The sequence below is a fragment of the Solanum dulcamara genome, chromosome 5, assembly GCF_947179165.1.
Source record: "Solanum dulcamara chromosome 5, daSolDulc1.2, whole genome shotgun sequence".
Lineage (NCBI taxonomy): Eukaryota > Viridiplantae > Streptophyta > Magnoliopsida > Solanales > Solanaceae > Solanum > Solanum dulcamara.
In genome coordinates, this window is record NC_077241.1 from 74,896,038 (window position 1) to 75,472,753 (window position 576,716).

At 33.3% G+C, this 576,716-nt stretch overlaps 53 protein-coding genes, 2 long non-coding RNA genes, 1 other non-coding gene and 6 pseudogenes across 74 annotated transcripts in view; 34 read left to right on the top strand and 28 right to left on the bottom strand.

The window, feature by feature from the left end:
• Positions 1-7,139: 7,139 nt before the first annotated feature.
• LOC129889831 (uncharacterized) lies at positions 7,140-12,061 on the bottom strand. 2 transcript variants are annotated; one of them, XM_055965288.1, is made up of 13 exons: positions 11,855-12,061; positions 11,700-11,760; positions 11,504-11,593; positions 11,049-11,126; positions 10,191-10,265; positions 9,973-10,025; positions 9,401-9,563; positions 9,077-9,187; positions 8,480-8,606; positions 8,254-8,351; positions 7,782-7,920; positions 7,496-7,548; positions 7,140-7,411 (listed from the first exon to the last, which is right to left on the bottom strand). In XM_055965288.1, exons 1-13 carry the CDS (start codon positions 11,974-11,976, stop codon positions 7,310-7,312), a joined length of 1,272 nt encoding a protein of 423 aa, XP_055821263.1. In that variant the 5' UTR covers positions 11,977-12,061; the 3' UTR covers positions 7,140-7,309. The 2 variants fall into 2 exon arrangements, with proteins under 2 accessions (XP_055821263.1, XP_055821264.1); XM_055965289.1 differs by lacking the exon at positions 11,855-12,061 and having other exon boundaries at positions 11,504-11,589.
• A 936-nt stretch (positions 12,062-12,997) lies between these two features.
• Positions 12,998-16,067, top strand: LOC129889832 (O-fucosyltransferase 30). The gene is made up of 2 exons (XM_055965290.1): positions 12,998-13,545; positions 14,443-16,067. Exons 1-2 carry the CDS (start codon positions 13,112-13,114, stop codon positions 15,494-15,496), a joined length of 1,488 nt encoding a protein of 495 aa, XP_055821265.1. The 5' UTR covers positions 12,998-13,111; the 3' UTR covers positions 15,497-16,067.
• A 7,282-nt stretch (positions 16,068-23,349) lies between these two features.
• On the top strand, positions 23,350-31,315 carry LOC129889833 (peroxisomal acyl-coenzyme A oxidase 1-like). The gene is made up of 14 exons (XM_055965291.1): positions 23,350-23,657; positions 25,059-25,167; positions 25,278-25,339; positions 25,543-25,752; positions 26,023-26,110; positions 26,204-26,366; positions 26,831-27,029; positions 27,687-27,884; positions 28,466-28,597; positions 29,551-29,671; positions 29,901-30,011; positions 30,192-30,261; positions 30,587-30,770; positions 30,857-31,315. Exons 1-14 carry the CDS (start codon positions 23,520-23,522, stop codon positions 31,064-31,066), a joined length of 1,995 nt encoding a protein of 664 aa, XP_055821266.1. The 5' UTR covers positions 23,350-23,519; the 3' UTR covers positions 31,067-31,315.
• Positions 31,316-34,120: 2,805 nt separating this feature from the next.
• On the top strand, positions 34,121-38,117 carry LOC129888507 (peroxisomal acyl-coenzyme A oxidase 1-like; annotated as a pseudogene).
• A 9,604-nt stretch (positions 38,118-47,721) lies between these two features.
• Positions 47,722-49,286, top strand: LOC129888508 (ethylene-responsive transcription factor ERF038-like). Its single transcript, XM_055963470.1, has one exon. It carries the CDS (start codon positions 47,749-47,751, stop codon positions 48,472-48,474), a length of 726 nt encoding a protein of 241 aa, XP_055819445.1. The 5' UTR covers positions 47,722-47,748; the 3' UTR covers positions 48,475-49,286.
• Positions 49,287-63,433: 14,147 nt separating this feature from the next.
• On the top strand, positions 63,434-64,730 carry LOC129888509 (ethylene-responsive transcription factor ERF039-like). The gene has a single exon (XM_055963471.1). It carries the CDS (start codon positions 63,502-63,504, stop codon positions 64,234-64,236), a length of 735 nt encoding a protein of 244 aa, XP_055819446.1. The 5' UTR covers positions 63,434-63,501; the 3' UTR covers positions 64,237-64,730.
• A 16,637-nt stretch (positions 64,731-81,367) lies between these two features.
• On the bottom strand, positions 81,368-86,773 carry LOC129889835 (U4/U6 small nuclear ribonucleoprotein Prp31 homolog). The gene is made up of 8 exons (XM_055965292.1): positions 86,643-86,773; positions 86,484-86,549; positions 85,545-85,676; positions 84,199-85,091; positions 84,022-84,092; positions 83,493-83,595; positions 83,255-83,330; positions 81,368-81,743 (listed from the first exon to the last, which is right to left on the bottom strand). The coding sequence occupies exons 1-8, from the start codon at positions 86,643-86,645 to the stop codon at positions 81,636-81,638; spliced, it is 1,452 nt and encodes a 483-aa protein (XP_055821267.1). The 5' UTR covers positions 86,646-86,773; the 3' UTR covers positions 81,368-81,635.
• Positions 86,774-101,483: 14,710 nt separating this feature from the next.
• On the top strand, positions 101,484-106,436 carry LOC129889837 (uncharacterized). Its single transcript, XM_055965294.1, has 5 exons — positions 101,484-101,881; positions 102,522-103,729; positions 104,502-104,648; positions 105,384-105,500; positions 105,590-106,436. Exons 1-5 carry the CDS (start codon positions 101,587-101,589, stop codon positions 106,190-106,192), a joined length of 2,370 nt encoding a protein of 789 aa, XP_055821269.1. The 5' UTR covers positions 101,484-101,586; the 3' UTR covers positions 106,193-106,436.
• An 880-nt stretch (positions 106,437-107,316) lies between these two features.
• Positions 107,317-111,621, bottom strand: LOC129888510 (probable glycosyltransferase At5g03795). The gene is made up of 6 exons (XM_055963472.1): positions 111,313-111,621; positions 110,025-110,606; positions 109,807-109,937; positions 109,297-109,645; positions 107,926-108,699; positions 107,317-107,835 (listed from the first exon to the last, which is right to left on the bottom strand). The coding sequence occupies exons 2-5, from the start codon at positions 110,439-110,441 to the stop codon at positions 108,013-108,015; spliced, it is 1,584 nt and encodes a 527-aa protein (XP_055819447.1). The 5' UTR covers positions 110,442-110,606; positions 111,313-111,621; the 3' UTR covers positions 107,317-107,835; positions 107,926-108,012.
• An 11,487-nt stretch (positions 111,622-123,108) lies between these two features.
• On the top strand, positions 123,109-126,848 carry LOC129889838 (uncharacterized). Its single transcript, XM_055965296.1, has 7 exons — positions 123,109-123,382; positions 124,622-124,792; positions 125,153-125,317; positions 125,394-125,558; positions 125,928-126,062; positions 126,277-126,374; positions 126,460-126,848. The coding sequence occupies exons 1-7, from the start codon at positions 123,206-123,208 to the stop codon at positions 126,674-126,676; spliced, it is 1,128 nt and encodes a 375-aa protein (XP_055821271.1). The 5' UTR covers positions 123,109-123,205; the 3' UTR covers positions 126,677-126,848.
• Positions 126,849-127,382: 534 nt separating this feature from the next.
• LOC129889839 (FHA domain-containing protein At4g14490-like) lies at positions 127,383-131,549 on the bottom strand. 2 transcript variants are annotated; one of them, XM_055965298.1, is made up of 2 exons: positions 129,863-131,549; positions 127,383-127,765 (listed from the first exon to the last, which is right to left on the bottom strand). In XM_055965298.1, exon 1 carries the CDS (start codon positions 131,442-131,444, stop codon positions 129,891-129,893), a length of 1,554 nt encoding a protein of 517 aa, XP_055821273.1. In that variant the 5' UTR covers positions 131,445-131,549; the 3' UTR covers positions 127,383-127,765; positions 129,863-129,890. The 2 variants fall into 2 exon arrangements, with proteins under 2 accessions (XP_055821273.1, XP_055821272.1); XM_055965297.1 differs by having other exon boundaries at positions 127,383-128,105.
• A 1,045-nt stretch (positions 131,550-132,594) lies between these two features.
• On the top strand, positions 132,595-134,050 carry LOC129888511 (uncharacterized). Of its 2 annotated transcripts, none has more exons than XM_055963474.1 (3): positions 132,595-132,743; positions 132,881-133,030; positions 133,547-134,050. In XM_055963474.1, exon 2 carries the CDS (start codon positions 132,881-132,883, stop codon positions 133,028-133,030), a length of 150 nt encoding a protein of 49 aa, XP_055819449.1. In that variant the 5' UTR covers positions 132,595-132,743; the 3' UTR covers positions 133,547-134,050. The 2 variants fall into 2 exon arrangements, with proteins under 2 accessions (XP_055819449.1, XP_055819448.1); XM_055963473.1 differs by having other exon boundaries at positions 132,881-133,026.
• A 4,010-nt stretch (positions 134,051-138,060) lies between these two features.
• LOC129889840 (formyltetrahydrofolate deformylase 2, mitochondrial) lies at positions 138,061-142,388 on the top strand. The gene is made up of 8 exons (XM_055965299.1): positions 138,061-138,302; positions 138,410-138,522; positions 139,741-139,891; positions 139,995-140,068; positions 140,149-140,308; positions 140,656-140,754; positions 140,844-140,930; positions 141,911-142,388. The coding sequence occupies exons 1-8, from the start codon at positions 138,147-138,149 to the stop codon at positions 142,061-142,063; spliced, it is 993 nt and encodes a 330-aa protein (XP_055821274.1). The 5' UTR covers positions 138,061-138,146; the 3' UTR covers positions 142,064-142,388.
• A 530-nt stretch (positions 142,389-142,918) lies between these two features.
• Positions 142,919-147,230, bottom strand: LOC129889841 (VAN3-binding protein). The gene is made up of 7 exons (XM_055965300.1): positions 147,056-147,230; positions 146,149-146,473; positions 144,873-145,254; positions 144,150-144,329; positions 143,971-144,020; positions 143,826-143,883; positions 142,919-143,400 (listed from the first exon to the last, which is right to left on the bottom strand). The coding sequence occupies exons 2-7, from the start codon at positions 146,413-146,415 to the stop codon at positions 143,165-143,167; spliced, it is 1,173 nt and encodes a 390-aa protein (XP_055821275.1). The 5' UTR covers positions 146,416-146,473; positions 147,056-147,230; the 3' UTR covers positions 142,919-143,164.
• A 5,868-nt stretch (positions 147,231-153,098) lies between these two features.
• On the bottom strand, positions 153,099-155,215 carry LOC129888512 (probable aquaporin TIP-type RB7-18C). Its single transcript, XM_055963475.1, has 3 exons — positions 155,012-155,215; positions 154,457-154,707; positions 153,099-153,638 (listed from the first exon to the last, which is right to left on the bottom strand). The coding sequence occupies exons 1-3, from the start codon at positions 155,136-155,138 to the stop codon at positions 153,261-153,263; spliced, it is 756 nt and encodes a 251-aa protein (XP_055819450.1). The 5' UTR covers positions 155,139-155,215; the 3' UTR covers positions 153,099-153,260.
• Positions 155,216-156,065: 850 nt separating this feature from the next.
• On the bottom strand, positions 156,066-157,933 carry LOC129889842 (GEM-like protein 5). The gene is made up of 3 exons (XM_055965301.1): positions 157,403-157,933; positions 156,991-157,265; positions 156,066-156,470 (listed from the first exon to the last, which is right to left on the bottom strand). The coding sequence occupies exons 1-3, from the start codon at positions 157,746-157,748 to the stop codon at positions 156,243-156,245; spliced, it is 849 nt and encodes a 282-aa protein (XP_055821276.1). The 5' UTR covers positions 157,749-157,933; the 3' UTR covers positions 156,066-156,242.
• A 4,049-nt stretch (positions 157,934-161,982) lies between these two features.
• On the top strand, positions 161,983-169,756 carry LOC129889843 (uncharacterized). Of its 2 annotated transcripts, none has more exons than XM_055965302.1 (11): positions 161,983-162,318; positions 163,694-163,769; positions 164,099-164,206; positions 164,611-164,727; positions 165,233-165,589; positions 166,331-166,653; positions 167,634-167,733; positions 167,820-167,879; positions 168,010-168,096; positions 168,595-168,735; positions 169,220-169,756. In XM_055965302.1, the coding sequence occupies exons 1-11, from the start codon at positions 162,212-162,214 to the stop codon at positions 169,550-169,552; spliced, it is 1,809 nt and encodes a 602-aa protein (XP_055821277.1). In that variant the 5' UTR covers positions 161,983-162,211; the 3' UTR covers positions 169,553-169,756. The 2 variants fall into 2 exon arrangements, with proteins under 2 accessions (XP_055821277.1, XP_055821278.1); XM_055965303.1 differs by lacking the exon at positions 169,220-169,756 and adding an exon at positions 169,059-169,200.
• Positions 169,757-181,012: 11,256 nt separating this feature from the next.
• On the top strand, positions 181,013-197,456 carry LOC129889845 (uncharacterized). Of its 2 annotated transcripts, none has more exons than XM_055965304.1 (15): positions 181,013-181,311; positions 183,887-185,727; positions 185,842-186,294; positions 187,789-188,102; positions 188,196-188,656; positions 189,256-189,308; positions 189,402-189,509; positions 189,576-191,449; positions 191,750-191,858; positions 193,782-193,956; positions 194,681-194,748; positions 194,835-194,944; positions 195,049-195,873; positions 196,823-196,917; positions 197,083-197,456. In XM_055965304.1, the coding sequence occupies exons 2-15, from the start codon at positions 183,897-183,899 to the stop codon at positions 197,084-197,086; spliced, it is 6,480 nt and encodes a 2,159-aa protein (XP_055821279.1). In that variant the 5' UTR covers positions 181,013-181,311; positions 183,887-183,896; the 3' UTR covers positions 197,087-197,456. The 2 variants fall into 2 exon arrangements, with proteins under 2 accessions (XP_055821279.1, XP_055821280.1); XM_055965305.1 differs by having other exon boundaries at positions 181,013-181,284.
• A 763-nt stretch (positions 197,457-198,219) lies between these two features.
• Positions 198,220-206,779, bottom strand: LOC129889846 (O-fucosyltransferase 29-like). The gene is made up of 9 exons (XM_055965306.1): positions 206,229-206,779; positions 204,703-204,793; positions 203,397-203,473; positions 202,996-203,084; positions 202,686-202,875; positions 201,552-201,733; positions 200,872-200,974; positions 199,377-199,705; positions 198,220-198,962 (listed from the first exon to the last, which is right to left on the bottom strand). Exons 1-9 carry the CDS (start codon positions 206,511-206,513, stop codon positions 198,563-198,565), a joined length of 1,746 nt encoding a protein of 581 aa, XP_055821281.1. The 5' UTR covers positions 206,514-206,779; the 3' UTR covers positions 198,220-198,562.
• A 17,528-nt stretch (positions 206,780-224,307) lies between these two features.
• LOC129888513 (metalloendoproteinase 4-MMP-like) lies at positions 224,308-225,633 on the top strand. Its single transcript, XM_055963476.1, has one exon. The coding sequence runs from the start codon at positions 224,473-224,475 to the stop codon at positions 225,541-225,543; it is 1,071 nt and encodes a 356-aa protein (XP_055819451.1). The 5' UTR covers positions 224,308-224,472; the 3' UTR covers positions 225,544-225,633.
• A 1,970-nt stretch (positions 225,634-227,603) lies between these two features.
• On the top strand, positions 227,604-232,116 carry LOC129889847 (protein NONRESPONDING TO OXYLIPINS 2, mitochondrial). 10 transcript variants are annotated; one of them, XR_008766944.1, is made up of 4 exons: positions 227,605-227,922; positions 228,040-228,225; positions 229,831-229,897; positions 231,799-232,116. XR_008766944.1 is itself a non-coding variant. In XM_055965312.1 (4 exons), exons 1-3 carry the CDS (start codon positions 227,759-227,761, stop codon positions 231,473-231,475), a joined length of 303 nt encoding a protein of 100 aa, XP_055821287.1. In that variant the 5' UTR covers positions 227,605-227,758; the 3' UTR covers positions 231,476-231,498; positions 231,799-232,116. The 10 variants fall into 10 exon arrangements, 6 of the variants coding, with proteins under 6 accessions (XP_055821284.1, XP_055821285.1, XP_055821287.1 ...); XR_008766945.1 differs by lacking the exon at positions 231,799-232,116 and adding an exon at positions 231,456-231,504; XM_055965312.1 differs by lacking the exon at positions 229,831-229,897 and adding an exon at positions 231,456-231,498 and having other exon boundaries at positions 228,040-228,158.
• A 782-nt stretch (positions 232,117-232,898) lies between these two features.
• On the bottom strand, positions 232,899-235,171 carry LOC129888514 (putative pentatricopeptide repeat-containing protein At5g47460). The gene has a single exon (XM_055963478.1). The coding sequence runs from the start codon at positions 234,913-234,915 to the stop codon at positions 233,152-233,154; it is 1,764 nt and encodes a 587-aa protein (XP_055819453.1). The 5' UTR covers positions 234,916-235,171; the 3' UTR covers positions 232,899-233,151.
• A 5,094-nt stretch (positions 235,172-240,265) lies between these two features.
• LOC129888515 (uncharacterized) lies at positions 240,266-241,213 on the bottom strand. The gene is made up of 3 exons (XR_008766676.1): positions 240,989-241,213; positions 240,807-240,879; positions 240,266-240,343 (listed from the first exon to the last, which is right to left on the bottom strand). It is a non-coding gene; the product is annotated as an uncharacterized LOC129888515 (long non-coding RNA).
• A 7,254-nt stretch (positions 241,214-248,467) lies between these two features.
• LOC129888516 (WAT1-related protein At5g47470) lies at positions 248,468-251,312 on the top strand. Its single transcript, XM_055963479.1, has 8 exons — positions 248,468-248,782; positions 248,881-248,946; positions 249,435-249,551; positions 249,871-250,105; positions 250,212-250,373; positions 250,514-250,665; positions 250,764-250,867; positions 251,102-251,312. Exons 1-8 carry the CDS (start codon positions 248,574-248,576, stop codon positions 251,149-251,151), a joined length of 1,095 nt encoding a protein of 364 aa, XP_055819454.1. The 5' UTR covers positions 248,468-248,573; the 3' UTR covers positions 251,152-251,312.
• A 1,857-nt stretch (positions 251,313-253,169) lies between these two features.
• Positions 253,170-254,396, top strand: LOC129890769 (zinc finger protein ZAT9-like). The gene has a single exon (XM_055966253.1). The coding sequence runs from the start codon at positions 253,170-253,172 to the stop codon at positions 254,394-254,396; it is 1,227 nt and encodes a 408-aa protein (XP_055822228.1).
• Positions 254,397-256,721: 2,325 nt separating this feature from the next.
• LOC129888517 (uncharacterized) lies at positions 256,722-257,575 on the bottom strand (annotated as a pseudogene).
• A 3,323-nt stretch (positions 257,576-260,898) lies between these two features.
• Positions 260,899-262,324, bottom strand: LOC129888518 (zinc finger protein ZAT1-like). The gene has a single exon (XM_055963480.1). It carries the CDS (start codon positions 262,008-262,010, stop codon positions 261,099-261,101), a length of 912 nt encoding a protein of 303 aa, XP_055819455.1. The 5' UTR covers positions 262,011-262,324; the 3' UTR covers positions 260,899-261,098.
• Positions 262,325-266,503: 4,179 nt separating this feature from the next.
• On the bottom strand, positions 266,504-279,645 carry LOC129889849 (uncharacterized). Its single transcript, XM_055965314.1, has 13 exons — positions 279,170-279,645; positions 279,003-279,071; positions 278,719-278,826; positions 275,263-275,337; positions 274,357-274,518; positions 273,877-273,912; positions 273,526-273,632; positions 273,285-273,356; positions 270,698-270,746; positions 269,988-270,580; positions 268,808-269,020; positions 268,611-268,731; positions 266,504-266,859 (listed from the first exon to the last, which is right to left on the bottom strand). Exons 1-13 carry the CDS (start codon positions 279,509-279,511, stop codon positions 266,788-266,790), a joined length of 2,019 nt encoding a protein of 672 aa, XP_055821289.1. The 5' UTR covers positions 279,512-279,645; the 3' UTR covers positions 266,504-266,787.
• Positions 279,646-287,161: 7,516 nt separating this feature from the next.
• Positions 287,162-292,212, bottom strand: LOC129889851 (uncharacterized). 2 transcript variants are annotated; one of them, XM_055965316.1, is made up of 6 exons: positions 292,099-292,212; positions 290,299-290,617; positions 288,846-289,293; positions 288,109-288,413; positions 287,542-287,913; positions 287,162-287,456 (listed from the first exon to the last, which is right to left on the bottom strand). In XM_055965316.1, exons 2-5 carry the CDS (start codon positions 290,602-290,604, stop codon positions 287,566-287,568), a joined length of 1,407 nt encoding a protein of 468 aa, XP_055821291.1. In that variant the 5' UTR covers positions 290,605-290,617; positions 292,099-292,212; the 3' UTR covers positions 287,162-287,456; positions 287,542-287,565. The 2 variants fall into 2 exon arrangements, with proteins under 2 accessions (XP_055821291.1, XP_055821290.1); XM_055965315.1 differs by having other exon boundaries at positions 292,023-292,212.
• A 9,252-nt stretch (positions 292,213-301,464) lies between these two features.
• On the top strand, positions 301,465-302,451 carry LOC129888519 (uncharacterized). The gene has a single exon (XM_055963481.1). It carries the CDS (start codon positions 301,573-301,575, stop codon positions 302,248-302,250), a length of 678 nt encoding a protein of 225 aa, XP_055819456.1. The 5' UTR covers positions 301,465-301,572; the 3' UTR covers positions 302,251-302,451.
• Positions 302,452-303,442: 991 nt separating this feature from the next.
• LOC129889852 (pentatricopeptide repeat-containing protein At4g02820, mitochondrial) lies at positions 303,443-307,085 on the top strand. The gene is made up of 3 exons (XM_055965317.1): positions 303,443-303,566; positions 304,662-304,999; positions 305,661-307,085. The coding sequence occupies exons 2-3, from the start codon at positions 304,688-304,690 to the stop codon at positions 306,915-306,917; spliced, it is 1,569 nt and encodes a 522-aa protein (XP_055821292.1). The 5' UTR covers positions 303,443-303,566; positions 304,662-304,687; the 3' UTR covers positions 306,918-307,085.
• Positions 307,086-307,385: 300 nt separating this feature from the next.
• On the bottom strand, positions 307,386-314,041 carry LOC129889853 (uncharacterized). 2 transcript variants are annotated; one of them, XM_055965319.1, is made up of 8 exons: positions 313,837-314,041; positions 312,403-312,437; positions 310,986-311,289; positions 310,819-310,869; positions 310,254-310,305; positions 308,498-308,556; positions 308,018-308,063; positions 307,386-307,844 (listed from the first exon to the last, which is right to left on the bottom strand). In XM_055965319.1, the coding sequence occupies exons 3-8, from the start codon at positions 311,097-311,099 to the stop codon at positions 307,714-307,716; spliced, it is 453 nt and encodes a 150-aa protein (XP_055821294.1). In that variant the 5' UTR covers positions 311,100-311,289; positions 312,403-312,437; positions 313,837-314,041; the 3' UTR covers positions 307,386-307,713. The 2 variants fall into 2 exon arrangements, with proteins under 2 accessions (XP_055821294.1, XP_055821293.1); XM_055965318.1 differs by lacking the exon at positions 312,403-312,437.
• A 2,518-nt stretch (positions 314,042-316,559) lies between these two features.
• On the top strand, positions 316,560-321,199 carry LOC129889855 (peroxisome biogenesis protein 19-1-like). Its single transcript, XM_055965321.1, has 5 exons — positions 316,560-316,808; positions 317,156-317,204; positions 317,324-317,615; positions 320,155-320,471; positions 321,010-321,199. The coding sequence occupies exons 1-5, from the start codon at positions 316,766-316,768 to the stop codon at positions 321,053-321,055; spliced, it is 747 nt and encodes a 248-aa protein (XP_055821296.1). The 5' UTR covers positions 316,560-316,765; the 3' UTR covers positions 321,056-321,199.
• A 614-nt stretch (positions 321,200-321,813) lies between these two features.
• Positions 321,814-327,851, bottom strand: LOC129889856 (probable pectinesterase 68). The gene is made up of 5 exons (XM_055965322.1): positions 327,496-327,851; positions 326,517-326,706; positions 325,009-325,215; positions 323,363-323,601; positions 321,814-322,120 (listed from the first exon to the last, which is right to left on the bottom strand). The coding sequence occupies exons 1-5, from the start codon at positions 327,777-327,779 to the stop codon at positions 321,964-321,966; spliced, it is 1,077 nt and encodes a 358-aa protein (XP_055821297.1). The 5' UTR covers positions 327,780-327,851; the 3' UTR covers positions 321,814-321,963.
• A 16,590-nt stretch (positions 327,852-344,441) lies between these two features.
• On the bottom strand, positions 344,442-352,282 carry LOC129888520 (putative glucuronosyltransferase PGSIP8). Its single transcript, XM_055963482.1, has 5 exons — positions 351,655-352,282; positions 346,223-346,481; positions 345,875-346,076; positions 345,613-345,760; positions 344,442-345,260 (listed from the first exon to the last, which is right to left on the bottom strand). The coding sequence occupies exons 1-5, from the start codon at positions 351,930-351,932 to the stop codon at positions 344,717-344,719; spliced, it is 1,431 nt and encodes a 476-aa protein (XP_055819457.1). The 5' UTR covers positions 351,933-352,282; the 3' UTR covers positions 344,442-344,716.
• A 12,344-nt stretch (positions 352,283-364,626) lies between these two features.
• Positions 364,627-378,201, top strand: LOC129889857 (chaperone protein dnaJ 13). 2 transcript variants are annotated; one of them, XR_008766948.1, is made up of 14 exons: positions 364,627-364,967; positions 367,409-367,695; positions 368,959-369,156; positions 369,235-369,349; positions 369,616-369,702; positions 371,193-371,281; positions 372,400-372,484; positions 372,656-372,709; positions 374,106-374,186; positions 375,075-375,152; positions 375,545-375,784; positions 376,940-377,047; positions 377,128-377,454; positions 377,926-378,201. XR_008766948.1 is itself a non-coding variant. In XM_055965323.1 (13 exons), the coding sequence occupies exons 1-13, from the start codon at positions 364,824-364,826 to the stop codon at positions 377,182-377,184; spliced, it is 1,623 nt and encodes a 540-aa protein (XP_055821298.1). In that variant the 5' UTR covers positions 364,627-364,823; the 3' UTR covers positions 377,185-377,795. The 2 variants fall into 2 exon arrangements, 1 of the variants encoding a protein (XP_055821298.1); XM_055965323.1 differs by lacking the exon at positions 377,926-378,201 and having other exon boundaries at positions 377,128-377,795.
• Positions 378,202-392,455: 14,254 nt separating this feature from the next.
• LOC129889858 (probable aspartyl protease At4g16563) lies at positions 392,456-394,405 on the top strand. Its single transcript, XM_055965324.1, has one exon. The coding sequence runs from the start codon at positions 392,663-392,665 to the stop codon at positions 394,133-394,135; it is 1,473 nt and encodes a 490-aa protein (XP_055821299.1). The 5' UTR covers positions 392,456-392,662; the 3' UTR covers positions 394,136-394,405.
• Positions 394,406-400,803: 6,398 nt separating this feature from the next.
• On the top strand, positions 400,804-407,965 carry LOC129888521 (phosphatidylinositol/phosphatidylcholine transfer protein SFH11). The gene is made up of 12 exons (XM_055963483.1): positions 400,804-400,893; positions 402,555-402,928; positions 403,069-403,168; positions 403,822-404,088; positions 404,867-404,944; positions 405,421-405,522; positions 405,603-405,652; positions 406,574-406,682; positions 406,767-406,850; positions 407,233-407,352; positions 407,447-407,488; positions 407,562-407,965. The coding sequence occupies exons 2-12, from the start codon at positions 402,570-402,572 to the stop codon at positions 407,631-407,633; spliced, it is 1,383 nt and encodes a 460-aa protein (XP_055819458.1). The 5' UTR covers positions 400,804-400,893; positions 402,555-402,569; the 3' UTR covers positions 407,634-407,965.
• Positions 407,966-408,488: 523 nt separating this feature from the next.
• Positions 408,489-413,992, top strand: LOC129889860 (vesicle-associated protein 1-1-like). The gene is made up of 7 exons (XM_055965325.1): positions 408,489-408,733; positions 408,834-408,904; positions 408,986-409,067; positions 409,583-409,698; positions 409,892-410,047; positions 413,128-413,205; positions 413,455-413,992. Exons 1-7 carry the CDS (start codon positions 408,682-408,684, stop codon positions 413,566-413,568), a joined length of 669 nt encoding a protein of 222 aa, XP_055821300.1. The 5' UTR covers positions 408,489-408,681; the 3' UTR covers positions 413,569-413,992.
• A 722-nt stretch (positions 413,993-414,714) lies between these two features.
• On the top strand, positions 414,715-416,034 carry LOC129889861 (small heat shock protein, chloroplastic-like). Its single transcript, XM_055965326.1, has 2 exons — positions 414,715-415,098; positions 415,352-416,034. Exons 1-2 carry the CDS (start codon positions 414,885-414,887, stop codon positions 415,774-415,776), a joined length of 639 nt encoding a protein of 212 aa, XP_055821301.1. The 5' UTR covers positions 414,715-414,884; the 3' UTR covers positions 415,777-416,034.
• A 1,009-nt stretch (positions 416,035-417,043) lies between these two features.
• On the top strand, positions 417,044-421,634 carry LOC129888522 (heat shock 22 kDa protein, mitochondrial-like). The gene is made up of 2 exons (XM_055963484.1): positions 417,044-417,401; positions 420,974-421,634. Exons 1-2 carry the CDS (start codon positions 417,173-417,175, stop codon positions 421,327-421,329), a joined length of 585 nt encoding a protein of 194 aa, XP_055819459.1. The 5' UTR covers positions 417,044-417,172; the 3' UTR covers positions 421,330-421,634.
• A 2,962-nt stretch (positions 421,635-424,596) lies between these two features.
• LOC129888523 (14.7 kDa heat shock protein-like) lies at positions 424,597-426,689 on the top strand. The gene is made up of 2 exons (XM_055963485.1): positions 424,597-424,925; positions 426,193-426,689. The coding sequence occupies exons 1-2, from the start codon at positions 424,751-424,753 to the stop codon at positions 426,528-426,530; spliced, it is 513 nt and encodes a 170-aa protein (XP_055819460.1). The 5' UTR covers positions 424,597-424,750; the 3' UTR covers positions 426,531-426,689.
• Positions 425,853-425,971, bottom strand: LOC129890855 (5S ribosomal RNA). Its single transcript, XR_008767052.1, has one exon. It is a non-coding gene; the product is annotated as a 5S ribosomal RNA (ribosomal RNA).
• A 284-nt stretch (positions 426,690-426,973) lies between the features above and the next one.
• LOC129888525 (uncharacterized) lies at positions 426,974-428,855 on the bottom strand. Its single transcript, XM_055963486.1, has 3 exons — positions 428,745-428,855; positions 428,420-428,501; positions 426,974-427,695 (listed from the first exon to the last, which is right to left on the bottom strand). The coding sequence occupies exons 1-3, from the start codon at positions 428,805-428,807 to the stop codon at positions 427,505-427,507; spliced, it is 336 nt and encodes a 111-aa protein (XP_055819461.1). The 5' UTR covers positions 428,808-428,855; the 3' UTR covers positions 426,974-427,504.
• Positions 428,856-432,322: 3,467 nt separating this feature from the next.
• Positions 432,323-436,335, bottom strand: LOC129890770 (putative late blight resistance protein homolog R1A-10; annotated as a pseudogene).
• On the bottom strand, positions 436,147-439,108 carry LOC129889862 (uncharacterized). Its single transcript, XM_055965327.1, has 2 exons — positions 438,312-439,108; positions 436,147-436,737 (listed from the first exon to the last, which is right to left on the bottom strand). Exon 1 carries the CDS (start codon positions 438,979-438,981, stop codon positions 438,313-438,315), a length of 669 nt encoding a protein of 222 aa, XP_055821302.1. The 5' UTR covers positions 438,982-439,108; the 3' UTR covers positions 436,147-436,737; position 438,312.
• Positions 439,109-439,905: 797 nt separating this feature from the next.
• Positions 439,906-452,674, bottom strand: LOC129889863 (uncharacterized). Of its 2 annotated transcripts, XM_055965328.1 has the most exons (15): positions 452,479-452,674; positions 452,232-452,403; positions 452,034-452,085; positions 451,898-451,937; positions 451,312-451,386; positions 449,935-450,047; positions 449,772-449,837; positions 445,025-445,170; positions 444,670-444,772; positions 444,522-444,580; positions 443,033-443,137; positions 442,452-442,527; positions 441,569-441,681; positions 441,014-441,073; positions 439,906-440,934 (listed from the first exon to the last, which is right to left on the bottom strand). In XM_055965328.1, exons 1-15 carry the CDS (start codon positions 452,564-452,566, stop codon positions 440,832-440,834), a joined length of 1,371 nt encoding a protein of 456 aa, XP_055821303.1. In that variant the 5' UTR covers positions 452,567-452,674; the 3' UTR covers positions 439,906-440,831. The 2 variants fall into 2 exon arrangements, with proteins under 2 accessions (XP_055821303.1, XP_055821304.1); XM_055965329.1 differs by lacking the exons at positions 439,906-440,934; positions 441,014-441,073 and having other exon boundaries at positions 441,591-441,686.
• Positions 452,675-453,907: 1,233 nt separating this feature from the next.
• On the top strand, positions 453,908-456,370 carry LOC129889866 (uncharacterized). The gene has a single exon (XM_055965331.1). The coding sequence runs from the start codon at positions 453,998-454,000 to the stop codon at positions 456,197-456,199; it is 2,202 nt and encodes a 733-aa protein (XP_055821306.1). The 5' UTR covers positions 453,908-453,997; the 3' UTR covers positions 456,200-456,370.
• Positions 456,371-457,680: 1,310 nt separating this feature from the next.
• Positions 457,681-460,397, top strand: LOC129889864 (uncharacterized; annotated as a pseudogene).
• A 2,316-nt stretch (positions 460,398-462,713) lies between these two features.
• On the top strand, positions 462,714-465,297 carry LOC129889865 (uncharacterized). The gene has a single exon (XM_055965330.1). The coding sequence runs from the start codon at positions 462,926-462,928 to the stop codon at positions 465,176-465,178; it is 2,253 nt and encodes a 750-aa protein (XP_055821305.1). The 5' UTR covers positions 462,714-462,925; the 3' UTR covers positions 465,179-465,297.
• LOC129889867 (uncharacterized) lies at positions 465,103-473,509 on the bottom strand. The gene is made up of 3 exons (XM_055965332.1): positions 473,131-473,509; positions 466,467-466,578; positions 465,103-465,189 (listed from the first exon to the last, which is right to left on the bottom strand). Exon 1 carries the CDS (start codon positions 473,338-473,340, stop codon positions 473,167-473,169), a length of 174 nt encoding a protein of 57 aa, XP_055821307.1. The 5' UTR covers positions 473,341-473,509; the 3' UTR covers positions 465,103-465,189; positions 466,467-466,578; positions 473,131-473,166.
• A 7,117-nt stretch (positions 473,510-480,626) lies between these two features.
• Positions 480,627-481,756, bottom strand: LOC129889870 (uncharacterized; annotated as a pseudogene).
• Positions 481,757-486,498: 4,742 nt separating this feature from the next.
• On the top strand, positions 486,499-488,026 carry LOC129889868 (uncharacterized; annotated as a pseudogene).
• Positions 488,027-491,077: 3,051 nt separating this feature from the next.
• Positions 491,078-492,647, bottom strand: LOC129889871 (uncharacterized). The gene is made up of 2 exons (XM_055965333.1): positions 492,238-492,647; positions 491,078-491,382 (listed from the first exon to the last, which is right to left on the bottom strand). The coding sequence occupies exon 1, from the start codon at positions 492,445-492,447 to the stop codon at positions 492,274-492,276; it is 174 nt and encodes a 57-aa protein (XP_055821308.1). The 5' UTR covers positions 492,448-492,647; the 3' UTR covers positions 491,078-491,382; positions 492,238-492,273.
• Positions 492,648-500,970: 8,323 nt separating this feature from the next.
• Positions 500,971-504,014, bottom strand: LOC129889872 (scarecrow-like protein 22). Its single transcript, XM_055965334.1, has 2 exons — positions 503,548-504,014; positions 500,971-503,298 (listed from the first exon to the last, which is right to left on the bottom strand). The coding sequence occupies exon 2, from the start codon at positions 503,296-503,298 to the stop codon at positions 501,193-501,195; it is 2,106 nt and encodes a 701-aa protein (XP_055821309.1). The 5' UTR covers positions 503,548-504,014; the 3' UTR covers positions 500,971-501,192.
• A 14,895-nt stretch (positions 504,015-518,909) lies between these two features.
• LOC129889873 (autophagy-related protein 8f) lies at positions 518,910-522,835 on the top strand. The gene is made up of 6 exons (XM_055965336.1): positions 518,910-519,060; positions 519,406-519,446; positions 519,577-519,632; positions 521,703-521,755; positions 522,227-522,345; positions 522,442-522,835. Exons 2-6 carry the CDS (start codon positions 519,410-519,412, stop codon positions 522,543-522,545), a joined length of 369 nt encoding a protein of 122 aa, XP_055821311.1. The 5' UTR covers positions 518,910-519,060; positions 519,406-519,409; the 3' UTR covers positions 522,546-522,835.
• A 7,845-nt stretch (positions 522,836-530,680) lies between these two features.
• Positions 530,681-532,852, top strand: LOC129888526 (uncharacterized). The gene is made up of 4 exons (XM_055963487.1): positions 530,681-531,051; positions 531,276-531,405; positions 532,010-532,059; positions 532,584-532,852. The coding sequence occupies exons 1-4, from the start codon at positions 530,938-530,940 to the stop codon at positions 532,743-532,745; spliced, it is 456 nt and encodes a 151-aa protein (XP_055819462.1). The 5' UTR covers positions 530,681-530,937; the 3' UTR covers positions 532,746-532,852.
• Positions 532,853-537,175: 4,323 nt separating this feature from the next.
• LOC129889874 (uncharacterized) lies at positions 537,176-538,634 on the bottom strand. The gene is made up of 2 exons (XR_008766949.1): positions 538,289-538,634; positions 537,176-538,179 (listed from the first exon to the last, which is right to left on the bottom strand). It is a non-coding gene; the product is annotated as an uncharacterized LOC129889874 (long non-coding RNA).
• Positions 538,635-551,421: 12,787 nt separating this feature from the next.
• Positions 551,422-553,808, top strand: LOC129888527 (L-lactate dehydrogenase B-like). The gene is made up of 2 exons (XM_055963488.1): positions 551,422-552,185; positions 553,146-553,808. The coding sequence occupies exons 1-2, from the start codon at positions 551,577-551,579 to the stop codon at positions 553,587-553,589; spliced, it is 1,053 nt and encodes a 350-aa protein (XP_055819463.1). The 5' UTR covers positions 551,422-551,576; the 3' UTR covers positions 553,590-553,808.
• Positions 553,809-555,360: 1,552 nt separating this feature from the next.
• LOC129889875 (NADH dehydrogenase [ubiquinone] 1 beta subcomplex subunit 8, mitochondrial) lies at positions 555,361-560,324 on the top strand. Its single transcript, XM_055965337.1, has 4 exons — positions 555,361-555,631; positions 555,751-555,837; positions 556,196-556,291; positions 559,953-560,324. Exons 1-4 carry the CDS (start codon positions 555,494-555,496, stop codon positions 560,007-560,009), a joined length of 378 nt encoding a protein of 125 aa, XP_055821312.1. The 5' UTR covers positions 555,361-555,493; the 3' UTR covers positions 560,010-560,324.
• A 9,523-nt stretch (positions 560,325-569,847) lies between these two features.
• LOC129890772 (uncharacterized) lies at positions 569,848-572,579 on the bottom strand. The gene is made up of 7 exons (XM_055966254.1): positions 572,304-572,579; positions 571,498-571,848; positions 571,075-571,323; positions 570,869-570,979; positions 570,653-570,721; positions 570,442-570,552; positions 569,848-570,366 (listed from the first exon to the last, which is right to left on the bottom strand). Exons 1-7 carry the CDS (start codon positions 572,577-572,579, stop codon positions 569,848-569,850), a joined length of 1,686 nt encoding a protein of 561 aa, XP_055822229.1.
• A 4,067-nt stretch (positions 572,580-576,646) lies between these two features.
• LOC129888528 (14 kDa proline-rich protein DC2.15-like) overlaps positions 576,647-576,716 on the top strand; it is a 755-nt gene continuing 685 nt past the window's right edge. Inside the window, exon 1 of the mRNA XM_055963489.1 lies at positions 576,647-576,716. This exon is cut by the window's right edge and continues 685 nt beyond it. The gene's annotated coding sequence lies outside the window, so the exon portion shown is untranslated.

Sequence of the window (576,716 nt, forward strand, 5' to 3'; positions counted from 1 at the left end):
GCTCCAAGTATTGGATGTTGTGTTGCTGGTCTGGATTCTTGTTATTGTTGTTGTAGGGTTCATGGAATCTGCATAAGCTGGATGAAGGTGTTTTTGTTGGTGTTGCAGCTTGTTGGTGTTACCCTGCAGCTTCTTGTACCTAGCTGCAGCTTCAGTTTGGTTAACTTGTTGGTAAAAACAGCTCCTCTTGTTGTTGTTCTTGGCATCTGCACAGAGAAACAACCAGAGGCCATTCCACATGTTGGCCCAAGGGATGCAGAGATGTAGACTGCATTTCTGAAGTTGTTGTTGTTGGATATGTTGTATCTTTGCTTCTGCTTTGTGAATGTGCTGTGAATCAGCTGCTGTGATTGTTGCTCCTCCTCTTGTTTTGGTATTGGAATTTGCATGTTGAAGCATTTGTGTTGTTGTCCAGGAACCTGCAGCTTTGGATGTGCTGCATTTTCCTGCAATTCCAAATACATGTAAGCTGCAATCTATAAGTTGAAGTACATACAGCCTGCTGTGGCTCTGTATTTTCCCAAGTTGCTGTGGTTGTTGATCTGTCTTTGAACAACTTGCTGCAATTGTGGTGTTGCTGCTCCTCCAATTCCTCATCATCATCAACCTCCACAGTAACCATGTGGACAACAGTAGCATTTTCATTATGATCATGTGGATTCTCTTTCAAAGACTCAAATAACTCAACCATTCTATCTACTGTAAATGGCCCTGAAGTAGTGCTGCCCCCTTATCTCCTCAATGGAGCAACTCTTAAATATGGGATGTTTAACTTATCGCTGTTTATTATTCCCCTTCCTTTTATCTCTAGGCTGCTGAAATCTCCATATTTGCAATTTCCCTTTTCTAAAGCAATGTTAGCTAGGTAGTCTGCCAGCTGATTTCCCTCCCTCATGATATGCTGAAACTGACAATGTCTTCCTTGTAAGCATGCTTTGATTTCTTCTACAATGTCATTTATTATCCAAGGACTTTTCCATTTCCCTTGTAGTATCCTGTGCATTAGCATTGAGTCTGTTTGGATAATTACTTGCTCAAATTGTGATTGTTTGCAATGAATACTTGCTGCTAGTATTGCTTTGGCTTCTGATACAGTGCTAGTAGTATCTTCAATATTATTACCCTCTGCATAGATAATGTCCCCCTTATTATCTCTTACGCAAAAAGCATACGAGCTTCCCCCTGGATTTCCCTTAGAAGCACCATCTGTGTTGTATTTTATCCATCCCTCTGGTGGAGGTTCCCATTTCACCTTAATCACCTTTATTTGCATGGTCTCTTTCTGTAGTTCTTGTAATATCCCTGCCCAACTTCTTGGTATCTGCATTGTTGGTCTTCTGATATTAATAAACATGTACATACTGTTGGTAATATTGTGAATAACCTTTGCTAGAGAGGTATTTTTCCCTTCATGTTTTCTTTTATTTCTCCTTTTCCATAATTCCCAAATTACAAAGCCTGGAGTTGCTCTATAATAAGGTTTCATGCTTGATCTGATTTTTGCTCCCCACCATATCATTATAACTTCCCTTAGAGGTAGTCCTTCAATATTAAAGCCTGCAAAAGAACAAACATAAGACCATGTCCTGTTAGCAAAGTCAGATTTTCGGAATACATGTGCCATTGTTTCCTGATCTGGTTGTTCACAACACCAACATCTAGATGGCCCTTCTAAACCCCATCTCCTCAACCTATCATCCACAGGAATTTTAAATTTCCACATCCTCCAACTCAAGAATGCCATTTTGAAAGGTATTCCCTTAGTCCACATCCATTTATAAATTCTGTTCTGATCCTCCTTGTGTCTTATGTAGTTCCATGCTGACTTAACTGTAAAATTCCCTTTTGTTTCCAGCATCCATATTGATTGATCTTTCTCTACATTCCCTCTTGGTGGTTTTATATGATTTACTATGTGTTCAACCAACTCTAGAGGGAAAATATTTCCCATTACTGCAGTATCCCATTCTCCTTGTATAGTAATGTCTTCAACATTTTCATATCTGTAATCCCATTCAACTTCACCCCCTGTTATGGTGTAGATATCTCCCAGCCCAGTCCAATTATCATGCCATAGGGAAACTGATCCCTTTTTTGGAATCCATAGAATCTGGTGTTCAATTAAGTCTCTAGCTTGTAGCATCTTTTTCCATACTTGTGATCCCCCACTCCCAATTTTCCACATGATCAAATTAGGACTATTATTTCTACAATATTTGTTATGCATGTATTCACTCCATAAAGTCTTTTTAGTTCTAAAGTTCCACCATAGTTTACAAAATAGGGCCATAGATACATCATGCATTAATCTGAAGCCTAATCCTCCTTCCTTCTCTGGCAGACATAAGTTAATCCATTTACTCCAGTGTTTTCCTCTTCCCCCTATACAGCTACTCCAGAAAAATTGGGCCATCATACTTTGTACTTGATTTAACTCATTCCTTGGAGGGTTCATTACAGATAAACAATGTATAGGGGTGCTTTGTAGCACATGTTTGATCAAAATTGCCCTACCTCCATACGAAAGTAACTTTCCTTTCCATCCTTGTAGTTTTGCAGCAATCCTCTGAATTACTTGATGATAATAAGCTTTCTGCTTTCTTTTATAGAAAATAGGACAACCCAAATAAGTAAAGGGGAATTCCTTTCTAAGAATACCTGTAGCCACTTCTGCAACTATTGCTTCTCCCCCCAACACACTATGGTGCATATAGATAGCACTTTTGTCCTTGTTTACCTTTTGCCCCGATATATCTTCATACTTTCCAAGAGTTTCTGTAATCATTTGCATTGTACCAACTTCAGCCTTACATAATATAATCATGTCATCTGCAAAAGCCAAGTGATTTAGTTTCAAGCTTCCCCTTGGCATGCCAAATCTTTTAAATTCCTTCCTTCTCATGAGAGCATTTAATGATCTGGACATAACTTCAGCAGCTATAATGAATAAAGTAGGAGATAGTGGATCTCCCTGCTTTACACCTCTTGTAGATTTAAAGAAACCTTTAGGTTGTCCATTCAACAGGATTGAGTACCAATTGTAGCTAATCAGTCTATACACTATGTCAATGATAACTTCTCCAAACCCTAGTTTCCTTAGTACCTTGGTTAGGAATAGCCATTCCAATCTATCATATGCTTTCATCATATCTAGCTTTATTACAATATTAGAAGGCTTTCCTCTTTTCCTTATTTCAGAGATTATTTCCTGCACGAAAAGAATATTTTCAGCTATACTTCTCCCTTGTACAAAGCCAGCCTGCTCCGGTGAGATGATTTGTGGAAGGACCTTCTTAATTCTTTCATGTATGACTCTTGAGAAAATCTTATTGACAAAGTTACTCAAAGATATTGGTCGAAAATCTGAAAATGTATTAACAGACACTTTCTTAGGAATTAGGACTAAATTCGTATGAGTGACATATCTGGGTAGCTCTGCTCCACCCACAAAGGCCTTGACCATATTATATATATCCTCTCCAACTATTTCCCATGTGCTTTGGAAAAAAGCCCCTGTCATTCCATCTGGACCCCCTGCACTATTTCCATTTAATCCCATTACTGCCTTTTTCACTTCTTCAATAGTTGGTATTGCTTCTAGTTCCTCATTCATGTCTCTAGTGATTACCTCCGGAAGTTCGTTAAGCAGCTCAAAATCACCACTTATTGCTTGCATGGTAAACTGTTTCTCATAGTATTTCACTGCTGCGTTAGCAATGTCTTCTTGCTGCTCCAACCAGTCCCCATCCTCATCCTGAATTCTATTAATTCTGAGTCTACTTCTTCTCCCTCTCACAATTGTATGAAAAAACTTTGTATTTCTTTCTCCTTCTTTAAACCATTCCATGCCCGCTTTTTGTTTCCAAAATTCTTCTTCCCTTTGGAGATATTTTTTTAATTTTGCTTGAGTTTGGTGAAGAGTTTCCCTATTGCTTCCACTGGGGTTAGCTTCAAACTGAGCCTCTTGCACTTTAATGATCTCCTCTATAGTAGCTATTTTTTGAAAAATATTTCCAAATGTATCCTTGCTCCATTGAGATAAAGCTTTCTTAGTCTTCTTGAGTTTGTGGTGAAATAAGGCAAACGGATCCCCTTCAAACTCTGCTTTCCAGTGCTCCTTAATTGTCTCCATGAATGATTCTTCTTTTAGCCAAAAGTTGAGAAATCTAAAAGTCTTAATCACCTCCTTTCTGCTGAATTTGAGATTTATTTCCACCGGAGTGTGATCTAAGCCACTTCTGATCAGATGCTCCACTTCAATTATAGGAAATACCTCTTGTAGTTTATCATTTGTAAGAACTTTGTCTAGCCTTTTGAATATACACTCCTCCTCAGTTCTCCCATTCCACCATGTGTACTTACTTCCCTTAAAGTTGCAATCTTCCAGATTACACACATTTATGCAATTATTGAAGTCTCTAACTTCTGCCTCTGTAACTGGCCTTCCCCCCAATTTCTCTTCCTCATTACAAATCACATTAAAGTCCCCACCTATCATCCATGGAATACTTATGATATTTGCCAAGTCAGATATAGAGTCCCATAGTAAAAGTCTTTCACCCTGCGTGCATTTAGCATAAACTAGTGACACCATGACCTCAATATTTCCGTTTTGATTTGTTAACTTAATAGTTAACATTTGCTCCTCGTCTCTACTTATTTCAAGTTCCATCTCTTCATCAATAAATGCCCAAATCTTCCCATTGACATTAGTAAGAGCATGCTTCATTCCAAGTCTTCTTCTATAAACTTCTAATCTTTGTGTTTCCTCAAAAGGTTCCATTAATCCCACCAAATAATATTGATTTCTTTTATGGAGGTTAATCAGTCTAGTAAACGCCTTTTGAGTGTTTACTGATCTTATATTCCATATCAAAGCTTTCATTGATACCTGGGATTTTTGACAATCGTTCTCTTCGACTGTCTGGATGATGCTTGAGCTTGTTTTATATCCGCCTCACTTTGTTTTTTTTGTTTTGTGTACATCTCCTTCAATCGTCCCTTATGTTTTGGTGATAAATCTCCCTCAGCATTAATCCTTTCAATGTTCTGGGATATATCATCTTTATCTATATAGGTCCCTTTCTTGCTTTCTTCTGAGGTTGCATTCTCAATAGCTAGCGGACATGGTTCATTGTTCAATTCATACACCACAATAGTGCCCTTATTTTTCTCCTCCTCTTCTTTATTTTCCTCTACTGCTTTTGATTCCTCTATATTAACAATTTGCATTGATTCTTGTCGACTATTCCCTTCTTCACAGTTGTCCTTCTTTTGATGTGTTACAGTACCTTCTTTATTGTTTCCTTCTTGTTCCTTATCATTTACTGCCTCTTTGACCTCCTTCTTGTTGAAAGTTTTATTCACCCATTCTTTAGTGGAACCATTTTTATTTTCTTCTATTCTGTCTTCCTCTTTGCCCTGGTCTTCATGTTCTTCTTTGTCCCTTAGAGCATCAAAGGAATTCTTATCTTGATAGTCGATTTCCCCTTCAATATGCCCATATTTATCTTTCTTGTATTTATTCCTCCTTCTCACCATCCATTCTTGCTTATTATGTTTATTCCCCACTATTTTGCCACTTATTAAAATCTTCCTGGAATCTGCTTCTGTGCCTATGACATTTTGAGTTTCACCTTTCCTTTCTAAATTCCTATTCTCTTCAATCATTGTATCATATAGTTGTGGATGTAGAGTCCAGCAAGTTTTGTCATCATGTCCCTGTAAACAACATTCCTTACAGTATTTTGGCATGTTGTCATACTGTATTTTAATCCACTTATACTTTACTTCACCCGTATTATCATCCTCTTCATTGATTTTCACTCTTTGGGGCAGTTTAGCAGTTAAATCCACTTCTATTTTCACCTTTGCACAACTAGGCCTTGTTTGGTTCTTCGTTGCCATGTCCACTGTAAGAGGTTTTCCAATTGCTCTTGCTATTGAAAAAATTGCTTCTCTTGCAAAAAAATTTGGCGGTAGATCTGGGAATGATATCCAAGCAACACCAATTGTAGTTTCTACCTCAGATTCAAACCACGGATCCCACTTCAGAGTTCTCATCTGCCAATAATTCTCCTTGGCTTTCACATAAAAGGCTGGTGTTGATAATAAATTAACATAATCTTCCATCGTCGTTAGTCTGATAAGAATATGTCTTGCATCTAATACTCCTATTGTGCATTCACTTTTGATTCCGCACTGCCCTGGAATTGTTTTTCTCAATTCCTGCACATCTGGTTTTCCATAAGAAAATTTACCAATGATAGCATATTGAAGATTTTCCTTTACTATGAGCGATTTGATCTCTGATGACTTCCACGTAATACTTGGTTCTCCATGTAGAATAACTACAGGTTTAGGAGGAACATTGGGGACTGCAGGGTTAATGACTTTTGGTTTAAGGATAGTAGCATATTGGGTGAGATTTGGGTCAGTAGATGGTGGAGGTGTAGCAGGGTTGATTTGTGTAGGTAGAGGTGGGAAATTCTCCGGTGGTTCTCGCCCACCGGAGGCGGCTCTGGCCATGGCGGCCGCTGTTATGCTAGGTTTTCTTTTAGTGAAATGTAAAAAGTGAGTGCTAAGAGTTTAGTGAGAAGGAAGAGCTTCTCTCTCTTGTTTGTTGTCACTCACTTCAATTGACCTTTAACAGCATAGTTATTAAGTTCTTACCTAAACTAATATGAATGGTATACTGATAAACTTATATTGTATGGTAAAAGTTTAGTTAAAAGGCTTACTACTACTAATCTACTATTAATAACTAGTACTTTTTGAAAGGGACTTTTTAAAAAGATTTCATGGGAGAGTGGAAGGACGATGAGAGGATATAAAGGTTACAAGGGATCAATAAGTTCAGTTTGTACAGCAAATACTGTCAACTAATGTATATAATCACAAAGGTAGAGCCTTTTTTTTCATTTTGGACGTGGATAGAGAAAAAAACAAAAAACAAATTGTGAACAAAGAACTCTTTTTTAAAAAATTAAATAAACAAGATTGAATTTCTTGGTTGTGTAAGTTTCTTTCTTAAGCTTTGGGCCAAGTCAAAATCATATCAACAAATTGAAACGAACTTTTAAGATTTACTTCAAATTTTGGTTTGTCTTTTATATGGAGGATTTAACTTGAAGCAATAATATCTTAACTGATCTTTACACTAACATTGCATTCTACATTGAAGTTCTTGTGCTCAATGGCCAAATCTTTCACATAAAATGTTACAAATGTAGCAGAAAATATGTCCAAGAGAGAGAAAAAACTAAAAGAAAAAGCTCAAGTTGACAATAACTGTGACTTGTGTTTTCTTCTAAAGTAATGTAGCCTCGTTCATTAAAAAGGGTCTCAAGCGAGGGTCTGTTAGATGGGGAAGACCAGCTCTTGCTCCCAATGCTCTACACCCAATACCCGCCTGCAATAAACCCACAATGCGCAAGTTAGCTTCGCTTACATTTACTATCTGTATAAGACCAAAACAAAGCTGAAGTCTACTAACCACTTGAGAAGCAAATGTCAACATTCTTTCTGGTGGCATATTGGCACAGAGAGCTGCAGATTGCAAGTGAGGAAAGAAACCATTACAAATCGAACCTTCTAACGTGAAGGGAACAATAAAACTAGAGAAAAAAACACGAACATCTGGAAAGAAGGTATGAAAAAGGTTTGAGGTTGATAGCAACTTTGGATCCAATTGTCACAAGCAGAGGGGAAAGAGAGATGCAGGTATATATAACACATCTAAAGGAAGAACATTCAGGTATATAGAATATATTTTTGCTTACCATACAGAACTGCTCCAATAAATGCATCACCTGCACCAGTTGTATCGACTAATTCTGATGGCGGTATCTTTTCAGCTGTTCCAAGAAGCAGCTTCCCACTCACTGTCCCAATGCCTTTTGCATGCAATTTTGCAATATCCTAGAAGAAGACACGTACTTTAGTTTATTCAGCTTCATAAGAAGTACTGGGGAGAAAAAAAGTCATAAGCAGCGCCAAGAATTCAGTAATGGCATGACTGCAAGTGAACATGTGGAGGCAATTCATATTTGTAAAACTCACTCTCATGACGTACTAGAAAAAGGGTACCAGCAAGGAAGAATCATACACGATTCTCACTCCAGAGTAGATTCCCACTTTACAGTGGTTGACTAGACCAAAATGAATTGTGTGCATGGATTTCTATATGTGCGTGAGCACTGTGGCCATGCTCGGTCGTCTATTGAATGATAAATCTTCTAATTGGTGAATTACCGAGGATATGCATGTTGTACTGGTTGAGTCAGTATCAATACTCTGCTTCATTTTCTTGAACAAGTCATCAATATCAATTTCTTCAGACTGGAGATCCTCTGCAAATCAGCCCAATCGCGAATAGTAAATATATACATCTCTTCTTCATCTTTCAAAACAATTTGTTTTCCTACAAGCAGACACTTAACATACATCAGAAGAAGCAAAAAAACATGCTAGAGCATACCAGCTTCAGCCCTTTCTAACATCATGCAGCCATCTTCACCCAATGTCACAATTACAAATTTGATGTTTGGCAACTTTAGAAGTACAGAAACTAGAGCAGCTGGGACTGAAGGGGCCTCTGTCCATACCTGGGAGATGATACATCTTTTGTCAAGCTCAAAAGGGCGAAGATATTGTTGAGTCCCACATCGTTGGATGAGGAGAAATTGGTCTCTTTGTCTCTTTATGTGGTCATGGGCAATCCTAACCTCTTGAGATAGCTTTTGGGATTGAGTTAGGTCCAAGGTCCATAACAGATATCAAAAGTAAAGCTAGGAGGAGAAAAATGACACTATTTCATTTTATTTTTTTAAATAGTGTTGAATTCAATTTTAATCCTCAATTATGTGGTAAACAGTGGCAAGGGACAAAAGCTTGAAGTTTTAACACACTGACGGAGGAAGGGACTTTGTCGTCGAATTAAAATTGGGGAGACAAAAAATTTCACTCCTAGACTTTATTAGCAACTAAGAATTAGAAGCAGATCACCAGATATCCAAATTTAAAATGTGCAGCAAAGGAACCGTGTCATTGCAATTTGTCAGTGTAGCTAACTTGCCTGTGGAAATCTCGCTGAGCATACGACATACGTTGCCAGGTTTAGAAGGTCATCTACCCTTTCTCTTTTACTTTCTGCATCAATTACAATAGGTATATTCCTTCTATGTGCCTGCACTGGGAATCCAAAAGGCATGCAGTTTTTTCCATTTGATTGAAAATTACGTCTTTGATAATTTGAACAAAAAACAAGAATAATAGTTAAGCTCAATATGCCGCCTCTAGGATGAATACAACCAATATGAACAAAAGCAAACAGTAAGATAGAAGTTTTTGCTAACCATTACTTCCATTTGTCTGACAAAGAAGTCCAAGTTAAAATTACCTCTCGGGCTACAACTAAAGCTGATAACAATTCAGTTTCTTGCAATACTCCATCAAAATATACAAATCTCACATCATCCAGAGCTGATGACAAATTTGACTTGGATAAATCCTCAGGTATCATAGGTGGGTATCCCGGAGTGTAAATGCAAGTGCGAGTTTTCCTGGTAGATCAAACAATACTAATCACGAGAGCTAACAGCTTCAATAGAACCAAGTTCAGAAGGGTCAGAAAACCAATTGTATACACCAAAAGATAGTAAATACAGCAAACTTGCTAAAATGTTTAGACTTCTCTCACACAAATATGGTGGAGAAAAACTTCGTTGGTTCTTGCATAAGCAATTTTCGTCTTCAGAAAGGATAGTTAGACTGAAACCCACTTTACAGAAGTATAGGTAATGTACAATACACTGTTACTGATCTAGAAACCAAATATTAAGCAAATCACAGCAGAGCCATTTACAATTGATTCAACAAAACTAGAAAGTTCAACATCATGTTTCGAGTTAAAGGTCTGAAATATCCCAAACAATCACCAAAATGCAATTAACGAAAACTGAGAGCACTCACGCTTGACTATCAACAATGACATAAGAAAATGTTGAATGGCCCCCTTCGGAAACCTGAAACCAAGATTACGTGTTTAGGTGAATTAAATGCTTGAGTTATATCTGATGTTAACACATTCGAAACCACTCAAATTGGGATTGATTTAACAGATGTATGAAATTTCATCCATAATTATCCTCTATGCAAGAACCTTCAAGTTTGAACATTGCCAAACTCACCACCATAAACGATGTATCCACCCCATCAGCTTCCAGCTCTTCCTGTATTGCTTTCCCTTGAGAATCATCTGCAACCTACAGAAAAAATAGTAACAAAAATATGAGACTTCCAATGTGATTATTGCAACAGGGTTATGTGGGGAAAGATGAAGAAATTAGAAAATGGTTTTATAGAAATAACAGTTATAGGTGACTCCTTACGCAATAATCACGAATGACACAGAAAATAACACGACGAGTCAGGTTACATTTCATTAAATATGTATTTGTTCTACGCTACGCAAATCTCAAAGGAAGTAATATTTACAGTTGAATCTTGACCACTGATATTGAGGGACAAGTCTATTCTCCTAGACTTACCTACATTTGCTTTGGAATAAAGGCTGTCCTTTCTCCAATCAACTCCAGATTAAAGGAATACGGAGGTTAAACTGTGTTACAAACCTCTCTAGGAAATCACAGTGGCAGGAGGTAAATTGGTGTATGTTAACTCCAATAGCAGGAAGTAGGTTCAAGAAGCTCATGAGAACCATGCTGATATAGGACCTGTGCTCAGTAAAACAGTAACAGTGGTATGACATGATATTGGAGTTCATTCTCTCATAATACACAGTTCGACTCTTATCTGTTGGGACAAAACAATGTTTTTTAAGGGGCAACATAACGGAATTCTTCTTTGAAACTATCATAGAATAAAATTAAGTCTTACTTTTATACTTGAGCACAACAACACACCCAATATAATCTCACAAGTGAGGTATGGCTATACTTGAATAGTAGGAACAAAAATTCAAGAATTTGAGTCAGTCAATACTTATACAGCCAGTTGGTATTTACAAGCCTCAAAAAAACTCAAACCTTCGATATAATCCTCGGAGCTAGGCCTAAACGAGCTGCACAAGTCAAAGCATTTCCTGCATTGCCACCTCCTTGAACCTAATGACAAAAAAACTTTCTTTGAAATATCAACTAAAAAAGAAAGGCACAATACATAAATATGCCATTTAACTTGGGCTCAGTTGGCATTTATGCCCTTCAACTTTGGATGTGTACAAGTAGACACTTAAACTTGTATAAAGTTGAACAAGTATACACACGCATTCTATGATGACATAATACACGTAGGATGCTAGGTAGGATGCCGCGTAGGACACGAATTGCCACAAGTAGGACGCGTGTGTCTGCTTGTTCAACTCCATATAAGTTTACGTATCGTCTTGTAAAGACCGAAAGTTGGAGGGCATAGATGTCAAAAAGGGCACATTTATGTACGACAAAAGAAAGCTCTGTAACAATCACACAAAAATCATCACCTGAAAACTGGTGCTTCGAATCTTGTCATCAGGGTTAGGATAAGAATCAACAGCAACAAGGAAATCCACCGCCGCCATTCCACAACCTAGCTACTCCCAAAAAAAAAATAAGGAACAAATTCAACGGATATAGTAAATCCTATAACAGTTTCTAATTATTATTTTTTGATATGTCAAGAGAGTAAGGAAGACCCACAACGGTGCGATTTTCTGAGACAGCGGCAGTTCGTGAGGTTGACGAAATTGACATTTTCAACCTGAATTTAATCAAGTAAAACATTTATTATATGTTTTAGTTTACTTTACCCAGAGAAAGTTATGATTTTGATGAGATAAAGGTAACATATGTACCTTGTAAAGGAAGAGTTACAGGTAAGATTACAGCGTGTGGGAATATGAAGTAGCAGAGCTGACGGCGGTGATCGGACGGAAAGTGACGGAGAGCTGTATGACTGTAACCGAAATGTCGCCATTTCTGGGTGATTATCAAAGTAAAGCAGTGATTTTGAGATGACACAGAGGAAATGAAGTTTGATTAGTGAAGAAGGAGAAGTAGGCAAATTCCTTTTTTATTTATTTATTTTGTTTAGTGAGTTAATTATTTTAATTTTTTGAAATTATATCTCTTAATCATAAAAAGAATAAGTTATCTGTAAACTTGTTGTTTTACAAGGAGGGATATGGTTAAAATTGGATTTTCTTATTGAACAATTTAAGAATTAATGAATTATTTTTAACAAATATTTGAATAATTTTATCAATTTATAATTGTAAAAGGTAATTTTTTTGGCCAAACATGGAATCCACGGTGTTTTTGTAATTTTATGTGTTTATTTAGAATTTTTATTAATTAATTTAACTGATATATTATTTACCGGAAACTATATATTGATTAATATTAGTTATAAAATCATTTAATACTATATTTTTTTAAAATAAGAAGTATGTTGAATATCTTGATAATATACAAATTTTAAGAAATTTAATCATGTAATTATCGAAAATAATTTTTTTATCATGTAAAAAAAATAGGTGTAAATGTCTAGTACATGAAAATGACTTATGTATCAAATTGCGATATATCAGCATCATTTGTATGTATCAGAAGAGAAATTTTTGAAATTTTTATAAATGATAAGAAATAATTGAAAATATATAAATATAAGATGGTTAATTTGATATTTTTTCCTTTTTCTATTCTTCTCGATAGAGATAGCCCGTTGCCAACAAAAAAGTCATTCTTGACGATTTTGCATACATCATGTTGGCTCTCTAAATCTTCGACAATCTAAAGAAGTCGGAAAAATTAAAAATAGATTTAAAAAATAGAAACCTCAAAAAAAAACCTTTACATAATTTACGATAACTTAAAAATAGAAACTTCAAAAACCTTTGCATAGTTTACGATCAGTTGCGGACATAGTCTGACTTAACATTGATAGTATGTATAGTAATTCACAGATGCAAAGTAACTTACCCTTAACTCAATTACGACCCCAACTTTTAAAGAAAAAGACCAAATAGGGTAAAAATATTTAGAAGTTGATTTAGCACACAACATTTAGCGTCCCTGTCCTCCATCTCTGATCCAAAAATTCAATTGAATCCATGGAAACTGAAACCTTCATTAGACCCAACAACAAATCAAAGAAGAAACAAAGATCTCCACTTCTAACCTTCCTTTTTCTCTTCACTTTGATTCTCCTTTTCTTCTACTTCAAGAACTTCATTTCCCCTTCTCTTCTTCCCCTTTCCAAAAAATCAATACCCATTATACCCCGACCCCAACAATGCAACCCCAAAAATCGTCTTCAAGGAAAGTTCATGTGGTACGCGCCTCACAGTGGGTTCAGCAACCAGTTGGCTGAGTTCAAGAACGCAATTTTGATGGCTAGGATTCTCAATCGGACCCTAATTGTCCCACCCGTGTTGGATCACCATGCTGTTGCGCTTGGTAGTTGTCCGAAATTTAGGGTTTTGGATCCTAATGAATTGAGATACATGGTTTGGAATCACAGTATCCAGCTCTTGCGTGATTGCAGGTAATTTTGAAATTTGTACCATTTCTCAACAACCCCTTTAGCTCACTGAACAGCAATAGTCACTTATTGTGCATTCTTTGTGTTTGATAATTTGTCTGACTGAATTATGTAGAGATATTTGGAGTCAAATTGTTGTTACTGCTCTTTTGTCCATTATTTTCATCATGGCTTCTTCCGTAATGTATTCCCTTTTCATGCCTGCTTTGAAATGCTTTAGTTGAGTCGATGGTCTATTGGAAATAGTCTTTCCACCTTCACAAGTTAGAGGTAAGTTATGCGTACATACCACCCTGTCCAGATCCCACTTATTATTGTTATTGTATTTGGAGTCAAAATGTTGACTTTTTATGAGGAATTCTCATGTTTCATATGTGATGCTTAATGCTAGTATTCAAACTGTAGGTTAAATAGTTTGTTACACTTACATAATACATTAGCTCCTGTTTTTGACGTTTTTTTTTTAGTTAGAGACTTGTATTTCAGTATACAGATTAGGAAGAGATTTCGCAACTTCTACTTTTAGAGCAATTCCTATTTTGATTTAAAAAGATTGATATTTCAATTGGAATGAAAATGGTTACAGAGAGATTCATACAAAGACTCCATCTAGTTTGTGATTTTGATTGCTTGATTGAATGTGCTTAAAGTTAGCATCTAAACTTGTGCTTAAACACAATGACAAAGCTTTACTGTAAACTTTGTATGCACTGTGAAACCCTATCTTGCTTGTTTTTATCTTTCTGCTGCTGATTTATTAACTTGAACTTTATAAGTTGTAAATTTCTAACTATTGAATTTCATTGTGCCTTTTGATTCTTGACTGAATAAAGATGGAATTACTTTCTTGGACAGAGTATTAAGAAGTTTCTAATAATCTGCTTACTGTATGTGTTGCAGATATGTATCCATGGCTGATATAGTTGACCTTTCACCACTTGTTTCTTATTCAACAGTGAGATTTGTAGATTTTCGGGCTTTTGTGTCCTCCTGGTGTGGTGTAAACTTGGATGTTATTTGCTCTAAGGACCAAAATATACCATCTCCTTTAACTGAGAGCCTTCGACAATGTGGTTCTCTGTTGTCTGGTTATTATGGTAGTTTCAGTGGTTGTTTGTCTGCTTTAAAAGAAGATTGTAGAACGACAGTTTGGACATATAAAAAAGACGATGAGGATGGAGCTTTAGACTCGTTTCAACCTGATGACCAACTTAAGAAGAAAAAGAAGATTTCATTTATTAGGAGAAGGAAAGATGTATATAAAGCTCTTGGTCCTGGTTCTGCCGCAGAATCAGCCACTGTTTTGGGATTTGGAAGCCTTTTTACTGCTCCTTATAAGGATTCTGAATCCCATATTGACATTCATGAAGCTCCGAATGATCCCATCATACAGACCTTAATCAAAAAGATTGAGTTCCTTTCCTTTGTTCCCGAAATAATAAATGCCGGCAAGAAGTTTGCTCTTCAAACTATCAAGGGTCCCTTTCTTTGTGCACAGCTCAGGCTACTAGATGGACAATTCAAGAACCACCATAAAGCTACTTTTCTTGGTCTGAAGCAGAAAATAGAATCTTTGAAGCTAACAGGACAGAAACAGATCCATGTATTTGTGATGACTGATCTCCACATGGCTAATTGGACGGGGAGTTACTTGGGGAACTTAGCAAAAGATTCAGATGCCTTTAAACTGTTTGTTATTAGAGAAGAAGATGACTTGGTTCAAGAAACTGCTAAAGAAGTCATGGCTGCGGGGCATGGGCTAAAACTTGGTTCAGATTCACAGAGTTCGGCAGGGATTAACAAGCGTCACCATCCTCAATCATTAACTGATGTTCTCTTATACATCGAGGAAGTAGTCTGCAGCTGTGCTTCTCTTGGTTTCGTGGGCACTGCTGGGTCAACAATTGCCGAGAGCATAGAATTAATGAGAAAACATGACAGTTGTTCTGGCTAAATTGCTTTGGCATCTAGCTAACTAATGTTACTTACCCAACTTTGTGTTCTCCCATTTGTCGGCAGCTAGAATCCATGTATCATCTGAAATTCTCCCTTTTCACAAGCGTGAACTTACAAATTAACAATGTTCTATTTGAATTCAAAGATGGACTACGCATTTGAAGGATACGAGTGATCCATACTACTGGAAGAGGGACTATTGGATGAAGATTCTGCCGCATATATCAAGGGATTAGAAGCACTGATGGATAGATCTGTCTGGGCGTGAAGTTTTCTATTCTCCACATGCATACTGCTAACTAGATTCCACCCAGTTGAAGGAAGGCATATTTCTAAATTTAAGTCCAGAATTGGATACAAGATCAACAACCTTCAAGGTGGGAAGTCTTATTCATTGAATTTGTGGCATTTAATAAGCGTTAACTTAGCAAAGAAGAACCATGTAGAACACTCGAACTGTACAAAATGTTTATTTACTCTATTGGAAGTGTTGCTTCTCTTTCCCGATTACACTTTGTTCAAGGCTTAGTACACCAAAAAGAAATTGAAAGGTTCTGTTTTCTGCATTATGTTGATTCTTAGCCACTTGTCTCCTCATCACTATGGTTTCCTTATGAACATGGAAACACAAGCATATGATTTATCTGTTCAACATCAATATATATTTGAATCTGGCTGCAGTTGAGCTATCTTCTGATTAATTATTTGTGATTTTGTTAACATAGCTTCAGTATATAAAATTAAATATTTTAGAAGTCAAAGGTAGAAATAGGATTCGTGTAAATCTTATACTCCCCAGACTCCACTTGTGTGATTACACCAGTTATGTTGTTGTTGTAAGGATACATCCTAATAGGGATTAAATTTTGAGTCAAGCACTGCAGAGTAAAAACATATGAGATTTTATCTGAACTCATTGTTCCTTTCACAATAAACTTTCTGGGAGAGCAGTATAGATGGGCAACAAAATTTCAGAGTTTTTTGCTTCTGGAAAAAGGATTGGGTGAAGCTTTCATGGGCGTAGTTATCAAGTACTTGTGTTGATTGGAGATAACTGGTATCTTTCAAGAGGTTTGATTATTTAAAAATCTTTCAAGAAATTATATTATTATTAATGTATAAAAGTGACTCTTTCCCCTGCTGTTAGTTCAATTTCTCCTAGTACAGAAACCTAAATCTAAACTTCAATTATATGGAAATTAAAATATTTCCATTTTTCATAGTCGGTGTACATTGAAAAACATATCTTTTATTTTTCTTCCTTCTGGATGGGAACCCAGTATTATTTTGCAGAATTTGTACATTATATGTTGACTAAAAGAAGATTATATGCCTTTTTGTTGATGGGAAGGACGATGATTGATGCTGTCAATTATTTTGGTTCACATCTTAAATGGCTCCATCCAATGTCCCTGTTTGTGCATGTTTTGTTTTTTTTTTTCCTATTGGACGGCATGGAAGGACCTGTCTAATTTAGTTGGTTGTTCAATTTATGTGATATTATTTAATTTAATAATAAAAAAAGAAAATTCTTAAAATTTATAAACTTTAGACATTTATGTGGCTATAAATCATTTCATTAAGAGGAAGATGAAAACTTTTAAAATATTTATTATGTGTTTAATCAAAATAAATAATAATCACTATTTTCAAAAGTGTTTCTGGCCGAGCTTGGGGGGGGGGGGGGCGGGGATTAGAAAAAATAAGCAAATATTACTTGAATAAGCAAACATATACTCCCTCCATTTAAAAAAAAATGACATATTTTGATTTAGCACAGATTTTAAGGAAAAAAAATTATCTTGTGGTCCAAAATTAAAGTTATGTCAAATGTATCAAAATATCACTTAATTTGTGTCTTTAAATATTTCATGTGAAAAGTTAAAATTAAAGTTTTACCAAAAAAGGAATGGGTCATTCTTTTTGAAACATATTGAAAAAGAAATGAAGTCATTCTTTTTTAAATAGATGGAGTATTAATTAATTAGTTAACATAGCAATAGTTTAGCTAATTTACAATTCGTCATTAATATTTAGCATTTATAATTCAAAATTTGTATAACTTTTGTTTAATATAATTTTATATAATATAATTTGTATAACTGTTTAAAGTTCAGATGCTTGTGTTTGTATAAATTCTTTATTTCAAGTTTATACAAAAATAACTCAATTATACAAGTGTATCCACAAATTATACAAACCCGCAAATTATACAAACAAAACAACTTAAACTATAGTTACAACGGCTATAAATAGCAAACTATAGCTAAGGAGCCTAATTAAGTTTACTATAGTGATTATTTATGAAATTTCCCCCAAAAAATAACGGAAAAGGTTCAAATATGCCTCTGTACTATTGAAATTAGTTTAAATATACCCCTCGTTATACTTTCGGGCTATATATACCTCTCATGTTATACTTTCGGGGTCAAATATACCCCTTTCATTATACTTTGATACAAATTCGCCCTTAATTTTAACGGAAGAACACTTGAAAAACTCAAAATTAAATAACTCATTTTCAATTTAAAATATATGATTTTTTAGGAGGGTGTGGAGGGCCCATATAGGATAGAAGGCTAATACAAAGTCTCGTTACCCTGCCTTATTAGTAGTCGCTTTAGCGCAGTGTGAATCTTTTGTGCTATGATTTTTGTTATTAGTTATTACCCTTTGTACTTTCAGTATTTTATTTTATTTGTTTCACTTACGTTATTTGTTTTTCTCATATTGTTTTGTACTTCTTATCGTATCTGACTTTTTTTATGTTTTTATTGAGCCGAAGATCTCTCAAAAACAGTCGTCCTACCTTGGTAGGAGTCAGGTCTGTGTACATGTTACCCTCCACAGACCCCACGTTGTGGGATTTCACTGGGTTGTTGTTGTTGATGATTTTTTTAGGAATAAATAAAAATTTTAAGTACTAATTTGAGTTTTTTTTCTTAGAAATGACAATACAGAATGTGTTGCATAATTTTAAGTACTAATACATGAAATTTTTAAGTACTAATTTGAGTTTTTTTTCTTATAAAATGATAAGACAGAAAATGCTGCAAAAATTTTAAAAAATTATTCACATCTCTTATTAATGCAGCTATATTAATAAGATATAAAATATAGATGCATAATTCCTTTAGCCAAGAAATACACTATTAGCGTGTTAAAAGTTATCAAATGTTATTCAAAATATTGATTAAACAGCATACATAAATTATAATATAATTATCATAGTAATCAAAAAGTAATGATAATTAAAAATGTAAAATCTCGTTGAACTTAATTTTTTTTACTGAAGTGGCACATCTCACATTTTCCATTTTTAAAATATAAGTAACTTTTGAGGAAAAAAATAAATGAAGATTTAGAGTTATATCTAAGAGCGAATTTGTACCAAAATATAATGAGAGGGGTATATTTGAATCAAAATTATAACATAGGGGGTATATTTAGCCCGAAAGTATAACGAGAGGTATATTAAACTATTTACAATAGTATAGGAGTATATTTGACCCTTTTCCAAAAAATTAATGCACCAAATCAATTTATGGAAGCAAAGTTTTGTTAGGTGTAAGCTTCATCAAATTGGATGTATGCTTTAAGTAACTAGGCAATTTTTTATAAAAAATTACCCTTTTACACATATTCTAATACCATATTTACTCTTATTTCCTATTATACCAAAAAATATCCAAAATTCCTCTTTTTCCTTTAACTCTCTCTCTCTCACTGATATATCACTCTTCCTTCCTAAATCCTCGCCTAAATTCGCTCCTCTTCATCTGTTTTGGAGGTTTTGAATTTCTGAGTACATCTGTTACTCAATTTCAAAGTTCTAACTAAGGTATATTTAAGTTTTTCCTTATCTGGATTCTCACTTCATCCTCATTCAATCTGATTTTTCCTAAAATTTGTATCGTTTGATTTCTTCTGTAAATCTTTGAAAAATCTTCTAAAATTGGTATCCTTTGCTTTCTTCTGTAAATCTTTCTATTTTTTTAATTCATAACTTCAATGATACATATGGATTCTGTTCATGGTCTCACACATATGAATAAAAATCAAGGAATTCTTGTTTCACCTGGTTCTGATTCATCTTGGAAAGGTTACGACGAGGTTACATCCAAACATCGTACCGATCCAGTAGTGATAGATAAGTTACGTGAGAAATTGAAGTTGAAAGCTCCAGTTAAACATGCACCTAGAGAACTAGACAACAAGATTGAAGGGGTTACAACACGCCCTAATCTCGCAAAGGTATGGGTTAAATTAAGTTTTTTTATTAATGTCGTTTTTATGAAGATTTTTTGATTCTGATACATATTGTTTATGTATCATATTCTCACGTATCAAGCGTTAACGCTTCTGATACATAGTGTTTTTTTTTAAATGTCATTTTTTTGGAGATTTACTACTTCTGACACATCATGTTTAACTGTCAGTTTTTATTGTATCAAGTTTTAATGATTCTGATACATCTACATTTATGTATCAGATTATAATTTATGAAGCCTTACTGCTTCTAATACATCTTCTGTATGTATCAGATTCTCATGTATCAAATATTTTAATGCATTTGATATATCATATTTATGTATAAGGTTCAAGTTATATTTAATCATTTTTCATGTCAGTGCAGGGAATGAAGTAGTCATCAAGAAGATTATAACCATTTTTTTTTGTAATAGTAAACATTTTAGATGTATTTGCTGTTTTAATGTATTTGATACATTAACTGTAATGTATCAGAATCAGTAAGCAAGTGAAACGTAATAATCTTTCCATATATCAATTGGAAAGATTTGTATGTTTTTCTCATCTGTCAAACTTGAATATAAAATCAAAATTTATGTATCATATTCTAATGTATCAAATTTGGCTGTCTGGGGCATCTTGCTTATGTATCACAATAACATTTATTATTTTTTAATAAATCTGATACATATACTTTTGTATCACATATATGTAATAATTAAACTTCACATATATGTATTAGTACTTATGTGTTAACTACACAACTAATGTATCTATACTGATGTATCAGTATATAATAAGAACATGTTATACCTAACTGGTTAATCAACAACCTGCAGGAAATAAACTTCACATATATGTATCAGAACTTATGTATCAACTACAAAACTGATGTATCATAACTGATGTATTAGTATTTAATTAGCACATATTATACCTAACTGATGAATCAACAACCCGCAGGAAAAAAATTTCACATATATGTATCATAACGTATGTATCAACTACAAAACTGATGTATCAGTAGTTAATTAGCACATGTTATACCTAACTAATGTATCAAAAAACTGTATGAAATAAACTTCACACATATGTATCGCAACTGATGTATCAACTACAGATCTGATGTATCACAATTGATGTATTAGTCTCTAATTAGCACCGTTTATACATAACTGATGTATCAAAAACCTGCAGTACATAATTGATGTTCTGTTTTTTGGCTTGAAACTTCATGTATATAACGACGGCCTTTTTTAATCAATTAATCCCATTAATTAGATCAGTAATTGATTTAAAGAGCCAATCATACCTTATCTCAATCTATTATCCATAAATAGCTGATGTGCATTAACTATTCTACAACTACAGTTGATATATCAGATAGATAACTTATGTATCAGCAAAACTGGAAAAAAAGGCGAAATCGACTTTTGTTTGAATTGATGCTCTGTTTTTTCCATTGGAGACGATGCTCTATTTTTTTGCTTGAATCTTCATGTACATAAATTTTATTTTTTAAACCAATTAATCCATTAATTAAATCAGTAATTCATTTAAAGAACCAATCATAGCTTATCTCAATTTACTATTCATAAATAGCTGATGTGCATTAACTATTCTACAGCTAAAGTTGATATATCAGATAGATAACTTATGTATCAGCAAAACTGGAAAAAAAGTCAAAATTGACTTTTGTTTGAATTGATGCTCTGTTTTTTCCATTGGAGACGATGCTCTATTTTTTGGCTTGAATCTTCATGAACATAACCGTTGCTTTTTTTAACAAATTAATCCCATTAATTAGATCAGTAATTCATTTAAAGAACCAATCATACCTTATATTTAGATACTATCCATAAATAACTGATATGCATTAACTATTCTACAGCTAAAAATGATGTATCAGATACATAATTAATGTATCAGCAAAATTGAAAAAGAAATTAAAATAGACTTTGGTTTGAATTGATACTCTATTTTTTGGCTTGAATCTTCATGTACACAACTGTTGTTTTTTTTAATCAATTAATCCTATTAATTAGATCAGTAATTAATTTAAAGAATCAATCATACCTTATATTAAGATACTATCCATAAATAAATGATCTGCATTAACTATTGTACAGCTAAAGTTGATGTATCAGTTACATAATTAATGTATCAACAAAACTGAAAAAAAGGAAAAATAAGATAATTTTGGTACGATGAGTGATGTATAGTAATTAGACTTTTTCATTATGAAATTTAGGTAAAGTTTACAATTTTTATTTTAGGACATAAGCCCAAAAAATCTATCATAATTTGACTCAGATAAGAAGCAAGTCTAAGCAGAAAAGATAGACTTAAGATGAAAAATATTGATTATTATTTTTAGTCAATTATTAATTTTGATCAACATTTAAGATGAAGCAGTTCTGTGTATATTTACACTTATTTTATATTTTATAATTATTGATTCTGATCAACGTTTTAAGATGAATCAGTTCTGGGTACATGTACACTTATTTTTATATGTTCTTGAATTGTCTATTATTTATTATTTATTTTATTACATTAATATATAAAATTTTAAAAGTTAAAGATTCATTACGTCTTACTCCGCATTAGGTAAAATTAGGGTTGTTCATGGTTATGGTTAAAAACAAAATTGAACCGTAATCCGAACCAAATAGATTAAAAAAATTGATATTTGATTTGATTTGGTTTTAAATTTTGAAAACCGATATTATTTTGGTTTGGTTTTAGTTTTACTAAAATAAATCGTAAAAATAAAAAAATCAAACTGAGAAATTATATATATATATATATATAATAATAATAATAATAATAATAATAATTGTTTATGTACATTCATACATAAAATATAAATATTTTGTTAAATTTTAATTAATTTAAACCTTTAACTTTACCATTTACTCAAGCCAACACTTAAATTTTGGTATATAATTTTCTTGTAATCCCTCCCCTGGTTAGTTCCTCAATTGTTGAGCTTGGGTTATATTTTTGCTATAAAGATTTGATCTTTAGTGTACTTCGGTAATGCTTAAATGAATCCATAGTAGCTTTTCCGTGAATTGTTTATATACTAGGTGTTTGTGTCTATCAAGATATTTATGCCTCAACAAAGTTATTATTTTCAAAACGAAAAAATCGAAAAGAACCAAACTGATGGTTATTTTTTTGGTTTATTTTTAAAAATTTTAAAATTGATTAAATTAATTTGATTTTAATTTTAATCAATAATCGTTCCAAATCAAACCACGAAGGCCTCTGAGTTTAAAATAGTATTAATTATACTTTGAGTATTTAAATAAAATTTATTTACAAATTTGAATAACAATTGATATATTCAGCTTTAACCACTCATATTGAGGACTGAGTAGCATTGAAAAAAGAAAAAGATGGGCTAAATCTCCTCTAATCGTCTACTGTACCGACTGTTCACACTACGGAACCTACGAAGCACTAAATTAATTAATTAATTAAAGTATAAATAAGCAAATTAAAGCGGACAAACCTTTTTTTCCCCCTCACAAAAAGTCAAAAACTACTATAAACATAATTATAGTCAAAATGTGACAATAGCTGCTTACCTACTTATATAAATAGCACACACCTACAACGTTCTTGAAAAACTCAGCGTGTTCAATCCTTATCCTTTTTTCTTTTTTAAATTTCAAGAATCGAATTGGGTATTTGTAAAACAACCCAAGATTTGATTTTTTTCACTGTGTGTTAAGAATTTGTTTTTGATCTGAGAAAAAGAGATGGAGGGTGTAGATTACTTGGCTGATGAAAGGAAGAAAGCTGGATTTGATGTGGATGAGATGAAGATTGTTTGGGCTGGTTCTCGCCGTGATTTTGAACTTACAGATCGTATCTCTAAGCTTGTTGCTAATGATCCTGTAAATCCCTTTTCCTTTCTTTATTTTTTATCCTCAATTTTTGCGTTTTTGTTTTATCTCTTTTTGTTGGAGTCTTTTTGGGCATGGGTGTCGGTAGATATAAATTTTGTTGTGATTTTTTTTTTCTTTAGAACTGATGATTAATTCTTCTTTTTTGGGTGTTTGATGTTTTATGTTCTTGTTTTTTTATACATGTATATGGTGATGATAGAGAGAAAATCCTTCTTATGCTCATTAATTGTGTTTTAAAGGAAAAAAGATTTGATTTTGATAAGTTTTAGGGAGCCAGTAATGTGTGTGATTTAACTGTTTTTATTTTTTTGGTGGTTTATGCTTTGTTTTCTTATTTTTTGTAAATGGATATGGTGATGATGGAGAGAACGTCATTTTTATACTTATTAACTGTGTTTTAAGATAAACAAAAATATTTGATTTTGATTAGTTTTAGGGAGGCAGTAATGTATGTGATTGAACTGATATAAATTGATTTTGATTCTTTTTTGGCCTTTTATTTTTGGTGGGGTATTTGAAACTTTTTTTTTTTACATGGATATGGTGAGGATGGAGAGAGAGTCCTTCTTATGATCCTCTAACTGTGTTTTAAGAGGGACAAAAAGATTTGATTTTGATAAGTTTTAGGGAGCCAGTAATTAACTGATATAAACTGATCACATTCTGGAATTGAACTTTGATCAAACATTATTTAGTAGGCTAAAATTTTATGGCGTGGAATGATGAGTCATTGTTTGGTGTGAGAATTGCTCTGAAGTTCTGAGGGGGAAAAACGTGGCGCAGATGGATAAGAATCTTTTGGTAGGAGCTGGGACAAGTTTTTGATTAATGCTAACATGGGTTTGATTTTAAGATGATTTAGTCGGTAAAAGGTTTTTGCTTTAGTACTTGCTCTTACAGCTTTCTTTTTTTTTAAACATTTATGTACTGAAATCCATGCCACTCCATGGATTTGGAGAGCCTGGTTGGACGGTCTGTCTAATGCTTTCTATTATATGTTTCAACAACTATTCTGATGCTGAAAAGCTATGCTGCTGGTCAAAGCAATAGTTTTTTCAATTTTATCTGAAATAGAGTTTCGATTTGGATACATCTTAAGTTCTTAACAGACAATTGGTGTTTGTGAATTGTGATTCAGCTGGTGATCGTTTTGCAATTGCATGTTGATGAAAAATTTTTTACTAGCATAATTTTCTAATGACTTGGTTTCAGAAGTAAAATCGAACCGAGCAGGAGGGTGTTATGTTGTTTGACATGAATCATTTATTGAGGGTTGAGGGGGGAGTTTTTAGAAGAGGGTATTGTCTTGTTTTGACAATGTTTTTTTTGTTTTTGCGCCTTCTCTATTTTAAATGTCTAATATCTACCAAGTGTCATTGTGGGATATAGGGCTTCAGTAAGGAGGGCAGAACCATGCTTCCTAGGAAAGAGCTATTCAAGAACACTCTACGGAAGGCGGCATATGCATGGAAACGGATCATTGAACTTCGTCTATCTTGTATGACTTCATTTATGTTTTTCAATCCTTTTCATGTGTTATGCCATAAAAGAGGCATCTAATTGATGTTTTCCGTTGTTTGCTTATTGCCTTGAATTTTGTTTCTGTAGCTGAGGAAGCCACTATGTTAAGGCGTTACGTAGATGAGCCTGCTTTTACTGATCTTCATTGGGTAACCTCTTGTTTTGAGTTTTGCTTTTGCATATGTTAAATTTTTGCAATGCTGCTACCTTTGCATTTGTTATTTACATTCATAATGCGCTTGAAGACTAAAAGACACTAAATTTAGAGTTGGTGCAATAGTCTTTGCCCTTCCGTTTTCATTGTTTCAAACCCAAGGATTGTCGTTCACCTGTTAACATTTTTCTTCATTAGGGAATGTTTATACCTGCCATAAAAGGACAGGGCACAGATGAACAGCAGGAAAAGTGGCTTCCGTTGGCCTACAAGATGCAAATAATTGGCTGCTATGCTCAAACTGAACTTGGTCATGGGTCCAATGTGCAAGGCCTTGAGACCACTGCAACATTTGATCCTCAAACAGATGAATTTGTCATTCATAGTCCAACATTGACGTCAAGCAAGGTAAGAATGGTCCACTGCTTGTTTTCCTGTATTCCTTTTGCAAAACAATTCTAGATCTTTAGCATCTTGAGGAATGATGCTCAAAATATATGATACTCTATTCTGCAAGATGTGCCTCCTGTGATCTTTGATCTGCTGCTAGTTTTTTATCATCCAATATGCTATTTGAAATGAATGTATCATCTCTATTAATACAGTATTCATCAAGATTTAGTGAATTCCCCTGATCTCTGCCTTTTTTTTTTTTTTTTTTTTTACAATTTTGAATAGTGGTGGCCTGGTGGATTGGGTAAAGTGTCTACCCATGCTGTTGTGTACGCTCGTCTTATTACAGATGGTAAAGACTATGGGATTAATGGTAAGTCAATGATTTGTCATGTTACAAACTGGTGCAATGCATGCCAATTTTTCAGGGAAGATGCTTACGTTTTATTGACTATTCATATTGTAGGTTTTATTGTCCAACTACGGAGCTTGGAGAACCACAAACCCCTTCCAGGCGTTACTGTTGGAGACATTGGAATGAAATTTGGGAATGGAGCATACAATACCATGGATAATGGGGTGTTAAGCTTTGATCACGTGCGCATTCCAAGAGCTCAAATGTTGATGAGGTTTGTAGTTTTCCATTATCGAGTTACATAGTTCTTTCCCTCCTTTTTCCTTTTGAGTGTATATATGATGGCATCAAGATACGATCCTTGTTATACACTTTTTTGCCTTTTTTTAAAAAAATAATTCCAGCCCTTTGGTTTCAGCTTCTTGTGTTTTAAGTAGTCTCGGGAGTAGCTATTCTGGCAGGGTTTACCTGGAGAAATAAGCTTTTTATCTATTAGGAAAATTTGGAATTTCTGGCCTCTAAATAAAACCAAAATTACTGTTCAAATGCCGCTAGGCTGAATCCCATGGGCGAGCCAAGAATTACATCTCTCTCTCTCTCTCTCTCTCTCTCTCTCTCTCTCTCTCTCTCTCTCTCTCTCTCTCTCTCTTCTGTATCATTGATTTTGATATCAAGTGTTTGGCTTATTACCATAATATATTACTATGGTAGTTATTATATTTCGTTCCAATATTTCAGGGTTTCACAAGTTACAAAGGAAGGAAAATATGTTCAATCTGATATTCCCCGACAACTTCTTTATGGTACCATGGTATATGTACGGCAAACAATTGTAGCAGATGCTTCCCTTGCAATGTCTCGAGCTGTGTGTATTGCAACCAGATACAGTGCTGTTCGTAGACAATTTGGCTCTCAGAATGGTGGACAAGAAACTCAGGTAATCTTGGAAGCAGTCTGTCAGTAGTTAAATAAATTGTCATTTGCTTATGCCTTGCATTTAACTGGTGCAAATAAAAAAAGACACTTGTTGTAAGATTTTCTATTTAATATTGATCTTTTCCTTTTCAAAAAAAAAAAGAAAAAGAAAAAAGAAGAAGATTCTTTGTGGTTTATGGAATTCATTTGCTTATTCCAATGTGAAACCTATACTATACAACTTTTCATATCAGTGCTGCACTTCCGCTAATATTGGCCAGCACAAATCCAGCTTCTGTACCAAGGACAATCTCTTGTCTCATCATTATTTGAGTAGAGAGCGCGAGTTTTGATGTCTGCATGTTGGTTAATAAAGGGGGTGGGTGGATGAAAGGACTTGAGACTACTGCAATGCTTAGGAATCTTATGGCTTAAGTAACTCACATTCATTAGACCTATGTGACTCTGAGAAAAGAATTTCTCTGCTGACTGAGCTTGATGAAGTTTTTGGCACCTCAACAGTACAGAATCTGTTTGCTATGTGTTCCATAGTACTTAGCACAACATCATAGATTTATGTTTTTCCCAGTCAAGTTAATATTTTCAGGTGACTGCACATCGTCATGGTTTATCAGCCTTAGAGTTGTGATTAATGCTCCTAATGCATGCTTTTGTGCAGGTGATTGACTACAAAACTCAACAAAACAGACTCTTCCCCTTGTTGGCTTCTGCATATGCCTTCAGATTTGTTGGTGAGTGGCTGAAATGGTTGTACACGGATGTTACCCAAAGACTGCAAGCAAATGATTTCTCAACATTGCCTGAGGCGCATGCATGTACCGCAGGATTGAAGTCTTTGACCACCAGTGCCACTGCTGTAAGTACTGACAACAACTTTGATTATCCATTTCTTGCCCCTTTACAAGCGGTCATGGATGCTATCATCCTTGTCTGTTGCTTTTGGGTTATAATTCCTAGTTTTTTACGTGAGTCATCCATATACCTAACAAGGGAGATGTTAATTTCTGTAAAAAGAATACATTATTCATGTGTAAAAATAATCAGAAAAATATATGGCTAGCCACATTATTAAATTTTGCTTATCTTGGAGTTTTTGTTCTTACCTCTGGACATTGAACTCTGTACCATTTGGCAGGTTTGGATTCTGCTATGATTGATTTGTCTGCTATAATGTAGTCTCCTAAACAATCTTCATTTGTATTAGGATGAGAAATTAGCAATTAGGTTTTCCTCAATAGTGGTTTGGACTGCTTATAAACAGTCAAATTTCTCTTCTGATCAAAAGAGTTTAATTTGGACCTGCTCTTCTCTTTAGCTTCAAGAAAGAACTGTTACATGATAAAATGGAGGAAAAGCTATTTTCTAAGTGCTGATTTGAATCCAATATCATACCATTTAACATAACATGCTTCTTGTGTGATTGCAATTTCATTCCAGGATGGAATTGAAGAATGCCGAAAGTTATGTGGAGGTCATGGTTATCTTTGTAGCAGTGGGCTTCCAGAATTATTTGCCGTTTATGTCCCTGCCTGTACATATGAAGGAGATAATGTCGTGCTACAGCTACAGGTAAACTAAATTTTGTATGGAGTTTGACATACCAGTTTTCAGTTTTTCTTTGTCTGCCACTCATCCAAAGGGAAAGATCAAAAATCTTGCTAGGTTCCATTTTATGCCAAAATTTTGAAGTTCTTTTTAAGTGATGGTGTGGAGTTAGAGACTCCTTTAGCTCAGCTGGTTCCATAGCGGTCATTTAAGCTTGTCGATCATATTTACCTTTTTGGGCGCAGTACCATCAAAATAAGTAGTTAAATAAAAACATAAATTCTTTAAGCTTGAGTTTCTCATTGATTTTTAAAAATAAATATCCAGTAGTTATAGTCTTGTTTCTGGTTTTTACGGTTCAATTTAATCTTTTGAAATTAAAATAAGAGAACCATCAAAGAAGTATTGAGGAATTTCTGGAAAATGTAAAATTCTTATATATAGTATTTCCAATCTCCTGTACTTCTTCCCTCCTTATCATGATCTTTCAGAAGTTATAGATGTTTTATAATTTAGTCAATCAGTGTTTGAAACTAGAAAGTGTGCAGACTCTGAACCAAGGTACATTTGTCACTTTTAAGTACTGAGATAATTTTTGTTACAGAGGAGACTAAGGTAATCTTTTTGGAATGGAGGAAGTTGATAAAAAGAACTGATGATAGCAGGTTGTTTTTCTTAAAATCAATGGACGAATTTAAATGTTTATAGAATCGGTGATTGAGCAACCTTTCTTATACGGTAAATTTTGTGAGATTGCATGTGGCTTCACAATTGGTGATTCTGTTGCGGGTGTTTTTTTCTATTTCTCCCAAAAGAAAATCTCTTGAGGTTCACATGACTTGCTATATTATAAATGAGCAAGTGAAGTGCAATAAATGCTTATCTATTTCATGAAGTCTTAATGCATAGTGTTCTAATCCTAATATTAATACTTTAGATCCTGTTCTCCACTATGAACCATGCGGTCTTTCGTGTAGGTTGCAAGGTTTCTTATGAAGACCATTTCACAACTGGGCACTGTTAAAAAGCCAGTGGGTACTGTATCTTATATGGGAAGAATTGAACACTTGATGCAATGTCGTTCTGACGTGAAACAAGGTAAAGTCCTTGGCTCCTTGCAGCTGATCCTTCATTGTCATAGTTACAATTCATTCTGAAAGTACTTATTGTAGGATCCGCTTGTGATATTAGTCCGTGTAATTTCCTCGCTTTTACTTGCATAATGTCAACCATGTAAGAAGGCCTGTTGTTTCGCCCTTCAAATATCCTCCTATGTTTTTCTGGCCTACACAGAGTTGGTTGATTGTGGTTTTTCCATCTCCTGCAGCCGATGACTGGTTGAAACCTAGTGCAATATTGGAAGCATTTGAAGCAAGGGCTGCCAGGATGTCTGTTGCCTGTGCTAAGAATCTTAGCAAGTTTGATAATCAAGAAGAAGGTACTCACTTTTAAGTTTCTGCAGCTTTCTTTTTCACTTCTGTATTTTATTATTGCCGTCTAGGTTAATGTTTCTACATGAAGTTCAGCTGCAAATGTTTAATTTAACGATCACTCTGTGTATTTTTCTCGCAACCAAATTGCAATTTCTAATTTTCTTGTTTTGTCCTCCTTTCTTTAGGCTTTGCAGAACTAGCAGCTGATTTAGTTGAAGCAGCAGTTGCTCATTGTCAATTAATTGTTGTCTCCAAGTAAGCTTTTTTACTACATTCTCTTCTAGTAAAAAGCCAAACAATGTCATGACCCTGCTAACACAAATTCGTTCTTCATAAGTATTGACTATATTGACTATTCATTCTTCTGCTGTGTTTGGTTTGAATGATCATTCTGCTTTTCAGCAACGTATTCATTCTGTCTTGTTGAAAATGGTCAAATTATTGATAAGGAATTTTAATTATTGTAATGCATGAACCGTATCAGCTTTAAGCATCTCGGTATTAGAAATTTACCAGGATTTGATTGAAAATGTTGTGAATTTAGACCTTTGTTTACTAATACTTCTTTTATCTCATGAAGGTTTATCGAGAAGTTGCAACAAAACATTCCCGGTAAAGGGGTTAAGCAACAGCTGGAGGTGCTTTGTGGCATCTATTCGCTCTTCCTTCTTCACAAACATCAAGGAGATTTTCTCGGGACTGGCTACATCACCTCAAAGCAGGGGTCGCTTGCTAATGACCAGCTTAGAGACTTGTATTCCCAGGTTCATCTCGTTAAACTTATTCTGTCATTCCTGTATTCTTAGGGTGGAATTGCTTTTACTGATCTGGTTCCTGTTTAATATCTCAGCTTCGTCCAAATGCTATATCGCTGGTTGATGCATTCAACTATACCGATCACTACCTTGCTTCAATTCTTGGACGTTATGACGGAAATGTGTATCCAAAACTGTATGAGGCTGCATGGAAGGATCCTCTCAACGAATCAGACATACCCGATGGCTTCCATGAATATATCAGGCCACTACTCAAGCAGCAACTACGAACTTCTAGGCTGTGAAGTGCAAGAACTGCAGCAAATACACACACAGTAGAACTGTTGTATTGTGCTGTTCTAATAAACTAGATTTTGAAATAGCATTCATCCTTTATGACCATAAAGTGGTGATTAAGCAGCAATAATGTTTTGTTGAATATGACTATTGAACTCTTGAAAGGATACCGTAATGAATGCTTTAGCATTTTTTCCTCCCAGAATTATGAATAAGAATAGATTAATTGTTTGCCTAAAAAATGAGTTCGCTTTGTATTTGAAGCCTTTTATTTTTAACAAGCATTCTATTTTTTTTTCCAAGAAAAGCTGCCTTATATATATTACTTCATAATATGTTGTACGTAAGATTTTTGCGCATCCTGTACAATTCAACTTGGGAAATCAGAATCCCAAGATATCTTATGCAAAAGGAACAGAGAGAATTTAGCTATATTATGAGCTAGTGAATTTCATGCCTGAGAGATAGGTACAAAGTTGACTTGCTTCAAAAGAATCCATCAATTTCTATATATCCTCGCATATAGCCTCTATCTCCCACGACACTATCATCTGTTTTTGTAGCATTTGTACAACATTCTTTGCATCTCATAGTATATGAACCTTTGACCAGCCATTTTGTAACTCTTTTTCCAATTCTTAACAAGCATTCTATTTGATTTGTCTGGTTTATGATTTACTTTCACACACAGAGTCTATCATGCAATCTATGACAAAAAGGTTTTATGCTTACTTAGGACTTCTTGCCTATATCTTGATCACATTTAAATAGTCAATAATATTTGTGTCTTGTGAAAATTATTTCACCTGTTTAGTTCCTTTAATTGAAACTATAGGATATTCTCGAAAAAAAGATAGCAAGAGACTAAGAGGAACGTACAAATCAATATTTTCATAGATGCCATTGTGGTTGAATTATAATTTTCATAACTGTTTATTTCTTTTTATTTTTAATTATCTTTTGGATAAAGAATGAATAAGAGTAAACACGAAGTTTGATTCTTTTGTCAATAAAAGTAAAAGAAAGAAACTAAGGATGATATAAAAGAGACCAAAATTATGTAATATTAAGTTGCCTGTCTTTTTATGAGAAAATAGCCAAATGAGCCCCCAATCTATTGTCGGATTTTCGACTAAATATTTATATTTTACGGGGTTCTTATTACCTCCTGGACTACTTTTAAATAGAATAAATAATTTCTTAAGTGCTGAGTTGGCATAGAAAGTGTATTTCACTCTCTTTGAGAGAGTGAGTTGCCTATTTTATTTAATTTTTTCATTTTTTCTCTCTTTATCACTTGTTATTTATCTATACTACTATACCTTCTTCACCATTATCATTGTTGAAGCTTAATCAATGGATGTTTGGTATAAGAATTATCAACAATTAATGCATTTTATGGACAAATAATTTTTCAATAGACTTGTTTAGTACACATCTAACAAATGAAATTTATTTTAAAAAAACATATCTATTAATTGATTTATTTTTTTAAGTCATGCACTCAAGAGTAACAAAATCAAACAAGTGTAATTGTGTTTTTATTTTTGAACTTATTAGAATGAACTGAAATAAAATAATTTCTTTTACATTTTTTAAAGATGGATCCTTCATTTTCTCCTAAAATTACAAATTGGTCTCGAATTTTCATGACTCATTTGATGTGTATCTATAATTTTTTAATAAGGAAAATCGAACAAAATATAAAAGAATATGAAAATATTGTTGAATTTATTGAATGAAAGATTTGATTGGGAACATTGTTCTAATAAATTGTTGGAGACATAAATAATTTTTGAGGTAAAAATGGTGTTTTATTGTGATTAGGGTTGAAGAAATGATTGAGGAAGAAAGGAGGAGAATTTTTTTTTAAAAAAATTATTAATTAGTGAAATACACGTGTCAAGCGCGTGTATTTCACCACAAGTCACGTGGCTGGTAATGACATTTTATAGTGTAATTAATTTCACTTTAAAATAGTCCAGGTGGATAATAGGACTCATGTGAAGTATAAGTGTGTATTTGAAAATTCGGCAATAGATTAGGGGGTCATTTGACTATTTTCTCATCTTTTTATAGTTGGATCTCCAAGTTTGAAATTTTCATTACGGTAAAATGGAACGTATAAAGTTAATTATATTTAAAAGTAAAAATATTTTATTTTAAAAAACAAATTAGTAAGAAAATATTATCGAATTCGGAGGGTTAGAAGTTAGAACAGCACTTTTTACTAGTTATTGTTGTGAGGTTTTTAAAATTCTATACCCTCTCTCTTTGTTTTAATTTGTTTGCCGGTATTTTATTTGATACAAATTTTAAAAAAATAAAAAGACTTTTGAATCTTACGATCTTTTAATTATGTGTTCAAACGGAGATATCTTGTATCATTGGATGCACTTTATGCTCATGCTTCTCACATATGTGCAGAAGCTAATCAAGCTGTAGCTTTTACGACAATGAAAGGTTGTAATTGGTGCATGACTTCTGATCTACCAGCAGAGGCGGCGGAGCTAGAACGTCAGCTTTAGTCCAAATGTTATATTTGTATAAAGAAATCCATCAAATAAGAACAAAAATTAAATTCAGAACTCGATTATTTAACATAGATATCGCTATCTTATAATTTAGAACCCATAGAGTTCTACTTGTAGCTCGGCTTCTGTCTACAAGCTCATAGTAATAGGGCTTGTGCATGAGTCTCAGCTTATTGATGCATCTTAAAAAGTTGTTTCCTACTTGTTAGTGTTTGGTACCTCAGCTAGATTATTAGCTTAATAATGTTAATGTTTATTTGAAGAACTGAAAAAATGTATGTAAGAGTGCTTGTATAACCACATACTGCAACTACTCGATCTTGGTACTAGTCCATAATGATCAAAGTCGAAGTGTGAGCCTATTAGCGAAGCAAATTCAATGAGTACCATAGCTATATATAGCACACACTGAAAATGTGTAAACGTGTTCAATCCGTACCTCCTTTTCCTTCTCGTTATAAATCAAACTAGAAATTTGTTATTACAATCCAAAATTGGATTTTTGTATACTGTACAAAAAAATAATAATTGGGTTTTTCATCCTTGAGAGAGTGAGATGGAGGGTGTAGATTATTTGGTTGATGAGAGGAAGAAAGCTGAGTTCGATGTGGATGAGATGAAAATTGTTTGGGCTGGTTCTCGCCACGATTTTGAAGTTTCAGATTGTATCTCCAAGCTTGTTGCTAATGATCCTGTAATCCCTTTTCCCTCTTTCTCCCCATTTTTCAAACTTATGTTTTGACCCCTTTTTGTTGGATGATTTTTTTGGGTATGACTCTCAGTGATATTTCTGAATAACGATTCTCTTCATGAGCCGAGGGTATATTAGAAATAACCTCTCCACCTTTAGGGATAAAGTTTGCGTACACTCCACACTCCTCAGACTCCACTTGTGGGATTACACGGGGTATGTTGTTGTTGTTGTTGTTGCTGTCAGTGATATGAATCAGGGTTTGTTATTCTTTTGTTTGTTTCTTCCATTTTTCTATGCTGCATGTCTCTAATCTTTATCGAGTGTCATCATGGGATATAGGGCTTCAGTAAGGAGGAAAGGACCATGCTTCATAGGAAAGAACTATTTAAGAACACTCTAAGGAAACCAGCATATGCATGGAAACAGATCATTGATCTTCATCTTTCTGGTATATATGACTTCATTTTAATTTTTTCAAATGTATTCTGCCAAAAAAAAAAAAGAAACATCTAACTGAAGTTTGTCACTGTTTGCTAATTAACTTGAATTTTCATTTCTGTAGAAGAAGAAGCAGAGAAGTTGAGGTATTTCGTAGATGAGCCAGCTTTTATTGATTCTCATTTGGTAGTATACCTCTTGTTTGACTTCTATTTTTACATTAAGAAACCACTAAGTTTAAAGTTGTTGCTCTAGTCTTTTCCCCTTCGCCGTTTCATTTGCTTCAGGCCCTAGGATTATGGCTCAGCTGACACTGTTTTTCTTCGTTAGGGAGTCAGCTATAAAAGGACAGGGCACAGAGGAACAACTGAAAAAGTGGTTGCCTTTGGCCTACAAGATGCAAATTATTGGCTGCTATGCTCAAACTGAACTTGGACATGGGTCCAATGTGCAAGGCCTCGAGACCACTGCCACATTTGATCCCCAAACAGATGAATTTGTGATTCATAGTCCAACACTGACATCGAGAAGGTGAAAAAAGTATATGATACATAGTTATGCAAGATATGTGTCCTATATGACATCTTTGGCCTGCTGCTAGTTTGTTTATCTGTTCAATGTGCTATTTTGAAATGGCTTACAACATGCTTTTTTATTAAGAATAAGTGAATTTCCCTGATCTTTGTGACAATGTCAATAGTGGTGGCCTGGTGGATTGGGTAAAGTCTCTACTTATGCTATTGTGTATGCTCGTCTTATAACTGATGGTAAAGATCATGGGATTAATGGTAAATCAACGATTCTCAGGTCACAAAACAGTGATGCATGTCAAATTTTCAGAAAATATACACTTACATTTTATTAACTATTCATATTATAGGTTTTATTGTCCAACTACGGAGCTTGGAGGACCACAAACCTCTTCCAGGCATTACTGTTGGAGATATTGGAACGAAATTTGGAAATGGGGCATACAACACCATGGATAACGGGTTTTTAAGATTTGATCATGTGCGCATTTCAAGAGATCAAATGCCGATGAGGTTTGTGCTTTTCGTTTTTCTGGTATTCAAGTTTAAGCTTCTAAATGAGTGAACTGATTAGCAACTATTATCAATGATTTTGATATCAAAGTCTTTGGCTCATTGCATATTATATTAACATAATAGTAATTATATTTGATCCTAAAATTTCAGGGTTGCACAAGTTACAAAGGATGGAAAATATGTCCAATCTGATGTTCCTCGACAACTTCGCTATGTGTCCATGGTATATGTTCGACAAGCACTTGTAACATATGCTTCTGGTGCTTTTTCTCGAGCTGTGTGTATTGCAATGAGATATAGTGCTGTTCGTAGACAATTTGGTTCTCAGAATGGTGGACAAGAAATTCAGGTAATTTGGTTCTGATCTTTTGCTCCTGCATTCCATTTATTGCGTACTCATATTGGTGCCACTCTTGCATTTACCATCATGATTTATGTTTTTCCCAGTCAGGTGACTGCACTTAGGCATTGAGTTGTGATTATGCTCTTACTTCACGCGTTTATGCAGGTGATTGACTACAAAATTCACCAAAGCAGGCTCTTCCCCTTGGTAGCTTCTGCATATGCCTTCTGACTTGTCGGTGAGTGGCTGAAATGGTTTCACACTGATGTAACTCAAAGACTGCAAGCAAATGATTTCTCAACATTGCCTGAGGTGCACGCGAGTACAGCAGGATTAAAGTCTTTGACAACCTCTGCCACTGCTGTAAGTAGTGACAATTCTCTGACTATTGATTTGAATACAATATCGCGCGATCAAAACATAACTAATATCTTGCCTGAATGCAATTTTTATTCCAGGATGAAATTGAAGAATTCTGAAAGTTGTGTGGAGGTCATGGTTATCTTTGTAGCAGTGGACTTCCAGAATTATTCGCTGTTTATGTCCCTGCCTGTACATTTGAAGGAGATAACATCGTGCTACTACTTCAGGTAAAAACTAATTTTCGTATGAAGTTTGACATATATACCAGTTCTAAGTGCTTTCTTAGATCTAACACTCCACTATGAACCATGTTGTGTTTCATGTAGGTTGCAAGGTTTCTTATGAAGACTGTTTCACAGCAGGGCTCCGGAAAGAAGCCAGCGGGTACCATAGCTTATATGGGAAGAATTGAACACTTGATGCAATGCCGTTCTGATGTGGAACAAGGTAAAATCCTTGCAGCTGATCGTTCATTGTTATATTTACAGTTCCAGTCTGAAAGTAGTTAATTCAACATTGGTTGCTTTAGAAAAGGATCCGCTCCTGATATATGTATATCCTGTTTGGCCGAGCTTCTAAAATCAGTTCATTTTAAAAAGTGCTTTTCAAAAAAAATACTATTGATGAGAACCAGTTTGTGTTTGGACAATAAGTTTAAAAAAGTACTTTTGAACAAACAATTAGTAGTTGATCAAACTTTTTAAAAATGCTTCCAAATGTATTTTCTTACTAGTTGTGTTTGTTTTCCATATCCTGCAGTTAAGGACTGGCTGAAACCTAGTGCAATATTGGAAGCATATGAAGTAAGGGCTGCCAGGATGTCTGTTACCTGTGCTCAGAATCTTAGCAAGTTTGATAATCCAGAAGAAGGTACTCACTTTTAAGTCTTTTTCAATTGCTTTGTAAAAGTTTGATTATCTATCGAACTTGCAGCTGATTTAATTGAAGCAGCACTTGCTCATTGTCAGTTAATTGTCGTCTCCAAGTAAGCTAGCTTCTCAATATTGTGAAATTCGATCACCAGGATATATATACATGATGAGAACTTTGTTGCATGTCTTGAAGTTGCAACAAGACATTCCAGGGAAAGGTGTTAAGCAACAGCTGAAGGTGCTTTGTGGCATCTATGCACTCTTCCTTCTTCACAAACATCAAGGAGATTTTCTTGCCACTGGCTACATCACCTCAAAACAGGCGTCATTTGCTAATGATCAGCTCAGGGCCTTGTATTCTCAGGTTCATCTCGTTGAATTTGTTATCTGTCATTTCTGTTTAATTTGTTGGGGTGGATTTATTTTACTGATCTATTCCTCTTTCATACATAGCTTCGTCCAAATGTTGTATCGTTGGTTGATGTATTTAACTATACCGATCACTTTCTTGGTTCAATTCTTGGACGTTATGATGGAAATGTGTACCCGAAACTTTATGAGGCTGCGTCGAAGTCTCTCAACGAATCAGATGTACCCGATGGCTTCGATGAATATATCAGGCCACTACTCAAGCAGCAACTGCAGACTGCTAGATTGTGAATGAAGAACACTGCAGCAAATAGACACATAACTACAACTGTTGTATTGTGATGTGATAATAAACTAAAGTTTGAAATACAATCTCTTTTAGTAGATATTATTTGAAATAAGATTATGGAACTCCTGAAAGTGAGTTATAATATGTTGCATACTACTCCCTACATTCGCTTTTACTTGTCCACTTTGGAATTTTGCGCGACTCTTAATCATTAATATGAATATTTTACCACAATGTTCATATTAAGTGATGTATAGTCTTAGAACTTGAAAAATGATTTTGAGAATAAGAAATTATTATTGAGGATAAAACATGAAAGAAATTATGTTTTTTTCTTGCTATGCTAGCTAAAAGTGACAAATAAAAGTTATCGGTAAAAGTGAACAATAGGAGTAGGTAAGGATGTAAGGTGGAATATCCATAAATATATACCTTCAATCAAATAAATTATAAATTTTATCTCAAACTTAAACCTAAATATCTCATTCAATTTTGGAATCTTTTGGGAGGTGGGATAAAAATTATAAACCTTATAAAACTATATATAATCCCGATATAATTTAATCTACGAACCAAACGACTCTCGCCTTTCACTAGCTATTGTGGTAAGATTTCAGTAATATACAAGAAAATGAAATTTTCTTTCTGATCAAAAGAAAATTTAGGATACAATATATATGGGAACACATGACCTAGATTGATTTAGACATATGTCGAAAGAAAAGTAAATGAATAGCAGGAACAATAACATTGTATCTTAAGGCGGACATCCTGACGCACCATTGCTTTGGTATTTTTTTCGACTTAGAATAATGCATCCGATTTTTCTTTGATAATATGATGCAGAAACTCTCTAATATATACAGATTGATTGTTACTTCAAAGCGTTAAAAGAGTGGGTGAAAGGGAACAGATGAGATGAAAGTCTCTCACCCGTGATGGAAAATACTTACACATCACGTATTTATGTCAAATTATACAATTATTAGTGTTAAATGATTATATAAGGTGAAAATGCATGTTAGTTAATTAATGGTTAATGTTTGGATTTTATGTAAAAAAAAAAAAGACACCTAGTATGTACTACTCATTAACTTGATGTAAACATCATATAAGTAAATTTTTACGCAATAATTGTAGATTTGATAGTCGTTCTCCTTTATTCTTTTCGTTCTTATTTCCTAGCTCCTATAGACACTTATGGGAAAAAATATTATCTCTGTATAAAATGAATGTTTTAGTTTTTTTTTTTTTTTAGTATGTTTCAAAAAGAATAATTTTTTTCCTTTTTAAGCTATACTTTAATTTCAGTTTTTCACATGACATATTTAAGGGCATAAGATTAAATGATATTTTGATACATTTGGCATAACTTTAATTTAGAAACACAAGATTGAAAAAAGTTTTCTTTATTTTTTTTAAACTTTGTGTCAAGTCAAATTAAGTTATTCTTTTTAAAATGGAGCATAGTATTCCCTTTATTCCATATTAACTGAATTTTTAGAGTTTTTTTCATTTATCAAAATAGTTGAATTGTTCAAAGTTCAAGAAAAATATTGGAATCTTTTTCCATGTTTACCCTTTGCATTAATGAAGTTTTGTAATTTTCTACGAGTTAAACTACACTATTTACTAAGTTATATTCCAATAAGAGACTATTTGTATTTATGATTTCACATTTAATCATTTTTATAAGGCTGATTAAACAAAAGGGTAATAGAGAAAAATATGATTTAAATTTTGTCCTTAAATGCCTTTCTTAATATGTGTGCAATACCTTGAAAATTCAGTTAATATGGAATAGAGGGAATAGTTTACATGGTACACTCTCTGTTCCAGTTTATATGACACACTTTTCTTTTTAGTCAATCTAAAAAAGAATGACACATTTTTATACTTAGTAACAATTTGACTTTAAAATGTTCATTTTACCTTTAATGAAATGATTTACAATCACGCAAATATCTATCACTTATTAAAGACTACAAATTTCAAAAGAATTTTTTTTTTCTTTCTTAAACTCTATGTCAAATTAAATTAACGGAGAGAGTAATAAAAATAGTTTAAAAGTTTGAATGGTGATTGGTTTAATGATGACTTAACATAAGACCAATAATAATACAACACCATCCATGCAGAATCTAGAATTTTTAATCATTGTGCTTTGCTCCTGTTCCAAGCTTGCAGCCACAACCACAAAAAACAAAAACAAAAAGTGAAAAATGAAAGATATCATGTAATGAAACAAAAAGAAGTCAAAAAGGCACAAAAGCAAAAGACATGATTAGGATTTTGGACTAAACATTTCCGTAAAAGAATTAGGTCAACATGTCATAATGCCTCAGTAATTTTGATAATCTACGATAGATAAATGATAATCTCTCAACTCGTGCTTCACGTGGTAAGATTAATTTATCGTTTTATTCAAGATGCTTACTGTAACTTAATTATTTTAAAGAATTATTATAAAGAAATCAAATTAAAGAAAGTAAGTGTAATATCGTTAACAGAAATAAAACTTTAGTATTTTAATATAAATCTTGAAGAGATGTTTTCGAAATTTATCCCTAAAAACACAACAACAAAAAAAACTATATGAAATGTATAAAATGCTCTTAATGCACTACCAGAAAAATCCAAATTGCCAACAAAAGATATTCGTTGGTAAATTGATTAAATCGATTGGTAAATTGATGGATATGGTGTCACACATTAAATCTTCAAATAAACTTGAAATCAAGGTAATGGATGATTATGCAAACAAAATTCAAATTAATAGTTGAAAATGAAAAAAAAAGGTTACACATATAATGTAAAAATATTTTTAATAATGTGAGTTTTTTGAAGAATATTGTATGAATTCAACTCAACTCGAATAATATTATAATCAGAGGCGGATCCACATGATGGCTAGGGGTTCATTCGAACCCCCTTCGATGAAAAATTATACTAGTTATACATTGTAACGATCCAAACCGTCGTTAGTTACGATTTAAAAATTCGCAAGAAATTTACTCGATTGGACCCCACCATTCCGGCAAAGCGGGAATATGACTGCCAGAGCGGGAGGTCGTGGGACAGAACTTAAGTCGCGAATTTCTTATTTTTCTCCACTTCTCCTAACTGGAAGTTAGAGGCAAGGGTTTCTGCAAAACCCTCCAAAGAGGCTGCTCTTGACCTGTGGAGAAGAGAGGAGGGAATCTCAGCATTCGGAAGGCTTCAACCGATGGCATTCAATCCGGTCTTGCCCATAGAACATCAGGAATCAATGATTTGAACAGTATTATTTCTCTATGATTACTTGGCGCCTAGGTAGGCTAGGCTTCTCTTTTTTGAGTAGTAAATCTATACCTACTGTGTAGTATATAAAGGAATTTAATGACAAATCATATAACTAAGTTGTGGGTCACGGATAGAAATTCAGTTGTGTTAGTGTCTGATTCGAATGTGACCTGATAAAAATGTGCTATAATGATTTGGGAAAAATATTTTTGGTGGTGATATTATTGCATATAGATGGTTATTTTATAATGGGCTTAGTATTGCGTACAGTAATATAAAACTGGGCTTAGTATTGCGTACAGTAATATAAAACTAAGTAGTGATTGATGATAAACCTTAAGGGTTTGGTAGTGTGGGTGTTGGTTGGGTTCTCAAAATTGTCTTAAGGGTGTAATTGCGTTACTTTTGATATGCTTAAATGTGTACCAATAAGGAAAACAAGTTAGTTTTTATCTAAATGATTACTTGCTGGCTTGTTTGTAATGAACCTGTTCTGTTGATATAATGTGATCTATTGATGGTATTTTATGGTTGGTTTGTATAACTGGATCGGGTGTCACGTTCAGACACATATATGGATCGGGTGTCACGTTTCAACACATATTTGGATCGGATGTCATGTTCCAACACATTCTTAGATCGGATGTCACGTTCCGACACAATTATGACTGGATTGGGTCCCTTGAGAGGGCCAAGTATGTGTGTGTGGATGGTCCGATGAGAGGACTTGATGATATCTGTATTTCCATGTAATAATAAGATTAGTGGTAAATGAGCCACAGACTAAGGAAGAACTCTTGAGTTGAGGTGTGTTAGTTATAAGGAATTATGATCTTAAATAAACTTATTGGAGGATAAGAGAATGAGCCCTATTGCTATTAGGCCTGGATGTGATCTATATGGTATAATCGTATTCTATATTTATAGATTTAGAAGTTGAAGTTTTTAGTTGCCAGAGAGTTTTACCATTGTTATTTCCACAAATAGTGACTATCTAAAACTCGGGGTAAGTTAGAAAGTGTGGCTATGAGATGAATATGCCTTGTGTTGTAAGACAATTGGACTAGGACTAGTGATGGTTGAGTGAAATCATTGAGTGGTTAAGGTTGTTAACTGGGGACTGTTATAATGAATGAACAGTAGTATGGTGGGCTCACAACCCACAGGTCTTAAGTTGTAACTAAAATGGTAGTGGGACTTGAAGTTTAGAGTGGTGAACATCTTAAGGTGGGAGTAAGGAGTGTACTCATTTGGTTGGAATGGTTAAATTTATAAGGTTTAATTATTATGATATCTCTTATTTTTCTGTTCATATATTATGCGGTGGGTATCAGACTGAGCGATGATGCCTACTAGTACATGTTGTTTGTACTGATACTATTCTTGCTATGTCAATCGACATAGTCTGGTTGCAGGCTCAGTTATGTCTCTTAGGTGAAGACGAAGTCAATCCTCCAGCAACTTCTAATTTTTCTTCCTTGGTGGAAGTGGGTCATTGGTCTTTTATTTTATTACTACTCTTAGAAGCTCTTGTACCTGTTTAGACTAGTATCCGTGTTTTTTTTTGTAGAATTGAGATGTTCTAAGTTGAAATAATTTTCTTTAGAACCTTGGTTTAATTATTCAAATTTTGATTTAATTTCCGCAATATTTCTTAGAATGGTTAAGGGTTCTCCTACTTAGAGTGTATCGTGGGTGCCCGCACGGTTCGGTGGGTTGGGTCGTGACATAGATAGTTAAAATAATTTTTTATGTATAAATAGTAAAAATTGAACCCCTTCGACTAGTTCGTGTGTCTACGTTTTTATATTTTGAATCCCTTATTGAAAATTTTGATTCCGCTACTGATGACAACATATTACAAATATCTTTGGAATAGTTGAGCCGAATAAAATATGGATTAGGAGAATATTGCACCTATTGAGACATTAACGTCATTAGCCTTTAGTTTCCTATTGATTGTTTTGGAAATTTTGTATGTTGTATAAGTATAAATAATCATGGGATAAAAGATTAGTTCTACATTATTTTTGTTTGATCTTTGGTCTTGATATAAGTTAAACGATAATTTTATATTTATCAAATCGTGGAATACTGATTAATTATTCCTCGACAAACAATGAAAATTATAATAATACATCAGTCCATTAAAAGAGTAATTTGTAAACAAATAACTTTTTAGAAATTTTACAATGCATATTATTTTTAATATAACATATAAAAAAGTTAATAAAAAAAACACTAAAATACTAAGCTTAACATACCTAATGTCAATATAACTTGTATTAAACAAAACGACACCTTAAAAGTTGTTTTGAAGTGTGGTAAGTAAAATAGTTGTAGGTACCGTTTGGCCCCAAATAAATTTTGTAAAAAATTTAAAAAAATCTTGAGAACTAGTGTTTGTCATATAATTTGTCATTACTTGGCATATATATTTGGCAAACATCCCAAGTTCTAGAAAAAATTAGAACTTTGGCCAAGTTCTAATATTTGAAAAGTTTTAAAAATTTAAAAAATTACACCAAGTTTTTATATTTTATAAAAACACTCATCATTTATTAATTCCAACTAATATTTATCTATTAACTTACTCTATTAATGTGGCCAACCAACACCATGAAATAATATCTCTATCTATTAATAATAGAATAATTTGTTACTACCTCCTCTGAAAAGAATAGTTTGATTGACAAGATCGAAGAAAAAAGAACAATTTAATTTTAATATAATTAATGTATTACTCTTGCCCATACTATTATTTTTTTGTTGTTGATTGTTGTTAATTATGTTATAATTTTTTTTAATGAAACATGTTTATTATAAAATGATAATACAAATTTATGGATATTTTAAATAATTTTTTAAACTTATGAATAAAAAATAATATTATTTAAAACAATTAAATATTATTGAGAAAATTTGTAGAACTTCACCAAAATTTTAACCCAAAATAATTTGCCTAAAATATTTGAAAAATTGGGCCAAACTCTAGCGTAGTTAAAGCTTCAATCAATCACCATCACTTATAACTGGCATCCAAATGTAACGACTTATTTTCGTCGTTAGAGATAGGCCAATAGGGAAGAATTTCAGGCAAGAAAACTTCGGGTAGTAACTTCTGAAAATTTGAGTCTGGCTAGACTTGGATGAATTTTGAGTCAGGTGAAGTTTAGGGTGATCACGTGAATGATGGGAGGTCAAATCTATAGTTTGATTGGACAGTCTGATAGCCAAGACGATACGGAGCATTTAAGCTTTGCGAAATCACATCGGACGAGTAAAACACTCAAAATCGAATTTGGCATGAAGGATATAATTGTAATGCATTTTTGGAAGGGGTGTGTTGAAAAATAGGGGCTTGGAGCAAAAACTCTGAGTTCACTGTTTCTGCATATCCCACTAGAGAGGGATTATTCCCGCCAGAGCGGGATCTGGCAAGACAGTCGCGACTTAAGTCATGAAAAAGACTAGAAATAGTCTTTTCTTCAACAATCAGTTTCTAAAACCCCAAGAGGCGACCTATGGCGATTTTCATTGATTTTTCACGGGTTTCCATGCTTAAGGTAAGGTTTTTATTCTCTAGATTCATATTTTGATTCTTAGAAACTAGAAGTATAGGTGATAATCATTGTGGGAGGGTTTGAACTGAAAATCTATGGTGAGAAATAACTCTAGGGTAAGGTTAGGATCATGAGTTTGGCCTAGAAAGTGAAATTGTATTATATTTCCTGATAGTTAGGCCACTGTATTGATCCTTGATATGTATTTAATGTTTTCTAGACCAAGAACGAGAAGAACGAACCCAGAAAGGAAAGGCTCTTGCATTGTAAGGTTGTGAAAGCTTGAATTTGAGGTAGGTGATGGTCTAGTTTTCTGAATGCGTATCATATACTTGTTAAATTGCTTAATGATATGCATGTGTGTATATGAATATGGAAACATGCTAGATTATCTGTGAAATGATCACTTACTGGCATGTTATTGTGATGAACCCGTTCTTGATGGTATAAATGTTGTAAACATTGAATGTTCTTGTGATTGTGATATCTTAGGATTGGATGTCACGTTCTGACACATAATTTGGATAGGGTGTCACGTTCCGACATATATTTAGATCGGGTGTCACGTTTCGATACATACTTGGATCAGGTGTCACGTTCCGACACAAAGTTGATTCTTTGTAGGTCCCTTAAGAGGACCATTGTGTGAAATTATAGCATGTGGAAGACATTTAGTTGTGATATTGAGATGTTGTTGACTTATTCTGTATATGTATATGCCTATTGTGTTGAATTTACTTGTCTATGATTCGCTTACTGGCTAACCGCGTGATTCTACCAGTACACCGTTGTTTTTGTGTACTGATACTATTTTTGCTCTGCCTTTTTGTTGAGTACATGGCATATTCAGCTGATTGCGGAGAGACCTCGGTTGGAAGATTAAAAGTTTGTTCAAAGTCCAAAGGTGAGTTATTCTGTCAGGCTGCCGTGGACTTTTCCATTAATCTTAGTCCTTCTTTCGAAATTCAGATATTTAAACACTGTTTTAGTATTTTGACTTCTGTTTGGGGAGTGTTTCCCTTTTTTTACATTGACACTGGTTAAAATTTTGGTACGGATGATTTTCATTTTCTAGAATGTGTTGACTTCTACATTTTTGTGGTTATTAAAATTGTTGGTTGAGTTTATTGGAACTCAGTATTATTTTTTGATTATATTCTTGTTTCTGCAAGGTTTTTAATATTTATTTCTTAAGTTAATAAGCTGAATTGTAGAAATGATTCTCCCACTAAGATAAGTATTATGGGTGCAGTTAAAATGGATTGGGATCTTGACACCAAACATATTGAAGTGTCTAAAAAGTACCTAATAAAAAGCACCACCGTTTCTTTTTTCTTTTTAATACTCTGTTTTCTTTATTTATAATTTTCTTAATTTCCTTTTTCAAACTTTGTTTTTTTTATTGATTACTTTTTTTTTACCCCCATTTTGGAGGATTTATAGTGTTTCCACACTTCCCCTCCAATGTGACTCGAACCCAGGACCTACCGGTCGTGGGTGGAGGTGCTTAACCTTTATTGATTACTAAGATATTGTATCTATGGATTGGGATGAGTTTGGCCCATCTATTCCCAATAAAAAGCACCAATGTTCGCCATTTCGCGTAATATACTATGATATTGAATAGTTCTATCATTAGTCAACTACAATTTACAACTCAAAACCAATGAAGTCCTACATTTTTCAACGATAAAGTCAGTTGATTTTATCAGTCAGTTTTTTAATGCTTGTTAAGTTGCGTGACACAATGTTAAAGTTAGAAAAATTAACATTTGGTCATTTATAAACATTAGAGATTCTCAACGAGGGGTAGTTGTGAAAAACATGGGTGGCTAGGCAAGGATAAATGTTTTACTTGTGTTAGTAATAATATTATAAACCATTATAAAATGTGGTGCAACGGATGAAACTGTTCCTTTTTAAATAGAGATTTAGAATTCGAGCTTTGAATATAAAAAATTTTTTGATAGAGAGTGCTATCCCCCGAACATAACTGCAGTGATTAGCTTAGTAGCTGTTACTTCATTTTTATCTACTTGCATTTGACGCCGAGCAACTTCCGATGGAGTAGTCATGAGTGTGAGTTTATCAATAATCTCAAGCTTCGAGCCCTTCTTAGCCAAATCGTGAGCCACTTTGTTTGCTTGTCTGAATTTATGTCACATGTTGGTTTAGTTAAGATTTTACTTACAAGAGGTATAAGATTCTGATCTACTTATTCACCTAATACATCCCACCGCAGGGCTTGAGCTTGCATCCCTAAGGTAGTAAATCTGAGCTTTAACCATTGACACTACATGACTCATTATTTATAAGGATGTCAAGTTTAATATTTATATTTTCTTTATAGATATACTATACAAATATACATGTGTATACAAATTTTCAATCGAGATCAATGGGTGGCGTGACACCCCCTCCAAGCTACATATATATATCCGCTCCTCAGGATAATTAATTTTAGAATTAATTTATTTGATGTTTGATTGAGATAAAATCATGGAATAACTTATTTTAAATTTGTAATGTTAATTTTATTCCATAATGTAAATCATGAAATAATAATTCTAGAATGATTTGTTCCTCAACTAAACTAGTTTGTATGGTTTTTGGGATGCAAGAAGAAACAGTTGAACATATGTCCTTTCACCAATAACTTATTCTGTCACTTAGAATAAACGAAGAATCACAATTCATCTCTAGGATAAGATGAAATTTTTAAACGAATTAGTAAGACAAATAATTAAAATAGAGAATATTTACTTTTACTTTTTTTTCTTTTTCTTTGGAATTATTCCATCTAGTGTGAAAAAGATAAAAGTGTCAACAAGTCCAAGAACCAAAACAGTATAAGAAGCTCACTTCTCATGTTTTTCACTTAACTCTAGAAAACTCCCATGGAAGAAGAAGACCAGTCTCCCATTATTTTCAACAACAATCAAACAACTTCTTCTTCATCTCTAAAAAAAAGACCAATAACTTTAGCATCATCAAAACAAGAAACCAATCACTACAAGAAAATCAAATCCAGTACTGAAAAGACCAAGAAAATTGATGACTCAAAACATCCAATTTACCACGGTGTTCGAAAACGGAGCTGGGGAAAATGGGTGTCTGAAATTCGTGAGCCGAGAAAAAAATCAAGAATTTGGCTTGGTTCTTTTGCTACTGCTGAAATGGCTGCCAGAGCACATGATGTTGCAGCAATTGCCATTAAAGGTCACTTAGCTTTACTCAATTTTCCTGAATTAGCCCATCAATTTCCTAAACCAGCTTCCAAATGCGCTAAAGATATTCAATCTGCAGCTTTAAAGGCTGCAGCTTTGGATATTTCTCCAAGAAATTGCATGGAAAAACAGAGTAAAGATGAGTTAATGGAAATGGCCTGTTCTCCTGATGAAGAAACAGAGTCAACAGAATCATCTTTGAGGAGTAATAATGAGGACCCTTTTCTTGATTTGCCTGATCTTCTACTGGATCTTACTCAAAAATTTGATCAATTCTGTTACTATAATTCATCCTGGGATTTGGCTGGAGCTGAAAGCAGTGACTCTAATTACTGTGAATTTTGGCCTGAAGAAGATCTCCATATGTTGGATTACAGCCATGAAGTTACAATGTAATTTTTCGACGAAAGGAATTCAATTAGTGCATGAATACTAAAGATCTCTATTTGTCGGAGTATAACAATGAAACAACACAGAACAATGGAGCATCAAAAAATGGTTACAGACTTACAGTTCTCCAAACATAATGGGTAAGCTTATCAACAAGACCCTCTGAAGGCTATTATTGAAGACTGCAAATATTTATTGAAAGCTCAAAATTACACATAAATGGGACGAGACAAATCAATGTGTCGACTTTTTAGCAAATGAAAGACACAAGCATAAAGAAGATTTGCTAATTTGGGAAGATGCAATTAGGAATATGAGCTTTTTTCCTTTTTAACAGATTCATAATTAGTCTTTTCTAATGTAACAAAAATAAAATAATGGAGTAGGGAATTGACAGTCATCTTTGTGTTTTGGCTCATTATAAATAACTGATGAACAAATTATTTTATTGATTTTACTTTGTCAGGGAATATGATTTAGCTTGCTTCTTTTGGTAAAAATTAGGGGGAATCCTAATTTACCTGCAATGGAAGAAACTACAACTGGAATCGTGTGGAATTTATCATTTTATGCACGACGTTTGACAGATAATTATATAATTCTTTTAGTGGATAAAATATTTTAATTCTTCTGCAAATCAGAGCTTACATTCTCTGAAAAAAGAGAAAAAGAAGATGGGAATAAAAGTTCAGCCACTTCAGGTGTAAACAAGAAACGGCGGTGAGATAAGGGCCGGACTTTCCCTTTTTCTTTCACTTGTACTCTCCATTTTCTTTTCTTTGCCTTCTCTTTTAGTTTTTCTAAAAATAATTAACCAGTAATCGTGTGGAAGCAGCTATTAATGTTTATATTAAAGGAGTCTGAACTCTTCTCGATGGTTTATAGTTAATTTTTTTCATAATCCTCTTGATATCTAACCCAAAGAATTTGATAAAATAGTTAACAGATGCAAAAAGTGTTTAATAATTGTAAAACTTAAAGGATCAAAATTATTAATGTATACTTGAGGAATTATTTTAAACCTACTCTCAAATATAAGAGACCATTTTTATCATTTTCTCCCGCATATGTTTGTTTTTCCAATGAGGGATGGATATTTCTTCCATTTTTTATTTATTTTAGAGAAAAGACACAAAGACACAATTAAAGTTGTCCCTTTTTTTTCAAAAAGACACCTTAATTTTGCATGTATCATATTACCCCACAAAACTATTTAATATCTTTGTAAATAGATCATTTTAATCCAATTTGGCCTAGCGTTTATTAACACGCAGCTGACGCGCGTGTTTTTTTCTACCAAAACCAATCATTTCATTACTTTTTTATTTTTATTTCTCTTTCCTTTTTAATATTTATTTTTATTGAATTCTTTATTTTCCCGGTCTTCTTCAACGCGTTGATTGCGATTTCCGTTGTCGTGTTTATTTTTTTTAATAGGATTGATGAAAAGGTAATAAAAATGACAAGAAAAAATAAAGAGGGAGATTGTTACTATTGATCACCATTTTATCCAGTGAAAAAATATTTTCGACGACGAAGAGATGCTTTTTGCACTACATTGATAATAAATTCTGTCGTTTATGTTTAATTTTTTCGATAAAGATGATAAAAAGATAATAAAAGGTCAAAGAAAAAAATGAAGAGGGAGATGATCATTACTAATCACAATTTTATCCGGCGAAAAAATATTTTCCAGCGACAAATGCTTTAAATATTTCCTCCACTTTTATGATATACTTCACTATTTTTTTTATCTATAATATTAATTAATGTGACCTTCTTAATTAATGTGTCATTGAGTAAAAAGAAAGTTCATTAAAGAAGAAAAAAATAGAAAAAAAAATGAAGTAGGACTTGAATGTGGGGGGTGGGGAGGGGTTGAGGGTGGGAGGTGATGAAGAAGAAAGAAAGAAAATTGAGGGAGGGACTGGAATGTGGGATGGGTAGGGAGGAAAAGTCAAAAAAGTAAGAGAAAGAAAAAGAATAAAGAAAGACTTAAAATTAAAAAAAAAAAATTAAAACTAACACATGTAATATAATAATTGATGTGTGATATCACTTCTTTTTTAAAAGTGGGACTGATCGAAAAATGACGCAATAGTATTACTTTAAAATTGTTCGAAGGATAATAGAACACCCGCAAAATTAAAATATCTTTTTTAAAAATAAGATAACTTCAATTGTGTTTTTATGTTTTTTCTCTTTATTTTATATATGGCTCATGTATGAAATAAAACATTTCGAACAATAATCAAATTATGATAGATCACATGCTCAAATTATTGAATCAATCATTAATGTTTATCATAAATAAGCCTACCTATCTACTATTAGAAAAAATTGAATTACTTTATAATTTCTGGACTTGCATCAAATGTATAGCCCGTTTTAGTTATAAAATTTATAAATATATATTTATATATATTAAATGAATTTCTTCACACAAATATCAAATTTAAGCAAAAACTTTTATGTTCACCCAGACCCGTACATGATACATTACTATAGTTGATAGAAAAAGAAACATTTGAAGCATTTGATTATAAACATGAGATTGAAAAAGACTTTCACATGGTAATAATTAAAACTAAGATATATTAATACAATGATATTTTAGGATACATGTGGATATCCCAAAATTAAATACAATGATATTTTAGGATACATGTGGATATCCCAAAATTAGGGAACGTATTAATTGTTAATTCGTTTGAACGGTGACACATAAATCTTTGTCCCTTTCTCTTTCGATATATGTCAACTTCATTAATTTTCTTACTGCGGAATAACCTAGGAAACCCTCGTACTTAATTTTGTTTGTAAGTTGGACTTTTATACTTGCGACTTTGCCAACTGGGCTCTTAAACTCATTGAAACATAATATTTTAAACACTTTGACCATTGACCAAATACATGTGGCATTAATATTGCTGACTTGGAATAATGCGTGATTCCACGCGTTTTAAAGCAAGTGAAAATAATATTTTATATTAAAAAACATTAAAAATTTTATTTAAAAAAAAGTCATCTTCTTTGAAGCTTCAGCTCGATGCCTGCCACCCCACCCCCCACCCACCCACCCACGCAACCAAATTTCTTCTTCCATTCCACTCCTTTCATTCTACCCCATCATTCTCACCTCCTTCTTCTTAACTCCCCGCATCACTGCCTCGCCCCCAAATACTTTTTCAAAATTCTTTTCTTTTGCTACAAACCAACACCACCCCTAGCCCTTTACATTTTGTCATATTCCCATTTCAAAATCTCAATTTGGTGAGTATTTTTTGAATTTTGTATGAGTTAATGTGAAGGGTGATAGTGAGTATTGAAAAGTTGAAAAACTTCATTGATAAGCTTAATGGAGCTTCAAGAATAATAAATGGGTTTTGTGGATTTATGAAATCAATTTAAAATTATAATTAAGATTTGTTGGGTTTGTGTTTGTGAACTTATAGGTTGAAATACAAGTCAAATAGGTAAGAATTCCACCCATTTGACATGAATTTGGTTCTAAATTTGAGAGCAAATATGAAAAAAATAATGTTCAAAATTTTAGAATATGCAAAAGTAGCCTTTATTTTTTGTTTTATTTTTTTAACATTTAATTTCTTATGTGTCACTAAAAACGACGTGGAATTCCATGTGTAAATGAGTATACTACACGCACATACATAAGATGAGAAATAGGTTTTAAATATTGTGTTTCAGTGAATTTAAGGGCTTAGTTGACAAAGTTATAAATATAAAGATCCAACTTACAAACGGAGCCAAATACAAGGGTCTCCCAGGTCATTCCGCCTTTCCTTAATGTTCTATCAATACAATTTATTGGTTGTGTCAAGGATAAATAAAACATACTCACATCACTAAATTGGTCTACATTGATAACAAATAGTCAAATATAGATCAAAGATTGTGATGAGATAATTTAAATTTAAATTTAGTTGTGTTTTAATATAAATATCAAGCAATAGATGATAAATTCAATTTTTTCAAGTGTCAAATAGCCCTCTAAATTGATATACAGACATACAATAATTATTATCTTGCCTCAATTCTAAGTAAATTGAAGTCCGCTATATAAATTTTTCTATTCATATTTCTTCATTTAAGTACATCAGTCATCTCAATTTAATTGGTCAACTATGTCCAAATTTAAGAAAATAAGGTTTTAACAAAATGTTATTATGGACATAGGTGACATATTGCAAGCAATTAAATGTATACGTTTTTCCATAGGCTCAATACCTCAATAACCCCTTAAATTTATTAGTAAATTTTATTCAGACATTCGAATTAAGCATCTAATAAAATTATTCTATTATGCATTTTCAATTTAAAACTCGTATAAAATTTTGTGTGTGTTACTATGTACGTACTCATTGTGTAGATAAATTAAAATCATAACATAGATTAAAGGGGGAAAAGGCTAGTTGTATGACGTATTGTGCATTCAACAGGGTCCAAGGAAGAGTCAATCCTAAGGTGTTGTAATGTAGGCAGTCTACTTTGACGCAAGTATTAATATTGACTAATTTCATGGTTCAAATCGTGATCCTATTTGTTTACACGTAGATAAATTTATCGTTGCTCCAAGCTCTTTTCAAATCCTAATAGATGTAAAATGAAATACTCAATTAACAATTTTTTCTCGTCTACCTAAATTTTAATGAACAGAGTTGTATAATATCTATATAACTAGTCGTGCCTAGTGGAATAGTTGAGATGTGCGAATTGATTAAAACAAAATATGTGGTCCAAAGGCATGGTAATTTTGATAGGACTTGTTACCCTCTAAGATTTAGCCAACCACATATTTACAGTTCTCAAATTTAACTAAAGTTCTTCTCTGATAACAAATATTCTATTCATCTTAGTTAATTGTCAAGTGCTGTAACATCCCCCCAAAAAAGAACACACAACATCAATAGTTAGAAAATAATTAATTTCAACTTTCATGATTAGTTTTCTTAATTATTCTCTTCTTTTTTGTAATCTTCGTGTCATGTTAATTAGCAATATATAGAGCTTATCCTTATTAATCAAATTAAATGTGCTTTCCATGGTTGAAATAAAATATAGTATCTGCAGGTCTAATTTAAGCACAAATTAAAGACCCTCCAAATAGGGGGGAAAAGGCTGCTTCTTTTTGGGTCAAACACTAATAGAAAATAAGAAATTAACGATGGACAAAATTTAATGGCTAGTCCATGCTAATTTTATTTAGCTATCGATTAGTAATGAATTATAAGAAAATTCAATTAGCTAGGAGATTTTTAGTGACACGTTAGCTAAGGATTATCAATAAATCTAGTAGCTAACTCTCTTTTTGTAGTAAAATTCTAATTTTATTTTGCTTCTCCCAATCGTCAAGTCTGATCAACTAGACTCTTTTTGCTGCCCATGATCCGTCACTTCACTTCGTTCTTCTTCTCTATCGTCGTTTGAATGAAGGCACCTTATACCATCACATTTTAATAATTTAAATTAAAGGGATCACTTTGCCAAATTAGTAAAGAAACAAAAATTGTGATAGCTAGGAGGAATAAAGCTAAATTACAAAGATATATATTTAAAATATCTAAAGTGTCAAGACCAAATTCCAAGCATTTTTTATATAAATTATAAGAAATAAAAAGAAAAAGGTGAGATGATTACTTTGACTATTCTTTAATTTGGCACTAAACCTACAAAAGAACATGATAATAATTAATTAAAACAATCCAAAGTAGGGATAATTTACACATCCAGGAATACTTTGTTGTTTGTCTGTTTATAGTAGCCTTCGTTTAAAAATGAAAAGAATCATACTTTTGTAAATTTAAAAATCAATTAACTTAAAAATTTTATTTAGTCCTTAATGACAAGCTTTATGTCCACACAAACAGAGGCATAAGAGTACGCGATTTTTAGTTTATAAATTCTGAATTAATAATTCTTCTTGCTTGCTTGGATTAAATTATTATACATATTAAATAAAATGTTTAATATAAATATAATATGTAATGATCCTGAAGGTCATTTTTGAAATTTTTTGCAAAATGACCATTTTACCCCTCTTGATAGTTGCCCCGAGTCACAAATGATCTGTCCTAACAGTACACATCCGCTGAATCTCAGTTCTGTGGGAATGGATGAGTGTCATCACACTCGAATCTCGGATCGTGACATAATATTTGAGCCTACATTATTGAGTTATGTCTAATCCACAATTACAATGCTAGCTCTATTCCTACACATAATTATTATAATATGATTAAGATTACAAATTCAAAAGTCTTAAAATCACAGAATGTTATCACTTTTTGAGTTATTTAATTATATGTCGTATAAAAGGAAAATAAAAAAGGAAAAGAAAGCATGCAGATCTTTTGGTAGGTTATTGTTCAGTACAGCATGCAGAGAATGATTAAAGTCAATGGACCAAGACTTGGATGATAAGCTATAGAATCCCACATATTTACACTATACTTTATCCCTACCAAAAATGATACGAAATAATTGATTTGAATAAAAGAAAATAATGTTAATTTTAAAAAACACCTAATATTTTATATTGTTGACATGTAACTTAACATAGGGATCTCTTTTGAGATGGACCAGGCCATATAACTAAAATTTTATAGATTTAATGAAACTACCCCTAAAATCAAATATCGAATTTGCATCTCAATATAAGATTTTTATTTTATTTATTAATTAGAAGTTTTATGTTTGAGTTTTGAGAATAGAAAAAAAAATCTAATAATTTGTAAGCACTTTTCTCTTTAATTGGCCTAATGCCACGACTATTCGAATTAGTAACCTTTAAATGCTAAGTATATGATTTAGCATCTATATCATCTTAATTTAACACATTCAATCATCATAATTTCACTTGTGATCTAATGTATTGAAGATCTATGTAGGACAAAATCAACACATATAAAACGTATTTAATTTTGGTGTTTGATACGTACTATTTGCACCTTAGCTTCTGTCATTTTATTTTATTTTTACTCAATAACAAAGATAAATATATTTATTTAACAGAATTTGTTCATTATTATTACTTTTACGCACTTGTATAGTTGTATGTGATCTTATCGAGGGCCTAAAAACGTAATTCAAAAATTTTTAATAGTGAATCTATGATTTTATTTTTGGTTTTTTCAAAAATATCAAAGTTTGTAGAAAAAATTACAAAATCTTTATTAAAAAATAAGAAAAAAAAAGATCTCTTCTTTTTTAAAAGTAGAAATATTTTAGAATTTAAATTAAACTATCCAAATTTGTCATATTAGTAAATGAAATTTCTTAGAATATGATCCAATTTAATGTATCACAAACACATGACTAATACCTTATTAGATAAAATAAACCATACTAATTATATACTCCCTCCATCTCAATTTATATTAGTTAGTTTGAGTCGACATGAAATTTAAGAAAAAAAGAACGACTTTTAAAACTTGTGATCTAAAATAAGTCATAAATATTTATGTGGCTAGAAGCCTAGAAATCATTTCATTAAGGATAAAATTAATATTTTAAAGTAAATATTTACTATATATATAAATGTGTCATTTTTTTTGAGCTGGACTAAATAGAAAAGTAAGTCATATAAATTGAGATGAGAGTGAATAGTAATATTACCATCTTTGATGTGACGTTGATCTGGGATCAATCTTCTTAAGTATTTGTCAAACCCTAATTCAAGATTCAATTTTAATTTGAGAAAGCGAGACCCGTTCGAGGTTGCACGAAGCTATTTCTTTTATAATATTTTGTTTCCATTTTAGAGAGAGTTGTATTTGTGTTTCGACCGATTCTTCGTGATTTTTTCAAAAAATGGTCGGAATAAGTTTCCATATTTAAGTGTGACTCATAATTTTTGGATGAATAGTGATTTTCTGAAAAAGTTGGAATAGCTCGGACATGGACGCATCTTGCGGAACTAAAAAGATTTGCAAAACATGATTAAACCAAAAAAAAACACAATATAATTAAACCAATACTAACATAACACGTTTCATAATACTTTACATTTATTTTGTGGAACCTTACACATGAAGCTTTCTAGGAAGTCCAAAATAGGGACGTTGTAGGCGGTACTATATATGTTACATTGGACTGAAATCTCTTAATAAAAAGATCTTGCAAAGAAATAATTTATTTGACCTAAAAGGAACAGAAAATAACACATCCAATTCAATTGATGAGAGACAACTGTTTAAGGCGTTTGAGGGTCAACAATAGAATAGAAAAAAAAAATCGACAATTAAATAGTGGAAGAGTCTGAAAAGTTGAAAATTCAAAAAAAAATATGATACACGCAAATTCAACAAGAAATTCAGATTGAATATTACACCTAATTAATGTTTTTGCCTCTTTTGAAATTATTTTGTTGTCTTTGTTGGTCTCTCCATAATCACTTTCCAATTCATTTTCTTGCACTTTTTTTAAATTAATATTCTCTCCGTTTCATTTTAGTCGTCACGATTTTTTTTAAAGTTAAATGTTCTAAACTTTGACTAACATTATCATATATTGATATAAAAAAATTATAATTTATAGTATTTTTGATATAAGATTTTAAATATCTATATATTTATTTTAAAATATCAAATTAATATAATCTAATTTAATTTTAAAAATTAATTAAATAAACTCTCAAAAAATGCAACATAATACTTAAAATGGAATGGAGTGAGTACCATTTTTTGTCCACTACTTTTTGTACAAAAAAATGTCCCATGCTTCATCAGTCAAAACAAAACTTGATAATAGCAACTACTTCATATGTCATGTCATAATTGTTTGACTTCATGTCATTCTTATTCTTCTGGTCTATTAAATTATTAAACTTTGATATGATGTTTTCCTTAGCGAATTAACTTATCTTCCATTGCCCTAATATTTTTCTTCCAATACTAATACTATGAACAAGCAAATTAACATTTTTTCAAATATCATTTGGTCATGATGTAACTCTTGTTTTTTTTTAAAGAAAAAAGAAAATTAACTATTTACTCATAGGAATTGCCCTACTAGACAATAAATTATTTAAAAATCTATTAGGTATGGGCTCTATTCAGTACTAATACTTAACAATGGATTTCATATTTAATTCCTATTTTTTAGAGTGTTCGATTTCTCATGTTTAATGACTTGAGAGTATATTATGTAGGTAGGAGTTTGCCTCTGTTACATACAAGAACTACACATTAATCAGCCAATAAAAAACTCCTACATATCTTTCTTTTTATTTTTTATTGCTAAAAAAGATGTATAATTTTTTATGTTTCTGCATCATAATACAATTAGCTAGGCATTTATTTAAAAACTTTAAACTCCTTGGCTATTGTAATTTACACAATGTTAGTTGTTATTTCCAAAAGATTTTTGGTATGTGGCAAAATAGTAGAACATTTTTTATTCTTTATTGCAAGAGGTTCGTCTATCCGCGCTGTCTTAGTCCCAACTAGTAGATATATATCACCTATTTATGAATATTTTTGTCCTATCTTTAGCCAAAAATCTATATTGATTCTAAAAAATTGAAGATTTTTCTAAACGTCTTTTTATGTGATTTTAAGTCTTACCTCGTATCCTTTCAACACCATCAGTCATCATAGACTTGCACCTAAAAATTGGTGTATTTGTGAGTACTCGTGTATTTGTAGGTCGAGTCATCATAGTCTTTACTCTTTACACATAAAAATTGGTGTATTTGTAGGTCGACGTAAAACATAACCAAACTATATATATCATGCAACTTCTATTACTGTTTTCTTAATTTGTGTTAATTGTGCTAAAACTCCATTAATGGAGGTTATCAGTGCTCCATTAATGGAGGAAAACAGAAGAGAAGGAAGGAAACAAAGCTAGAGAGAGATGGTCTGAGTTTAGAGAGAAAAATAGAAAGAGAAAGAAAAATCTTCATGTATTTACTTTTACTGATACATGTACCTATATATGTATTTAGACTGATTTGTGTATTTTGTACATATACACTCTAACAGTATCTATAACTAACTAACAACTAATTAGTTACTAGTTAGTATCTAACAACTAATTAACTGCTCTTGTTAGCTTAACTACCATTAATTAGCCATGGTAGCTTGACTAACCAAGCCTTTAGTCAACAAATTGCACCTTCCGACAAATTATGTGGTCATTTTAAAACTCATCTAATCTTTTATAATCACATATTTATTTTACACTATTAGTATATATAATTTAAATCCAATTTAAAAATTAGGTAGTGAGTTGTTGTTCAACCCAGGACAACTAAAATCTGAGTTATGTACATAAAGATTCTTTTGCAAGCTGGAAAAGCTGTGGATAGATTCTCTTATAACAGTTCAAGAGTCTGTTTGCTAGCTTGTGTCATAATCAATTGGAGTAGTAATACTTTAACTTTCACTACTGACAAATCAATTGGAGTGGTAATACTTTAGCTATTCTGTATATAATGACATTAACTCAATTGACGTTAAATATTTTTGCGGCAATAAATATTGTCGAATAAAAAAAAAATTTATTGTCACTAAATGTCTCTTTAATTGTTGTGATAAAGATGTATTTTTTGTCTAAATACACTATAATAAAGTATTTCTAATAGTCACTTTCACATCAAATATTGAAAAAAAATTGAGCACATTCTCAATTATCCATTACATAGTCACATAAAATATATCACATCCTTCAATTAAACAACAACATGAATTGGAATGTGCATAAAGTGTTCAGTATATTAAAGCTAATAGTTTAACTAATATGCACGACAGTGAATAGATTCTTTACCACAGTTCAAGAGTCTGTTTGCTAGCTAGCTAGCTAAGTGCATGTGTCATAACCAATTGGAGTTGTAATTCTTTAACTTTCACCACTGACTAGTCAATTTGTCCTTAAGCTTATACATGATGAGGTTGATGTTATAACCTGGGTACTTTAATTTCCCCACTTAATGGACCATGCTACTGCCCAACTATATATGTTGAGACTAGGATTGGACACTTTTGACTTCTTGTCAATTGCAGGGTTTATAAGTTCAGATAAAAATCAAACCAAAGGTACAACTATGCTGTAGTAGGAAAAAACACAAAAGGACAACACAAGGTTGTTAAATTGGAAGTTGACTCTCTTTAGCATATCCTAGTACAGGATCTACTGCACTATGTGGTGCCATGTGCAATGATAAAGATTTTCTTTGCCTTAGTATACTGTAATGAAGTAGTTTTATTAGACACTTCATATCGAATCTTTGAAAAAAAATTGTGCACATTCTTAATCATCCATTACATAGTCACTTAAAATATATTACCTCCTTTAATAATTAAACACAACAACATTAATTGGAACATGCATGAAGTTTTTCGGTTTATGAAGCCACTCCATATAATTAAAGGAGGTGACATATTTTAAGTAGTTAACTTATATACGTAATGAACGTTTGAGTTAAAACACAAGCATAAACTTTTCCAAATTTAGTCGAAAGTGTTTAATAGATATATATTTTATTATGTGTTCAGATGTTCAATCGGAACAGGTCATAATTCGAGTGTCTAAATGAAACTTACTGAAAAGTTTAAGAAATTATCAATGTATTCAACCATTTTCTTTGATTTGTTGTTTAATAGCCACTTTGGACATAATTACTAACTCAAATTTAGTACCGCATAAAATTAATTAAAAGGGAGGCATTTTCTACCACTATAATTCGAGACATATAGCTAGAAATAAATACTATTCATCCCACCACAATTCCGGTGGCCAACTATAAGCATATAACTTGCAGAAATGTTACTGCACCGGGCTTGTGAAGTTAATTTTATGGTTATACTAGAAATACCTCTCCAATTTTTAAATTTTACCCCATCTATTGCAACTTGAATTTAACTCTTGCCGTTGAACTGATAGTGGAATAATTTTTCACTACTAATGCAATTTAACATGGTACAAAAAATTGACAAGGGAAAATTTTACAAACTTTTTTTTTATTAACAAGGGAATCGCATGTAATAGCCTGCAATTTTTATTTACAAGGAACCACATATAATAGCCTGTAAATTATACAAGAGATCGAGGTAAATTATATTAGACAAGTTTTGTGCGCCAAACTTAATTGAAACTTAAAAAAAACTTGAATAGTTTAAATAAGTTTTTGACCCTTAATTAATTGTAATAGAATCAAATGATGGTTGATCAGTACTAGGTAACCTACAAAGCAATAATATGAGACGATGTCACCATACTGACCACTCTCAGTATTCTATTTAAGTGTGCATGTGCCTGTCCTATATTCAAGGTCTCTACCAAATTTGGTACAAAATAAAAAAGTAAGACAAATAAATTAAAACGAAAAAAATTAATTAGGTGGTACAAAATGTCGAGCCATAACCAAGGCAAAACTTTGGCAACTCTGGTTCATCGGAGCCCACTAGGTCTGGTTCATATTCTCTTAATCTTAGGCTCGTTTGGTATGAAAGTTAAGGAATAATTAATTTTGGAATTTATTTTAGAATGAGGTCTTTTAATTGGAATAAAATCGTGGGATAAGTTATCAAAATATTAATGTAGTATTTTTTGTTTATCACATATTGAGGGTGAGACAGCAATCCTGAGATAATTAATCTCGAGATAACTAAGTAGAGTATGGAACAGTTGATGTGTATACAATCTTACTGCTATCTTGTAAAGGTAGCGAAATTGTTTCATATAGACGTTCGGCTCGAGCAATGAACATCATAAATCAAGTATGTAAAGAAAATAACAGTATTGAAGAATTCAAAAATTGAAAATAATGGAGAAGAGAACAGTAGCAACAACAAATAATATGATGTCGAAACAAAGAAAACAATAAGTCATAGTACTAAAATTGAAGAATACGCTAGTATTAGAGTAATAATATAATAATACTAATAATAAAACTAAACGACACTTGACTATACTAACTTTTGCCCTAATGCTCGACCTTCATATACTTTTATATAGGGTCATGTTCTTGATGAGCTGCAAATGTGTCATGTCCTATATATTTAATCACCTCTCTCAAATACATTTTTTTTGGATCTACCTCTACCTCATACCCACTGTATCCAATCCCTCACACCTCCATATAAATCATCTCTTATATATATGTCCAAATCATCTTAATCTGACTTCCGTCATTTTGCTATAGCAATATTCTTAAAATTTTAAAAATACACATGCAGACAAGCGTATCCTCATCCACCTACAAAGAGAGAAGGATCAGCAACAACTTCGCCGGAGTCCATCTAAGCTCATTTGAGGGTCTATATTACACAAAATGAGAAGTACTCGAAATTTTCTATTTTTTTATGTGTTTATCTTAATTCTCGATTTTTATTTTTATTTTTATTTAGTATTTTGTTTTTTATGTGCTCAATATGTGTCTTGTTTTGTCTAATTATTTTTTTTTAAAAAAAAATTGGTCTACTTCTATTCTCCTTACATATATGCACTGACAATTTTTGGCACCTCCTTAGTGAGGCATTTGTGCTTCTCCTCTCTACACATTTGAACCATTTCACTCTTGCTTCTTGCATCTTGTCCATCACAGAGATCGCTCTCACCTTGTCCCGAATATCTTCATTCCTAATCTTATTTTGTTCTAATATATTCACACTTCTATTTAAACATCTTCATTTTCATTACTCTCATCTTTTGAACGTTTGAATGCTTGACTAGCTAAAACCTTGTCTTATACAACATAATTGACCTAACAATCCCTCTAATAGAACTTACAAAGTCTCGATGACACTTCCTATTGAGATGGAATAAGTTATCTAAGTTGTAATCTTGATTTTAGTCCCAAAATTATAAGCTTAAGATCTCTGGATTGTAAACTAAACGAGACCTAATTGTGGCCCTGGAAGCTAGTAAGTTGGTATTTTCTATGGCGCTCTTTTTTTTTTGGTTCGGTTGTAAAAAAAATGTCACCTTAATATATTTGGAAATAATTTAACTTTAAAAAGTTTCTTTTATCCTTAATGAAATAATTTTTAGTCACACAAATATATAAGTATTTTTTTAGACCATAAGTTTTAAAAATCTTCTTTTTTTTTCTTAAATATTGTGTCAAATCAAAAAGTGTCATATCAAATGGGACGAATTAAGTACTTAGAGCCTGTTTGACGTTGTTGTTGAGAGGCTAAAATCACTTATTTTGAGGAAAAAAATATTTTTTTAAAAAAATCAACGTGTTTGGCTAATTAGTAAAACTATTTTTAAGTAGAAGCAGAAACAGTTTTTTTTTGTTGCGAGAAGCTAAAAAAATCAACTTCTTAAAAAAAAGCAGAAAATTATTTTTTTCAAGACTAAAATATCCCTGCCATATATACATATTTACCAATATTTATTTATTATTTTTGTGGTGAATTTTTCGTATGTAGTGATTTAATTTGTGGAATAATTTTTAAATTTATTTTGCTTGATATTTTAATTATATTTAAATCATCATGTTAATACAATATCAATATTTATTTATTTTTATTTATCTATATATAATATCGATTGAAAATTATAATATGTACATTTTAATTTAATAAAAATAATAATTCTATGATAAATATTTAAAATAGTTTCTCTCTATGAAATAATCTTAATATTAAAAGTGCATTGATACTTGTTCTTTTTCGTAATTTGACTCTCAAAAGCATTTTTTTAAAAATATTAGCTAAATATATTGTGCTTATCAAAAACACTTTTAAAGAAATTTGCCAAACATAAATTATTATTTTTTTATAAAAATAATTTTCTAAAACGCTATTTTAAAAAAATACTTCTAAAAATAAATATTTTTTAGCATTAATATCAAACAGCCTAAGTAGTAAAAATATAAAGTAGTAGTAGTAGTATTTGCAGTGGTAAAAATACAAAGTAGTAGTAGTATTTGCTTTCACTTTTTTTCTTTTTCATGGGGATTATACCATCTAAAGTAAAAAGGATAAAAAGTGCCAATAAGTCCAAGAAACAAAACACTATAAGAAGCAAACTCTGTAGCTCCCTCTCCTCAAGAAAACTCCCATGGAAGAAAAAGATCAATCTCCCATTATTTTCAACAACAGTCAAACAATTTCTTCTTCATCTCTAAAAAAAAGACCAATAACTTTAGCATCATCAAAACAAGATACCATTCACTACAAGAAAATCAAATCCTTTACTGAAAAAACCAAGAAAATTGATGACTCAAAACACCCAATTTACCACGGTGTTCGAAAACGGAGCTGGGGAAAATGGGTGTCTGAAATTCGTGAGCCGAGAAAAAAATCAAGAATTTGGCTTGGTACTTTTACTACAGCTGAAATGGCTGCCAGAGCACATGATGTTGCAGCAATTGCCATTAAAGGTCACTTAGCTTTACTCAATTTCCCTGAATTAGCCCATCAATTTCCTAAACCAGCTTCCAAATGCGCTAAAGATATTCAATCTGCAGCTTTAAAGGCTGCAGCTTTGGATATTTCTCCAAGAAATTGTATGGAAAAACAGAGTAAAGTTGAGTTAATGGAAATGCCCTCTTCTCCTGATGAAGAAACTGAGTCAACAGAATCATCTTTGAGGAGTAATAATGAGGACCCTTTTCTTGATTTGCCTGATCTTCTTTTGGATCTTACTCAAAAATTTGATAAATTCTGTTACTATAATTCACCATGGGATTTGGTTGGAGCTGAAAGCAATGATTCTAATTACTGTGAATTTTGGCCTGAAGAAGAAATCTATTTGTGGGATTACAGACACGGAACTGTGTCTGAAGTCCCATAAGTGTAACAGTATAATTTTTTAACGAAAGAGGCTTTAACTAAATTGATGCATGAATATTGAAGGTATCTAAATGTGGAATTACAGCAATGGAACTACATTCGAAGTCCCATAGGTGCATCAGTATAATTTTTCGTCGAAAGAGATTCAAGTTGCCAAAAAATAATTGAAGATTATGGATGAAGTCTCTGCAGTATGCTTAGCAACAAAAAGTGAAACTGAGTAATTTTTGGCTTTTCACCTCATTGAATTCATGAAAATAGTAACTAGTAAATGAAGTAATGAACCTCTTGTCGTTTGAGGGAACCTTACAGCAACAATAAGTTGTTTCCATATGATATTTGCAGTAATAATAAGTTGTTTTCGTATGATCTATTGATTGCAATCCTTCTTCAAATCCTATTAATTGAGCTCCTACTAATTGAGCACCGACCTATCGTGAATCTCTCATTGTAAATAACTAATGAATAAAATATTTTCTTGATTTTAATTTTAAATTTTCATTTGCTACATGCGCTTATTATTTTATTTTCTTGTTTAGCTTGCTTCTTTTGGTAAAAATTAGGGGAATCCTAATATACCACCAATGGAAGAAACAACAACTGGAAGCATGTGAAATTTATCATCTCATGCACGACGTTTGACAGTGTTTTTATAATTTTTTAAATACGTAAAATATTTTAATTCTTCTGCAAATCAGAACTTATATTCCCTGAAAAAGAGAAAAAAAAAAACATGTGAATAAAGGTTAACGGCGGTGAGATAAGAGGTTTTCCTTTTTCTTTTTTTGTCTTTTTTAAAAAATAATAATAATAATAATGCATGGGCAATTTATTATTTTCGGCAAGACTTATTTTTATTTTTTAATTATTTTTATCAAGAAAAATATTTTTTTTATTTGTAGAAACTTTTTTTTCTTAAAAAACTATTTATATTTTCCTCCGTACCAAACACACACGCTTACTTTTGTTACAAAACTTTTGTACGTCCTTTGAAAACGCCTCATTTAATTAATCACATCACTAATTAAAAGAAAACGAAAAAAAATATTTTAAAAAGAACTAGAGTAATAAATGACTTGTAAGTTTTCTAAACATCAAATATTTTGAACAAATTTAACTGGCCATAATAATTACTAATATTTGAGACCGGAAGGAATATCTGAAGTGTTTATGAACATGGGAACATGCCTTAAAATTAAAACAAGGTTGAAAAAGACTTTCACATGGTATTTATTAAAACAAAGATATATTAATACAATTATAATTTAGGATAGAAAAGGATACGTTTGGATATCCCAAAATTAGGGAATGAATTAATTGTTAATTCGTTTGAACAGTGACACATAACAACATCATTGACCCTTCTCTTTCGATATATGTCAACTTCATTAATTTCCTTAATTAATGTTCTATCAATACAATTTATTGGTTGTTCAAGGATAAATAAAACATACCCACACCATTAAATTGGTTTAAATTGATAATAGATACTCAGAAATACTCATTATCCCTCTTTACTTGTCTACTATATTAAATGCAATTTTAGTGTCAAAACGTTCATATTGACAAGGTGAACAATATTTTGATAGAGTGGAGGCAAGTGAAGTTGATTTTGGAGCAGAAAGCTACCGAAAAGTGAACTTGAAGCGCGCGTGTTTGGCTTCGAGGTAGGCTACGGTCTCCTTTCTTTTGATTGAGCGTTATGAGATATTGTATAGCATATATTGCATGTGATTCGGATTATATGTGACGGGTTAAGCTTGATTCCTAGATCCTTGGTTCTTTGTTCCTGTGTCAACCTTAGGCTAGGTTGCCTTTATGAGACTTACAATCTAGTTGGTAAGAATTGTTGATTATGCCTTAGTTTGGCCTTGGTTAGCCTATTTTAGGTGGCTTATTCGATATTTATGGTGATTGGTAGATTTGCGCCTTAAGACTGATTTTGGGATGAGACTTAGTTGATGTAGCCGTTGTTGGCCGGAGTTTATAAGACTTAGTGTTCTTCACTATTGTAGCACATATTTTGAAGCCTTGGTGTAGAGATGTCCATCCGGTTAGGCTTGTGAATTACTATTGGATTCCATTTCTGGATTTAGAGCTAGAATCTCATATGTCTTTTTTGTTGCCGTTTGGCGGGGCTAGTTGTGGTTGTAAATCTCGAGGTTGTATTTCCAGTTGGATATGGAGGTATTGATTTACTAGTTGAGCACTTGTTTCTCATATCCTCCTCCTTGTTACCTAGTTAGGTTTGAATTCCCTTTTGGGCTCTGTAATTGAGTTAAAGGAGTAGATTTGAGCCATAGGCCTTGGTTAGAGGTCGGTTACATGTGCTAGTCCTATTTCTATGCTCTAGAGGGTAAGGTGTTTGTGCAGTTATTATTGTATATGATTGTGCTTGTTGTTTGGATACTGGTGATGGCATGCATTATATTGGATCATTGTTTTCACACCGATGTAATCGACCCAGGTGCATGCATTGGTTTTTGGCATTTATTTGAGAAAGCTAGATTGTAACCCAAACTATTTTATATTGATTTTCGAATGGGGATCGTACTATCTTTATTACTACTATTTTTGGTGGACTGGAGGCATCGACGATGCGCTTAGTTAATGATATTGATTTGAAAAATCGAGGATGCGCTCATTTTGTGACGATGGCCCGGTCGTAGAGATTTTTGACCTTTTCTAAACCGATTTAACTATTTATCTCCGGTTATCACAATGGAGCAGATTTTCTAATCAGATACAAATTAATATAAGACCTAGATCGGGACCAGGCAGGTATATAAGAGAGTTTTCGAACCCCCCATGGCGATCCCATAAAGGCGCATGGGTCCTACTTTCTGGCCAGGACTGGAAGTAGGTGTATATATCTTGGTTTGAGGCACTTGACACAGATGATATTATTATTTTACTGCATGACTTTCATTCATATATGCATTGCCTATCACCAACATAGTTGTTTGTATATATCGGTAGTATGGGATGTCATGCGGGTTTAACTGTTTGTGAGTGAACTTCCTGGGCACAGGGGCACGGGTGGTATTGTCTTACTATTTGCGAACTTGTGGCGGTATAAAGGGTGTTCTTTTGTTTGAAGGTAATTACTGCCCTTGTTCTTCTTTATCTATATTTTTGTGTAGGGATTTAGTGATATGGTCCTCTGGGCCTTTAAGTGATATTTGTGTTTACTTTTGTTAGTAGGTTGTCACTTAGTTGTTCCCCCTTCGTAATGTGTCTTCGTGTTTAAGTCTTGGGCTGGCGCCACCAAGTACGTCCCTCCTTATTTTTTGTCTCTCTCTTTCTTATATCAGATGTTCCTCATGACAGACTTTTGTATTATTCTTGTTAGTTACTTGTGATATATATTCCTTGCTTACATGTTATTTATACTTGCTTTATCTTTGGAGCTTAGTCGGGCCGATGCCTACTGAGTGTCATTTATTGGTACTCATACTACACTTCTGCACCCTGCAGATCATAGTACAGGTTTTCACTACTGAACTAGATGTCGTGCGGAGCAGCTCTTGTATTTTGAAGACTTGGGTGAGCTCTTAACGTTCAGAGTTGCTTATCTCCTTCTATATTGGCTTGGACTAGTCTTTATTTCTTATTTAGAGACAATCTGTATTATTATTATTATTATTATTATTGTTATTATTATTATTATTATTGTATCTTTATAAGCCTTGTATTCCTTTACATTAGTTTAGTAGCTCGACTACCGACTGATATCAGGTCTTGGAGGTTATCTTGTTGTATTGTTATTATTCTTCTTTTCTTATCATTATTATCACTATTATTCACTTATTTCCTTTCACTTGTGATGGTCCGTTGCTTGTGGTTCCGAACTGTGTATTAGGCTTACCTACAAGTGAGTTGATAGTAGGTGACATCATGACTTAAGAAATTGGATCGTGACAGAGTGGTATCAGAGCTTAGATTTGCCAGTATCGTCGATATAAGAGCAAATGCCTAGTAGAGTCTTGCAGATCGGTGCGGAGACGTCAGTATCCTATGTTTAAGAGGCTATAAGGCATTTTAGGGAAACTCCATTCTTGATTCCTGATCATGTGAAATTTCTTTATCAAACTCTAAATACTTTTTTGGAATTCATTCTCCTTAGATGGATAATACGAGATTTTCGATGGACATGGCTAGAGCATCAACACATACTACCCAGGATTTAACTGTATCTATGACCACCTCGGCTTCTTTGGATTCAGCAATGGAGATTTAGCATCTCGATGAGCATACGCCATAGGCAGGAGTAGTTTTGGTGCATCGAGCGGTTCTCATCCTAAAGTTGGATCTGTTAGTCTTCAGTAAGGTTCTTCATCGGTTTCTAAATATATGATTGAGTTTCAAAAATGGGCTGGACAGAATCATCCCTTGTTTCCTATCGAGTGAGCGTTGATTTAGGGGTTTACTGATGGATTGATTTTGCCGCTAGCATCAATGCACTTGATAGCTGTTGTGTATACTTTTCCCCAAGTATGTAAGGTCTATGGAGAATGCATGTATGGAGACTTACAAAGGTTGAGATAGGAGATCTCGCCATCAACGCAGTATAGGTAACACCCTGTTCCGAGAAAGGCATCATCCTAGTGAGGGTCAAATTTACCTTAGACCTACCGGACCCATGGCGAGAGCACCTCAGGTTCCAGACAGTCTTGTGACATGTTATGGTAACCATGATGGATAGAGTTTATAACAGACTTCTCAGGGATTGCTATCTGCGTATTTAGGTTTTAGGGCTCATACAAATTCAACTGATTCATCTCTACAGGCTGCATTTAGTGAAAAGTGTTATACGTGAGGTGAGTTTGGGCATCCGGCTAGAGAGTGTCCTAAAGTCACACATCACAGGCGACAGGATCTAGTTCGTAGAGCTTAGGGATAGTTAGTTAGAGGTGGTACTCCGAGTGTTGCGGTTAGTGGTTCAGGTGTTTAGTTCAAAGCCAGGCGCATTCCATCCCATGCTCCTACAGGTCAGACAAGAGGATGAGATTCCAGTTATTGATCATATTTGTGTAAAATTATTTCTAGAACCTTCCCTACTTGTAGTACTTGCTTGTTGAGGTCTTCATGCCCACTGGTGATTACTTGGTTTGTTAGTTTTATCTTGTGATTCTGGTAATTATCTTACTTGGACTTATGTGAATGTGCTTACTTAGCTTGATTACTTGCCTAATGTTTGCTATGACAGTTTTACTTGAAACTATGTGTAGTGTTTATCTCCCATAGGTGATTTCTTTTAGTAGTGGATCATATTGGTTTTACTGTTATGTTGTAGTAGTGGTAGAGTTATAACTTGTAGATGTTGAGCTTAGTTGATTGCTCTAGGAATTCCTGTTTAGCCATTCTAGAGTTTTCTTGAGTTGGCCCTTTTTCCTTTTTCTAGTTTGCCCACTAGTGTGTTTAGCTGATGTGAGGTTGCTGCTGAGAGAAGGGTGTGTCTGTTGTTGTGACCTTTGTGGTCTATTGTAGATCTCGTTTGTCGATTCTTTCTTTATTCGACATTCTTATTCTTAGTTCCTAAGGTAGCGAAGTTAAGATTAGACCTTCAGATTTGGCTGGATCGCCTCTTCATGGTAAGTTTGATGGTTAAGTTATTGGGTCAGCTAGTTTTGTGATGCAGTGTCAGATGGCTTGGTGTGAGTTGGGAAGGCTGAAATTAGAATTGCCTTTGTTTATTCTAAGTATGGCGATGTTTTTGCTTGAAGTGTTACGTAAAAAGGATTCTATTGGGTTCATGGAAATGGTAGTCTTCTTGTGCTTATGACCGACCAATAGTTAGCGAGAAGGAATAATTGTGAAGCGAGAGCGTTCATATTGTTGAACCGTGGTTTATTCGAATTGCCTTGGTGTGCCTTTGCGACTTATGGACTGTAAGGTGGTTAGTCACTATGTCTTGAAAATTTCAGTCATAGGTTTGTTTTACTTTAAAACCAAGACTATCTTCAATCTCGGTTATTTCGTGTTGTGCCTTGATTCTGCCGGTAAACTACAGCAGGTATGTCGGTGGTTCAAAGAGTTAAATTATTGATTTGGATCTTCTTTTGTGGTGTGATTTGATTAATTCAGACTTTGGCTACCATGGACGAATGAAATTCCTCAAATGAATCTCATTCAGGATGGAGTCAAAGTAATTTGTGGAATCATCTCCTAATTTTTTTCAGGGTGCGAGGTTCACGAGTGTCATTGTGGTTAGTTGGCAATGTTCCTTATGGTGGTTCAGTTTTATTTATGGTCACACTTGAAAAAGGGTTAATATGCTAGTTCACTACCTTCGGGCTTAGCTTTTCTTAAGTTTGAGTGGTCAGCTTCGACTTGCATTGTTAGGTCAACTTCTGGTATTTGTTGTGATGGTTCGGTTCAATTGGGTCACTTTTGGCAAGTTTAATGTGCTAATAAATTGCTTTTGGGGTTAGATTCTCATATTGGTTGAGATTTCTAGAAGTTCTGTTGGCAGCAAAGCGACAATGGAGTTGGTCTCAATATGATATTTCTACCCGTGGGTTTGATTGCCCCTTGGAGTAGCCTTTTCAATTTTGAAAGATAGACTTTAGACTAAAGTTATTGATTTTGGGAGTCATTGGGTTAGAACTTTGGGCTTGTGCTCTAGGCTAAGTTGCTTATTTTAATTTCTTGCCTCTCTTCGATGTTCAGGTCGTGCTTGCATGTCCTTAGTGGTTAGTTGCACAGTGTTCAGACGGTCGGAGAATTGTTACTGTGGTTTAGAATGGGTAGGATACCCATGATGACTAAAGAGTCTTGACTTTGGAGTATAAAGAAAAGAGTTCAACTTGAGAGTTAGAGAGAGGCGATATTCTAGATACATGCGAATCTACTTGGATACAATGTATTAAGTACAAATTACATCTAATTTTGACTCTATGAATCCGGAGATACATATATCTGGACATATCTGAATATATTTGGACACACAAAAATATAGTAAGATATGTAATATTGGAAATTAGAGTATATCTAAGTAATTAGCTCATAAACTAGTAGGATTTATGAAAGTTTTCCTTAAAAAAACTGATGTTATGACTCAATTAAAACTAAGGGTCATCTATTGATTTTCTTAAATTTATAAATATCAATTTTAATTGAAAAATCAATATAAACATACCGAGGGACTCCGCCAGTTTATAACCGCCGCGAAGTCCCTTGATTTTCAGAAATATATATATAAAAAATCATGTAGCAACTTGGCAACAAACTCAAGTATTTAACATGAAATTGAAAAGTTCTACCACTAAATCATAATGCTCTTTGATGAAAATATTTTGCTGTTTTTATAAACTCTTAAGCCAAATATCGTCGGACATCCATCATTTTTCTAACTAAATAATTAATATTTATTCAAAAATAGCCTATTAAACGTCTGTCGATTTTCTTTTAAAAGAATCAATTTATTTTTTTATAATTTCTATGAGTGGACGTCCATCGATTTGCTTTAAATTTATTTTTTTCAAAATCGATGGGGATCAGATTTTTTTTGCATTTTTCTTTAACCCCAATAGTCGTAAAACTCAAGTATAATTAAAGGATGTGACCTATTTTAGGTTGTTAGCTTATGTAAGTAATGAGTGTTTGAGAACACACACAAAAATATTTTTAAAATTTGACCAAAAAATTTTCAATAGAAATAATCTATCATGTGTTCACATGCTCAATTGAACAAGTTATAATTGAAGTATCAAAATAGATTTCATAGCAATTTTTTTGAAAAAAGTATAAATAATTATGTGCTTGGATAAAAATGATGAAACGAATTAATAAACATGTGTTCTATTTTGTCCAAAGTGATGGTAACATTTTTTTTGTTAAAATGGATATTTTCTCAAATTAAGTGAGTTTACGATAAATATCATATTTTCCACTACAAAAATTATATGCTAATTGATAATAATAATAAAAATTGGAAAAATTATGTGGTATGTCAAACCTTACTACTATATTACGCGTTTAGGGTATAGTTTAAAATAATTACGGCTCGCAGCAAATATAGTTATCTATTTATGCGGTATGGCAAATCTCGCTTGCCAAATATATAAATATATATGTATATCAGTTACCATTATATAATTTTTCTGACAAATATACATATACAATTCGACAGATATACATATACAATTCGCCTCTCGCTCGCCTCTCTCCTCCCACTCTCGATCTCCCTCGCCTCTCTCCTCCTCTCTCTCAATCTTGCTTGCTAGATATACAAATATGTATACAATACCAGTTACATATATACAATTTTTTGAAAAATATACATATATAATTCGACATATATACATATATAATTCGTCTCTTGCTCCCCTCTCTTCTCCCTCTCTCGATCTTGCTCGCTTCTCTCCTCCTCTCTCTCAATCTCGCTTGGCAGATAAACAAATACATATATATATATATATATATCAGTGTTTGTATATTTTGGTATACAAATAATTCGTGGTATAGCGTTTGTATAATTTGCTACAACTTTTGTATAATTCGCTACAGTATTTGTATAATGACAAATTTATATTTTTCATTATAAGTAATTAGGGAAACTAAACTCATATGGAGTAATTATGCTTAAAAAATTTATCCTATCTGAAAATTCCCCCCAAAAAATTACCCAATAACCGAACAACATTGTTGGTTGGTTTAAATATATGGCAGAAATTTAATTAAATTGTGTTCATAATTTATGGTACAATAATAAATTTAAAGTATAAATAAATCCTAACCTTATATTTTCATGGTTGCTAAAAATAGTTTTACCACTGATAAAAGATAAAGTCCTATATTTCCTCAGTAATTGTTTTCTTAATTTTTTTCAAATTTGTGCGAAAAAAATAAGAGGCAAAGTTTTCCTCCTTAATTTTTTCTTTTCCTCAAATCCCTCTTTTATTAACTACTGCCACCTTTGTAGTCCCAGCACCTCTCGTAGTTCTCCCCCACTTATCTTCTTAGTTGAGATCAAAAACTAAGATTTGCATTATTACCACCTTGGTATATTATTTCTCTCTTTCATACTATAAATTATAAATTTTCTTTGGTGCATTTTCTCATAGGGAATCCCCTCTCCTTTTATCTGGGCATTGCAAATTTGAGATTTTCCTCATCCTATATGTTGTGTATGTATACTGTATTAGTCAGTTCTTATTTATTTTTATTTTATTATAAAGTTTGAAGAATACTTTTTTAATTAACATTCTCTCTTAATTCACGTGGTTATGCAATTAAAGAACAACTTAAAATATTTACTATGTAACTTCAAAGAGTCTTACTGTTACTTATTTCTCACTCTGCTATTTGCTTGACTAATTAATATATAAATTATGATTACCATTTGATAATGTATATTGTATGTACTAATTGTTTTTCTCTCTTTTGGCAGGTACATGAAGGTGAAAATTTATTCAAATCTGAAGTTATTAGACAACTGATTCCATTTGCATTTCAGGAAGCAACATATTTTTATCTTTTTCAATATATCAATGTATCTTGTATTTCGATTAAACTTTTATGTTGGATAGAATTTATTTCATTTGTGTGTTTTTAATTTTAAGGAGTTTGTAATGAAATTTTATGTCAATTTAGTATTAGTTCTTAACTATAAGATTGTGGATATATTTTTTCGTGTGCACCTTGCATGTTTTATTATGTTATTTTAATTTATAAAATGCTCCTTTTTTGTAGCAAAGATTATATTATACCTTTTAAGATAATTATATTTTTATTAATTTTTCATAATTAATTACAAATTATGAGAATTAATGTGACGATTTTATATTGTCGGTAAAGCAATATTTTTAGTGACGATATAATAGTTTTCAACTACAAAATTGTAAACCATTTTATAAAAGCAATATTGTCACTATATTATACATTAAGGACGAAATATTATTTTTTTATATAAAAGGCAAATTTTAGTGACAAAATTACATTTTTTTAACTAAGAAAAATATATAACTTTAGAGATAATTGAAGTCGTCACTAATTAAATTAAATAATTAGTGATAAGATAGTTTCGTCAGTATTAGTTTCCTTTTTAGTGACGAAAATATACTAACACCTACAAAATATTTATATCTTTTGTTATGAACACTTTCGTCATAAATATTGTTCAATTGGGGACGAAAAATAATTTTGTAGTTGATATAATTATATTTAGTGACGAAACACTAATTTATCTTTGTATACTTTCAGTGACCCATGTTAAGGGACGAACACTTGACGAAATGTTTTTTGTTACCAAAAATATTTTGTGACAAAATGAGGGTGTCGGCGACACTCCTTCGTCGAAAAATTATATTGTGTAGTTAGATAAAAATATTCTATATATATATATATATATATATATTATATTGACATTATTTCTACGTCACTTAGCTTCTTTATATTTTGACATTCCTGAATTAAAATTCCATTACTAATATTAATATAAATATAAATATAAAAATAAACTAAAAATCAAAAGGTGGGCCTGTGGCTTGCAACAGAAGAGAAGAGTGAGTGTGAGGCCATGAAGTGATATAAGTAGCAATAAGAGACCAATCTTTGTCTTTCTTTATGACTTTTGAGTTGGAAACCCTTAAATCATTAAAATCTTCTTTTGCTTTTCATGCATTTTTACCTCTTTTTCTTGTTTTTATTTTTTACCCCACCCAACATACACCAAACTCCCCAGTCCCCACCCTCGATACCGTAATAATTAACTTAAACCTTGAGCCATCAAATAATTCTAGTTAATTAACGAAGCGAGTGAAAATTATTTGTTATTTTTTCTAATGGTGGTGTTTTGATGATCGAGTATATATTATCTTTCCTCAAATAAATATTAAGTATTTTTATTATATAGAAAATTAGAGTTAATTAAAATCATAACAGAAATTAAAAAATCTAAGATAGTCTGACACAAAGTATTGTGCATTATTCACACAGTGCCATGGTAGGGTCACACCCCCAGGTGCATTGTAATATAGGTCATTTAATCTGACACAAGTATTATGACGACTGATTTCACGATTCGAATTATGAGCATAGCTCACATAAATATAAATTTATCATCGTTCCACGATTTTTTTTAAATCTCAACAAAAAGTTTTTTAAAAGAAGATTTATTTCTTCGGCCTGAATTTTGAGTAAAGTTGCTTAACGCTCTGTACTCCTATAGTAGTATAACTAGTTATGCCTAAGTGGAATAGTTGAGATGGCCGAATTAATTTTTTAAAAAAGGATAAGATCCAAAGACATGGTAATTTCTTGAAGTCAAAACATTATCCAACTTTATGTTATATTAAATCATTGTATACCAAAACATGAGCTGCTTAGCATGTAAAATAATCTCTTTGATAGGACTAGTTCCCCTCTAAGATTTAGCCAACCACATATTTACAGTTCTCAAATTTGACTAAATTTCTTCATAATTATGCTAACAAATACTCCATTCATCTTAATTAATTGTCAAGTGCTGTAACATCAAAAAATATATATATATATTGTCAGAAAATAAGTTCAACTTTCATGATTAGTTTCTTAATTATTCTCCTCTTTTTTTTTCTCCTTTTTGTGGTGTCATGTTAATTAGTAATCAGGAGCTTGTCCTTATTAATCAATTCAAATGTCCTTTTCATGGTTGAAATAAAATATAGTATATGCAGGTCTGATTACGATAATTTAAGTAATAAATTAAAGACCCTAGAAATAGGGGAAAAGTTTATGAATTTCTATAATTAATAACTAGAACAAGTCACATTTATACATCCTTGTGACGTGGTTAATGCATAATTGCATATTATTTTATGATAAGAAAATGTCCTACACAGTCACTATTCTTCGGATGAATACTGAGTAAATTCACTCTAGTGTAATAGTTCATAAATCATAGTATCATACAGAAACTACACAAGCCCGTGTGATGAGCTTAATCGAAAAGGCACACATACAAAATGTTTTGAACCTGAGATCCTTCATTTGAGAAATTTCTTGCTCAACCAACTTGATCACCGTTTAATGCATGATCGCTTATTATAGAGCTTTACTTATTAAATCACATATTTAATTAATAATTAAAATTAAAGGGCTCACTTTGCCAAATTAGTAAAGAAAAAAAATTGTGATAAAGACGGAATAAAGCTAAACTCTGCAAAGTGAAATATATATCCACGTGGAAAAATAAAGATATTCAAAAGATCAAAAGTGTTTAGACCAAATTCCAAGCATTTTTATGTAAATTATAAGAAATTAAAAGAAACAAGTGAGATTACTTTGACTATTCTTTGAGACTAAACCTACAAAATAAAAGATCATTAATTAATTAAAGCAATCCAAAGTAGGGGTAATATACACATCCAGGAATACTTTGTTGTTTTAATTTGTCTTTTTATTACTCCGCTTGTCTTTTTTTAAAATGATATCTTGGTAAATTTAAAAATCAATTAACTTAGATTTTTATTTTATTAAATTTCCAACACAAATACAGTGTTTGAGCCTAAATTATTGAACTTTGTCGAACACACAATTACAATGCTGGCTCCACTCCTGCATACCAATGTTAGATTATAAGTTCTAAAGTCTTATAATATACAAATATTATGACATATTAAAAATTATAAATAAAAAAACTTTCTAACTAATTAAACTATGCAATATAAATTGAAAAGAAGAGTATAAAAAATAGGGATAAATAAAAACATGCAGATCATTTGGTGGGTTATTTGTTCAGTGCTGCAAAAGAAATAGAGAATGATTAAGGTCAATGGACAAAGACGGGGGTAACAAGTTAGAACCTTATATATATAAATTAAAAATTATGATTTCACCTCTGATTATTCTTTAAAAAATGAAAATCATTTTTTTTAAGCAGAGTTTAAGATAGATACAATATTTGCTTAAGTTTACATTATTATGCTACCTTCACCTAATATAGTAGGTAATATACGTTATTAAAATGACAATTTCACATTTTAAGGAATATTACTTACCTATAAATATCTTTTTAACCGCTAAATTAATAGTGTCATAAAAAAAATAACTATAATATATCAAAATAAATTGATAGTATATCAAGAACATTATATCTTTACAATGTTATAATATAACAATAATTTATTTTCAATAGTAGATATCATTTGTATGTATGTTTCTTTCATTATGCACTATATTTAGTTAAGTTTGTATTGATTCCAAAAAATTATAAATTAGTGATCAATTTTGATGATTCGAAGAAATGTAATCACAATAAAAAGGGAACAAATAAGCAGAAGCGTATCCAGAATTTCGAGATGATGAATGTATTATTACAAAAAAATGGATGTAAGATATAAATTTGATCGATTTGACATTTATACATATATACCAAAAAAGCTATCAATAACCACTTAGAGAAATATTACATAATTTTAGAAAGAAAAATAAAATAAAATCTCAGGAGGGAAGCATGAGTTCACGTGAACCGGATGACCTCCCCTTACATACGCCCCTGCAAATAAGGGAGCATGAATCCAAGCAAGACGAAGGGAACGAAACTAAATTTGAACGATTTTACGATAACGAGCCGGAAAAAGAGAATTATAATATACATATATAATAAGACCTTATTATAACACACGTGAAATTTTCAAACAATATCACTTTAACAAGGTATTTGAGTGTACATAAAGATTTTGTTAGGAAAAGTTGTGCATAGATTCTTTATCAGTAGAGTCCAAAAGAGTGTGGTAGCTAGCTAATCAATTTTGGAGTAGCAGTAACACTTTAACTTTCACCACTGACAAATCAATTTGTCCTTTGGCTTATCTATATAAGTGGTGGTACAAAAAAAGTCATCATTGATGTTTTATACTTGGTACGTACTTTCCCCACTTTATGGACGTGCTACAGTACAACTATGTTGACACCACGATTGGACACTTTTGGCTTTCTTCAATTGCAGATGACACAAGTCTCCGTTTTATTTTATGTAGCACCATTTAATTTAACATAATATTAAAAAGAAATTGAAATTTATGGTCAAAAATAATTTATACCTACATTTTTTTTGCGAGAATACCAAAGAATTTATAAAATATTTACTGAATATGAACATGATAATATATTTACTAATGATATTGACCAACATAACTTTGTAATAATATATTATACTTTTATTAAAGAGTTTTAACCTACAGCTCATTTTCAATTTTAATTTTTTATTGAACTAAAGTTTGATTAATAAATGTTATATTTTTTAAAATAGTTTTATGATAGTGTATTATACTTTTGTTATGAATTTTTGCTTATTTGGTAGATTATATAAAGAATGAGGTGGTTTTGATAGTTTTCACAACTTATGAGGTTTTATGTTTATGAGAAAAAAATAGAACTTAAAAACTAAAATTGCATGAACAAACAAAACTTCAACTTCATGTCATATGCTTTTAATTTCAAATCATGATTTCATCTCACATGGCAAAACAAGCCCTTCGTGAATTTTCTTTAAATATTTAAATTATGTCATGTTTTGTTTAAGCACCTAAATATATGATATAGTTCATATTAGACATTTTCGCATAAATTTTGAACGAACTTGTGCTGTCCTCAAATGTCAATTACATAATTACATCAAATATGTCACATTCTTTAATTGAACACAACAACATAAGTTGGAACCTGCATATTATGATTTATTGAGGTTAATGCGTATATAATTTTAAAAGGTGACATATTTTCAAATGTTTTACTTATATATGTAATGGACACTTGAAATAAATGCATAAACTTTTCCAAAATTTAGTTGAAAGTGTATGATAAGAACATTTTATCAAGTGGTAGGTGCTCGATCAAAATCGGCCACAGTACAAGTGTCTAAAAAAACTTATTGGAAAGTTTAAGGGTTGTGGATGTATTCGATCATTTTCTCATTTTGGTATCTGATATTCAGTTTGGAGCCTAATTACTAACTCAAATTTAGCATCGTAAGATTCATTAAAAGTGAAGATGAATGTGGTGTTCAGTATAGATAGAAAGAATCACCTAGTATTTTTTTGTCTCCATTGAAAATTAAATCTGAGATCTCATACCTCTAAACCACTTCATTGACTATTAATCTGTTAATTTTACGACTATAGTTATTCACTCTTAGCATATAATTTCTCCCCCAAGGACCTTTTAGTTTCCCACAAGATGTACTGACCAACTTAAGAAAACTAGAGCCATGGTAATGAATAAATGCATCTAATTAATTGGACCACCCCTTATAGTACTAGACTACGAGGGGAGAAATATTATTCTTGGCGTGCCTTATAAGGAGTAAAATTAGCATGCTCTTTACCTTTACTTGCTTCACTCTCTCCCTTTCTACTAAATAATTACTATTTTTCAATTGAAAAATATTCCGTGGTTATTCCCACAGATAACTTGGATTGAAAAGAAAATAAATAGTAAATAATTCATATAGAAAAATTAGGAAAATTTCCATTATTTCAGTGAAAATTTGTTTTCCATCATACATTTTTCATTCAGATAGTTTGGTGAAAATGATGAAAAAAGCATGTTCTATAACTCCACTGATTCACGATGTGGTTAATTGGATTTTTATTCCACGTGTCGTAGAGTATAACAGAAGATAAAATTAAAATATTTCGGACGAAAGAGGATGATGGTTCAGTACTAGGTAATCCTACAATGCAATATAATGTCGCACGATGCCACCATACTGACCAACAAACCCCAAGTCTAAACAGGAACCACATAGACATGAAAAGAGTGACAATGAAACTGAATTATGTGCCCACATTCACATACACTCTATTATTATAAACTATATTCCACAATGACTACTTCGGGCTAGTACATAGTCTCGTTATTCTTTCTTATTAGTAGCCGTATTAGTGAACTATAATTTCTTGTGCTCTGATTTTTGTTCTTATATATTACTATATATTACTTTCTGTACTTTGATTATTCTATTTTATCTTTGTCGCTTTCGTTATTTTTTTTTCCCATACCACTTTGAATTTCTTAGCCTTATCTGACTTTTTTTTATGCTTTTATTGAGCCGAGAGTCTTTCGAAAACAGTCGTCCTACCTTGGTAGGAATAAGATCTGCGTACACTTTATCCTCTCCGGACCCCACGTTGTGCAATTTTACTGGATTGTTGTTGTTGTATATTCCACAATGACTACTCCATTCACGGCGGTTTTAATTAGTTGTACAAGATAATCATTGTTCCATTTTAAGCATGCAGTGTCCGTCCAATTCAAGGTCACCATTACACTCCCACCATGTCATGCTGGCAGAAATCAAAAAATTTCTGTCACCACTTATACTACAAGAGGAAACAATTTTCTTCGACTACAACTTTTCATGTATAATTTAGATGCATTATAATCATCTTTTATACTAAAAACAATTTAGGATGTCTTCGATAGAGGAAAATCTAATAGGAATATAAGTGATTTTTTATTTATTATTTTGTGTTCAATACGTATGGGCGGGGGGTGGGGATGGAGGTTAGAAGGTGGAAGTGAAAATGAGAATGGAAAAATATTTTTAATAGAAAATGTTTGAATTGATAACCCCTCCACTTTTCTTTTTTGAAACAGAGGATGTCATCATTATAATAATCCCACATCCAAACACTTCTTTTCTTGGGGACGACAAAATTCAATCATTGAAGGAAGAAAGAGCATAAAGCTATAGGTGTACGAGGTCCAATCAATAATTTGCGTGTGCATATGATTAGTTTTAACTTTTACCATTTCATCATGAGTCATGACTCATGACCACTGTTAAAGTGCTTTTGGTCACAACTCAATTTTCTTGTCGAATATCTTTGTTCTACATTGTTCTGGTGAGGATGCCCCTTGAAAACTTTTTCCTTAATCTTTTCCTTTTTTTCTTCACTTGGAACCAAAAAAAAAAAAAGTTGCGCAACACTTTCTGCAAAGATTTAGCACATGGCAAACTGATCCTATAACAACAGTCTTCATTAACAAGAAGAAGAAAAAAACAGTACAAAACGTCGAGCAAGTTGAGCCATGACCAACGCATACGAGCAGACTTCTGCTTAATGATTTTGTTTTTGCGACTCTATTAAATCATCAGTTCAGTGAAGCTGATGCGAAGAAATTACTGTACCGAATGCACTTGCTAGGATGAGGAACAAAGAGGTGCAATTTTTTCTATTACTAACCAAAGATGACAATCATTTGGGCAGGCCACAAATACAGTAGAGTATTAGATTCGCAGGTCTAGTAATTCTGATGTACATATATGCTACATCTGATGTATCAAACGATTTGCATAGTGTTTCTTCTATCAAAAACACGGTCCAGAAAAAACACAGCTTGCATTTCAGTACAGTGCCTTACTGCACTGAATCGGAAAGAACCTGGACATTGGTGCCCACTAGGTCAGGTTCATGTTCTCTTAATCTTAGAAAACGTTCCAGTATCCGAGAAATAGGTGCTCTGAGTTCCACTGCCAAGCTGATTTGCAAGCGCCTGAGGATTTGATAGCTCGATCCCCTGACATTAAGTTAGCATCAGGATAACCAACACAAAAGACAAAGTACTCAAAGAAAAGGGGGTAGGAGATAAAAGGATTGACTGAATTAGACCAACACATTCTTAAGAAAATAACCAAATCAGAGAAACTGGCATGACAAGTGTAAAGGGGCAACCTTAAAACTTAAAAAGTGCACATGTAGACAAGCTTATCCCCATCCACCTACATTAGATATTTTCTGGCAAAAACTCAGCTGAACCATAAATTACATTGTGATTCCTACTGTGCCTTCGCGAAGATTTGGACCATGTGAATACTTTACCTTTAACAATGAAAAAAGTGCTCATGTTCCCAAATCATTTTGATATTGCATAGCCAGCATATTCCCGAACAAATAAGAATTAGACAGTTGCCTAAACTGAGTACATAGTCCCATTCGCTGTGAGGTGCCTCAGACTTCTGTACAATTTGGTGTTTCTTTATATAATCTTGGCATTGGTTACAGAGAGAGTAGGAGATTTTAGAGAATGGGAGAAGGGTCAGCAGTGACTTCATTGGAGTCTACCAGCGAAGGCACTGGGTGGTGAAAAGATTCTTTCCTTGCTGGATTTCTCCGACGAGGAGATGCAGAGAATTGGGGAATCCAGTAGAAATTCAAAAAATTCATTCTGATCAGTTGGACTGGACTGTTTTCCGACCCATGGGATAACCTCATAATGAACCATTCTAACCCGGTCTTCTAACAGAGGTCAAAGCGGATATACCCTGTTTGACCCATTTGCTTATTAATTACTAACTCAGCCCGTTCAACCTTGGGTGGGTTGGAACAACAACAACATCATACCCAGTGAAATCCCACAAGTGGGGTCTGGGGAGGATAAAGTGTACGCAGACCTTACCAACACCTCGTGAAGATAGAGAGGTTGTATCTGAAAAAACCTCTGCTGAAGTGCAGCAAATCCAAGTACAAAGAAGAAGAATATAATTCTTAGAATAACCTCATCAGTATTATTTCTAGAGATTACATCCCCCTAAATCACCAAGTATTCAAACAAATAATAAAGTGGAGTTGGCACCTTTTGATAAATGTACTATTTTCTTTTTCTGATGAGTAAACAGTATTATTATTGACAAAACAGGGAGACGATCCTGCACACAAGACCTAAACAAAGGTACTCCCAAGGAAGTATAGAATAAAGACCAACAAATGTCAGTTTAATGGATTGTTCTTGCTTGATAAGAATGAAGATGACCCTCTTATTATCATGCAGGAAGAACAACTTGCCAATTTATTTATTTTTTGATAAAGCGGCAGGAATCATGGAAAGACTAGTAATCATGCTGGAAAGGGACAGCGTTAGAATTATTCATAGAGCAATTTCACAAAGCGTCTTAAAACAACATGAAACATTTTAGTTGCAGAACTCAGCCTTCTGACTCCACATGCAGTACCTTTGTGAATCTTGTGTATGATAGATGCTTGACAAGAATAAAACACCAATAAGTAATTAAACAATAAAAGAGAGCTTACTTGCACAGGAGTAAAGGCCAAACTTGAAGTCAAGCCTGATGTAGCACCGCTGCTTCCATAACTCTTCTCCTTGAATCTGGAAAATTGTCAAGCGATAAGAAACAAAGAGGGGCAAGACAGACAGACAGTGAGTTAAAAACACAATTGTTGAAAGCCCCATATACTGCAAAATTCACTGGTCATCAATGTTCAACAAGTAAGAGCTTTTCTGGGAAAATAGAAGAGAAGAGAGACATACTTCTTTGCTACTTTGGCAGCAAGCTTGTTCTGACCAACTGATACACGCAATTTGCCACTTCCAGCTTGACCAAGCATGCCATAGCCCTCTCCTAGTCCATCCCCTAGTTTCCAAGAAGATCAAATATGAAGTGAAGAACAACATCAGTCCTGATCTACACTATCAAAAGAATAGCTGAAAAGCAAAATCCTAAAAAAGTACCAAGAGCTAACCATCTCAGATTAGGTTTAAGTCCTCTCATCTCACAAAATCTGTGAATACTCGCAAGAAATTGTACTAACAGACATTATACACCTAATCATTTCGCATGCACCAGTTATGTACTCCAATATGCATCAGAGATTTCATACAATATGCAGTTAGCAAACAACATGGCCATCAATCACCACCAACAATACTTAGGAAATGAAAACATTTAATTCAAGAACAGTTTTAACCAAACTTTTTCCATTTTCACTTTTTGCTCTTCCTTCTGGTACTTCTATTTAATTTAGAAGGTGAGGGGTTGCATTGATCTGGTTGGTATTACCTAATGAGCTTTCTTCAGGTATTCCAAACTGCATCCTATTTGCTAGCTTCCGCATGTCCGTGATAGCATATCTGATGAAATACCACGAAAACGTTTATGTCAATCAAAAACGTGTGCTTCACCATATATATCTCTGGAAACTGTAGTTCACATGAGATGAAGTGGAAACATCCATACCTTTCTTTCATCTTTCTCAGCCGACGGCCACCTCTCTTTTTCTTAGGCTCAGAATCAGGAACTGGAAGAGGCTTTGGCTGCTTTGCAGGAGGTGGCTCTTGCCACTTCTCTATCTTTTTACGGATCTCTTCCCTAAGAGATCTTCCGGTTTTTCCAGCTGGGTCTCCATTGATCGAGTCAACACGAGCAGCTAAAGTAGATTTTGCTGCCAGCAATCTACAGGCTCGCATCCTTAAGGAAGGAGGTGTACTCTGAAATAGTTCTGTTTGCTCAATATAACCCACATGAAAGTGGGATGTTGCTGTGGAGAACCCTGCTAAATTCTTCCTTTTGGCACCAAGAAGCTGGACATTACAAGCAGGCATTTTTGCCAACGATGAGAGACCACCAGCAGTACCCATAAGTTTTGCAGCAACTGCACTCCCAACTACAGCAGAAAGATTGGGAGCAATATATCCCATTCGACTCTCAACAAAATCAAGAACCTTTTTCTTCGCTGAATCGAGAGCAAGGGCTCTATCACATGCTTCAACCGTCTTCTGTAAAACATCTTCTGGCAATGGCTTGCCACTGGTAGTTGATGCCGTAACAGACACAACCATGATGATAGCTGAGGGTAGCAGTCCTTCCAAGTCAACAAGAGTCAGATCCATTTCATTTCCAATTTTTTTAACAACCCGAGCATAATCAATCGGGTGATGAACAAGTGACTCTAACTCAGGAAATTTCAATCGATACTTGTCACGTATGAAGTTATGGATTATAACAATTTCATTCTCAATGTCAACTGATAAGGCATTACAGTCTACTATCAACTGATACTCTGGATCGTCTTCGAGAACCAAACCTTTATTCGTGACATCAGACTCCTTCTCAAGTGCATCTTCAACTTTCTGCAGCATTAATAGCTTATTACCATTTGAAATTACTCCTAGCACCGTAGGAAAAGCGGATAGTTGGAGGATAAGAATAAGAAGACAGCAGAAATAAAAATCTCTAAATTTCAAACTAACACATGAGATATTTAACCTCTAATTTCAACAATTCAACCCAGAAGGGAAAAAGGAAGCTACAGAGATTATTTCACTTGCCAGTCCATGTTGACATGATATAAATAGAAATGACATAGGACGAAAGAGAAAAGGTAACAGGAATTAAAAATACGCAACTCTAGACTTCAGAGATACCAAGCAAATAAGACCTTCGAATTCAAATCAGAAAGAGGCATCAATAGTTAGACAAGAAAATATAATGTGGGCAGTCCACATTGTTTTAATTGGGGAAATTGTTTATAAGTATAACCGGGGACATGATATGAGGATATTAAAGATAAGGCCTGTATAAACCTGCATTATGTCAATGTAGCGACGTGATTTTTGCAGCTTGGAAACATTATCTAGATCATCATAATTAAGTGCTTCAATGTCTGCTAAGTCTCCATCTTCCTCCATCTGTTCAGTATCAAGATTCTCCTCATCCTAGTTAAATAAAGAGGAAAAAATTCAGTCCAGGTGAAATGAAGATAAGAAAGGAATTTGATAATCAAATGGACATAATCTTCCACCCACAATGATCACCCAACCCTAACCACAGAAAAATTACAGAGGAAAATAGAAAATGAAGAAATGGATATTACTAACACCTTGTTTGGATGGTTGTTACCCGTTGTATTATTAGTTTAAATTTAATGTTTCTTTTGGTTGTTATTCAAATTTTATTATATCATATTGCTTAAATACATCATTAGTTAACGACCAAAAGTCCCATTTTGTGTAACGAGCGATTTGGTGTAATTGCATTGTTAGCTTAATATTTTCTTCTCATTTGTCTTTATTTATTATTTAATAATCCTATTTTATGAAGGGGAGCCTTGGAGTAACTGGTAAAGTTGCTGCCATGTGACCAGGAGGTCACGAGTTCAAGCCTTGGAAACAGCCTCTGGCAGAAATGCAAGGTAAGGCTGCGTACAATAGACCCTTGTGGTCGGGCCCTTCCCCGGACCCTGCGCATAACGGAAGCTTAAGTGTACCGGGCTGCCCTTTAATAATCCTATTTTATCCTATTCCTACTTTTCAATAGTAGCTCTTCCATGTACCCTAATTTTGTCGTGGGTTTATCATTCAAATTAGTGACATCATCCCAGGACCGAGAACGACACAATTTATCCAAACGTTGTACTGATTAGACCAATACAGTACAATGCAATACAACACGTTATGAAACAATATGTAACAACCATCCAAACAGTGTAGTGAGCGGAAAAAAAGTAAAAAAGATATACTCACAATAGCATCAGCTTCATTATCGGACAATTCATCCAGATCTGCCAGGAAAGAATCAGCAAGAGTTGCCTGAAACCAGGTAAAATCTATTACATAAGAAACCCTAAATCAATAATCAATACAAATATCCAAAACACGAAATTTAGGAAATTGGCTAATTACCATTCTTCCTTCGCGCAAAAACTCCAACACACCAGTTGATGATTTTTCTGCAAACACTAATCTGCGAAGAAACAAACAAGAAGGGAATAGAAAAAGGAATTTTTTGTAAAGTATAAGCAGAAGAAAAATAAACAAAAAATTAATTTTATTGACAGCAGAGAAATAGGAAATTCGGACTCTGCAAGAACCGACTCTAATTAATGGGCTGGGCCCGCTTCTTGAAGCCCGGATGGATATGCTGGACAAAGCCCATTAATTTACCCAAAAGATGATTGGAAAAATTACTTGATTGAGTGCTTTTTAAAAACTAATTACTGATTTTAGCGATATTTTTTATTTATTACCATTTATAGCAATATATAGCAATATTATGATAAATCTACACTTGTATTAAAAGTGAATTATGCATACAATATAAATATATTATAAGTGTTTTAAAATATATATTATGTTTGTGTAGTAAGAAACTAACATAATATATTATAAGTCTATTAAAATATGTGATAAATGTATTATCCATTTATAAAACTTGTATTATATATGTTTTATAAATAGTTCTCTGCAATATGTATTAAAACTGTATTATAAATGTATTATAAGTGTTCAGTGAAATTATTTTTTTATTGTTATAAATGGTAAATATTTTCTTAATATTGTATATTTATGTAAGTTTCCCAAGATGATTAATGACTAGGGAAAATTACAAGAATGAGCAAATATATACTAGTTAATTAGTTAACACAGTTATAGTTTACCTAATTTACAATTCTCTATTAATATTTAGCGATAATTAATGTCCGAGTTTATATAATTCACAGGTTTGTATAATTCAAAATTTGTATAATATAATTTGAATAAGGTAATTTTTAATAATATAATTTGTATAACTGTTTAAAGTTAAGATGTTTATGTATGCATAATTTCTTTATTTCGAGTTTATACAAAAACTACTCAATTATACAAACTCATCCGCGAATTATATAAACGACGCAGCTTAAACTATAGCTACAACCCGTAAATATTTAATTATAGCTAAAGAGCATAATTAAGATACTTATAGTAGCTATTTGTGAAATTTTCTCTAAACACTATAGAGATTTTTGAGATATAAAAAAAATAATTTCAACACAAAAGACATAAGTAAGTATTATGAAAATGGAAAAGGCCCAAAAATATTTTTGAAATAGCTCACATTTATCCTACTTTCATTTTTGGTATCAAAAATATCTTTTTCGTCTATTTTTTGGACCAGAAATGCCGTCCAAACTAACTGATGTCCATTTAAGTCATTTATCGCTGATATGACAGTTCAAAGTGGCAAAGAAAGGGACAAAATCCCCCCGAACTATCAGAAATAGCTTAAATTTATCATCTGTTTGCTTTTGGTGTCAAAAACAGCTCAAATTTATCTTTTCCTTTTATTTTTTGGACCGCATATGCCCTCAAAACTAACAGATATCCACATAAGTCATTTATCGTTGATGTGACAGTTTAATATGACAAAAAGGGAAAAAACTTGCCCTCGAACTATCAGAAATAACTCAAATTTACTCTTCGTTTGCTCTTGTCAAACGCTTTTGTTGTCAAAAATATCCTTGTCTTTTATTTTTTGGTCCATTTAATGGAATCACTTTCTTTTTTGGTGGGTTTAATATAATTTTTTTTTATGCCAATATTAAAATCTTATTTTAGAATTATAGGTTCAACTAATTTTTTTAAAGTTCAAATAAGTCTAAGTATTAGGAAAAGAAAGAAATATTTAAAATTAAGATACATTTTTAAATCGTCACAAATTAAGTTCGAGTTTTAAATTATTTCAAATTTTGTGAAACGAACTTTTAGCATGCAAATAAAGTAAGATTGTTTGCAATTTGCTAAACAATGGGCCCCTAAATTAAGTGGCATATGGTAGAATACGATACTTCAAGTCTTTGCTAAGTTAAAATATATCACATAAATTAAAATAGAGAGCGCATTAATAATGCGAACTGTCATGTTAGCGATAAATGGCTTATATGGTCATCAAAAGCAAACGAAGGATAAATTTGAGCTATTTTTGATAGTTCGAGAGCAATTTTGCCCCTTTTTGTCATATTAAAACGTTATGTCAGTGATAAATGACTTGTGTGGATATATGTTAGTTTTGAGGGCATTTGCAGTCCAAAAAATAGACGGAAAGCATATTTTTTAATAAAAAATAAATGAAAGATAGATATGAGCTATTTAATATAGTTTGGGGGTATTTTTGATCCATTTACCTTATGAAAATGTACTTCCATTCAAGGGTATCGATCTCTACGTGAAGATGTTTCATTAGCGTGTTTTTGGTAAGAAGGAAATTGTTTTTTTCTTCAAAAATAAGTTTAAAATATAATAATTTTATGATATTTGATAAGTAAGCTGAAAAAATATTTTTCAAAATATATATTTGAGCTTGTTTGAACTCTGCTGCTTCTAAGATCAAACACGAACAAGATAGAGAGAATGAAGAGAGAAGTTAGAGTATAGAAAAGAGGAGAGAATTTTCATTTGGGGCTCAGCTAATGCCCTAACTTGTAACAGTACATAGTTGATATATATATATATATATATATATATATATATATATAGCTAATTAGGTGGCTTAACTAACTAACTAATTGGTTAGCTAGTTCTAACTATATATGAGGTAAGATAACTACACTATCCTTACTTCTAACTAATTCTTCTATCTCCTTTAACCACTTTCTTTACATCTCAACACTCCCTTTCAAGCTAGGAGGTGCAAAAATGTTTAAGACTCATAACTTGGATAGAAGGTGCTCATGTTGAGCTCTAGGCAGTCCCTTTGTCAACAGCTCAGCTGGTTGTTCTTGGGTTGGTAGGTAGTCGACTTTGATCATGCCTTGTTGCAATCTTTCTCTAATGAAATGACAATCTATCTCTATATGTTTTGTTCGTTCGTGATAAACTGGATTGGCTGCAATTTGAATTGCAGTTTTGCTATCACTATACACCTGCACTAGTACCTTCATTTCAGCATCAACTTCTTTCAATATTCCCATTAGCTACACAAGTTCTGAAATAGTAGAAGACATGCTTCTATATTCAGCTTCAGTTGAACTTCTAGACACTGTGGTTTGTTTCTTTGCTTTCCATAATATTAGTAATTTTCCCATCTTGATCAAGTAGCCTATAACTGATTTTCTGGTGAGTGCACAAGCTGCCTAGTCTGCATCACAGAATGCTGTAATTTGGTTGTCTGATTGACTGGACAGTAGTATACCTTGTCCAAGTTGCCTTTTCAAATACTTGACTACTCTTAGTGCTGTATCCATGTGGGATTTCTTTGGCTGGTTCAGGAACTGACTTAATATTTGGATACTGAAGGCTATATCTGGCCTTGTCATGTTGAGATACAAAAGCTTATCTATAAGTTTTTGATAAGTTGCATGGTCTATTAGAGGATCATGTGGCTCTTCTTGCTTTTGGTTCACATGGTCATCATAGAACTTTGATGTAAGCTTGATGTTGACATCTATAGGTGTTCTTGCCGGCTTGGCTACAGTCATCCCTACTTCTGCTATCAGATCAAGAGTATACTTCCTCTGATGCATAAGTATTCCTATTGTGGATCTTGAAAATTCAATCCCTAGGAAGTATTTGAGCTCCCCTAAGTCCTTCATCTTGAATGCACTTTGTAGAGCTTTCTTTGTCTCTTTTATCAACTTTAGGCTGCTGCCAGTAACTAACATGTCATCTACATATACAGTATAATAATAATACTTTCTGCTGACTTGTTGATGAATAAGGAGTAATCATATTGACTTTGTTTGAACTTGAGAGAAGTAAGAGTCTCACTAAGTTTGTGGTTCCACTGCTTTGGAGCTTGTTTGAGTCCATAAAGGGACTTTGTTAGTCTACATACCTTCTCTCCTTGACTGACAAATCCCTAAGGCAACTGCATATATATTTCACCCTCTAGGTCTTCATGTAGAAAGGCATTGAAGACATCTATTTGATGGATGTGCCAATTCTTGGAAGATGTAGTGAAAATGATGGCCATGACAGTTACCATCTTCACAATAGGAGAAAAGGTTTCTTTGTAATCAATTCCTTCTTGTTGGCTATATCCTTTTGCTACTAGTCTTGCTTTGAACCTCTCTATTTTACCTGTGGATTTGTATTTAACCTTGTAGATCCATCTGCGACCAATAGACTTCTTCCCTACAAGTAAGGAAGTAATATCCCAGGTATTGTTATTTTCTAAGACTTGGATCTCTGTCTGCATAGCTTCAATCCATCTTGGATCTTTGACTGCTTCAGCATAGCTGATGAGTTCTATCACAGATGATGTAGCTGCAAAAAACACTAATGAGAAGGTAAGAGATGAGAATAACCTACATAGTTGGACAGGGGATAATGGACATCCTGTTTAACATTTAGAGAAACAAAATCCTTCAGCCATATGGAAGGTTGTTTAGATCTGGTAGATCTTCTAGTGATAGTTGGACCAGACACATCAGAGCCACTTGCATCAGTGTGTAGTTGTGTAGGCATACAGTCTTGCTCACCACCATCTGGATGTACACATGTAGCCTTTTTTAATAGTATAAATAGAGCAGTACCTGAGACTATGAAAGGATGTAGTTGATGAAGCTGTGGAGCTATCTCACCTAGGCCTTGCAGGTTGTCTACAAACAGCTGCTATGTTTCAGAACTATCATCCTTGGCAAATGGAAATATGTCTTCTCTAAAATGAACATCACTGATGATAAAGAACGTGTTATTGTGCAAGTCAAACAGGATATATCCTTTCTGCACTTCAGAGTATCCTATGTGCACAGCTGACTTTGATCTGGACATGAGTTTGTCATGTTCAGTGAGGTTCTTAGCTAGGGCTAGACAGCCAATAGTTCTCAAATAAGTTCTGCCATACAATCTTTCATAAGGAGTGTGGAACTCAAGCACACTACTGGAAGTTTGTTAATGAGGTACGCAGCAGCTATGTCACGACCTAGCCTCGTGACTAGTGTCCGAATTGGACACTCGTATACACACATATTATCTATTATCAATCAACAATTAAAGACGATATAGAATTTATATGGGTAGCACGTCGTCTCAAACGGTCACTTATATATATACCAAAATCAACTATTTCTTGGGGAGTCTTAATTGTCAAAAATAAGATAACAGAATATGTAAGCCGACAAGGCTTCCACTCCGAATGTAAACGTCCAAAAAACATAAGCCATACTAGTACACCGGACAATATCTATATACAACCCACTCATGTGTCTACAGACCTCTAAGAGGATTAACAATAGCATATGACGGGATAGGGCTCCGCCGTACCCCTAAATACACAAATATATACATTATAAGGATTAGTACCAAAAGTTTAGGCTCCGAGACAATGGAGCACTTCAACCCATTGAGTAGAATCCTAAGGTGGTGGCTCTCCAAAATGAGTATCTGTACCTCGGGCACGAAACGCAGCCCCCCGAAGAAGGGGGTCAGTACGAAATATGTACCGAGTATATAAAGCATAAAATATCGTAAAGGAGATCACATCTAAAATAAAGATTCAGGAGTCAAGTATCATAATCAATAAATTACTGTACCTGTGTCTTATAAAATAAAGACATGCATATCATCATCATATATCGTACCTGGCCTGTTATGGGACTCGGTGTCATAATTATATCAATATATCGTCATATGTATATATATACCATACCCAACCCTTTAGCAAGGGACTCGGTGTCATAATTATATCAATATATCGTCATATGTATATATATACCATACTCGACCCTCTAGCAAGGGACTCAGTGTCACAATTATATCAATATATCGTCATATGTATATATATACCATACCCGGCCCTCTAGCAAGGGACTCAGTGAATAGAGTAGTGTACACTGATACTGTACCCGGCCCATTATGGGACTCGGTGCCATAATCATATCGTCATATCATCATAATATCATATTATCATATCACGTACCCGGCCCTCTAGTAAGGGACTCGGTGAATAATATAGTAGAATCCATACATGATAACATATCCGGCCTATCGTAGGACTCGGTGAATAATACCATAACAATATGCACGAATAAGGTATCATTAGCAACCTTGTGAAATTTGATCATTATCGGAGACTTAATAGAATAAGCAAAACAGTCTATCATTTGAAAACCAAGACAATAGTTATTATGAATCACACCAATTATGGATTATACTAAAATATAAATTATACCACAACATGAGTTATACCAACTAGGATGGTTGGAATTATACACATGAGTCAAGACATAACAATATAAATTTTGAAAATCAAGAACGGTAGTCATCCGAGTATATCTACGAATAAGAGTTTCTTTGGAATTTAAGCATACGTCATTCGTTCGTTTCATATGGATCATGCCAAAAGAAGAAAATGTTAACTTTACATACCTTTATCGTTTATACGTATATGTTGTCCAATATTGTCTCAACATATATTGAAACGTTAAGCACTATGGTTAAGCTATGGATAAGAATAAAACGTAGTCTATCGTTAGTAGGTTATTTCTAAAAAAAATTGGACAACACCTTCCCTATACCGCTCACTTTTCCCACTTTCAAATCAGCCATATAATCATCAATCAACATCAACAATCCAAAATATTGACACAAAATAAGATTTATTATTGACAATAAGCCTAGAATATTTCCACCCGACTCATGTTACCAAAGCAGTAATTTCGGAAAGTCAAGTACCTCACGTTATATCTTAATTTTGAAAATGAAAATGGCAAACCTGGACTTTATGACCTTCATGAAACATTTAGATCTCTGTCTTAAGTTTCCAATGCAAAAGAAATCAACTCAAAAATCATCTTCTACAAAGAGATATCATCAACATACGAACAGCTATACATGAAGGATTTTTCAATCCAGAATCTGGACAGAATTTGTCTTATGATTCATCCTCAGTTTTCGATATAATAACAGCAGATATAGACTAAGACATAAACGTAAGAGTTGTAGGTACGTGTATTATATTTCCAAAACATATTTAATATCTAAAATCGAATGTCTACACAATGAGATATTCCAGAATTACTACCAGCTACTCAATTCCAAAAACGGGTTTGAACATTTACAATCTTCATACACCTTTTTCCTCCAAATTCAAGAACAACAACTCATCAACAACATCAAAAAAAATATCAACCATTATTATACATAATCACTAAGCTAATTCCATCCATCTAATCTACCTAAAACAACCCTTTAACCCATAAATCTCAACAAATCACCAAACTAGTTTATAACACTATTTTCTCCGTTCTAATCCGTTAAAACTCTAACTAAACTTGTTAACAATGAAAAGGAGACTTTAATATTACCTTAAATTTGCAGCACCACATAAAATCTTCTCCTTATTGGATGATATCTAGCTCAAATTGAAGCCAATGCGACGTACAATAATTTTCTCTTCAAGAGCTTTGAATTTCGGGACTCGAATTTTGGTCGGATTTGGTTTTTTTCTCAAGAACTTCCCCTCTCTCTCTCTCTGGAAATTTTTCTGGATATTTTCTTAGTCCAAAGTATGAAGGAAGACATAAAAATTAGATTAATTTTATGGGTATTGGGCCTGACTCGAATTAGAATTGGGTTGGGTCAAATTCACTATTTAGTTTGGCCTGTCAGATTTAAAACGTCTATATCTTATTACTCCGATATAACATTTCATCCCATGACCTATGGTTGGAAAGATATTTCAATTATCTATAACTTTCATTTTGAGAGTTTTCCAAAATTCTCAAATTATAAAGAGGTTATGGCCTCCCGAAGTCAACTTACCCGAAACGTGACTTTAAGAAAAACATATTTGATGGCTTCTATTTTGATTTGGCTTAAGGGTCCTTCTTGAGATGTATTTTACTACACATAAATTATTCATATAACTTGGCATCTATAACAAATCATGTCCTTTTAAAATTAAAAATTAAAAATCCTTGAATTTATAATCGTTAGCTTACGAATAATCCAAAATACAAAAATACGGAATGTAACAAGCTAGTACATAGTGACCCCAAAATCTGATAGGTATCTTAGCTTGAAATCTGAGGGCTCTAGTTACTTCTAGCAGGTGTCTATGTTTCCTCTTGGCCACACCATTTTATTGAGGAGTGTATGGACAAGACCTTTGATGTATAATACCCAGTGATTTGAACATACTATCACATACTGAGTTAACAAACTCAGTATCATTATCAGACCTTAGGACTTTGACCATCTTGCCAAACTGATTCTTAGTATACTGCATGAAAAGTTTAAGAGACACACACACATCTGATTTGTGCTTAAGTAAGAATAGCCAAGTCATTTTTGAAAAATCATCAACTATTATAAGAAAGTACTTGTTGCCATCAAAGGTAGCTATATTATAAGGTCTCCAAAGTTCAATATATATCAAATCAAAACAACTATTGCTTTTGATGATGCTAGAAGAAAATATAGGTCTAGTTTGTTTTGCAAATGGACACACTAAGCATTCTGACACCTTACACATACTAACTTTATTCATAGTGAACATCTTGGCCAGTACAACTAAAGATACATGTCCTAGCCTTTTGTGCCATAGCTCCATATCTGATTCCTTGTCTGGTGGATGAGCAACATCAACAGAGTAGGCAGAATCCTTAGTCTCACTTACATTACCTTGAGTTAGTTGGCTCCATAGCAGATACATGACTCCCTTTTCTCCATCAACTTCCTTCACCTTTCCAATGTAGAGCTCCTGGAAAACACATAAATCAGGGAAGAAGGAAACTGACCAGCCTAATTTCTTGGTTATTTTGCTAACAGACATTAAGTTATACTTGAAATCTAGGATATGGAACACATTAGTGATCATACTTCTAGATGGTAGACTATAAGAACCAGTATGAGTTACTTGAGTGGTACCACCATTTGGTAAACACACACCGTTAGAAGTGTCAAGCTTAAGTACAGACTGCTTTAGTAGCATCTCCAGCTTAGAAACCATATGGTTTGTTGCACCTGTATCCACAATCCATATATCACTATTTTTAGTTACAAATAAAGTCTTACCTGTATTGTTTGCCTTATTGCAATCAGGTGCAGTGGCTCTTGAACATGACTGTTGATTCATCATCATAAGAATTTGCTTATACTGATCTTTTATGGATGTACAACCTTGAAGTGGTTGCTTGACCTCTTTCTCAACTGCCTTATTAGAAGTAGTTGCTGGTAATTTGTCTGCAGTGTGCTGTACTGTGCTATTTCTGTCCCACAATGCTTCATCAGTCCCATTTGTGTTCAAACCATAAGAGAAGTTAGCCTGACCTGACTCTTGAGATTGATTAGTAAGGCTATTAGTGTCTGCATGGACTATGTTTGCACTCTGAACCTTCCTTTTGGACTTGAAATCTGAGGGGTACGCCACCACCTTGTAGCAAGACTCTTTTGTGTGGCCTCTACACTTACAGAAATCACAGATTAAGGATGTATTCTTCTTGAACTTATTACTAATACCTGAACTATTTCCAACTCTAGAGTACATAGCTACTGAATTAGAATTTGATGAATATAGTCTCAAATTGTTGATGCCTGTAACAACAACCTTTTGACTTTTATCTCCTACTATCATAGCATATGCTTGATTGATAGTAGGTAAATGGTCTATCATGAGAATTTGACTCCTAGCTTGATGATATGTGTCATTCAATCCCATTAGAAATTGATATAGCTTTTGTCTATTCATGTGAGCTACAAAACCTCTGGATTTCTCATAATTACAACAAAGTGAGGGCACTAACACTTCAAACTCATCCCACAATACTTTCAGCCTTGTATAATATGTTGATACAAAAGTTGTTCTTTATTGTAAAGTGGTTATTTCTTTGTGTAAGCTATAAGTTCTTGATCCATCAACCCTATCAAACCTCTCTTGCAGGTCACTCCACATACTCGAAGCATTTAATGCAAATGCAATTCCACTTAGCAAACTCTTCAAGACTGAATTCATAAGCCATGACAACACAATTGCATTTACCCTTTCCCATTGGCCTCATAGTTCTTCACCATATATTTCTTTCCTGCATGTTCCATCCACAAGCCCTAATTTATTTCTACCTAGCAAGGCTAATTTGATTGACCGATTCCACAAGGTATAGTTTTCAATACTTTGCAACTGAAATGATATGATGCTAATACCACTCACATCCGTGGGGCTAAGGAATAGGGAATGATTATAGTCAATATCTTGTCCATTGTTACCTGCCAAGCTTGCTGAACTTGGTATACCCACTCATTGAGTTGAATCTGTGGCTTCGCCTGCCATTTCTTCAATTGTTTGAGCTCTTTGTTGCGGAAGTCAGTGTTGATTGCAGTTTGAGTTTCGATGAAGCTTAGATCTGCAAATATAAGCTAGTAACTTGACTGGATCTTTGACTCTGATCTTTGAGTCTTTGAATCAGCTATGTGAACTCTTCACAGTGATCACTGCTCTATACCATGAGCTTGTTTGAGCTCTGCTGCTTCTAAGATCAAACACGAAGAAGATAGAGAGAAGAAAAAGAGAAGTTAGAGTTGAGAGAAGAGGAGAGAATTTTCATTTGGGGCTAAGCTAATGCCCTAACTTGTAACATTACATAGTTGATATATATATATATATATATATATATAGCTAATTAGGTGGCTTAACTAACTAATTTGTTAGCTAGTTCTAACTATATATGAGGTAAGATGACTACACTACCTTTACTTCTAACTAATTCTTCTAACTCCTTTAACCACTTTCTTTACATCTCAACAATATTTATAATTTAGATAAGTTCTATGATAATGGTGGAGGTGAGATATGTATGTGGGAAGATGGGAGGAGGGGTATACCATATAGATTTTTTATTTTGTTTTATCACGACAATCATTTTTCTTATTTCAGAAAAAATTATTTTATGAGATAGAATATTTTAGAATATTTTTAGAAAATCTTACACAATCAAACACCAGAAAATTTCATATTAAATCCAAGTGATATGTTTATGTAAAAAAAAAAAGAATGAAGAAGAAGAAGAATGGATAATTGCCGCGTGGGAGAATATTAGTAATTCAATCTGTTGCTTGAATTAAAAAATAACATACTTTGTTCACCTACAACTTTGACTACTAAATAAATAAGGAGGGAAAATTTTCATAATTGTATTCTCCAATACACGTCACACAAACAAAATGTTTTGAAGGCCCGCAACTAATTTTTAATGCAATTAATTGCTTGATACAATCTGTGTTACAAAAGGAGTCTTGACGTGACTAATAAAATTAATGTCATGTAATGATCAAGTTATAAATTTTGAATCGTAAAAATAGTTTTTTGTAAAAATATAGAAAAAGATTGTATATAATAAATTCTTGTCGTTCAATTCTTCTCTAAATACTCCACAAATTGCGTAGTTTACTCGATTGTTTTTTCTCTTTTTAAGAAGAAAATGTTGAAGTGTTAGAATTTGCCGAAATAATTTTTGAGTGACGTTGGATGCCATACAAGTTATAATTGAAGTGTTAAAATAAAAAGTACTGTAATAACGAAATAGGAGTATCAATTTACATAGGGAATGCAAAGAATAGGTACTGATCAAGTTACGATTAAGATTCTTTTATTTTTAATTAGATATTTTGAGTTTAAATTTTTGAAAAAAAATTAAAAAAATTGAAGATCGTTTTTAAAAACAACCCTTGTAATACACGAATTTCAATATAGATATCGAACACCGGACGAGAAATCCCAAAAAGAAAAGTATGGTTGCTAAGCAGTATTTTTTTTCTCTTAAAAAACAATTTTGTTCGATAAAGCTTTACAAAACACGTAATGGCCTGTCCTGCTTTGTTTGGCTATCAAAGCATTTTAATTATCAAACTACATTAATTAAAACACTCATGAAATATTTAAATATATTTTAAGTGAGATAATATTTTTTGCATCTAAAATTATTAAACTTTCACAAACCTTTTTTCAGTTAAATTTGATGTCCAAACAAAATTTAAAATTTAAATATTATTTTATAATTTAACTTCAGCAACATAACTTTTTACAACTCAACCAACACAAAGTTTAAATATTGCATCTATAATTATTAACTCCAGCAACATTATCCAAAGGCGTACGTACATTACAAAGTTCAAAGTTCAAATTTCTTATTCCAATTGAAAAAGATAAATAATATAATTCCAAACACACAATAGTCCTTTTTAGCATTCAAAGTCTTGTGTTTTCAAATCAACAGTGGGACCAACGGGAAAAACAAATGGGACCCGAAAAAGGAAAATCACAGTGAAGTAAGTACCAAATCGCCGCGCATAAAGTATCCTTTGATTATAAAAAATAATAATAAGTTTTCGCTTTATTTTAAGATTGAAAAATGGTTAAAAATATCTATAAATTATGTGAAATAAAAAAAAATGTCATTAGATAATAGTTTGATCCAAGAATATATTTATTATTACTTAATGGATTAAAAATATTTTTTAAATATATTTTTTTCTAATAATTAATTTTTTTAATTAAAAAATATTTATCCTACTTCAATTCGTAAAATAATATTAAGAAATAACTTTATTCTTATTTCTTTTCTTTTAAAATCTCTATAACTAATAAATAAGTAAGAAATAATCTTCTTAATCTCATTCGAACAATTAAAACAAAATAACTCCATGTATCTTTTTAACTATTAATATAAGTCATATATATAAAATCATAGTAAACTCCGTCATCAATTATCACTTAGATAACGATTAAATTTTTTTAATAAAATAATAATATTTTTATTTCTTAATCATTTTTGAATCGAAGTAGGATAAACATTTTATAATTGAAAAAAATCATCATTAGGAAAAAATAAATTAAATTTTGCAAAAGGGCATATTTGAACTATTAAAAAATAATAGCGATATTTTGCATCAAACTATCAACTGAGAATATTTTTATTTATTTCACATAGTTTAAGGGTATTTTAGACTTTTTTCATTTTAATATTAATGTTTGATCATGTTCAAATTCAACCTTAAATTTATTCGAAATTTAGATAACTTATAACATATTTTTCACTTTTAAATGTGTTTTTGATTTTTCTATGTTAGATTGGTCAATTTATTTTGAAAAAAAAATAACTTTCAAAAGTAGAAAAATAAATCCCACAAATAAAATTTTATATTAATTATGTCTTTCTATCCTCCAATACACCTCATTTTCACTTATACCCAAAGTATCCATCCCCGTCATCCAATACTCTTATCCATTCTTATCTTCTATCATATTTATCTAGCTTATATGATATTTTTTACTTATATACATCAAACGTGAAAAAAATAGGAAGGATTACACACATTTCATAATGTTAAGAGTTAATTACATTCTATTCATATTTTTTTTTCAAATTACAAAAAATGCTTAAATTTGATGGAATTCGAATACATTTCAAACGTCCTGATACATCACTTGATGAATCCGACCAATACATTACGTAAAGTGATATATCCGACTAGATACATCACTTAAAATGAATAAAAATTTTTGTAATTTTTTCAAATAATAGAAATTTTTAATAAATATAAAAAATAAATTATGTATTTAGATAATTTTTTTCCCAAACGCCTACTATAAGGAAACTCGAGAAAATTTAGTAGTAGGTGACAAAAAAGTCTTGAATTAAAAAAAGGTGACATTAACTTAGTCAAATGTCGTTAAATAGAATACGGACCTGATTAGAGTAATTGAAGATTTTGGGGTGTATATTAGAATTTAAAAATTTTAAAATGTTTTACCTCTTATTTCATTTTCAAATTTTAAAATTACCCTAATTTTTTATTATATACTAGTCTTAATCTCTTTTTCTTTCTTTCTCTCCACCTTTTTTCAGATTTTCTCTCTCACTCCATCAATCTTCTTCTTTCTCCTTTACTCCCTCTTCTTCTTCTTCTTTTTTTTCGTCTCCATTGTTGTCATCACCATCGCCGCTGCCGTCGTTCATTCTTGTTATCACATTTTATTCTATTTATCTTTTTTATTTTTATTTTTACGGACTGTTTTGTTTTGATTTTGATTTTTTTTTTAAAAAAAATAGTCGTTGATTTTTTTTTTTGCAAAACATCAAGCAACTATAATAGTTGTTGCAGCAACTATGATAATTGTTGTAGCAATTACGATAGTTGCTACAAATAATTGCTAGCAACTACAACAGTTGCTTGATTTTCTGCAGCAACTTTAACAATTGTTTGAATTGTTGTATCAATTGTTGAATTATTATAGCAACTTTTGCATAATTATTACAGCAGCTTCGGCAATTGTTTAATTTTTTTTTTTATAGAAAATAAGGTGTACATAGGAGAAGTAGCTGCTGAATAAGATAATGGTTGTGGCAGAGGAAAAGGTTGGTGGTGTTGGTGGAAGAAGAGGTGATGGTTATTATAGCTATGGTGAAAGAGGAGGAGGAATAAAAGGTGATGGTAGAGGGAGAGGTGATGGTGATGGAGGAGGAGGGAGAATAATGTGGTGGTGGTGATGGATGAGGAGGAGTTGATGATGGTGAGAGCCACGACGATAGCGATAAAAGGAATAGAAATGATGTTAACGGTAGAGAAGGAGGAGGGATGGGATAAAAAAGTCTTTGCGTAAATAATAAAACTTAAAAATTTTAAAATTAATGTCATTAACATTAATTTGTGTCACTCTTTTTTTGTTTTAATTTTTTTTTGTCACATTTAATAAAAATAGAGGAAACCATTGGCACTAATACCCCCCACAAATCCCCTTCTTCCCCTCTTCTCTTTTCTACTCCCATATAAAAGGCGCCATTTGTATCCCCACCCCCACGGTTTAAAAAAACCCCTAAACCCTCAAATCTTCACTCTTCGACACGCAGAAAGCTCCTTACATTGTCATGCGAAAATGATTTCTCGTGCATACACAACGGACACTCAGTCGAAATCCTCCGATATAGCCGCCACCGTCCTCGCCGCCTCGTCGCCGCTGCAGATCCTCGCCGCGTGCGACGCCGTTGAGTCGTTTCTACACAAGCATACAGCTGACCAGACCCGATGGTTCTTCTCCATCACTTTCCCAACCCTAATTTGTAAAATTTTCGGCTTCGATGAATGTTCTTCTGCTTCAGCTGCTGTCAAGTCTCTGTCTCCATCTGGATGGATAGATATCGCCGCTTTATCCAATGATTCTCAGCTCGCAGGTTTGCTTCTAAAACTCCGTGTGTTTCCATTTCTGAGCTGATTATTTTTTATTTACTTCCGTTTTGTTAGATTACTCATTACAATTAAGGTATAATTTCAAATAATATCCCGAGTTTTAGCTAATTAATTTGTTTTTATGCCATTACTCGATGACTATCTAAACTACGCATTTTTGAAAGCGAATATAAGTCGCCACATATTCTAGGATTTTCTTATAGTTTCCGTAGGTGTTGTGTGTTATTTTTGTTTTATGTTTTATCTGCAAGTTGCTATAGTTTGCAGGTAGAATTTCAGCTAATTAATTGATCTTTTCTGCCAATATTTGGTGATTATCGTGAATTATTCATCTAGAAAGCTAATTCCAAAACCTCCTCATCTTTGGGAATTTTCAATTTTTTGCGTTTTGCAAGTTTTAGTCGTTTTATTTTCTGTTATCCAAATGTTCTGGTTTACAGGTAGAATTTTCAGCTAATTAGTTGTGTTTCTTCTGCCACTTTTTGGTGGCTATAGTAAACCATCCATTTCGAAAGTGAATTTGTAATCCTTCTTTGTTTCCAGAAAGTTCTGTTTTTTTAATTTTTTATGTTTTGCAATGAGTTATCTTTTTGTTTTTTTGGTGACAATGTTGCTCATTTACAGGTAGAATTTTCCGCTTATTATCGCCCACTGGTGTGTTGCTATCTTCTATTGTGGCTGCGGATGGGCTGTCTCTGGTTAAATATGTATTTCCTGTAGAAAGGTTACCCGAATGGGTTCGTTATATGCTTCAAAATGAGAGAGATTCTTCGGTTTTGTCTGACTTATGCCCGTTGTTCAAAAATAGATTGAAGGAGGACTCAGTTAAGGGTTCTTCATTTCAGGTTCAGTTGAGTGTGTTTGAATATTACATGTTCTGGTTTGTCTATTACCCTGTTTGTCGAGGTAATAGTGAGGGCCCTCAAACTGTAAGAGTTAGGAGAAGCAGAAGGTTTAGATTGGAGAATTGGGCTTATTCAATTCCAGGTTGGTCAAGCACCAAGCATGGGATGGATCAGAACAATGAGGGCAATTTGTATGTGCGTCTCTTATATTCTTATCTCCGTGCATATGTACCTGTAGGTGATATAAAGGCACATCAACCATATAGGAGCTCACTGCTTCATTACTCTTTTGCCCATGAGACGCCAGTTGTTGAAAAAGCAGAGTTCTTGGTCAACACTCTGATACATTTTTGGTTAGTTGATAATGATTTCTCACCATTGCCTGTGAATTTGGGCAAATCATTTGGCGTGTCATTCCCTTTTCGGTCAGTACTGGGTGAGATTCCTCCTACTTCAGGATTAGGTGAAGTAGTTAATGTGTTTGTCAAGTATCTGAATCTAAGTTCAATTGCGTCAAGTGATGGAACTGACCAGGTTGACTACACTGAAAGTCCTAGGTGGAAAATTGGGGGGACATTTAACGCTTCTCAATCAAGAAATATTGTTCCTGTTGTGGATTCTGGTAACTGTTGGAACTCGTGGATTCAGAGGCCATTGTACAGATTTATATTGAGGACATTCCTGTATTGTCCAATGGAAAGTTCTATTAAGAATGCATCACAGGTGTTCACCTTGTGGGTTAGTTACCTGGAGCCCTGGTCTATTTCTATGGAAGAATTTGCAGAACTTGATGCAAATCTGGGGAATTCTAACAGAAATACAGTAAAGGAGGTTACCCCGCCAATGCCACATGGTTATACCTCTTCTTGGCAAGTTTTTGTATTAGCTAACTACTTATACTACAGCTCTTTGGTCATGCATTTTATTGGTTTTGCCCACAAGTTTCTTCACACAGATCCAGAAGTGATAGTCAAGATGGTTTCAAAGGTCTGTTCCATTTTCAATTTTTTCCTTTTGATGGATACTATTGTAGAGAAGCTTCTGGTGCATATTTCTTGGGTGTTTGTTGCAATAATGAGCGAGTGAATGCATGACATGTCTTCCAGTTATGTGCATGGTCTTAGTTTGGCATGTCTGGTCATCAATTACCTTGATATGACTAATTTAACTTTCAGCTAGCTAAATGAGAACTGCTCCAGATAACACAAGTCTTGTGGTTTCAGTTTTTAAACAAATACTGTGGATTTTCATTTTGGCAATTGTTGGAGATACTAATTGAACTTTTCTTTGTTCTTTGGAAGTGTTTTCGCGCACTTTTGAGAGTTTGATGTAATAACTCGCATGGTATTAGAGGACAGAAGGAAATGGTCTTAATTGCCTTGCCAAAACCATGAATCATGGTACACCTGAACATGGGATTGTAAGATCTAGTGGCACAGTAGCCTTGAGTTTGGCTGTCATCTCAATTTTGCAAATATTAGAAAGAAATTGTGAACAGACTGGAGCATCTCACCAGGAGCTGTTGATCAAATTTTTTGGACCAACTCCTGTAATTATGTGTCTCAGAGCATATGTTGTTAGTTTAGTGCACTGGGTTGCCCTGTCCTTTAGAGCATATGTTGTTACTCTCCAGTGTTCTGTTAAAATCTGCGTTGCATGTCTATATCCTGATTGACGTTTAGATTAGTTAGTATTCCACATGCTTTTATTTTACTATCATTTTCCTTGTTCCTTTTTTGAACTATGCTTTATTGTGCAGGTGATAACAATATTAACCTCATCTACAGAACTGATGGAACTCATAAAAAATGTGGATACTGTATTCCATTCGAAACCAGCTGGATCATCTAAATCAATCCTTAATACTTTGCATAGATATGTTCCTTCTATTCGTGAGCAACTACAGGTACTCTACTAGCTCTTCTTACCAGTGCTTTCTTAATGCATTGTTAGCCGTTAGCGCACTTCACTTTGATTTTTTCTCCTAGAGTTATTAAACAAAACGTACTCTCATTTGACTGATAGAAATATCTTGTCAGCAAGCATCAGAAGTGGAGAAATGAAACCCCTGTAACAGTAATAGTGGTTACAGTATGATACATATAGATGATGTGTACCTCCCTTAAAGTAATGAATGAAAATAGACAAAAGATATGAATGAATAACTTTATGTTATTTTATCTTATGTGCCCCGATCTTCACTTGCACATTTCAACCAACATCTCTGAGCCATTTTGGAGAGATGAGGTTGGCTCTGTTTTCTTTAGGGCCTGAAGTTTGATTTCTGCTTTCATAAGGAGATGAGTAATTTATGTGTATTGTGTTTAACATTATGAAACCTATTATCGTCTTCCTAAATTAGGTCATATAGGTGATGTAGCTTAGGAATGGACTTCCAAAATTATGAAACTGTCTCTGGATGCAAGTGTTCTAGGTTAATCTATTTAACATAAGTGTCCAAGTGTCTAATGAGCTTGTTCATGCACAGGGCTCATCAGATTTTCCAGAAAGTATTAGGAACATTTGGGTGACCTTTCTAGTAGAGCCTAGCTTCAATAGTCATGAACCTATGTTAGGGGTGTGAATACCTTCACTTGGTATGCTTCTTTCTGATTCTTATATACATTTGCCATTGTGTCAGGACTGGGAGGATGGGCTATCAGAGACTGATGCTGATGGTTCTTTTTTGCATGAGAACTGGAACAAAGATTTACGACTCTTCAGTGATGGTGAAGATGGTGGACAAAAGTTGCTCCAGGTAATCAATATTTAGAACTCTAGACATCCGTTTTGTATAGGTTGCACTTGTGTCTCTGTATTACTAACTCAGGCCAAACTATCTTTCAGTTGTTTGTATTGCGAGCAGAATCTGAACTGCAATCAATTGGTGGGGAAAGTCTCTCTCAAAACCTCCAGTGTTTGGACAGACTGAAATCCCAGCTTTGCCAGTTATTTGGTGCCCCTATTTTGAAGTCCAAGAATACTCCAGAGACTGTACAATGTGAGTACCTGCGGGATGAAATCTTCAAACCCAGGAGTTTTGCAAATAGAGCAATGGTCGATATTAAATACAAGGGTGATTGGATGAAGCGGCCCATCTCAGATGATGAAATTGGGTGGCTGGCAAAGGTGCTTGTAAAGCTATCAGGCTGGTTAAACGAGAGTCTTGGGTTGAGCCAAGTCGAGAGCAGCCAAGAGAGTCCTTCTTGGTCATATGTTGACTTGTCCAGTGATGCAAGGAGTGTGTGTGGACCCATGGAAATGATTAAAGTTGTGTTGTGCTCTTTCATTTCCTGTCTTCTTATGTTACGTGGAGCTGGTGTGAGGTTCATGAGAGAGCATGGCTTCAGGGTGAATCTCAGGGTCTTAGCATCAAAGAAGGTGGTAGTGGTGTTGCTTGTCATTGCTGCTTTCAGTCTACTCAGGAGAGCTTTTTTCGGAGTTGGGTAATGTTTACATGGGAGATCAAGCAACTTAACAGAATGAAGAACACAAAGATAGGTCTAGGACTGAACCAAAATGGAAAACAGAAATACTCGGAGTGTGTGTGTGAGAAGAAAGAGAGTAAAAAGAAAGGAAACAAAGAAAAAGCCTGCTGGCTTGCAAGCTTTCGTTTTGTTTTGTTTTGTTTGTAAATGTTCTTATCTTGTGCAGCATGGAGAATTTATATAGCAACTTGTTTGTTTGCAGCCTTCAGTCCTTCCACTTGTTTAAATATTGTTCTTGCTCCTAGCTGAAGCAATAAGCTTTCTTGTGCCTTATGAAGTCCATTGCACCCCAACTTTCACGAGCTGTGTCTCCTCTACTCACAACTAGGAATCACGAAACCTTTCTGTTTAGGTTGGGATTATTACTGCTCGCTTTGTTTTACTGTTAAAACTGCGGTAAAGGCAAAGAACTATTGCAGATTGTTTATTAGATTCTTAAAGAGCTTGGAAACTTGTCTGGAAAGTTTCTTTTGGAGCTTGGAGAAATCACATCTTTGCGTTCCTTGTTATCTGATGCTACTGGCCTCCTTGGTACTAAGTATTTTTCTTTAACTCACAAGTTACAGCTCACAGGGGTTAATTTAATGTATATTGGTATAGAATGTTACATTAATCTTCCCATTTGGGGCAAATTAGCAAAAATATTTCTTTTTGGTTTGTTTTTTCAAAACATGTTCATGAAACAGTTGCTTTTTGGTGTAAAAGATAGTTTGATTTTCCTCTTAAAAGAACCAGCTCTTCCTTGACAGATCCAATACGCTAGGGATAATAATGCATGAATTATGAAGTGGAGTTACGTAGTTCAAAAGTTGTCTAATTACATTAACATTTGGAATAGTTTAGACATTAATGCAGCGGTATATTTGCTTTACAACACCTCACATAACAAATGTAGAGGCAGAAATGTGGTAGTAATACACATTTGTTCTAGTTTATACTGATAGAATATACACAACACACATCAGAAAAGTAGATGAGAAATTCTCTCCCTAATATCAGTGATGCAGTCAGAAATTTCACAAAGGGGGTTTAAAATATAAATAAGTAAACCTATGAAGAAGCTAAGGAGATTCAACATCCAATATGTATACATGAAAAACAATTTTTAACCTTGAATATATAATGTAATTTTCCTTTGAAGAGGGTTCAAATGAACCTCCTTGCTTCCACTTGGCTCTGTCCCTGCCTGATATACATAAATATACGACGTCGTGTTTAATACAACTACCAACAAGATAAATATTCTACAGTGTTACTATGATAGACACATAAAATCAACTGCATATCTTGAACTGCCTCTTCACGTCTAAAAACATATTCAGCTATATACATTCCTTTTCTATGTACGCAACAACTCATTTCTGAGATCATCTTCTGGTTTATACTGCGCGAAAATTCAATTGAGAGTGGAAAAACTTGTGAAGATAGCGAAAAACGTGTGAAATGCTGAAGGCCTGAGACAAAGTTTTGACCTTCAAATATCTTTTCCCCTGCTGCTTTAGTGTGCATGAGCAGGATTTGGGACCTGTCAGCCTTGCCTTGCATCTCTATTGAGTAATGGCAAAAGAGACACGAACGGAGTGGAATAACCAACCGATGAAACCTCTGTTATCAGAAAAGAAATGGTGTTTATCAACAACACTACATTCGTTCGTATTCTTTTCTAGTGAAGTGGAAAAAAGCTATGATCAGTACCTCATATCATCTCAAGCAAATGGTTCATGTTGCTGTTCAATCAAGTAGGCGGGCAAGTTGAAAGCACGTAGAACTCGTGAGGGATTATTATATCTGTGATTCTTGAAACTGGTTGAGCCTTCTAGACCAAATGGAATGCAAAATCATATGGAAGAGATCATATCTAAATGGCATTGCGTTCCAATGAAAATGCTTCTGCAGCCTCTTGACATTATTTTGCATCACCTGATAACGTCTTAGAGGTATACTTAATAAAATCTCCTTCAGCTTAGGAATATCTTCCTCAGCAACACTTAATGAGAAAGCACTCCAATCGAGCACTTCGTCAAATGGGAGGGCAAGATTATCAGCAATGATCACTGGTACACACTCGTAGTATATTGCCTCGACTATCCTTGGACTGTTCACTTCGAAACCCATTGGACAAAGACAGAACTTGCTCGATTTCATGTGTTCAGGATAAGACATAATTCTTGAGACTCTGTAAGGTAGAGGCCCGTAAATTTTCATGTCTTCATCTCGGTCACTCCAGTACTTAAGGAGTTTGGGACGGACTGGCCCGTGCATATTTCCAGCAAAAAAGGCGAGGATGTGGCGTTGTGACACTCTTTTACCGCCAACATTTACTAGAGGCTTACCAATATTCCTTATGGCGGTCTCCGGGAGGGAAACATCCTTTCCAGCTTTAAATATTCCTTCTGATATATCTGCATTGCAGAGAGCTTTTATAGTGTTTCTAATTAGCTCCTCATGATCCTTTAAAATGTAAGGCCCCTGTAAGAAAATTATAGGATACTATCAAATCCATAGCAGTAAAAATTCATGTTGAGGATGTAAGATGGGGTCCAACAGCGGGTAAACCATCTGAACTGGGATGGGCCTAGCTCTGATACCATGTTGAAGTACGTCACCATCTCATCTAAAAGCTTAAACTTTAGCTTATTAAAAATCTCAGGGAGCATTCTTATAGATGCTCTGGCTCTACTTCCAGGAAATCATGTTAAATTTTGAGACTGGTTTTTATCTTTATATAACATGTTTTTGCACTATTATATACCAGGTTTCGTTGAGATAAGTCTGACTACCTAGTGAAATCCCACAAGTGGGATCTAGGAGGGTAGAGTGTATGTAGACCTTATCCCAACCTCGTGGAGGTAGAAAGGTTGTTTCTGAAGGTGGGCTCAAGTGCAGCAAATCAAAGTAGTTAGGAGAAGGAAAACAGTGAAGACAACATGACAACAAATAAGGAAAGCAGTACAAAGCATTCAAAAAAGGAACAATAACAACAATATAATTGAAACACAATAAACAACAGGTGATAACATATATTAAAAGCAAGAAACTACATGAATAAAAAACATGGGTGCATACCCAATCATGACAAGCAACTAGAAAGTGATCTGTTCCGCGTGTACGATTCCAAAAGGGATACTTTGCAGCTAACATGTTCACATAGTCCCGCAGGAATATTGACAACGGTCTAAGATTATGCGAGTTAGGCACATAAACTGCCATCTGCAACTGTCGTGAACTATATGGAAGATAGAATAGGTGAGCCTTCTCTGGATCCCTAGTGACAAAGTAGGGATTTTCCTCCATCAATTTCATGAACCATCCCTCAGATGAATAAATTCCCAGAAGATGAGGTTCATGAAAAATAGGCCCATCTCCTTCTTTATATATGTAAACTTTAAGTAGAAGTTCCATCAGCTCATAGCTCCTGGAATGTCAACCAAAATTTGTGTAAATGTAAACGTTAATCTTTCTTTCATGAACTAAAAGGTGTCATAGTTATACATACAATAACAAAAGCAAAACACAACGATTGAGTAACATTATATCAGACAAAAGAGCTATTTAAGAAAATATACTCCATCATACCTCTTAAAGTTGGAAATATTCCTAAAAAGAGGAGCATACAAGTCTGGATCATCGGTGACTAAAGGAGCTTTCTCAATCTCGCTTTTAGCATATGCAAGTGCTTCATTTGGTGTCAAAGATGCTATAAATCTCTGGAGATAAATATATTAGAGAAGAACAAGATATCCAGAAACAAATATGACTTTGGTAATTGATTATAAGCACAATATCAGGCTTACCTGCAAGTGATCAGGCACAACAGGTGGAGGTGGATAAACAATCTTTTCTACTATCCGTGCATGCTTCTTGTGTCTCCTACGCCTCAGAAGTCTTGCTCTTCTTTCCATAACACTTATTGATTGGTTTGTTCTAGCTGTAGAGTTGAGTAAAACAACTGGGGACAAATGCTTACTCATTTTCAACTGGTTATCAGATGTTGCTGATAGTTCCCTTGAATTGTTTCCGTGATTTATTAGGCGTTGGTAAGATGAAACATCCAAGGGTGGAGAGATAATCCATTCAGTTAAAGGATTAGGGAGGTTAGAAATTTGAAAGACAACTCTAAACACTGTTAAAATAGTGCCTATAACAAAGAGTTTCCTCCAGTTAACTCTAAGGAACAGAACAACAATTATTCGCCTCAAGAATTTCCTCATCTCCTTTGGCAAATATAGTATGTACTCCTCCCTATACTACAAAAATCCAACTTTGGTGATGAAATGATATGTACATTGACGATGCACATCGGATTTCAATTCATTTGGCAGCCTAAAACAGCCACCCCATACCTCAAACATGTTCTTCAGCTCAAAGTGGAAGATCTAACAAAAGAAGAGGATAAAGAAACCAATAAGTTTATTCTAACATGTAGGGTTATGATACTACATAAAAAAAAGAAGAGGCAATACTATGTATCCAACCATGGATGAAGGAAACAATTTACAAGACACAAATATAATTTGGTATTCAAATTAGCTAGTTCCCACCTCAACTATTACACATGGTATATTATTACCTCTCACCAACACAGATACCAGATAACTCACCAACAAAATTTCTCATGTGGAAAAGCCTCTCATACCAAAAACACCAAAAGCGAAGTTAGAATTTCAACTTTTTAAATTTTACAATGACGATTTTAAGTGATAATAGCTGGATTCTAAAATTAATATTTACACATATTTATTAACATAAATACATTTTTGAGCAAAATCAACTAGGTTTGTCTCAACCTACAAACAGGCTACTAGCTTCGTGCCCCTGAAAAACACCCCACCCCACCTCACAAAATTTGACAAGCATTTGCAATCTTAAAGATTCGCTTCTCTAATACATAAAAAAAAAAAACAATCTTTAGGTTTAAAATATTGTCAATGTAACAAATGATCACAAGCTAATTAACAATATGCATGATTATATTATCCCCAAAAAAGGAATAAAATGTGAGCAGATAACTAAGAAAAATAAACTTGTTGCACATTATAATGAAACCTATTTTCCATTACAAAAAGAGGTGTTACATGATACCTTTACTGTACAAAGATTAAACAGAGGGCAGCAATACGACGTCGGAGAAATTGAGAGAAGAAAATATAAATTTTTGAAGAAAAAATGGAGATTTGGAAAGGTGAGAAGGAAAAATAGCGAAATTGGCGGTAACTGTTTCCATATTCGTATATCTTCCACTATTTAAACTTAGAGCATTGGTTGGTCAATTCTAACACACTTCTTTTCCTTTCGAACAACTTGTTAATATTTGTGTGGTTATAAATTACGTGTTATAATTTTCATTTTAGATTTGCATTTTTTGCTCTATCAGAATGGATAGGACACTTGTTGCCCCTTATAAACTCTATCTTGAAATTGATGGATTTTTACTTCTTTTCTTTTACCTTCATGCTTTAATTAGTTTATTTCATCTTTTTCAATATATTTCGATACTGACGTGTGGGACTCAGATTCTATGCTTTAATTAGTTTATTTCATCTTTTTCAATATATTTCGATACTGACGTGTGGGACTCAGATTCTATACGTTATGATGGACAATAACAATTTCACCTCTTCTATAGTTTTGTTACTACATAAATCTTTTGGATTGCAACCCCAGGCCACCACATTTCCTTTTAATTTGAAGAAAACAAAGAAAGGAAATTGTTATATGATTCTTTCTTTTTTTGGCATCCAAATCTAACCTCTTTTTAAGGAAATAATAAAGTTTACCAAACGGTTTTGCCAGCTTAATATAAAAATAGAAAGAAGATCTTTTTTGCTTTTGGTTTAACAAGGAATAATTATTCTCTTAAACTCACTAATAATACGCTAACTTTCAGTAAATACTTATCTGCAAGTGTACCAAATGTTAACACTAAAGCAATTTAATTTACCATGGTGGATCATATTTAATGAAGTAATAAATATATACCTCTATTATATACCTCTATTATATAAATAACTCACATGTACTTCCATCATTATGAAAAAGTGTCTCACATATATCCTTTTCATCTTAAGAAAGTAAAAAAAATAATATTTTTTTGATTTTAATTTTTTTTAAAAAAAATCATGTAGCGGTATATTTTTTTTGAGAAAGTAAAAAAATAAAAATATATTCATACATGAATTTTTCTTTAGCAAAATTTAGGGGTATATTTAATCTTTTTCATACGAATTATTTTTTGACTTCTTTGATATCGTGATTTGAGTTTCTTATTCTGATTTCATTTTATTCTTACATTTTTTGCATGTAAAAATAAGAGAAATAAAAACAAAGAAGTGTGAAGGGACAAAGAGAAAAAAGTATGAAAAAAAATTCAAGACTATTTTTTCCGGCTATATTATAATTTAAAACTAATTATTTTGCTGCTATATTGTAATTTAGTTTTTGTATCTATAAAAAAATTGGAGCATGTATAATAAATTTTACAAGAAAAGTAGTGAGAAAAATAAATTTGACCATCAAAATAATAAATTCAAATAAGCCTTTGAATCAAAAAAGTCTAAATAAAAAATTATGTGCGAGAAAGATCAAATATACCCTTTTATGAATTATTTTTTTAATAAAAAACTTTAAAAAATAAATTTAAAATATATTTTTTTTACTTCCGTTAAAGTAAAAGGGTATATGTGAGTCATTAGTGTAATAATAGCGGTATATAAATCACTTTCATAACGAGGGTATATCAAGTCTAAATAACAAAGTTGATGTGTATATCATGTCCTTTTTCCTACATTTATTGAATGAGCATGAAAACACCCTGTTTCATATTATTTGGCCCATATTGATGTAGCACACTCCTTAAGAAAGCTTTAACTGGATAAATTTCACAAATAACCATTATAATAAATTTAATTAGGCTCCTTAGCTATAATTTGCATATTTACAGGTTGTAGCTATAATTTAAGCTGTCTCGTTTGTATAATTTGCAGGTTTGTATAATTCGTGGGTTCGTATAATTCACGGATAATTGGGTTATTTTTATATAACCTTGAAATAACAAATTTATACAAACACAAACATCTAAACTTTAAACAGTTATACAAATTATATTATACAAAATTAAATTATACAAAAGTTATACAAACTCGAACTGTAATTAATGCTAAATGTTAGTGGTGAATTACAAATTAGCTAAACTATAACTATATTAACTAATCAACTAGTATATGTTTGCTAATATGCGTAATTTTTCTTATATTTTTTTACTAAACTAACTTCATTAATGATGTTTAGAACTCTAAATCTGATTATTACTAATTTATGTAAATATTCAATAGTAAAGGCAGTATGAAGAAAAAAGTAATAAAACGTTCTTGATTTATTAAAATGGACAAATAGAATGAAAATATCTGTTTTTGATATAAAATGAAACGAAGAAAGTCACAAATAAAATAAAATATCTATTTTTCACAGAGGCCAAATAAAATGAATAGAGAGAGTACATTTTTACCCTAATTTTCTTGATTATTTTCTCTCTTTTACTTTCGTTTCTCCTTCCTAGTTTTCAAACAAAAGTACAAAAATTCAGTTTCCAGGAAATCCGTGAAGTAAGACTAATGAGTTAGGAAAAAATAGAAATCAATTTGCACTTTTTTTCTGCCTCTATTGTATTTGGTCCTTTTATTGTGTCAATGTTGAATCGAGACGTAAAAGAGGCTAAGTACTAAGACAAGTTGTACCTATACTAGTACATTTGAATAAAACCTTTATACAACAACAACAACCCAGAGAAATCCCACAACGTGGGATCTGAAAAGGATAAAATATACGCAGACTTTACTCTTATCAAGGTAGAACGACTGTTTTTGAGAGACCCTCGACTCAATAGAAGCATAATAAAAAGTCAGATAAGGATAAGAAATTCAGAATGATATGGAAAATCAAATAACGATAGCGACACAAATAAAATAGGGTAATCAAAGTACAAAAAGTAACAGATAATAACATGAATTCGAGCACAAGAAAATTATAGTGCGCTAATGCGCCTACTAATACGGAAGAATAACGAGACTATGTACTAGCCTTCTACCCTAATATGGGTCCTCCATACCCCTCCTATCTAAGGTCATATCCTCGGTAAGCTATAATTGCGCCATGTCCTGTCTAATCACATCTCTCCAATATTTCTTCGGTCTACCCCTACCTCTTCTGAAATCATCCATGGCCAGCCTCTCACACCTCCGCACTGGAGCATCTGTGTCTCTCCTCTTCACATACCCAAACCATCTCAGTTGTATTTCCCGCATCTTGTCTTCCACCGAGGCTACTCCTACCTTATCCCGAAAAGCCTCATTTCTAATCTTGTCGCTCCTGGTATGCCTACACATCCATCTCAGCATTTTCATCTCGACAACTTTCATCTTTTGAACGTGAGAAACCTTAACTGGCCAACACTCCGCCCCATATAACATAGCCGGTCTAATCACCACTTTGTAGAACTTGCCTTAAGTTGTGGTGGCACCATAAAACCTGTATATATTCCAAAAAAAGAAAGAAAAAAGTACAGAGATTCCATCAAGAAAAGGATATTCTAAAAAGTATTTAATAAGTAACATTTTTTGAACTTCCAAAAAAATTGCAACTTGCAAGAACAAGATAAACAATAAATTATGAAATCTTTTTTATATTTATAAAACTTTTATGATTAAGGCAATCTGATTCTGCTGAGATGTGGGAATGAAATATTGAGGAGGTATTTTTCTCTCTCTATATATATGATTTTGTTTAATTTTTTGCAAATTCATTAGCTAAATTTTCATTTAGTGTTTGATATTCGTTTTGTAGTTCATAAAATTTGAATTGTGCCGAAAACGGTTACTTTCCAAGTCAAAGTGCTCCTTATTAAAGAGGATCAAATTTTAATGCTCAAACTTAAAATATCTGCTTGTCATCTTATTAAGCCTTTGCTGATCAATTTAGTTTTTGGAAAGAAAAGAAAAGAAGAAAAAAATGGGAGAAGGGAGGCAAGTTGGATTCTAAATTTGAAATTTACAGATTTTTCCAACTTAACATGTAGTCTTTGTTTCCCCTTCAAAATGAATTGATATGTATTTAATATTTGTCCTTTAAATGAGCTGAATTTTAATTTTTGTCCTTAATAATCAAACTTATGCCTAGAAGGACATAAGATCTTTAACGGTACATGGCATAATTTACGAAATATTATAATGCAAAAAAATAAATTTATGCGTCAGTAAAAAAATATTAGCCTTTAAGAGACAAAAATTAAACATTAGGGCAGAAGTGAAAATGCCCGTTGAGTTCACATATTTATATATATACTGTTAGGTATTGAGCATTTGTTTAGTGGATGTCTTTTTCCCAAGTGGCCCCCACTCAAAGTGGGCAACTTGCCCACTTGGTATGTAAACTTTTATTATGCCTATAAATATGGGCAATGAAAGATAGATAAATCACACGGTAGAATACAGATACTATCATATTTCCTTTTTTTGTTTCTCTGTTTAAATCTCCCTTTCTCTCACTGTTCATTCTCCTAATCAATTGCAAAGTTAATTTTATAACACGTTATCAGCACGAGGCTCCGGCTAATTTTTCAAGGTAACAAAAAGTGGTAAGAGTTTTATTTAAATTTATTTTCATAAAATGGCAAATATTTCAAAAATTGAATTTGTTGCTTTGGATATCTCTGGAAAAGATTACTCCTCATGGGCACTAGATGCCGAAATTCATCTTGAATCGATGGGTCTGGCAGACACCATCAAAGATGATAACCAGGCATCTAGTCAAGACCGTGCAAAAGCTATGATTTTCTTCCGCCACCATCTTGACGAGGGTCTTAAATTACAATATCTTACATTAAAAGATCCCTTGAAATTGTGGAAAAATTTAAAAGAAAGGTATGACCACCTGAAGTTGGTCATGCTTCCACAAGCGCGTTATGACTGGTTAAATCTGAGATTGATGGACTTTAAAAATATAACTGAATATAATTCTGCTTTATTTAGAATTATAGCTCAGTTAACTTTATGCGGAGATGAAATCACGGAACAAGATAAACTTGAAAAAACATACTCCACATTTCCACCCGCGAATATGCTCCTGCAGCAGCAATATCGCGAAAAAGGCTTTACAAAATATTCTGAATTATTATCTCACTTACTTATTGCTGAACGCCATAATGAATTATTAATGAAAAATCATGATAGTCGGCCCGTTGGTTCTTTGCCATTCCCTGAAGTGAATCAGGCAAATTCTAACCAACGAGAAAGAGGCCATGGCCCCAGTCGTGGTCGTGGTCGTGGTCGTAGTCAAAGAAGAAATTTTAATCATGATGCTCGGCTGGCACCGAGAAATAACCAGCAATATAAAAGGCAGGGTAAAAAGCCAGAAGCTTTACCGAAGAATAATTCAGAAACAATATGTCATAGATGTGGAGGTGTGGGGCACTGGTCGCGGATTTGCCGGTCGTCAAAACGCTTGGTTCAGCTATATCAGGTATCGTTAAAGAGGGCAGAAAATAATCCAGAGACAAATTTTATCTCTGAGGACAATATTGAGCCCATGCATCTGGATGTAGCTGATTTCTTTAATTTTCCAGAAGTAAATATGAATGTTGATAAGCCCGATAATATTTAAATAATTCTCTTTGTTGTTGTATGTATTAAATATTATGTTTGTATTTTTCTAGCTCAATGTAATGAAATAAAACTTTGTATAATAAATCAGGTATTAATTATAATATTGACTTTCTTTCTTTGTGAAGAAAATATGGAAATGCCTCAAATCTTGTTTGGATCAATGATAAATCACGAGGATATTTGTGTAATTGATAGTGGAACAACCCATGCTATATTTAAAGACGAGAAATATTTTTCTAATTTACTTAGAAGAAAAGCTAATGTTACTACAATTTCTGGCAATTCCAAAATGATTGAAGGCTCCGGAAGAGCTACTATAATTCTGCCTAAAGGGACAAAAATTGTTATAGAAGATGCATTATTTTCTTCTAAATCTCCAAGAAACTTATTAAGTTTTAAAGATATCCGCAGAAATGGATATCATGTTGAGACATTAAATGAAATGAATATTGAATATCTTGGTATAACCAAGAGTGTCTCAGGCCAGAAATATATTTTGGAAAAATTACCAACTCTGTCATCTGGCCTATATTATGCAAAAATTAGTGCAATTGAAGCAAATATGATCGTAAACCAGAAGTTTACTGATCCAAATATATTTGTGCTATGGCATGATCGAATAGGTCATCCTGGATCAATAATGATGAGATGAATTCTTGAAAATTCAACTGGACATCCGTTAAAGAAACCAGAAGATTCTTACAAATGATGAATTTTCATGTGCTGCTTGTTATCAAGGCAAATTAATTGCCAGACCATCGACCCTGAAGGTTGGCATCGAATCTCCTGGATTTTTAGAGCGTATACATGGAGATATATGTGGACCTATTCATCCACCAAGTGGATTGTTTAGATATTTTATGGTCCTAATAGATGCATCATCTAGATGGTCTCATGTGTGCTTGTTATCATCTCGCAACCTGGCGTTTGCGAAGTTGTTAGCACAAATAATAAGATTGAGAGCGCAATTCTCAGATTATCCAATTAAGGTCATTCGCCTTGATAATGCTGGAGAATTTACATCCCAAGCATTTAATGATTATTGCTTATCAATTGGGATAAAAATTGAACATCCTGTTGCTCATGTTCATACTCAAAATGGCCTTGCAGAGTCATTTATAAAGCGCCTACAATTGATAGCAAGACCTCTATTAATGAAAACAAAATTGCCAATTACTGTTTGGGGTCATGCTATTTTACATGCAGCAGCACTTGTACGTCTCCGACCGACACATTATAATAAATATTCTCCGTCACAATTAGTATTTGGTCATGAACCAAATATAGCCCATTTAAGAATTTTTGGTTGTGCGGTATACATGCCTGTAGCACCACCACAACGTACAAAAATGGGCCCTCAACGAAGGTTGGGCATATATGTTGGGTTTGACTCACCCTCCATTATTCGATACCTTGAACCGTTGACTGGAGATTTATTCACTGCTCGATTTGTAGATTGTCGGTTTGATGAAACAATTTTCCCGCCATTAGGGGGAGAGAAAAAGGAACCCGAAAAAGAAAAAGAAATTGCGTGGAAAGTTTCATCACTATCACATTTTGATCCACGTACCCGCACATGTGAACAGGAGGTCCAGAAGATCATTCACTTGCAGAAAATAGCAAATCAAATGTCAGATGCATTTACTGATTTGAAACGGATAACTAATTCACATATCCCTGCAGTGAATGTACCTATCCGGATTGATGTCCCTAAAGGACCATCTACTAGTATCATAGCTTCTGAATCCCAAACACGCCTGAAGCGTGGTAGACCATTGGGTTCAAAGGATAAAAATCCTAGAAAAAGAAGCATAAGAAATAATAAAGATGATACTACACACGAACTTCCTGAAGAAGGTCAAGGTTTGAGTAATCCTGATATTCCTGAAGAAATCAGTGAACCCGAGACTCAAGTGAATGAAGAACTTTCAATAAGTTCTACCGGTGATGAGATAAATTTAGATCGATCAAAAATTACGGTGGATAATGTTTTTGCATATAATGTTGCAATTAACCTCATGCAAGATAGTGAAAGTCTTGAACCTAAATCCGTCGAAGATTGTCGACGTAGATGTGATTGGTCAGAATGGCAAAAGGCAATTCAATCAGAATTAGACTCACTTGCTAAACGTGAGGTTTTTGGACCTGTAGTCCAAACCCCTGAAGGTGTAAAACCAGTTGGCTATAAATGGGTTTTTGTGCGGAAACGAAATGAGAGAAATGAAATTGTAAGATACAAGGCACGCCTTGTTGCACAAGGATTCTCTCAAAGACCCGGAGTCAATTATGAAGAAACATATTCACCAGTTATGGATGGAATAACTTTTCGATATCTCATCAGTTTAGCTGTACATAAAAATCTTGAAATACATCTAATGGATGTAGTTACAGCTTATCTTTATGGTTCACTTGATAATGAAATTTACATGAAAATTCCAGATGGATTAAAATTGCCTGAAGCATGTAAAAAGTCTCGAGAAATGTACTCAATAAAACTACAAAGATCATTATATGGTTTAAAACAATCAGGGCGTATGTGGTATAATCGCCTCAGTGAGTACTTGATAAATGAAGGCTATATAAATGATGTCATTTGCCCATGTGTTTTTATTAAGAAAACGGAATCAGAGTTTGTGATACTCGCCGTTTATGTTGATGACATAAATCTCATTGGAACACCTGAAGAGGTCCAAAAGGCGATTGAATATCTAAAGAAAGAATTTGAAATGAAAGACCTTGGAAAGACAAAACTTTGTCTAGGTCTGCAAATTGAACATTTAGCAGACGGAGTTTTTATCCATCAATCTGCCTACACTGAGAAAATCTTAAAAAGATTTTACATGGACAAAGCACATCCATTAAGTACTCCAATGGTTGTTCGATCACTTGAAGTGGAAAAAGATCAATTTCGACCTCCAAGAGAGGATGAAGAAATTCTTGGTCCTGAAGTACCATATCTCAGTGCTATTGGTGCACTTATGTATCTTGCTAACGCAACTAGACCTGACATAACATTTTCTGTTAATTTGCTAGCAAGGTATAGTTCATCCCCAACGCGAAGGCATTGGAACGGTATCAAACATATTTTGCGATACCTGAAGGGTACTATTGATATGGGTTTGTTTTATAATAACAAAGGTTGCGCAGACCTTATTGGTTATGCAGATGCAGGTTATTTATCAGACCCACATAAAGCTCGATCTCAGACAGGTTATCTGTTTACACACGGAGGGACTGCTATATCATGGCGATCTACAAAACAATCCATTGTTGCTACTTCTTCAAATCATGCTGAAATAATAGCAATTCATGAAGCAAGTAGAGAATGTGTGTGGTTGAGATCGATGATACAGTTCATCAAAGAAAGATGTGGTCTAGAAAATAATGTTAAAATACCCACAATTATATTCGAAGACAATGCCGCGTGCATAGCTCAATTGAAAGGTGGCTTCATAAAAGGAGACAGAACGAAACACATTTCACCAAAATTATTCTTCACACATGATCTTCAAAAAAATGGTGAAATTGATGTACAACAAGTTCGTTCAAGTGATAATCTTGCAGATTTATTCACAAAGGCATTACCAACATCAACTTTTGAAAAATTAAGATATAAAGTTGGAATGCGCCGTCTCCAAAATATCAAATGAAGCTTTCATCAGGGGGAGTAAAATACGCGCTGCACTCTTTTTTCCTTAACCAAGGTTTTTTCCCATTGGGTTTTCCTGGTAAGGTTTTTAATGAGGCAGTACCTAAGACGTATTACCAGATATGTGTACTCTTTTTCGTTTATTAGATTTTTTTCCCACTGGTTTTTTTTTCTAGTAAGGTTTTAAAGAGGCACAAGACTAATAGATGCTCAGGATAACTATATTTATTTATTCTTTAACTAGAATATTTTTGACATCCAAGGGGGAGTGTTAGGTATTGAGCATTTGTTTAGTGGATGTCTTTTTCCCAAGTGGCCCCCACTCAAAGTGGGCAACTTGCCCACTTGGTATGTAAACTTTTATTATGCCTATAAATATGGGCAATGAAAGATAGATAAATCACACGGTAGAATACAGATACTATCATATTTCCTTTTTTTGTTTCTCTGTTTAAATCTCCCTTTCTCTCACTGTTCATTCTCCTAATCAATTGCAAAGTTAATTTTATAACATATACATATTTAATAGAAATAATGTTTTTAAGAGAAAGTACCGTATTTGTAAGTTAGGTACTTGTTGATTCTTGAAGCACGTCTTTATCGAGGGTGACACATATCCACGGCTGCATGTATTAATCCATGCACTTATATCCAAAAGGACCCACATCCAAGAATTATTATATACAAAGAAATAGGATAAGATTTATATTGGGATATTAATATATTTACTTCAATAATAGTAGGATCCCGTCACGAATAATTAAAAAGAATATCATATGTGAGTAATAATATTTTAATAAGAAATTAAAATTTACAATATGCAATCGAAGTTATAAATGGAGTTATCGGGCACAATAATGCATGCATCAAACATCAAAAATGAATTAAAATTTTCTTTTATATGTGTAGTGATTAGAATTGCCTAAAAAAAATTAATTCGCACTGAGTACTTATATATATATATATATATGAAATATGAAAATAATATATATTTTTTAAAATAATCTATTTCCGAATTTACATAAAAAAATTAAGTACTTTGATCTCACATTCTGATCATGCCAAACGAAGTGGAATAGAGGGGGATTATTCTAAGCTTCCATAGTTAGGATAGACATAAAAAATTGTATTTAAAGAAAGAATTACAATACCCAAGTATGGGATGTACATAATCATGACAAATATTCTAAAAAATGAAGTCATGTAATATTGACATTTTCAATAATTACAAGTATATTTCTTATTAGTCCACAATACCTCATACCTCTCAAGATAGATTGGCATCGAATGTTAAGTACATATTGAGACGAACCCAATAGTCCTTCCATTTCATTTTACTTGGTCCAAAATTAATTTTTCTTTTTATTAATCTATTTTAATTAATTAATTAATTTTTTCTTCTTATATTATCATTAGTATTCACTCTGTCTATCTTTACTTGTCCACTATTAACTTTACACTATTATTAAGAAATAATGAATAGTAGGGTAATTTTATCATATCACCCTTTGAATATAATAAATACAATGTCTTGAAAAATGTAATAGAGAAATGACTACTAATTAATGATAAGAGTAAATTAGGAACTAAGTATAAATTATTTTTTCATTTCATAAATTAGACAAGTATTATTGGACATCTATTTTTAGTATAGTGAACAAGTAACGATGAACAGAGAAAGTATTAAATAACTACATATAATAGTACTTCCTCTGTTTATTTTTATATGTCCATTTCGAACTTTGTATATTTCTTAAAAAATAATAATTTATATGAGTATGTTATCATAATATTTATATTAATTGATATATAGTCTTAGATTTTGAAAAATATTTTGAAGAATAAATAATTAATATTAAGAATATCTTTTCTTGAGATGTTAAAAGTAACAGTAAAAAAATAATTCGTTTTTTTAAATTACTGACCAAGTAAAAAAGTGAACGAAGGAAATAATGGTCAAATTTTATAGTCCAAATCATCATTAATATGATAAATTTAGTATATTCATTATTAAGGGTACGACAAGTACCATATAACACAGAAGGGGTATCTTTTTTCTAAATCCTTTATTTGTCACAGTTGCGTTAGAATTCATAAATTTTAAATTTTAAATTTTAAATTCGATGTCAAGAACTCTTACATATTTAGAGCCTATTTGAATTGATTTAAAAATTATTTAAATTTATTTTTAAATCAGTTTTTGACTTTTGAAAGTGTTTGACAAATATAAATAGCTTAAAATAAATTTTAAATAACTTAAAATAAGTTAAAAATCAAAAATAGGCCTTCATTTTTTATTTTTTTGACTTAAAAATTATTTAAATTTGATTTTTTATTTTTAATTTAAAAATTATTTTTTAAAACCAATCCAAACGAGCTCTTCGTGCACAGCCGCCGCGCAAATATTATTCTCTATATTTTTCTTGCTAGCTTCTAAAACCTTCTGTAGACTCATTATTTTATTTTATTATTTTCACCATTTATCAGAGAAAATATACTAATCCTATATTGCCAACTGGCCAACTTCTTATTTTAGGTACATTGAAATCAAATGTATAAATAGAGGTCTGGCCTGTGAGAGATTTGTGGAGACATTGCTGCTCTGTTTTCTCCTCTGTTTATTATTTTTCTCTTTCTCAAGAATTAGTAAAAAAAAAGTGAGTGATCAGTCATGGTAGCAATAGTGAAATATGGAATAATTGGTGTTGGGATGATGGGAAGAGAACATTTAATCAATCTTTATCATCTCAAATCTGAAGGAGTTTCTGTTGTTGCCATTGCTGATCCACATATCCCTTCACAAAAATATGCACAAAAGTTAGCTGATTCTTTTGACTGGTCTCTCCAGGTATGAATTAAATCACTTGTCACATTTGTGTTTTTTTCTTAGTTTTTCACATCTGTTTTTTGTGGTGTTCTACTCAACTTGCATTATATATGATTTAAATTATTATTTTCAATGAAACATTACGCTATTTATATATGATTTAAATTATTTTTTATTTATATATAATAGACATCGAGCTCCTTTCGACTAATTCGTATGTTTACTTCTCTATATTTTGAATCCCTTAATGAAAATCTTGGTTCGCCAATGTCTCCAAGGCAAGGCCGGAGCCAATAGATTCAAGTGTGTCAGTAGCTTTGGCTTAAACTTTGTATTTATGTTAAAGATATATATTTAATATGTATAAATAATCTATGCAGAGCTAATAAGAAAAACAGATAGTGATAATTGATAAACTAAATTTTTTGGATCTGTGTATGTTGATGCTGATGCTTAGGCAAATGGGAAGAAGTCTTTTTTTTTTTTGGTCTTTCGCTGGAATTTGAACTCTATTTCCCATGTTTTTGGCTAAGTTCATTATTGTTTTACTATCAGCATAACATGTCTAGATACAGTGAATGCTCTGGCTTTTGAATTTGTTACCAAGGGCTAGTTTGGTACGTAAGATAAGTTTGGGATTAAATTTATATTGTATTTGATTAAATCCGAGATAAAAGTAAGTATTTTTAATAGTAACAGAAGACGTTTTCGAGCTCTTTTTATTGAAGAATGAGTGGTTTTGTTTTTTCTGACACAAGATTACACATATTGAAAATTCATATTTATTAAATCAAAGATAATAGTAATTTCCTTTTTCGTAATTTGACAATAAAAAAAACTTTTTGAAAATATTAGCCAAAAACGAATTACTAATGGTGGAGTTTCAAAAGATAGTTAATTTGTTACTATTATTGTTAAAGAGAACGTATCATGTTAATGAATGCTACTATTTAACTTTGGCACATATCTTCCGAGCAATAAATAAAAAGAAAATCTTACTATATTATCCCTAAATTATCAAAAGTCGTATCACTCATTGAGAAATGAATTAGAAATAATGAAGGTAAGATAAGTACAAATGATAAATTATCTTTTTATTTTTCAATTTGGACAATAAAATACTGACATCTATTTTGATAAAGTGAACAAGTAAAAGTGTACGGAGAGAGTACAATACATTCTCCACTGTTATGGAATTTTAAAAGTCTGTTACTCATTTTATGTCAACTTTAATGAAAAATTCCTTGTTTTTGCATAAAGGTTTTTGCAGGGCACAAGCAGTTGTTAGAAAGTGGGCTATGTGATGTGGTTGTAGTTTCAACCCCAAACATGACTCACTATGAAATTCTCATGGATATCATCAATCACCCAAAACCCCATCATGTATTGGTGGAAAAGCCTTTGTGCACTAATGTCTCAGACTGCAAAAAGGTCAGTAGCATCTCTAATATCCTCTAGATTTAGAAGTCAATGTCTCAGCAGGAATTTTTACTTAGGGATTCAAATGAGGGTTTAACCACATTGTAATTTTCAGCTAAAGGGGATTCAGAATTCAGATGAACCTCTTGGCCCTACCTGGCTCCGCCTCTGCTCAAGGCGGGGTAGAAGCTCAAATATGCGTTCAGCCACTCTAACACTGTATTTGTGTTAAGAAATTCATTAAATATGTACATATGTTAAACTTAGAACTCAATTATTACTTCTTGAAGCCTATCTAAATTTCAAAACTCATGAAGTTGAAACTCTGGCTCCGCCTCCTTTTCCACTTTTTCATTAAAAATATGAAATCAGGTCATAACTGCTGCCAAATCGAGATCCAATGTGCTGGTACAAGTTGGGCTAGAGTACAGATACATGCCGCCTGTTGCTAAACTGATAGACATAGTTAAGGAAGGAGCTTTAGGACAAGTGAAGATGGTGTCAATTCGAGAACATCGATTTCCATTTCTTGTTAAGGTAGTTTTATAATTGAGTCAACAACTTTTGCTTCCATGCTAGTTACAAATACTAATGACTTAAGCTTCTTATATAGGTCGATAATTGGAATCGTTTCAACTGCAATACTGGAGGTACTCTGGTAGAGAAATGCTGTCATTTCTTCGATCTCATGAGGCTTTTCATTGGAGCTAATCCTGTTCGTGTTATGGCTTCTGGAGCGATGGATTTGAATCACAAAGATGAAGTATATGATGGACGGGTAATTTACTTATGTAGCTGCAAAAGCTGAATTGGATATAAATAATCTCTTGAAATAGCATTCAAAGGAGTACAAAGACAACATTTTTCTTGAGTTGCATCCATCTATCTATAACATAGAAAAGATAACTCGAGTAATTTTTCGTGAGTAATTATTTCAAAACTTCCTTTTATCGGTCCTACTTCATCTATAATACTGCAACTGTGGAGGTAGTTGATCACTATCAGGTAGTTTAGGGTTGCAGACTAGTTAAATCTATATAAGTTCTAGAATGACTAAGATAAAGCAGAGTATGTCTAGTTAAACATGGTTTCCGCGGATGTTAGTCTTGTGTAAAATGGTTTTAACTACTATATTTTCGATATTCAGGTGCCTGATATAATTGACAATGCTTATGTTATTGTGGAATTCAACAATGGTTGTCGCGGCATGCTTGACCTATGTATGTTTGCTGAAGGAGGTAAAAATGAGCAAGAAATATCTGTAGTAGGTGATACTGGAAAGGTAAATCTATTTCCTTCTTTTTTCCCTTGTTCTTCTTGACTTGTCTCAATTCTTGTAATCTCTATCTGTATTGACTTAATCGGACGCTGTATAAAATTCCCACTTATGAATATCTGTCAACTTGCTATTGTCCCTGAGTTACTGGTTCACGTGAACACAATAGTTTTTGCTCTAAACTATCCTCTCCTTTGATGTGCTTTATCACATTTAACAGGGTGAAGCGCTTGTGCCTGAGAGCATTGTGCGTTGGGGCACACGAGCTGAAGGAAGAAATGGTGTACAGACCTTACTAGCTGAAGATAAGCGAATAAAGTAATTCATTTGCCTTAGCTTGAGCTACTGAGTCTGTGATATCGCGATAATTTCTTAATGTCTTCGATCAATTTTTCTTTGACAGATACGATGGCCTACATCACGGTTCAAGCTACTTGGAGCACCTTCAATTTTTGTCAGCAGTAAGAGCAAGAGGAGAACAAGCTCCTGCTGTTGGTTTACATGATGGATTGGTTTCAGTAGCTATTGGAGTTGCTGCGCAGCTTTCAATTCAGAAAGGTCGATCTGTTACGATTGAGGAAGTCATGCATGATCAGCTTCTTCAATCCTCCAAGTCTTGATTTTCAGCCTTTACAATTAGAACATGTAGTAGCAGCAACACAAATAACAAGGGTCTCCAGAGCTTGATCTGCCCTTGACTTGTCTAGTATTCATCATACTATTATTGAAGAAATCATTTCACAAAGTAGAAAGACTTTTTTTTTGATGACCTAAGTAGAAAGACTTTAAATACACCCTTTGATCAATCTGTTAGCCAATGGATAAGTTAATGAAGCATATTTTTTGATAAACGTTTGCGTACCTTCACTAATTTTATGGGTACCTGCTAACTTCCACTAGCACAATGCTAGGTAACTCTATCCACCAAACACAATGAGAAGAAATCATCTGGTGCGTGTTTGCCTCCGCTGAGATTTGAGCTTTGGTATGCAAACCACTAGGTCTATGTTCGTTTTGCTTTCAAGTTCAAACTTGTTAATTTCATTACTTTAAAATTTGGAATACTTTATATATTAAGCTTCAACATTCTAGTGGCTTGCATACCAAAGGATTTCCCATGCTCTGTCATTCACATTATTGTTATTAACAAATGATGGTTTTTATACCCCACAAAATGCAGTCTTTACTGATTCAATAGGCATTTGTGATATGCTTTTGTCATGTTCAATTCACAAGTATGTATATGGTTTATTTTTTACAAGTGTGCGCAAAGTTGTGTCCAACTAAAGCAGTAGAAATTATTTAAGAAAGCTGATGAAACTCCAAACTGCATCATCAACACTGAAGACAAATCTTCTTAGAATGAGTGGTATGCCCAACTGAAGCACTCATGCATTAATAGTTATGTTACAAACTGTAGCTCAATGTCAAAGTTGATAATTATGCAACAAAGACTAAAATCAAGGTCAGCCTAACTAATTTTAGTATCAGAAACATTAGCCCAGGTATACTTCCATCTGCCAGAGCATGCACATATATAACATTCTGCTCCCTTCAGTTTGTAGGACAAACTTTTTTCTTTAGGTATAACGTGGTTACTCCTCCGAAATGTCAACGCCTCTTCTGATGTTGAATATCTTCTGTTAAATCAGCTTATTGAGTCTCAGGCTCCACCCAATGAAAACTTTTTGTCCCAAGGAAATCCTCTTCTGCATGACAACCACCGCCACATTGAGGAAAGTGATTTCATTTTATCATAATTATGTGGAACATCCTAATTTAGAGCTAATATTATCCTGTAGAATTAATAGTAGCAATTTTTCTTTCATCAACCACGGAACTGTACCAAGGCAGATGCTACTTCCACAAGGATCAACAGCCAGACAATTAGTAAGAAGAGGCTCGAACCCCAATTGAATATGTTAACAGAACTGTATTCTATGAATCTCAGATACTGTGTCTAAAAAGGGTATTTTATCTTCAGAGGATGCCACCAATCTCAGTTGTTTGTTCCAATGCGACCTCTTTTCTTGAAATAGCAAAGAAAGCCTACAGTTTCAGGTAACAAACTGATATAGTAAATGGTATGGGTACTAGAAAATAGAACTTCATGACATGTAATACTAATCTGGATGCATGTAAGAAGAGTAGAGAAAGAAGAAGAAGCAGATATATTAGCTAGTGGTAGCTAATAAGATAATCAATTTTTTTATAAGGTAATGATATTATTAACAATGGGAATGAAATCTCCCGAATACAAGAGGTAATCCAAAAAGTAGAGAATCTACATCAAAACATGATTCTCTACAAAAGACGGTCAATCTATACAAGAAGGAATTTTGAGGGTGCACCAAAAAATCAATCAAAGAAAAAATGTTATTTCTTAAATGTGCAAACTCATTTTCGATTCCCTCAAAAGTTTTTATTTCTCTCTTTCCATACAACTCACATAAGAGCTAATGGCGCAACCTTCCATGTAAAATAATCCATTATGGTTTCTTTCATGCATTCCAAGATGCCGCAAATAGCATTCCTGATGTATCTTTTCTTTTTTCCTTTTTTTTGGATAATGGTGGTGTCCGGTCCACCTTGCCAATCTTGATGTATCCTTCAGCCCATCACTAGAAATTCTCCGCCATAATTCTTGACCATATAATATTTTACTTAAGCCTACTGTATGGAAGTATAACCTATTCCGCAATCTAGTTCTGAATGTTAAAACTAATACGTATGCAGTTACTGCAGGCGCTAATGCAACAACCGACAACCACCGAAACACTGAGGCAAATGATTTAATTTTATCATATTTATGGGGAACGGCCTAACCTAGAGCAAATATCAATTTCAGATATTCCATTATCCTGAAGAATGATACTGGCATTTTTTCCCCACCAAACACGGAACAGTAGACAATGGTAGATGCTACTTCCACGAGGATCAACAGCCAGACAATTAGCAATAATAAATTCAAACCCCAACTCAATATGTCAGCAGAAGCTTAGTGCAGTCTATAAATCTCAGATCATTCTGTCTAAATAGGGAACTTTATTTTCACTTTTCAGAGGATAGCCCCTATATCAGTTGCTTGAGTCAACAACCCATTTTTTCTTGACATAGCAAAACAAACCTACAGTTCCAGGGAACAAACTATATATGATAAATGGTTGGTATATAAACCATATGACATGCATTCTTAGACGCAGCAAACAACAATCTCGATGTGCCCTTCTACAGCCGTTATCTAGAAATTTTGCTAAATTCTTGATCATATAATATACTTCAGCTTATTGTATGGTAGTAAAACAGGTTCCACACTTCCACTTCCATCATCTAGTCTGAATGTTACCTAATATGCAGTTACTAACTGCAAATGCTAATGCCTATCTTTTCAGTATTACATTAGAATTGGAAATAACAGGTCAGTATCCCACTTTTGGCTCCCCACAAGACATTGTTTTGGACTTTCGTGGTTTCCTAAACTGTATCAACATAACTCCAGTGATAAGTATCCTTGCTTTAGACTTGAGAAGTCATTGAGCATCGTACTAAACCTCTGGACATTGGGCCTATATATGAATCAGATTCATCACTGACATTACGGAATAAAAATTTAATGACAAAAGAATAAGTGTTCTGTTATCAACATCTTAGATTACTTCAACTAAGTGAGAATCTTTCAGTTGTTGTATGTAAACAAGGGTTCACTGTACACAGATACAATAGAGTAGCATTTATGCAAATAAGAAGCTCAAGTATGTCTAGAAAATGGATTCCCCTGATACAAACAGCAATGCAAAAAATTTTACCTAAGAATGTAAACCATACTGAGTAAGTCTAACCCTTCGGTATTCCATCACAATCCTTTGAATTCTTCTGCTGCAACATAAACTCCTGATATTTCTCTGTTTTCTGTTTCATACCTAAAATCATCTCCTCAGTGGCATCAATTATTTGTTTTGGCAAATAAACCTCCAAATAATCCAACCATTCTCCAAGTGTCATTTTCTCTAAATCCACCTCCTCCTCCATTTGGACTTCACTCATGTTTACGCCAACATTACTAAATGACCCCTCACAAACGTCCCTTCCAAGTTCCACTCCCACCACCTCGGGCATATTTCTTTCTACTCCCACATTGGCATTGTTCTCAACTGCTTCTTCACAATCTTTTTGGTCTCTTTCCAACTTCTCCATCACCTCATCTTCCTCCGAACGCACCATTCTTGTAGTGCTTACCTTCCCCTTCCCAAGTTGCTTCACTTCCATGTATTCACCTGCTTTTTGATGGAGATTTTCCACATCATCCTCCTTCCTTGAACCCCTAGTCCTCCTTGAACACACTTTCTTCTCTTTATCTACATCAATTGCTACAGAATTCTTAGCTTCCTCCACACTATCAGTCCATTTAACATTTTGTTCTCTCTTAGAACCCCTAGTCCTCCTCGGACTTGGTTTCCTCTCTCTATCTGCAACAACTACCGCAAGACTTTCAGTTTCTTCAGCATCATTCCCATCTTTAACACTCTCCACTTTCCTAGAACCCCTAGTCCTCCTAGGACTAGGTTTCCTCTGTCGCTCTGCTTCAACTACAGCAAGACTTTCAGTTTCCTCCACAGCATCATCCCCCTCTTTAACACTATCAGCTTTCTTAGAACCCCTAGTCCTCCTCGGACACTGTTTAGTCTCTCTTTCAACATCAACTAAATCAATATTCTCAGCTTCCTTCACACTATCAACCCATTTTTTAACACTCTCCACTTTCCTAGGACCCCGAGTCCTCTTCATATTCCCTTTCCCCTCTTTCTCTACTTCAATTGCAGTAAAGTTCTCAACTTCATCTACATTTCCAGCTTCATTTTTCACATTCTTAGAACTCCTAGTCGTTCTTTTGGAACCCACACCCAAATTTCCTGTTCCACCATTTCCAAGCCCTAATTCTCGATTTTCATCAATCACCCCCAACCCCTTAACACTTCTCTCACTTGCTGCCGCCTTATGCCTCGTGTTTCGTCGGGTATTTTTACCCTTAGCCTCGATTTCTTCCACCGGATCAACTTCCATAGCTTCAATTTTGACCTTAATCGAGGTTTCTTCGCCAATTTTTATAATGTCATCGTCGGTTAGTTTAGTGGGTCGAGATGGGTCAATTGAAATATTGTTCAGAAACGTACCGTTTGAAGATCCGAGATCATTGATGACCCAGAACCCGGATTCAAACTGGATACGGAGGTGTTTAGAAGAGATGCCTTCGTCTTTGATTGGAAGTGTGTTGCCACGAACACCCCGACCAATCTGGATCTTTGAACCGGGTTTATACTCCAGATTTTGACCCGAAAGAGGACCTTTCTCCATTATAAGGTGTAGCAGTGGTCCTTCTCGTTCTTCCATTTCTGTGCTACGGGCGAATTGGAGGTGGGAGGAAGGGAATAGGAGAGCTTGGTAGTTTGTTGCACAACTGAAGGATTTCAAATTCAACTTCAGAGGGAAATAAAATATTTTGGGTGAAAATGTAAAGAGGAATAGAAAATTTGTTTTACAGGGAATAAACGAGAAAATAATTAAAATTAGTCCTTAATGTCTTTGGGTTGGACTATTTTGGTCCTTGACGTATGAAAATAGTCTAGTCTTTAATAAATACAAAAATTGGACATTTTTTGTCCTAAACCCTGAAATTAAGTACTATTAGTATCTTTTTACCAGAAACTCATGCTCAAACATTACTCTCAAATATTCGAATATTTGTTCTCAGCGTCAACTATTAATACTCTTGGGGCCCGTTTGATAGTTGATAAGAGTTATGTGAATATTAGTAATGTAGAAATTATTTAAGTGAATATTTATATATTATTTTATACAGGTATTAGTTATATATAGTTATTTACGTATTAGTTATTCTAACTTCTATTTTACATAACTCACCTTCAAATCAACTACCAAACAACTTCTTATGGCTCGTTTGGTATGGGGATAAGAAATAGCTAATCTCGAGATTAATTATAGGATGAGTTTATTTTATGTTTGACTGGAATAAAATTGTCGAATAACTTATCTCGAGATCAGTTATCCCTGAATTGTAGAGTTATTTTTATCTCATATTGAGGATGGAATAACAATCTTGAAATAACTAATCCCGGAATAATTAATTCAAGAATAACCAAACAAGGCCTTAGTTTTAAATGTTTGACCAAATAATAACAATGTTTATTTGAGATACAATTTAATTGCTAGTGTTTTTAACTATTTGATATTCCAAAATATATATAATCCACTCAAGGGTGTGACCTAATCGTCAATGATGTGAGTTTAAAATCATGAAATTTCAGATTTAAATTTCAGCAAAAATAAAAATATTAACCTGGTACCTCCCAAACAGCACAATCATACAATTAAAATGATATTTGAAATATATTGATTCGAGTAATCTAGATTTATGTTATTGTCATCTAAAGTTAAGGGTGGATTTAACTTGTAAGTATTTAAAAGTTAGGAGACCAACTCGATACCTGAAAAACATATAGGTTAAAAGCTCTCATTATGACAAAATATTGGGGCAAGAAGTGTAATTAACGCAAAAAGAGATAAAAGGGCAAAATTTTCTCCAGATCAAATCTTCAATAGTAGTCTCGAACCTCGCCAGAATTTCGATCTGATCGTTTTTTGCTGCATAAACCCCAATCAATAGTGCCCGTAAGTCCATTCCTTCCGATTTTACTTTTGCAATTTGAGTATTTTGATCAGATTTCTATATGTATTAGGAACAATTTGAAACAATGATTTTGAATCGTGTTGATGATAGATTTTTTCTGTGTTTGCATTATTTGCAGATGACAGTTATAGAAGTGGCAGCGCCGAGCCCAATGAGGTACATGATGGGAGCAGCTGTAATGATGATCGGCGTTGTATTGCCCCTTGCCTATATGATGTTTAGGAACAAGCGTGTTCCTTCCTCTTCTTCTTACTCTAAACAGACGTAGGTCTCTGCCTTTCTCTTTTCCTTTTAAGTGCTTTATGAATTTCTAATAATCATCACGAGTTGAGCTTAATTGGAGAAGTGAGGATACATATAACCGACCTCCCACCTGTTTTAAATCTGAATTTCTAGTTTCTCATGGTTTGTAATGTTCTAATTGAGCACATAAACGAAACTTTTATCTGGATGAACAGTATGATATGGTGTGTGTACTCTTAAGTTCTATCTGTTATAGAGAATCCACACTTGAAAAACAAATTATTTAATCTGAAAGTGAGATGGGCCTGAATTCAGAGCATTTGTATGACGTACCTGATTAGTTTGCAATTGACGTAGAGTTAATTGATTGATTGAAATGACTATGAGAGTGCATTTTCCAAAATATACTCAGATCCAAAAAGATGTTTTTTTTTTGTTTAATCAATGTGAGGGAAATATTTGTTCTTTAATGATGTTCATTTGGATTATATGGTGTTTGAATTGGGTGATGCTTCGATAAAATTATGGCCTTTATTTTCAGGAATAAGGTTCTTATATAGATTGCATACTCAGAATGAGCTTTTGGAAAAGAGAACAAAGAGAAGAGCAGAGGTGGCAACTCAGCAATTGTTGTAAATGCATTAACTTTCTTATTTGGATTGAGATCTCTTGAACTATATTGTTAATTTTTACTGAACTTTAGGATTCTTGTTTCCCAGAGTTTAGACTGTGCTTTCCTCTCAGAGATATAGTTTAGCTTGGTATCACAAGTCGAATAGAGAGAAAACCCACTACTGCTGTATTATGGTGGATTTTTTTCTTGAATATCTTTGCCTAGAATGCAAGCTATGTTGTCAGCAATCTGTTGACTCTTGTTGTGCTTAAGCAGAAGTATATTTGTTGATGCAATAGTACGGTATAAGCTTGTGCTGATATACTTCATGAGAATTGTTGTTTTTCTTGATGGGGCTATATGATCAAGAAGATGCAAACATTCCCAAGTTTTGGGATGTAGATTAATTAGAATTGATGTGGTATTGACAAATTGCAGTTAATTTTTCATGTCTCGTCTCTTTTTCAATATTTAGCATATGTTGTTTCTGATTGTTCTTTTTTAGCAGAAGACTTCATTTGGCAGCGTGATCTGCATCTTGGCAATGTGTTTCTAACTAATGGGAACTTATGGCGTAGAGTTGATTTCTAGTTCACTTAGCTTTACTGACAAGTGGCTCGTGGCCTCTTGTGATTCTGACGATTTCTATGAATTGGATTTACAGCATAGGTTTCATTTCTAATTTACTGAGCTTTGCCAATATTTTCATCATTCATGATGTATTTTAGCTTAAGAAGGGTTATTAGTTGTGCTGATAGATTCCTATCCTTCCTCATCTCTCACGTGAGGATGATACTGTAATTGGGTTTACTTTCCAGAAAACTTTTGATTTTACCACGGACCTTGAGGAATTGCAATAGATTACTAAGTTTTGTGAGTACAGTTGACATTGTGCTTGGTGTTTCATTAGTCATGTTATTGTTAATGAAATGTTGTAGTTTCATAAATGATCTGGTAAAACTTCTATGAACTGTAGTTTCTTTAGAGGATAGAAGTTCATAATGTTGATAACTATTTCTTACTTCCGTTATAATAATAAAAAAACTAGTTCATTACGTTGATGCTCAAATTGCTATCTTCAATTCAAGAGATGGCTAGATGCAGCCCTTCTACAGTTGGTTCCCAAGTGATTATGTTCCAGAGGCAGGTCTCCTGCTGATTGGTTGTACTAGCAATAAATCAGGATTTTTTGTAGGTATTGAACATCTTTTCTAGAGAAACCACTATTTATTATGCCCCCACATGAGCCCGCCAACATCGTGACATAGTCAACCACCTCCGATGCTGTGATTACAACTAAGCACATGGTGGTGGGTAAGTCAGTTTCTCCACCCTATAGTATCAAAAGAACTGAAGATTGTGCTCTAAATGCGTGAGTGAACATGAAACCAAGTTATTTTCTCCAGGCTTAATCTGATGAGGCTAACTGCTATAGTGTAGATGTGCTTCTGTGCTGGTGTCATGCCATAACTTGATAGGTAATAATTTGTTCATTTTATCAGAAAGGTAAACATATTTGGCTTGAAAAAGCGAGTGGTGGATAGGACATGTCTATTGTTCATGTCTTGCGTATTATATATTTACATGATTGAAAAGTTTAGAGCCTCTTTTAGCCTATGCATGAATATGAATTCACTAATGGAGTAACTACTAACTAGATAAGCAAGAGTATCTTGATTAGAATCGATGATGTGGTACTGACAAATTGCAGTTAATATTTGTATCTGTTGTGCCTTTTTCATTGCTTAGCATCTGTAGTATCTTAATTCTTCTTTTTGAAACATAAAACTTCATTAGGCAGCGTGATCTGCGTCCTGGGAAGTGCATTACTAACTAATGGGATTTATGGCGTAGGCTTGATGGCCAATTCACTTAGCTTTACTGATAAGTGTCATGTGGCCTCTTGTGATTCTGTTGATTTCTAACAAATAGTATTTACAGCATTTGTCTCGTAGCTTATTTACTTCTTTGATAATTTTTTCGTCGTTCCTCATGTAATTTTATATACATTGATTTCAAGACGGATTGTTAGCTGTGCTCATGTGGCCTCATGTGATGTGTTGAATCTTCAATGAAGTGACTATGAAACCAAGTTAATTTCTCATGGCTTAATCTGTTGAAGTTAACTGCTGTGATGTAGATGTGCTTCAGTGCTGGTGTCATGCCTTTACTTGTTGATAGGCATTTGTTGCTCATTTTTACCAGAAAGTTGTTGGCTTGATAATGTAACCATCTATTGGTTATGTGATAATGTGGAGATCTTAGTGACGAAAAACCATCTTCTTTAATTTCCCTTTGAAAGTCGTTTCTTGAAAAATAAAACTAATTTATATTACTAAATGAGGAAATTACAGCTAAAAAAATAAATAAAAACTGCAGGGCTATACAAGCCATATCCCTGGAATCACTAAATTAACATAACATCAACTCACCATTGCCTGTGTTAACCACTTAAAGGGTATGATTTCATGCATTTTGTTTTAATAGGTTTGATCCAAGATAAAGTTTTTAAATAAAAAATCAAATCAAATTTAGGAAGACTTTTATTTATTTGGCAATTTCTAGACTCTCCAAACAAAACACACATTTGATTACACCAAAGTGTGAAGAAAGTGCTCTTCCCATTAACAAAAGCCTGTTTGGAAAGCCACCCTGATAATTGAATTTGGTGTAATTATGTGTAATTACACTGTCTGACCTGTTTGGTTGGTCAGGTAATTACTTGATCAGCATATAATTGGATGTAATTGACAGAGTGAATTACACTCTTCAATTCACAGGGGGTTGTGAATTGCAAGTAATTACATGGTGTAATTACAAACTGATTACTTTTGAATTTATTTTTTTGTTTCAACTTTTATTTTTTAGTTTTAATTTATTTTTTTTATTTCTATAATTGTAAATTCTTTTTATTTTTATTATTATTTTATTTTATAATATTTATTTTTCATTTCTTTCTTATTCTCAACCTTTACTTCATGATTCCATGCAATTTTTCATATTATCTTTTTTCTTTAATTATTCTATATTTATTTTTTTCATTAGCATAATTTTATTAGTATTCTAATTTTTAAATTAAAGTTGAATTCATTTTTTAATAAAGTTATAAACTTATGTTTTTCTTTTTAAATCATATTTATGTACGTTATGTTGAAATTTGACATAAGAGTATTATGTTAAAAAAAAAAAATTGAATTTAGAACTTATGTTATATTTTTAGTTTCATTTCTTTTAGTAATATTGACTTGATATTTCATATTACAAGTCATTTATTTTTTAATTAGATTTGATATATTATCTTTTTGTCAATTATTTTAATAACTTTACTATGATATTATATTTATAATATTTAATATTTTTTTCATACATACATTTCATGATGTTCGTATAAATCTTGTATTTTTAATTTTTATGATTAATTTAATTAAAATATATTAATTTGAAAAATATAAATTGATTTTTTATAATATTAGTTAAGAACATATGTTTACTAATTAATATATTTTCAAAAGAAAATATATATCTTAAATATTTAATTTAATATTATTTATAAATACTCTTATTTGTCTAATATAAATTTTTAATTTTAGATAATTAACTTTTAGTTTTAAAATTTAATACAATCTTGTAATTACATTTGTGCAATCAAACAACATACTTATAATTACATTGTGACAAACAAACAGGTCAGAGTAATTACTAGCCTGATAATTACTACTCTACTAATTACACCAATTTCCATTACCAGATGGCTTTCCAAACAGATCCTAAAAGTTATTTGGGCTTTGTGGTCGGAGGACTAGGCCTTTCACATCTGCAGAAAGGAGTTTTGCCGATGTATTGGGCGTTGTTTTGCTATGTGCTATGCATGGTGTTATCGTAAAAAATATTCACTTCAAATGAAGAAATTAAGAATATTGTTTCTGCTAACGAGAATGACTTTGAATTTGAGTGATTTTGAACTTTTTATTTATGCTTGCCTTAAGGATTAAATTTCAAGTTTTGCTCACGTTTGGCTATAAGTTTTGAGAGTAGATTTTCAAAATAAATTGAAAATATTGTTTGTTCATGAAATTTGATCAGATTTTGAGAATTTCTCTTCAATAAAAAATTCAAGTTAGGCTAATTTTTGGCTGAAATTTTATTTTCACTCACAATACTTTACTTTTTATATTTTTTTAAGTATAATATATGTCCAGACACAACTTTAAATTCCAAAATCTTATTTTTCTTTTTTAAATTTCAACTAAATCTATGATCAAACACCAACTTAATAAATTTTATTCAAGGCATAACTTTCTACCTCTGACCTTGCAAGTTTACTCACGTAGTAAGTGGGGGTTAAAAGTTAGTAAAAGATAAAAGTTATTTTTTAAGCTCGTAATTTCCACTAAAGAAATTGATAACTTCACCTTTATGCCAAAACAGAAATTGATAATTTGCGGAAATATATTACATAAAAAAAAATATTTTAGTTTTGAAGGCACAGAGATTTGGCAAAAGAGCCAAAGGAGGTGGGGAGAGGAAGATGAACTTCCTCCGTAGATTAATATCCCCAAGCTCTCGTTCCCAAGTTTTTGAATTTGCGAATAGGTCCTTCAAAACTACACAAAATCGTTATGGGTCCATTGCTCAATCCACCTCAAGCTCCTTGGTTCATGGCATTCATCAATTTCATTGCCCAGTAAGTCAATTTTTGTACATTTAAATGAATCATTGAGATCGAGTTATGAGTTTTTAATTTCGTTTATGTAATATGAGATGGGACTTTAATTTTAATTTTATGAATAGGATGTGGTAGGAATCCTTGCAAGATTATCGGATTGTATAGCATCAAAGGAAGGAAATATTCTCAGTGCTGATATTTTTGTTCCAGATGACAATCATGTCTTTTACTCTAGAAGGTTAATTTTTCAAAACTTTTTTTTAGTTATGTTAAATAGCTAATGCTCTTGCTTATTCCTTTAAAAGAATTGGTAAAAATTCCGGTGAATCATTAGATAAGTTGCTATTTTTTTTAATAATGCCTAGGCCAGTTTGCGTGTACCTCGATAGGATTTAGTTGAATAGAATGGAAGGATATAGGACACTAGACACCCAAGGTTGTAGCCTAGTGGTCAATGAAGTGGGTTGAGCATCTCATGTTCAAATCCCATTAGAGATAAGAAAACTAGATGATTTTTTCTCATATGTTCTATCCTTGTAACTCTACAGAGTTATCTGGTACATGTTGCTGGTGGGAGGAAGTAGATGAGGTGCATGCAAGCTGGCCCGGACACTACAATTATCAAGAAAAAAGGAATGGAAGGATATAGGAAATTTTTATAGCTGAGCTCTACTAGTTAGGGGTTGATGCATTATGAATTGACAGATATCTCATGAATTGTTGATAGAATCTGTTTTATTTACTATGACATTTCTTGCATAAGAGAGACTAAATTACCTTGAGAGCATAAAAAGATTAAAGTGTCAAAGAGTTGAAACCTATTGCCCCTGCATCCAGGGTGTGGTCTATTGGTTAATAAGGTGGGTGAAAATATTGGAGACCATGGTTCAATCTACGTAGAGACAAAAAATGTTAGGTGATTTGTTTTCATTTGCCTAAGCCATTGTGGGCAAAGTTTTCCGGTATCCGTGCTGGTAGGCAGTAGCAGGTACCTGATGGAATGGTTGATGTGCCTTTTTAAATAATTCCTTCTTTAGGTAAGTTGAAAAACAATATTGTGCCTTTAAGACAAGGAAGAGATAAACTAGTATTAAAAATTCCTCCTCCTCCAACCATTAAGGTTGGAACGAACCACCAAGGAAGCAAAATGGGAAAGGAACACATGTGAGTTCGTGGGTATGTGTGGGGCTGGAGTTTTGAAAGGCTAACTTGTACGCTTAGTGTTGGTGGTTGGATTATTTGCTGAAGTGCACCATATTTGCCAAAAGCATATAAATTGCATTGATAATTGTTTACTCCTTTGATTTATGAGGCAATTGCTCGTTTTCCAACAATATTATGAACATATATTTTCTGTTCTGATGTAATTAATTTGTTTTCTCCACCCTTGTTTTCCCTTTTTTGTCTGCCAGTAAGTACAACAATTACAGAAACTAATTCTTGATGCAAATTACAGCGAGTTTCTCTTTGACCCTGCTAAATGGCCACGAGAGCAAATGGATGCAGACTTCTCTAAGCTAGCTAAAAAGTTCAATGCAATGAAGTCTGTCGTTCGGGTGCCTGATAGTGATCCCAAATATAAGATTTCAATTCTAGCTTCAAAGCAGGTATTGATTCTTAAACTTCTCAGAGCTGTTTAAACTGTAATCAAGTTGAATTATTTAGACCTTTTTGATATTACTCACACAAATAGTCACAATTTTGGTGCAGGAACACTGTCTTGTGGACTTGTTGCATGGTTGGCAGGATGGGCGGCTTCCTATTCACATAACTTCTGTAATAAGGTAAAGTATGAAACTTCTTCATTATAGTGATTCAATGTCATTATAAGGATTGTTTATGCTGTCATATGCTTTTTCATCAGCAATCATGAACGAGGTCCAAACACTCATGTGATCCGGTTCCTTGAGAGGCATGGGATTCCATATTATTATTTGCCAACGACCAAGGAGAATAAAAGAGAAGGAGAAATCTTGGATATAGTTGGGGATACTGATTTTTTGGTACTTGCTAGATACATGCAGGTAATCAATACACAAGACATAACAGTTAATCTTGTTTCCCCTTATATAGAAATAATTGTTGATCTGGTCAATTGGGACAGTCTTTATCATGAGACATGTTGTAGACCTATTGTCCAAACAAATTGATTTAAAGTAGTCCTTAATCTGATTTGCCATGACATGCACCTCTCTTACATAGAAATAATTGTTTATCATGCAGCATGTTCTAGATTGCTTCTTCTTTTTTTTTATGGTCCAAACAATTTTTGTTATCTGATTTGTTATGACATGCACTATTAGACAGGTACCTTGTACTTGGATCCTTAAGTTGCTTCTGTATAATACAAATCTGCAGTGGTTTTATGCAGGTATTATCTGGAGACTTCTTAAAAAGCTATAAGAAAGATATCATTAATATTCACCATGGCTTGTTGCCATCGTTCAAGGGTAGTAATCCATCTAAGCAGGTTCCTTTCCTGTCTCCCTTTCTTCAAGTGGCCATTTTCCTGTTTCCCTTTATGGACTTATAGCTTTATAAGATGTTATCTGTTGCTAGGCTTTTGATGCTGGCGTTAAGTTGATTGGGGCGACAACTCACTTCGTTAGTGAAGAGCTAGATTCAGGTCCAATCATTGAGCAACTGGTAATAGTTTTCATGTTTGAATCATGGTATTTATGTCATTTTTAAAGCGTCTTGTCTTTGTTTTACAAATTGAACTGCTTGGTAATCCTTAAAAGTGGTGATGATTTTAATCTTTATTATCTCTTCAGTGCTTTTACTTGTGAAGCTAAAGGTATTCTGCCTCCTTCCAACATTCTCTGATTGAATTATTTTGCAAAATAATTGGCATATTCTTGTAGTTTGTGAGGTTGTATGTACAAATATTTAGTTTGACATAAGAATTGGTTTTCCAATAGGCTGGTTTTACTGGATCACTTTCCCTTGTTTTCACCTTTTTATACATTCCACCAAATATTATAAGCTATCATTTACCAAAGAATTGCTCCTTAGTTGACATTCCCCTGTAAACTTGGTCATTTATGAATTCTTTAATTTCCAATCCAATTGCACTGACAAGGTTTAGAAGCCCTATGTCAAAAGTTGTTGGTGTAACCTGCACCAAGACACAAGTATGCATTGTAAAATATATGGCATTCAATTTCCACAAATAAAATGATTTCCTATCTCGTGCAACGATATTATGCATAACTTGGTGGTTTACTAGGTCAAATTGTGATCTGAAGGAAACATGTTATTCCTGTCAACACCAACAAGAACTAGGCCTCAGTCCCAAACAACATGTCATTCCTGTCGATTGATTCTATTCTTATTATTTGGATCCCTCGTTTTTCCTCTCGTGTTTATGCATGGCTTTTTCCTCTGGTTTTTGTTTCTCCATGTTATTTTATATTTCCTTACATGTACTTGATCGTTTCCTTCATGCAAGTTTTCACCTTCTCACCTTGTTTTTGTAGTTTCAACCTTCTAATTTATTCTTCAAATGTACAATGACTAACCTTGAAATATCTTTGGTAGACTGGCTATCTTTTTCTAGTAGGTTCTGACTATCATCAAGAATTTGCACTCCCAGATTTTATTGTTGCAAGATTTTGATCTTTCAGGTTGAAAGAGTTTCTCATAGAGATAATTTGCGGACTTTTATACAAAAGTCTGAGGATGTTGAGAAAAGATGTCTTGCAAAAGCAATCAAATCATACTGTGAGCTGCGTATTTTTCCATATGAGGCGAACAAGACTGTTGTTTTTAGGTCCTAATTGGAAAGGAAGCTGTGATAGCTGCGTCAATCTCTTTCTATTCTGTCCATCATTCGGTGATCATGGATATCATCGTTATCACTCAGTTATCCAAGTAAAACTTTCACACAGGCCACTCCCAGAAGTAAAGACAGAAAAGATGACTGGTTCGTGACAAAACTACCAGGAAATTGCAATTGTGGAAAAAGGAAAGAGAAATAAAGAGATTTTATATGAATTCATGTTGTAAAATTCACAGATTTAAGACATTGTCTTGATCTTTTCCCCCTTTTCAGATGCAGCAAATATCTGTACAGCTGTACAAATTCCAAATTCTTTAAAACTATCATTTGAATTATTTATTTTTGGTATAACCATCTAGTATCTGATATCCTTTGGCTCGACTTATCCAAATTTGGGTGCTATTAGGAATTTTTTTATTTCTAGGGCTCGAATTATACAAGTGTCGAATTATACAAGTGTATGCCATTTAAATTATGTTAGTGTATGATCCTGACGTGATGAATTTCAAATTCTTTCTCTGGTCAATTTTTCACCTTGTTTTTAAGATGGATTTAGATTGCACCTCAGATAGTTGTCCTCATGCTTTAAGCCATTTCATCTCTCATTCTTTGTCTCTCTTTATTCGTTTTTATTTCATTATCTTAACAAATTGATAGAGTTTGCACCATTAATATGGTGTGAGGAAAAGCTAGATTCTTGAATGGCCCATTATGGTATATTATTTGAATAGCTAAAGGGGGGGGGGGGGGAGGGATGAAATATAAACAAGAAATAGTCCACGAGAATTTCTTTCTTGCAAAATTCCATTATTTTTAGCTAGTTGGGAATAATGAATTCTCTGTTTCTATCCTCTATTCAAATCCCATATCATCCCAAGAACACCTACTAGGTGAATTTACAAAATTCTTACAAATAAGACTTGTCTCACACTACCAATATTTTAGATACTAACTTCTTATTGAAGATTTTAATCTCTCCAATTAGTAAGTACAACTTACATCTGAAGTATCATAAAACAGACAAACCAAGAACTACTTCAAACATTTTTATACAAGAAAATAACACAAAAAAAATGAAAAACTAAATAACTAAGTTAGTCTAAAAGCTCTTGTTGATTTTCAACATTGTCATTGAGCCCTCAGTATCTTCATATAAACTGGTTTTATCAAGAAGCTTCTGAATTCCATCAACCCATTTTTGTTTATGGCTTTTGTTCTTGCACTTGAACTCTAGAAGACCCTGAGCTGTCTTTACTCTAAGGTACAAATCTAGGCTTTCAATCTCTTTGTTGAATAACCATGGTTCACTTTCATCACATACTTCATAAACAACACCTGTAGCACAATGAATGGCGTCAGAGGCGTATCCAACACAAGTTCAATGGGTTCAACTCACGAACCCCATATTTTCAATAGGGAGCATAAATATATATAGTCAGACTTCTCTATAACAATCATCTTGTTCATTTCACTATAATGGCCAAGTTTTCTTGGGAACCAACTTTCTTATTAAGTTATATTGTATATTCTCTACACGAGCATCTCGCTATTGCAGCCAAAAAATATCCAAGCAAATAAAGTTGTTATAGAGAGCTTTGAATGTATGTGAAAAGACACTAGAATTACAATAGTGCAATTGATTCAGTAGTTAAGTGTCTTAAATGTTGAACTCATCAGATTTAAATTCTGAATTCGCCTCTGAATGAAGTGCATCGGTTATTGAACATCTCTATCAGAGGAAATGAAAAAAGAGAGCTTACATTTGTTATTTTTAGAAAAAGCTCCACCAACATGTTTACTCTTCAACTTGATCACAACCTGTCAATTGATCCACAGAAGTTAGCACTTCTGTTTCTGTTTGTGAATTTTATGTTATCTCAAGATCTTGAAAGCGTATTCACAGACCTGATATTTTTTGTTTATATAAACAGAAACGCGTTTCCATCGTTGCAGACCTAAGAATCCAGAATAAACAACAGCTAGTAGAATCAGCAGCAGAAGAAAGCTGAATGATCTTTTGTTGAACATATTGTGTAATAGCAAAATTTACTTAAAATAGTTCTTGCATATAAATTAGTATTCACCTTTTCTTGTGAGATGCAGCAATTCACCCGCAAACGTAGAATCATGTTCATCCATTTCATTAGGGAAAGCAGCAGCAAAACTTTGAGATTCAACCATGCTTCTGTCACATGGACTTATTGATGCATTCCTCTTTGCCTCTTTAGGTAATCTTGACTTAAGAGCAGCTTCTCCTCTCAAAGCTTTTCATTCATAGAAAAATGGATACTGTTAATAAACAGGTATTATAAGTATCTCAAATACATTTGCAAGAATATAGTACCACAACAACAACAATGTCTCAGTTCTAAACAAGTTGGGGCTGACTATATGAATCCTTACTGATCATGTCACTCATTTAAGCCCATCTCATTTCACTATTACAAAAACTTATGGCCCGTTTGGACATGCATGATTTGAAGTTGAAGTTGAAATTTTGTGCAAATTTCATTAAAAAATGTTAACTTGAAATCAAGCTCCCAAATCCTATGCCAAACGCCTACTTAGTTTCTGTAGCACTAGAAGTTTTCTACAATTTCTACTGATATAAATCTTTAACGTAGTATAGTCAAATCTCTCTATAAATAACATTTCGCAATAACGTCTAAGTTTTCTTTGGAACCGATTTCATGTTATGTTATATAATACATGCTCTCTACAGTAGCATTTCACTATAACAGCCAAAAAATATTCATACAAACGACGTTGTTATATAGAGGTTTGACTATAAGTGACTAAATATGTACCTGTGGCAGCTGCAGCTGTTAGTGTGACAAGATCACTAGCACTATGTATGTCTACAGCTGATCTAACAACTGAGGCTACACGATCATGATCCGCCCCGGCTGATTCAGCCATTTCAAGGCAATGTGAGGCCAAGAGTTCAGTAGCTGATGCTAAAGCCATGCTCATCTTTGAACTCGAACCGTTTGAGTTCTCTGCTGCTGCTGCAGCAGCCAATGCTGCAGCTAGTCCTGCTACGGACAGGACAGTGTGCATATGGGCGTTTTCTAGGCGCGCCTTTTCTTTCTTCTTGACTGAGCTATTGTTAGAATCCTTATGATGGAACCACCTTCCAATTCCCCCGGTTTTTCGCACATTTTGTGTATTCAACATCTTGGTCTCTGGCTGCAAGAAAATCACAGAAAATGATGGAGAGGTTGAATTTCTTTAAACTCTTTTGAATTGGAATGTTGTGGATAGAAATTTAACCATATTTGGTTACAACAAATTAAGAGTAAAAAATGATCTAATTTAATTAAATTTCTTTCCCCTCATTTTCTCTCTGTAACTAGTCATCAATCTGGAAGTTCATATATATCTGACATTCTTGATGGTTTTTCCCCCTATTTCTCCTCCAGTTTTAGAGGTGTTAGGCTGTTAATATATTTTTAGCGTTTCGTCATAGATTTTGAGAGTAGTTTATAAAAAATTATCTTGAAATATTTATTTAATCGTGAAATTTAATCAAATTTTGAATATCTGAACTTCAAATATTTTCAAGTTCCCAAAAGCTTATCTGAGCAAGTTTTGGGGGTTTTGGGACTTCCACTCACAAAACTTCAAATTTCTTTCAAGTAAAATACATGTCCGAACACAACTTCAAAAACCTCAAATTTTTAAGCTTCAACTTCAAAATCCATGAATAAACGGAAGCTTCATATTGTTGAATTCAGAAGAAGAGAAGCTTTGGAGTAAAGCTAAAGTTGTCCCGTATGACCACTGACACTTGTATCAAGGTAGATTACCTACCTCACACCCCATTTTGGAATGTGGCCCTTCCCCCAAACCCTACATGAACGTGGAATGCTTCGTGCATCAATTTACCCCTTTGTTATTTTTGAGTTCAATACTTAAAAAGCCTCAAACATTTCTCATGTCATCACCAAGTTAAAGAAATGCAAAATTGTAAACTATGAAAACAAAACGATTTTATACCCAAGAAAGTTTTTTTTTCTCAACATAATAATACATGAATCTAGGAAGCATAAATAAACCAAAAGATAAATTTGGAAAACTTACCAGTTGTGGAGGTGGAGAAACTGATTCATTAATCACACTAAATTTCCTTTCAAAACTATAATGTTTCTGTTTCTGAACAAGTGCTTTTGATAATTCAGAAGCAGAGAGGCTCCATGATCTTGACAAAAAGTCCATTGGCTCCATTGGTGTTTGTGGTTGATGAACAGAAGGCAATTCTACATTCATTTCTTCATCTTCTTCAACACTCACAAGCCAATTATCTGAATCATTATTCTTCTTCCATCCCAAAAGATAGTTTTCCTCCATAACAAATCTTAATTTACTGTTTTTCAGCTGTTAAAATTCCACCCTTCTGTTACTTAGCCTGTATATTTTTTAATCCAAACCAATAAGAAAAACAGGGTGTCAGGCAACATTTTAACCGAAGTGTATTGAACACACTACTTTCAGCTCAAATCACTTGTAAAGATGAGGGGAAAACAATCACTTTGACTCTGTTGACTTTATGAGTGCGTTTAGTACGATAGAAGTCATTTTTCGGAAAAATATTCTCCAAAAAATTAACGATGCTATTATCAAAACCGGAGTGTTCTGATGTAATTTTTGAGTTTGAAGATTACTAAGAATGTATTAGTGTTAGCAAAACTAAATAGATATAAATAAGCGTATACTTTGACATCATCATAGAAAATTTGATTTTTATGGCTCCTTAAGATCAACGACGGAATAAAGAACGGAAAGTGAACAACATATACACTTGGCAACCAAAAGACGATAGGTCTAATTAGATTGTTAAACAGTCAATCATCATACGGTAAAAATTAGATAGGTTCGATCTATAATCACATTTTCTAGAAAAAATGACTTTCATCATATTAAAAATATTCTATATCTTAAATCAGCCTTTCGTTTTCACAAAGGGAAGAAAGGAAAGAAAATGACTTACCTTAACAAATCTGAGGACTGTATACAAAGACTATTAGCAAAAAAAAGAACATAAACACTTTGTTCCCAGCTTTAGTAGTAGATTGAGTTTATATATAGGAGGGACAATGAAGGAAACAACAGAGGTACATGATAGCTAACATAGGCACACTTGGTCTCATGAGGACATAAAAATAAAAAAAATAAAAAAATGTGTATTTACATATTCCAACACAATATTCGTTGAATAAAAAAACTATATAATAAAATAACATTAATTTGACTAAATCAAAGAAAACATTGTCCAGACTGAACGGACGTTTGTTTCCTAACGTTAAAACATTTATTACAAAAGGTTGGATTAATTTATACACAAGCACACGAGCTATACAGTACTGTGCATAAATAATATTGTATTCCAACCAGCATTTTATAATTTATATAGACGGACAAGGTAAAGAATTTCGATAATTTATTGTAGAGTAGACTATACTCAGAGTCATATTCACGATTTTGGATTTTATGGGTTTGGATATATCCTTGAGTTCGAAATTTATTATTTTTAATTCTTAAATGGGTTTTTTCATACATATACAACGCTAGAGCTAAAATAAGGATCAGAGATGAATTCATAATTTGAATTTTATGGATTTCTATCGCAAACTCAAATTAATATATAGTGCGATAATAAATAAATTCACAGTCAAATATGCAGCGATATAAAATTAGTGAATTTTTAAATAAATATTTGAAAAAAAGTTATGGACTTTACGTGAACTCATAACTTTCAAGCTAGGTCGACTCCCCTCACCCAACCTTGTCTCTCGCCTGTCGACTTGAGTCGAGCTAACTTTCGATCGAGGACTACCAATGAAAAGTGTTTGTAGCGTCAATTTCTTTCGATGTACATCTCACCCAAAACAAAATACCAGAAAACATAAGCTGTCAGCTCATATCTATCTCTGCCCCCTCGATCGAACAAAAGTCGTTTGATCCTATATAAAAACACATACTCATTGTGGTCGTCCCTCAGCCTCCCACACCCATATTCCTAAACATCCCTGGGAGGAGAATAAGGATAGCTAGTCACGGACGATTTTCTCATCTACATGGTATACGAATCCAAGACTTCCTAGCTAGAGGCCAGAAATAGCTAAATAGATAAATATCCCCATACTCTTTTTTTCTATTTTCTTTATTCTTTCATGTCAAGCTTTCGAAAGCCACTGGGGAGGGAGAATGAAGGATCGATTGCTAAAGATCTTGAATAAAGCATCGATAGCTTTGCAGAGGAGAAAAACTTTGATTTTTATTTCCCTTGAAGCCAGGTCTTTCTTCTCTTCTTTAAAGCCTGGAGTTGGACTTCTTTTTCTTGACTCGATTTACGGTTTAATCACACTAAGCCAGAGCCCAACCAGGGTGAGAGAGATAGGAGAGTAGGGACGGGGAACCAATATCACCATCTTAACTAGCAGTCTCGTATCTTTGAATAGACAGAGAGAGATGCTCTTCCTGCGGCCCAAGAGCGTATCGTTCAAAGAGCTGCTTATATACATTTACTAAAAGACTGACTTTCATTCACTATCATTAGTCCAGTGTGAAACTAAGAAAGAGAGAGTCAAGAGTCGGGAACGCAATAAAAAGAATTTCCCTCTCCCTATAGATCGAGTTGAATTACATCCACCCTTTCACTTCGAGCTCAGATGAACCCGTAAATTCTTTACTAGATCCGCCCTTGATACATTACGATATTTTTTAAATTACTAATTTCACTTCCTTAATTATGGGGGTGTCACCTGTAGTTATACGTTAGTTGATCAGATAATGTATAGTATTTTTTTTTCTTAATATATATAAAAGTTTAAATTCTATTTCTACCAACAAAGGATAGTGGGGATCAAATCTATTGTAACTTTCGGTGGTTGTCAACTTTGGGAGTATACTATATAATATATATTATATTACATAGTTTTGTAAAACCGTGTTTTAATAAATTGCATTTGTGAACCTTGGATTGGGGAAGATTGCTGTAGAGACAAATTAAACTTGGTGAATTTTTATTTGTTTTATGTGAATTCGAGTTTAATTTTCGACATATTAACATATTTTATTTTATTTTATTTTTTGAAACTCTCGTCTTTAATTTTGTCTCTGTTCTTTTGTTGAGACATAGACGAAGTTACTTTAGGCTATTATAAGTGTATATTTAATTTTGCACATTTTTAAAGAAAATTTACACGTCTTTCGTCGAATTTCTGACTCCGCCATTATAAGATGGACGTATAAACATGGAATAGAGGCAATAATCCATATAATTGTACTTTAAATCGTTAAAAAAGAAAAGAAAAAAAAAAGATTAATCATATAGTAAAGTGGTGATAACTGTAAAGATAGGCCTTGTGGTATAATGTACAGCAAAAAATCTTCAAGTGCAAGTGATCAGACTTGACATGTTATTATCTTACGTACTGATAAAATAACTTGAAAAGCTGACTTAGAAAGTGAAACTCAGATTAGTTTTTACAGCTGCATGCCTTAAAAATGTGGCATTTTATAATCTTGAAATAAAACAAAGTTACCCGCTACAATAGATCGAGCATTATCTAGTTAATTTAGTTTGTAACTACTACTCTTTAACTATTCTATTCTTCAATTTTAGTATTATCTGTTTTTTTTCAGTTATGTATTATTTATCATTATTATTGTTCTCTTCTTCATAGGGGCGGAGCTAAGTGGGTGTTCAAACGAACCCAATAGCTTTTTCATAGATCCTGCATTTGTAAAAATTAAATAAATATATATGTATATTAACTTGTGAAATCCTTAACAAAATTAATTGATGGCTCAGTGGTAAGGAATGGGTCATGAAAATGCTTTCACACACTAGAGTTATGGGTTTGAAGCCTACTCTCATCAAAAAGTTTTTCTTTTTTAAAAGAAAGCATGTTTTGCGATATTTTTTTCTTCTTTAGAACCCCCAAACTCCTAATTTGTCTCTGCTTCTTCATTAATTTCAGCATGTCTTTGTCACTAATGTATTGACTTTACACATTTTTTTTGATATGCTTTAATACCTAAGTTGACGGTCTACCAAAAACAGACTATTTATACCCTCACAAGGTAAAAGTAAGGAATCGTATATATCACCTTCCCTAAATTCCACTTGTAAAATTATATTAAATATGTTATTATTTATCGTATTTTTTTATACAACAGATAAATTAAACCTGATAGTTAATATAAAAGTTTGTTGCACCGATTGTATATATAACTTTAACCCCTACATAAATAGGAGTACTAATAGTGAGTATAGTGAATTTTTACTTGGAATCCCATGCGAGCACAATGATTTTGCTCCCATATTTAGGTACTTTTTTATCATTTCACGTGCCTATAGACAAGAGTTATTATTTTAATATTTGCCAATAGGAATAATCATTGTTTTGCAACTTTAGGAAAATTAATAACCACACTATGCTTCCATTTTATAACTTTCATTATTATTTCCATTGACATGTGCATCATGATATGTCAAAACACTTGATAATACTACCAATGGTTAATGGGGAAAGTAGAATCGAGCCACTAAACTACCTCACATGATGATCCATTTTTAAGTAGTATTAATTAGGCATATATACACACACACACTCAATACTCAATATAAAGCATATATATGAAATGACTGTATAATAATTTGTTATATTATTCGTGGAGATTAACATGTGATGGTAGGTCAGTTACTGTAATTACCTATAGAAGCGGATCTACCGTAAATCTTATTGAATTAATTGAACCCAATATATATTTATTAAGAAAATTCACTAAATATTTATTAATATTTTACTATAACAACATCACGTTCTTATTATATAATAATTTGAGGTTATCATAGAAATTCATAAACTTCAAATCCTACATATGATTCTCTTTACTAGATAATCAATTAATGCTGTCATACAAATTTCTCGGTAATTACTTTATAAGTGATTTGATCAAGAAATTAACGAAAGATCAAGAAGAAGCACGAAAAAAGATCAACAATTTGGTAAAGAAAGAAAAACAATGTCAAAAGAAGCATGAAAAAGATCAAGAAATTAACGAAACCATGATATTTCTTCTAATTAATTGTTTTATTGGTTAAATAATTCAACAGAGATTAATATTTGTCCCCTCATTGTCATTGACTTGTGAAAAAAGCAAAGTGTAAATTTTTCAAACAAAGGGCTTTATTGTTAGTGGGAATATAATATATATTTAGTCCAATCAACCATGAAGGGAATAATAATCTTTACATCCATATTTTGGAAAAGCTTATAGATTACAAAGTGGAAAGGTAAAAAATGCAAAGTTTTAAAAAAGCCAAATAAAAAGAGTTTTGGAATTTTGCTTTTTGCACACTCTATGGAAAAGATACCTTTTCATAATTTGATTTGCTTTCTACTCACGCGTCAATATTTTTTTTACCCTTCTTTATGGTTCAAGTGCTCAAAAGTGGAGATGACTTTTTTTTTTGGAGTTTATATTTTTTTTCATAAAATATAACACAATACAACATATTGTTTATAGGATCATTTTTTTCTATTCAGAGTATAATTGATCGTAAAAAAGTTAGTACTCATTAAATTTTGTTTGCCAAGACATGGTTATAAATCGAGATGGGCATAATTGACGCTATAGGCAGTCATTTAGATATGATTTGATTGAAATTTAAAACAGAAACAAGAAAAAAAAAGTCGGAATTATATGATAAAAAGATTCTATATTTTCATTTAAGTAACAGTCAAACACTATCTCTTAAGTTCTTTCACTTATAGTAAAGGATCTTACTTGAAAGAGACTCTTCGCCTTTATTATTTACAGTTTACGGAAACATATAAATTTAAAGCTTAGTTCCGGCCTAATTTCATAATTTAAGAATTTAAATAATTTCTAATATTGATTTTTTTTTTATACTCAAATTGACTTGTACCTCAAGAAGTCAGACGACTTATCTAAAATTAGGAAAGATCCTATATAGTTGTGATTCTTTCACTCCTCCAAGTCCGTGGAGCCATGGAAAAGAACATAATTCAATTAGGCCAAAATGAATGATACAAAATGTTTTGAAGATATACATGCGTAATCATAGTAATTGCCTAGTCACATAATTTGTGTATCAAAGTGGTTAATTATAACTTGTAAACTATGGAATTTCCAAAAGACTTACTACTAGGTTATGTAAAGGGGAGAAGCTTGAAAGTGTGAAATATTTTTCCTCCAATTGCCTTTTTTTTTGGGGGGGGGGAGGGGGGGAGGGTAAGGCAGAATTAGAAATTTATACGAGGAGATTAAATTTTTTTAAAAATTTCAGTTATAATTTGAACATATGATCTAAAACAATTGTGAACCCCATTTATTATTATACTTGATTTTCTCTCTATGCCAAAGAAATTCAACAATTCATATATAATTTTAAAAGATCATTTTGACAAATGAATTCGATTGTACCCCTTGACATTACACTTGGGGGTGGAGTTGGATGGAAGGGAGTAGATTAATTATTCCAAAGTATTGTAGATAAATATAGACTACTATAAATTAAGCTTGAATAAGAGGGTAAATTTTTATTTTAGTCTACATATCTAAAATCCTCAATTAATTGAAGCATACATTTTGATTCCTTTGTTTGTGAATATTCATAAGTTTAATCTTCAATTAATTGAAACATACACTTTGATTCCTTTGTTTGTGAATATTCACAAATTTACTGTTATTATCATTTCTTTCACTATTTAATCGTCTACGCGTGTTATGTTAAGTTTGTACAATTGCTTCATATTTGACGGTTATATAGTTTTAAAAATAGTCTAAATATAAGATAATTCCTATCTAAAGGAATAAAAAACGTACACATTTTAAACAATTGAAGGCTAAATATTCTTAGTCAGATATCACAAAAATCAAAATAATAATTTATTATTAATTGAAGGGCATTTTTTACCCAAAAGTAATAATAGGGGTATTTTTGGATCAAAGTATTGATACAAGGGGCATTTTTGAACTAAAGTATTGATTTCAGAATATTTTTGGACCAAACTATTCGTGGAGGATATTTTTATTTAATTTCGTATAGTTTAAAGGCATTTTAACCCTAGATGAAATGAAAGCAAATATCACATTACACACAGCAAAGGGAAATTTACATTTGATGATTTGAAAAGGGGGAGCAAGAAGGACCTCTAACTCTAAGCATAAGCCTCAGAGACTGGAAGTGGATCATGAGATGATCCAATAAACACATCACCATAAATAAGCCCAGCCAATCCACCACCAATTAGAGGCCCAACCCAATAGATCCAGTTCTGTGAGAAGTCTCCAGTAACTACAGCAGGCCCAAATGATCTAGCTGGATTCATTGACCCACCACTAAATGGGCCAGCAGCCAATATATTTGCTCCAACAATGAACCCAATTGCAATGGGTGCAATTGTTCCAAGTGACCCCTTTTTGGGGTCTGCTGCAGTGGCATAAACTGTGTACACAAGTGCAAAAGTGATGACTATTTCCATCACAACTCCTTCAAATCCACTGAGCCCAGCAGCAACTCCATGAGTAGGAACAGCCTGTAAAAGCCCAAAATTTGAGGCCCATTAAGTTAGAAATTTCACCCAACCATTTTTCGACCCTCTCTTTAAAAAATAGCCATGAGTTTCAATATCCGTTTGGTGAAACTTCATGACAATTTCACTCGTAGAATTTGAAGCTCTATGGCAGTGGTTATTTTTCAGTTATAAGGGTTGAAAAGTGATTATTTTGTAGTATTATCCCTCCAACAATACCAGACTATGGACTAAATTCTTTTGGATTTTAGATTTTTCGCAAATTAACTCCTTCAGAGTTTACACGGAATATAGAAAGTACAAACATGTAGCAAGTCGTTGGAAGTGTAACTCATATGGAGTTGATTTCTAAGATGGTCACTCAACTAAATAGTTATTATCTGAGAAAGACACTTTTTTGTTGAAGAAAAATGAAATTTTGAAATAAAACGATTATTGAGTGACCCATCCGAAAAATCAACCTACTTATATGTTGGTTGTTGATCTATCACCTCTCAGAGTTTCATATTAGGATATTCTTCGACAATGTAAGTTTTTAAAGGTATTCATTTGATTTGCTCGAATAGGCCCATTAAAAAGGTAAAAGGCTTCCTATTGAAAGATTTTTTATTTTTGTGACTCAAATTGAAATTTCTAGCTAAAACTACAAAAATTCGAGCCATCCCACCATATCTCTCAATGGTCTTGGGAGATGTAAATTTAGCCACAACTATACATGTTTGCATATATATTTTAATCAAATAGTATTTATGTCCAATTATAATTACAGAAAACAGTTTCAAATAACCCCCACCCCACCCAATTCTTGAAATAATATATACCATTCCATTAGTGACAAATTTGAGGAGAAGGCAAGCAACAGTGGAGCCAAGCAATTGGGCAATCCAATAGAAGAAACCAGTCAAGATAGTTATATGGCCACCAACAGCCAATCCAAAGGTGACAGCTGGATTCAAATGGCCACCAGAAATATTGGCCGCCATTGAAACTCCAACAAACAATGCAAATGCATGTGCCACTGCAACTGCTAACAAACCAGCTGGATCAAGTGCTGCATCTGATGTCACCTTATCTGCAAAATCACTCAAAAAATAATAATAAATGAAAAGCTGTAAAATTTTGTCCGTGTGATGTGACCTACAGCTTTAGTTGCGGAATCAATCAACAAATACTGCTGATTTCATCATGATTGATATATCCCTTAGGTACGGCCACTCTCCAGATATAAAAATAAAATCATAATCAAAGCACTTGTATAGTAATTAAATGTAAAAATTGATTAAAAACGTTAATTGATATCCTGATAAAAACAGTAACTAACCTGCTATGACAAATTAAACTAGACTGATACTCGGAAAAAAAGAATCTTTACTTACTGTTAGCTATTGCAGATCCAACACCAGCAAAAACAAATAGAAGAGTGGCAATGAACTCAGCAAGGTAGGCCTTGAGTAAAGATGAATTAACAGTATCATTATAGTAACCAAATGCAATCTTCACCATTTTTGGAATTTGTTAATTAATTAACCAATTCTTGAATTTGCTAAACCTTGGTTGGTTTTCAAGTTACAGAAATAATAGCTTTATATAAAGTTGAGACTTTTCTTTTCTCTCTCTTTTTGAGATTGTGATGAAAGAAAACAAAGTCTATTGGATTAGGTATCACCGACCATATGGGACCCTATATGAGTGGAGTCCGACAAATGATTGGCGCGGGCCACCGGCTTCCTTTGATATAATAAGAACATAAAGTCACAAAAAAGATAATTTCAAATTTTGAACCTTGCGACCTTTTGTTGGTGTACAAATTTAGCTGTTGAGTATATGATTTACGACGTAACTCGTGGGATAATATGATATGAAAATATAAGTGTATGTTTTACGAAAGAGTTATTTATTATTTCATCAGTTTTAATTTATTTATCTGATTTTAAAATAATTTATATATCTGATCTTATTAATAGGACCGAGTACAACTCCCTAAGAAAATATACAACTTCCCTCTGCATTGATTATTTCAACTTATATCATAGATCTCAGATTTTATAGACTTATAGGAGTTAATGTAAGCAATAAAATAGGTGTTCTAACACATTCAGTTAACTTATTAGTTGGAGATTCCTTTTCTTTTACCCTTGAAATCTCAAAGGTTTTGCATTCAAATGTTATCCCAGTCATTGTTCCGGGGGTCTTTCTGGAATCTAAATAGCCAATACCAATCTCAAAACTTTTAATCTATTTGAATCGACTAATTTTAAATATTTTTAAATCAAAATAACTTTTAAATATTTTCATAGTATATTAATAGAACAAAAATTACTCTTTTACTTTACTATCTTAAATTTCGTGAGGTGTTAAGTCATGACATAGGAGCTTTTTACGTTACGCTTCAATAGAATGAATTATGTAAGGGGACAGACAATTGGAATATTTCAGCTGAAGAACGTGCAATTTCCATCAATACAAACAAAGTCCCTCCCAACTATATGTATAAGTGGAACATACAAGTAATATTACAATAAATACATAGAAAAAAAACAGAGAAAAACGACTACAAACACAGTGCATCCCAATATAATAAGTAAATCTATGACAGGCCACTTTTTCCTAGTTACTAGCTGGTTGTGGCACATTTACTTCCCCAACAGGAGGAAGCTGGGCTCTAAAAATTGACGAGGTTTCAAGAAGATGATGTTTTGCTTTCTCAAAATTGACAAACCCCATGAACCAGAAATCGTGACCATCGATTGTAACAATCTGAATATACCTCTCTGGTGGATTCTCTCTCATCACTATTGGGTTTATAGTGCCAATGTTTCCCAACGGTATTGCTACCTATACACACAGTTCAAAACACCAAATGTTAGTTCATGTAGCAGCAGCAGCAACCAAAATATAATGGCATAATACATCATTAATACACACACAAACTTTAATATGTACATCTAAACACCTCAACTCGTCTTTCTTGAATTCAGTTGAAGACTCCAATTACAAAATAATTATCTAAACACCTCCAAAAATCTATGTGTCACTTCAACGCCGGATTTCCACAAGATACAATGAGAAATATTCAGTTGTTAGTTAAAACCAAATTGAAGTATTTATATATGCACTCTCAAAGTTGAAATGCTTACTTACGGATTGAAATGAAGTCAAATTTGAGTATTTGTTTAGGTATTATGCCACAAATATAATTATCCCTTATTGCAAGCACATTACTTGTAATTTGTTGGCTATTGTCTATCTATCTTTAGATTAAGAAAACGAAATTCAAAAGTTTCTTTAACTTGGTGTAGAGATCAAACAAACAAATTAAAACGAATGGAGGGAATATATGTTTGGATTGTGTTACCTTGTAGTAGCTCCAGGCCTCCTGACCAGATGGAGCTTTAAAGGATAATGGTCGATCGCTGCAAAAAGCAACTTTAGTAGATGAGAGATAGAGAGTTCCAGCAACAGGACCAGTTGCTGTGGAAAGATAACAAGCAAATGTCTTTTTCAACTGCTCATTAGGATCCGCAGGGAAAATCTGCTTGTAAAGTGGCTCGAATCCTCCCTCTGTCAACGCCTTGGCTGTCAAATTAAGTTTTCCCCATGCCGCTTCTGTGACTGATGGTCCAGCTTTCACTACAATTAACATGTCCCGTATATAATTTGAGTCAAAAATGGTAAATTCACTATAACACCCTGATTTACTTTGGAACCAATTTTATATTTTACTCTTCGTAAAACTACCCGCTATATGATAGTTTGGTGAAACTTACGATTATACCAGATGTTGCGGGCGATGGTCTCAGCTTTATTACCCCAAGAATTGAACATATTAACAACAGATTCAAATGGATTGTTGCTAGACCTCTGATCAATTGGAGAATAAACAACGTAAGGCTGTGGGTGAAACTCTTCTCGTTGGTCCTCAGCTCTCCATAAGGCAGCTTTCTGATTGTCTGGATGACAAGTTGGAATTGCAGGCGGACCCATAATATGGGTGCCCCATTTTTGCTGATCTATTTCTGCTGCTTGTGGATCTGAAGAAGAAGAAGTAACAGAGGGTTTCTGAGGCTCTGATTCTTCAACTTTGGGTTGATTTTCCTCTCCTGTGCCTGTCATGATTGGATAAATTGCTGATAAATTAAAAGTATTTTTGAACTTTAAGTAGATTTTGTCTTAGATGGAGAAATAGTTATGGAGTTGATTTATATTGGATGATGAAGATGTAAACGTCCACGCGTTTTCATTTTTTGCTTCGTCAGAAAGTTTTCGGCTATGTAAAGAAAAAAAAAACGTAGCTGAATTGTCTTTTTCTCTTTCTAGTTTATAGAAGAAACATCCAGGAAATTCCATCTTCTACCCAAATATTGGATATTGACGGAAGGGTTCGCATGTTTTTTTATATATAAAAAGTTAGATAAAATAATTATTCATGAAAAATATCTTTATTAATTTTATTTTATCGTACCAAACGATTTTGAACTAAAATGAGCTTTTAGTGAGAAATGGACACTGTAATTTGTACAATTGTACTATGTTAATTCATATTTATTTGTATTATCTATGTTTGATTTAACATAATAATATCTATATCGTATGAGTTTTGTTTTCAGAGATATTATTCTTTGGTAATTTTTTTTAGGTCAATTTACTAAATCCTATAAAAATAATATGTATCTTTAATATTAATTTTTACATGATGACCTATCAGTTTGATCTTAACATTTTGATTAATTTAAAGTCATTTAAATATTTAATGATACTTAATAATAAGAATGAAGTACATATATAACAATAAATTATTTTTGATATTTTAAATTGAATAACTGAAAATAAACATTTATTTCAAATATAACAAATAAAAAAATAAAAAATATAACGAATAAGTAAAACTGCTCCCCGCCGTCCCCCCTGCCCGCACCCTCCATAACGGACGGATAACTTATAGGTTGTTTGAATTTGCATATTTTAAGTAGCTTTTGGATAAGTTACTTTTTATTTTTGGAGATATTTGAAAAGACAAGTACTTTTAACCACCTACTTTTAAATCAAAAAAATATAAACATAAATTGGATATGACTAAATTTATAAGTAACTTTAAAAAGTTAATCCAAATACCCTTATAATATATCCATTTCTTTTTAATTTCTTTTTAAGCTGGCATTTTGTCTTGTGATTTCATTTCATGATATAATATCATGAGATAAAATCAGCATTTGGATATGCAACTTTACGTTAATTTCATCTCATGATTTCATATTATGAGATGAAATTCCAAATTCATCAAAAATCATGATTTGGGAATTTTAAATCATGATATGGAATTTTTCAAATACAAAAATTAACCACAAGTTTATATTTTATAAAAATAACTCATATTTATTTTATATATATCTACTAGCCATTTGTTTCATATGTAAATAAAATTTATAATTCATACCATTACTTTGAAAATCGTTTATGTCTCATATAACGATTATTCTCTCCAATACAAAATTTATTTTTACTTCAAATCAATTCTTAGTTTACCATTTATATTCATCAAATTCATTATTTTTTATCAAAATTATTACTACTTCATTCAAACCAAACGATTATTCTCTCCAATACAAAAATTATTTTTACTTCAAATCAATTCTTAGTTTACCATTTATATTCATCAAATTCATTATTTTTTATCAAATTTATTACTACTTCATTCATGCCTTATCGTAGTATTCTAAATCTACTTTTTCACACATCAAATGTTCTTTTAATTACTTTATGCAAAGAGACATGTCTATCGTTAAATAACTCTTTGTCATTCTTAGGCTCTTTTTCACTTCTCATGTAGTCTTACAAATGATATCACACTCATTTAATAGAAATATGATTGTCGACTCATTGAGAAAAGTTTCATTAAAGAGGGCCAGTGGACATTTTTATAGATAAGTTTTATTTAAGAGAGATTAATGGTATTGGTTGATTATATTAATAGTAAATTGGTAGATAAATATTTAGTTGAAATTAATAAATAATTGGTGTTTTTATAAAATATAAAAATTTGGAGTTATTTTTAAATTTTTAAAACTTCCCAAGTTCTAGTTTTTTTAGAATGCCAAGTAATGACAAGTTCTATGGATAAACACAAGTTCCCAAATATTTTTCAAGTTTTTTTTAAAAATTAGTTAGGGCCAAACGCTCACTTAATCGAAACTTCAGAGTAAATATCAGGGGCGGAGCTACAGCTTAGCAAGGGTCGTCAGGCGAACACCTTCGTCGGAAAATTAGAGGTAAAATATTTCTATTATGTGGATATATAAATAAATGAACACTCTTAAGCACAACAAAGATTGATAGCCTGGTGGTTATTGTGCTCATTCAAGTCCTTAAGGTCCGTGGTCTAACCCCCGTCAGCATTTTGCGTTTTTAACGCAGTTTTTTCAAAAATAAAAAAGGAAACAAGGGTTTTTAATACAATTTTTCAAAAATAAAGAAGGAAATAAATATAAATCGTTGCTTCCTAAAATTATCATAGTCCTAAGAAATTATATTTAAAAATAAAATTAAAGCTTACTTTCCACTATTATTTTTAAACTATTTTATTTTTAGAAAATGTAAAATATTTCAACAATTTTCTTCAATTTTAAAACATTCACTTATTTTAAATTATATAAAAAAAAAGTTTCAATAGTTCACTTAATATGAACTAGAGGAAGTGTATTCAACTAATAGCTAAAATTGTTTTTCTTGACTTTTCTATGTTAGTTTTGATTTATACCATTGATAGTTTTATAATTTAAGTTTTCGTATGATTTTTTTTTGAGACAAAGTTATCGTATGATTTAGTTAAATTATATGTAATTTAATTTTAAGTTTGGATGCACCCATTCATTAGTAAAAAAAATGTTTTGTGCACCACTTTGAGAAAAAAAATTATTTCCTCTTTTAAAGTTTAAACATACTTAATGAAATTTCTGGTTCGGCCATTAATAAATATCTAAAATCAAGTGTGAAACCGAAGCAAAGTCAACAAAGCAATTGACCAAAATGTGGTCCAAACTCCAAAATTTGAAACAGGTTGTTTAAAAAGGCCGGTGTCGATGCATAGCTTGATGGAGTAAGTACAATAATGTCATTATTGCACCATTCATTTAACCGGTCTAATTAATAGTAGAGTAAGAATTTTGATTAAAGAATCTCAAAATATCAAAAATTAAAATTGCATAGAAATTAATAAATATTTATATTCTCTCTCTATATATATTATTTATTTAATTATATAATATAATTTTTCATAAAAAAGTATTGATGGACACCTTTCTGGTATATGTAGCTCTGCCATTGTAATCAATAGTACCAAACATTCATATGCTTGGTGGTGAGATCCATTTATTTTTTCGATGCGTGCATGATACATATTGTTTTTGTTGTTTTTTTTTAAAAAAAAAATCTCAAAAATTTCATTAAGATAGTTTCATGAGTTAAATTATTCTCAAGAGTGTTATGGACAAAGAAGAAGCAAATATGAGAAGTATTTAGAATCAAAGCATAGAGCAGCATGACATTTTTTATCTAATAGGTGAAAAGAAGGCATTTTTGAGCCATTTATCATACATTAAAGATATTTTTAAAATTATTTTTCGATACTTGTTACATTGTCACTTCCACTTTATTTAGATGGTTGTTACGTATTATTTCTAATGTATCGTATTGTATTGTATTATATGTTTTTAATGAATACAGTATTTGAATAGACTGTATCGTTCTTCATCGTTACATAATGTCACACATTCATAATTTGAATGGTAAATCTACAAAAAAAAGTAAGGTACAAGGTAAAACTACTATAAAAATGTAGGATAAAAGATAAAACTGAATTATTAAATGATAAATAAAAATAAAATGAGAAGAAAATATTAAGATAACGATGTGATCACACCAAATTGGTCGTTAGCTAAAATTGATCTTTTCATCGTTACCTAACAATAGATTTAAACTATACAATACAATAAAATTTAAATAACAATCAAAACAAATATTGTATTTAAACTAACAATACAATATAATAGGAAATAACCATCCAAACAAGGTGTTAAGTTACCCCTCCCCCCTGTTTCTTTGGTTAAAATTCTGACCAATTATTTTTTTCAACAAAAAGTTGTGACCAAAATCAACAGCATAAATGCAAAAGAGTGACAGGTGAAATTAAATAGCATCTCATTCAATGTTCTCAACTACATTAAAGTTAAGCAATTCAATTCTTTGCAGCTAACTTTGGTCCCATCTCTTTCTGGTAATTTCTACTACTATATATCTTTTATATATGTTTAGTGTTTGTGTGTATGTTTTTCAATTTCTTCAAGATAGATAATTTAGTATGGTCCAATTTATTTATTTGAAAACCCCATTAAAGAAATCATTCATATATTCTTCTTGTAGCCCATTTATCATAATCTTTATCCAACCCCCATGCTAAAAGAATTTTTCTTTTTCTTTTTTCTTGATTTTGTTAAATATGTATGTTTTACATGTTATGTGTTTGTAGTGTATTCAAGAATATAATGTGAGATATCAGAGTCTTTTTTCTAGTGAAAGAAACAATGAATGGTTTAGTAAAAGATGATAATCAAAGAAGAGTTGGGAAGAAACAAAATGGAAGTTCTTGGAAATGTGCATATGGTTATTCTCAGCACAGGCGATGTAAAAGGTTCGATTTTTGGGATTTTTTAGATAGTATAGACGGCAGATGTATAATATATGTATCTATGTGTAGTTGTGTTTAAGTAGTGTATAATTTATGTATATCGGCTTTGGGGATGTATATATTTTTGGTTGAGCGGTCAAATGTGTTGAAAGCCCTTTTTTTTCTTCTCATATGTGTTTGTCTTGTTTTGCATGATCCTTAGCTTCTTAGATGATTACTCATGGGTGGAAACAGGTAGGGTTAAGGGGTTCGGGTCGCGGAAAATTACACCGTTTATATATGATTAAAGTTATTTTTATGTATATATTGTGGATGTTGAATCCTTTTGAATTCTTTGTGTGTTTACTTTTTCATATTTTGAACCTCTTTAGTGAAATAAGAGAAATTCTGGCTTCGCCTATGATAGAGCTAGAGGGGTGGAAGGGGTTCACTCTAACTCCCTTCGTTATAAGTTATAGTGTATATACAAGGTCAAATTTTGCCTTTATCTACGCATAGTAGATATTGAACCGTCCTTGGTGAAAATCATGTCTCCACCACTCGTTTAGATATAGCAATAGCTAATGAGATATGAAATTTTGTGGAGCCTTGGAGTAACTGGTAAAGTTGTTGTCATGTGACCAGAAGGTCACGTGTTCAAGCCTTGAAAACAGCCTATGGCAGAAATGCAAGGTAAGGCTGCGTAAAATAGACCCTTGTGGTCGGGCCCTTCCCCAGACCTTGCGCATAGCGGGAGCTTAAGTGCACCGGGCTGCCCTTATTGCTACTTCAAAAACAAGTTGTCTTTTCTTGTCTAAATGACTAAATCTTGTTTTGTTTCTTTGTAATTCCAACTTGTAAGAGACTAAGTCTTCAATGACATACTCAATATTGTATCTTTCTCTTACCATTTTTCTTTCGAGTACAAACACTTGAAATTCATAAGATCTTCTGAATTTTCTACAGTTCTTGGATTCCAAACGAGAGTAGAACTTTCCCCCTCCTCAACTTATTGAGTTTCTCCGTGATCAGTAAGGTTCGATTGAATAATAAACTTTAACTTGAGTGTGAACTCATTTGATATGTTGACTTGGCCTCATAGGGTTGTACATTCATGTTAACAAGAGGAACATGATATCTGGTTTATGAAAAAAAGGAAAGATTGTTAGATTAGTTTATCAGCAAATCTTCTGAAATAAACACAATTTTTTTTTATTGTTACCACTTCATTTTAGCTTAAACTATACAGTTGCTCGAATTAGGATAAATTGGATTTGACTATTGTAAGCATTCCTAGGGAATCTTGTGTAGTTCATTCTTTAATTGGTACCTTCAATGTGCATGAGCTACATTTGAGTTGTGTGGTTGGCCTTCTAAGTTGGTTATGCTTTTGTCTCAGTGCTTCCGACAAAATCACTGCTCTATCAAAAGGCGGAGACAGGCGATCCGTAAAAAAAGAATTGAATGAACCACCTGTAAGAGCTTTATATTTTCTTCCTTTGTATTGAAATTTGAGGGTTGATTTCTTATATTGCCACTCAACTAATAGTTACTATTATCTCAGAAAGTCACCTATCCTCTTGATTCCAATTTTTTTCAACAAGGAAAATGTGTTTCTAAAATAATAACTATTAGTTGAGTGATCATCTGAGAAATCAACTCTGGAATTTGATGATCATTTGTTTCGGATTTACATCTTCACAGGGCTGGCTGTTTCGAATGTTAACATTTGTATATTTTGAGAAATGACGAAGTTTGATTAGACAAGTACATGGCATGAGCAGATATATTCTTGAATATGCAGGTATTGCCACCTTCAACAAGGAGTTGTAAAGCAAGTCCATTACATGAATTCTCCAAAACTATCAGCAAAGAGGAAGTTCCAGAACACAGAGCCTCCTTGGAAAAAGATGTAAACGAATCACTCAACTTCTTTTACCCATTATATGCAGTCAATTCCCTTATCATTTTTTCCGGTATCCATATTTGAATGCTTTACTGAGTCATCAACGTAGGCAGGATCTTAATGAAATAGCTATCTTGAATTTAAGTCTAAAATGAACTTTGTTTTCCATATCAGAAAATTTATATCCACATATATAAATGGAAATGAGGCAAATATTCCATAGTATACAGATTGACGAGTACTTCTACATCATCGTGTTTCTCCTACTACACCTTATTTTGAGGGATAATTTGTATCTCATTACTTGGAATGCAGTACATCTAAGTTTCATTTGTAAGTCAAAAGTAACTGCTCAAAAACACTATTCATCCAGTTGACAAATTCTCTTTTACTTAAACCAATATGCTCAGATCGAACTGTTACAAATGCGTTTGCAACAAGAAAAATCAATGCGTATGGTGCTTGAGAGGGCAATGGGACGAGCTTCTAGCACGTTGTCTCCTGGACATAGGCATTTTGCTGCTCAGGTACTTGACGTTTGACAACTAACCATTTGACTCTCTCTCTTTAGACCTTTGAGTTGTTTGGTAAAATATAAGAAATGGAGCACAAATGTGATGATTTTTTACTCTTGAAATCTGCTGTCTACGGTTCTGAAGATCCAGGTGGCCTTGACTTTGAGTTTTCCCATAAAATTCTTGTATATATTTAGTATGTATACTTTGTCTAAAATCTCTCATTCTTGCTTTAACTTGAGAATTTACTATGGTCATTCCTTATCGTCTCTTTTTTCTGAAGTTTTTTTCCATGTCAAGTAAAAAAATCAATGGCGCCTGATAACACAACTGATTAGAGTACGTTACTGATTAAAAGAATATTTAGGTAATTGAAATTTTAAACTAACGTGGTTTCACTCTTTGGGTCTAAAATTGTCTACAAGGCTGACAACATAGAATATTGCTCATTTTCAACTCCAAACCTTGACTCTGCTGAACTTCGTTAAGTTTAATATTGGTCTTCTTCTCATTTCAGACAAAAGAGTTGATAGCTGAGATTGAATTACTTGAAGAAGAGGTTGCAAACCGCGAGCAGCAGGTCCTTTCTCTGTACAGGAGCGTTTTTGAAGAATGCGTTAGCCGGCCTTCTTCTGAGCAAAGTTCGGTCATGACTTCTCCAGCACATAATAAAGTTGAGTCAAGAAAACACCCAAGTATAATATCAAGTGCCTTTTGCTCGTCCAAAAAGTTCCCTTTGCGGACATTCCAAGCTCTTGCTTCCATAAATGACTTGGGAAATAGAAACTTGCTGCAGTCGAAATCAAGACATACTTCATTTTATAATAGTAAAGCTAATCCACACATTCAGAAAAGTTGTTCAGAGCATGCTAAGGTAAGTTTTCTAATTCTTGCTCTGCATATTGGATTTTTTTTTTTATAATCCCTTCTAAGAAGAGTATGTTTTATTCCAAATAATAGCATCTTCTTCTGACAGACTTCGAAATGGTGACATGATACGCTTAGAGATTTAAGAAATAAATGGTTTTTAAACCTTTTTATTATGTCCTCACATTTTGGAACCCTTGAATCCTAAGAGTATGAAAAGTTCCGCTCAAGTGGCCACCCCTTAAGACCGCGGTTGGTGTCTTAAGAAAGACACAACTACATAAGCTAATGGTAGCAGTGTATTTTCCGCTTATGATAGACACTACATAAGCGGGATGGCCACTTAAGACCCTAAAAGCTAGCTCAAGAGGGGAGGGTTGCTCAAGTCCATATAAGCAAACCACCAACGCATTCATGATCCATTTTAAGCTGATGTGGCATGTATTTTCAGATTTTCTCAATAAATTTTACGCCACATCAAATTTTTCGTAGGAATTTTGTGGGGTTTGAGCCAGAAATATTTTTAGGTGATAATGGTATACTTTAGTGACTTTTAGGTGACAAAAATAGATAAATGACTTGTGTGAAATTGAAACTTAGTTGGATGACCATCATTAAAGTTCAATCCCAATTATGTCAAAGAAAAACCCTTTTACTTGTAGAGCTTTCATTAATTTTTTTCCCTCTAGTTCATGCAGGATATTTTTTCCACGTATCAATTCGTGTTATTTTCTATCAATTGTGGCAGGAGCAAGGGCAGGTAACATTAATGGAAAAATCTCCTCTGGCACGAACTCTTAAAGATCATCTCTACCAATGTCCCAGTAAGTTGTCTGAGGAAATTGTAAGGTGCATGGCTGCAGTATACTGTTGGCTCCGTATTACAGAATCGACAAGTACTGAACAAAAGCGGTCACATTTTTCATCAAAGTCATCTACTAATGTCATAATTCCACAGCATGATATTAAAGAGGAGAGAGATTGGTTTTGCAAATCAACAATTGAAATATCTTGGATAGCGACAGACAAGAATAACGTCTCTCGTGCATCTTATGCAATCAGTAACTACAGGTGCATTTCTTTGATAGCATAAAAGCAGCTTAAGCTGCATAAGTTAAGTTAGTCTTAAGTTCTACTCCCACTTCTGTCTGTAGTCTTTCTTGAATTACATGATGGTTGTTTCTCCTATTTTAATGATTTGTTTGTCCCGGAGCCACTACCGTGTCAGAATTATGTTATGCTCCAAATTGTAGCCTGGAAAAGGGGACGTCGGGTTAAGTTTTGGCACACGTAGAGCTCTTTTTTTCATGTAGAAGTGTAAATAACTACAAATCAGTACTAGCAGCCATTACATTTGAAGACCAACCTATGTAGAAGACAGAATAAGCACTCTCGGGAAAGCTAATCAAAGTTATCCTTATAAAGTTATCCCCTCCTAAAAGAAGGAAACAAGAACAAATCAAAGGATCTTATCATAATTATGGACAGATTCTGTGTTTTGATGGAATTCTTAAATGCTGGCTAATATCATTTACCTGACAAGTCATCAGCGAATACCCGGAAAAGCTCGAAATATTGTGCATTTTCTCACTAACCAATAGCATTATGTTTAATCTGGATCATTTTGTCAACCACCATCTCTTTTAGACATTAAAGAGTTTTGACCCTACTGGATAAGCTTTTACGGTATTACAGTTGTGGATATGGCCAGATTTAAAAAGAAGTAACAAGTGGAATTGCTATATCCTGACCAGACGTTAGATCCTCTTGCAATGCTCAACAACTTTTCTAATATTTATAGGTACAATGTACCAAGTTAGAAAGACCTTGGTGCTTCAACTCGATACTCAATAGACAATAGAAACAATTTAGATGAAAGATTCATAGTCTGCTAACAGTCTCAACCTCTTGATATCATTTTATTTTCTTTTTTGGTGCAATGCGTGCTACATATGCAGGTTCATCTTTGTATAGCAAAGATGCCTACAAAGCACAAAGCAGATTGTGTGAGAATCTTTGGTCTGACATGTAGTTTGGTTTTGATCTTTCAGAGTTTTGGTGGAGCAATTGGAAAGAGTGAATCTCAATCAGATGGAAACCAATAACAAAATGGCATTTTGGATCAACTTGTACAATTCCTTAGTTATGCATGTAAAGATGGCTCTTACTTGCAGAGTGTCTTCTTTTCGATCAGTTTATTATGTTTTTTTACATCTCTTTCTTATCGTCTTATCCAGGCATACCTGGCATATGGAATACCACAGAACTCTCTTAGAAGGTTGGCGTTGTTTCACAAGGTAGTCTAAGTTACTTTGTGTCATTTCCTTCTATTCTTTTCGTTTATACTAGAATTAGAATTCATTGTTTCTTTTCATGCATGTATTTTTTGAGTATTTGAATCATCATTTGCTTCTCTGTATAGTGCAGGCTTCTTACAATGTTGGAGGCCAGGTCATAAGTGCAAATGCCATTGAACAGTCAATTTTTGGCTTGCGTACGCCTCGGATAGGACGGGTATTCACTATTCTGATCTAGAGTGATTAAAAATTTGCAGTTAAGGAAATAGCAGGGATAACATAATTAGAAATGACTTTGGACCCTTCCTCTTTTTGCTCATCATATATAATAATAATTGCACAAAATAATTCTCTGAACTACTTTTTTGCTCTGACCATCTCTTAAGTTGCTATTTTTTCCTTCTCACCCTTATGCTATAAGAACAATTGTTCCTCAATCTTACAGTAGTCTGGCATATAAATATCTTCTAATATGTGCTTCATCAAGAAACTGGCTGGTTGAAAAGCCTAAAGATAACAAGAAACTGGCTGAACTCCTATCAAATGTATGTACTAGCAACAAAACTGTAGTAAATTCATTGATAATTACTTCAACAACAGTTGGTGATTTCTCATTCTTATCAAGATTTTGATTTTTCATTGGTTAATATTTTCTAGTCATGTTTGTAAATGACACACTTTCAGTTGATAAAGTATATTTTTGCTCAAACTACAGTGGTTGGAGACCATTCTGTCAACTGCATTATGGAAAAGATCAGGAGAAGAAAGGCAACTCGTCAGTTCAAAATTTGCCCTTCAAGAGTTCCAGCCCCTTGTTTGCTTTGCTCTATGCAGTGGCGCTGTTTCCGATCCCATGGTGAGTAGTTGTGTTTCCTCATTGTATTGGTTTTTTGTTTTTCTTGTATAGAAGCACGGGAGCTTCTTCCAATCTCTTGGTAAGTACTTAAATTTTCTCCTTATATTGGTCATAAAGCAACAATATCAGTCTTCCTGAGGACTTTTTGGAAGATTTGAAGCAAAACGGACACATGGGAAACCTATCAACATACATTGTATCTAAAGCAAATAGTATTTCCTTGTATATTTCCTGGCATATATGAACGTCTCAATTATCGAGTGCTGTTCTTAGCTCAAGAATGCTGCTTTTCGTTTTCCTTTTCTCTAACACGTGCATATTAGGCTTTACATTAGCTCCTCCACCTTCTATTCTGCATGCCACAACATTCCAACGTATGTATTTACTTTGTAGCTTTCGTGTGTTTCTTTATTGGAGAAAGGGACTGCTGTTCCAAGTCAGAAAGCTAAACGTCTAACACTTTCTTCGGTTTCTTCTTGTCTAGCTGAAAGTGTATACAGCCTCAAATATTGTAGAGGAACTGGAAGCAGCAAAGAAAGAGTTCCTACAGGCTAATATCATTGTAAAGAAGTCGAAAAGAGTATTCTTGCCTAAGGTTCTTGAAAGATACGCGAAGGAAGCTAGTATTCCATCCGATGATCTTCTTAATTGGGTCATGGAAAATGTCGAAAAGAAGCTTTGTGATTCCATACAGAAATGTATCAATAGAAGAACCAATAAAAAGGTGTCTCAGATAATCGATTGGCTACCTTACTCTTCAAGATTCCAATATGTAATTTCTAAAGATTTTACGGAGAAGCCATGGTGGGCATATTAGTTGCTGAATGATGTAGAGAAAATCTTGAGTTGATCTTTACCAAAAAGGCAGATTAAAAGGTGAGCTAGAAAGGCCAAACTAATTTTCAAGGAAATGGTTGTTCATTCCTTCAATTTGTAGGATTCTGATTTGTTCTGATAATTAAGTGAATGTACATTGACTTCAATTACTTAGGTATCCAAACTTTTAATTTGTGAAGTGCAAGTTATGTGTGTATATATATTAGGTGAACTGATACATCTTATGCTACTGCTACTGCATTGTTTTTGTCTAGTTTCTGACCAACAGTTTATAGGGGAGTGAGAAAAAGAGACTTGAGAAAACCGTGAAGGATATGGTATAGCGGTGAAGTAGGATGAGAATCATGAGAGATTACAAACCAATTCATGAGGTTGAAAACCTTATTATTTGAATTTGTACTTAAGAATTGCTTCTTTAGAGGGTGTTTTCATTTATAAGTTGGTCAAACTAGTTTATACATACTTTTTGACTTGTTTGCGTGTGTTGGTATGCACCAAAAGATATTTTAAGCTAAAATAAGAAATTGGTCTCATTCAACTTATGATTTTTCAGCTTATAAACACAATTACGTTGATCGAATATTGCACATTTTTTAACCTTGATATATTTTGTAATCTCTAAAATACTTTTTCCCAAAACAAAATCTCTAATTTTGTCTTCTATTTCCACAATTTGTAATTCTTCGTGTAAAAATATTTTAAAATTTTGTATTTTTTTGTAAATGACGCTAATGACATTTCAATCATTTTAACATACAAAGTATTTATCAACAATTATATTAAATATTTCAATTGCTTACTATCAATTTTTAGTACTTGTGTTCAAACATTTAATGATTTAATCATAAAATTAATTTCAGCTCCTAAATCTTCTTATTTTTAATTCATTCTTGTCGTCTTTTCATGATATAAATATAAATCCAATTTTAATTTGATTTGTTTGTGGGATCCGCACGATCCACGGCATTCGCCATGTTATGACATTAATCTAGACTATCTAATCCAAGATAAATTGTGTTAATAATGTCTTTTTAAATAGTTTTTACAAATTTTTTTCATCAAAAATGTTTTTTAAAAATTTCTTTGATCCCAAAATTTGAAATATCATATTCTCACGCAATATATAGAGTTTAACAAACAATTGATATTTCTAGAGTCTAGAATTTGTGTGCTCTTTTGGTTTTTTTTTTCAGTTTTTCACTCGGTGTTTGGAGTTCGAAGAGTCCAGATTAAATTCGAATCGTGTATTGCAGATTTCATTCGGGATGACGCTTCCAATAAGATTTTCTACATGCTCAGGATTCAATCTCAAGACCTTTGATTAAGGGGTGAAGCAATTTCATCATTGCACCACAACTCATGTTTGTAAGTGTACTCTTATGTTAGTTATCAGGCATTAGTTTTAAGGTCCGAAATATTTTTAATTTTGGTAAGCATATTAATACCTTTTTTTTGCCAAAAAAGATACATAGAAAGTGATATTTATTTCTCATATGCCTTTTCTTTCTTCCATTTTGTTTTTTAAGAGCGAGGGTCAAAACACATTTAAAATATTTTGATTTTTTGAGTTTTATTTATGAACTACGATGTGTAAGTTTTTTACTTAAACTATCATCAATTATTTATCAAAAAATATTTCAACTATCAATTATTCATTTTTACTACCTGAAATATCACAATCGTTCAAGCAGAAAAAATGAACAATTGATAGTTGTGTTTTGATAAATAATTAGTACTTGGTGATAGTTTTAAATAAAAAAATCGCACATACTTGATAATTCAAATATGAAATTCAAAAAATTAAAACACTTTAGGTGTATTTTTGACAATTAATGCTTTTCCAAAGAACAAGAGTACAAATTGATTTTTAGTTCACCATTACTAGTCCATCACCTAAAAGAGAAAAAGTAAAAAAAACAAACAAAAAAAAACATATTCCTCATAGGCATGCCATGGTTTTTTTTGTATTCCCTCCATTTTAATTTTTTGTTTACTTTAGGTTTATTTTTTTTACTGATTTAGTAATCCTTTAATTTCAACATTCTAAGTATCATACTTAAAATTATACGATTGTATACACCCTCCTTTCACGTTTATTTATTCATGTTTGAGTTAACACACCACTTACGAAATAACAAATATAACGATATTTTTTTAAAAGAAAAATGAAACGATTTTTTTTCATTCAAGATTGACCATACATATCAATGCTCTAAATAAATTTTTTTGATAAAACAAATAACCTTTGACTTGTGAAATGCTTGACCAAACATACTATTAAAAGTTTTTTGGTTCATAACACTATCTTTTTCAATAAATAATTTTTTTATTATCAATGAAAAATATGTACATACACATCATCGATTCTCTTATGACTCTATTTGTGCTGATCACATTGGCTATATTGTTGTATGACTAGTGAACAATATGTATATATAAATAAAAAATACTACAATAAATGATCAAATACATAAAAAAAACATGTAAAGAATTGCAATCAACCACTGGATCAATAATTTGTTTGGTCATTCGAGAACCAGCTCCTGCACCCCTTTCATTCGCACTGGACAACAAATGTCCGCATTAATCCGTTCATATGGTTCAAAGTGTTGTGACAAGAGACAACTCAAACAAGTTGTTGGAATACAAGTATAAGCAATGGAAGCAAATAGTCTGTCACTTACATATAATATAGACAATACATAATCACAAATTTTAATCAAGCATAAAAATGATACTTATCTCTTGAAGCGTGACCGATTTTGTGAAAAAAAACCTTCAAAACGAGCAAAAATCGTTCATACAATTATTTTTCAATCTTACAATCTTTTATTATGTAACCTGAATAATATAGAAAGCACGAAATTCATGCAGACAATTTTTTATAAAAAACGAGTAGAAATATGTGTAGAATTTTGTCTCCTTGATAGAATATGACCCATTATATTGCCACAACTTTTAAAGTTCAAAACCTTTTCCAAATCTATTAGGTCTTTTTATTCCATCAAGAAATCAATTTCATTTAAATCCTAACTATCCGAGCACGGCAGGGACATAAAATTTAAATAATAAAGCATTTATGCAATTTATTTAAAATAATTTAATTAAATCTATCATAATAAATTATAAATTATTCCAAAAAAATGGCAATTGCACCCCTCAGTTCAATTTCGAAATTCCTCTATTAAACCTTGTTTAACTCCTCATCTTAGGATTCATGTGTTAATCAAACAAATAAAAATACTGACAATTTAATTTATTGATTGTTTTTCTAGATTTTTGCGTAATTTATTTATGTGTCAGATATAAAAAATCACATAAGAATTTACACATGAAAACTTATAAGTTTTGACAAAGGTGTATCGTCAATCTTTAGACCTAGACATGAATTTCATCAACTACTATTACTTCACCGATGTATATTGTTATCAGGGTCGTCTCGACCACAAGACCACTAAAACAGCCATATATATTGTTAAAAAATCTCACGTATTGATAAATTTGAAAAGAATTTTTTGATAGAAAATATAATAATTTTTACCTTATTTAATATGCGGATCATTGTAATAACTGAGAAATGAAATATTATTTAGTTAATTTTAACATCCGTTCTTATATGGATATCTATTTTGTTATCTCATTTATATTCTGACAATTATCATTAACCAACATTATTATTCTTATATTTACTTTTTTTATTCACCTTTCACAATTTTTACTCTCTCATTATTGAATATTTTAGGTCTCTCAAATGGTCAAACATTCTATATTATGCAAAATCTATTGTTGTGCGTTTACAAAAAGATCAAATTTATTTTTTTGGTCTTCTTAAAATTCTAAGCACTAAAACTAATCAACACTATTTTAATATCATTATATCAACTCATCAAATTCAACGCTACACTATTTCGATATCATTATATAAACTTTTCAATTTTTTTGAGTCGAATTTATTATTCAAACTTTATATTATATATTTTTATTGAAAATTTACATTGTTTACATTTTCACTTCATAATGTCCATATTTGTTTACATTTTCACTTCATAATGTCCATGTATATTCTACCTCTCCAAATCTTATTTATAGGATTACACTGAGTATGTTATAATTATTTAATTGTATATATGCCAATCAAAAATAATAATAAGACTTTCATGAAGTTTGACTTTAGGCCCCCCAAACGTGTTGAGACAACTATGATTGTTATCATCCAATTTATCAGGCATGTTGACCCACAAAAGAATTCCGTCTTTTAATAAATCAAAACAATAAACAACATATACAACTAATAATAATTATATTAGAATTAAGAATATAAGTACATTTAATAGACTAGAAAATTAATTTATAAAGTCAGTATAAAATAGTTGTCTCTACTTGGTTCGTTCAATACATAAAAATGTACTAATACAAAAAATTGGTACTATGCCTTTTTCATAATCAAAATAAGTTATATTTAATCTTGTGGTACAGTCATATTGATGACTTTGTCCGTTTTTCATTTAAGATTGTGAACATAAATTTTATACTTATAAGAATCGTTGATTTTGTCCTTTGTGTATAAGCTAAAATTTATACATTAAATGATCTATTATATAAGTAAATGACATCTAGACAAATACATGGTCTAATTTAAAAGTTTATTATAATTGAATAAATAATTATTCTAAAATAAATATTATATTTAAACACGTGATTAATACTCTTTTCGCTTCTTTTTAGTTGTCACTTTGTGCTTTTCGAGAGTCAATTTGATTAACTTTCAAACCTAAATTAGATTACATTGATTTGATACTTTAAAGTAAAAAATTAAATATTCAAAAACTATATGAATAGTAGTATAAATTACAATTTTTTTAATATCAATATAATGAAAAATATATCCTAATAATATTTGTCAAAGTTCATATTGTTTGACTTTCAAAAAGAAAATTATAACAAGTAAAGAAGAACGGAGAGAGTAGTATATAACTCATGATTAATAGTTCATGTATTCTAACAAAAAAACGATCGGATTTTGAGATATTCAAAAATTCATCCAGTCACACTCACATCTACTGAAACTGATCAAGTTATTGTTATTATCGATTATGTTCACCGTTCATCAATTGAAAAGTATAATAATTATCTCTCCCCTCCCTCCCCCCTCTCTGTTTCACTTTTTTCGATTACTTCAATTTGATTATTTATCTTGTTATTTATTTTCTTTACATTCACATATATATCAAGGACTAGTGCGACTCGTGTGTTGCATATATATATGTAAGTTAGGAAGTACATGATTTCTTAAAATAATATTAATATTATTACATCAAAGATTAGTTGAGTAAATTAATATACATGATATATACATTTTTTTCAATTGTCGTGTGGTGACTTGTTTGTTAATGTCAAGATTAATTAGATACACATGTTTTTTGTTCTTTTTTTATTTATATAAATACAGACATGTAATGAAGCGTATCACATGTAGTACTTTATAGACGATATCGTATATTGAGGGATGACACTAAGACGAAAATTTGAAACGAATGTTAAAACAAAACTTTGGGCATTGAGGAATCATGTTTATAAGAGGGGAAAAAACTCAAATATGCTATCGTAGTTTGAGAAAGACTCATTTATGCTATTCATCAATGCTGGGCTCATCAATGTCACTGTTATGACACAAAAGACCATTCATACCATTATTTATTAATGAAAAATATAGCCAATTTTGGCATACCATTTTTTACATGGCCAACAAAGAATGGGCCACATCATTGATTAAATCAACTAAATTAAAAAGTTCACACAAATTTAATTTATGGGCTAGTCATTTGGCACGTGCATTACATGTGTATATCATTTCATACTCTACATGTTTTTCTAAAATAATATTAGATAAGATTTTGAATAAATAATTATATCCAAAAGAATAAAGTACAAGTTTTTATGAGTGATCAACATTAAACATCGTATGTTGACTTATTATGATTTTTTGAAGTACAAATCGTAGTAAAATGCGTATCTCACCTAAAACTTTCTTATAGATAATGTTCATTGTGTATATTCATTTCATCTATTTCGATTGCTATGTCATAAAAAGACTCTTGTTATCGATATTGATATCAATTTTGAAAGTGTGACAAAACATTATTTGAGAGAACGTTTTGCAGTAGATACAATGTGTTACAAAAAAAATCCATTCTAAAAAAAATAATTAGATATTCAAAAACTATATAAAAATACTATAAATTATATTTTTTTCACGTCAATATGATGAAAAGATATATATTAAAATATTAGTCAAAATATCGTTTAATTCTCAAAAAGAAAATTATGACAAGTAAAAAAGAACAAAGAGAATAGTATATAATCCATGGTTAATAGTACATGTATTCCAACACAAAATGATCAGATTTTGAGATTTTTAAAAAATTATCTAGTCATATTTAATGTCCACAGTCTCAATTCCATACCGGCTGAAATGAGAATAACGAAAATAATTACTACTAGATATATAACTGTCACGATCCAACCCCATAGGCCGCGACTGGGATCCGACCTGGACCCTCGTATACGTATCTATCAGCTATAGTCAAGTTGAACTGTGTGTGATGTGATACTATACACAAAAAACCCCCAATGGGTCAAAACTTTTTCAGGTACGTGTAGCCCCTTTCATTCGTACCATATCATGAAAGGGCACGCAAGCCAACAAGGCTGTTGTAATATAAAAACATTTACAATGCGACATACAGGCATAGTTGAAACAAACTTATAAACAACCCGCATACACATGTCTATAGACCTCTAAGAGTTATGAACGATAATATATGGCAGGACAGGGCCTCCGTCGTACCCCTGAATAAACAAATGCCGACATCAAATGACCAGCACCAAGAGCTAAGCTCCAGAACAGTGGAGCCCTTCCAATATAGCTGAGCGAAAATCCTAAGTTGGAGGATCTCCGAAATGAACATTTATACCTGCGGGCATGAAACACAGCCACTCGGAGAACGGGGGGTCAGTACGATGTATGTACTGAGTATGTAAAGCATAACGCCTTATAACTGAGATAACAATTGAAATAGGGATGCAGAAAATAAATATAACATTTAACAACGCATTGTACCTGCATCTTAGGATATGTAGTCATATACATCTCATACACTGTCCCCGGCCCTCTAGTGAACTCGGTGTTATCATATCATCGTATACGGTATCATACCATCGTATATGACATCATCTCATATGTTACAAATACATCATTATATTTTCATATGCATGCCTATATACTATATCCGGCCCTTTAGTGAGGGACTCGGTAAATAATCATACTATCATAATAATCATACCATCATATATTGTACCCGACCCTTTTATAGGACTCGATCGTACCCGATTCTTTATGAGGCTTGGTCATACCCGGTCCTTTATGAGATTCGGTCGTACCCGACCCTTTATGGAACTCGGTGAATAATCATGTCATCATATATTGTATCCGGCCCTTTATGAGACTCGATCATATCCAGCCCTTTATGGGACTCAGTAAAAGATGTATTAACAGTATGCACGAGTAGAGTAGCGAGTAACCATATGCAATTAACTCATCATCTGAGACTCAGTATAACAATCTTCATGAACTATCATTTGAGGCTCAAAATGATCATCATCTGAAGTCTCCTCTAAAGGCCATTATGGGCCATATCAAATGGAGTCTCAGGAATCATAGACTTGCATCAAGATAATGCTACACAACTAATGCAATCAAAGACATTTATCATCACAGAGTCTTTAGAAATAGGAGCTTACGTACTCAGTCACTACTCAAAATATAGAAGGCTCGAGGATAGTAGTTCAACTACTTTAGGACTTCTAGCATTCAGGTTATGACTTATAGCATTCAGGAGTGAACACGAGCCATGAGTTATGTCTGAAACTTATGGATGAAACTCCCTCCAAACTCATATCATATATCAATTCACTTACATTTAAGACATTCCAAAAGAAATGAGAGATAAGCTTTACGTATACTGCTTTTCAACACGTAGAAGACTTAAAAGGCAACAACTCAACTATTGTAGGAGTTTTCATATCAAGCAGTGAATAAGAATTATGAATCATACTAGGGGTTCTATGAATGGAATTTCCCCCACATTTCACATATCCATCACATATGGCTAAGACATGCCAAGAGAAAAGAAGGATAGCTCTACATACCTTTTATCGAGTAATCGTAACCACTTTTGCTTCATCACCTTCTGAACCTATTTAACACGAAGGTAATACTAACATTAATAACCTTCAACTTTCTAGCTCCTCAAACTATAACCAAGCATTCATAGGAATCATTTCCTTATGTGCCTTTTTCAAGTAGTTTATTAATCGGTTAAGAAGTTGACGGACATCGGGCAGCACTTCCCCTATAACTTGCCCTATCCGAACTTCCAATTACATATTTAATTACTACAGCCAACCAACAACTACAATCAACAACTCATATACAAGTAAACTACTTCAACATTACGCAACACAAACTCCAAACAATTCTCTTAAAACTACGATACCAAAATAGGGTTTTTAATCTCTATTTCGTAAAACCTTTTACCACACGAAATGGAGGGTCGTGTGGCTGCAACCAGAAGCACCACATCTCCTTTGACCCATTTTCCAGCTCTGCAACACACCATAAAACCATCTCCAAAGACAACGCCACAATCACAACAACACTATACAACCTTAACAATTTTAACTCACCTAGAACGACTTCAATTTCGTTCGCTTACAACGTCCAGCATACTTATACATTTTTCCTACTCCCAACTTCATGTAACACATGTAATACATTCCATAACAACATTATTAACTCCACTTTAAAAGAAAAAACCTTACCTTGTCCAAACCTTCCCAAAACTAGCCTGAAGTTCCCTTAACGTGCTGAAACTTAGCGGATTGTTTATATCACTTCTTTGCTGCCACAAAATGAAATTTTACATTATCAATACCTTTATTTCATCGTAGTATACCATAGATAATTAATTCACGGAACAAAATCGAAGAACTCACCTTATTTTCGTCCAAGCCATGGCTGCCTTGCTTTTTCTCTAACGTTTTTTCCTCTCTTTTTTGGCTAAGTGTAGCTGAAGAATTAGTTATATTTCAGCTTATAACACATATATACACATCCTTAGGAGGTGACACGTGGCAACCCCTAGGGGTGACATATGACAGCCCCCTAGGGCGCTACCTCAATCATGCACCCACTCCTTTGCTGCCACGTGATAGTGTGGGATCCACCTTAAGTAGGTGATGTACCTACTTGGTCCAAGTAGGTACATCACCTACTTAGTCCAAGTAGGTACATCACCTGCTTGCTTTCGAGTAGGTGCTACGCTTCCTTCCATCTCTTCCGTGGGTTCGTAATCTCGTCTTACTTTAGGAGCCTATACAATCCTTGCTACAGAAGCTCAACGTATACTCCAGTAGCTTAAGTATGTAAGACGTCCCAGTTCGTACCTTACGCAAGTAAGTCGAGTCCCACGACTTGTTATTTTGGCCCCCAACTCGTTTCAAATCCTTATAGACCTATTTCCAACCTTCACTCTTATGGGGCCTCCCTTCCTCCCTTCCTCCCTTCCTTAGAGATATTTGATAATGTTATGGATAACTTAGGTCAAAGGACAACTTTTAAGAAGCTTAAAAAGACGTTCCGAAGAACAAGGGTATGGGGTATAGCAATAACTTTCCCATGTTTCTCACTATTATCGTCATCTGAAAACATTTGAATACACGTTATCATATTTGTTTTCTGCTGAAACCATTCAAGCTATTGTTGTTATCGATTATGTTCGTTGTTTACCGATTGAACATAGAATTGTTTTTTCTTTTTCACACGCATTCTTTCAGTTACTTCAATTTCGTTATTTTCATAACTTTATTTCCTTTACATTCACGTATCAAGGATTAACAAGTTTTAGATTAATTATGTTGCTAATGATCTCATTCATAATAATTTAACCTGTTGAATCAATAAGTGCTATGTAAGTGCCTATTTGGATGAATTTATAAATTATAACTTATGCTTTTTAAAATTTTTTCTTTACCTAAAAATAAGTGTTTAAAGATACCTTTTTATTTTATTCAAATACTACAAAAGTATTTAAAAGTTATTTTAATTTAAATTATTAAAATAAATTAATCTAGACACGCTCTGAATTGGGTCAGACAGTAATAAAAAGAAAATAATAATTCAGCCATGTTTGATCCTAGATTTTGAAGTTGAAACTTGAAAATTTGAATTTTTGAAATGTGATTTTAGAATTTAAAATTGTGTTTAGACATACATTTTACTTGGAAAAAATTTAAAATTTTATAAATGTAAATAAATTTCTTCCAAAAGCCGAGACTTAAAAAGTATTTGAAAATAAATTTTATAATTTATTCAAATTTTATGACAAAACCAACATTTAAAATTCCAAAAAATTTGATCCACTGGCTAAAAAAACTCACCTGCCTGTGACTCTAAACGCCCCCCGGCGCTTAAATCAAAAAACAACACGTCATATTGGCTCCAAATAAAATCAAAACCAATAAGATGCTGCCACCTCACTATATTCCCTACTTTTTTCTTTCTTAGATCCCTATTATTCCTTATTATTCACATAAACCACCCCAAAACTCCACAAAATTAACATCACCTATGAGATTTCACCCTTGTTATTATCTTGCTATTTACACAAAAACCCCTCACTTCTTTAAAAATTGATCATGTGCACGTTTTTTTCTTAAAAAAATAGTATGGAAGAATTGATTTTGGTAGATCAGAGCCTGTTTTGATTGCCTTATTTTAACTATTTTAATTTTTTTTTATGTGTTTAGGTAAATTTAAAAAATGCTTATAAATACTTAATTTTAAAATAAAATAATAAGAATAAGTTAAAAATTATAAAGTTAAAATTCTAACTTATTTCTTTAATTTATAATTTATAAGTCAAAAATCAAAAGTCAATTCAAATAGATTTTTATAATTTTTATATAAGAGATTTTCATTTATACATATAATATTCCTCCGTCTCAATTTTAATTGTCATGATAAAATTTTGCACAATTCTTACGAAAATATTAATTAGGAGCGTTATTATTCTATAATCTTTGTTTATTTATGTGCCTCTTAATATTAGAATAATTAATGCTAAGGATAAAATTGAATTTAAAACATAATTAATTTATTATTGATTGTTTAAATTGACAACTATTTATAATATACATGACAATTAATATGATATGGAGAGAGTGATAAATAATAACTGAATATGATTTTTTGTGCGTAAGCAGCCAAAAAATCTCAATTTCACTGAAAACAAAATTTCACACACTAGCACACCTTTTAGTCACACGTAGAGATAGACACACTTTATTTTGTTACATATAAATAAGCTTTATTGTACACTCGATTTCAGTAATTTTTCACTTTGTTCACTTTAATATCTTTCTTCATTCCTTCGTTAAAGGGTTGTGGGGGTTTCAGGCGGAGTGATTTCTTCTTTCTTTTTCCGACGATGTCGTTTTAGGTGTTGTGTGTGGTTGGTTTACGAGGATTTAGGGTTAGGGTTAGTCGATTTGGGAGTTGTTGCGTGAAACCCTAGATGTTATGAAGCATCCAGTAGCCGTATCGTTGGGGTTGAGTTGATCGACGGTCGAGATCTCGTCACCGGATGGAGGGAGGTAGCGTCTCTACACTTACTTATTCTGGTACTGTTCATTTCCTCACCCGTGTTAATTTTTTTCAACTGTATTTTTCGTAGACAGTAAATGCAGGTGTGTGACTTGTTAGATTGATTTTTTTTGTGGACGATTTTGCTAATTTGGGTTGTGTAAAGGATTGTCCTTTTTTGGTTCTACCTAGATAAAGAAGAAGGGTAGTTTGTAAGAGTTAAACATCAAGCTCAAGCGAAACAAAAAAGGTGTTTCTTGCCATTTGTCCTAGCAGGTTGATGAGCAGACTTGGTACCTTACTTGGTACCTGTTGTTGGTGGTGGGAGGTGTCAGGTATCCTGTGGCGTAAGTCGAGGTGTGGGAAAGCTGGCCCAGACACCACAATTATACATAAAAAAAGTTCCTTTCATTTGGTCTGTACCTAGGTATCATGTAGTGCAACGTTAGCTACATCTCAATCCCAAATTAGTTATCTTGGCTAGTAGATTTCTCGTTATATTATTAGCTCTATTTGATCCTATTCCAATGGTTATTTCTATGTTTAAGATAAAAGAGTCTTTAGCCATAGGTTTACATTTTTCACCCACCTACAAATTTCTAGTCAAATTAGAAAGATTCTTGGAAAAATGGGGGCCTTTTTCTTTTAATCTAGCATTTTATCCTGGATTCTTGTCTATTTGTTGAGGCTCTGGTTTGAAGTACTATCCTTGTAATGTTTTCTAGCATTTTCTTGATGCCATTTAATGAAATTCCCCTACTCCATAAAAAAAAGTAGTTTCTCCTTTGGAGATGGATGGATTGATCTGGTGTACTTATACGGGAAAAGTCTGATTTTTCCTCCAAAGCCTAACCACACATCTACATGTTGCGTTCTTATCCTCTAAAGCCCAGGAGCTTATCATTTACGCTAGCTTTGCGGATGTTTTTCCATATATCCAACAATTAACTACTCTCGATCCCAATCAATTGGTGTCATGGTTGGTTTTATGAATCTCTCTTAGTCATTTTGCTCTATTCATGTTCATTTCATTTTTAAATAATTTTTTTCAGGAGTCCCTACTTTCATGCTTATTCACAAATGGATGATAACTATCCCCACTAGTTATTTTCTCCTCTGTGGTATTTTTCTTCCATCTTGTTTGGTTCTAAGCAAAATCTACAATGATCTTAAGAGATTCTAGGTCCTTTAGACAACTATTCTCTCTATACTCTTTGGTGCAAGTCATCCTCTTTTGACAGTTCTAATCATCAGATTTCACACACAATGCATCTAAAAGTCTGTAGGATTTGGTTAATAAGCAGGTTGGAGCTTATAATCTATGAGTGTAGTGTTTATCACGAACATGTTCATTATATATGATAATACAAACTTATGTCTATTTTTAATAGTTTTTAGAACTTATGGGTATAAATCATGTTTCTTTAAAAAGTCAAATATTTTTCCTGAAAACTATGGCCAAACACATGGTGAAAGTTCATCCAAGAATGACTTGCCAAAAATATTTTGGGAATCTATGGCCAAAACACTAGCTTATCTTCATTTCTATGACATTAACATGTTTGATGTGGCCCAAACATAACTTCCATACATCTATGCTAATTCTTTGCATGAAACTTGCCTTTTACCTTGTTAGATAATTCTATATGGCATGTGTTCCTGTTATGCTTCTAGTCTATTCAAGTCATCCTACGTCAATAATTATATATTTCATTTCATAGGCCATACCATTCCTTTATAAAACTAAGCAAGGCATCTAAATAATTTGGATTTAGGCAGCACAATCCTGACTATTCTTTCTTCACTTCATTCTTCTTATGGGGGTGAAACTTGTGTATATTTTTTTCTTAGCCAACACCCTTTCTCTTTAGAGCAATTTTCTATAGTTCTAACCTTGATGATTTCCTTGCTACTTTATCGACTTCCTGAGGTTTGGGTGGTTCTGTATCAATCTTTCCCTTTCTCTCTTCCTGATCAATCTTGGTGCCATTAATGTAAAAATATATTGGCTTTATGACAAAAATAGTGTAAAATTATATTGGCTGAATAATAAATAGGGTAATTGAGATATAGGTCATAGTTTTAGAGTTGGGCCTGAAGGTCAGCTCATATGCCAATCAATGTTGCTAATGGGTCGCTTAAAGCGTGAGTAAGCCCTGAAACATGGCAAAGTTCAGGTTGGGCACGTGTATTTTTTTATATATATTTTATGATTATATATCAAATATTTTTTTTTACATTATTTTTCCAAAGAAGTATTATTTGTGTTTATGGTTGATTTTCTTGCACACACACACATATTATTATTATTATTATTATTATTATTATTATTATTATTATTATTATTATTATTATTCTTTCTTCATTGGCACTTTGCTTGGCTAAAGCCCAAAGCTTTAATTACGCTTAAAGTTCCACGAAAAGCTGTCGAATTTTTGTGCTTTTCGCTTTTGGTTGGCTACTCTGATGCCAATTTATAAGTACAACCACAAACATTTTGGCTCTCCAGTTTATTTTCTTGGAAGATTTGGATGGTTTAGGAGGAAAATCTTTTAACACATATGAATTCCTTTATTAGTTACTACTCACTCACTAATTCTTTTTGCTGTCCAGGGATATACAGATGGATTACAATGACAATGATTATCAAAGTCATTTAACTGGTGAAGACAGCTCCAAAGTTTCCTCTGTTTTGCATCCCTATGCTCTTCCCAAGTTTGATTTTGACGATAGTCTTCAGGGGCATTTAAGATTTGACAGCTTAGTTGAAAACGAGGTTTTCCTTGGTATCCCCACTCAGGAAGACAATCATTGGATAGAGGATTTTTCTCGGGGAAGTAGTGGAATAGAGTTCAGTTCAAGTGCTACAGATTCTTGCTCCATACCAAGACGTAATAATGTCTGGTCTGAGGCAACATCAACAGAATCTGTTGAAATGTTATTGAAATCAGTTGGTCAAGAAGAAATGGTTCCAGGGGACACTATTATTGAGGAATCCGATGCTGGAAATGAATTAGGTTGCTTAATCCAGCCAGCAGAATCTAGTTTGAAGTTGGATGATAAAAGAGATGATGTTAAAGACTCCAGCTCAGCAGCACCGGCGGATGAGTCAGTTGAGTTTAGTGCTAGGTGTGAGAGAACAAAGAGAGAAGGTATTCATATTGTATGTGCTCCAGAAAAGCAGGAGGTGGAACCTATTGCTGATGGTTGTTCTGACATTGCTGGTGAGAGATGTTCTGGAGTTAATACTGATGAAAAGTTACAGACTGAATTAAAAAGCATTGATGAAAATTTAGGGGAAGCTAAAACATCACAAAGTGAATGTTTGCCTGATGATTCTAATAGGCAACCAGCCATTCCTGTAACTGAAAGTGCAATTAACCAGTGCCTTACAGATTCTCTTCCTGCAAGTATTGAGATTTTGGATAGTCTGCATAATTCAACCAACTGTGATAGTGGGAATACAAGTGGTCTACGAAGTGAACATTACAAACCAGTAGAGAATCAAATATCTTTGAGCAAAGAGTCGAGTTTGGGTGATGGTAAGTCCCGTGGATGTGCTGTTGATAGTGAAACTTGTACCTCTAATGCCAGTCCTCCCTCTCTTGCTGCTTCAGATCTGGAAGTAGGCAAAGAGCTTCCAACTGAACCCAGAATGATTAAATCAGAGGAACCTTGTGTGCAGAGGAACGAATGCAGTCTTATTACTGAGGGATGCAAAGAAGATACTTCTTCTGTTGAACTTGCTGTTGAGACGGTTTTCTCAAAAGGCTTGAAAGATAAGCTACCGGCTGCAGGTAATAGCATACGATGTGAGGATGAGGAGGCGTCTGTAAGTCAGAATTGTTTAGATACAAGAGACACCAAGAATCAAGAAGGTAGCTCCAAGGGTCAGACAGAGAAGGTTTCTGCTATGCAGATGTCGGATGGACTGACTACTTCCTCTGAGAAAGAGGAGAAAAATCTGGACAGTCATTCCCCACTCAAGCTTGTAAATTCAGAGGCATGTACAATATCAGAGTTCTCCGAGCCGTCGAAACAGAATAATGGTAATGGTATTTGTTCTCTAGAAGGTCCGAGTATTATACAAGAGACATCTGTTTCTGCTGAACTTTTGGAGAGGCCAGTATCTGAGAATTTAGAAACTGGAAATGATGCTAATAGGATCTCCGAAGGATATGCATGTGCTGGAGACCACATCTCCTTGTCCGTGCCTACTGGATCCATGGACATATGTAGAGAAAGCTTCTTCCACGTGGTTGGTGTTGATACTACTAATGCGGATGTCTCTGGTGGTAAGGATAAGGAGGAAGTGCTGCCAGTTGAAAATGAGATGGTGAGATCATCTGTGCGTGACCATGGGGTTAGATCCTCCTCTGTGGAAGGAGAATCTGAACAAATCTCTGACCAGGTTCATGAATCACAATTTGAATCTTCTACATTGAATAATCGAGGTATTATATTCTATTTCTCATATTACTGCTTAATTATTGTTGGCGGGCCTGTGTTCCAGAAATTGGTCTGTTATCACTTTTTGCTACTTACTGTTACTTGATGTGGCTTTGCAGCATCAGATGTTGGGTTTGACGGTAGGAACTTAATCTTAGGTGGTGACCCAGTGAGTGGTCCGTTGCTTTCTGCTAGTGGTGCGATTGCAAATGAAATAGTTGATCATGATGAAAAGCTGAAGCCAGTGTCGGTTATGGGTGGGTCAGATCATTTTGCAGGAAAGGAAGAAATGGAAGTTGTTCTCAGCGGGGAAGCAGAAGTGTCAACAGTGAAGGAGTCTTCTGAGGGTGCAGGCCAGCTAGGTCCCCTTTCCAACGATGGAAAAGATGCATCTGGTGACTGCTATATGGAAATAAAACCTGTGATTGTTGATCAGAATGTTCTTATTCAGGATAATCCCGATACAGCAAGCCACGTTGAGCAAGCAGCAAGTGCTGAAGCAAATGTTGAGGGTGCTGGTACTAGAGCTGAGGCAACACCTATTGAAAAGAGTCAGTTGGGAGAAGTTGGTGGTTAGTCTTCTATTACTTGCCCTCATGATTATATCTTTGATCTGTTGATTGCTCACTGATTATTATTTATTCTTGAAAGTGGGCTTATTTAGTTATATACTGTAAACTTGTCTCCACCTTCCCTTTGCTTCCTCTGGACCGTGGTACTTCTACATGTAAGGTTTTTTTTTTATAAAAAAAATTCGCCCTGTCGTATGTACCACAACTCGTTTGGACTGAAGCGTAGTTACAAACTAGTTTGCTAAAGAATCGTTTACAAGCTAATTCCTCCTCTCTTTTCATTGACGGTACTTCAATATGTAAGTTTTCTTTTTAAATTCGCCCTGTTGTATGTACCACAACTTGTTTGGACTGAAGCGTGGTTACAAGCTAGTTTGCTAAAGACTTATTTACAAGCTAATTTCTCCTCTCATTTCATTTGGAGCGAACTTGTAGTTAGTGAACATTATGGACTTCTTGGTTAAGTACTGCACCATTGTGAACTGAAAAGCATGACATAAGCAGTGTGTGTTTGCTTTCATTGGGTGCTTTGTTGCCTTAGAGATCCCCATTTATTCTGGTACTGCAGATGATTATTATACTGACTGGTCTCTGTGTCCATCATCTTTTAAAGTTGTTCATGTAATAAAAAATGTTAGTGAGCATGTCGATTTGTTGGTTACTTGTTGCTGTTTTCTTTATTTGCATATTTGAGATGTCAAGTTATGCCAATAGATAACCTTCCGTTTTTTCTTGTGCTTTATGTGGCCTGTTCATTCCCTCTTTAGAACCAATTGTATTTCTTGTTCGAGTGATCAGCTGATTGACAGATTGAGCCGTCTTACTGTGTCAGTTATCTAATAATCATATATGAAGTTTAATTGAAGCCTTGACCCTTTATTGGATGGAAGAGATAAATAACTAATATGTCTGCTAAATGAAAGAATTGAAATATGATCATAGGGACTTATGAATTCAAAGATAACTTCAAATTTGTCCCCCCTATTTTGTTTTAACAATACCAATGCTGACACTGTCAAAAGATTTTTCACTATTTTCTTTCTCATTTTTACATTTTCCAAGTATGGCCATTTTATAGGAAATATCTCTGTGATCATATATGTGCGTGTGTAATAAACATATGAATGCGTATGAGTATACTTGAGCAATGTTGAACTGGCGCGAGGCTGTTCATCTTGTCACATCTCACACAATTATGATACCGAAAATATTTGTAAAAGAAGGAAAGAAGAAGAAAAGGACTTTGAGCCTATGTTATGTTTTGAAATTGTGGAATGTCTCTTGGTCGGGAAGGGGGTGAGAGTAGATAAGGGTGGATAGTGTAAATAGAAAAGAGCAAAATGAGCAATGTCTGGGTTGAGTCCAATATAATGATACACAGCAGCGAATTGCATGAAAAAGTCTAAATGACAGTTGGAAATGTTGGTAGCATTCAAAAATAAAAGGCCTTCTCGTGAACGAAAGAATTTTGAAATGATTTAGTTTCCTTTGCAGTTGAGGGAAGTTCTGACGTTATTGGTGGACTTAAACATGATTTCGCTGCTGCCCTAAGTTGTACTGCACTTTCACCAAGTGAAAAGAAAACAACCTCGAGTAGAAGTAGGGCTGTAGTTGAGAGTGTTACTCCCCTTGTCGATACAACTGAAATTGGTGGTAAAGCGCAGTCCATCTTCATAAATTCAGGAGAAAATGCTTCGACTAAAACAGATGGGAGCTTTACTTTTGATGTAAGTCCATTGGCTGCTGGTAATGCCAAGGGAGAAGCTGACAAATCAATCACCAGTACTCAATCCTGCCAACCAACTGAGGTCTGCTTTCTCTTCTAATGCGTATAATTTTATTGTGTATTGTGCGTCTTACAACTCCTTACTCTGTTCTAACTTTCTCAGTATGAATTACAGTTGAAGGCTGGGGATACACTGCATTTGACTTCTGGCATCAAGCAAACTGATACTAAGATCATGCAGAAAATTTCTCATGGAAGTCCTCTGGTACCTGATAAGGGGACTCCGTCGGGGGGTGTTAAGGGTGATCGCAAGGCAAGACGTGGCTCAGGGAAATCAGGTAAAGAAAACCCTAGGAAGGGAAGCCAATTGAAGGAGATAAACTCATCGAAGCAGTCGGATAGAGGAGACAAATCTTGTGTTCAGTTTAGCCCCTCTGTGGCTGTGCAGAAAATGCAATTTGAAGCTGGAACTGTTGAGCGCAATATTACAAAGTCCAGCGGGGTTGTTTCCTTTCCAATTTCAAGTTTACCTGATTTAAACACTTCTTCTCCTGCATCCGTATTGTTTCATCAGCCTTTCACAGATCTACAACAAGTGCAACTGCGAGCTCAAATTTTTGTTTATGGGTCTCTGATGTAAGTTCGATTCTCCATTTTCTGAAATTTATGCATATGTGCTGGTAGCTATCGAGGAGAAAATAAGGCCAAGTAGTCTAAGCGCATAATTTGCCTCGATAGAACATTGGTAGAACATGTTTGCTTTAGCTATGACTTCGTATTGTAGATGGATAGAAACGGTTTTTTGGGGTTGGTGGAGTGGGGGGTGGTCTGACAAGGAGGATGATGAGAATTAGCAGGATAACTTTTATACCACCTACCTCTTTCTATACCAAAACTGCTTATAAGGAAGCTAAAAAAGAAATGAAAAGAGGAGATTCAACCTTTTCTAAAGAAGAAGAAAGAGATTTAATTTCACAGATTTGAAGGAGATTATAAGAAAGAGAGAGAGAATAGTTATGTATAGTGATAGTATATACTTGAAGGAAATAATTTTCCCTTTCTCCCAATTTTGGTCTAGTCCATAAGTTTGAGTATTCCTCAAGACTTTGTTTTTTTGGTTCAAGGAAAGAGAAAAACGACCACCTTTTTGGTGGGTGTTTCAATTGATCTAATTCATTCATGTTGTTAGACCACTCTTGTGTTTGATTTCATTGCTTTTCAAATGGTTGCTCCAGACAAGGTACAGCACCGGAAGAAGCTTGTATGGTTTCAGCTTTTGGCACATCTGGTTAGTTTTTGCTGGCTTGTCGTAGTTATATTTCATGTTTTATTTTCTTTTTAAAATTTGGACATGTGATTAGTTACTTGAGACATTATGCAGATGGATGCAGAAGTCTTTGGGACCCTGCATGGCGTGCTTGTGTTGAAAGGGTTCATGGACAGAGATCTCGTGCTGGAAACAATGAGACTCCATCTCATTCACGTTCAGGTAGTTGAACCTCTTGATTATTTTGTTATGCTGCTACTGATTGTACTTAAGAAGTGAGAAATGCAGGTCCCAGAACTCCAGATCAAGCAAACAAACAGGTTGTGCATCAAAATAAGGTTACTACTTCGGCAGCCGGACGAGCAGGAGGCAAGGATTCCAATGCACCTGCTGTTAGTCCTATGATACCGCTTTCGTCCCCTCTTTGGAATATGGCTACCCCCTCCCGTGATGGGCTATCGTCCGCCAGAGGAGCCGTGATTGATTATAAGGCACTTCCTTCTATGCATCCCTATCAGACCCCACCAGCGCGAACTTTTGTGGGGCACACTGCCTCTTGGCTTCCACAAGCCCCCTTTCCTAGTCCCTGGGTTGCTTCTCCACAAAATTCTACATTTGATATTAGTGCACAGCTTCCTGCATTGCCTGTTACAGAGACTGTGAAATTAACCCCTGTAAAGGAGTCATCCTTGTCCATTTCTGCTGGTGCAAAGCATGCACCGCCTGGGTCGGTGGCTCATGCTGGGGATAGTGGTGTCCTGTCTGGAGCTTCTCCGCATGACAAGAAGGCCTCAGTGTTGCCTGCTCAGTATTCAGCTGATCAGAAATCTAGAAAGAGAAAAAAGGCATCCGGTACTGAGGATCGTACCCAAAAATCTAAGCTTGGAACCTCTTCTGAATCAGTTACTGCCCCTGTCATTTGTACTCAGTTATCAAATAAGGCTCCAGCATCTGATGACTTTGGCCAGTTATCATCAGTTGCTGTTGCGCCATTGGTTGCTCATAGCCAGACAGGACCTACATCTGTCCCCATAATTGGGGGCCATTTTTCTACATCAGTTGTCATTGCACCACCTTCTAGCTCTGTACCTAAAAACAATTCTGATATACCAATCACCTCCGCCCCATCTTCCTCTGATCTCTCTAAAAGAGAGCTTGATTTAGGGAAAAAGACTCCAACTTTGGAATCCTTGAGCAAAGTTGAGGAGGCCAAGTTGCTGGCAGAGGAGGCTGCTGTTAATGCTACTGCTGCAGTCAGTCACTGCCAAGATGTTTGGAGCCGATTAGATAAGCACAAGAATTTTGATCTGGCATCGGATATTGAGGTTAAGCTGACATCTGCTGCCGTTGCTGTAGCAGCTGCTACTTCTGTTGCAAAGGCAGCAGCTGCGGCTGCTAAGCTTGCATCAAATGCTGCATTGCAAGCTAAACTGATGGCGGATGAGGCAATGATAACTTATGGTGTGAGTAATCTTTCTCAAATCAATGCCGTATCTTTCCCTAATATTGTGAACAACTTGGGGAGTGCCACTCCTGCTTCCGTACTGAAAAGTCAGGATGTTGGCAATGGTTCTAGTTCAATTATATATGCTGCTAGGGAGGCGTCAAGGAGAAGGATTGAGGCAGCTTCAGCTGCATCAAGGCATGCTGAGAATTTGGATGCTATAGTTAAGGCTGCGGAACTCGCAGCTGAAGCTGTGTCACATGCTGGGAAAGTTGTTGCGTTAGCTGATCCTTTGCCTCTGACTCAATTAGTGGAAGCTGGTCCAGATAGCTACTGGAGAGTTTCCCAAACACACTCTGGACAGGGCGTCAAGCCTAACAAGGTAAATGGGGATGAATCGGGTATTCCCATAGTTGAAAAGACTCCTGTCATCTTTTCCAAGCAATCTGAGGGTTCATCTATTGAAGAGATGCATCCCATGGTTCCTGCTTGCCAGACTACTAGTGTATCTGGTAATATCATAGAGGACAACATGAGGAATGAAGAAGAAATTCAAACTCCCGTTGCAGGTGTTGAAAAAGATGTAAGAGGAGCAAAGGGTCATAGTATGCCAGAGGTGAGTAAGACTGTCGGCCTAGATGCTGAGTCATCCCATGATCTGATGGAAGCATGTGGAAATGTGGCAAGCTCCAAGATGCAAGAGGGTTCCCTTGTGGAGGTAGGTTAATTGTAACTTCATCGTCCTTTGTCTGCCTCATTGCATGCAACATACTCTGTGTGAGTTCCTTTTTAAATTGATGGTTGAGAATTCCCCAATGTTTTTGTCTCATGGGACTTAGAATTTTGTGCATGTACAAAAGCTATATGTTTTGAACTTAAGCTTTTATTACTTTGTCAATTTATTGACTGTTATTTAACATGCTCCATTTTCAGCACTTCAATGCTTATTTGTATTGTTATTTGACTGATGGTGTAACACCTTACTGGTTTAATTGATTGATAATATCTTTACTGATAGGTTTTCAAAGATAGTGATGATGGTAAGAGAGCCTGGTACTCAGCCAAAGTGTTGACTTTAAAGAACGGAAAAGCTCTTGTTTGTTTCAGCGACCACCAGTCTGATGGAGGTAAGATAAAAATGATAAATAGTTTACAAGTTATTTGATAAGCACTGACAGGGGTTGATCTTGAGCATCAATGGAGTAGGTAAACTTTCCTTTCTAATCATTCATGGCGTTATGGATGAGTGATTCAGTTGTTAGTTTGGGATTTTTGGATTTGTCTGCTGTGGTGCTTAGAAAATTAAGTTTTGCCAATGCTTGTAAGCAATACCACATGGTTTGGGGTTTGAGTCCCGGTGGGAAAGAGGACAATTTTATCTGTTGCCCCTTCCAAGGGGGAGGAGGGTCTCAAGGCAGTGGAGTTTACCATTAAAAAAGGAATCATTCTCAATTTTTGGATCTATTGAAGAACAGACCCGTGAAATGCCGAAAAGAACTAGATGATCAATTTGTGTATAATTGAGAAAATTGTAAAAAAAAATTGATGAAGAAGTCCCAAGGAGAAAAAATTTGTAGGGGGTGATGTTTGTTAATATATTTGAAAAAGGATTTCTAGCTCTTTTTGGAACAATACACTAACAATCATGCAAAAGGTCAATATGGAAATTCATATTTATTATAATCTTGTCTTAGCTGTCAGTTAAGGTATATATTGATACAAAATCAAGGAGAAAAAATTGTATAGTTTGGCTCGAGCAACTAAAGAGATATCACACAGGTTACTAACTTTACCTTTATAAAAAAAAGATATCACATAGGTTACTTTATTTGAAATGCACATCTTTTTATTTCTAACCATTAGTAGATCGAGTGGCTTTAAGCAGCAAAAGTGTGCACCTTCCATTTCAGTCTGGTCTTATTTAAAAATGCATTTCTCTAGTTGGCTGGAGATAATTTTAGAGTGCCTTGTTTGCCGGCATGTAGTTTACTTTGAGCGTGCATCATTGTTCGTTTTGTCTTTAAAGGGATTTGTCTTTTTTTTAGGGGGGGGGGGGTTAGCGGTTGTGTGGTTTTTCTGCCAACTTGTGTGCACTTTGACTAATCCACCAGGTATTTGCTACCACCCACCGACTAACTCCGTCCATCAAGAAATCGCTTATTAAAAATCCTTGTCCATCAAGGTTTATTAAGATTAAGACCTTTGAATCTGAATACATATATAAATATTAAGATGATGTCTCTAGGTTTGGACACTGAATGATTAAGACCACTCCCTCCTTTACAATTTGTTTGTCTTACTTTCCGTTTCAGTCCATTTAAAAAAGAAAGTCTCTTCTTCTTTTTTGTCAACTCTCTAATTCTAACTTTGCACATGACATGTTTAAGACTACAAGGTTAAAGGGCATTTTTGTACATTCTCCATATTTTTAGTTTAAGACCACAAGATTCAAAAGTCTTCTTTACTTTCTTAAACTCCATGCCAAGTTAAAATCAGACAAACCAATTGAAATGGAGGGAGTATTTGTTTTCAATATCTGAATGTGCATAATTATCTTTTTAAACATAATCAACTAAAATTCTAATATAATTAGAACTCAAACATTATATCAATAATATATTGCTCCCTCAGTCCCAATTTAAATATCTTAATTTGACAGGCATAGAGTTCAAGTAATAAAGGTGTACTTTTGAATCTTGTGGTTTTAAATTAAAGATATGTATAGTTCTTTAAATCTTGTGGCCTTAAACATGTCAGGTAGGATGTTAAAATTAGGGAACTTCCTAAATGTAGAAAGATACACTCTTTTTGGGACATACTAAAATGGGAAGTAAGCCACTTAAATTTGGGACATAGGGAGTATAAAATATCTCATTGCCTTCCCAAGAATCTAATTTTGAAGTGACCTGATCCTTGTTTCTGCGATGATCCGATATATTAGCTTGCATATAGAAAATGACTAGGAAGCCGAAAAGCAATGCGTTCTTTGTTGTCGTCATGGGCAAGGACTTTGTGGCTTAAAAAACTGTTATTGCCTTCCAATCTTTCAGGGCTTGAACAGTTAAAGTATTGGGTACCTCTAGATGTTGGAAGTGATGAACCACCAAGACTACGTCCTGCGCATCCGGTGACTGCTCTGCAAGGAGGAAGAAAGAGACGAAGAGCAGCTGTTAAGGAGCGTACTTGGTATGTAGGAGATAGAGTTGATGCATGGATCGACTACCGGTAAGCTCTAATTATCGTATTACTTTGCCAATCCCTCCTTCCCAGAGATTGAGTTCAAGTCTTGTTTCTTCTTTGACAAGGAATGCTTCCTTTGGGGATACAGTATTGTTTATAATAATTTATCAGGACAAATTCTTTGATTTGTATTTAATGATTTGGTTTGGTTTTCACATTGCTTGTGACGTTATAAGAATATTGATACTTTAGCTTTGAATGTCTTGAGGTCTTATTCATCTATCTTCAAGCTTAATTGCATGTATCCCAATATGTGACAAACACGACTTCTTCAGGTCAAAACTTCAGCTTCTTATCAACCTTGTTCGCAATGTTGTAATAAACATCTTCAAAATCCCAAATGATTTTGCATTATTGTAACAAGAACTTCCAAATCAAAGCACTTATCATGATAGAACTTGTAATGTACTTCCGCATTATGCTACCCAAAAAAATGGAAGCTTCTAATTTATATTCTCTCTTGTTCAAGCCCTGGAAGCCACCATGGTGTTAGTGTACTGGTAAGAACGCAACATGTCATGTGTAGCACACATGTTTGAACCCTGTCACAGACATAAACACGGTCCTTGGGAATTTCTTGGTTATAGATAAAATAATTGAAGTAATTTATAAAAACCTGATATTTTCCCCTTATATAGTTAATATAATTTTTCAATGAGAATTTTATTTTTTCTACATCTTGCTTTCTTTGTCATAAAATGTGTGTTAGCTGGCGAGAGGGTGTCATTGCTGAGAAGAACAAAAGGGATGAGACTACATTTAGTGTCAACTTTCCAGGTATTTTTAATGTTTGAGTTTCAGTTGTTTTCTACCATTACATGTGGTTGATTAACTGCTAAGATTTCTTGGGTTCATTTCCACAGCTTATGGAGATACTGCAGTTGTCAGAGCATGGCATCTCCGACCAAGCCTTGTATGGAAAGATGGAGAGTGGGTTGAATGGTCCAGGTCAACACATGACTTCTTGTCCCAGGTCTGCATGTGTACATACTTTTACTATATTCTTTTTTATCAATTGAGCAAGAATTTGATTTATTCCAGTTGTTTATCTATGATGGTTTATTATTACATTAATAGGGTGATACACCTAAGGAGAAGCGAGTGAAGCTGGCAAATCCTGCTAGTGAGGATACTGGAAATGACGGTCTGTCGGAAAAAATGGATCCATTGTTGCCAATGACAAATGAACCAGCAACATTGCTTCCTTTGTCTGTCACTGAAAAAACATTTAATATTGGCAGTAAGAAAGATGACAGTAAGCCCAACACAATTCGAACAATGAGGTCTGGTTTGCACAAAGAGGGATCAAAAGTTTTTGGTGTTCCCAAGCCAGGAAAGAAAAGGAAGTTTATGGAAGTAAGCAAGCATTATGTTTCAGACAAGGCAACTAAGAGTAACGCGGCACATGGCTCAGCCAAGTTCACAAAATTTTTGATGCCTCAAGCAACAGGCACTGGTGGATGGAAAACCAATTCTAGAACTGATCTGAAGGAGAAACAAATGATTGAAGCTCGACGGAAACTTCCTAAACCAAGTAAGCCTCCTAGTTCTGCTAGAAATTTGAAGGACAATAGTATTACATCCAGTGGAGATGCTAGTGGAGCTGACCACTCGGTAGGTGATGCAATGGAGTATGATAAGCATGAAGCACAACAGCCTAATGTGGTCAATGTTGTGTCAAATGCGGAAGAAGGGTCTGAAGGTCCCGTGAAATTTCGTTCAGAAGCTCTTCCCACCAACATCCCAAAGAAAGCTTCGACATCCTCAAACAGAGGGGAGGGTATAAAAAAGAAAGTCCCTGTATCCAGTTTGAAGTCGAGTAAAATTGAAGTAAAGGACAAAATGATACCTGAAGTTAATGAACCCCGCAGATCAAACCGAAAGATTCAACCAACATCAAGGGTAAGGCTTCTCTTCAATTTAAGTATACTCAATTCTGAGAGAATGTCACTTTTTTTTTAATCAGTAAAAGATAAGTTTATTGATTTCCAGTAACAAGCGCATGCTGGGATGTATATACAGTATACATCACAGGTTGTATAATGACCACAAAAAGCCAATCATGGCTTCCATATTATTAGTTAAAGCAATGTTGCACAAAAAAGCAGAGTACATCAGTGCATCACTTTAGTTACAAACTTCTTGTGTTTCTTTTGATCATTTTTGGGGGTTAGTTTTTGTGAAATATTATGATTGCCTTTTCAAGTATGTTGGTCACGATTACTTCTGTCTGGGTTAAGCAAATACTTTTCGGTAATTATATTAAGTGACTGCATAATAGAACATTAGTTAAGCTAGCAGGTTCTCCAATATCCTAAAATTAGGTTTCAAGAGATTGGAGTGCCTTGAAGCAGTAGGATATCTTCTGTCTTAACCAATCTAAACTCAATTGAATATAGAAATGCTTATGTCATAAAGAGTCTAAAAGCAATTTAGAGCATAGACAATTAGCTTAACCTGTTTTGTGTTTTTAAAATTTTGTCCACCCATTTCTTGCTTGTTTCCTTTCACTGCCTGATGAAAAGATGGGAAGCAATAAATAATCTTTCATTTCATATGGTCATTTAAAGTGTGTTCTTGGTATGCTCTTTGGAAAAGAATGCTGGGGACTTATATTGTCACCAGTACCTGGCCTCCACCATTATGGTGCCTTTCTTCTCCACTAATTTGGCTACCAAGTAAAGATCAAATCAACCCTTTTAATTGTCATCTCCATTACCAATTGGAACAAATTGCCCTCCTCTTCATGACTGGCATTTATGTTTGCGTATAAATTTTCTGCAATAATGGTTTAGATAATTTCTGGTTAAGAACAGATGTTTTAAAGTGGTATTTGATTTGTTGCATGCAGTTATTGGAGGGACTACAAAGCTCGTTGATTATCTCCAAGTTTCCATCTGTTTCACATGATAAAAGTAGCAGAAGTCACAGCAGGGGTGCATCAAGGTAAATTTTGAAATATCTCCCATTTTTTAAGTCCCGCCTCCCAGTTTTCCAGTCAGAGACATTCATTCCCAACTTCTTCACCAATTGTTTGCCTCTTCAGTATGTTAGCGAGACTATTGGAAAGCAGGATTTGGCTTTTGTAAAATTGCTATTTTTTCTCCGCAGGTAGAAAAGCGCTTTCAAATGTTTCTGCTCAGCCCGGATCATCTATTTAGCTATCAAGATGATTAGGATGTCTAGTGTTTAATGTTTTCCTGTACATTTAATTATAGAGATGAAAATTGGGAATGGGAAGTTCTCGCTTCCTGGCTGTAAAATGTAGGCAGTAGATGTTCATAATGATTTAGTCCTTTACAGAATTTGTGAAGGACTGTTCTAGCCGGAATAGGTTGTAAATGGGATTGTCGATGTCAGTAGTTAAAAATTGCTAGAGTTATTTTGGAACGATCTTATCTTCAAATATTTGCAGCCTTCTCACCAAACAAGTTTTGCAGATTGATGTTACCTTAAGACTAGAATGCCATCATTTTGTTACTTGATATGTGATTGGAAAATGCCCTCAAAGAATATTTTTTTTCATTTTTAGCACTGATGTCATTATTCTTAAGATGAAACACGCAATGTTGCTCCATCATTTACCAAGACAAACTATGCTTATGTTTCTTTGGCAACTAAGCTAGTGGTTTATAGCTAATTGTCTTAGTTTTCTTAAATTAAATCAATATATTTTTTGATTGATTCCGGGCATCGCCGCCTTCTTAGATTATAACCCATTGAGGTGGGCGGTAGAGTGGCTGAGTAGTCAAAAGTGACAAACTGTAGATGTGATGCAATGAAGTATTTATACGTCAATTTAGACTGCCTAGTTATTAATCCTTTGTTAAATTTACCTTTCTGACTTTTATGGTGTGCGTTTGAACATTAGAGAGTGTAGAAATAAATCAACCTTTTGCCAGTTCGGTTTTTGAGTCGAGCTACCTTTTCTACCGGAAATACAAGAAATAATTTTATGACAAACAAAAATAATTAAGTGATAAAACTGCTAGTATAGTAATAATTAAATAATTTAACGATTGTCTACATTAGAAAATCCTCCATTGCTGGATAATAGCTTTTTTTGTCAAACCAAGTTGGGGCGTGAAAGGCTATATTATATGCATTCTGTGATTTGAAATGGTACTGATAATTCATATAAGAGTTTGAAGAACAAACTTTTTTAATCTGTAGGAAGAAAATGAAAAAATGCAAGGCAGGATATGTGTGTGTCCTGTTGTATTCAAGTCTGCTTTGGACAAGCTAAACTAGCCTCAACTATGCTTTTGATAAAACTAAACTGCTGCAATTGCAGATGATTGGATACATGTCAAAGAAACTGGTGCATATATATTCGAGCAGGCAATACAAGGTATCACTCTCCCTAGAGTCCTATCTTACAGAACATATATGGACAATTGCAAGATCAGAGGAAGTTACAGATTTTCTGTACACAAGCAGCAAGACTGGAAAAATTGAGCACTGAACACCTACCTAGCACTGAAACTTCAGCTTTCTGAAGTTGTAGCAAGGGATAATGACGGCATGTTGGAGAGGACAAAACAACCATAACAATGCTCGCTAAGCTACTAACCTACTTATAGTATTTATTTTAGTCGGATAAAGGGTTATCAGGGTCAATCTCATCTATTACAGACCCATGCCGGTCTCTCAAGCTCCCTTCTCTCAATTTCTGAGAGCTCTTCTGTTCCAGGTTGCTGCTATTGGATAAGTACCTATATCTTGACTCCAAGACAGTTGGATTCCGATATTTGTTCTCTTTGCTTGTGGATTTAGAAAAATTGAATGGTTTCTTACAGATACATGTTGATGGAAATTCATGGAAATCTCCACGGCCTGGTCTATTTTCCTCAGGTTCTCCCAAGAAGCCTCTTTGGCATGATTTGACTTTTCTAGAAAATGTGGCCCAATCCATCTTATCCCGTGCCATGAACAATGCACTGAGCCTTTTCGCATTTGGTCTGATCGTCCTCTTGTGCCCCATGTACCTCCTTTGGTGTGAAGAACAAAACAATGAGTATCCAATAGTGAAACAAAAGATTGAAGAGGAACAGAAAATGTTGAAAGCAATGTGTTAAAATGTATGAAAATTCTGAATTGCAGCTCTCTTTTAAACCTATGAAGTCCTGCAAGAATTATCAGTCCATGGGTATCCATTCGAATTCACTTTGGTATATGTATAAAAATCTAAAGAAAATACCTATACATGACCAATTTTGGCAGTGTCAGAAAAAAGGACGTGGTTTCCCGGGAGAAGGCAGAGCCACTTCCATTTTACCGTCTTGCAGCATTCATAGAAGTAAGAAGTAAAAGGACAAAATGGAAGGATCTTTACCTTACTTCTATGAATGCTGCATAAAGGATCTTTGACAAAATCGCTAAAAAGGACAGTTAGTAATCCTTACCTTCTACCAGCAAGGATCTTTGCCATGTTCCCGTTATTGTTAGTGGCAAAGACATCACTTTCATCACATACAATGTAGTCAATTGCAGCAAGACGCGAAGAGTAGGGGAGAAAGGGTTGAAGTTCTTCACCAGCAAGCATCTCTTTAGTATAAAAATTTGGGAAAAGCTCTCTTAGGGGCTGCAGAGTTTTCTCTCCACCATATATTTCACCAGATGCAACATAAAGGTATGTGTCATTATTGAAGCCAAGAGCCCGCAGCATAAGCCCGACTTCATGAGGTGTTAGTGGGCATTTCCCTCTTGTTCGTTCTTCATCAGGGCTCAACTCCTAAACAAACAGAATGTACAGAAATTTATTTATGATTTTCTGCTTTAGTATCATCCAAACCTGGAATGGGGTTGTATCGGGCTGAAAAGCACTCATAGTTTCTGACAAGGATATGATGTAAAGTTTTGAACTGAAGACCCAATTTTAACAACATTGCCTCAAATTATCACTTCTTGCGGTGGACATTAGTTTTAAAAAAGCAATAGCAAAGAATTCACTGCAACTATGCAGATGATAGATAGCTTCCATAGACAGTAGTTACTACTTACTACCAGATAGGATAGTATGGAAAGAACATATGGATGGCCTATTCTCAGTAAAGTTTGCATATGAAGTTGTCTCAAAGTAGACAACAAGAACAAGTATGGCTGTGGAAATTGACATGGAGAAACAAAGCACCTTAATAAAGTAGAGTGCTTCTCATGGCTAGTGGCTAGAGAGGCTGCTTGACCCAACAGAGTCTACAAAGAAGAGGTATGACTACTTGCAACAGATGTGTACTGTGTTGAAGAAGATTATGAAGTCGTAAAGCACTTATTCATCCACTGCAGAATCATGAATCAGATTTGGCACATGTTTTTGAATATGCTTGAAGTGAAATGTAGATACCAGAATCTCCTTAAGACCTGCTACTTTGTTGGAATGGAAGAAGACTACAAGAAGACGATAAAAAGTTGTGGCGGCTATATGGTGGCTGTGTTGAGGGAGAAATAAAAGATACTTTTAAGGCATAGATGGTGGGCTGTGTCGAGTGAGAGAAATCAAATACTGTGAAGGCAAATAGGAAAATATTTGAACATTAAAGCATAGATGTTTAGCTCCCTTAGGATTTTGGTGTAAAATTGAAAATGTACAAGTAGACAGGATGGTTAATTTCAAAAATTCTTTTTACATGTAGCTTGTGTAGTAAGATGCATATTGTTGGGGTTGTATTACTTTTCTATTGCTCTCTCTGGATAAAAAAAATTAATAACATTTTCATTACATTTTAAATTTTTTAAAAGAATTACTGTAACACAATTGAGCTGCAGAAAGGAATTACAGAGTTCACAAGCTTGGCAATAGAACTGCAGCTCTACAAATCTAGATAGACAACATAATGTGCATATGCAATAGACACCTAATAGCACAGAAGAAGCATAATTCTTCAGTGATAGAGATCTTACAGGTAAAGTAGCCCATCGTTTTCTTATCTCACCCAGTTCATATCTTTCCTTGTCGCCCCCACCATAGTAGCAGCCAGAGAATGCCAACATATCAGGTTCAAACCTAAAGCACATAATCAAGCACACCAGATATGAATAGCCAGTAGAAATCATAAAGTTGAAAGGGTTGGTTTGCATTGGCTATGGAAGATAAATATCAAATGGCATCAGTAAGATTTAAAGTTTATCAGGTCTAAGTTGAAAGTTTATGCCACAACTTTCCAATTTCTAAGCAATAAGTGAATACAGACACTCAAGTACGACTAGGAATGTAGGTCGAATTCAGGTCCCTTCTTACTAAGGGAACATGGATTTACAGCCTATTTAAATTCACTTTCTTTTTCCCCCTTCTGTTATCTTCATTATCATGCCGCGAAGAGAGAACTCCCAAACCCTGATTTGAAGACAAGATCCCTCCTTACAGTACAGCAAACTTAAACTGAAGTGTGCGTGAATAGCTCCATTAAAAGTTAAACACACACATATCAAATATGATCATGTCAAACTCGGAAGGCCTAGACAGTTGCAACTTCAGTTCTTAGTTTTAATTTCACCACCGTCGCTTACTTAAATCGCTTAGGGAAAAATGAAGCTAAGAGTATCAGAAGACTCAACTGTTTAATGCACTAAGTCAAACTAACCTCAAGTGAACTGCAATGAAACGTTTTTCCATCTTTCGCATACGCAATACAAGTTTCTGACCAAGATTCCTTATGGGTTTTGTGAATTTTAAGGCATGATAATTCACACGGCAGCGCAATTTTTGTAGCTCTTCATCAAGGTCACTAGCAAGTCGATAGTCAAACTTTGTCAACTGAAGAACCTGCATGAAATTCAGAGCCCAAACATTAATAGAATGTTAACAAAGTCATGCACTTCCTGGAATCCTGTTTTACTTTAATAAGACTTGATCAGTGTAGGTGAACTGTGATGTTGATGAACAAGAGAAACAAGGAAAGTTCAATTTAAAGAACACGTTAAGAGATAGTGTATACCTAGTTTGTTCCCTATTTGGCTAGGTAAACTACCTTTCAAGAATGATCCTTTTTAGAAAAGCATAAATAGATATGACTTCCACCTCAAAAAAAATTTAAAAAAATAGACATGACTAGCTCTCCCAGAGAAAATTGATTGACTGCTAAAAATATCTCTGGATAAAGCAGAAATTACAAGCATAGTGTTACTTTTGAAATGAAATGGAAAGCATACTAGCTAAGTTTATTATTTTTCCACTTCCCCATTTGCCGAGCAATATGAATTATTTTCCTTTCAAGCACACAGTTATAAACAGAAACCTACAACAAATGTCATGATCATGTTAACTAATGACCACAACAAAAGCCTTAGCAATGCTGAAAAGAGCTTTATGGAAAAAAAGATGATGAATTGCCCGACCATGTCATTATCTTTTATAAATTCCAACCATGCTATGCACAGCTAGGCCTGAAAAGAAAAGCAAAAATGGTATATTTTGGCAAAAGAACTGACTAGCTTGGAAACAAGTTCTAGCCATGTCTGAAACTGAGACGGGTTAGGTCGGCAATGTGCTAAGCTAATATTAGGAGAGCAGAGAGATTTAAACCCTAATCAAAGTACATATTTGGCTTTTGCAGGTCAACATAGAGCTCATTGAACAGGAGGTCAGGCAGCAAATGACACGCCATTTCCTAAAGTGCAATTCTATTTCTTGGAATCATCGCTCTGTCAAGAAAAATAGCAGCTAGCTTAGCTGTACCACAGATGTGAAGTGTTGTTCAGCACCAAATATCACGTACCCGTCTTCTTAAGAGTATAGGCAATACTTGCTCCAAGTAATATTCAGGCTCCGATTTTCTAGGAACTCGCATGGTATATGGGGGTTTTTCCATTGACATCATGACCTTCTCTGGAACTCTTTTAACAATTGTGACATCCTTTGCAAGGTAAGAGATGAACCAACCAACATCAAAAATGTTGGAAAAATCACTGCCAGTAAACAAGCTGTCTCAGTAAGAAAAAATCACAAACTTGCTTAAGATACTGTGATCTACCTCGAAGGTAAGAAATGCACATGCTCCTCCAATAAACTAAAAGAAGCAGACAAACCTTTCATCCTTCCAAAATGAATGATGATCCAATTCAGGTACAACTAAAGTCGCATTGAGAGTCCGTGCAACAACTACAGCATCAGTTATCTGACAAGCAAGAGATATATTTCAAAATTTAGATGATTGTGACATGGAAGTAAAAGAGCAAGACATAAAAATCACACAGTCCCCAAAAATAAGCGAATCAATAAATGTAAAATCAATATGTTTTAGAGAAAGTCAAGTAAAATGTACTAGGTGATTTTTTTCCCTCTGCCTAAGCCTTGGTGGGCAGAGTTACTTGGTACCAGAGCTTGGTGGGATGTAGAAGGTGCCTGATGGAATAATTAAGGTGCCACTAGCTGGCCCAAACACCACCGTCATCAAACAAACAAAAAAAAGAAAGTAAAATACACTTACGCCAGTTCTTTGTTGGTTGAGACCTCCACTAGTTGCAATAAGCAAATATCCATTGGAAAATCGCTCACGCACAGCAGCTACATTTCATTTTGAAAACATTATAGAAGATGGTTATTTTTCACTAAAAGTAAGGAGTAACAATGGAAAATATGGGAGACAGAAGTGTGTTCCATTGCATGACAGGGGACGCAAACAAAGCCTTCAAGAAGAAATTGTCACAGCTAATCACAAAGACGCCCATAAAAGGTTTTGAAAAGCCGAATTCTCCTGACAGCTAAGCTTTTTTTCTTTCTTTTTAAAATAAGTAATGGATAGTTTTATTAATGATGTCCAGCAAGAAGAGAATTCTGGGAGAGAATTACAAGCAAAGTGTAGCAACATTACGTGTAGTTTACTAGTTTAATGTAAAAAGTAAGTTTAACATGGCTGCAACACCATTTATATCAGTCATGTAGCATCATAATGAAAACAAAAACATACATCTTTGTTTGAGTCTAATTTTAAGATCAAAAGGTCGTGAATTCCTTTCTTTCCATGAGCTTCATTTTATAAACTTCAGATATACCTATAGGCTACTTATACTTTAAGATGACTAAAGTTGATAACAGATTTAACGAGTGAAAAGAGCCAAGATTTGGGTCAAGAAGCTGATGAGTTAGTTACATGTCTTATAGTTTTAATTTAGGCATTAAAAGTTCTGGACTTTGGAATACATTCTCTATAGCACATGGCAAACCAAGTAATTAAACAAGTGACAAGACAAGCTCGAGGAAAGACACATTGATAGTAGAGCCACCAGCTCACCTAGAGTTCAAAGTTAACCTTATGCTTGGTAAAGCTGAGAAAAATGAAGTTAGGGGAATAAAGGTAAGGGTTGATGGGTCATGGGCTATTCGAGTTGAGAGGGGAATTGGTAAAAGAGTACGGCACTCAGCTCCCCAATCCTTAGAAGTAGGATGTGACAAGTTAATTCTCTCTCTTTTACTTCCTTGCAAAACTGAATAATAGAACCAAAGAACACAATTCAGGCAGGGGACAATCTCTTTCTACTCTCTTGCTTGAACTAGACAATGTAATATACTGCAATAGTTAACTAGAACTAATGTTGTTATCTTTCAGTTGAAATCATAATGAAAGCTGTAAATGTAACTACTAGATCTTCATAAATTTAAGATGCCAAAGCCATCAAAATTACAGTGTCAAATCAGGTTAATTTTTAAACCAACAAATTAACTCAAGCCAATAACAAAAGGAAATAATTGAAATAGTATTCCAAAGACACCATGAAAAGCACTAATAAACTTACAAGAAAAATGAGGGCCTCTCTCACTGCATCCATAGTAAAAACTTGAATACCTTGATTTCCAAATGTCAATTGAGGCACGATGATTTCCATCCTGGAAAATATCATAGAACACAAAAGCGATGCTTAAATATACCAGGACACACAACGCAAAAACTTAGTTTCCACTGCCATGCATGTTAATGTCGTAGCCACAAACATTTGCTTTTCCAATTAACTTTTGGGTCAGATTAGCAGCATCAGCATAACATCTCCAGTATTTTATCTAATAGAAGAAAACCTTTTGATCACTCATCCACAAACATTTAGCACAAGAAACACAAAACTCTCTCCTTAATATCTAAGAGAGTTCATTTCCACATAAAGACATGCCCTTTCTTAATTCTTATATTACAGCTACAATGCCTGAACCCCATACTAATAAGAGTGGCTATATGAATCCTCAATAGTAATATGTATTCTGTAAAATTTGCACCACTCTGTTCCAATACTCAATAATTTAACTTTTAAGACAAAATAGGGGTTCTTTGGAAAAAAAACGACAATTAGGAGTGTGTTCTCATACTAGTAGTTCCCTAAGTTTCTACCAAGATACAAATTTCTAAAGAATCTAAAAGAAAAACCGTCTAAAGAAGTGCAACAACTTTACTAAGGCTTAATCCCAACTTGCAGGTGTCACCTAGGCAAATCTTTTGTTTTCATTATGTTATATTCTTCAATGAGTCTGCATGAAATTTCCAAGAAATAGTAGGCTAACTTGTGCAAAGTCCCTCATAAAAAGACGAGAGCTCCTACCTCCCCTTAAAAAGAACACCAACACATACTCCCTTTATTCCATATTAGTTGAATTTCTAAGGTAATGCACACATATTAAGAAAAGCATTCAAGGACAAAATTTGAACCATATTTTTCTCTATTGCCCTTTTGTTTAATCAACATCGTAAAGATGATTAAATGTGAAATCATAAATATAAGTAATCTTTTATTGAAGTATAACGTTGTAAGTAGTGTAGTTTAGTCCTAGAAAATTACAAAACTTCATTAATGGAAAGGGTAAACATGAAAAAAGTTTCAAACATTTCTCTTGAACTTTGAACAATTCAACTATTTTGAACAATGAAAAAAACTCTAGAAATTCAGTTAATATGGAATAGAGGGAGTAGGTAGAAAGAGGCCAAACATCACCACTGGTTTTTCCACATTCTAACTATATGTGTGAGTAAAGGCCAAAAATATTTTTAAAAATTGAAGACCACATTATCAAATGAGTACCAATTGTAGCTAACACTAATTTAGCTGGCAGTAAGTGATGTGTATCCCGTGGAACTACTCAAGGTGCACGAAAGCTGAGCCGATCAACATGATTGTCAAAAGAAATTGAAGACCATATCATCAAATATCAATTTAGCTGGTAGGAGGTGTATCCGTGAAATTAGTTAATGTGTGCAAAAGCTAACCGGACACCACGATTATCCAAACAAAAAAAGGGTCACAACATAAGGGTGAACTTAACTTTTTGTTTACATTACCAGTTTATAGAACCAATTCCTTTTGACGATTCGCTGAGAGTACCATTCAATATTGGATGCCACATGTCCAGTAAAGAGTGAAATCAACCCCAAAGCAAACAACATAAATCCACAAATACATGTCCATGAGATCGGCCTCCGAGACGGCGACGGCGACGGCGACGCCCCATACGACGGCGACGAGAAACAAGAAAAGACAAAATGCTGCTTGTGCTGATTATGCACCACGGCAGCCAGATTAGACAACAACCCACCACTATATTTGCACAGTTTGGCCAAACCCATTTGTAAAGCCACTCGCTTTCGATCTTCTGATAACACCCTTTTTGCTCATATTACCATTACCATCAAACCCCACAACCGTAGTTTTTCAAGAAAATCTTGAAAAAAATCACGCAAAATGCTGCAAAACTGAAATTACATTCACTGTTTTCTATCTCTCTCAATAAATGCAGGCTTTTTCTCAAGAAACCCAAATTGGGTTTTCACTGTAGAGTGGGGTTTCTAATTTCTACACAATTCTGTCACAAAATTTTGTAGAGTTTTTCATTCAAATGGGTGGAGTGTAAAAACGCTCTTGTAGTATTTTATTTTTTTTAATTTTTCCCAAAGGGAAAAAAAAAAGAAATTTGAGAATGGAAAATATCAAGAATAATCTTTCCTTTTTAGTATGTCTTTTAATGCAGTAACTTTTTATTTTAATTTTTTTCCTAATATATTTAAAATTACAAGATATATAATATATTTTTAAACTCTATATATATAAGATAAAATAAAATGAATAAACTAAAACGAATGGAGTAATAAATAAATTAAAACGGGAATTGACAGAGAAAAGGGGTGTTTATGAAGAAAGGTTCATAAAAGCCATAAATGAAGGTGAATGCTTAAGAAAGTAAGCTTATAGTAGTAGAGTACTCCTCCAGTTTATATTTTAGTTGTCATTTAAGTTAAATAATATGAATTTTGATAAATATTTTAAAATATGTTTTTTTATAATATTAATATAAAAGGGGAGCCTTGGAGTAACTGATAAAGTTGCTGCCATGTGACCAGGAGGTCATGGGTTCAAGCCTTGGAAACAGCCTCTGACAGAAATGCAAGGTAAGGCTGCGTACAATAGACCCTTGTGGTCGGGCCCTTCCCCGGACCCTGCGCATAGCGGGAGCTTAAGTGCACCGGACTGCCCTTTTTTTTTTATAATATTAATATAAAAAACTATAATTTATAATATTTTTAATATAATTTTTGAGTATGTAAATTTTTATTTTAAATTATTAATATAATATAATTTAATTTAATTTTAAATGTTAATTAAATTAACTCTCGAAAAATACAACATTTCGAACACACACACGAAGTGAGTAGTATTTTCCCGGAAATGATGAAACAATGGTAACACTAACAACTAATGGCGTTTAATATTTGTTCGAATATGCAACTAAACTTCTATTTTCATTTTCATGAATGTCCAAATTAGTCGAGAAAAATGAAAGAGGAAAATATGATATATATATATATATATCCATAATTTAAATTTTAAACACAACATTATAAAAATCTCTTCTATATTATTTTCAAATCTACAATAACAATTCAACGTAATTTCAGAATTTTGGCCATCACATTATTACTTTCTTATCAAAAGTATTTTTTGTTAGAAAAAGTGATTTTGAAAAATAATAGATTGTAATTTAGCTAAATTATTATATATGTATCTTTATTAGTAATTTGTATTTGACCGATATTTTTATAAAATATTTCTACAAGTCAAAATACAAGAACTGAAGTTATTGCTAATATTTAGTTTCGAAAATATAATTATTTTTATATGGGTAATCTTGTCATTAAAAAAAATTAAAACACTTATTTGGAGGAGCTATTTTTTCCAACTTCAACTTTAAAAGCATAAAACCTTATATATTACTACTCATAAACACTTATTTCCTCACCAATAACCTCCCTATTTTGATGAAAAGAGTTGACCAACAATTTCTAAAATCAAAAACCTACTTGAGAAATTATAGGAATTTTTTTTAGGACTTCCCTCATTACCTTTGCATATTCCATGTCACATGTCCAAAAATCTATTAACTATATTTGTAGGTTTCTTTCTAAAAATAAAAATGGATGTGAAAGGGTATGCTTTTTTTTTTTTTAATTAGAAACAATTTTAGCATGAAATATTTGCTCTCTTTTGTTAGTATATGTATTTCTTTTTCAACTCTAGCCATTTAAAACACATGTACTATAGCATACAAAACTACAAGAAAAATAGACTCTTGATCTATTAGGAGTAGTAATAAATTTTTTTTTTGGACTTTTGCATAATCAAAGTAGAGGCATGGGATGGAAACTATCAAAGAAAAATGTTTCATTCATTAATTAACTCCCAGACGGATGATAGATCCCTAGTAATTTTTCTGCGATTTGATGTAAATATCAAATATAAATAATTTTTTTGTAAAGATATTTTTTGTTAGTGGACAGAGATAATTTTTTAGTATCATTTATAAGTTCACATGAATTTAATAGTTTTTGTATAACTATGTATATATATGTTAAGAAATTTACTTAATATTTATAAATATTTAATTATGAATCAATAAGCTTTGTAATAGTCGAATCTAAATTTAGTCAAATCTTAATGGAAATATTAGAAACAAAATGAAAAAATTATATAATGATTTCCACGATACCCATTTTATTTCTTGATTTTATTTTATTTTGAAATTATTGGTTGAATCAGGGGAGGAAGATCCAAACAAAAATGGACCAATTAATTAAGCAGAAGTCACTATCAAGACTCCAATAGCATATATACAAACATCTTTTCGAAGCCAAAAAGGATTTAATTAGCATACGACATAAACTTTTTTGGTCGGTAAACCTATTCTTCTCCATATTTACGTCAAATTAATGATAATATAACACGTGTCTTCATATTTTAAATCCATAATTTTTTTGTGGTGCAATTTTTTTTAAAAAAAATCGTACATAACGAGAATTTAGTACAACAAATTACTCTACAATGTAGACCAACAGAATTTACAAACACGGCTTATGCAACTAATTAAACAAAGGACTACATTATATATATTTTTATATATAATTTATTGCAGTTTCACAGTATTACTTCACTTTATTTTAAACTTTCTAGCATGTGTAATGCCATTCATTGGCCAAGTGTAGAAAGAGTATAATGTATTTTGCTCATCGTTTACTGTTAACTTCTCTATTAAAGTTAGCAAGTCAGAAATAATTAAGATGTAAAGAAAAAAATAGTACCACATAATTCACCGTGTGTCCTTAAGGAATTTAATCGTCTCACTGTATTCGAGGTTATGGATTATTTTCTTCCAGTATAAAAAAGATAAAACATTAAAGAAGTAGTGGTACCTCAAACTTCTTCAATTTCAGCAAACTTAGAAAGCAACAACGTAATCACACAAAGACACAACTTTGTTTGTAAGAAAATATATGCAGAAGAGGGAGAGATTTCGATGTCGAAAACTGAGAGGGGGCCTCTCTATTTATAGTCAACAATGGGTTAAAATATGTTTGTTTAGAACAGTCTCATCTGTTCAGAATAGACATAGTGTCTTTTGGGGAAAAAAAAGCTTTTTCGAAAGGAACATGTCCTTTTCAAAACATTTCCGTGAAATTTAAATAAATCCCATTTTAGTTAATTCGGTTATTTAGTTAGTTTCGCGAATTTAATTAATTCAAATTAATTTGTGAATTAATTAATTAATAATCAATAATTTCGAATTAATACTGAATTAATATTCAGAAAAAAGGAAATCAAATAATGAGATTAATAAATAAATTTTATCTAAAAAATTATCAATCAATCACATCAAAACCTTAGCCGAACAACGACGACGACGGGCGAGGGGCAGCCTCTACTTAACCCTTTATGAGTTAAAGAAAGTCTTTTCTACTATAAAGACAAAACTTTTCATTTCTTCTATCAATGAGGATGAAATGACTTTTTATTTTTCTTTCACTTGGCTTTTCCACATTTACTAATTCTTATTTTCCGTTCACACTTCACTTAAAACCAACATTTACATCATAATTTCTTACAATATTTTGAAATAAAAGTTACATATTTAAATTTTTATATTGAATATTTCAAATTAATTATAACTTTTACGGATAAAGCTATTTGAGATGAGTGCAATTTTTTTTCCCGCCATATGGTTATGAAACTAATTAATTAATTAACTAACTAAAGGACACTAAAGTATCACGATCATAATTTTGGAATTGATCTCTAATGATGTTTGACTAATTAAAGAACCAGTGCCCTCTTTTAAAATACTTTGACCGTAATTAGTACTAGAAAGGGCCCCATATAGATGATGATGATAGATTTCTTTATTACTACTTTTTTCTTTTTGGAAGGATCACTACAGTAAAAGAGTTATTTAGTGTAATACATAGATTTTTATTTTAAACGGTAATATGTATTGATGTAAAAATATTTAACAGTATTGAGTAAATGTTATGGATTCAGAGTTGTCAATTTTTTTTATGAAATTTATATAAAGTGTTCATATCTATTATTATCGATCAATATAATATAACGATAATTATACTATTATTAATAAATAATTACCACAAACCCTTTATTTAATTAAGTGGATTTTGATGTCTAAAAACAGGATACTACATTTTGTTATTTTGTAAGGTTTTATTAATTTCAGTTGTAGTTTTTCCTTGGCAACTCAAAGAATTTTGTGAAATCGTGAAAGATGGAAAACGACGGAATAGCAAATTGTGACATTTCCTTAAGAGTATGTTTGGAAAATCATAATATAATTGAGATTTGGTGTAATAGGGTATAATTAAATTCTTTGACATGTTTGATAGATCAAGTAATTACTTGGTAAGAGAGGATTTGAAGGAAAATAATTACACTCTTCAATTTCAAAGGAAGGATAAGGAATTGGTGTAATTACACCATGTAATTACATGGAACTTTTTTAAATTCTTCTTTTATTTCTATTTATATTTTTTCATTTTTATTTATTTTTTATTTCTATTATTTTTTTAAAAATATTTTTATTATTCTAATATTTTCTAAATTTTTTTTTTTTTACCTTTTTATTATTTATATTTCATTTCCTTCTCATTCTCAACCTTTATTTTTTCATGTGATTTCATGCAATTTTTATATTATTTATTTATTTATTTTTTATTCTATTTTTATTTGCATTTTTTGGTAGTAATCTAATTTTTAAAATCATATTTATGTACGTTGTGTTAAAATTTGATATAAGAATATTATATTAAATTTTTTGTTTTGAATTTAGAATTTGTCATATTTTCAATTTCACTTGTTTTAGTAGTATTGACTTGATATTTCACATTGCAAATCATTTATTTTTTAGTTAAACTTGATAGATTATTTTTTTGTCAAACGTTTTAATAATTTTATGATATTATATTTATAATATTAATTTTTTTGTCCAACATACATTTCATGACGTTCATAAAAATCTTATACTTTAAATTTTTTTTGATTAAATTAATTAGAATATACTAATTTAAAAAATATAAATAAATTAATATTAGTTAAGAACATATGTTTATTAATTACTATTTAATTTAATACAACAACAACAACAACAACAACCCAGTGAAATCTCACAACGTGGGGTCTTGGGTACTATTTAATTTAATATCGTTTATAAAAGTTCTTATTTGTCTAATATAAATTTTAAATGATTAACTTTTATTTTTAAAATTTAAAATAACCTTATGATTGCACTTGTGCGATCAAACAGTACACTTGTAATTACACTATAATTATATTTTAACAAATAAACAGATTATTATAATTATTAAATTGTATAATTACTATGCTAATAATTACATCAATTTCAAATACTAGATGACTTTCCAAACAGAACCTAATTAATATCTCTATATGTTTTTTTCTCTTTTAACCTTTTAGAAGGAAAGACTAGATAACATTGAAACAAAGACGAAGATATCTACTTCCATAAAATTGTGGGTCAGAAAATAAAGACAATATCAAGACGAGGACAGGTGGAGGAGCCAAAGTGGTAGTTATGAATGTGGCAAACCCAATAACTTTGGCGTTTAACTTTGTTTTTTTGTTAAAAATTCATTATATATAATTAAAAATTCTAACTCCACACTTGACAGAAGGAGGATAAGGGGTAGCTTTAGTTTCATGCATGATCATTGAAATACTTGAATTTTACCTTATGAATGTTTGATTGTCTAAATAGGTTTTGCAACATTATTACATAGACACTAATATGTGGTGTGGTGAGATTTTTCTATATTCAATCAAATGTTTCAGATCGGGTTCGAATTCACAGGAATGAGAAAAATTCTATTAAAAGCATATTACTCTAATAAATAGACTCAGATTTAATACTCTGATTTTACTGTCGATATTGAACACCTTATGAAAAGAAAAACATTATTACGTAGACATAAACTCTAGTTGAACAGTGAAATATACACACATATATATAGAGTCACATTTTGAAAAATTCAAGACAAATGAAAGTAGTATAGCAAGAGATCAGATGTGGGGTTTTGTTTGTTCAGATGAATTAATGAAGGGGTCGAAATAAAACTTAATGCTCTTATATTCTCCTCCTCCCAAATTAAATTGCAGGTCCCGTGGTGATTAATTTCACATGGACCTAGATAACTAGCTAGCTCAAAGTGAATAAAATAACACATTTACATGCTATAGACTGAAACTTAAGCAAAATGAAATAATGACATAATCCATAAATGTGCCCTTTAACTTGTTAGCTTCATTTGACGTCTATGTTTTCCAATTTTGAATGTGCAACGTGATAACTTCATTAATGGAGCCTGTAAAGCAGTAACTAAGCAAAGAAATAAGAGAGAAGAAAGAAGAGTATATTGAGAGAAAGTAGTTATAAGTTTAGATGATCTTAACTCATCCAATACATGTGTATTTATAGACTACAAAATAAGTAGCTTTCCTCTGACTAACTATAACCACCTTCTAACAAACTTAATTAGTTTAACTAACCATGATAGCTTGTCTAACTACACTCTATGGTTAACACAACGGTAGACACTTAAACTTGTATAGAATTGAACAAGTAAACACAAACATCCTACTTGGTATCCTAAATGGCAACTCGCATCATATAACGTTATCTTGATTTTGAGTACTTTCAATGGTAAATTTCTGATTGGTGGTTAATATATAACAATAATAATATATTTAGTATGATTTTATAAGTGGGAAGTGGAGAAAAGATGAGATGTACGCAAATCTTATTTCTATCTTTGCGGGATAAAAATGTTATTTTATGATAGATAACTCTCGACTCTTAGAAAAGTGGCTTTCAACACAAATTAGAAAAATATAATAGTAAAAAGATGTGGTTAGAAAAAATGAAAAAAAAGAAGAAGAAAAGTATTGAAAACAGAAATGGTAACGGATTGTTATTATGATGCTATGAATTAAGATAATGCTAGCTACTTCAATGATATTTTAGTTTCTAGCTAAGCTAGTACAATGTAGTTGTGTGATATGTCATATATATAAAAGTGCTTAAATCTCATAGTCAAAGAAGAAAATGAAGCCCTTTTTGTCTTACACTCTTACTTTAGTACAATTTTGTACAGATGAGATGGTCATTATGTTATAAAGGGACCATTAATATCATTTCCTTGTTTAGAATAATTAATCATAGACTTTAATATGATATAAGCGCAGACATAGATCATATACGTGTTTGGATTTCACTCATTCAATTTTTTTTTACATGCTTATTCCATAATAGAAAATATTCAAGTAAAAAAACATATTGAATATATATATAATTAATTAAATAAAAATGTGTCCTCTAACCTTTATAAGGGATGAAAATTTCTTCCATGGTTATGGACCACTATGAACCATACAATTTGAATTAATTATTTAATATGTGGAACCCTCCACATATAGAAATGATGGATTGATGGACCATTTTGGACAAATCTATTATATTTACTTTTTAGATATTTAACTAATACACTCAGCTAAACATTTTTGGTAAATAATTGATTTTAAAAATCTTAATAATTCATTGATCGAGATGATAATTTGAATAAAAAATTAATTCATGTATTTTGAAATATGACTAATCATGATGCAATACGAAATGAAATTTAAGAAAGTGATGGAACCGTAAAGAAAATAACTAATTAAACATGATAAAATGGTCAATTAATTTTCAAATAAGGTGGACCCATATGCTTTAAGTATATAGTAGGTATGGACTGAAGCATGATTGATGATATAACTAGTCAATAAATAATATGATAAGACAATTATTGTAGAAATGACAAAAGGTAGCCACTTCTAATGGTGCTAAATTATTTTCACATTATAATATGTATTTAAAATTTAGCAACTTTTCTGTTGCCTCCTTTGCGTTTTTTCTTCTTTTGGACTTCAACGTAAACAATCATAAAAGCAATTTGCATTGAAATTCAGGATACTGTCATAAAGTTTGAATTATAAGTTCGGACAAGTGGATTTTGCTCCTCTTTTTTTACGTTCTGACTATGTTTTAAACACTTTGCAGATAGTGATTATATTTTTAAACTCTCAATGTAGTTTCAAAAAGTGGGATATGAGGAATGTACATAGAGGGTCTGTAGACTTTGTCTGATGTGAGGTAAATAAGTTGTTTTCGATACACTCGTTGCTCAAGGAAAAGTAGTTCAAATCAATCCATAAAAAGAAGTAACAAAAGTACAAGAAACATCATATAGTAACAGAGCAATGACTACAACAATATAATACAATAATCGAAGTACAAGAAACAATAGATAGTGATTATAGCGGTCATAAAAGTGACTACTAATGCATATGCTTAATTAACAAACTCAAGTGAATAAATACTTACAACAATTACTTTCCAAAAATAAGCATGAATTTTGGATACTTCAAATCAATTTTGCAGGCCTCCTCCAACATCAAGCCCAACCCAATCTATATAGCCAGAGCAGCTAGGACTGTTAGCTGTAGGCCCATATTTAAAACTTCACATGTATGGGTCAGTTAGTCCAATTGGAAATCCAAGCCCTTTTCCACTACAGATAATATAGGAAAATTAAAAAATTAAAAATTTCCAATTTGCTTTATGGCTTGTGAACTAAATAAATTATGGAGAACTACATATTTAATTAATTTTGGTGAGAATTTTTGGACCATGAATAAACACATTTTCAATACATGTATACTTAATTCGTGTCAAAAGAAGTGTGATATTTGTATAAAAAGAATTTTAAGTTCTATGTCCCAAAAATGTGTATAAAAAAACTAAACACAATTATCAGGTTCATTATAAGGTAATTTTAGGTAAATCGTGATAATAAATATTAATTAATAACCTAATAAAATTGGTGATACATATTTTTTTTGTTTCAATATTATTGATGTACATAACTTAGATACGTTAAATAACACGAAATGATCTATAAACCTAAATGCTCATAAAGATATATGATAGTATAATGCATGGGACCAAAGTGCAAATATACCCCAATTCCACCCTTTTTCATGCCTTATTTATATCAAAGCGTGCAAAAGAGGACAACATAGAGATAAGGTCGTGTATGTCATTCTTTCAAATTTTATTTGTGAAATTATAGTGAGTATGTTGTTGTTGTTTAACAAAGAAAAATTCAATGTTCAATCTTATTTTAATATACATGTTGTTACATGAGGAGAATATATATTCCCAATTTACGTCACTTTTATTATTAGCAGATATACATAACAAATTAGCAATATAGAAGTTAAAATAGAAGAAAATTAATACTGATTTCCAGCTTGTTTGTTTCTTTTTACTAGATGTTGGATTCTCAAAAATAAAATTAACATTGGGAGTTCGGAAAATCCAATGTTATTGTTCATACTTCTTTCTGGCAGAACTTAATGGTGTAATTAAGTAAAATGACACTTACTAGGAGACACATTTTCTATCTTGGCATAAGTCGCCCAATGACTATAGAGAGTAGTCTTGTGAAAGAAAATAAATTTAATAATTTGAGATGTGCATAAGTTGATCCGAGAAAAAAAAAACTACACTCAAGTGTGACAAATAATAAATGAAACGAGTTGAAAATCATAAAGTCTCAATTCATATTTCAATAGAGACAAAAACATTAGGTGATTTCTTTCTATTTGTCAAAGCATTAGTCCACAGTTACTCTAATCCTAATATATGTGCTGGTTAGAAATAACATGTACCCGATAAAATTGATTAAGATCCACATAAATTGACTCGGACATCATGATTATCAAAATGATTTTTTAAAAAAAATTATGTATAGGAAAAGGATGTGAAAAATTTAAAGGTTTGTGCCCCTTGATGACCAACTACCCCACTAAAGTTGAGATATATATATTGCTTTCACTTGTACGTTGAAAGCGATGTTTGGAGAAGACTTAGACCTATAATGTGTATCACCCTTCAAAATTAATCATTTTCATAATCATCATTATTATACTTAATGGTTTGATTTAGGAGGGGGATGTAAAAAAATATTTTTTGGTTGAAATTTTCAATTGTGTTTTTTTAAGTGTCACCTAATAATATTCTCCAAGAAAAAAGGCTCCAGCATATTGATCTCAACGCTTGCACTATAAAAATAATTAGCGTTAATGGCATATTTGGTCCCTTAATTATTTATAAACTCTAATTTTAGTTTGATATTTGATGAAGAACTTTTAATCTTTAACGCACTCTTGATCCCTTTGTTTAAGAATACTGGAATATTTTAGAATTATTAACTGTTCTAATGTTTAGTTGTTCAAGTGTGATACTAAATTTGTATTATAACTCCATATATCAGGGTAATATACTTCTAAATATTGTTCAAATATAACATATTTTCTACATAATTGGACTGAAAATTCACATTTCAATTAATTAGACATTAAATGTATTTAGTTATAATATCACATGGACCAAAATACCAAAAAATTAGTAATAGTTAGAGGACCAAAAGCGTTCTTCTTCCAATTAACTATAAAAATTATATCCATTTTTTGTCGATATTGTTTATTGATGTCAAGAGTGTAATAATACTCATATCCTTCTATAATTATGACAAAACTAGGCCTAATAAAAAAAATAGAGTAGTTTTATCCACGTAGATTTTTAAAATAATAACAATTAGTTGTTGCTATTACACTTTAATGAATGAGTTCAAAGACAGACCTAGTAAAGGTCAATGGCAACCACATATAGCAATAAATTTCAACAGAAGGAGAATGTACATATATTTATGTAAATGATTATGCATTTTAAAATGCTAGTCCTATATATTATTTTATAACAATTATATGAACTCTCAAACTTTGGACTATAAATAAAATTAATTGCTTTATAAAATATTATCTGTTGTAATTCAATATTGCTTATTAATGTTAAGTAGCATATATGCTTGTATTATTTTGACAGAAGTCAATGTTAGCTAGGCTGATAAAATCCACAAATAGATTATTATATACATTTTTTGAAGAAATAATTAGTTAAAACTAGTACACTTTTATCAATAAGTTAAACATGTAGTTTAAGGCAGTATTTTTACCAAGAGGTTGATCATCATCTACTATAATATATATTTTCACCAAGAAGGGGATTGCAATGTTCCCTTCCACCACAAAATTCAAGTTTGACCTTTTTCTTTTGTTGTCGTTGATAAGAAAATCTGTAATTGTTATTTTTAGGGGTAAATTTCGCTCCAATTTTAATAACCTATAAATTGCATTAGCAATTAAGTATGTCTCGTGTAACAAGCTCGATCAAAAAAGCATGCAAGAGTTTCAAACCTCATTGATCCCCATTTGGGAGATTACATGTTCAACCAAATTCAAATGAGACATGGTAAAGGTGAATGATGACCATAATACTCCCCCTAGTTCAATTTGTTTGTACTATTACTTCTCTTTTTAGTTTGTTTCAAAAAACAATGTTTCTTTTCTTTTTTGATAATTTTTAATTTTAACTTTCCACTTGACATGTTAAAACTCACAAGATTAAATAATATTTTAATAAAAAAATTCACATATTTTTAGTTTAAGGTCATGACAAGATTCAAAAGTCTTTTTTATTTTCAATAGAAAGTTTTGAGGATGAAGATTTAATATTTTGGATAACAATATATGTACTTGACGATTTTGTCATTTTAGGAAAAAGGCTACGCAGCCTAAAGCAGGTAATTAAACATATAGCAGATGTCCTAATTCTGCTTTACAATATTTAATTATCTTCCTTCTACAATAAGTAAGAAACTCAGAGTATTCGGATAGAATGACATATCTCAAAGGTTATGTCAGAATCACCTAATAATTTGGTCAACAAATGTATGGAATTCTTCAACTAATACTTTAAAATATCCATTCAAACTAGTGTATTTAGGTTAGAAATTTTGTATATATTGAATATTTAATTTGTAGGTGACTTAATTGTGGTTCGTTAATCCAACTTGATTTGGAATTTGTATAGTTTAGGAAGCAAAAACAACTTTGGATTTAATACAGAAAAACTTTAATAAAAAGAATAAGAAAAAAAAAAGGAAAACTCTCGTAATTCTTCTAGATTATTTTGAACGAAAAAGGGCCTAAAATGCCTTCAAATTATTGAAAATGGTATAAAAATACCCATCATCCATCTATTGGGCCTAAAATGTCCTTAACATCCACATTTAGGTCCAAAAATATTTTTTTTCTTTAACGGAAAAGAACATGAGGGGCATTTTTGCACCATTTTCAATAGTTCGAGGGCATTTTAAGCCCTTTTTCGTAATTAAAATTCTGTTAAATAAATTTTGATTTATAGTTAATTTTAAATAATTAAATTATAACCAATAGATGACCGCCACATGTTTTAAAAAATTATTCAAATTATTTAATTAAAATTATGTTAAAGAAATTTTGATTTATAATTAATTAACCAAAACACGGGGTACTCGGTAAGCATTATGACATTTCATGGTTGATGCACTCGAGGTATGATTCCAGGCGGCCCTTTATTGATTTTGGGCTACACTTCATTTCATATTGATAAGTTCGAGGTGTGAATTTCGGGCGGTCCGTTGATACATATTTCGGGTTATTATTTTGATGTTGATGAGCTCGAGGTATGATTCCGGGATGCCCTTTTATTGATGAGCTCGAGGGTTATTTCGGACGCTCCATGCTATTTTTAGGGGATAATAATCCATATCTACTACTTTATATTTATGCATTCCTCCGATATTTTGTGGGCTAAGATTTATTAATGTGATTATCTTCTTAGGTTGATTTACTTGACTACCGTATGATCTTTTTGTACCCTTTTTTTCCGTAATTTTAGGTTTATGTTTCCATCTTGTTATTATTCGTATCATCGTGCTACTTATTATATATTTGTTCTTTCTGAGGTCAGTTGGCCTATGATGCTGATTGAGAGTACCCCGTGTTTTGGTTAAATAATTATAAATCAAAATTCATTTAACATAATTTTAATTAAATAATTTTTTTAAACACATGGTGGTCATCTATTGGTTACAATTTAATTATTTAAAATTAATAATAAATCAAAATTTATTTAACAAAATTTTAATTTCAGAAAAGGGCCTAAAATAACTTCGAACTATTGAAAATGGTACAAAAATGTCCCTCGTGCCCTTTTCCGTTAAAGAAAAGGTCATTTTTGGACCTAAAGGTGGATGTCAAGGGCATTTTAGGCCCAATAGATGGATGATAGACATTTTTATATAATTTTCAATAGTTTAAGAACGTATTAGACATTTTTCCGTATTTTGAATTACTTTAGCGACTTTTATTTATGAAAATATAAAATACAATTCTTGCCAATTATACTTATTATTATTCACTTTGGCCTAATGGGCTTCACGAGTTTCCCGTAAACTATCCTATTATCAAAAGCCATAAACGAACGTATCATATAAACTTATATGTAAACTTTACCTAAATCACATACTGAAAAGACTCAATTACAATGTATCCCTTATTTTTATGAAATTACGCGATTTTCCTTTTTTTTTTTAATTTCTGATACATTACTTGCTGAGCTGATACATCAGTTTTTGGGTGTAAAACAATTAATGTTGTTGGGTTAATTATGGGAAGTAACGTAATTCAAGTTATGATTGATTGTTTCAATCAATTACCATGCTAATTAAGGCAAATAATTCTTTAAAAAAAGAAACATATCTTGACTATGAAAGAAAACTCAAAAACAGAGCATATCAATGGATGTCTTGTTGAAGCACGAGAGCTGCATATAATTGACTTTTTGGAGCAAACGAGAATGTTATTTGGTGCTTGGAACTGCAAAAATAGGGAAATAACAGCTTATACAAAACATACTTTGGATAGGAAATTCGAAGATATCCTAATATCAAACACAATGAAGTGTTCGAGAATGAAGGTACACACCAGTTATTTTTTTTAAGTAATTTTGTCTACACAACAGAGGATCGCAACAGTTATCTCACCACACACCAAAAAAAGGCTAGTTAACTAAATAAAAGAGATCACAGTTAAATTGGAAAAGTTATCTACTTGATACATAGTTGCTTGATACATAGCTATAGGACACATCAGTTTTGTATTTTCTGTTATCAATATTACCTGATACATCAGTTCTGATACATCATTTCTGTATTTGATACATCATTGCTGATACATATCTATGATAATTATTTAATGCAGATTGTTGCTTCATCATAATATCTTTATTCTGTTTATGAGTCAGGTATAAGATACATTGTGTGTCTTAAAAGAAAAACATGCAATTGTGGCAGGTTTCAATTAGACGAGATACCATGTCCACACACAATTGCAGTGTTGAAGAGCAAGAACATTACAGACATGTATCCATACTGTTCTGATTACTACAAGCCAGAGGCGTTGGCAATTACTTATGAATTTCCAATGGTTCCAATGCCAGATAAGAAAGATTGTTCTATTCTGAAAGAAATTTTGGAAGAATTCGTCTTGCCACCAAGATACAAAAGGATGCCAGGAAGACCAAAGAAAGGAAGAAAAAAGTACTCTAGTGAGAAGATAAGAATGAGCACAAATTCTTATAGTCGTTGTGGCCATGAAGGTCGTAAGAGAAAGACTTGTAATTTCATTCTCATAGAGAAATAATGTTTTGTTATGCCAGGATACATTTTATTTGGATCATGTACTTACATTTACATAGTTTTTTTTACATTGTGGGTTGTATTTGATACATATATCAATTAACCAAAATAGTAATTGAATATCAATAATTGATATATGGATGGTTGGTAATTATGTTCATTGTAAGTTACTTCGTATTGATAGTAATTTCAAATCTGATACATATGAATAGCAGATACATAAACATTCGACGTATTAAAGTTGATACTTTAAAGGTTGTTGTATTAGTTTGTCAACTGGATTATGGTTGATACATAACATGTTGTATTGATATAGGTTGTAGATGTATCAGAAGTTGTAAAGATTGATGCATGAGATTCTGATACATAAATGTAGATGTATCAGAATCATTAAATCTTGATACATTACAATCTGATACATAAACAATATGTATCAGAAGCTGTAAAGATTGATGCATGAATTATGATACATAAATGTAGATGTATCAGAATCATTAAATCTTGATACATTACAATCTGATACATTAACAATATGTATCAGAAGCTGTAAAGATTGATGCATGAGATTCTGATACATAAATGTAGATGTATCAGAATTATTAAATCTTGATACATTACAATCTGATACATAAACAATATGTATCAGAAGCTGTAAATAATTGATGCATGAGATTTTGATACAAAAATGTAGATGTATCAGAATCATTAAATCTTGATATATTACAATGTGATACATGAAGTAGATGTATCGGAAGCATTCAAGTTTGATAAATCAAAATATGATACATAAATATTAGAAAAACTTAAAAGTCTGCTAAATAGTTGAATAGCCAAAAAAAATGTTTACTATTGGTACAAAAATATAATTGTACATTCTATTACTATAAAATTTAAAAAAAAACTACTCGACGTCCATCGATTCTTCTTGACCAGGATGTATGAAATCTCTCTTAGGTTTTTTTGGATCATCGTTGTCGCTAACATAACCATCCTTGGCCTCCCAGACATTACAGACATGCACCCATACTGTGCAATTCCTCTCTGTTTTTTTGCTCGACCTCAAGAAGTAAGAGGCATTTGATGATTTGCCCTTGAAAATTGCACTGTGGCATATCTAAATAGTGACCAAGTATGATTTGTCGAAATAATTGTATAGCTTCATCACTTATTTATGATTTGAAATCATCAATAAAATTAGTCGTATATGCAGTGCCGAATCTTAGGGAGTGTGAGGGGATCTTCTTGATGACGTACTTCATTCCCTGCATTGACATGGAAACTGATTAAATACAACTTAATTTTTATATTTAAACATGATGTATCAGAAGCATTATATCTTGATACATAAACAAGATGTATCAGGAGCATTAACGTTTGATACATGAGAATCCGATAAAAAAATGATGTATCAAAAAAAAAGATAAGAATCTGATACATAGAATAGATGTATCAGGAATCAGTAAAACTTTAGAAAAATGACATTTAAAAAAATTATATAAACAGGATGTATCAGATTCTCATGTAAGCTTGATACTTGAGAATCTGATATATAAATAACATGTATCAGAAGCAGTAAATCCTGATATATGAGCATTTGATACAAAAAGACAATGTATCATGAAATAGATAAGAATCTGATACATAAAGTATATGTATCAGGAATTAGTAAAACTTTATAAAAATGACATTTAAAAAAAATATAAACAGGATGTATCAGATTCTCATGCAAGCTTGATACATACGAATCTGATACATAAAATTATATGTATCAGGAGCAGTAAAAAACCACATTTAAAAAAAGGCGTGTTGAAACTCCTTCAATCTTCTTGTTGGCTTCTTTGGGTGAATGTTGAACTTGAGATTTTAATTTCAATTTCTCACGGAGCTTATCCATCACTGATGGATCGTTACGATGTTTGAATCTAACCTCGTTCGGTGAATCAAGATTCTCTTGATTTTTATTCAACTGAGTGAGACCAACACTAAAAGATGGAGCGGATTCCATGTGAATCAGTGAACAATGTGAGAAAAAAAATTACAGAAGAAAACAGAGGAAATCGAAGAAGGTGAGAATGAAGTGAGACACCATTAAAGGAAAAACTTGAATATACCTTACTTGAATTCTTGAAATTGAGTAATAGATGGACTGAAATTGAAAACAAGAAACTGCCATCAAGAAGGCTAAAGAATAGGTGTAAATTTAGGTAACTGATATAAGGTAAAAATGATGTATCAGTGAAATAGGGAGAGAGTTAAAAAAATAGGGATTTTTGATATTTTTCCAACTAGTTGGGAATATTAGTAAATATGGTAATATAACATGTGTAAATGGGTAATTTTCCCAACTTATATTATGATTTATAAGCGCTTCGCTTTTTTTACTTTAATTTCAATGTGAGATTTGTCTAAGTGTAATAATATACATTTTTTTTGTCAGACAGCTTAGAAATTTATCTATTCTCTTCGATCTGTCTTTATTGTCTGTCGATTCGCTCTCCATTATGGACGTTATATTGAAAAGTTATTGCTTTTTGTCTAATTTTATTTGTCCATTTGCAACATCCAAAAAAAAAATCTCTCTTTTAATTATCAGAATTAACATCGTAATAGTATACCGCTATAAAACCATCTATAAAAAGCCTTACAAAAGAACTAATTTTTATTATTATAGATCATTTACTATCATGTCTATAAATTAAATTAATTTTTAAATGAGTTTTTTCTTTAAAAAATAGGATACCAAATACAGTGGTTCACCCACCAATTGCATTCATGAAAAGTCAGAATCTGAATAGAAAAGGCACACACGAAAGAATCTTCATTAGCTTCCTCTCATACTATTTTAATTTCGTCTACCTTCATCTTATCTCTATTAACCAACAAAACTTCCTCATATAACATAACAACAAATACTATATTATATAAAAAAAAATAAAAATTAAAGTATAGTATAAATATTTTTTCATTTTACTATATATAAATGATTAACCATATCCCTTACTTTCTAATAAATTCCCCCCAATAAACTATAATCCAACAGAAAAAACTAACCTTCATGTCTCCGTTTCCAAATTATTTGTATTTCACTTTTGCTCTGTTCCTTCTCCTGCTTTCGCTCCCTTCTTTTCCCGCCAGAATACTACAAGACGATCCGTTAACTGAACTCGCCGCCGATATTCAAAACAATACTTGGCATGCTTTCGTTAAATTCCTCGACGCCGGAAAAGGTAGTCAGGTCACTGGCATGTCGGAGCTCAAAAAATACTTCCAGCGATTCGGCTATATGCCAATTCCCGATCAAAATTTCACCGATTTTTTCGACGAAGACTTAGAGTCTGCAGTACTCAATTACCAGAAAAACCTTGGATTAACAGTCACCGGAAAACTAGACGACGAAACGATGAACGAAATTATGCTTCCGCGTTGCGGAATGAGAGATTCAGCTCATGATCACAGCTCGTTACGTACAACAAAAAATTACGCTTACTTTTACGGGAGACCTAGGTGGACGAAATCATCTCCGATGACTTTATCCTACGCTTTCTCACCGAATTCACTGATCGATTACATCTCCGCATCGGAAATTAGATCAGTTTTCAATCGGGCGTTTTCGCGGTGGTCTTCTGCGATTCCGGTGAATTTCACTGAGGCAGAGGATTACTACACGGCGGATATCAAAATCGGTTTCTACAGCGGCGATCACGGCGACGGTGAGCCGTTCGACGGAGTGTTGGGAGTGTTAGCTCACGCTTTTTCGCCGGAGAACGGGAGGTTCCATTTAGACGCAGCGGAAACATGGGCCGTTGATTTTGACGAAGAGAGATCGAAAGTCGCCGTGGATTTAGAATCCGTGGCGACCCATGAGATTGGGCATGTACTTGGGCTTGCTCATTCTTCGGTAAAAGATGCAGTAATGTACCCAAGTTTAAGCCCAAGAACGAAGAAAAGGGATTTGAAGCTTGATGACGTGGAAGGGGTCCAAGCTTTATATGGGTCAAACCCGAATTTTAAGTACACGTCATCGTTGGAACATGACACGTCATCATCATCAAATAGAAGAAAAACAATATCAAAGTGGACCACTTTAATTGGAATGGTGGCTTTGATCTTTTCATTGTGCTTATGATTTGATTGCTTGTATTTTCTATTTTTATTTTTTTTGGATGGCTATATTTAAAAGTTAGTGATGTATAAGATGATGTTGTAAGGATATTTAACACAGAAAAAAGAAGTAAAGAACATTCTTTAACAATGATTTAAAGGTTCTCTATATATTCTTTGTGAATCATTCTTGTTGGGTTGAATTATAGAAAGGAAGATAAAAGAGTCAAAGAAGAATTGGAAGTTTGGTTACCTTTGTGACTCTGTGGGAAGTTTTGTGGGTGGTGGCGGCCGCGACGGTGGTGGGTGGTGGTGGTGGCGGCGGCTTCATTTATTATCGGAGTTGAACTTCATCATAAAAAATCGAAATTCAACTTGAAGTTCAAGAGTCGAAACTTGTAGTACGTATGTAGGTTCGTTAGTCGAATTTAGAAGATTTTGTTCAAGTGATAATAAATTCATTAAATATGTATAAATATAAATTTAGAACTCATTTATTATCATTAAAGCCGTCATTATAAAATTCAGAATTTATAAAATAAAAATCCCAACCTCTATTGGTCGTCTTCATTTTAATTTTTCTTTGCGAGTGAAAAGTGAAACCTAATGAATTTTTTTTGCTGTCACTACTGCTTGTCAATTTGAATTGCATCAAAGCTCTCGTTCGAACTTCATATACGAGAATTCTAAACAAGAACTCGAGACATATTTGCTTGCACATAATAGTTATATCAAATAATTTAAGCGTAGTGGTTAAAAATTAGAGTAAGAATATGTTACTTAACCGTGAATAAAAGATAAGTATGCGTATGAAAAAATACAATTTTTTTATATTTATCAATTTGATGGAAATATCACGAACAAGTTTGTTTTTAACAATTCCAAACTATTATGCTTGATTTCTTTATTATTTCTGAATAAGAACTGGTAATTGCAAGATTAGGACTAGTCTAATTGGAAAGTAACTAGGAAAAAAAGATTCAATTTCAAAATGAGTGATTTGAACTTGCATCATTAATCAAGTACTAATTGCTTAATTGTGTAGATAGATAAGGCACGGTTTATACTAAAAATAAACTATGGAAAGAGATGTATTACGAACAAATTGATTACAGTATTGAAATTGACAAATTATAATATAGAGAGATTAGGAAATTTTTGACACTTTATAGCCCATTCTATATCATACTATTACTATTTAAAGAAGAGACGTTAAAAGATATTTTAGATTATTCAAAATACTATAGAATGAAAGGAAAATAATGATAGAGAAGTAAGAAATAAAGCTCCAAAATCATATAAAATTGTGTGTTGAACTTTAGTGTGGAGCCAATAAAAATGATAGTTTCCGTTTCAATTTGTTTGTCTTGTTTTTAAATTATTTTTTTCCTTCTTAAAAATATTTATTTTTTTGATAACTTTTAATTTTAATTTACCATATATAACATTACATATTTAAAGCCACAAAATTAAATAATATTTTAATACGATCCAAATACAAATATGATATGTTTACGGCAAATGCTTACCACGATCGAAATTTGGTCTAGGTTTTGAAGTTGGTTTTCCACAATATTGGATTTGTCAATTGGAAGAAAGAAAGATTCACTTTTTGCACCCCTAGTGGTTACCCTCACATGAAATTTTAAATAAATAAAGAACTGATTTTTGCATTTAAGGATGTAATCTAATGTTTAATAACGTGCAGAAATAATAATATTTTAAGTTTAGATTTAAATGAAAATAAATATAAATTACTAGATAATTTATTTTCATATGTTCAAGTCTTGATGAAAGAGTTATGTCGAATCTATACTTATAAAAGGTAATATGTAATCGATGAAATAATTAATCGTAATACATAAAGTGACATCATATTTATATTGATGGAAGATATTTCAGTGGATGAATTACCCGAGGTGCAAGGAATTACACCATAGCTGTACTGATGAAAGATAACAAGATCATATAAAAAAATTAGTCGAGATACATACAAATTAAGCCGATATCATTTTCATTAAAAAAATAGAAAAAGAAAGGATTGAAGTTCACATATAAAAAAAATATGTGCGCCAAATACGTAATTGATCCAATAAGTTGGGTACTAAACGACGAATGTTGATAAAGATTTTGAGCTAAAACCCTAAACCCTATCAACACTGTGTAGCTCCGAGATCTTGCCCAAAATTCCCCCTTTCCCTTTTGCTTTGGCTCTGTTACATATTTTCTACAAGGCTACAATGGCTTCAAGGTGTAGCAGAATTATCAGCAGGGCTTCCATTTCTTCTATCAGATCCGCTATAAAACTCAATTCCCAATCAGCTTCTTCTACGACGTCGTTTTCCAGTTTCTCTGCTTCAACCAGATCTGCTTCGTCTCCTCTCCGCCGTTTATCCTTTTCAAGGTACTTTGGGGCATAGTTGATTGATTGGACAATTGTGCTCTTACTCTCTTGTTTGTTAATTTTTATAATTTCCTATTTTTAGAGTTGTTTTTATATTTATGTTATTCATTTATGTAGAATTCCGTCGGAGCTGGGAGGAGTGCAGTCAATGTTGCCCCTACACAATGCAGTTGCTACGGCGAGGATGACGTCATGCCTGAGCTCAACATCGAGGAGTTGCAGAGCTCTTTCACAGGGTACACTCTGCTGCACCTCTCCAGACCTCTAGCATGTTCATTTATTATCCCACAAAATAAAAAAGAAGTATGTGCTTGTTCTTACTGTTTGTACATGATTGTTAATTTATCTTTTTACTGTGCTATTTGTTTTTGTGGATGTTATAATTGGAGATTCAAAATCGGATCTTTTCGCCGGGGCAGGGGGAGTTTTTAAATGCTTAAATTACTACTAATTGCTTATATCCAAAGGAAATTCAATACGAGAGACATTTCATAGAATTTAAAAATTACTAAAACAATTACAACATCTTGCAATCAAAACCAGTTTCCTTATCAATACGTCTTCTTGCTGGAACCTGTACCAATCAGAAGTAGAGTTAGTGTTGCACAGTATTGAATTGGTTTGATGACCTTCTCAATCTTCCTTTTACTGAAACATATAGAATGATTTTATGATATTTGTGAAATGGTTTAATATATTTGCCTAATCTGGTGCTCTTCTCCTTCTCCTATTTCAACGTACCAGTGTTATTTAGGCAATTAGCTCTACCTACATCTTTTGACCAGTTGCTCTACCTACACCTTGCACCAGCTTCATGTACTTTTGAGAAATATTTTGATATGGTGCATCTGTGTCTTGCATCCTATGTTAAAGATTGGACATTTTTATGTGAATTGGCGTCAGAAAAGCTCTTGTGGAATGACTTCCCTCCTCCCTTCCTTTCATCAATAAACTGTATGTAAGAGTGTCAGTGTCTTCTATTGAGTAGAAATTGTAGAGGAGTATGATGTAACATCCTTGCCTTACTAGCTCCGCCTCCACATAGGATGGTACCATATAACTTGTTTAACTTTCACAGGTTTGTTATAATGAGTAGTGACTAACAATAGAAATAGATTCACCCAATAGTGTTCCATCTTTTCACTTTTACTATAGAAAAGGAAGGAGAAATCTGAAAGAAATATTTCTCTATCATGAATGGAAAACCAACAAAGTAAAAGTGAGATGGTGAAATGTATTGCCTGTATACATCTATGAACAGAACATATGGTTGTGCAGTTGTGGTTTTACCTTGTTGAATAACTTAGTAGTTAAAAATAGCAACTAATAAGGATGAAACCTAAAATTATTAGTCGTGAAATTGGATATTCATTTTTGATTTTTGAAAATCATGTTTCTAGTCTCTGTTATAAACAAAACAAAAGCTCAATTTGGATGAAACAGAACAAGTAGTAGTCTGTATTTTATCATTAAGCACCTATTTTGTTGTTTCATTGTTTTTTTCTTTTCTTAAACTCCCCATATTTTTGGTTTTCACTTCTGGGGCAGGGTGGTGGTGATTGACTTGTTGTAAAGGGTATGTATTGCTGTTCTTTGAAAACCCTAGGCTTATGCTGATGAGCCATTAAAGCTCTAAAGCTTACTGGGGCCCTGAGCTAGCATGAGTTTCCTCCTCTGAAGCAAATGCAGTCCAAGTTGGTTTGGCTGAAACCTTCCACTTCTAAAATGAACCAGATATAAATCTTCTCTTGCTTGTTCTTCTCTATGTTAGCTAATATATTTACCGAAACATTGCTGATAAAAAAATATGAATATCCTGAGCACCTTTCCTAGTTAACCAAAATGGACATATATTTTGAGGTGGAAGGTTTTGATCAGCTATCTGACTGGAATATTTGGTTCCTGCAGGCACATGAGTTTCCAAAAGCATGAAAGAAATATACTGGGATATGACAGGCCTTCCTATTTTGCTTAAGTGCGTTCCTATCTTAGCACCAAGTTTTATCAGCACGTTTTAAGAAAACAATTAAATGAGTAGAATGGAAGTGAATTCTGTCTAGGGCTGCCATTTTTCTTTTCGCAACCTTCACATGCAATTATTGTATGTAAAAACTTAAAGTAAAAGCTTTCAGAATGAATACAGTTTTATTATCTTCTTGTTGATTATGTTGTTTACCTAGTTCTCATAGTAGTACTTTGGGTTTTTTGGAAAACTGTGTTTCTGCATCTTACCATTGTATGTAAAAACTTAAAGTAAAAGCTTTCAGAATGAATAAAGTTTTATTATCTTCTTGTTGATTATGTTGTTTACCTAGTTCTCATAGTAGTACTTTGGGTTTTTTGGAAAACTGTGTTTCTGCATCTTACCATTTTTAAAAAGGTTCATTTAATGGGTAATGTTCTGATAATATATTTTTGAGAGTTACTTGCTTTCAATTGATTCCAAAGGCTAAAATTCACTCTGCAGACTGAAAGCTCACAATTCCTTGACGATCAAATAATAATAATAATCGAAAGCTCATAATCATACCAATTCATCTGTTAGTTGAATGATTTTCCCATGCTTAAAGTGTCTTTCCAGGGGTTCTGTATGGTGGTTATTGTGAGGGAGATATTGTAAAAGCTGTTTCAGTCTTGTGGCAAGACTGTTCAACGTTATTAGGAACCATGTTGTTGTCAGCTCTTTCTAGGGTAAAAGTATGATGGGTTCAGCAATACTTAATGAAGTAAATAATCTTATTCATAGAGCTAATCCCAACTTGCTTGGGATTGAGGAGTAGTTCTTTCATTCTCTCATCCACAATTTTTCTTTCTGTGATTTACACTTTTTTTAATTTTGCCGGGGAAGTTTTGCATGGACTTTCAGGTCATAATAATTCCATATCTGCCTACATTTGTATGTATAAGCACTTCTTAGTCAATGTCAGCATTAGAAATGCTCTCAAGAATTATAGCAATCTTATCTATGAAAATGATCTCGTCGTTCTTTAAGAAACCCAAAATACAGGTCTATAATGAAATCTGTCACCAGTCTAGTTTTGTCTTTGAGAGTCCTGCTATGACTGTTAGTTATAGGTGGAGCTTATTAGGAGACTACAAGGAGCAGATTTAATGTATTAGTGATTGATCTTTAGTAACTTCCATGCATTTTTCTTATAAAAATATTAATCTTTAACAAATGCCATGGTTTTGATTTTAATAATATATCTGCTTATAACATATAACTAGTAAATGTGGAATCCCTTGACCCATTGATATGGTGAGTGAACATTTGATCTTTGTTAAAAGTGGTTAGGAAAGTGGGAATACGTAGGTTTTGCCTTTCAAATTGTGTAGGACTTTATCTGCTAAGAGGCGACAGTTCTTTGACTGTCACCTCCAGGGTTCTGCCGAAAAGAAAGAGAAAGAACAAGAATTTTACAGGAGTCTGTTTGTCATAAAATAATTGTCTGACTTCAGTTGTTTTTATGTTAAGTTATTGTGCCCCTATTTGACAAAGCCTATTTTGGTAACAAGAATTTTCATTTTCCCAGATGATACTGAAGGAACGTGAAAATTTTTGCTCATCAGGAGGAGGTTGTATCTGCTTGAATTTAGCTACAAGATATTTTGCCTCGGCTTTAAATCTGCTTATTGTAGAGAAAAAGATGCACCAGAGATAAACCTACCCTTATTCTTTTTCAAATACTTGAATGCAAATTTGTCTTGTATGTAACACTTAGGTTTATTTTTTTTCTTTTAGTGGCAACTGTATCTGCAACAAAATGTATTTGATTGATTTAAGGAATCTAACCTATCCTATTTTTGATCTTTGCATTTTGTATTTTGCCTCTTGATATTTCTCCTGATACGAGTCTTTTGTGTTTGTGGCAATAGAGCTGGGTCTATCGGTACCAAGGTGACTTGCTAGCAGATTGTTAAAGAAAGCTGTCAACTCTTTGATGGAAAGGCAAGATTTTGTCCTAGATAAGGCAGTTCTGTCATGACTGTTCAAACTTTATAAAGGTGGTAACAATATTTGAATGTATTGAACTTTCAGCTGGTTTTGCCGTTAATACTGAGTTCTGATTGCTCGATTATTTGGAAACTTACTTTGGAATAATCCTTATTTCATTATTTTTGGGGGAGTATTTGTTATACTGAGAATTGATAAGGTTGTGGGTTGTATAACAAAGGCTTCTTGTTTTCCCAAAATTGCTTCTTTATGTTTTCGACCAACTTGTTATGTTGGGAAGACAAAAAGGTCGAGTTTTAATGAAGACATCTCGTCAGTTACTTTTTGGCTGTGAACATTGATATGTTTTCATTAGTATCAGGATGCCAACTGCAATGAATAAACGCTTATTCAAGCAAGCAGCGCAACGATATTGTTAGACGGATTAATACATTGGTGTACATGAACACAAGAGACTCGCCCATATTGATATGTTTAGGGTCAGAAAAGGGAAACATCAAACAATTGGTTTGTAGCTTTTTGCAGCATGAAACAGTTGCTGCACCTTCAAATACGTTGTGTACTGTTGCAGCCCTTCCCGGAATAGTTAAATATAAGGCTATAGGCATTCTGACTTGCCAATACTTTGATAAGTAGAGTTGATGGATAAAGTTATCCGTGCTGGTAAGAGGTAACAAGTGTTTAATGGAATAATTGAGGCACTAAATGTACTTGTGTTGTCCTCAAGCACGATTAAATACGACATGGCATCTCCTAAACTTAATCATGACAACGTAAGCTAACATTTGTGACTGTACTTGCAGTACTGTCGCCCCTTTATTTATATTTTTGCACACAAGGGTGTAGCTCAATGGTCATTAAATGAGTTGAGAACTGACCATTGGAGGCAACAACACTAGGGAAGTTCTTCTCATTGGACGTAAGTTCGGACACCACGGTTATAAAAAAAGTTCTTCGGACGTAAGTTCGGACACCACGGTTATAAAAAAATGTAGTGTTAAGGGACACAATCAATATTTACTCGTTTCTTCATGGTAGGTTAGTGTTTATGTTGCACATCAATGAAGTTGACAAATAGGAAGCCCCAATTCAGCACTCAGACATGCATATACATTCTTTTTGTTAATTAAGGTTCAAGGTAGGCTGTCTTCTTTTTAGCCCTTGTATTTGGGATTTGATTTGTGAGACATACCAATTTACTTATTTCTCGAATATTAGTTAGGGGAACCTGACCAGCAACTTTTGGTCATAAGGGCATTGTTATAATCTTTTTATCATTTAATAGATGGAATTGTATTTGAGTTTTCCACATTGATCCAACTCCGACCAGCTTCTTTTCTTACTCTTGTCTCCTTCATCTGCTCCCTCATGCCACCAACATCGATCCACTTCCTATGCAATGCATACATATTAGACATTAGTACATAAACAAACTCGTTATCACCTTCCAATTCTATCAGCTTTGCAGCTGCCATTTCTGCTATCGTTATATCTCCACAAGTGACAGAAGCACCTAGTAGTGCCTTCCAAATTAATCCACAGTTTTCAAATCCGAGTTCATAAATCATTTTCTCTGCCTTACTCACGTCCCCTTCTTGTCCCATGAGCTTAATCATTGAAGAGCAGTGTTCCGGCATGGGACAGATACCATAATCATTGACCATCAATTCAAAATAGTCATTTGCAGCCTCGAAAGATATTCTGTTATGCCAACATGCAGCCAAGACATTCACGAATGTAATACCATCTGGTAGTAAATCTTTCACCGATTTCAACTGCTCAAACAGCCGGATCACTTCATCTGAATTACCATTATGACCATGTCCAGATATAATCGTGTTCCATGTTATCAGATTCTTCACAGGGAGCCATCCAAACAGAATGTCAGCTTCATTCATTTGCCCACATTTAGAATACATGTCAATGAGAGCAGTTCCAACAACAACAGTCTCGTTCACGCCATACTTTACTGTGCAACAATGGATCAACTTTCCCCATGTTATAGCTGCTATATTAGCAATGCCACTTAATATACTTGAAAAGGTGAATTGATCCATAAGAACATTACTAAGATGCATGTTTTGAAAAAATTGCAGAGCTTCTTTCGCTCTTCCTCTGTTGACATATCCTGTTATTATCGAATTCCATGAAGATGAATTCGGGCATGGCATTCTTGATAACATATCAACAGCGTCTTCTATGTTACCAAACTGTGCCACACCACTAATTAGCTCGTTGTATGACACCGTATCAGGTTCAGGCATTTGATGTAAGAAAACAAATGCCTGATCAAGCCTGCTGTTTCTTGCATTTGCTGCAATGACTGAATTCCAAGAAATCGTATCTTTCTCCATCATACCATTGAACACCCTCGTCGATTCTTCAGCAGAGCCACATTTTCCATACATGTCAATCAAAGAATTTGAGACCACAATGCTGCACTCTACACCAAATTTCACAATATTGGAATGTACCAATTTCCCTAGTTGTACTAAACCAAGTGATCCACATGCTGATAAAGCAGCTGTAAAAGAGTACGAATCGGAACAAAGTTCCGATCTTTCCAGTTGAATAAACAAGTTCAGAGCTGCAGTAAACTGCCCAGAACGAACATAACCTGATATCAACGTATTCCAAGTAACAACATTTGTTTCAGTCATTTCGTCAAACAGTTGTTGTGCATTACCCAAAAGCTGAGACTTCACATAGAAATTGACCAAAGCTGTAGCAACAAAGACATTGCTGACAAACCCAGATTTTAAAATACAGCAATGAAGCTGCTCACCATGAGAAAACCAACCAAGATTGGTACATGAACGGGTCAAGTGAACTAGAGAATAAGCATTAAGCTTAGAACCAGAATTCAAGATTTGAAAGTCCTTAAACAGGGCCATTTCAGAACTAATTTTTGAATTGAAGTCATCTTCTTGATGGGGTTTTGTAGTGCTGCTAATGGACTTAGAGAAGAAACAACCTTGCTGCCTTTTGCTAAGTAGCTGCACAGAGCATTTCTTTACCAGTTGATGAGTTCTTGGCATAATAATTCAAGGAAACTTTGCCCTCATATTTAGAACAAATGCAGACACAGTAATTCCATCATCCTATAACATTTTAGGCCAACCAACACAAATTCCACCAGCGAAGGAGCAAATTGTTTTCCTTCAACGCGAGTTTTCAATAGTATCATAATTTGGACTTTGGAGATATAGATAAAAATTAGGCATAATTTGTTTCAGACACACCGTATTCAATACATTCACATGTATGAAACTCTTTTGCTCGCCTCTCTTTCTCTTGCTTGCCTCTCTCCCTACGTGTTTGTATTTCAAAATGTCTCTAGTATGCCACATACATGTATCTAGCATGATTCGCATATATCTGAAATATATAGATTATCTCGCTCGCCTCTCTCCTATTTTTGCTCGTTTCTCTCTCTATTTTAGTATATCAAGTGGTAAAAATACATATATCTAGGTATATCTGACTTGAGCTCTTGTATGAAATTACTAACTAGTGAAACAATATGTAATTATTTGAAACTATAGCGAGAATTAGTAAATATAATTGGAATATTTGTCTAATTAGATAGTTTTTCCAACATTTTAATGTTATTCTCATATTACTTGGGCTTCGTTGATTGGTAAGCGGTTGGGTTCAAGTCCATTGGCACAACCAGGTCAGTTGAACACTTTTCATTTGAAAAATTTATATGATACTTCCTTTAGTTCATATTAACTGAATTGTTGGGTATGACATGCACTTTTGAAAAATATTTAACGATATAAATAGGCTACTGTCTATTATTACTCTTTTTGATTATTTTCATATTATTTCTTAAAAATATAAAGTAGTTAAGAATCTCACTAAAAGAAGAATAAAAATGAAAAAAGTCACTAACAATTCTATTAAACTTTTTGAAAATTCACTTATTTTGAACTATAGAAAAAAATCCCAACAATTCACTTAGAACAAATTTTAATGAATTAGTTCACAAATTATACAAAATATATAATTCACAAATTACTTTTGATACATATATATATATTAATTCTTGAACACCCCTATCGACTAGTCAAGTCTCCTACTTTTCTCTTCCAATTATAGAACTAATTTTTATGAGAACTGCTATACTGCTAGTTTTGATGAATTGTACTATGATGTTTTAATTTGTGTTTATACTGAATAAACATGAGAAGAAATTGTCAAATGGCTGCTCTTTTACCGCTACTTAACTTTTGACTAATATTTTAAAATTATATATTCAATGTTTGGTTACTTTTTAGGGCAAGAATTCCTCGATATGATCGTTCTGGAAGTCCATTTGAACTTAATAAAGGTAGAAATCAGGGTGGAGCCATTTTACAGTTAAGGGTTTATTCGAATTTTCTTCGGTGAAAAATTATATTATTTATACATGATTAAAATAATATTTTATGTATATATAGTACATATTGAACCCCCTTCGACTAGTTTATTAATCCATTTTTTTTAGATTTTGAACCTCTTTACTAAAATTTCTGGCTTCGCCATGAATAGTAATCCTGCTAAACTGAACAACATAAAACTTTCTTGTTAAATGAAACTATTATTGTTCCTACCAACTTTTTAATTGTAATAATTTAAATATACATTATTGGAGCTAGAATTAGCGCAATTGCTAGCTAGCACTACACTTCTCTCTTTTTCATTGAATTCTCGTTCCCCATATTCTTATAGCTCCACAAAATTACTAAACGAACATACGTAAATAATAACAACAAACCATAATCTTACAAATAAGGGCCAGAGAATAATAATGTGCACGCTAATTTTATTTCTATTTTTTGATGAAAGGAGGTTGTTTCTGATAAATTTTAGGCTCATGGACAGGTGAAAAAGAGACCGTAATTGTTAGTAAACTGTATTGGAAAATATTAAACAGTAACAGAAACTTCTGAAAATAATAAAAAACAGAATCTGAAAATATTAATGCAGAAACAGAATCGAGCCCACTGAGTGCACAGTGTGTCCTTAAGGAAATTATTCCCCTCAAAGTACCCGAGGTTTTTGGAATCTTTCCTCCCAGGATAGAACGATTACTCACCAAAGTAGAGGTACTGCAAATCTTTGATGACAGCGAACCACTTGAAGGATGTATATCACACGATTTTAGGAAGTGCAGAAAGAAGAATAAGAAGATGGTATGTTCAGAATTTCGTATGGAACATTCTGAAGATTTTACAGATATATATAGACTGTTAATACCTTTTCAGAAAAGGCACCTGTTGGGAAAAGGTTTGCCTGTTGAGAAGGTTTGCAACTTTTCGGACAAGGTTGCAACCATTCAAAAATCCGTTGGAAAAAACGGAGGGAAATTTTAAATTAATCCGGGAAGAAACGGGTCGCGGGTCGCGGGTCAGGATTTTTTTCCACTTAATTAATTAATTAAATAAATAATATTAATTAATTAAAAATTTAAAGAAAAATTTGGTCCAAAAAGATTATCAATCAATCATATCAATTGACCAAATCCAAATCCAAATCCAAATCCAAATCCAAATCCGAATCCGAATCCGAATCCGAAGCCGAAGCCGAAGCCGAAGCCGAAGCCGAAGCCGTAGCCGTAGCCGTAGCCGAAGCCGAAGCCGAGCCGAGCCGAGCGAGCGACGACGACGATGCGCGAGGGGAGACCCTCTTCTTGACCCTTTAGCAACATGAAGGAGTGCTTCTATTTTTAAATAGGAGACTTTTCATTTCTACCACCTATGTGGGACCAAAGCTTATTTAATAAAATAAGAGAGAACATATCATTTCCTCTCCACTTCTTTTTCCCTCAATTTCCCATTCAACCTATCAATTAAACCCAACAATCCCCCACATGAATAGGGAATGTCTACAAGATAAAGGAATGCACGGATAAGTGTGTGATATACAAGCGAAGATTAATTGCATCTGGATAAGTAGGTTTCCCTTTGAACTTTCCATAGTGAACTTATATAGGATATACTCGATCAATCGGTAGATGCGATATCTTTGAACCGTCGAACTTTGTTGTATAACTAGACAACATAAGTCACACAATCAATCATCAACCATCTATGGTTCTCACGGTTGTGTTCGTTTCAGCCATGAACACCGCCTGGTTTCGTGAATGCATAGAGAATGGGCCTTTACTGTCATTCCCCTTGAAGCGGCTTATACTTCACATTCACATAGGTGATTTCTAAACGTGTAGTCCTATAGACACACTATCTAGTTATTTTCCGTCAGATTTAGATAATCATTAAAAAACCTTTAAAGTTTTATTAACTCATTAAAAGCCTTAAGGTTTTATCCTTTGTTTCTGAACATTGTCATCATCACGAGAATGGGTTGAGTTATTTGACAATGTTGAACCGTCAATCATAACTTTGTTTGATCTCTTTGAACCTAGTTGTCACGACCCACTTTTCATCAGGTCATGATGGCACCTACTATAACCCTCTAGTAGGTAAGCCAACCCGTCAACCCAGAACTTCAAGTAATGTGTTTGAAGGCAAAAACTATATAAGAGCATTGAATTATAAAAGTAAACAGAATGAATAAGCGGAAGTAAACCAAAACATGTTTTAAACAACTAAAGATCCCTCCCAGAACCTGGAAGTCACAAGTACAGAGCTGCTACAAAATAAAATATGAGTACAAGTCCCGAAAGTGGACCAAAAAGATATAAAACAACTGGCTAGTCTCAGAAGGCAAAAGACGGGCCATCCATTCTGAAGGAGACAAAAGTGATCCAAAAACGCCAAGTTATCACCCTAGTCTCCGAATCTGACTTCAACAAGATCGATCTATTCGTGACAGTAGCTGGTGCTCGGTCCTGCATCACGAAAGTAGATGCAGAGTGTAGTATGAGTACCAAGACAACAGGTACCCAGTAGGCATCATAGGCCGACTGAGCAGAAAAGGTGAAAACAATATGAAAAAGAGGAATAAGACTAAATAGGAATCAACATAAGCATCTAAAGTGAAAAGAGTACTATCTACGAGAGCTACAACTAACTATACCCAACCGGGCCCCCATAAGCCCAGCCGGGACACTCGTACGCAAGTTAAATAAAAACTCGAACGAACCCCCATAAGTTCGCCGAGTACACAGAATAGCTACAACTACCAAGGCTAGGAACCAAGAATATGCGATGTCAGGAACCGAAGTACTGTATCATTTCCAAAACCCAGAATCTCCAAGAGTCAATTGATCTAGGGGTGACTTAGGGGTCGAGGCCGGGACTGGGACCCAGATGCTCGCCCGAATATTCAAAGTGGCCAAGGCCGGGACTGGGTACCCGTATGCTTGCCATAATACATAAGTGCGGGACTGGATACCCGGATGCTCGTCGTAATACATCGGTGCGGTCGAGGCCGGGACTGTATACCCGGATGCTCACCGTAATACATCGATATGATCGAGGCCAGGACTGGATACCCGGATGCTCGTCATACTAGCAAGTCGGCGGAGGCCGGGACTGAGTACCCGGATGCTCCCCGATAATTCAGAACGGAGGCCGGGACTGGGTACCCGGATGCTCATAGATAATTTATCCCATGGTTTCGAATATATCCTTTCCAACTAATCAACAACAGTACCGAGAATTTCCTCCACAATGTGTCAACTGATATGCCGCCAAAACTTGAACCGGAGCCGAAGCCAAATGATCATGAATTCTAGTATTGCCAACGCATCTCAAAAGTTATGACTATACCGAGTTATGGGTGGGAGTGTTATTAAGAGCAAGGGTATCGCCTAGCTAAGGCCAACTACTAGGCACTAGCCCGCTACACCATTCTACAGGGATCTAAGTCCACCGGAGCGACGCTGGGCATATAAAGCAAGTTTACATCCTATACTAAGGCCAACATACTCCACAGTATCAACAACATGCTCATTCAACTCTCCTTATAATACTAACAAATAACGATAAGATACACATGCTTCTAAATACCTGAAAAAAACTGATAACAAGCCTAAAGCATGATTTCTAACACCTATACTAAGGCCAACATACTCCACAGTATCAACAACATGCTCATTCAACTCTCCTTATAATTCTAACAAATAACGATAAGATACACATGCTTCTAAATACCTGAAAAACCTGATAACAAGCCTAAAGCATGATTTCTAACACCTATACTAAGGCCAACATACTCCACAGTATCAACAACATGCTCATTCAACTCTCCTTATAATACTAACAAATAACGACAAGATACATCTGCTTCTAAATATCCGAAAAACCCGATAACAAGCCTAAAACATGATTTCTAACACCTGAGATATACAATTAAACTACCCAACCAAAATCTCAACTATTTCAACATGCTTTCACATATTCCAACTCAATCTAAAGAAAGGTAAACCGTAGCCTACCTGTAGGCTAAACACGCGAGCTTCAAATCACTGTGCTGGAGCTTTTCCCTTTCGAACGACCTCGGAACGCTGCCAAACTGTCAAAAATAGAACCACAACGTCGATACGGTCGTTTAGACACTAATTTCATAATTTTTGGAAATGAACCAATTTTTGGGTCGAAAACGGGAATTATGGGACCCACATACGAAATTCCAGATTTGACCCCTAAAACAGGTTCTAAACGTCACCCCAAGCTCACAAATCAGATTTATAACACAATTCGGGGTGGGAAATTACGCAAGATGATCAAACAACCAAAACTCATAAATTCGGACTAAAGGACTAAAAATGGCAGCATCAAAATCAGTAAATTCTGGAAATACGAGACTCTTTCAACCCAAACAAATTGCACTATGATGATCCTTGTGAAAAACCCCACAATCTAGCCTCAAGAATCACTCAAAACGGAGTTATATTGACCAAGATACACTCTTTCAAAATTCAATAAAATTTCATTCCTAAAATCACTAAATCTGCAGCTAAAAATCAATTTATTACCTCGAACGACGTGCCAAAAACAGATTCTGAAACTTCCACGATGTTCTCCTTAAATTTCCACGCAAGATAGCCTCTGGAATCGCCCAAATCGGATTTATATTGGTCAAGAAATAACTTGTCAAAGTTCTTCAAAAATCCATTCCGGAAATGGACACTGCTGCAAATAATATCACGATTTTTACCTGAATCGAATGCTCCAAATTAGTTTTCAATCTCTCCAATGCGTTCTCCACGAAAAACCTCACAATTTTGCCTTTTGAATCACCCAATTTGGAGCTCTAGAACTCAAGAAATGAGGGTTCAAAGTTGAGGAGAAAAATCTGAAAATCTGGTGCAAAATCTGCACTATTGCACCAGATTTTTCTGGTTTTCCATTATTTAAAGTCTCCGAATGGACCCTCGAAATTCGTTCGGAATCCGATAAAAATAAACCAGATATGCTACCCTACTAAATTCGATATTTCGGACTCAATGGCGCATTCAGAATTCTCATACGAGGTTATTATAATAAAAAGTGGGTCCCACATCCAAGAGTCATTTTAAGTCATATTTCATAGCGGGCCTCGATATTAGTCCGAAAGTCTCAAAAGGCGAACGAAGGGTCATTCTAGACTAAAATCAACATTCCGGAACTAACCGCGCTGTCAGAATTTTTATTCGAGCGCATTTTCCAAGAATGTTGACCAAAGTCAACTATAGGCTAAGTTTCAAAGTTAAAAGCGCCAAATAGCCCCAAACTCGTATCAATTGACTCGATAGTTATTCCAACAGTGCTATTAGCCTAATTTGGTCATTCCGGAGCTGATGGAACCATCAGAATTTGAATTCGAGATTTCGTTAGCCCAAAACTCAAAAAGTCGCAACTAAACTAATTTAGGCCTTTAAAATACCAAAATTGACTCGGGACCTCTAAAAATTCAACCAACACTTCTTCTAGACCAAAAACCATCTCCTGAATCCAACGGAGTTGTCGGAATTCCATTCCGAGCATCGAAACTCCAAAAGTTGACCAAAGTCAAACCTTGGCTTAAAGTTGCTCAAATTCTCAACTCAAGGCCTCAAATCTTCGTTACAGCTCCAAAACTGATTCCGTAAAGTCTCCTAACCCAATTTCGACATTTCAGAGCTGCTGGAATCGACGGAATTCCGTTCCGAGATCTGTAGCTGCGATTGACCCCAAATACCACTTTTTAACACTTAAAGCTTATGAAACTCAAAATTTCCAAGGACTTAACTTTTCATAGGATTTTCTAAAAATCAACACCCGATAACAATTAGAAATGACTCGGGGCATCTAAAGGGAGAGGTAAAATGGTCATTTTACAAAAATTCCAAAAATGACCTTGAGGGTCATTACACTAGTTCTTGGGATCTCCAGTCTACTAGGTAGAGTTACCGCCATGTTGACTTGTCCTAGGCCTTAACCCCATTCCCCTCGATGATCTTTCAACAGCCTCTCTAGATAAGCCTTTTGTTAGTGGATCCGATATATTATCTCTTGACTTTACGTAGTCAATAGTGATAACATCACTAGAGAGTAGTTGTCTAACAGTATTGTGTCGCCGTCGAATGTGACGCGATTTTCCATTATACATAACATTTCCTGCCCTCCCTATTGCCGCTTGGCTATCACAATGTATACATATGGGTGCCAAAGGTTTGGGCCAAAATGGAATATCTTCCAAAAAATTTCGAAGCCATTCAGCTTCTTCACCAGCCTTGTCTAAAGCTATAAATTCAGACTCCATTGTAGAGCGGGCGATGCATGTCTGTTTTGATGATTTCCAAGACACTGCTCCTCCACCAACGGTGAAAACATATCCACTTGTGGATTTAACTTCAGATGATCCGGTGATCCAGTTTGCATCACTATATCCCTCAATTACTGAGGGATATTTATTATAATGCAAAGCATAGTTTTGGGTGTGTTTCAAATACCCCAAGACTCGTTTCATTGCCATCCAATGAGTTTGATTAGGATTATTCGTGAATCGACTCAACTTGCTAATAGAACATGCTATATCTGGTCGTGTACAATTCATAATATACATCAAACTTCCCAAAACTCGTGCATAGTCCAATTGTGAGTCACTTTTACCTTCGTTCTTTTGAAGTGCAAAACTTACATCAATTGGAGTTTTTGCAACATTGAAATTTAAATATTTAAACTTATCAAGTATATTTTCAATATAATGTGATTGTGATAATGCTAGACCTTGTGGAGTTTTATGGATCCTAATTCCTAAGATTAAGTCAGCAACCCCTAAGTCTTTCATGTCAAATTTGCTAGCAAGCATACGCTTCGTAGCATTTATATTGGCAATGTCTTTGCTCATTATCAACATGTCATCAACATATAAACAAACAATGACTTCATGATTTGGAGTATTTTTAATGTAAACACATTTGTCACACTCATTAATCTTAAATCCATTTGCCAACATTGTTTGGTCAAATTTTGCATGCCATTGTTTAGGTGCTTGTTTAAGTCCATAAAGTGACTTAACAAGTTTGCACACTTTCCTTTCTTTACCTGGAACTATGAAACCCTCAGGTTGTTCCATGTAAATTTCTTCCTCCAATTCTCCATTTAAGAAAGCCGTCTTAACATCCATTTGATGAATTTCAAGACCATATACAGCTGCAAGTGCCACTAACACCCGAATAGATGTTATTCTTGTTACCGGCGAGTATGTGTCAAAGTAATCAAGACCTTCTTTTTGTCTATAACCTTTGACCACAAGTCTTGCCTTATATTTATCAATAGTGCCATCAGCTTTCATTTTCCTTTTAAATATCCATTTTGATCCTAAAGGTTTATTTCCAGGAGGAAGATCAACCAATTCCCATGTATGGTTATTCAAAATTGATTGAATCTCACTATTGATTGCCTCTTTCCAAAATGCTGAATCAGAAGAAGACATTGCAGCTTTAAATGTTTGAGGCTCATTTTCAAGCAAGAATGTCACAAAATCTGGTCCAAAGGAAGTAGATATCTTTTGACGTTTGCTACGCCTTGGATCCTCTTCGGATGGTTTACTTTCCTTTTGAACTTCTCTTGGTCGTTTAGATCTTTCACTTGAGGATTCACTTTTAGTTTTATACGGATAAATATTTTCAAAAAATTCAGCATTATCTGATTCAATTACCGTATTAACATTAATTTCAGGATTGTCCGATTTATGAACCAAAAATCGACAAGCTTTGTTGTTTGTAGCATAGCCAATAAAAACACAATCCACGGTCTTTGGTCCGATTTTTACCCTTTTGGGCAAAGGAACTTGGACCTTTGCTAAACACCCCCACACTTTAAAGTATTTCAAGTTGGGTTTTCTTCCTTTCCATAGTTCATATGGAATAGTTTGTGTTTTGCTGTGGGGTACTCTGTTGAGTATTCGATTAGCTGTAAGGATAGCTTCCCCCCACAAGTTCTGCGGTAAACCGGAACTTATTAATAAAGCATTCATCATTTCTTTTAATGTTCGGTTTTTCCTTTCAGCAACACCATTTGATTGAGGTGTGTAGGGGGCAGTAGTTTGATGAATAATTCCATATTCTAAACATATCTTTTCAAAAGGAGATTCGTATTCTCCACCCCTATCACTTCTAATCATTTTTATCTTTTTATTCAATTGATTTTCTACTTCGTTCTTGTATTGCTTAAATGCATCAATTGCTTCATCCTTACTATTAAGCAAATATACATAACAATATCGAGTGCAATCATCAATAAAAGTTATAAAATACTTCTTTCCACCACGAGTTGGTGTAGACTTCATATCACAAATGTCTGTGTGAATCAATTCTAAGGGACTAGAATTCCGTTCAATAGATTTATAAGGATGCTTAGCATACTTAGATTCAACACATACTTGACATTTTGATTTATTGCAATCAAAGTTAGGCAATATATTTAAATTAATCAGTTTTCGCAAGGTTTTATGATTGACATGTCCTAAACGTGAATGCCATAAATTATTTGACTCAAGTAAGTAAGAAGAAGCTTGAACTTTATTATCATCAACAACCATTACATTTAGTTTGAAAAGACCCTCAGTGAGGTAGCCTTTTCCTAGATACATTTCATTCTTACTGACAACTACTTTGTCTGAAACTAGAACACACTTGAATCCATTCTTGATAAGAAGGCCGGCAGACACCAAATTCTTTCGCATTTCTGGAACATGATACACCTTGTTCAGCGTCACCACCTTGCCGGATGTCATTTTCAGAAATACTCTCCCATATCCTTCAATCTTTGCAGTTGCAGAATTTCCCATATAGATCGTCGCATCAGGTGCTGCAGGGGAATAAGTAGAGAATGCTTCTCGGACTGCACACACATGCGAAGTAGCTCCTGAATCAAGCCACCATTCTTTGGGATTACCTACTAGGTTGCATTCTGATAGCATTGCACACAGATCATCAATAGCTTCTTTATTTTCCACCATATTGGCTTGTCCCTTTCTCTTGTCCTTTTTCGGAAGACGACAATCTGGAGCTTTGTGTCCAACTTTCCCACAATTATAACAATTGCCCTTGAACTTTTTCTTGTTCTGCTCCTGATTCTTTCCAAAAGGTTGCTTCCTTTTCTTATTCTTTGGAGCAGCATCTTCAACGATGTTCGCTCCCATAATTGCTGAATTTCCACGCAACTTCTTTTCTGCTGTTTTGTTATCTTCCTCAATCTTGAGACGAATCACAAGATCTTCCAACTTCATTTCCTTACGCTTGTGCTTTAGATAATTTTTGAAATCTCTCCACGAAAGAGGCAACTTTTCTATCATCGCAACCACTTGAAACGCTTCATTAACTACCATGCCTTCAGCAATAAGGTCATGAAAAATAAGTTGCAGTTCTTGAACCTGGGTTCCAACAGTCCTGCTATCTATCATTTTATAGTCTAGGAACTTAGCAACCACAAACTTTTTCAAGCATGCGTCTTCAGTCTTGTACTTCTTCTCAAGTGCATCCCACAATTCTTTAGAAGTTTTTATAGCACTATAGACATTATACAAATCATCATCCAAAGCACTTAGGATATAACCCTTGCATAGAAAATCTGCCTGTGTCCATGCCTCAGTAATCATAAACTTTTCATTGGCCGGCATATCAGCAGCGGGCACAGGAGGGTCTTCATTAGTGAACTTCTGCATACCAAGAGTGGTAAGCCAAAAGAACACCCTTTGCTGCCATCCTTTGAAGTTGGCTCCAGAAAATTTTCTTGGTTTTTCTGCCGGTGGCACAGAAGTGCGGTTTGTTGCAGCAACAGTCGCAGAAGTAGTAGCAGTATCACTTGTCATTTCTTTTCACTGTCAAAATAGACAAACTGTCTTAATATTTCAGAATATCAGACCTTTTACAAAAACAACGACGAAGTTTTTATATTCTTCAAATCGTTGTACAAGTATGAACTTTAATATTCCAATGAAGTTTTTATACTCTTCAAATCAGAATATTTATTTCATACGGAGTAGAAAACCACACAGGTTTTAGTCTCCAAAGACAGAATACAGTTTGGTTAGAAAACAATAATAATATAATTTCCTTAAGATTGTTAGTAAACTGTATTGGAAAATATTAAATAGTAACAGAAACTTCTGAAAATAATAAAAAACAGAATCTGAAAATATTAATGCAGAAACAGAATCGAGCCCACTGAGTGCACAGTGTGTCCTTAAGGAAATTATTCCCCTCAAAGTACCCGAGGTTTTTGGAATCTTTCCTCCCAGGATAGAACGATTACTCACCAAAGTAGAGGTACTGCAAATCTTTGATGACAGCGAACCACTTGAAGGATGTATATCACACGATTTTAGGAAGTGCAGAAAGAAGAAGAAGAAGATGGTATGTTCAGAATTTCGTATGGAACATTCTGAAGATTTTACAGATATATATAGACTGTTGATACCTTTTCAGAAAAGGCACCTGTTGGGAAAAGGTTTGCCTGTTGAGAAGGTTTGCAACTTTTCGGACAAGGTTGCAACCATTCAAAAATCCGTTGGAAAAAAGGGAAGAAACGGGTCGCGGGTCGCGGGTCAGGATTTTTTTCCACTTAATTAATTAATTAAATAAATAATATTAATTAATTAAAAATTTAAAGAAAAATTTGGTCCAAAAAGATTATCAATCAATCATATCAATCCGAAGCCGAAGCCGAAGCCGAAGCCGAGCCGAGCGAGCGACGACGACGACGGCGCGAGGGGAGACCCTCTTCTTGACCCTTTAGCAACATGAAGGAGTGCTTCTATTTTTAAATAGGAGACTTTTCATTTCCACCACCTATGTGGGACCAAAGCTTATTTAATAAAATAAGAGAGAACATATCATTTCCTCTCCACTTCTTTTTCCCTCAATTTCCCATTCAACCTATCAATTAAACCCAACAGTAATAACAAGCAATAATAAAACAAACATCATAGAGATAAAGTAAAAAAAGTTCTATTTTATTTTTATTTTTAACTTTTATTCCATATTTGAGGATATATAATATAGTTCAAAAAATTGTCTAAAAATAAGATGGTTCCTATATAAAGAAACCAGTAACACATATTTTAATTCATTGAAAGTACTTAAATGTACTAGTCGTAAATCACAAGGATTGATATACGAACGAATTTATAATAACCAGTAATAGAGCCAAGATTTTATAATAATGGAGGTTCAAATTATAAAGAAGAACAATAGAAAAAATCAAGGGAATTCAACATTTACTATTTATATAATAAAATATAATTTTAATTTTGTATATATAATGTAATTTATTTCATCGAAAGAGATTTATATGAATCCCTCCAGACTTCCACCTACTTGACTCAGCCTCTAATAATAACTATCGCAATAATATATATCTTGAAAAACAATTCGTTTGATATTTGAGACATCAATAGCCAAAGGATTTGGCAGGACCAAATTACAAGCACTATAGAAAAAGTTTATCACCACAAATATATGAAGGGAAATAAAGATAGTAAGTACCATAATGAGGAAAAGAAATGTGGTGGAATGATTTTTTTTTTTTTTAAAAAAGAAAGATGTCATATCAAATATTATTATTGTTCCCTATCACTATTAAATCTCTTTGATAAGAACCTTGATAGGTAGATCATAGAAAAAAAAAATCTTTGAGTGTCGATTGAAGAAGAAAAGAAAGGCAGAAATTAAAGGAGATACTAATTAACTATTTAGGAAAAATAGTTGAAGAAAGTAAGAAAGAAAAAGAAAGAAAGTGTAGCCTTTTTTTATTTTTATTTTTCATGCATGCATGCTTAGGTAAAGGAACAAAGAAGGAGAAATTAAGCCAGAGGTATCAAGATTTTCTTTTGAAGAAGGACAAATTAAGCCAAAGAGGTCGGAATTTCTTTGGAAACAATGACAAAGAAGGAAAAATTAAGCCAGAGGAGTCGGAATTTGTTCTAGAAACAAAGAAGGACAAATATAATCAAGCTAGAGAAATTGGGATTCCTTTGTGAACAAAGGAAAAGAAGGACAAATTAAGCTAGAGAAATTGGTATTCCTTTGTGAACAAAGTAAAAGAAGGACAAATTAAGCCAGAGGTATCGAAATTTCCTTGTGAAAAAAGACAAAGAAGGACAAATTGAGCCAGAGAGGGATATATATCGAAATTTCTATTGAATAAAGATAAACAAAAAAGGGACAAATTAAGCTAGAGAGGGATATTGAAATTTCTTTGTGAAGAAAGACAAAGAAGGACAAATTAAGCCAGACGGATATCGAAAATTTCTTCTTTGTTACAAAAGAGAAAATATGATTATGGGATCTTCAAGTAGAAAAAAGGAAATTATAGAAGATTTTGCAATAATAGGAGGATTAATAGGGGTACAATTCATGTATGCAGGAAATTCAGTGGTTTCTAGTTATCTTATGTTGTTAGGTTTCAAGCCTTCATCTCTCATTATTTTGTCTTCATTGGCCACTTTTCTCATCCTTTGTCCCTTTTCTTTCATGTTTGAAAGGTACTAATTAGCTCTTTTTATTTCATTAATTAATATATTAATTTATTGGAAACGAGTTTAATTTCATTAAAAGTTTTGCTTATTAATGTTGCATACAGGAGTCAATGGCCCAGGCAAATGAGTTTAAAGTTATTGATTCAACTATTTCTAATTTCTTTTGGAGGGTAAGTCATTTTTCTTCTTTTCCTCCTCTTTGTTCCTTCTTTTTTTTTTTAAAAAAAACAATTTATTTACCTTTTTCCTCCTCTTTGTTCCTTTTTTTTTAAAAAAAAAAATAATTTATTTATCTTCAATAGCAAGGAGCATTGATGGGAAATGAAAATCATTTGTATCTAATGAAAATTTAAGTTAGTTTAGTACTTTAATTTGAAGTTAAGCTTAATTTTATCTTCCGTTATGCTTCAAGTTAGAGGTCAAGGGGCAAACAATGTATAATGAGGTAAAATTAGGTATTTTTGATCTATGTTGCTTTGACTCTTTAAAAATGATTTCGGTTGTGTGTCCGTTTGTTGGATCATCCATTGCATTTTTGGTGGATTAACTTCATTTTTAGAGAGTCCGAATAACATAGTTATTGACCCTTTTTCGTTCGAAGTATTAAGCGTTGGCTAAATCCTATTAGCTCATCAAATTCTTATTGTTTGTTTGTCAGGGTCACATTATTCCAATCTTTGTTCATGGAGGGAATCAAATTTACTTCACCTTCAATGGCAACGGCTATGCCAAATCTTGCACCAGGACTCATCTTTCTCATTGCTTGGGCTTTTGGGTATTTCACCTTCCAATTTCTCTTTTTGCATTGCATGCAAAAATTAGTGACGGATAAATTATGTTGTTAAACAACAAAAGTCTATCGTTAATTTAACAACAAATTATCCACTTGTTATATCACTGGTTCAGTTATCCACTTGTCGTTATATCACTGGTCGGGATGTAGATGTCAAATAAATGTCATAAGGTTTTTGTCCGCTCACCCAGGCTTAGGCTGTGACAAACTTTATATAGCTGATCCCAATTTTCTTGAGGTTGAGGCGTTATTGTTCTCATTCCGTACATTATATTAATCTCAGCCTGATTTTTATGTGCAGATTAGAGAAAGTTGAGCTAAGATGCAAATACAGCAGAACTAAAATTGCAGGGACATTAATGTGTGTTACAGGGGCTATACTTATGAGCCTAATGCAAAATACCACAAATACCCAAAGAGATTTGCCATCTTCACCTCCTAATCACAAATACAACTTTTTCGACTCAGAGAAGATCAAAGGTTCATTGTATCTCATGGCAGCTATACTCGTGTTATCGAGCAATATAGTCTTACAGGTACACATGGGTTCACAAACTGGAACGATACAGAGAAGATTACTAAGCAATTTTACTAGCTTAATTCGTCTTTCGTGAAGAGATGATCAATTTTTTCAATTTGCAGGCAGCAACACTAGGAGATTTTCCAGCACCAATCTCTTTATGTGCTATAACATCACTTATAGGCATGATATTAACTGGAATTGTACAATTGATACAACACGGATCCTTGGAAATTGGATTGCCCCTCTTAAGCATTCGCGACTTAATTGGCTACTCATTATTGGTAAATTCATCAATCCCTCAACAAATAAGTCACACAAATCATCAGATAGACACTTTAAGATATTTATACTGTCAACGTATATAAGTTAGATGGTCGATTTTTTTTTCTTCACATTGTCTATTGTTTGTGGTTTATAATAGGCAGGTATAGTTAGTGGAGCATGTGTAAGTTTCAATAATTGGGCAATGAAGAAAAGAGGGCCAGTTTTGGTCTCTGTATTTAGCCCTGTTGGAACTCTGTTAACTGTGGTTCTTTCTGCTGTTACTTTAAGGGACACAATTACTACAGGAAGGTAAATTAAACACCTTATACATTTTTCTCTGTTTTTTCTTCTTCAATTTCATCAAATTTAATTTTAAAAAATGATTAAAAACTTTTTTTTTCCTGCAGTCTTGCTGGTATGTTTTTGATGTTTACGGGTTTATATTTCGTGCTATGGGCAAAAAGGAAAGAAGGATTTCTAAATAATAACATGACGAATTCTTCATCAGAAAGTGAGTACGATGTGGAGAAGCCTCTTTTAAATTGAATTTTCTTCTTATTTTTCGTTTGTATTATGTAGATTAATTAGTTTGTATATATATATATAATATATATACACAATTAGAAACCAAGTTAGAAAAAGAGCCAGCCAGCGAGCTTGTTTGTTTGTATAGAAAGTTTTATGATAGTTCAAGTTTGAAATATATAGCAAATTCAAATCCTAGTAATGTCTTTTATTTTTGCAGTAGCACGACGGAATATAGCCGACCCCAACTTGTATGGGAATGAAGTATAGTTATTGTTATAGTAAGCATGACGGAATATGCATGGGAATCGAAATGATATTGATGTATGTCTGGCACTAAGCCCCTGTTCTTGTATGCAAATGATTTTATTTTTTTTGTAAAAACTTATATATAACATCTGGGAAATTTAGGACATATTGTTTGTTCCTTCTTTGGGTTTTTGGTTTAAGAATTCCCATTAAGCATTTTCTGCTTTTAGATTTTATATATAGACTCAAGAGGCGTATTTAGGATTTCAAGAGGATGGTACATTATTACAAAAAGTGGATCTAAAATATTATATATTTATGTTCGATCCAACTTACACGCATATTGACTAATTCATGAATGGTTGCTACCTCCTATAACTACAAATACCAGATAACTTTGTGCATAGACAAATGATAAATGAAAAAATTATCATAGATATTTTTGACCTTATTTTCGCCCACTTCATTAATCGATAGCTCACATCCTTCCGCATATCCTAAGTTTTTTTCCGAGCCACTAAACTATAGCAATTGTCATACTCATTTTCTTTTTGAATGAAGTATTGTTCATTTAATTTAAAAGATAGGTAATTACTATAATTACTTTAAAATGTTACTTTCTTTTGAATTTTGCAAGAGTTGCGTTTTAATTTTCCGTTGGTGTATAACATAGTCCTCTAATAAGTACTATAATTACGTACAATAATGTGATTTTGAGTGAGTTGATTTGACTGAAAAACTCTAATACTATGACCACATGAAGAGTTGGAAATAGTCTCCCAACCACGTCATAAACTGACGTATACATACGTATGTAAATGTTTTCTATTAATTAAATTTCCACTTGACTTTTCTTTAATTAATAATTAATTTCTAAATTAAACCACAACCATATCATGAGACTCATAATAGGGTGTGTTTGGTTTGAAGGAAAGAATTTTTCTTGAAATTAATAAGTGAGGGCTAATTACTTAATTTTTGTGTTTGGTAAATAAGTTAAAAAATATTATCTTAAAAATATTTATGTATGATCTAGGAAAACACAGGTGGAGTGGCCGACTGGGGATCAAGGGTGGTAAAGAGTGGGAGTTAGGGCCATTAGGGGGTGGGGAGGAGACCATGAGCTTGAAATGTCGTTTATGAAAGTTGTTTTCGGTACTTAATATCATTAGGCAAGTCATTGTCTTTATTTTTTTTAATGAATATTTTTTTCTAGAGAAAATATTTTTCAATACATTAATTTTGACCAACCAAATATGAGAAAATTCAAAAATTCAAAAAGTGTTTTTCACCACACACAACGAATTTTTGTTGTTGTTGGTAATAGTGGTGTTTGGTTCAATTTACACGTATATCATGAATTATTTTATCAAATATCAAGTACTAGCTACCTCCCATCAACATAATAATTATGCGATAATTATGTCCGCCAATATTCAGACAAATGATAAATAGAAAAATAACCTTGATCTTTTTTATTTTCACTCGCTTTATTCACTGATAGGCCACACCAACATATCATTAAGTTTTTGTTTCAAGCCACCAAACTGAGTTTACTCATTTAGTTTTTGTATGAATTATCCTCATTATCGGATAATTAATCATAATTACCTTTAAATGATTAAATGTTAATTATTATTTTTAATTTTTTTAGTGTACATGTTCGTACATACATACATATATATGAGGTCACACTAGTAAATTAGTCCACTATGACCTTACAAATTTCTTTAGTACCTTATTACGTACAATGTATAATTTTGTGTAAGTAAATTTTGACTGAAGAAACACTAACACTATAACCACAAGAATTAGAAATACTCTCCTAACCACACATAAACAAAATTACAAAACCTTCCACTTGTAACAAACTCTTTTTATCTCTTAGCTCTCATCCACATTCAATTAACTTCAACTATAAACTAGGAAAACTTCCCTCACTTTGCTACTGTCACTAACTAATAATTCCTTATTTAAACCACCTCTCTTTTAGTACTTTAGTGCAAAAACATTACTCCCATTCTTTAAAAAAAGTGAAAATGGTGGACAATAATAGCCAAAAAAATGAATCATCAAGTGTTGTAGTACTTTATTGTAGAGTATGTAAGAGGGGATTTAATAGTGCTGGGGCACTAGGTGGGCATATGAGATCTCATGGGGCAGTTGGGGATAATAGTAATAGAAACTATGGAGAAAATATTAGTGAACAAAAATATATGATGAATAATTTTAGAAGGGATAAATCGGAGGGTCAGAAACACTCGTATAATCTTCGTACTAATTCTAATCGATTAGTGTTAGGAAATAATCGATCTACAAGTGATTATGATCTAGTAGATGTTGAAAAATCGGAGTATTATTATTATGATCACGATGTTAAGGAGAAACAACATTGTTCAAGAGAAGAAGAAGAAGATCTCGCGAATTGTTTAGTCATGTTATCGAACAAATTTTATGATTTGCCCGATAACAACAAGAAGGAGGATAAAAACAAGGCTAAAGAAGTGGAAAAGGGAATGTTCCAATGTAAGGCATGTAAGAAAATTTTTAGTTCTCACCAAGCTTTAGGGGGACATAGAGCAAGTCACAAGAAAGTTAAAGGGTGTTATGCTGCAAAACTCGATGACAATATTAACGATGACGACAACAACAACAATAACAACAACAACGATGATGATAATGACATCGATGAAGACTCAATGATCTCTCCTAGTGATTTAATTTTGCAGCAAGAATCTAACGATTTTCAATCTCAATCTCCAACATCATTTTCAAGAAAGAGATCGAGGGTTCATCAATGCTCAATCTGCCATCGAGTCTTTTTATCTGGACAAGCCTTGGGTGGACACAAAAGGTGTCATTGGCTAACATCGAGTTTGCCGGAGACTACCTTTATACCTACTTTTGGTGAAATCCAATATCACAATCAAGAACAAGTACCTTTATTTACAAACACTCATCAACCACTAGATCTAAATTTTCCAGCACAACTAGGCAATCCAGCTGAAGTTGGCTTGAAACTACATAATAATCCATTTGAACATGAAGGCCCAAGAAGCCATCTCCAACTATGGACAGACCAACAAGTTGACACTAACCAAAATCAAAATCATAAGTGCAAAGATTCTTTGAGTAGGGAGGAAAATAGAAAGGCCAAGGAAGCAAAATTGAGTAACCTTAAAGATGTGAATTTAGATGGAGGCTCTTCTTGGTTACAAGTAGGAATTGGTCCAACTCCTGATATTTTAGCAACCCTTCAAGGGTAGTATTGAAGTGATTGTTTTGTCAGTATAAAATATAGTTAAATTATACATTCCCTCCCAATTTATATGACAAATATTATGGGATGTTCCCATGTTTAAAATATTTGCAATAATACTAATTCAAAAAAGTTATCACGAACGACCCATATATAGATATATAGGAAAATTTGCACGTGTACTTCGGCGAGGCTTTTTTGAGGTTTTTAATAAACTTGTTTCTGCTAGCTGTTGGCAATATTTTAAAAGATAGTTTTGGGACAAAATGCCTCGATAAATATGTGTGGGATGTTCCAATATTTAAATTATACCTTCCGTCTCAATTTATATGACAAATATTATGGATGTTCCAATGTTTAAATATTTGCAATAATACTAATTAGTAGTCTATTCATTTTTCACTAGTTGCAATTTGTAATTTTTCCAATCCCTTAATATAGTAGCAACAACCCTCTAAGATTAGTATCAAATTGATTTTTTCATAATATGATAAGATAGTAATATTGCAAACTAGAGTGTATCTAAGTAATTAACTCCTAAACTAGCAGGATTTATATAAGTTCCCTAAATTTATTCCATATTTAATTAAGATAAAATCGCGAGATAACTTATCCCAAAATTCATTATTCTAGAACTGTATTAGGTATTGTTTGAGCCTTAATTGTCTTTAAAGCATCCAGAAAAAAATTCCTTTTCTTCCACAAAAAAAAGAGAAGATCCAAAACCTAAACACAAACTAAAGGCAACTAAACTCATTAGGGATATCAATTTATACTATAGTCGCCCCTTTTACCTTTTACACATAATATTTTTAATCGGAGAACTTACATAAATATACTATATTAACAAAATATTTATCATTTATAGCGATAACATTTTTTTCCACTTGGACACTTATAATATACTTATAATACAATTTTAATACATACAATAATAATTATTATTTTTACCCACATATTGATGGTGAGATAAATCTTTAAATAATTAATTCCGATATAACTGATTCCCTAATCAAGCGAGCCCTAATTGTCTTTAAAGCTTTAGTTGTTTTTTCTAATTATATTATATCATAAAATTTTATGATAATATTCTGGAGTTTCACCGATTGAAATTGAAGCTCTATGATATAATTATTTTTCAATTACATTAGCTAAAAAGTATTAGCTTAAGGTGTTTATTTGTGAATTTTAATGCTTTTTTTGTCCTTGCTGGCCAATTAAGCCAAATTTCTCCTTTACAAGTATAATAACAATTTCTGTATAGTTTGCGAGCTATTGCATAAGAGCAGAAGTTTTATCCTGTCCGCACCCAAAAAGATAGCGATTGCGGCTTTTCTTGTCATAAAAAAAAAGAAGAAGAAGAAGAATATCAACAATAACATATTTAAGAGATTCTGAGTTCTTCAAGCTGGACAATATTGGGCCTGAAAAAAAAAGTGATAATCAGCAACCTGTAGATCCTGGTTCCCAAAAAACGGATCCTCTCTACATTACGTTTGTTCTGTCCCTTGTCAGGAAAATCTGGATGTGTTTCCTATATACTTCCCCCTATCTTGTCTCGTACAACAGAGTTTGATTAGATATAAGAATTGAGACAGAGTTATAAAACTGACTAGTATCTTGGTAAGCATAAGAACAAAAATTGTTTCTCAAAAAAATAGATTAGAAGATAAATTATCTTTTCTGGCACTTGTTTCGGAAGGAATAGATGTTCATCAAATATATTTGGCCCCCATTTTTCATATCCTGTTTAGGATAGTTTCAACTATGCACTAAAATTGAGTTATTTGATTTTCATTTTATATAAGCAGAGAGTAATATCAAAATAGTTGGAAAAATAATACATTTCAGAGAGAAAACTGTCTTAAATTTTGAAATGTTAGATAAATTTGACTTGTTTAAATCTGTGAAGATCGTTTTTGATATAGTACAAACTTGTGAAAATCGGAGTATTATGGAAGCATTCCTAACGTTTTCAGAAACCTAAAAATGTAGTCAATTGGGTTAGACAATAAGAATCCCAAATATATGTAGTCTTTTCATGAACAATTATAAGAAATATAGATGCAATTTAACTATTAGTTTTAATCATCTTCCTTTCAAATTAACTTTAATGCCAGAATGATAGAAAAGCTCTTAGATTTTAGCCTATCTTGCACACAAGAAGGATCAATATTATGCACATTTGAGTGACCTGCAGTTTGCCACAATACCAGAATAGACATGATAAAATTACAATGCAAGAAAGAGCCTAGAGCAGAATAAGCCTTAATCATTGACATAAACAGTGTCTCTTAACTAGAATAACGAATAGAGAAACATCTTTAGCTGCTTTATGTTCAAAAGTGTAGATATAGCATCAAACTTCAAAGTGGAAACCATCAAGTGGATATCTCAGAAATAACAAATACTATATATAAAAAATATAAAAAGCAAACAGAAAGACTAATTGATTTGATAAACGGATTAGATAACGCAAATTCTAGAATGAATTAAATAAATTAGCAAGCACCATATCTTAAACAATTTAAATTTTATATTTTGAAGATGTTAAGGGCAATAAGAATTCATAAATAGGCCTGGCTCACTACAAGATTTGATCAGAAGCTCCATCTTGTTTCCACTTGTTCTTCCTTTAAACCCTCACTACAAGATTTGATCAGAAGCTCCATCTTCTTCTGTTGCACCACCATCTTTTCGATCTTTTTCTCGTCCGGCAATGGAACGTGTACCACAAATTCTTTGTTTCTCTTTTCTTCCACTAGCTCCATGTTTTCTTCCAGAGCTGCAGCCCGCATCTTCTTATCTACTGGTCCCTCCAAATTGTCCAATATTTCATCATCTGTATACCCATAGTAACTGGCATCAATCCTCTTATATAAATCGTACATTGATCTACGTTTACGTTGAGGAGGAGGTTTCTCGAACAATTCCCTAACACCAGGCAACTTCTTTGCTGCACCAAAATATCTATATCCAGTACCACGTCCACCTGGATTAGGAACATCAACAATATTCGGCCCGCCGAGTTCAATAATCCTATTCTCCCAATGAATTTTTTCTCTAATCAACTTATTAATCTCATCGTTCAGATCGACGGTGTTCTTTCGATTTCTTCTTTTCTTCTTCTTTCCAAGCGATCAATCGGTTTAAACTTGACTGCGCTTTCTCTTCTTTACGGGCCATCACTGATTCACGCCATCCATATTTATAATAAATACCCGAAAACCCAGTTTGATTAAAAATAGGAAAATCTATTCCTTCTCAGAATCATATTTCTTATTTTTAATTTCACTTTTTAAAAATAAAATTATTTGACTTTTTAAAATAAAATTTACCTGTTTGGTACTACAACTTGCTCCATTTAAAAATAATTCATCTTTTTTTATATCCTTATTTGGTTTTACATACATAATCAAAAAGGTATTAGTAATATTATTATTTTTAAATTTACTTTCATTAAAATTTGAAAGGTGTTATAAAATTTGGAAGTTTATATATGATTCCTTCAAAGTTAATGTAAAAACAGTTTTTTCCTTCTTCTATTTTCCCTCTTTTGTTTTTCTTATTTAAAATGTAACAAAATTTTAAAAGGACACAAATACACTACAAAATATTAAAGCTGCTAATATTCATTGGCAACTAATATTTCATTGATGAAAAAGTTAATACTATTTTAATCTTGTATTATATTCATTGTTAACTATATTATCGTACACTCTATATTCTCCAGACTCCACTTGTAGGACTTCATTGGGTATGTTGTTGTTGTTGCTACTCTATTATTGGAATAAAATTACAAAACACTCTCTTCAACAACGATATTAAAATGTGAATTTTTTTTTTTTTTTTTAACTAAATCAAACCTATAAATATAAATATATAAATTCTCGAATGGTTTTGTTCCTTTGGAGAGGGAGAAAAGTTCACGAATAGGGATTTAATTATTTGTGTGATTTTTACTATTGGATGGTACCACATGATACATGTAAATTGTATAAGTATTTATATATTTCAGTATGTATTTTATATTTTGATATTTCTTTATAAATATTGAATACCATATCAATTATTATCATTTTTTTCTTAAAATACACATTAAATATCATAATATCAAAACCTGCGATATCAAAAAATTGATTTTAGTTTGTTAATTTGATGACCCAACATAAACCAATAAATTGAAAATAATTTTAGGCTTAACTCAATCTCAAAAACTAGTTTACGAGGAAGGGATTATCTAAGAGTATCGTACAAAACTCCAATAATGTTTGTGTATTACTTGTTTGAGCTATAAGTTTCTGAATGTTTTAATTATTTGATAGGATCGCAATTTTAGACCTTATTAGTGTAATGCTTTTAAAAAATTATTGATTTAATATTTTAAATTTTGGCATTTTGTTATGATATTTTGTCCTTTTAAGAAATATTTCAATTATATCATAATATTATGTCATAATTATACATATAGAAATATTCAAAAGGAAATAAAAACAATTCTCTTTATTAATTAATTACACAAACAAAGCTATTTCAATCAAAAAAGAGTAATTAAAGATCAAACGTCTAAGCATTTAATTTTGTATTAGTACTAATTTATATGCTTATTAGTATCGTAATAATATATAATGAGTTATATATGCAATTGTTTATTTCAATATAATATTAATATTTTTATTATAAAAAATGATTACCGTATTAAATATAAAAAATTAAAACATATACTTCTTCTATTCCATATTAGTTGAATTTCTAAGGTAATGCACACATATTAAGAAAAGTATTCAAAGACAAAATTTGAACCATACTTTTCTCTATTACCTTTTTGTTTAATCAGTATCATAAAGATGATTAAATGTGAAATCATAAATACTAGTCCTAGTCCTGATTAGAGTATTACTTTGTAAGTAGTGTAGTTTACTCCTAAGAAATTACAAAACTTCACTAATGAAAAGGATAAACATGAAAAAGATTTCAAACATTTCTCTTGAACTTTGAACAATTTAACTATTTTGAATAATGAAAAACACTCTAAAAATTCAGTTAATATGGGTAGCTACCACAATGGCCACATCGAAAGATAAATGTGGTAGACATTTAATTTTATAATTCAATCTCATACTACTATAGTTTTTAATTTATGTGACTGACAGTGACAGCTTCCTTAACAACTGCATACAACTAGAAAAACTTTCATAATTTCGTTATTTATATCGAGATCTCGTTAAAAGATCTCTCCTTTTTATTGGGAGTAATTCTTTTATTTTATACCAAATTTGAAAAAGTGTTCCAAATATATAGTTTTCAACTTCATTTTTATAAATTTCAAATAAAATGTTTTATTCTATATTTGCAACCAAATATAATTATATCTTCAATTCCAACTTCATAAATTTAAATAAAGTGAAAAATATTTTCAAGAATTTGAATTTATAAACAAGCAATTATATACTTTGAATAGAGTTATTGAAATTGATAATAAGTAGTCAGTTTGTATATGAAAACAGTGGTAAAATTTTGTTGTACAGGGTATATACTAGCCTCTCTCTTTTTTTGTTGTATAACTGTAAATGTAAATGCCCTACTCAAACAGTTAAACTATTTACTAGGATCAGGACAGAAGTATTGTGCTAATCCTATATTTACTTTAATTTTTGATCCTTTTTTTCACCTTCTGTATTTGATATTCTCATTAGCGTCCAACTAAATTTAAATTTGTGTCTAGAAACTTTATATTAAGGAGTAAACCGATTTAACAAATTTCTGATTTAGAATAAATATTTATCATTCTATCACGACCCTTACGGGTTACTTTTTGGTTGTTAATATACAAAGTATGACTAACCTCTCGCCACAATGGTGACCTTTTAATTTATTTATTTTTTAAAAAATATCATGTTAAGTGAGGTGAAAAAAAGAAAAAGATTGGGGCTATTTTGGTAATTTAAAATAGATTCTGGTACTTATTATCTGTCACAGGCGGAGAAAAACTACTTCTGCAGACCTCAAGTAGACAAATCCATAAAGGCAATGAGAGAAAACAAAATAATGGCATTCTTTAAGGTTTCTCTTTTAATTGTACACAAAGCAAATCCTTAAAATAATAAAAAGAAATCAGAAGCAGCACAAAGAAAAACAAGGCACCTGCTGGATATGCAAGCAAAGAAGTAACACCAGTTTAAATTGCTCGAACTCAAAAATATTATTAGATGTGATAACATTTGATATGAATATATATAATAATATTTTCAAAGAATTGGAACAACCACATCTTTAGTAGTAAACTGAAAACTTTGGTTTGGTATTTTCACTGAGACCAAAACTGAACAAAAGGTTCTTGTACCACAAGCAATACTCATAAGCATATTCTATATTCTAAGTACCAATAAGCCAAAACAACACACAAAGAGACTCTGATGATATTATATTAAATTCATTCCTTTCTTCTGCGATACTACTACTACCCCTGCAATAGTTGTTTCCCACCCCACCCCACCCCACCCCACCCCACAGTACTGTATCAGTTGTTTGCATCTGCAACTAATTGTCCAGGTTGCTTGTGAAAGTTTCAAAGCAATGTTGTGTTACAAGTTACAGCTATCCCCAAAACAAGAGGAGCTAAAATGGGACTAATAAAGATCATTACTTTTTCTACAGATAAGCAAACCCCATTTAAGAAAAAATAACTAAAAGACAATTCTTTAACCTCTCATGCAAATTCTTGTTGGAAAAAATCATTGTCTTCAAGTGGTGCTGGCATGTTAAGATCTATGAACTCATTGGGTAAATTAGCTGAATTTGAGTATTCCATTAAACTATCACCAAGTTTTGTTGATGAACAAGAACCTGTTGTTGTTGATGAACTCATAATAACAAGATGTGATCTTTTATGACCACCTAATGCTTGACCTGATTGAAAAAATTTCCCACAAAATAGGCATTCATGCAATTTCTGATCCACACTTGCAACTAGTTTTAGTTTTCTCTTTGATGATATTTTTTGCGCCTCTTCTTCTTCCTCATAGCTCTTGTGTTTGTTCTTGTGAATGGTTTTATGACTACCTAAAGCTTGAGAAGTTTTGAACATTTTGTAACAAATCCCACATTGGTATTTTGGCTTCAATTTTGTGACATCTCTTGAAAGCATCATTAAACACATAGCAATATCTGCATCATCTGAATACAAACTCAATGACCCAAAATCAGTTACTTTCTCTTCCTCAATTCGTTCATCATTTTCAACCATTCTTCGACTTCTTTTAGATCTTCTACTCCGATTTGTTGAGTTTTTTTCCGACTCAGTCTCACTTTCTCTGTCTTGTACCACAAACCCATCATCTAAAAACTCAGGATCTATCATTCTGAAGCTTTTCTTTGGGTTTTCTCTCAACCCATAATAAAAATCTTTCTCTTCCACAATTTTATCTTCTTGATTTTCCGATGAACAGAGTGACAGAGTTGACTCGGTACGGCCGCCGGAATCTTGATTTAACGGCGGAGTCTTAGGTGGAAGTGGTAGAGGTATTAAATGAGACCTCATGTGACCACCTAAAGCTTTTCCACTCAAGAATCTCTTTGAACATAACTTGCATTTATGCTTTTCCATACTCATAGAGATCATTCAGCAACAAAAAACAAAAAAACAAAAAACAAAAACAGAGCAGATCAAAGATTAGCAATTTACTTTAGAATTACTAGGAATATATATAGATACAAATGTATGTATGTATAGAATTTTAATTTATTTTTTTCTAGGAGAAAAGTTGAGGAAGAGAAGTAGAGTGGGAGTGGGAACTTAAGCTTTTAAGAGGAGTAGGTGACAAGCATTCCTCAACCAATTACAGAGAGGTTTACAAAGTTAATTTATTATCTCAAAACTACTTGACACTTGGTTAAGTTTTTTAAAACTTAAAAGTGTTTATTTTTTTTATTTTTTTTTAAAAAGTATTTTTTTTAAGAGCCTATTTGGATTGACTTAGAAGTTACTGAACAACTTTTTTGAGTGTTTGACTGATCAATTTAAAGTCATTTTGTACTTAAAATAAGTCCAAAAAAATAATTAAGCATATTTGATTTAGTTTATCTAAAATAGTTTATAATTTGAAAGTAGCTTATAAGCCAAAAAATAATAATTTGAGGATAGCCTAACTTTTTTTTTTTCAAATTAATTAACCAAACAAAATCATATTCCTCAAAAGTATTTTTCATAATAAGTAAATTTTAAAAATGTGATCAAATACGTTATTTATCGAGCAGTATCGATAATATAGAGCAAGATAAAGAAAGAATATATTTATTTGATTATAGATTTTTTTTTCTGTTTTTTTTATTTGTAATAGATGTAAATGAAAAGGATTTGTATTGATTTATGATTTGAATATATCATGGGAAGGCAAAATGGATTAACTTTTAATATAATTTTAAGCAAAGCATGATCATAAGTGGATAAAGAAGGACAACTAACATGCACATGCTGCCTTATGAAGAAACCTTTCCTTCTTTTTTTTTTTTTTTTTTTTAATATTTATTACCTTTTATCTTTATTTTTTTTCCCAGCATGCTATCTGTTATTTTATTTGTTCTGTATTTATTTTTTTGTTGTGATATTATTCTTGTAATTTTATTTGAAAATAATAATTTTATTGAAAATAATTATTCTATTTCAGAAAATATAAAAATATAATCTTTTATGATATATCTCCAAACTCTATTGGTGAGATTATAATGGAATTTTTTGATACTCCAGCTATTAATTACGGGCGTATTATTAGGTTCTTAGTAATCCAAATAATTAAATGTCTTTGTTTTAAACTATTTCTAAAGATTTGCAAAATTTGCATGGACCTTTCTCCCTTTTACCTTTTTTCCACTTTTTATTGAATAAAAGGGAAAATGATAACCTGTTTCCCACCCTTTTATCAGATCTATTTTTTGTCAAATTAATTCTAGAAAATTTCCTTTTTTTCTTTACTTTTCATATTTATATGTGTGTTTGAACGATGTGTGTAGACGAATCACACATAAGCATTGTTTGGTAGGAGGTATTAGAGAAAATAAGATAAGTATTAGTTATATATCTTATTAATATTACTTTTATACTTAATAAATTATGACATTAACAATATTAGTACTATTTCTATTCTAATACATCCTATTTATTTAACAAATCAAATAGTGGATAAAAAATAATGTATGTTAACATAATTAATTTCATTATTACTAGTATATTATATATAATATTATTTTTATACACCCTATCAAACGATTCCATAATACAAGTCAAAAACAAATGTTCCAAACAGGGGGAAAAAAAATCATCAATTATATCGTCCGTTTATTTTTACTTGTCTAATATTCTAAAATTATATATATGGCTGGCTTATGCAATACTTACTAGAAGTCAAATAAGCTGTTGGGTTTGTTGTGACTAACTGATAAATTCTCCTCCTCTTCTCTTTTACTTTGTTTAATCTTTATGCACACCAAAAATCAAAATGAAACTAAAAGATGAAAAGGTTCTTCCTCATGACATTTCTACTCTCTTAGTTTCATTAAAAAAAAAAAAACCAATACAAAAAAGGTAGACTCATGTAGAAAATGAAGTGAGTTAACATATAATATATATATACATAAAATTAAAATTTTAATCTAATTAAACAGTGTAATTTTCCAGAAAGAAGCATCAAATGGCATCCCTTAGCTTAAGGCGGTTGTGTGACTAGCTACACTTATTGATAAAGAGTACACAAATGACTTTTTAGTGCGCAAATCTGCGTTGATTTCCCACTCCATTTTTGTATATAATTTTGTAGTCACACCGATTATATATTGCTCTCAAAATTCTGAATACGCCTTCCTTGGTGGATGGAGAAATTGAACTACCTAAGTTTATAGTTCGTGATACAAATAATTGTGTTCTGATAAATCTTTGAGTTTTATTTGTTTCTGTTTGGTAAGAGAGATCTATATATGGAGGGAGAAAATAAGTTCTTTTAAGACACCAATTTTATGGGTGAGTTATATATTATTCAATATTCAACAAGTCCCACCAGTTTTATAAATTACAGTAAGTATTTAAGAAAATAATTTGTGTCTAACTCAACCCGAAAAATTAATTGGTTCAAGAAATGAGGACCACCTATTCCTTAAAAGGGCAGATATGACACTTCACAAACGCGACTAGACACATTTGGTGTGCCAACATCAAGAAGGAGAATTGGGATGAGTATGGATCTTCAATCCAACTAAATTTCAAAAACTAGTTCAAAAGGTAACAATTGTTCAAACCATATTAAGGAAACCACACATTCCCTAAAAGGCAGATCTGGCACTCTTAAGAAAGTATACCATACGACTCTGGATTAATCATGATCCAATATGGATTGAACATTAGATAAAGAGCCCGTTTGGATGGGCTTAAAAAAAGTAACTTTTATGTATGAAGTGCTTTTAGAACTTTAAAGTGCTGAAAGTTATTTTTATAAATAAGCACTTGAGTGTTTGGATAAAAGTGCTTAAATGAGGAAAATTATGTGAATTTTAGGATTAAAAGAATAAAAAGGGTAGTTTGGAAATTTAGTTAAAATATAAGAGATATAAAAGTAATTTCCATGGTCAAAGAAAATGACTTTAAGCACTTAGAAAAAAAAAAGTTAGGAATCCTAACTTTTCATTTTTGACTGACTTTAAGAACTTTCTGGCTTAAAGTTAGCATTAGACAAACACGTCCAAAAGCTGAAAATGGGCTTTAAGTTGGTTTTGACCAACTTAAAGCCAATCCAAACGGGCTCAAAATAAAAAAAAGGGGCAGTATTTGGTCTTTCAGTCTACCTAAAGTGAATAAGTAAAAAGAAACAAAAAAAAAATGTTTTGTGTGTATGCAAGTTTCAATGCAAAAGCAATATGTGTCATTAGCCTTTTTTCAGAGCAGAGGGGCTGTGCAGTGATAGTACTAAAGACACTATTCAATGCTAATGCAAGTTAATGCTTCTTGTTTCTTTTTCTTTTAGGTAGAAAAGGTTTTTTTTTATATTCGTATTAAAATTTAATTAAATTTAAATTTATACATTCTAGAACTCATTTCTGAGTACTTTCAAATAATTTTTTTTCATTCTCATTAGCTCGAAATCGAGATATCTGATTGAAAGGATTCCAAACCCATATTGCTAGGTTGATAGAAGGTGCCGATACTACTTATTGTTGCAGAACTAGTAGTACTACTTACCTCTTTTACTAACCTCTTCAGACTGCATAATATTCTACTCTGTCCGTCACGTACTGCCATCATTTTGAAGTAGAGAGAGACAAAAAACTAAAAAAAAACATATTTTACTACCCTAATTTGAAGAAATATTTCTTTTCCACTTTTATTTAGAACATTTTTTTACACAATGTAAGTTCCTAATTGTGCAACTAAGATTTCCCGGGAATGGCAAGTACCTCTTGCTTTATCCAGTAACATTCGAATTTCAAGAGTCAAATAACTTTTTATTTGATAAAGATCTTTTTATGTTTTCTAATAATTTATTTTGACTTGTTATATCTTTTACGTAATTTTCAAATATGTAATTTTTTAAAAAAAAATTTTAAGAATGAAATTCAGTCAAAATTAAAAGAATACGACTCTCAAATGGTGTCACATAAAATGGAACGAAAAAAACATATTATATGTGTCATCAACAAGGAGTCCGGAGTCGAAAGAGTAGCTTTTTTTGCAAAAAATCCAAAAGATCGATTGATTTCAAGATGAAACCAAAAGAGTAAAAACGCATTCTGCCATGCGACTTGCCCTTTGTCAGTTGACGGACGTCAGCTGAAGGGTAAGTCGCATGGCAAGATGCGACTTACAAGTCGCATGGCAAGATGCGACTTACAAGTCGCATGGCAAGATGCGACTTACAAGTCGCATGGCAAGATGCGACTTACAAGTCGCATGGCAAGATGCGACTTACAAGTCGCATAACAGCCTTCAACTTACTAAAGGGCAGCCCGGTGCACTTAAGCTCCCGCTATGCGCAGGATTCGGGGAAGGGCCCGGTGCTTCCGGGGAGTAACAGAAACCGGGAAGAGTCCCAAATTCTGAATTATTATTATTATTTATTGGTCATCATAAACTAAAACCAACTTGGAATTCTTGAGTGATTAAAGGAAAGATGTATATCTCTACAATATCTTCTGATAAAGTGATCTCTCCTAAAATTTCTACAAGATTGCAATGCAAAGCGTTTCCTACCAAAAGCTCAACCATACACTTGAGACATCGTATAACCCGAAAACTAAACAATTATGAGTAAGGGAAACCTCACGCAAAGTTTTCTCCCTGCTCGTTATCGAAAATTTCCGTAACTAACATGTACTTACTTTTCGTGACCTGTACAACATGATTTAAAGGTAGCAGACTATTCTGGCTTGCCGTCACCACTTCTCAAGACCCATGCTGATTTTTCTGAATGACACAGTTCCTTCATAACCTGCACAAGCATAGAAAATTATTCACCATTCAGGAAGTATTTTCGATGATATAAAAGGAATTAGACAAAAGCAATGAAGCTTCTGCACATTTCAGAAAAACCATTGCAATATGACGGACCAACAATATTTCAGAGTTGAGCTCATTCACAATACAAAATTCCAGGCAACTTGAAGGATTCTAGACCACAATGATGCTGTAAAGAATCAGATAACATAGAATTTTGGAACTGTTACATTTTATATTCTTATCAGAGAAGGAGAAATACCGGAAACAGGATACTGCAAACATATGTCATATACACCTGTTTGTGCTGGTAAATACATCAACTTCTTATAATATCATGTACGTCCAAGTAATCTAAAGCCCAATAACTCTCACAGACCAGACCAAGTCTGACCCTAGTTACATAGAAAGTTCAAACATCTTATAGCAATTTTATAACAGGTTTTACCCTAAAGTAGAAACACGTGTGTTTACAATCAGGAGAGGTATGGGAGCCAGCTTGGGAAAGAGAACAAGTTTGTTTTTCCAACTTCTCTAGCCATTGTTTTGCAAGACCTCCAAAGAAACAATTTTCTTCACTCACTCCTCAGCAAAAAGCTGATTGGGACAGTCACTTTCTCTTCTTTGCACATTCTAAACTGATAGGTGTTTACTTATATTTTCCTTTTTATATTCTGCTCTCTGGTTTCTTAGTTTTTGCAATGTGCAAAATCATCACAGCTGCAAGTCATGGCAAGATGAGGGGTATAATGGAGGTAGGAAGGATGAGGAAGAGAAGACTTGGGTAAAATAGAATACAACTAGTTTGACTTATTTATTAAAAAAAAAGGCTTTCTCCGGGGAAGTTTTGTCCTGTCCATGAACAGTTTGCACAAAACAGCGATGAGTATCATTCCCTCTATTAGGAAAAGGTTGGCAGTTGAAAACAAAAGAGCAGTCCCACGAAAAAAATATCAGCTATCGGTTTTCCTTCTTGGTTAGCTTGGTCTGTGGTGACCAGGCCATCCAAAAGAAAAGTAGTTTCAAGTACCTTGGGTCTATTATGCAAGGCAGCGGGGACATTGACGATGATGTCACACATCGTATTGGGACAGGGTGGATGAAATGGAGGCTCGCTTCCGATGTGCTATGTGACAAGAAGGTGCCTCCACAACTTAAGGGCAAGTTCTACAAAGTGGTGGTTAGACCGGCTGTGTTATACGGGGCGGAGTGTTGGCCAGTTAAGGTATCTCACGTTCAAAATATGAAAGTTGCTGAAATGAGAATGTTGAGATGGATGTGTGGGCATACCAGGAGTGACAGAATTAGAAATGAGGCTATTCGGGACAAGGTAGGAGTGGCCTCGGTGGAAGACAAGATGCGGGAAATGCGACTGAGATGGTTTGGGCATGTGAAGAAGAGAGACACAGATGCCCCAGTGCGGAGGCGTGAGAGGTTAGCCATGGATGATTTCAGAAGAGGTAGGGGTAGGCCGAAGAAATATTGGGGAGAGGTGATTAGACAGGACATGGCGCAGTTACAACTTACCGAGGACATCACCTTAGATAGGAGGGTGTGGAGGACCCACATTAAGATAGAAGGCTAGTTCATAGTCTCGTTATTCTTCCTTCTTATGGACTAATTGAAATCGCTACATCAACTATGACTATAACTGTTCAATTGACTTCTACCACTACGTGAAACTCCATGCACTAATGTCAAAAGAAGATATTCCTTAATTCTCATAACAAGAAAAGAGCTACTCACCTTTAGAAACTCAACATTGGTAATATCCCTATTCAGTTGCAACTTGGCAGCTTCAGTTACAGATGCTTTCTTTAGCTTAGCACTAGGTCCTTCAGCCATAAAAAGATCAATTACAACTTTCCTGCCAAAATTATGTATTAGTCGTGGGCCTAGGTGTTCATCAAGTAGTTTTAGGTATAATAGCAATAGTTACTAACCTCAATGCGTCATACTGTGGATTATCTGGTGATGACTTCAAAACATAGACACCATGGATGTTTACAGCAACCTGATTAATCACTGTCTGTATCTCCTCTTGAGGTGCATCAAAAACATCAATGGATGCAGTTATAGCTTTCCTTGGAGCTCCCTTTGGAGGATATGACTTAGAAACTCCCAGTTTTCGCAGCCCTTGGCGGATTTGTTGGAAGCTGAAAAAAGTTGAACAGCGGATTCACAATCTGTTAGGGGTCACAAATTTAGATGGAGGAAATCATGCTAATAAAACAAGTCATGCACATTTTTCTCTTGAAGAACAAAAATGCTCTGTTCCTTCTATGTTATGATCCATTCCCATTCTAGAGAAGTAAAGTAGATATATAACATACAAGAAAAACAAAGCATATATCTTGTGGCGGACAATTTCGACTACATACTCGCATTACTCACCTCAACAAACAAGTCAACATAAACAGGACTTTGAGGGGCAATGGATTAACACTGCTCAAAGGTATTAAAATATTTGAAAGCAAAGAAATGTGTCCCATAACTACACCATCTCATCCTTTTAGAAGACTGGTCATACTTGGGATGAAACAATCAAATAGAAGAAGGGTGAAATCAGGAAGAATTGTGTTAAGAGGTAAATGACTTACAGGGGAGATTAAAAAACCACCTATTTACACATTCCGTAAGATCCAAAGGATAATATCAAAAGCCATAAAAAGGTGATGTTATTACTTATTAGTGAGACAAGATTAGGGAGACAACAGATGGCAGAAGTTGGAGGGAGCAAAAGCAATTTTAGAAAGCCTGGACATGATTGTCAATTTTAGAGCAATCAAACCAAGGTCAATAAACCACCTCTTTGACCCAGGTTTCTTCAAGAAACCGTTTGGCCATGTGAATTATTCACAATTTGGAAAAGCGCTCCAAACCTATTTACCAACTCCATCTTCATCAAATAAAGTACTCTATTTCTCTCCTTTCCAAAAAGTATAACCAATTCCAACTTCATAAATTCCAACTAAAGTGAAAATTATTTGAAATCTATGGCCAGACACCTACTTATTCTCAGGCTAACAATTTGTGTGACTAAGATGAATACCCAAAATCACTATTCACTAGATACTAAACAACAAAAGCAGAAATTTCATAAGACGTTTTCAGAGAACTCACCTGCAAACCTTATAAGTTCTAAAAACTTCTTGAAGCGCCTTTGGTAAAGCTTCTCGAATTTCTTCTGACATAGATGTTCTCAAAAGTGAGCTAGAAGTGGGTTTATCACCACTTGGAAATGCAGGAATGTCGGCATTTGGGTTTAAAAGATTCTTCATAGTAGGCCTGCTTCTTCCTCCAGGCAAAACATCATTGATCTGTTTCCCCAAGCACTCCCAGGTAGCGTGCTGCTCTCTCACAACATCACCATAAAGGTTTTCAAATTTCTTGTCAGGATGCTCTTTGAGCTTCCAATCATTCAGGTCAGGCCTTTCGACAGCTAATGATTTTAGTGCTGGTGTCGCAGCTTTAAGGAATTCAGGCCTCCTGCCAAAAACTGACTTCTTAATAAAGATACCCTTGGTAAACTCATAAAGAACGAAATTCCTTGCTAAAACTTCAACTCCACTATTCGTTCCATAGACTAATGAACTTTTTGGAACCCACAATCCTTGAACTAATTGTGCGTATATTTGGAGGACTCTCATAATCTCATCAACAGAATTATCTGGCGCTAGGTGCTTTAGAGCATCAAAACGATGAATTGGAGGCCCCTGTTGCGAAATGAACTCAGATTTAGAAATGGATGCCTTTATGAGGCCATGTAAATGAACATTGTTGAAGGCATAAGAATATAAATGCAGCACACAGTTCAAATGGTGTGTACAAACCTCAAGAAGCCAAGTTCTAACACGTTCTTCAAGTGGTAATTGAGACAACCTGAAAACCATCAATTTGACAATTTACAAGTTAGGAGCATATAATGACTGGGAAAGAATGTTTATTTAAGATAGTTGAGAAACATGGCATATCAAGAAATGCTATCTATTCACATGTCTGGGATATTAGAAGGAAGAAACAGCAAACTTCTGGCTAGAGAAAGAAAATAAAAGAATCACAAACAGAAGCAATTCATGTCAGAGGCTGCATATATATGTCAAACTATGTCAGCACACCCACAACAAATATTAGTAACACCAGTTAATAATAACTAATTCCAAGGTATCAACTTTAACAAGTGATGGCTATTAAGGATAAAGTTCTTTTACGATAAATGAAAAGAAATCAGTTTGATAGATGACAAAGGTAGAAGATTAAGGATAAAATGATCAGTGAGGTGCAAGCTTGGCTAAGTAACATGAGGAAAATGTATCCAATTGCAAATTCTGGAACAACAGTCCACTCCTGTCCTTGGCCTCATGGAGTGATGAAAAAAAGAAACGGAAATAAGATTATCACATAAAATTGCTCCGAAGAACTTTGTAGATCTGCCAATTATTGCTAAACTAGAAAGAAGCAAAGACTGCGTTTTCTTTTTTATTTCATAGCTAAAACATTAAGTATAAGCCTCTTTTTGGCAGACTAGGCTCTCTGAGAAAACGAAGCATAATGTATCCTTGCATTTGGTGCTGCTCATATTTACTATAATGGCAAACCAAGAGAGCAACAGAGCTTTTTTCCTTGAACCTACGCCACCCCACAACACCAAAATTAACTCTGAAACACATTTTTCAGAAAAATGGGGACAACAAGGCTTCTCGCATGTGAGAAATATAGGGGGAAAATATTATTGAATTGTGTAAGAACAATATACACAAAGACCCTATTTATAGACACTATAAACCAATCTTTTTCCAAGTAGAATACTATAAACTATTCATATTTCTATTCCTATTCTAAGTAGGATTCTGTACACCTATTCCTATTCTAACACCCGCATAAACAGTAGAATATATGTTGGGAGTGAGGGAACATCTCACATAAAAGTTTAAACTATTTTAGAGAGCACAGTTTTATTTATTTAAACATGTCTTGTAGACACCCTTCACGTGCAGGCCTGATTCTTTTTCATGGGCCAAGCATGTGAAAAATTGCTCCTGATAATAGTGGCGGTAAAACTCAAAAGTCAGGACCTCTGTCTGCTTTGATTTATCCATATAGTTGTTTGTGTTTATTGTAATTTATTGTATTATATCTTTACAATTTACATGATTCACTTTTCCTCAGTAAAATGCACACTTCAATTGTGCCTTGCAATTAAAGTTTGAGTAACCTCCTTTTCCTGCTTATCCTACCACTTCAAGGAGTTAGTATCTACACCTTCATTAGCCCCAGCAGACCCATGGGCAGAGCTAGAGTTTCGGTTACAAGTTCGGTCAAACACAGTAGATTTGGTCCAAACTCTGCATTATTTTAAAGTTCATTGAATAAGTATAAATTATTAATTAAGAACCCAGTAACTTCAACTAGAATACTTAACCCATATGCTTCAAATCTTGGCCCCACCTGAGTAGATCAGAGATTATTTTTTTTCTCTTCGACACTGAAAGTACCGAGAGAAATTAGCGACTAGACTGTTTTTGAAGTGTCCCTTAGAGGGAACACCAATATGTACTTAACATAAAATATAGACCAAGTCCAGCCATCAAAGTAGGGGGAAAAAGAAAAGACTTGCTACTAATAGATCCATGGCACAACATTTGCCAATGATTTGCTAGAACTTAGTGTTTGAGCGATTAATAGCTTGCATGCTTTTCTTGTGTTCACATTCTCTCCTAATTTTTCCCCAAATATTATTTGCTCCAACTTCATACATGGCCAAAGATTAGTTCAACCTCCCAATGTTGCATTCTTAGAAACCCCCTTTACGGTATTCTGTTGAACTTGATTCTGTAGTGAAATTCTCGCTACTCCCAGTGAGTCTAAGCCAGAGCATTCCTGTGCCCTCTCTTTAACTAGAAAGATTTTTCCCCAGCTCAGAAAAATGTTTTCCTTTCCATTTTGATCTACAAATTTAATCTATGAGAATTACATTCATTGATTTTGCGAATAGGCTTAAATTACTATGTGAATCTGATCTCTGACATTGTAGGAAATTACCAGTCCATCAACCAAAGACAAGTCAATTGCTAACTTAAAAACTAGATTATGAACAAGTAATTAAAGATCATCACAACCCTCAACTCAACATTGTACAGAATGCAAAAAGTGGATAAATAAAAAGAAAGAAAGCAGGAAATAAGGGAATGCATCACAGTAATTTGCAATTTCCATGGAAAAAAATAGATGATTTGCAGGTATTGAAATGGTCCAGCATAGTGCAATACTAGAGGATGATAACTCCCCACAATAAAGGAGAAGCCGAGCTATATGATCATAGATGTAAATAAGTTTTTTGTTTTTGTCCTTAGCAGCACCTCCAAACCTTTCAATGTCAACACACACGATGTGAAGGACCAATTAGAGTGGCTGCAATACCTTGTTCGAAGAATTTTTAATCTGTCAGTGTCAGTTGGTCTTCCAGGACAAAAGGCATTCAGATAATCAACCCTGTGTATCGAATAAGAAAAGAAAACTGGTATTAGAATGAGAGTAGATAAATGTATGCTCTGAGGCAGGGAAAATGCTTCTTTTAGTTGTCCAGAACACCAGCAGTTTGCAAAAAAAAAAAAAAAATATCGCACAGGCGAAGAAAAATAAACCATATTAGCACACATACGGGCTCATTGAAAATGGTACTGGAGAGCCTTCCTCCATGGCCATTTTCTGCAGATATCTGGCTGAAATGTCACTCCTAGCCCCATGGTATTTTAGATGTAACCAATGCTAAAACAGGAAATAAAATAGATATTAGTAACTTCACAAGGATCTGCATTAATGAAACTGTTTGGAATGACACTTGCAACTGCATGGAGAAAGATAACTGCTCTTGAGCAAATATAAATAGAAAACACTTGCAACAGAAACGACAATCCAAACCATTGTAGATGAAAAATCAGCAGTCACTCAAGCTAAAGAACAATACTGAAAAGCAGAAATTTTGTGAGTACATGTTCAAAGCTGTTCATACCTCTCCGATATCCTTTTCCATCCCACGTGGTTTGTTCTGCACAAAAGGTATATGTTTCAAGAATAAATCAAGGAAAAGGTAAAGCACTTATACAAAAAGCTTGAACAGCATCGAGGAGGAATAGCCTAGTTGCAAAAGATTCTCCACCTCCAACAATAAAGTAGGGGTTGACTCGAGTGACCAAGTGAGGTAAAGTGGAAAGACAGGTAGGTGTGGAATTTACCATACAAGAAATAGTAAGACTTGAAAGTAGCAGACTGCTTAACTACAGAAGACCAATCTTTAGGCATTCCCGTTATCATTATCTATCCAAGAATGTGGCAAACCTAGTAAAGCAGGAAATGGAAAGTACTTGACATATGATATTTTAAGTGCTAGCCACTGATATGTACCATAATATCACATGAAAAGTGGTCATATACAAGGTTCATATAAGTTGAGCTTAGGAGCTGGCATCAAAGAGCAAATCATGAAATGAACCTGCTTCTTTGATGGTCCCACAAGCCTTTTCTCCTTGACGTCTTCATTTTCAACACTCTTTTCATCATTGTTGATGGTAATGTTCTTCTTCAACTCACTTCCCTTGTGATGCTGCATTGATGGCCGGAGCTGTACAACTGCATGAACAGGATTGAGGTGTAACTGCATAACAAACGGGAAGCAAGAGCGTGACTATGGAGAACATTAACAAGCTTGGATATTTTTCTTTTGACTGAAGAAATGAGCTTCAAATCACTATCAACAAACCCAGAAATTTAGTTAAAGTTTCTCACACCAATGTACATAAGAAACTAAAGTATATAACTAGAATAACTTGACAACTTTTTAATACTAGAAGTCATTTGGTGTGACCTATAATGTATAATAATCCCGAAATTAAATGAAGGATTATTTTATCCTGCATTTGGTTAGAGGTAATAGGTAGTCCTTGGATTATTTATCCCACCATTTATACCATAGTGATGGGATAAGTTATCCCATATACATGGTCTTATCCCATGATAACTTATCACAAGATAATTAATCCCTAGATAACTTGTTCCCAACCAAACAACCCCTAAGTGGCAGAACTTGAGGTGAATAAGAGAGCCAGAAGCACTATACTATTATAGTAGTTCCAGACCGCTAGATAACAGTAGAGTCAGATTTGACAGAGAATAATTTGCTTCAACTTGAAGCTGATATAAAATTGACTTGGTTACACTTGAAGTTGAGAGAGCAGCTACCCGACATTGTTATGGTCCTAATTAGTTTTTGAAAAAGAAAAGGACAACAGCTGAACATGCATAAGTACATACAAAGCCTGCAGAAGACTAACTACTAGTCAATCAAAACTCCATGAGGGTGTTAAAGATGCATTTAAGCCATCAACAACAAATTGTTTACCTTATCACCAATGAGGACCCCAACAGCATATCCAGAGGCGTAAGTTGGTAATGGCACCCATGATGTAGAAAGCGTCTGGAAAATGAGAAACAATCAGATTCTGGCTAAAGAAATTAGAACTGAAATTCCTGCTAAGGGAACAAATATCAAGGGCAGAATTTCCAGAATCTAAATGTCAAAGTTCGCAAAATACAACCTCATTATCCTACACCTAACAGCAGAGTTACAACCAGGAAACTGGAAGATATATATGTATACAGCGGCGGCCACAGGATATGAAGTTGGCGGGCACCACAATTTTAACATCTTTATGCCATTTAACTAGTTGCAAAGTTTGACGTGCAACTATACAACAACAACATACCCACTGTAATCCCACAAGTGGGGTCTAGGAGGGTAGTATGTAGACAAACCTTATCCCTACCTTTGAGGTAGAGAGGTTGTTTCTGATAGACCCTCGGCAACAGCAACATCATACTAGGTGTAATCCCACAAAGTGTGTTTTTGGAAGGGTAGAGTATACGCAAATCTTACCCCTACCTTGGAGGTAGAGAGGTTGTTCCCATAGATACTCGGCTTAAGGAAAAACAATTCAAAGCAACATGGAAAAAGAAATAACTGAAGTGAAGAAGTCGTGGAAAAATATTATAGAAAGCATGACAAATCATTTTGAATAGTAACTACAACAAAATAATACAATAATCAAAGAACAATCAGATAGTCATAGAAATCGAAGAACAAAAAACTAAGGAGTAATGTTACGATTACAAAGCTCTACTACCTACTAACTTTCTATCCTAATATGTGTCCTCCACAACCTCCTAATTAAGATCTTGTCCCTGGTAAGCTGAAATTGTGTCATGGCATGTTTAATCACACCCCCAATACTTCTTCAGTTTACCTCTACCCATCCTGAAACCATCCATAGCCAGCCTCTCACACTCCACATTGGGATCTCCGTGCATCTCCCCTTCACATGTCCAAACTATCTCAGTCTCGCTTCCCGCATCTTGTCCTCCACCGAAGTCACTCCCACCTTGTCTTAAAACTTAATTATTATGATAAGTTATGAGCAACGTACAAACATCAAAATGATTGAATATCATTAATTAAGTCGTAATATAACAAAAGTAAAATCATCTTTCATACTCGAATTTGGTGCGCTTCATTTTCTCAAAACCGTTCATAATACTGTCATTTATTATATTTGCAAGTACATTCTTCTCAATGTAACAAACTGAACAATCATATTAAAATGCATCACTAATATTAACATGCAATTCATTTTTGATATGCTTCACGGATGAGAATGTTCTTTCTATTGTTGCAGTGGCAGCAGGTAAATAACTAAGTGAATAAGTAAGGGCGGATGCATGTTGAACATGACAGGTCTTGATTGGAAAATTTAACTAAATGTATACTGTATATATAAATAATATGGGAACAACTGGATGTTTAAGCAAAAATGATAAAACATGATAAAGTATCTTCTTGTTCCGGTGGTCCAGCACCTCACTTCCTTTGTAAAGGGTGTAGGATCGACTCTTGATCTAGACATTTTTTTTGAAAATTTTCACGACTCTTTCGTTAAGAAAATTGAGGCTTAAAGAAAACGAAATTGAACACTTACACTCCTTCTAATATAAGATTCTAACTTTGGCAAGGCCCCTCTTTATTAATCAAAAACAAGTATATAATATAAGGATATGCTAGATATAGGAATAGAACCAGGGCCATCAATCATAAAGCAGAAATGCTCATGTACAAAGTACTTCCTAGTACCATAAAAGTCAACCACTTGGTTTTTCGTCCTCCATTTTCTCACCAAGTTTTATGGTCATTGGAAGCCTTCTAAGGATATGGCTAATCCACTCCATGACCTTCTTGCTCAAGCTTATCCTTCTCATCCTGTTACTACTTCTCTCTACCTAACCAAATCAAACAATGTTGCCAGAGTTCCACCTGGTGATATCAAAAGATTTGAAACCTGCATAAAGTAGATTATTTTATTTTTTATAACCATGGTGTTCGAGTCAGCTTGCGCGCACCTCAACTAATTCCATGGGATATTCCCACCAGCAATAGGTACCTGGTAAATCTGTCTACCAAGGCTAGAACAAATGAAAAAAATCACCTAGTGTTTTGTCTCCACTGGGATTTGAACCTGAGACCTAACAATGCTCAACCCACTTAATTGACCATTAGGTCACACCCTTGGGTGCCCTGCGTAAAGTAGATTTTATTGTTCGTCATAATGTTATTCGATCAAGGACTGAATTGAAAGAAGGGAGGGAGGGTTAAAGCAATAATCACAATGGGTGATTATTGATAGAGGAAAAGAAAGGTCTAATTCTGATGTGTGTCATCGAAGAGAGGCTTCTACAGTCCTAGAAAGTAGGAGAGAGAAGATCATTGGTTACCCTGCCTGGAGCATCTTTCTTTAGACATGGTAAATCTCTTTTTTTTAATTTATGAAAAGAGAACCCTCAGGCCCTAGCCACTATCCTTTGGGTGCACACAAGGTAAATCCTGCATATGAGCTAACAAACCACACAGGAAAGCTAAAATGCACTAGGCAAGCTTCGTGCGACAAACACAATCCAGACGGCCAACCCCTACTGTTGCAAGCAAGGGATTTCGAATTTGAGACTTCCAGAGCCATCTCGAAGGATTGCTCCAAATCTTTTCTTCTCAAGCATATCTTCCATTGTCACCTTTTTGCTCCTTCTTTGTCATATTCACATTTATGTATGGAGCACAGTCAAGGAAATATCTCCGTTAAGGTTAACATCCCACACCATATATCCAGTCAGATATGTATGTGGTTATTTCATTTTGAATAGTCTCTACTCCCCTCTCGACTCTCGTCATTCCTCCGCACAAGCATACACCTAAAAGCTTGTAACAATATTAATAAACTATCTATACTCCTTCAATATATGTTGCGATCACTCTCCATAAAGCCCTCATTCAGAAATCTCCAAAATGATTTCCACAGGATAGATGATTAAAGGTGGATACGTAGCAGATCCAGTTAGCTTATGCCTGCACATACAGACATAATTTGATGAAAAGCCAAACGTCACGGCAGCACAAGATGTATTTTACTTCTTTTTTTAAGGGAGAAAACTGACCTTAGCAGTCAATTTCTAGCAACACTAAACCTATCTCTAATAATTTTATGCTCAGAAACTAGGGAAAAGGAGAGAATGCATATACATATACATGTTTGTGCACATGCTGTGTGCTGTAGTTATTACATTGGGTACATGCTATCTCCCAACAACTACCAACAAATGTACCAGGTAACTCTACCCAGCAAGGCTCACACAGATGGAAAGAAATTAACTAGTTTGTTCTTTGTCTCCGTTGTGGTTTAAGAAGAGAAAATATATTAAAAAGTCATGCTTCCATATATCTCAAAGATTCTCTTTACATTTAGAGGATCACATGAACCTGCTTTTTCATTGTTGCAGCATGGCCAGAGTCTCTGTCAAAATTTTTAGAATCCAAATCTATTGCCAAATCAACCTCCATTTCTGCAGTTAAAGGTCTCAACCTCACCTGCAAATATAAAAAACCGGAATTCAGAGCTGGTCACTTAAAACCAGCCAGTCCATTGTTATCTTTAACATCACATTATCAATTTAATCTTTGAGGCTACTGATTTATTTCGCATAATAAACAATGACCAATTTATTCCACCAAACGAAAAACATTAAAAGCAATTGTAACTCCACCTCTTGGCATCTTTCCTCCAATTCATAGGGACGCCATACGGCCCTCAATGGATATTGTAACACATATAACTGACAAACAAAAAAGGAAATTATAATTAACAAATAGAAAGAAAAAATTGCAAATTCAACAAAAAGACTAACACATTTTTAAATCGAGTAAAATCTACCTGTGTGCTGGGATCAAAGGAAGGGTTAATACACACATCAATTTCACGAACAACTTCATCCTGATCACTGTCAGTTACTTGTTCTTCATCTTCTGCCAGGTCGTTTCCTGTAGTCTCCCCCTCCAATGGAACGCCTTCCTTACCCGTTACCGCTCCGTTTTCGTCTAGATGATCTCTCAATTCTTCCTTTTTAGTCGAAATGGCTGAATCAAACTGTGGCAGTGTTTCAATTTTGGGTTTGGTTTCTGGTTGTGGCTTCAATTTAGAGCTTTTGGGAGCAAAACGGGATTGCCTAGTCGGAACTTTACTTGGACCGTCGAAGTCCAAATCCATCTCCGCCATGTACTTTGCCGGAAAATTAAGCTTCAATCCGGAGGAAGGGTTTAGGGTTTAGAAACTTGGGATTACAGTGAAATCAGATCAAATAAGAGCTTATTTGCTTCAGTTTTTCTCTACAGGGACCTATGGGACAAAAATGACAGTAACTTGTTTTTCTCTCTCTCTTTATTTTTTCTTTTGTTTTAGTTATTCAATTAGAATTTACATTTTTTCAAAAAAATATTAATAATCTAAAACAAAAAATATATAATCCGTGGAGTATCATTTGACATTTAAAAAAAAAATATGGAGCAGGGAATTTAGCACCTCGAAGTTACAGTTAGGGAAAACATAAATAATAGTGCATAATTTAAGTATGGAACTGATAAAGACCTAATAGTTTAGGGGGTTGAATAACATACAAGAATTTTGATTTCTTTAGCTTAAAAAAAATAAATTTCATCTATGAATAACTTGATTTTTTAAAAAAACATATGAACGTCAAAAAAAAAAGTTCTTTTCCTTTCTAATTTATTTTTAAGTGTCTTTAATTAAAGTGGCAAAATAACGTAACCATCTAACATAATCCTCTCAAATTAGACAAGTTTTATGTCCCGCTAATTCACACATATTGACCCAAATCATATTCACCGAAATAACATTTTAAAGTTTGGACAGATTAAGTAATAATTGTTATAAATTAACTAACTTAACAATTTTATAAAGGAGGAAGAGTAAGAAAATATAGAGAGAGTAGTAGAAATTTTTCTTTCTATGTGTATTTTTCACTGCCAAAAACATAGGCTATTTATAGACAGGAAAAGTTAGAAAGGAAGAAAAAAAATAGTGGGCAAATTGCCCACTTAAGTGGGCCCCACACAACACTTGCAAGTGGACATCCAATTCATTGTTCATCTTGCTTTTTAACACTCCCCCTTGGATGTCCACTTAAAATGTGTATCAATAAAAACTTTACAAAAATAATATACATAGTTATTCTGAACATCTATAGATGTTGTACCTCGTTAAAATCTTATTAGGAAAAACCCAGTGGGAAAAAGCCTAATGAAGGAAAAAGAGTACACACATCTGATAATACGCCTTGAGTGTTGCCTCATTAAAAACCTTATCAGGAAAACCCAGTGGGACAAAACATTGACTAAGGGAAAAAGAGTACAGCGCGTATTTTGCTCCCCTTGATGAAAATATCACTTAATATCTCGAAGACGACGCATTTCAATTTTGTATCTCATTTTCTCAAAGGTTGAAGTTGGCAATGCTTTGGTGAACATATCCGCCAAATTGTCACTTGAACGAATTTGTTGGACATCTATTTCACCCTTCTTTTGAAGATCATGAGTGAAAAAGAATTTTGGTGAAATATGTTTTGTTCTGTCTCCTTTGATGTATCCTCCCTTCAGTTGAGCTATACATGCAACATTGTCTTCATACAATATTGTTGGAGCGTCTTTTGTCAAAGAAAGACCACATGTTTCTTGAATGTGTTCAGTTATTGATCTTAACCAAACACATTCTCGACTTGCTTCATGAATGGCTATTATCTCTGCATGATTTGAGGAAGTGGCAACCATAGTTTGCTTTGTTGAACGCCATGATATAGCTGTACCACCACATATAAATAAATAGCCTGTTTGCGATCGACCTTTATGGGGATCAGATAAATATCCCGCATCTGCATAACCGATCAATTGTAACGTGGAATCATTTGAGTAAAATAATCTCATATCAATGGTACCTCAAAGGTATCTGAATATATGCTTAATTCCATTCCAGTGTCTTCGTGTTGGGGAAGAACTAAATCTTGCTAACAAGTTTACTGAGAAAGCTATATCTGGTCTAGAATTATTGGCAAGATACATTAATGCACCAATTGCACTAAGGTATGGTATTTCAGCACTAATAAGTTCTTCATCATTTTCATAAGGTCGAAATGGATCTTTATTAATATCAAGAGATCTCACAACCATTGGGGTACTCAATGGATGTGCTTTATCCATATAAAATCTCTTTAAAATATTTTCAGTATATGTTGACTGATGGACAAATATCCCATTTGTAAAATGTTCAATTTGTAGACCAAGACAAAATTTTGTCTTTCCAAGGTCTTTCATTTCAAACTCCTTTTTCAGACATTTTACTGCCTTTGAAAGTTCTTCTGGAGTTTCAATAATATTCAAATCATCAACATATACTGCTATTAAGACAAATTCAGATTCAGACCTTCTCATAAAGACACAAGGGCAAATTGGATCATTTTTATATCCTTCTTTTAGCAAATATTCGCTAAGACGATTGTACCACATTCGCCCTGATTGTTTCAACCCGTACAAGGATTTCTAAAGCTTTATTGAGCAATTTTCTCGAGAATCCTTGTATGCTTCAGGCACTTTGAACCCTTCGGGAATTTTCATAAAAATGTCGTGGTCCAATGAGCCATATAAATAGGCAGTGACCACGTCCATTAAGTGCATTTCAAGCTTTTCATGAACTGTCAAATTCATTAGATACCTGAAAGTAATTGCATCCACCACAGGGGAATATGTTTCCATATAGTCAATGCCAGGTCTTTGCGAAAAACCTTGGGCTACAAGTCGTGCTTTATATCTTACGACTTCACCCTTTTCATTTCGTTTACGCACAAAAACCCATTTGTGCCCTACTGGCTTGACACCTTCAGGTGTTCGAACTATTGATCCAAAAACTTTACGTTTTTCAAGTGAAGTTAACTCTGCTTGAATTGCATCCTTCCATCTTGGCCAATCATTTCTCTGTCTGCATTCATTGACAGATTTTGGTTCAAGATCCTTATCTTGTTGCATTATTTCAATGGCAACATTATAAGCAAAAATATTATCGACCACAATATCATTTCGGTTCCACCGTTTTCCTGTCGAGACATAACTTATTGAGATTTCTTCATTCTCATTATTTTCAGGTACTTGGACCTCCTCGGTGGTATCACCATTTGTTGTGTCTCTGGGCTCTTCTTGAGCACTCACCTCCAAATTATGATTATCTTGATCATTTATTCCTTTCCTTTTTCGAGGATTTTTATCTTTGGAATCAAATGGTCTTCCACGTATTAAGCGTGGTCTAGACTCATTTGCCTGAATAAGTTGTCCTACCGGGACATCAACTCGAACTTGAGCATTAGCAGCTGGGATATGCGATTTAGTAACCCGTGGAAGGTTAGTAAATGCATCCGGCAGTTGATTTGCAATATTCTGCAAATAAATCATCTTTTGAACTTCTTGCTCACATTGATTTGTTCGAGGATCTAAATGAGATAGTGACAATGAATTCCAATCTATCTCATTTTTCAACTGCTTATGTTCTCCCCCTAATGTTGGGTATACTGATTCATCAAAATGACAATCAGCGAATCTTGCCGTAAATAAATCTCCAGTCATAGGTTCCAGATATTTTATAATAGAAGGAGATTCATACCCAACATATATTCCCAACCTTCTTTGGGGACCCATCTTTGTGCGGTGCGGTGGAGGAATTGGAACATATACCGCACACCCAAATATTCTAAGATGGGATATATTTGGCTCCCTTCCAAACACCAACTGTAATGGGGAAAATTAATGATAATTTGTTGGCCTTACGCGCACAAGTGCTGCTGCATGCAAAATAGCATGCCCCCATACTGAAATAGGAAGTTTTGTCCTCATTAGCAATGGTCTAGCTATCCATTGGAGGCGTTTAATCAATGATTCTGCTAGACCATTTTGAGTATGTACATGAGAGACCGGATGCTCAACTTTTATTCCAATCGACATACAATAATCATTAAATAATTGAGATGTGAATTCACCAGCATTATCAAGACGAATTGTCTTTATTGCATAATCTGGAAATTGTGCTCTTAACCTTATAATTTGAGCTAACAATCTCGCAAAAGTCATGTTGCGAGTTGATAATAAGCACACATGTGACCATCTTATAGATGCATCTATCAAGACCATATAATATTTAAATGGTCCACATGAAGGGTGAATTGGCCCACATATATCACCATGTATACGTTCCAGAAACGCAGGGGATTCAATCCCAACCTTAGTTGCTGATGGTTTGATAATCAGTTTTCCTTGTGAACAAGCAACACAAGAGAATTCCTTAGATTGAAGAATTTTCTGATTCTTCAAAGTGTGTCCATGTGAATTCTCAATAATTCTGCGCATCATATTACAACCGGGATGGCTCAACCGGTCATGCCAAATGATAAAATCATTAGAATCAGTAAACCTTTTGTTTACAATGGCATGTGATTCAATAGTACCAATATTTGTATGGTACAACCCAGAAGAAAGTGCAGGTAATTTTTCGTGCACAATTTTTTTCTCCATATTTATTGTAGTAATATAAAGGTTTTCAACCTTTTCTTCATTTGCAGTCTCAATATGATAGCCATTTTGGCGAATAACCTTGAAACTTAACAAGTTTTTTGAGACTTACTACAATATAATGCATTATCAATTACCAATATCGTTCCTCAAGGTAGTAATAAGACTGCTTTTCCAGAGCCTTCAATTAATTTTGTACTACCAGATATTGTATTGACATAGGCCTTTTTCATAATCAAATGACAAAAATATTTCTTTTCTTTTAATATCGTATGAGTTGTGGCACTATCCAAAATGCACATATCTCCATTATTCATCTTGAATCCAATTGAAGACTTATAAATTTATTTATCTTCATAAAATAAAAATGCATTGTAAGAAATAAAATAAGTAACAATTTTGCTAGAAAAACACAAGTCCCTTTTTTTAAAAAAAAGTTAAATTATGATAATTTAGAATTTAAAAAATTATATGATTCAATTATGATGAATGTTACAATAATTTAGTTTATGGAATTATATACTTATTAACCTTAAATAAATATTATACACAAGTATTAAAAACAAATATAAAATATTATAAAACATTAATATAATATTATTCATCATGTATAGATAATTTGTTTATTGACAAAAATAATACAATCATTATATATTATTAATGTCTAAAACATTAACAAGAATAAACAATTAGTATAATGACATTAAATAAGGCGAATATTATTTTTAGTAACAATATGATATTAAGATTAAATAATAGCACACTAATAGTAATTAATTACAACATTGTAAAATAGCACAATGTAATAAACAATATTATCATAAAAATGTGACCTTGATTATTATTATTATTTTTTTCAAATACATAAACGTAAAAATACAATAATTCAAAGTACATGATAACATATTGAAAAACATGAAATTAAACATCAATTAAGATCCTTAAAAAAATCTTCAACCTCCAAATGAGTAATATCATTGAGGTCATTAAAATCATCATCCCTTAAGGCCAGATTTGCTTCAATATTATCATTATTCAAAGGTCTTGCCTCAACATTATTTTCGAACGCCAAGTGTGACTCTATCCGAGCATTAGAAGAAGAGGCACCACCTCTATTTGCCTTTCTTTTAAAAGAATTTTGATAAAGTCTTACAAAATGCTCAGGCGTTCGATATTCATTTTTCCAGTGGCCTTTCATGCCATAACGATGACAGTTACTTTTTGAAAGGCCATTTTGAGAACTGATATTGTTCTCCCTTTTATGTTGACCACCACCACGACGATTATTATATCGTCCTCTGTCATTGCCACGCCCACGCACATTATTGTGGCCTTGATATTTATTATGTCTTCTTTCAGACTGACCATGTGCTTTTACCATATTTGCCTCCGGTAACGGAGCAGTTCCAGTGGGACGGGCTTCATGATTTTTTATTAAAAGGGCATTATGTTGTTCAGCCACCAAAAGGCATGATATCAATTCAGAGTATTTTTAAAAATCCTTTTCACGGTATTGCTGCTGTAATATTACATTAGAGGCATGAAAAGTAGTTAGTGTCTTTTCTAACATGTCCTCATCATTTATATTTTCTCCACATAATTTTAATTGAGAAGTTATTCTAAATACAGCAGAATTATACTCAATTACGGTTTTAAAATCTTGAAACCGTAAGTGCATCCACTCATAACGAGCCCTTGGCAATACCGTTGCCCTGAGGTGGTCATACCTCCCTTTTAAATCTTTCCACAATTCAAGTGGATCTTTCACTGTCAAGTATTCCATTTTTAGGCTTTCATCTAGATGATGACGAAGGAAAATCATAGTCTTTGCTTTATCCTGACTTGATACTGTATTTCCTTCAATTATAGCATCACCAAGACCCTTAGCGGTAAGGTGAATTTCAGCATCAAGTACCCATGACAAATAATTTTTACCAGAAATATCAAGTGCCACAAATTCCAATTTTGACAAGTTTGACATGATGAAAATTAATTTGAAAGTAACAAAGATAACTTAAAAATTAAATTTCTTTAATAGATATACCTGATATAGAAGTTAATTTTCTGAAAAATTAGAGCTTCGTGCTGATAACGTGTTATAAATTAACTAACTTAACAATTTTATAAAGGAGGAAGAGTAAGAAAATATAGAGAGAGTAGTAGAAATTTTTCTTTCTATGTGTATTTTTCACTGCCAAAAACATAGGCTATTTATAGACAGAAAAAGTTAGAAAGAAAGAAAAAAAATAGTGGGCAAATTGCCCACTTAAGTGGGCCGCACACAACACTTGCAAGTAGGGCTGAACACGAAAAATCGAAAAATCGAACCAAACCGATAACCAAACCAAATCGGAAAAAAAAACCGACATTTATTTGGTTTGATTTGGTTTGGTTTTTAAATTTAAAAACCGACTATATTTGGTTTGGTTTTGGTTTCAAGTCTAAAAAAAACCGAAAAAACCGAACCAAACCGACTTTATATATACATATTTTAAAAATACAATTTATATTGAATTTTTATATTCTTGATCTTGGCCATGCTTTTGAATTATACTAGATTGGGTCAAAATATTTTGATGGACTTCTAATGAAATGAGTCCATCTTACATGGTTGGACCCAAAGTAAAAGTAAACAAAATGTGGACTTCATATCATCATTGCTAAGAATAATTATGCTCCTGAGTTTAGTTTTAGTAGTGACTATTCTTGGCAATACTATTTCAAATAAGTTTAAATTCAAATAGTGACTAGTGTCTACAAGGTGATTTAAAAACCGACAAAAACCGAAAAAACCGATAAAAACCGATAAAAACCGAATAGTAAAAACCGATATAGTTTGGTTTGGTTTGATTTGACAATTTGAATAACCGACTCAATTAGTTTGGTTATTTTTTAAATAAAAACCGATCCAAACCGAACCGTGAGCACCCCTACTTGCAAGTAGACATCCAATTCATTGTCCATCTTGCTTTTTAACAATAATCCATTTGTCGACTTAACATGTTCAAATTTAACCAAACATGCCAATTTAACACATCTAAATGTAATTAATAAATAATGTATATTGAAAATCCTACAGGAAATACTCTATCACATAAACTATAGGAAATTCCGATAGATTGAGACGTGTCAAACACACTTTCCATAAGGATATTTCATCCGATGTAAATGTATCCTTTGAATTCACCAAACTCTTCTAGTATAAATCTAGCACGAAAACTAACAAGTATTATAAGACAACCCAGCAGATTAAATTATGACATTCAAGTATTAAGAGAACATTAACTCTCTAAAATCGACAGGATTATGAAAATTGTATCACTCATCATTTGATCAAAAGCTTCTTGAAGTATATGCAATATTGAAAGTACTGAAAAGCAGGCAAGTATACCATGATATTAAGAATTTTCAAATCTCACGCCAGAGCTCAAACTTCACTAATCTAGATAAATGTACCACCACTAAAACCAAATAAGAACCCTGATTCAATTGTCTTTACAACATCAATGATACCATACTCAGCGTCTCTCATGATCTTTCTCTATCTCCAAACATAACTTGCCCAGACTGATTCATCGCATCCTGAAAGTTTTCAAGTCCTACAAATGGCAGAGACAATGCTTTAGGTGAAACGTGAAATGAAACTTAGGACTCTTAGCTTGTCAAAAGGGTAAGACAACTCACCACAAAAAACTTCAATCTACCCATCTAGTATCGATTATAGGCTTTCCCAAAATCATCACGCCTCTGGCGCTGAAAGTCGTCGTAACTGTCATGTGGCCTTGATGGATGGTAGTTATCCATAGGGTTTGGATACCTTCCCCTTGGTTCCATTGGTATGTTGGGTCCAGAATAATGTGGATTACCTGCAGAGTTCTCAAACTGTTGATGACTCTGTTGATTATAACTGCCAAAACCAGAGGCTGACATACGTTGTCCTGCCAGCTGTTGCCTCCTCAGTGCATCAAGTTGAAGAAACTCTTCCCATTGCTTTGCATGATCAACTCTAAGGATGGCCAATTTCTTCATGTAGTTCTCTCTTACTTCTCTGATGGCCTAAAATTGACAAACAAAAACAAAATTATCATTTGGAGTCCTTACATAAAAACATAAGCTGACTGGAATTTAACACATCTGTATGATGAACTTCAGAGAAGGTTCTTCTTCAAAGCCAAAAACAAGTCTGAAATAGAAAAAAATTCCAAATGAAAAAATCAAAAGGAAAGATGAAAATTTAAGTAAATCTCATACCTCTCTATGCTTCTGATTCTCTTCATCTTCTTCCTTGTCCCGAATTCTTCCCAGATCTATGGCATCCTTTTGGTATTCCAATTCAACATTCTCTAAGGATTGTGGAACAGAGGGGCGGTCAAAATCACGGTTAGATTTCATGTCAGAACCACGTCTACTTGAATCGCAACCATCAGACCTGTAGACACCCCTTCCCTGACCATGACCATGACCATCATATGAATTATACAAGTTACTCACATAAGCGGGGCGTGCCGGAGACTTTGACAGGCTTGATCGACCTCTAGCTCCATCATTACCATAAGCTTCATCAAATGAAGAGTGGGTTAAGCACTTCCAGTGAAGAACTCTTAACAATGATGGCAGCTTTAACATGGCAAACTATCTTAAATTCTCATAGTGAACCCATCTGAAGCAAACGAGTCTCTACATACTTTCAGTGAAAATTTTCATTTGGGGGATACAATCCTTTCATTTGAGACCACCAGGAATGTTACATCAGAATCGAACAGAATGCTTGAAAAGAACTTACCTCTTGCTGCCACAAAAAGAAAAGGAAAGATAAACTAAGCAACGTACATTATGAAAGAAAATAAATCAACACCAGAATAAGCCTGTTAAGTTCATACAAAACCTAATTGTGAAAGTTACATGTAGAAGAGAAAAATAAGAAACCAAGCCAAAAGTCAAAGTGTGATCTACTAGTAGAAGAGACAGCAGACTATTTGCTTTCCTACCTTGTGAACTACCCCTTGCAATTTTGTGAAAATCATCATGACCGCGATCATCAACAACCTTCTCTTGTCTTCCGAACCTATGGTGCAACTGTGATGCACTCTGAGGGCTGTTATTGGATCTCTGAGAATCAGAACGTGCCATACGAGAGCTAACAGGACTTCGGCGCTCAGGTGACCTTGATCTGGACACCTGAGAACTAGAAGGACCCTTTTTGTCGGCCTCTTCTTTAATTTTATGTACAGCATCCACTCCTTTTCTTAGGATCAGTCTGTCTTTCCCGCTGACTATAATAAACTTCTCCTCCATTTTGATTTTGCAGCCAACATCCTTCTCAATTTGATTTACAACTTTCTCGGTGAATAAAGCTTTCACATGGCTTTCCCTTGCAGGCACTCTCTCAAAGAAATCTTGAGACTTGCGACTCGCTCCGAGAGTAGATGGACATCCCTAAACATGGTTTGTTTAGCACACTACATAAACTTTGACCATTTGCATAAGCTCTTCCACGAGCCTATGAGAAAAAAACCTTTGACAGATGTGGAGGTACACTTTTAATTTTTGGATAGCCAGCCTCTTTTATATTTGTTAAACAGTAAGCTTATATTCTTATGTGATACAAGGTTTGTTATTAAAGCCGTCATCCGTTCACCCAAAAGAGAATCCTGGTTGGGCTTGATAGCAACGACATGCAAAAAAACTTGTCATAAGGGAAAAGAATTACAGGGACTATCAAAGGGGTCATCCCAATCAATGCATGCACACAGCTTAACTTATCTATCTTTTGTTATGCCTTTAGTTCAGAAGGATCATAAGCAAAATATTGTCAGAGTTAATGCTCTTATGCGGTCATTTTAGTTATCAAGTGGGCTACTAGTATATGCAAGAAAAGATATTTTTTTGAGAGGTAGATACCAGTATATGCAAGAAAAGATATTTTTTTGAGAGGTAGATACCAGTATATGCAAGAAAGATATCTCATGGATAGATTTTCTGTTTTCTTACTTATCCAAGCCACCCAAAAGAAGGATTTTAAAATTCATTAGTTAGAAAGGGAAAAAGCAAGAAGATGGGTGTAATGACCAGTTTATGTTTATACCAGCTAACCCAGTATATCAACAACCAAAAGTAGATGTTGCTCTACAAACATCTGATAACTGTAGAGAACTGGACAGCAAGGTTAAGATGAAAACAACCGCCTTCACCAGAAAATGAAGGAGAATACTAAGGAGCAAGAATGTGATAAAACAAAAACGAACTAAAGCTCTCTGACTAGTTATTCTCAATCAACATCCTAGAGAGTAAGTGTGAGGACCAAAGGAAACTATATATAAATGGATTGACTAAAAGTAAATATTTCCTGATATAAGCCTTGTGATCCTTCAAATCTCTCTCCCTCCTCGACCCATATAGTAGTAATAGAATACTAATAAGAATACCAATACAAAGCAGTACCTGAGTAAAGTGGCCTGACTCTCCACATATTTTACAAATCATTTCTTCCTCCTTCCGTTTCTTCCAGTTTCTCTCAGTAGCTTTGGATTTAGCTTCCCAAACCTTTGCCTCCCTGCTAGTAAAATCCGTCGGGACAGCATTGGGGTCGCGGGCATCCTCTTCTTCCTCATCTGAACCAACATGAGGCCTTTTTTCTGTCACTATTTTATCTTGTGCCTTACTTGTGTTGGATCTAACAGGGCCAGTATATTCCTTGTAAAGGTCACTGAAATCATCATCAATATCTGAATCTTGCCTACTAGACATATCAAAGAACACCCTGTTTCGGAAAGAGAAAAAAGAACAAGGAAAGCCGGAAAACGTCTTACTAACACAGACAAGAACAAATTACAAAAACAGAATTCACTTCAAGATTCTATGGTAAAATATCATTGAGAAAAAAGGATTAATCCAATACAGAAAGTGTATAGGAAAAAATCTTAAAGGTTTCAGTTCCCATACAGAGATTCTAGATAATCATTTATTCACTAGGAATGTCTAATAAGTTCCGAACGTACATAAAACACATCGAATTCCTGTAGATGTGGCCTAAAGAGATTTATTTAGCTCAAAGGCTCTCATATTTCTATCTCCACATGCCCACACAATTTCCTAAGGAGAACTTTTTAGGCTTTTCCATTTCTTCTACCTCTCAGCTACATGACCATTACATCGCCAATAGCCAAGCATAAACATCAAAAAATCAGGGCGTTGGACATGACATTATATTGCCACTGGGACTATTTGGGAACAGAGAGAAAGGCAGTAGCTCAATCTGTATTTGGTTTCAAAATTGAGGTTGTGATGCTCACTGCTATATCAAGGATAACATCAAAGAATCAATCAAATTGACCCGAAGTTAGCAATTGAAGAACCTTTTCCTTCTCCCTCACTATTGCTATCCAGGGCCTGAACTAAACCTTTTTACGAAGGTAACTTGTATTATTAATAAACCAGCTCTAAAAAAGCTGGAATGTAAGTCTATAGTCTACACCAAAAGCTAGTGGTGATAAACAAATGTTCCAGGCCTGAATTAAACTTTCTGTTATTGTACTTCAATGTTGTGTTTTTTAAAAAATAAATGTACACAGTCTAATAGAAATTGTCACACAGTATCAAACTTATTTCCCATCAACAAACCTTCAAGGGCTATTCACTACATATCTCTAGTTCAGAAGCTTTCAGTCGCACAACATTATACTTCTTAACTTCTTCATTTTCTTCTGGCTAGCTATTCAAACATAAAATGGAATACACGATATCCAGCAGTTTCTGCTAATATAAAAGTTGACAATATAATTCCTGCACTGAGAACACTTTAGGCACTAAAAGAGAATATTTCAGCTCTCTTTTGTTCCTTTAGTTATACATAGATTGAGCCGAAATTCATATTGCTTCTTTGCAGATGCATGAAATGCATTTTTTAAGGAATAAAAAGGAATAAATGCACCAATCAACAGCAAAACAACAGAATGACGATGGAGTAAGCAACTATTAGAGATAAATCAACAGCAGAACAATCAATACCATAAACAGTACAAAACACTATCGTTCATAGAGAAACGAGATTCAAATTCTAAACAATACAAAAAACAATAGAATGCAACCTTGTTTCCGACAGTAAGCATACTATTATGGTTTTAACAAAATACGGCAAATAACGGAGATTCAAACTGAAAGAGTACCTGAATTAAGCAGTCAAAATTCACCGATTGATTTGATATTTGTTTCGAAATGGAAAAAAGGCTAAGCCCTACTTACCGGAATCGGGAGACAGGCTAGGGTTTTGCTCTCTCTGTGTGTATGAAAGCGGCGTTGTTAGAAGAAGATTTGTGAGAAAATGAGCAAATTTGTTATTTTTCCGACTGGGAAACACTTGGTTGTATCTCACCGTCGATCTCAAATCCTACGGCCCTCATTTTGTGCTTGCTTCTTTTAAATAACTTTTTTTTATCCCATGCTTTTGGTTTTTTATGGATTTGGTCCCCTTTCTTTTTCTCCTACTTTTTTTTTTATTTTTTATATGAGGGCTTAAATAAAGGTAGACGTATATACGTAACTCGTAAGGCTGTTCAAAATTAAATCAAAATTAATAATTTGAATTAAAAAATATTAATTTATTGATAATGGTGATTGATTTATCAATTTTCATAATAGTTTTGATTTTTTATATTGAGTTATTGGTTCTCAATAGTTTGAAAGTTTTCTAAACTAACTTGATAATAAATTAATAAATTATATTTTTATCATTTAGTATATAGAGTCTTTGACTTAGGACTTAGTTTCATACTTTCGTTTCTAACTGTATCAAACTATTGATTATTCTATAACGTATCAGTGTTTGTTTTTAAGTAAAATGTTATTTGTTGACTCATGTGCATGGTTCATTTGGTTTGTCATCATATTTCTAAGTGATTTCAATTAAAAAGAATGTGTGAAATTTAACGGTTAAAAATGATATTGATAAAACTGTATCTTAATAGTTCTATAAATGTTTAACATGTCTATGAACCGATAACAGATAAGTCGAACTGATAAACTTCAAAACTGAACCGAACTGATCGATACACATGCCTACGTATAAGGATAATGAATGAATATTACTCTATTCTTCTCAAATTCTACTTGTAAGAATACATTTTGTACGTTGTACTTATAGTAATAGTTATAACAAACTCATACAATAAATAATAAATCTACTTATGATGTACGAGTTATGTGTATTTATGTTGTAGTTAGTAATTAGCGGGTTAAATCAAAATTATACGAATTAAAATTACCAAATCAATAAATAAGACATGACCCACCAGTCAATAGTTTGCTTAAATCAAAATCATTTGTGTCAAAATTGGTCAAATACCTCTTGACATTGTCTTAATTCTTTCTACATCAAAGATAAGCTCGATAGATATTTCTAAGCATAAACCGTCAAAGTACTATTTTCGACTAGTTGGAAACTTGAGTTCACTAATTAATAGGAATTGGATTAGTTTCAATGACTCTTATTAGTTGGAAGATTTATATTATCCTCTTTTTGATATCAGGAAAAAAAAGGTAATTAAATCATCTAACTAGAAAAATAGGTATATGCATGTGAAAGATTACTCTTTGTATTCATAAAGCAATTGAGTTATTCAACTAAGGAGAAAATTTTCAGTGTGTTTATTTGTAGCATTCAGGTGTGATCGAAAAATAATCACTTTGTGGGGTGAATCATTAGAAATCGATGATGAATTGCTATAAAAGCTCAATACTGAAAAATGTTAGAATTCATATGTATGTGCTGACTTTCATTAATGAAGGTAATGAGCAACTAAGAAAGAACAAAATGAGAGAGAATTGAATTAAAAGAAAACTCTGAATTGGGCACATTTTCTCATATCTCGTTCCATGAATCTGGTCCTTTATTTATACAAGTGACCTTTAGCTAATTGCACTAAAGATTTGTGAACAAGTCTGCTTCATGTTCCTTTGATACAAACATACTTTGTTTTGATAACTCTATCATGAATTGTCAAGATCCAAAAATCGAGGTCATGAAGACACACATCTCAAATCTCATCCCAATATATAAGCCCCCCAAAAATATACGAGACTCCCAAATGGAAGTCAGACCACAATTAAACACAATAAACGGACAATAACGAAATTATCCCAAAACCTAGTGTTATAAGTATAAAGAGCATCTAATACAAGATTCGAATCTAAAGATACAATATAAGTCTCTGAATGATACAAAAGACTGACGATCCAAATTCCGGAACCTCATCACTAATCTGAGAATACATAATCCGCTAAAAAATTAGCTGCTATGTGAGGTACCCTGACTAGTAGTTGCATCAAAAAGGGACACAGAAGTAGGGGTGAGTACAATCTACATGTACTCATTAGGTTTTAGCCGATTGAGTATAAATCATACTACAACCCCATCCCAAAGTTTATAATATATGACTGACTAATTACCTCATCTCAGTCTCAAAGAAGGATAGTCAAACCTACCTCAATTGCCAAAACTGCACTCAATCACTCCTATTGGATGATCAACCCTCGAATTTAATGTCTGAATTGACAACCCATTATCAAGAATGAAACATACACATCACAAGGAGTCCAATGACACTCATATTGCAAGGATTAAGAAATGGGGGCAAAATGGTCCAAAATTAATTATTTCCAGAAGGGGGAAATCTAGAGATTTATTGGACAATCACATTCTATTGGTAATAAAAAACTCATGATTGAAAAACCCATAAAAATAGAGCTCAAAACAAGCTAGAAATCACTAATTTCCTTAAATTCGAATTAAGGAAGAAACAAGGATTTTTGGGGTTTGAAACTAAGAATTAAGAGTTAAAATCATCAAATACTTCATGAAAAAGGAAGGTTTAAGGTCAAAATCACTCACCCAACACTTTGCCTCAAAAACCTCTTCTCAAATCGTCTCAAAGAGTTCAAGAACTTAAAAAAAGGTGAAACATATTGAAATGGGAAGAAAGGGGCATTTTCTGCCCCAAAAGTTACTGTTCATGCGTGTTATTGTTCAGGTGTATTGATTGTTGACCGCGCATTGACCACGCGTTGATCGCAGTCAACTTACACAACTACCCTTCAAAATATGTTTTTGACCCTCAAAACTCATTTGAAACCCTATAAATATGAATCAATAGTGCAAATTGATAAGAAAACACATTTCGGAGCCAATGGAACTAGAAGAATCACCATCCGACACTATAAACTCGATTTGTTGATCAAAGTCAAACTTAGCTCATTAAAATCAAACTTTCCAACTCAAGATCTCAAATCCAAGTATTAACCCCAAATGTGATTCCGACAACTCTCCTAGACCAATTTTCATATTCCGGAGCTGATGGAACTAACAGAACCCCGTTCCGAGACTCATAGCTCCAGTTGGTATCGAAAACTATTTTTTAACACTTAAAGCTTATGAAAACTCAAAAACTTACATAATTCACAACCTATTAAGATTTTAACAAAACCAACAACATAAACCGATCAAATAACACTCAGGGGTACTAAAGATAGGGATAATATGATAATTTTACACAAATTTCTGAAAATGACCCTCAAAGTCATTTCATGAATGTTATACCTCATGAAGTGTAAATAAATCTCAATATGTTTATGTCTTTCATGGAATATATGATTTGCATCGATTTGTATGGCTGACTTGCTGTTAATGTATAGAGTAATTGGTAGTTGCACCTTAATATTCAATTCCTTACACAAACCAACTAACCATAATATCTCAAATACTCATGATGCCATACTTCTTTACTCTGCCTCTGCAGAGCTTCTGGACATAGTCGTTTATTTCTTGTATTTCCAAAATATCAAAAAATTCCTAAGTTTTATTACATAGCCCGTGACTGATCTTCTGGACATTGAAAAAGTTGTCCAATCAGTATCACAAAATCCTGTTATCTTATTTGACTGCTTTGAACTCATGAGAACTCCTAGGTCTAGGGAGTTCTTGATGTATCTTACAACCCTCAAGGCTGTTTCCATGTGTGACCTCTTTGGACACTGCATAAACTGACTTAGTGTATGGACAATATATGTTATGTCTGGCTTGGTCATAGTCAAAATAAAAACTTTCCAACTAATCTTCTATATGGTCCTGCATCTTCCAATTTGTCATCATCTTTCGGCCCTATATGTTCATCTACTTCAGCTGTTGTTAGCCTTTGATTAACCTCCATTGATGTAGTCACTGGTCTTGCACCTGCAAGTCTCAATTCAGTGATCAACTCTAATGTAAACTTCCTTTGATTCATCGGTATCCCATGTTTTGACCTTGCCATCTCAACCCTAAGGAAATATTTTATTTCCCCTAGATCCTTGATCTTGAAGTTGAGCTGCAGAGCTTTCTTTGCCTTCATAACCAGCTGCTGATCATTTCCTGTAATTAGGATATCATCCACATATACTAGAATAATCCCCACCTTCTCTTCTAACTTCCTTGTGAACAATGAATAGTCAAAATAACTTTGAGTAAATCCAGAAGTGATCAAGGCTTTAGTGAGTTTCAAGTTCCATTGTCTTGAGGCCTGTTTCAAATTATATAAGGATTTATGTAATCTACATACTCTTGTCTCCCCCTGACTGGAAAATTCCTGAGGAACTTGCATATAGACCTCCTCTAGCAAGTCCTCTTGCAAAAAAATATTGTACACATCCATTTAGTGAAGGGACCAATTGTTAGCTGCAGCAAGAACAAAAACAACCCTTATTGTAACTATCTTAACCACAGGGGAAAAAGTCTCTAGATAATCCAACCCCTCTATCTAATTGTCGAACTTTATATCTTTCAAACTCTCCATTAGCCTTATACTTAATCTTATAAACCCACTTGCAATCAATAGGGATTTTGCCTAGTGGTAGGTCCACTAATGACTAAGTATGATTGGATTGTAAGGCTTGAAGCTTCTGATTTATGGCTAGGATACATTTGGGATCTGATTCCGCCTTAGTATAACTATGAGGTTCTTGTAGAACAGTCGTAAAAGACAAGAATGATTGATAAGGAGCAGATAAGCCAACATGTGAGATGTAGTCAGACAGAGGACATAGATAAGCATGAGAAGCCTAAGTCTGAGAATAGGATGGACAATCATACTTCTACATCTATTTAGGATCTTTGAATTCCCTCATCATCTATAGGGTCCATAAGAGTAGGCTGAGTTGGAGAAGGAACTAAATCAACTGTACTCATATGAGTTGTATCTACAGTAACATCCTGAGTTCCAGTGGTGCCAATAATAAAAGCTACATTAGTGGGGATAGGGGGATGAGAGCCAGTACTGTCATTAGGGGATGAAGTGTTGTGTTCTGGATCAATGTGTAAAACACCATTTGGGAACAACTGTAATTGACCAGATTCTAACAATTAAAAATAAAATAAAAAGGTTAACATCCTTGCTAACAAAAAAGGTGTTAGTTATTAGGTTGTACAACTTGTATTCCTTTTGAGTGGTGGAATAACCCATAAGAACTGCTCATACTGCCTTAGGACCAAACTTATCTCTACCTGGTACCATAGTTGCAAAGCATAAGCAACCAATAGTCCTCATATGAAGTAAGGAAGGACTCTTGCCATATAATAACTCAAAAGGTGATTTTTCATGTAAAATAAACAGGGGAAGTCTGTTGAATGTTGATGACATACACTACATTATGGACATATTCATCCCAAAATTTAGAAGGTAAATGAGCCTAAAGTCTGATGGCTCTAGCTACCTCTAAAGTATGTTTTGTTTCCATTCTACTAAACCATTTTGCTGAGGGGAATACACCCAAGAACTTTGATGAATTATACCATATGACTGAAATAAGGCATTGCATTCAGAATTGAAAAACTCAGTGTCATTATCACTCCTAAACACCTTAATTTTTGCATCAAACTAATTTTTCATTAGAGTAAAGAACTGTCTTAAGATGGCAATTACATTACTTTTCAACTTCAGCAGAAAAATCCAGGTCATTTACTATAGTCATCAACTAAAGTAAGAAAAAATCTGCTGCCATCATGATTACATACCCTATAAGGACCTCATACATCAGCATGTATCATTTCAAATGATGTACTGAGTCTATTATTTTCCGTAGAAAAAGGTAATCTCCCTTGTCTAGCTAATGGATAAATGGTGCAATCCTTTACTGCGCTGCTAATTGTACTGAACTTCATGTCAGGAATTTTATTCAACACTCCGGTAGGAGCATGTCCTAGTATTCTGTCCCAAATTTTTAAGTCTTCAGCCTCACATTTGTGTGTTGATTGTACAGTTGCTGCTGTAACTTGTTGATAATCCTTCAACTGTAGTTGTATTCTTTACAATCCATCAACTATCTTACCAATCTCCTTCACCTTCCCACTGTGAAGGTCCTATATAATATATGAGTCAGGAGAAAAAGTGATAAAACACCTTAGATTCTTGGTAAATTTTGACACTGATAGCAGAGTTTATTGAAACATTGGTATGTATAAAGCATCAGTAAGTGTATCTCCATTATTCAGATCACATGAGCCTACACAAGCAATCTTAATCATGTTGCCATCAGGTAATTACACTTGTCTCTGACTTCTGTTAACTGTATCTTTAACTTTACTAAGAGTTTCTTATTGTATATGATGTGGTGTGTGGCACCTGAGTCTATTATCCATTTAACATAGTCAATATTATATTTTACTAAAAAAGAGTAGAGTATACCTATCACATGTTTCTCATCTATCACATTGTCTTTGTTGATCAACTTCAATAGTTGTTCATATTGTTCTTGAGTAAACAAGATTCCTTCAGTTCGATTAGTAGCGTGCTCATCACACTGCAGTGAAGAAGAGTCCTTCTGTGAATTCTTTTGAGCTTGCTGATCATCATGAGGTACCACATTAGCACTAGAATTGTATCTCCCAGCTATGGAACTACCTCCATTACTTTAGCCATTTGTTCTTCTCTTATCTTTTGAATTGGGATATCCATGCACCTTCTAGTATTGAGCCTTTGTATGTCTTCTAATGTGACAATGTTCACAAAACACATCATGGTTCCTCCTTGGTTTGAAATTTATTTCTGAGTATCAAAAATTATTGTCAGGTTTGCGATGGTTTCCAGTTATTTTATTGCTAATCAATGCTTTTCCATCAATAGAATCTCCCACATGTATTGATTTTCCCAGAGATCTCCTACTTTCTTCAGAAATTACCATAGAATAAACCTTGTTTAAGCTTGGAGTTGGAGTCATCATCAAGATCTGGCTTCGATATTGACTATATGATTCATTCAGTCCCATTAACAATTGCAACAAATTAACATTGACATTCAAAATGTTCCACATATTTCTTAAATTCTGCATAATCACAGCCAGGACACGGCATAAGAGCATCAAACTTTTTCCAAAGCTCTTTCATCTTTGAAAATTAGCCTGATATAGAAGAGGTGCCCTGAGTTAGATGATTAATTTATGTATGTAGATGAAATATCTTAGATTCGTCAACCTTATCCAGTCTTTCTTTTAGATCTGTCCAAACCTTGTGAGCACTAGCACATACATGATTCCACTCAAAAGTTCCTTGCTCAAATTATTCATTATCTATGACAGAACAATTGCATTATATTTTCCCAAAGTTCATGCATAGAAACATCAAATTTATCCTTAGTGTGTCTTCCATCAACAAATTCCAACTTGATTTTACCTACCAAGCCAATTCGCATCGATCTACTCCAGATCGGATAGTTTTCAGGTCCAGTTAGAGTAAAAGAGATCAAATTATTACCTAGAGTGTCACACGCTTGCAGGTACAAATGATGAGTATGATCTATGGTCGGCATTACATTCTAATTGCCTCTTGTAGTAGTATTTTCTTCAATCGCCATTGCTACAATCCAACTTGCAATTACTGAATCACGAAGGATTTTTATCAATCAACTTTCTCAAATTTAGATCACAATCTGTTCACACATTCTCCCATAGCTCTGATATCATGTTAGAATTCATAGGTATGTGTAGGCTTCCATTAATGGAGGAAATCAACAACTATGAAAGAACAAAACGAGAGAGAATTGAATTGAGAGAAAACTCTGAATTGGAGATATTTTCTCATATCTCATTCCATGAATCTGGTCCTTTATTTATACAAGTGACTTCTAGTTAATTACATTAAGCTACAACTAACTATCACTAACTAACTACATTAACATTAATTAGTTAGCTAACTGATTTTGTTATCCAATCACTGTATGTGATGTTAGAAGTACACAATATCAAGGTAAGGTTATTATTTTTAGTACGTATTTCTCATGCAACACACAAACATTAAAATTTATACTAAATGTATGTTTAGCTTCATTCATTAACGTATCTTTCTACTTAGATTTTGGTAGACTTACGATAATTTAAGTTTTGATTTTCAAACCAAGCCAATAATATTAACATGACACACACATGCAACACACGTACACTAAACTAATCAATAAATAAGACACGACTTACCAGTCAATAGTTTGCTTAAATCAAAATAGTTTGTGTCAAAATTGGTCAAATACCTCTTGACAATTGCTTTAATTTTTTCTACATCAAACATAAGCTCAATACATATTTCTAAGCATAAACCGTCAAAAGTACTATTTTTGACTAGTTGGAAACTTGAGTTCACTAATTAATAGGAGTTGTATTAGTTGTAATGACTCTTATTAGTTTGAAGATTTATATTATCCTCTTCTTGATACAGGAAAAAAAAAGATAATTAAATCATCAATTAGAAAAATAGGTAGAACGGAATCATTATTTTTTTCAGCAGCATATGCATGTGAAAGATTACTCTTTGTATTCGTAAAGCAAGTGAGTCATTCAAATAAGAGGAAAATTTTGTTCTTTAACTATGTGAAAATGAAATAATTTGCTAATTAAGGATAAATATATTTTATTGTTGCTAGTTGAGGTTATATATGCTTTTAAAATATGTAAAATGAAATAAATTTGCCTTTATTTTTAAATGGTGGAAATTTAATAGCCGACGAAATAACTTGTCATGCAAGGATAAATGTTTTTAAACAAAGGGTAAATTCGAACTTTACACATAATTAGTTTGTGTAAATTTGACCATCCTCCCTAATTTGGTCTTAATTTTTTTTCCTTATCACATTATCGTGATAAAGTCAAAATTTTTAATAAAAAAAATTAAAAATATAAAAAAACAAACCTAGAAAACTGATCTTTTTACTTAGCCACCATAATTTTTCAACGAAAATGTGTCAATTAACACCTGTAGAATACATATGGTTCTAACACTATTCATCGTCGTCTCTTATCACCATCTTGTCTTCCCTTTTCCTTTCTCTCTTCCTATCACTCCACAATTGTCTCTATAAATGTACTAAATGACTTAAACATGCAATACAAAATACATTTTTTCATGCTAGTGTATAATTGGATAATGATCCCCCCCCCCCCCCCCCAAAAAAAAAAAGATTGATGTTATACTCTATTAGTTTATGCAATTTCGCCTTTTGTAAAATATTATACGTCACAAATCACAATAAATAACAATTCAGAACTCTCAATTGGGCGGCAAGAAAGCTCCTCTTTCTCTCCCAATGCAACTCAACAATAGCAAATTCCATATATAGTACTATTTAAGCTCTCTCTCTCTATCTCTTCCAATATCACAATTTTCCAATAAAAATTTGATTCAAGAATTTCGCTCCCAATTTTCCAACAATGGTGAATTTCCTCTCTTATCAAAATATCATCACCATGGCAGAAATCTCCCGAACCCAAATCATATTCTGTTCTATTCCTTTCTACCGAGACCAAATCGAAGTAACTGTTACAAAGAAAGCTTCCGAAGTTGATCGATGGATCGGCCAAACAGTTCACATTCACCGTCGAAGACTCCACAAACTCCTCGTCGGTCTCGACATCGAGTGGCGGGCGACTAGAAACCCCACCGAAGAAACCCCCTCCGTCGCACTCCTTCAGCTCTGCGTCGGCCACCGCTGCATCTTATTCCAACTCCTTCACGCGGATTACATCCCGAATTCTCTCTTCGCTTTCCTCGGGAACCCCAGTTTCTCCTTTCTCGGTGTGGGTGTTCACGACGATGGTGTGAAATTGTACACGGACTACGGGTTGTTTGTAGCGAACCCGGTCGATTTGAACAAATTGGCGATGGTTGTTCATGAAATTGAAGCGTATGGGAGAATTGGGTTGAAGAGAATGGCCTATGAAGTTCTTGGGAAAGTGATGAAGAAGCCATTTAATGTTACTATGAGTGAATGGGATGCGGAGGAATTGGTGTATGAACAAGTTGAATATGCTTGTATTGATGCTTTTGTGTCTTTTAAGCTTGGGATGAACTTGTTCTCTGAGTTATTCAACCCCAGGAAAGTGTATTGATTATTGGTATATTGTACTATTAGTTCCAGAAAGGAGGAATCTGTATGATTTTCTTGAATATATGATTTCTGTTATATGGATTTTCTTGGTACTGCTATGGAATTTGTATAATTTGTGTTCGATTTTCTGAGCCCCACTAACTTCTTTACTGTTGTGTACATTTATCCAACAATTCTAAGGGTGGTTTAGATATGGAGTAAAGTATTTTTCAGTATTTTTTCCTTATTTGGGTATGATCAAATTTTTTGGAAAACATATTGTTCAAAAAAGCAAGTTCAAGTTCCTTAAAAGAAAATTTGCGAGTAAGGGAAAATAAATTATGACTGACATTTTATTTTAATTATGTTTTTTTATGGAGAATTTGAGTACACGTAAATTCATGTTTCTTTTATGAGACTAGATATATAATTAATATTTTTCTCATTATAATAATATGCTCGATAAAACCTTATTGTGTGCGTAAACCCAAGCTCAAGTGAGCTCCTTGGTGCGGCGGTCCATGAATGCACCTAAGTTATTTCCTATGTTTCGAACTATTTTTTAAGAAATCAATTTTTGTTTTATAAGGATGAATACGGAAAAAAATAACGAAATTGAATTGTAGAAGAAGTAGAAAAAATATGGAAAAAGACTTAAATATGTAATTGAAAGTGTTAAAAAAAAATTGGGTAGTTTTGCAAAATTGAAATTAAAAAATAATTGCATAAATGAATATTTTCTCAAACGGCAATGACATAAATGAGTCAATTTTTAATTGATGACATAAATGACTTTTTTCTCAAATTTCAATAGCATATTTGAGCTTTTTTCCAAACAATATTGTAAATCCACGAATTGTTTGTGTGTCATTAGTAAGTTATAACTCTCTCACCATTGTTAAAGATCTTTTTGTAAGAACGATGACAGATAAATCACACGACACTTGCGTTTTACTTAGAAAACGAAATACAAAAAAAAGAAAAGAAAAAGTTTAATCAATCAATTTAATATTTTTGTAAAATATTTAATCGATCGAGCTTAGTCAAAAAAAAAATTCGTATTTTTGATAGTCATAATAGTTTATTCTGTTAGTCAGAGACTTGGAGGAAATTGGTACACTTTAACAAATTTAAAGGACTAAATATTTTTTTTTTAAAAAAAAAAAAGAAAAAAAAAGGACTAAATATTTGATTATTTTTTTTAAGCTTCGGATTAAGTTTGTTTATTCATGGGCCAAGTAGAAAACCCGAAACACACCGGAGGTTGAAGTGTTAAACCCTAAACCCTAACTCTCTCGCCGGCGAGTAAATTGATCTTGCGAATCACACGCACAGTAGGTGTGTTTTTCTACTGATTATTTATCATTTTTTAATTTCTGTAATTCCTTGATAAGCCTAAGTTCTTTCATTCAGTTCAAATTTATAGCATGTATTTGTGGTTGTTAATCAAATGCATCAAAAACTCCGGTTGGTGCAGGATTAGAGAAGAAATGAAAGTTTATTTGGTGCTTAAAAAGATAAAAATCATGTTTTTATGCTTACAATGGAAAAATGGCAATAAACCAGGAAAATGTGGAAATTTGTACTTTTTATGGAAGAGAAATGCTTAGAATTTAATAAATACAACACAGTTTGCTTCTTGTGCTTAAGCTAGGGAATCATTAGGCAATGTGTAGCTGAATTGAGAAAGAGTGGTTAAGTTCATGGATTTAGTATCGAAAATCAGAATTCATATAGGTCAATATAAGGTCTGAAAGTACATTTACTTTTATTTCGGGTAGTTGATTTAGAATGAGGTGAAGTATTATGAGGGCTTAGGTTCAAATTCCAACGGAAGAAAATAACACTAGGTGAAATAACATTTATGTGGACAAAGTTACTAGGTACTTGTGTTTGAGGTGTAGCAAGTTGACCCGTATAAAAAAATAAAAATGTGGTGAAGTACATTTGATGTGGAGGACCCACATTAGGGTAGAAGGCTAGTACATAGTCTCGTTATTCTTCCCTATTAGTAGGCGCATTAGCGCATTACAACTTCTGTGCTCTGATTTCTGTTATTATTTATTACTTTCTATTACTTTCTATACTTTCATTACTCTATTTTATCTGTGATGCTTTCGTTATTTGTTTTTTGTTTTCCCATATGGCTTTTAATTTCTTAGCCTTATCTGACATCTTTTTATGCTTTTATTGAGCCGAGGGTCTCCAGGAAACAGCCGTCCTACCTTGGTAGGAGTAACCTCTGCGTACACTCTACCTTCCCCAGACCCCACGTTGTGGAATTTCACTGGGTTGTTGTTGTTGTTGTTGTTGTTGTTTCTGTTACAAAGATTGTTATTTTCAAATATCTGAAAATGATGTGTTTTAAATCTGGCTTGTCTTGATATCTTTCTTTTTATGGTGATCTCATATCTGATCTCCTTGTCAAAGCAGGCAATACAAAGTGTGTCTGTAATAAAATGTTGCTCCGTTTGGTTCGGATATCTTATGCTGCTGTTCGCCCTTTATCGACTGAAGCTGCGACAACAGTGAAGTCCACAAGATCAGGAAGTAGCATTACCACTAGTTTAGAAGGTGGCACTAGTACTGCCACAAGTACTCGTGGCAGAGACACGCTAGGGAGGAGGCTTTTGAGCTTGATCTATGCAAAACGTAGTGCTGTAATTGCTATACGCAAGTGGAAGGAAGAGGGGCACCCTGTCCGCAAATATGAGCTCAATCGCATTGTCCGGGAGTTGCGAAGACACAAACGATATAAACATGCCCTTGAGGTTTCTCTTTCTTCTCATTAATTGTTTCATGATTTACTTTGAATTATTTATTTCTTAGGCTTATAGTGGTGGTGTATTGGAGCACTGTGGAATACTTTTTCGTTGACTGTTTTCTACTCTAGCTTCTATAATTTGCCATGAAAATTGCCAAGGATGGATGGGCTACGGTAGGAAGTGGAAATTATCCATTTCTTTTGTTGAATACTGAAGTGAATTATTCTATGTGGTTAAATTGCTAAATACGAAGTCATTGTACACGATGCCACCTTAGATTTTGAGCATGGGAGTTACTAATCCAAGAAATAGTGTTATATGATTGAGAAGGTAACTGCTTTTTACAGTATTCCCAATTGCTACAGAGTCCCCTCACTTACAGAAGGAATTGCTAGATTCTTCAAGCTTGCTGGAATTCCTTAGATTATTGCTAATAAGAACTGTGACCACTGACCAGTTAAGAATGGAATGCATGTTGTAAAAGCTTAATACAAACATGCATTTTATTTTTGCTACTGTTTGTTCTTGTTTTGTTAAAATTAATTATTGTCCTCATTCTTGATTAGGAGTCTAGTCCTTCCGAGAATATTATAGTTTTCTGAAAAGCAGACGTGCCACTTTTAATAGCATTGAAATCTGCAATGTTGATGGGATTATGTTTTTACAGGTTTGTGAATGGATGAGGGTACAAGATGATATCCAACTATTATCTGGTGACTATGCAGTTCATTTGGACTTGATTGCAAAAGTTCGTGGTATGAACAGTGCAGAGAAGTTTTTTGAAGACCTACCTGATAAACTGAAGGTCCAGACCACCTGTACTGCCCTTCTCCACACCTATGTCCAGCATAAGGACACTGCTAAAGCTGAGTCTTTGATGGAAAAAATGTCCGAATGTGGTTTCTTGAAGTACCCTCTTCCTTATAATCATATGCTTACCTTATACATATCCCAAGGACAACTAGAGAAGGTTCCAGGCCTGATCCAGGAATTGAAGAAAAATACCTCTCCTGATATTGTCACATACAATCTGGAGTTGGCAGTTTTTGCATTACAGAATAATGTTGAAGCTGCAGAGAAAGCGTTCCTTGAGCTAAAGAAGGTAAAATTGGACCCTGACTGGATAACATTTAGCACATTAACCAACATCTACATTAAAAGCTCACTTCAGGATAAGGCAAAGTCAACTTTGAGAGAAATGGAGAAAAGGATTTCCAGGAAGGCTCGAACTGCATATGCTTCTCTCATTAGTTTGCATACAAATCTAGAGAGCAAGGATGAAGTTTTCCGAATATGGAAGGAGATGAAGTCAATCTTCCGTAAAGTGAATGATACAGAATATAGTTGTATTATATCTTCGTTACTGAAGCTGGATGAATTTGGAGAAGCGATGAATCTGTACACTGAATGGGAAGCTGTTTCTGCGACCAAGGATACTAGGATTGCAAATTTAATTCTTGCTGCTTACATTAACAAAAATGAGATGGAGAAGGCTGTCGATTTTCACAACAGAATGGTGCAGAAAGGCATATCTCCTAGCTGCACCACTTGGGAGCTTATTACAAGGGGTTATTTGAAGCAAAAGGAAATGGATAAAGTTCTTGAATTTTTCAAAAAAACTGTTACAAGTGTTTCAAAATGGGATCCTGATGCAAAGATGGTTCAAGAGATGTTTCATGTAGTTGAAGAGCAGGGCGACATTCAGGTGGCAGAAAAGTTGCTAGTTACCCTTCGACACGCTAAGTATGTGAATACAGAGATATATAATGCACTTCTCCGAACTTATGTGAATGCGGGTAAGATGCCAATGATAGTTGCAGAGAGGATGAAAAAGGATGATGTGAAGATGGATGAGGAAACTCAAAGGTTAATTGGATTAACTAGCAATATGACTGTAACTGAGGTTCCAAATGGGGTTGCTTAAGAATAAGGCTGGACTTTGAACTTTGTAAAATATTCAGACCTATGCACAAGAACACGTATCCAAAGCAAGATTTGATGGATGTACTTTTGAGCTACTCTTCTAGCAATTAGAGTTATTGTCTTAACTTTATTATGCCTCCCACAAGAGTTATATATTTTCTTTTTATAACCATTGGATACCAATTTTCTCTCATTTAATTTCGTCTCACTCGAAGGCAGAACATGCAGATTCTAATTTCTCTGCAGAGGATGAAGTATACAAGTCTTCTTGTTTTTGCCAAGGGAATTGTTCATTATTTGTTCATATTTTTCTCTCAAACTCTGTCTTGAATCAGTGTGGCTTGTAGAATATAATAAGCAGGCAGTTGATATAATAAATCCCTAAATCGAACATGATAATAAAATACCGAATACATAAAGATTAGTAACAAAAATAACATGCCTGTTTGAGCTATATGAGAACTATGACTTCCTCAAAACAACTGTGTAAAATTTCTACCATCACTGAAATATTAAGGTTGGAATTTACAAAATAAACTAACTCATTACATGGACAAGTAATATATTCTCAACCGGCAAAAAAAAAAAAACACTAGACACAAGCAGACATCACTTTTTCTTTTTTTTTGGATAACCGATGTATGACCAGCTTGCATGTAACTTGACTAATTCTACAAGACAGAAGCAGACATCTTAAACACAACCAGAGCTAGTAAACAGGAGAGGACAGACTGTCGTCAACTAAGATATGATCACAAGATTCCTGATAGTAAAAGCATCTCCTCTCAGTGTTTAAGCTACAAAGTTGAAGAAGTTCTAGATTTTCTCATGTTCTCATCTTGTGAGGCTGTAGGCGGTAACGTGGAAGATGAGATAGCAGCATGGTAAGAAGAAGATGCTAGCTGTGCAAATGCTGGAACAGCACCACCTGTAAGGTTTCAACCATGGAAGAGAATGTCAAATGGAACAAAATAAGGGAATACATTCAAGATTTACTCGTGTCAGGAGCATACAATCTAGAAACAATAATAGGTAAAACAAAAATCGACTTATTTTACAGAATAGCCGGAAGTAAACGTTTGAAAGAAGTAAAGTTCAAACCTGCTAGCCCTGCACATGCAGATGAGAAAACAATCACAGGAGGGGCCTGCATAAACCCAACACAAAAATTTGCAAAAACAGCATTTAAACCATCTACGGAAAAGCTATCGATCAAAAAAAAAACATCAAGGAAAAAGAACACTAAAAACAACCAGAGAATAGGAATACAACAACAACAACATACCCATTGTAATCCCACAAGTTGTATACTTTTGTCGGGTATGTAGTAGATATCCTTTACGATTGCCTAAATTATTTTTGACTCGAAGGTAGTGCTGACAATATATAGAATTTACAAGATGGACACTAGCAACCCTAGACCAAAGCCTAGCGCATTCGAATTTTATAGTTCCAATGAATGCTAGCATCTATAAGCTTTATTGAGAATTCATTACAAGCTTCTAAGTCTCCTTGTACGGTGTACCGTACCCTTTGTATCTCGCAATATAAGGAAATAGAAAAAAAAGAAGAATAACTTACACCAACAAGGAAATGCAACCACATAGGTCCTTTAATCCACCTTCTAACAATCGGCATCACTGCAAGTAGGAACAAGAGGAATAAGATAAGAGACAGGACATGATGGTTTACATTAATATGAATACCATCGGATAACATTTTCACATCAACGTGGATACCAAATTCACAAAACATAAGCACAGTATTTGTACATAAATGAACCATCTCCGATTTTGACACGTCTATTAAAAAAATAAAATTCCACCATATAAAGTAGGAAAAAGATAGTATTTAGGCTCCAATACAGACATGAACTTGATTAAATAAAATCGAAGAAAAGAAAGAAGGGCGAGATAAACAAATAAAGAGCTAACTTTCTTTATTATTATGTAAGATGATTAAAAGGCTCAATGACTCAATAGACGCTTCCGTGACAGGCATACATTATCCTCAGAGTACTATAGAAACCAGAAATGCATCTTCTGTAAAGTAGGAAGAATGATTTACAAAGAAACAGCATACTACCAAAGATCTTTGCTCATCTTTTACACATTTTTAGTGCATGTGGTGCTGTTCGTCAGAAATCCTTTGATAAGTACACGGTAAACACTAAACAGTGCTTAACTACTAATAAGAAGATTAGAACATCAACAGTAAAAGAAATTTAACAGCAAGTTTTCAAAAAGCTTTGAACTATATGCTAAATTGTTAAGAGTTCGAGGGTTCCTTTCCTCTTCTTCTATGATAGGCAAGATTTATGCGATAATTGATTTTATAAGAACTGATTAAATCATGATAAACGGCCAAGGATTAGAAAGTTGCCACAGCCTAGGAGGGAGTTATATGAAGCTAAAAAATGTGAGCTTCTTTAAATACTCTTCTTAAAGAAGAACACAACCAGGAGAATGTCGAGATCCCATCAATTTGCAGTTTCTCAATAAGGAAAAATTGATGTGATAATTAGCCTAAAATCACGTAAGATAGCCAACCAGTTGCTAAATTAAAGTCCAAACCTTTGGAAATGGAGCTTAGGAGATGCCAGGCAATTTCTAAAAAAAAAGAGAGAACAGAACATGGAATTTTCCAGTTTCTTGGATCATCATTAAAAGAATAAGACAATTCCATGTTTTTCCCAAACTAAGACTAAGGATTTCCTTTGAAATGTAATTATAATTAGTCAAACTCTGAAATCCCAGAAATTTTAGACATATTCCTCGAAAGGTACGGAGACATCTGCAACTTAGATTGAACGTTTAAGTGACCCAGAAATTTCTGAACTGTGTAAAGAAAACAAATATAGAAGCAAATAAGGACATTCCAGATATACAAAATAAAGTTCCAGAACCAAAAATTAAATCTTTGGCATCTTCCATTAGATAGTTTAGGTAAACCAAACGACATGATGTAATTATATTATTGTCGAGCCCTAAGAAAAATGTTTTAGGCGATAATCTCACAGATCTCCAGAACCAGTGAGTGAATAATATGGAAATTCTTCCCATTTTATTTTCATAGAGTTTCTTTCGTCATGTTACAGCATGGTTGGGTTGCTAGATGAAGAAGATTATAGAACAAGTCAACAACTACATCTTCATTTAAACTAACTGACGTCAGCTATATGAATCACCAATATCCGTTTTGCTACATATAAAGCAGATTATAATCAATACACAATATTTCACCTCCGAAAGGGGGTATAAATACATAGAGCATGTTAGCAGCAAGAATACGAATACAGAAAGAAACTAAGGAAGATGGTCAAAATACTGCTACGTACTATGGTTGAAGCCATAGAATGCACTTGTAGTACCACCAACTGCGGAACCAATCTGAAATATCAGGGAAGTAGTTAAGTAAGGGGGAAGGGGGTGGAGGGAGATGAATTAAGACAAGCAGATTTAGTAAGAAAACCGGAGCATAATAAAAAACATACCGCTAAGGTGTACATTTTAAAACTCTTGTCCCAATTAATGCTATAGATTTTCTCCTGGTGATTCAACAAACACTTTTTATATGGGGGCGGGATTCAAGTAACAACTAACACATTTCTAAAATTGTCGGTATTTTTATTTTATGTAACTGTCATATGTTTCAACATTCAAGAATTAAAATTTATTTAACAATTCAACTTCAAACACCCATGTTTTTGCTATAACAACCTTTAAGTATGAATTCTTCAAATTTTCTTTTACTGCTAATGCTACAATATGCATATGCAATTTAATTTGTCAAATCCAGTAGTCTACTCAAATTATGCACCATAAAATCAAGAGAGAACCCGATTTTATCATTCAAGAATTGAAAAAACAAAGTAGTGTCGACGCAAATCATTGATATCGAACCATAGAAAAGCTATCCCGGATTAGAGGCGCAACTGTCCACTCGCTTGTCTCCTGCAATGGAATGAGAGAATCACTCATACATATAACATTGTATTAAAACTCAGAAATACGATGAAAACACACACAAAAAAATCAAAACAAAAAAGTACAAGAATCAGTTGCTTTACCATCTCCTTAGAAAGAGGACCGGCGCAATGTGGACATCTCATACTACTATATCTATTTTTGTTCATATTGTTATAAGATTCTTTGTCTCTTCTAGAAGTTGGTTCCTTCGTCATCACCAATTCTGTAGAATCTCTGCTTTAAGCAGCAGAGCCACAGAGGTCAGCAAATCCTTGAGTTTTTTGGGAGGAAGATTACCAAGCCTTACTTCCAGTTTTGTCGGCTCTCTAGTGTCTACGGACTCGTTGGTGTTTTAACTTTGAAGTATTATTGGGGAAACATATTCTCTTGTTTTTCTTATCTGACCTGCGCGAATAGATCGCTAAAAATTGTGAGTAATGTCTCAAAACAAATATCATATTAAAACATAGCAAGTAAAGAAATAGCGCACAAGTTCGATTAGAATGAAGGTAGCACAACAACAACAACAACAACCCAGTGAAATCCCACAACGTGGGGTCTGGGGAGAGTAGAGTATACGCAGACCTTACTCCTACCAAGGTAGAACGGTTGTTTCCGAGAGACCTCGGCTCAAAAAAAGCATAAAAAAGGGGTCAGATAAGGTTAAGAAATTCAAAGCGATATAGGAAAATAAATAACGAAAGCGTTGCAGATAAAATAGAGTAATCAAAGTACAGAAAGTAATAAATAATAGCAGAAATACCAGAAATGAGAGCACAAGAAAGTTATACACATCATTTTCGCTCCAATCTTCTAAACGGATCAAAGGGAAGACGTAAAAAAAGGACAGCGTACTCAAAAAAGTTGAATAAGGGAAGGGTTCCTTCCTTAACAATTTCACATTCAATATGCAACAAACAATAGTTTCTTGTGACAAGTAGGATGATTTCCTACATTTCTTTCCATTAAGTTGACATTTCGAAAGAAAGTACCACTGACTACCTAAGGCTTCTCTAATCAACAAGAAAATTAAGCTAAACGCATAAGGGAAACTTGAAATGGAATTTTACACTCAAGAGCAAAATTCCAAAATATTAGCTAGTGTTTGGTCATAGATTTTGAAAATTTATGTTCAAATAGCTATGAAATTTGATAAATATTTTCAAGTACCCAAAAACTAGACTTTTGGGTTTTTAGGACTTCCACTCACAAAACTCAACTTTCAAAATCTACGACCAAATGGAGTTTAGTTGCAATATAAAGGGAAAACCAAAAAAGAAAGAGTAGTAGTCCGGCAAATATTAGAGTCAGAGACGACTCAGAAAGCCAAAATATGTACTTTTTAACAACATTAACCTCTCTTAGGACTTTCATCGAACAGTAAGCGTTCAGCAGATGAAACACTTCTATTTCAATATCTAACAGCAATTTTATAGATAGAAAACGAGAAAAAATAGACCACAATAAGTAGAACATGGAAAATCACAAACACCCACATAGAAAAAATCGAAACTTTACCTCTTATACGAGCTGTCACTTGAGTTCGTAAGAAGCTTCCAAAACAGCAAGATTTAGAAGAAAAAAAATTAATATAATTTTCGTTGAAAAGAATGGAGCTTTCAATTACAAGACAACACAATTTGGGGCAATTATCGTCCAATTGACAGTTTTTGTGCAATTTCTGATAAAAGAAAATTCTGTAAAGTTGGATAGCTATGGTGACGCAAGGATTAACTACCTTTCGATTTATTTTTTCTAATTGACACAATTTTCAAGAAAATGTTTTTACAAAACACTTCGAGCAGAATTAAATGCTTAAATGTTGGTCTCAGTCCTTTAGAATAGCACCATAATGCTTAGTGCTAGTGCTATACCAGTTGAGTATATTTGCTACTATTTGTACCTCATACTTTGAAATAACATTAACAAATTAGACCTTGACCTATATTCAAGCGGGATTTGGCATTACACCAGTGTACCTATATATTCCCATTCCACAAGAGGAAGACACACACAGATATCCACCGAAAAAATGTAATGGCATCCCTCTTGATCTGTCAGGAGTCGGGACGGGAAGTATGGTGTAGCATCTTTCATAAATGAGCATGCAAGGAACTTACACCAGCCTCCTTATGGATTCAGAATATCAAACTTTTCATCCCCACCAGTTATATGTGTGTTAGCAATTAAAATATCCAACTATTTATAACTATCCCTATGGCAGAATAACTTGTTTGATTGTGATGCTTCAACGGTGTGTCATAAAGCATGCCATCCACAACATGGACAATTGGGGAAAAAAGAAAGCTGGGATCCTTTGCCTAATCTACTCAACAAAGTATTTTATCATAACTGTAAAAATGGGAGGAAAGTACTCTAGGTTGTGACATAGAAATATCCAAGTACAATGTTGACCAGAACTACTGTATGATTCCTGTTCAACCTTAATTACTATGAAGACAACTTCATTCTCCTCAATAACTAAACATTACTTTCCGATAAGAGACAAAAAACACTAGATCATTCTTCTTATTCGTCCTAGCCTAGGTGGATTTCTATTTGGAGGTGATAGGTATCTCGTGGAATTAGCCGAGGTGCACGCAAGCCAGCCAAGACACCGCAATTATAAAAAAAAAAAACACTTAACACTACTTGAACCTCAACTGAGTCCCAACCATTAAAATTCAAGGTTCAATTTATCAATTTCCTCAACAAAGTGTCCATTATATTTTCTGAAGTCTCTAGTTCATTCACTTACCAAAATTTGGTTCTTGTTTCACAATTAAACAGTCTATGAAACATAAAATACACTTCCAAACCATATATGCAAATCATATAAACATAAGGGTATAACGAATTTAGGAACATAGGTAATTGAAGATCAAATAAAAGTATACATCCAAAGGAGTAAAAGCAATAAAATAAATAAAAGGATTTGTCATCCAAGCGTACCGAGATCGAACACAACGCTGACCGAAGCAATGAAACTCAGAAAGATAGGCAACTTCTCAAATTTTACGTTAGGAACTCAGATTCTCCAATTCGGAGAACAATAATTTTAGGTTTAGAATTAGAGCGGGGGGGGGGGGGTTATGGGGTGGGGGTGTTGAGGATGGGACACGAAAGGAATAAATCAAAATGAAAGAGAATTTTTTTGGGTAGGACACGAGAGAAACAGCAAGTTTGTCTAGGCACTCATTAATTTTTGATTTCAAACGAAATTTAATTAATTTTATTTTTATTTAAATTTTATAGTTTTAAATTAAAAATACGTGTTTTATGGAAAATTATCCAAATTTGACCTATTAGGCAAAGTATTTACCTAAGTTGGACCTACGAAACTAAATAAATAAATAGAACTACCAGGAAACAATCCATCAATTATGTTCACCTCCAAAATTAGTTGGCCTGCTATATTGATCCTCATTCCTATATATGTGTTCCACTCTATCAATATCGGAGTTATTGTTCCAACACAAATGAACACAAAGGCAACAAGAATAAAGAAAAATATCTTAAATCACTTTTGGTTTTAATTCCCTGTTATTTCTCTTTTTCCTATGTGTTTTTGTGTGGGGGTAGGCGGGTGGAGGTGAGAGCATCAAGGTAGCTCCATCGACCCTTGTTAATTCAGGACCCATGGGTTGCAAATACATTATTCAGAGAACATGTCACGGCATTTAAGCAAGAAGCAAGATTCCATGAGAAAGATTAGAGTTCAATGAAAGAGTAAAATATGAGAGCTAGTTAGAGTTGATGGACAAACTTATTGAATAAACTCTAATAGATCCACGTCGGTTAGATTAACGCACAAAATAACATGAAACCTGTATTATCAAGAAAATAATTATTTTCTTATGAAACGTGTGCAAGAGAATCTTGTTAGCTAGTGGAATATTTCCTAAAACAAGAATGATGTCATGAATAGCTTTCCAAATGAAGTTGGAAGCTATTCAAGTTTCAAGGACTTATAATTCAAAAAGAGAGAACCTCCAGCATTGTCTTGTTACTGATGGGATTAGGACAAAAAATCTCTTCCTTTATAAGTTACATTTCATAATTCACTTCAACCACTTAAAACATAAAAAGGATCTTAAGACACAATGCGCACAAATGACACTTGAAAACCTTAAATCCTCAAAAATCATTCTTGCTTTTAACAAAATGGAGCACAAAACTGATAGAAACTGTTATTGATACCTTAAAATGGAATAACTAGCCTGAGAAGAAGTGCTTGTCATGCTTTGTTTCCACATTTAGACAGGCATATATCCTTCAGGGGGAGGAATATGAATATTGAAAAGCATAAGTTATAAAGTGTAGTAAAAGGTTTGAGAATGTAGGTGAGCAACTAATCATGTATTGACAACTACAATCAGCACTACAATACCTTTACCTTCTAAGACTGATCTGCAAAAGGTTTAGATGTACTTAACTTTTTGAATGTATAATATGATAGAGACAAGTATTAGAGAATGTTACCTGCAAGAAGTGCGACATATGTTGGTTGCTTGTGAATCAGATTTAAGTTCCTGCTTTAACCAAAACATAAATCTTCATACTCAGATTTAGAAGGTTTAAATTTAATGAATGTTGCAAAAGTTAGTGCAATAAAAATTCTGGTAAATGACAATTTTATCAAGTTTCATAGACTGGGTGTTTGCTGAAAATCTAAACAAAGATCGAACCCCAATTTTGAATTTGGTTCAGACATGACCAATTCTTGCTTGGAATCAAGATATGTTGTTCTCCTCTTTTGTCCAAAACTTTAACTAAATGACATATAAAACAGCAGCCCAATCCAACCCTACGCAGGCTACGAATTGGGACGGGTTGGCCCTTCAATCAAAAAATGGACGACATTAGCCTCTTAGAAAGACTATTGAACATTGATACATACAACATCAATACGTCAAAAATGCATGTCTATGAGTTGCACACACTTTAGTGGAATGTTTACGAAACTACAGAATAGGTAAAACACAACAATCAACATTTATAGGATTCATCAGAACAGCATACATTACATGATTATTTTTTTTATAAACTAGATAAGAAAGGAGAAACGAAAAATTCGGATAAACACAAAAGTAAAAGATGTCAAAAATTCATTGTTATAACAACTCCAATTGTCTAGTTGCTGAAGATTTGACAAAATAAAACATTACTTAAAATATATTTATAATAAATATTTTTAAAATTCACGACCCACGAGCTGACTTCTGGGGCTGACGGGTTGAGCCTATGAGGCTGGCGGACCAAATGAAGTTGGGCTAAAAAGCCTCGTTCCCAAATAAGCTGAAAAAATTTATCCTAACCTCACTTAATTCAAGAATTGGATTGGGCCGGTCTCACTAGCCAAACGCATTTTGACAGCTCTAACTCCGATAATATCAAACAGTAATCACGAATTAAAAGTTAAAAATAAAAGATATGAAAATAAAGAAATAATCGTTTCTAAATAATCTCTTTTATGGTAAAAGTGTTCTTTTCCGTATTTTTATTAACACCAACATCTTTTGTCGCTAAATGTAAAAATCCATTCCAAATGGTATTCCGCGAAGGATTATCAAATAATCATGTTATTTATCTAAGAAAATTTAGTAGCAATTTTTTCAATTTTTTTTACACTACAGCAATAAAAAGGTTATTTACCAACTAATACGCCTCGGGAAAATAAAAGCCAAGCTCGGCGGTTAAGCCCAAGACGATAGCGTACAGTTCCTATGAGCCCAACCTTGCGTGTGTTCCTATCCCTTTTGCATCTTTCTCTTCAAAAAAAGTTTCATAAAGATTGGATTTTTATAGATATTTTTGGTGAATAGACTAAAAAACAAGAACATAGACAATCTTTATCCAGCCAGAGAATCTGAAGGAATCCATGGCTACTGACCACTCTGATGATTTAGACCAACTCCTTGACAGTAAGTATCATCACCCTTTTCCCCATTTATCTCTCTATATATATATGTATCTGTCGTTTAGCTGTTTCTTGATTGCATACCTTAGAATTACTTGTGACTGAATTGAATTGGGTAATTCAAAGCCACCCGTTTCCCTATTTATCTACATATATCTGTCTTTAATTGTTTTTTGGTAAAATTTGGGTGTAGGGGAAGGGGAAATGGGGGAGGGGATTACAAGATGGGGACTCCGGCCTCGAAACCTCACCAATAAAATGAAAGTTTAGATAGTTAACCAATTGAGCTACTAAGATTTCCGGATATGGGGTTATTTAAGTTATACCCTTTTCTTGATTTCAAATTTTCAGGTGCTTTGGATGATTTTCAGAGCCTCAATTTCACTTCTGGTTCCCAAAGGTTTCTGCTTTCTTTTTTTGCATATATATATATATACGCACACACACACACACTTGTGTTTTAAGCCAATGGGGTTGAATTTTGAGCTGTGGGTTTAAAAGGGTTGCTTTTGATTGTAGAAGTGGAGATGGAGAGGAGAAGAAAGATAGTTCTTTTATGCCTGGTGAGGTTCAAGGGTTGGGGATGATGTTACCCGATAGGAATGCTAAGAAAAAGGGGAAGCAAAAGGCTTCAGGTGAGTCAAAAGACTCGCATGTTGCTGAAGCTCTTGATAAGCTTAGGGAGCAGACTAGGGAGGCTGTTAAAGGATTGGAATCAGTGGCCGGGCCAAGACCCGGTGTAGAGAACATGGGGAATGATGCAATGATGGAGGAGTGGGTGAAGCAGTTTGAAGAGCTTTCTGGGTCTCAGGTATCTTCTCTTTATGCTTCTTCAATGTTAATGCCTTAATAGTGTGTGTTTTTACTGAATTTAGTTCTTTGCTGTATATGTTTGAACACGGAAACTGCAAAATATGTCTCTTCATGAAGATCCATAGTTGCAACTTCCTTTTTTCAGTACTTCACAAGGAGGCTATGACATTTCATTTCTTGATGGCGGTTTTTTTGTTTATTTATCATTATCTCTTGATTTAGTTTCACTAGAGTGGATTTGGGTTGATACACTGATATAGTTTAGACTGTTAGAGAAACTATTGTGCTTTTTTCGACTGTCTTTCTTGTTGGGAATATTTAGCTTTTCTTTATGTGTCTATCAAATGATTGTTTTGGTGCATCAAAGTCTTGTGCAATGGATTAATATGAATTTTCATTGTTACACCGCAGTGTCAAACTTTCTACATATTCCCAAAGGTGCTGTCTGCTGTATTCATTTTGTTTTTTTTGGCCAACAATGCCCAACATCATGTTTTCAACAATATAAACACTGCTTAAAGAAAAAGTAATTGTATTTACTGATCTCTGCATTAGGATAGCCTACTTAGAACTTTTTACTATCTATGCGAAAACGTAAAAGTCACTTGATTGCTGCTCTCTCTACGAAACACTCTAAGCATCAAATAACGGCCATCCTTCTGAAGACTCATCAGGTGAATCCCAAAATGTGATCCTTTAATAGACTTTAAAATAGTTGGTTCTACTTCCCTTGCTTTAAAATCTCCGTTCATAGCTAGCTGGATTGCCTATTTTAAACCAGTTGCAGATTTGGATGTTGAGCTTTGGTTTTGCATGAATGCTTTATGTAATTTAGTTGCTTCCTCCTGCTAATGCTAATTTAGTACACATGAATTGAAGTTTTAGGACTAGTTGGATGCTTGAAACAACATGATGACAATGAGTAGGAGAGATGAAGGCGGAGGCTCAGAATTCTTGGGAGATTAATTGAAACTTGCATCAATTACTAAGACAGGACTAAACTGAATTATAGCCAAGCCCTATGAGTTGTACAAAACATTTGTTTTCCAGAATACTTAGGTCAGGAAATCCTGTAGTTTATTACTGCAGTAGCTAGTTTTGATTAGGTATCCTTTAGTTTATGCTGCAGTATAAATAGGAGAGGTTCAACGGGATAGTCATTAGAGAATGATTCTGTATTTTTGAGGAATAGCTTCTCTTTTCTATTTTTTGGTGCACCCAGGAGGTTCTGGTTTTCATTGAAGATTGGGTGTATTTGGGTGGAGAATTATGTTATGCATTCTCTACTCTTTGGTAGACTGCATGTATACAAGAGATCCTAAGTTGGAACTCTAGATAGGTCTTTCCTTACATTCCTATAAACAAGTATTCTCAGTGGGGGTCCAAAGATAATTATTAATTCTCAGTCCCGGTGTATGCTTATGCAGCTTGACTGTAACAGGGAGAGATAATAAAAATGTGTGTGTGTGTGGGGGGGGGGGGGGGGGGGTTCCACCCTGTTGCTGATGTATTCATCCCTGCCCAGTACATTCTCTGCGCTCTTCTTGCTAATCATTCACAGGGATTCTAGGGAATTTGATCACTTAATGAATAAAAATAAAAAGGTAGAAGTTAATGAATGTGTCCATTATTTTAGGCTCAACTTTGTCTGGAGTTATTGTACTAGTATATTTTGGAGATCGTAAATCACTTCTTTATCAATATGTTCCAAAAGGTGATAGATGATAAACAAAACATAAAGCCTGAAAATTGTAAATTGACTTCCGTGCAAGAGTCTGCTCCTTTTATTATAGAGCATCTCTTCATGTCCAGAAAACATCCGACAACTGTTCCTATCTCCTCATTCAAGTTTAGCTTTAAAGCTAACTGGCAAAATTCATGGAATGTGAGAAATAGTTCACTTATTTCATCCGTGCTAGTCTGAATAAAGTTGGATGTTCTGGAAGCTGCACTGTGGGGTCAAGATAGTTCTCTCTTAGCAGTGAATGGATTTCACAGCTTTGGACTTGCATTTAAGTTTCTTGGTCGAGTGTCACTTGGAAGACGTTAGTAGGTAGTTGAGTGTTGTCTCGCTTTTTCTTACATACTAGTTAGTCATAGTATTACTCTTGTAGTTTCTTGTCCTTCAATTTCTTTTACTGTTTGTTGTTTCTTGTACTTCAATTATCGTAATATTTTGTTGTAGTTATTGCTCCTTTTTTCATACTGCTTTGTCATGGCCTCTATAGTATTTTGCCATGGCTTCTCCACCTTGTCATTTCTTTTTCAATCTGCTATGAATTGCTTTTCCTTGAGCCGAGGGTCTATCGGCAAAAACCTCTCTACCTCCCAAGGTGGTAAGGTCTACGTACACTCTACCCTCCTCAAACCCCACCCGTGGGATTACATTGGGTATGTTGTTGTTTGTTTGTTGTTGTCACATGGAAGAGATTTTTGAGGCTTCTTTTTTCTCACATTTCTCATTATGCATCATGTCTTATACTGTAGCTTTTCACTTGCTTGAAGTGGATTTATAATTTTTTATCTCGGATTCATAGGACATGGAGTCTATAGTTGAGACCATGATGCAGCAGCTTTTGTCAAAGGAAATTCTTCATGAACCCATGAAAGAAATTGAAGACAGATATCCTAAATGGTTGGAAGACAACAAAGTTAAGTTGAGCACTGAAGAGTATGAACGTTACAAAAAACAGTATGAATTTATAAGAGATCTGAACAAAGTTTATGAGACTGAACCTAGCAACTTCAACAAAATTGTAGAGCTTATGCAGAAAATGCAAGAGTGTGGCCAACCGCCAAATGATATTGTTCATGAGCTTGCTCCAGACTTTGATATATCTTCTCTTGGACAACTGTAAGTCCTCTAATATTTTCAGGATTTTGTTCATATCAAGCTAGCTGCATATTGATTACTCACTGGACGTTAAAGTTTAGAGTTGTCACGTCCTTTTTCCTTATTTCACTTGTAAGGAAATGGACACAGTTCAAGATTAGATTAGCATTATAGCAGTTAACTTTGTGGCTCGGGGATACATATGTTAAAAAAATTTACAATATGAAAAGAAAATGAATATAGAAATCTGTCTAGACAAACATGTGCCAAACTACTATTTTTGTGGGATTTCCCATCCGATGTCTAGTACCCACAATGGAGACCAACTAATGCGGATTTGCGCCCCGTAGGGTTCATTCTGGGAAAGCGCTCCGTGCCAAGGATTTTTTTCATACCCAGGGCTTAAAATCGAGACTCTTTGGTTAAGGAAGGTGCAGCCCTGCTTAGGATTTTGCATGAAGTTATATGTATATTTTATCATCCGTAGTGTTTGAATATGGAATGTGAGAACTGTTTGATATTTTATATTGAGCTAATTTTTTTTTCTGTGGTTTTGCAGATCCCCAGAGATGTTGGAGGGCCAACAGAACTGCTGTATCATGTAATAGATAATACCATGTCTCTATGACCTGCTGGCTCCTTAATTTTCTTTCGTCACAATTTGCATAGAACATTTATTTTTGCCTGGATTTTACTTGTAATGTTATTACTCATGTCATCCCTTAATATCGTTCTGCCATTTTCATTAATCCCCATATGATAACCTTTTTAGTGGATGAAATCTTAAAACTATACGATTCGTGTGAATACAGGATTATTAATTACTTGTTGGATTTCTTCGGTGTTGCAGAACCATCTTGATCTAGAAAGCGGTTGATATTGATACAATTTGCTTCTTTAACTCAATTATTAGGACCCCTAGAGTCCACTCCACACTACGAGTGAAAGGGAGGTTACTTCAGCTTGAGTTAGGTTAAAAGCACGGAATGTATTTGCACCATCACTGTCTTCAAATAAAATATTTTTTACAGTAGTACCACCATGAATGGATATGTTCTGTTAGGTGCACAATGGTCATATGATTCTTAAAATGGTGGAATAAGATGATGACGAACGTGTTGCTCTAGTTGCCTCCGAGCCACAATGGACTGTCTAAATTGATTCACTTGAGCTGATGAGCCCTATTGCATCTTAGGAATTAGAAAAAAGGGGACTCTTCCGTATAATTTTGTTATTACATTGACGATTTTCACTTGTTAATACATACATAGAGTCCATTAAGCATACTTTGCGTTGATACGGAAATGGAATTCCGATACAAGAAAACACAAGTAAACAGACTTTGTTTTGAGCCTCCCAAGGATAAAGGTATTAATAGATTACTATCATCATTTACTTTATAACTGTCATTACAATCATTTTCTTACTTTATAAACAAAATGAATGGAATTAAAGAATTGATTAATTAACAACAGAGGAAAAAAAAATTAATTGTCTTCTGTCCAAAAACTGTTTAAGCGTCTGATGGGTCAATCCAATGGCGTCCATTAACAAAGCTCTTGGCTAGAAACTTGTGGGCCGTATCGTAATCCAGTTCACGGGCCCATGATACACCCTTCACTGCTGCTGCTCCTGGGCCTGAACATTTGTACACTCCAAAAAATGCTGTCCTGAAAGAGGAATTGACATATAAGTACAAAATTGGCGCAATATGCTTAATCGATTTGAATTGGAAAAATTATGTCCCTATTGTTACTAACATACGATTCATAGGGAGATAAAGAAATAGAGCAAACCAAATACACGTGTCTTATCCATACAAGTAAGGGGAAAAATTACATTATATACTATATACCTATATATTGGAAGCCTAAAAAGGAACACAAACATAAAACAATTTGCTTGAAAAGAGGAAAGTGCACGAATAGTTGATCTTGAGATCACCATTTAAAAAACTTAGCAAGTAAAGCCACTTAAAAAAAATAATTCATGAATGAAGTCGCAATAAATAGTTTCATCAAATTCATTATTTTTTGATTCGTTCTTTCGTCGATGAAGCCTTAAAATAAAATAAAATTTTGAAAAAATGATTCATTCGCTTTCTAAGAATAGTATATTTGGTGGATTTGTACTTCCCCCTCCTTTCTTCTTAGATTATTAGTCCCGAAACATTTATCCCAAAAGTTCAGTATGCAATTCACATGAAATTTATTTTTCAACTTTAAACCAGTAAAGTCGGGTTCCATAAATCCATAGCACTTGATTTAAACTCAATTTTCATATTCAATATTCAAGACTCACTTCAAACTTGCAACTAGTGCTGTACAAGGCAAACTGATAAACCGCACCAAACCGACAAACTGAACCAAATCGGAAAAAAAAAACCGACTAGTGGTTTGGTTTAACTTGGTTTGGTGTTTGAAAAAAAACCCGACCATTATAGGGTTGGTTTGATTTTAACTAAAAAAAGTCAAACCGAACTCAAACCACCCGATTATGGATATACTACTTTTAAATTATGTTATACATAAAAAAACTAAATAATATACAAAAAAAGCCTATCTTATAAAGTTATATTATAAAGTTAAAACTTCAAATAGTGTTCTGCCTCCATCTTATATGTTGATATTTTGTACTAGAACTCTTTTTAAGAAGCACTGCTCTGTGCTTTTTATTAGATACTATGAAAAAATTGAGAAACCCGAAAAAACCCGAGAAAAATTGATATCGAAAAACCCGACTTTTATTGGTTTGGTTTGATTTATAGATTTAATAATCCGACATAAATAGTTTGGTTTAATTTGTAAAAAATCTGAACCAACCCGGTCCATGTACACCCCTGCTTGCAATAATGATGGTTTTGATGCTAATTTTTTTATAAAAAAAAAAACTATTTTGAAGAAGGGTCTTACTTGTTCTTGTTGCTGATGTGGTCCCAATCATCCCATCCTCCATGGGCCACAACATCATCAAAGTAGGTGTAGGAATAGACAATTCTGGAGTATTGGCCCATAGCACGGCCCACATAAAGTGGGCCTGATCCAGTGACCCTACAGCCCAAGAATGCAAATCCAGTCTTCTCATCAGGGGATTTTCTATCTTGGGCTGCAATGGACCCAAATCTGCTGGCTATTGAATGTAACTCACAGTCCTGCGCCAACACAAACAATAATTTGGACAGTTAATAAGAATTAATGAATATATAAAAATTATGAATAGATTATTGTCACTTGTCAGTATTAGTTTTAGTGAAAAAAGTGACTATAACAGTGAAATGAAATAATACTGTAATTATTAACAAGAAGTGATTATGACATTTTATTCTATATTCTACTTCATATATTTTAATTTGTTTGTCTTAATATTAACAAGAAGTGATTATGATATTTTATTCTATATTCTACTTCATATGTTTCAATGTATTTGTCTTATTTTGATTTGACACGAATTTTAAGAGAAAAAAACTTTTAAATTTTATGATTTAAAATTAAAAATATGTTAACTATATCAAAAAAAAATTTTAATCTTGTAATTTTAAATATAGAAAAGTGAAATTTTTGACTGACATGTTGACATTAGCACTCGGTGCCCTACTAGCTAACTAGCTAAGTAGTACTACTCATACAATTATTTTTTTTGACGTAAATAATACTAATTAATATCATATATTGTTTTATTGCAGAAGCACGCAGAATTAAAGTATACTATATATAATACACTAGTTTCTAATTAGGCGTGAACATTTAAATAATGGAAAAAAGTAATCCTCCTTTTTTTCTAGCTACAGACATCAAGACCAGACAAAGATTTCCAGCTTTAGCAAATCTGCGCAATTATCTCACTTTTTTGAAAAATTTCTTGTACTATTAGTACTATTATCTTGTTCTTCCTCATCTTTTTCAATGCATCCAAATATTTTAAAACAAATTGCTTTACTCGGGGGCGGAGCCGGACGTGGGAGCAATATTAAGTTTCCTTCGTGGAAAAGTTATACGTATATTTAACACACACTCCTCTGTTCCTTTTTCGTTATTTTCGTTTTTTGTTTTTGGAGTCAAATGATATGAAGTTTGACTAAAATTCTAAGATGTATTTATTCATCATATTGATGATATTAAAAAATTTATAATTTATAGTACTTTTTATATAATTTTTGAATATCAAAATTTTTATTTAAAAATATTTAATTAATATAATCTAATTTAACTTTGAAAGTTAGTCAATTGACTCTCGAAAATTCCAACATGACAACTAAAAAGAAACGGAGGGAGTATATATTAGAATTCCTTGAAATTCTTTGTGTTTATTTTTTCATATTTTGAATTCTTTAATGGAAATTTTACAATTTAAAAAGGTAACTCACATGGTAAGAACGATTTGATATTATACAATAAGCAGGAGCGGAGTTCAAGAGTTCATCCAAACTTCTTTCGCAACAAAAATTACATTATATATATATAAAGTTATAATTATACGTCTTAATATGTTTATTTTGTTACATTTTAGTGATTCCGCTACTGATAACAACGAGAAAACAACAAAGTGGATGCGTACGTACCTTATACATAGAGCGACCGTTGCCAAAAATGAAGTCAATAGAACCCTCAATGTAACATTCTTTGAAGTAATGGCGGCCGGCGTCGTCACAGAGAGTGTCTTGTGCGCCGTAGAATCCACAGCCGGAGAAGTAAGCCTTGTCGCCGGAGATCCGAAACGCCACTGCTTGCCATCCTTGCATCCCTGGCAATGGTGCTGGTGCTGTGTTCTACAAAAAATAATAATAAGACACTTTTTGTGACAACTTTTAATTAATATTGTGGTTGCATATTTAATTTGTATACGGGCATAATTTATGAGTTAATCTGAATTCAATAGTTTTGACTCAGACATATTAATTTTTTTATTAATGTTAGTAAATTCCGATGCTCAAGACCATAATACTCAAATCTTGAGTAAGAAAAAGCGAGTAAAGATGTCATGATAATGAAGGATTTATCTAATTATCACATTATCAGGGCAATTTATTTAATGTATTATGGCAAATTATTTATGTTATTTTTCAGATAACCTAATAGTATAAAAATGCAGGAATATACTGTTATGTACAAAAGTTAAATTCGAATTTGTAAACTAATAACGGAAGATTATAAGGCTTTCTTAATTGTGTTGAGTTTTTCAACTATTCTCGAAAATATATATATAAAACAAAAAACACTATAAAATAATTATCAATTTACGATATCTTTTTCCTTTTAATTTCTCTAAACAGAAGATCGACACATATATATATATATATTTTGAAATTTGCATGGTATCTTTAGTCAGCTGATGTATAGCCAAATACTTTTCTAAAAGTTTTAGTTTATTCTTCTTATTATACTTCAAATATCGTTACATAAATTAAGACGGATAATTCCTATGTATAATATTACAAAACTACAGTTATATTTTAGTGAGTATATATGTTGTTATAGTTTTTTTTTTTAAAAGAAATGTGTCAAATTAATACTGATCAAACTTAAATGCCTTCTCCCATTGGTGCAAAAAAATTATGATATTTTTTTTTGAACCCAGGATAATTCGCAACCGCTACAATCTCTGTCACAGCCTCTGTCCTTCCGGTGAGCACTCTGTGCACACTAGGTAAACCCTCATTGTGTAATAGCCTGCAAACCACACATGAAATGTAAACACACATGGAATGTAAACACCAATAGCAACCCCTATATGATAGGCTCGACTCAAAAAACATTAGTGGGATCAATCACGGATCTCCAAACCAACTGAGGCATCACTAAATTTATGATATTATTCTCTATCATGCATTATCTAGTGCTGTATTTTTCTAACTTTGGCCACACACATGCAAAATTAATGCCCCTTCTCCCTCCTTCTATCTCTTATCTTTAACGGTCTTTAAAACCCATTATATTGTGCTGGCTACACAGACAAAGTTACAGTAACATAACGTAACGTCCAACTTTAAAATTTTGCCAGAAAGAAAGGAACAAAAAATGACAGATATAAGAAAATGACTTATCATATACACAAATATACTATACTTACTTTGAAGCTAATATTTCTAGCTGAAAAATAACTAGCATAAACTGTAACAGAAGCTGTTTGGTATGTACGGAGTTGTTGTCCATTTGCTCCTTTGTCACTTGCTCTATCATGCCATTCTATTACTGTTACGTCTCTACCTGCTCCTTGAAACGTTATGTATGGCTTTGTTTCTGGCACCACCACTTTCTCACTGCACCACCATTAAAAAATAAAACAACATTATACGACATATTTTTTTTAGACCACAAATTTTAAAAATATTTTTTTTCTTAAACTTTGTATTTCGTCAGATTGTGCCATATAATTTAGGACAGATAAAGCAAGAGACACCTGTATAAATGTATATAAGATTATGATTATGATGATTTATAAATATATAAATATATATAAGATTTATTCTAAACTGCGCATGGAATTCAAATATTCACTTTACAATATAAATTCTGATATTTTTACTTATCAATTATACTTTTGTTTTATCTTATCCACTTTAGCATATAAAGAGAAAGTCATTTTTCTTTTTAGTTTATTCTAACCATCAACTACTCATTTTTTCAAGTTCATTGAGATTATACACTAATTATAATGTGTATTGTAGTAAAATATATACTTTATTATTTATTAAGAGAAAGTGCAAAATTTATTATGGACAAAAAAAAATTAGATGAGGAAGTAAGAGACACCCGTGACTTATAGAAAGATAAAGGTCAATAAATGAAAATGTACGAAACAATGTGAACCACCTACTTGGACAAATAAAAATAAATGTCACTTCCATTAGTATTTTATATATATATATATATATATATATATATATATATATATATAGATATAGATACTACCTGCACATGGTAAATAATTAAGATTAAGGAAAATAATTATATTTTCTGAATTTAAGTGTGTTTAAAAAGATTTAAGCTATATATATATATGCATATAACGGTGTATATAACTTAAACACCGTCGATAAAACTCTTACATGTAGTAACCGGGGCAAATATCAATAATGACATTCATTTTGTTGTCTTGAGGAATTGAGTCTACTGCAGCTTGAACTGATTGGTAATCTCCGAAACCGTGAATGTTAACGGAGATATGGCGGGTGCCCAATGGCCCGACCCATTTTGGGGGGCGATTTTTAATTGAATTTGAAGGCGATGCAGTAGTACTTCTAGCTGAATCTGCATGAAAAAATAAGAAAAGAAACAAGTAATTTAGGAAGAAAATAGTGAAAGTAAAATAAGAATTAATGAAAACAGCCATTAATTAAATTAAATTAAAATAGTATATTTAAATGATTTCAGAAACAATGTGATGAACTGAGAGAGAATATTTGAGGAAGTAGAGAAGAATGTTAAAGAGTGAATGAAGTCTATATATAAATGTGTGGGGAATTTGGAACCTGCAACGGTCATATTTTCTATGTTCGATATGTTAATGTATAAATAAATAATTTGTAAAATGTGTGAGCATTTTGCTCAAAAGTCAAGAGCTTGGACTCTTATATTTGTTCTCATCATTTGTAACTTAGATTTCTGTGTGCTGATTAATTAGCAGTCAAAAGTAACACTATTTTAAAAAAGCAAATGAGAAAAAGAGACTTTAGGGGTGTTTTCCCTTTGATGGGTCGGGGTAATTTTGTTTGTCAAGATTTACACAAATGAAAGAAATTTATATAAATATTTTTACTTTTGCTATGACTTAAATTCGAGAGACTTCATGATTCTTAATCACTTCATTGATCACTATATCATATTTGTATTTATATTTTCTATCTCAATTTATATGATACAATTTGATATGGAATTTAAAGATTATTTTTTTTAAATGTAGCTTTTATAACATTTGTGTGATATATTATAACTTTTAAAACTTGTATTTTGAACCTATCATAATATTTTTTGACTATAAAAGTTGTTCATTAAGAATAAAATAAGAAGTTTAAAGTTAAACTATTGCAATAATATATTATTCTTATTGGGACAAACCAATAAGATACAATGGCACAAACATTAGAGTAAGTTGGACAAATTTACTTTTTCAAGATAAGAGTAAGACTGTGCACAACACCTTATTTATAAAATTATTGTTCTATAAATAATTGGGAGTAGTTAGTTTTGAATTTTAATTTTCACACTTTAATATATAGTACATTGGATAACTATTTAATAAATTTAGCCTCCAAAAAAGATAATTGAATCACTTTGGGGTATGGCAATATAGGCTTATTCAAGTCTTTAATTTTCTGTTATAAACTCATAGAAATGGCTGCTACGGTGCTACCTACCAGTCAAAGACTCAGAATCAACTATACCAGATATGCATGTTGTTAATCCTGCAACTCTCAAAATATATAAATGTTTTTTTTTTCTTTTCTTTTCTTTTCGAGTGAAATAATCATAAAATCATAATAAACTCACCATTTAAAACAAATAAGGTTTAAAGATATACAGAAAATAATTACTTCAATAAAACTATAGACAAAGTAAATATTACCTTTTGACAGTAAATTTATTGAATCACCTTGACAGTTAAAGTACATCTAGGCACCCGACGATGAGGTTACATATAAATAATTAGGAGGTGGTGATGTGGATGATCATTTCGTGTAAGTCGTGGAGGGTTCAACTAACAAACTATGAAGATGAGTTGAGGTGTCTAGATACACATTTTCAGTTTGAATTGAAATGTTTAGTTATCAGATGAAATCAAGTCAAAGATATATATATATTATATTATATCTTAAATAAACGTGATTGCGTAGGAAGTTATGGCACAAATTATTTTGCTATTAATCATTCTGAGTTTAGGGATAAATAAAACGTTGAAACGGTCATTTTTATTAGGCAGCATGTGAGGGAAACATAGTTTTAATAGCAATGGTGGTGTGCATGAAGGAAAAAAATGGTCCTAGCATGGCCTATACAATTTTGTACTTATATATAGTAGTAGTAGTTGCTGTCACTACTATGTGAAGACCAGTAATTTTTTTAATTTTTTGTGTTATTTCTATTTTTAGGAAAAATAATATTTTTGATCTCTTAAATATTATTTCTTCCGTTTCAAAATAATTGTCACGTTTTACTTTTTGAAAATCAATTTAAGAATAGATTGATTCAATATCTTAAAATTAATATTTAGATATTCAAAAATTATATTAAAAATGCTATATATTATATATTTTTTTCATATCAATATGATGAAAATAAATCTTAAAAAATGTTGATAAAAGTTTATATAGTTTAATTCTCAAAACATAAATTGTGACAAGTAAAAAAGGAATAGATAAAGCAGTATAATAGTTCCTTGTGATATTCATCAAAATATATTTAACTTTCAATGAATTAAAATATGTGTTTTTTATCCGTCTTTAAACTATTTTTAGTGCAATATTATTACTATTAAATATGAAGTAACGATACAAGTTCAACATATTACATGGATAACCAAGTGGTGGGATTAATATTGGTACTTATGAAAATTCATGAATATTCATAACCAAAGCAATCAAAAGTATACGTTTGAATTAATCAAGATCAAATATCACAAACATTGAAATAAGAATTTATCAACGGGGACCAAAAGTGTTATTATTCCTTTATTTTTTAATATTCATGGAAATGGGCCCTTCGAATTTAAAAGTCAGGTTTTTTTTTTTGAACGTTGGAGAATGGGGGGAACTTTGGCACGCAAAAGGGTCATTGAGACAAAAACTCCTAACTTGTATAAAATTGATCCTTTATTCAAAAGAAACAAGAAAGCTATTTATGATGGGATGTTGATTTTGTTTGATTATTGGACGTAGGCCCTCTATCAAACAAACAATTAAAAAGGGATCGAAATCCTATTTAATCAATAATATATTCAATATAATATTATAAATTAATGTATAAATACTTTTATATTTATGGGCTAAAAGATGTTATTTCTGATAAAATTCTATTTAATTACCATTGAGCAATAAAAAGTGATTTGTGTGAAGAGTGAAAATTAGTTTTTCTTGCAAAAAATAAAATGACAGAGTCCATTGTTTTTTTATTTATGATTAGGGGCGACGCAGTTCGTCGCTTTTTTGCGTTGTTTTTTCACAATTTTTTAGTAGTGATTGGAGGAAATCGAAAATGTGATAATATATTTTGGGTATACAAAATCGGAAGTGGCCTCACGTAAATAGTATTAAATGTTAGTGGCTAGAAGTAATATTTTCTAACTATAGCTATATTAAATTAAAGTGAAACTTACATAAATTAGACCTAGACTGAAAGTAATTATCTGAAATTGTCCCATCCTAAAGTAATTTCACGAAATATCCCCTTTGCTCTAAATATATTCCTAAGATATCCTTTTAATCTAGCCCAATTCACGTTTATGATATTATCACAATATATATATACATATCAGTGTTTTAAAAAATATTTTCGGGTCGAGACCCGGGCGGGGCGTATTAAAAACGCTCTAGGGCGCAAATTGAAGGTGTATATCCATAGGGGGTAAGCCTCAGACATAAAAATGTAAGTCCTGGGTGTAAAAACGTATACCTTAGACATTATTTTTTTTTTGATTTTTAATCCATTTTTGCTTTAAATCATATTTTTATTATTATTGATGTAAAGATATTTATATTTTATGTTATTATATTTTTTCAGGTTGTAGTGATTTATTCTAAATGTATAAATAAAATAATATCAAAAATGACATTGCTATAAATAATTTTTTAGATAATCATGTCGAAAATTGATAGTTATGGCACTGTGTTCTTGAGACAACTTTATTCATTTTTTGTCATTACTCTTACACTTTTTATCTTTCTTCTTCTTTAAAATATATAAACAGTAATTAGTGCAAATATTAATTGAAGGTGACAAAAACTAGTAAATATGAGGATGAATGATAATTTTATCTTAAAGATTATTTTGGCTATTATCATTTTTTTGTGTGTTGTTAGTTGTTTCCTTTCTAAAATAGTAAATATAATACTTTTTTCTGTGTTATTAATTATGAATACCTTTCTAAAATAATTATTATGATATTTTTTTCTATATTATTGGTTATTTATTAAAATTTATTTGTAAAATCTTTGAAAGTTTCACGTTTGCTTATTTTCTAAGTAATAAAATTATAAACTTGAATATACATGAGATGTACGCCCGTTAGATCCATGAGACTAACGCCCCGTGTCTCGAGTCTTACGTCGGGCCCCATACTGCATAAAACGCCTCACTTACACCTCCGTCTTTTAAAACACTGATATATATTATGATGATATTATTCAATATTTGTGCAATTTTCTCTAAATGTCTAATTCCTTAATGATACCATAACATATGCAATATATTGTTATGGTATCATTGAGGATTTTAAAAATGTTTCATTAAGGATTTTCAATATCACGATAATATACGAATATATTGTAGTAGTATTATTTATATAATATTGAATGACTTAGAAAATCTTTTATGACACCATCACAGTATATATATATATATACTATGATGGTATCATTCAATATTTGTGATAGTATCATGTCAGTATATGATATATACTTGAATGACTACTCATTAGTTAATGATATCATGCCATTATATATGATATTATGTGCTGGCATCATTGATATTCACATATTGTGATGGTATCATTTATGATTTGATGAGTGTTACTGATTATATGAAACAATCATTAATGATATCATGTCAATATATGATGGTATCATGGAGATGTCGCTGAAAGATTGAAGTAGACATCAATGATATCATGACAATATATAAATATACCCTGGTGGTATCATTACGGATTGAAACAAACTCCAATGAAACCATATTTTTATATTGATCTTGCGATGGTATCATGGTCGCGGGTCACATATTTTGGAGGGTATGAATTGTAAAGTGATATTTGTCTATAATTATTTTGTTTTTATGGGCATTGACTTACTTTTCTCTAAATTAAATAGTATATAGGAAAAATTACATAAATGAACTCTTTTTAGATTAATAATTATCCCTTTTTATGATATTTTTTAATTACAATTTATAGAATATTTTACTTAATTAATAACTAAAATTACCCCATTACATACCCCCTCTCTCTCTCTCCGCGCTTGTTTCTCCTTTTTTTTTTTGCCTTTCATTTTTCACCCTCTATCTTTGAGTTCTGTTTCTTATTCTCTTTTTTCCCCCTGTTTTCTCTCTCTCTTTGTGCGCATGTTTTTCCTTGTTCTCTTTTTTTTTTTCCATTTTTCTCCTTTTTTTCTCTTTTAAAAATAATTAAAAAATATTTAAATTTAAAATTAATTTAAATAGTATCAAAATATTTTTAAATTCACACATAATATTTATAATATATTTGTATGAAAAATATTTTAATTATGTATTCACCTGCTACAGCTACACGAGCCCTTCTTGCATGCCACAAACGACCTACAAAGAAGAAGAATCCTAGAACAAAATGAGAGGTAGCTAACCAACTTCTCGCCATATTTTAATTATGATATGTTGAATTCAAAATCTATTATAATTTTTTTTATTTTTTTCTTATTAACGTGATATATTATTGTATTAAAAATATTTTAGCTATATATTCAGCACGTATATAGAAATATGCTTATATAATATATTGAATTCAAAATGTATTGCAATTCAAATTCATTATTATACATTGCTATGAATTGGATTATTGTTATTTCAAAAAATGTAATACATTTCTAATAACGTAAATTAATTTAAATGGTATTAGAATGTTTGAAATTCACACACAATTTACAATATATTTGTATTAAAAATATTTTGGTTATTTATTAACCACGTGCATTGAAATAATAACAACAACAACAATCCAATGAAATCCCACAACGTGAGGTCTGAGGAGGGTAAAGTATATGCAGACATTACTCCTACCAAGGTAGGACGGCTGTTTCCAAGAAACCCTCGGCTCAATAAAAGCATAAAAGAAGGTCAGATAAAGCTAAGAATTTCAAAGCGATATAGGAAGGCAAATAACGAAAGAGACACAAATAAAATAGAATAATCAAAGTACAGAAAGTAATAGATAATAACAGAAATCAGAGCATAAAAAATTATAGTGTGTTAATGCGCTACTAATAGGAAAGAATAACGAGACTATGTGCTAGCCTTCTACCCTAATATGGGTCCTCCACACCTTCCTATCTAAGGTCATATCCTCGGTAAGCTGTAACTGCGTCATGTCCTGTCTAATCACCTTTACCCAATATTTCTTTGGCCTACCTCTACCTCTTCTGAAACCATTCATGGCCAACCTCTCACACCTCCACACTGAAGCATCTGTATCTCTCCTCTTCATATGTTCAAACCATCTCAGTCGCATTTCCTACATCTTGTCTTCCACCGAGGCCACTCCTACCTTGTACCAAATAGCCTCATTTCTAATCCTATCGCTCTTGGTATGCCCACACATTCATCTCAACATTCTCATTTCGGCAACTTTTATCTTTTGAACTTGAGAGACCATAATTGGCCAATATTTCGCCCCCATATAACATATCCGGTCTAGCCACCACTTTGTAAAACTTGTCCTTAAGTAGTGGTGGCATCTTCTTGTCACATAGCACACCGAAAGCGAGCCTCTATTTCATCCACCCTGCCTCAATACGATGTGTGACATCATTGTCAATCTCCCTACTGCCTTGCATGATAGATCCAAGGTACTTGAAACTACTTTTTTTTGGATGTCCTAGTCACCAAGCCTAACTACCGCTCCAACCTCCTGAGGTGTCTCACTGAACTTACACTCTAAGAACTCTGTCTTGGTCCTACTCAACTTAAACCCTTTAGACTCCAAGGTATGTCTCCAATCCTCCAGCTTAGCGTTAACTCTACTATGAGTCTCATCGATCAGTACTATATCATCCGCGAAAAGCATACACTATGGCACCTCACCTTAAATTGGTCGCGTCAATCCATTCATCACTAAGGCAAATAAAAATGGACTAAGAGTTGATCCTTGATACAACCCCATCACAATTGAAAAGTGCTCCTAGTCCCCTCTTACTATCCTTACCCTGGTTTTGGCACCCTCATACATGTCCTTAATCACCCTAATGTATGCCACAAGTACACCTTTAGTCTCCAAACATCTCCATAGTATCTCTCGTGGAACTTTATCATAAGCCTTTTCTAGGTCGATGAATACCATATGCAAGTCCCTCTTCCTCTCCCTATACTTATCAACCAGTCTCTGTATAAGATGGATGTCTTCTGTAGTTGAGCATTCGACATAAATCCGAACTGATTATTTGAAATAGACACGCCTCTCCTCACCCTCATCTCTACCACTCTTTCCGACACTTTTATAGTATATCTTAGAAGCTTAATACCTCTATAGTTGTTGCAGCTCTGGATATCTCCCTTGTTTTTATATAGAGGGATCAATACCCTTGACCTCCATTCTTCGGGCATCGTTGTCATCTTAAAGATGACATTAAATAGCCTAGTAAGCCATTCCAAACCTACCGATCTTGCGCTCTTCCAAAATTCCCCAAGAATCTCATCAAGTCCGATCGCTCTTCCTCAGCACATTTTATGCACAACACCCCTATCCTCTTCGACTGTAATACTACTGCAGCACCCAAAGTCGTGATGCCTCCCTGTATATTCCAAATCTCCCAACACTATCTCTATGTCCCCTTCTTCATTCAAGAGTTTATGGAAGTATGATTGTCATCTCTGTTTAATGAGGGTCTTCTCTACCAATATTTTTCCATGTTCGTCTTTAATGCAGTTCACTTGGTCCATATCGCGTGCCCTTCTCTCCCGCCCTCTAGCTAGCCTGAACAACTTTCTATCCTCACATTTCTCTTTTAGTTCAGCATAAAGACGTTCAAAAGATGTCATTTTTACCATCAACCGCCGACTTCTCCTTCTTCTTTGCTATCTTATAAAGCTCCATATTCGTCCACTTCTTCTTCTCATCCTTGTTTTCTATCAACTTCACAAACACCATCTTCTTTGCTTCCACCTTCACTTATACTTTTCCATTCCACCATCAGTCCCCTCGATGCCGACCACGGCTACCTGTCAAGACTCCTAACACTTCCCTTGCTACAACCCTAATACAACTAGCTACCTTATCGCATATACTTTTCGCATCCCTACTATTATCTCAGGTCTTCATAGCCTTTAATTTCTCTCTCATCTTCAAGGCACTAGCCGTGGTCAAACTCTCCGATTTGATCTATAAATTCATCACCAAAAGCTTATGTCGGGTCGTAAGGTTGTCGATTGGAATGACCTTACAGTCTTTGCACAGACCTTTATCATCTTTTCTAAGAAGTAAAAAATATATCTGTATCTTAGCCACCGAACTACGGAAGGTTACCAGGTGGTCATCCTTCTTTGGAAAACTTGAGTTGGCTATCACCAACCCAAAAGCTCTTGCGAAATCCAAAAGTGAAACTCCTCCTTCATTTCTGTCCCCGAATCCAAAGCCTCAATGCACATCATCATACACTCCTAAAATAGACCCGATGTGCCTATTGAAATCCCCTCCCACGAAAAGCTTCTCAGTAGGCGGTATGTCTTCCACTAACTAGTCCAAATCCTCCCAAAAACGCCTCTTATCTTCCTCACCTAAGTTCATTTGCGGCGCATAAGCACTAATAATATTCAACGTGATTCCTTCAATGATCACCTTAATCAACATCATTCTATCAGTGACTCTCCTAACCTCAGCTACTTGATCCCTTAAATACTTGTTTACTAAAATACCTACCCCATTCCTATATTTCGATCTATCGGAGAACCAAAGCTTACCCGTTTACCTCCTTAGCTTTAGAACCTACCCATTTGGTCTCTTGGACACAAGCGATATTAATCTTCCTCTTCTTTAGAATATTAACTAGCTCTATGGATTTTTCCATTAACATCCCAATGTTCTAAAAACCTACTCTCAGTCTAGATGCTCCTTTAATCCACTTATCCCTCTTTACCCTGAGTGAGAACATGACCCTACTCTACCATCACTATCCAAAGCCACAAAAATGCGTATGAACTAATAAATTATTCAAAGGTCTAAAGTCAAAAAAATGTAACTACAATTGTATTAACAAAGAATAGATATGGAAAGCTATGAAAACTGGATATACCAACTCTAGTTGAAATGAACTTGGCTGCCGCCAGAAAATACTGTTCACATAGGCTTATTAAGATGTTGTTCACAACGACCTCTGAGTTGTGTGGGTAGCAGATCTTGGATTGAACGAATCTTTGGGCCAATGGAACGAGAAAAAACGTGAAAGTAGAATAAATTCAGCAAATCGGAATTGAAAAACTAAAAACAACGAGACGAACCGCGTAATTTTCTAGAAGAAAAAAATGGAAAGACAGATCGAAGCTCTGATGAAGACAAAATTATTTAATATTCCCTCTGTAATGCACTAAATATAAGACAAAATTATTTAAATGGTTGCTTACACTAACTGCAAAAGAGGCTTGAACAAGTAAGAGCATGAAATCATAGACACAGGGATAAACACCAAAAGAAATAGAAATAGAGGCAAAAATGGAAAATATCACCTGGACAGAGTTCTAAACTGCTGCAAAATTGTCGCTGATACCCGCAAAAATTATGTTTCCTCTTCGAATTCACTGTTAACTAAAAAATAGTAAAAGTAAAAAAACTGACCTGAATTCGGATCAAGCGAAGCTAGGGTCCGATCGAGGAAGCTTGAATGTTATCAAGTCGGATCAAATGAATATTTTCGCCAGAGAAAGGGAGAACTTTTCCAAAGCAAGAACTGGGACGAGAAAGCTTAAAACCAAAGCTTCCAATACCAAAAATGAAACTTTGACGGACGAAAAGAAGCCAAACTTGAGGTTAAACTTTCGTGGATTCATTTTAGCGAGAACACTATTCTTTCCCTCAAAATCCAACTCCAATCCGCCCTCTAAATCACTAAGAAAAGAGATCTATTTATTAAAAAAAATTACGTCGAAAATGAGGAAAAATGGGATGACATTTGAAATTCAAAATTTAAATGACTTTTTGGATAATGCTGAATTAGTACCAAATTTTCAACAAAAATGGATGAATTTAAAGCAACTAGATGGTAGATGATCTACCGAAGCTTCTCGAAACTTGATGTGGCGAGCTCTTCGCAAATCAAGGACAAATTTGAAGGAAAAACAGCTAGTGTGGTCACGTACATTGAAACATACCTATAATATGTATAATATATCGAATTAGAAAAATATTATAATTATTTTTAATTTTTTTGCTTATTGAATGTGCTAAAATATATTATTGTATTAAAATGTTTTATTTATATCTACACCACGTGCATTCAAATATGCCTATAACATAATGTATATAATTCAAAATCTATTATAATTATTTTTTATTTTTTTCACTTATTAACGAAATATATTATTGTATTAAAAATATTTTAGTTATGTATTTACATGTGCATTGGAAAATGTCTACAATATGTATAATATATTGAATTCAAAATATATTACAACTATCGTTTAATTTTTTTTAATGGGTTAGAAATACATTATATATGTATTTACATAAAAAAATATTTAATTTAAAAAGTAGTACAATTATCATTTCCATAATATTCAATTTAAAATTAAGTTTTAAATTAGAAATTAATTATTATTTTTAAAAAAGAGAAAAAAAATATTAGAGAAAGAAAAAAAACTAACCAAAAAAGTAAAAAGAAGAGAAGGAGAGAGATGGGGGAAGACAGAGAAAGGAGAGAGAGACAAAAAGAGAGAAGAAAAGAAAAGAAGGAGAGAGAAAATGGTTGGAAAAAAAGTAGAGAAAAATAAAAGAGAAAAGGTGTATTTATTATCTTTTGCAATTTTGGATAATAAAATTATGTTATAAATTAATCAACTTAGCAAATAGCAAAATAATTGAGAAGAGATATAATGAGAGAAAGAGAAATAGTTGAAATTGGAGTATATGTATCCGTGTGATCATTTTTATAACAACAATAAAAGTAGTGGGTAGTGGATGTGGACATCCATTCCACTATATCTAACACACCTCTAGGATGTCCACGTGTAATGTGTCTCATTAAAATTTTATTAGAAAAAATCTAGTGGAAAAAATCCTAATGAAGAAAAAGAGTATACACGGTAATACGCTTTGATTGCTGCCTCATTAAAAATCTTATTAGGAAAAACCCAGCGGGACAAAACCTTGGTTAGGGAAAAAGGACTGCAACGCGTATTTTACTCCCCTGATGAAAACTTCATTTGATATTTTGGAGATAACGCATTTCAACCTTATATCTTAGTTTTTCAAAAGTTGATGTTGGTAATACCTTTGTTAATAAATCTGCAAAATTTTCACTTCAACGAACATGTTGTACATCAATATCACCATTTTCTTGAAGATCATGCGTGAAGAATTATTTTGGTGAAATATGTTTCGTTCTGTCTCCTTTTATGAAGCTACCTTTTAGTTGAGCTTTGCACGCGGCATTGTCTTCGAATATAATTGTGGGTACTTTGACATCATTTTCCAGACCGCATCTTTCTTTAATGAACTTTATCATCGATCTCACCATACACATTCTCTACTTGCTTCATGATTTGCTATAATTTCAGCACAATTTGAAGAATTAGCAATTATAGACTGCTTTGTAGATCGACATGATATAGCAGTTCCTCCGTGTGTAAATAAATAGCCTGTTTGAGATCGAGATTTATGTGAGTTTGATAAATAACCTGCATCTGCATAACCAATAAGGTCTGCACAACCTTTTTTAGTATAAAACAAACTCATATCAATAGTACACTTGAGGTATCACAAAATATGCTTGATACCATTCCAATGCCTTCGCATTGGAGATGAACTATATCTTGCCGGCAAATTAACAGAAAATGTTATATCAGGTCTGATTGCGTTAGCAAGATACATAAGTGCACCAATTGCACTGAGATATGGTACTTCATGACCAAGAAGTTCTTCATCCTCTTCTGAAGGTTGAAATGGATCGTTTTTCACTTCAAGTGATCGAACAACCATTGGAGTACTTAATGGATGTGCTTTGTCTATGTAAAATCTTTTTAAGATTTTCTCAGTGTAGGCATAATGATGTACAAACATTTCGTGTGCTAAATATTCAATTTGCGGATCTAGATAAAGTTTTGGCTTTCCGAGATCTTTCATCTCAAATTCTTTCTTTAGATATTCAATCGCTTTTTTGACCACTTTAGGGGTTCCAATGAGATTTATGTCATCAACATAAACGGCGAGTATAACAAACTCCGATTTTATTTTCTTAATAAAAATACATGGACAAATAACATCATTTATATAGCCTTCATTTATTAAGTACTCACTAAGGCGATTACACCACATATGCCCTGATTGTTTCAGACTATATAATGATCTTTGCAATTTCATTGAGTACATTTTTCGAGACATATTTCATGCTTTGGGCAATTTTAATTCTTTTGGGATTTTCACGTAAATTTCATTATCTAGTGAACCATAAAGGTAAGCTGTAACTACATTCATTAGATGTATTTTAAGATTCTTATATACAGCTAAACTGATGAGATATCGAAAAGTTATTCCATCCATAACCGGTGAATATGTTTCTTCATAGTTGACCCCGGGTGTTTGAAAGAATCCTTGTGTAATAAGGCGTGCCTTGTATCTTACAATTTCATTTCTCTCATTTCGTACAAAAACCCATTTATAGCCAACCGATTTTACACCTTCAGGAGTCTAATTCTGATTGAATTGTCTTTTGCCATTCTGGCCAATCACATCTACATCGATATTCTTCGACGGATTTAGGCTCAGGACTTTCACTATCTTGCATGAGGTTAATTGCAACATTATATGCAAAAATATTATCTACCATAATTTTCAATCGATCTAAATTAATCTCATTACCGGTAGAACTTATTGAAAGTTCTTCGTACACTTGAGTCTCGGACTCACTGATTTCTTCAGGAATATCAGGACTACTCAAATCTTGACCTTCTTCAGGAGGTTCTTGTGTAGTATCATTTTTATTATTTCTCACACTTCTCTTTCTAGGAATTTTATTCTTTGATCCCAATGGTCTACCACGCTTCAGGCGTGTTTGAGATTCAGAAGATATGATACTAGTAGATGGTGCTTTTGGGACATCAATTCAGATAGGCACATTCACTACAGGGATATGTGACTAAGTTATCTGTTTCAAATCAGTAAATGCGTCTGGTATTTAATTTGCTATTTTTTAAGTGGATGATCTTCTGGACCTCCTGCTCACATGTGCGGGTGCGTGGATCAAAATGAGATACTGATGAAATTTTCCATGCAATTTATTTATTTTTTTCGAGTTCCTTTTTCTCTACCCCTAATAGCGGAAAAATTATTTCATCAAACCGACAATCTGCATATCGAGTAGTGAATAAGTCTCCAGTCAACGGTCCAAGTTATCGAATTATGGAGGGTGAGTCAAACCCAACATATATGTCCAACCTTCGTTGAGGGCCCATTTTTGTACGTTGTGGTGTTGCTACAAGCACGCATACCGCACAATCAAAAATTCTTAAATGAACTATATTTGGCTTATGACCAAATACTAATTATGACAGTGAGTATTTATTATAATTTGTCGATTTGAGACGTACAAGTGCTGCTACATGTAAGATAGCATGACCCGAAACAGTAATTGACAATTTTGTTTTCATTAGTAGAGGGCTTGCTATCAATTGTAAGCTGTTTATAAATGACTCTGCAAGGCCATTTTGAGTATGAACATGAGCAACATGATGTTCAATTTTTATCCCAATTGATAAGCAATAATCATTAAAAGCTTGGGATGTAAATTCTCCAGCATTATCAAGGCGAATGGCCTTAATCGGATAATTTAAAAATTGCGCTCTCAATCTTATTATTTGTGCTAACAACTTCGAAAACGCCAGATTTCGAGATGATAACAGACACACATGAGACCATCTAGATGATGTATCTATTAGTACCGTAAAATATCTAAACAATCGACTAGGTGGATGAATAGCTCCACATATATCTCTATGTATACGCTCTAAAAATATAAGAGATTCGATGCCAACCTTCAGGGTCGATGTCCTGACAATTAATTTGCCTTGATAACAAGCAGCACATAAAAATTTATCATTCATAAGAATTTTCTGTTCTTTAATGGATGTCCAATTGAATTTTTAAGGATTCGTTTCATCATTATTGATCCAGAATGACCTATTCGATCATGTCATAACACAAATATATTTAGATCAGTAAACTTCTGCTTTACGATCATATGTGCTTCAATTGCACTAATTTTTGTATAATATAGGCCAGATGACAAGGTTGGTAATTTTTCCAAAATATATTTTTGGCCTAAGACACTTTTGGTTATACCAAAATATTCAATATTCATTTCATTTAGTGTCTCAACATGATATCCATTTCTGCGGATATCTTTAAAACTTAAATGGTTTTTTGGAGATTTAGAAGAGAATAGTGCATATTTTATAACAATTTTTTCCCCTTAGGCAGAATTATAGTAGCTCTTTCGGAGCTTTCTATCATTGTTGAATTACCAGAAATTGTAGTAACATTTGCTTTTCTTCTTAGCAAATTAGAAAAATATTTCTCGTGTTTAAATATAGCATGGGTTGTTCCACTATTAATTACACAAATATCCTCATTATTGATCATTGATCCAAACAAAATTTGAGGCATGTCCATATTTTTCTTCAAAAAAAGGAAATAAAGTAAATATTATCATTAATACATGGTTCATTAAATAAATTTTACTTGGATTGAAAAATACAAACATAATATTTAGTACATATAAATAAAAGAAAATTACATATTATTAATCTTATCAATATTCATATTTTCATTTGGAAAATTAAAGAAGTTAGCTACATCAAGGTGCATATGCTCTATATTATTTTCAGAGATAAAGTTTATCTCTGGATTATTTTCTGCCCTCTTTAATGATGCCTGATATAGCTGAATCAGACGTTTTGACAACCGGCAAGTCCGCGATTAGTGTCCATACCTCCACATCTATGACATATGCTTTCTGAATTTTTCTTTGGTAAAGTTTCTGGCTTTTCACTCTTTTTTTGTACTGCTGATTATTTTTCGGTGCCAGTCGAGCATCATGATTAAAATTTCTTCTTTGACCACGACCACGACTGGGGTCATGGCCTCTTTCTCGTTGGTTATAATTTGTCTGATTCACTTCAGGGAGTGACAAAGAACCAACAGTCCGACTATCATAATTTTTCATTAATAACTCATTATATCGTTCAGCAATAAGAAGGTGAGATAATAATTCAGAATATTTTGTAAAACCTTTTTCGTGATATTGCTGCTGCGGGAGCATATTCGCAGGTGGAAATGTGGAGTATGTTTTTTGAGTTTATCTTGCTCAGTAATTTTGTCTCCGCATAAATTTAACTGAGCTATAATTCTAAATAAGTTAGAATTCTATTCAGTTATATTTTTGAAGTCCATTAGTCTCAGATTTAACCAGTCATGACGTGCTTGTGGAAGCATGACCAACTTCAGGTGGTTATATCTTTCTTTTAAATTTTTCCACAATTTTAGGGGATCCTTTAGTAAGATATTGTAATTTGATCCCTTCCTCAAGATAGTGGCGGAGAAAAATCATAGATTTTGCACAGTCTTGACTAGATGCCATGTTATCATCTTTGATGGTGTCTGCCAGACCCATCGATTCTAGATGATTTTCGGCATCTAGTGCCCATGAGGAGTAACCTTTTTCAGAAATGTCCAGTGCCACAAATTCAATATTTGAAATATTTGTCATTTTATAAAAATAAAATAAAATAAAATTCTTACCACTTTTTGTTACCTTAAAAAAATAGTCGGAGCCTCGTGCTGATAATGTGTTATAAATTAACCAATTTAGCAAATAGCAAAATAATTGAGAAGAGATATAATGAGAGAAAGAGAAATAGTAGAAATTGCAGTATATGTATCCGTGTGATCCTTTGTATAACAGCAGTGGTTATTTATAGCCACTGCAGGATGAAAGTAAAACAAATTAAGGGGCCAGATTTGAGTGACTCGAGGGGAAAAAAGGAAGAAAGAAAAAAAAAAGTAAAAGTAGTGGGTAGTGGATGTGGACATTCATTCCACTATATCTAACAAATTAATATTATTTTTGGCAAGAGTATATCTTATACTATAATTCTTAATTAATGTAATATAATATATTATTTATGTAATTGAGGGCCTAGTATATATTTGCTCTCGTGTAATTTTCCCTTATTAGAAGTCCAAGCCCATCACATGCTAAGCATTTCTACACGACTAGGCCATGGTAACTAAGGCCCAAATCCACTTACTATAAATAAAAAATGAAGCTCACCCACATTATCTAATTTTCCAGCTGATTTACGTAAATGTCCCTTTTCGAATCACCATTTAAGTTTGGGACAATTTCAAATATATATCATAAACTAATTAGTTTACAATAAATATAATCATGTTTTGTTTACATGAAAAATAGCCAAAATCATAGAAATATGCAGTGACTATATAATATAGTTTGACAAAAGTCATTTAAAATATACACTGATTATACAATATAAATTACTTATACATGAACTATATATACACTGAATATATATTATGATACATTTTATATATGAAATATACATTGACTATACATGAATATGCACCGAATGACTATTTTTTTAATAATTACTTTGGCCGAGCGATCCCATACTATAATTATCCCTTTAAATTTTGTCCCTATTTTTAAACGTTGTACAAATATAGCCCTTGCTTATATGTTTCTCATACAAATAAAACATTAGACTGTCATCTAGGGTTTGAATAAAATACAAATTTTTATACCACGATCTAATGTTTTCTTATACAATTTTCTGTTTGCTCTCTAAAAGGTTTATATATATATATAAAATAAGAAAAAACAAAAAGTGGGTCATTTACTAAATAGTTGTCTGAAAAGTAACAACTGGTGAAACTTTCTGAATTTTCTTTACTAATGGTAACAAAATTCAATTTCCAAGTATAACACATCCATTTTTACATTTGTGTAGTTCATATCAGAATTTGTAACATATCAAAGAATTCTTTTAGCTTGTGTAAGATCAATTGGCTCAAAGAACAGCACAAGCACACTTGCCAATAAATAATAATCACCTTTTTGATATCTTCAACTTTCCAAATTTTCCAATTCATCAATACAACTTGTTGAAACCAGCAGGTCCAGCAGATTCACTCAACCTAGGCAAGAACCCTTCCCTCTCAAGTGAAACATTAAGACATGACATTATTTTTACCAATGCCGTCCATGCCACGGGGGATGCGCAAAACGCGTATGCGAACACAGCTAATGCTCTTACAATACCATCAGAATACCAAGGATAAGCCATGACCAAAAGTACCCCGAATATTCCTAGCCATGGCACGAGAACAGGCAGCATTGGCAACAATAATGTGTTCAGTGCTATACATGATAGAGTGAAAGAGCCTAGTAAGTAGAGACCCCACCCGATGAGTGGATGAACCGTGCGAGGTATCAAGAAGAAAGGGATAATGTAGGCTGCAAGAATGGACCATATCGCGATCAGCTTCAGTGCAGTTCGTATCAAGAAGATGCTCTTGGTATCTTCACGTCGATAGCACAACTTAGATAAGTTAGGACGTGCTACGCGTGTCATCACAATTATTCCAAGGTAAAGTATAGTTTGGATCAGCACTAGTGGCATCTCTGCATCATACCTGTCAAATGCCAAACAGATTAAACTTTGATGAACATATGCACTTCAGAAAGCTCTTAGAAAGTTGAGTAGAAAGGGTAATTTCAGGTGAGGACAGCGATAACAGCGAGGACATGAGGAAAAAACAGGACAATCTAGGAAAATGTTTGTTGTATAGTCCCAAAAGAGCTCAAATGGAACGACATGGACAGTCAGGATTCATATACATACAGGACATTGCTTATTGATATTCTAAAGAGTAAAACGGAAAATCTTTTGACTTATAGTCCAGATAGAGCTTAAATGGAATGATATGAACAGTGAGCATTGATACAATGTACAAACGTATTAAAAGAAAAGATTTCAAGTCTTACCCAAGGGTTTGACGCCGTTGTTCATGCCACTGGATGCCCAAAGGAAGAACAGGCCACGACCACCAATACCAAGGCTTTAACCATGGTGCACCGGGGAAAGTAACGACACTATTAGGTCCACATGGTACCGACCAATGTAGTCTGAGATCTACAGAGTTAAAAGAAATAAATCAGTACTATAATTTTCTCTCTGCTTCAGGAATGTGTATTGGTGACATATAACAAATGTTGTCTAACAAAAACAACGCGGTCACAAACTTACAATAATAAGAGGCGTCCATTTGGTAACCTAGAGGCAGTCGAAAATTCCCCTGGAGCTTAGTACCATTAAGGGAAGGATGGAACATCGGCTGATCAAGTAAATCAGGGAAGTATCCTCCAATAAAACCTTGGTCCGCGCCATCTGGATTGTCCATTCCAACCTTCAGCTGATGAAGCATGTCCTTGAATACAATTGTTGATGGCTGCAATTCAACTATTATAAGTAACTCACATAATTCGCCTAGTACTTCACTCGAAACACTAGTCAACTAAATATTTGGCCTAATATCCGATTCTCAGAAACAACTAACAACTACTGAAAGAATTGTTCGTGGAGAAAAGTTGTTACCTGCAATACAAAGAGACCGGTATGGAATATGCAGGGATTGATGAAGACTGCGCAAAATTGTCCACATTGGAACAATTCATCTGTTTTCTGGAGGAAAAGGTTGTCGGAATCAAGCATGACGACCCTTTCATAATCTGTTAGGCTCCACGCGTAAAGTTTGTTCAGCGTTAACTTGAATCTCCAATTAAAATTGGATTGCCCTTTGTATGGATTGTTCAAATTTTCAACTCTCACTACCTTTGCACCATCTTCCTGCTCTCTACACATCCAATAACATAATTAGCATTTTAAGTATCATGATCCATATAATAATGAATAATTTCTCCAATGAAGATTCACATTTCTACTTTGTTTGAGAAAATACTGCTCGCTCCGTTTCAATTGTGTTATCTTACTTTCCTTATTAGTCAATTTAATAAAGAATGCATCTTTCCTTTTTTTGGAAACTATTTACTTCTAACTTTTCACGTGACATGTTTAAGACCACAAGATTAAAGAGCATTTTGATACATTCTACGTATCTTTAGTTTAAGACCAACAAGATTTGAAAGTTTTTTTTACATTCTTAAACAACGTGTCAAGTCAAAGCCAGACAAACAAATTGAAATGGAGGAAGAATTGTTAATTGTTTTAGGCTTATGATTTTTTCATCTATTTGACAAATGACAACTTAGGCAGCTCAAGGGCCTTAGGCAATAACAAGAGCTCATGTATAGGTCAGATGCATCCCACGAATTCGAATTTTATAGCAAATAAAAGCCTAATATAAGTGGAGAAGTGTAAAATGGATCTATTATTCATAAAGTTTTGAACCATGAGTCACTGAACTTTTGAGAATTTCTCACTTATAATAAAGAAAGTAAAAATGAAAGACAAAACAAAATTTAACAACCTGTCCATTTCTGAACAAGTTTTCTTTGTCCCTTTAGACTTTATAGCATACATGGAAAACTATTTTTAACTACTTGGTCTGAGTTGGGTGGCAAAAACTATAAAAGAAAAAAAATAAATTAGAAAGTAGTTGTTTGTGTTTGGCTAATCAATTTGAAAAATACTTTTGCCACTATTTGAGCTGCAATTTGTGCTTGGTGGTTCAAAAAGTGCTTTGGGAGAAAAACTATTTTTTTCAGTTTTTGAAAAACAATTTATGCGGTAGACATCGAAATTTTGTAGGACTTTACAAGACGAGTCCTATTTCAGTATAGGCACTTGGAGGCTACTCTACCCTAAATACTAATTCATGCTTATATAAGGGTATTATATTTCCTTTATAAGGCATCTCAAAAATTTCACAAATTTATAAAATATTCATAAAGAGATCAAGATATGCCAAACTGATAATCAAATACATCAAGAAGATCCACAAATTCTTTCATGGAGATCAAGTTCAAATCATCCACGATGGAATCAAATTCAAATCATCCTTATTCGAGAAATACGCTAGTAACGATCCTCGAATCACGGAGAAATTAGAGAGAAGAATCAAGGGAACAGATTTGTATCCGCACTATTTATCAATAAAATATTTTTATTTCTTCATATTTTTTTTGTGATTATAATTTATTTTTTATCACTCTAAAATTTGTTACAAACATCTACTACTACTCAACTCTATAAGATAATTATTTTTAAAAATATTTGTAGCCTCCTAAAAGCTTTGGCGAAATATATTATAATTGTTCAACTCAATGATGGAAGTTTAGCCATGCGATGATATATTTTAAATTAAGTTTTGAAAATTGAAGTACGTCACAATTGGAATATCCAATTTTAAAGTAATAAAACTAGTTTTGGGTCCCCACTAAATTAGGACACTTGAACTGTTGAACATGATGTCTAAAAGAATTAGCAAAGGCAATATTATATAATTTAAGACAAAGAGAACTTAAAAAAGAAATACAAAGTGGCAAATCTACTTTAAACCAAATTAGTGGGCTTAGAGATAAACCATTAAAAAACAAATCAAAAAGGGATATTCCTCGTCTAATGTCTATGAAGTGAAATCATCCTTATCCCTCTCATAAACTAAAAGATATTAACTTATCAGGTAATTAATCTTATTTTTTAATTATTTATAATTATCTTTTAGAAAATTTGACAGTTTAAAATAATTATAAAATTATACTCCTAACTAAATAGGACTAAGTAGGGTTGTTCATGGTTATGGTTAAAAAATTAAATCGAATTGCAATCTCAACTAAAACGATTAAAAAAATTGATATTTGGTTTAGTTGGTTAGATTTTGATTTTGGTTTTACTAAAACAAAACCGCAAAAATAACCAAACCGAATCAGGAAATTATATATATAATATTTATATATTATTCATAAATAAACTATAAATATTTTCTTAAATTTTATTTAAGTTTTTTAACTTTATCATTTTCTAAAGCCCAACACTTACATTTTGGAATATAATTTTCTTGTATCCCCTGCCCCGAGTAGTTCCTCAATTGTTGAGCTTGAGGTTATTATTTTGCTATAAAGATTTGATCTTTTTATCTTTGGTGTATAATGACTTTAGTATTGTTTAATTAAATCACTTCGTTCGTGTAATAATAACTCTAGTATTGCTTAATTGAATCCACGGCAACTTTCATGTAGATTATTCATTTACTAGGTGTTTGTGTCTATTGAGATGTGTATGCCTTCAACAAACTTATTATTTTCAAACTGAAAAAAAAAAGAACCGAACCAAAGCGACAATAACCAAAGCGACGATTATTTTTTTGGTTTGGTGTGGTTTGATTTTAAAAATTTAAAAACCAAAAATTAGTTTAATTTTAATTTTAATCAATAACCGATCTAAAACGAAACATGAACACCCCTACTACTAAGTCAATCAAATGGACCAAAACCATTAATTCAACTCTCATTTAGAGAACATATTCAAAATTTAAAATTTATGAATTTTGATAATTACTCGCTCGCACTAAACTCACAATCCATTTATGCTACTGGGTTCGTAGTTTATTTATACATATATAATGAATTCTCAACACATATATAAGATGAGGACTAAAATTACTGGATTTTGCTCACTTTCTATCATATATGGTACCTCCACCTTTGTTATCATTGTGAATGAAATTATCTCATCTTCACCCTTATCCCGTTTATGTTTTAATATGTAACAATAACATAATCAGTGTAAATCCATAGATAAAGTCTATAAAAGATAAATTGTATATAAATTTTACTCGTACCTCATAAAGGTAGAACACTGTTCCAAAAAAAGTAAAATAAGGAATAATTAGACAAATAGTCTCATTATTCATCAAATTTCCAATTGTATATTCTAGTTGAGCTTTGAAGATTATTCGAGTATAGCAAAAACAGAAATGAGGCCATAAAGGTGACTTTGCATTGAAGAAGTGGTCACAAAATGTTGTGAAAAGAACAAAGGAGCACATCCTAGAAGCAAACAATCCATGCACATTCCACAAAGAAATTATCACCACCAAAATCATTTCTTATAACAACTATATTGTTGAAATCAAAAGTTAGTAAACGTTTTTCTTCATTTTTAGACAAAGTAACTTTGACCAAACTTCTTTCTCTTTGTTCTGATGATAATGGAGAAACTTTTTTTTGGGTCAGTAGCATATTATTAAAGGCGGAATTAAAATTTTGAATTTATGAATTTAAAATTTTAAAAAAGACATTTTAATATATTCTAGATAAATTATTTATATCTATAAAGTAGATTTATTGATACAAATACATGGTTTGGGACTTTGGGGCTTGGGCCAAAGCTATTGATTCTGTCAAATTAAGCAAAACTATAGGGTGTTCAAACTTGGTGGATGGTTCTCTCCTTTCTACCCTTCTTGAATTCAAAGTATTTATGAATTCGAATTCATGACACGGATCTAATTCACATATCACGTTCTACACTCTTATTACTAAATCAAAGAGTTTACGATAGAATTCAAACTCGTGGTATACATCTAATAGTTGTACCTATCAAAAATTAACTCTTATCACTAGACCAAATTTCAAGAGCAATTTTGACCTAATTTTCTTACTTGTTAGTTATTACTCCATTTTGTGTCCAATGGTTATCCTTGATTGTCATGTCACTTCGTAATGAAATTATTTATATGAACAATTATTATTACGAATAAAATATTAAAAAATAATTAATTTTATTGTGAAACTTTTAGACAAATAATTTAAGACAATCATTTTGAAAAACCATTACAGTAATTTGAGACGAAGGAAGTATAAAAGACAGAAACGCCTATAATATGCTGGCAAAATTAAGAGGAAGATTACTAGTTAATTTCCTAATTATAATATGTGACCCAATTCAACGAGGGGAAAAAAAAAGATGAAAGAAGAATTGACCCATTACAACTATATATTTTATTTAATTTCTTCTTAGTGTCATTAAACTTCCACTGCCGTTTGACAAATGTTTGAAAATTTTACTGTACTTGATATATATACCGACCCTTATTAAAAATATCTCCTTTTATTTGACTAGGGGGATCCATAGTATAGCGAGGGGTCGGTGGACCTCTTCAATAATAAATTATATTATATAAATAAAATAATTTTTTTTATTTTATATATATATATATATATATATATATATATATATATAAATATTAAATTTTTTTAAACATAATATTAAAAGCTAATTTAATGATTAATTTTAAAATTTAAAAGTTTCTAATTTAAATCCTAAACAATATTTCTATATTTTTCAAATTTTTTTAATGAAAATTTTGAATCTATCTTGATATTTGACAATCTGATAAAATTTATGTGGGCCTTCATAACACCCCTAATGTGCAAGCTCACCGCCCATCTGGCAAATTAATGCTTAAGAAACTCAAATAAAAAAAATTCAACCAAGATAGTACCCAACTATTATTAAATCAGTAAAAAATTGTTTAGTACGATGTTGCACCAGCCAACACCAAAAGAACCATAGATTTAGAGCTGTTTGGATTTGTTTTAAATTAATTTATAAGTTAAAAATTGATTATAAAAGTTTTAAAATATAGGTGCATTTCAATTTATTTTTTTGATTTATAAGCTGTTTTTAATTTATAATCTGCTTAAAATAACTTCATTCAAACAAACTCAATTATTTATTAAGGCTTATTTTAAGCACAAAATAACTTTAAGTTGATCAGTCAAATAATCAAAAAAATAAAAAACAAGTAACTTATAAGTCAATTCAAACGGACTCTTAAATTTTTCTTTAATAACTAATATAATCGAAAAATCTTTGATGGTCAGTTTGCACAAAAATTAAAATTCCATAGATAATGGTTTGTTCCTCTACATTTATCTACTATATCATGTTTTCTGTGATTTTATTATTAAACACAATAAAATTTAAACGCATCATTAGAAATTTTGGCGTGTTTTTTAGTAATGATTTACGTAAATATAAGAAACAGAGGAATTGAGACTTACAGAGTTCGGACCCAATGAAGAGGAACATCGAGAGAAGCAATGACGACGAGATCAGCGTCGACGCCGAGCCGGGAAAGCGATCGTAACATGACACGTGTCGCGACGTAGAACTCATAGTCTCTTGGTGTCCCCATATACATCATGGTAGCATAGGCATTTCTGTGCACCCCTTTCCTTTCCAGCGTCGCCGGAACTCCACCAATCGCTGTCGGAACTCCGGCAATCACCGTCGTTAAAGTTAAAATCAAAATCGAAAACAATAACTTCAACTTCCCCATAAAAAAAATGATCTTTTTTTTTATTTTTATTTTTTTCCTTTTTTGGGTCCTCGATAAACTTGAAGAAAGTCAAGAAAAGCTAATGAATCTTTGTAAACGGAATCTCATTTATAAAGCATTTGGTCCTATATCCTTTAAGGGGTGTTAAAAAGTTCACCGGAAATATCAAGATTCCGGTGTAAAATGGTTAAATCAGAGCTAACAGAGCAAATCTCTGATCAATCTCAGCAATCGGAAAAACAAGATTCCGGCTTTGGGTGTTTATATCTTTGTGCTTTTTGGTGTTTTGGGGGAAAAAGAGAAGGAGATTTGAGGGTTTAAGCAGATAGTATCGAGGAAAATTACTTAAAAGGGTGGAGAACTAATATAGAAGATGAAAGCCGAGATGAACCGGCTTTTATAAGTTTTTTTATATTAATTTATTTTCATTATATTGATTGAACATTCTAACTTATGAAATAATGATTTAGACACTTTCAAAATTTATTTGTTATACTAGCATCGGATGTTCATGAGATACAGCAAGAACGGATTGAATTATTTAATTAGTTATCAGCTGAAATCAAATTAAAATATCTAAATATGTATTATCAGAGTTTGAATATTTACTTGCCAGTTAAAATTGAATTTAAATATTTATTTATGTATTATTCTCCCTTTTATTTCCATCGGCTTTATGATAATTTTAAATGTTCTCCTTGTTATATCATCTCCGACCAACAACCTTTTTTTTATTTCGTTTGTTTTATTTATTTCTCTAATTTTGATACAGAGTTTGAAAAAATAAAATAAAAAATTGAATTTTTTGTCTTAATCTAAAGATACATATAATATATTAATTTTTTTTTAATCTTGTAACTTTATACATACCGTATGTAAAGGTGAAATTAAAAAATTATCAAGAAAAAAAAAAGATACACAATTTTAAAATGGACTAAAAAGAAAAACAAAAAATAAATTAAAATAGAGGAAATGATCTTTAGAATATTTATTTACATGGATTTACCAATGAATCACAAAATTATAATTTTTATATATAATATCTAAATTTATACAGAAGTAATTAGCGAGATCATGCACATATAGTTTTAGATATTTAAGGTGATGTAAAATAGACACTGTCCCTACCTATTTAAAGATGTAAAGTAGACATCGTCCCAAAATCAATTAGAGAGGAAACAAAAAGTTTTAGCTGTTATAAAATAAATTAATTTAACAAATTAAGAAAAAGAGATAATAAGAGAAAGAGAGAAAGAAAAGAATACAAAGAACTGAGTACATCTCTTTTCATTTTACACTATCTTATTTATAGGCAGAAAATAATAATTGTGGAACAACGATGAGTGGGAAGGAGGAAAAGAGGAAAAGGAAAAAAGGACGTACATCCACTTTCATAACATTAGCTACATTAGGATGTGATTCACATTTAAAATTTTTAATTAAGAATTTAAAATATATTTAACATCCCTTAGTAATCCTTGGTGGTTACGTTAGAATATTTGCGTTAATTCTAATGTTCCTCGGGAGTCTTGTTGGTTTTATTAGGTCAAATACCCCGTCTTTTAGTTTGATTAACTTCAATATTTGTTAGGTGCATTATTTTAATAAAATAAATATTGAATTAATAAAATAAATATTGAATTATTAGGTCAAATACCCCGTACAAATTATATTAAATTGAAATAGGTTACATCAATCAACATGAACCTTAAAAATTCATGTAGTTGATTATAACTAACTTATTATCGTCACTATATTGACACGTTCTTGTGTTAGAATTATATATGCTTGAATAGAGCTAAATTAATATCCCCTCCGTCTCATATTAGTGAATAGTAATATAAAGTTTGATAAAAATATTTGTCATTTTACATGATTAAGATAAAATATAATTAGTTAAATATTGTTTGTACATAAAGTGCAATTTATTATAAAGATATAATGGTGAAGTAACAAATAATAGGGAAAAGGGTTAAAAATGCCCTTAAACTATTTGAAATAAATAAAAATATCCCGTTTATAGTTTGGTCCAAAAATATTCTTATCGTTAGTACTTTGATCCAGAAATACCCTTATTATTATTCACAACAACAACAATCCAGTGAAATCCACAACGTGGGGTCTGGACCCTTATTATTATTTAATGGATTAAAAATCCCCCTATTGTTAAAAAAAAGGTCAAAAATGTCTTTTTTCGAATAAATATATTTTTTAAAATAAAAAATAATTTGTTCCTTATAAAAATATTACTTTTAAGAACTCTATTCTTGTTTTCTTTCTTTTTAAACTACTTTAAGTAGTAAAAATGTAGGAAATTATTCTATTCGTCGTAATCTCATTTTAACAATTAAAATAGAATAATTTCATGTACTCTAAGCTTTAACAGATAATATGTCATATATATAAGATCATAATAAATTCATAATTAATTTTTATTCAAATAACGATAAAAAATAATTATAATAAAATAAGAAATATTTTAAAATTTTTAATTTTTTTTCTAATTGAAGTAGAATAAACATTTGCTAATAAAAGAAATATTATTAGGAAAAAAATACTTTAAAAAAGAAAATAAATAATATATTTATCTGAAAAAAACATTTAAAATATTTCTTATTTTATTATAATTATCTTTTTGTCGTTATTTGAATAAAAAGTAATGATGGATTCATTATGATCTTATATATATGACATATATTATAGGTAAAACTTAGAGTACATGAAATTATTCTATTTTAATTGATAAATGAGATTACGAAGAATAAAATAATATTACGAAGAAAAAAATAATTTTCTACATTTTAATTACTTAAAGTGGTTTAAAAAGAAAGAAAACAAGAATAGAGTTCATTAAAAGTAATATTTTTATATAAAACAAGATTTATTATTTTAAAAAAAATATATTTATTCATAAAAGGACATTTTTGACCCATTAAATAACAATAAGGGGATTTTCTGGACCAAAATATTGATGATAAGAGTATTTTTGGACCAAACTATAAATGAAGGGCTTTTTTGTTCATTTCAAATAACTTAAGGGCATTTTTTGACCCTTTTCCGTTTTAAAAATATATATTGATTCGAAAAAGAACATTTTTGACCCATTAAATAACAATAAGGACATTTCTGGACCAAAGTATTAACGGTAAGAACATATACAAATAATATAATTTTGCGCCGAATAGAATTCGAATAAACCTCTGACCATAAAATGGCTCCGCCCCTAATGACTAATATATTCATAATACTAATCAATTATCAAACCATCAGTGTATAAAAGAAAACGTTCCCATCACTTGAAGTAAATAAGTTGCGTTATTTGTTGTCATGTTCCTTTTCTCGTCCTTTAATTTAATTAAGTGTCTTAATTAGGAATAATTACAAGAAATCCAAACTGCCTTCTTTTTGTTTTATTATTAAAAAATCAAGTGGGACCCGGACCAGAAGTCCACTTGTCAAACAATAAGAGAGACTCACAAATGGTTTGTGATATATAAAATTTAATTTCTAATAGTAAGTCAGTAAGGAATGAAAGTTAAGTGTGATTAGTATTACGTGTACAATTAATTCAAGATTCAAGTCACCTATTACTTCTTCCAAACAGAGTCCATGTCATCACGCTGTTGATTTGTTTTTTCATTAAAAAATAATCAAATTAATTATGTCGGTCTATTAAATTTATAAATCAAATCAAACTAATTTATTATCACTTTTTTTATTTTGATTTTAGTCGATTTTCTTGACTTTTAGATTTTCTTTTTATAATTACACCGTGATTGAAAAATATATCAAATTGCAGAGGTTGTTTTATTGATCCTGTGATTTAATGCCTCATTTGAAGTTTTCAATTGAAGGTTGTTCTCTTGATTGTGTGATTATATTGCTTAATGATATTTCAAAAACACTTAAATAAATAAAAATAAGATGGACAATGTCATCTTCAAGACATTGTATCCGAAAATCATATAACAAAACTCACGAAAAGACACAACACATGACAATTTTTTTAGTCATATTACAAACCCAAATATGAAATAATATATGTAAACATTGAACGTTATAAAATAATTTTAAAATACTTACAAAACACATTATAATAAATATTTTTTTGTGTGTATAAAAAATAAAATTATGTATGTATTATGTCGGTTTGGTTTGTATTCAGTTTAACTTTCTTTTTTATTAATACCAAACCAAACCAACAATGATCGATTTATTTTTTTCAACGCCAAATCAATCAAATCAAATCACAAGTCGATTTTTTTTTGTCGGTTTGACTCGACGATTTGACTTGTACACCATTCATGTAGGAATAAATTTTTCTAAAAAAAAACATTTACTCACTCATATCTTCATCCAGTTAATTAAATATTGCTGCGATAATCATAAACATGGTGGTAAAGTGACAAGTAATTTTTATCCTAAATTAAACATTTTGTTTGAGTTCCCAAAATATATGATTATCTTTGGTTTGTTGGTATATGTATCGTGTAAATTGGTTGAAGTATATATGCTTCTCATTGTAAAAATATGTCTTAAATAATATTAATTTAAGTTCATATAGTTTAAAGGATAGTTTGATGCACAAATTATTTTATGTTAATTAGCAGGGTATAAAAAAAATCACATTTTATGAGATATAATATAGGCAGTCCACCTTAATGCAAGCAAATTAATATCTTTAATAAAATTTTAAGACTTACCACTGTGTCGACCTCGTCCATTATTAGATCAAGATATTCAATATTTATCCACTATTGAATTTTCCTTCAAATAATCCAAGTGGATTCAATTAGGACCATTTCTTCAATGATCTGTTGACTCTTCCCACATTGACGTCTTTTTCAGTTTCTTCCAAGAAAGAACATACAAGTGAGGATTAAGGGACATCCTAATCAGAGGCGGAGTCAGAAATTAATACATGAATTTAGTCAGATTCAATAAATTAAATTTAAAATTTATATTTATTTTTAAAAAATCATTTAATATATATAAATTATTAATTTAAAGCTTAATAATAGAGCTAAATTTTTAAACTTATAAACTTCAATTCTTAGCTTCGTCTCTAAATCACAATTAGCGCAATTAATAGTAGGCTACCTCACCGAGAACATAATAAGAGACCGGGAAAAAAAAACTAAAAAGTCAGCTGCGACAAGTCAATTCAAACAAAAATTATAGGATTTTCAACCAACCCTAATTTTATTAATGTAAAAATACAATTATTTGATTCGTCTCAAAATAAAGGTCATCTTAAAAATTCAAGACAAAACTTACTATGTGTCAACTTAACAAAAACATTTTGTTCCAAAATAAGTATCATCTTAGAAACTATATTCAAGACATACCTTACCGTATGTTTTTTCAACTATATGTTTATATATATCTTCTTAAAAATATTCATCTATATTTAAGAGATGTTTATTAAATAGGAATAATTTTGTAAACTACGCATTATAGTTATTAATTTTTTAATAGACGTGATTTATATTAAAATGACGCTTATTTTGAGACGGATGAAGTAATTTCAAAGAACGTTTTGCTAATGACACATACGACCTAATTGTTGAGTTTAAAAGAACTGGACCGAGATTATCTAAGCAAACTTTATGGCACCCATTATTTAAAGTCCGAAATTTGAATTTGGAGTGCTTATCTTAGGTCGAAAATGTATGTTTTTCTGGAAAAAAATAAACAAAATAAATTATTTTTAAAAGTTTAGGTGTTTGGTTGATCTTTTTTATTTTAAATAAAAAGTGTTTATGAATCGTAACACGAATTGCTACTTTAAGTACCAATTATTATATGCTATTTATGAGATTCCTTGTTGATAGTGGCGGAATCAGGATTTTCAGGGTGTTCATAATTTAGAATAAGTAAAAAAATAAACTGATATTTTATTCTTTTTTTTAAGTTAAAAAATGGAACTAATTTTTTTTTTAAAAAGGCCTAAGTCGGGGCTTGAAACCCAAGCCATTACGGTAACTTTGAACAACCTTAATCATTGAGCTATCTTTTTTTATTATGTCAAAGGTTTTCAACAATTAGTATATATCCATAAATATCGATATTTAACATATAAACTCACAAAAATTTTCTGACAGAAATTGTTCATCTGACCACCCTTGCTAAGGTATAGCTCCGCCCTTGCTCGTTGATAATTCTTTAAGTTTTAGGTTTTCCCAAAACAATATTTTAGTGAGAGAGCATGGCAGAGCTAGATGTTCACTTCTTCATATATATGGGTTTTATCTAATTCAATAATTTTTACTTAAATAACGTGTTTAGGTTATTTAAGTCATTAAATATCTACACACATTAAATTTAAAATTCAATTATTAACAATGGAAGTCGTCAATTTAAAATTTATCAAAATTCATAAAATTAAAATTCCGACTCTACTTTTGAAACAGAGATGAGACAATTTTTTAATGTCCTAATTACATTTGATTTGGACTGGATAGTCATCTAGCATTGTTCTTGTTAGATGTTAATTGGGTCCTAAATAGTACGTGACTTTTACATTACCTAACTATGAAAAAATAAGATATTTAATTTTGAAGAGATCTATTTTATTTTATTTTTAATTAAGATTTTTGCTATCACATGACGATAAGGAACAACTTTTTATGATATTTCTCACTATTTCAGTTGGTTATTTAAAGAGAGATGTATTGAAAATATTCAAATTTGGCGCAAATTACTAATTTTATTTCTAAACTATTGACATTGATCTTTATAATATTCATATATTTCACTAACTAAACTTAGATACACTTCCGATCTGCCACATGTTATAGCAAATGGTCTCAAACTATTGTAGAAACATGTGACTCTTATTTAAAAAACTGAGAGAAGTGACCTCTAAACTTGACGAGAATTTAAGAATGTAGTTTGCTCATATTGCAAGATCAGGGGTGTATTTAAATACAATTAGTTAAGTAAAAAAGTGTTTTTTAAGGCGATAAATAATTTGATAATGAAAATGATAATTCACACCAAAATACTTCTAAAAAAACAACAAGAAATGTCACATCCATTTAGATTGGTTTTGGCTTCTTGCACTACCCAGTGACCACTTTAAAGGCTTCAAATGAATGTGCCACTTTTCTTTTTTTTAATTTGAAAAAAATATATGCTATTTATAGTGTTTAGTTTTGAATATTTAAATCAAATTTTAAAATATTAATTTAATATAATTAATTTTAAAAATTAGTTTAATTAACTCTAGAAAAATGATATGGATTTTGAGATGAAGTGAGTACTATATAGTTTTATTTAAGTTCTTTAACGGTTATGATCCAGCCACATTGCGATTGAGACACAATCCAGATTTATACGAAGACAATAATGGGGAATTTTCCGCAGTAGGCGAAAGCTTAACGTAGCAATGTTGCGTGGAGGAAGAAGGAACTGTTGAGGTATTATCCGCTTTGGGTTTAGCCTCACAAGGATTTGTTCATTAGGTATTTTAACCCAAAAAATGTCTCAACCATTAATTCTAAACTCATTTTTAAAACATTTTTCTCTCATTCTTGTGTGAGATTTGCCTGAGGTGTAATGTGTATCCATTTTAAAAGATTTATCATTCGTTATGGGAGTCAAATACACCCCTCCCTGGGACTCAACGACCTTGCTGAGGTTTGCCCCAAATCGTACCAAGGGAGGGTCCTGCTCACATACCATCTGTAAAAACCATACTCCACTTATTAAGGTATTGTCCGTTATTCAGATCACTTAGTCATTTCACTTATGAATAGCAGGCTTGTTGATGGGAGTCATTTTTCACGAATTGCTACTTGGAATTTTGTGGGCCTTAATAGAATGGAAGGGATACAGAGGATTCGTATAGCTCAACTCGAACTAGCTTGTGGTTGGAGACTTGGGCCTGAGTTCAACATTTTGATTTGTTTTAAAACTGTACTAGTTTTAGAGAACCCCTGGTTTGCCAATTTTCCTTAAACGTGAGTTGCTTAATGTGGGAATGAAATGGGCATAGGGGATTTGGAACTGAACTAGTTTGCCTATTTTTCCTTAAGGGATAAATTTTGTAGTGTTGAAATGGGTCTTCATTAGATTGATATGTGTTAGTGAAATTACAAGATTAAAAATTACAATTGAAAAATAAAATGAAGAAAATAAATTCTCTTTTTGGCTGGGTCGCGAATATCTCGCTCTCTTTAAGGAGATTCAAGCTGCAGCAAATCTTTTCACCAGTTCAGCAGTGGTCCTCTTGACTTGTCCCCTCCAGGATACAACTGTCTTATCACAAAATGTAACTCAACAAATTATGGACAAGAGTTGAGTTTAAATCTCCATAAAAAGAACACCTCCCTTCAACTAATAAGAACTCTCTTTTTAGACAAACTTAACTCACTCAATGTTTTCTTCCATTTCAAAACAAAGAAGACCTTTCTATTTATAGGAGAGAAAATCATTCAAAAATGAAAAAATCATGGAATGCCATCATTATCATTTAGTGCACCATTATGATTTAGTGCACCACTTATTAGTGATAATTAGGTTAAAAATACATAATTGAATGATTTAGTGCACCATTTATTAGTGATAATTAGGTTAAAAATACATAATGGAATGAATAATCTTGCACTAACTAAAAATGATAATGAAAGACATTTTTATGTACTAAAGAGAGAATTATAACATATGCCACTTATGCAAATTAATATCACTCAATATTTGATATTAAAATGCTAAAAACTAACGATATGTATGAACTATGGCTAGTCTTGTTTTTGCCTTTGATGTTGGTGGAAACTGGAAAGTCGTTGTGATTGCTTTTGCTTAATTTTCTTCAAGGTATTTTGCGTTGCAATTGACGTATTTATGCTTTTGTTTTTGCATTGCAATTGGCATATTGATTAGATATAAATTCAATTTTTCTCTATTGTGACAAAAGAAACGTCCCGTTGGCTCATTCATGTGCTTGTTTAGTGGATGGAGATTCAATATTGACTGAATTTTTGAAGACGAATATAACATTGATTTGTCCTTGGTACATGTTTTGTGCAACGGGACTAATACCTTGTAAGGTAGATAATATCAGTTGTTGGTGCTTTATGAAATCATAAATATAATTTAGTATGTAGTGTAATTTATCTCCTAGAAAATATAAAACTTCAATAAATGAAAGGACAAATATGAAAAAAATAATTCAAACATTCATCTTGAACTTTGAACAAATTATTTTAAACACTAAAAAAAGCTTCAAAAATTCACTTAATATAGAATAGAGAGAGTATTCAAGGGTTGTTTAAATTTCAAGAAAGGTAAAGACCGTCAAACATATTCAAGAGTCGCTCTGCATTCTTCTGTAATAGTTTGGTCCTAATTATCTTCCTTGACAGCATTTGGCTACCTCCTCAAGAGATTTCAGCTGTCATGATCCCATTTTATGTGCACTTCAGTAACTTAATACATTACACCGTGTCAACAGAAGTAATGACCTGAGCAGCCTGTAGGCTTATAAACTGCAGAATTGAGCTGCTCTAGCAGAATATGCATTGGGTTGCTAACACTACTGTCATTTTTGTTTAGAAGCACCAAAATTTATTCTATTGTACGATATTGCAATACTAATGCTTAAGCTTATTTAGGCATAGTACACAATATGTTTCTAGTAGATTTTTTTGTTGGTTCGTTCCTTTAACTTGTTGATCACTCAGCAAGTCCCAAGTTTGTCTTCTATATGATTATTCAGCAATGCCTCTTGATATTACCTCATCTTACCTTACATGTTTTTGGGCTTGATTGCCAGGATGGCTATGGCTGGTGAAGTTCAGTCTCAGATACGCAAAAAACAATGTTGTTGCCATTGGTGGAAATCAGGCAGTTAATTAATGGGAATGCCGGTGGTAACAATAACTATGATATTGGTTTTTGTAATTAAAAATATTAGAAATATTATATAAGTAAAAACATGATACTCTAATTAGCATATTCAGTGAACTCTTAATTTTATTTTTAAATACTTTTAGAATAATTTTGATAGTTTATATAAAAAATGATTTTATTGAAAAAGTTTTCAAGATTATAATCAGTAAAAGATATTTAAACATTTGTGTTGTCATGTAACGTACAATAATTTATATATGCTTATTTTTTTCTTACAAAAAATGTTATACTAAAGAAAAATTAATTATTAAATTATAATCAATTACAATATTTTTTTAGGTCACATATTCTATTGAGCCGTACCTGGGTGTTACTAACTAGTATAATTATAAATTAAGATCCCAATTAGTTTCGGACTAGGTTTTGTGGCACCAATAACATAATGTTAATTTAGTAAAAGGTAACACGTGTGAAAAAAAAAGAAAAAAAACTGAAGCTTTAAAGACAATTAAGGCTCGTTTGATTGTAAATGTTATAAACATATTTGTGTTATAGTGAATGTCTATTATGTGCAATCTTTTGAAGAAAAGTAGGAAATGTGAGATAATTAAGGAAAAAAGGATAAATATACCCCAAACTATCACAAATGGTACGTAGATACCCTCCATTATACTTTAATTTTGTCTATAACTTTACCGTCAATCTTTTGGATCGTATATATCTTAAAATTAAACTACATATAAAATGCACTCCAGATGCTTTTTGGGTAAGCTCATTGGTGATTAGACCCCAATAACAGCCCCAACAAATGTTGTTCGATGTGTAGAATGTCATTCAGAAACCACTAGCTACACAAATTACTTACAAAAGTAGTTAGTTCTTCTATTATATTTTTTACAAATTGTGGGCATTTTTCTGATAGTTCCCTAACAAACATTATTACAAGTGATTTTTCACTTATTTTCTTGTATTCGATATATAAAAAAAAATGTTATCCTAAAAACATTTGTAATACAATCTAGGCAAATAATGGGGATGTGGAGGTGTAGTGGCATGGGGTGGTGGAGATAGGGTCCGAGGTGGGGTGAATATGAGGTGTGTTGGAGTGTGTGGAGGACAAAATAAATGTGGAATGTCATTTGTGGAACTTGTTTCCTCTAGAGAACTAGAGTGATTTTCCTCATTTTGAAGGAACTTAATTTTCAAAAAAATATTTTACACAAATTTTGACCAACCGAACATGAAAAAATTCAAAAATATTTTCTCCTTCCGCACCCTAAAGCTATGCAACTACTTTTCCAATTAACAAATCATGGAGTCCAAATGATTTAAGATGCTACCTTAATATATATATATATATATATATATATATATATATATATATATATATATTAAGGTTTTTCTAAGTCATTCAATATTACATGGATGATATTATCACAATATATTTGTATATTATCATGATATTGAAAATCTTTAATGGGACACTTTTAAAATCCTCAATGATACCATAACAATATATTGATACCTTATCGGTATCATATAAGGTTGAACTATTTTTTTAAGAAATAAAAAATAAAATAATTAAAATCACAATCTTATTTATTAAACTAATTAGTAAATATATTCTCTGTGATACTTTGTCGGTATGCTGATACCATATCGGTATCATATATGACTGGACTTAATTCTTTATGATACTCTATCGGTATATTGATACCATATCAATATCATGTACGTTGAACGGCTGACGTCAACGCGCGAATTCAAAAATAATTGAAGGAAGTACATGGGTAATTAGTTTAGGCTGAATGAGTACTGAAAGAAATTATTTTGCAGTTGGAGTATGAGGTGGTAAGTAGTTTATTTAAAGGATCCATTTTGTATAATTTTCCCTAGAAATATTGTAATTATGTTATATATTCATGAACTATTTCTAATTTAAATAAATAAGTAAAATTCCATAACAGTCAAGGTTTATTGGTTCCAATGACGTAAAATCGTAGCTAGTTTCATAATTATAAGTTGGAAAAATGAATGTATATAGAAGGTGAAAAGCATGTATACTGAAAGAAATGTTTTAAACAAACAATCTCACATATGCCGAAAGCAATTGAAAATAAAAAAAAAAAATGGTTAGTAATTATGTCTAAAGATAGGAGTTACAGTAGTCCTTCAAATATAAATTAATTAAAACCATTAATAAGAGACTATATTTCAAATGCACATTAGATAAACCAACTCTTAAACAATTTTCGTCCTTCAAATTCATACAAACTAAATTTCTTTTGTCTCCACCGAATAATTTAACGAACTTGGAGTGTTAAATATAATGAAAATTATAAAATAAAAATATTTAACTAGAATATAACGTACGAAAAAAGTCTTATCAAACACAAAATTTTAATACTAAAAACTACACTACGCTACACCTGAGAAATCTTAATAACCAAATTAGTTGATTACTTAAATTTTCACCTTATTAGTGATCATTCGACTTATCCAACCTTCCCCCGCCCCCAACCAATACCCCCTATTTTTGATAAAATAAAAAATACACCACACTTCATCACAAAAAACTTTAGCTTCACCAAAAATAAATAAGAAAAAAATCATAGAAATCACAAAAAAAATTCATCTTTAAATGTGATTTTCCCTTTTTTAACAAAAAAAATATAAATAAATATAACAACTACAATTCATTAAATATTTAATGGAAATAATAATTATCATTATTATTTCCATCTCACAATTGTTTTCATTTTTTTAAAAAAATATTGTTGCTGGAAAAAAAAATAAAAAAAATATATATATATATAAGGAACAAACAGAGACTGTGGCATCTAAAGAAGTCACTGGTAAGTCGTAATTGTTCTTGAGCAGCAAGCAACAATTTCAGAAATGGCGACTCTGTAACCCAAATCCCACGAAACTACAACAACGTTTTTTCTTCCTACCTCAATCTACAAAATCTTCTTTGGGGATTTCTGTGTTAGTACCTTTTTTCAAATTCGGTTATAAACCCTAGAGTTAATTAATATGAAAGAAGAAGAAAGTGGGCCGCAAAATAGAGAGTTATATGCATTGCTTCATATATCTCCAGAAGCTTCTGATGAAGAAATTCGAAAAGCTTATCGTCAATGGGCTCAAATCTATCACCCTGATAAATATCAAGCTCTTGAGGTACTCACTCCACTCTCTTTTCCTTTATTTTTTTGGATTTTTGCTTTATTTTTTGTATAATGCTAGTTTTTGGTATGGGAATCCTTAGTTTATGTATTTGGAGTTAAAGGGTGAATTAAAAATGGTGTCCGGATCAGCTTGAGCTCACCTTCCGGCAGCAACCTGAATTAAAGGATGAATTATGTGTTATTGGTTAAATTGGGCCTGTATAGAACAGAATGGATTCATATAGCTGATTCGAACTAATTTTGAGAACCCTTAATTTGTGTATTTGGAGTTAAAAAGGGTAATTCACGGTTGTATTCGGGTCAGTTTGAACTCACCTTCTGCCTGCTACCTGGGTTAAATGATAAATTGTGTGTTATTGTAGTTAAATTGGTCTTCTTATAAAACAGAATGGATATGTAGGATTCATATAGCCAACCTCCGACTAGTTTTGAGAACCCTTAATTTGTGTATTGGGAGTTAAAAGGGTAATTCCAGTTGTATTCGGGTCAGCTTGAGCTCACCTTCTGCCTGATACCTGTTAAAGAATAAATTTTGTGTTATTCGAATTAAATTGGTCTTATAAAACAGAGTTAAAAGGGCAATTCCAGTTGTATCCAGGTCAGCTTGAGCTCACCTTCTGCCTGCTATCTGTTAAAGGATAAATTTTGTGTTATTGGAATTAAATAGGCTTGTATAGGGCGGAATGGATACTGTGGATTTGTATAGCTCAACTCCGACTAGCTTGTGGTTGGGGCTGATTTCAACATTTTGATATGTTTTGTAACTGTTCTAGTTTTAGAGAACCGTGGTTTGCCTATTTTCCTTGAATGGTGAATGGCTTAATGTGGGAATGAAATGTGCCTGAATAGAGAACTAGTTTTTAGAAAAGACTAGTTTGCCTATTTTTCCTTTAGGGATAAATTATGTAGTGTTGAAATGGGTCTTGATTAGATGGAATGTATACATATAAGATACAACCTCCATCTAGTCAACTTCAACTAGTTTTCCATAAAGTAGCAGTTGTTTGATTGATATGTATGAACTACGCCTAGTCTTGTTTTTGCCTTTCACATCGGTGGAAAGTCACTGTGCTTGCTTTTGCTCAATTTTCTTCCAGGCATTTTGCATTGCAATTGCCATATTTATTCTTTTCTCTGTGCTTTTGTTTTTGCATTGCGATTGGCATAGATTAGATATAAATTCAACTTTTCTCCATGTGCTTAGACAGTTGTGAATGTTTTACTTTGTATCCAATTTGGAATTTGGGTGCTATTTTTTGTTTTTTGACAAGTTGGAATTTGGGTGCTTAGTATTCGACTTACCATCATAAAAGACGAAAAGAAACTCATGTCCCGTTGGCTCATTCATGTACTTGTTTAGTGGAGAGAGATTCAGTATTGACTGTATTTTTGAAGACGAGTATAACATTGTTTTGTCCTTGGTACATGTTTTTTTGCAATGGGACTAATAGCTTGTTAGCTGGTACTATATTCAGGATCTTCCTGAACAAGTAGGACCAAGATCGGATCAATTGCTGGTGCTTTCAGTTTCAGAGTCATTATACAAGTGATTCCTGCTGAGATTTCTACATATTGATCCTTCTTTAATTACTGCTTGAGTCTCTTCTAAAAGCTCTGTTCTTTAGCCTAAAAAAGAGGGTAGAAGAGTGAAAGTGTCTTTCCAATGGGGAAGAACGTGGTAGAAAACTCAATAGTTGCTAGCTCTTCATATTTTTTGCTCTTCATACTCTCCAGGGTGGGGTTTTTTTTTTTGGGGGGGGGGGGTAGGGGATATTGAGTTCAACAGAATCTATATTAAAGATTTATGCAACAGTGCCAATTGCAGGAAGAAGTTTGTACCTGTCTAGATTCCTTGTTTTCCTGCTTATGATGGTCAAGTTAATGTCATATATTGCATGTTCTGTCTTATGGGATTGGTAGGGGAGGCTTTATAAGTACTGTGGTACATTTTTGTTATTTGGCAATTGTAGGTATCTTCTGAACAACCATTATTATGGTTCAGGGCCTTATCTATCTGAAAACTTGGACCTAGATCTTTCTTATTGCAGTGCTTGGGCTATTAGGTTCAGAGACACTATATAAGTGGTTTCTTGAGATTACTACGTCTTGCTCTTTGTGCAATTATTGTTTGAATTTCTTCTAGAAACCTTTCCTCATTAAGGAATAAGGTTACAAAAGAAAACTGTCTCACAGTGGAAGAATATGGTAGAAACTCAGTTTTTCATGATATTGAACTTCTTTCGTCCTCTTAGGTCAGGGGATTGGGGATCTTGCAGTGAGGTCAAGAAAATCAATATTTTTAAAATCTTAGCAACATTATTACAAGATATTAGATGATTGCCAACTGTTGGAAGTAACTTGTCTGGCTTTCTTAATTTCCTGATTATGAAGGTCAAGTTGTGAGTATATAGTGGCATATTTTTCCTGTTTCAGATGAAGGAAATTGCAACAGAGAATTTCCAACGAATATGTGAAGCTTATGAAATTTTATCGGATGAGACAAAAAGACAAATATATGACATATATGGTATGGAAGGGATTAATTCTGGTCTGGAACTTGGTACTAAGCTGAACAAAGCTGAGGAGATCAAGGAAGAACTTGAAAGACTACGTCGTCAGAAAGAACTTCAAAAGGTTGCAGCGCATCTCCGACCGTCTGGGTCAATTTTGGCAAATCTGTCATTGCCACAGTTTTTAGAGGGTGATGGCATTATGAAAGGGTAAACATCTGTACTTCTTTTGTATTTTTATGTCTTAATTGCTTTTGTAGATTAAGATGACGATGTAGATATGTATGACTAGGTAATTAATAATCCAATAGCATGTCATAAGCCAACTATTCCATCTATCACATTGTACATGTTAAAATTCCTTTGTCCTTCATTCTAAATGAATATGCAAAGCCATGTTCCTTTAAGCAACTTGTTAATAAGTAAATTCCTTTTAAGTATGCGAAGTATCATTTTTTTGGGACAACCTGCAAAAGAATGGTTCTAAGCTGCCCACAAGAATGCTGGTGGATTTGGAGCTAACACGCTTATACTTTAAATTCTTTTAGCTTCAGTGTGTGCTTCTATGACATAGAAGTGAAGCAAAATCAGGTTTGAGAATTGTACCGTGAAGCAGAAAAGATTAGAAACAGGGATCTTGAGGAATCCTTGTTGTGAGTCCCTAATAAACTATTCCCTCTATTCCATATTAACTTAATTTGTGAGGCAATGCACACATATTAAGAAAAACATTCAAGGACATAGTTTAAATCATAATTTCCACTATTTCCCTTTGTGAAATCATAAATATAATTTACTAAGTAGTGTAATCTATCTTCTAGAAAATATAAAACTTCAATAATTGAAAGGGCAAATATGAAAAAAAAAATTCAAACATCCATCTTGAACTTTGAACAAATTATTTTAAACACTAAAAAAAAGCTTCAAAAATTCACTTAATATAGAATAGAGAGAGTATTCAAGGGTTGTTTAAATTTGAAGAAAGGTAAAGACCGTCAAACATATTCAAGAGTCGCTCTGCATTCTTCTGTAATAGTTTGGTCCTAATTATCTTCCTTGACAGCTTCTGGCTACCTCCTCAAGAGATTTCAGCTGTCATGATCCCATTATATGTGCTCTTCGGTAACTTAATACATTACACCGTGTCAACAGAAGTAATGACCTGAGCAGCCTGTAGGCTTATAAACTGCAGAGTTGAGCTGCTCTAGCGGAATATGCATTGTGTTGCTAGCACTACTGTCATTTTTGTTCAGAAGCACCAAAATTTATTCTATTGTACGATATTGCAATACTAATGCTTAAGCTTATTTAGGCATAGTTAGCAATATGTTTCTAGTAGATTTTTTTGTTGGTTCGTTCCTTAAACATGTTGATCATTCTGCAAGTCCAAGTTTTGTCTTCTATATGATTATTCAGCAATTCCTCTTGATATTACCTCATCTTACCTTACATGTTTTTGGGCTTGATTGCCAGGATGGCTATAGCTAGTGAAGTTCAGTCTCAGATATCCAAAAACAATGCAGTTGCCATTGGTGGAAATCTGGCGGTTAATGGGAATGCCGGCGGTGGTGCTGCATCTGTTGTTTTTAGGCATCAAATGTCATCAGTTTCGTCAATAGAGTTTATGGGGTCTATGGGTTTGAGAGCATTACTAGGAGTACAGACAACTCGGTAGGATGATCCATTTTGCTATGAGTTGCAGATTTATAAGATTTTAGCCAAATATTGACCCGTTCTTTGTCTCATCAGTCATATATCTGTTCACTCTACTGCAACAATGGGTCTTGCCATGTCTTTAAGAGATGGTTCTGTCAATCTCTCCAACACTTGGACTCGCCAGCTATCTGATACCGATAATGGAAATGTAAGCTATTTTTGAGTTGATACCTATTTAGAAGCTTAAAAATAATTTTTCATAGTTGCTACTTGCTACTATTCTTTATGCTTCATGCCTGCAACTTAAGTCAGAAGATTGATGATTTCTTGGACCATAGCATTCTGGAACATACTCGTTTAGGGGCTGAGACATGAAATTTCCGTGCATCTTGCGTTACTGATATTCACAAATTCTTTTTAACTTATCAAGAAAATCTTATATTTTCCCATTTCCCCTTTCACTTTTTTTTGCAGATACATCTTTCATTAGGTCCAGAGTCATCTATAGCTGTTGGATGGCAGAGGAAGGAGCAGAAAAGGTCTGCTTCTGGAGAGATCAAGGTTCCACTTTTCTGCTCTAGCGCTAAAGACATTTATTCTTGTTTCCTATTTAAGACTTGCCCATATCATCATTGTTTATTCTTGATTGAGTAATTACTGGCTGACATTTTCTTTGATCTGGTTATGAGGAATTCTGTACTTGTGTTTTGAAGTCCACACGAACATTAATGCTCTAGATATTTTCATTGGTTTTGTTAAAAACAGATGAATTTGTATCATGTCTACCTGTTGATATGGAATTAGGATCCCTTAATGGTTAATTTATTATTTACTTCTTGGCCCAGAACTTACTTTTTTCTGGCCAAGTTGAACACACCCCAATTAATTGTAAATCCAGTTTTCTAGTAGACTACAGAGCATAATCTCCCTACATCTGAGTGGGGTTTTTATTACTTGGTCATGACTTGTGTCCAAAAAATCTTACCTAGCTGTTGAATTAAATTTAAATGGTTATTTAGGTTGCTATGTTACTTTAGTATCAATTGTTTGGTTTAGTATCATTTTGTGGAAAAAAAAGGGACAATTTCAAATATATACAATAAACTAATTAGTTTACAACAAATATAGCCATGTTTTATTTACATAAAAAATAGCCAAAAATCATAGGAAATATACAGTGACTATACAATATTGCTTGCAAAAGTCATAGAAAATATACACCGACAGTATAGATTACTTATACATGAGCTAAACACTGAATATACATTATGAAACATTTATACATGAATATACACCGAATATACATTTTTTTGGTAATTAAAATGACCGAATGACCATCTGCAGTTAGCCCAAAAAAAATCTGGAGAGAGGTGAGAAGTTTTCTGATTAAAAAAAAAAGAAGTGACATAACTAACAATTTATATTTAAAATTAAGAAAAAGGAAGAAAATGTACTTTTAGTTGAGTAGTTCTCAAATATTCTGCTGCCAAAATCTGGGAAATTAACTTGTGTTGATTGGTGCCCCTTGAAATGTGCCCTTACAGTGGAATGTTCCCTAGTAAAAAGAAAGAAAGGAACTCGAACTGGACAAGCTGGTCGAATTCTATTCAAGATTTTTGCTTGTTTGTTCTATAAAAATTAGATTATGATTTCTTCCGCTGGTGCTCCCACTTGCATTAGTTTGTTTTAGAGCTGTAGATGTTCCACAAAGTTCTGACTAGCGTACTAGCAGGAACAGGGAGACGTTAGCAATGATAGTATTGTATTAGGTTCTGTAATAACGTCACTTGTTCATGTGCCACCCTCTAATTTCCCTTACTTTCATGTGAGAAGAAAATAGAATGCTATATATGTTGGGCCACTCCAAACCTATTTCAGAACTATGAGTCTATTTGTGCATATAATGCAAATATAACATACTTGCAACTTCATGTTCTGTCAAACAGACCTTTTCCCACTTAACCTGCCTTCAAGCAGCATCTTGACATTACCAATTTTAAGAGACTGAGTATTCTTTTATCTATATATAATTTGCATTCAACGTAATGCAGCTAGGGACAGGGTCATTTGGTGCAACGGCTAATTACACCCACCGCTTTTCCACAAAATCTCACGGGCGTATCGCAGCCAGAATCGGAAGGTTCATTGATGTTAATAATTCGTCATTTCTTTTTTTGAATAGTATTCAACTTATTGCTGTTACTGTGTTAAAGTTGAAGGTCCTAATCCTTGACACTCTGTACTTTTTTGCTTAAATAAACTAAATGATATGTGGTCTGAATAAGCTGATGAATGCCTGGTACACTTGATGTGTTGCAATTCTGTTTTAGATTTATTTTGTTGAATGATCAAATCTCTCTGATCCTTGTTCATCTCCATATCTAGTTTTGAATAGTGCACATGGTAATGGTGATGACAAGGGCCTAACTTTTACCTTATCAAAACAAAAATGGTGATGACTAAGGCTTAGTACTCAATTGTAGGTTGAGTAAGTCAATACATAACTTGCATTAGCTATTGTTTTAAATCCTTGTTTGTAATCAGAATTCTGTAAAAGCTGGTTATATAAGCAATTTAACAATATTTTCATGATCATTTACTTTATTATTCCCTCAATTTGTTCTGGTATTAGTTAAACCTTTTAAGAACTTCTGGGAAGAGCAAACCTGCTAGTGTCTTGGTAAAAAGGCATCATAGATTTCTGTAAAAGATGGTTATATGGGTTGTTGTTGTTGTTGTTGTATGGTTATATAAGCAATTTCTCATTTTCTTCTTGATTGTTTTCTTTATTATCCCATCACATTTGTTCTGGTATGATGGTTATATGAGCAACTTCTCATTTTCTTCTTGATTGTTTTCTTTATTATCCCATCACATTTGTTCTGGTATGATGGTTATATGAGCAACTTCTCATTTTCTTCTTGATTGTTTTCTTTATTATCCCATCACATTTGCTCTGGTATTAGGTAAAACTTTTTTCCTAACTTCTGGGAAGAGCAAACCTCCTAGTATCTTGAAAAACAACAACTCATAGCATCTTTAAACCAATTGAAATTCTTTGTAATTTCTGTTCTCTAGTTCGAATCAGGAACGGCATTTTCTTGTATTTTCAGCTTGTTTTTTAATATGTTCCCGGAGAACCGTATCTTCAAGTTAAGCCAAAAACACCATAATCTAGGTTACTGGATTCATATTCATGCACAAAATTTCATGTTCAATTGGTAGCCTCTTCTCAGGACATTCTATATTACATTGCAGTACTGCACTTGAACTTGAATTGGGAGGTGGAAGAAAAATATCTGAATTCAGTACCATTCGGATGCTGTATACTGTAGGAATTCAGGTATATAGTGGCAAACTAACTCCTTTCACCCCTCCCCCAAGAAAAGAGGAGTGGTGCCTACTTCCGTCTATGCCTTTGTTAGATATGTTTACAATTCTTTAGAAGTCATTATTGCAAGGTTGCACATGATTTTCATGTTTTTAACACTTCATATCCTTTTTTGGCTCACAGGGGATCTTTTGGAAGTTTGAGTTACACCGTGGGGGACAAAAGTTGATTGTTCCTGTAAGTAGTCTCAACTTGTGTTTATGTGCGTTATTTTGGTTTCATGCCTTTATCTTTTTCTTTCTTTTTCCTTTTCGGTTTTTGCTTTTTCATGTGCATGCACATGTGTTTGTGACTTTGGGTACATATTCCCCAGAATTTCTTTCATCACAGTTGCTTCTTGATCATGATCTTAATCAGGCACTTCCAAGATGATCAGGAGTCTAATAATGATCTAGAATTATAACAAACCTAAACTAATGCAAGATCACTTATTTTAAGAATATAGTACGATACCTCAACCCGTTGAACTGATGAAATTATATACTACACTGCAAAAACTAGAATTCCTACTTAGGGAATTGGATATTACGTATGATCGTATCTAATTTTGATTGGATAATTGTTCTGATGGTTTCACCAAAGTACGGTTAACTAGGCATTTGGCCATAATTCAACTTGAAGTTGAATTCCAAAATTTTCAAGAACTGGAAAAACAACAAAAAGGTGTCTTCACTTTTTCTCTCCAAATTACTCACAAAAGTCAAAAATAACTCCAATTTGTATTTATGGGCAAACACAACTTGCCAATTTTCAGATATCATTTTTCATTTTGAAAACAAAAACTACTTTTTTTTTTTCAAATTTTACAATGAAATATGGCCAAACGTCCACTTAAAAAGTTTGATTTAATCCAATTTGGTGAAACAATCAAAAAGTGACACAACTATAACTGGCCAGTTGAAAGGTATTTACTTGTACTGTAACTTGTAGATAGGAGTTGCAAATACGTACAGGTGAAAGGTTTTGCTTATATTTCAAACCTAACTTCGTTTTTGCATTCAATGCCATAAACCAGGGAGAAAATAATTGAGCATTAATCTATCTCGGGTTAAAAGACGTTTTCTGGGTGGATTCTACGGTTTACCTCTGAGCAAGGCATCCTTGAAATGCCGTGGGGTGGCAGTGGCGAGCGCTAGTATTGTGGGGAATTTGCTCTAGCTGATGAGTCACTTTGAAATAATTCAGAGGGTCTCTAGTTCTGCCTAAGTCTAATCACCTATAAAATGAGTCCTAAAGAAAAATAACAAAATTTCTCTTGCTTTTCTTTTCTGTGTTGCATTAAGAAGCTTATGGAATCTGTGTTGCATTAAGAAGCTTATGGAATGACATGTTTGGGTGACTATAATCTCTATGATCTGTATTCAGCCATCTGATCCACTCTTTTTAATATACTTTCTTCTGGCGGTGTCCTCCCAAAAAATTGACTTTTCTATGGATAGTGGATATTCTTAGTTCATACAAATAAGTTGGCTCAAAGAACTTACCATTTATCTAAATATTATCTGTCTCAGTTAAGATCTTCGTTGTTCACACTGTAAGTGTTTTCATTTTTGCTACATCTCGATGGATGCAGATATTGCTTTCTAGGCATTTGAACCCTATATTTGCCACCGGAGCATTTGTGGTACCGACCTCACTGTATTTTGTACTGAAGGTTTGTGTTCTGTCTTCAAAGTTCAAAATGACATTTGAAAATTTCTTTTCAGTCAATAGCTAACTACATGGTGGTTCTCAATTGTTTTCTGGGGGAATTTGCTATATTACTGCTTTACATGTATTTCTGTTATAGAATACTTAATTCGGTTGAGACAGAAATCCTAGTTCTTCTGATAAACATATCAATATCCATAGCGAGTTACGCCAAAACATTAAACTTCTTTTTTATTTGGTGACCGATGAGTAGGTTTACCTTAGTAGTTTTGCTACCCATTTTAAAGATTTTACAATTGATGGCCCATATTGCATCTACTTATTTTCTTCCCTGGATGTTTGAACTATGTTTTGTTGTAGTCATTGGTTTTGATTCGGAGTTGTTGGGGGGCTCCTCGTGGGGCAATAGGAGGAAATGTCCCCTCTAAATTATGATTTTCTAGTTTCGTAACTGCTCAGTTTCCATGACTGCCGATTTCTCTCATCTTGAGATATTTTTTCCTTTACCCCGTCTGTTTTACTTGGTTTCTGGTTTTGACTTGCACTAAGTTTAAGAAAGTGAATTAAACTTTTGAATCAATCTTGTGGTCTTAAACTAAAGATATGTAGAATGTATTTGCCTTTTAATCTTGTGGTCTTAAACATGTCGGTGGAAAGTTTGAACTAAAGAGTAGTCAAAAAAATTTAAGAGGCATTCTTTTTTAAACGAATTGAAAAGGAAAGTAGGACAAACAAATTGAAACTACTATTTATTCTGAATTATTGTGGGACCTTGTGTTAGCAAAATGTATCCCGTTGATTGTACTTCAAAATTTTCTTGCTTTCTTAATATCTCATTTTCCAGGACTTCCATAGTCTCTTTTTTTGACTGTTTTATCTTCTATATTTGCAGAGATTTGTTGTGAAACCTTTTTATCTTAAGCGTGAAAAGCTGAAGGCATCAGAAACTATGGATAAAACTCTTGGCCAGGTAATTATAAATCATACATAGTTTGGGTGACTGGCATTGTTGCTGCCTGAATTGTATAAATAGTTTCCTCTGTTCTTGGCCGCGAGACATTAGGATGTTTGATAAACAACTAGACCTCAATTGCAAGCTAGTTGGGGTTGGAACATAAATCCTCTCAATCCACCACTTTTACCTTGGGATATTCCGTGAGCCAACATTTTGTTTTCCACTTTAGTAGTTTCTAAGTGTTGATGCAGTTTGTTGTGCACTGCCTCTGCTGATATGATAGAGAACGTATATTGTTTTGTCTGTGAAGCATTCTCATCGCTCTTTCCTTGCGTTTATAAATGGATGGTCCAATGTGAAGTCAACCTATATTGCAGCTTTGCTCCTAACACACTACATTGTTGTAGGTTCGGGAGGCAAGGAAGGCTGCTGAGAAAGCTCAGCAGCTATTGCAAAATGTGGCCAATAGGAAAAGAACTAGACAGCTAGAAACAGGTGGACTGGTTGTAAAAAAAGCACTGTATGGCAGCCTTAAAGCTCTGAAGAACAGAAATCAAATAGAGGAAGTGAAAGATGAAGTGGCTTCTCAAATCATTGATGTCACTCTACCTTTAAATTTTCTTGTGAGCGACTCAGGGAAACTAAAGGTTTGTTTTTACATCCTCTGTTCTTAATAAATTTCTTTTTGTTATCAGTCTTAAGGACTCCTTGTTTCACATTTGATGCCTTATTGTTCTTCTTTTTAGTTTATATTACTTACTTTAATTGGGTCTCTCGGAAACAACCGTCTTACCTTGGTAGGAGTAAGGTCTGCTTACACTTTACCCTCCCCAGATCCCACGTTGTGGGATTTCACTGGGTTGTTGTTGTTATTACTTACTTTAATTTGTCTTCTCTTTGAACGTCATAAGCTATTTAGAGGTCATAAAAGAAAGAGAATTAAAACAGCTGCAGTAGCTAAGAGAAGGTTAGGGACGTCGTTGGCTTAGATGACATAAATAGGAGAAAGAAAAAAGTAGCTATATTTTACACAATCATGGTATTTCAAGATATCTACTTGGTGCTCCTTCTGCCATTTTGTGTGTTTGGCAGGAAGGAGTACTGGGACTTGCAAGATTTTGTGTTTCTCTGGAGCATTAACATAGCCATTGTATATCATGAGAGGATTAGCCCATGTTTTAGGTTCGATGTGGTTAACACATTAGGTTTCCGAGATTTCCCCTAGGTCGAATCCACATAGATAAAAAATTTCCTCAAGTAGCAAGGAACACAATTGGTTGGTGTATTTGGAATGAAAGGAATCACAGATGTATTGATGGAAGCTTAACTCCAAGCCATATTTTGAAAGCTAGATGTTTAGTTAATCTCTACAGTTGGAATTTCCTTAAGCCTGTATCTGGCCCAGTTGATTTTTTCGATTCTGTGGGCTCCTTGATCTAATTGACTGATCAACTGTTATGGAGCTAACTGTACTTGATTTTTCTACTTCTTTTACATCTTCTTGATGCCAAGTAATGATATATTCTTACTACATAGAAAAACATGAACACAAATACACAATTAACTATCTCATCTGTAAAAGCTACACATCTGCTGTTTAATCAAATATTTGCCTATGGCTGTTAGTACTTAGTGTTTGGACGCTTTCTTTGGAATAACTGTTGAAATGAAAATAGTTACAAATGAATATATTTTTGCTTACATTTCACTAGTTCATGAAGCAACTAGTCAATATCTTATCTGTTCAAGATGGTTTTACTTTTTACCTATTGGATATTTCGCGCCTCATTATTTATATGCAGCTGCACGAGGGTGTGAAGAAATCAGGAATTATGGGATTTTGTGATCCTTGTCCGGGAGAACCTAAGCAATTGTATGTGGAATATACCTTTGATGGTAACAACTTTGAGGTAAACCACCTTCTTTCTATCCTTTTCTAACATTAGAAAACATCCCCTGTTAACTAAAATTGCTGTCAAAATATCAACAGGTCATTGTTGACGATTTGGACAAGTTGCTTATACCCCAAGAATCACACAGAATTTGATGTCAAGTGACCTGCTGAGTCTCTGTTTTTTAACTTCACTGAATATAGATTTAAGGCTGCTGGTTCCTCCAGATGAGTATGATAGTCAATTGCAGAAATTTTAGGCAACCAATTGAGAAGACTTGGTTACCTCTTCAAATTTTGCATCAATTGCTATGCCTCTGAAGTAATGTTTGTTCAATGTTACTGCCCGCCGCTCGCCTTCTTGTCCTCCTTACCATCCAAACCAACAGGAATACAAGAATAAAAGCGGGGGAAACTAGCAGAAAGGTTAGGCTCCTCCCAATTCTCTTAACTGACAGGAATAAGTTGGCTGGCAAAAAGGAAAGAACAAAGAACGATGAAAATGGAGAGGAAAGGAGGAAAGAATAGAGTTTTCTCACAAATCCCTAGCGTTAGAAATTTTAAAATGGGATGCAGTTCCTTAGGGTTTTGGTTATGAAAAGATTACTACGTAGTGTATTCTATTTTGACAAAATAAAGGCAGTCTACCGATAGCTTATTCTTTCACCATTTGACTATTTGATGAACTCCTTAAACATTCTGTAACACAACAGAAACCAAAACTGGTGCCTCAGAGACGAGAGTTTTAACAAACTTTTCCTTTCTCATATGGTCTCACTAGTATTCACACATGTGCCACTGTTCTCTTAAACAGATTCTCCATTTAAAAAGTTATACTTATACCACTCTGCCATGTATGCTAAAAGAAATAACCGTATAACGTTATCAATTATCCAGCTTTTAAACCCTTCACTGTAGCAGCAGATTGAGGATTCAACTGGCAAATGGTGTGAGATTTGTTCCACTCAAGGTGCATATTATCAACCATGGCTTCTTTTTCCTCTTCTGATCATCAGGTAAAAGTATATGTCAATTATAACATTGCTCCAAGCAAAACCTTCGTGCAATAGATTTACATAAATCCCAATTTTAGTCTTTTATATTTTTGAGGGCATTATTGCAAAAGAAACACATGCTTGATAGTTTGATTTGCCAGTAGCCTAAAAGCTATAAGATTATGGTATATATTTCTGGAGTGACAACTTTTCTCAGTAAAAACTGCTGCTTGCTGGGGGGAAATTAACAAACTTGAGACACTCTTGTACTCAAGTAAGAATATTGCAAGTTTCCGGAACAAGCTATGGAGAATTTGTGACGATCCAAATATGATTTGTGATTATTCCAACACGTTAGCTAGATTGAAATACCGTAATCTAAATTTTAAGATAGCACGTATTTCAAGAAGCAATTGCACTTTTTTCTCCCATGTAGGTTTTAATCAACACTTGTCCATACAAAGGTGGTTTGAAACTCACTATCTTTGGCTCGAATTATGTGTGTATGTAATAAAAAAAAATAAGATCCGCTTATTTTGAACGCACTGAATTTAAATTTTGGATTCGCCTCTTTAATAAGGCACACGGTGACTGACACTTGACGAAACTAGAGAAGTGGAAAGCTGTCTCATTAAAGAATAGGGTAGAAGATATGAAAGAGGGATAAATGTTCCACTCTTTTTTTCCTCTTTTGTTGGTAGTGTATTAGCTGGTTGATGTTGCCATTACGTGACACAGTTTCTTCAGTAGCACCATGACCTATTATTTCACAAGCATGGCATGAAGCTAGCCTGGATACAGCTCTTTAAAGTTGAATACTACTTCATTATCATCATCATTATTTCTAGAGTGGTTTTTAGTAGAAAGCGCATTATTCCTGAAGTAAGATTTTCCAATGCAAATTCGGATTAATCCAGCTCTAAATCGGATATCAAACATCGTGCTCCACTCCGAAAGAGAAGGAACGGAAAGAGCAGACGGCATCTCTCGTCTTCTTCGTGGAAATTACACAAAAAAAAGATCATGTCTACTTTTGTATTACATCATTTATTTGCTAGGTATTGAACTATACTGAATATAGTAAATATTTAACAAAAAAAGATTGCACCCTAAAAGAAATATAATTAAGAAGCCCCTATGAATTTGTAAAACTAGCCACGAGTGTTTTCTATTGATTAGACTTGGGCTGAATAGTTATGGCCACATCTATGAAACATTAGCTGTATTACCATATTGGGAATTTGATATCAGAAACTTGGAGAAAATTAATCATTTGCATGGAGCTAGCGTGTATCATCTTTTCTTCTTCCTTTTCTTTTTGGGTGGGTGGGATGGGGTGACTAGCTGGGTGTGGATTGGGAGAATTTGTATCTCTATATAATAAGGAGATTAAAAAAAAATAAAAAAATTGAACTTCATACAAATAGAAAGTTTAGCCGCTTTAAAAGCATCTTCATAAATATAAATGAGCTATGAAGTTAGGTTTTGATAGAATCTAACAATAGACCTGGCGGTACTTCATGCTTACAAGTCTGAAGGTGATTTTCACATGGATAAATTTTGGTTATTCTTTAAATATGGATTCTAAAAACGGCTATTTTGTTTACTTGCCCTTTAAAAGAGACTAACAAATACCTGATCACTCAGTAAATTATTCGGTGACCTTGAAAATGAATGGCTTTGACCCTTATTTCCTTATTTATGTAAATTTTCAAGATCAAAAGTTAAAAGATTTTGAACTTGATGGACCAAAAATTCAATTCATTTTTATGAATTATCCGTTATTATTCATATCTATTAATTTTAAATTTTAAATCTGCTTATGGATGTCGACAACCAAAAGTCTTTGAACCAAGCTCATAATTGTCCTTTTTGTAGTAATCCAAATAATGAACCCATACAGGTCCACACGTTGACGGAAAAATTCTTAGTTGATGCTCCCAATTATTGTGTTTAGTTAAATAATCGTTAAGTGAATTTTTGAGTGAATTTTCATTGTTTAAAATAATTGAATTGTTCAAAGTTTAAGATTGATGTTTGATTTTTTTTTTCATATTTGCTCTTTTATTTATTGAAGTTTTATATTTTTTAAGAGATAAATCACACTACTTAAAAAGTTATATTTATGATTTTACAAAGGGCAATAGTGGAAAGTATGACTCAAATTTTGTCATTGAATGCTTTTATTAATATGTGTATATTATCTTAGAAATTCAACTAATATGGAATAGAGAGTAATTAATAAGGATAATCATATTAATTAATTATATTGATGAATTCGTAGGGCCTCATATTATTAGTTCAACAAATCTTCTCACAAGTATATAAAGAAAGGATATGAGCCAATAAAGTAACATCTTTTTATGAATAGATTATGGATAAAACAGTAAAATTTGGAAGGTGAGTTAGGTAAGGATTACCAACAAGTTGAGTATTATTAGTCACTAAAGCATTTTTAAAATATCTACTCAATTATTAGCAATTCCACACTGGGAACCACAAGTTTTAGCAGTAGTACTAATTAATTGACTGATGATTACATCTGGCAATATAAATTATAGTACTGGATTAATTAATTAAGATATGTTTCTTCATATTAAATACATTTAGCATAAAATACTTGATAGACTTTAGTGCTCTTTTTCTTTTAACAATATATTTCATATAATTTACGTGCACCTTAATTATTTTATCAGATATTTACTATATATCTCCCATAAATGAAGTTTGGGTGACTTTGTGTCCATCATAAAATTTTCCTTGCAAAGCGAACCTAGTCAAGTAATGAAAGTAGAAAGAAAAAAGACCTTCCTCACGCCTAGACGGACAATCTTTACCGAAGTTCCTCCTTTCCAACCTCTTCTACAACACTCATTTCATCAAAGAAGGACGAAGCAGCAACGACTACTCTGATTGAGTATGGATCGAGAAAAAGTAGCAGCTAAAATATATTGATGCAGAAGTAATGGAGGATCTATATAATTTATTGTTGACCATCAAACCATAAATTCTACTAGCAGAAGCGGAAAGGAGTTTAATCAAATTCTTTTGTCGAAAAATCACAGTACATATATAATTAATATTAATTATTATGTATACGACATATATATTGATGATGAATCCTTTTAATGAAAATTCCATCTTCGTTAGTGAATTTGGTGTACCAATGTCCTAGATGGTATTCAATTTTAGTTAGATTTGTAACATAGTAAGTATTTTAATAGAACACGACAATTTTTTTAAAAAAAAAGTAATAAGGGAGTAGGAAAATGTGGACAATACTTAGAGAGTTCTTGTTCAAAGTTAATAATGCAATATAGGTATGGCAATAATCATGAGTCATAATCAAAATACTTCACCACCTAACTCTTAGTTTTTGGTCTCCATTAGCCAACCCCATACCATATCTATCTATCTTTCTAGTAAAAAGTATCACTAAGACTTTTAGATGCAAGTGTTTGTCCTCATCATACTTGTCAAATTTCTTTGATATGATAACATATTGGTCTTACATAAACATCAAGTATATAGAAATTTCACATAATTGGATTGTCCTTTTGCCTCCAAAGAGAATAATGCTTTGAATTTTTTTAGGAGTATATATCCATCTCAATTATATCAATGGGGTTGTGAAATAGAGTTGAGTAAAATCAACAAAAATGAGTAGTCCCTTTAATTATTGATGGACAAATTTGATGTCCATTGTGAACAACATATTTGGGAGGTTTGAGTTATATGTTAACCAAGTTGTGGCCTAATAGTCAATGAAATGTATTGAGAATTATAAGATTTCAAGTTTAAATTTTAGAGAAAGAAGAATATTACCTTTTCACTTGTCCCAAAGTCTTGGTGGATAGAGACGTCGATATGTGTGCTAGCGACAGATAAATGATATCTCGGAGAATTAGTTGAGGTCAGGGGGCGGATGCAACCCTGGATAAAAAATTACAGTGTATATTTAGGTTAAATTTTCTGTGTTATGTATATATATTAACTTTTGAAAACCCTGAACATATATTACTGTGTATATTTAAGTCTAGTTATGTTTAAGAACACCCTAATGAAAATTCTGAATCCGCCACTGATTGAGGTATGTACAAGTTGGCACGAACACCAAATTAATTTTAAAATCTAGATATATTTTACTTTCCTTATCAAAAAAATAAAAATAATAAAAGAAGAAGATATTATATGCTATGTGGTTGGATGAATATGATTGTTTCATCTTTAATCAAAGATCATGTATTTAAGCCTCGAGAACGGAAAAATAACTTTGAGGGAAATATTTTCTTTTAATAAGCTTTCCGTGACACGAATTCATATTAATCGAGAATACTTGGGATCTCAAAATAGATATCAGACACCGAGTGAATTTTAAGAGTCAAACAAATAATTTAATTTTAATCGTGAATTCAAACAAAAAATCTTTAATTTTTTTTTGAAATAAACTTTATATATTTAAAAACTACATAAAAATACTATAAATTATAATAATTCAAAATATTTAAAAATATATAACTAAAAAAAATTATTTAAATTTTGAAATTTGAAATACGCTACATAAATGGAAACCGAGGAGGGTATATGTTGGTGACAAGTTTTTGACAGTAAGGGACGCGAGATTTGAATGTCCAAAAATAAATGGTCCAATGACAAAACAGAAAGGATAAAAGAAGATGGGTTTAAAGTGTACCTTCTTATTAAAAAGAGAGTCCTAATTTCTGAACTTAGAAATATCCTTAAAATGGGCCCCACATAGGGGATTAGGTAGGCAGCAAAGTGTAAGGTGCCACGACAAGTGAGGGTTGCTTAGTTGGTTAAGCACCTCCACCCACGACCGGTAGGTCCTGGGTTCGAGTCACATTGGAGGGGAAGTGTGGAAACACTATAAATCCTTCAAAATGGGGGTAAAAAAAAAAAAAAAAAAAAAAAAAAAAAAGGTGCCGCGTAAGGAATCTTATGAGGCCATTTATATTGACTTATAAATTGTTTTCAATTTTTTTCTGATAAACTTATTTTAATCAGTTTATAAGTTGAAAACAGGTTATAAGTCCAAAAAAAAAGTTGGTCTGCATCTACTTTTTTTTTAACTTATAAGCAATTTTCAACTTATAAACTGATTAAAAATAAATCGATCCAAACAGGTTATATGTCTTTTATCTGTTGGGTGAGCTGGAAAGTGGACCACCACTATACTCAATAGTTTCTGGCCTCTTTTTATTCGATGCAAAAAAATGAGTCTAAAGTTTTATACTTTATATACAATAAAATTTATATACGTATCTTTTAACTTGATCCTTCAATTTTGAATATATATAAATAGAAATTTAAACTTATATAGAGTCGAATAGGTAAATACATATATTTTACTTGGCATCTTATGTAATCATTCAATTCTATGTGACATTTTAGGTGTATTATATCATGCAGAATACGTATGTCTATTTATTTATTTTTATATAAGTTATAATATTTATTTAAGCACATTCAAAATTGAAGAATATAAATATTAATTGATATTAAATTAAAATATATATTTACGTATCGTGCCTTTAAAAAATAACCACACTCAATTCAGTTTTCCTATACTGAATAATCAATTTTATTTGGGTTCAATGGTTTGATGTTATCACTAATTTGATATTCCCTCAAGTAGACATGATTTTTCAATTAGATATTTCACTTGAGACATATTTTAATTATACACTCAATCTGTTCAAAAATTATTTTATCAGACCCTTTTTTTGGTAACCAACAAAAAATATAAGAATATTTTTTTAAAAAAATAAAATTTCATGCCAACTTTAGATACAAAATTTAATTAAGATATTTAAGTGAAAAATCTTATTAACTTTGAGTGAAAAATGTTTTAATTTTTTGAAATAAGTTTCTTGTTGCCTACCATCTCAAGCAGTAATTTGTTTCCCCAAAAAATGGTTTACACTAACGACAAAAACATATTAGATTTTTCTAAAGATAAATTTCCAAAGATTTATGTACGAGATCTTGTCTCAAACCCCCCCCCCCCCCAACCCAACACACACAAAAAAAAAAATTGTATTTTGCTGCCTAGTAGATTCTAACAAATGATCTTGTAAATTTTAACATTAACTAAAAAATAAAATCAACCAGTAATCGATAATCGTGGTACTTGGGCAATTTACGAACATCTCAACTTATTTAAGTAGAAAGCGCATAATACTTATTACTTATTTTAAAGTAATAAGTATATTAAATACATGAAATTTACGGACATCTCAACTTATTTAAGGGTTACATGGTACCTCTGCAATCTATCTTGTTTTTATAAAAGAAGACTTTCTATTAAAGATTCAATAGCAATAGGGAAAGAAACAAACAATTTTTTGTATTCATACTGTTATTGAATCTTTAATAGTGAACCTAAATTAGGGGAAGGGAGGGGTGAATATGATTAATTAAAGGGGGGAAATGTCATCTTCAATATTCAATGGGTTATTAGTAGAATGAAGTGACATTGAACTCAAGAGCATTGGATATAGAGCAAAAGCTGTCCCTATTTCATTGGAACTAGGTTCATGCACCTTGTAATTGCTTTCCTTTCTTTGGGTTTTTTATTCGCCCGACTACTCCTAAGAAGAATATTCAAAGTTTTCATTTTTGATCGAATTGGCATCTAGTAAGCCTCGAGATCTTACAGATGCTATTGAGAATCATCATTAACCAATCATGTATCGGACGCACCATCCGCACGCCTTTCCTCCTTCTCTCACTTTGGAAAGATTTTTTCGTATTTTTTTATGATGACTCCGCTTCGAAGCTTCCAGGATGACTTATTTTCTATTATGGTTTTAGAGAATAACTCGGTCCCTTGCTTCCATTAGTCAGGCGCATGATCGCATCTCTGACTTTCGATATCTACATTGAAACCCAGCTAATTCGGATCATGCACTGTAGGGTTCATTCTCGAGTGACGCTCCGAACATAACATTTTCCCCACTTATTTGAGTTATTCTTAGTTATTTGGGGGAGAGGGCTGTGGGTGTAGATAGCTATTGGGACATCTATATTTTATAACAAAGATGGATAGAGAAACGGTGACGTGGAACCCTTTTATGGCGAGCATTACTATTTATCTTTTTTGTGAGATTTTTGACATTTTTTTCCTTTTTTCCCTCATTTTCTGATTAAATGATTGACTATATTCTACATTATTATCAATACAGTCATTTAATTCATATCAGTTACATATGCCTTTTGTTTTTCCATGATTAATTAATATTATTTAATTAGCTGACTATTTAGGTTTGGTGAGGAACCTCCAAAAATATTAAAAACTAAATAGTTTGTTAATTTCCATCTTTTTGCTGATAGTGCAAATTTCATTTTGTAGGAAAAGAAGTTTACTCAAGCAAATAAGAAGAGAACAAAGTTGCAAATAAGCAAAAAGATTTTTCACCTTTTTAACCTCTTTTCCTTCTATATTTTTTATTTGACATTTAAAGCGGAAAAAAGCTATAAAAATGCATAATTCAAATTTGAATAGATATACACACTTATTTATTAGAAAAAATAATGTATTTTTTTTCTTCTTTTTTCATTCTGGTTTTTGTTTATCTTTTTTTTAAAATTACTTAAATAATATATATCTATAGTAAGTTAGGCATAGTAAAATTTTGTTGCCCTTTTTTATTTTGTACTTATTACACATTTATTTTTATTATAACTTTATAAGACTATCTAGAATTCAGTAGTGAGAATGTATAAAAAAATTATTTATATTGTCTATTTTGCATCTGCTCTATTTGAAAAATCTTCGAACCTCCACAACTTTTGGTATATTGAGATTAATATTTTGTACCAGTAACGTCTCCATTCTCTTCCTTTTTTTAATACATTAAAACAATTCTACTCTTTTCTCATTGCTTATCATATTTTTACTATTAATGTGCTTCATTTTACTCGGCATAAATTCAAATTAATTGAAAATTACGATGATGCCGAGCACCTAATGATATACCAAAAAAAAAACAATTCAAAATAGTTTCGCACGAACTCCTTCGCAATAATGTAAAAAGAATAAGAAATGGAATAAATGTTCTTTGAGAAACGGGTAAATCGAAAAGGGAAATGAATTTAAATAACAAAAATATTTTTTCCGTTCATTTTTACTTATTTACTATATTAAAATTATATTTAATTTTCGTATATTAAGAAAAATATATAATATTTTTTCATATTTATTTTTAATATTAACTATTTATTTCTTAAATTATTATTTTTAATTATTATTTTTTAGTGACGTGCAAAGTCTAAAATGAACAAGTGAAAGAGTAAAACATTTGCTTTGAGCTGCAATAAAAGATCTGGGAAATGTCTTTAATTTTAGGCAATAAATGTACTCTGTGCCCTTAATACAGCTCATGCCATTGAATATAAAATCTCTTATTGTTTGACCTTGACATAGTTGACTTTTTACTAATTTTAATTTCTTTAGCTTTATTTAATTTAAAACTTTGGTCTGACATTAAATAAGTTCAAATATTCCCTGGGTTGTTACCTGTCCAAAGATTTAGGCTTATCCATTCTTGATTCATCTCACTTGATTGATACTTCCTCAGTTGCGTTTTATTTGTCATACTTTAAACTTTACATGTCTTTTATTAAATAATAATTATTATAAGTATTTTAAAATATTATATTAATATTGAGGATACAACAACAGAAAAATATATACTTTTCTTGATAAAATAAATAGTGATGAAATCAATTTTTTTATTAAGAGGGTTAAAAATATAAAAAGTAAATATACGAAAAAATTAAAAGAGGATTCAATATTTATTATATGTACATAAAAAATAATTTTATTTATTTATAAATAATGTAATTTTTTATCGAAAAAAATTGGAATAAACTCTTTTGATCGTATCTGGCTATGCCCCTAATGATAAAAGTGATAAATAAAAAATGGACGCGGAATAGGAATTACCACTTTCAATTTTTCATATTGAATAGACTCGTATTTAGTCTCTACTTTGACTAGAAAAATTAACTATTAATACTTCAAGTTTACTTATAGACTCATATTTAGTCTCTACTTTGACTAGAAAAATTAACTATTAATACTTCAAGTTTACTTAAATGTCCTAATATTCTCCACTGCTTATTAGAAGCAAGTAGTAGAGGATAATTATTGGCTTGAAATCTCATTTAATTGATAACTTTGTACAAATCAAAGTGTGATTTAGAGTTTGTTTATTTGGTAGATTATACTCCCTCTATTCCATGTTAAAGTGAATTTGTGAAGCAATGCATACATATTAAGAAAAACATTCAAGGACATAATTTGAACTATATTTTTCACTATTGTCCTTTGTAAAATCATAAATATAATTTTACAAGTAGTGTGATTCATCTCTTAGAAAATATAAAACTTCAATAAATGAAAGGGCAAACATGAAAAAAGTTCCAAACATCTATCTCAATTCAATTATTTTGAACCATGAAAAATTCCTCAAAAATTTACTTAATATGGAATGGAAGGAGTAGTTTTTTTAGAAAAATTAAGTGTTTTAAAATGATTTCAGATAAGTTATATATTTTTATAGAAGTGTTTAAGTGGGTGCGTAGATGAGCTTATTTTAAGTGATTTTTGGCCTTTAAGTTTTGAAAGTGTTTGGGTAACATAAAACCTTTTTAGGTTGAAAAAGTGTGGGGGGGGGGGGAGGGAATCAAAAACCAAAAGTTGAGTTTTTCTAATTTATAACTTTTAGTTTTTAGCTTATAAATCGTTTTAAAAAATCCATCCAAACACCCCCTAGAGTGATAATAAGTCGTTAATGTATTTCTGTTAAAATGACAAAATGTCCCTAAACTATTTATAAAAATATGAATTTAAAGGTATTTTTACATTAAAAAAAAAAAGAGAGATAAACGACAGAAATAAAATTAGGTATACAATTGTAATTTTGAAGATTACACAAAATATTAATTAGGTATACAATTGTAAGAGGTTTGATCAAACAAAAGGCGATTATAAATCGAAAATTAATTAATTATGAGTGACCAATTTATGAATTTTTTGCTGATTTTGTTTTACTTGTAAACACTTTTGATATTCACTAAAGGAGTAAATAAGTGATTTTTTTTTTATATATTAGTTATACAAAAGAGAAGATATTGAAGTGTTTCAAAATATTGTTCACGTTATTCAAGATAATTAAATCGTCATACTACAATATCTCTCGCTATTATCCATCTCTCCTTGATAAACTGATTATAGAAGATTTTAACTTATTTGGATTAGTTCCACTGTTAAATCTTTAATTAAAAAACTCAAAATCTGTAATTTTATCCACTTGCTAATACTGAAAGTGACTGTGTTTGCACTTGGATAAGCATAATTATAATCCGAAGATAAATTTATATCATCCATAATTAAACATAGTATAAATTTAGCTCATTAAATTTGGAATTACAATATAATTACTTTCGAAATTAGTTTTAGAATGAGTTTATTTTATATTTGATTGAGATAAAAATCACGGGAGGAGTTATCTTGTAATTGTATTGTAGTGCTTATTATTTTTATTGCATATTAAAAATAAAATAACAATCGTAAAATAACTAACCTCAAAATAATTATTGTAATGCTTAGTATTTTTATTCCATATTAAAATAAAATAACAATAAAAAAATAACTAATTTTAAAATAATTATTTTCAAAATAATTTATTCACCGATGAAACTAGCCTCGGAAAACGTTTAATGTGGTTCAAGAAAGGTCAATTCAACTAAGATGAAGATGCCATCCCATTCAATTACTACTTTGTTCATTTTCAATTGAATATGATGTTTCACCTGAAAACAATTTGACACGTTGATACATATTCAAATTAAAAATATCTTGTGAAAATGCACAAAAAAAATAAAAAAAAAATGGTGTCATTATGCTTCACTATATTAGTCACTTTAGAAGTCATTTGTTTCACAAATTAAGTTATTTTGAAATCATAAATAAGAGCTTATAATTTTTAATTTATCTCACTTGAGAGGTTCATAACTAAATAAAGTTACAAATAAAGTATAAATTTAATTTCAAATTTTGGAATATCTCATATATACTATGAATCAAACGACTAGTTAAGTTTTATCATGTCATCAAAAAAAAAAAATTAGGTTGAATTATATTAATGGAAAAGGGTAAAAATTACTCTTGAATTATTTGAAATAGCTCAAATATACCCTTCAACTATTTTTGAGATCAAATATACCCTCGTCGTTATTAAAAGAGATCACAAAATATTCTTTCACTTAACGATTGGCCGTTAAAACTAACGTGGCAGTGCCACATGAAAAAAATATCCACATAAACGGCCATGTCAACTTCTCTCCCTCTTCCTCTTTAGCTCAGGAGTATTTTTGACCTTTTTTTTTATAATTTTAAATTTTTTTTTCTAAATTTCCTACACCATCACATACCCCGTCTTCCACAACCCACCAATTTTTTTAATTATTAATTATTATTTTTTAAAACTTTCTACAACACCACATACACATATCCCCAACACCCCTCCCACCCCCCCACCCCATTTTTTTTTAAAGTTTTTAATTTTTTCCTGAATTTTCTACACCATTACATACCCGGGCCCCCACCTCCTCGCCCCCCAAAAAATAATCTTAAAAAGAGTTTTAAAAGTTATTTTTTTAGATTTTTACACTACCCACCCCTATGACCCCACCATCCCCTCCAAAATTTTAAATTTTTAACCACTCAATTATTTATTTTTTATAAAAGATAAATTAAATATGAAGTACATTGAATTTTTATTTTATTTTTTACCCCACGACCCCTTCCTCCACGACCGATACCCCACCCCTCCAAAAAAATGTTGAAAAGTTTTTATTTTTTATTCTCTATACCCACTTCTTAAAAAAATGTAAAACTTTTAAAAATAGTTTTTTGGGGGAGGGTTGAGGACGGAGGGGCTATGTGGTGGTGTAGAAATTTTTTTAAAAAAAATTAAAATATAAAAAAGGGTCAAAAATATTCTGAGCTAAAGAAGAAGAGAGAGAAAGGTTGACTGTACATTTGAATATTTTTTTTCATGTAGCACTGTCATGTTAGCTTTAACGATCAACCATTAAGTGGAAAGGTATTTGTGATATCTTTTGATAACGGCGAGGGCATATTTAAGCTATTTCAAATAGTTCAAAGGTAATTTTGACCATTTTCCATTATATTAATATGCGAAAATGTTATTGGGGACATCCTAAATTGCTCAATACAAAATTATTTTAAACGACTTTCGAAAACAACTTTTTTATTCTCACGAAATAGTGATAAAATCTGCATATATTTTATCATTTCTAAACTCCATTAATAATATTTCACTAAATATATTATTGGTACATCAGATTCAAAGAACTCAAGATACATCCAAATTAATAGACAGAGAATATATTGGTGTCTAGTAAAAAATCTTTTTAACTCCATACACAATCAAATAATGAATGGTGTATACATACAAAATATTCTTACCACATGCCTACATTTCATAAAATGTTTATAAAACATTGGACCAAAATCAAGTGGGAAATCCCCCATCTCCATCAGTCTTATGTCTTTTCCTCCTACACAAATACTATCATACGATTCATACCATTCCACACGCAACGGCCCGTCCCCTCATTTGAAAGCATATGAGAACCGACATATGAATCGTTAGAGTAAATAATTTTTATTTTTAAACTAAAAGATAAAATTGTTGGATTTTGAATTTTTTTAAAATTAAGCTTTAAAGATGAAGTGTGAGAAATTTAGTGAATTTGAAAAATAAATTTTATTTTAGATAGGAACTTTATCCTTATTGGCAACAAAGATGAGAACTTTTGTAAGCACCTCTTCTAGTTATTAAGAGTGGAGAGGAGAGTCTTCCGTCGCGCTAAAAGAGCTTATTTCTTCCGGATACCAAACATGTTTTGAACCCATATTTTTGTATATATTAATAATGAGGTTTACCCTCAGTTTTCAATATTGAATTTACTTCTTCTTTTTGTGTATATTTTCTTAGAAAATCATATCAAGTATTTGTATGATTTGTTAATGATTTTTAAATTCGCTAAAGTTATTGGAGGGTGAGGTACCGCAACATTACTAACAAATCACCTCGAGTACAATAAAAAATTAAATTATTTAAGAATACAAAATAAATTTTGTGATTTCAGATATTTTCTCTTAAACAATTACTGATTTCTATCTTTAAAACTTTTCTAGTTTACTGATTTGAAGACAATAAGAATAACAAAAATTGCTCTATATCGAATATATTTGGTCCTTGAAGCTTATTTATCCATAATTTTTAGATAACTTGACAGTAAAAGTTAAAATTATTAAAGATGATATACCAAACCCCCCTGATGAAATGGACTTATTGGGTGCAGTCACTTCCAAGTTGTTTTACCCATTCTATGTGCGTTTCGTGTAGACACCAAATTGATTCATGACTTGTCTTTACTTCTCCGCAAGGATAGCATATTTACTATTACTGTACTTTTCCCCTACATTTTACTCCTCCCTTCGTACTAAGAAATCATGGCACTATGAATTCCAAATACAATGGTCACCACTAAAGGTCCTAACTGTGATAATCATTCACTTTAATGATCTATCTTATGAAGTATTTTTGGCGAATTCAAATTAATTAGATAGCAAAAGTAAATATCAAATATAAGGTGGAAGTAAATAAGAAATATAATTGTTAAAATATTTATATGCGTTTGGACTATTTGAGTTAAAGTTATAAAAATAACATTTGAAACTCGAGATGAGAGAACAAGTTTGTAAAATTGAATATTAAAGAAATTTCACTTATACCATCATTATTTTGATTTGGGTCTTGGAAATCCATTCTACATGATCAAACTATTACTACGGCCGTTGATTAGATATAAAAAAAATAGTAATTTAAAAAGAGAGATTTTTAAAATTTAGAATCTAAAATATGTAAGTACTAGATATACACATTATATAGTGAATTTTCTTATATATTTTTTGTATAGTTCATTTTATATTTTTGATTTTTTTTTTTTATAAAAATTCTGATTCCGCTATAAATTTTTATGAATTTTTTAGGAAAATTTGTGTTCTTCGCAAATCATATATGAGAGACGTAAATTGAACTAAATAAGTCTAATATAACAAACATGATTGAAAAACATTGGCAAAAGAAATTGATATTTAACCTTTATTACAGAATATCACTAATTGTACTAACTCGGTAAGTCGCGGCTAGGATGGTTGATAACTTGATATATTAAAATGATCACAAAATTAATGTTTGAATTCAAAAAGAAAGGTCGACGGAAATTACACTACTTGGTTTTCGGCAATTGGCAATGGCCCTCCTTTTTATGTACAATAACAATTAAAAGATTATATTTCTCATAAGCCCTCCCCCAAAATCATCACCGAACCAGCAGCAGCAGCTTCGTCCTCTTCTTCTCTGCCACCCCATTATATAAACGTCTCATTTCTTCCACTCTTTTGTATACAACAAACAAAGAAAAATCCAACAATTAATCTCTCCTCTCTCTTGTGTACGTAAAAAGATAAGGTCGAGTACAGTTTTCATTTGAAAGAATACTCTGTTATCCCAACAATGGCTTCTTCTTCCTCTGTTTTATTCAAACTTTTCACTTTTTTCTCACTGTTCCTTTTCTCTTCTGCTTCTGGAACGTTGGTTTTCCCGTTAACGCATTCTTTTTCAAGAACCCAATTCAACAGTACTCACCATCATCTCAAATCCACCACCGTTCGCGCCGCCTCTCGTCTCCACCACCACCGTCATCCACACCGTCAAGTTTCTCTACCTCTCACTCCGGGAAGTGATTACACCCTCTCCTTTTCACTTGGGTCTCAAACTATTTCTCTGTACATGGATACTGGTAGCGACGTCGTTTGGCTCCCTTGTCACCCCTTTGATTGTATCCTCTGTGAAGGCAAGTACAACCCCATCTCTATCCCTAACCCTGGCCCTATTAATCTTACCTCCGCCGTCCCTGTCTCATGCAAGTCACGTGCTTGCTCCGCCGTCCACTCTTCTCTACCGTCCTCCGACCTCTGCTCTATTGCGAAATGCCCACTTGAAGATATTGAAATTTCTGATTGCAAATCCTATTCGTGTCCCCCTTTTTACTATGCTTATGGTGATGGAAGCTTCATCGCGAAGCTATACAGTGATGAATTAGCAATACCCATGTCGTCTCCGTCGTTGAATTTGAAGAATTTTACATTTGGGTGTGCTCACAGTGCTCTTGGTGAACCCATCGGGGTAGCTGGGTTTGGCCGGGGGACTCTTTCGTTGCCTGCGCAACTCGCGAACAACTCACCGGAAATCGGAAATTACTTCTCTTATTGCTTGGTTTCACACTCTTTTGACACCAATCGAGTTCATCGTCCGAGTCCGCTCATTCTCGGTCGATACTCAGTAGATGAAAAGATGAAGCAGATGAAGAATTATTTCATCGATTACGCTTACACCCCAATGCTCGAAAACCCAAAACACCCATATTTCTACAGTGTCGGACTCGAAGCAGTATCAATCGGGAAAACGAAAATTCCGGCACCGGCGAGCTTACGGCGAGTTGACAGAAGAGGAAACGGCGGGCTGGTGGTGGATTCCGGTACGACTTTTACTATGTTACCTTTGAAGTTCTATGAAACAGTAGTGACTGAATTCGACCGAAGAGTTGGACCGGCTTACAAACGAGCGAACCCGGTTGAGGAAACAACCGGGCTTCGCCCGTGTTACTACATGGATACCGGTTCTTCTTCTTCTTCTACTTCCGGTTCAACTGTTCCACAGCTGTTATTACATTTTGGGGGAAATTCCAGTGTGGTGATGCCTAGGAGAAACTATTTTTATGAGTTTGTTGATGATGAGAAAGTGAAGAGAAAAGTTGGATGTGTAATGCTGATGAACGGTGGTGATGAAGGGGAAAGTGGGCCCGGAGGGATATTAGGAAATTATTTTCAACAAGGATTTGAAGTTGTTTATGATTTGGAAAAGAAAAGAGTTGGATTTGCAAAGAGGAAGTGCGCATCTTTGTGGGATAACTTGAATCGGCACTAACGTGCGCTCTTGCGTAGGCTATGGAATTTGGACGTTGACTTTGAGTCTTTGACTTTCAGAATCAAGTCAAGTAGGGTCGGGTTGGGTCAAGGATATTTTGAGAATAAAGGTTTTTTTATTTATAAATATTTCTGTTGTTTTATTGTATAGCTGGAGTTTTGGTACATATTAGACAAAAATAATGAAAAATAGAAAGGAGGACGATGAGATAAAATGTGGATGTAATTTTTTGGCAATTGGATTTGTTAATTATTTTGTAGATTATGTAAACTGCCTCTTGAGTATTTAGTTTTGAAGATTTTGATGTATTTGCTTGAGTAGTTTTTACTTAAATGACATTACTCAAACAAATACATTTGTATAATTATTTCAAAGTTTTTTTTTTTCAAAAGTACATTGAATCGTGCTAGGGGAATGTCGTATTCAAAAATTTATGTGAAAACATACAAATACAAATGTTGATACCTCGTCAAATATAGGTTTGGTTCGGACTCAAAGAGAAAAAACAACAACATAATCTCTGAACAAGTTTGGGACATAAATCAAAATTGTCTTAACAAGTTTGAAGGCCTAAAACTAAATTTAATAGAGATGTTTTATTTTTTAGTTGACATAAATAAATTGAATAAGTATAACATATTCCGTGTAATAAATAAGGTGTGAAAAGGTAGAATATACACCGATATTATGAAATAAGAATGTAAACAATGTAAATTTTTCAATGAAAAATATATAATATAAAGTTAGAATAATAAAACATAACTGAAATTTTTTAAAAGTTTATATATATAGAAATAATGTTGCGCCTAATTTGATAACTTGATATAATGATATTAAAATAGTATTTGAGATTTGAAGAATACATCAAAAATAAATTTAATCTTTTTATAAACACAAAAGAATAGATTTTACATAACGTAGAAGGTTTGACCGTTCAAGAGACTTTATAATATTTAATAATGATAGAATAAAAATAGTGAAAAGTGAATAATAAAAGCAAATATAAGCATACTAATGTTAGTTCATAATAATCTTTAGAATATAAATGATGCAACAAAATAGATAGTCACATAAGAAAGTATGTTATAATTAACTAATTACAATTCCATTTCTCAATTATAATAACGAACCATATATTAAATGAGGTAAAAAATTATTCTATTTTCTACCCAAAAAATCTTTTTAAATTTATCAATATATGAGATTCTTTTAAAATAATATATATATTTAGGAGAAAGTAGGAGGCCCCGAAAAAATGGGATCGTAACCGATTGCTTTAGTGGCCATATGATTGGGACGGCCATGTCATAAATTGAATATTACTTTCACTTTTATTCTTTTAATAGTTGTCAAACTATTCTTAAAACTAGAAATGATTCAAAAATAAAACATAAATATGAGTAATTAATTTTCTTGAACTTATTACCAAGAAAATGCAAATGAAGGGCTAAAATGAAAAAAAGTTCAAACATTTATCTTGAACTTTAAACAATTCACTTATTCTGAAATAAGAAAAAAATTTCTAAAAATTCAGTTAAATATAGAATAGACGTAATAACAAATAAAAAAAGAGATTTTTCTTTAAAATAGACTAAAACTAAATTGAAACGGGTGAGTATAATATTCCCTTCGTACTATATTTGTTGATCACTTTTTATTTTGTATCGTGCTTAAAAAATTATAAATAAAAGTATAATTTTACTAATTCACCCCTTAAAGAATATCTTGGAAACTTTACAAATAAATGTACATTTTAAAAAAATATTAATTGCAAGAGTAATATAAAAAAATTAATTACTCCCTCTATTCCACGTTAACTGAATTTGTCAGGTAATAGACACATATTAAAAAAACATTAAAGAACATAATTTGAACCATACTTTCTATTATTGTCATTTGTAAAATCATAATTATAACTTTGCAATTAGCGTGATTTATCTCATAAAAAATATAAACTTCAATAAATGAAAGGACAAATATGAAAAAAGTTTCAAACATTCATCTTAAACTTTAAACAATTCAATTATTTTGAACAATTAAAAATCTTTCAAAAATTCATTTAGTATGGAATAAATGAAGTAATGTTTTTATTTTATTTAATAAGATGGAGGACTAATACTCCTCCATTCCTTTTTACTTGTCAAATTTTGATTTGACATATCTATTAAGAAAAATAATGATTGATATAGTGAATTTTATTATTTTACCTTTATTACTTGATAGAGTTTTAAATATATTTAATCACTATATTTTTTTAAAGATATTAATTCAATATTAATAAATTATGAGTGTAATAGAAAGAAAAAATGATTTTTTCTTGAATTGACAAGTAAAAACGAAAATTAAATTAAAAAATAAAATATTTAATAAGTAAATAAATAAAAATAATTATTTTTAATATAATAATAAACTATTATGAGACGTATGAAATATTATCCAATACAATATTTAATGGAGTTGAAAGGTAAGCCAATGTTACTAACCCGAAAAAAAAGAGTGACCAATGAAGGTTTGGACGTCAGCTAAAAGGAAACACGTGGCGAAACAAGACAAAGCACGCCGCCAATGGCATTGCATAAAAATGACGTCATATAAAAAGTGTGCTAATTTCAATAACAAAATAGTGGGGCCCAAAATTTTAGAAACGTGTGTGTCTGCTCATCGCTTAGCTGTCTCCCACTGCACATTTATTTGGTGCATTCTTTTCTTATTAGCCATACGTGTGCCTTATTTCTACATACTTCTTTCCTCAATAAAACATTCGTTGTCATTCTCTTTTGGTTCGGCTAAGTTATTTTTTTGATGAAGTTTTATATTTAAATTTTATCATGCATTATAATTATAGAGTTTGGGAAAAATATTTGATTTTTTAAAAAATATATGATTTATATGTATAAGTTTTAAAAATTATTTAAAATATTTATAAGATTATATTATTATTTTATAATGAATAAGTTTCGTAAAAAATTATGATAACGAACACAATTAATATGAATTGGAAAAAAGAGGAAGAAAATAAAAGGAAAATATTATTGATTTGTATACGAAAAAATATTATTACTATTTGTAATTGAAAGTGATTTAGAAGAGCAAGCTCGCATAAAAATTGTATTAAATATGTATATATCGGTATTAATTTTGTACAACAGATTAGGATTGAAATTTAGTCCAAAACTATAAATGATGGGTGTTTTTATAAAATATAAAAGTTTGAAATAATTTTTAATTTTTTAAAAGTTTCCAAATATAGAATTTGGCCCAAATTTTAGTTTTTTCTAGAAGTTGGGAATTTGGGATTTTTGTCAAATATATTTGCCAAGTAATGATAAATTATATGGTTAAACACTATTTTTTATTTTTTTTTAAAGTTTTTTCCAAATATATGGTACTATTTAATTTGATACAATTTTTTTTATTAAAAGATTGTTTTTTTTAAAAAAATTATGATCTGAAACACTCTCTGATCACTTGTTTGTCTATAAATCATTTTATTAAATATAAAAAATGAATTTTAAGTTATATTATTTTCAATTATAAAAAAATAACCTTCTTTTTAAAATAAATTAAATTGTAAAAATGTGTCGCAAGAAGACGGAGCATTTTCTTTTTGATTTAATGTTCGGTCCATTAAAGCTTTGGCTAAATTTAAGTCGCACGCTGTGGCTCCCAATGATTAGCTGGGCTTCTTCAATTCACAGCCATATGAAGGTTTTGGATAGAGCTAGCAAAGTTCCAGTTGCCTTTTGGGAGGGAGCCATCTTTTGTCTGTAATAGACTAATAGCAACAAAAAACTATAATAAGTGAAATCCTAGACCTATATGCCACTTGAAAAACAATGGCTTAAACACAACCAAGTGGTTCAACCATTTTCTTTCCATCCATAAAAGCCTTTTTCTTTTTTGTTAAATAATTATAAAGGAAGAGGCTTGAAGTGGAAAAGAAAAAAACAAGGAAATTGTCTAACATCAGGTAGCTTTTATTGATAGTGGTGGAGCCAAAGATTAACAAAATACAAAAATGTCACACCTAAAATTTTAACCTAAAGGCGTATTTGGTGCGAACAATTTTTCCTTTCTGAAAAATAAATGTTATTTTAATTTAGAAAAATATTATTTTTTCAAAAATATTGATATATATAATTTATGGAAATACTATGAAAGAGCAAAGGAACTTTCAGCTATCGTGGTGCTTTATACTCTATTCCTTTTATTTTATTCGTCACCTATATTAAAGTAAGATGTTTTGGGAAAAATTAAAAAAGTTTTATCATTATCTTTTTCTTCTCATATTACCCTTGTTATTACGTAACTAAATAAAATAGTAATAATCACATTTAAAATTCCAAAACATTATAATAAAATTAGTTTAACACAATAAAAGTCAAGTAGTCTGAATCAGTAATCAAATGAAGTATTAAATTTAACACACAATATATCCATAGATGTAAACTTTTGATGATTCATTGAATTCTTAACCAATAATAATTGAAGATTTCCATGGTTCTACGTTAATATAGGGATCACACTCAATACTAGTCTTTTCCATCAATTTATGAATTTTGTCACGTAATTGTTCGGTCCCATAATTAAATACAATCCCATTACATATGTTACTCTATCATGTTCCTATTTATATATCATCATTTTAGATTTCACACTTCATAAAAAATTAGGTAAATTTATCATTATATTTTTATTTAATGTTCTCTTGAAGTTAAATTTTCAATAAATGAACATGAATTAAGTTATTTTGATTAATTAATTTGACCAATGAACGTGACTTAATTACTTAGTTTTTCTATGTTGGTCAAATACATACTTTTAAGGGTAATAACTCTTAAGAATAAAATAAAAAAATAATATTATTTATCATTGATTTTATGAAATGACAAATATTTAGAAATATCTATTTTAAATAAGGAATACATATAAATATGAACGAACAGGTAATAGATCAAAGAGCAATTATTATATACAATAAACTTGTCTTGATCAAACACAAGAAAACAAAATATGATGGCTGTTACAATGATTGTGATGAGTCAAAAATTATCTTTAAAAACCTCTATAACAAATACAATTTAACTCCTCTATAACACTATAACAGTGTTCATTTATTAGAATATTTTCTTTTGATTGTTATAGAAAAATGAAGTTATATATATATATATATATCAAGTACCAACTTAATCATTGTATAGGTTAGCACGTCATATTTTATTGGAGATTCAAAATACAAAAGTTAAACCATCTAATTTTGGTGAAAAATCAGAAATTGGTTCCTTAGTACTTAGTTCTATTAAAATAAAACTTAATTTATTTAAAAATTACATGAAAAGTAATTACATTAAAAATATTTGTAAGTTGTTGCCGAAGAAAAAAAGTTAATTTAAATCTCTAATTAATAATAGTATCTTGTGACCCGAATCTTACTATTTTGGTGGGCCGATACTTAATGGTTTTCTGGTGATCCAATGTGGACGATCCACTTCAAAACTAAAATTGGGCCTTGAGTCCAAATTGGAGAAAATAACAAAAACAGTCCCTTCTGTTCCGGGGAGATTCACAATGGTCTCTTAAATTTTCACCCAAGTAATTTTGGTCCTTTAATTTTACCGAAACTAAACACTTTTAGTTTCTGTCAAATATTTAACAAATTTTGATTATCAGATCCCATAAATCGTAACACCAAAAACTGTTTCCAAATAGTAAATTAAAGGGCAGCCCGGTGCACTTAAGCTCCCGCTATGCGCAGGGTCCGGGGAAGGGCCCGACCACAAGGGTCTGTTGTACGCAGCCTTACCTTGCATTTCTGCCAGAGGCTGTTTCCAAGCCAAATAGTAAATTAGAAAGATAAAAAAAAAAGCAGCAAAAGCTACTTCATATTTCAAAAATATATCAGAAATAACAAAAATCATACTTCCAAATATGAGTTGATGTTAAATTATCTTTAAACAATTTCCATTGTATTAAAATATTAATGTTTATTAGATATTTTTGACAAACCAAAAGTCGTTATTTTTGTCAAATTTAAAGAATCAGTATTGTTCAGAGTTTAGTGAAGGGATTATTTCGAACCTACCCTAACACTTTTATTTACCTCATCATTTTCTTAAGTACAAGTAACTAAAGAAAAACATTCATTTTCCTACTTTAATTAGTGTAACACGTTTCAGAATCAGAATATGCATTTCTCTCGGATCGAGAAAAGGTATTTTGTCCTTTTTATTTTATTTTATTTTATTATCATAAACAACCTAAATTCTACCCTTTTTGTTGTTGTAGTATTAATACTAATTATACTTCCCCTATTACTTTCTATCGTTTCAATTTATTTGACATATTTCGCCTTAACATAGAGTTTAAGAAAAAATAAAGAAGATTTTTGAATTTTATAATCTTAAATATGCCATGTAAAAAGTTAAAATAATAGGGTTGCTAAAAAGGACAATAGTCGATATTATTTTTGAATCGAACTAAAAAGGAAAGAAGGCCAAATAAATTGAGCCCGAATTAATACTATTTATTACTAACAACAGTTAATCTACCGTTAGCTATCACTAAGGTTTCCCGGGGTTTTCTTGACATTAAAACATTCGAAAATTGTAAAATATTTGATTCCATATAGTCACAAAAAGTTCATTCCTTTCAATAACTCTCAATGCACCTCTTTTATCTTTTCTTCTTCATTTCTCAATCAATTTATTCTCTTTCCCCTCTTTTGGGATTCATCATTCTTATTTTTCCAAAATTTGTAGGCAAGTTTCTCTCTGTTCATCATCTTTTCCCTTTTTTTTTTCCAATTCTTGATTTTTGAAATTTGATTGTACTTTCATTGTTTTAACCATATATTTTATTATGATTGTTGTTGGGTTTATGGTGTTTTGCTTAATGAAGTCCCCAGAAAAGAAAAAAAAGCAATCTATTTTTTTCTTGATATATTTACATTGTGTATGTAGTTGTGTGAGTTGACTTATTACTAGCCTATTTATGTCTTTGGCTAGGTAGAAGTGTATGCTCCGTGCCGGTCGTTGTATTGGCATATTCATGAAGTCTTTGGCCTTTGGTATCTGATATTATCTGTGGTTTAATGTGTTTAGGTCACCGCACCTTGTTATGGTTCTTTGCATATATGTTCTGCACTGCTTTCCTATTAGTTGTCATATTTTTCTTTTAATTACTACTTTGATTTGCTTGAGCCAAGTGTCTTTCGAAAACAACCTCTCTACCTTGAAGAGATAGTGGTAAGGTCTGCGTACTATCTACCCTCCCGAGATCCCACTTAGCGGGATTTCACTGGATTTGTTGTTGTATATATTTACATTGTGTAATGTGTATGGTAAAATGTCTTGTTATGTTTTGGATTTGATTTTAGTGTTTTGAAGGGTTCTTCTAATTTTTCTACCCCTTTTAGTTGTATGGGAGTGAGTTGGGCCTCTAAAGCTCGTATACATAAGATTAGTGTCGCGGAGATGTGAATGTAAGATGGATGTGTGGTGATACTTGATTAGATAAGACAAGAAATGATCAAATACGTCATAAGGTGGAAGGAGCTCATATAGAGGATAGAATGAGGGAATGTCGCTTGAAGATGGTCTGACCACGTGTTACGTAGGCCTAAAGATGCACTGGTTATGAGACTTGAAAATGTGATGATTGAAGGTGTTAGAGGTACAACAATGACAACCACCGCAGTATAGTCCTACAAGTGGAGTCTGGAGAGAGTAAAATATAGGCAGACCTTACCCTAGGCTCCTAACCTTGTAGGGTAGAGAGGTTGTTTTCGATTAGGCCTTTGGCTCGAGAAAACATTATTGGGAACAAGTTTGAAAGAAGTGCAAGAGTAAAAGGTATGATGAAAGAGGAGGAAAAGGCAGACCTAAATTTACATGAAGAGGAAGTTATCTTAAAGAGTTTAAATATCTCAGAATCCAGGTAGATCTAGCAAAAGATAAAAACACAATGGAAGTTAAAAATCCGGATAGGTGATGCCGTCTAGAAGACTCTTAGTATATGAGAGAATCCCCTAGTATTAGATAATCTTTGAATATGGAGTGTTGAAATATTATTGATCTAAATGGAGGATATATGATATTGAGGATTCATACAGCTAAGCCCAACTAGCTTGGGATTGAGGCGTAGTTGTTATTCTACCCATCAGAACATTTCCAGCACTGTTGCTTTTGTTGAATACGTGTAAAATGAATTGTTTCTTTTGTTTGTCATTTGCTGCTGTCTCATCTTTTATAGTCATTGAATTGTCTAGAAATTTAATTATCCTGTTTCATCTTAATTCTCTTTGAACTTTGTTGAGTTCTCAACTTAATGGAAGCTTAGATATGAACCTCTGCATTAATTGTAAATACCATTATGACAACCTATTCTTAGACTGCAAAGTGATTCTGTTGTTTCTTCACAGTTTAACTAGCCACACATGTATACATCAAAAGAAGCCTTTAAGGAAATATTAATTTCCACTGGCATTAGAGGGAGCAGACAATCTTCAAGCTCTAAGGAAGGAGAGTCTACTAAACAGAAGGCCAAAATTCTCCATCCACCCATAGAAACTTTTTGGCAGTTACCTCCAACAAAAGAGCACAAGAGGTCTACCAAATCAAGAACCGCGAAAACCATAATGTCTTTGCCATTTAAGAAAAAGAGCAAAAGTTTGCAAACAATTCTTGAAGGATCACATGATCCTAAAGATGAACAAATTGTTGATTCATTTCGTCAGTTACTTTTTCTTGATGGTCAGCTGCTAGATAAATACAATGACTACCATACACTTTTAAGGTATGCTTCGCTGGTAAATTTTATTGTGCAAGTCACTCTTTCCACTCCATGTCTCTAATCCCGTAAATTTGTAAACTGAACATTTTACTGTTAGAAAAGAGAAGATAAATTGAGTTTGATGTTCCTTTTTGTGAATACAGATTTCTTAGAATGAGGGACTATGATCTTGCAAAAGCAAAGAACATGTATTTGAACTATTTGAAGTGGCGAGAGGAGTTTCATGTGGATGAAATTTCCAAGGTGAGCGCCATTTATGCTTATTGTGAGTAGACTTTTGTCCTTCGATTTCTATTACTATTAGTTGTTCTTTGTACCTCAATTACTGTGTTGTTTCGTTGTAGTTTCTGTTCTGTTAGTATATGTTGTTTTGTTATTATGTGCTGTTTCTAATACTTCCATTACTTCTTGTTTGGGACTGCCTTTCTTGAGCTGAAGGTCTATCGAAAACAACCTTTCTACCTCTGAGGTAGGGGTAAGGTCTGCGTATACTCTAACCTCTCCAACCCCCACTTTATGGGATTATACTGTGTATGTTGTTGTTTTTGTATTGTTAGTAGGCTCATTTCTCCAGAAACTTTTTTGTAAAGCTTAATTGCATGCTAGAGCAAAATGACTGCTTATGTGGCAGAGTGGATTCTGTATTGGTAGGCTTTATGTATTACAGATTTACTGGATATGTCTGCTAAAATGTAAGTACAGATCCAGAACCTGAAACAACTTTTTGTGTGGGTAATGCGTCTCAGAAGCATACTCTGATTCTACTTGTTCAAACACTAATAGTGAACAATGTATGGCTTGATGTTTTCGTGTTTAAATCAACTTGATTGAAAATTTGCTTTATGTTCGACAGCCTTCTGATTCTTTGTCCATTTTTGGGTTGAATGATGCTGCAGGAACTCAAGTTTGAGGAATTCAATGAGGTTAAAAAGTGTTATCCTCATGGCTTTCACGGAGTAGATAGATATGGTCGACCAATTTACATTGAAAGAATTGGAAGGGTAAATCTCAGTAGGCTCCTTGAAGTAACTACTATTGAGAGATTTGTGAAATATCATGTGTCTGAACAAGAGAAAACATTGAACTGGAGATACCCTGCATGTTCACTTGCTGCAAAGAAACATATAGCTTCTACTGTCAGCATCTTGGATGTGAAGGATGTGGTAAAAATCTATTTGTCTACCGTTTTCACTTGTTCAATAAGAATATTCACACTATTTGTGTTGATAAGAATATTACGACGACATGACCTTAGATAGGAGGTATAGATGACAGGGATTATGGTAAAAGGTAGTTACATAGTTGAGCGTTGTCTCACTTATCCTTCTATACAGTAATTACTGAGGACATGACCTTAGATAGGAGGTATGGATGACATTGTTTTCGTGCTGCATAGCATTCTCTGTCTCTGGCCTATCTTGATAAAATGATTTGATCTTGGTTAACACATTGCAATAAATTTGATCGGCAAAACCATAAGATGCTTGAGTCGTCCTGCCACACAGCAAGTTTAGATCTCTCACCGCGTCTGGTCATTGGGAAAAATCTCTGGCATGATCTATTGAGTCTTCATTTATAGTTATCAATATATATCCATGCGATAGTTTGTTAAAGTTGTATTTTTCATGTGAATTGGCATATTGTATGGTTGTTACTAAATTCACCATTCATTCTCCTGTCATGAATTTCACATATAAATGGTTGACTTGTAGAAGATCAACTCGTGATTACACTCGAATGTACTTTGTTGTTTCACTATGTCAGTTGTAAGAGTGTCATCAAATAAACTTTTTTGAAAAAATCAAACTTCTTTGATGACAAAGTTCCATAGGTAGATGCTCAGCACTTCCAAGACTTATGTATTGCTGATAACAAATGGATGCTTAGATTCTTTGTTCTTCGAAGAATCTCTAAGCGAAACAAACCAATCTTCTTTGACAGGGAATTTCAAATTTTTCGAAGCCTGCAAGGTTTCTCTTTCTGGAAATTCAGAAGATTGACAGTCACTATTATCCAGAGGTATGCTAGATTATGCAAGTCTTTTCTTTCTCTTCGCAAAATACCAAATTTTTGGCATAGTGCTATTATGCACATGATAATAGCTTAAAATATGGTAAAATAAGAACGACTAATACACAAGAAAACTAATATGTGCTAATCTGTTCCCTAGAAAAATAGTCATATAGACGTTCTTAGCAATCAAGTTAGATCATAAAATTCTTTGCCTTATGTATAACTTGAATTCCCATCTACAGAATAGTATCCATTTCTGCTCATTTCAGTGTAGTATCCTCTTCCTTCGCCTGACTTATCTTATGTTGAAGTTTATTGAAGTTTAAGTCTTAATAATGACCTTAATCTGTCCTAAACGCAGTTTAATAATCTATAGTTCATCAGCTTTTTGGTTTCTCTTACTAAAATGGAGCTTTCGTTAAGTTAATCATTTTCCGAATCATTTACCTTTAATTCCATATCATCAACTTGCACTTTTACAGACGTTGCATCGCCTTTTTATCATCAATGCTGGATCTGGATTTAAAGTCCTGTGGAAAGCAATCAAGACATTTCTTGATCAACGCACCCTAGCAAAGATTCAAGTACTTTCTTTTCCTTCCACGCCACCCTCCTTCTATGTTTCTCGACTAATCTAGGCCAGCTAATACAACAGCAATTACAGGTGCTCGGGGGCAACTACGCGAAGACCATACTTGAAGTTATTGATCCAAGGTAAAAATTGTTGGAATGTATGCTTCCACTATACTAAGGGACCAGGTCCCTTTGAACTAAACATAATATAATAAGTAAAATGCAGAAGTAATCAACATAAGACTTTTACTTGGAAAAACTCCTTGCTCAAGGGAGAAACAACCACGACCTGTTCCACGGGATTTCCTCAACCATTCTTCACTAAGATGCAAGAGTAAAGTAATCTATTACAACCTATTGTAACTAGCTACTAACCCTCTCCACCCCTTGACTTGCAATACCTCTATCACAAGACTTTGAGTCTAAGCAATACAACTATTGCCCACTACACAACTACCCCTTAGTTAATGTAGACTTCAATACACAGATTCAAGGTCAACACTTAACCAAGAACCCAACACAATATTGACAACTAACTGATCAATGTTTCTTTATAAGTTAGAAACTGATCTTACAAATTTTAATAGCTCAGATACAATATCACCTAAGGAAAACTCCCCCAGACTTGCTCGATCAGGTCCCTTGATTGCAGATATTGTATGTTACCCCTTGAGAGAACAAGCTGATTGATCTTTTTGATAATTCTCAAAAGGCACACCTTTTTTGTTTTGAAAAGGTTCTTTTTAATCGTGCAATGAGAGAAACCTCGGTATCTCTCATTGGTGCAGCAGTTCACAGTGCACAGGAACAGCAGGCACCTTTTCACCAACCTGTCAGATGTTACAACTGGCTTGCATTTCGGCAGTTGACACTTGAAGTAAATATGACCTGGTCCCTCTACTAGTTCCCATGGTTTGTTGATCATCAAAACACACAACAACAAAAAATTAATCAGCTCAACATTTTCCAATTCATGTTTAGAACCTGAATGGATGCAAATACGCGTATCCGAGGTTGCTGTTGGAGTTCTTTTATTCTGATGCATGGAATTTGCTTCTGTAGTAATCTTCCATCTTTCCTTGGTGGCGACTGCACATGTTCTGACTATGGAGGCTGCCTCTTTAGTGATAAAGGACCGTGGAATGACCCTTCAGTTACAACTATACTTCAGGTTTTAGTGCTAGTCAGAGCTTTATGTTTGGTATATCATGGTATGTCTGAAAATTTTGAGGAAGATGTCACTTTTTTTTTATAGGCAATGCTTGAAGCTGAAGTGGAGAATGTTGATGATGAAGAAAAGAATTGTTTTTCTTCAAAAGATTCCTTTGGTGGTGTTACTGTAAGCAAATTTGTTTCAGAAAACATCAATAAGTACAGACCATCTAAGATAACTTAGTTACCAATTTGTTAGGTCAATCTAAAATGTTACAGTAGTAAATACTCCCTCCGTTTCAATTTATTTGTCTAATTTTGATTTGACACGAAATTTTAAAAAGTAAAGTAGACTTTTGAATCTTGCGGCTGGAAAGTTAGAAAAAAGAGTTGCCAAAACAAGTAAGAGACATTCATTTTGAAACGAACTGAAATTCAAACAAATTGAATCAGAGGAGGTATAAGTGTAGCTTGACAAAGCTAAAATTTGTTTTCTTAGTAACAAGTTTGACGAAATAGCATGAAACATCTCAGAGCCAAGGGTCTGATCTCGAGTTTTGTAAATGCAGCCTGATAAGGTACATATTAAGGATGTCTATGATGTGACTCCATCTACAGATGATACTTTTGGACAGCCATTTCTACAGAAAATCCTCACACTGCAAACTGTTATCAGTGAAACAAAATCAGTAAGTTGTTTATTTCTTCCAGGGATTTTTTCGTTTTTGTCTTTCTGGTTCTTCCTCTGTACTAAAGTACATCTCTACGATGTTTATGGCACAGAAAGTCCAGGCATTGGAAGCTGCTCTTAAGGACACGATGTCGGTTAGTATGAAAAAGAATTGTACTCCTAATTTTGCTGGAAACTAGATGATCATTGCTATTTTTAATCTTTTAGGTTATAGAAGAACTTGGAGAACCAATGGAAGAGCTGAAAAAACAAATTATAGTATCAAAGTTAAGATCTTGAGTTGCCAAATGAAGAATTTCAATCTTTTTCCTTCTCTTTTTTTGAAATTTCATGGTGTTGTCAATTGATTTTAAATAAAAAGAGCAACTATGTTAAATAAGGAAACCTATGGTCTATGGACGAATATGCAAGTATACGTTATGAGAATTGCATGAGACAGAGGTGTGGCTTGAAGTATATGTATCAAGAGTTCTTCATACTAGAACAATAATTACTGCGCCTTAATTCCAAGAAAGTTGGATTGGATCGAGTTTCTCATAAATAGACAAAACTGAATGGACTGATGCAGACAACTATTTGAATTTGAGCTGCTTGAGATAAACTAACTACTTTGACACGTTGTTTTTGGTTAATTTTACTTTGCTTGTTAGACTACTACAACCCTTTTTCTTTATTCGAATTCGAGATCAGCAATGTGAACAAGCTTACATAGACGAAATTCTAGTTAAAATTTAATAATTAAGCAAGTCGCCGCATAGCATAGCATATATGATTGCCTACAGGCTACACGTTGAAACTAAACAGAGTATATACTTTTTCTCGTAATTTTTTTAACGAGGCAAGTTAGTTTCATGAGTTCACTCAATATTCACTTATTGTAATAATATCACTAAACTAGTATATACAAAGAAAGTTATTCGACTTTATCTAAATATCAGGAAAGCCACTAAACTATTTCCTATTTCTTGCAATAAAAAGATATATTTTTTAAAATAAAAAGAAAGAAAATAATCTATATTAATACAAATTATAAAATAAAAAAAAGTACTAGTAAATAAATTTGACACACGACGCCCGAGTTCAAGTAACGAGCAGTGGATGGGAAACAAAAATTATTTACGGATCAGTCCCCATACTTTTTCTAAAAGCTAAATTGAGTACACTCTTTAGAGGTTTTGTGAATTGGGGTTTTCCCTCCTAAGTACAGAATCAGAAGAGATATATACGGATCACCCCCCAAATTTTATCACTTTGTATATTAGCAGACGAAAAGAAAAAGTATCAGTTTCCCCCTTTTGATTCACTTTTTTTGTGGTTTCAGAAGAAAATGAGCAGTGGAGAGCTTCTGAAAATCGAACCCCTTGAGCTCAAATTTCCATGTTAGTTTCCTCAGTTTCTCATAACCTTTTTTTCCTGTTATTTTGCACAATTTTTTCGTATTTTTTTTTATGCATTTCTGTGTATAATGTGTTTGATCAGTCGAGTTGAAGAAGCAGATCTCTTGCTCGATTCATTTGTCAAATAATACTGAAGACCATGTTGCTTTCAAGGTAAAATTAATTCAGTAATTATATTTTCTTGTTGAATTTTCGAATTAGCAACTTCGAATGGTTGTATACACTGTTTTTCAGGTTAAAACGACGAACCCCAAAAAGTATTGTGTTCGACCCAATACAGGGATTGTGTTGCCCCGATCTACTTCTGATGTTATAGGTACATATTATAATTTTCTCCACTAAAAAAAGGGATAATAGTACTTTTAATCACTGAATTACTGAAAATATTCTTAATTTAGTCCTTGTGATGTTCGATAGAATGCATTTAATTGTCGATTAATTGAAATGTGTATGTTTGGTGGTAACTTTAGGTTGAATATAAGAAACAATTGATTATCATGGAAAAATTGTGAATATTCACAAGCAAAGTATCAACAGTGCGCATTTCAAGTAATTAAAGGTTTAATGTGCTTAGTTGGATACACAAGGACTAAAATTAGAGTTTATCAATAATGGAGACAAAAAATATTATTAGCCCAAAATATTGTTTCATGTGGGTTCTAGGAAAAAAAAAGAAGGAAGAGTTTTTGGAAAGTGAAGTCATCCAAGGTGTTTCAAATTTTGAGGATGAAAATTTAAATAGAATGTAGATTGAATTTGGAAATAAGCTTTGTGTTTTATGCTATTAATGTCATAGTTGGTGAATAGTGTTTGTTTATGCATCTGTTGTAGTTACGATGCAAGCTCAGAAGGAGGCCCCTTCTGACATGCAATGCAAGGACAAGTTTCTACTTCAGAGTGTGGTTGCAATTCCTGGTGTCGTTCCCAGAGATATTACTCAAGAAATGGTAACAGTACCATTCATTTTGTCCTTTTTAGTTTATCAAGACTAGAGATATGTGGCACAATTGTCGTATTTTACTGTCCAACTAGTGTTTGATTCTAAACTTAGTGTTGAAAATTGAGTTAAGATAAAAATAACGTGGATTAACTTTAGTTGCTGCATTAATAGTTTGTTGAATTGTAATGATCTCTTTGTAGTTCAATAAGGAGGAAGGACGTGTTATTGATGAGTGCAAGTTAAAAGTAATTTATCTCCCCCCACCTCAGCCATCATTCCCGGTTGCAGAAGGATCAGAAGAAGGTTCTTCACCAAAGGAATCCATGAAAGATAATGGCCATCAAAATGGTTCTGAGGTTGTTTACTTATTATATCACTAGTTTATGGTTTTAACGATTTTAATGGATATGAGTCTGTGCACTGGGAACCATGATCATTGATTTGATATCATTGTTACCTTCAGGTGTCTAGAACTTCATTGAAACTGATGAAAATCATCAGAGATGAATGTTCCACTTGCATTCTATAGTTTCTAACCATGTCACCAATGAAAAGTCATTAACACCTGAGCTTCAGAGTGTGTGCCATACTTGTATGTATGAGGATCAAAACTTAATGTATTTTCTAGACGTTTGTCCAGTGAAAATTCATTAATATGTGTTTCTGAGTGTCCATCATGCTTGTATGTGTATGAATATAAAAAGTTTTTGTAGTATATACTTTTAAGAGTGTGTGGCATGCTCTTCTTGATTACTAGTCACATCTAGTGAATTGTGTTAGGTTGACTATGGCATGTGTACAATGCCTGCTCCTACTATTAACTCAAGCCATATTTACTCTATGTCCTTGTATAAATGTCATGTGGATAAAAAATAGCACAAAGGAGCTAGATAATTCAGAAATATCTTAGAGGTGCAAGACACGTCTTTGATGTGTCAGCATTAGACACAACATGTTGATGGCTACAAGAACACTGATTCTTCCAAAGTATCTCTTAAGCTACAAAGCATGAATGCCCCATTGGTATAGGAAGCTGATAGTGGTTTGGTTAACTTGAGAGAGAGAGAGGGAGGGAGGGAGGGAGGGAGGGAGGGAGGGGGAGAGAGAGAGAGAGAGAGAGAGAGAGAGAGAGAGAGTGAGAGAGAGAGAGAGAATTGGTATTGCCTTCTTTTAAAGTTATGATTTTCTCATGACATTTTCCTTACATTAATATTATGGTGGAAGATTCCAAGAGAAATTGCAATTTGTGGTGTATTGTTGAGATCTAGGTGCTCCTGCTGACAACTTTATGGTAGAATGGTGTTAACAACGTAAACTTATGGTTGTTGATCACATCACAAAGGATATTTAAATTCTTTGGTTGAACTATGGTTCAGAAAGAACTAGCTTTATCCTTGACCTCTTTTCAGTTAGTTTCAAGTTTTTGTACTTCCATTCAAGAATATCAGTAATAGAAGTCTACCATGCTGAAATATCTGTATAATTAGTTTGCTCTCCCAAGATGTCAGATGTGTCTAATGTGTTAAGTTCAAAATCATTTTGTATAACTTTGGAACTTGATCACTCATTCGGTCTGCTGTCTGCTAAGGTACCAGCAATGTCCCAAAGCTATCTTAGAACAAGTTCTCTTTGAAAAACCATCAGACTTTACAACAACAACATACCCAGTATAGTCCCACAAGTCGGTTATGGAGAGGGTGGAGTGCACGCAGACCTTGCCCCTACTTTGGGAGGTATAGAGGTTGCTTCTGATAGACCCTCGGCTTTTTCAGAACAAAAATCAGTGGACTATAAATTTTAATATTATCCAATGTGACATTGAGCTGTGAACAAGCTGGTTTAGCACTGTTGCTTTCTTTTCTTAATTAATTCATGGAATTATTTTACTTCGAGCAATTGATAAACTGAGATAGATGGTAGAAACATGTGGTATTACAGTCATAATCACCTATTCATCTTGATAACTAGGTTTATGCAACTATGACATATCATTTGTCCCTACATTCTACCTTGTGCAAGAACTTCTAATTTATTATTCCGACCTTCCTAATTTGTTTGATACTCTTTTCCACTTTTGTCCATCCCCAAAAAATATTCAGAATGTATTTACTAATTTTTAACATTCCAATTTTACCATTGACATGACCTCTTGTTGGCTCTACCAGATACAAGACAGTGTTTGGTACAAGGGTACTTTGGTAGTTCATATATAAATAGGTTAAGTTTCAAAAGTCTTTTTTCTCTTTTTCTGGTCTGATCAAACAATGCCAAAAAAATCGGAATAAATGTACTATTAAATATTTTTAGGTTTTTTTTCTTCAGTGTTGATTCTTCTAACATGCTTTATCTTGAAATCTAGTGGATGATGCAATTAAGTGAATAACATTCTGTTCATCTTTTAATCTACATTTCTTCCCTCATTCTTTTATGCTATGTATGGTTCCGAAAAAGAGAAGGAAAAGATAAGCGAGAGAAGTTCACTGGTTAATTACTTCCTAGGTGGAGCATCAGTCATTCTGGGGTATAGTCACAATCAGAAGGTTGTCGTGAAAGAGATACTTTCTCTCCTTATTATCCAACTTAGGATGCGCTGAAAAGGTGATGGAGGTACTAAAACCTGCTCAGTTCCTTCCTTGTAGAATGAGGGCAATGACCAGTTGGCCTTCCTCTTTTACTTCCCTGTTTTACCTTAAAACCAAAATTAGTGTGCATATTTACTGGCTTTTGGTCCTATTTTTGGTAAGTGGCTGCTAGATTTGTACTACCATCTCACTTTCTATTATACATTTAGCTCCTTTATCAAAGCCAAAAAAAGGGGGTGAAATTCCTGGTTTAACTACAGGACGTAAACCCAAAGATGGCTTGGTGTATGAGGCAGTGATACTGGTGTCTAGTTGACATAGTGCTGGCCAGGTTATTTTTCACCTTTGCTTTGTTAAATTTTCCAAAAGTGAATGAACAAAGCTGTCATGTATTTAATGTGTTTGTTGGTTAAGCATCAGTCGGATGAAAGCACTTCTTAAGGTATGTGGTTGCATTTCGTTATGTCTACTAAGCACAAATGAGGGAAGGAAACATCAGGATTAAAATTCCTGATTGGCTTTCCAATTAGGTTACTTGCTTTAATTATGTTTCCCCTTCTTCAGCAAAGGCTTTTCTGTTTCCCGTTTCCTAATTTTCCCACTTCTGGAAATGGACTACTATCAGCGTAGGACCTTTTGGGTCCACTTGGTTTGCTTTAATAGTTCCTTAGTTGTTGAAAAGTGAGAACACCTACTACTTATCATTTAGCAACTCAGGCTTTCCTATGCCCTTCTAGATTCCTTTGATCTTTTGATGCTTGAAGTTACGCAATCTATAAATATGTCCAAAAGGATATATAGGCCTGCTTTCTTATTACAGTAGATATGACTAAACAGAACGTTGTAAATTTCAGGCAAAATCAGTTATTTCCAGATTGATGGCTGAAAAGGCTGCTGCCCTTCATCAGGGCAACAGACTTCGTCAAGAGCTGGTGAGCTTTATCTTTGTTTTTTTGATTTCTTTTTCATGTCACGTAAAACATCAATGCTTTTGTGAAGCAATTTAAGTTCTGTAATTCATTTTACTGTCACTCTTTCCCATCGTTGGTTTTGTTTTTCTTTTCTCCTGATTGGTCCAGGTCTCGTTCTTGTGGTTTAAACAATGTCTGCTTTCAACAGTTTGGGTTGACTGTTTCTTATCATTTAGTCACAATGCTCTACTTCATGAGTCCTTTCTGTAGGAACTTGTAAAACGTGATATGACTAGAAGTCGCAGAGGTGGCGTTTCCTTCATCCATATCATTGTGGTTGGCTTGCTGGGAATATTTTTGGGGTACATTCTCAAAAGGTCATGATCATTCATCAGATAATTAGTCATTTTGCATTTGTATCTCGACTCTACAGAAGCAATCAATGAAAAAAGGAGACTGGCCGGTTATAGCAGCAATTCTCAGAGTCTTAATTAGCTGCGGCCTTTAGTTGGAAAAAATTGTGCAGCTAGAACCCTTCAATTTGCCTACATTATTTTTTATGTAACTCGTAGTTTCTCTTGTGTTGGATCGTAAATTGTTTTGAATAAGTAAATCAATCGTTTGTCCTTGAGGAATCTGCTCGGCTTCTGTTTCTACTTTCTGTAATAACCTATATATGTAGGGCTGATTTGATTTATGCCCAAAATTGACCCATAAAAAATCAGCAACCTAATATTAACCCAAAGAAATGATCAATTGTATATTAATATTATTTTATATAGAAATGTATGTTATATTGTGCTACTCATTTAGACTTGATGTCTAACAATAATGCATTTGAATTACTTTTTTATGTGTTATATTTGTAATTGAGTCTCTCATATTAGTGGAGTCGTGTAATATAAGTTTAAAATCGTAAAAAGGATAGTTCAAGTTGGACCAATCTAACTATATTAATTTAATATTTGATTTAAATTTATTTTTATTAATTTTTTTAAAAAACAAAATTTTATGTATTCAGTGTTAATAAAATAAACAGTTTTAACAATTTAATATTTAAAATTTTAATTTAACATCTTAATATTCAGATTTAGACATTTAAATTCAAATACACATCTTAATAGTTCTTTTTATCTCAATTTATAGGACTCATTTTTAGTTTCAGTTAGTTCCAAGAAAAATGACACATTTTCTTATTTGATAAATATTTAATGATTCTATCAATTTTTTTTATCTATATTGAGTCCCACTTATTTGACCAAAAATAATTTGACACATTACAAAGTTTTTAGACAATATTTCTTAAATTCTGTATTAAATCAAACTACACATAAATTGAGCCGAGAAAATATTATATTTTAATCTTAATAAATATTATGAGATGCTAGCCAAAGAGAATTCGAGGACACAACAGTAATTTGAAAAATCCGGAAGCGTTATGCCTATTGTCTACTAGCTTCTAGAAACGTCTTCACAAATCCTCGCGCCATAATTCTGGAGCTTTCTACCAGATGCTTCTATGAGATTCTCGAATCCTTTTTTCCCCTTCTCCAAGTCACTAACAACATATAAAACCGAAACACCCTATTCATATTTGTCATCCTTATCCAGCAAAAAGAAATTACAACGTGAAGCTCAGTCGATAAGCAAGTTCATACAGCTACCTTTTTCTCTTCAGATTCAGATCTTTGATAGCAGAAATGGCAACTTCACTTGCTCTCAGGAGGGCCACCGGAGCTTCATCGCTCTTCAACAGGCTCGTCAATCCTGTTCGCTCTGCCTCTGTTTTCCGATCCTTCAATACTAACACTCAGATGACAGATTACGACCAGGATGATCGCGGCGTTGATGTTGACCGCTCGTCCGGTCGCTCCGTCTCTCGCCGCCAGGATGCTTTCCCTAGTTTGTTCTCAGGTTGCTTCTCTAGTCTCTGTTTTACTCAAATTAGTGGTTCGGTTACTATAACAATTAGTCGGCTCTGTTACTGGTAAAGTAGCTACTACTGCAATTTTAGACTCGTTTGGACTTTAATTTGGTTTTAAAAATGTATTTAATCTCTCCTTAGGTTACTTATTTATCTCTGTTTTGCTCAGATCTGTGATCTAGTATGATAATTGGTCGGCCCTGTTAAAAGTTTAGTATACTCATTGGAATATTTGTTTGACAGATGTATTTGATCCATTTTCACCACCAAGGAGTGTGAGCCAGCTACTAAACATGATGGACCAAATGATGGATTCTCCATTTGCATCGGCACCGCGCGCTATGGGCACTGGAGTTGGATTAAGGAGAGGATGGGACGTGAAGGAGGACGATAATGCTCTGTATATAAAAATGGATATGCCTGGGCTCGACAAGGAGAACGTGAAGGTGGCAGTGGAGGAGAACACGTTGATCATCAAAGGAGAAGGCGAGAAAGAGTCAGAGGATGAAGAGTATAGAAGGAGGTACTCTACGAGATTGGAAATTCCTCAAAATCTCTACAAATTGGATGGAATTAAGGCGGAGATGAAGAATGGAGTGCTGAAAGTGGTGGTTCCAAAGGTGAAGCAAGAAGAGAGGAAAGATGTTTTCGATGTTAAAGTTGAGTGAGCTTTTAGCTGTGTTATGTTTGTGTGATTTGGGTCGGATATTATGAACATTTTCCTTCTTTTTTTCCCCTCGCTAGTCGCTAGGTTTGTCTGTAGTGATTTGTCCGTGGAAATAAAAAGATGACCTGCTTAAAAAAACGGAAATATGGTTGTAAGAGACTGTTCAATTAGCAAACTGGAAAGTTGTTAAGAGTATGCTGTTCTTGAAGTTTTTTCTTTGTTCTCAAAACTATTGCAGCTATCTTACTAGCTTTAGGCCTGTTGTGGTTTTGTGGATCCCAACTTCCATTCTAATGTAATGCTGAGGGGCGAGAAGAAATGAAATGCTCAAATACAATTTTTGCTAGAAAGCATTATTTACAAAGTAATCAAATCGGTAAAAAGGGCTGATAGAAATACAAGTATTGAGGAAACGAGATAAGTCAAAATAAAATGAAACGAGGGTAGTATCTTCAATTTAAATTTTAAGGCTTTCAAAATAAGAGGAGATAGAATCTACAAAATATGAATGTACATGCAATCTCTGTTAAGTCTTTTTTTTAAAAAAATAAATTAAAATGATCGATTTTTTTTTTTACAAAAATATAAATTTATGAGTTAATTTTATATTTTAAAAATAATGAAATTATAATTTGAAATCCTAAATTATATATTTTTTTGGAGCATTTGAGATTTGAAATAATCATCATTTTAAATTGCATGTTTAAATGTTTCGAAATGGAGCTTGTGCAATAAAATACTGCTTAAACCTTATGAACCTTTGTATTTTTAAAAACGTTAATTATTGGTTTTGTTTAAATCAAATTTGATAAAGTTCCAAGTTTTATTCCAATTACATACCTAAAGTATCCTATTTTAAAGGCCACATTTTTAATAACTGAATAAAGTCTATGAGCCCGTTTGGATTGGCTTAAAAAAGTAACTTTTATGTATGAAGTGCTTTTAAAATTTTGAAGTGCTTAAAGTTATTTTTATAAATAAGCAGTTGAGTGTTTGGATAAAAATGCTTATGATGTGAATTTTATGGTTAAAAGAATAAAAAAAGGTAGTTTGAAAATTTAGTTAAAATATAAGGGATATAAAAGTAATTTTCATGGTCAAAGAAAATGACTTTAAGCACTTTGGAAAAAAAAAGTTAGGAATTCTAACTTTTTATTTCTTTTTATTTTTGACTGACTTTAAGAACTTTATGACTTAAAGTCAGCATTACGCAAACACGTCCAAAAGTTAAAAATGGGAAGCCAATCCAAACGGGCTCTATTACCCCCGTTCAGTTACATTAAGACCGTAAAAATTGGGGAAGCTGGCTTGAAGGTCAAGACAAATCTCAATACAAAACTCTGTTTTCTACCTGGACGAAAAGAATACTGCAAAAACTCTATTCTGCTGCAACAGCAATGGCGTTTCGTAGTGCTTTACGGAGCATGAGCTCTTCATCAGTTCTGTTCAACTTCCTCAACAGTGCTCCTTCTTATCGAGGACTTACTGGTTCGTTTGCTTTGTCAACTTCTCGTTTCTTAAGCTACGCGGGTAGTGTTCCCGTTGTGCATTCCAATGAAGAAAGCTTTACGATCAATGCCTGTGGAGGTACCTTTGTCCGATCTGAGCAGTTCCCTATTCAACGCGGTATCGTCATTTTGCTCTTTCTCTTTAGCACAATTTCGTTTTACAGAATTTGTATTCTTTTTTGTTTTGTTTCGTGATCACTTCTTCAACAACAATAACATAATCAGCGGAAGAATTCCTCATCTGCGAGCTATTGGGGATCTATTCTCAGGAAGGAATGAAAGGACTGACTTTCTTTACCTAACTTGTTCGCCCACTCTTCATTCAAGGTGATTCGAACCAGGGGAGGATCCCTCCAACTCAGAACGTTCCTTCCGCAAAGCCTATTCCTAGCTGCCAAAGATGAGTTTGATCCATTAGGTCCTATGCACATCTGAAAGTTTTTTCCTGAATTAGCCGCCTTGACTTGAGTCTCCACCACATCTATTTCCTGCCCGCTTGTAGCGGTTGGTTAGGAATTCCAATCCGTGATCACTTTTGACACTCTTATTTATTTGTTAGGAATAATGAGTGGTAAGTCCTTGACACTTATTTATTTGTTAGGAATAATTAGTGGTAAGTTCACAATCTCTTAAATGAAGATGGGGACAAAAACATTGTGTTGGGTGATTTGACACATTCCCATAAGATTATGGGACTTTGAGTACTATAGGTGTATTAGGGTTGAGGAGGCTAGACACGCTATTAGCAGAGAAGGGGAAGAGCGATCGAATTCGATGAGATTTCAGTGAAATTTTGAAAGAGCACAACAAGGTAGGTGTGGAGTGATTGATTAGGTTATTCAATGTTATGCTTAAGACAACAAGAATGTCCGACAAATGGAGGTGGAGTATAATGGTCCATTGTACAAGAACAAGGGTGATATCCAAAAATCATAATAATTACAGGGGTATCAAATTGGTAAGCCACACTGTGAAGGTTTGGGAAAGAGTGGTGGAGATGAGGGTGAGGAAATGAGTGTATTTCTGAGAATCAATTTGAATTTATGTCAGGACGTTCGACTACTAAAGTCATCTACCTTATGCGGAGATTGCTGGAGAAGTATAGGGAAAGGAAGAGGGATCTTCATACGGTGTTCATTGAACTTGAAAAGGTTTATGACAAAGTTTCGATGGATGTTCTTTGGAGATGTTTGGAGGCTAAGGGTGTCTTGATGGCGTATATTAGGACGATAAAGGACATGTGTGATAGAGCTTAGACTCAGGTTAGAACGGTGGAAGGAGACTCAGAGTATTTTCTACTAGAGATGGGGCTACATCATGGATCAGTCCTCTACTAGAGATGGATCTACATCAAGGATCAGTCCTTAGTGCTTTTCTATCCGCCTTGGTGATGGATGAATTGACGCGATCTATTCAGGAGGAAGTTTCTTGGTGTATGTTATTGCAGATGGCATAGTATTGGTTAATGAGACACGGGGTAAAATTAATGCTAGGTTGGAGGTTTGGAGATAGGCTCTAGAGTCCAAAAGGTTAAGGTTGAGCATGACCAAAACAGAGTACTTGGAGTGCAAATTCGGTGATGTGGTAGATCAAGAAGACGCGGAAGTGAGGCTTGACGCACAACCTATTCCGAAGAGAGAAAATATTAAGTATCTTTGGTCTCCAGGGTAGTAGAGACATCGATAGTGATGTCACACATCGCATTGGGGTGGTATGGATGAAATGGAGGCTTGCGTCTGGAGTCCTACACGATTAGAAGGTACCACCTAAACTTAAAGGGAAGTTTTACTGAGTAGTGGTTAGACCATTCCTATTGTATGGGGTGGAGTTCTAGACAGTCAAGAACTCTCATGTTTAGAAGATGCATGTTGCGTAGATGAGGATGTTTAGATGGATGTGTGGTCATACTAGGAGCGATAGGATTATGAATGAAGTTATTTGGGAGAAGACAAGATGAGGGAAGCGAGACTGGGATGATTTGGACATATGCGAAGGAGGTGTGTTGAAGCTCCAGTGAGGAGATGCGAGAGGATGGTTGTAGGGGGGAATCAGAGGGGTAGAGGTAGGCCGAAGAAGTATTGGAGAGAGGTGATTAGGCAGGATTTGGCGCAACTCTATATTACTGAGGACATGAGCCTATATAGGAAGGAGTGGAGGACGCGTATTAGGGTAGAAGGTTAGTAGGGTTGAGGGATTAGTGGAGGATCAGTGTATTGTGTTGCGTATCGTGTCTCTATTATCACATTATTTTGTTGTTAGTGTTGTTTCTTCATTGTAGACTTTTTATTCATTGCTATGCTGTCTTTATTGTTTCTTATTCTTGTTTACTTGGGTTTGATCCACTTGAACCGAGGATCTTTCGAAAACAGCCTCTCTACCTCCTCGAGGTAGTGGTAAGATCTGCGTACACTCTAGCCTCTCCGGACCTCACTTAGTGGGATTTCACTAGGTATGTTGTTATTGAATAAATAGTGGTAAGATGGAAATGTAGTCAGTTTAATTTAAATTGTGTTGTCAAAAGCATGCTTAATCCTGAAGCGAAACACAAAATATGTTGATCGCGCTTTATTGTCGTCATTAAGGTTCTAAGACATACTTTTCCTTGTCAATTAGCATAATCCTAAAGAGAACAATTGACATTTCACTTTATGAAATTTTGTTTCAATTTCTTTGACAATATATTTGTTATTAATGCTTATAATTATCAGACTTGGATTACACACATACATTTTTAATTTGTCTCCATTTGCGCCTTTCTTCATTAAAGCCTTCATATGTGCATTGCCCTTAAAGTCCCAACCGGCCTTAGAGTTTTTTTTTGAGCTTTTATCCTTTGATATAACATTGCTAAGTACCTGAAAATATTGTTGACTCAGGACTCAAATTTAAGAGCTGATGTTATACTGCTTACTAGGGCTGTACAGGGCAAACCGATAAACCGCACCAAACCGACAAACCGAACCAAACCGGAAAAAAAACCCGACTAGTGGTTTGGTTTGACTTGGTTTGGTGTTTGGAAAAAAAATCCGATCATTATAGGGTTGGTTTGATTTTAACCAAAAAAAGTCAAACCGAACCCAAATCGACCCGATTATAAATATACTACTTTTAAATTATGTTATACATAAAAATATTTATTAAAATGTAATTTATAAATATTTTTTTAAAAAATTTTCATATTTTTTTCCTTTCTTACATTTAGATTTGGACTTGAGAAATCCATCTAAATAATATACAAATAAAGTCCATTTTATAAAGTTATATTATAAAGTTAAACTTCAAACAGTGTTCTGCCTCCATCTTATATGTTGATATTTTGTACTAGAACTCTTTTTAAGAAGCACTGCTTTGTTCTTTTTATTAGATACTATGAAAAATCCGAAAAATCCCAAAAAACCCGAAAAAATCCGAAAAAATCCGAAAAACCCGAGAAAAATTGATATCGGAAAACCTGAATTTTATTGGTTTAGTTTGGTTTATAAATTTAATAACCCGACAAAAATGGTTTGGTTTGGTTTATAAAAAATTCGAACCAACCCGGTCCATGTACACCCTTGCTGCTTATCATGTGTTAGAGAGAGCTGATTTTTTTCATTTAATTTATGTCTGGAACAATTTTTGCATCTTTTCAATTCCAATTTTAGAAATGTCTGATGATTTTGGCCTTTTTTCCCCGTACTTTCTGTCAAGGTGTATGTGATATATACATGGAAAACCCGTTTCAAATTTCTGGACCCCGAGGGGCATACGAGGCGAAGAATATGGAAGAGGGAATGTACGTGAGAATGGAAATGCCGGGTATAGATAAAGAAGATGTGAAGGTGTTGATTGTATATGGGAATATCACCATAAAGGGTGAAGGAAAGAAGGAATCTACGCATGAGGACAGCGGGAGAACCTACAGTGCCAACATTGAGATCAGTTCGGATTCGTATCAGCCTCAGTTTGTGCAAGTAAATATGAAGAATGGTGTTCTTAGGATGCTAATCCCCAAGTTTAAGAATCCTCAGGAGGTGACTGGCTCTCATGAGATAAAAGTTAAGTAAGTTTGCTTTGGAATATCATGTCATTGATCTCATTAGGTGAAATAGTGAACTATAGATTTGCACAAGATTATCGAATTACTTGTGTACAGATATCTCCTTAGATGTTTCGTTGGAAAAATAAAGCGATGTCGACTCATCATGAATTTTGAGCAAGTCTATGGATTTTATGATATCAATTGCTCTTTTAGCTTGATTTTTGACGTGCTAATTAGAATTCCCATGAGTATTGTGATGTTATATGCTATTGATTATGTTGTTTTGGAATTTTCTGTCATCTAGCATTTTTGAGTATTTGAGGTACGCAGCACGGGGGTTTTCTTTTATCTTATTTTAATATATTAATCTGTGAAGAGAGAATGCGTTTGTGTGAGATTCAAGCTCCATAAAATTCTTATGAGTAAAGACTTAGCTTTTATGCGCTTAAGAATTTGAAAATGAAAGTGAAAGTGTAAACAAAATACTATGAGCACTCCTGCACTATATGGACGGGTTTTTGGTTGTAGGGTTGAGGTGGATTGCTGATGCATTTTTTTTTTTAAAAAGCAGTTGTTTACTCAGATTGTTTTTCACATCCCTGTGCTTAAGGTAGCATTGGTTAGTTCTGCTTAGGCATATTGTGTTATAAGTACTTAAAATAGAAGATTGGTTTCTTTTGGAAATTTTGATGTGTTATTGAGCATGATTGAGTACTTCTAGTATAATTAATACAAATTAACTGCACTGACTCTGCTGAAATCAGAGATGTTATTCCATTATAAAAGGGCAGCCCGGTGCACTAAAGCTCCCGCTATGCGCAGGGTCTGGGGAAGGGAAACATAGTGAAAATCTTGTGTAAACATGTTTGCTGGGAATCTTGTGCGAGATATTTACTCTGTAATACAACAACAACAACAACAACCCAGTGATTTGCCCTGTAATGAATAAGGTTTTTGAGCTTGTTGAAGTTTTTAGTGATTTGCCTAATAAAATCTCAACAGACTTAACTGGTTAATAAGTGCAGCAGTTTTCTAATAAGGTAATGTTGTGTTTGGTCCAGCAATCACTCTACAGCTTTGTAAGAATAGAACTTGGCTATATCTAGAAGTGTTTGATGAATATTGATTCTCTCTTTTAAGGCCTTGGTTTGGTTGCCTGAATGCAAACTCAATTTTTTTTATAGATTCAATTGTGCTTAGTTACAATCAACATGAGCATGTAGTACCATGTCTGGTTTTCTTATGATTGCAAAGCACACAACTAGGTGTTAATTACTTTTGAATTCATTATCAGAAGGTCTGAACTTGTACCTTGTTAAGAGTCTATGTTGCTCGAACTCTTCAAAAATGCATTGTTTGAGGATCCGACAAGCATGCAACTACATTTTGGAGTATCCGAGAACATAGTTTAGAGTCACTGGATGTAAGAAATCTTCTTTGTTGAATATTTGCTTATTCGGAGATTATAGTAAATAGTAATACATATATACTTCTGTGTTTCCAGATAATAATTGTATTTTCAAAATGAATACATCAGCGTCAAGACTCTAATTACCAAATGTTGATCAATTTGACTCTTAAACAAGGCAACTGACTAATATTTGGGATACAAATGTGATGAACTAGCATGAAGTGACTAACATCTTGAGGCAGGAGGACTAAATAGTTGCTGCTGATTTTCTAAGCAATGTTTTCCCTTTCTTAGACCCTATTCGTGTGTATGTGCGTGAGTATATAGTATGTATATATACACACACATAAGAGAAATTAATCTTTAGCTTTTACTTTCAACTGTTATTATTTCACATTCTGCTGTATATCTTGGATTGCATCATCACACACACAAACTCGCGCCTGCGCACACACTTCCATTCTCGAGCAGTAGTAGTAAATAACTTTTCTTTTCATTTCCAGTTTTTGGACTCAAATTGGTATGTTACAAGAGCAACCATGGTGGTGGTGATACATGAACTATGTTGTACAACAGGGTGAGGGGAGGGGGAGGGAATAACATGAGAAGCTGGCAAATATTAGCTTTGTTTTCCTTTAAATGGATGGATAAGAAGTGTAGCTACTCATCTGTTCAATTCTTGGTGGACAGAGTTATCCATTAATTGTGTACGAGGAAGATAACAGATAACTTGTGGAACTAGTTGAGATGTACAAAAGCTGAACCAGATATTAGTCTGAAATTGTATTAATAGTAAATTGTCTTGTTGTATTAATAACAAAAAGGTAGATAACAATTAATGTGTAGCTAGAAGTTGTTAAAATCCCTTTTGAGTGAAAACTCCAAAGTTATTTCAGTGAATCAAGATTTAATTTTATGCTCGGTTTCATATCAAACAAGTTCTAATGTCATGCAAAGGAGTTTCTACTTTTAAGCGTGCACTATATAATGAGTATCTTTTCACAAGGAATATATGTTGGTGACAAGATTAATGTGGACAACATTGCTTGCAGTATATAGAAATCTTTTGTAAGTACTTGATATTTAATCTCAACAAAATTAATTAAATAGAAAATCAAATATTCAACAAAATTAATTAAATAGAAAATCAAATATCAAACATGATGCATGTGTAACACACACAAGCTAATTTTAAATAAATATACTTGTAAAAGTTTCACACGTAAATAATAATATTGTTTTGATGTACAATCCTCGCCAAAATTCACAATATATTTCACCCCTCAAAATTCATAAGTATTCCACCCCTCTTCAACCAAAATTCATTATGTGCCGGACTTTTCATATTCTCAAATGCATTTTTCTCATTATTCCAAAAACTAATTTATAATACCTGTTAAATTTATCTGTCAGAATTTAAATGAACCAAGTGTGTATGTGTGCTCCCATACAACCATATTTATCATACTAGTTGTATATTAACTTAGATGGATCGGGAAATGACATGTTCTATTTGTCGCCATGATTATAGTAAAATTATGACCCAATATTTAATTTATTTTCTTTGTTGAATATTGTAGTCGATCTTGTAATAATTTCTAATTTTCTATACTTAATATACAATGTTATAACCTTATATGATGAATATGATGTACATACGTCTAACGCACGAAATGCACATGAAACATAGAGGAAGCGTGTCTAGGGCACGAAATGAACGTGTGATGTGTTATGTATGTTATTTTAAAAAAAGAGGTATGACCGACTCAGACTTTCGCACATCATATTGCAAAGCCATTGCTTCCAGCAATCTGCATGGAGCCAACAGCTGGAGGGGACAATGACAAATCCTCAAGACTCAAGTTTTGGATACTGCAAATTGGTCAGAGCCATTGGGCCTATATATCTCAACCCACGTAGTTAACATGGTCCAAAATTAGGCCCAATCAAAGCGGAAGTACCATTTCCAAAACCCACTGTAAAACCCTTGATCGGAAAAATCAGACAGTGAATATCCTTTCATCGATCGGAAAAAATGTCAATGGTTCTAAGTCTCAGAAAAGCAGCCGGAGCTTCAACACTGTTCAAATTAATCAGCTGCAAATCTCAATTTATTACCGCCGCACCTTCAATCACACGCTTTTTTTCCTCCATTTCAACCTCAGATTCAAATTCCTTGAGCAAGGAGCAGAAAACCACTACTGAGCCAAGTAATTGATTCATCCGTTTAGTTCTTTTTTCTTATTAACACTTCATGCTATGTGATATTTCTACGTTTACATTAGGTAGAATGTATATCTAATGTCGAGTGGATTATCTGTCGAGTCGTTTACTAATAGTTATTATCTCAGAAAGTCACATTTTTTGTTTGAGGAAAATTGGAATCAAGAAAAAAGGACTTTTTGAGATAATAACTATTAATTGAGTGATTATTTGAAAAATCAACTCCATTTAGTGTTCATAGTCTTTTTAGTTTAGTTAGAGATTCGATACAAGTATAGAAATTGGGTTGAGATTTAGAGAATATTGCTAATTTATTCATCCTAAAGACATTGAGTATGGTATGAAACAAACAAAAATGGAACTATAGGTTTTTTTCCATTTGCCAAAATTTTGCTCACTGAGCAGTCACTTGGTACCTATGTGCTTGTGTTGGTGGGAGGTAGCATGTATCTGGTGGAATAGTCTATGTGCGTGCAAGCTTGCAAAACACACAAAAAAATGTATACATGATTTGTATGGCTGGAGCATCTAAAGGTGTAGCATAGACCTTGGAGTCTAGGTTCAAATCTTACAACAACAACAACAACAACAACAACAACCCAGTGAAATCCCACAATGTGGAGTCTGGGGAGGGTAAAGTGTACGTAGACCTTACTCCTACTAAGGTAGAAAGGCTGTTTCCGAGAGACCCTCGACTCAATAGAAGCATAAAAAGAGGTCAGATAAGGCTAAGAAGTTCAAAGCGATCTGAGAAAGCAAATAACGAAAGCGACACAGATAAAATAGAGTAATCAAGGTACAAAAAGTAATAGATAATAACAGAATTAAGAGCACAAGAAATTATAGTGCGCTAATTCGCTTACTAATACGGAAGAATAACGAGACTATGTACTAGCCTTCTACCCTAAAAAGGAGAGATGCAACACGAGGACTTTCCAGGGGGTCACCCATCCTAGTACTACTCTCGCCCAAGCACGCTTAACTTCGGAGTTCTGATGGGATCCGGTGCATTAGTGTTGGAATGATCGCATCCTAGGTTCAAATCTTAGCAGAAAAAAAAACGCAGTAATTGATTTCTCCTCACATACCAAAACCTTGGTGAGTGGAGTTGCTCGATGTGTCTATGCTGGGGAGGTAGCACTATCTGGTTGTAAAGTTGAGGTATATGGAATTTGGCCCAGACATCAGTGTTATCCAAAAAGAAATTAAATGATTCATATAACCAGTCCTCAATTTCCTTGTGTTTATTTGCAGTTCTGGTGACGGGTGCTCCACAAGAATTCAAGATGGAGAACCCCTTTCAGTCAGCAGGACCGAAGGAGGTGCTAGAAGTGGATACAGTAAAGGATGGCATACTTGTGAGAGTGGCAATGCCTGGTGTTAGTGAAGAAGGGATTAAGGTATGGTTAGAGAACAACACGGTTTACTTCACTGGCAGAGGAGAAATCGAAGTGGAATCTGAGGAATCGGGGAGGAAATACGGAGGGAGTCTTGAGTTTAGCACTGATTGCTGTAAAGCTGGGAAGGTTGAGGCACAAATGAAAAATGGTATTCTTAGAATGGTAATTAAAGGTGAAATGGAACAAGATTGACTGTCTTAATGTTCTCTCTTTGTTCATCTTGTTGATATATCCTTTAGACACGATGCATGTAAACTTTGTTGTATTTGGGGAAATATTTGATCAATGGTCTATACTATATGCTTGTTATTGGAATTACTCAATTAACAGAAAGGAAAACTTTTAACTCTATCATGAAATTGCTTAACTGTGTTAAGCATGTTATTGTTCATAGTTAAGATTGTTTCACTGCTTTGATGATTGTCTTGGTCACTTGTGGAAAGTGATACTCCACCCGTCCCGTACATGCGACACTCTTTCCTTTCTAGTAGTTCCAAGAAGAATGATAAATTTATATATTTAGTAATAATACTTTAAACCTCTCATTTAACCTCGATGAGATGATTTATATCTACACAAATATTTATGGTTTGTTTTAAATCACAAGTTTCAACCGTCTTCTTTTCATTCTGAAACTTTATGACCACTGAAACACTATCACATAAATTTATATGCAGAGAGTACTTATTTAGGTTCACTACAATAACAACAACATACCTAGTGTAATTCCACAAGTGAAGTTTGGGGAGGATAGTGTGTATGCAGACCTTAAATCTTCGGTAAAAAGGAAGAGAGGTTGTTTTCTATGGACATATGAAAAAGTCGATTACAGCAACAAGCAGGCCATGTTTTTCTTATCTGGTTAGAGTATTTTCCTTTTGCTACTCCTTTACCAAGGGGAACATATGATTTATGAGATTGCTCAACTGATTAAGCATGTTAATGTGTTTAAAAATCATGGGCAGAGTATAAAGAAACTGGAAACTTTATACAGGGAACTAAAGGAGAAAATCTAAAGTATTCAAATGGAAACACAAGATTCCCTACAAATAAACATTTGAAAGAACATGTATTTGACTCCTTGTTAGTATGAAAATTTCATATATACTTATCAACCCCATGAATGAATATTCATCGAAAGACGAATCAAACTTTTGTTCTTTCGATTAATCAACCATATTCTTGGTCGTGTTCCAACGAAAGTTCAGTAAACTAAAAAAGAACGCGGAAATTCGGCTATGGCGTTCGTTGATCTTTTGGCTCTTTACTGTGCCATCTTTTTCCTGGTGATGATTTTTAACATCTCCTCTTACAAGCACTTGCTTTTTCCCAACATCTATTGTATACTCCCTCAACCCTGTCAATATTACTTATAATAGTTTAATTTCAACACTTATGAGCATGTGTGTTTGTAAAAGAACATGCTACAATGGGTCAGCTTATAGTAGTGTAAAAATTCTGTACTACAAGTGCATAGAAGTAACATGACCATGGGGAAATAGCCAAATTTAACTTAAAATTTCCGTGATTGTCCGGTCAATGAAGTGAGTTGAAAATTATAAAATTTCATATCAAATTCTTGCATAAACAAAATACTACTACTTATGCACTTTCTTTTTTAGTCTGTTCCAAAAAGAATGACACATTTCTATAAGTAACAATTTCACTTTAAAATGTCCATTTTATCCTTAATGAAATGATTTATAATCACACAAACATTTTAGACCACAAATTTTAAAAGTTTTTCTTTCTTAAACTCAGTGCCAAGTCAAACTACATTACATAAATTGAGACCGACGATGTATGATTTTTTTCCATTTGTCGATATATGTACAGGTGGGAGGTCTAGGCACCCCTGGAATTAGTGATTTGTGCATCTATTGTCAATGAAATGAATTGAAAATCATGAAACCTCATGTTCATTTCTCGCCGAGGCAAAAAATACTAACACCTCATGCTCAATTTGTGAACTTCCCCATTTTTATATGTTAACGTAAACTGACTCCGGACACCACGATTATTAAAATAAAATAAAGATGATGAAATTGACAAACATATAATAAGCCTAAGTTTTTTCTGACCTGTTATCTTTGAGGTGATTTGAGATATTCTGTCCCTACAATGTGTGCATCCCAAATCAGCATTCATCACCACCACCTGAAACTAATAACACAAAATCCTCATATATAAGAAACTAGACAATTCCAAACATAATCTTTTTTCCCTGATAAAATATAAGTTGCGCGGACTCTTCACTTTTAATGTCATATTCCCATCAAATTCTTCAAACATACACTATTTTAGGATAATCCGACATGCATCTGTTGACATTTTTAAGATTACGAGCAACATAGGCTAAAACACAAATTAAGGTGATGAAACAAAAAGTAATAATTAAGAACTTACAGAAGGAAGCTTAAGATTTGCAACACTTAACAAAGTTTGTTTTTGACATTTTGATTTCTTCATGAGATTTTTCTTTGATGATTATAGTGATGATGATTAAGAAGAAGAGAATTGTTGGCCTAATGGGCTAATTATTGTATTCTACAGCCTGGTCAACATATATATATTAATACATTCTACTAATACTTATCTATCCTAACTAATATTAATCACTTTTCAACATTTACTCTAATACATCCAACGTATGGGAACAAACTAAAACATTTATTATTATAATCCTGCCTTTATGTGCCAGATTACATAGATTAAGGGTGTGTTTGGTGTTTCTCCGCAAAATAAGTGATTTACTTACGTATTTGATAAATAAACAAAAAATATTGTCCCAAAAGTATTCATATATAAACTATGAAAAAACACTATAAGAGTGAAGGTGGGGTGGGCGTTAGGGTGTTGGGCTATGGAGTAAACAATCAACGTGGAATTGTGACTTTTAAAACTTATTTTTTTTGATTTTCTAGAATTTATATTTCAAAACATTTTAACTAATCAAATATATAAGATAATAGGAAAAACAATTTTTTTAAAATTTTAAGAAACTTATTTTACAAAATATTTTAACTAATCAAATATATAAGATAATAGAAAAACATTTTTTTTTTCAAAGAGATATTTATTCCTTCATACCAAACACACCCTAAGATAAATGTATTCAAAAGTAGCAGACTTAGCAGTCGTGAGGAATAGTAGGGTAAGAGTTTGGCATGTTATGGCCATCAATAACGAACTTATACCTTTTAAACCTGAAGGTGGTTTTCATATTCCCATCACATACTTGTATTCAAATATTTTACCATAATTTATTGCAATCCATTCTTTTTAGTCAGTCAAAAAAGAATGTCAATTTTTTTTTATAATTATAAATAATTTAATTTTAATTTTTTTTTATCACCCAAATATCTAAGATTTGTTTAGATCATAAATTTTAAAAAATTTTTTTAATTTTTTTTTTCATCTTAGACTTTATATCGAATTAAATAATATTACATAAATGATGATGGATATAGTACTAAAATATTAGTAGTTGCTCATAGTCAGAAGAATCAGAGAGCTTTTGCCCAGAGATTAGTTTATTTTATCTGTATTGGAACTAGCATAATTTATTTAATTAGTCCGTGAAGCAGGTTAACAGCTACTAGTAAGAGATGATAAGAGTATATTACTATATTAGTAATAAAAAGAATATAAGAATGGGACACCTAATTATAGGGCAGCCCGGTGCACTAAAGCTCCCGCTATGCGCAGGGTCCGGGGAAGGGCCCGACCACAAGGGTCTATTGTACGCAGCCTTACCTTGCATTTCTGCCAGAGGCTGTTTCCAGGCTTGAACCCGTGACCTCCTGGTCACATGGCAGCAACTTTACCAGTTACTCCAAGGCTCCCCTTCCGGGACACCTAATTATACTTTTCGAATATTAAAAAATGCCGCCAACTAACCATTAGGAGCAAGTCACTCAGTTGACCCCTACTAGGCTAATACCACTAGGTCCAATGGTGCAGGTGGTGATGATCACCCCGGGGTATGCGCTAGCGCCCTTGGCAGGCATTCCAGAACCCGTCAACGCTCATGAAAACTCAGGTCGATCGTACCCGGGCAATAAAGAAGAAAAGAAATAAGTAGGGCGATCGATCTCACACCCAGGGCGAAAGATTATTGAGTGAATACTTGGAGAAAAAGGAGATTTAATATAGATGAAATTCGTGGAAGCGGACCTTTGATTTCCTTGGACCACGTAGCCCATAATTATTTCTTTTTATTTGATAACTGAAAATATCCGAGTCAGCTTACATGCGCACCTGATAAGACTTGGACATACGAAACAAATCACTTGATAATACTTTTGCTATCAATTTAACTTTGAGAGCTCATAATTCTTAAATCACTTCATTAATCCTTAGGTCAGAGTGTTTGGTTAGGTCATATGTATACTCCTATTTTTATGACATTTTGACCAATAATCAGATTCTATCCTTCTCCTAGACCTGTTTTGTTCCCATCAGAGAAACTACAACAGCATAAGCAAAGATTTGTACAATAATATACCTAACGTAGTGCAAGTTCTACAAAATGGTGGTTAGATCGGCTATGTTATATGTGGTGGAGTGTTGGCCAGTTAAAGTCTCTCACGTTCAAAAGATGAAAGTAGCCGAGATGAGAATGTTGAGATGGATGTATGGGCATACCAGGAGCGACAAGATTATAAATGAGGCTATTCGGGACAAGGTAGGAGTGACCTCAGTGAAAAACAAAATGCGGAAAATGCGACTGAGATAGTTTGGGCATGTGAAGAGGAGAGACACAGATGTCCCAGTGCGGAGGTGTGAGAGGTTGGCTATGGATGGTTTCAGAAGAGGTAGGGGTAGGCCGAAGAAATATTAGGGAGAGGTGATTAGATAGGACATGACGCAGTTACAGCTTAATGAGGACATGACCTTAGATAAGAGGGTGTGGAGGACCCATATTAGGGTAGAAGACTAGTACATAGTCTCGTTATTCTTCCGTATTAGTACGCGTATTAGCGCACTATAATTTCTTGTGATCTGACTTCTGTTATTATCTATCTATTACTTTCTGTACTTTGATTACTCTATTTTATCTGTGTCGCTTTCGTTAATTGCGTTATTCGTTATTTGCTTTTCCATATCGCTTTGAACTTCTTAGCTTTATCTGTCCTCTTTTATGCTTCTTTTGAGCCGAAAGTCTCTCGAAAACAGTCGTCTTACCTTGGTAGGAGTAAGGTCTGCGTACGCTTTACCCTCCCCAGACCCCACGTTATGAGATTTCACTGGGTTGTTGTTGTTGTTGTAGTCACGCAAAGTTTGGAGTATGGAGATGATAGAGTGTACGCAGACCTTACTCATACTTCAGATGTAAAAGACTTTTCTGATTGATAAACTCTTGGCTCAAGAAAAAACAGTCCAAAAAAATATAACGAAAGTAAAAATATAACAAAGCATTCTGAACAGTGATTACAACAAAAGAATACGATTATCGAAGTTTAAAAAATAATAGATAGTAACAGAAATCGAAGGACAAAAACTAGATGAGCAATATTACTACTACTTCTATAGACAGATATCAAGAAAAAACACTACTTCCTGCTAACATAGTATCCTAATTTGTGTCCTCTACGACTCATATCTAAGGTTATATCTTTGGTAAGTTGAAACAGAGTCATGTCTGGTCTAATCACCTCTTCCCAATACTTCTTTAGCCTACCTCTACCTCTCCGAAAACCATCCAAAGCCAATCTTTCACACCTCCGCATTGGGGCATCCATGCCTCTCCTATTCACATGCCCAAATCATCTCAGTCTCGTTTTCCGCATTTATCCTAGCTCCACTAGAGTCACTCCCATCTATATCCTCATTTCTACTTTTATCTCTCCTAATATTCACACACACAGAACGCAGCAAAACAAGATTTTGTAAATGAAGAAATTTGAAGATAGACAAGCTTGACAACTACAGGTATAATTTTAATGAAGCTTCACAAGCAAAAAGTCACTATCGATTCCAAGTCTTAAGGGATATCAAACAAATACATGTGGATATGAAACAGGACTTCTAAAAATAAAAAAAGGGATATCCTGATGCGCTAAAGCTCTCGCTATGCTAGGGGTTCGAAGAAGGACCGGATCACAAAGGCCTATTATAGGCAGCCTTACTTTGCATTTCTATAAGAGACTGTTTCCACAGCTTGAACCAGTGACCTTGATTACATGTAAACAACTTTACCAGTTCCTCAAAATCTCCCATCGCAGAATACTTGCAAATAATGCCCTTCAAACAAAACGTGCAAAAATCTTCAAATTCAATATAAAATCCTCAAATTCAATATAATCACCAACAGCTCTCCCATACACGATTTTCAAATCCTCAAGGAGAAGAAACTTCAATTCAAGATATCCTATCTCTGTGACTTCCCACATTTCTCTTGACCAGTCTTCAGCAAAAAGGCATCAACCTTCAATTGAAGCACCTCGAGTTTGGGCAATTTGCTAATGATCGTCATGTCTTCCCATGGTAAATAAGTGCGACAAATGTCAACTTATTGAGATTTGGGGGGAAAGAACCCGCACACGGAAGCCTGAAATATGAACCAATCAAGTCACAGCCGATAGGTGCAATATTTAGTGCCTCAAGCTCATGCAGATGTTTTAGATTATCTAGTCATTCGGGCTCATTAGAAAACTCGTAACCACCACCAGAAATCCCCAATTTTTTAAACTTTCTTAATCCTTTCAAATATTTCCTTTGTACAACAAGAAGGACTCAAACCAGAAACACTTAGCAAATTTTCCAAAATCGGGTGCTTAGCTGATACGTTCCGAGGAGGATATAAGTACATGGATGTACAATGAAGATGCCTCAACTGATAAACTTGCCAAATTCCAATTGTTAAGTATATCCTCCAGTCTAGTTTTGGATCGGATTGAGAAACCATGAGAGTTTTGTAAATTCCAAAAATTGGAAAGTGAGAGATCCTCAGGAACCTTATAAGTAGTCATTGCCAAATACCTTAAACCAACTAGGTGTAGTATTTCACTAGGGAAATCACTGAATTCCATGGCCTCCAAATCCAACACCCGAACAAGTTTAAAATGACCTAGTCTTAATAAAAAATCTAGCCATAATTCATCTGTAGAAAAATGAAGGGAACGTGTTTTCTTACGAGTAAGATCATCGAAATGAATATGATGATAAATACCATTTGAATGAACTGATATCCAGCGACGACCTTCAGGAGGAAACTCAGGTCTAAAGCTTTCGAGATCTACAACATAGGAATACAAAAGCCTCTCCCCTTCAGCTTCTTTCAAGCATAAATCATGAAGAAGATCATGAATCCTACATGCCTTGATTTTTCCTGCTAAATTTTGATTGCTAACAACAAGAAGATTTTTATCAATAAGATCATGTAAAAGATTAGAAGCCACTTTTTCCAATCCCTCGAGCCCCTTTAGCTCTACGAGTCCTTCTGCAACCCATAATCTAATTAGTTTCTTCACAGAAATCTCTCTAGCTTTCGGAAAAACTCCAAAATACAGAAAACACGCCTTCAAATGAGATGGAAGATGTTTATAGCTCAAAGCGAGCACTTGTGAGCAATGTTGATAGTCATCAAGGTTTACTAATAAGCTCATACTTTGAGCTACTTTCATTTACTCATCAAGTGTCTTGCTAGAAAGAATACCTGCAACCACAGAAATCATTAGTGGCAATCCTTTTCAACTTTCTACAACTACCTTTGCAACGCTGTCAAATTCGTTTGGACAATCCTTTTTGCCAAAACAAATTCCAACTTTCTTTTGGCTCCAAGAAACGCATTGGAAACGGATCCTTAGGAGAGCTAGCATATTGAGCAACATTCATGTCCCGAGTAGTCAACAATATTCGACTTCTATTACTGTTTTCTGGAAAACATAATCTAATGTTATCCCATGCCTCTGTGCTCCATATGCCATCCACAACAATCAAATACCTCCTACCCTTTAAACTTTTTTGCAAGCGATCTGCTAGGTCTCCATCGCTTACATTATCAAGCTCTTCTTTCACCCCAATAGCATCATTAAGGAGACATAAAAGCATCTTTCTTAAACTGTAGTCCTTGGACACAGTAATCCATCCACGAACATCAAAGAAGCTCAGAATTAAAGGATCATAAAACATCTTTTTGGCAAAAGTTGACTTACCTATACCGCCCATCCCAACAATAGAGATCACTTCCAGTTGAGATGAGTGTCCCCTAAGTTTACTCCTTATGACATCTTGTTCAATGTTGTACCCCACCATATCATTCTCCAAGGTTGAAACATGCGATCGTGGAGAACTAGAACCACCAAGTGAATGATTTCCAGGTTTCGAATTCATGTTGTTTTTGATGAGCTCTTTGTTGACAGACTCAACATCTTCTATAGTTTGTTGCAACATCTCAAGGAACCTCTTGTTTGCCTCTGTTCGAACATGTTCATCCTTCTCTATAACCAGATGTTGGAAATGTGACTCAATTTGATCTTCTGCTGCTAGATCTTTGACTTTCTTTTGCAAATCATTTGTTGGTTCGTTATCAATATTGTCAAAAAGCTCTTGCAGAGAGCTTACCTTGTCATAGAGTAATCTCAAATGTTCTTTGTGACCCTCCTGAAGGTCGAACCGAGATTGTCAAAACTGATGTATTGTTCCTTTCAGAGAAATTACAGCAGCATATGCAAAATTTGTCAATGAAGAAATTTGCAAATAAGTATGGCAATTGCTTTCCCCTACTGATTTTACAACATGCTAAGTCAACTAATGTTTTTATATAATATTCAATCTCACCTGCCCCGAAGCAACACATAAGCAGGATGGATTAAAAGTTAATGTCTCCATTGACTTGATCAGTCTCTGAAAAGTTAAATCTATAATATTTCTTTATACCAATCCATCTTACTATTCTCAAAAATGAATGTAAAACCCTGTTCATTGGCTCCAAAAAAAAGCAAAAAACAACAGCAGGTATTTGCATCTATTGTACTTGGATGTATTTTCAATTATTTGGCTTTAATCTCTTGTTGAATGTTTATATGTTAGCTTTTTTTCTTACCTTATTTTGTTTTCGGGTGGTGTATGGAACTGCTTTTGTGTGTCTTTGATTATTCCGCCGGTACCTCGATTCACTAAAGTTTAAGCAGATAAAAACACATCATCTAGTGCTTTTAGTATGACACGAGTATCATAATATGAAAAGAAATAAAACCAAAGAGCCAACATTAACAGTTCTAAGACTTCTGAAGTTTTGATTTGTAGATGTTGAAGGAGAGCCTTGAAACAAAAGGTAAAGTTATCTCCACATGACTTATAGATCAAGGGTTCGAACAATGAATGCAACTACTAATATTTATGTTAGAATAGACTGTCTACATCACACCTCATGGGCACAGTCCTTCTCCAAATGCTACTAACATGGGATGTTGTGTACCGGACTACCCTTTTTGATTTTTAGATGTTATAATCGTTACTTAAAATCAGGTTCAGGGTGCTAAAATGATGCAGTTAGCCAGTTACCCAATTATTAGGTATCTAAAACAAATTTTCCAAAGAAAAGGAAGAAACTGAAAGGAATATTAATCAACACTAATGAACTCGTCTCCACAATAATGCAGAAAAATTTAACCCGGACAGGGTCCAACCATAGTGAAATAATACCTTAAAAGCCCCAAAAAGAAATCAGAAAAACCAAAACAGATTGACAAAACATTTCGACAGAAGACTCCTCTAATATTTTCAATTTTTTAAAGGGAATTAATCTTCAAGTAAAACAGATGACATGAACATAAAAAATTGCAAAGAAACAAAACCCAGCAAAATCAAAGATCCAAATTAACAAATTCAAGACTTCTTTTGGATAAAGATTTTGAAAAGCAGCCGATTATCATTGAGAGTCTTCTGTATGCCTAAAGATGCCTATGACTGTCTTAATTTATTCTCTAGACCACAAATATCTTTAGCAACTTACAGCTAACAATACGGGAGCACAGCCACTATATAACATCTATGGCATGTACACAAGGGAAGAAGCAAAGCATTTTGCTGCTCAGAAACATTTTCGGAATCGGCTTCCCAGGGGTATTGGTTTTTGACTTATTCTTTTTCAGAAAGCATAAACCCAGGCAAAGGAAGGATTCCATAATCCACTCTCAGGTCAATCAGGCCCTTCAAACTGAACAGTTCCCTCAAACATAGGATTTGCTCTCTGTACAGGATATGGCCTCTCCAATGCGATTGCCAAACTAAAGTAGATACAATGCGAGCATGGAACTTTTTGCATGTGTTTCAGGGATATGAAAATAGACATATTGAAGAACAGAACTGCATCCAGCCTATGCTTTTTCCTCAAGAGCTCTCAGAAAACAACTCTAGGTACAACAGATCCACTTTGTCTGTGTTTATTGCCCTGCATGAAGACATACAGAAAGGAAAAGCAATCATGCTGATGATTCCCTAGCTCCCAAAGTAGTGCAAAATCTAAAGTTACAATACACCTAGAGGAAAATACAGACAAAAAGGTAAAGAAAGATTCCAGCTTTTAACAAATGAAAATAATCTCTATTCAGCCAGAGGTTTTACCAACCACCTGGAGCTTTGCAGTTGCTCAAATGTCCCTATTTAGAAATGTATCAATTCCTCCCACCACACCCCACCACACCTTTTTAAAAAAATAAATGATATACAGATGTACCCCCAAGGAAATTCCCTCTCCCCCTCATAAAATCTCTCCTTTCTCCAGATTGAGTACTCAAAACTGTGTAGATACACATCATGAGTGCTTCGAAAATACAAAAATCTATAGAAAAGAACAAAAAATATGTTCCACTCTTGAGTCGTGTAACTTAAGCTATATCAAAATGTTAGACAGCATTCTTGTTGAATGTTACACAAATATTTCAAGGAGGAAAAAAGAACCCTGATGATATTTATAAGAGGTCTCAAAAGGGAAAATTACTCTCCCAAAATAATTGCCACAGGACTAATAGGTATTCTCACAATAAGTCCGTGTGAAGCAGTCAAGGAACAAAACAATCTTGCAGAAATTCCATTTCCCAGATGAACCATAATTTTTTGGTGAACAGACTGACATTTATATTCTCACCCATTATTTTACGCTGGGTCACCATGCTATAAACCTTGCAAAGCCTAGGTGTATGTAAAGCTCCAGTAGAGTTCATGAAATTCAACTCAAAATCCCTAACATCCTACAAGAAATCTGAAGCATGAGTTAATTCTGTACCTCTATGAAGCTTTCTAAAACCAGAGTTCACTTAGTAGGGTCTTCTCAGCAATCCTTCTAGAATAGAGACTACTTTAATTTTTGTTCTTTCAGAAAAATAAGGAAGCGTGCAATTTATACACAAGCACTATGTTAAAATGAATGTACTTTCTTTCCATATGAACCGCCTGAAACTTAGAGAAGCTCGAAGAAAGGTAAAGAAGAAACCTTTGCTTTATTATCCAAAGAGCCATCCTTGGTTTCCAAGACAGAGGCTTTAGACTTCATGTAGTATTATCTAAAATGATTAGCATCACAAGTAACTGAGGCACCTTGATTATGCTTATTAAGACAAATCTTTATAAAGGTAAACAGGATATTCTTGCCTTATTATGCAAAGGGTCACACAGTCAGTTTCCAAGAGGGAAGTTTTAGGCCTCTTGCAGTATTGTTTAAAATGTTAGGATCACAAGTAATTGATATTTGAGGCACTTTGATTTGCTCACAAAAGAAATCTTTATCACTTCTCAGTTCTAACTAACCTACTTTCTGAACCTAAACCACCACCCAAGTACCAAAACTTCACTTACTCAGAAATTCTCATACAAGCTTGAAAGAAGTTGAAAAGCATGAAACTCAGGAAAATGTTAACTACAAGCAATGATCTTTACAAAGCTTTACGAATCACCAGAAATTGGTAGCTTATTACATTGAAAAAACATCAACAAATTCATTAGCAACTTTAAAGTGCCAATACTCACCTCATCTTCGTCGCGAGAATCCTCCATCTCTTCGATTCTTCTCCATTAATAAAGCTCTTTCTCTTCCCCTCTCTTTCCTCTCCCTCTCCAACCGCTCTTGTCGCAATTCCTCCACCATCTTTTTCCCATTACTCTTTTTCACAGGCCTCGAATAATCATTATCTTCTTCACTCTTTTCACCGGAATCCTCTTTCGGTTTCTCTAAATACCAAGGCAATTTGGTTCCTTTACCAACAATTCCATACCCTAACCTATACTTCTCATCCTCCGGATTAATAACCCTCGGCGGTTGCTCTTTCTTCGCTCTCTTCTTATCCCTTCCGTCTTTCTCCTCATCTTTTACTTTAACTGGATCGAAGATTCGAATCCCTTCGAACAAGTTGATGTGGTTAGAATCCTTCTTTCCCGATTTCTCCTCCGGCGATTTTTGATCTGCTGACGAATTTTTGAGGTGACTTGACGACGACGAAGGCGCTGATGATGATAAGCCACGGGCTTGACGGAGCTGCTCGAGCCGATACTCGGAATCGCGCTTGCGAGATTGTTCCTGTTTGAGCTGTTCCTCTTTAGCCGCGGCTTCCTCGTCTCGCTTTACTTTCTCACGGTTATCGAAGTTGTACACGTTCCATCGCTTCTGTGGGAGAATGTTCAAACCTCCGTGGCCTCCCATAGCTCGATTGGTTTAGATCACTGGAACAACAGACGATGAGTTGGGGAAATTGATATCCCTAATTCTGGAATTGAAGTTGTTCAGGAGATCGATATCGGGTTGGTTTCTGTTTCAGGCTTGTTTTATAATGGGCCGGTCCGGGCCGGGCCGGGCGTTCTACAGCATTGACCCGATAAGTTGGAAAATCCAGAGGTGTGATTTAAAGGATGGCTTTGGAGGTGAAAAGCTGTTGATTTTGAACTTTTGACCGCAACTTAAGCTAATAAATTTTTAAAATTTTGATTTTGAAAATTTATTTAAAGCAAGCGAAAATCAAAAGTTTACGATCATCCATTTTGAAAGTCATAATTTTCTTAATGCAAAGTTGGCTAAGCGATTTGCAAGAATAACCTTTATAAGGAATGATTATATTTTTAATACACTCAATTGGCACAAGTTTTGCCTTAAAAGGTATCAATATTGCTTAATTATTTGCAAGTCAAACAAAACTGAAATTTATACCTTATAAGGCAAAACATTACACTCACTTCACTCTTGCTCCTATGCAAAATTAACTTATGCACACAATATAATTAGAACTTTTATAAGAATTTTGGTAAGCGGAGTCATTATAATTACCCTTCATGGCGTCCTTTTTCTACAATTCATTTGAGATTTAATAAATTGAAAGAAAAGGCCGGTTAGACTTAGCTGCTTTATTTCATTTCAAGGAAATTATGCAGTTCAGAAGTCAATACAATGTCTCAATTATTTCTTTGATTGCTTAGGAGTTCTCGAATATTCCCTCCGTTTCAATTGGTTTGTTCTATTTTAGGAGTTCTCGAATACTCCCTCTGTTTCAATTGGTTTGTTCGATTTTTAACTTAGCAGTAAATTTAAGAAAGTAAAAAAAAAAGTTTTAATCACATGATCATAAACGAAAGATACATCAAATGCAACAATATGTCATTTAATCCCATGATTTGAAACATGTCATGTGAAAAGTTGAAATTACAAAGCTACAAAAAAAGAAGAGAAACATTCCTTGAGAAACACATTAAAAAGAAAAACAGGACAAACATATTGAAACGGAGGGGAGGAAGTATCAAATGGACCTCCCAGAAAGGTAACTTTAATGTGTTTGATTTCCTTAATTTTGCAATATCAGTAACATCTTTTTGTATTGATAAAGATGTCAAGAAGCATCATTCAGAGATAATGTTGCAGTAGATTCTGTTACCTCAAATCTGTCAGCTATTAAGACCACAATTCATCAAGCATATTCTCTAAGCCATTGAACTTGCATGACTCGACACTTGTCCAATTTAACCAGATGGAGAGCGGAGGTGAAGCTAGGATTTTGAGTTTATGAACTCTGAATTCTAAAAAAGGCAATTTAGTGGATTCTGCTTAACTTGTAGGCTGTAGCTCCGCCCCTAGTTATGGTGAATTTACAACATAAGAAGCATGAAACTGAACGTGATGGCATCATAAGGATCTCATATCCACTTCCACCTCAAAATTTCCAAGAATATACAAACCAAATGGCCATTGGCACCTCCACACACGACAAACTTCAGAAACCATTGCCTTGCAAGGACATTTGGCAAATTTTATTCTTTTCAGCTGGGCTTCGAAAATGCTTCTTGCGTCTGAATTTAGTATGTTGTTACAAAGTTATCATTTATTGGACAGCAGCTCAGCAAGCATCAACCACAGACGATGATGACAAGTAGTATAACAGCTTCAGACCAAATCTTCAAAGAACTGAATTACACAGATTTTCATACTGCTCATGATTTCTGATGCATGTACCTTATTGCTCAGCCGTTCCCAGAAGGAAACATCATAGCGCATCAAGTATCAACTCTTCAGAAGATGAAGTCGCTTACAGCATAGTTCTTACTAGCATAATGTTTCTTTACGATGTAGGAACTGTCTTCTACACCCGCACTCAAGCAATTTATCCTATGCCTGTGGAGGTAGCTCTTGTAGTAGAGTTGTGGAGATGTATTGCAAAACATGCAAGAAATTATTAAAATTTATCACTTACCATTCAAAGTGATCCTCACAGCAAATAGAATTGCAGATAATTGAAAGTCCAGCCGCTTTCCTGAATATAGCAACATAAATTAACTGGTTATTCACGAGGAATAAAATGCTTACCCCGGACACTGAACAAGTTTCAAAGATGTGATAACTTATGAATTGGATTCAAGAGAATTTTAGTTGTACCATGCTATACAACAAACTATTTTTTGAACTAAACCACATTGTGATGGAATATCAATCATTTTATCAACACATTAGAACAAGTTGTCTTAGTTTTTTATGCTGAGTATAAGTTGTGTTTCTCAGTTGGGATGGGTCTTATGGAAGGGGCACCAATAGCAATTATCACTCTGTCCCTAGGACCTAAATTCTTGAACTTGAGAATTTCAAAAGACAACAATATAATCTGGCGTTTTAATGTGTAGGAGTAACTGTCCAGTACACTAACACGATGAAGGGAATGGGTCGGGAGTTTACAGTTGATTACTGAGTTGACCAGTCAAGTCATGCTTTCATAAAATATATCAGCATCATTAGACGTAAAATGATCACATACCAAGTTGCAGAATACATATCGTAGAACTTGTCGAAAGCCTTATCAAAACAATAGTGACAAGCTAAAAGATCCTTGATGTCTGTCACTTTGCACGTAGATTTGCAGCATTTTACCTATGCTTAATAAAGATTGCATCATTAAGCATGTCGAACATACAGGTAAATATGATAAACTCAAGCTATATATGAAAATATCAAGAGCAACCAAAATGGTGATAAAATTAAAATCAGTATCAAAAATAAATCAACCAACTTAAGTCAACCCAAACTAGTTGGGCTTCCAAGGAACACAACAAAAGGACTTTGTAGGGGATCACCTACCCTAGTACTACTCTCTCCCAAGAATGCTTTGCTTTGGAGTTCTGATGTGGGGTATTAGCAGTAGCATGATTGCATCACTCACATAACTAGATTACTTTTACATTGGCAATCAACCTATAGCAATCCTCCTTTAGGGCGTGGGAATGGGTATACCTTGCAAATCTCTCTTAGGAGGAGTTAAAATCAGAAGCAGTAATTCAGAATGCTGACAGACAATGAAACAGGGAGCTCTGCTCAATCTTAGTACTATAATAAGCTTATATGACTTTGCACTCCAATGGTATACCACATTAACTAAACTTTTTTCATGATGCTCCAAAAGTAAGCATAAACAAAATAAAGCTTATATTTATTTTATATTCCAATATTATGTTTTGGCACAATTGATCTTGAACAAAATCAATAAATTCCTAATAATAACTAAATTGCAAAAAAAATATAGTACTATAACGAGAATTAGAAGCCTTACACTCTCCATAACTGTCACATTTACAGGTATGTACAATATGAATCATAACTTTAAGACGTTGAAATTACTGGAACTAAGATAGGTAAAGCTTTACCAAACGCTTGAGCTTATAGGAGTAATATTGTCTGTGAGAGGGGTGTCCAGTGATGTGTTCTCTCAGGTGACCTGCACTGAGATCACCATAGATAAAGATTAATCAATTCTCCTTCATTACAAATTGAATAAATCATAAGCTCCACTGGTTAAGAAGGCCAAAAACTGTGATGTTCAAAGGGTATCAGAATTATAGCTTCTTAGTATCCCTTTAGTTTCATCACAAAATCCCAGCTCCTCATTTGAATGGTTATCGGTTATGTTCAACCATGGAAGTAGGGGACCTCCCCCAAAATCCCTCAATAAAAGAAAACAGATTCTCTAGTTAAGAGTCATCTGTCACGTTTACCCACCAAAGCTCAAGTAACATTTATAGACCCACTTTAGGGGTCACACAGAATGAGGAAGGGGGAAGGGTGGGGGATTCCAAACTAGGAGAAGGCACCAAAAATTATAACATCCTAACATGTCATGAATCCCTTCTGGTTAGAGCAATTTGATGCTGCCAAAGGAGGTGACACATGAATTCACCAAGCAATATAGTACATAAAGCTGAGCTCACTTCAACTGCCGGTAAATTACCTGTCACAAAAAGTATTACTACAATCAAGACACATGGCTAAAGTAGTTGATCTTCGGCAGGTGTTACAGTTGGCATCCAATGAGCTTTTGCCAATTCGATGGCATCTGCAGATTAGGAGAGACCAAAAACCAATATTAGAGATGGGCATCAATCTAGTCCTAAATACATATATATGACTGCCTAATTTTATCAAATTGGCTTATCTAATAAATTTTAGCTTTCGCATTTCATAAGGGAACAAAGCTTTCAGCTTTAGAAAGTACTACCACTACCATGCAGCTATCAATTAATCTTTGTTATCAGAAGTAAACTAAGTTAAGGTATGAAATATGAACAAGATTCAAGGAGAACTTTAACAGAAAAACTAATGCTTCTTTTCATGGTATAGTGACAGAAATCTGAACCAAAAGAGGCAAGTATTGAATTTTTACAAAAGCATCTAGTAGAAGGGTTTAGGAGGATGCCAGAGACAGAAGAGCCTGGCTACTGCAGTATCTTAAAGCACTAAGAAAACATCAATCTAGATCTTTATTTATTTTTTCACATAATGTCTCATTCCTTTACAATACAAATTGCCAAAATTCAAAAAAATTGATTATATTTTTTGAAAGATAAAGTGCATACATTATTATCTATGTTTTTACATATCACCTCTTTCTGTGTTGAAATGGAAATATATAGTTGGACCTTAGACTGAATGCCTAATATTTAGCTGAGGATCAGAAAGGTCAAGAAGGTAATTCTTCGAAAAGAAATGACCAGAAATAAAGCATGGGACTATGATATGTTTATCTTGAATCATGGTGAACGATATTAAGCATGACAACACTTAGATTACTTTTCTTTCATCATTGTCATCAATCAGTCAAAGATCAAGTAGGAGAACAGACAATTCCGTAGGCTCAAATGGGGATTAATCCAACATAGGGCTGTCGATGGTGTTGATTATCTTAAACCATAGTTAGTAAATTGTCCTACATTGGTGGAGAGAGAGCTATTATCTCATTATATGGTCTTAGACAATCCTCACCTGGGTTGACTTAGCCAAGATTTATTTTCATAGCAAGGTATTAGAGTCAAACCCATTGCTATTCGTGATATACCTAACGTCTGGGCTCCCATGTAATGTTGTTCACATTCCAGATGTACCTTAGGCCTTGCATGAGGGCTTAATTTGTCAAGGGAATATGTTGTGTCCATACATGATCTTAGGCAATTCTCACGTCATGAGCTAGCTTTTGAGGTTGTGTTACACCTAAGGTCCATTTCCTTAACAACGGTGAATGGAGAATGCTCATATTCGCACACAAAGTGAAGGTCAAGATACACCAAACATATAAAGAACAAGCATACACGGTCAATGTACTCTCTCCTTCTTCCTCCTTCCTTCGGTCAGGGAGGAGGCTGCTCTATTGTTACATGGATACAACTTAAATGTAGTATAGAAGACTAAAGTTAAGAAAACAAAACTAGAAGGAAGTAAGGAACCTTTTATACAGTTGCAGAAGCTCTTTGGATATACTGGATTTACTTTGAGCCACTTCCACCTGTGTAAGGCATTACTAAGAATAGCATAACACAAATATAACTACTACTTCCTACTGGCTTATTTTCTAACATCTCAAGGAAGTAGAACCTGTTCGCTGGATTCACCAGCTTGACCAGAGGAAAGGGGTAGAATTTTTGATGCCATGACCAAACAATCTTCAGGAAGATGACCTGGCCTCTGACATTTCCAACTACACCAGTGAAATTATACTTAGAAAAAGGACTACCTATAGCAATCAGGAGCACAAAATAAGGCACATTTGACTTTTAATCATAAAGGTGGTTGCCACATCCAGTACATTGTGCAATAATTTAAGTCCAAGCAGAGCTTGATTGCTGAGAATGACCATCCACATATAACAGATAAAAGTCTTTGGTGCCCAAGACCTAATCTTGACTCTTGAGAGATTACTCATCTTCAAACTGAATGTCAACAAGCTTACCACTCATAAGTACAAAGAGCAGATCTCTTCTTGGACCACCGATGACGGTCATAATCCCAGATGTCGCCTCCAGATTCAGGAACTTCCAATTTGCACTTTTGTCCAGAAAATGTCTCAGCTTGGACTTTGCTGCTACTTAAGGCCCCCTAAGACATCATCAGAGAAACAGTTGGAGTTGAAGAAGCAGGTATCTCATATGTATATTGTGAGAAAATATAGGAGAAAAATATTATTGAATTGTGTAAAACAATATTACACAAAGACCCTCTTTATAGACACTATAAAACAATCATTTTCCAAGTAGAATACTATAAAATATTCATATTTCTATTCCTATTCTAAGTAGGATATAATCTATTTCTATTTCTATTCCTATTCTAAGTAGGATTGTGTACACCTATTCCTATTCTAACACTCCCCCTCAAGCTGGTGCATACAAATCATATGTACCTAGCTTGTTACAAATATAATTAATACGAGGACCGGTGAGGGACTTGGTGAAGATATCTGCAAGTTGATCACTTGACTTCACAAACTTTGTAACAATATCTCCTGAGAGTATCTTTTCTCTGACAAAGTGACAATCAATCTCAATGTGCTTAGTCCTCTTATGAAACACTGGATTTGATGCGATATGTCGACACATAGCGATAAATTCCTGAATTGCAATGTTGAACTTTCCAAACCAAGCTTGAGAAGACTATTTCAGACCATAGAGTGACTTACACAATCGACATACAAAGACTACCAGACTCCCCTGAGCAACAAAATCAGGTGGTTGCTCCATATAGACTTCTTTCTAGAGATCACCGTGGAGAAAAACATATGTCCAACTGATTAAAAGGCCAATGGAGAACGACAACTATAGATAGAAAAAAGGCGGACATATGCTATTTTAGCCACGAGATAGAAAATATCACTGTAATCTAGTCCAAATATCTGAGGTTGAATGAAATCGATTCTTTTTTAGATAAAAAAATCTAAATCGGATAGGATAGATGGATGGATCTATCTTTCTATTCATATATATTACTAATCAAAATGGATTTCTATAGTGTTGTAGCGTAGCAAGAAGCCCCAAATCCTTGATTTGGCCAGGAAAGACTGCACTGCTTTGGGCCCAGGAAGCGAAGGGAATGAGCTCGACTGCTTCTCCTCCACACTTCTTTTTCTCCATGCCCCGCCTTCTTTTTTTTTTTTTGGCGAAAGTAAATCTGAAACAGAACGAAAACACTGCAGGAAAACTCAGATCTCTCAGAAACAATGCAATGGCCGCAACATGCTCATGCCCTAGATTATTAGATTTGATGGCTGAAAATGGTCACAATCTAAGAAATAAAACTATATGGGTAGGGTCAGAATGATGGCATGACCTTACTGAGAAAGAGAATGATATGGGTAGGGTCGGAATGATGGCATGACCCTACACAAATAAGAAAGTAGTCACCGAAAAGATGGCACGGTGCTACGCAAATCATATACGAAAAAATAGTCACCGGAAAGATGGCACGGTGCTACACAAATAGATATGAGAAAGTAATCCAAAAAAATGCACGGTACTATGCAAATTAAATATGAAAAAATAGTCACTGAAAAGATGCAAGGTGCTATGCAAATTAGATATGAGAAAATAGCCACCAAAAAGATATATGGTGACCCAGACTTTTGCAAACATAATCATTGGTCAGACGGGCGACATATATGAGTAATAGCCGCCCGCCGGCAGCAGAAGCTCTTTAAATCTTTACCAAGTTCATAGAGGCTCTGATACCATGTGAGAAAATATAGGAGAAAAATATTATTGAATTGTGTAAAAACAATATTACACAAAGACCCTATTTATAGACACTATAAAACAATCATTTTCCAAGTAGAATACTATAAACTATTCATATTTCTATTCTTATTTTAAGTAGGATACTATAATCTATTCCTATTCTAAGTAGGATTGTGTACACCTATTCCTATTCTAACATATATAAAAGTACGTATTGCTCAAATGTTTTTATTTTTTCAGGTAACAGTATTGCTCAAATGATTTACAGATTGGGTGTGTGCTACATATCCTGAGTCCTGACCAACATACAACTCCAGTTTAGTTAGAAGCTCTAATGTTCAAGACATGGGACCCTTTAAAAATGCTGAATTCTTATCTGATTAGACTCCAATATTCTCAAACTAATTAAAATAATACAAAAATGTTATGAAAACATAAAAATGTGTCTAGCAAGGGAATAAGCACAACCAGGTCAGCTCTTTTATTTTCTTTTTTAACAATTGTTGGCTACCCGAACTTGTTCGGGACTAAGACGTAGTAGTTGTTGTGACCATTGTAGGCTCATCAAATTTCATCGTTAATTTCTGTTATTAGATTTGAACATTTTTATTCGAAATTACATATACTTTCTCTTTGAATTATTTTCATAACCTATATACATAAAAAGTACTAAAAGAATATTCATCATTCTGATATATAAGTTTCCATTTTTATTATTTTTCTATTTTCTTTCTAGAATTCCAAATGACCAGGTATGTTGTATGACGAGAAACAAAATCCTTTTTCAACTTCACCTTACAATAAAGTAGCTGGAAAATTCTTAGTTCATTTGACTTGTTTCCTAACAGCTGGTTAAATAATACAGTCTAAATTGGAACGGTGGAAGTAAAAAAAAATTACTGTCATAATTTTGTCAGTTAGTAAGGTCTCTCAAAATAAAATACTCTTGAAAAATAATATAATCCACTTTGGAAAGGAATCACTTCTTCAGAAAGAAAAAGATGTCTTATGGTAACATATCCAATCATAAGTTTGAGTACTTTATGAAAAATAAAAATGAGTTCTAGATCATTGAATCCAATGTAAAACCGACACATTCATATATGCTATTATACTTTGTGATCTTTCTACTTGAATTAATGATAAATGTTTAAATACTTAAATATGTAGTACATCTATCAAGAAAGTGAAATTAGACTAATTTACTATATAACTTTTTAGGTATCTTCGAGTTAGTATTTTAGGTATAGTGAGTTAAACTAGTGCATGAAAAAACAAAAACAATGCAAAAAAAAATGCAGCATAACTGAGTCTTGAGTGTTTCTTTTAAGTTTGAAAAGTTGAACATTTCAACTTTACATTTGAGCATTTCATGGAAGTCTGATTGGTTTTATTGAGTCTTACTGTTTAAACTAATCAACAGATAAAACTTATCAAATAGAATGAGAACTCGAATAATAAAAAGAGGGATAATTTCAGAGGCCTCCCTTCGATTTTCGTTCTATAACATTCACCATCCCTGTGATTTACACTATTATGCTTACCTCCCTTATTTTGATTTTCTTTGTAACCATTCTTTAAATCTATTTAAAATAAATATAAATTAATTACGATTTGACAAGTTTGTCTTTCTTTGTATTAATTTCTTCAAATTAATGCATATTATTAAAAAATAACTTATTTAATGAATACTTTAAAAATAAATCAACACAACAACCGGTGGCTCTTCTCAACTCTTATTCTTCTCTGAAACATCTTATCCAAATTCATACTCAAATCATAATCTCCGGACTATCTCAACAAAATTGCATCCTCCTCAAAATTGTCAACTTTTTTTGCTTCTCATACCCCCATTAACTCATCTTGTTACGCCGGTCTTGTCATCAAACAATCCCACAATTCGTCTAATTCTTGGTGGAATATCCTCATTAGGAATTATGTTTCAGGTGAAAACTGTTCACATAGTGAAGCCATTCGTTTTTTTTTTGAAATGCAGCGTTCTGGAGTTGCTTTTGATGAATTCACATACCCTTTTCTCTTCAAGGCTTGTTCATCCTTTTTGGGTCTGAAAGAAGGGAAACAGATTCACTGATGCGATCAACATTGGTATTTGTAACAATGTGTATGTCCAGAACACTTTGATTCATTTTTATGGGTCTTGCAAGAAGATTGTGGATGCATACACGGTGTTTGCTGTAACGTCGCTTAGAGATATTGTTTCTTGGAATTCGATAATTTTGGCTTGTGTTGAAGTTGTTGGTATTATGATGCGATTGAGATTTGTCATCTGATTAGAAAATGTGGGATTCAACCGGATGAAACAACCGTGGTGGTTTTGCTTTGTGCTTGTGCTGAGTTGGGTGGCTTGAGCTTAGGGAAATGGATTCATTGTCAAGTAATTGAGCAAGGGATGTTAGTGAATTGTCAATTGGGAACTTCCCTTGTTTACATGTATGCTAAATGTGGAGCAGTGGATTATGCTCATTTGATCTTCGACAGGATTGGTGAAAGAAATGTGTGGACATGGAGTGCGATGAGTCTTGAATTAGCTAGGCATGGATTTATGTTGATTTATTTTTAAAATATTTATTAAATAAGTTGTTTTTTATAATATGCATTAATATGAAGAAGTTACTATAAAAAAGGGCAAACTTGTCAAATTATAATTAATTTATATTTATTTTAAATAGGTTTAAAAATGGTTACAAAAAAAAGAACAAAATAAGGGAGGTAGGCATAATATCGTAAACCACAAGGGAGGTGAGTGTTATAGAACAAAACTTGAAGGAAGGTCTCTGAAATTATCCCTAAAAAGAATTCTCAAAATGACCCCAGATCTCTACTACTTAACCAATAAATTATCTTTTACCTGTTTTTGACATATATCATTTTGAAAAGCAATAGTTAAATCCTGAATCTTTACACATGTATCCATGCTGATCTATATATACAGATAGAGAGAACAAATACCTGCTGTAGTTTAAGATTTTGCAGGTGGTCAGATTTGCAATCCGTACTGCATATGTCTTCTTCAGTCTACAAGCAAGGCAAACAAGGATTTGGGGTTCGTTAAGAAAGGAACATCAAGTACAAGTTAACAAAAGAGAAACAGACCCATGATCCAGTGACTTACCTCATCACATATATACTCCCCGTACTTCCCACATACCACACAAGAAGGTTCTCCTGGAAGAGGAAATCGTTGCTCACTGCGAGTTTTAACTCTATCCGTTTCATTTCCACTACCTAAAACAGTTAATGGAGAAAATCATTTAAGAGAGAATGAATGGAAAGCTCTCGAAAGCCACAATAAACAAGCTGTTTGCAAATTTCAGACTTGAGAAGATAGAATTTATTGACTATCTGTCAAGGGATTTCGATGGGGTAGGAATTATATCATATAGATACAATGCTAGATTAGTAGTTAATGGATTCCTTCAAGAATATTAAGTCAAACCTTTAAATATAGGAAAAACATTTGTTCCATGTTGCTAAACACCTTTTGTGGCATTCTTTCCTTGGATGCAATCAAAAGGTGGCACTATATTCAATTTGACTTGAAGAATAAAATGTCTTATACAGATACATATATCTGCATAGATATGTATATCTACATAAACAAACACATCTGTATGTATAGGCATAGATCCCTTATCAAAAAATGCATGGACAGAGATTTGATACCAATCCAGAGTGTTGAAAATATAGCAATTTTTTTCTGTGTTCGTTATTTTCCGACAATTGGAAGAAATCTTCACCGGCACATGGATCTCCTACAGTAACCTCCATTCTGATGGAAATCGACGATGAGTTTACAACGGTTTTCGAGTAGTGCGGAATAGGAACCACCAGATTGGCATGGCATAAGCTCATTGTTGGAGACAAGAACAAGTGGATCTAGTTTTGAGAGCATGCCTTACTCTAATGGGGCATATAGTTTCCAAGTGAAGGAAAGTAAAACATATTTTTATTTTGGTTTCCCGGTACCCGCATTGGGCCCCTACTAAACCGGATTCACACCATATTAGGCCTAGTTAAGGGGGGAGCACTCCCTAACAAAAACAAATTCATACCTAGGGCTCAAACCCAAGACCTCTGGCTAAGGGTGCAGGGATCCTATCTATCCCACCACAAAACCCTTGTTAGTGAAGGAAAGTGAAACATATATGTAATATCCTAGCTATCTTGCTGGTCCATTATAAAGCCTACTAACCAGAAAATCTTTTAGAATGAGAAAGAGCAACCAAAAGGCTATTCCATAGGTGACTCACTCTACCATAAAGTCTTTTAAGAACGAGAAATCCAACTAAAAGTCTATTCCATAACAGATTCTTGTTGCCAAGTCAAAGGGGATATGTAGATGCATTATGTATAGACATATATTCATACACATGTGTGTATGTGCTTCTACCCCACATGACTCTTACAGATACTTCTGATGAAAGGGATACGTAATTAGACGGTATACAAAATCACAAAGTAAAATTAATGAAATTCCAGTTCTGCTAACCTTTAACCAGTAAAGTTTCAGTGTTCGAATAAGGATTATCACCCTTTTCACATTCTGATGAAGTGCTTGCATCACCTGAAAAATTCATGAACATTTTTTCATGAGCTCAGTCTTGGCAGGAAAAACTTCCTACTCCTAGCTCATTCAAGTAAAAGGACAAAACGAGAAAATAGGAATAAAAAGACTCAACAAGTAGATGATTGATATTTTGCTGCACGATAATAAAGTATAATAAAAGGATGAACGAGGGAAGTGCAGAGAAACATCAAAGAGGTCCAATTTGGCAGGTATATGTAAATGATAGACACCAAAGTATCCAGTACAATAATTTTGCTCTTAGCAACAATAAGTGTAACCCTCAGAATGCAAAAAATAAAAATCCTCTTGAAAGTCAAACTACTTTTTTCCAAATGAATCCATATAACACAGATGATGGAAACACTCAAAAATATGGAACTCTTAAAACAAGCAAGGATACTTTGAGTCGCAATTAACACATATAATCAATTGCATACCCAAACTAAAATTAAACCTTTTCAATTCACTAAGAATTAACCAAAAAGAAGAAAAGCCAAACCAAACTTACTGTCGTACTCCAACAAATGCAATGATGAACTTGAAGGTTCCTGGAACAGAATTACAACCCAAACAATCATTAAACCATAATTGACATAATAGTAAGCATAAGTACAAAACACATTCAAACAAATAGTTCCCATTACCAAAACTTCTACAGTCAATTCTTCATAAGGCTGAATTGAACTAGCCTCCTTCCTGCATTTCAAATACAAAAAGAGCATCTCACAACTCCAGATTTCACAAGTAACTTTTTCCTTTCTGTCACATCCTAGATTATTAAAGTGAAAAAGATAAATCTACTTGATATTTGAAGATTAATAGAAAATCAATACTAAAATCACCTCATTTTTTCTATATAATCCTGGTGAGACATAGGCAAATCATTCACTTCCACTTCATTGTTCTGCTGCACCTTAGATTTCCGTTCCCTTCGGCGTTTCCTGTGGCCGGTTTTTCTCTCAACGGAATTCGTCTCAACCGGAGGCGGAACGTTACCGGTGACAACATCATACGCTGGAAATTAAGAAGAAAAAACACGAATTAAATTGAAGAAAATACAAAACCAAAACGATGAATAAGAATTGAAACCTTGAAGATTTTGAATTGCAGAATTGAGATTGAAGGCTTTGTTGTATGCATAGGAAGGGTTCTTGTAGAAATTGCTCCTCGTCGTCATTTCCGTCTTTTGCCTTTCTCTACTTTTAGCTCTAACATTTTTTAAACTGAAAAAAGGTGCCCAAATGATTTTGCCTTGCCTTTATTTTTCTTTTTTGAGTGTCAAAAAAATGCTAAATACTCTCCTAATATATACAAACAAAAATAACACTCCTAATATACAAATACAAAAAATACGTAAATTTTGAGAATGCTCATATTTATTTTTACTCCAACCAATGATTTGAAAGGTTTAAGGAGGTATAAAAAGTATTTTTTATTAAAAAGTCCTAACTTATTGATTTTTCAATAAATATATTAAAATCTAAACATTTTTTTATATTATATTTAATTTATTGTATATTCATACAAAATCAAAAATATTTTTTCAATAATTTGTGGATATTAATATTATTTGCAAAGTCGAGACAACTCCAACCGTTCTTCTTCAAAATAATGTTACCAAGTCTCTATTTGGTGTAAGAATACTATCCCAATTGATGAAGTAGTGAAAATAACTTTACTGGATCCACTATTTATTCATCTTTCAAATCAAGAAGGCTAAATATCTAGTTATTCAGAACACAAGTGTATATTGTGTCAAATTGTCTCATAGTTGTTTAAAGTCTTGTAGAGAACATCTTTATCACTATCTTCACTTATTTTTATTATTTCTAGCAAAATTTAAAATAGAAAATGTTTATTCCCTTACAAGAAGCTATATGACAATGGAAGGAAGAATTTAGGTACCTAGTTTTTGTCAACAACACACTTTTCATATACCACACTTGTGGAATAAATCTTATTTTAAAGGTTGACCTGGTAAACATTGAAATGAAGTGGGAACAAAGAAGAAAGAAAAGACCTTCGACTTGGAAAATTAACAAACGCTTTTCATCTCGTGAGATTTTCTAAGCTACTATTAAATAAAAGTCACATACACTGTAGACAACACATCAGCTGTCAATGTTGACAATTTCTTCTTTTATTTTCTCTCTTTAGATTTTTGTTGTTTTCAGCCCACGTTGTTGTGTTTGGTATATCAAATGCCTTTTTTCCATCGAGAATATCTTTTCGAAAAATGTTTTCCACTATTTTCTATCTATCTTTAGTTTTAGACCACAAAATTCAAAAAAATTCTTTTGCTATTTTAAACTCTGTCAAATCAAAATCAAACAATAAAATTGAAACAAGATGGAGTAGTAACAATTATCAGAAGGAAAGCATAGAGAAAACACTGAACATATTGATTTGTGGGGCTCTCCTTGTGGAAAATTCTATTGTCAATACACATCAAATTGTCGATCATTCAATACAATTGAAAGCTCAGTCATCCTTCCATATTGGTTTCAAATCACAAAGCTGAAAATCAAGATAACCATTTGATGCAACTCTTATATTCTTGCTCCTGAATTTAGTAACCACAAGGGAAATAGGAGTACTCACGGTGAACATGCATGTGGCGTCGTGTGATAATAATTATTGCCATATGGTCACCGACGCATGTAACAAAAGATGCTACAGCAAATCATTCAGTACACCAATGCCAATGATTGGTATCTATGTAGCAGCAGCATCTCTACTTTGTACCCTTGCTATGGCTGCTGATGCTTTCCAAGCCTTTCGCCTAAAAAGACTTTGGTTCCCATGCAAATTCTTTCCTCTGAATGCTGCTTCTCTTACAGTTTTAGCTGTAGCAATGAAGTTGCCTGTCGATATATCTGAACCGATGCCAGGTCATACTGACCAGCTTTCCAAACTGGCAAGCACTGCTTTCATGTGTGTTGTAATAGGTAACTTCATGCCATCAATAGGAGCCATGAGTAACAAAGAAATCTTGTCGAACGTTGTAGCTCTGGACATCCTGGTAATCACCATCATTGTCAATCTATGCATTGAAATACATACTGGTTTGATTTTTAACCTGAAATATGAATTTATAGCAACTGTATTCCTTATGTTTCTCCTGATATTGGTACTGAGTTTCTCCTCTTCAACACTTGCAACCACCAAAAAGATTCTTGAACTTAACTATAAAGAAGCATATCAAACAACCTTGAGGGATGATACACTAGCATTCGGAAAGTTATCCATCGATAGACTGAGAGACACTGTGGAAAAGTGTTGGATGATGGTCGAAACTAGTAACCCTCAATTTGTGATGGCTCGTTCTGTAACCTTTTCAACTTCAGGGACAATCTGTGTGTTGGCATGTCTAATTTTGATGGAAGCTCTTATAAGAATATACAATTCACCTCCATATTTCCCAAATAGTTCAACGTACAAATGGACAACAGGCTTAGTTCTTATTGTTCAGTCTATTGGGGTGGTAGTGGGTACTGTTGCTCCAGCACTCAGATGGTTTATCTTGATAAGATTTAAGCGCTCCAACAAAACTGGCAATACCAATGCGAATTTCCTTGGAGTCGAAGACTACTGGATCCGCAAGCTGGTTGAGTGGAAGGAGAGACCATTGTCTTTAAACATCAGGGGAACAAAATTTAGAAAATATCTCCAGGGTACAAGAAACTTAATTCTTGCCTTCTGCATAAGAAGTCAAATTCTGGTTGTGTTAACGAGCAAATGTATGCGGTTTATCTCAGTTGTTTCCTTCAACTTGATGTTTTTGTGTCAACTTCAGGGCCCAAACTATCATCAATCAGAACCAGAACACAGGAGAGAGACTGAATTGCACCGTTATGTTCTGTTACTAGAAGGTGAAGAAGAACTGCCTGAAAGAATCTTTAAGAACATATCTGGTAATGCAAACAGACTAGTAGACACAGGAAGGAAACGGCAGCCAAAACAACTGGTTAATTTGCTAAGAAAATCTAGCAGCTTTTCTGGGGTGGCAGATATTTACTGTGACCAAGTTCCAGGACTGCATTCAGTAGAACCTTCAAACTGCTGGACCATAAGCCTGGTGACACTCACTAGCATTACTGTTGCACTTCCCAAAGTGAGGGATCAGATGGACTATCAGCTGATAAGGAGTGTCCATGAAGGCCTTACGTATGCCAGCTTCATAGAGGAAACTATGTATCCTGAAGGTGAGTTCACAAACATTAGAAACGCAGCACATATAGTGTGGGAAGAACTGGAGATCCATCAAAAATGGTTGGATGAGGACTTACAGAAATCGACCCTCGAGGGAAAAACTTCTATGGAAATACTTGAGATGCTTACAGGAATAGCTTCAAAGAAGGTGATGGATTTCAAACAAACCACTGATGGAAGAACGCTCGACAACCCTCTCAACTGGCCAGTCAGAATAATAGCTGCCAATTCAATGTATAAAATTGGGAAGGCCATCTTGCTGTTGCTGAATAGTGAAGGACACAATGTCTTGGTTGATGAAAAACTATTCGAGAGATTATCCATTACAATAGCAGATATACTAAGTACTTGCTTTACCAATCTGCCACGAGCTATAACTATGGCTTGTAATTCTGGTGCCATTGAAGAGAGGGAAAAAAGTGTGCGCAGAGCAGCTTTATTAGTTGGTAAGACCGAAGAGATCTTGAAGATAATTCAACACCATGAACTTCCAAATATAAATGCTGATCAATCAGCTTACATTGATCAGTGGAAGCTTACACTCCAGTCAACAAACCCTGTTCCTGTCATCCCTTCCAATAGTGAAATTCTGCTCTGAGCTATCATACCTAATTGAGAGCCATCATATTCAGATGGTAAGTTACATATCCATGAGCTATGATATGAGTAACAATGTATACATAACCAGTATTTCCATAACTACCATAGTACTTATCAAATTATGCATGTCTTAGAATGATTTAACTTAATGAAGATTTTAGTTTTCCAAGTAGTTCTTCTTGAACATTCATGTGCAGGAACAAGCGTATGTAAGGCTATAAGTGACTTGTTTACATATATTATGTTCAAGTATTTCCATACGGACTCTCTGGACTTACTTTCCAATTACTGCGTAACTGCATTTTTATGCTTCTAAAGTGATTAATCCCATCTAGATGAACAAGTGTTGACAGTTATTCATTTGTGATGTTTTAAAGGTGGACTATCATCTAACTGATAAAGAATACCTCAAAGATCTTGATAACAGTAACTTATGAATACTTCAGAGATCTTCTAATTAGATAATACTGACTTAAGAATATGTATAGCATGTTTTATAACTTATTTGTCCCAAATGTTAAGGATAACATTGCTAACTAGTTCCGTGCATTCACCACTTGCTTTTCATTTAACAGATTTAGAAATAGAACCAAAGTCAGCCCAATGAGCGGGCTTCTAGCACTTGATGAGTCCAATGTTTCTCTGTGGATGTCTAGTTTACAGTTTTCTTATGTTTACTTGAGACAAACTCAACTGTAATAGTTCATGAGATGATCTAGTATATTACTTCATGAACTCTACAGTGGATTTGTTTTAATTTCTGTTCTGTTACAATTTGTTGTTTTTGTAATTATATGTTGTTTCTTGTACTTCAGCTACTTCTAATTTGAGACTGCTTTGGATTGTTATTCCTTGAACCAAGGGTCCATCGGAAACAACCTCTCTACCTTTGAGGTAAGGGTAAGGTTTACATACACTCTACCCTCCTTAGGTACACTTTGTGGGACTACACTGGGTATGTTGACCTCTACAGTGGATCCTTATCTTTTGGTACATGTTATGTCTAACTCCTACCTTTGTGGGGTAGAGAGACTGTTTCCGTAAGATCAATCAGATGTGAACTGAAAAGTAAACCCATTTCCCTGGACAGTTTTTTTTGGCAGGGGTGGTTGGGATTGGTTTGGGAAGGAGAAAAAAAAAGAAGAAAATTAGAGATGGGAGAACTTGACTGGCACTAATTTCCACAATCCAAAGACGACTTCGTAATAATTTATCTTTTATAATACCTTTGAACAAGAGACAACAATGCACTGAAATTCTACAGATAAACAGAGTCTGGAGAAATAATATTTTCTACATAAACACTGGTTAGTTGGACCTATCAACTTAGCTAATTAACGTAGTGACCAATTTATTTTCTAAGTATTGTCTGCCTTGACTAGCAGACAATCTTGGCAACCACCTGAGAAGCAGTCAGATATGGGCTTCAAAGAAAACCTTAAAAATGCTGTCATATTCCACCATTTTTCACTAAAAAATTCAGGTCAAAGTCCTGGTTCACCTTGACTTGCTGACTTTTTAAACAACCTTTAACGTGTGAATTCATCTGTGCGAATTCATCTATGACCAAAGCAGGTAAATAGCTCAAACGATAGTGAAGATGTTTATTAGAAAGAGTAAATCTTGGAAATAGCTTGAAACATACTGAATGAAACAAATAGATATGGTTGTACCAAAAAGAACAACCTAGACAATACCCAAAGGAAAATTTTCTAATCGGAGTATAGAAGCTCTACCATAGACAAGGATTTCAGCTTTAAGCAAGAGATAACGGGCGAAGAGATTGAAACACAATGGGGAAGATCGGTTGCACCATAGATGGAAACTTAAATGACTCGAAATTCAGCGAGCCAATGCCATGGATTGGTATCTATGTAGCAGCAGCATCTGCAGCTTGTGCACTTGGGATGGCAATGGATGCCCTTCATGGACTGCGCCATAGAAAATTCTGGTTTCCTTGCAACTTCTTCTCTCTCAACGCTACAACCTTGACGCTCCTAGCTGTTGCCACCAAGTTGTCTGTTGATCTAAATACCTCCATGCCCCGTCGACAAGATCAGCTGACGAAACTTAGCAGTGCTGCTCTAATATGTACGGTAATTGCTAATTTCAGGACTTCTTTAGGACTCATGGAGAATAAAGAGCTGTTGATGAACATAATTGCTTTGGGAATTTTCGTTATCACAGCCATCGTGAACATTGGTATACATTTAGCTACTGGTGTAATCTATGTTTACTTCAGAGAGCATATAGCCCTCATGTTTCTTATGCTTGTTTTGCTTCTGTTACTGATCTCCTCAGCTGTGACAACACCAACTACAAAGCGTTATTTGGACCTGAAATATTACAATAAGTACAAGTTAGCAAACAAAGAATGCAACATCATGGATACATGCACAACTGAGAAACTTAAGGACGAGCTGATGAAATTTTGGACCATGACCTATACCTCTTGCTCCCACTTCGTGGGGGGGGTGCTTAGCAACATGCACAGCATCCAGAGTTTTTTGCCTTATGAACACAGTAATTTATGCTGAAGCCATGTTTAGGTCTTACTTCCTCCATAAGAGCTTCAACTTTTGTAGTGGAGACTCTGAATACAAGTGGTCCACAACCTTGATTCTTGTAACTCACACAGTGGCAATAGGAGTAGGAACTATAGCACCAGCTTTTAGATGGTTCAGAGCCATAAATTTCCGGTGCCCCAAAAAAGCAAATAATGCCTGCAAATTCAAGTTGTTCAAAGTGGAGAACTACTGGATCCGCATCCTGCTTCAGTGGAAAGAATGCCCATTGGATTTCAGATATTGTGGTCGGCATGGTAGAAAATTTGCTCATAAAATAAAGAACAAACTTCTTGATTGCTGCATTTGGATACAAATTCTGATGGTGTCACTTAGTAAGCTAGTCCGGCTCATTTCCGTTTTCTCTGTAAGTCGGTCACTGATAAGCTGTCGGAAAGCAATCAAGATGCTAAAATGCAACAGTATGGTATTGAGTCTTGATACAGAGTTAAGGTCCCAAACCAGTTCAAAACCAGATCTTAGCCGATATGCTTTACACCTTGAAGGAGAGGAAGCATTAATTGATTTGATGATGCAAAGCAACCATGATGTGGTTGGTCATTGTATTGGGATAGGGAAAAAGAAGCAGCCTAAACATCTTCTACGGCTTCTGGAGAAACTGAAATCATCACCTGGATTCAGAGGAGTGCATGAATTTGACAATGCTCACATCCATTCAATAAACTCGGAAGATCCTCCTAATTGTTGGGCTCTCCCTGTAGTGACACTAACAAGCATAGCAATTGCACTTCCAAACACTGACTTTCATTCAATCAAGGAACTAATCAGGTGTGTGCATGAAGGGCTCGTGTACATCAAACTAGTGGAAGATAACCTGGATGCAAGAAAAGACCTCGCAAACATCAGGCAGGCAGCAGAATTAGTGTGGTTAGAAGTTGACCTATGTTACAAGTGGCTGGATGTGGATCTCCGAAAGACGGCCTCTTAAGGACAAAATCCAAAAGACATGCTTGAAAGTCTCTCTGAGAAAGCAAAGAAGAGATTCATCGAATTCAGAAAGAAAGATTCGATTGTCTGTCCAAAGAAATCACCTTCAAAATGGCCTATCAATATGTTGGTAGCCAACTGCATGTACAGAATCTGTCAAACTCTTTTGGTAAGTTCTGATAGCATAGAGTTTGAGAACAGCAAAATCATGTTTGACAAATTGTCAACCATAATCACAGACATAACGGGCGCTTGTCTTACCAACCTACAAAGAGTTATATCTATGCAATGCCATCATGGCACCATCGAGGAGAGAGCAAAAGGTGTCTGCTCGGCCATCTTACTTCTCGGAAAAGTAGAGAATATTCTGGAAATTCTTCGTTCACAGCCACTTCCAAGTTCAGTACCAGATCAATTGGTGAAAATTGATCATTGGTGTACACTTAGCAAAGAGGTAGACTATCTCTCCTGCAGTAGTAGTTCAACCTCAAATTGTACTCCAACTTCCCAAGTTCATCTGACTTGTATCTAACAGTGGACTGAGAAGCAAATGCCTGACATCTTGTTTGGATGGTTGCTACATATTGTTTCATAATGTATTGTATTATATTGTAGTGTGTTGTATTGCATTGTTGTATCGTTTCTTGTCATTACATAATGTCATACATCAACAATTTGAAGGATAAACCTACAAGAACGGTAGGGTAAAAGGTAAAATATGATTATTAGATAATAAGCAAAGACAAAATGAAGGAAAGAATGATAACGACGCGATCACACCAAATCGGACATTACATAAAATGAGACTTTTCGTTGTTACATGGCGATGGATTTAATGATGCGATACAATAAGTTTAAGTAACAATCAAACCAAACATTGTAAAAACTAACAACACAATACAATACAATAGATAACAACCTCCAAACAAATTCTCTGATTAACAATCCAGGCTAAGTTCTGTTGCAGTAGTATCATATTTGAAAAAAGTGATTTACAAGATGCAAGAAATCTAATCTGCAACACTATATCTTTTTGGCTGCTAAAATGGTCTTAGAGATTTCCAAGTTTTCCTCTACTTGGTCTAATATTTGCTTGTGCTCTTTGAATTCTGAGTTAGCCTTATTGTCCTACCCTACTTGTATAGATCATATAAGAAAACAAACGATTTCGATTTAGTAAGATATTTGTATGTTGACAAGTTAAGACTAGAGTTGTTAGAAAGTTTGTATGTGTTTGTAGTTTAGTTACTCCCTAATTTATTTAGTATAGTTTTCAGTTGAGTCCCTCCGGATGTTATTGGGAAACTTAGCGTTGGTCTATGAAAACCATTATAAATAATTATTTTTTTGGAACCTCAGGAAATCCGTAGTCGCATCCTTCAGGTGGCAGCTTGCAAACCACTAGTAAACCACACTCTAGCTAGCCCCGTGCAACGAGCTTAACTGAGAAGGCATTGGTAGGTGGAATTGATCTCTGGCTTCCCTTGTGAGATACCACTTGTTGCACCAATTCAGCCACCCTACGGGTCCTTATAATTAGTTACAATAGCCATTATGTTGAATGAAAAATCAAAATTATCTTCGCTCTTGCATTTCCTATTTTTTCATTTTTCTTAATTTTGTATGTTCTTCGTTTGTTAATCTTTACTAGCTTACTCACTATAAATGATCTAGAGATGACGATTTTGACCTCACTTTATGTTGCAATGCTCAACATATTCACTAACAAACTAATGTAAATTTCATTTAGACACTCGAACTACAATCGCTTTGTATTTTAGGTGTCATCTGCAAATATATAATAGCCACACAAATAATAGCTGAGTAAGTATCTTAAAATTCAATAAATAGAAAAACTAATTCAACATGACAGAACCCTAAGAAAAGTCATCAATCGTTGGCTGCTTGATCTAGATTTATTTGTAACTGCAATTTCCAATGTTGTTCGAGTCAAAGACAAGAAAAGACTATTAAAGAAGATGCAGACTGAAAAGTCAAACCATTTCATTGTCGGGGTGGGTGGAGGGGTCTCCCCTTTTTAATTTTTAATACTTTTTTTTTACTTAATAAGAAACTAAATTTTGTGAAGGGGATAACAAAAATTGAAACTACACTTATCGTGGAAAAGACCAGTGGTACCACAAGCTAATAAATAAGTCGTAAACCTTAGTTCTTTTCATATTCTTTTTTTTTTTTAAAAGAAATGTTAGTAGTCCCATGTATTACGCTGGATATAATCAGAGAAGGGAACATTGAAATTCAACTCACAGTGTTAACTGTAATAAGGGGGTAAACTAATTTGGAAAGTATAAATTATTTTGAAAAAAATTATAAAAAAAGTGAAATTCAAGAAAGCAGACCTTATCCGTGCAAAGAATCATTCTAGGGTTGTCAGCTCTGCTGCATTTGGGGGGCCGCGGGCAATAAGTTTTCCTTTATAATACTCCCTCCGTTCACTTTTACCTAGCAAGCATCTTCATTAAAAAAATAATGATTGATATGATTATTTTATCATGTTACCCGAGAGCAATGGGAGACTTGCTCCATAAAACACACACACACACGGCTTTCGTCCTAGTATTCTCTATGGGCAAAGGCACTCTATTTATTGATCAGCAACAAATAAAAATAAAAATCTATTTTTAGTAATTAATCTTAACAGTAGAACATAGAAAAAGTGAACAGAAGAGTACCTTATTAAACAATCAGTGGTGTGTTGGACCCATCAAGTGAGCTAATCAACGTGCTCACCAAGTTTGTATTATACCTAGTGTCCCACCTTTGACTATCAGACAATCTTGGCAACCACTTGGGGAACCTTGATATAGGCGCTTCAGATAGACTTCAAAAATTTCTAAACATGTGCTTGACTTAATATAAACAACACATCAGAGGAGTCCCTCCAGCAACGAAAGACGATTATAACTCACCAGCTGTCAAATAAATAATCATGTCAATGTCCATCATCCATCTTGCTGACTTTTCTATCATCATTCAACAAGTGAAATCATCCAAGACTAAATCAAGTTAGTGGACAAATTTCAGTGAAGATTCTACCAGGAAGAGTAAATCTTGGAAAACACTGGAAATAGCCTGAAAGAGAGTCAAAGAAATAAATACATATGGTTGCAGCAAGATACCCAGAGTAGAAACACTCCGCAAGAAATTCTCAAATACTCCACCATAGACAAAGATATCAGCTTTTAAACGAGATGGGAAAGATTGGTTGTACCATAGATGGCAACCTAGATGACTCGAAATTCAGCGATCCGATGCCATGGATCGGTATCTATGTTGCAGCAGCATCTGCAGCTTGTGCACTGGCCATGGCGATCGATGTCCTTCGTGGCCTGCGCCGGAGAAAACTCTGGTTTCCTTGCTACTACTTCTCTCTCAACGCTACAACCTTAACTCTCCTAGCTGTAGCTACCAAGTTGTCTGTCGATCTAAATACCTCCATGCCTCGCCGACAAGATCAGCTGACGAAACTTAGCAGTGCTGCTCTAATCTGTACGGTAATTGCTAATTTTTTGCCTTCTTTGGGTCTCATGGAGAACAAAGAGCTGTTGATGAACATAATGGCTTTGGGGATTTTCGTCATCACCGCCATCGTGAACATTGGCATACAATTGGCTACTGGTGTAATCTATGTTTACTTCAAAGAGCATATAGCCCTCATGTTTCTTATGCTTATTTTGCTTCTGTTACTGATCTCCTCAGCCTTGACACTACCAACTACAAAGTGTTATTTGGACCTGAAATATAACAAGAAGTACAAGTTAGCAAACAAAGAATGCAACATCAACTATACATGCAAAACACAGAAACTAAAGGACGAGCTGATGAGATTATGGACCATGGCCTATACCTCTAACCCCCACTTTGTGGTGGGGCGTTTAACGACATGCACTGCTTCTGGAGGTTTCTGCCTTCTGAGCACAGTAATTTATGCTGAAGCCATGCTTAAGTCTTACTTTCTCCATTCGAGCTTCAGCTTTTGTAGTGGAGACTCTGAATACAAGTGGTCCACAACCTTGATTCTTGTAACTCATACAGTGGCAATAGGAGTAGGAACTATTGCACCAGCTTTTAGATGGTTCCTAGCCATAAATTTCCACTGCCCCAAGAAAACAAATAATGCCTGCAAACTCACGTTGTTCAAAGTGGAGAACTACTGGATCCGTATACTGCTTAAGTGGAAAGAATGCCCGTTGGATTTCACAATTTGTGGCCGGCATGGAAGAAAATTCGCTCATAAAACAAAAAACAAACTTCTCGATATCTGCATTTGGATGCAGATTCTGATGGTGTCACTCAGTAAGATGGTTCGGCTCATTTCCACTTTCTCTGTGAGTTGGTTACTGATAAGCTGTCAGAAAGCAACCAGAATGCTGAAATGCAAAAATGTGGTGCCGAGTCATACTATCGAGTCACAAGCTAGTCTAAAGCCAGATCTTAGCCACTATGTTTTACACCTGGAAGGAGAGGAAGTATTAATTGATTTGATGATGCAAAGCAACTGTGATGTGGTAGACAAATGGATAGGGATGGGGAAAAAGGAGCAGCCTAAACATCTAATACAATTTTTGGAGAAAGTGAAGACATCACCTGGATTCAGGGGAGTGCATGAATTCGACCATGCTAAAATTCCTTCTTTAGAATCGGAAGAACCTCCTAATTGCTGGGCTCTTCCTATAGTGACACTGACAAGCATTGCAATTGCACTTCCAGACATTGATTTCCACTTAATCAAGGAATTAATAAGGAGTGTGTATGAAGGTCTCATGTATATCAAACTTGTTGAAGAGAATCTGGATAGCAGAAAAGACCTAGTATACATCAGGAAGGCGGCAGAGTTAGTGTGGGTAGAAGTTGACTTATGTTACAAGTGGCTGGACGTCGATCTCCGCAAAACTGCCACTGAAGGACAAAATCCAAAAGGCGTGCTTGAAGGACTCTCTGAGAAAGCAAAGCAGAGATTTGTCGAAATCAGAAAGAAAGATCTGAATGCTTGTTTAAAGGATTCACCTTCAAAATGGCCTACCAATATGTTGGCAGCAAACTGTATGTACAGAGTATGTCAAACTCTACTGCAAACTTCTGATAGCAAAGCATTTGAGAACAGCAAAACTATGTTTGACAGATTGTCAACCATGATTGCGGATATAACAGGTGCTTGTCTTACCAATCTTCATAGAGTTATATCCATGCAATGCCACCATGGCACCATTGAAGAGAGAGCAGCAGGTGTCCGCTCTGCCATCTTACTTATGGGGAAAGCAGAGAGTGTTCTGCATATTCTTCGTTCACAGCCACTTCCAAGTTCAGCCCCAGATCAATTGGAAAAAATTGATCATTGGCGTACACATAGCAAAGAGGTAGACTACCTCTCCTGTAGTAATTCACCCTCAAATTGTACTCCAACTTCCCAAAGTTCATCTGACTTGTATCTAACTGTGGACTAAGAAGCAAATACCTGAAAGTAGGAAAAGGAAAACGACACTACCTTAAGTTCTAATGCTATAGTATCATATTTGTTTCTATTTTAATATTTATAAGAAACAATCGAAATTTATTTGTTTCATATCAAGACTCTAGCTTGTTGTTTAAATAATAATTCACAATTTTCCCTATGAAAATAACAGAGAAATGTTCCAACTCAATCCAGAGTGTGAAAATCTGCAAGGATGACCTACAATAGTTCAGTTATTTCATTGCCAAATTCTGTATTTGTGTGAGCCTGTAAGGTAATAATTATTTATGCAAGCAATACTCCCGTAGACATGGTACACAAATGTGAGCATCTATCTAGAGAGTTTAGCCTAATACACGACTTTACAAGAAGGCATGCAATTATCTATGTAATTGGCACATCATACTTGCTCAAAAATATCACAAAAAACTTGAAAATTATCCTAAAAAGGGCAGCCCGGTGCACTAAAGCTCCCGCTATGAGCGGGGTCCGGGGAAGGGCCTGACCACAAGGGTCTATTTTACGCAGCCTTACCTTGAAAATTATCCTAATGAATAAAAAAAATTCCAAATCTTCAAGCGATCTTCTGTATCCTAATGAACACAAAAGACTATTGACTTCCAGTAAGCTGTAAGAATTTAAATCAATTGTGAGTTTATGACTATTCGCAGTGAGGCAAAGAGTTTGATGATGAAGATAAAGTGTTGTGCTAAACAATAATTTAGTTGAAGATAAAATAATATCCTCCTATCTGAAATAACTACCAAACAATTGCCCAGTCAAGTGCGAAGTTGGGAAATCCCACACCATACCACGGAAATCACTAAAGATGCAAAAAACATCCCTTCTCAAAGCTGAAGATCCACATCACAGTGCGACCACCAAAAGACCAAAAAACAACAGACTCAGCAGCACATAACTGGACACCGACCTCTCCTAATCTATTTTTTCTATTATGGTCACCGTATGGTCTACCCCTCCACCCAACAAACAGAATCAAGAAGGCGTGTGGGGTAAACAAAAGAAAACAGAAGCAGAGAAGAAAAATAGAGATATTACCAAATATAGAGGAGTACTCAGCGGCTGTCAACAATGCATAATTAAATATTTATCAAGTTTCCAGAACCAAGAGGTCCCATCAGTTAGATCATAGAAGAACATAAGCATCCAGAATAACACAGAAGCACACTTTTAAAGAAGAGATTGCACATAATTGAGAACTTACATAAGAACAGCAGTTTAAGGAAAGCTTCGAGCCACGAAAAGAATATATTCAATACCTATTATAATACAGAGGACGGAGGAGCACGCTCTGCATCTTTCCAAACACAGAGACAATAGCAAAACAACCACTTGCACCCTTGAGTCAAATCATGAATACCCAACCATATCCTTGAGACCACCCCAAGGAAGAATCCACCAAACCAAGCAAGAACCCAAAGAAGTCGACATTAGTATGACTAGTAAAACAATATTAATATCACTATTAGCAAATAAGAAGAGAGACAAGAAATCAAATCCAAAGAGACTGCTCCACGATCTATCTTGCTTGTGCCACATAGGGACTCATTTGCATCAACATAGAGAAGGTTTTTAGTAAATAAGGACAGAAATCCTTTAGCAATGTTTTTATTTTTGATAAAGTAAACTAATTTCATTTATAATGGGATGAGAACTCTGGTATATAAGTGGTATCCCAAGAAGTACAAAACCTACGTAACGATAATAGACACCCAATCTTCCACACGAATTGGAATCTAATGGGTGCACCAAAAAGAAATAATCTAACTAGAGTTTATTCCTCAAATGTACAAAATCATTTTCTGCTCCTTCAAAAGCTAGCCGGTTTCCCTTTTTCCATTATCCATATAATCCAAATGAGTGCTAGTGGAGCGATATCCCACACCTTCTGGTTTCTCCTCATTCTTCTAAATGTTCAGTTGACAGGCTTCATTCACGGTGCGTGCATCACCCCTTTGAAGTCTGAACCATCTAAAGGTGTTCAATCAAAAGAACAAGCGAGATACTACATGACAATGTAAAAGGAGGTGGTCCACACCCGAGCTCTTACACATAAAACATCAACTGGTATATGTTATACTCCTCTTCATCAAGTTTCAGCAGTCAAAACCACTCCCACCTGCCAACCAAGTCAAGAAACACACCTTCTGATATCTAAATTAATAAATGTGGAAAGGAAGAGTCCTCAAAACTCCTTTAAAACTGCTCCAATCCAGACGGGAAACTGAGTGCAGAAATAATTCTCAAGAGTGTCTGGCCAAAAACAATACGAATGGAAACTTTAAGCAAGGTTTGCATCACCCACCTAATCTCTCTCATTGTAAAACTAGTTCACATATGGACAGCTAATAAAGGGATGGCAATGCCTAAATCAGAGCTGATAATCATTTAAGTACTACTTGTGCAATTTTTTCAACCAAGGGATCAATAAGTTTTCCAAACTACCTGACACCAATTAGTACTTTGAAAAAGTAAATTAAGCTTAAGTTACACTCACCCCTTCATAAAATCAACTATTTACTGCACACAAATGTTGGCTTTTTTACCAGACAATCAATCAATCAAGCTGACTACGCTCGAGCAGAGCCCAGACCCGGAGGTGGTGGCTGAACTCGCCGCAGAGTTCAGGAGCGGAAAGCCACTTGACATAGAGCTTTTTTGCCATTCCCTAACCTAAAGACTAGTTGCCCCAGAGCCTTGAGATCTTTCTTTTGCTATTCTCCAGCAGCTATAGGAGTTCCCGTTCTCGCTTTTCTTGATCTTCCAAGCTTGAAGCTCGCCTGCTTACCGGACGACTCGTAGGAGGTGAGAAGGGCCCTTACTCCGTCCCACACAGTGTATTACTATCGGCCCTAGTGCTTAGTGAGGAGATAGCACCGGAGGGAGGAAATTCTCGCGAATAAGGAAGCACTAAATTGACTTAGCATGCCAGTCTAATCTAACCTTATAGACTAAAAGGAAGGGATGAAGGAACTCAAAGCAAAGAAATGGAACCTAGAGAGAGAAGAAAAGCTTAGCGAGGCGGGGCAACTCGAGTTAGACGAGAGGCAAGGATGTAATTTCAAAGAGGCTCGACCGGACCCAAGAACCGGACAGAAGACAAGAGGTATAGCTCTCGCCTCAGCTTTTTCTTTGAAATTGGAGACTGTTCCAATTTCCAGGATGAAGTCTACCTTTGTAATGTCAAGCTGAAAAGGGGGGGATAGCACTAGAGAGTCGGGAACTTTCACTGCAACTGAAGAGGCTCACACCTTCCATCAACCTAACCTATCAACAAAAAGAACCGAGGGATGGTGAGAGTTCATAAGAGCCCGAATTGAACTTTGAAAAAGTGTTTATTTGGTTGAGAAGAATAAGACTTTTGACTCCAAGCCTACCCTACCCAAAATTTTCCGCTATTAAAGGATGGAGCTTTCGCTGTGCATCAATAAGAAGGAAGAGCCTTCATCTCTAAAGCACAATAGAAATATCTTTAATCATCAGGCAGGTGGCAACGAACAGGCCGTAGGCAGCGGAGGACCCTTTACCAATCAAAGTCTTTCCCCCTTAATCTGCATCCGAAATTCCAAATATGTAGTAAGGATGAAATGAAATGAAGGAGCGGACCTCAGGGAGTTTTTCCAGAGCTGAATTGTGTGTGCACTTCTGTCAGAGCAGAATCACGTGTGTACTTGGTGTATAACCTTAGCAGCCAAGCCGTAAAAGGTAATGTGAATTAGTATGACTCCTCTCACTCTCAGGGACGGATTGAACAGCAGTTGCTAGGGAAGCATCTTTATCATTGGTTCATCAGAAGCCATCACGAAAGCAACGTTTCATTTCTGGGTGTATGGATTGGATTCAGTCAGCCTCACGACATAATCAGAGTGAGGCTTTGGTTATCGTTAAACGCTTCTCCAAAGGCGCCAGCTCGCTCTAGTACCCTGCGATAAGGATGAGAAAAGGCCAAAGAGTGAATAGGAGGGAATAAGGGCATCATTCTTAGCTCTTACTATTTGAGAGTTGAAGCGTAATGATCATACGTCTGTAATGCATTGTATGTCCCATAATAGGTCCCAGTCTTCTACTCTTTCTCAGAAGTCCTTTCCTTTTTCTCGAAAGGGTGCCCATTGGAATATCTTCTCACTCCCTTCGTGATTCCAGGGGGGATCAGGAAGAGAAGCTTCCTATCCATCCCCGGACGAAAGTAACCTAAGTTTGATTGGCTGATTAAAAAGGGCATCCTCATCGCACCCTTGTCTTTGTTCTTTTTTAAATGCTTAAGGGACTTCTTTCAATGTCAATGATTCGGGTACTACTAGGCACAACATAGTGAGAAGTCGTTATGCTCTGTTCATCTACCTTCCTCAGGGTACTCAACAACTAGAGTCATTGCCACTTTCAATGATGGACACCGGCCCTTGTGTTAAAGTAGCATCGAGTTTCGCTTGAAAACCGGCAAGTTTCAAGTTTCCAAATAAGTGGTACCCTTTCATCCCAGAGGCTCGCTCGGAAAGGCTGCTATAACATATTGTTTGACTTAACTCTACTCTAGTAGTCACAGTCGAGCTATTTTTCTGCAAGACCTCCCCTACAGTATCGTCACCGCAGTAGAGTTTAACCACCAAGTTCGAAATGGATTGGTGTCATTCCTCTATTCCTCTCGTATATCGTCGTAACGCCCTTAATGCTAGGTTTTGAAAAAGACTTTTCATGTCATTCCTATTTAGGCGATGAAACAAGGGAGTTCTTTCGCAGAGACAAGGGAAAACAATCATTCAATGAGGTATGGTACCACATAAGAAAGACAAGTTATTCTTGGGCTACTCAACCGATAGGAATAGGGGCTTGTTTCCACAACTGAAAGAGAATCTGAAGCAGGATCGAAAACAGAATAAGATTGAGGAGCGAAAAGCCACTCGGCTCAAGCCGAGGAATGGGGGAGGGGGACCAAGCAGGGCATAGCTAGTGGCATAGGAGCCAACTCAGCATCAGCGGCTTCGTGCCGTACTCTGCTGCCATAATCAAAGGCGAGAGGCTCCAAAAGTGGATGTGATTGGCCTCAGAGGAGAGGGGAGGCAACTTGGGATGAAGTGAAGATGAAGTAAGGATGGCTTGATGCCTCTGGAACTCCTTTTTCTCGGTAAGGATAGGTACGAAGTCACTCGACTGAAAACGAAGTTCTTGCTGCGGGGTGGGCTTGGCGAATAGAAGTAGGCGGTTCAAAAGCAGTATGGGATGGATAAAAGGCGATAAGGGAGGTATTTATAGATTCTAGAGCTCAGGGGAAGTTTGGAACCCTAGTAGCAAAATGGAATCAGTTTACCGGGCTGACTTCCATGCCAACACGAGTAGTTTAACTCATCACTAATTTAGAGATGGATAAAATTGCTTCTTACCCTTATTTTAATGTAAAGGATCTAGTAGGTTGGGTAGCTTTTGCTATCTTTTTTTCCAAACCCAATCTTATTTTCTTAGGGTTATGGTGGAACTATGTTTAAACTAACTTCCCCTCCCCTTCAACCTGCCGCCTTCAATCTTTTCCATCGTTTTGACTGGGTAGAATGCAAGCGCGAACGAACTCTGAATCCGGCACCCCCCAACCATTGTAAAATTGAGCACAACTAATTCTGTGGCACAAGATGCGCTAGTATTGCAAAGGCAGGAATGAGTTCACAACGTTTGAATAAGCTACTCGACCGACATTTCTCGAGCGCAGGATGATGTGGACCTCCTTTACTTGATCGTCAAGAAGAGTTAGTAGCGCTTCGCCCTCAAACCTTTATGATTTCATGCCGAACCAGGTCTCCATCTTCGAACTTCTCGTTCAATGAGATCCCAGGTCTCTCCGCTTGCTAACGACGGAACGCATCGCCAATTAAAGGGTCCCTGAATTCAGCTTCAGAAAAAAGAAGGTCAACCGCTCCAACAGAGTGAGAGTTGTTTTCCCGCTTCAAGCCCGATTTCAGGTGGCGCACCCTCCACACAAGCACCGTCCGACGAAGGGACATTAACGGCAAGTTTAATGCTTGATGACATGGATACTAATGAAGCATTTTTAGAGCCCGTTTGGATGGGCTTAAAAAAAGTAACTTTTATGTATAAAGTGCTTTTAGAATTTTAAAGTGTTGAAAGTTATTTTTATAAATAAGCAGTTGAGTGTTTGGATAAAAGTGCTTAAATGAGGAAAATTATGTGAATTTTAGGATTAAAAGAATAAAATTGGTAGTTTGGGAATTTAGTTAAAATATAAGGGATATAAAAGTAATTTTCATGGTCAAAGAAAATGACTTTAAGCACTTATAAAAAAAAAGTTAGGAATCCTAACTTTTCATTTTTGACTGACTTTAAGAACTTTCTGGCTTAAAGTTAGCATTAGGCAAACACGTCCAAAAGCTGAAAAGGGGCTTTAAGTTGGTTTTGACCAACTTAAAGCCAATCCAAACGGGCTCTTAATCAATCTTAATGTTCACAAATGCTTCAATAACAAAAGTAGCATAAAACACTGTCAGCTAGGATCATTGCTGATCCTAATTCCTAACCACCAAGCATACTGCAGAAGAACAAATATTTCCAGGGAAATTATTAATCTGTTTCCTTCACTGTTTCATCACATAAGTTGTTTCAACAAAAGCTTATTCTTTCTTGGTCAGAACGGATTGCATATCTGAAATACTTGTTACGGATTTTGCTGCATATATTTTCTGCTTAATCTCCACTGAAGAAAAAGTTGGATAAGTAAATCCTGAAAACTGATGTTCATAACAGACATCTGAATGAGAGAGGTGAAAGATTATGAATACTTCCGTATGACTTAATTATCACTTACTGCTATAAATCATTAGATTCATTCTATCCCTTTGCACTTTTATGTTGATATAGACATTATAGGTACCAATGCAGAATGAGATCTTTTCTGTTGTCGGCAATAATTGCAGTATATCAACAGGATATAAGCTTAGGGAAAAATCTGGTTACCATATGCCAAGCAAAATACAACTTGAAATACTCATAACCAGATGAAGTTCCTTGGATCAGTGCTACCACAAGTTGCAAATACTTTGATTCTGTTTTTGGTTGTATAGTCTTGGAAGTCATCATATCGACAAGAAAACGATTCAGTCAGAGACTTGCACAACTATTGAAATATGTCAATCACAAAAACGCCATACTCAACTTGTTAAAAGAATGGGCTTTAGAACTAGACCTCCCTTTTAGTGGAATAGAGGTCTGATTTCTACATGCATTTGTTTGCCTTTCCTTTCTGTATATTTAATAAACTTTGGCTAGCTGGTGGTGAAATAAGATGCATAAACTGTGATTGTTAAAGAGCAAATCCCACCCATTTTGAAAGGAAAAAAAAAACATCCATAAGAGAACATTACTGCATGTAATCTTATCTAGCAATTCCATAAGCTGGTCTTAGCCCTACAATTATTTATCCCTTTCACAAATCGCGCTCATCTCAGTATATTCTGAGATAACTGCCAACAAATGAGACATAGGCTCATTGAATTCACCAAATTCTCATATTTCACAAATCTCCTCACCATTGGCTTTATTATTCACTGGACAATTTCCATCTAAAATTTATCCTCTCAATCAACTACACCTCAATCCCAAATCAATCAGAGAGAACTATATGGATCCGTATTCAATACAAAATTCAGCCCATATTATTTAAATATAGAAGTAAAAGACATAATGTTTCCTTTGTTTCCACCACCCAACGAGATAGCAATGTAAGGAACATCAATCTAATCAAAACAACTGAAGAAAAATCTCTTTTCATTGATAAATCGTATATGATAAAAACATTGAAAAATTCAATAAACTTCCTCAAATTCCCAAAACTGACCCACCCAAAAAAAAAATCTAATTTGCCAACCGCTTCCCCACCCACCCCCAAGGTTACACAATAGTTCAAATTCAAAAACTAAGCACCTGGTGATTCAACAAACGACGCCGTAACGAATAGTCCTAATTTTCATCATCCCTCTTCTTGGGTTTGCGATAATTCTCTTCAAAATGCTTGGCGATAACAAGTCCAGTATTGACGAGCTTCTGAATATTGGGGACGTTGTAGTTTTGGGCCAAGTAGACACCCAAACCTGCACCAACAACAAACGTAAATGTGCTTCTGAAAAACCCCATTGAAGATCAAAACTGTTTTTCTTCTTCAATTAACCTTTTTTGGGTTCGATTTGACTGAAATCTAGGGTTTTAAAGCATTTTGGATTTTGTTAATTCTTTGAGGATTTAGAAAATTTTAGAGAATTATATAAGTTTGAAAATTTTGCTCCTTCTCCAAGGTTCTTGCTGCTTGCAGTCTTGCAAAGAAGGAAATGTGGGACCCTTGTTGTTTTTCCGGGTTTGGATGTTGGGAAAATTAGTAAATATATACTAGTTAATTGGCTAATATAACTATAGTTTGAATTAATTATGGCTCGCGACAAACATCTAACTGTAATTACAGTTTGAATTTTGTATAATTCACGTGATTATAGAAATGTTGTGTGCGATTATACAAATATTGTACGCAAATACAGTTTGAATTTTGTATACTTCGTGCGATTTATACAAACGTTGTGCGCGAATTGAATTATATAGCGAAATATACAAACAATATAAACTGTATAACGAATTATACAAACGTTGCACATGAATTGTATGGTGAAATATACAAACAGTATACAAAAATTGCAAATTATATAGCGAATTCCACAAACTTATACAAAAGTTGCGCGAATTATATAAACACTGTTATTACTATAGCTACGAATTATAATTAGCAAACTATATCTATGAAGTATAATTAAGGTATTTTTGAATGACTATATGCGAAAATTCTCCGATGTTGTAGTCTAGAAACTTTTAACGGGCTTTACGGCCCAGTAACTGTAACTTAGAACTTACAATGGCCCAATTTTAATTGGGGCCGAGGGGAAAATAGAAGGCCCAATGTCGTTCTCCAACTTCCTAAATTGTATCTAACAGTGGACTGAGAAGCAAATGTCTGACATCTTGTTTGGATGGTTGCTCCCAGAACAGGCTCAAGGCCATATCTTCCAACATTTTCTTACTTCTATCCCTTTGAATAGCAAAGTTGCCCGCGCCGTTCCATTCTTGAGTGAGCTGGAGCGCAGCCATCTTATCCACTGAACTAGCTAGAAGCTATCGCTTCGGGTCGAAGCACTAAAAGAAAAGGACCGGGAAACGCGGCGGAGTCGCGAGCTTGTTGTAGTCGGTCCTAAGGGGAGAACCTTGCTGCTTACTTGCTATATCCCCGCGTCCTTGCACGGCTCGGCTCGTTCTTCCCACAACAAGGAGATGAAAATCACTGGAATGAGGACCCAGCTCTACACAATACATTCAAAAGGGAGAAATTTTAGCGGCTCATATTTCAAATAAAGATCGCCGCGTGGAAAACTCATTTTTTTTGGGGGGGGGGGGGGGGTTGTCCCCACTGGGGCGGAGTGGAAGAAGGGGGGATTCTCGAACGCGGAAAAGGATCCAATGAATTCGAAAGAATTGAATCTTACAACGAACATGAGTTTTTCCATTGTAAATTCGTACGGAGTGAAAGATAGCCCTAAAGTGAGGGCCCCGGAGATAGTATTTCTCAACTGTCGATCGACGTGACAATCATGCCTGCTTGACAAAGCCTTTTTCATTCAGTCTCCCAATAAACGGCTAAAACAATATGTTGATGTCTCTAGTAAACCAAAGTCATCGTTTAATAGCTATTTTGCTTAACTTTCTTCTGTCTTCGCTATCGCTCGTAATGGTCGACAGTATTCCTGCCATACTTGAATTCCTATTATTTAGAGCTAGAAGCTCGCCAGAAGCTCGAGCACACGCAATGGAGCCCTGGGTTACCGAAAGCGATCAATCTCCAAGTCTTGCAAGAGACTTTTAAACAGTTCTTTTCGGTCTTTCAGGTCCGCTTGTCATATCAGGTGACGTGGAGAAAGCAGCTAAGAGTATTTGAACTTTTTGTTTGAAAAAAAAAACAGAAAGAATGAGATGTGAAAGAATTTTTTGAATTGTATATATTGTTTCATAATGTGTTGCATTATATTGTAGTATGTTGTATTGTATTGTTGTATCGTTTCTCTTCATTACATAATGTCATACATCAACAATTTGAAGGATAAACCTACCAGAACGATAGGGTAAAAGATAAAATATGATTATTAGATAATAAGCAAAGACAAAATGAAGGGGAAAATGATAATGACGCGATCAAACCAAATTAGACGTTACATAAAATGATACCTTTCTTCGTTACATAACGATGGATTTAATGATACGATACAATAGGTTTAAGTAACAATCAAAACAAACATGGTAAAAACTAACAACACAATACAATACAATAGATAACAACCATCCAAACAAAATCTCTGATAAAAAAGCCAGGCTAAGTTCTGTTGCTGTAGTATCATATTTGAAAAAAGTGATTTACAAGATGCAAGAAATCTATCCTGCAACACTATATCTTTTGTTTGTGCTTTTTGAATTCTGAGTTAGCGTTATTATCCTACCCTACTGTATAGATCATATAAGAAAACAAATGATTTCGATATTGTAAAATATTTGTATGTTAACAAGACTAGAGTTGTTATAAAGTTTGTATGTTTTGTAGTTTAGTTACTCCCTAATTTTCAGTTGAGTCCCTCTGAATGTTGCTGGGAAACTTAGCGTTGGTTTATGAAAATCCTTATAAATAATTATGTTTTTGGAACCTCAGGAAATCCCGTAGTCGTCGCATCCTTCAGTTGGAAGCTTGCAAATCAAACCACACTAGGCTAGTAGGCTAGCCTGGTGCAACAATTGGTGGAATTGATCTTCGGCTTTCCTTGTGAGATACCATTTGTTGCACCAATTCAGCCACCCTTACGGGTCCTTATAATTAGTTATAATAGCCATTATGTTGAATGAAAAATCAAAATTATCTTCACTCTTGCATTTCCTATTTTTTCGTTTTTCTTAATTATGTATGTTCTTCGTTTGTGAATCTTTACTAGCCTACTCGCTACAAATGATCTAGAGATGACGATCTTCGACCTCACTTAAGTTGCAATGCTCAACATATTCACTAATAGACCAATGTACATTTTATTTAGACATTCAAACTACAACAGTTTTGTATGTTAGATGTCATCTACAAATATATATAGCCACACAAATAATAGCTAAGTGAGTATCTTAAAATTCAATAAATAGAAAAATAACTCAACATGAGAGAACCCGAAGAAAAGTCATCCATGGTTGGCTGTGGTCCAGATTTATTCGTAAGTGCAATTTCCAATGTTGTTGGAGTCAAAGACAAGAAAAGTCTATTGAAGAAGATGCAGACTGAAAAGTCAATCATTCCTTGGATAGGTTATAATTGTCGGGGTGGGTGGAGGGGGTTTTCCCTTTAATTTAATTTTTTTTACTAAATAAGGAACTAAATTATGTGAAGGGGATAACAAAAATTGAAACTAAAAGAGGTTGTTTGAATTAGCTTAAAAGCTTATTAAATCTGTTTTAAAACTATTTTCAGTTTTTGAAAGTATTTGAGAAACTTAAAAATAACTTAAAATAAATTTAAAATGACTTTAAAAAAGGCTAAAAGCTAAAAATAGCATTCCTCCAATTTTTTATTTTTTGGCTTAATAATCATTCAAGTTTGACCAATACTATTACTTTTCTACCCCAATTTTTTTAAATAATCTCAAATCTACTCTAATGAAATAAAACTCAAACATCTTATCTTTCCCTCTCAATGTTTGTCTCTTTGTGAAGTGATGCCTACAACGTTTCTTTTTTATTTTCTCTCTTTTTCACCAAAATTTCACGGAGCTATCGACATTAGAGTGAGTTATTTTTCATTCTCTCTTGATTTCTTTTTCTTATTTATTTATGCATTTTGGAATTATGTTGTAAAAATTGGCTTAAATAATAAATTTCTATTAAAATTGATATATTAAAAGTAAAAATTTATTTTTAGTAATTAATGTTAACAGTACAATATGAAAACATGAAGAGAAGGAGTACCTTATTAAACAATCAGTGGTGACCCATCAAGTGAGCTAATCAACTTGCTCACCAAAATTTGTATCATACCTATTGTATGAGCCGGTTTGGGCGAGTTTAAAAAAGTAACTTTTATGTATAAAGTGTTTTTAGAACTTTGAAGTGCTGAAAGTTATTTTTATAAATAAATAATTAAGTGTTTGGATAAAAGTGCTTAAATGAGGAAAATGATGTGAATTTTAGGGTTAAAAGAATAAAAAAAGGTAGTTTGGTAATTTAGTTAAAATATAAGGGATATAAAAGTAATTTTCATGGTCAAAGAAAATGACTTTAAGCACTTAGAAAAAAAAGTTAGAAATCCTAACTTTCTATTTTTGACTGACTTTAAGAACTTTATGGCTTAAAGTTAGCATTAGGCAAACACGTTCAAAAGCTAAAAAGAGATTTTAAATTGATTTTGACCAATTTAAAGCCCATCCAAACAAGCTCTATATCAGACAATCTTGGCAACCACTTGGGACCCTCTTAATAATGGCGCTTCAGATAGACTTCAAATATTTTTAAACAAGTGTTTGACTTTAATATACCGGAAAATGGTTATATACGGTCCTTAACTTAGCGAAAATATTTTGATATATCCTTCGTTGAAAGTTTTTTTGATTCATTTATGTCCTCATCGTCCAACTTTTTGAATATGTATATCTCTATAAATGTTAGTTATTTTGCTGGAAATAACCAACTCATTTTTATTTTTCTTAAATTAACATCTGAAATTGCCACATAGCCCATTAATTGTCACATGACATTTTTATTAAGTTCACCTTTTTAATATCTGAAAATATCCGACCCGAATTATATCCGATCCAAAGAAAATCATCCCTTTTAATTCAAAATTAAAGTCCTAACTGTGGAGCATCTTCTTCATTACAAGCTAAAAGAAGCTCGCCAATGGAATTTCTGAGAAGCCCACACCGATTTCATTTCAAGTTCTAGTCATCTTCCCCCGTTAAAATTTTAAAACAATGAGTTAGGATTCGCGTGTTTCAAGTAGGTCAACAATGAACTATCAATGTGGTAGTGCAACGAGGATTTTTACGGCTTTCCCTCCAAAGAATGCTAGAAGGCGCTTTTATAAGTGTTCTAAGCCTGTAAATTCATCATACAATTTCATTAATTTAAATATTTTCAACCATTATTGATTTCAAGTTCATATTTTGTGCAGGATTTTTAATGTGATTTTTCGAAATGGATTGATGATCCGCTCTATCCTAGAGTTGCAAATCTCATCCACAATTTAAAGAAGGAAAACGATAATCTTCATCGTGAAAAGAAAGCTTTGGAGACAAGGATTGTTGATCTTCAAAAGTATTTGACATCTGAAATTGAAGAAAATTGTGAGCGTCTAAATGAAAATTAGTGTATTCAAAAGTGGGGAGATTGTTGTTGATAAGTGTTTGGTGGATATACAAAAATCTAAGAAAAAAATCTGTAAAATGTGGATTGTAATAGCTATGTTGTGGTGTTATTTTGCAGGATTCATCACTTTTTTGTGATGAAATAGAAATACCTATCTTTTGTCATGTCTATTTTCTAATGTTTAACTTAGAAAATGTTAAGCATATATGATGTGGTTGATGACTTTGAAATTTTAATTCATATTTTGATTTATATATGATTTATCAATTTCAATATAGGAATAATTCTGATGTTGTTCAGAACATATTTGATAATTCAACTTCAATTGAATAGATTTGTTGGTTACCAGTGTTGGTTACCAGCCATGAACATGTCCATAGTTACAGGCACAACGTTTGTATCTCTTTGTCGCCTTACCAAGCTGAAGTCCAAAGAATCGGCTATATCACCTGATTCATTACATATGAAGAAGCATAAAGTTAGTCTACATTGCTGGACAAGAGAGAGTTTAATTAATTTCATACAATACTATAATTAACTTACACAAAAGATTAATTATAATACATACTGCAATGGTGTCATAAATTTCATTCAACAACAACACATCAACATAATTGAAGAAAAACAAATAAGATAAACATAACCAAAAGAAAATGTCATTAATATCATTCTACGGAGACAAATGAACGTTTCACCTAACTTAATTTTTATGTGCTTAATGAACTAGCCCCAACAAATTTACCACCAAACTATATTGTTTGTCAACCAATTGTGGTTAACCATCAGAGGATTAAGACAAAAATCAACATAGAAAAGAAATTACTGAATATCATCATCGAGGGCAAGTTCTCCTCTCTAGGGGTGAGCATAAATATTGAAAAATCAAATCGAATTTAACTAATTCGGTTCTTCGGTGTTTTGGTTTGGTGTCGAATTTTTTTTCCGAAACTTCGATTCTTCGATTTGGTGTTCGGTGTAAGTGTCACAAAATCATGGTGCACCGAAGAACCGAAGTTTTATTAAATAAATTTAAAATAATATTTTAAATTATATTATTTATATATTTTTGACTCAAAATATTTTAATTTTTATCCAACCTAATGACCTATTTTAAATTTTGGCCCAAATTTTGGAGCACAAATTTAAAAGGCCTAAATTAAACTCAGGCAGCGTATTCACTATTCAGTTTATGCTATCATGACTTGTTTTCAATACTATGTTATCATGGCTTGATGTGAGAGTAGACTTGGCAAAATCTAATAGATATGATCTCAAGTTATTCAAATGTTTACATACATCTTCAGAAATTCTATTTTCATGTACACATAACCTATGGACAATAATTTGTAAAAGTTGTTGGCAATTAGTGATACAACAACAACAACAACAACAACCCAGTGAAATCCCACAACATGGGGTCTGGGGAGGGTAGAATGTACGCAGACCTTATTCCTACCAAGGTAGGACGGCTGTTTCCTGAAGACCCTCGGCTCAGTAAAAGCATAAATGCATAAAAAATGTTAGATAAGAATACGAAATTAAAAGCTTTATGAGAAAAACAACAAACAAATAACGAATAGATAACAAATAAATACAAATAACAAATAACGATTAAATAAATAATGATAGCGTCACAGGTAAAATAGAGTAATCAAAACATAGAAAGTAATAAATAATAACAGAAATAACATAAATCAGAAGTCACAGCTTGTTGGCGATTAGTGATATGAACAATAATTTGTAAAAGCTACTGGCAATTATTGATATTCTATTCTATTTTCATGCAAGAATTTTTATATCGAAAAATCATTTTAAAAACATCGAAATAAACCAAATCGAACCTAACTGATCTAGTTTGGTTTGAAATATGGTGCACACTTTTTCAAAATCGAACACTGAAGAACTGAATCGAATTTTAACAAAATCGAACCGACGCCCGCCCCTACTCCTCTCCACTAAACCCCCATCATTTTGAACCTTTTTCTTTTTTGCCTCCACATGTCCAGAAAAGGCAACTTATTTGCCCTTCCATGTTGTTTTGACGGGAGAATAAGGTAGATTAGTTGGCACTGAGGCACCACTACGATCTTCAGTAAATTAAATTTTTTTATACCAATTGGAACACTTCTTGTCTTCAACTTATCAACCCTTAACTCTAGTTCACGAATCACCTTTGATCTTAGGGGGGAATCTTTTTCATTTTTAACATCAGGGCAATATGGTTCAAACACTTGAGGTTGAAAAGTGAACTCTTGTGTACCAACCTCGTCTCATATTCACTCTCCATTATTCCTGACTATGAACTGTTGTCAGTCATTGATCTTTTTTCTCTCCTTGAATATGCATTATTTTCAGTAGATGTTTTGAAAATTGTTATCAATAAGTATGTTGTTAATGAACTTACAATTAAAAAAAGAATATTGTCAGTAAGTATTTTGTAGCTTACCTTGTAACAACCCCTTACATTATGGTTTGGACAGTTACTACATGTAATTTGAGTGCGCTTTATATACTGGGACCACTCAGCTTTCCTTTTTCTTGCTTAATTTGATTTTCTATTCCTTTTCACTTTAGGTCTGTCAACTTGTTTCACAACATCAGGAGGTAACATTGCACTTGAAGGATCAACCTTTCAGAACATCTGACCTTTTATACACTGCATTTGTGTTTATAGATTAGGATATAAACCTCTTCAGTATACTACAATTGGATTTCAGTTATGGGATCTACTTTTTTATGTTGTCAATGCTTTGATGGCATGAGGATAGAGAATACCTGATAAATCTCAAATTCTACAGGTGCATTTTTTTTGCTCAAAATTGACAGTGTGTCTGTCTTCTCCATAAGACACTTCAAAGCCCCAAACTCTATTGAATTTCCCCTTACAACCATGTGTTATGTCCCTGAAGTCAATGTACAACTTCATGCAAGCTGGTCTAAAATCAGTAATCCAAGTCCTCAATTTATTTTCATTTTTCCCTAGCAATTTCATCACTTTTATTCTTATGTCTTCTAACATCTTGATTATTGGCTTTCCTCTAGCCTCAAAGATACATGCAATGAATGATTTAATGAAGTTGTTATTAACCATCATATTCTATACACTAAGTATCAAAATAAGTTCTATACTATGCCTTTGGTGGGTATTTCACCAAATCCCTTGCAACATCTTTTAATAATTTTCCTAATTATTCAATTCGTCCTTGAACTCTTCATCATATGAACTACATGCACTCCACCACATAAGCTTTCTCATTTAACTACTCCTCCACTTTTTGCACAATTTATTCTCAATATGTCTCATACAATACCTATTTTGAGCTTCAGGCAAGACTTTGTCAAACATCTAACAATCCCTTTAACAATTGAAATTACCACAGTGAAATAAAAAAAGGAAAAAGGGATATTGTAACACCCCCTAAAACGTTGTATGTGGTGTTTCAATTCTCGATGAAAATAATAGTGCTTCTGTATTTTAGAAATAACTTTTCATAGAATAGTTCAAATTAGGTGATTCAAATTTCTAAATAACCCCAACGGCATTAACTACAACTTTCATGGGATCATATCTTAAGATTCGGAGGATACTTAGGTCAAATAAATTAATTTTTGTAAGACATGGTGTTGTGATAAAATGAAGTGTTTGTAGAAGAAAAATCATATCTCACGGTAGAATGCTCCAAATCGGTTGATTCTTGAACTACATGAAAGTATACTTCTATATCTACAATTCATATGAAGACACCAAATCCTAATTAGGAAGTTATTTTGTTCAAACGCAGCTCCGAAAAAGAGTATTCCGTTAAAAGAAGATTCATCTCACCAACTATGGAAAGATCTAGATCTATTTGACACCACCCATGATATCAATAGTCCTCCATTTGACATCGTCCATGAGATCACAATCCTCCATTGAATTTTCAAGATCATTCTTTGTAATTATTTTTATTTATTGTTAGGTCCCCTCCTCCACATCTATAAATACCCACCATATTCCCTTATTTTATTCATCAAGTTTTCTCAAGCAACTCTTCTCTCTATACACTTCTTTACTCATTCTCAAATATAGTTTTAGTTTTTAGTATTGTAAAAATACTATTACGGTGATTCTTATACTACGGATAGTACACAAAACGCTCCGGCGAGGAGAAAAGGCTAGCGGTTTAAGAGTGGTCATTAAGTTCTTCAATTCGGAGTAAAGCTTCGAATTTCAGGTATGTAAGGTTATTCATAGCATTGGATTGAGTTTGTCCATGCGCCCAATATTTAAATTCATCGTAATTGAGTTATAATTGAGTTTTATCCAAATCTTGAATTCTAAATAAATTAATTCTTCTTCTATTGAGTTAGATATATTTATGCATTGAGATTATTATTATTTTTATCTCTCATATTATTGGAATTATTATTCATGGCTACTTTCCCATGAACCCTAATTGATTTGATGTTCATGAATATTTTTACACGTGTTTTGAGTAAAGATGTTGGCTTTTAATATTTATTGACAAAAAGAGTGATTAATACTATATATGTATTTTATTGAGTTTTGAAAGAGCAAAAGAATTGAGTTTAAATGAATTTGAGTAAATGATGCTTTGAGCAAGATGTTTTGATGAGATGTAAATAATAATGTTTTGAAGTGTAATAATTGATGAAAAGGTAATAAGATGAGTTTGATGTTTTTCCAATAAGACTAGATGATGATGTTAATATAAGCACATATTTTGGGAGTAGTATTAAGCACCGAGTTGGGTAAAAGTTCAATTAACTCAAACACCAGAACTACTTAGCTAGCGTAGGATGGAGGCCATACCTCTTAAGTCCCAAAAAGAAGACTTTAATGATTGGATCCAGGATGGTGATGTCCTTTAACCTGGCAAGGTATTGGATGGACATGGCAACGATATCGCTTCGTTATATCATTACTAGCCCATAAGTGATGGTTGTCGGTTAAAAAAACTCCTAACTGAGTAAGCATTCCTTATTATTATTATTTTTAAACTTGCATTACATATTGATGTTGAGATGATATTAAGCTCTGAGTCGAGTCTTTTTGAGAGGAGTTTCTTGATATATGTCCTTACTTTCCTGTCATTTTACATACTCGTACATTCAATGTACTGACGTCATTCAACCTGCATCGTTTTATGATGCAGATACAGGTGTTAGAGATCCTCAATAGGCGCATCATTGAAAATCATTACTTTCTAGCTATTTAGTGAGTCAATCTTGTATTTGGAGGAACTCTTTCTACTTTTATTATTGTTGAGTATTATGTTTTTTGAGGTAGTCATGAACATGTCATTGGCACCGTCTGATAGTGTTAGAGGCTTCATAGACAGAGTTTGATGATATAATTGAAGTAGTTCTCCTTTGAAACTACTTCTTCTAAGAATTATTTCTTTCATTTGATGTTGATAATGGCGAGCCCACATAAGTATTCTTATTTTCACTTAAGTCTTTCGCTGATGAACGAATGAGTGAGAGACCAAGTGGTTCTCTCGGAGGCCAGAGATGGTTTCTGAGTGTCGATCACGCCTAGGGTACCTTTTCGGGGCGTGATAGATATATGGCTGAGAAATGAAATTAAAAGATAAGAGAATTTGATAGTAAAAAATATAGAATCTGAAAGTAAAAACTGAGAATCATACTTTTGCATGTCTGAAATAAATATGATTCTTGCACCATCTTTAACGTTCAAAGACCCCCTTAATAGCTCAAAGAATCAATCCTATGTCCAGCTTGTTTCTTTGTCCACTATTGCCCATGATGTGGAAAGAAACTATTCATAGAATCGTGTCCTAGTGCAACCAACAACATGCTCTTACATCTACCTTTTAAGAATGTACCATCAAGTCCAATTAGTGGCCTCAAACTAGATTTCCATCCCTTTTTAGAGCATCAAAACATATGTACATCCTCATAAATAAATAAAAACTTTTGCTAGGCATCCCTGGAGATATTTATAAAAACATCACTTTCGGGATAAGATTGTTTAATCTCTTATGCAAAGGCTTCAGGCTTGTTATAGTCATTAACAAAACTAGTCTCCAACTTCTCAAGAATCATACACTTACTCCTTTTAAATTTGGATTGAGACACATTTAAGTTAAAATTATTTTCAAGCTCTCCTTTCATATTTTTTACCTTGTATTTGGGGTTATTTTGAAGCTTGTTCTTGAAATATTGAGCTAAGGTGGTTGAATCAACTCTAGGACTAAAAAAGACCTCTTCATATGTGTGTTTTACTGATGAGAGTCTTTATCTTAAACTCGTCAGTCTTGTCATCTCTTGAAATCAAAAGCCTAAAGGGACACCCCTCTTCACAACCATATCTAGTTCTATCACAATTGATTCTAGTCAAAACCCTTTTGTTAGCTAATTCATGATAATTCACAACCTGCCTATCTTCTTTTATGTCGTTAAATGACATTCCAACTTGCAATTCCTTGTAGTTTTTCAACCTATCACCTACTACTCTTTCCCTTCCTTACTAATAGGATACATCCACTCATTATCATATTTTTCATCCTTAGAAAGATCTCATTCATAATCAAAATCAACACTTTGTTCACAATCTGTACCTAACTCAACATCTATAAAAGATGTTTTAATATGGTGTGTAATATGTTGAGCAAAGACCGTGAGTTCACTCTCCTCCACAACAAAGAAGTTTGACAGCTTTAAATTGCTCATACAATAGGCTAACGATGGCCATAATGCCATCATACCCATCTACTATATAATACTTACCAGAGGCCCTAGTGATTGTCAATTATTTCACCCGAGAAAGCCCTCGCTTGAAAGTAAACTCATCATACACATCTTTGTGACTCAATAATTCAGGGTCAAAATTATGTCAAAAGTGCACCAATTTCTTAGTGTATACCAACTTAGGCTAAATGACCCAATTACCCTCGTAGTTGAACACAATATCAACTTCATCAATCATCATTCAAAAATACATGAAAGAAAAAGTAAGTTCACAATAAAATCAGAGGGACCACATCAAATAAAACACATTAAAAGCTACAAAAATGTAATAAAGTAAACCCTAAAAGACTAACATCATCTCGAGACCACCAAAACACAAATAAAACAGAGCCAACAAAGACACAAAAAGTACATCCTTTAACATTAAACAATAGATTTCATGTGATTTTGGTAGACATATGAAATACCCACACATGCCTCATTAGGTCGACTTTATTTAGACAACCCTAACCTAACTAAAAAATGTAACAAAATCGAATATAGGAGACTTGACTTGACTGAATAAATCAGTACCTAGCTTGTATAATTGAGAGCATTCTTCCTTCAAGCTATAAATCTTCTTAGAAATTCTAGCGGCAAGCTTCTTTCGGCTTGTAATGAAGAAGATGTTCCACATTGAGGGCTTTGATTTTGGGTTAAAAGGGATGATTTTTTTGGGTCGAATATTTTCAGATATTAAGAGGATGAATTTAATAAAAATGACATGTGGCAATTCCAAATGTTATTTTTTTTTAAAAAGGATTGGTTATTTCCAGCAAAGCAACTAAGGTTTACAGGGTATATATATACGAAAAAGTTAGACGGCGAGGACATGAATGGGCCAAACTTCAAATGGGGGGATGTCTAGACATTTTTGGAAAGTTTATTGGCATATATGACCCCTTTCCCTTAATATAATAAACACATCTGAGGAGTCCCTCCAGCAATCAAAGCCAACTATACCTGAGTAATAAAGTGGAAACCCCCCTCACGATCGATTAAAAGGAAATCATCCAGAGATAATACAACTCACCAGCTTTCAAATAAATAATCATGTCAAAGTCCATCATCCATCTTACTGACTTTTCTAACATCATTCAACAAGTGAAATCACCCATGGCTAAATCAAGTTAGTGGACAAATTTCAGTGAAGATACTACCAGAAAGAGTATGGAAAATAGTGGAAATAGCTTGAAAGAGAGTCAAAGAAACAAATAGATATGGTTGCACCAAAATACCCATAGTAGAAACACTCTGCAAGAAATTCTCAAATACTCCACCATAGACAAAGATATCAGCTTTTAAAAGAGATGGGAAAGATTGGTTGTACGATAGATGGCAACCTATTGGATCCGTATACTGCTTAAGAGGAAAGAATGCCCGTTGGATTTCAGAATTTGTGGCCGGCATGGAAGAAAATTCGCTCATAAAACAAAAAACAAACTTCTCGACATCTGCATCTGCATGCAGATTCTGATGGTGTCGCTCAGTAAGATAATTCGGCTCATTTCCACTTTCTCTGTGAGTTGGTTACTGATAAGCTGTCAGAAAGCAACCAGGATGCTGAAATGCAAAAATGTGGTGTCGAGTCATGATATAGAGTCACAAGCTAGTCTAAAGCCAGATCTTAGCCACTATGTTCTACACCTCGAAAGAGAGGAAGTATTAATTGATTTGATGATGCAAAGCAACTGTGATGTGGTAGACCACTGGATAGGAATGGGGAAAAAGGAGCAGCCTAAACATCTAATACAATTTTTGGAGAAAGTAAAGTCATCACCTGGATTCAGGGGAGTGCACGAATTCGACCATGCTAAAATTCCTTCTTTAGACTCGGAAGAACCTCCTAATTGCTGGGCTCTTCCTGTAGTGACACTGACAAGCATTGCAATTGCACTTCCAGGCAGTGATTTCCACTCAATAAAGAAATTAATAAGGAGTGTGTATGAAGGTCTCATGTACATCAAAGTTGTTGAAGAGAACCTGGATAGCAGAAAAGACCTAGCATACATCAGGAAGGCGGCAGAGTTAGTGTGGGTAGAAGTTGACTTATGTTACAAGTGGCTGGACGTGGATCTCCGCAAAACTGCCATTGAAGGGGAAAATCCAAAAGCTGTGCTTGAAGGACTCTCTGAGAAAGCAAAGCAGAGATTCATTGAATTCAGAAAGAAAGATTCGAATGCTTGTTTAAAGGAATCACCTTCTAAATGGCCTTCCAATATGTTGGCAGCAAACTGTATGTACAGAGTATGTCAAACTCTTCTGCAAAGTTCTAATAGCAAAGCGCTCAAGAACAACAAAACCATGTTTGACAGATTGTCAACCATGATTGCGGATATAACAGGTGCTTGTCTTACCAACCTTCATAGAGTTATATCCATGCGATGCCACCATGGCACCATCGAAGAGAGAGCAGAAGGTGTCCGCTCTGCCATCTTACTTCTGGGGAAAGCAGAAAGTATTCTCCATATTCTTCGCTCACAACCACTTCCAAGTTCATCACCAGATCAATTGGAAAAAATTGATCATTGGCGTACCATAGCAAAGAGGTAGACTACCTCTCCTGCAGTAGTAGCTCACCCTCAAATTGTTCTCCAACTTCCCAAAGTTCATCTGACTTGTATCTAACTGTGGACTAAGAAGAAAATGCCTGAAAGTGGAAAAAGAAAAAAGACGCTGCTTAAGTTCTATTGCAATAGTATCATATTTGTTTATTTTTATTTTTTGTAAGATACAACCAAAATTTATTTGTTTCACATCAAGAATCTAGCTTGTTCTCTAAATAATAACTCCATCACAATTTTCCCTATGAAAATAACATAGAAATGTTCCAACTCAATCCCCAGTGTCAAAATCTGCAAAGATGACCTACAATTGTTCAGTTATTTCTTTGCCAAATTCTGTTTATTTGTGTAAGCCTGCAAGGTAATAATTATTTATGCAAGCAATATTCCTGTATACACGGTACACAAATGTGAGCATCTAGAGAGTTTAGCCTGATACATGGCTTTACAAAAAGGCATGCAATCATCTATGCAATTGGCACATCATACTTGCTCAAAAATATCTCAAAAAAAAATTTGAAAATTATCCTAATGAATACAAAAATATTTTCCAACCCATCAAGCAATCTTCTGTATCCTAATGAATACAGAAGACAATTCTCCAGTATACACGGTACACAACTGTGAGCATCTAGAGAGTTTAGCCTGATACATGACTTTACAAAAAGGCATGCAATCATCTATGTAATTGGCACATGATACTTGCTCAAAAACATCACAAAAAAAGAACTTGAAAATTATCCTAATGAATACAAAAAATATTTTCCAACCCTTCAAGCAATCTTCTGTATCCTAATGAATACAGAAGACAATGACTTCCAGTAAGCTGTAAGAATTTAAATCATTATGAGTTTTTGACTATTTCACAGTGAGGCAAGAGTTTGATGATGAAGATAACGTGTTGTGCTAACCAATAATTAAGTTGAAGGTTAAATAATATCCTCCTATCTGAAATAACTACCAACCAATTGCCCAGTCAAGTGCGAAGTTGGAAAATCCCACACCATACCCCAGAAATCACTGGATGCAAAAAAACATCCCTTTTCCTCAAAGCTGAAGATCCACATAACAGTAGAAACAACAGACACAGCAGCGCATAACTGGACACCGACCTCTCCTAATCTAATCTTTCTATTATGGTCACTGTATGGTCTACCCTCCACCCAACAAACAAAATCAAGTAGGCGTGTGTTGTAAACAAAAGAAAACAGATGCAGAGAAGAAAAATAGAGATATTACCAAATATAGAGGAGTACTCAGCAGCTATCAACGATGCATAATTCAATATTTATCAAGTTTCCGGAACCAAGAGGTCCCATCAGTTAGATCATCGAAGAACATAAGCATCCGAAATAACACAGGAGCACACTCTTGAAGAAGAGATTGCACATAATTGAGAACTTACATAAGAACAGCAGTTTAAAGAAAGCCTCTAGACACAAAAAGAAAATATTCAATACCTATTATAACACAGAGGACGCAGGAGCTCGCTCTGCATCTTTCCAAACATAGAGACAATAGCGAAATTATTCTGTTAGGACAACTTGCACCCTTGAGTCAAATCTTAAATACACAACCATATTCTTGAGACCACTACAAGGAAGAACCCACCAAACCAAGCAAGAATCCAAAGAAGTCGACATTAGTATGACCAGTAAAACAATATTAGTATCACTATTAGCACATAAGAAGAGAGACAAGAAATCAAACCCAAACAGATTGCTCCACGATCTAGCCTGCTTGAGCCACATAGGGACTCATTTGCATCAACATAGAGAAGGTTATTAGTAAATAAGGACAGAATTCTTTTAGCCATGTTTTTATTTGTGATAAGGTAAACTAATTTCATTTATAATGGGATGAGAACTCTGGTATACAAGTGGTATACCAAGAAGTACAAAACCTACAGAGCGATATCAGACACCCAACCTTCCATACATATTGGAATCTCATGGGTGCACCAAAAAGAAATAATATCTGATGAGAAAATGTTATTCCTTAAATGTACAAAATCATTTTCTGTTCCTTCAAAAGCTATCCTATTTCTCTCGTTCCATACAAACCAAATGAGCGCTAGTGGGGTGATATCCCACACCTTCTGTTTTCTCCCCGTTCTTCTAAAATGTTCAGTTGAACAGGCTTCCTCACAGTGCGTGCATCACCCATTGAAGTACAAACCATCTAAAGGTGTTCCATCAAAAGAACAAGCGAGATACTACGTGACAATGTAAAAGGAGGTGGTCCACACCTTACACATAAACACCAACTGGTATATGTTATACTACTCTTCATCAAGTTTCAGCTGTCAAAACTGCTCCCAGCTGCCAACCAAGTCAAGAAACACACCTTCTGAGTGCCACGGATATCTAAATTGATAGATGTGGAAAGGAAGAGTCCTCAAAACTCCTTTAAATCTGCTCCAATCCAGATGGGGTCCCAGAAACTGAGTGCAGAAATAACTCTCAAGAGTGTCTGGTCATAAACAATAGGAATTGAAGCTTTAAGCAAGGTTTGCATCACCAACCTCATCTCTCTCATTGTAAAACTATTTCACATATGGACAGCTAATAAGTGGATGGCATGCCTAAATCAGAACTGAGAATCATTTTAAGTACTACTTTTGCAATTTTTTCAACCAAAGGATCAACATGTTTTCCAAACTACCTGACACCAATTAGTACTTTGAAAATTAAATTAAGCTTAACTTACACTCACCCTTTCTGAATCATCTATCTCCTGCACACAAATGCTTGTTTTTTACCAGAAAATTATTCAATCAAACATGAACAGTAAGTTTAATACTTGATGACATTAATACTAATGAAGCATTTTTAATCATTCTTAATGCTTGCAAATGCTTCAATAATACAAGTAGCATAAAACACTGTCAGCTAGGATCATTGCTGATCCTAACCACAAGCATACTGCAGAAGAACAAAATTTCCAGATAAGTTATTAATCAGTTTCCTTCACTGTTTCATCACATAAGTTGTTTCAACAGCCACTTATTCTTTCTTGGTCAGGACAGATTGCATATTTGAGATACTTGTTAGGGATTTTGCTGCATATATTTTTTCTGCTTGATCTCCACCTAAGGAAAAGTTGGATAAGTAAATCCTGGAAACTGATTTCATAACAGATATATGAATGAGGGAGGTGAAAGATTACGAACACTTCCAAATGATTTAACCATCACTTACTGTGATAAATCATTAACTTCGTTCTATCCCCTTGCACTTTTATGTTGATATAGGACATTAGGGGTATCAATCGAGAATGAGATCTCTTCTGTTGTCAGCAATAATTGTAGTACATCAACAAGATATAAACTTATGGAAAAAACTGGTTACCGTTTGCCAAACAAAATACAACTTGAAATACTCATAACCAGATGAAGTTCCTCAGATCAATGCTACCACAAGTTGCAAATACTTTGATTCTGTTTTTGGTTGTATAGTCGTGGAAGTCATCATATCGACAAGAAAATGATTCAGTCAGAGACTGGCACAACTATGAAATATATCAATTACAAAAACACCATACTCAACTTGTTAAAAGAATGGGCTTTAGAACCTTTTAGTGGAATAGAGGTCTGCTTTCTACATGCATTTGTTTGCATTTCCTTACTGTTTATTTAATAAATGGTTAGCTGGTGGTGAAATAAGATGCATTAACTGTGATTGTTAAAGAGAAAATCCCACCCATTCTGAAAGAAGAAAAAAACATCCAAAAGGGAATATTACTGCATGTAATCTCATCCAGCAATTCCATAGCTGGTCTTAGCCCTACAATTACTTATCCCTTTCACAAATTGCATTCATCTCAGTATATTATGAGACTTAACTGCCAACAAATGAGACAGACGCTCATTGAATTTACCAAATTCTCATATTTCACAAATCTCCTCACCATTGGCTTTATTATTCACTGGACAATTTCCATCTAAAATTTATTCTCTCAATCAACTACACCACCTCAATCCCAATTCAATCAGAGACAACTATATAGATCCGTATTCAATACAAAATTCAGCCCATATTATTTACATATAGAAGTACAAGACATATTTTTTCCTTTGTTTCCACCACCCAACGAGATTGTAACGAAAGGAACATCAATCTAATCAAAGCAACAGAAGAAAACTTTCTTTTCATTGACAAATCGTATTGATAAAAACTGAGAAAAATTCAATAAACTTCCTCAAATTCCCCCAAAAAATTCTAATTTGCTAACCCCTTCCCCATCCACCCCACCCCCACGGTTACATAGTAGTTAAAATTCAAAAACTAAGCACCTGGTGATTCAACAAACGACGCCGTAACGAATAGTCCTAATTTTCATCATCCCTCTTCTTGGGTTTGCGATAATTCTCTTCATAATGCTTGGCCATAACAAGTCCAGTGTTGACGAGCTTCTGAATATTGGGGACGTTGTAGTTTTGGGCCAAGTAGACACCCAAACCCGTACCAACAACAAATGTAAATGTGCTTCTGAAAAACCCCATTGACGATCAAAACTGTTTTTCTTCTTCAATTAACCTTTTTTGGGTTCGATTTGACTGAAATCTAGGGTTTTAAAGCATTTTGGATTTTGTTATTTCTTTGAGGTTTAGAAAATTTTGGAGAATTATATAAAGGTTAGCGTTTGAAAATTTGCCCCCTTCTCCAAGGTTCTTGCTGCTTGCAGTCTTGCAGAGAAGGAAATGTGGGACCCTTGTTTCTTTTCCGGTTTTGATGTTTAGGAAATAGTCCAGAAACTTTTAACGGGCTTTACTTACGGCCCAGTAACTATAACTGAGAACTTATAATAGCCCAATTTTAATTTGGGGGAAAGCAGTAGGCCCAATATGGTTCCTTCGTGGAGTTTTTGCATGGGTTGCTCTTAAAATTGACTCATGATTAATTTTTGTCTCTGGTGTCTTATATATTTAATTTTTGTTTCTATTGCTTATTTCAAGAAAGGTTATGGATTAAAGTACTTTTATCTATCTAGATTTGCTTCACTCGACATAAATTTTGTAATATTCATAAAGTATTTTATCTTTTGAAATTGGACTTGTATTTCACGCGACATAAATTGTGTAGCATTTTCAAAAAAAATTGTAGTGTTTAGAAACTAAAGTTTAATACTTTTTGAGGCATATGTTCTTTATCCATTTTTTTAGTTGAACAGAGTGCATGTTTTTGTAGAGTTTCATGTGTTTTTGGTTATTTTTTGTGTCGAGTTTGGAAAGTTTTGACCGCAAAAGCACATGTATTAAAGTTCTTTAGAAATTGGTTGTGTTCAACATGATTGCAGGAGATTATGATACAGAAATATAAATTTATATTTTTCAAAAAAATTGTTTATTGTTTTGATTTCAGTGGTATTTTCTTCCTCTTATTTTTCAGTTAAGAGTGTTGAAGTACAAAATTAAAGACTCCAAAAGAAGGATATTTTTGCAAAAGAATACCCCATTTTGGTGTCGCCTTTTCATTTATACTCAAAAAAATTTTAAAAATTGTAAGTTTATTCGCTTTTTGGAGTAACTTGAGACGTAAACAATTGAAGTTGAAAATTCATATTTGATTCGGATATTTTCGTCTAAAGTGTGTTCTTGTGAAAGCCAAACATCAAAAAAAAATTGTCTGAAGTTTAATATTTTTTTTTTTTTTTTTTTTTTTTTACGGGAACAGACCCTACACGAGGCTCCCACCTCTCGTGCACAGCCAGGGGTTGAGCCGCACACCCCCAAGCCTTATTATACATAAAACAGAAAAATACACGGAGGGGGACATAAACCTAACCTCCAATCCTATGGTGGTTCATAAGTCGGTCATCCTACTAAGGTCAGCCAACTCATCCCCGATACAAACACACGAAAAGGAAACCTAGAAACTATGCACCTAAAGAAGAGGACTCCTCTCGATACACAGAAACTAGGAAAGCATAAATAAGGGAGACTCGCCCTTTACATAAAATAAAGGAAAAATCTAAATAAAACTGGGGATGAATCCTCATAAAAGCTATATACAACAAAATTTTAGCGTCAACGAGGATCATCAAATAACATGGCTAAAAATATAGCATGGAGACAAACACTGCAATTGGGCGCTCAATCCAATGCTGCAACACTAGTAGTAGATCATGGAGGCTTCTTAATCCTTTTGGTCTTCCTTCGTCTAAAGCTAGGTAGGCCGGCTCTATCTAGCATGTAGTATCCTCGTGTACCCCGAGGTAGCTGCTGGAGGGTGGTGTAGTGGCCTGGAGTGGTAAGAGTGTGACTGTGCTTGGAGAGAGCATCCGCAGTGAAGTTTGCCTCCCTGTATACATGCTTGCAAGAAAAGAAAACAAATAATTCGGAAATATCAACAAGGTCATGAGTTATCCGGTGAAGGTTCCATGGAGGTTTCGTCTGATGATTGATCCATTTAGTGATCAACTCCGAGTCGACTTCTAGGATAACGTGCTGAAAGCCCTGTTGAATGCACCATTTAAGCCCATAAACTGCCGCCTCTAGTTCGGCTTGATTGTTGGTTCCCTCCCCTAACGGTATGGCGTAGGCGAAGATGAATCTACCCATATGATCTCTTAAGATACCACCCCCCCCCAATTGACCCCGGATTACCCAACGCGCTTCCGTCAGTGTTCAGCTTAACGAAACCGAGTTGTGGTTTAGTCCACGAGACTTGGGTGATCTTCATTTCATGAGCACACTTATCTATGTAGGAAATAGTGTGGATCCAGTTCGAAGGCCAATGGATATAGGGGTACGCGAGTCTAAGTAGATTAGAGATGTCTTTGAAAACGGCAAATTTCACTCTCGCCAGGCTAGAAATCTTTCCCCCGTATTTGCTCGCGCACCTATTCTTCCACAAATTCCAACATATAAATATTGGGGTGGAGTGAAAGATAAGTTTGTGAGCTTCTGTGTGGTACTTGTGAAGCCACCAACTCATAACAAGATGTTTGAGGGGTGTGGCTTCATGTTTTATCCCTAGGGAGTCAGAGAAGTAGCGCCAAATATTCCTAGCGAAGTGGCCCGTGCTGAAAATGTGCTCTATGGTGTCTGGACCTGGACTGTGGCAGCAATAGCATGGAGTGGAAACCTGACCGAATGCAATGATTTTTTCCTCCGTTGGCAGCTTGCCTCTAAAAGCCCTCCACAGCAAAAAAGAGCATTTAAAGGGGATGTTTTTGTGCCAAGTGTAATGGTCGGAAAGTGTCTTGGTCCTATGTTCCCTCACAAGCTGCCATGTCGAGGAGCATGTGAAGTTTCCATTGGTATTCAGCTTCCAAATGGCCTGGTCCGGTGTGTTTCCTTGCAGCTGAAGTGTGGAAGAAGTGATAAGAGGAACTAGTTGCGCTGGTGCCAATTGATTTAGCATATCGATGTTCCATTGTCCATCTATAAGAAAATCAGCCACCCTAGCATTGCTTGCTCTTCCCAACTCCTGCCTATAGTTGGCTAAGGGTCCGATACCTAGCCAATCGTCCCACCAAAAACAACATGAACCCGAGTGAATCCTCCATTGAATGTGAGGTTCGGCAATGTGTTTGTTGTGCATCATGTGTTTCCACACAAGCGACTGGCCAGAATGGAATTTTTTGATGATGGGGTTGGCTCTCTGACAGTATTTGGCTCTAAGGAACTCACCCCACAACGTTTGTTTAGCTCTAAAGATCCACCATTGCTTTAACTGGAGAGATTTGCACACATCTATAGTTCTCCTTAACCCAATACCTCCTTCGTCATAAGGGTAACAAAGTTTTTTCCATGAAGCCCAATGGTATTTTTTTTTGTTATCCTTCCACCCCCAGAAAAAATCAGCGGTGACTCTCTCAATCTGTTTGAGAGTGGTACGGGGGGGAGTAATGGCCGAAAGAAGGTGAATGGGGAGCGACTGAAGTACGTATTTCACGAGTGTAGCTCTACCGCCGTAGCTGAGGATTTTAGAGTGCCACCCTCTAATTCTGTTGACAACCTTAGAGACCATGTCCGTGTAGTACATGACTCTCTGCCTGCCAATGTACAGAGGGCATCCTAAGTAGGTAATGGGACTATGCTTCTGAGTGAAACCCGTAACCTGTTTCACCGTTTCCACATTGTCTTGGAGCGCACTGGGATGCATCATGAAGTGGCTCTTATTCTTGTTTATAAGCTGCCCCGATGTTTTTTCATACAGAGTCAAGGTCTTCATGATAATTTGAAGAATTTCCCTCCTTCCGGAGGAAAAGATGATAATGTCATCCGCAAAACTCAAATGATTAATCTGTGGGCCTCTTTTCTCCATATGAAAACCACGGTAGAAGTGGTAACAATGAAGACTATTCAACATTCTTGACAGCACCTCCGCTCCCAAAATAAATAAGGCGGGAGAAAGAGGATCACCCTGTTTGAGCCCTCTGGTGGAGTGGAAAAAACCATGTCTAGACCCATTAACGATAACAGAGTACCAGTTGTTAGACATGATTCGCCAAATCATATCAATAAAGGTCTCACCGAAGCCCATCCTTCTCAGTACCAGACAAGTATAAGACCAGGAGACTCTATCATATGCTTTGGCCATGTCTAACTTGATAACCATGTTGTCGCCAATAACAGGCTTTCGGATATCGTGGATCAACTTTAAACATTTTTACTGAAATTATGAACTTTACAAGATCAAATTTCGAATATGTTTTACTGAAATTTACTTGATTATATGATTCTTATTGATCATGTTATTCTATTAAAATCTATCTCAGGCTAATATTATTCAAAATGAAAATAAAAGTACTAGAAGTGAACGTGCTAAAATACCTAACACTAATCACAATTAGTTAGACTATATTATATTTCTTTGTTGTGTCATATTTTTGCTAGGGCTGCATGAATTTCTAAAGATCCCATATTTAATTAACTTCACATTAGTTCCAAAGAGGGTATTAAAATATAAATTTTATACTGCCAATATAAATTTATATATATGAAGCAAACCAATACAGAATTGAATAGACATTTTACAATTTTTGCAAGTTGTGTCATCATTAGATGTCTAAGAATTGAGAGAAAGACAGGACCAAAGTGCTTGGTGTCACTACCCTTTGCCCATCACTTGTTTTTATCAGTTCAAGAGAAAGGATGGATATAAAATCACCAAGTTTCATTTTAAGAAAAAAATCAAAAACCTTTTTTTTATATATATAAATAAAATAAGTTTAGAAAAACAATCCACCACAATCTAGTTAGAAGAATGTCTGCCAAAATCAAAGAAATGTTATCATCCCATTGGATGGGCTAAGGATGGACCACTTTAGCACCTAAAACTAATATTCAATGGATCACATTCATCCTCCCTTACTCCATCACATGGGCTTTGCCTCTAGACCTTCACATTTTGTATTATAGCCTCCATTTGATTATTTTCTTTTCATTACTAGAAAGTGAAACACTTATAGTCATGGAATGTGTTGGGTATATCGATCGATTTGATTTGATTTAAAATACTATCGATTCAATTCATTAGATTATGATTTATAAATATATTAAATTGATAATTGAACTATTAAGATATGAGTTATTTCACAGTCATTAACGTTGCTTCGTGATTTAATTATTAATTTAGTCGATATTAACTAGCAATTTATATTTTCAAACGTTGAAATAAAATATAAAAGGAACATGCGATACTACATGATATATAGAAGTATGTAGGTTGTAGAATTCAAGTGTTCTTACTTTTTAATTTATCCGTCCTAACAGCATTCGAAATCTAATATTCTTGAAAGCTTCGATTTTTTTTTCTATCTTTGATCAGGAAAGAAACTATCAAACAAGTGAAATTGAAGTGAAAGAAAATAAAAATGTCCCCATAGTGGATAGTAGCGGAGAACTAGAATCAAAAGAAAAACTTTAACACAACTAGATAATCTATTTGAAACCAGCAAAAATTAGTAATTTATTGGGGGTAAAAGGGTAAATTTAACAAATTTTATTGGGTTATCGATTAAATCATTAAGGAAATTTAAAGAAAATTGTTAACCGATAAGATAAGATAACATAAAATACACAATCATTTTCAAATCATTATGTAAATAATCCGATACAAATAAATTAATAATACTTTTTCGATTCAATTTATTGATTAAATTGAAATTTGCATAGATTTTTTGATATGATAAAAGTCATTTTTTAAAGGAAAAAAAAATTCATGACAAAAATTATTTTATGATGTTTATTTCGAAAAAGAGAGTGACTTTTGTCAGGGAGAAAGTCATAAACACTCTCTTTCGCTAATATTATTATTATTTTTTAATTATATTTTTCATGAAAAATTATTTTCATCATACATCTCGTTTCCATGTTCTCTTGTTGGAGAAATCTAATTCCTTTGATGCAAGCTTGCCCATATTATCGATCCCAAATTTGAATAAAAAAATATGTAGTAAATTACTAGCCAATGTTGGAGTAGCCAATTTTGTAATAAATTCTTACAATATTATTAATAAGAATTCATATAATTGATCTCAATTTTTTTGGAACTAAGCATTCTTTTTTTTTTGGTGGGGGGGAGGTTGGAGGGGGTTGTTAAAATTGACAAGTTTATTTTTTTATATCCTTTTTGGCCTAAATTAAAGGTACTTATCAAGTTTAATATTGAAGTCTTTCAAAAATGAAAACGACATATTGTTTGTATTAGCTTCTTTGAGGTAGGTTGTATAATTAAATGATTAATGTTTGTCATGTTCAACATTATATCAATTCCCCAAGGATAAAATATTATCCAAAATATTGGTCCTACTAATGAATTTCATGTCCACTTGCCTTGTGGTCTACGTTGGATTTGAGATAAAGTTTTACTTTGAAATTCACAAAATTTTAGATTATATTATTGAGTTCAATCAAACATGACCCATGTGGTCTGGTTAAGTGGATGGATTAAATTATTCAAGATGATGATAACAAATACAATGAATGAAATGTATAATAATAACTTAGCATGCATTATGTAATCCTAATTACCTACCACCATTCTAAAATAATGATTAGGACTTCGTATTTTCAAAAGAATGATGGAATTAATGACGTACGACACTTATTAAATATAATATAACAATGATATAATACAAAGTTGTTATAATAATGTAATACTAAGCTGTCTCAACTTATTTTTTCACCCACTCCAAATTCAGGGCCATAGTTTAATAAGAATGCTCTAACTACATGGCTTTAGAAAATTTATCAGTTTAACAATGATGGCGTTTGAATTAATTTGTGTGCATCTCAATTATTTTATTTTATATCCAATATCTACTATAACAACAGGAACTCAATAACTCAGGCTAACGAAAATATCATTTCCCATTTTTTAGATTATATCGTTAACCACAAGCCCACACTCTTGATCGTAGAAAAATTTTCTTTGCTTGGTATAGTTTTAGCATAATTTGATTTAACGAGTTTTAAAAAAAAAAAATTAAAATTTGAGAATTTAAACATGTCAGCAGTAACATTGTTATACGACTTTTGAAATTTATAAACTTACGCATACAGCATTAACATTTGTGTCACTATAAGAAAACATAGAAATGTGTGTTTTTTTTAACCAAATTCAAATTTGAACTGGAGAAAAAAGGATTTGTAGTCCTCCGCCTCATCACTCGGCCATGTCGCCCTAAGGAAATAGTATCACATAAAGTGAGACAAAGAGTCTCATAAAATGAAAATAACAATAGGCATAGAAATGAATAATTGAGCAACATGTACTTGAGAGATTATTAGATGAGATGAACAAAACAAAATAGTAAAAATAATTTTATACCTTTAGAAAACAATATGCATGCCAAGAAAGAACAGACAAACAAAAGTAAGGACCATTTTGTTCCTCTTTATTTCCTTTTATATGGAAAAACTACAATTGTGTATACAGTAGAAGTGATTTATCAAATATCAGCTCATACTTAGAGAAAAACCTAGTAAAAATTAAACCAACAATATATATCCAATGTAATCCGACAAGGGTGGTGTAGGGAGGGTGCTGTGTACGCAGTCTTACCCCTACCTTGTGAAGATCAAGAGGTTGTAACTAATAGATTCTCGACTTAAATAAAGCAAAAAATAAAATATTTGAGAAGAATGAATTCGTTCCTTCATAGCAGCAATCAAATACTAGATGTGTTGCCTGTGATTTGCACCAAAAAGAACAGAAGCAAAACTAGTGACAATGTACAGCACGACTAATAGATATATGTGGGCATGTAGCTACTTTGTGGAGTATAGGCTTGCAACTCGTAAACATGCATAATTTTAACTGAATGCAGACTAAGTAGAGCCACATTTCAATTAATTCGTCAACTACGTCTCAGAGCAAAAACTGAATACGATCCTCTATACTCGTGATAATAAAATCAATGTACTTGTAAAATCTTAATATCATATGAGCGAGTTATTTAGAAATATCAGAAGGATGGTTATACAGTCAAACTAGATTCCAACACTATCTTTACAAAGAAAACAAGACAAACCTTTGGTGAAACATCCTATTCTACCCAACTATGATTATGAAAGAAGAGCAAGTTTTCGCCTTTGTTGTTGACTTGAAAATCGCTAGAAATCTATTCTAGACCGGCCTGTTAGCCCTAAATCTTTCTTACTCTTCCTTGGTTTCTCCCTTACACTCTTAACTGAAGTTTAAGATATTGTTTCTTGATTAATTCTGTCCAAGACATGCCTTTAATCTGGTTCTAATCTAACCTACCAATATATCTATCAAAACGAAAATATCCAACCCAATCATTTTATGAAAAAAAAATGAGAATAAGGAACAGACTTGCCTTTAACAAGGAAACTAAGCATATTCAGCCAGAGAAACAAGTAATTACTATCCAGCTTCATACAAATCTCACCAAGCAAACAACCAAATGATGATATTAGCATTCATCAATCAAGGATAAGACAAAGCTTATCCAGAAATCATATTAATTTTTGTTAGAATTTAGTGATTGTATCATAACATAGAAAAGATAGCAATTGGTACACAGGAAAATGTAGGAAGATACAGCAACCTGATTTCAAAACAGCAAGATAATTAGGATTTGTTTAATGCGGAACACATGCCTACACAGTCAAGACTACATAAGGAGAATGAGACATAAACGTAAAATTGTACAGGGACACAGATAGCAATGTAATTTTGATTTTTTAACAGACATCAAATTGAAGAGTCAAAACCTCTAGTAGTAGTTGCTGTTAAAAGAAAATCTCTTCTGGCTTCAGAAGAAAAGCTCCTCAGCACCTCCAAGTTACAGCTGACAAGAGCTCCTGCTGTTTCCAGCATAGCACAAGTGATGTCTGTCGCTTCTGAACATGAAACCCTCCTACCTGAGTTCTCTTAACAACACATTCAGCCTGGACTTCAGTCATATTACTAAATGCAACAGGTGAAAATCCTGCAGAAGCAAATAGGTTTCTCCATGGGGGCATCCGATCAGGGGATCGGAGGCGCCCCAAGATCATGTTCTCAATGCTAGGCTGGAAGAGAGACCTCTCTATCTTTTTACCAATGTCTGGAGATAAATTAGCAGCATCTATACTAGCTAAGAGTGTCTCATAGTACTGGAGGGTATGGATGAGGTGATGATTTAAGGGTAGTTCAGTACGTTCACATCCGCGTTCCAGTGATACAACAACTTTAGGAGAAAGTAGCTTCATGCAGTGAAGAAGTGAAGGAAATGCAAACGGACAGCTTGAAATAGACCAGATAGGGAAATTTATAGCAATTGCCTCGCACTCAGATGATCTCAAGGTGGATAACGGATAAGACTTAGGGTCAAAGGAATCCAAGTTAATAACTTCAAGCTCAAATCTTATTCCCGCATCATTAGCAAACTGTGTTAAGCTTTCGTGCATGATGCCAATTTCAATAGAGTGGTGGGTTGAAGGAGAGGCAAAGGCTGTAATCTTCAGGGAAGTTGCCTTTCTATTGCTACTTGGAAGCTCTTGCATAAACGAGGACCATTGAGCACCAAAACCAATGTCAAAATCTATTATGTGAATTTGCTCAGCATCCCCAAGAGCTTCGAGAATAGCCTGATTGGAGGTGAAGTTCATGAACTGGATAAGAGGAGATATTTCAGAAAAGGCTTTATAAGCATCCATTTTAAGCACACAATCAAATGGGGTGGGACTTCTTGGAGGTAAAAATGTGGATGTGCAAGGCAAAAGGAAAGGCAACTGCAGAGCCTCCTTGATATAAAAAGCAGCCCTCCTTGAGGGTTTCCCAATGGGAGAAAGCTGTTGATTGAGCCGCGCCAATATCATTTGCGCGTTTGAGAATTGTCCAGCCAGCAATAATTCAGAGGCCTGAAAAATCTGGTCATAAATAAACTGTTGTTCCTGCAATTGATGACGAGGCACCATCAAATTACCATTACCACCACCACCAGCTGCCTCAAGCTTAGGTACAATCAATGGCTTTGGCTGAAACTGGTGAGGAGGCAGTAGATTGACTTGTGGCTGCATTAGTCCCAATGGTTGTTTCCTCAACATGAAGTCACAATTGGCATCAAAAAACGGAACTTTAGGCAATAGAGCCCCTCCGAGGGTACCTGAATTGTGGCGTTTGGGCGGAGGCTGTTCTTGATTGATATCATATGATGATGAGCCTAGATTGTTAACACAAGAAACATTCTGGAATTGGGTTTGGTTTGCCATTACTCGTGGACCAAATGGTTGAGGCTTCTGTTCTAAAGGAGGATTGACATTCAGGTTTTCGAAGTTACTATTTCGACTATTAATTGAATCTATGACAGAACTTAGTTTCTCAATGTTGGCATTTAGACAGATATTTGAACCAGAAAAAGAGACATTATCTGAATGAGCTAAAGAACCTGTAGCTGAGACCTCAAATCCAGAGCTTTGAAGAGAGACTCCACAACCAAAATCCCCATTGAGTAATTGTTTCAAGCTGACTGATGGGTCCTCCACATCGCCGGAAATCCACCGGAGAAAACTTTGGTCGTAACCGGCAAATTCAGGCAACAAATTATCCAAATCTCCAAATCCAAGACCAGATTTTTCAGGCTCCAACCCCTCAGTGAATGGCTGCAGCTCCGTCGCTAATTCCACTTTAAGGCCGTCAGTTTTCACACTTCCGACTCCGGGAACTGCAGTATTTCCACCATGTTGGCCACCATAAGAGCATGAGGAAGATGAAGCTGAAGGACTGGGACTTCTTGTATCCAACACAGAAACTGGTTCATTTCTTGTAAAGTTTGCATCTTTCTTGCAAATTGGTGCTTCTGGTGAAGAAGATGAAGAAATTGAAGGCACAAAACCAGAAACACCAAGAACCCCTTTTGCTGGTAGGTTGTTACCTTGAGGTATTACAATCATCTGAACAGAAAAACAAACAAAGTGAACAAAAAAATAATCAGTAAACCCCACCACAAAAACAGTAACAAAAGATGGAATAAACTTGGTTTCTTGCCTTTTGCTTCTTGATGGATCTTATAAATTACCAAGATTTTAACAGTAATGACTTCTTCATAGAAAACACAGCCATTGCTCAAAAAATACCAACTAGGTCTCCATTTCATGTGACAGAGATTAAGAAAAAATCAACAAGATATTTTCATTTCTTACCTTCAAGATCTTATTTTTCTACCAAGATTTCTTCAAAAATAACTTCTATTCCACAGAAAAACCAACCCCACAAACAGAAAACACAGTTAATTGCTGTGAAAACATAAACTTGGTCCCCATTTGAGCTCCATTAGAGCAATAACCCTATAGACCTCTGTTTCTTCTTGCTCTCACTATTCTTGTCTATGGGTTCCTTCTTTTCTCCTCCTGTTACTTTGAATAGACTATAGGAGCTAGGGCCACTAGCTAAGCTTTCCTTGATTTTCTTCTGCTTTATTTGTTTTCTTTGTTTTGTTTTGTTCTGACCTCTTTTATGTCGCAGTCTGTAGAGTCACCCTCTGTTCTGCCACGGATGTCTGCATCAGAAAAAAGTAAAAACAAGGTGACCCTCTTTCCTCTATCTTCTCTGTTTTCTCTCTACTCTATGGTGTACTTCTTCACCCCATTCTTTGTTTTCATCTTACCCTTCTCCCCGCACCCCTTCTCTGATTTGTATGTCTATTTATATTGAAATTCAATTATTCAAATAAATTTAAATTTAAATAAAAAAAGAGATTTAATTAAATTTAAATTTTCACATAAAAATTTGTCACTAACATTAAATTTTATTAATTTGAATTTGTGTGATATAACTATAAGGGTGAAAAAATCAATGGGCAGGATAATATAATAAAAATAAAATATATTGCTAGAGTATTTGAAACCATATGTAAAGCTAACAATAGATATAGTCGATTGTAGATTTCACATGACGCCTTGTACTCTCACCAAATCTTATTTCTCTCTTGTCAACTTGAATCAAGCTAACTTTGATCGAATATGACTGATGAAAAATATTTCTTCAGTAAAATGAACCAAAAAAAAAAATGACTTTGAGTGAGAGCATAATGTAGAAAATAAGACTTGTTGATGAAGAAAAAATCTTAAATGATATTTTTTCATATTAATAACTCAAAACTTCATTTACCATAGATTTTAAAGTTAAAATCTAAAAATTTAAGCTTTTGAGGTAGAGATTTTTATAATATGAAGTTGTGTTTGGAATATATTTTACTAAATTATTTTTTAACAGTTTGTGAGTAAAAACCTCATAAACTGAACTTAAAAAATATTTGAAAATAAAATTTTTAAAAGTCAATTAACTTTAATAATCAAACAAATATTTGAAAAAAAAAATTTAATTTAATTTAAAATCTATAATTAAATGCTAGTTAATTCGAAAATTATATTTCTTCTATTTCATATTAATTGAATTTTTAATAATACACAAAAGTATTTAAGGATAAAATTTGAACTTTATTTTTCTCTATTACCTTTTTGTTTAATCACATCATAAAGATGATGATTAAATGTAAAATCATAAATATAAGTAGTTCTTTATTGGAGTATAACTTTCTAAATAGTGTACTTTACTCTTAAGAAATTACAAAATTCTTTTAATAAAAAGGATAAATATGAAAAAAAATTCAAATATTTCTCTTGACTTTAAATAATTTAACTATTTTAAATAATAAAACTAATAAAAATTTAATTAATATGGAACAAATGAACTAATAAATAAAAGTAGATGAATTTTATATGTCTCACTACAAATTTTGAAATTTGGAATTTAGAATGGATGAGTAAATAAAAGGTATTTGTCAGTTTTTGAGAAGAAAGTGGTAAAAAAGTCATTTTAACTTAGGTGACGTGTGTTTTACCCATCGGGAAACGAGAAGGGAGAAAAAGGTGATAATAGAGCGGGTCCACACCGCAGGCAAATTGAAGGTCACTGAACTGTTGAAAAGTATGATATGGTCCCTCAAGTTCTGATCCATACTGTATGGTCCAGTAAATTATATACTATTTTCTTGTGGGGATGGAAATTGGGACCATTTTGTAGTTTCATATGGGGTGTAACAAAATTAAAAGTGATCGAGTCGAGCCTATAAGTACGATATGGTCCATCAAGTACTGTTTGGTAGGACTATTTAGTCCTGCAAATTTTATTTTCAGGTCCTTTTCTTAAGAGTTACTGACTTCGTTTCTTTTTTGTTATCATAATTTCGTTTTATAGGATCAAGTGGTATAAATTTTGATTAATATTGTAAGATGTATTTTTTTTTATATTGATTTTAAAAAAATATAACATGACAATTAAAAAGGAACAGATAGAGTATTGCTAAAAAAAATTATTATAGTCTAAATTTATGCGACACATTTTTTTAGTTTATTTCAAAAAAAATATTATATTTTTAATGAAAATAATTTAACTTCAATTTTTTAAATTTATGCTTGACGAAATAATTTAAAGTTACATAAATGATCATGCAGTGTTTTAATATCAAATTTAAAAAAGTTTTCCTTTTTTTAAAAAATTTATATCAAATCAAATAATGTCACATAAATTAAAATAGAGAAACTACAACGATAGTAACTTTAAAAAATTAAGGATCTTTTTTTTTTATTAAATATAAAAATTTAGAGTAAGTTTTAAAATTTTAAAATAGGAGTAGGCCAACTGCGAACCAAATCACTCCTTACGATTTTTAAAATGACAGTGGAACATCCCTTGGAGTATTGTGAAAATTGTGGTACGATTTTTTTTGGAAGTTTTCAAATTTACGCGACAAAATCGTTGGTGCAAATTGAGGACTGAAAATAACCTTAGCTTGCAGATTTTTTATTCTCTTTTGCCGTGAAGACCAACGATTTGGATGTAGGAATGATAATATTAGTACATACGAATATGATTTGTCCAAACTTTATATTCAAATTGAATTGAGTTAAATATTGGGCAAATTACAGTAGTCATTCGGCTCTTTTGTTTTAAAAAAAATTAGACATGACTTTTTGTCTTATCAAAAATATGGTCAATGGTCACTCATCTGTGCATTTGCTTTCTTATTTATAAAAAGTTTTTTAAAAAATTGTTGTGCTATTTTAGAAACAAAATTGTTGCTTTAATTTATATATTTATTGCTCCTTTTTTTAATTATTTTTTTTTCATAATTGTTTCACTTCTTTTATCTAAAAAATAAATATTTATGTTATTTTATTTTTTTATTTATTAAGATGGAATGCATGATAGTCAAATAAATATTGATACATTACATAATTATTTATATATATCGATACTTGATTATATACACCACATAATTATTTATACAATATTGATACATTACATGACTATTTATAAAAAATCGATACATTACACATACACTACATAATTGTTTGTATATTATATTTATACATTTTTTTACACCAATTATACAATATTGATAGAAGAAAAATAATTTCACGAAAAAAGTTTTGAAAAAAAAGGATATTTTTTATTTTAAAAACGCAACAAAAAAAATAGTAAAATAATTTTATTTTAAAAAAAAATCAACACTGCAAAACAAAAAAAAAGGAAAAAAATCTTAATGACCTTGGGCCGAATTGAACATTGTAGTGTTCACCAAAAAAGGCTAATGGCCTTGGGCAGAATTGAGCCCCGTAGTATTCAGCCATATCTCTTTTTAACTATTTTTTATGTATATAAATAACAATAATATTTTTGTAAATTAATAATTTTGTGGTACATATTTGAAATTAGTCCTTAAATATGTTCTTTAAATCGATCAAAAGAAAGTATTATAAAGAAAACAAAACGAGAGAGGGTAGTTAACTAGTTTTATTTGATAATTGAATAAATTATAAAAATGTGTTATTTCCTTGTCATGCTAATTGGCGGAGACATGCAATTAAATAAGAGATTACGAAGAACATGAATTAGAAATTTAGAATACAAGATTATTAGAGAGTTGAGTATTGTCACTCTCTCAGTTTCTTATTTTTCAATTTTTATTACTATTTGTTATTTTTTTGTCCTTCAATTTTTAATATTATTTTGTTATAGATATTGTTCTTTCTGTTTTTAAAATTTTTGTTATGTTATCTTTAGTATTGTTATAATTTCTTTACTAATGTTACTTTTTTTTTGAACTACGTTATTTATTTATTTTGATCCAAAATCCATCGCTTTAGATTTCATATAAACTATTCTCCGTGAATTCACTTATAAATTATACTGACTATATTATTATTGCTAAGTTGGTTTGATTAGTTACTTTCTTAAGAATTAGACCACTCTAGCGTTTACACATGGATTTTAGATATTTTATCTCACCATATTCAAAATTTATAAAATTAAACATAAAATTATATTTAATTATACTTTTTTCAGACGCATGAGAGAGAGATATATTTTCTCATACTTGAAGCTCTTTTTCAATTACAGAAGCTTGTAAATTTATTTGTTATAGTCCGTTACCATGTTTGAAATAAATCTTCAATATTTCGTCTAATCTTTATGGCCTGTTTGGAAAGCAACCATGTAATTGATATTTGGTGTAATTGAGTGTAATTACATTTTTTAGCATGTTTGGTAAACCAAGTAGATACTTGGTAAGAGTGTAATTGGGTGTAATTGAAAGGGAGTAATTACACTCTTCAATTCCCTATTGAAAGTAAGGAATTGGTGTAATTACACCATGTAATTATATGAAACTTTTTAAAATTCTTCTATTTATATTTATATTTTTACATTTTAATTTATAATTTAGTTTTTATTTCTATTATTTTTAAAAAATATTTTTATATTCTAATATTTTCTAAAAATATATATTTTTTATACTTCATTTCCTTCCTATTCTCAACCTTTACTTTTCACGTGATTTCTTGCAATTTTATATTATTTTTTAATTTGCATAATTTTGTTAGTATTTTAATTTTTAAATTAAATTATAATTCATTATTAAATAAGGTCATAGACTTACATTTTCCTTTTCTTTTAAATCATATTTATGTACGCTGTGTTGAAATTTGAAAGAAGAGTATTATGTTTTTTTTTTGTTTTGAATTTAGAATTTATATCATATTTTCAATTTCATTTGTTTTAGTAATATTGACTTGATATTTCACATTGCAAATCATTTATTTTTTAGTTAAACTTGATAGATTATTTTTTTGTCAAATGTTTTAATAATTTTATGACATTATATTTATAATATTAACATTTTTGTCAAACATACATTTCATGATGTGCATAAAAATCTTATACTTTTAGTTTTTATGATTAAATTAATTAAATATACTAATTTAAAAAATATAAATAAATTATTTTTTATAATATTAGTTAAGAACATATGTTTATTAATTAATATATATCTTAAAGATTTAATTTAATATCATTTATAAAGTTCATTATTTGTCTAATATAATTTTTAAATTTTAAATGATTAACTTTTATTTTTAAAATTGAATATATCCTTATTATTACACTTGTGCAATCAAACCATTCAATTGTAATTACACTGTATTTACATTCTGACAAACAAATAGATCATTGTAATTACTAGGCTGTGTAATTATTAGATTATAAATTACTACTCTAATAATTATACTAATTGCAATTATTAGGTGGCTTTCCAAACTGATCCTTAATCTTTCCCGCTAAAATCAAACCAAACGAGTAAAGTTTTTTATCCGGCCGGGAGAAAAACCCGGTTTTATGTTTCACAGCGTTTGAAGTCCAAATAAAGTGGAGCGCGTGGGTCAAAGAAAATTAAGCAAAGGCTAATAAAATCATTATAAATGACGGCGAAGTTCCCCCGTTCCTGGCTTATCATTTTGTAGGATTTACCCGCTTAACTTTTTCACTTTTCTTTTACTTTTTACAAAGTTGGAAAGATAAAACGGTAAAAAAGTCACCACCGCTGTGACCAGTCACAACACTTTTATTTTTTTGCTATTCTTATTTAAGCATTGCAGGCTTTTTTTTCCTGCTCCAGTTTATCTAGGGGTATTTTGGTACATAGAAAGACTCATCATTTTTTTTTCCTTTGATCAAAGTAGAATTAAGGACTAATTTTGCAAAGATATTATCCACATTGGAAATTTAACATAGTTTTCCTTACTTTTATACTCCTTTTGATCCATGTTTTACTCCCTCCGTCCAATATTAAATGGATATCTTATTAAAAATATATGTGTTATATTATTTGATTACTTACTAAATCAAAATATAATTAATTAAATTTTTCTTATTTTACTCCTACAATTAACATGACCTTTTGAATGTAAATAATTTTCAATATTAGTTATTTCTATATTATGTGAATATTTCATTGATATAAACAAAATGATAAAGTCTTCTAATATATTAATGATTTTTTAATCATCGTATAAAGTTGAAAGTGTCCATCTAATATGAGACGGAGGAAGTAATAGATTCTGGTATAATTAGCAACATTACTTACAAGGATATGATTGGACATGCAATTTTCTTTTTCTTTTTTTTTTAAAAAAACTATCTGATTATATATTGTAGTCAGTTTTCAATTCTAACGTGAAGATAGCAGTTGTATACGATAGCCTATTTAGAAACCCTCATATGATTATATAGTCATTTTTAACTCCAACTTGAAGCATTGGTGAAATTGCATCCAAATTTTCCTTATCATTTATCGGAAGTTTACTGTTAAATATCATACATGGATTTTTGCAACTTCAATTGCATGCAAATACCTAAAATTGATTCCAAAATGGATAAACTTATCAAATTTTATACATTAGGCTATAACTTAAACGGTGACCTTAAGATTGGCTATCCGTACACTTTGCGCGAATTGAGTTTTTGTATGTTTGAAAAGCTAACTCTACTGACTCTTTCAATTAATTTGTTTACCTCAATTTTTATTAATTTAAAGTGTACATTAAAATATAACTTCAATTTTCAAATATTATTTTTTCTTAAATCTATGTCCAATAGCCTACTTACGCAAATGACTGGCATGCCCTTGAGAATTTAGGGGTCGTTTGGTTTGAATACAAGTTATAATGAGATTAGTTATGACGGGATAAGTTATAATGCGATTAGTTATGACGAGATAAATTGTGATGAGATTATTTTTTATTGAGTGTTTGATTTGTTGCATTCAAAATAATATGCATTATATAAATTTTAAGAATAAATTAGTTGTTTACATAAATATCTTTTATGAATGTGAAAAGTGACGTATAAAAAAAGTTTAAAGAGATATTTTTGTCATTTACCTACTTTATCTCGAAATAAATTAAGAATAATTTATCTCAATCATAATTATTAATCATAAAATGAGTTATTGCACATTTTATAACCAAACAAATAATTAAAAATTACTAAAAATTTATTCCAAAACTATTTTTCTTTATCCACCCGACCAATCTACCCTTTAGAATATTTACCACAAGGCTAAAGGTAGCTTTTCTAATGGGACAGTCGTTTGAGTTAAAGCTTAGGAAAAGAACGTCGTTTTGCCTGAGCAGTGTTTACTTTTTACTCCTTCCTATTTTTAAGTATACTCTGTATTACTAGTAAAAATTTAGTTCCTCGTGAACTGAGCCAATTTCATTGCTTTTTTAGGCAATTAAGTACTGTTTCTTTACCTTTTTCCTTTTCTCACCTTTTATAATTTATAGTTGTGTTATATGGGACCACTTTTTTTTTTTATATGGTGGCATCAGTGTTATACGCATCTCACTTAGTTTTAAATGATATTGACACTTTCTAACAGTAACATATACCCCGCTATTTTATACTAATTAAATTTCTAAAAGATTTTTTATTATTTAAAATAATTAAATTATTCAAAATGCAAGATAGATGTTTGAATTATTTTTTATATTTGTCATTTTATTTATTAAAGTTTTATATTTTTTAGGAGATAAATCACACAACTTATAAAATTATATTTATGATTTTATAAAAAATAATAGTAAAAAGTATGGTTCAAATTATGTTGTTCAATATTTTTCTTAATACGTGTGCATTGCTTGACAAATTCAATTAATATGCAATAAAGGGAGTATTAGATAACGATGTTCATCAAAGCTTGAAGAGATGAGAAATATTACTAGTATTTTTGTCTGACATTTGAACATGAGACCTCACGATTGATCTCCTTCCACGTCGTTGATCATTAGGTTACATTCTTATACCACGTTTTAGGAGTACAACAGTTGAAAATCATATAAAATAATAATATTTCTTAGAGCAAATTAAACTTATACTTGGATTGAGATTTAAGGAATTTTGGATTAAACATGATAATCAATATTTTAATTTTCAAATTAAGGTTTCAAATCTAGATGGGAACTTGTTCCCATTGGAATCCAAATCTATAGTGTCACGAAACATGCATTATTTAAGGCAGATAAGAATATTTGATGCCCTTAATGAGCAAGGAAACGAGATATAAAAAGGAGATTTGGTTTTGTTGTCCTTTACAAACTTGCTTTTAATTAATTTTATGTCATTTTAATGAGGAATCTTCATTTTTACACATAAAATATCTGCAAAATTTATTTTTTCTATTCAATATATAAGTGATCATAACTCATAAAAGATATTTACACGATATAATATACACTAGATATCTCATACTACTAACAAAATGGAAGTAAGATAGCAAATAGCAACCACAGTCACTTCGTATTCATCGAAAAATGTTGAAACAAATGTTAAAAAGGACTTAAAAAAGGAAACATTGACCAAAAAGAGTGTTTCTTTGCCTAGCAATCTTGTCTTTCTTTGATTTCAAAATTATTCATTTCTTATAGAGATTTTCACATGTCATGAACTTACAATCCGTCAAAAGAAGACAAAGGAAAAAATGCATAATCCAATAAGAAAAACCGGTGAGTCGATCCACAAGGTTAGGAAAACGTTTTATCTTCTAAAACTTTTCAATTCAAACTTAAATTTATCGAGCCCATTATAAATACCGGACACTAAAGAAAGAAAAGAAATAATAGTGACTTGAGAAGAGAGCAATTGTAAAGTGAAACATTTCCACACCAGATTGCTCTCTCTGTGACCAATGAACTTAACTTTGCTTACTACAAATTGTCTTGTGCCCACTAGGTCAAATTGATGTTTTATATATCTGTCATCCTTTTGTTTGTTATAATTAACTTATTCTTTTTTCTCTTACATGAAGAAATGCAAGGTAATACTGTGTACAATAGACCCTTGTGGTCGGGCCCTTTCCCGGACCCTGTGCATAGCAGGAGCTTTAGTGCATCGGGCTGCCATTTATTCATATTTTATTCCTCATGTCCATTGATTAACTTTTTATTACACTTATATAATTAGTGTCATATTCCTCACACCCATAAATATAGTTTAAAATTTCGATTTAAATTGTGGCGGGTAGGATAAATAAAAACAATTCTACTCTTGATTAGAGGTCTCGATATGAATCATACATATAACAGAAATCATGTTAGGATGTTCTTCATCCTTAAATAGTCTGACACTGTGCGAATTTGAATTAATCGAAGTCTTCATATTGAATACCGAGTAGAAACCAAAAGAAAAAAATTCTTCTTTAGCATACGGTTTCTTAATATTCATTCAAACATATTCAATCATGTTAGTAGCAACATAGACTTTAGATTTGTCTGGTAATTATTGGACATGGATAAGCATCAAGCACTGGCCTTGTAAGACTAAGCTACAAAAGATTGTTTGAAATTTCGTTGTGAATCGAAGTAAGATGAATAGAATCTTTCTATTTATAATTAGAGGTCTCATGAGTCCTACATACTATAAAAAATTATGTTAGAGTGTGTTTTTTCCTTACTTAGGTCTTACATAATACGAATTCGAACTAATCGAAATCTTGTTCTTTGCCATAACGCCCATTCTGGGACGAGTTAGGAGAGGAATTCTTAATTCTTACATAGATGGATTTTTTCTTTTTCTATCGCGGAGGGCGGGTCTCGTGACAACGCCTTCCTCTGTGCCGGAGTGCAGAGGTTGTACTTGTTCCCATCATTAAAGTCAGGGTGTAGGACTGAGCCTTCCGAATAAGAAAGAAGAAAAGTGCTGAGTTTCGTTGGAAGGCAAATTGAAGGCTTTGGGAAAACATCTTAGAATAGACAAACAAACAAAGACAGAGATAAGGTGCATCGAAGAAGATGACTGGTGATTCTTCACTTCTTTCTTCTCTTCGTTCATGAATACCAAACACTCGATAATGCCACATTCTTCACACACCCTCCAAATATAGTTTTGAAATTTCGATGTGAATAGTGATAAGATGAATATAATCTTTCCACTCTTAGACGTCTCAATTTGAGTCGTACGTATGATAAAAATCATGTTAGGATGTATTTTTTTCTTAAATAAGTTTTATGTCGTGCGAATTCGAACTAATCGATATCTTAACGGGAATACCAAAGTACAGTCGATAGAAACCAAAAGAAAAAACATAAATCCTATTTAGTAAACAGTTCTTAATATTGACATGTCTTTCAAACATATTCAATCATGCATGTTAGTAGCAACATATAGACTTTTAATTTGTCCGGTAATTATTGGACATGGATAAACATTAAGCACTAGCCTAGAAAGACTAAGCTACAAAAGATTGTTTAATTCTCTAACAAGCCATAATGTTTGATTGACCTAATCATTGATGGTAAAGCACATAGGATCAATTAATCAAAAAGTTAAAATTTTATTAATAAATATAAAATAATTTTTCTTCACATGCATGATACTTATTACTAGTACTTAATTATATTCACATTTATTTTTATCATCTAAAATTAAAATACTTTAATATGATATAAATATCGAGTACGAATATTCATTTAAATAGAAAGTTAAACCCCCCCAAAACAGTGACTTGATTGCATGATTGATCAATCAGAGTTATACAACCATCCATAGTGGTGTCACAGCTAAGTCTTCAACCATAATAATCAACAATTATTTAATTTTTGCCCAGTATAATACCAAAACTAAAGCAAGTAGAAGTTTATGATATATACCTATCTAAAACTAGAAGTGACAAATGAAAGCCCATGGAGTCAAAGTCTCCTCTTGGTGTGTTTGGTAGAGAGGAAAACATTTTTTATTAAAAAAATATATTTGATTAGTCAAAAAAATTTAAAAATATTTTATCTAGAAAATAAATTTCTTAAAAATAAAAAAAATGATTTTTCTGATTGGCGTAAAAAAATTAAAGTTAAATAAATGCCATTCCATATTAATTGTGTCTACCTAGTTCATACCCTAAAACACACTCGTCTTCACCTTAATCCTGGAACTCCCATCCCCACCCTTACCCCCCACCTTTTATAATATTTGTCTACATTATATATAAATATTTTTAAAGTGTAATATTTTTTGTTTATAATTAGATACAAAAATGTATATAAATAAGAAACTCATTTATTTTCTTATGGCCGAATACACCCTTAGTGGGAGACGATGTTTGTTATCTTGGTTTATAAATAAAGATCAACTGTCAATAACCTCTAAAATCAGAAATTCCTAAGTTCTATGGTCGGTTAGGTTTACCTACAAGAAAATTAAAATCGCTTTTGGGTGGAAAAAATAGTTTATATAACTATGATAAGTTTAACCGATTTAAATTTGGACAGTTTCTTTAACTTGTTTATTTATAATTCAATCTATTTTAATGGCCAACGTTCAATCAATTTAAAGTCAACTTTAACTGACTTTTCATTTGATATATGTACTATGTATAATTATAATAAAGAAGAAGAAAACGTCTAATTAATTTTGTTTGATAATTAAATAAATATAAAAACAAACAAAAATTTAAAACTCGATAAGAATTATTTAGATTGAGCTAACCATTATTGTTTAGCCCATCTTAACCTATTCCATCTCAACTGAAATAAGTTTTGTAGATTGAGCAAACTATTAAAATTGATCAAATTATGCTGAACATGTAAAAATCATTGACACCATTCGTTAATAGTTGATACAAATAAATTCAGAAACTATAAAATATACCTTAGCACAAGAAATTTTAGATTTTTTTTATTTCTTTTGTAATTCATGAACTTTTTACATCATAGTTTATAGATCTACTCTGAGCAAATTGGAAATTTTATGAGAAAGTAAGACCACCATCTAAAATTTGTAGACAAGTGGCGATAGTCTAATATTTTGTCAGGTCCCATGGACTATATTTGCACAACGTTTAAAATTGGTACAAAATTTAAACAGTGGCCTAAAAAGAGATATTTGCATAACTCAGTCCATTACCACAGCTAGGCAAACCCTAGCTGTGTATTTATGGGCTACATTTATCAAGAGTATGTGTAGCTGTTGGGCTAGCTTGAACAGAAAAGCCCAGAGAAGCAATATAGTATAAGCCCACTAATATTGTCAAAATGGATAGTTTCAAATAGGGAAAATTATACAAATTGGATTCACCAAGCAAAATATTTATTCAAATTGGATCCAATCCAAATTATTTATTTGAGTTGGACCCACGGCTTAAACTATTTACTTGTCTGCTCCCTTGTTCTATTTACTGAACCATTGCTTCTTTATACTTGATACCATAGGAGTGTATATATATTCTGATGGTATCGATATACTTTGATGGTATCAAACAATAATTAAGTAGTCTTTCCATTGAAATAATGTTTGTTATATATATAATCTAATGGCATCAAGTAGTAAATGCGAATTAACAGTTAAAAATATGGGGGGTATGAAAATAAAGGGTAGCTGCTAGTAAATATTTTCTCTTTTTGGGGTACACATGTTCTTTTCCTTTTAAATATATACAATAAAGTAAATAGTTTATAACAAATATAGTATACACTAACTATACGATATGAAAGCCAAAAGTCATAGAAAGTATACATTAACTATACGTTATGATACACTAAAAAAGTTGAATACAACTTATCTATACATGAGCTATACTTTGCTTTACATTATGATATACTAAAAAACTGAATATAGTTTAACGATACATGAAATATACATTGATTATTCAATCTCGAACAACTCAAAATCTTCTCTAAACAGTCTCTAAATTTTTAATTCAAGCCAGCTTTGAAACTTTAATGGTTGACTGATCATGGAAGAAGAAGAAAGGATGACTGAAAGCAATAAAGACGGGGAGGAGGAGGAAGGAAGAAGAAGCCATTTATTGAGACTTCCTGTCACGAACTCAAATTTAACGATTGAGGTCTAAAAATTAATTATACCGAATTAGCAATTCAGGTCTAAATTAAAAACTAACAAAACATACCCACCACACCAAACATCTAATTGAGTTATAACACGTCAATATAGTTAACTTGATATTCCTAAAGTTTGAAGCATTGAAGTAGCTAGAGAAAAATTTAATATACACCTGACCACATTAATTAATTACGGTTAAGTAATTAGTGAAGTCTAAATATACATTACATTATTTAACTGTCATTTAATAAAAAAATATAAAATATGCATTGCCACACACACTATTAATAAACGAAAATTTCATCAAAAAAGTTACTTGCCAAAAATATTTTTCACAGGGTTTTCGACGAAAATTCTAAATTTTGATATCAATAAATAAATTTCCGTCAAAACAGTAATCTAAGACTATTTTTCTTTTTAAATTTCAATTAAATTTGAAATTTTTAAATAAAAATAAATAAATGACTCTATTTTATTAGTCGACGATGTAATCCAAAACTATCGAATTCTCAAAGGTCAAAGATGAGAGAAGACAAAGAAAGTAGTACACTTGGATGTTTCTAAAGGTATATTCATTTTTCTCACCCGATATTTAATATTCACATTAAAATTTGATTAAATTTGAATTCATATATTATATAGTTTTAATTATGAGGTCGGCGCTGACAATGAAAAAAATCAAGGGCTCAAACTCGACATATATAATTAAGAATGAAGGAATTCTGATCATTTAAGCACAATTATTTTGGTAATATAATGGTATTAGGTATATCCTCTTTGAATGGGACACGTCGTTTGCTTATGTCTACACACATTACCATCTGGTCCTTATATTAAAAATTTAAAAGGCCTCATCAAAATTCCTAGTTAATGGATCTATCACAATCGTTTATCTTCGAAAAATAAAACAAACTTTAAGAAAAAAATTTTAAAAAATTGATTGGGGAGAAAAGGTCGAACACTAGTTTATCAAAGAAACCATATATAAAAATCAAGTAACTCAATCATGAAAAGTTCATTAGAATTCTTCGCTAAGTACTTGCCAACCAAAACAATAATGCTATAATATAAGTTATATAACTATTAAACAATCTAATTATTAACATACAATAAACCTACCCCGGGTACAATAAATAAACTTTATAAATACATTTACCAAATAGTTTTAAGTGTTTTCTTCCATCTGCATTTTTGGTCCAAATTACTCTATTAGTTGAATATAAAACAAAAAGTAAGTATATAAAAGTTGTAGTAGGAAGCTTCCTAAATTTGAATAGATAAATGATTGAATAATCAATCATAAAAGTTAGATTAGCCATTGCTAAATGTGAAATTTCATTGCATACCTTGCATCTAGACGTGTAAAATTTATATCATTAGAAAATTACCTCAAAGATTAATTTGAGTTTGGATGGTTATTGTATTGTGCTGTTAGTTTAAAATGTTTGTTTTGATTGTTATTTAAATTTTATTGTATTACATTGTTATATTCATTATTTTGTAATAATGAAAAGTTTTATTTTGTGTAGTAATCGATTTGATATATTAGCGAGCCATTACATTTTCTTCTTCTTATTTTATCTTTACTTATTATTGAACAATTTTTTTTTTTAAATTCATAGGAAAATTGCAACCGTTAAGCTTTGAATCATGTGAACGAATTTAACTTAAAAATGACCAAGTCGAGACATCGCCTGACACCCCTTTTTGGAATACCACACTAGCCGCACCAAAATCGAGTAAGAAAGGATCAAGTGTGATTTGATCTTTGGTCTTTGTTACGGAATATCCTTGCTACATCAACTCAGACATCCTTTCGAGTTAAATTGGTTGCACAAAGAATTGAATCCATACAATTAAAGTCGTTTCAAACACTCTTCTACGTTAACAATTTTATTTTATTATTTATTATACCTTTTTATAATAATTTTATTTCATGTCTTTTTTTATAAACAAATTATCCTTTAAACTGTTAATTTGTGACATTACAACAAAATATATATAAATAAATTTATTCAAATATTATATTCATAAAAATAATAACGAGTGAAACCCAAAGTCGTGGGATTAGCAAAAGTCAAATATATAAATGGATAAAAAGAAATAAGAAAAAATACATCAAATTTCCTTGAACTTGAGAACAAAATTATTTAGACATTTAAATACCTCCATTATTAACTTTCAAGTGAATTATATTTTTACTGATATATTTACTCTAGAAATAATCTCCAATTTAATTAGACTCTTTGCTGCTTCTTTTTTCTTATTCTTGAAGCCCACGTCTAGTAACACGTACGAGTACTTACACAGGAAAATTTCCCAATACTTGCGTGTATAAATAAACTAAAACAAAAAAAGAGTTCCGGATAATGATTATTTATACAGAGAGTCCTAAATCAAAGCAAAAGCAAAGTCATCATTTACTCAACCTTCATTCTTTATCTTTTTTTCTCTCTATTGACCATCATTTTTTTTTTCACAAAAAGGTTGGTTCTTTACTCCTTTCAATCGTTATTATATAAATATTTTGATGAATTTTGATGTTTATTTTACTTCTTATAGTTCAAGATTCATGCTTTATCAATTGGGTTCTTTCTGTTTTATGTTTTTGATGAATATTTTATTGATGGGGTTGTTTTAGAAGCAGCAAAATTAAAAGTTCTTTGTCGATTTGATTAGCTTTGTATCAGTTTAGGGTAGAAGATGCTTACTTTGAAGTTTTGTGTTGGAAGAAATTAGGTGATTGTTCTGTAAAGCAATTGGGGTTATTTGGGTTGTGGATAATATGTTGATTAAGTCAATAATTCTGCTTATTTGACTGTTTGATTCAGGAAAATGGCCAAGAGCTCATTCAAGCAAGAACACGATCTTGGTCTGTTTTGGATTATTTTTTTTTAGCTTTTTGTAATTTCTGTTGTGTTATGATTTTCTTTTTCTATTGGATTCGTATAGCATAAGGTGTTGGTAATTTTTTGACTCTGTTGTTTTGGATGATTCTTCAGAGAAGAGGCGTGCTGAGGCTGCTAGGATTAGGGAAAAATATCCAGATAGGATTCCGGTGAGAACAAAGTTTATGTGAATAATGTGATCAACTGATTTCATTGACAAGATCATTATGAAATTTGAACTATTGCCTTGTTTTATAAACTACATATGTTGTTTTTTGGGTGTTTTTCTCTGTTAGAGTGGGTTAGGCCCCCACACTGGTTGGAGAATAGATGGGAGATTTCCATATATAGACTTGGATAATCCTCCCTTCTTGACCTAGCTCTTGGACTTGAATAATCCTCCCTTCTTGAGCTAGCTTTTGAGGTTCAATTAGGTCTAAGTATCATATCTTTACAATCCCGGTCTGCGCTCCAGTTGGGCCTGTCGTGAAGAGGGTGTTAAGAGTGGTTATCCCACATTGGTTGGGAAATGGACGGGTGGTGTTCTTATATGGACTTGGGCAATCCCCCCTTTTTGAGCTAATTTTTGGGTTGAGTTAGGCCTAGGTGCCAGCCCTCTTTATATTTTGAATGGACTTCGAGTCATTGGCATCGGTACATTGCCAAGTTCTCTGTGGTAAGATTATCTTTTAAACAAATTTGGACTCAACAGGTATAAATTTCGAAGTTATATAGTTGAGCTTTCATAATTCCAGATTTTCATCTTCTTGCCTCGTAGTTGCAGTTCCTTGTTATTTTAATATTCTCAAAAGATAGTGACTGATATAATGGATAAGAGGAAGTAATGTGATTGCATTGAAATTTCCTTGTTTCACTACCAAATGGAAATTGCCATAGAATCTGCACCTTCTATATATAGTAATTCAAGTACCATCTCAATTACATAAGAAAGAACATAGGTATTTTCACATGGTGACCGGGACGAGAATCAAAATAGTGCCACTGGTCGTCTAATACCACAACTAACTCACAGACCAACTGAGAGCCTTGGGACATAGAATGTACAGATGTGGAGTTCTGATGAATATTGGTGAGTTTCCTTTTTATTGGTAACATATGTCCCCATATTCATTTGAGGCTTGAATGAACAATAGAAAGGGATAATACACCGTGAAATTATTGAAGGCACTGAACATGCTTTCCGAGTCTGATAAAAACAACAGAGGTAATAACACATTCTTGTAGACATGTCTCCTTGGTACTATCAGTTCAGTTTGCCTGAACTCCTAGTTCCACAATTCCAGTGTCACTGGCAGTTTCATCTGTATCAAGTCGACAACCAAGTCAGAATCTTAGTTTGCTTTTTCCATGCCCAAAGCCCAACTCACTCTGTCTCTCTCAGTCATAACTATTGAACATCCAAGAGGCTTTCTTGTGTACTGAAAGGGGTATGATAGTTTTTTAGAGATGAATAGGGTCGAGATATCTTACTGCAGATGAGATTCTTAAGTAGTTGGATGTGTTCCCCAACTAATTGAAGGAAGAAAGAATGACAATTGGTACAGTGGATCATTCGGCAAGACCTAAACTTCAAAAGTAAGAGATGAAAGAATCACAGAGGTCTAAGTAGTAAGCTTAAGTAGTCAAAGTTCTGATGACTGAAGTATGTAGATTTGATCTTATGTGAACTATTATGCAGTTTAAATATTGGTAACCAACCTTGAAACTAATAAGTCAAATCAAGCTAATAGAGAAAGCATGCCGATTACTTACTGACACCTAACACAATTGCGTAGATTCTGATCCTGGAGATGTTGGAATCATGTATAGAACTATATATGAACATTTTTTGTGGATCAAGGAATAACAACAACTGCAACTATGCCTCTATCCTAAGCAGCTTTAATTGGGCTACATGAATCCCCACTGAACAATACTTCAAAATTTGTTCATTATGGATACTTTATCCCCATCATAGTTGATAATTGTCTCAAGTCAAATTGGATAACGGCCAAGAGGGTAGTGTCCAATTGTAACTCAAGAATTGCTGTTTAATAGTTGTTCACTTTTGTATTACGTGCCAAATATATGGTAGTCATAGTTGAGTCTTGTTTAAACTTAAACTGGATGTGAGTCCAATGAGGGTGCCGTTCAATTTTAACTCAAGAATTTCTGCTTAGGATTTGTATAATTTGTTATTTCTGTAGTGCTCCTTTTCACAGTATTTATGTAATATGCAGGTGATAGTTGAAAAGGCTGAAAAAAGTGATATTCCCAACATTGATAAGAAAAAGTAAGCACTGCCCAACCTACAAGTTAACTTTTTTTTGTGTTACTTGTATCTATGTTCGGTTTTACTACAGCCAAGGGAGAAAACATATTACCTCTCAGAAAATGTTTCTCCCTGATTCCTTTATTTCTTGCGTCCCTTTTCAGTTGGTGCTCCCCCTTCAGATACGCAATTGACCTTTTCCTTAACTGGGTCATTGCCTCCTGCTGCCTTGTCCCAAACATCTAGTTTTGCTAGTTCAATTTAGGTGATAATTGGTGTCATTCGTGTGATATGTTGAGATGAATATTGTCGTCTCTTGTATGCTGTACGAGTCAAATTTACTAACATGTCGAATTTGATTCTATCACCCTTCTCTTCCTCCCTTGTACATCTATTCTTTCCTGCCAACGGGACACCAAAATAAGCATGACCCTTCTTTCTTTCTTTAGTGCAAAAACTTGATTCATGTTTTCCTGATTGGCAAAATTACAGGTATCTTGTGCCAGCTGACTTGACAGTTGGGCAATTTGTCTATGTCATTCGCAAAAGAATCAAATTGAGTGCAGAAAAGGCAATATTCATATTTATTGACAATGTCCTACCGCCAACAGGTGTTTCCTTTACTACTAATATCTGGCTTTTGGAAGCCTCCATGGCAATTTGGAGAGCAATTCTCTTACTATGACTAACTGTGTTTGGTTTTGCAGGGGCAATCATGTCTGCAATCTACGATGAGAAGAAGGATGATGACGGTTTCCTCTATGTTACCTACAGTGGAGAAAACACATTCGGGGGCCTGAATGAGCTGTAGCTTTGACATTTGTTCATTTGCTTACATTTCCCATCTATTGTCCGTGACTCTTCTCTGTCATGCTAATATCTTCCGCTGCTTCCAAAATCTCCAAGGTTATACTGCTAAAAGTTATGTATAGCATATATTTATGTATAGTTCAAGAACAGAAGTGTTGCAATCTTCTAGCTTACGATGTTAATAATCATTCGGATTCAACCTCCTTAAAGATTGTGTTTGTCTCTGAATCAGTTGCCTTTTTATAAAGGGCAACACTGAGATGCCTAATTTCATTCTTGATTGCATTCCCATATCAACAATCTATTTGAATTTGCGCTTACCATTGCCATAAGGTGAAAAGAGAGTGGAATAAAATGCTGCTTCTTGTTTTGTTTATTTTTTCAGTACCAAAATGTATATTCACATGCAGAAAATTAGTGGTGGCAAAATCAACTCAACCCGTTTAAGTTTGGGTTGGGTATTGACCCGTGCATTCATTAGCTCAATCCATTTCAACTCACCCCATTTCAATCCATAAAAAAATGAGTTGATATGTAACCCAAATTGACTTATGAGATTTTTTTTTAAATATATATATATTTTTTTCAATTTGATATATTATATATAGTCATAATAAAGAAAAAAACAATTTTATTAGGTACTAAAATGGTTTGAAAGAACAAATAAAATAATCAAATTTAGTAAAAATTGGGTTGGGTTGGGTCTTGACCCGTTATATAATCCATTTTGATCCAAATTAATTTGGATTGAGTTGTGTCTTGATCCAATTATTGTCTTAACACATTATGATCCGTTCAAATTTGACCAACCCACCCAATTGTCACCCCGATAGAAAATTATTGAGTAACATACACAGATGTGTCCGAATGATATATAGATAGCTGATTATTTAAGACAGTTTTTTCCTTTCGCCGTAAAAGATTATTGAGAAAAATCACAGTGATATCTCAAAAGGAAGTGTCCAAATTCATTCTTACTAAAATATCATCTGTCTATAATTCATCCTCTAGAAAGTTAATGTGTCATGATACCATACCATATAATAATGAGTTCATTTCTAGCCGTTACTCCAAAATCTGTCTCCTCCCTGTAGGAGTTCACAAAAGCCAGTAAATAAACAGAATAGAGTAAACAAAGAGGTTAAGACTTGAGAAAATAAAGTGTTCCGCACAGTCTTTTCTTTTGTAGTTGGAGCAAATAGAAGGAGACATTGTCGTGCAAGTCGAATGCTTTTGACATGTGTTGGTAGGCACACCTCTGATAGCTTTGCAGCGGGATTTAGTTAGGAGTTTTTTTTTTTTTTTTTTTAATCGTATTATTATCGATAAAGTGCCCTTAGTCCTATATTTGAGAATTAAGTCGATCATACTATTCAACTTTATTCCGTAGCTTTTCGATGGCTTTCCTTGCATTACCAGGTATGAGTGGTTTTGTAGCGGAATTGAATGATGAAAACAAATCCTGAGGGAAATCTTGTGCCTAGAAACATGGTGTCATAGAGCATGGGGAGATTACGAAATATATCTGAGTTTATGGACAAGCTGGTGGAAGATGTTGACTTAAGGGGGAAGTTTTTATCAAAGGGAGCATCACGGCCTACCATTTTGTCCTTAAACTAGAACATTTTTTTTAATAACTTTGTGGTATTCCGCTAGCTTGCGTGCACGTGCACGTGCACCTCGACTTCCATGCAATACCTGTCACCTTTCACTTCTCACCAACAATAAGTATCAGGTAACTCTGTCTATCAAGAATAAGACAGATAAGAAGAAATCACCACTAAAACTAGAATATCTATCTGACAATGACTATCATGTAAACACAGTTTTTGTTGCAAAAAGTCATGTCAACATCTTTCGTATTGGTAAAATCTTGCAAAAATTGATATTTGTCCGTGAAAGCACAACGCAAGCATCATGGTACACTAATTTCTCTAACGTTCATACTCTCTTTTTGCATTCCGAATAGCAATGAATTTTGTTATTTAGCTAAATTTATCTGTCGCTAATTCTTATTCTTGTTTATATGTATGTATATATATAACAATCTATGTTTCTATAGGATATGTTCTTTATTACAGTAATAAAACATTTCCCATGTTAATGTTATAACTATAATTAATTGTTAGCGGGTGAGGAAAAAACACACAGTATATATAGATTGTTTTGTACATAGTAATTATGAAGTATGAGAGCATTTCAATCTTAAACATTAATTAGGATAATGTTTGGATGGCTTTAATTTGTGTAAAATCTAATTTGTTCATGCAAGATTGCTATCGCCGATGAAGATTTCGAGAAAGAAGGGAAGAAAATTACATAGTCTATGTTTAAGTTAATTAACACAAAAATAATTGAATTATACATGATCAAAAGAGGAGAGCATGAAATCATACGAAAGAAAAAGTAACAGAGTAAACAAAGAACGGCTTTGAGGCATGAAGAATCGACTATCTTACGTCCTTAAAGAAGCCGTTCACCACGGATGTGGGAAAGAACAGTCCATTTCCTATGATATAGCAAACTATTCTACCACCACATATATCCGCCCATGTTCACACTACTAAAAAGTTATATTATTTTTCGAATAAAAATTTTTACTGGAAAATGTTTAGTGGCTATTTCAAATAAATAGAGAAGGTTAATCATTAATGCCAAGTTGCCCACCTTTGTCAACTTGAATACGTTTATTAACACACACATGCCCATTAACTATTTAATTGTCATCGAAATATTTTAGCTAATGTTCATATATAATTATAGATATATCGATCAGTTATTGTTGCGTTTTACTCCAGTCAAAGGAGAGAACAATAAGAATCTATTTCACCGTTGTTTACCCAATAGTAGATTGACATGATTCTCCAAGCGTCTTAATATACTTGTTCACTAATATTAATAAATCGGTTTGGTGTAAGGTTAATTCATCGAAAGGATCACCATCCCAAAGCATACATATATAGACACAAAAAGGATTAATAGTGAGATTTTGTAAGGCAAATCAAGATAAAGACGGGGAAGGCTAATGTCAACATAAATTGGCATAAACAGGAAAAAAAAACACGTCTAGTAACACATCATATTCAATCCTAACGATATGTTGTTAAGGTATACAAGAATTAATACTACTGTCCTCTCACCTGAATAGGAGAGACTACCCAAATACAATATTCCAAAACATCAAAGGTCTTCCCAATGGAGATTCCATTTGATCCACTAAAATTGTCAGCAGTTAGAGAAAGGAGGAGGAGCCGGAGAGCATGACATATTGGCATCGATGTACCTTTTTGTCTGCTATTGGGTCGAATTCAGTAGTTTTGATTTAACCTTTATATAAATAAAAATATATAATCACTAATCATCGTAACAATTTAAGTTTTCATATAAAATTAATAATCATACACTTCACTATGATATCGGAGCACGCAGACAAAGGTGTGGGTTTGAGTCTCCATTCCGTCCATTATCGAAAGAATATTTTCGTGTTACGCACTGACGCTCATAAAAAACAACCCGATCGCACGTGAGGGGACGTGTTAACATACATATAATTGAATAAATAAAATTATATACTCTCTAACAACTAGGAGTCGTTTGGTGTGAGGTGGTCACACATTGCAAATTTTCAATACCTATATTTGTCATATGAAATCTATTACTTCCTTCCTTTCAATTTATATGTCAATTTTTTCTTTTAAATCAGTGTGTTACATTGAAGAATGATAAAGTCTCACGTCGATGATTAACGAGATGAGTGATCTCTTTATATGTACTTGGATAATTCTTTTCTCATAATGAACTAACTTTTGAGATTGAATTATTAGCCACAAGATTCATTTCTTCATTACGAAGACAGTAAATTTAAACTTATAAACTTCATATCTTCGATCCGATAAGGAAGGAGAAGGTGATGACCATTGTTTACTTTCACATGACTAGGACACATGGGACAACTTGCCACGTGGCATGTATTGATTGGGACCCCCATGTCATGGAGTGTTGGGTGACAATGGCGGTATGGCCATGCTGCTTTGTCTCCTCATAATCATAAATTCTTCTCCCTTGAGGTCCCAAACTCCCATTCTCTTTAGGGTCCCATATGTTTATATGTTAGCCTACTCATAATCTTTTATTTCCTCTCATCTTTTGACTGATTAACTCTAATAGGTAAGTTAGACAATTTAATTGCTGATTAAGTATATTTAATTTTTAATAATTGATATATAACTTTTTTTATCCAGCCATATTTTGTCATGAATCTTCAGATATTAATGGATTATCAACCATTATGTAATTCAATTATCGATGTATTATGTTAGATTTGTATTATTACTTTATATTTGGGGATACTATATAGTTCTAAGTATTATCACATCTTTTCTAATATAAAGGGAGAAAAAACACATATCTTAACTAATTATAAAGGTTATATAAAACTGCTTAGCCTAATATTAATTATAAGGACCAAAATTAGAATTTATCAATAATTGAGGAATTAAAAGTATAATTGCCCTTAAAAATAAAATAATATATTATTAGAGGCGGGAAATTTTAAATTTATAGATTTTGAATTCTCTAAAAGGCAAATTACTAGGTTTTGAATAATTATATATATATATATATATATATTATATTAGGTAACTTTTTATTATAAATATAAAATTTTAATCAAATTAAGTATTGCATTATATAACATGATAAATTACACTAATAGCTAAACATTCCTCGAGATATATAAATTTAGATAATTTTTCTATAACTTTTATCATATGTATGAAAGGAAAGAATCCACATAGGCTATCATAGTTATAGCCTCACATTTTTTTTGAATTCCATTATGGTATAAACAAACGTCAATTACACTACAAATAATGTCTGTACCTTTTGTTTTCACTATTCTTTGTCGGTTTTACCATGCAGATCATGAACCATTTATCTTCTCTACTTGATATATCGTATAATATTAGTATATTTATAATAGGAAACATTGTGCTCTTCCTAAGCCCCCTGCGAGCGCGATCTAAAATTTAAAATTTACAAAATTATTGAGTTCTCGTAAATTCGAAAGTTCTTTCTCACACGTCAACATATGTCGAGACTAGTTGGTACGTGCATGTCATCCCTATATAAGGTCATGCTAATATTTTGCATACCTCAATGAGGCTGGCAGGGGCGGGCGGAGCCATGTAGGAATACGAATCCTCTTCGATGAAAAATTACATTGTTTATCTATGATTAATTTTTTTTTTATATATATATATATAGTAGATCATGTTAAGCTTTTCGATCGACTTTCTTCATATAATTCCGCCACCGAATGCTGCCATCGTATGAGTCACGGCCAAGTCAAATACGAGCACAAAAATGAGATACATGCATATTAAAGGAGGAGAGGCCGAGTTACTTTTTTTTTCTTCTTCATGCTAGACAAAAAATCCTGACATCTTTTGACTCATTGCATATTCTTTTCTATGTTCAAACTTGTTATTGAACTAACTTGTATGAAGATTAAGAATAGCCCTCCAATTTTGATAACAGACTCATGTATAATTTTCTAAGTGTTGAATAACAGCTTTATAAGCAAGAAAACAAATGCATGTGCCAGTGAACAAGTTTTTCAATCTTTGAAAGGGCTATTGGACAATGTTAGCAAGATGACAAAATTTGTAGTTCCTTCTGCGTTTGCAAATAATGTAGTAACATTTTAAGAACTACTTTTGAAAGACAAATTATGATTAGTAATAATGTGGTAGACTCTTCCTAATTTTGTAATTTTACCTAGTATATATTTATAATATTATCATGTTAACGCAAAAAATAGCTTAAAAGAGCTATATATATATATATATATATATATATATATATATATATATATATAAGACATGAAGGTTAGCAGGGTGACAAAAGTTGTAGTTCCTTAGGTATTTGCAAATGATGCAGTACTATATGTGACGTTCAAGACAAAGGGCAAGCCTTTGAAAACGAGTTGTATATTACACTTTAGGCAAATTCTATATTAGAAAATGAGAAGAAAATTATGGACCTTAAAATAAGAACTAATGAGTTCAGATCAATCAACTGCTGAAATGTCTTTAGAATTAAAACTGAGACAAATTTGTGTGAGCATAGGAACCCAAAGCAGACAATAGCTTAATAGTTGGATGAGGACAATATTACAAATGGTATAAGAGCACAGAGACCCTCCCTTAGTACGTCGGTATTGGGTCAAAAACCTTAGCAAAGATGCTGAATCCCAAGGGGTGTGTGTCATGTGTGGTGCGCATGACAGAGGGCAACCCTATAAAAAAGGGTTACACACTACACCTTATGTGAATGAGTTCAGAATCAACTGTCGATGGGCCTTTTGAATTAAAACACAAAGGATATATAAATTTATACAACCTAAATCTAAAGTGGACAATACCTTAACAGTTGAATCAGATACCTAGTAAATATTAATTTAATAAATATTTTTGAAAGATAAATTAGACTGTAATTTACTAATGTAGTAGACACTGCTGAACTATCAGAGATCTCTAATGCTCTCCCTAATTTATAATTTTGCATAGTATATATATTTATTATATTTTATCCGGTTAATCAGAAAACCTTAAAAAAAAGGCTATAGGAGAAGGTTAGCAAGATGACAAAAATTGTACAATTTTATTTTAGGAAAAAAAAATGTAGCATAGCAAAAGTAATTAATTATTAAGGCAAGGAGTGCCATTTACCAAGCCATGCTGAAAATCTAAAACAAAGATATGAAAGGGTGGTAGGAATCCTGCAGAAACACATGGGACATGTCCTAGAATTGCTTATTCTTATTTATTGTATTGCATGTATATGAATTCCGTTATGATCAAATTAATGTAATTATGCAAACTATATATTAAATGCTTTACCTTACATGAAGATAGGATTGTTATAAAGGAGGATTTCCAATCACAAGAGAATGAACAACATAAGTGGTCTTTACTAACATGTGAAGATCATAAGACAGATTTTTGACCCCATTACCTTGTGTTTTTCATGTGTTTTTGTTAAGCTTTTCGTATCTTCTTGACTTCTAAAACTTGAACTAAGAATAATGATTTGTCGGTTGATAAGTTAGTTTGCGCTCTGATCTTTTAATAATTATTTGCTCTGAAAGTGTGTTAATGAAATATTAAAGTGTCACTCCGTCTTTTTTAAAAATTTAAATTCTTGAAGAAAACAAAATTTTAGTTATTTAATTATATTCTTAACATTTACTTCGAGAAGATGTTTTACGTCCTCCGGCCTCTATGAATTAATAGATCTCTTCCTATCCTTGTCCATCAAAAAATGCTATTTTTATTTTCCATAGCGCATATTAATATATATCCTATTTAATATTTATCATTGATGACCCTTTTTCCTTTCCTTTTTGTCGTAATTCTTGAACAAATTATACAAACTTGACCTAATTATTAGAACGTGTATTTAAAATAACACACAATTAGCTTGGTCAAAAGGAACTTAGATTCACTCAAAGTAATTCGTAGAATATTCGGCCAACCATTTACATGCAATTAATGAAAAATTCTCTCCAATTTCAATTCTATCATCCACTTAAGTTACTAAATTATATTTTATAATGAACAAATTATTCAACTTTGCCTAATATCTTAGGAAGTCTCTTAATTACTATTAATTTTTTGTAATAAAAAAGTCATCAACTTTGTCTAAACATCACATAAAGTCACTAATTAATCACACACAACAAAAGAAGGTGTTGCAACCAAAAAATCACAAGTAATTAACTTTTTACGATACTTAAGGCAAAGTTGAGTGACTTCATCCTTAAAATCGTTTAAATAACTTTAGTGCGATAAAGTAACAATTGAACAACCATACATAAATGTGACTATTTCACATAAGATAGGAGCAAAGTCTGCATACCACCTCTCCAGATCCCACTTGAATTGTGGAATAATCTCACCGGACATGTACATTGTTGTTGTTGGTTAAATTTGAATTCATAATTTCAAAGTAACAATGAGTCAACAATACAAACCCTAAAATTATTAAACGGAACAAATTAAATTCTGAATCTGTCTCTCTATCTAAATCCGCGTGGACCCGTGGTGATTGAGAAGTTTAAAGGAAAGGGGAGACATGGGGAGGCCGCCAATATCTTCAAAAATGTAGTGAAGGATGAGCATATCCAAGCACCTGCATGTTCTACCTTCATCTCCCTACAAAACCTGCATTTAATGCCATTCATTGCCTTTTTCCCACTACTTATATGGCCACTAAATTCATTGCCAATATCACACACAACCCTAGCTAGCTACCAAGTTGCAATATTTTCAAGAAAATAATACCCTATTGATCATAAGCTTGCCCCCAAGAAAGAAAGAAAGATATTCAATATGTCAAAATTTCTTGTTTATCTTTTGGTTTGTATTTCTCTTATTCATGCATGTAGTGCAAGACCAATGGCAAGTATTGATGACAATGAAGAAAAAATACTATTCTCTAGCAAGGTTTGTTCACAAATATTTCTTTCTTTAGTTATTATTTTTCTTTTCTTTTTTGGAGGGGGGAATTAGAAAATTGATCAGTATAGCCGTTCATCAAAATAATAGCTAGTATGATATACATAAAATATACTAAATTTTTGAAACAAAATGGTGTATTTTCACTAGAGAGTAGTGTAATTATTTTGACTGACCGACCAAATATGTAACTTGTCTTTGTTTATTTGCAGGATGTAACAATTTTGACTAGTGACATATCTAAAACAGAGGGAAGAATAATTATATCTGAAGATATTGGAAAACGTATGTGGAAAAAGAGATCAATTGTTGCACGAAAGGAAAACGAAGAAGAGAATAAAGGTAGTTTTGGCACATTCATTTGGCACGTTAAAATTTTCTTTTCTTGTTGAAACATGCCAATTTTCATACCTTGTATAGTCCCTTTCAGAGCATAATTATTTTTATTTAATTATGCCTCAATACGCTCCTCATATGTGGGCTTGACGATTTCTTTTTTATTATATATGATGATCTCTTACCTAATCTGATACCATGTTACAAGTTGAGATCATCTCATTTTAAAAAATTTAAGCTACTAGAGAACATACTTTTATTTACTTAATTTGCCACGACAACTATAAGGTTGTGCATATCATACCTATCATTGTTGGCTTAGGTAAACAACATATAGTCTATATATAAAAACAAAAAGAATAAAGAAACTCACATAATATGGACTATCATTATAGTTTTCGTTTTTGTAACTCAGCCAACCAACCTTGCTTGGAAATTAATGTCATATTTTTCCATGTTAAGAGTGATAATATTTCAAGAACTAAAGAAGAAAAAAAATTATGTTTTGCTTCCTTTAAAATTCATGAATGCGTCTTTGTTTTCTTTCCAATGTTAATTTACCCTATAGTAATTTTCTTATATATGACGAAATATGTGGTGTGGCTAACAGGAAACAAGGTCAAGATGACATCGTTTCATGAGGGAGCTCATCAAGTAAAGGTAAACCTCTAATTTTTCTCTCTCTATAGCTCTATAATATATATATATATATATATATATAGTTGGTGTTTAATTAATTTATGTAACTGATTAATTAATTTTAGTACTATGATGCAGTACTTTTGAAAGAGTCAAGTTTTACACTCAATACTTAATTATGAGAATTGAGAAACAATAAATTTTCTTTTGTGACCCAAGAATCCTGTTTTTTCTTTTTTCTTTTTAAAATAAGTGGAGACCAAGATTTGTATTTCATTTTAGTGAGGCATATTCACACACACATATATTTGTTGATAGTTTTTTCTAGCAGTGATCGATATTATGTTTCGACATGCACATTGTCGTCAACTTCAAGGACAATATGGATGTAATTTCTATGCATGTTCACTTGATATATATATATATATAGTCCATATATCTTTTACGTGCTATAACAAATTAAATGTAAAATGTTTTGATTGTTTCAAAATTCTTTACATTATCGATGTATATAAGTTAAGTCTTTATGCTTAACTTTTATGCAGATATCGAGGAGAGAATCACGGTTGATGCTACAATCTCCACCGTCAACACAACATGAGGAAGAATCAGTGAACTCCATTGAAAAGGAACCCGTGGAAGACGTAGTAGTTATGGATTATGCACAGCCCCATAGAAAACCACCTATTCACAACACAAAACACTAATTATATTGTAGATGAAAATCATCATACTTATATATGTATTGTGCTTTCTCCTTTATACGTACCTGTATACGTATGTGATACTGTGGGTACGTCTTCTTTTTTTTTTTTTTTAAAGAATTATGATTATTATTGTTTGGCAAGTGAAGGAGAAATCCTAGATGAGATCATACTCCATGTATGTACAAATAGAAATGACTAAGAATTGCAAAAGCCCTAGCTTCTAGCAAAAAATATCAGTGTTATTATATGGTCACGTGTTACATTAATGCATATGGTGATATATTGAATATGAGAAAGAGGGGGTTGAGGTTTATTGAGGGCATGATGTGGATGGATATGGTCCCTCATATTATTGTCTTGTTTTAATCAAGTGTACCTTGGTATAAAAAAAAGTGCTGCTGTGAATGTGTTGGTTGGTTTTCTTCTTTAATGATGGAGACAGTTATGTGTTAGTTTCTGTTGTTTGTCCCTTCTTTTAGTCCTTTGCAATATTTGCTATCCAAGAAACTAAATCTATTTTGGTCATTTACTATGTGCACAGCTATAAGCAGGCAAACAAATTTGCTATTTGTCACCTCTTGTTCTTGAGTTTGGTTAAGATACTTATAGGGGTGACAAATACGCGGATTAAGTCAAACTAATTATCAGATTAAGACCCTTTTTTTTTGGTAATTATCGAATTAAGACCCAACCCATCCAAAGTTTGATTGGGTCATAACCCAACTCGTGTAACATAACCCAAACCAATTGAAGGCAGCAAATAATGGGAGTCTCAACAAATTGAAAGGATTAGTTGGTCAAATTTCACATTGCTAATTGACCTCTTTTTATATCGTTCTTTTCAATTTCTGTTTTCTACGATTTTCTGTCATACCTGATTTATTCTATTTTGGATCCCAAATGGTCTTTTTTAAGAGGAAATTCATACATAGAGATAAATTGTTTAAAGCTAACACTTAAATAAAAAAGATCCCAAATTCAATCAATAAAAAGAGAAGCACTTGCTCTCATATTATCAATCGGCATTACACAAAACAGGGCGGGGAAACATAGTTTAAAATGAGACCAATAACATAATTCTATTTATAAGAACCTGAGCGCAGAACAATTGGACTTGCAGCTGCAGTTCTTTCCCTTTGCAATCAATCAGTATTGAGATGTGGCAACTATGTTGATCATTCCACCACCAAGGGATGTCGTAGGATGATTGAGATCCCTCTATCTTTAACCAAAGATCACAATGCAAGTGGGACGGACCTAACTATTGACGAATTACAATCATGTCACAAAAGGTGGAAACTAATTTTGGAGCAAAAATCAAATGGAGGCATTTTGCTGGTTTCAAGGTGCAAAAGTGCCAGTGGCAGTACCCATCCTTTTACCGAATTGAGTCTGATTTTGTGAAAATGGGATTTTTTAACTACAGTTGACGATGAATAGTTTCATGAAATCAATGAATTCTGATGCCTTGATCCCCAGTTTAAGATCAAAGTCACCACCTCCAAACCAGAAGAAGTCGGGATTGAACTTGGTGATTGCTTCATCCAAAATCACCCGGTAAAATTAGAATGAATTACAATGATATAGTAGTAAATAAATATTTACCATAATAGTTATAAGTTAGGACTTTCGTCCACAAAATAAAACTCAGATATCAGATAAATAGTTATGAGTTTGAGTGGTAAGATATTGATGTTTGGCTTTAAATGGTGGTATCTACAGCTGAAGAATTTAATAAATTTATTCGCAAGAGAATCATCAATTAAAGTATTTCTTCACCTATCACTTTAAAAGGTTAGCTTTTTCTGCTAAACATAATTTGTTAATTGTTGAACAAATCGCGGTGGCCTTTCCTCTTCGGCATATAGTTGCAAAAAGGAAAGCTCCTCATATGTAATCTAATAGGAGGCAAAACGGTATTAATGTTACAATAAAGGGGTACAACACTCATGAAAGTAGCCTCTAAAATGTGAGGTAATGAAGAGGTGAGAAAAACTGGCAGGCTGCATATCTAGATCAACAACATTGACAGATACAGATTTTAGGAACAGTGAGCAGCAGTAGCACAGCTGGCACAATAAATAGCATAGAGTCCATTTATTGAAGAGAACGATGGAGAGTAAAACACATACCAAATAGTCGACTTTCCATCTAAAAGTGGAAATTTGGGGACCCCTCAACATGTATCACATATTATTAGCAATTGGTGTAAGCAAGAGAGTGACAGGAATCTGACCCCGGCAACTAGACCACAGGGCTTAATTTGTTCAAGCTACAGCAAACAGCAGTGGACAAGAAGGTTGCACTAGTTAATATACCCTGAGTTGCAAATGAGTGCAGGAGGCAAGAAAGGCAGATATTGTGTATTTTAACCAACAATACATTAGATGAATCAATGATTTATAACAGTAGTGTTCAAGTTGAGTTAATATCTTTATAACGGATTTACCTAATCTTGGCTTTCATTAGAAGCTAGCTGATATGGCATTAGCTACTATCAGCTGCAGCATTAGAGAATGTAATGACTTTGACGAACTGCACAACATTTCAATAACTAATGTAGAAAGTGACATGGAACAGCTCATATGTTAAAATGTAAGCAGAAGAATCTTGGGAAACATTATGACAATTTCAGCAAAGAACAGAGAGACAGAGTACCGGTATGTAGGTCCTCATGCCAATACATGTGATTGGCCTGTGTTCATAACCAGTCACAGTCAGCTTTGCTGATAGCTCTTCAGGAGCCAGCCTCACTGAATAAAGCATCCAGCTTCTAAAATCATTCTATATGAAGTGCTCAAACATAATGAAGACCCCACAGAACAATTCAGACCTCAGAAACTTAGAGCATCCAACTCTGTTTGCTCTCAGTGAAGACATGGTTGGAACAAGTCAAGAATCAAAAGGCATATGAATGAAAAAAAGAATGCATAAAACAAGTCCGTCTTTAAAAATTCAGTTGTTGAGCAAAAAGTTATGGTTTTTAATTGTCGTGTTTGTAGTAAGGCATTGTACCCAAAGGCCAAAAGTAATTAACAAATTCATTGAGACTCTCAAGGAATTACTTTGGATTTGCTCAAAGAGATTCTAGAACTAAAGTAAACCATTCATGTAAAGAAGTAAAGAAATAAATTCCAGTATGAGATTTTTTCAGGCCACCCAAGCAATGGAATAATAACTATCAATTTGTTCCAGAAGTTCATGCTGCCAGACACCCTTCTAACATCTTTAAGGAGCTTGGTACGTCACAAGTACACTAAATGTATCCAATTTTCTTTACATTTTGACCACTAAATACATGGAAGATGGACCTCGATTCAGGACAAATCTCCCAGTTAGTCTCTTGAGATGCAAGGTCAAAGTTTAATGTGTAAAGCTTCTAATGAATGTCACCAACCTAAGAAAAAGAAATAGTTTGAATTTTTATTACTCAAACAAGACCACATCATTCCTGTGATTTACCAAAATTTTCTATATCACAATTTAGGCATCCTCATACATCTATATATTGATAATTTTGCTTATATATGTGTCAATAGTCTACACAGCTAACATGTACGTCTCTGGAAGTCTTTCCTTCGCAGTATCTCGAAAAGAATTAAAGTCTTTTTCAATATCTTACACAGTGACAATTATCCAAAGCTTTAAAAAATCCAATACAGCTTTTTATCATGACTAGCTTAATTATTAGATCGAATGCATTTGTTTGTAATATCCAGACGTAACTTACTGTTGACTTTTTGGCTATCTTGCCGTCATTGGGAGTGTACAAAAGATTCTATACGGCCACAGCATTAAATCGAGCAGCATAATGTTATAAAAAGAGCAAGCATATTATGTAAGTGGATTGTTCCTAGCTCTTGAGCAATTGTTGATTGTTGCAGATAGTTGCCTGTACAACTATGGCATAATATTTTGAATTGTTAATCAGTAATATTAGATGGGGATTGAGTATTCACCTGCATTTTTGAGATGATAAAGCTAAACTGAAACATCAAAAAGTCAACTCAACAAGGTCATAGTTCTTAGAACAATCAATCAATCACCTATACCTCAATCCTATATGGAACTTTTACATCCACTCACTCTATTAGGTTTTCATTTCAATACTAAATAATTTGCCTTTTACGACAAATTAAGAGTTCTGTAAATCTCACTCTTGTTCCTACATGATTAACTAGACCAATCTCAACTAGTTTGTATTGCTTATATAGAGCCTTCAATTCCATTAAATTCTGTTCTTAGCTAAATGTGTATTAAATCAGATAAATTTTAGCTCTTATAAGACAATCTCCCTTTATATAATTTTAGGTCTATCTCATTCCTTCTTATCACCTTCAATTATCATATTGCCGGGCTTAGGGACCAGTGCATCTGGAGGCTTACATAGGCCATAATCCTTTGAACAGTTCCCAAAAAATTACCAGATAAAAATCTAAAAACCATCAACTTCCTTTTTATAATGTCATTATCAAGACCTTTTTCTCTCATTGCAGAACATATTTGAAGAATGTCTCTCCTACTAAGCAGGAATTAATAAGTTAGACATCAGATGATGCCCTAGCAGTTCCAATCATCTGTTCTTCATACATGTTCTCTCAGTAAAGTTTCTTATTAGGTACATTGGATCTGAACCAGTTTAACTCATCTTTCCAGTACATTGAAAGTTGACAGTATAAAGCAATGCTCTTATATAACAAGAATGCGATACACATGCCATATCAGTAGGTATATCATGATAGCAAAAGAAAAAAAAACTCTGCTTCCGAATCATGTTCTTCATTTACACTACACATGTCAAGCCTAACTCATAATAGGATCCTGCAAGTCTGCAACTAATGCAATCAATATCTCGCCAATTTTCCTTTGTAGATAGTTTAGTATTTCCTCAATCCAGGATATGATGCTGTTTCTTTTTTATTTCATGACAAGTCCCATTCCAACATCACAGTAACTGCAAATAGTTTTGACAGCGTAATCTCCACTATTGAAATACTTCAGCAGTTCCGTGAGAGTAGGACTATCATAACGTCTACTCCACTGTCCAGCAACACAAGATGTTCACCATTTTCTTTCTCTTTGAAGTCAGTAAGATGTTCAATTTTATACACCAAAAGAAAAAAGAGAAAGCACAATCTCCATGTATCGGTTATTTCATTCATTTAAAGATAAATTTCTTAATACCTTCAAATCCTTCGCAGCAACGTCATGAAAGCTCCATATACATATTTGATTCAGCACTTCTTTAACAGATAACTCAACGCATGACACATTAACTTTTCACAGATTTTTACATTTTCCCTGTCCAATTGATACCTTATTACTAATTTTCGTCTTTCACCATCCAAAAAGCTAGATATCGTTTTGCATTTATACAATACTGTAGCAAATACCAAGCTTGTACTGAAATGTAAGCAACCTTCTTCTGCTTATTCTACATGCCGGAAAAGGCAAGTTCATATTATGACCAATTTGAAATCGCACATATAGTACAAGTTAATCATCTGATAAAATAATAGGCGAATTGCGAAAAAAAGAGATACCAGAATGATGCTTTTGCAGAGATAGTGAATGGATGCTGCACTGACACTGTCACATCGGGCTTCGAGCGTCCAATCATACTAATCAGACGGGACGCGCTTGAAGCTGAAATCATTGACGCCGTTCGCGCGAAGAATGCCGGAAAGGCGATCATTGGTGGTGTTGGAAGTTGATATAGAGAGAAGAAAAGATTCCAGGTTCGATATGCGTTGGAGGAGTCGAGTTTGCAGCCTCTCCACCATTCCATGGCTCCGCCGAAGCTCGAGACACGGCGAAGTTCAAGTCCACGGTGCACTTCAACAAGGCTGATTCTCAAAAGCAAATATTATTCCTTTTTGCAAAATGTAGTTTTGGTCCGTCAAGTATAGTTTAATTAGAAATTAGTCCTTTGTCAATTGTCAATGTAGAAGAAATAGTTGGGAAAGGGATAAAAATATAATTCTACTTTTATTTATTAGCTAACTTTCTCCTTCGTTATATTATTGGATTATTTTTTACCCCTCCCATTAACAAACTTAATAAATATACTTTTATTTTTAACTTAGAGCCCGTTTGAATGAGCTTAAAAAAAGTAACTTTTATGTATGAAGTGCTTTTAGAACTTTGAAGTGCTGAAAGTTATTTTTATAAATAAGCAGTTAAGTGTTTGGATAAAAGTGCTTATGATGTGAATTTTAGTGTTAAAAGAATAAAAAAAGATAGTTTGGGAATTTAATTAAAATATAAGAGATATAAAAGTAATTTCTATGGTCAAAGAAAATGACTTTAAGCACTTAAGAAAAAAAAAGTTAAGAATCCTAACTTTTCATTTTTGACTGACTTTAAGAACTTTAAGGCTTAAAGTCAGCATTAGACAAACACGTTCAAAAGCTAAAAAGGGCTTTAAGTTGGTTTTGACCAACTTAAAGCCAATCCAAACGGGCTCTTAGTCCACCAACTTAACAAATATACCAACTTTTTATGATCTTTTAGCAAAGAAAAAAAATGTATTGAGGTCATGTGTGTGAGTTAGTGAATTCGAATATAATAAATCACCACAAAAGCAGATGCACATTAGTAAAATCGATATCACGCAACAATCCTTGTCTGAAATTTTATTAAATATCCATAGAATTGATGTTCGAACATGCTTCGCAGATTGATGGTTTGGATACCATTTTACATGCGTCAAGTTGTCTGTTTGAAATCCACCACTACAAATTTTATGCTTTTTTTTAAAAATAAAATAAAATGTATTGTCATCTAAAAAGGAAAATGATGTAGCAAGCACACATCAGAATTAGGTTCGCACGCCTACGCTCAAGGGACACGCTGACCAAATGACCCATCCAGTCGATATGTTTGAGAGATTCTTTTAAAATAGTATATGATAATAATTTTTTAAGATATATATATATATATATATATATATCAAGTTTTGTCCAAAGTTAACGGATGCATGTGCACCCCAACTCACCACGCTGTTTTGCCTCTGATGATGATGGCACCATGCCAACCAAGCAGTTGATGGTGTTGACCAATCTGTATTAGAAAACAACTTAGAACAAAATTTATTTATTTTTCCTTTGTGCAACAAAAACTTTTTGTAGAACAAATTTTTTGTGCAAAAAAATAATAATTTTGTAGAACACAAATTTTTGTTGAATAAATTTTTTTTTTTGTAGAAATAATAAACAACAAAGTTTCTAGTAATGAAAATAAAATCTGTAAGAAAAACAGAAAAAATATTAATAAGAAGAAAATTGAGCCCACTGAATGCACAGTGTGTCCTTAAGGAAATTATTCTCCTCAAGTACCCGAGGTTAATAAAATATATCCTCCCAGGATAGAACGATTTTACTCACCAGTGTATCGGTATAAAAAATAATGGTGTCAGCGAGCCACTCAACGGGTGCAAAGTACACTAGAATACTAGATTTAGAGTCTGTTTGGATTAGCTTATAAGCTGTTTTCACCTTTTTTGAGTGTTTGACTGACCAACTTAAAGTCATTTTGAGCTTAAAATAAGCCCAAAAAAGTAATTAAGTTTGTTTGACTTAGCTTTCCTAAAACAGCTTATAAGCCAAAAAAAATAAGTTGGGTTACCCCAACTTTTTTTTATCTTATATTAAGCAGTTTTCAGCTTAGAAGCAACTTAATTCTAGCTTATCTAAACAGACTCTTAGTTGTGCAAAATAAGAAGAAGAAGTTCAGAAATTTTTTTCGCCGTGAAAAATTTGAGGAATCACAGGTATTTATAGCCAAGAAGTATTGTTTCTGAAAGTTTGCAATCTTCCAGAACAGTCGCTAAGGCATGACTATTCCTAAAAGTTTGCAACCTTTCAGAACAGGCATTAAAAATGGTGGAAAATTTAAATAAAAAGTTTTTGGTTTGGCAATAACTTTGTCCATAAAGTAATCGCTCGATCATTTTCCGAAACGGAAGCTGAAATCGAAGTTGAGCCGAGCGAGTGACGACGGCGCGAGGGGTCCCTCTTTTCAACCCATTTAACAGCTAGTAGAAGTGCTTTTTTATTTAAACACTTGAACTTTTCTTTCCACCCCAATAATGGATAATTGGTTTTTACTAAAACATAAGAGAACACTTAGGGCCCGTTTGACCATGTGATATGAAATCATGAGATAAAGTCGAAGTTTTGTTTGAATATGCGATTTAGATTTTGTATGTTGTATGTTTTTTCATTAACATAAAAATCTCATAAGTTGTATAACTATTAAAATTGTCTCAATTGTTTATTCAATCTTATCAAATAAACCAAAGTTTATAAAATTGCATAATATGCTATCAGAAAACTATTCTTAAAAAAATACAACATTTATTGATCAAACCTTAATTAATTCAACAAAAAATAGAATTAAACATAAATTATAGTGTACTAGTCTTTAATACAATCCTCCCACATGGTACGGACAATCTCCTAATGTTGAACTTTCATTTCTCGATCATATGACCGAGAAGACAAACCAACATTCTACTTTGAGCCATTTGTTAGTCAATATCATCAGTAACTATATCTTCATGTTCATAGACCGTAAATATTTCATCACTCCTTTGGTATTCTCAGAAGGAATTATGTAACACTGCACAAACTATGACAATTGTCACTTGTGTGTCAATATCATAATGGTTCATACCTTGTTTCAGTATTTTGAATCTATTTTTTCAAGCTCCAAAAGTTCGTTCAATCACATTGCGCAGAGATGAATGCCTATAGTAAACAATTCTTTGGCATTCTGAGGCTCGTTCACTTCCTCTGTAATCATGCAAATGATAGCGTACTACTTTGTTTGGAGCTAAAAATCCTTATCGTGTATCGAAAATCTGCATTAACAACATAATATTTATCTACCAACAAATAAGATAGCATTGTGTAAACAAATAATATTATTCTAAGAGATCAGTTTTCTAAATAATTGAAATTAGGATGTAATTTAAAATTACCATGTGGTGGAAATAAAAATTGTGACGTTGGCTCAACAAGTCCATTCTCAAGCATTTTACTGTCATATGCAGTACCTTCCTAACCAACAACAACGAAGATAAATCGCATATCAAAATCACAAGCACATAAGATATTTTGTGATGTTCTTCCTTTGCGATTCGATATTTTGTTGCACTACTTTAGGAACCTCCTCTTCTATATATGTTCCATCAATCGCACCAACACAATCCTACCAAATAAAGAATACATTAATATAAGTTTTGTGAGCATAAAATAAATCGAAAGCATTATACGTAACTGAATATTAATAAACTACACATATAATATAAGTGAGCATTTATCAAGGCTATAAAATAAATATATTAGTGTATTTGAAATTTTATCTTAAATCAAGGCCAAAATCGTGTACTGTGTCGAATTTTTGAATGTACACCTGTCATATTTTTTGATTGTATAAATATTGGTGTCATCTTGCTAATTGCCTCGACAACTATTTTAACATGCCGGTTAATTATTTCAAGTGAATGGTGAAACGTTTCACTTGTCGAGCGTTGACTATCATTTCGTGCAATGATGGTTAGAAAAATACCCACGACCTCCTCAACTTGAATCTGTGTGGTTCGATGCTCAACTGGCAATGAGTTATTCTTTTTAATCAAACTAACAAGCTGACAAAACGTTTCAGGATATAACCGCATAGCCTCATACATACACATGCAATGTCCACAAAGAAGTTCATTGATCCATATCATACCAGGCCTAGACGTATGTTGTTGTGTTCGACATAACAATATATGTTCTTGTGTGACATGTTCGATATGTTCAATTGGTGCAATGCAGAAAAATAACATCTTCAATGTCACTATCGGACTCACTAGCACTACTTGATATGCTCATATCTTTCAACGATTCTGATGAAACCTATAAAGAAGGAAACAATATACCTTAGTGGGTAAGTATAAAATTAAAAAAATATAAATTAGCGAATATATTACTCCATCTACTCTCTTTTCTTTCCAGTACTATATTTATCTAAGCTTTTGCTATTTCTCTATTAAACAATTTTTTTAATGAATAGATATAAAATTGAACACACTAAAGAAAGAAAAATTAATAGTTATATACTATAGAATAGTCATACACTTCTAATGGCATTTAATCAAAAAGATTATAACTAGTCCACTTGACTAATATTCATAACTAGTTGATCAATTTTTTGTCAAGTCCTTAATTCATTGGACTTGATATTCTTCAGTCATCTGGACAAATATTTTGCGAATACTAAGGTTAAGAAAGTGCGGCACTGTTAATGAAATTGCCTTTTATCGATATCATGCTTAGTCATGAGATTTTGCAGTTGAATAATCACAACTTGCTTAGTGTAAATATCAATCTCATTATGTGTTGACGATTGTGCTTGTTTTCGTTCTCGTTTCTCTTTTTCTTTTGCTTCCTCTCTATCTCTCTTCCACTTGCTTCAAATCATTAAATAGGCCTTCGATTGTTGTAGGTCGACTTTTTTACTGTGCGAAGGTGTGATACTATCAGTTGAAATAGATTCATCACACATAGTCCGCTTTACACTGTCATTATCGCTATCAGTGTTCACACTCATAGGCTGATATAGGTTTTCAATACTGGCAGGAATGTCGTCAAAAACAAATACGTCATCCTCCACTTCAATAGGTTTACCTATTATTGGTTGTAAAACATGCATTGTACTATATACAACATGATTATCCGTGACAATAGATTTTTCAAAAATCTCATTCAATAATTCATAGTGATTAAGTTCTTTTTGTTTGAACTTGAAAATACTAACACCTTTATCTTTTTTTTGCTGACAAAAATATAAAGTAAAACGTCATATTTTATTAAAATTTACAAAATCAGAAGAAAAATACTCGATATCAATCACATAAACTTATCGCCACATATTGCGTCCAAATATCAGATTGACAAGTTATTGTGTTAGTTTCAGGATCCCAACCGAAGCAAGACTAAAGTAAGTCCTTGAAATTCTTTAGATCCTTTTTTAATCCTCTACATTTCGTCTTAATACGAGTTTTATCATAATTGTCTTGCTTACCAGTTTTAGTCCAAAACTCATTGATGATTGACCTCCAACATGGACCGCTGATTGCAGAATCATTAAAAGAATATTTCCTTGCATCGTCATGTAGGACCTCGATGAGGACTGATATGTCCTTGTCTGTCCATTTTTCAACATTTGAACCATGTGGTTTACTCATTCTTTAATGTTTCTACAATATAACAATAATATGATAGCAAGTCGTATTCGCTCTATTCATTTCGATTTACATAATATTTGAAAACTTGCTTCACATGAACACCAAAAAATTGATTAAAATTTTAGCTTATGATGATTCTGTTAACCGGGGGAGGCAAAACCACTGAATTGTCGTCTAAAATTTCAAAATCATCTTGACAAGTTATGTGCATTGTACTCTAATTTCAGAGTAGCTAGGATAAATATAATTTATTCCTAAATCTAGTCAACTAAATTAGAAACACTATAAATTTTCATAGAAATAAAAATTTAAAAGAGTAGAGAATATTTAACTCACCTTAGAAATGATAGAAGACTTGGTTAATTTGATCTCCCTTTATTGTTCAAATAAACTGAACTATAAAGTACTCCCTCTATTTTATATTAACTGAATTTCTAAGGTAATGCATACCTATTAAGAAAAGCATTCAAGGACAAAATTTGAACCATATTTTTCTCTATTACCCTTTTGTTTAATCAACCTCATAAAGATGATTAAATGTGAAATCATAAATACAAATAGTATCTTATTGGAGTATAACTTTGTAAGTAGTGTAGTTTAACTCCTAGAAAATTATAAAATTTCATACATACAAAGGGTAAACATGAAAAAGATTCAAATATTTCTTTTGAACTTTGAACAATTCAACTATTTTAAACAATAAAAAAAAGCTCTAGAAATTTAGTCAATATGAAATAGAGGGAGTATATCTTATCCCACTGCAATATTAATGTCATTGTGGTGGTTATGAAATATATCTTATCCTATTGTGAAATTAATGTCATTGTTGTGAGTTTTTCTTATCCCACTGTGATATTAATGTCATTGTGGTGGTTATAACATATATCTTATCACATTGTAAAATTAATGCCATTGTTGTGAGTACTGTCCACTCAATATAATGATGAAAAATTATTTTTTATTAAACGTTGATTTGAATAAAGTAGTAAAAATTTGATTGGTAAATAATGAATTTGGTGAATTAAATGGTAAAATAGGAATTAATTTTATTTACATATGAAACAAATAGTAAGTAGATATAAATGTGGGGTTGTTTTTATAAAATATAAACGTGTGGGTCAATTTTTGTATTTGAAAAATCCAAATCATGATTTGAAGTTCCCAAATCATGATTTTTGGAGAATTCATGATTTCATCTCATGATATGAAATCATGAGATGAAAACAGCGTGAAATCGCATATCCAAACACTGATTTCATATCGAGATTTCATATCGCATATCCAAACGCCTATTTAATATTTCCTCATTTCATCTTCCCTCCATTTTCCATTTATTCTTACTATATACCCGGTTTCTTCAGGGACCAACCAACTTAGTTTCACTAATTAATTAATACTAATACACGTTATGGCAAGAAGAAAATAACGGAGACAGTCGCGATCCATGATGGGTTTCGAAAAGAAGAAAAGAAAAAGCCTTGGCTTTAGGCTTTTTGACAAACCATGGAATTAAGTTTTTATAAATACCGCTCGCAGAAACAATGCTAAACAATGGCCTAATTTTAATTAATCAGTGAGCATAATCTATATTCTATAATGTTACCGTACAAAAAGCAACTCCCTACTTTTCACGGTTGAATTTTACGATAAGCACTAGTTAATAAATCGTGTTTATAAAGGAATTAAATAACTAATCGTAGTTCCAAAGGTTTTTTTTGTTTTTTTTGTTTTAGTTTTCTTATAAACAATACTGTTCCAATTTGACAATTGTGCGCCTTATATTCTGGTGTAATATTTCAGCATATATAATGAGGTCAAATGGGTCTTATAATATAAAAAAATGGTTTAATGAGTCTAATGTTAATAAAATAATGGGTCTTAAAATGACATGGGACACCAACTGTAAAAATCTGCGGAGAATGGGAATGTTATGACATTTTATTTTATAGGAGACATGGATGTAACATTATTATAAAGAGGTGGATTCAGAATATAAATTTTACTAATTCAATTTTTAAGTTTATATATTTTTGAAAAATCATAGGTTCAAAATTTATTAACATCTTTTTTCATATATATAACTATTTTTCGTATTAAAAATATTGAGATCAATTTAATTTATTGACTATATGCTACATTATTTACTATCACTAATTTTAGCATACACTTTATAAAGCAATTTGTTATATTTGGTTAGACATATTGGAAAATTCCAATTGTTTCTAGTTGGTCATGGAGTATAAACGTAAAAGAGGTGACTTATCTCACAAGAAATTCATTTTATTCCACAAGCTTAATTTCATTTAACGTGTTTTTTTTTTTGAATTAAGTAGCAAGAAATCGTCACACAATAATAAATACGTGACTTATTATTATCTTGCTTTTCTAATAGTCGTCCTTATTTTTTATAGCTTATCCCACCATTTCAAAAGTTGACGTGCATTATTCTTTACTAATTTAATTTTTTGTGCCTACAGTTAACCATTTTTTGATATTATGTTATTTAAATTAAATTGCAACATATAACATTTCATTTCAAGAACAATACTTATATGGTTAAGCACGAAAATAAAAATAAAGATATGTTATTGATATATAGTTAACTTTGCATAGTGTCACTGTACACTAATTTCTTTTCATAATGCCTCTTATAAGCATTATGATATTCGTTCATTACATATACCTCATGAATTTCAAAAAAAGTTAATATCTCTTTAGTTTCAAAATTAGTGGAGTTTTTAATTAGTTTGTACAATATAATGTATTTTTTATTTACTTATCCATCATAAATATCTTGAAAACGTAGCTTTTTAATTCTTTTTATTTAAATAAGGATAAATTGAAAAAAAAAACATCATTAATTTCTTTTAACAAAGTGAAATATCATTTATTTTGAAATAAAAATAAATAAAACGTTTATTTTAAAATGGAGAAAATAATTAAAGTAACATATGTACAAATTTACAGCCAACCCTCAAACCGCCCCTAGTTTTGAAGCATTAAAACATGGAGCAAATAACTAATGGTTGCATGCATTATAAGTTAATTATTGTGGTATTTACTCTTCTTCTTATGCATATATATAGGCAAGGTTGGCAAAGAAGGTGAACACGGAGAAACAAGAACAAAATATATACACGGCAATTGCCCTCTCTTTTGTTCTCCTTTTTTTATTTTCTCCTTTTTATTTTATAACATGTTATTAGCACGAGCCTTCGCTGCTTTGAGCTATATTTTTAGAAGGTAACAAAAGGAGTAAGAATTTTATTTTCTTAAAATATCTAATATTTCAAAATTTAAATTTGTTGCTCTTGATATTTCTGAAAAATATTACTCATCATGGGCACTAGATGTCGAAATACATCTAGAATCGATGAGTCTGACAGACACCATCAAAGATTACAATACGACATCTAGTCAAGACCGTGCCAAAGCCATGATATTTCTCCGCCACCATCTTGACGAGAGATTAAAATTACAATATCTCACATTAAAAGATACCCTTAAATTGTGGAAAATTTTAAAAGAAAGATAGGACCACCTGAAGTTGGTCATACTTCCATTAGAACGTCATGATTGGCTAAATCTGAGATTAATGAATTTTAAAAATATAATTAAATAGCAAAACCTCTACTAATGAGAACAAAATCGTCAATTACTGTTTGGGGTCATGTTATCTTACATGCAGCAGTACTTGTATGTCTCAGACCGACACATTATAATAAATACACTCCGTCATAATTAGTATTTGGACATGAGCCAAATATAGCCCATCTACGATTTTTGATTGTGTAGTATATGTGCCTGTAGCACCACCACAACATACAAAAATGGGCCCTTAATGAAAGTTGGGCTTCTATGTTGGGTTTAACTCGCCCTCCATAATTCGATACCTTGAACCGTTGACTGGAGACTTATTCACTGCTCGATTTGCAGATTGTCGATTTGATGAAATAACTTTCTCGCCATTAGGGGGGAGATAAAAAGAAACCCGAAAAAAAATTACGTGGAAAATTTCATCACTATCTCATTTTGATCCATGTACCCGCACATATGAGCAAGAGGTCTAGAAGATCATCCACTTACAGAAAATAGCAAATCAAATGCCAGATACATTTACTGATTCGCAACGGATAACTAATTCACATATTCCTGCAGTGAATGTGCCTATCCAAATTGATGTTCTAAAAAGATCATCTACTAGTATCATAACTTCTGAATCCCAAACACGCCTGAAGCGTGGTAAACTATTGGGTTCAAAGGTTAAAAATCCTAGAAAGAGAAGCGTGAGGAATAATAAAGATGATACTACAAAAGAACCTCCTAAAGAAGGTCAAGATTTGAGTAATCCTGATAATTCTTAAGAAATCAGTGAATCCGAGACTCAACTGAATGAAGAACTTTCAATAAGTTCTATCAATAATGAGATAAATTTAGATCGATCGAAACTCACGGTTGATAATGTTTTTGCATATAATGTTTCACTTAACCTCATGCAAGATAGTGAAAGTCTTGAGCCTAAATCCGTCAAAAAATATCGACGTAGATATGATTGGCCAGAATGGCAAAAGGCAATTCAATCAGAATTAGATTCACTTGCTAAACGTGAAGTTTTTGGATCTGTAGTCCAAACCCCTGAAGGTGTAAAACCAGTTGGCTATAAATGAATTTTTGTGCGAAAACGAAATGAGAGAAATGAAATTGTAAGATACAAGGCACGCCTTGTTGCACAAGGATTCTCTAAAAGACCCGGGGTCAACTATGAAGAAACATATTCACCTATTATGGATGAAGTAACTTTTTGATATCTCATCAGTTTAGCTATACATAACAATCTTGAAATACATCTAATGGATGTAGTTACAGCTTATCTTTATGGTTAACTTGATAATGAAATTTACATAAAAATTTCAGAAGGATTCAAATTCCTTGAAGCATGTAATAAGTCTCGAAAGATGTACTCAATGAAACTGCAAAGATCATTATATGATCTGAAACAATCAGGACGTATATGGTATAATCGCCTTAGTGAGTACTTAATAAATGAAGGCTATATAAATGATGTCATTTGTCCATGTGTTTTTATTAAGAAAATGGAATCAGAGTTTGTTATACTCGCCGTTTATGTTGATGACATAAATCTCATTGGAACCCCTGAAGAGGTCCAAAAGGCGATTGAGTATCTAAAGAAAGAATTTGAGATGAAAGATCTTGAAAATACAAAACTTTGTCTGGATCTGCAAATTGAACATTTAGCAGATGGGGTCTTTGTCCATCAATCTGCCTACACTAAGAAAATCTTAAAATGATTTTACATGGACAAAGCACATCCATTAAGTACTTTAATGGTTGTTCGATCACTTGAAGTGGAAAAAGATCCATTTCGACCTCCAAAAGAGGATGAAGAACTTCTTGGTCCTGAAGTACCATATCTCAGTGCAATTGGTGCACTTATGTATCTTGCTAATGCAACCAGACCTGATATAACATTTTCTGTTAATTTGCTAGCAAGATATAGTTCATCCCCAATGTGAAGGCATTGGAACAGTATCAAACATATTTTGCAATACCTAAAAAGTGCCATTGATATGGGTATGTTTTATACTAACAAAGGTTGTGCAGACCTTATTAGTTATGCAGATGCAGATTATTTATCAGACTAACATAAAGCCTGATCTCAAACAGGCTATTTATTTACACACAGAGAAACTGCTATATCATGGCGATCTACAAAATAGTCTATTATTGTTACTTCTTCAAATCATGCTGAAATAATAACAATTCACGAAGCAAATAAAGAATGTGTATGATTGAAATCGATGATACAGTTCATTAAAGAAAGATGCGGCCTGAAAAATAATGTCAAAGTATCCACAATCATATTCGAAGAATAACAATTCATGAAGCGAGTAGAGAATATGTGTGGTTGAGATTGATGATACAGTTCATTAAAGAAAGATGCGGCTTGAAAAATGATGTCAAAGTATCCACAATCATATTTGAAGAGAATGCCGCGTGCATAGCTCAATTGAAATGTTGCTTCATAAAAGGAGACAGAACGAAACATATTTCACCAAAATTATTCTTCACACATGATCTACAGAAGAATTGTGATATAGATGTACAATAAGTTCGTTCAAGTGATAATCTTGCAGATTTATTCACAAAAGCATTACCAACATCAACTTTTGAGAAGCTAAGATTTAAGATTGGAATGCATCGTTTTCAAAACATCAAATGAAGCTTTCATCAGGAGGAGTAAAATACGCGCTGCACTCTTTTTCTCTTAACCAAGGTTTTGTCCCACTGGATTTTCCTGATAAGGTTTTTAATGAGGCAACACTTAAGACGTATTACTAAATATGTGTACTCTTTTTTCTTCACTAGACTTTTTTCCACTGAATTTTTCCTAGTAAAATTTTAACGAGGCACATCATCTACGATTATTCAGGATATCTATTTTTTCGTTAAAATTTTTCTTTTATATAAACATCCAAGGAGGAATATTGTGTATTGGATGTAATTTTCCAAAGGGGCCCCACTTAAAAGTGGGTAACTTGCCCACTTGGTATTTACTCTTCTTCTTGTGCCTATATATAGGCAAGGTTGGCAAAGAAGATGAACACAGAGAAACAAGAACAAAATATATACACGGCAATTGCCCTCTCTTCTGTTCTTCTCTTTTTACTTTCTCCTTTTTATTTTAGCCAAGTTAATTTATTTTATAACATTAATCAAATATTAAAATGCACCGTCTCAATTTTCAAGTCTTTAAAATTTCACCAATTGTCATTATATTACATGTAAGCCTTATTTTCTTTCCTAAAATTTGACCTGATATTTTGACTACCGAAAAAAATCAACTCAATTGAAAAGATATCACAATACTCCCTCCGTTTTAACGCATCTGAAACTTTCAATTACAGATGTATTTTATTAAATTACTTCTATTAATAATGCTTTTTTAAACTTTCAATTTTAATTACTATTATTTTTATATAGGTATTTAGTACCTAAGGATAGTATAGGGAAAAAGTGCCAATAAAGCTCTCTTAATAATATAAAGACTAAGTAAATTTTTTTTTTATAAAATTATTATTTTATTTACTAATTTTTTTTAAAAATTGTCAAATAAAACATACACAAATAAATATGAATGGAGGATTAACATGAATTGTGGACTTATGGTGTAGTGATAGACAATTGCATTATTAATTAAAAATTTCAAAATTCAAGTTTAAAATATTCAGTCACTGCTCCTATATTGGATCCTGTGCATAATCTAAATTTAGTCAGAGCGATGGAGGGAGTTCTTTTTTTCCAATGCTTCTTGGAAGATTGACCGTTGAAAATTCCAACACTTTTTTTTTCTGGTACTTCTCTTGAAAAAGCCAACACATGCACCAACTTCCCATTATTTTGTTCTTTTTCCCTCGTCAGTCTATTCAAATCTCTCTCTATATAACTGCAACAATATGGGCCTCTTTCATTCAGCACATAAAAAAGCTTAATTTCTCTACTCACAAAACAATTCCATAAGCAAAAGGAAAAAACACAATCTTTTCTTGACACACAAGCAATCCATATTATCAACCATGCAAAAGAGTACTTCATCTTCATCACTTGGCCCTGGTGGGCTAGACTTAACCCAAGCCTTCTTCAAGTCAATTTCCAATACTGCCCCTCCCTCACTAACAAAACGCCACACTAAAATCTCCGTTATCGGTGTCGGAAATGTCGGCATGGCAATTGCACAAACAATCCTAACACAAGACCTTGCCGACGAGCTAGCACTCGTCGACGCAAAATCCGACAAGCTCCGAGGAGAAATGCTGGATCTTCAGCATGCGGCAGCGTTTTTGCCGCGTACGAAGATCCATGCGTCGATTGATTACTCGGTTACTTCCGGGTCGGATCTTTGTATTGTGACTGCGGGTGCCCGACAGAATCCGGGTGAGAGTAGGTTGAATTTGTTGCAGAGGAATGTGGCTCTGTTTAAGAGTATTGTTCCGTCGCTGGTGAAGTATTCGCCGGAGACTACGCTTCTGGTAGTTTCGAATCCGGTAGATGTGCTGACGTATGTTGCTTGGAAATTGTCTGGGTTTCCGGCGAATCGGGTTATCGGGTCAGGAACGAATTTGGATTCTTCAAGGTTTCGGTTTTTGATTGCGGATCATCTTGATGTTAATGCCCAGGATGTCCAGGTTAGTGCTTCATTTTCTTTTTAATTTAAATTTCTATGTTTGGTTTTAGTTATGACTTATGTTAATTAATTAATGAGTTTTAAGTCATTACATCAATTCGTTCTATCAAATGATATTTATTAACTCTATTTCAGAAATGTGTCTTAGTTTGATTAATTGCGATATTTAGAATATTAAAGCACACTTTTGAATCTTGTGAGTTTAAGCTAAAAATATATATAATATGTTAGAATTTTTTTTGAATCTTGTATCATAAATATGTCATATAAGAGGTTGAAATTGAAAAATAAATATAGAAGGTGACATTCCTATACGAAAAATATAGGAATAGTTGCCGCGTTCTTAAAAGTAGTTGTGACGTTTTGTGCTCAAGAGTCAATTTGACTAATTTTCAAAGTTAAATTAGATTAGATTAATTTAATATTTTAAAATTAAAATATAAATATTCAAAATTATACAAAAGTATCATAAATTGTCATTTTTCTCATATCAATATAATGAAAAAAATATCAATATAATGAAAAAATACATTTTAAAATGTAGGTCAAAGTTCATATCGAGGAAATTGTGACAAGTATTTTGAAACGGAATGAGTAGCTAAAAAGATACTCCCTTCGTCCCAAATTAAATGTCACCTTAACTCATTTCACGTCTAGTAAGAAAAATAATAAATAGAAGTTACTCCCTTTGTTCCATATTACTAAAATGACACTTATTTTAGGACGGGGAGTAACAAGACACTTCAATTGAAACTGAAAAACTCCTATTTTCAGAGACCGGCAGACAGAAATGAGCTAATTCACATTATACTAATTTAAATTTGGTTTTCTGATTAAAAATTTACTTAAGATTTGAGTAAAATTTAAAATTTGATTAAGACCATCAGATATAAGTATACTGATGTTCTGTCTGTATCGTTTAAGTGAAAGTAATTACTATGTGATATTTATATTTTGCTAGGCATACATTGTTGGAGAGCATGGTGATAGCTCAGTGGCAATTTGGTCAGGCATCAGTATAGGAGGAGTGCCAGTTCTCAGCTTCCTGGAGAGGCAACAAATTGCCTTGGAAAAAGAGACACTGGAAAAAATCCACCAAGAAGTTGTGCACAGCGCATATGAAGTGATTAATCTGAAAGGTTACACATCATGGGCAATTGGATACTCTGTTGCTAACTTGGCTCGAACCATCCTTCGCGATCAACGAAGGATTCACCCTGTTTCGGTTCTTGCAAAGGGCTTCTATGGCATTGATGGTGGCGATGTGTTCTTGAGCTTGCCTGCACAGCTTGGAAGAAATGGAGTTTTGGGCGTGACGAATGTGCATCTTACTGATGAAGAAATTGAACAACTTAGGAACTCTGCTAAGACTATTTTGGAAGTGCAGAGTCAGTTGGGAATTTGAAAAATAGTACTAGCAACTGTTACTATTCTACTATATGTTGTTTCTTACAATACATTTTGTTGAATGTTGTTTATGAGGAAAATAGTGAGAATAACTTAACTAGTGTTATAGCAGTTAGTCATATGACATTGGCTGCCTGCTGGTGCTCTGTGGTGCTAACTTTAAAATAAGTTGAACAGAACCTCTTATGCCGGTTTATAGAAATTTGATTTTATCATACTTCTAAGTTCTATATGCTTGTGATTTGTAGGTAAAACCATAATAGTTGAGTGTATTTTTTTGTTACAAAATAAAGTTGAGTGACTTTCTGAGATAATTATTATTAGTTGAATGATTTTTTGAGACAAAAGTTATTAGTTTAGTGACCGTTTGAGAAACTAACTCATGAAAGTCGTCGCGATAGCAGCTTTTGCTAGCTACTTGTCTTTGAACTACTTGTTATGATTCGAAATTTACTTTTAAATGTTCTTAGCAGAGGCATTACTGCTCTGGTTGGAGTTCATCATTTGTAAATATGAATAGCTTCAAGAGTATTAGTCCACCTCTAGCAACTATCAAGGTGCACATCAATTCATAGATTGATGAAGATTATAAATTCTTATAACAACTTCAAGCTCATAAGGATATTACCATAATAATCGAGTTCACGTTTTAAAATATTTATAGATATTTAGCGATTTTTAAATATATATACAAGTTTGGATTGAAATTATTGAATTTATGTGAATCCGTAACTAATGATCCGCCCCTTCCCTACACATTATATCTTCTCATCTAGTAGAATCCTGAAGATGTGTTGTCATAGTTACATGAAAAGTTATGTGTATTTGACTCATATAAATTTCTTAATCTGTTAAATTAAATCTTTTTAAAACACATGTAACAGAGAATAGAATTGAAAAAAGTGAAAATGTAAGAAGTGGAACGTAAAGATTAAAAGAAATAAAAGGAGAAAATGAGAGAGAAACCAACCAACCAATGTTTGATGCTAAAATAATATAATAGTAAATGACTTTAGTAGCTTGTAACTATGTCAATTTACCACTATCAGTTGCTAAAGTCTGCGGTTTTATCTCAATTCTTCATACAATTCCTCTTATGAATCATTGTTGTGTGCACCATTTATAAGGCATTGGAAACAAGTTTGTTACAAAACTCTTATTTGTCAAATCCAATATTGAAATATTCACACGTTTCCTTTCCCTACCATTCCTTTTGTCCTTTTCCTCCATTTAGATCTCAAATTTTCAACTTTAATCTCACGTATTTGAAGTTGATTCTAAGACAACTAACATTAAATAGTTCATAATTTTTGACTATGTCTTAGATGACAGTCTTCTAAGCTGCTATTTGTGCACTTTCCCCGATTATCCCTATGAATGAGAAAGTACAATATAATTTTTTTTTCGTTTTGCTGAGCTAGATAAAAATCTTGATAAATTCTCACTTAATTAGGCTTTTAAACTCTTTATTCTTGTATTATTAAGAATAAAACAGCTAACTTAACAAGATTTTCAATTCGATTGAATAAATTGAAGCAACTCTTTAAATATTTTGGCTATGTGAGATTAAATAAAAATGAAATGTATTTAGAAATCATATGACAATGTTTATCCTAATATAGCTTTTTTCCCCCTAACATTTCCAATTTTAGGGGGGACGCTTTTGTGCAAACTAGTAAACTTTGGTGCTATTAATGGAAGTCACACTAAAACTAGGACCAAAAGATAAAATGGAAAAATAACTAAACGGCGTCATTTGATTTCATTTGCCTAAGCTATGGAAAGGGCAATACATAACGCAATCGCTACTAGGGAAAGAAAATTGAACTGAATCACAAATCGGTGAATTCCGAAGAACTATCGGCGAGATACGGTGTCGTCGGCGATTTCGATCATCGGAAAATGGCCGGAAGATTGAGTAATGCAGCTACTCGCATAATGGGCGGAAACGGTGTCGTCGCCCGCTCCGTCGCATCCTCTCTTCGAACACGCGCCGGCATGGGCCTTCCCGTCGGCAAACATATTGTACCTGATAAGCCGGTAATTCCTATAGTATAAATACATACAGTACTTATACTTTCTTAGGTTCCATTTGTTTTTTAATTTTTTATATATATATTTGATTGGCAAACCCTAATTTTTTTTCGGTGTGATTGTAGCTTCAAGTGAATGATGAACTTATATGGGACAACGGTACTCCTTTTCCCGAGCCTTGTATCGATCGCATAGCAGATACCGTTGGAAAGGTTGGATTTTTTGTGCTAATTTAAGATTTGTTTTTAAATCCCCATTTCTCTTGCTATCGTTTACAATTTTTCATTTTTTAGTCAAATTAGTTTTAATTTTTATTGGAGATTTGCATGCTGATGTTGGAAAGGTTGGATATTCTGATTAAAATTCCCATTTGAATCCCATGTTTGTTCTTTTTACAATTTTTATTTTTGATAGTAGATTAAAACATGAAGATTTTATATCTATTGGAAAGGTTGGATTTTTGGCTTAAGATTTGTATTCGAATCCCCAAATCATTGTTTCACCCTTTAGTTTTCTAGTCAAATTAATTATGTAAGATAATTGAAGATCTTGAACTGCTTTTAATGTCAGTATGAAGCATTGGCTTGGTTGTGCGGTGGGTTGAGTTGTTTTGTGGGGATTGGACTGTTAGCTGTTTGGAATGATAAAGCCTCCAAAATCCCATTTGTAAGTCTACATTTATTGAATTCTAATTCAGTTTTTCCTTATTAATGTGAATCAGTTATGCTTTGTTGACATATTTATCAGAAAAACAAAGTTATGCTTTGATGGCATTACTGTATTATGTTGTCCAGATGCTAGTTGCACTTGGTTGTGTGTTTTTTTACAATGGATGGACTTTTATGTTGTTTACTTTGTCGATTTGTGGCAAAGTTACTTTAAGCTATTTGTTGATCTTGGTGTTGGATGAATGCTAAAGAACTCTTTTTCTTTTGAGTAAAGGGGCAACTTTACTGAAGAACTCTTTTGCGGCTGTTGTTTCTTTATTCTGTGGCTAAATGACCAGTGTCATGTGGATTATATTAGAGTTTATTATTTGATCTTCTCCTTGTAGGCTGGGAATGCTATGTTGAAATATTGAGGTACTATGGCAGAATGATGTGATGCTAGGATCGAAAACCAAGCAAAGGGTATTAGTTGTTCTTGGCCAAAGTATCCACATACTTTGTCTTACCAAACTTGACAAATGCCTAGTTCCCAACTACCCCATCAGAGCATCTGCCCGATTCTCCGGTCTCTAACCCTGTCAATTATTCCGTGCGCTCCTGGTGCACATGCACCTTCAGCCGAACCATCAGTGAAGAGGAGGATTGCCTGAGGTTTTACCGCCTATAGTCAATCCAGTAATCCACCACTAGTTATAATGCATTTGGTTATTTCTTAAAAAGAAAAGGCCACCTCCAGTGGGATGGTGATAATATCTGTGGTGAAGTATTGGTAGAAATAGTATCTTCATTTTCTCTATGCGCCACTTTAACGTTTTTTTTTCTTTTCTTAACCTAAATTAATTCCTATTTCTGGAGCTTCAAGCACTTGTAGCTTGTGGTTTGAATTCTCAACCTGAATTTGTTCGATTAGAGCTTTCTATCCTACGTTTTTTCCATGTCAATAATCCTCATCGCTCCTTCTTTCGTGTTTGGTATGAAGGAAAATGTTTTCTGGAAAACGTTTTCGTATTCTCTCCTGTTTGGAAGTGCTGAATACGTAGGAAGATATTTTGCTAAGAAGAATGTTTTCCTAAAATTAGTAGATATGCCTTGTACTGGAGCTATCACTTTTGTATTTTGCATCCTCTGGATGCTGGTTTAGTGAAATCCCTTTTACTTCATCAAAAAATTTCTGTTTACTCGGTCAGATTATAGGTCATTGAAGAACCTAAGTTTTTACTCAATTAAATATATTTTGTTTCCACGATGAAGTGCTAATAGATGAGAAATTTTTGCTGAAGAATATACAAAGAGACGTCTTGCATCATATCCTTTATTTTATTTATATTGTGCAGTAAATTCAAGGCTAGATGCTCTTTACTAATAGTCTAATACTAGTTATGTGCTAGCTTTGTTGACGTTTTTGTTGTATTCATAAAGTTGTTTGCTGTTTATTTTGATTTGCTAGGTATCACAGAAAGAAGTCTCATGAGCTTATTGTTTTAGAACATGTCAATGTGTTCAATATGTCATGTGGTACTAGTTGAAGTTTAAGGGTGTGCGTTCGCAGGATTGAAGAAAGTTCTATTCTGAAAACGTTCCTTCCACCTATTGGACCAAAGTTGCCCTTAACACTGAATTTAAGTTTTAAATTGCCCCTTTTGTAACGGAAGCAAATATGGAATATATGATTTTTTTAATTTTAAATATGTGGCATTAATTTATTGGTCCATATGTAGTTAATAGTTAGACCCAATCTATTTACCACCTGACCCATGAACCCAAACCCGTTCTAAAAATACACCCACCACTTCATCCTCTTCATTCCCTTGAATCTTGATGACGAAGACTTAATCACCTTGCTGCCAGCATCATATTCATGATAATATGAAGGAACACCAGCAATGCCACTCAAGCATTGAACTTGAGCACGGTTGCCTTATCCTGATCTGGAATTAGCAATCCATTTGATTACGTACTGCTGTGTAACTAAATGCCTAATTGCCTTCGATGCTGAAAGAAACAATGGCATTTTGGAATGAATTACAACAAATTAAAAGTTCCTGTGTTTCTTCCCCACTCTTCTGATGCAATTACAATTGAAGGCAGAACCATTGGGATGCCCTCATAGAGACAAAATATCAAAATCTCTTATATGATGAATGAATTCTTGACCTAATGAAAATATGATTGAGTTGATTAAAAAATAGGAAAAAAGAAAAAAATAATAATCTTGAAGGTGGAATTGTAACAAAACCCTAACTGAAGAAAACGACAAAGAAGAAGAAGAATGTACCTGCGGATAATTCAATAGAGAAATTTAGGCGGAGAGATGAAGAAAGAGGGAGGGGGGGGGGTTCCATCTGAATATAAAGATTTGGGAACCAAAACAAATTATAGAAGTTATATACTTGTCAAAAGTTCTTTGATATGCATCATCTTGTTTTGAGGTGAATGAAGAGGATGAAGTGGTGGGGGTCTTTTTAAAACATGTTTGGATTAATGGGTTAGGTTGTGAATGAATTGGGTCTAATTATATGTGGGATCAACAAATCAATACCTCTTATTTAATTAAAAATTTCTTATATTCCACATCTGTTCCCTTTGAAAGGAGGGGGCGATTTTAGGCTTAAATTTAACGTTCAGGGGCAATTTTGGTCCACTAGGTGGAAGGAGGGTAATTTTAAGCGATTTTCAATATGCCAAGGGCATCTTTGACCCTTTCCCATTCTAAAATAAAGATGAGAGCATTTAAAATTAAGGAAGAGACCAAACTGTTTCATTCACCTAGTATGATGTAGCAGAAATTTTGAATTCTATTATTTTTGGGCACAGCGATTCACTGTATGAATGAGGCTATGTTATTTTACAATGGACACTGGTTGCTGCTGACCTGTTGTGCTTATCACATAACCTTTTCATTCAAGTGATGAAAATGGTTTCAGAAGTCAAGATTTTAGAGTGAAGGATGTGAAATAGAGTTTCCTTCTTAGTAATTTGAATCCTTAATCATTTCAACAATATGGAATGCTCTTGGCTTTTATTTAGAGCAGCTGATGATTTGACACAACACTCACTAGTTAGTTCCACAGGTTGTACTAGAAGTGTATGATACTGTCTACATGCTTCAAAGGCTGCATCGCAGTGATTGTCCGTAACATACTTGATTGTATTTATCATTTGCTTATTTCCAAATCATCTGGGCGGGAATGTCATTTGAGATTGTGCTTTAAGCCTTATTGGCACTTGTCAATATCCTAAGTTGCAAGAGAAAAGCATTTGAGAGAGGTAGACATGACTTCCACCTACTAGTGGGGAAAAGTTATTGGATCACCACCCCTTACTTCTTTTAAGGGTGTTTGGAAAGGAGGACTGGTAGGACACTTGGTTTCTCTCCCTCCTTGCAAGGTGCAATTAGAGCTGGCTTTTAGTAAGTAATGCTGGCCTTTACCATAATCACTACTTCAGAGCAATCCAATGATCAAATATAAATACCGTAGGGATTACCTACTGTGTCAACCTCTTTAACTTTTATATTTAATCGGTCCTCACTGCTTGCAACCCCCCTCATTGTTTGATCATCATACAACTTGTGCTTTTAATTTTCGCCACCATCTACATTTTTATTGACTAACCTTTCTTTTTTCTTCTTTTGTAACCTCTGTTTTTGATACGAGCAGACACCAAAGGTCTATCCATATGACAACTTAAGAGTGGAGCTTGGAGGAGAACCTTGAGCTTGAATCTTGTTGCAGTTGAATCCACAAATGTGTTTCCTACTTTTCTTCTAATGTATAATCAACTCTTATGGCTTGAAACAGCACAAAATAAATCTTGGTTCGACATTTGCAACCAACAAACTGACATTACTTTTGCATTTGTCGCATTTCTGTTGAATCCTTTCATATCTTAGAGTTTGATTTGGGTAGTTCTGGAATGTTGGTCATAATCTTAAAGGTTAGTTGATTGACCGTCCTTTCGAGAAGAAACAATTATCATTGAAATTGTTGTTTTTCCATAGTTACTGCGACAAAATCATTTTTTACCTCTTATTTTCGACTAATTCATGTACATGCTGTCCAGATAAATAACATGAAATGTGGTATTGGAGACGTCATGATAAATCATAAGGGAGATTGAGAATCATCGTTATGATTAATTCCTGAATGCAGGCAGCCAGGCAACTCCTATCTATGTAGTTCCTTTCTTATTTATTTGATGAACAGATTTATACGTAGCATATAACTCCCCCCCCCCCCCCCCCCTTTTTTTTTGGCTTGTTACATTTCCCTTCTCGAAATTTAAACTTGATGAACTTTCACTTATTTTTTCTTATACATTTGAATTTTAAGTTTGATGTTGGAATTTCTGACCACAAAGTAGAATTTAGTGTTTCAAGTAAACAGTGCCTCGTCACTTAGACACACCCTATCTGGAAGTTGGTACATCAATTTTCAAGTTGAATTGCTTCAGTCGGTACAAGCTGCTATCACAAATTGGGGGTGAATTCAACTTGTCAATATTAAATTTATATGAAACCAATACTTTCAACACGGAATATGAGTTTGTATCTTTTTTGGACTATACTACAGTTGGTAGTCCCATGCCTCGTTTACTTTTCACATCAAAGTATTCCTTCAAGTCTACAAAATCTTAGATATTTCCTTCGTTGAGCTTACTCTCATTAGGGCACAAAAGTCCCGGTCAATGCATTAATTTTGTTTTTTACTGGAAAAAGAAAATATTAAAAAGACTTTTGGTTTTCAAACAAATGGGATTACGCGTTAAATTCTATCGCATTGTTGCAACTTGAGTGAATGTGTGGTTTTTCTTCCCTCCTGTTTAGGGCTTCCACCTTTAGCATAGTCAATAAAACTGAAAGCACAATATCTCTTGATTAGTGTCAATGTGAAATACACATAATTGGGTTTTCAATTTTGTTTTCTTCATTTTTCTTTGATTACTAAAAAATGGGTCTGGAACCAACCTTTTGGACCAATGATAGCTTTTGAAATTCGGAATGATCGACCTATTCTTATATTTATCATTTTCCACTTAAATACAATGCTTAAGTTTGCTTGACTTCTATTCTTTCTTTTTTTTATATTTTTTCATAGATTCATAGAGGTATTTTGAGCTAAGAAACTAGCCACTTTTCGCATCGCTCTTTGAAAAATAGCCAGTATGAAAATTCGTTGAAAACCCATTTTTAATATTGAAACGCCATGATGTAATTCATAATTCAGGATATTGAGATGGAGTTTTACTTTTAAATTTAAAATTTATACGATATTCTTAATTTCAAAAGATGGCTATATTTGAATTTTGTAATCGGCCGGATGCAAATCCTTCAATTTTTGTCAATTGAGCTAATCCCTAGTGGCATTTTGCTTTGTATTTGGAACTTTATAGCTAATTCTATCTTGTAATCTCCTTTCTTTTTTTTCTTCCCTTACTTTCGGGGTTAATATTTTTATTTTTTCAAAGAAATACCCTATCATGAGACCATCAAACTATTAGCTTCTAATACTGGATTAAATGTTTCTTTAATCTTGTATCTAACCATATATTAGCTGTGATAGTACGTAATTTTAATAAAATAAACAATATTTTGTAATTTTGAGTCACGGGTTTAAGAATTATTGCAAGATATAGTTATTGCTTATAGCTGTATTTTTGAATATTTAATGTAAACCACATGAATTCACTATGCTATATCTGTTTGTTGGTTTCATGCATAATTAAGATGCCTCAATACGTGTTCATCCAAAAGTGACATATATCTCTTTTGTCTTTTTTATATATCTGATTGATATAGGAATTTGGAGATTTACAATATGCGACAAATATTAATTATAGACATAAAATGATCCCATTTAATTTGATTGAAAATGAAGTCTATAGTTATCCCATCCACGATTTGATTTTGGTAATGGGGTCAAATGTTTTTTGGCCTTTTGCATTTATTTTACTTTTATTTAAGTTGAGCAACATTAGACGACTTACAAAAAATCAAAATTGTAACTTATTTCATGGGTAAGTGGACTTTGTGCTTTACCTATAATTTATTTATTCGAAAATGTGTTATTACTATTTAGGAGAAAGGGAATGTATGAAGGATCTCTTACCAAAACACAAATCCTTTCGTGGAGAATTGAACTTTAACTTCTTACCAAGAGACAAATCCTTGGAGATTAAATTTGAGTAACGGTGTACATGATCTGGTTGGTTCGGATTTTTTAAATATCAAATCAAATTATTTGTGTCGAGTTTTTAAATTTATAAATCAAACCAAATTAATTAAACTCAGATTTTTTCAAGTTTCTTAGATTTTCAGGGTTTTTTTTAAAGATTTTTTCCGATAAAGTATTCATCCCATCATATAATTAACTTGTGCTTCAAATATTTCTTTAGTCCTACCAAATTATAACTATCTAAGGTATTTCTTAAGAAAATAACACAAAATATGAGATGAATGATGACATTAAAATATTCAACAAAAAATAATAATGAAATCACATAAAATATATGTTGTAAATTAATATGTCATAATGAAAATGATCAAAATTTAAAAGAAAAACTAAAATTAGGTTATATATTTTAATTGTCTAAACCAATATAAACTAAAGAATAAATATTCAACATTATTGTCATTTTTAGTGTTGAATAATTTTTTTCGTTAGCATTAAGTATTGATTTGATTTTGATTTGAGCTTTATTAGAGTTAGTAATATCTATGGACTATAATCTTCATTGGATCACTCAAAATTCTAAGTTTCAAACTTGAAATAATATGTTAAAAGATAAAAACTATGAAAAAGTATAAGAAATATTTATAAATTATATCAAAGTAAATATTTTTATGTATAAAATAAATTTTAAAAATTATATATATAATGTTGGATTGGCTTGGTCTCAGGTTGACTTTTTTCAGTTTAAACCAAACCAATTCAAGTATAATCTATTTTTTTCTTCTAATATCAAATCAAGTCAAATCAAGAGCCCGTTTGGATGAGCTTAACTTTTATGTATGAAGTGCTGAAAGTTATTTTTATAAATAAGCAGTTGAGTGTTTGGATAAAAGTGCTTATGTTGAAAATAAGTGTTTGAATTTTAGGGTTAAAAGAATAAAAAGGGTAGTTTGGGAATTTAGTTAAAATATAAGGGATATAGAAGTAATTTCCATGATCAAACAAAATGGCTTTAAGCACTTGAAAAAAAAAGGTTAGAAATCCTAACTTTTTATTTTTGACTGACTTTAAGAACTTTATGGCTTAAAATTAGCATTAGACAAGCACGTCCAAAAACTAAAAAGGGGCTTATAAGTTGGTTTAACCAACTTAAAGCCCATCCAAACGGGCTCCAAATCATTAATCGAGTTTTTTTTTCCATTCGACAAATTAACGCAAACCCATAGAAAAATGTAAACTTTACTTAAATTCCATAATGGAAAAGTCTAATTACTATACATCCCTCATTATATCAAAATTACCCGATATCCCCTTTTTTCAATTTTTCTGATACATTAGTTTTGTATCTGATACATCAATTAGCTAATGAGTAATTAATGAAGATCATCTATTTATGGATAGTATCTTAATATAAGGGATGATTGGTTTTTTAAATCAATTACTGATCTAATTAATGAGATTAATTTGGTTAAAAAAATAAAGGGTTGTGTAGTTGAAGATTCAAGCCAAAAAACAGAGCATAAATTCAAACCAACTTCGATTTTAATTTTTTTCAATTTTAGTGATACATAAGTTATGTATCTGATACATCAATTGTTAAAAAAATCAATTGTTATGTCCATGAAGATTCAAGCCAAAAAACAGAGTGTCGTCTCGAATGGAAAAAATAGAGCATCAATTCATACCGAAGTTGATTTCAGTTAATTTTTCACTTTTGCTGATACATAAGTTATGTATCTGATACATAACTTTAGCTATAGAATAGTTAATGCACATCAGCTATTTATGGATAAAAGATTGGCTCTTTATATCAATTACTGATCTATTAAAAAAGGCGACAGTTATGTACGTGAATTTTAAAGCCAAAAGTCAGAGCATCGACTCCAAGGAAAACAACAGAGCATCAATTCAAAGCAAACTTCGCATTTCATCAATTAATCGATATGAATATCCCGATACTACTGAGACATTCTGGAGTTTGGCAATCCGATATTACTTATGAACAATACAAAAGTGATGGAATCGTTGTCGGTGACAATGTATCTTACTCAAATCTAAAAGCATCAATCGCTGCTGAATTGAGTGTGGATGAATCAGAGAAAAAAATTGAAATCCGATACATAGTTGAAGGTAACTCGTCGCCAATATATATTCGTAATGATATGGGTGTTAATCTTTACATAGAGTTGAAGAAGAAAGAGCCTGGTTTCGTGAATTATCCCCTGTGCATATCAAGCTTTGATATAAAAAGATGTGAGATAAAATCATTCGACAGTACATCTGGAGCAATCGTTTGTGCCGAATCAAATGCGAATGAGTCCCACATTTTTGGTTTAGAAGAATCTGGTAATGTTGCAAATTGTTATATAGCAGAATTGGAGTTGACGAACTACATAGATGAGACAAATAGTGCGGAAGTGAAGGAGAATCAATTCTATAAGGATAAAGCAACTCTAGTTGATGTAATGGCCAAATACAAAATCAATAATGAATTTAATTTCAAGGTTAAAAGATCCGACAGTAAAAGGTATGCGCATATTCTGCATTTGGAAATTTTGATGTTGGATATTATCCAACAGTATGTATCAGATACATATGAATGTGTGTATCTGATACATTCTTAAAATAAAATAATTTTTTTCTGTCATGATACATCAAAACTCCATTTCTGTAACTCGGTTAAAAAATGATAATAATGCTGTCAGTATGTATCAGATTCATATGACTCTATGTATCAGATATTTTTTTTATTTTTTATAATACATACAAAGAAGCATATATCAAGTACATGGGTTGACACACTTCCTATCAGTATGTCACTTTATTTGTTGATATTATATATGAAAAAATATTGGTATGATACATGTCATTTTTTTTTATACAAATGCAGTTATGTGTTAGTATGCCTTTCAGACGGCTGTTGTTGGAGAATGAAAGCGTCATGTTGGAAAAAATCCGATATATTCAAAGTTAGATATTTCAATAGTGAACATTCATGTGCACTGAGAGATAGGATTTTCAACAAAATTCATGCTACAAAGGCTTTTGTTAGTGCATTCACAGCACCTAAATTGGTTAATCATAAGATAATTGTCACCCCTAATGATATACGAGAGGATATTAAATCAGCGTATGGAATTGATATTACCTATCAACAGGCATGGCGTTCAAAAGAGCATGCTTTGGAGATGTTAAGGGGAAAACCTGCTGATGGATATAGACAGCTGCCTGTATACATACATATTCTAAAAATCGTATATCCAAATTCGTACATAAGTATGCACAAGTCATCAACTGATGAGTTCATGTATTTGTTCATAGCGTTAAGGCCCTTGATGAGGGGGTTTCAGTTTTGTCGACCAGTAGTTGTTGTTGACGGTGCACATCTTGATGGACCTTATAAAGGGACGTTTGTATCATCTAGCACACTTGATGGGGCAGGTATTATTTTCTTATACTGTTTCTTATTGAATAATAGTGTGTCATCTCATTTTTCATGTTTGTTGTGATTCTGATGAATTCTAATAACTATTGTATCACTACTATTGATTTATTAGGTTGCATATTGCCGTTGGCGTATGGTATTGTTGATACAGAAAATGATGCATCATGGACGCGGATTTTTTAGAATTTTAAGAATGCATTTGGTGAGAGAGACAATATGTGTGTTGTATCAGATAGGAACGAAAGCATAATCAAGAGTGTAAGCATGGTATTTCCCAATGTTCCTCATTTTGCATGCATATGGCATATATGGAAAAATGTGTGTACTAAATACAGAAGAAGCAAAGCTGTAATAAGTGACATCTTTTATTCAATGGCAAAGGCATACCAAAAAGATGAAGTCGATAAATTAATGTCCAAAGTTGAGAGAATCGATCAACGGGTGGCACAATATTTAAAAAATGCAGGATACGAAAAGTGGTCAAGGATTCATGCCACTGTCAACAGGGGTAGAATGATGACTTCTAACATCGCAGAATGTATCAATGGATGTCTTGTTGAAGCACGAAAGCTGCCTATAATTGACTTTTTGGAGCAAACGAGAATGTTATTTGGTTCTTGGAACTGCAAAAATAGGGAAATAGCATCTTATACAAAACATACTTTGGGTAGAAAATTCGAAGATATCCTAGTTTCAAACACGATCAAGTGTTCGAGAATGAAGGTACACGATACATACTTTCTGATACATATATACTGATACATCAGTTCTGGTACATGATACATACTTTCTGCTACATACTTTCTGATACATATATATTGATACATCAGTTCTGATACATCATTTCTATAATTGATACATACTTTCTGATACATATATGTGAAATTTATTTCTTGGTGGCTGATGATTCATCAGTTATGTATAACATGTGCTAATTAAATAATGAAACATCAAATATGATACATAAGTTCTACATTTGATACATATATGTAAAGATTATTTTCCTTCAGGCTGATGATTAATCAGTTATGCATGACATGTTCTAAATATATACTGATACATCAGTGTAGATACATTAGTTGTGTAGATGATACATAAGTACTAATAGATATATGTGAAGTTTATTTGTATCAGTTTGTTGCTTCGTCATTCAGGTATAGCCTGTGCTCATTATACACTGATATATCAATTTGGATACATCAAATATGTAGTTGATATATAAGTACTGACACATATAAACATAACATGTTTAAAATACATACTGATATATCATTTTTGATACATCATTTCTGTAATTGATACATACTTTCTGATACATATATGTGAAATTTATTTCTTGCTGGCTGTTGATTCATCTGTTATGTATATCCTGTGATAATTATTACCCTTTTACATCAGTTCTGATACATAGTTGTGTATGTGAGGAAGCAGTACTGATACATATATTTGAAATATAATTCCTGCAGGTTGTTGCTTCATCAGACTATCTTTATTCTGTTTACGAATTAGGTATAAGATACATTGTGTGTCTAGAGAGAAAAACATGCACTTGTGGTAGATTTCAACTAGACGAGATACCATGTCCACATGCAATTTCAGTGTTGAAGAGCAAAAACATTACTGACCTGCACCTATACTGTTCTGATTATTACAAGCCAGAGGCATTGGCAAATACTTATGAATTACCAATGGTTCCAATGCCAGATAAGAAAGACTGGACTGCTCCGAAGGAAATTTTGGAAGAATTTGTCTTGCCGTCAATATACAAAAGGATGCCAGGAAGATCAAAGAAAGGGAGAAAAAAGTTCGCTAGTGAGAAGATAACGAGTAGCACAAATTCTTGTGGACGTTGTGGCCACGAAGGCCACAACAGAAAGACTTGTAAATTCATTCCTAAATAGATATGATGTTTGTGGTATGTCGGTATACATTCTATTTGAATCATATAATAACATCTATTTTTATATTTTATATTTGAGTTTGACACGTGACATAAATATAAAAATCTTTTTTCAGTTGATATGTATCAAGATTAGTACATTTTATTGCTATAATTTTTTTAAAAATAAAATACAGGACGTCCATCGGTTCGCCTTGACTTGGATTAATGAAATCTCACATGATTTATTTTTTGGATCGTTATTTTCCCAAACATAAACATTCTTGTCTTTTCGACAACCATAATTACACAAGAGTTGTGGGTGATACATAAGATCTTATTTTATATAGGTTGTAGATTATCATATGCAGTAAATCTTGATAAATGCGAATCTGATACATAAGCAAGATGTATCATATACGTTAAATCTTGAGACATAGAATTCTTATGCAAAAAATTAATGTATCGGAATCATTAAATGTTGAGAAATGAGAATCTGATACATGTGCATGATGTATCATAATAAATAAATCTTGATTCATGTATCAGAATTCACAAAATGTGACACTTATGAATATTATACTCGATACAAGTTTGATACAGTAGAATATAAAATATAAACTTTGATTTTATATTCGAGTTTGACACTAGAGAAAAACATACCAAATCTGATATATGGAAATATTAAAACATATTAAATCTGATACATTACAGTTTATGTATCAGATACATTAAAAGAAGCAGAAACACTTAAAATATTTACTATAAAAAAAAACTATTGGACATCAATCAGTTCTCCTTGGCTTGGAGAGATGTCTCTCCTAGGTTTTTTTGGATCGTCGTTATCGCTAACATAACCATCCATGGCCTTCTGACAACCATATCTCCATAAGAGTGCGGCATATCTTGAACGGAAGAATTCAGCATTTAGTCCGGTATTTGGAATAGAAATTCCATCACTAAGATATTCAGCAAAAATGGCCAGGAAAACTCCACAATCCCTGCAAAGAAAGGAATACACAAGTTTTAAAAAAGTAAAATTGACATATGAATGATTTAGGTATACATAGCCGATGTTAATACTCACAAGCTGTCACTTCCCTGTTGCGCAATTCCTTCAACATACTCAACTGCAAATGGGTGATGTGGTTCAAGCATGTTACCGGTTGATTTGTCCTTGTATGAATCAAGAGACGACCAATCAGTACGTTCGTTGTTGTCAAAGAAACCACTGTCTTGCAGGTATGTTGGTAGCATTGCTGCTATCTTTTGGATCTCTAGGGAAGGGTTGCTACTTCTTCGTCTAGGCGATGAATCATACACACGTATCAACCTCTCTTTCAACACAACTACCGCAAGAACCCAATGAAAATCCCTGTTGCAGTTTACTGGAATGTATACCTCATCTACCAAATGCCAGGGCAAACCGGCTGGTATTGAGAAACCTCTTATTATATTCTTCACGGATCTCTCGTGATGAGCTGTAACAGTGGCCCTTGCCATATCTTCTTGTGTAGAAATGTTAGGTGGAAGGTGATAGTAGCGTGTGTGTGCATATTCGATGTAAATTTTGAAAATACAGTTTGTCGTTGTGTATCGATACTGATTGCTCAACTGCATCTTCAATTTCTTCCGAAGGTAGTAAAATATTACATCGATGTGCTGTACATTTTAAGAAAGTATTAGTTATATAACAACTAGCATCATGTATCAGATTATGTATGTATCAGATACATTTATCTATGTATGTATCAGATACATTAATATGTATGTATCATATACATTAATATGTATGTATCAGGTAGTAAGTATGAGTTGTATCATATTATTTATGATGAAATTTTTACCTTATCGTTCCAGCATCTGTTCGGCTGTGACATTAGGTAGAACCAGTTCTTATCTTTAGGAAATGCTACTACAAAGTCTATTTTTTCAAAGCCGAATGAAGAGCATTAGATCTGTAATGATCCTCCTTCGAATTCCTGAATGGAAGCTTGTAGTTTAATAACATAACAAATATAATACACAACTTGTATGAGTATAAGTTGAATATATCATACTTACTTGTTGCCATGTGATTTTAGTAGTCCCTTATCTATCCATTGAGAGTAGTCTGTGACAAGCTCGGATGGGGGATGATAGCATATACCAAAACCTTCAAAAGGGTGTGTCTGATGCATAACAGCTGACAAATTTTCCTTTCCCTTTTCACTCGAGCCAAAGTTTGAAAGATACGGTGGCTGTAAGATCTTCGAAGGAATCCTGCTTCTTCGAAATGGTGTCTTCGCATCGTCAGACAATACATTGGCTTTTGATGAAAGAGTGGTTGGTAGCTGGCTATCGCGTAATAGACATTCATCCTGAACTTGCTCATGACTAACAGCTGTCAATGGCATGGCTGGTAATGGAAGTCCGTATATTAGAGCATCTATCACATCCAGAGTTTCGGTCGAAAATGGTGCTGAAGTATTGGATTCTGATGTGCTTGGTTTGATTTTTTCTTTTTCAATCTCCTCAACTTGCTCTTCTACTTTGTCAGTTTTATCATCGGCTACTCTTCCATCTTTCTTTACAGTGTTCTACACGTAATGTATAACGTCATTAAAAAACTTAATAATGTTGACTTTATCTCAGTAATGTATCTGATACATTACCTGTAATGTATCAGAATTAGCAATAAGCTGATCAGTATCTGCTCTTTGTGGTTCCATTTGGTGTGCTGATACATCCTTCAATTGTGGTGTAAAAATTAATGTTTTTGGTTCCTACAAATGTTAAAAAAATAATTACTTAATAAAAAACTGCGGATATCATACATTATCTTAAAAAACCAATTACTTAATAAAAAAACTGCAGATATCATACATCATCTGCTACAATGTTATGTTGTGATACATCATCCACCTTTTGTATCTTGACGGATGGTTCATCTTCCTGGAAACATAATAACATTTACTTATGATATATATGTACTAAATGTCTATATATATATATATATATATATATATTTAAAGAGGTTGAGCTTATATAAAATATATATATAGCATCAAATTGTTCATCAATTTGTTTCTGATACATTACCTTTAATGTATCAGAATAAACCTGCTGATCAAATAATTCTGGAACATCTGCTGAAATGTTTTGTTCTGATATATTGTCCACCTGTTTTATCATGGTGGATGGTTCAGGTCCCTAAAAACATAATAACATTTACATTTGATACATGACAATGAAAAGTATCCAGAAGTTTAAAAGCATAAATATCAAATATTACATGATGTATGTACCTTAATATCTTCCTGTACATTAGATTTGTCATTTTTTTGGGGTGGGTCAGATTTATTTGCAAAATTGTGCACCTTCAATCCAGTAGGTGCTTCTTGTTGTTCAACCACATGGAATGTTTGATCAAAATCCTCTGTTTTAACTTGAGATGATGTGCCAGTCATTCGGTTCGCCATACTGTCGATGGCTTTCAAAAGATCAATGTGATTTGAATCAATTTTATTCTTCAAACGCTTGAACTTCTGGTCAACCTTGATACATGTATATGAAAAATCAGAATGTATCACCTACTTAAAAGTATATTGTATGTGATACATCTTAAAGTAAAAACTTACGTATCTCTTTAGAGACTTCTTTATGGACTTCTTCAATGCTTTGAATTGCATATGAATAATTTGATCCAAATGACCGGAAGATTCACCTACTACAACTGACTTCGCCCCTGATACATTATCAAGAGAAACAGGCTTTTTTGATTCATTTGGTGGTATGAAATCCTTGTGCATGTTGGCTGTTTCTACTTGAATTGACTTTTTAGCAGGGAAAGTCTTCATTCTTTTGGAAGGAAGTGGAGAAGATGTATCAGCGACATAACTGGATCTCTTTAATAATTCTGTGGGTGGTGTTGTTGAAAAGTCCTCAAATCCGGGGACTTCATGAGGTTTTTTGAAATTGACCTTTGGAGCCGATGTTGAAGCTTCAGGTTTCTGTTGGCTGCCATTAATGATAATAGATTCCATTTCATGTTGAGATTGGACTATGTTGGAGCATGGATACTGCAAAAAATATTGATTGATTGTCAGAAAACAATTGAATAATTGATACATGTTAATGCTGATACATAAACATGATGTATCAGAAACATTAATCCTTCATACATGATAAACTGATAGAAAAACAACATTATCTCATACATAAATGCAGATGTATCATGAGATGTAATTCTTGATACATTATAATTTGATACATAAGATAGAGTTTTCATGAGCTGTAAATACTGATAAATGAGTTTCTGATACATACAATTATATGTATCAGAAAGGTTATATAAAGTATATGTATCAGATACATTATATCTTGATACATTTATATCCTGATACATAAATATATGGGTTGATACATCTACTTTATGAATCAAATTATACTGTATCAAGGTCATGAATATATAATGTATCTTAGATTTTATGTATAATGAATCAGTGCATAAACGAATAATATTCAAAGCATGTACCTCACTGAAGATGGTAGACATGAAGGTCTCAAATTTTGGCTTCACGGCGACAACACGCCAGTTAAGAATTCTGGGAATTTTATTACCCACTCTTACAGAAATTTCAGAGGGAACTTGAGATGCACATTCATATATCCAAACATTCAGAGCGTATGGCATGCCGCCTAGACGATACATTTGATTGGCATTTGAAAACTCTTGACGCATTCCTTTTATCAATTTTGAAAATGTTATTTTTCCCCATGGATATTTCTCATACCTATCATCTTCTACCATTTTAAAATCATCAACTGATATAGGTGCATCACCTAGTTGAGAAAAAACAAAAGTGTGGATGAAATAGAGAATGACCATCTGAACAGCGTCTTCGTTTGTTTTCCATCCTCCAACTAGAAAACGCTCAACGAAATGAGCTTTGTTGACCCCATTTTTGGCACCAGGAAAATATAAAAACAATAATCTACTTGTTTGGTCATCAGAATACCGAAAGTCATTGATATTACCGGTACATCGCAAACCAGTAATGATAGCAAAATCATTTATTGTAAATCGTAGTATATTACCCTGCACATGACGAATGTGCAATTCTTCTTTGTTTTTTTGGTCTACCTCAAGAAGTAAGAGGCATTTGATGATTTGCCCTTGAAAATTGCAGTTTGGCATATCTAAGTAGTGACCAAATATGGATTGCCTAAACAACTTTATACCTTCTTCACCTATTGATGATTCAAAATCATCAAGAAAATTAGCCCTATATGCCGTTCCGAATCTCAATGGGTGGGACGGGATCTTCTTGATGACGTATTTCATTCCCTGCATTGACATAAAAATGGTTAAATACAACTTGAACTTTATACATAAATACGATGTATCATATGCATTAAAATATCTGATGCATGAGATGAGTTTCTGATACATACAGAAGATGTATCAGAAATAGTTATATATTATATTCTGATACATAAATGTAGAAGTATCAGAATCATTAAAACTTGAAACATCAAAAAATGACGCTTACACATGATGTATCAGAAATAGTAAATCTTCAAAAAATTGCATTTGAAAAAAACATTATGTATCTGATACATAAATGTAGATGTATCAGAATCATTAAAACTTGAAATAACAAATACTGAGACTTAAAGATGATGTATCAGAAATAGTAATTCTCAAAAAATTGCATTTGAAACAGACATTATGTATCTGATACATAAATGTAGATGTATCAGAATCATTAAAACTTGAAATAACAGAAACTGAGACTTAAACATAATGTATCAGAAATAGTAAATCTCAAAAAATTGTATTTGAAAAAGACATTATGTATCTGATACATAAATGATATGTATCAGCTTCATTAAAACTTGAAACAACATAAAATGACACTTAAACATGATGTATCAGAAATAGTAAATCTCCAAAAAATTGCATTTGAAAAAGACATTATGTATCTGATACATAAATGTATATGTATCAGAATCATTAAAAATTAAAACAACATAAACTGACACTTAAACATGATGTATCAGAAATAGAAAATCTCCAAAAAAAATTCCTTTTAAAAAGAGATTATGTATCTGATACATAAATGATATGTATCAGAATCATTAAAACCTTCACAAAATTTTCATTCTAAAACAAAAAACTTAATTGAACACATACCTTTGGGAGATTAGGGCGTGTTGTAACCCCTTCAATCTTGTTGTCTATTTCTTTGGGTGCATGTTTAACTGTAGCTTTCGACTTCAATTTCTCACGTAGCTTATTCATCACTGCTGGATCGTTACGATGTTTGGATCTAACTTTGTCGTAACCTTCCCAAGACGAATCAGAACCAGGAGAAACAAGAATTCCTTGATTTTTATTGGACTGTTTGAGACCATGAACGGATTCCATATGTATTATTGAAGGTATGAGAAACAAAAATAGAAAGATTTACAGAAGAAAGCAAATGATAAAAATTTAGAAGATTTTTCAAAGATTTTCAGAAAAAATCAAAATATACAAATTTTAGGAGAAATCAGATTGAATGAGGATGAAGTGAAATTCCATATAAGGAAAAATTAAAATATACCTTATTTGGAACCTTGAAATTGATTAATGGTTGAAGAGTATCAAATTAACTAGAGCAAATTAGGGCAAGGATGAAGGAAGAGGCGGATGTATCAGGGAGGTATAGAGAGAGAAAGGAAAATGAGGGAATTTGGAAATTTTTTGGTATATATGAGAATAAAAGTAAATATAGTAGGGGAATATGTGTAAAAGAATAATTTACCCTAGAAAAATACTAGAAAAGGAAACGCAAGAGGGCTCCTTGTCTCTTTGGAAATTTGATAGGTCGTGCAAATGATCCATCATTTTCCATATGGACCTTAATTTGTATGTACTGACAGACTGTAAAGATATTGTATATCGTCAAATCATTTTAAAAGCGATTAAAGATAATTATTTATAAATAGTGAAATTTGTAATGCAGAAAATACAAAAAAAATAATTTTATTATACAAAATAACAATAATATATTTAGTGTAATTTCATAAATATAAAATCTAAGGGATTAATTGTATACACGTATTAAATTATTCACGTTGTAGAAGAGTTCATTTATTCAATCAATGAATATATAAAATAAATCTCGCTTAATGAAAAATATCTCTCTGTAAGAAATGATATCTAAGTAGCTCTTAATTCTAGTTACTTAAAATTTTATTCTTGTTTAAAAGTGAAGAACCCAAGGTATATATTAGGCTTCAATTTGGTCGACTTGTAAATAAACTAAAAATTGTACTAACCAACTTTCATTTTGTGATTCTTGCTTTTGACCTAAGGTTAATACGATATATAAAGACCGCTAATACGAAGAGCAAGGACAGATTCAATATATTGTTGGTATCGGATTCAGATAAATTTGATATTTTCAATGCAATAAATATTAATTTTTGTAAAATTACAATAAATACTAAATAACTAATCCATAATTTTAAAAATATAACGAATTCAACGCTAAAAATCTTAAATTAATATTGAACCCATAAAAATAATCTGTGATATCACTTCATAATCGCGTGTCATTCTGGCTTTATATGGAATATTTGCCCATTGCTTGGAACTATTATTTTATGTTTAGTGTTAGGTAAAATGCACTAAACATATCAGACTATTACTTTAGTAGCATTATGGTCAGTACATAATTAACTATAGATGGTAAGATATATACCTATACGCATCAAAACACATTTTATTCCCTTCTTCTTTCTAAAAATGCTTAATAAGACAACTCTTTAAATTTGTTAATAAATTTCATTTAATCACTTAAAACATAATCCAGTTAAATATCAGAGTGCATGATAAAGTGTTTCTATAGATCGTTTAGGCTCAAATTTTAAAAAAAATTCTGGATATATTTTCAATTGTCTATTACGTAGATAAATGAATCACTAAGGTAGAACAAGACTGAACTTTTACTGCTTATATGCGTATACATAAATAAGGTGACACATTCAATTCCCCATTACATAATCAAATTACTACTACAACAACAACATATTACATATTTAGTGTAGTCCCATAAAGTGAGATCTGGGGAGTGTAAAGGTAGGGTAAGGTCCGCGACTCTGCGTATGCTCTATCCTTTCTATATTCCACTTTGTGGGACTATACTGAGAGCCCCCTTTTTAAAAAAAACTTATAAGTAGTTTTCAACTTATAAGTTACGTAAAATAAGTCCATCCAAACAGGCTCTGAATATATTATTGTTATTGTAATTTATCTATATAATGAGCAACTAAAAACACACGCAAAATCTTTTTTAAAATTTGAGCTAAAACTATCTATTACAAATACTTTATTACGTGATTCAGATCTTGACACAAGTCCAGCAAGTATATACAGAGGTTGATGTTCAAATCATTAAGCAGAATAATGAAGTCCCATGTGAAAATGGAAGGATGAATGTTTATTCTAATTCAAGAAATAAATAATAAAAGATTAACGAAATTCAAAAAATTCCAAAGTTAAATTCATAATAGTTTTCTCTCTTTTTCTTTTTTGTTTTCCATCCGCTGTTGGTGCCCGTATTAAAGTTCGACCAAATTCATTTTTTATATTATAACGCTTATTTCTAAGGAAGGTACTTTTTTCTAAGTCGAAAAAACTCAATCATTCCATCACAACCTAGTCTTTATCACAAGTACTTATGCTGCCAGAGTTCCTTAGATATTCTCTTACAATTGTAATGCAATACTCCTACATGGGCCACTAATTTTCTCCATTAAAAATATTTCCGGAAAATTGACAAAAGATAGCCAAAAAAAATCAATCATTTCCATCTATAAATACCCTCTCATTTCATCATTCCAAACACCAAACAAACACCATTTTTCATAAACTAGCCACATCTAATTGTCGAGAGAG

Excerpts from the sequence above, each read along its gene's own strand:
- LOC129889831 (XM_055965288.1), bottom strand. The coding sequence starts at position 11,976 with ATGGCGACATTTCGGTTACAGTCATACAGCTCTCCGTCACTTTCCGTC. Across the intron at positions 8,607-9,076 it reads GCTCAGCGAGATTTCCACAG|GTATGGACAGAGGCCCCTTC; the intron begins GCAAGTTAGCTA and ends ATCATCTCCCAG. Across the intron at positions 7,921-8,253 it reads GTACAACATGCATATCCTCG|GATATTGCAAAATTGCATGC; the intron begins GTAATTCACCAA and ends GTCTTCTTCTAG.
- LOC129889832 (XM_055965290.1), top strand. The coding sequence starts at position 13,112 with ATGGAAACTGAAACCTTCATTAGACCCAACAACAAATCAAAGAAGAAA. Across the intron at positions 13,546-14,442 it reads CAGCTCTTGCGTGATTGCAG|ATATGTATCCATGGCTGATA; the intron begins GTAATTTTGAAA and ends TATGTGTTGCAG.
- LOC129889833 (XM_055965291.1), top strand. The coding sequence starts at position 23,520 with ATGGAGGGTGTAGATTACTTGGCTGATGAAAGGAAGAAAGCTGGATTT. Across the intron at positions 25,753-26,022 it reads CAACATTGACGTCAAGCAAG|TGGTGGCCTGGTGGATTGGG; the intron begins GTAAGAATGGTC and ends AATTTTGAATAG. Across the intron at positions 27,030-27,686 it reads ATGGTGGACAAGAAACTCAG|GTGATTGACTACAAAACTCA; the intron begins GTAATCTTGGAA and ends GCTTTTGTGCAG.
- LOC129888508 (XM_055963470.1), top strand. The coding sequence starts at position 47,749 with ATGGAAGAAGAAGACCAGTCTCCCATTATTTTCAACAACAATCAAACA.
- LOC129888509 (XM_055963471.1), top strand. The coding sequence starts at position 63,502 with ATGGAAGAAAAAGATCAATCTCCCATTATTTTCAACAACAGTCAAACA.
- LOC129889835 (XM_055965292.1), bottom strand. Across the intron at positions 84,093-84,198 it reads CTGAGAAAGATGAAAGAAAG|ATATGCTATCACGGACATGC; the intron begins GTATGGATGTTT and ends GTATTTCATCAG. Across the intron at positions 81,744-83,254 it reads TGGCCTTTACTCCTGTGCAA|GGGATCGAGCTATCAAATCC; the intron begins GTAAGCTCTCTT and ends ACTTAATGTCAG.
- LOC129889837 (XM_055965294.1), top strand. The coding sequence starts at position 101,587 with ATGATTTCTCGTGCATACACAACGGACACTCAGTCGAAATCCTCCGAT. Across the intron at positions 101,882-102,521 it reads CAATGATTCTCAGCTCGCAG|GTAGAATTTTCCGCTTATTA; the intron begins GTTTGCTTCTAA and ends GCTCATTTACAG. Across the intron at positions 105,501-105,589 it reads GTGGACAAAAGTTGCTCCAG|TTGTTTGTATTGCGAGCAGA; the intron begins GTAATCAATATT and ends ACTATCTTTCAG.
- LOC129888510 (XM_055963472.1), bottom strand. The coding sequence starts at position 110,441 with ATGAGGAAATTCTTGAGGCGAATAATTGTTGTTCTGTTCCTTAGAGTT. Across the intron at positions 109,646-109,806 it reads AATATTTCCAACTTTAAGAG|GAGCTATGAGCTGATGGAAC; the intron begins GTATGATGGAGT and ends TTGACATTCCAG. Across the intron at positions 108,700-109,296 it reads TAGTTGCTTGTCATGATTGG|GGGCCTTACATTTTAAAGGA; the intron begins GTATGCACCCAT and ends ATTTTCTTACAG.
- LOC129889838 (XM_055965296.1), top strand. The coding sequence starts at position 123,206 with ATGGTAGCAATAGTGAAATATGGAATAATTGGTGTTGGGATGATGGGA. Across the intron at positions 125,318-125,393 it reads GATTTCCATTTCTTGTTAAG|GTCGATAATTGGAATCGTTT; the intron begins GTAGTTTTATAA and ends CTTCTTATATAG. Across the intron at positions 126,063-126,276 it reads TAGTAGGTGATACTGGAAAG|GGTGAAGCGCTTGTGCCTGA; the intron begins GTAAATCTATTT and ends CACATTTAACAG.
- LOC129889839 (XM_055965298.1), bottom strand. The coding sequence starts at position 131,444 with ATGGAAGAACGAGAAGGACCACTGCTACACCTTATAATGGAGAAAGGT.
- LOC129888511 (XM_055963473.1), top strand. The coding sequence starts at position 132,881 with ATGACAGTTATAGAAGTGGCAGCGCCGAGCCCAATGAGGTACATGATG.
- LOC129889840 (XM_055965299.1), top strand. The coding sequence starts at position 138,147 with ATGAACTTCCTCCGTAGATTAATATCCCCAAGCTCTCGTTCCCAAGTT. Across the intron at positions 138,303-138,409 it reads TTCATCAATTTCATTGCCCA|GATGTGGTAGGAATCCTTGC; the intron begins GTAAGTCAATTT and ends TTTTATGAATAG. Across the intron at positions 140,755-140,843 it reads GTAGTAATCCATCTAAGCAG|GCTTTTGATGCTGGCGTTAA; the intron begins GTTCCTTTCCTG and ends ATCTGTTGCTAG.
- LOC129889841 (XM_055965300.1), bottom strand. The coding sequence starts at position 146,415 with ATGGAGGAAAACTATCTTTTGGGATGGAAGAAGAATAATGATTCAGAT. Across the intron at positions 144,330-144,872 it reads AACAGCTGCAGCTGCCACAG|CTTTGAGAGGAGAAGCTGCT; the intron begins GTACATATTTAG and ends ATGAATGAAAAG. Across the intron at positions 143,401-143,825 it reads TTTTTCTAAAAATAACAAAT|GTGTTGTTTATGAAGTATGT; the intron begins GTAAGCTCTCTT and ends ATTGTGCTACAG.
- LOC129888512 (XM_055963475.1), bottom strand. The coding sequence starts at position 155,138 with ATGGTGAAGATTGCATTTGGTTACTATAATGATACTGTTAATTCATCT. Across the intron at positions 154,708-155,011 it reads TGGATCTGCAATAGCTAACA|ATAAGGTGACATCAGATGCA; the intron begins GTAAGTAAAGAT and ends GTGATTTTGCAG. Across the intron at positions 153,639-154,456 it reads AATTTGTCACTAATGGAATG|GCTGTTCCTACTCATGGAGT; the intron begins GTATATATTATT and ends GGGCTTTTACAG.
- LOC129889842 (XM_055965301.1), bottom strand. The coding sequence starts at position 157,748 with ATGACAGGCACAGGAGAGGAAAATCAACCCAAAGTTGAAGAATCAGAG. Across the intron at positions 157,266-157,402 it reads CCGCAACATCTGGTATAATC|TGAAAGCTGGACCATCAGTC; the intron begins GTAAGTTTCACC and ends TGTTAATTGTAG. Across the intron at positions 156,471-156,990 it reads AGGCCTGGAGCTACTACAAG|GTAGCAATACCGTTGGGAAA; the intron begins GTAACACAATCC and ends CTGTGTGTATAG.
- LOC129889843 (XM_055965302.1), top strand. The coding sequence starts at position 162,212 with ATGAATGGTTTAGTAAAAGATGATAATCAAAGAAGAGTTGGGAAGAAA. Across the intron at positions 164,207-164,610 it reads GAGCCTCCTTGGAAAAAGAT|ATCGAACTGTTACAAATGCG; the intron begins GTAAACGAATCA and ends CAATATGCTCAG. Across the intron at positions 166,654-167,633 it reads TATGCAATCAGTAACTACAG|AGTTTTGGTGGAGCAATTGG; the intron begins GTGCATTTCTTT and ends TTGATCTTTCAG.
- LOC129889845 (XM_055965304.1), top strand. The coding sequence starts at position 183,897 with ATGGATTACAATGACAATGATTATCAAAGTCATTTAACTGGTGAAGAC. Across the intron at positions 186,295-187,788 it reads TCAGTTGGGAGAAGTTGGTG|TTGAGGGAAGTTCTGACGTT; the intron begins GTTAGTCTTCTA and ends TTTCCTTTGCAG. Across the intron at positions 188,657-189,255 it reads TTTGTTTATGGGTCTCTGAT|ACAAGGTACAGCACCGGAAG; the intron begins GTAAGTTCGATT and ends TGGTTGCTCCAG.
- LOC129889846 (XM_055965306.1), bottom strand. The coding sequence starts at position 206,513 with ATGGGTTTGGCCAAACTGTGCAAATATAGTGGTGGGTTGTTGTCTAAT. Across the intron at positions 201,734-202,685 it reads CTATACTCTTAAGAAGACGG|GTTCTTCAGTTGACAAAGTT; the intron begins GTACGTGATATT and ends AATTTCATGCAG. Across the intron at positions 198,963-199,376 it reads AAGATCCTTGCTGGTAGAAG|GAGGTACATGGGGCACAAGA; the intron begins GTAAGGATTACT and ends TTCACACCAAAG.
- LOC129888513 (XM_055963476.1), top strand. The coding sequence starts at position 224,473 with ATGTCTCCGTTTCCAAATTATTTGTATTTCACTTTTGCTCTGTTCCTT.
- LOC129889847 (XM_055965309.1), top strand. The coding sequence starts at position 227,759 with ATGGCTTCAAGGTGTAGCAGAATTATCAGCAGGGCTTCCATTTCTTCT. Across the intron at positions 227,923-228,039 it reads CGCCGTTTATCCTTTTCAAG|AATTCCGTCGGAGCTGGGAG; the intron begins GTACTTTGGGGC and ends TCATTTATGTAG.
- LOC129888514 (XM_055963478.1), bottom strand. The coding sequence starts at position 234,915 with ATGCCAAGAACTCATCAACTGGTAAAGAAATGCTCTGTGCAGCTACTT.
- LOC129888516 (XM_055963479.1), top strand. The coding sequence starts at position 248,574 with ATGATTATGGGATCTTCAAGTAGAAAAAAGGAAATTATAGAAGATTTT. Across the intron at positions 249,552-249,870 it reads CTCATTGCTTGGGCTTTTGG|ATTAGAGAAAGTTGAGCTAA; the intron begins GTATTTCACCTT and ends TTTTATGTGCAG. Across the intron at positions 250,106-250,211 it reads CGAGCAATATAGTCTTACAG|GCAGCAACACTAGGAGATTT; the intron begins GTACACATGGGT and ends TTCAATTTGCAG.
- LOC129890769 (XM_055966253.1), top strand. The coding sequence starts at position 253,170 with ATGGTGGACAATAATAGCCAAAAAAATGAATCATCAAGTGTTGTAGTA.
- LOC129888518 (XM_055963480.1), bottom strand. The coding sequence starts at position 262,010 with ATGATCTCTATGAGTATGGAAAAGCATAAATGCAAGTTATGTTCAAAG.
- LOC129889849 (XM_055965314.1), bottom strand. The coding sequence starts at position 279,511 with ATGGCGGAGATGGATTTGGACTTCGACGGTCCAAGTAAAGTTCCGACT. Across the intron at positions 273,357-273,525 it reads GTACCATTTTCAATGAGCCC|GGTTGATTATCTGAATGCCT; the intron begins GTATGTGTGCTA and ends TTCGATACACAG. Across the intron at positions 266,860-268,610 it reads CCAATGTTGAGTTTCTAAAG|GTTATGAAGGAACTGTGTCA; the intron begins GTGAGTAGCTCT and ends ATGCTTGTGCAG.
- LOC129889851 (XM_055965316.1), bottom strand. The coding sequence starts at position 290,604 with ATGTCTAGTAGGCAAGATTCAGATATTGATGATGATTTCAGTGACCTT. Across the intron at positions 289,294-290,298 it reads AGTCAGGCCACTTTACTCAG|GGATGTCCATCTACTCTCGG; the intron begins GTACTGCTTTGT and ends AACCATGTTTAG. Across the intron at positions 287,914-288,108 it reads AGAATCAGAAGCATAGAGAG|GCCATCAGAGAAGTAAGAGA; the intron begins GTATGAGATTTA and ends TGTCAATTTTAG.
- LOC129888519 (XM_055963481.1), top strand. The coding sequence starts at position 301,573 with ATGGTGAATTTCCTCTCTTATCAAAATATCATCACCATGGCAGAAATC.
- LOC129889852 (XM_055965317.1), top strand. The coding sequence starts at position 304,688 with ATGTTGCTCCGTTTGGTTCGGATATCTTATGCTGCTGTTCGCCCTTTA. Across the intron at positions 305,000-305,660 it reads GATATAAACATGCCCTTGAG|GTTTGTGAATGGATGAGGGT; the intron begins GTTTCTCTTTCT and ends ATGTTTTTACAG.
- LOC129889853 (XM_055965318.1), bottom strand. The coding sequence starts at position 311,099 with ATGACGAAGGAACCAACTTCTAGAAGAGACAAAGAATCTTATAACAAT. Across the intron at positions 310,870-310,985 it reads GTCCTCTTTCTAAGGAGATG|GAGACAAGCGAGTGGACAGT; the intron begins GTAAAGCAACTG and ends ATTCCATTGCAG. Across the intron at positions 308,557-310,253 it reads ATTCTATGGCTTCAACCATA|TGATGCCGATTGTTAGAAGG; the intron begins GTACGTAGCAGT and ends TCCTACTTGCAG.
- LOC129889855 (XM_055965321.1), top strand. The coding sequence starts at position 316,766 with ATGGCTACTGACCACTCTGATGATTTAGACCAACTCCTTGACA. Across the intron at positions 317,205-317,323 it reads TTCACTTCTGGTTCCCAAAG|AAGTGGAGATGGAGAGGAGA; the intron begins GTTTCTGCTTTC and ends TTTTGATTGTAG. Across the intron at positions 317,616-320,154 it reads AAGAGCTTTCTGGGTCTCAG|GACATGGAGTCTATAGTTGA; the intron begins GTATCTTCTCTT and ends TCGGATTCATAG.
- LOC129889856 (XM_055965322.1), bottom strand. The coding sequence starts at position 327,779 with ATGGCTGTTTTCATTAATTCTTATTTTACTTTCACTATTTTCTTCCTA. Across the intron at positions 326,707-327,495 it reads ATTTGCCCCGGTTACTACAT|TGAGAAAGTGGTGGTGCCAG; the intron begins GTAAGAGTTTTA and ends ATGGTGGTGCAG. Across the intron at positions 325,216-326,516 it reads CTAGAAATATTAGCTTCAAA|AACACAGCACCAGCACCATT; the intron begins GTAAGTATAGTA and ends TATTTTTTGTAG.
- LOC129888520 (XM_055963482.1), bottom strand. The coding sequence starts at position 351,932 with ATGGGGAAGTTGAAGTTATTGTTTTCGATTTTGATTTTAACTTTAACG. Across the intron at positions 345,761-345,874 it reads AATGGACGCCTCTTATTATT|ATCTCAGACTACATTGGTCG; the intron begins GTAAGTTTGTGA and ends TTAACTCTGTAG. Across the intron at positions 345,261-345,612 it reads CAACGGCGTCAAACCCTTGG|GTATGATGCAGAGATGCCAC; the intron begins GTAAGACTTGAA and ends GGCATTTGACAG.
- LOC129889857 (XM_055965323.1), top strand. The coding sequence starts at position 364,824 with ATGAAAGAAGAAGAAAGTGGGCCGCAAAATAGAGAGTTATATGCATTG. Across the intron at positions 372,710-374,105 it reads GACAAAAGTTGATTGTTCCT|ATATTGCTTTCTAGGCATTT; the intron begins GTAAGTAGTCTC and ends CGATGGATGCAG. Across the intron at positions 377,048-377,127 it reads TTGATGGTAACAACTTTGAG|GTCATTGTTGACGATTTGGA; the intron begins GTAAACCACCTT and ends AAATATCAACAG.
- LOC129889858 (XM_055965324.1), top strand. The coding sequence starts at position 392,663 with ATGGCTTCTTCTTCCTCTGTTTTATTCAAACTTTTCACTTTTTTCTCA.
- LOC129888521 (XM_055963483.1), top strand. The coding sequence starts at position 402,570 with ATGTATACATCAAAAGAAGCCTTTAAGGAAATATTAATTTCCACTGGC. Across the intron at positions 404,089-404,866 it reads TCTTGGATGTGAAGGATGTG|GGAATTTCAAATTTTTCGAA; the intron begins GTAAAAATCTAT and ends CTTCTTTGACAG. Across the intron at positions 405,523-405,602 it reads GCACCCTAGCAAAGATTCAA|GTGCTCGGGGGCAACTACGC; the intron begins GTACTTTCTTTT and ends CAGCAATTACAG.
- LOC129889860 (XM_055965325.1), top strand. The coding sequence starts at position 408,682 with ATGAGCAGTGGAGAGCTTCTGAAAATCGAACCCCTTGAGCTCAAATTT. Across the intron at positions 408,734-408,833 it reads CCTTGAGCTCAAATTTCCAT|TCGAGTTGAAGAAGCAGATC; the intron begins GTTAGTTTCCTC and ends GTGTTTGATCAG. Across the intron at positions 408,905-408,985 it reads AAGACCATGTTGCTTTCAAG|GTTAAAACGACGAACCCCAA; the intron begins GTAAAATTAATT and ends ACTGTTTTTCAG.
- LOC129889861 (XM_055965326.1), top strand. The coding sequence starts at position 414,885 with ATGGCAACTTCACTTGCTCTCAGGAGGGCCACCGGAGCTTCATCGCTC. Across the intron at positions 415,099-415,351 it reads TTTCCCTAGTTTGTTCTCAG|ATGTATTTGATCCATTTTCA; the intron begins GTTGCTTCTCTA and ends TTTGTTTGACAG.
- LOC129888522 (XM_055963484.1), top strand. The coding sequence starts at position 417,173 with ATGGCGTTTCGTAGTGCTTTACGGAGCATGAGCTCTTCATCAGTTCTG. Across the intron at positions 417,402-420,973 it reads GCAGTTCCCTATTCAACGCG|GTGTATGTGATATATACATG; the intron begins GTATCGTCATTT and ends CTTTCTGTCAAG.
- LOC129888523 (XM_055963485.1), top strand. The coding sequence starts at position 424,751 with ATGTCAATGGTTCTAAGTCTCAGAAAAGCAGCCGGAGCTTCAACACTG. Across the intron at positions 424,926-426,192 it reads GAAAACCACTACTGAGCCAA|TTCTGGTGACGGGTGCTCCA; the intron begins GTAATTGATTCA and ends GTTTATTTGCAG.
- LOC129888525 (XM_055963486.1), bottom strand. The coding sequence starts at position 428,807 with ATGAAGAAATCAAAATGTCAAAAACAAACTTTGTTAAGTGTTGCAAAT. Across the intron at positions 428,502-428,744 it reads CAAATCTTAAGCTTCCTTCT|TTTCAGGTGGTGGTGATGAA; the intron begins GTAAGTTCTTAA and ends TTGTGTTATTAG. Across the intron at positions 427,696-428,419 it reads AATCACCTCAAAGATAACAG|GGTTGAGGGAGTATACAATA; the intron begins GTCAGAAAAAAC and ends TAATATTGACAG.
- LOC129889862 (XM_055965327.1), bottom strand. The coding sequence starts at position 438,981 with ATGGGAGGCCACGGAGGTTTGAACATTCTCCCACAGAAGCGATGGAAC.
- LOC129889863 (XM_055965328.1), bottom strand. The coding sequence starts at position 452,566 with ATGACGACGAGGAGCAATTTCTACAAGAACCCTTCCTATGCATACAAC. Across the intron at positions 444,581-444,669 it reads CTGGTGAATCCAGCGAACAG|GTGGAAGTGGCTCAAAGTAA; the intron begins GTTCTACTTCCT and ends TGCCTTACACAG. Across the intron at positions 441,074-441,568 it reads GATATGTATTCTGCAACTTG|GAAAGCGGCTGGACTTTCAA; the intron begins GTATGTGATCAT and ends TGCTATATTCAG.
- LOC129889866 (XM_055965331.1), top strand. The coding sequence starts at position 453,998 with ATGCATGTGGCGTCGTGTGATAATAATTATTGCCATATGGTCACCGAC.
- LOC129889865 (XM_055965330.1), top strand. The coding sequence starts at position 462,926 with ATGGGAAAGATTGGTTGTACCATAGATGGCAACCTAGATGACTCGAAA.
- LOC129889867 (XM_055965332.1), bottom strand. The coding sequence starts at position 473,340 with ATGGGGTTTTTCAGAAGCACATTTACGTTTGTTGTTGGTGCAGGTTTG.
- LOC129889871 (XM_055965333.1), bottom strand. The coding sequence starts at position 492,447 with ATGGGGTTTTTCAGAAGCACATTTACATTTGTTGTTGGTACGGGTTTG.
- LOC129889872 (XM_055965334.1), bottom strand. The coding sequence starts at position 503,298 with ATGATTGTAATACCTCAAGGTAACAACCTACCAGCAAAAGGGGTTCTT.
- LOC129889873 (XM_055965336.1), top strand. The coding sequence starts at position 519,410 with ATGGCCAAGAGCTCATTCAAGCAAGAACACGATCTTG. Across the intron at positions 519,447-519,576 it reads CAAGCAAGAACACGATCTTG|AGAAGAGGCGTGCTGAGGCT; the intron begins GTCTGTTTTGGA and ends ATGATTCTTCAG. Across the intron at positions 521,756-522,226 it reads CCCAACATTGATAAGAAAAA|GTATCTTGTGCCAGCTGACT; the intron begins GTAAGCACTGCC and ends GCAAAATTACAG.
- LOC129888526 (XM_055963487.1), top strand. The coding sequence starts at position 530,938 with ATGTCAAAATTTCTTGTTTATCTTTTGGTTTGTATTTCTCTTATTCAT. Across the intron at positions 531,406-532,009 it reads AAACGAAGAAGAGAATAAAG|GAAACAAGGTCAAGATGACA; the intron begins GTAGTTTTGGCA and ends TGTGGCTAACAG. Across the intron at positions 532,060-532,583 it reads AGGGAGCTCATCAAGTAAAG|ATATCGAGGAGAGAATCACG; the intron begins GTAAACCTCTAA and ends ACTTTTATGCAG.
- LOC129888527 (XM_055963488.1), top strand. The coding sequence starts at position 551,577 with ATGCAAAAGAGTACTTCATCTTCATCACTTGGCCCTGGTGGGCTAGAC. Across the intron at positions 552,186-553,145 it reads TTAATGCCCAGGATGTCCAG|GCATACATTGTTGGAGAGCA; the intron begins GTTAGTGCTTCA and ends ATATTTTGCTAG.
- LOC129889875 (XM_055965337.1), top strand. The coding sequence starts at position 555,494 with ATGGCCGGAAGATTGAGTAATGCAGCTACTCGCATAATGGGCGGAAAC. Across the intron at positions 555,632-555,750 it reads ATATTGTACCTGATAAGCCG|CTTCAAGTGAATGATGAACT; the intron begins GTAATTCCTATA and ends GTGTGATTGTAG. Across the intron at positions 556,292-559,952 it reads AAGCCTCCAAAATCCCATTT|ACACCAAAGGTCTATCCATA; the intron begins GTAAGTCTACAT and ends TGATACGAGCAG.
- LOC129890772 (XM_055966254.1), bottom strand. The coding sequence starts at position 572,579 with ATGGTAGAAGATGATAGGTATGAGAAATATCCATGGGGAAAAATAACA. Across the intron at positions 570,553-570,652 it reads ATAACATTGTAGCAGATGAT|GAACCAAAAACATTAATTTT; the intron begins GTATGATATCTG and ends TAACATTTGTAG. Across the intron at positions 570,367-570,441 it reads CTAATTCTGATACATTACAG|AACACTGTAAAGAAAGATGG; the intron begins GTAATGTATCAG and ends CATTACGTGTAG.